General features: G+C 40.1%; 4 protein-coding genes and 2 pseudogenes across 6 annotated transcripts; 2 read left to right on the top strand and 4 right to left on the bottom strand.

The window, feature by feature from the left end:
• Positions 1-26871: 26871 nt before the first annotated feature.
• Positions 26872-27835, bottom strand: TMSB10 (thymosin beta 10). The gene is made up of 3 exons (XM_063078893.1): positions 27741-27835; positions 27353-27469; positions 26872-27150 (listed from the first exon to the last, which is right to left on the bottom strand). Exons 2-3 carry the CDS (start codon positions 27450-27452, stop codon positions 27116-27118), a joined length of 135 nt encoding a protein of 44 aa, XP_062934963.1. The 5' UTR covers positions 27453-27469; positions 27741-27835; the 3' UTR covers positions 26872-27115.
• LOC134362578 (monocyte to macrophage differentiation factor-like) lies at positions 27470-54367 on the bottom strand (annotated as a pseudogene).
• Positions 54368-76009: 21642 nt separating this feature from the next.
• On the top strand, positions 76010-133291 carry TRABD2A (TraB domain containing 2A). Of its 2 annotated transcripts, XM_063078913.1 has the most exons (7): positions 76010-76117; positions 85019-85579; positions 114963-115109; positions 118437-118611; positions 125050-125140; positions 130843-131097; positions 132915-133291. In XM_063078913.1, exons 1-7 carry the CDS (start codon positions 76010-76012, stop codon positions 133096-133098), a joined length of 1521 nt encoding a protein of 506 aa, XP_062934983.1. In that variant the 3' UTR covers positions 133099-133291. The 2 variants fall into 2 exon arrangements, with proteins under 2 accessions (XP_062934983.1, XP_062934984.1); XM_063078914.1 differs by lacking the exon at positions 114963-115109.
• A 2263-nt stretch (positions 133292-135554) lies between these two features.
• On the bottom strand, positions 135555-441531 carry DNAH6 (dynein axonemal heavy chain 6). The gene is made up of 76 exons (XM_063078669.1): positions 441307-441531; positions 413012-413185; positions 409641-409903; positions 389933-390200; positions 387324-387458; positions 387114-387234; positions 386302-386440; positions 384858-385026; positions 382322-382438; positions 378134-378334; positions 367692-367812; positions 361459-361610; positions 359390-359542; positions 348906-349157; positions 345154-345282; positions 331146-331259; positions 329426-329569; positions 320363-320575; positions 319505-319597; positions 318039-318158; positions 317345-317525; positions 314787-314883; positions 312219-312438; positions 310196-310360; positions 310000-310113; positions 307057-307182; positions 306818-306973; positions 306380-306541; positions 304721-304858; positions 301679-301846; positions 299602-299750; positions 298131-298238; positions 277841-278396; positions 274590-274712; positions 271522-271704; positions 270827-270970; positions 267897-268118; positions 266844-266991; positions 264770-264927; positions 260007-260138; positions 255404-255575; positions 251540-251686; positions 250904-250977; positions 249145-249299; positions 241656-241887; positions 237445-237597; positions 236050-236190; positions 234412-234654; positions 232900-233067; positions 232214-232449; positions 230851-231112; positions 229437-229560; positions 229120-229316; positions 227613-227816; positions 226692-226817; positions 224115-224279; positions 223308-223375; positions 220082-220262; positions 216435-216614; positions 209384-209617; positions 199255-199390; positions 195074-195243; positions 182775-182965; positions 175264-175424; positions 173318-173406; positions 172417-172563; positions 170745-170883; positions 167001-167120; positions 165966-166087; positions 159921-160050; positions 157586-157713; positions 154110-154295; positions 153499-153571; positions 152551-152702; positions 147620-147842; positions 135555-135658 (listed from the first exon to the last, which is right to left on the bottom strand). Exons 1-76 carry the CDS (start codon positions 441529-441531, stop codon positions 135555-135557), a joined length of 12486 nt encoding a protein of 4161 aa, XP_062934739.1.
• Positions 200955-201242, bottom strand: LOC134363432 (large ribosomal subunit protein eL37-like; annotated as a pseudogene).
• A 46035-nt stretch (positions 441532-487566) lies between the features above and the next one.
• Positions 487567-517803, top strand: SUCLG1 (succinate-CoA ligase GDP/ADP-forming subunit alpha). Of its 2 annotated transcripts, XM_063078417.1 has the most exons (10): positions 487627-487698; positions 495272-495379; positions 496291-496394; positions 496837-496953; positions 500460-500672; positions 500824-500881; positions 507229-507312; positions 508997-509148; positions 515538-515726; positions 517561-517803. In XM_063078417.1, the coding sequence occupies exons 2-10, from the start codon at positions 495316-495318 to the stop codon at positions 517585-517587; spliced, it is 1008 nt and encodes a 335-aa protein (XP_062934487.1). In that variant the 5' UTR covers positions 487627-487698; positions 495272-495315; the 3' UTR covers positions 517588-517803. The 2 variants fall into 2 exon arrangements, with proteins under 2 accessions (XP_062934486.1, XP_062934487.1); XM_063078416.1 differs by lacking the exon at positions 495272-495379 and having other exon boundaries at positions 487567-487698.
• Positions 517804-576716: the final 58913 nt, after the last annotated feature.

Below are 576716 nucleotides of genomic sequence, written 5' to 3'. Positions count from 1 at the left end.
TTACTCATGATATTTTCCTTGTTCTGAAGTCTTTTTTTTTAATATATATATGTCTTTAAGACTTTATTTTTTTTTATTTTTTATTTTTTTAAATTTTATTTTGTCGATATACATTGTGGCTGATTATTGCTCCCCATCACCAAAACCTCCCTCCCTCCTCCCGCCCCCCCCAACAATGTCCTTTCTGTTTGCTTGTCATATCAACTTCAAGTAATTGTGGTTGTTATATCTTCTTCCCCCCCGTTTTTTTTTTTTTTTTTTTTTTTGTGTGTGTGTGTGTGTGTGTGAATTTATATATTAATTTTTAGCTCCCACCAATAAGTGAGAACATGTGGTATTTCTCTTTCTGTGCCTGACTTGTTTCACTTAATATAATTCTCTCAAGGTCCATCCATGTTGTTGCAAGTGGCATTATTTCATTCATTTTTTATAGCTGAGTAGTATTCCATTGTGTAGATGTACCACATTTTCCGTATCCACTCATCTGATGATGGACATTTGGGCTGGTTCCAACTCTTGGCTATTGTAAAGAGTGCTGCGATGAACATTGGGGAACAGGTATACCTTCGACTTGATGATTTCCATTCCTCTGGGTATATACCCAGCAGTGGGATAGCTGGGTCATATGGTAGATCTATCTGCAATTGTTTGAGGAACCTCCATACCATTTTCCATAGAGGCTGCACCATTTTGCAGTCCCACCAACAATGTATGAGAGTTCCTTTTTCTCCGCAACCTCGCCAGCATTTATCGTTCCAAGTCTTTTGGATTTTAGCCATCCTAACTGGGGTTAGATGGTATCTCAATGTGGTTTTGATTTGCATTTCCCGGATGCTGAGTGCTTGTTCTGAAGTCTACATTGTCTGGAATTAATATGGCTACTCAAGCTTATTTTTGGTTAGTTTTAGCATAGTATGTCTTTCTCTACTTTTTTAAAATCTACAAGTATAATTGGGTTTCTTTTTAAAATCTACTCTGATAATCAGACCATCAGGATGGATTTTAAAAATAATGTGTTTAGACCATTCACATTTAAAATGATTATTGATACAGTTAATATCTACCATGTTTATAACTATTTTCCATTCATGGCATTTGATCTTGATTTCTTTTTTTTTATTGTGGTAAAATATACATAGCATCATGTTTACCATTTCAACTATTTTTAAGTGTACAATTTAGTAGCATTAAGTATAGTTACGATGTTGTATAAACATCACCACTATCTATTTCCAGAGATTTTTCATCATCTCAAAGAGAAACTCTGTGCCCATTAAAAAATAATTTCCAGGCTGGCCCCGTGGCTCACTCGGGAGAGTGCGTTGCTGGTAGTGCTGAGGCCACAGGTGCGGATCATACATAGGGATGGCCAGTCCGCTCACTGGCTGAGCGTGGTTCAGACCACACCGTGCCGAGGGTTGCATCCCCTTATTGGTCAGAAGAAGAAAAAAAAAATTATAATAAGAATAATAATTCCCCATTCCTCCCTCATCCTAGCTCCTGGTAAGTTCTATTCTACTTTCTGTCTCTATGAACTTTCCTATTCTATATATATAAATATGAATAGACTCATACGACATTTGTCATTTTGTGTCTGGATTATTTCACTTACCATAATGTTTCAAGGTTCATCCTTTTGGTAGTATGCATCAGAATTTCATTCCTTTTAACGGCTGAATAATATTCCATTGCATGCCACATCTTATTTATTCATCTGTTGATAGATATTTTATTATTTGGATAAAAGGTATTTCCATCTTTGGCTTTTATGAATAATGCTGCTATGAACATCAGTGTACAAGTATCTGTTTGAGTTCCTACTTTTCCTTATTTCTTTTTAAAAACCTTCCTGCCTTTTCTGTTTTTTGTTTGTTTGTTTGTTTTTTGTTTTTTGTGGGGTTTTTTATTTTTTGGTGTCTGGCCGGTATGGAGTCCTTTTCTGGTTTTAACTGGGCATTTTAAAATTTCTTATTTTTTCCTCTCTTAGCATATCAATTATACTTCTTAATTTTTTTTGTGTGGTTGCCCTATGGTTTGCTATTACATTTGCAACAAACCTAAGTCCACTTTTAAATAACACTATATCACTTAAGAGTATTACAAGTAGTGCAGGTACCTTATAGCAGTATTCCCAATTCTCTTTCCCATTCCTTATAACATCGCTGTCATTTATTTCACTAATCCATATGCTATAATTGCCAAATAGATTGTTGCTATTATAACTTTGAACACTTACCTATTAGATCAATTAAGAAGAAGATTTTAGGCCCAGCCAGTTTGTTCAGTTGGTTAGAGCGTGGTGCTGATAACATCAAGGTCAAATGTTCAAATCCTTGTACTGTTCAGCCACCAAAAAATAAACAAATTTATTAAATAAAAAATGAAATAAAAGAATAAAATCTGTAACCCTTTGCTTCTTTGCGTGGATCTGAGTTTCTGATTTATATCATTTTCCTTCTCTCTAAAGAACTTCTTTTAACATTTCTGTTCTGTTGGTGTTTCTGGTCTGGTGTGGTCCTTAGGTACTACACTCCTTTCCAAATTTTTCTGCTTTCAAGGTCATGATGTTACCAAATTAGACTCTCAGGTCACAATGTCATTAAAATGAACAAAGTACCCAACTGAATTTAAGGCAAGCATCTCTTTATTAGAAAGAGATAGGCTTATGCATAAGGGAGTCAGCCATAGAAAAGCTGTCTTCACAAGAAAAGTTGGGGAAGAGTTGTTAAAGGCAAGCAGTTCCTCGGTTGATGCTGGCATCTTGCCTCGATGATTTCTGATGTTGTTATGGTGGTAGTAAGTGGGGTCAGTTCCAGGAGCATGCTGTGTGCAACTCCCAAAAAAGGGGTCTCAAGGTTAACCTGTAACTTAAGTTTTACAATTACAGGAAAGAAAAAGAATGGGTAGATAATGGTAAGTTTTAAATAAAGCTGACAGTTATATTGTAACAAGCCTTGGGGAAAGGGTTTTGAACTCTGATGAATTTCTGTTCCCCTCTAAGTTTATTTTACCAGGGCAGTTATGCCTAACTGGTCTCTTTCAGTTACTTTTATCAGAGCCATGGGGTAAATCATGTGCCCTGGGGATCTCATTTCTGGGAAGTGGAAAAGTAACAAAATGTCCTCTGCAGGGAAAATGGAGTCAATTTGGTTCACAGGCCTAGCCCTATCCTGTCTCATTCCCCCGAGAGATTTAATGCTCCTATTCTTAAAGAGGAAGATGGCTGGAGGTCTTTTCCTTTGTAAATTCTTCAAGCTGGCTAGAGGCTGTTGACCCTATCTGCTAGGAGGCATAGAAATATCTCACTGACTCATCTAATGGCTTATACAGGCCTGTTTCCACCTGCGATGACATAGGTTGGTATCCCTGCATGAGCATCAGTTTCATGTGGAACTGCTGAAGTCCAGAGGAAACAAACTTTACTAACAGGTTAAGAAGACAAAAATAAGCAGGAGTAAGATAACTACCAATGGTCCCAGGGAGACAGGAACCGAATAAGACTCGAGAGGGCATTTTTGATGGTTGACCAAATGTAGCCAGGATTGGTTCCCTGATTATATTGGTGTAACCATGAGGCTAATTTCCTGCTTGTAATTTTTTTTGGATGTTTATTTTAACCTGTTCAGAGTTGTTAACCAAGTACAGCAGTTTTCATCAACGACTGCACATACTCCCCCTTGTTCAGTGAATGGGTAGTCGAGGGTCAGTCTATTGACAAGGACCACATTGGCTGAGGAGTCCAGTGGGGCTTGAAGTCTTTGCAATGCTTGTCCTGTTTGGGTTGCTAGTGTTTCAAGAGTTGTGGTATGCAAAGCTGCTCCGGGGGGCTGCCAGTCCCACAGCTATTCCAATCCTGCTAAGATCAAGCCAATAGCCTTTTTAGCCCTGGGTTTAGTGACATTATCTATGGTGATGCCCATTCCCTCTTCCTCTTGACCTAAATAGCCAATGGTACATTCTCTTATGAACCAAGAATTGTTTATGCATGGGTAAGCTAGTACTGATCCTCTGGAGGGGGAAAGACCCACGGGCTGTCCCAGGAAAGGGACCTTGTTATCTCTGGAACCACAAACACATGTCCAGGAGGAGCACATGCATGGTGATGACTTGAGGAATTAAACCAGGCTCTTAGGAACCGTCCCCATGCCGGAGACCCCCAAGCAGGAAGTGGGCCTCCAGTATAGGAAGGATTACTGATTACCGGGAGGTCTTGGTTGGCTGGAGGCCTTAGGAGAAGCATAACTGACATGCCAACCCACATTTATTTTTCTTTCCCAGTAAGTGCATCTGCCCTTGGGGGAGCCTTTATATTTGTTCCTGTCACTCCAGGGCCACCAATGGGTAAGACTGTAGGTGCAAGGGGTCTGGTCAAAAAAAGGTATAATCATGGAAACATCAGCCCACTGTTGTGGGAACATGGTGCTGGGTAAACATATACTTCTAACTGGGGCAGTGCTGTAACAGGGACAGAAGGAAATGTTGCTTTTATGACATCTTATTATTAAGGTGACAACAGCACAGGATGGGGTGAGGAAAAGCTAATGCGGGGGGTAAGGTCAGCATAAGGGAACACGCTACTGGAAGAGACATTAACAAAAGTGGGGTGGGGTCAGTGTGGCCATTAGCGAAAGTGTTAGATTCTTTTAAGTCGATATAGTGTAGTTTTTGGGTCTTGGATTCCACACTCTGTGGATTGGGATGGCAAATCCACCACTGGGATAAATTTTGTCCATTAGCTATACTTTCCGAGACACTGACAATTGCATTAGTCTCCCAATGTACACTAGCCATTGCATTGTAAGTGATAGAAGGAGTACGGTTAGGTAAAATGAACGATAACTGTTCAGCTGTTCATTTTTATCATTAGAGCAAGGGTCTCTAGACCCAGCATGGACAAAATAAGTGTTTACTGGGATAAGGGGATTGGGCAAAATAGCAGAACGAGAGTACAGCACTCAGTGTCACCAGGAAAGTGTCTAGACTTACGGTTGTCCGCCACACCACTTATCTGGTTGTGAGTTGGTCTCTTAGGATATTTTCTTTCTGAATCGATGTTTGAGATCTTCCAAGCGTTCACATGAGTGGGTAGGTTCTGGCTCTTGAAGGTGCATCTGTAAATGTCCAGGAGAGAAAAATTTTAATCTGGAAAGGTGTACCCAGCTGGAAATTCCTTGTAATTTGACTGCTGTGGGGCAGCTAGAATTACTTGGTAGGGATCTTTCCATTGGGTGATAATTGATTCTCAGGAGATCCTTCTTTTCCTGTTTTAAGTAGGACTTGGTCCCTGGTATTATTGGCAAGAGAATATCCTCCTCTTGTGTTGGGGTTGGCAAAACCTTATTTCCATATTCTGCAACAGCCTTTTTTGCACGTGCCCCAAATTGACAATATACTGCAATACTTGTCTAGTTTCTTCATCAGTCAAAAGATCAGAAGTGAGGAAGGGCCTGCCACATGTCGTTTCAAATGGGCTCATTTTCAAAGGGTCCTGGGGTGCAACCTAAACTCTTGAGTTGGGTGATTGGGAGCACCTTGACCCAAAGTTCTTGGATTTCTTGGCACAACTTCCCTAACGTTTTCTTAAGGCTTTCTGATGACTGTGGATACCAAGATGCATGTAGTTTATTGTCCGGAGCCAAAGAGCCGGGTCATAGCCTGCCCAGGGTCATGAAGCACTGCCAATAGCCCTCTGACACTAAAGATATAAATGCTGTGACCTTTCCTCCTTTTTCTCCTTCTTACTGCTTGCACAGCCCTAGGCGTAGATCACCGCTGCTTTGCTTTAGATAGCTGAGAAATGTTCCATTTCCTGGAAAGATTTGCCCTGTGATTTTTTCCAGAAAACTTCTGCATACTTCCTTATCTGCTGATTCCCTCCTGCTGTCTACATAAGCTGTGACCTTCTGGCTAATAAACGAGACTTGATCAGAATACTGTCTTGTCTCCATTTCTCGCGTCTCTTGTCCCATCCAATTCCCACTCCCCCCTCCAGGGTCTGCGTTGAATATCCCGCGGGTCGGGACAGTTTATATTGTATTGCAAGGGCTGTGGCACATCCCTGGATGATCTTGTCCACAAAGGAGGGCCCATTGTCACTCTGGATGGTCCCGGGGAGGCCAAAACAAGGGATTTTTTCTTTTAACAGACGTTTGCAAACTTTTATGGCTCTTTCTGTCTGAGTAAAAAATGCTTCCACCCAGCCAGTAAAGGTGTCTATGAACACCAAGAGATATTTATATCCCATTTTGGGTGGCATCTGAGTAAAGTCTGTTTGCCAATCTTCCCCCAGATATGTTCCCTGATGCTGGACTGGTCTAAGTAGGGGTGGAGGAAGAGGGTGATTCTGAAGATTATTTTTAAGGCATAACTCACAGGCCGAAGTTATCAACTTTGCAGACTTTCTGAGTCCTTTCCTGGTGAAAATTCTCGTAATTAGTTCCCAGAGGGCATCCCGGCCATAATGAGTAGCCTCATGTAAGCTTTGATTATCTTCTTTTTTTTTTTTTTTTAAAGATGACCGGTAAGGGGATCTTAACCCTTGACTTGGTGTTGTCAGCACCACACTCAGCCAGTGAGCGAACCGGCCATATATGGGATCTGAACCCGGGGCCTTGGTGTTATCAGCACCTCACTCTCCCGAGTGAGCCACAGGCCGGCCCAGCTTTGATTATCTTCCATTGTTGAGCCTCCGGGATTAGAATCTTACTGTCTTTTACATACCACCCATGGACCTCCTGTGGGTCGCCCTCTCGTAGGGGTTCCTCTTGTTCTGGTTGAGACTATTTGGGCACCCTAGGGAGTGTGGACAGGTCCACTCTTAGGGCCATTTCTAATAATGGGGCAGACGAATGGGAAGCCTGCTTAGCTACCTGATTGGCATGATTATTCTCTTGGCTAGTAGAGGACCCATCTCATTAGTGTCTTTTGCGGTGAATAACTGTGACTTCAGCTGGAAACTGTACTGCTTCCAAAAGCTTTAAAATCAACTCTTTGTTTTATAGGGGAGGCTTTTGTGGTTAGCATGCCTTATTCTTTCCAAATGGCAGCATAAGCATGCAAAATATGAAACCCATATTTGGAATCAGTATACAAATTTACTCTTTTCTTCCCCCAATTGTTAATATTCAACTCAAAGCAATTAGCTCAGACTTTTGGGTGGAGGTTGACAGTGCAAGGGGCCTAACTTTAATGATATCGTAGAGACTAACAACAGCATAGCCCACTTTCCAGATCCCCTGTTCCATAAAACTACTTCCATCAGTGATCCATTCTACATCTGGATTAGATAGGTTCATCCTTTAGATCAGGCCAGCTGGGATACATCTGCTCCATTGTCTCCACCCATTGGTGGTGCAGGGGCTCTTCCTCTGTTACAGGAAGTAATTTGCTGGGTTCAAAGTTTGGCATGCCCTGATAGTAACATCAGGGGTGTCCAGTACAATGGCCTGATATTTAGTTAGCCTCCCTCTTGTTAGCCAACGGTGTCTTTTCACGGCAGAACTGTTTGCACCTGTTGAAGTGTTAAAACTTCTAAGATTTGGCCCAGGGTTAGCTTGGAGGCTTCTTCTACTAGTAGGGCAGTGGCTGCAACAGCTTTTAAACAGCTAGGCTACCCAGAAGCAATTTAATCTGTTTGGGAAAATATACCAATGGCCTCTGGTTTGGTCCCAGCTATTGAATTAACACCCCTAGGGCTACTCCTTGTTCATGAACATACAGAATTAAGGGCTTTTCTAAATTAGGGAGGCCCAAGGCTGGGGCTCAGCCTAGTTCTGTTTTTAAGGTCTCAAAGGCCCCCTGGCATTCCCGGACCCAGACCAGGGGCTTGTGTTAAGACCTCATATAAAAGTTTAGCAATGATCCCGTAATTAGGGATCCAAATCCAGCAAAATCCTGTCATCCCCATGGTGCCTCAGAGTTGTCTCCAAGTACATGGGGCCTTGAGGGTGATGATGGCTTTTTTTCTGTCTAGGGTGAGAGAGTGACCCCACAGTGTTAGTATAAAGCCCAGGTAATGAACCTGTTGTAAAGAGATCTGGACTTTTGTCAGAGACAACTTATACCCCCTTTCTGCTAAAAAGTTTAAAGTCGTAATAGTATTGACATCCAAATCTTCCTTAGTTTTGCTAGCAGTTATCGAATCATCTACATATTGTAATAAAATTCCTTCCTTAAGTTGTAGTTCTCTCAGTTCTTTGGCTAAAGCATTTCCAGACAAGTGGGGACTATCTCTAAATCCTTGAGGCAAAACAGTCCAAGTGTATTGGGTAGATTCAGAGGTAATGAGACCCCTCCACTCAAATGCAAATAAATATTGCAAATCAGGATGTAAAGGTATAAAAAAAAAAAAGGCATCTTTTCAGTCTAAGATGGTATAATATTGGGTGTCCCCAGTACCTGAGTCAATAAGGTGTAAGGGCTTTGTACGGGGGGATGAATGGGGATTACTGGCTCATTTATTGCCCTGAGATCCTGTACAAATTGATATTCCCCATCAGGCTTTTGTACAGGGAGAATGGGGGTGTTACATGGAGACTGGTAAGGCTTAATCGATCCATGTTTGAGAAATTTCCTCAAAACAAGTTGGATTCCTTTTTGCACTTCTAATTTTAGTGGGTATTGCCTCTTCCAAGAGTATGGTATCCCAGGTCTTAATCTTATTTTTATTGGAGTGAAATCTTAATCTTATTTTTTACTCATTGCCTGATATGCTCCGGGAGATTGGAAGGGGCTGAGTCTAAACCATTTAGCAAAGCCAACAGGTGAACTCCTTGTTTGGGGTCCCTGGTTACTCAAATTTCATCTCTAGCTAAGGATATGGAATGCTCCTAACTTATGGAGTTGGTCTTTCTCAAGGGGAGGGATGGGACATTCGGAATGTACAGAAATGAACATTTTATGTTAGTAGTCATGGTGTCACGGGAAAGGGGGAAAGTAAACTGTCTTACCTTAGGTTTAGAGGGTCACTGTCACTGTCACTTAGGTTTAGAGGGTCACTATCACTGTCACTGTGCAGTCCAGACTTGAGAGGGGGCCAATTGGTTGAGTCAGGACAGAGTGGGAAGCCTCAGTATCAATAAGGAATTTGGTATTCCTGCCTGCCACATTTAGTGTCACCCAAGGATCCTCTGGTAGGATGGCGATGGTGGAAGCCAATATTGGAGCTGTTGAGGGCCTCAGCCCCATCAGTTGGTCAATGATCCTGCTGTCAATTGGCAAGCAGGAGTGCCCGGCAAGGGCCACCTCGTTGGGAACCAGATGGGTGGTTTGAACATTCACCCTCCCAGTGGCCAAGCTGCTGACAATATGCTCATTGGTCCCTTTTTAATGGCTCTCAATGTCCTTCATTTCTGGGTTTTCTGCCTCCTCGCCTCCGGGGTGTCCCTGAAAGTGTGGCTGTGTAATGGCAGCTGCTATTAATTGGGTTTTCTTTGCTAAACCAGGAAGGCCTGTTTTACCAGCATGGCCAGAGGGGTCTGGGGCCCTGCCTGAGTCTTTTGAAGCTTCCTCCATATATCCAGGGCCAACTGAGTGATGAAGTCCATGCCCAAAAGGGCCTTCTCTTCTTGAGACTTAGGGTCAGAGTTGGTGTATTTAATAAAAGCCTCAGTCAGTTGGCTCAGGAGCATGGCTGAGTTTTTGTCTCTCTTGGGTAATCTCCCTCATCTTATTATAATTAACTGGTTTTACAATGCACTTTTTCATCCCTTCTGATTCATCCCAGCTTTATCTACATCATCCCTATAATCCTACAGCCCATAAACCTGATGGCCAGGGTCAGTAGGGAGTAAACTTTCTGCATGCTCTCTAGCCTTATGAATTATTTGGCTTCTCTCATCAGGGGTGCAGCAGTGGACCAATACAGTTGTTATATCCTGTACGTCAAAGAAAAAGTTAAGTTTAAATAGATAAATTCACCTTGAAATTTATTAAGATCTTCAGAAAAATGTCCAAAGCTTTCCTTACATAAACCTAAACCAATCATGGAAAATGGAGCATGTACTCTCATTATTCTTCCGTTCCCATCTGGGACCTCTCTCAAGGGGAACTGCCTGGTGGCCGACTGGAATTTAGTGCCGCTCCTAGTGCTAGCTGGACTAGGGACAGGCAAAAGTGATGAAGGGTATAAAGATTGAGTGGGGGCAGCGTATGGAGAAGATAATTCCCCATTTGAGAGGTTCCAGAGATGGGGGTAAGGGAACCTGAGCCGGATCTGGTGATGGCATTGTGGCAGGACCAACAGGTGCTGCTGGCGGTAAGTTAGTAAGCAGGGTTAGGGAGTACATCCAACTCGGAGCAGAATAGAAAATGTGTTCCAGTTCTCTGCTGCCACTCCAGAAACGGCCACCAGATGGTGCTCTTTCTGCCTATCTAAGGTCTCTGGTCTCTGGCGCAGTAGATAAGACCTGCGCCCTGGAGTACCTGGACTGTGTTATGGCTGCTGCAGGCTGGTGGTTTGAGTTCCTCAGTCTCCCTCTAACCCTGCATGAGAGAATATGTCTGCTTTTTCTCTAAAACATCCAGTATTTCCTTGAGGGAGGAGCGAGTCACAGAGAACGGAGTCCTGGGCCAAGGAGGATGAGGGAATCCCTGAAATAGGGGCTGCCCAGACAGTGTTGGTCTGAAGAGGGACAGTACCCTGCAGTACTCTGGGCCTAGGGGCCATGTGGTGACCAGGGCGACAGCCTTTCCTTGGGAGCCTGGGCACCTGAAGTCATCATATAGTGATGATGATGGGGGCCCACCCCCCAAATCATCCGGGGGGGAAGAAATGGAGGCTAGCCTCATGCCCCTCCTGCCACTGGCAGCCATTCCATGCAAAGTCACCCCTTGACCTTGCAGGGTCAAAAATGCACGTGCCTCGGGCGGCCAAGGAAGTGATGCATATGGGTGCAGCTGGGACTAATGAGACTGTAGGGAGTTGTGGGGTCTGGTGGAAGAGCAAGCTCCTCTTGAAAGTATTCAAATTCAAAATGGCTTAAAGCCTTGTGTTGCCCTAAAAAAGCACATCTGCAAGATAGGTACTGTTAAAATGTCTGGCCAAAGAGAAAGTCCAATGGCTCTGGGGACCTTTCACAGCTATCCCCATTCTCCTTTTCCAACCTCATCCCCGGCCTCTCCCCCATGCACATTTTGCTCTGGTTAGACCCAACGTGCCATGCGCCTCTGCGCCCTTTGTCCAGGGCAACGCTCTTGGACCAGAAGGCCCTTTCTCCCTTTCCTCATCTCATTTCCAGCCCATGTGTGGCCCAGTCTCCTCCAGCGCGCCGCGGGCACGCAGCAGGCGCTGAATGCGAGCCAAGTCATGGGGTCGCTCTTCTCTAACGCCGCCTCCACGGCCAGCCACCAGATGGCGCCCTTCCACCCTTCCAGGGGCTCCGTGTTCACTGGCTAATTGATGAGCGAGCCGGTGTATGCACACATTGGTGGCACTCTTGGGTCTCAAGCTTCCCTTGGCTCCAAATGCCCCCCGGATCTCCTGAGCCCGGTAGAGGCCGACCTTGAACTGCATTTCCTCCCCATTCTGCCCGATAGCTGCTCCCGAGCACCCTTCAGCCACAATTCCTTCCCACGTGGACAATGTGGGCTCACTGCCCCTTGAGTCTCAGACCCTCTCATGATGCTTGAGCTGTAATATAACAGCCCTCCACACCCACGTGCCTAGACCTGCCCTGGATCATCAGCCTGTGTGTGCCCTCCTGGCTTGGGGAGGCCGAGAATTGGGCCTGCACGTGGGTGGGCCAGGCAGTCAGCCTCACAGAGTGGTGGCGGAGAGGCTCCCTCAGCTCCAGGAGCCTGTGGGCAGACGGGGAGCACCCGGCTTCGGGGGGGCCCCCTACAGCTCCGCATTTCCCAGGGGAGCTGGGCTTAAGAGACAGGAACAGCTGTAGCTAAAGCGCCATTCATTTGCGTGTTGGATGTCCTCTGCAGCGCCTCAAGAATTTCTAAAAAGAAGGGGCAATCTGGTTGGAAGGGGGTGGTCTGTGGGGTGGAGATAAGGAAGGCACCTGCAGATTCGCCTTGAAGTTTTGTGTGCCTAATAAGGATGCTGCTTTTGCAGCTTAATAAAAACAGCAACATTTTCCAGAGATGCCTTTATTCACATTTATGTGAGTGTATTATTATAAATGTTCAGTTTATTTATGAGATTGATGAGGATTATAGTGGGACAAAACATCCCTTGATACAAATCATGCCCTGGGTACAGGTGTGTTCAGGAGCAGTGTTGGTGGTAAGAAAACTCTGATGGGTTTTAACATCCCATTGGGCCACTCCAGGAAGGAATGGCCTGCATGGGGTTCTAAAGACCAATGGAGGAGAGATTATATGGATCGACCCCAAAGGAGGAGGATGGGAACAAGTGGCAAGACAAAGGGAGGTTTGGGAAGACTCCCCAAGACTAGGTGGTGAGGGTGAGGTGGGGGGGTAGGTAGCGGTCTGCAGTTTCCTCAAGGAGCTGAGACCCACACACACTCCTTTTCTCTGTTCAGGGAAGTGGCCATCCCTTGAGGACAGTGCTTGTGTGAGGTCTACCTCATAGTGGGCTGCAGGGTCAGATTTAATTTTATTTAGAAAGATCTGTGATGTGAGGGGATGAAGGCCCGGCACTAAGTCTGGGCTGAATCAGGAATGTCTGAGGTGGGTTGTGGGTACAGGGTCAGGATGAGGTCAGCATTGAGGGCCAGGAGATGGGGATGGCAGAGACCTGGGGCAGATGCTGGGAACAGCTGGGGCCCAGGAGAGCAGGTGAAAGAAGCCATTCTTTCTTGAGTGTGATACTGTGACAGCTGGAACAGAAGTGACTACATTTTGTTAAACCTTCGAATTTAAAAAGCTTGTTCTCTCCTGTAACCCAAACCACATAGCCTGCAGCTAATTGCCAGAACACAATAACTCTTGTTCTCACATTGTACACAAATAATTAGAAAAAAATTATTAACCCAGATGGCCATTCTTTACTAGCTTATATCCTGATCTTATTTGAGAATAACAGGAACTGAAACCATGGAGAATGAAGTATGATGCTGGTCAGTTCCCACGCAGGAAGTTCCTTGATGATTATCTGAAACACTGAAGCATATCTGCACGTCCCCCCTTGGTCGCCATGAGTCAACTTTCCATCACAAACCCATATAAAACCCTTTGGCAAACCTGGAAAAGGTGGAGATGGTCTTTGAGGCACAAGTCCACCATTTCCCCAGGCTGCTGGCTTCCTGATTAAAGGCTGCCTTTCTCTACACCAACACTTGTCTCCTAATTACTGGCTATTGAGTGGCGAGCAAACGGAACTTTGGGGTCTTGGGAACAATGCAAACATCACAACCTGTAAAAGAAATTATGAATATACAGAATTATGTACAGCTTCAGTGGATAAATTACATCACAAACAAAGTTAAAGGACGAGCAATAGGCTGGGAGAGAATATTTGCTACATGTGTTACTTCTTTTTTTTTTTTTTTTCTGTCTTTTTCGTGACCGGCTCTCAGCCAGTGAGTGCACCGGCCATTCCTATATAGGATCCGAACCCGCGGCGGGAGCGTCGCCGCGCTCCCAGCGCCGCACTCTCCCGAGTGTGCCACGGGCTCGGCCCTACATGTGTTACTTCTGACCAACATCCAGAACCCCTATGCATCAATAAAGAAAGGACAAATAGCCCAAATAAAATAGAGGTAATTTACATGATTAGGTGAGTCAAAAAAGACGAGATACAAATGGCCAATAAACTGATGGAAAATGCTCACTCTCAATAGTAATCATGAAATGTCAATTCAAGGATTTACCATTGTTTTGTCCATCAGAGTGATAATAATAAAGATTTATTAAATATACGAATAATCTTTATTGAATAAGGATTATTGTTTTAAAGTGACAGTAATTGAAGATTTCCATTGCTGGTGAGGTATGGGAAGAAAGCATGCTCATTCACAGATGGTGGGAGCATTAACTGGTCCAGCTGTTTGGCGGGGAGGTGACAGTATATAGCAGGCCCTTTGTATCTGCAGGTTCTGTACCCATGGATTCGACCAATCATGGATCCAAAATGTTTGGAAAAAAAAATCCAGCAAAAAAACCAATACAAAAATAAAAATAATGCGAATAAAAAAGCAATATAGTATAGCAACTATTTACATAGATGTACATTGTATTAGGTATAAGTAATCTACAGATAATTTTAAGTATAAGGGAGGATGTGTGTAGGTTCTATGCGAATACTATGTCATTTTATAGAAAGTACTTGAGCATTTGTGAATTTAGGTATCTGAGGGGGGTCCTGGATCCAGTCCCCCACGGATTTCAAGAAAAGACTATATAAGTAAAATGTGAATGGATATTCCTCTGACTCAGAGAGGGCACTGATATGAAGGCCTTCTACAGGAACGGAGGCTCAAGTTTGCAAAGGTTTATGCATTTGTGTGTACTTGGCAGTATTATTTATCACAGCAAAGAATTATGACAACCTACATAGTCATCGGGTGGTTACAAGGAATTGTAAAGAATAAAATTAAAGTTTTTTTGGTTTTTTTTTGGCAGCTGGCTGATATAAGGATCTGAACGATTAACCTTGATGTTACCAGCACCATGCTCTAAGCAAGTGAGCTAACTAGCCAGCCCATAAAATGAAAATATTTTGAAAACAAGATTGCTCCATACATACTGAGGTTGAAAGATGGCATATTGTTAAATGAAAAAAGCAAGTTGATGAATATGTCTTTTGATATGATCCCCATGATGGTAATGCCACAAACCAAACTACTATGTAGTTCTACAAGTATATACAATATGAAGTGTATAACGTATAGAAAAAGGTCTGCCAATAAGTAAGTTGCTTCAGAGGAGGGGAAGGGGATAGGTGAAATGTTCAAGGGGGCTTTTGATTCATCTGCACTGTTTCAGCAAGAATGAATTCATATAGTGTTTGTTTATTTAAAAATAAAAGACACATAGAACAATGGGACAGAGTAAAGAACCCAGAAATAGTCCCACAGAATTATAGTCAACTGATTGTTGACAGTGGTGGAAAGGCAATTCAATGGAGGAAGTCTTTCCAACAAACGGCTTTGGAACAACTGGGTATCCATAGGCAAAAAAATAATAATAATTCGAGTTAATCCTTGCACTACATACAAAAATTAGCTGTACATGTATTATAGATTTAAATGTAAAATATAAAACTATAAAACTTTTAGAAGGAAACACAATGTAATATAAATAGAGGTAATTTAATATTTAATAGGAGAAAATATTAATATAATATTTAATATATTTTAAATCATTATTTTACAGTAATAATATTTTTAAATAATTTAATATTTAATATATTTAAAAATATTAATATACTATTTAATAGGAGAATATATTTAATAGGAGAAAATATTCAGAACCTAAGGTATTAGCTATTGTTGTTAATTGCTTACTGTGCATAATTTATAAATTAAACTTTATCATAGGTGTGTATATATAAGAAAAAACATTATATATTTAGGGTTCAGTATACCCGCGATTTCAGGAGTCCCCTGAGGGTCTTGGAAAACATCCCCCGTGGATAAGGGGGTCTACTGTATTCTTAATCCAGCCAAGTTGACACCTAAAATTAACAATCGCAGGAGGCATATGTCCTTTTCTAGCTACTGAAACAAATTTTGTGGCATTGAAGTGATTGCTTTCTTGCAGCTTTGAAAGAAATCATCTGTGAAGCCATCTGGGCCTGGCACTCTTCTAAGTGGTAACAATGTGTGTGCTCATGCATTTGTGTGTGCATGTGCTTATGTGTGCATGTGGGATGTTATTCAGTGCATAAAGACTTATGGCTGGTTTTTAAATAGTGGACTGTCAATATTTTTCTTTTATTTATATATTTCTTTATATTTATATTTATTTTTGTGGGGTACGGTGTGTTTATATACATGGGTATCTTGCACAATGATTCACTTAGGGTAGACAGCATAGTTTTATCCCCGTTAGTTCTCCCCTAATCTTCCCCCCACCGCCACCCCCACCCCTCCTAGACTCTGATAACCATTATTCTATTCTCTACTTTAAAAAAAAATGCAAAGATGAACATCCTTATTGAAAAAAGAATTCTTAAAAAAAGAATTAGAAAGATCTAAGCAGGAATTTGGTGAAGGACATGAACACATAAGTCACACACCCCAAAGGAACACATGTGGTTAGTAAGTACATTATATGATGCTCTTGCCTGGCCGCCTTCTCAGGACCCCAGGTGTGTGCTGGTCTGTTGCTGGTCCGGATGTGTGCGGTGGGGGCCGGGAAAAGGGTCCACGTCCCCTGTCTCCTAGGGCACCCCGGGTGTTGGGCTGGCTTCTTAGTTGGCTGGGATGTACCTGGACTGTCAATTTTAAGTTACCCTCTTAAATGTTTTCTGGCCCAAATTTTGTTTTGTTCGACTATAACATCTTCATCTTACCTTTCTGAAAAGAACTGTTGCAGATGTACCTTTCCTGAAAACATATGGTTGAAAGTGGTTTTGACCCAGTCTGTAAAAACTGGTTTATGGGCTGGCAGGTTAGCTCAGTCAGAGAGAGGTGTTATAACACCAAGATCAAGGGTTCGAATCCCTGTACCTGCCAGTCACTAAAACAACAAAACTCTTATTTATATTTGTATAAACTTATATTCATGGTAAAAAAAAAATCTTTAGTCTTACTTCTTTTTTCTTTTTTGGCAGCTGGCTGGTATAGTGTTTAGTCTTATTTCTGTCATCTTGAATTATGCTCTTTAAAAAATGCTTCTTTGTTTAGTCTTCTGTTTACCATCTTTTCTTAAATGAGCTGTATTTGAAAAAATTTTGGGGAGGCTGAGCTGCATAGGACAGAATACCTCCTGAATCCTAGTGACTTCAATATCATAGAAGCTTATTCCTATCAGGGATAGAGAAGTCTGGAAGTAGCAACCCAGGCCTGATATGGTGGCTCCGAGGTCCCACGCTCAGAAGTGAGGCTCCCTCTGGGTTTCTGCTCCACCAGCATCTAGTTTCTGTCCTTAGGGTCATTTCCTGTTCCTGAGCGGGGGTGGGAGCTGGACCTCTGCATTCAGTGTTCCTGGCTGTGGGCCAGCCCTGGCATGGGATGGACTGGTGCCCAGATCCAGGGAGACAATGCCTGCTGGAATCCAGGGGCCTGTGAGAATGAAACAGAAAATAAACCTCAAACACTGTGATGGTTAATTTTATGTGTCAACTTGGCTAGACTATGGTGCGCAGTCACTTGGTCAAACACAGTCTAGATACTGCTGTGAAAGTATTTTATAGATGTGATTAACATTTTCAATCAGCTGACTTAAAGTAAAGGAGATTATTTTTGTGGGTGGCCCTCGTCCAATCAACTGAAGGCCTTAAGAGCAAAACTGTGGTTTTCCCAAGAAGGAATTCTACCTTAAAACTATAACATGGAAGAACTGCTTGAGTTTCCAGCCTGCTGACCTGCCCTGTGGATTTTGGACTTGCCAGCCCCCACAGTCGTGTGAGCCAGTTCTTTAAAATCTCTCTTTCTCTCAGAGAGAGAGAGAGAGAGAGTGTGTATGTGGGTGTGTGTGTATCCTGTGGGTTCTGTTCTCTGGAAAATCCTAACTGATGTAAACATTGAACACAGTTCTGGCACCCAGGAACCACTTCAGCAATTACTACTGATGTCACCCCATTCCGAGGCCTGTTTATACAACCCCTGAGGTTCAGTCCTTGCTGGGTCCCCAAGCCGTGTTGCAGAGTCTCACCTACCATGGCTTTCAGCCTAGACTGTCTGAGCTATAACTACTATTGTGTCCATGGTTTGGTTTTCTGTTTGCTTTAATGGATCATTCTGAAGATAAATATTTCATGAATAACCCAGTTCACTTTACTACTTTTAAAAAAATTCTTTATTATGAGGACACAAGATAAAAGAATTTTATGATGGGTTAAATCCATTGTCAGTTTAGACCATATGTCTGGTCTTCTAGAGCTGGACTCAGAGTAGTATTTAACAAGTACTTTTAACAAAGCCATCTTCTGTGAATGGCAATATATTCTGATTCTTATTTTATTTTTATTTTTATTTTTATTTTTTTTTTGTCGTTTTTTCGTGACCGGCTCTCAGCCAGTGAGTGCACTGGTCATCCTTATATAGGATCCGAACCCGCGGCGGGAGCGTCGCTGCGCTCCCAGCGCAGCACTCTACCGAGTGCGCCACGGGCTCGGCCCCTGATTCTTATTTTTTAAAACTTTTTATTTTTAAATAATTTCAAACTTATAGAATACTTAGAATAGTACAAAAATTTCCCATACACTTATGCCAGGATTCATCAACTGTTAACATTTTGCTACATTTGCTTTCTCTCCCTACACACACTCACACACACACACACACACACACACACACACACACACACACATTGTTCTTATTACTTTGTTGGACTAGTTGAGAGTAAGTTGCAGAATATGCCCTTTCACTCCTAAATACTTCAACCTTTGTCTCCCAAGGACAGGACATTCTCTTATATAAATCCACAGTACAGTGATGAAAATCAGGAAATTTAACGTTGCTAGAATATTATTATCTAATAACAGTCTATATTCAAATTTCACCAATTACCCAATAATGTCCTTTACAGCAATTATTTTTCCAGTGCAGAATCTAATGCTGAATCAAGCATTGCATTTGGTTGTCATGTCTCTTTAGTTTAAAAAAATCTGAACAGCCTCTTTTTGTCTTTTGTGATCTTGACATTTTTGAAGAGTATAGGTCAGTTGTTTTGTAGAATGTCCTTTAAATTGGGTTTGTCTGTGTGGTCATGATGGCAGAGTAGTCGGTCCCCAGAGTCACTCTCTCCAAGAAATCAACCAATTTACAACTTTTAAAAAGCAAGACGAAGCTTGGGTTGCTAGAGCTCTGTGGAAGAGGAGGAGAGACCTATGGAGTTCATGAAGGCAGGAGAAACCACAAGGAGAGAAAGAAAGGATTGCTCTGACCATTTTGAGTCCTGGCTGCTTCCAGGCTAGAGCTGCTGAGCACACAGGGCAGGAGCTGGCAAAAGCTGCAGCTGTGCCCTTTGGATGAAGTTGCTTGGAGGTGGCAGGGGAGAAGAGGGCCTTGGTGGCCCCTAGGCCAGCAGGACCACTAACAGGGTTCCTGTGGACTCACATGGGAGTGAGAAGCCACAGACAACAGAAAAAAGGAGCCACTGAGAGGCCGGTAGGTCATCGCAAGGGACTGGCACGCGGCCCGCCCCATGAGAAGTGTTTGGAGTGTGGCTGGTAGGGGAGACTGGCTCAGTGAGGGAACTTTGGGGCACAGCATGGACAGCTGATCTGTTCCCCAATCAGCATAGGACTACTCAGTGGAGACTGGTCAGGAATATAGAACTGCATGGGGTGCAGTTTGCTGAAAAGACTCAGGCCCAGACCAGAGTTTCCACACAACCCAGGTGCACCAGATCTCACAAGACCTGGAAATATCCACACGGTTAACAATTAAAACCTGAGCTGCACAAAAAGCCTTCCCCAGGGAATCAGCACCAATGAAGCAGTTTAGCTCAACTACAGGGTTCAAGTGCTGTTCCCCACAGGAAGTTCCTCCATTTTAGAAGTAAGCAAAGGACAACAAATTAGCTCAAGTGTAGAGTTTAAGTGGTGGGAACAGTGAATAATCTAACATGGAACTGAAAGGAAAAACAAAATACCCATAGATCAGAGACCAAGTTTGATATTAACTAGTAAAGGTCTAACACCACCAAAGAGCACCTATAAAACCTAGAAGGACTGGAAGCCTCTGGGCTCCCAAGCCAGGGAGAGGGGAGGGCTGAGGGCCTCAGCCACACCCCCCTGACATCTGCAAACAGCCCAGCAACGACTGAGCCACCACTGGAAGCCCCTTGGTCTCCCCTGCTGGAATGAGGGGGGTGCCATGGCCTCAGTCATGCCCCCCTCCTTCCTCCTCTTCCCACCCTATTTCCCACCCTCTTCCCCTATTCCCCTCCCCCGCAACTGCTCCACAATGACATCTTAGAATGAGGCAGGAGCAGGAGGAAGTCCAGCTCAGCTGCAACTAGGCAAGCTGCTGCCACCACTCCAGGGTCCCACTGGGGTCCTGAGGTATGGAGCTGGGGGAAGCTGAACTCAGCTGCAACCATGTAAAGAGCACACTCAAAACACCATTTCCATGTGGTTAGCCCACCATACCACTGCAATTGCCCTGGCTGCCACAAAAGCAGCTAGTCTCTATAGCAACAGTCACAGCCATGGTGCAGATGTCATGTCAGACTCTTAACTGCATTGACACAAGGAGAGTCAGTGGAAACCAAAAAAGAAGAGATTCTCAGGCCGAGCCCGTGGCGCACTCGGTAGCGTGCTGCGCTAGGAGCGCGGCGACGCTCCCGCCGCGGGTTCGGATCCTATATGGGAATGACTGGTGCACTCACTGGCTGAGTGCCGGTCACAAAAAAAAAAAAAAAAACAAAAAAAAAGAGAAGAGATTCTCTCTCTCCACAAAGCACACTCCGTAGTAATAGAAGAAGCATCTGATTTATGATAATAGGGTAGGACTTGGTCACACCTGTCTCATACTGGACAGATCATCTAGAAAACAAACAAACAGAGGAATAGTTAACCTATCAGAGGGAGAGACAAGTCTGTGGTTATTAGAGGGGGGAGGGGGAGGAGGAGGGAGAGAGGGGATTGGATAAGGGGTATAAAGAATAAGTATGATTTAAAACAAAACAAAAAGAAAAAAAAAGAATAACTATGATTTGTAACCATGAATATGCTAATAAAAATAAATTAAAAAAAAGAAAAATATTAGGTTTGTCTGGTGTTTCCTCATGATTAGATTTAGGTTATGCATTTTTGGCAGGAATATCACAGATGTGATGCTGAGATCATTTTAGGGTGTCATATCAGGAGGTATATGATGTTGGTTTATTCTATGGTCCGTGATGCCAACTTTAGCCTGATTTTTTTTTCTTTTTTCCTTTTTTGGTGGTTGGCCGCTACAGGGATTGAATCCTGAACGTCGGTGTTATCGGCACCGTGCTCTAACCAACTGACTTAAGTGGCCAGCCCCTGATTTTTAAAAAAAATAATAGCATATGACCTAGGCTTAAACCAATCTCCGTCTTCCCTCACCCTAGCTAGTGTGATCGGCTCAGGGATAGGCACCTGACCTAATTCTGGCCATAATGAAAGTTAGGTCCAGGGTTTTTGTTTAAACTGGATGAAAAGACGTTCTCTCTTTTTCTGCTGTTTCTACACCTGGGAGGAATCTAGTCTTTGAGCTGCAGCAGCCATGTTGTCACCATGAGGGGATGCTCAGCCTGAGAATGAAGAATCAGAGCTGAGAGATGGAGAAAGTGAAACCAGGTTCCTGTGACATCATTTGACTATCTTCATTAGCCACACCTGAAGCAAAAACTACTCTCTGGACTTCACATTTACACGAGTAAATAAACTTTTTTTTGCTTAAGCCTTCTGAACGTTACTCAGTTTTCTGAACATCATTGGTGAGGTAAAAAAATAAGCTCAGTACCTCTTTTAGTTTTAAATCAAGATACAGAATTCTGTGATACCATAGTTTGTCATTAATCTGCGTTGTCTGTTCATTTTACTTGTGAGAGAATGAGGTTTAGAAGAATCCATTTTGGTTATCCTGAACAACTACCTAGCATAAGACCCAGTACTTAGCAGATACTTAATAAATTGTGGTTGAATAAATGGAGAAAAAAATGGATCAATTAATAACTATAGCTCCTGCAGCTTGTCTGGCCCTAACTAGCTGTTGATTTCCACCAATCCAGCCTGCTTTCCTCCCACCGTGTGCTTCTATCCAGACTCCCACTAGTGTTAGTTTCCTGGGTTTTGCTTGATGCAGGTGATATCTCACAAGTTCACCCTGCCCTTCTCAGGAAGCACCGCCATAGGTACTGACTTTATCATGGCCTTGTTTTATTGTCTCTCTGTACAATGTGTTGGCCATAAAATTAATTTATGACACTTATTTGGAAACCTGTAATAAACCTTTATCTCTTTAAAGCAGTACAGGGTTTCCCTCTGTACTTTCAGGGATATGTCCTAGTTATAGAATGATTTAGCCTTTCCTCCTGGAACTTGAGGCAGAAAAATGAAGTCACATAGACAAGTAAAAGTTTCTGTTTGTCTGCCAGATGACAACTTCTGTAATTGCCCATATACTCTGAAGTCTTGCTAATTCTCCCTCTGCAATATCTTTTATATCTGCCCTGTTTTCCTTTCCCTATGGTCTGATGTGTGCTGGAGCCACTGGCACCAGCTTGCAAAGAGCCAGTTGTTAAATTTTCAGAAAGCAAGCAAGTTGGTTCTTAAAACTGTTGGCAGCTTGAAATTGGCAATATTTACACCACAGAAATCAGCATATGCTACAAACCGGCTCCTCCCCAACCCTACCCTGAACTAAGCTGATTATTAGACATTTACAAGCATATCATGGTGTCCAGGTCTTTTCCTAATTTGTCTTCATTACCTCTTGTCTGGACTATTACATATTTTACTAACCAGCATCTCTGCACTCAGACTCTTCTCATTCCAGCCGATTGTTTTTGGAATACTTTTGACTATAAGTAACAAAAAATCCAACCACAGATTTCCTAAATATAAGAAAAACTTATTGTTTCACTTAAAAAAATTCAAAGAAAAGACACTTTCAGGAAAACTCAGCCGCTCAAGGGCTCACCAAGTACCCAGATTCTTTCCATTTTCAGCTTTGCCACCCTCAGCATGTTAGCATTTCCCCTAATGGCTTCAAGATGACTGTCATGGTTCAAGCATCACACCCTTACACAATGACATTTGTACTCTTCTATGTGGCCTTCTTAAGCATTTTTTGTTTTATTTTGTTTTGGCAACAGGCCGGTATGGGGATCAGAACCCTTGACCTTGATATTATCAGCACCATACTCTAACCAAGTGAGCTAACCAGCCATCCCTCAAATGTTCTTTTTAAAGAGCAAACACAATCTTCCAGAAAGCCCCTAAGCAGGATTCTTTTGGGTCTCCTCGGCTAGAATGGCAACCCATCCTATTCTTAAGTCAATCACTGGCAAAGTTAATGGAATTACCATGATTGGTTCATACCGCTGGTTCCTAACCCTTTACAACCAACATCTCCTTATATATCTAGTATATAGATATACTATATACTATACTATATACTATCAGTATATAGTATACTGATATAGTATCAGTTTTCTCTCCTGAAATGAAAATCAAAGATAATATAACCTACCCACACACATACCTTAAAAACATAAATCAAAAAGTCCTAACTGGAATGTAAAGATGAAATAAAGATTAACATATATGATAAATTGTGTTAGGGGTCTCAAGTATTTCCTGCTCTCCCTGTAACAGAATTGTATATTCCAGCCTGATGGGTTGTGATTGCAGTGCCTCACCCGATTGCTATCAGGCTCTCTTTTTGATTTGCTTTGGCCAGTGTAATGTGAATGGCAGTGCATCTGAGAAGAGCTTGAAAAGCCATTGCATGACTCTACCATCCCTCTTTCCCTCTGCCGTAACGACAGCATGTCCCAGATAGGAGCTGCTCCTTTAGCCTGGCTCTCAAAATGAGAAAGACTTGTGGACCAGGAGCAAAGCAGCAACTGATGTGTAACGTGAACAAGAAATACATTTTTTGTTATAAGACATTGAGATTTTGGAAATTGTTACTGGAGTATAACTTATCAAAAGCTGACTAATTCAATATGGCACAATATTCTAGCATATTAAGAAGCAGTCTGCACTTTATGTATGTTTTCCCTTATATATAGCATTACCATGATCCAGCAGCTTTGGATGAACACTAATATGATTGTGTTGTGTGAAACAATTCAGAAGCCAAGAGGGGTATTGCTATTAGTGCCATGATTTTTTGCAATGGTGATTAACTCTTAGGAAGCTGTGAGTTGAGAAAAAAAAAAAAAGGCATCCCTCAATTTATATGGTAGTTTGCATTCCTGAAAAATAAAATCTATACTAAAATTGAGCAAAATTAGTTGCTAGACTCATAAAGAGATGTTTCACCTACATAAATAGAAGTGTTGGGTCTATTTACAAAAAATTCAAAAGTAGGCAAAATGTATCCATGCTGTTAGAGGTATATGACTGGAAGGAGGCACCAGGGTGTTGTTCGGTTTGTAAAGATTCATTAAACTGTACACTTATGATATGTGCATTTTTCCATATGTATGTTATACTTCAGTACTGAGTTTTTCTAAAAAGTCATGCAGGGCACAGGGCAAATCTTTGACATGTGGGATTGTCCTGTGCATTGCAGGATGTTGAACATTCCTGGTCTCTGTCCATGAACTGTAAATAGCGTCTCCTAATTATTTCGACAACCAAAACAAAATGTCCTTGCAAATTTCTATAATGCTGAACCCCTGAGTGCCTTGAGTTTATACTAAACAAGCTTCACTACGTGGGCTGGGCCCCTTGAAGCTCACCAACTGCCTGATATCTGAATAAAATTGGTCTTCCATTGACCATTCTTCATAGGCAGGGTAGGAAGAGATGAGGATTGGGTGTTGATGTTGGTGTTATGGTGTTGTTGTTGTTAGTGGTGGTAGTGGTGATGGTAATAGTGGTGGTGATAGTGATGCTGGTGGTAGTGAAGGTGGTGATGGCGGAGGTGCTGGTGGTGATGGTGATGGTGGAGGTGGTGAAGGTGATGATGGTGGAGGTAGTAATGGTGGAGATGGTGATGATGGTGATGGTGGAGGTGGTGTTGGTGGGGGTGGTGGCGGTAAGGGTGGTGATGGTGGAGGTGGTGATGATGGTGATGGTGATGGTGGTGAAGGTGGTGATGGTGGAGGTGATGATGATGGAGGTGGAGGTGGTGATTGGGAAGATAACCAGCCATGTCTTCCACAGCATCCTTTGTATGCTATGACATACATCTTAGATTTCTTTGTCCCAGCCCCCCAAATCTGCGAAGTCTCCTAGCTTCTCCAGGATAAAACATACCCAACTTACCTTTCTAGGCTGATTTTGAGACTGCTGTTTTCACAAAACCATTGCCTTTCCCTTTGCCGAGCATTTTATGCTATCACTAGGCACTGCCCTCCTTCCGCTGAGAAAGCTCTGCTCCCATTCTCACTTCCCCTGGTCGGTCTTCTTCATTCAAATGCTTCCTCTTCCGTGAAGCAGCCCCGTCCCAGAATTAACCATTCTTTTGTTCACCTTCCCAGGGTGCTTTACTTGTATCTCTTTTTAGCATTTACTTACTTCATTCTGCTTTTTGTATAGGTAGCTGACATGTGTCCTTTATATCTACAGGCCTAGTACACTGGGTGCTCAAAAAATGCATGCTGAATGAACAAGAACACAACTTCTGATCAGCAACCCAATATCCAAAATCTTCTAACTGGTTATGACCTATAGTTGTTATCTGGGTAACAAACATGCAGCTTGCCTCGTGAGCCTCAATTGTGAACTAGCTGTACTTCCCCTCATTGTAACAGTACTGCATCCTGGACTGGACTCAGGAAGGGAAATGAGGATATTTAGCTTCCCTGAACGTGGTAATTTCCACAACTTCACCACGATTGGGCGGTCAATGTACAATAGAATGAACAATGAGACAGTGGGGGAGAGAGGGGCAGGCTTTAGTAGGGCCAAGATGGAGCTGGTGAGGCCAGCTTAGAATTCAATAGGCTCTCACTGAGTGTCTACTATGTACTGGCTGCTGTGGGAGTCACCAATATCAATCAATAACCCTTCTCCATTCAGTCTAACTGAAGTGATACACGTGTCCAGGTACCAGTATGGAGGTGCAGATAGGAGCTGAAAGGTCTTTGGCACATGACTCCCTTTCAAGTTACTCCTTCATGAAAAATGGGCAGGCCTTCCCCCCCCCATGTCCTGACTCTGGTCTGTGGCTGCCTGTTTCACTCTCTAGATCTTAAATTCCTTGTGGACAGACACCATACCTCATTTGAATTAACTGTCCTCACTCACTGCCAAGCCCCTTGGGGTCAGACAAATCTGACAGATCATTAAGCAATGGGTCCTCCTCTCCTCCCTCCTTCAAGGAAACTCCACCCCTGGAATCACAAGCCTCTTTCTTCTGCTCCCGAATGCCCTGCATCCCCGGGCTCCCTCTGCGCACCCCTTCACCATGGGTGGAGGGTGTGACCCCACGGGACTCTCCTGCCAGCACCAGCCCTCCCTCCCTCCACATTCCCACCCTTCCTGCTGATCATAGCACAGGAGACTGCTCAGCCCAGCACTCCCTCTAATGGCTAAAGCTTTTGTGGAAGGTTCGGAGCTAGGGTTAAGACAAAAAAAGCAAGGCTGCCCCCGCACGGCTCTAGCTCTGATGTTAGTTCCTCCAGTTCTGATGTTCCCCGCTGTTTCCCTAGATCCCGCCTTTGTTTTTGTTCTAACGCCTCCTTTTAAAGCCCCACTAGAAAGCCTTTTGGAGATTATCTGACTTCGTCCAATTTCCAACATTCCAGACCGTCTTTCCCCGCTTTCTTCCCAGACTTTAAATTACTGTTCTCTTCTGGAGTGAATCAGAGCTATGAGGAAGCCAAAGGGAAACTGTGAGATTCTAAAAGCTTATCAAAACCAAATCCTGCTCTTTTAAAAAAGCATTTTCCAAAGCAGCCTGCAGGAGACAAAGTGGGGTTAAATTTTACACGGATTCCATTATGAGCAAGAGCTAAGCAACTCATAACCCACGAAATCTATGGAGAAGCAGGTAAAGACAAAATTAAACATGGTCCTTCCAAGCCAGCCCATTCTGCGACCCCCCTCCTCCCCCCTGCGGCAGGAACTCCATCGAGTGGCTTTGCTGCAGCGGCACTGCCAATGCATACTCAACTAACAGACTCAGACCACGCCAGCCATGCCACGAGGTGTGTTTTATTTTCATTAATCATACAAATAATTTCCTATAATATCCCAGGGCAAACCGGAGAATTTGGCAGTTCGATTGGGGGTCCCCTCAGAGACCCACGGGCCGGTGGCATCGGCGCGGAGTGCCCGGGTTCACAGTGCAGCTTGGGGCTCGTGTCCGTCTTGCAGGTGGCTCTTCCTCCACACCACGACTGGGGGCTCGGAGATGGCGGGGGTGGGGCATCTTCCTGGCTCTTAAGAGATTTCACTCCGCTTCTCCTGCTCAATGGCTGTGGGGAGCGGGAAGCGGGCACTGGAGGGTGAGGCCACCTTGCAACTCCCCAACCGAGGCGCTTGTGTAACCGCAAGGGCGGCTGGGGCCGCCCACACCGAGGGCTTTGGCTTGGTGGGGGTGGGGGGCTGGGGGGGCACAGGAAGGGCGGGGTGGGGTCCGGGCTGGGGCCGCGGGCCGGGAGGCGGGGGCGCACTCACTCTCTTTGGTCGGCAGGGTGTTCTTCTCCTGCGTCTCCGTTTTCTTCAGCTTGGCCTTATCGAAGCTGGCGATTTCCCCCATGTCCGGCTTGTCTGCCATTTTCTTCAAACAAAATCCTAGTGGGCAAACCGAGGCGGTTGGGTCTGTGCCGGGGGACCAGCGCCCCCTCCGCCGACGCCTTTCGACGTGGCACTCGCGCCGGGACGTTCCCGGCAGCCCCAAGGCCGAGGATCTGGGCGCGTCCCGCACCCCCCTCCGGAGCCCCAGGGCGTGGCCGTCCGACCCCGCGTCCCGTCGGGCACGGGCGCCTGTGGCGGCGGCGGACCTGCCGGGCGCCCCGGCTGCGACCCCACCCCGGCCGGGCCCCCTCCCCAGCGCAGCGCTCACCGAGGCGTTTCGCTCCGAGCCCGGGTTCCAGGTGCTCCCACTCGCGTCGCTGCAGCAAGAGACAAAAGAGCGGCGCCCGCCCCTCGCCTTATATACGCCGCGGCCCGCCCCGCCCCTCGCCCGCCGCAGCGGGGGCTGGCGCTGGCAGCGGAGGGGCGGGGGCTGCGCGGGCGCCTCGCCTCCCCGCCGCGCCCCCCGCGGGGCTGCCCCGGGCTGGGCTCGGCCCCTCCCGCGCTCGCGGCCCCCGCTCGGCGTGGGGGCTGCGGACACCGCCAGGGTGTGCGGCGGTCCCGGCGTTTCTTTCGGGGCCTCATTTCCCCCCCCTCCCGCCCCCACGAATCTGCTGCTCCGCCCGCGGAAAGGGCGTGGGGGTTGGCGGGGGAGGGGTGTGTGGTTGTGTGTGTGTGTGTGGTTGTGTGTGTGCGTGTGCGTGTGCGTGTGCGTGCGTGTGCGTGTGTGTAGTGTGCAGTTGTGACTACGGATGTGCGGGCGTGCACGCGCGCTCTGCAGGAGGCCTTGCGGGAGACAGCCCACCCGTGTCGCCTCCACGTCTCTTGCCTTTGCCCCTCTAGAGTCCCCTCCCCCCGCTTCCGTGCCTGCCCTGGGGAGGCTGAGTTCTTGCGCGGTCTCGCACTGCAAGAATCTGCGCCGAGGGTTCCAGAAGAGAAAGGGGGACCGGAGTGGGAGAAATAGGTTTCCAGTGCCCTCTGCTTAGGGGCCAGTTCGTCGTCTTCCGCCATCCCCGAGCCAGGCGGCTCCTGCAGGCGCCGTGGCGTGCCGGATACTCCCTATATGCTGTTAAGAGCATTGTTTGAAGGGCGTTGGTGGGAGCAGGGAGTTCCGGGAGCGCTCGCAGTGTTGCTTCTTTCACAGGGCTCCTAGGAACACTATATCAGAGGGGGCGGCTTTCCTCCTTGAAGTTAACCTTGAAGATGATAAAGACCCACATGCCTACAAACGCCTTTGTTTTTCTTATTAACCCATTGTAGAAGTGGCATAATGCAATTATTCAAGCCTTTCTTAGAAAAGTTGTATTTTCAGTCTGTGCAACACTTTTACATAATAAGTTCCACAAGTGAACAGCCCAGGGAGTGAAGTTGATCATTCTTTTATTTGTCCAGAACTTTCTTTTTTCAAGTGTCAAGGAGTATTACCTAACTCTGTTAAGATGGGATTTGGTGGAAACATCCTAAATTCTGTCTGGTTCCCTCCTGATTTTATCTCTTTTCTCACATTCCTTCAGCGTGTTTGGAACTGTGGAAAGAAAGTCTAAGCTTATGAATTTCATATACCGAACTCCTTGTGTGACCCTGGACAAGTCTTTTCCTGCACTTCAGTTCCTTCATCTGTAAAATGGATTTGGCATGCACTTAAATGAGGTAAAGAACAGGCATCAGGTAGATAATTAATATGGCAACCCCATTTCAATGCCACTCACACTCTATTAGTGTATCTGTCAACTACTGTCACATTATGCTGTGTAACAAACCATGCAGAAACTCAGTGGCTTGAAATAATTATTTATTTTCATTCATATATTTGCAGGTCAGATGGTGCTGGGCTGGGCTAGTCTGGACTTGGCTCCAAACTTTGGGTTCGATCCAGGTTTGCTCCACGGGTGTCTCATCCGCTGGCCTAAAGACTAGCTTGAGCTTGTTCTTAAGGAGATGGCAAAACAGCAAGAGGGGTGTAGCACAAGAGAGTGTAGAAATGTTGAAGTGTAAAAGCATGTTATATCATGTCATGTCTGCTAACATCCCTTTGGCCAAGCCTGCCATAATGGGGAGGGGAAGTACATCCACCCCTGGTAGGAAGAGAAAAGGGATTTCCTGAATGAAAATTGAACTTCACAATCAGAGTAGGCAAACAACTGTAACAAACAGCTTCTGAGGTGACTTAATGCAATAAATGTTTATTTTCTATGCATACAGCAACGTTCTGTGCTGATGTTCCTGGCCAGGCATTTCTCCTCCATCTCTTCTTCTGGCACCCAGGCCCTTTCTCTCTTGTCACTCTGGCTGCCTTTAGGTACTGGAAGTCCACTCTCTGTAGCCCATGGAAGGGACTAGAAGAGAGGACAGAGGACCACACTAGAGATTGTATGAACAGGCTTGGAGTAGTCTTCATTACTTCTGCCCTCATTTCGTTGGCCAGGGCTGAGTCACATGCTCTTACCTAACTGGAGGGGAGGTAATGCTCGGAAATGCAATCTGGATGTGCCCAGGAGAAAAAGTAAGCAGGGTTGGGTGAACTTGGAGCAATCTCTGCTATACGCTGTTGAAGGATCCGCTAAACCTGAACATGAAAATATCCAGACATTCAGAGACAATAACTCTTTGGAGTGTTTCACTGGCCCTTGCTTTTTTTTCAAATGCAATGCCCAGCGTTATTTAGGTACTGTATTACCTTCCTGGGCCCCACCTTTGGCCTGAGATGGGAATATTCAATTGTCCCAATTTGGAGCCATGGTAAACTCCAATTCCAACTTATATTTATTTAGGAAACAAAGGAATCTATTTCTTCCAAATATATCTATGGAGACACATGTTTAGAGAGAGAGAAAGCATCCAGGATTCCCAAAGGAGCCTTAAATGGACTTGCAGACATTCCTTATTCTTTTTTTTTTTTTTTGGCGGCTGGCCGGTTCAGGGATTGGAACACTTGACCTTGATGTTATTAGCACCACGTTCTCCCAAGTGAGCTAACCAGCCAGTCCCTTGACATTCCTTATTCTTGCTCAGTGTAGCTCTGTGGCCCATCTCTAACAATGTAGGCAGCCTCTTCGGCATTTGTTGCTTAAGAACAATGGTCAAATCTACTGGTCTCATCCGATCCCATGGACAGTGATTTTAAAACATCTGCCTATGCTTTGACACTTCTCCCACCTTCATGACTTTCTTTTAGTGAATAAACTGTGGCAGAAATGATACTTTGTAACTTATGAGGCTAGGTCATAAAGACCACTTGGTTCTGCTGGACTCTCTCTCAGGATGCCTCTAAGCTCTGAGGAAACCAACCAAAGAAAGAACTCATGTAGGCATTCCAGCCACAGCCTCCGCTGAGGTCAGAGCCAACAGGCGACATCAGCTACTAAACATATAAGTGAATGAAACTTGGAAGCTTCAAACTGCCCCAGCTGATGCTGAGTGGAACAGAGAGACCAGCTGTCCCCACTCAAATTGCAGACTCATGAGCAAAGTAAATGTAGTTATTTTAAATCAGTAAGTTTCAGAATGTTTGTTATACAGCAGCAGATAACTAAAACACCATGAGACAGAGAATCATAACCTGGTGGTGACAGGGTCTCAGGTCCCATATGGGCATTTCCCCTAAATATCTTCCATAACACTAGCACGTATACTTATCCAATAAATATTTATTGAATGCCCATGAAGTATCTGGCAGTGTTCTGGGTGTGGAAGGTATAATGAAACTCTCAAATTACAAATGTAGTGTAGTAGATGAATAACTCAAGTCAATCAACAATGCTCATGCTCTTGCCTTGTGTTTACTTATGACTTGGGATGTCATTTATATGTGACATTTCAGCCTGCTGCTTGGAACAGATTGTACACTGTTCACAGACAGTATAGGGAAAGCCAAACCACCAAACTCAAATTACATCGCCATCATCTTTGCTGGGAAGGATGCTTTGGAAAATGTAGGATGAATAAGAGGGATGTAAGAGTCTTGATGAGTGTCAAGCTGGTGGGAGGTTGGAGAGGGGAGTCTTTGGAGGTTTTCCATGGAGCTTCATCCCTCAGACTTGTCCAGTTTGACATTTTTATCAGAGACTGGAATGGGGTTATAGACAGAATGCTGATTACATTACAAAGGAAGCAACTGTGTAAGCTCCAAAACCAGCTGCTTTCAGTGGAGAAATGGACAAAATATGATGAGATGAACCTGATAGGGACAGATGGGGAGCCTTCTTGGTCTGAGCATCAGCCCTACACGTACAGGGAGACATGATTACCATGGTTAACTTGTAGGGGCAGTGAGACTTGTGGCTGCTTGACTAGGAAGAAAGAGTCCAGTGCAGATTTCCTTTGACTGTAAGGAAGCCATCCACTCCTGTCTTTGAGCCTCTGCCCCTGCTGATGCTCTTCTTAGTCTAGATATTCACACTGTGCACCTTCTTCCTTCATTTGGGACCCTGCTTAAGTGTCCTTTTCCTCAGAGAACCCTCCTTGGCCACCAATATACAGTAATGCTGTTGTCATTCTCTAGCCCTTTAACCATGTTTAATTTTTCTTCATAGAATCCATCTTTAACGATATACAACCAAACATATTATGTATTTGATTCTTTGTTTATTGTCTATGTCTGCAGGAAGAAATGGGAGACCTCATCTGTCCCGTTCACTGCTGTACCTCCAGCACTTAATGCAATGCCTCACAGATAAGTGCTCAGTCAATATTCTTTGAACAATCCATACATTTCCTAATCAAAATGGAATGAGCTACTCTGGGAGTGGTGATGAGTTCCCTGTCATTGGAGGCATTCAATGAGAAGTGGATAGCTAATTATTTAGACTGTTATAGAGATGGTTCATATCCAGGGCTAGAGTAGGCTCACCGTGAGCAAAACAACTCCCTAGATGACCTCTGGTCCTTCTGTTGCTGTTATTCCATTTGTGAAACAGATTCCTTTTGGGTGCCAGTTTTGCCAACCTGGAAATAGCTATGTGACTGTCACACAAAAGGAGCATGGGAAGCAAAGAAATCAGGATGCAAGCACTGTATTTTCCATACCATCAAAATGCTGCTTATTTTTGTAGGTCATGGAGTTTAAGGGCTCATCCAAGATAAAAATTTCCTTTTTTTTTTTTTTCATGGCTGGCCAGTACAGGGATCCAAACCCGTGACCTTTGTGTTACAAGGCTGTGCTCTAACCAACTGAACCAACCGGCCAGCCCGGTCCAAGATAAAATTGTGAAGAAAGTAAGGTGGGCCTTTGGGGCTCAGCCTCAGTCGGGATTGTTCTGCTCTGCAGATGTGTGGGTTAACTCCTAAATAAACCACGGTAGCTGCTTAGGTGGCTAGTGTGGCTATCAGCCACAGTGTGTGTGAGAATATTACTGTTTCAGTTTTCATCTCTGCTGCTAGAATAGCAATAATGACAGCAAGTAACATTAGTGAGCAGTTGTTGTTTTCAGATCCTGCACTAAGGACTTTATATGTATTATCTCACTTGATCCTTACCAACATAGCATGAAATGGCACTATTTTTAACATTTCTGCTTTATGGTGAGAATCAGAGTCTTGGTCAAGGTCACACATCTGGTAATTGGCAGTCCTTGGAGTTGAATCCAAGTCTGGCTGATTCCAAAATCTGAACTCTTAACCACTACACCACCCTTGCCTAGACCTGACAGCAGTTTTCAAACTGCCAGCCTGAATCCAGCTGACATAAATATTTTGTTTGGTCACATGAAATTTAACAAAAAACTTCAGCCAGTACTCAAACATTGGAAGGTTTCCCTACTGAAGATCTAGTAGCAATGGGTCCATATTTTTTCATAGGAGCACCACGATTAGCAGATGCTTCCTTAAAATAGGGCATGTCCTCTTCACTTTACTAGATTTTTCACCATTCCCTCATGTCTTTCCAGCATAGAAACCAATGTCAAGTTGCCACTTATATTTAGGCTGGTGCTCTGCTTATAGTGCAGAAAATTTTCTTCTTCTCAGGTCTCTGTCTGTGGGAGCCAGTCTTCAGAATGACCCAGAGTGAGTCCTGCCTCCTGTTCCCATCCTTGTGTAGTCCTCTCCTGTATCACACAAGGGTTGCTCTGTGTGACTAATGGCATATGGCAGAGGTGATATTATGTCATTTCTGAGATTAAGTGTTTTTTTCGATTTTATTTTTGTTTTTGTGGGGTACAGTGCATTGTTTCAATGCATGCATATACTGCACCATGATTCACTTAGGGTAGATAACAGTTTTGTACCTGTTAGTACACCACTTCTCCCCTTCCACCCACCTCCCAGCCTCTGGTAACCATTATTCTACTCCCTACTTCAATGAGAACCACTTTTTTTTTTTTTTTTTTTCAGAGTCCTCAAAAGAGTGAGATCATGTGATATTTGTCTTTCTGTGCCTGATTTACTTCACTTTGCATATTTGTTTCCAGTTCCATCCATGTTGCTGCAAATGGTGGGATATTGTATTAGTCTGTTTCTGTTCTTCTAACAATATACCTACAACTGGGTAATTTGAGAGAAAACACAATTTATTGCTTACAGTGGAAAGTCGACAGTCCAGGGAACACATCTGGTGAGGGTCTTCTTTGGTGGTGGCTTTACAGCAATGCACGGGTCTCACATGGCAGAAAATGGCAGAGCAGAGAAAGACTCTCACGTGCTTCCCTTTTAAAGCCCTCAGAACCATGCCCTGACCACTATTATTAATCCATTCACTAGGGCATGGTCCCACAATCTAATCCCCTCTTCCGGGCACCACCTTTCAATTACCGTGATAGGATTTCCCACTCTCAGCAGTTATGGTGGGGATTTAAGATTCAGTGAGGTTGAGGGTTGGGGTCTCATCCAATCTACAGCATTCTGTCCCTGACCCCCCCAAACTCATGTCCTTTCCACATACAAATACATTCATTTCATCCCCAAAGTCTTGACTTGTTTCAACTCAAAAGTCCAGAGTCTTAAGGTCCCATCTGTGAAATTGAAACAAGTTATCTACTTCCAAGATAGGATGCTAGGACAAGCATAGTGTACATATTCCTGTTCAAAAGGGAGAAAAAGGCCAAAAGAAAGGTGTAACAGGTCCCAAACAAGTCCAAAACCCAACAGGGCAGGCATCAGATCTTACAGCTGGTGAATCTTGTACCTTGAATCTATATTCAATGTCCTCTGCACGCTGGTGCAGGGGTTGGGTCCTCAAGTCCTTGGGCAGCTCCACTCCTATGGCTTTCCTGGTTTCTGGCCATGCTTTAACTCTCCCAGGCTGGCATTGCATGCCAGTAGCTCTACAGATCTGGGGCCTCCATGGTGGTCCCACTCCCATGGCTCCACTAAGCATGGCCTGGGTGGGGTTTTTCTGCTGCAACTCTGACCCCACATTTCCTCTTGGCATTGCTCTAGCAAAGGCTCTATGATGTGAATCTGCCCCTGTGACAGATCTCTTCCTGGTCCCTCAGACTTTTCTATACATCCTTTGAAATTGGGGAGGAGACTCCCAAGCCTTCACAGCTCTGGCATTCTGCAAGCCAGCAAACTTAACACCATGTGGACTCTGCCAAGGCTTCTGGCTTATACTTTTCAAAGCTGCACATCCAGCTACATCTGGGGCCAATTTAGCCACAGCTAGAGCAGCCAAAGCAGCTGGGGTGCTTGTGTGGGGAGCAGCATCCTGAGGTGGCCCTGGGTAGGGAGCCTGTGGAGGGCACCTTAGGCCTATTCACCAAGACCATTCTGTCTCCCTAGGCCTCTGGGCCTGTAATACAGACAAAGCCTCCAAGATCTCTGAAATGCTTTCAAGGTCTTTTTCCCTTCTCTTGATAATCCCCCTCTTCTATGCTAATCTCCTTGGCAAACAGTTGTTGGCCTGCATCATTGCATTTTTCTCCTGAAAATGCTCTCGCTTTTCTACCACATGGCCAGGCTGCAAATTTTCTAAATCTTTACAATTGGTTTCCCTTTTAAATTCTGGCTTTATGTCATGCCTTTGCCACCATAACTCAGGATAGGTTGTTGCAAGTAGCCATGCAGCTTCCTTAATTGCTGCTTAGAAATTTCTTCCACCAAATACCTTGGGTCAGCACCTTGAAGTTCCACATTCCATGAAGTTTTTGGGCACGAACAAAATGCAACCAAATTCCTTGTTAGTTCATAGCAAGGGCGATTTTTGCTCCAGTTTCCAATAAACTCCTTCTATTTCTCTCTGATACCTCCTTAGAATGGTCTTTTCAGTCTATATTTCCATAAGCATTCTGGTCACCACTATTTAACTAGTCTCTAAAATATTCCAAACTTTCCCTGGTTTTCTTGTCTTCTAAACTCACACCAGCAGCTAGGCTTTTTCTAGCCAGCTCTTTCAAATTCTTCCAGCCTCTCCTCAACACCCAGTTCCAAAGCCACTTCCACATTTTCAAGTATTTGCTATAAGCAACATCCCACTTCTCTGGTACCAATTTTCTGTATTAGTCTGTTGCTTTTATTTTTTATTTATTTTTTTATTTATTTTTTTAATTTTTTTTATTTTTTTTAATTTTTTTATTTTTTTTATTTTTAATTTTATTTTGTCGATATACATTGTAGCTGATTATTGCTTCCCATCACCAAAACCTCCCTCCCTTCTCCCTCCCCCCCTCCCCCCCGACAATGTCCTTTCTGTTTGCTTGTTGTATCAACTTCAAATAATTGTGGTTGTTATATCTTCTTCCCCCCCCCGGTTTGTGTGTGTGTGTGTATGTGTGTGTGTGAATTTATATATTAATTTTTAGCTCCCTCCAATAAGTGAGAACATGTGGTATTTCTCTTTCTGTGCCTGACTTGTTTCACTTAATATAATTCTCTCAAGGTCCATCCATGTTGTTGCAAATGGCAGTATTTCATTCGTTTTTATAGCTGAGTAGTATTCCATTGTGTAGATGTACCACATTTTCCGTATCCACTCATCTGATGATGGGCATTTGGGCTGGTTCCAACTCTTGGCTATTGTAAAGAGTGCTGCGATGAACATTGGGGAACAGGTATACCTTCGACTTGATGATTTCCATTCCTCTGGGTATATTCCCAACAGTGGGATGGCTGGGTCGTATGGTAGATCTATCTGCAATTGTTTAAGGAACCTCCATACCATTTTCCATAGAGGCTGCACCATTTTGCAGTCCCACCAACAATGTATGAGAGTTCCTTTTTCTCCGCAGCCTCGCCAGCATTTATCGTTCAGAGTCTTTTGGATTTTAGCCATCCTAACTGGGGTTAGATGGTATCTCAATGTGGTTTTGATTTGCATTTCCCGGATGCTGAGTGATGTTGAGCATTTTTTCATATGTCTGTTGGCCATTTGGATATCTTCCTTAGAGAAATGCCTACTTAGCTCTTTTGCCCATTTTTTAATTGGGTTGCTTGTTTTCTTCTTGTAAAGTTGTTTGAGTTCCTTATATATTCTGGATATTAATCCTTTGTCAGATGTATATTTTGCAAATATTTTCTCCCACTCTGTTGGTTGTCTTTTAACTCTTTTAATTGTTTCTTTTGCTGTGCAGAAGCTTTTTAGTTTGATATAATCCCATTTGTTTATTTTTCCTTTGGTTGCCCGTGCTTTTGGGGTCGTATTCATGAAGTCTGTGCCCAGTCCTATTTCCTGAAGTGTTTCTCCTATGTTTTCTTTAAGAAGTTTTATTGTCTCAGGGTGTATATTTAAATCCTTAATCCATTTTGAGTTGATTTTAGTATATGGTGAGAGGTATGGATCTAGTTTCATTCTCCTGCATATCGATATCCAGTTATCCCAGCACCACTTGCTGAAGAGGCAGTCCCTTCGCCACTGAATAGGCTTGGTGCCTTTGTCAAAGATCAGATGGCAGTAAGTGTGTGGGTTGATTTCTGGATTCTCTATTCTATTCCATTGGTCAGTGTGTCTGTTTTTATGCCAGTACCATACTGTTTTGGTTATTATAGCTTTGTAGTATAGCTTAAAGTCAGGTAGTGTTATGCCTCCAGCTTTATTTTTTTTGCTGAGCATTGCTTTGGCTATTCGTGGTCTTTTATTGTTCCATATAAATGTCTGAATAGTTTTTTCCATTTCTGAGAAAAATGTCTTTGGAATTTTGATGGGGATTGCATTGAATTTGTATATCACTTTGGGTAGTATGGACATTTTCACTATGTTGATTCTTCCAATCCAAGAGCATGGAATATCTTTCCATCTTCTTGTATCCTCTCTGATTTCTCTCAGCAGTGGTTTGTAGTTCTCATTATAGAGATTTTTCACATCCTTGGTTAACTCAATTCCTAAGTATTTTATTTTTTTGGTGGCTATTGTAAATGGGCAGGCTTTCTTGATTTCTCCTTCTGCATGTTCACTATTGGAGAAAAGAAATGCTACTGATTTTTCTGTGTTGATTTTGTATCCTGCTACTGTGCTGAAATCATTTATCAATTCCAACAGTTTTTTTGTAGAGGTTTTAGGCTGTCCGATATATAGGATCATGTCATCTGCAAACAGGGACAGTTTGACTTCATCTTTTCCAATCTGGATGCCCTTTATTTCCTTCTCTTCTCTGATTGCTCTGGCTAGTACTTCCAAGACTATGTTGAATAGAAGTGGTGAGAGTGGGCATCCTTGTCTAGTGCCTGTTCTTAAAGGAAAAGCTTTCAGCTTTTCCCCATTCAGGATGATATTGGCAGTGGGTTTGGCATATATGGCTTTAATTATGTTGAGATACTTTCCCTCTATACCTAACTTATAGAGGGTCTTTGTCATGAATGAGTGCTGAACTTTATCAAATGCTTTTTCAGCATCTATAGAGATGATCATATGGTCCTTGTGTTTGAGTTTATTAATATGGTGTATCACATTTATTGATTTGCGTATGTTGAACCAACCTTGCATCCCTGGGATGAATCCCACTTGATCGTGATGAATAATTTTTCGTATGTGTTGCTGTATTCTGTTTGCTAGTATTTTAGTGAGGATTTTTGCATCTATATTCATCAAGGATATCGGCCTGTAGTTTTCTTTTTTGGTTATATCTTTACCTGGTTTTGGTATCAGGATGATGTTTGCTTCATAGAATGAGTTTGGGAGATTTGCGTCCGTTTCAATCTTTTGGAATAGTTTGTAAAGAATCGGTGTCAATTCCTCTTTGAATGTTTGGTAAAATTCTGCTGTGAATCCATCTGGTCCTGGGCTTTTCTTTGTTGGGAGCCTTCTGATAACAGCTTCAATCTCCTTTATTGTTATTGGTCTGTTCAAATTTTCTACGTCTTCACGGTTCAGTTTTGGGAGCTTGTGTGTGTCCAGAAATTTATCCATTTCCTCCAGATTTTCAAATTTGTTGGCGTATAGTTGTTTATAGTAGTCTCGAATGATTCCTTGTATTTCAGATGAATCAGTTGTAATATCGCCTTTTTCATTTCTAATTTTTGTTATTTGAGTCTTCTCTCTTCTTTTTTTTGTTAGCCATGCTAATGGTTTGTCAATTTTATTTATCTTTTCAAAAAACCAACTTTTTGATTCATTGATCTTTTGAATTGTTTTTTGGTTTTCAATTTCATTCAGTTCTGCTCTGATCTTAATGATTTCTTTCCGTCTGCTAACTTTAGGATTGGATTGTTCTTGTTTTTCTAGTTCTTTAAGGTGAAGTGTTAGGTTGTTCACTTGCCATCTTTCCATTCTTCTGAAGTGAGCATTTAATGCAATAAATTTTCCCCTCAATACTGCTTTTGCAGTATCCCACAGGTTTTGGCATGATGTATCATTGTTTTCATTAGTTTCAATAAACTTTTTGATTTCCTGCTTGATTTCTTCTTGGACCCATATGTCATTAAGTAGAATGCTGTTTAATTTCCATGTGTTTGTATAGTTTCCAGAGTTTTGTTTGTTATTAATTTCTAGTTTTAATCCATTGTGGTCTGAGAAGATACATGGGATAATTCCAATTTTTTTGAATTTATTGAGACTTGATTTGTGACCTAATATGTGATCTATCCTGGAGAATGATCCATGTGCTGATGAGAAGAATGAATATTCTGAGGTTGTTGGGTGGAATGTTCTGTAGATATCTGCCAATTCCAATTGGTCTAGAGTCTTGTTTAGATCTTGTGTTTCTCTACTGATTCTTTGCCTAGATGATCTGTCTAATATTGACAGTGGAGTGTTCAGGTCCCCTGCTATTATGGTATTAGTGTCTATTACCTTCTTTAGGTCTAATAGAGTTTGTTTTATAAATCTGGCTGCTCCAACATTGGGTGCGTACATATTTATGATTGTTATGTCTTCTTGATGGATCAGTCCTTTTATCATTAAGTAGTGTCCCTCATTGTCTCTTTTTATGGTTTTTAGTTTAAAGTCTATTTTGTCAGATATAAGAATAGCCACTCCAGCTCGTTTTTCTTTTCTGTTTGCATGGTAAATCTTTTTCCATCCTTTCACTCTTAGTCTGTGTGAATCTTTATGGGTGAGGTGGGTCTCTTGTAGGCAGCATATAGTTGGGTCCTGCTTTTTGATCCAGTCAGCCAGTCTGTGTCTTTTAATTGGGGAATTTAAGCCTTTAACATTAAGAGTTGTTATTGAAAGGTGTTGATTTATTCCTAGCATTTTATTGGTTGTTTGGTTGTCTTAGGTGTCTTTTGTTCCTTGCTTTCTGATTTACTGTTTGGTTTCTTTGTTTGTTGGTTCCTTAGGTTGTAGATAGTGTTTTTGTTAGCTTGTTTTCTCTTCATGAATGCCATTTTTATTGTACTAGCGGGTTTAGATTTTTCTTAGGTTTTTATGGCAGTGGTAGTTATTTTTCAGGAACCAAACCCAGTACTCCCTTGAGGATTTCTTGTAAGGGTGGTCTTGTGGTAGTGAACTCCCGCAGTTTTTGTTTGTCTGAGAAATATACTATTTGCCCCTCATTTCGGAAGGATAGCCTTGCAGGGTAGAGTATTCTTGGCTGGCAATCTTTGTCTTTTAGTATTTTGAAAATATCATCCCATTCCTTTCTAGCTTTTAGGGTTTGTGATGAAAAGTCTGATGTTAACCTGATTGGGGCTCCCTTATAGGTGATTTGACGCTTCTCTCTTGCAGCTTTTAAGATTCTCTCTTTGTCTCTGAGTTTTGCCAATTTGACTATGACATGTCTTGGAGAAGGCCTTTTTGGGTTGAATACATTTGGAGATCGTTGAGCTTCCTGGATCTGAAGCTCTGTGATTTTTCCTATACCTGGGAAGTTTTCTGCCACTATTTTGTTGAATATGTTTTCAATGGAATCTCCATTTTCCTCCCCTTCTGGAATACCCATGACTCGGATATTTGAGCGCTTCAGGTTGTCTGATATCTCTCTCAGATTTTCTTCCATGTCCTTGATTCTTTTTTCTTTCTTTTTGTCTGCTTGTGTTATTTCAAACAGCCCATCTTCAAGTTCAGAGGTTCTCTCTTCAACTTCGACAAGCCTGCTGGTTAAACTCTCCGTTGTGTTTTTTATTTCGCTGAATAACTTCTTCAGTTCAGCAAGTTCTGCTACATTTTTTTTTCAGGACATTGATTTCCTTGTATATTTCCTCTTTCAGATCCTGTATACTTTTCCTCATTTCATCATGATGTCTAGCTGAGTTTTCTTGTATCTCATTCAGTTTCCTTAGAATTATCACTCGAAATTCCTTGTCAGTTATTTCAAGGGCTTCTTGTTCTATAGGATCTAGAGTATGAGATTTATTAACTTTTGGTGGTGTACTTTCTTGATTTTTTGTATTTCTGGTGTCTTTTTTTTGGTGTTTATTCATTGTGGCAGGGGGTTTCACAGTCCACCGGTTTGAGACTAATGACTAACTAGGATGTTGCTGTGGTTGCCAATTTGGTATGGCTCCCGCCGTGACTGCTCAGTTGGCCTCTAGTGTCTTGTGTGTGTGGTTGCCTCGGGTCTTGGGCTTCTCCGGGGATCCACCTTTCTGGTCAGCTTGTACTCTGCTGGGCTGGTGGATCACGCACCACAGGGTGTGTGATCTCTGTTGAGCTTTCACTTTCTGTACAGGACTTCTCCCCGTTCCGTGTGCTCTGGCCCAGGCTGTTAGATCATGCAGTGGCGACCCCACCGGGTGTGTGGTTTCTGTCGAGTCTCCGCCTCCCTGGCCGCACGTCTCCCCCCTCTGTGCACACTGTGCTGGGCTGGGGTGTGTCTTCTGCACCCCTCGTCTATCAGCTGGGCCTTCAAGACCCTGCTCAGCACCGCCTCGCCCAGGAAGTCTACCAGGTTTCTGCTAGGCACAGACGACCGGTCTCTCTGGGTGCCTTTGTAGCACTGTGTAGATCTTTCTCGGGTCTTGTTCACCTTTGTATCCCCCCAGTATAAACCGAGTCTATTGCCCGCCTGCAGCCTGCTCTCCGGCAGGTTCTAGCGGACCTGGGAACTCTCCTACCACACTATTCCCAACCAGAAATTCATTAGGCTTTTTTCCAAACTGGTGGTCGCAGAGATGGTATCTGCCTCCCAGTAACAGGAAGTTTACCGGGCCGGAGTCCAGGGTGTGGTGGAGTGACAGTCGGCCCGCCCGTATTTCCTAGCCCTCCCAACACTGGTCGGGACGCCCCACACCCCCAGCCCTGCCAGAGAACCGCGGAGGGAGTGGGAGAGGAGGCCGGCCCGCAGGGTCCGGAAAGCCCCGCGCCAGGCCAAGCAAATGGGCTCAGTGATGGCCGATCAGGGCGGAGCTGCCCGCACCTGGGAAAATGGAGGCAGCACTGGGGCAGTGAGTGGCCTGGTGGTGCAGGCGGGAGCCGGGTGGGCAGGGATCACTCACAGAGCTGTGCCAGGGATCACTCACAGTGCTGTGCCAGGTCGGGCGCTCGCTCTGTCTCTGGTTTGTTGCCTTCCGTGTTCTCGGCGCTGCCGCCTCGGGCTGTTCAGTCGCGGCGCCGCTCGGGCGCTCCCAGGAATCTTCTTTAATGCCGGCCTGAAACCTCGAATCCTGAATAGGGCAGCTGGCCGCCTTCAGTGCGGCCCCAGCCTCCGGGATCCTGGCTGCATCCACAGCAGCCCTGGCGCCGTGTTCCCTGTTTCAAGACTCGCTTTTGCAGCTAAGAATCAGTTCTTTTCCTGCTCCACACTTCAAAGCTGTTGCCGGTAAAATCTAGTCTGTTGCTTTTAACTAAATAACTAGAACTGGATAATTTGTAAGACAACAAAATTTGTTGCTTACAGTTTCTGAGGCTGGGAAGTCCACGGTCCAGGGAACACATCTTGTGAGGGCCTTCTTTGGTAGTGGCTTTATAGCAGCGCAGGGGTCTCATGTGGCAGGAGAGACTCTCACGTGTTCTCCTATTAAAGCCCTCAGAACCACACCACGACCACCATTATTAAACCATTTACTATGACATGGTCCTTCCTACAATCTAATCACCTCTTCAGGGCCCCACCTTTTAATTACCATAATAGGGTTTCCCACCCTCAGCAATTACAGTGGGGATTTAAGCTTCACTGAGGTTGGGGGGGTGGTCATCAAATCTACAGCAGACATCATTTCTTTTTTTTTTTTTTTAAAAGATGACCGGTAAGGGGATCTTAACCCTTGACTTGGTGTTGTTAGCACCACACTCAGCCAGTGAGCAAACCAGCCATCCGTATATGGGATCCGAACCCGGGGCCTTGGTGTTATCAGCACCGCACTCTCCCGAGTGAGCCATGGGCCGGCCCCAAGACATCATTTCTTTTTATAGCTGAGTAATATTCCATTGTGTGTATATATCATAGTTTTTAAATCCATTCATCCACTAATAGGCATTTAGGTTGATCCCATCTTTTGGCTATCATGAATAGTGCTGCGATGAACATGGGAGTAAAGGTGTCTTTTTGATATATTGATTTCAATTCCTTTGAGTATATACCCAGCAGTGAGATAGTAGGGTCATAAGGTAGATCTATTTTTACTTCTTTGAGGAATCTCCATACTGTTTTCCACATTAACTATAACAATTTACATTCTCACCAACAATGTATAGGGGTTCCCTTTTGAGATTAAGTTATTCAAGACTGTAATTTCCATTTTGGTGCCTGGCTTGGTCTCTCTCTCTCTCACATTTCTCATTCTGGGAAAGGACAGCTGCCATGTTGTTTTAGTCTGTTTTGTGTTGCTATAACAGGAATACCTGAGACTGGGTAATTTATAAAGGAAAGAGGTTTATTTGGCTTACGATTCTGGGATAGCTGCATCTGGCAGGGGCCTCAGGCTGCTTCTACTCATGGTGGAAAGTGGCAGGCAGCCGGCAGGTACAAGCAGATCACATGGCCAGAGGGAGCAAGAGAGAGAGAGAAAGTGCCAGGGTCTCTTTAAGCAACGAGCTCTCCTGGGAACTAATTGAGCAAGAACTCAGTCATTAATCCCTCTTCCCCCAGGGAGAGCATTAATCCATTCATGAGGGATCTGCCCCCATGACTCAATCAGTTTCCAACACTGCCACATTGGAGATCAAATTTCCACATGAGTTTTGGAGGGGACAACACATCCAAACTCCATCACATGTTATACGCAGGCGCAATGAAAAGCCCATGTGGCAGTGAACTGAAGTTTCTGGCCAGTGAGGTGCCAAGGCTTGCCAACAACTGTGTGCATAAGTCAGGAAGTGGATTTTGTAGTCCCAGTTGAGTCTTCAGATGATTACAGCCCTGGCTGTCAAGTCTATTGATTGCAACCTCGTGAGAGACCCTGAGACAGAAACAATTCAGCTAAGCTCTTCCCAGAAGCTATGAGATAATAAATCTTTGTTGTTTTATGTTGCTAAGTTTTGGGGTAAGTTTTTACTCAGCAATAGAGAAACTAATTTACTCTCAAAAGTAGGGAGAAAATACATAGAGTCAAAGAGTAGAACAGTGGTTACCAGCAGCTGGGGGGAGGGGAGCATGGGGAGTTCTTGTTTAATGGTACAGGATTTGAGTATGGGATGATGAAAAAGTTCTGTCGGCGGATAATTGTGATGGTTGTTTGCTGTGGGTTGAATGTGTTCCCCAAAGGTTTATGTGTTGGAGACTTGATCTCCATTGTAACAGTGTTAGAGGCTGGCAAATCCTACTTTGGTAATTGAAAGGTGGGGCCTTTAGGAGGTGATTAGATTGTGAGGACTGTACTTTTGTGAATGGATTAATCTATTAATGTTTTAATGGGTGATCATGGGCATGATTCTGATGGCTTTATAAGGACAGTGAGTGAGCAGGTTAGCTCTGGCTCAGTGCATTCTCACGATGTGATACCCTGCATTGCTGTGGATAGACACCACCAAGAAAAAGGGCCTCACCAGATGTGTTCCCTGGACTCTGGACTTCCCAGCCTCTGAAACTGTAAGAAATAAATTTCATTTCTTTATAAATTACCCAGTGTCAGGTATTCTGTTATAAGCAATAGAAATGGACTAATACATTGTCCAATGATGTGAATGCATTTAATGCCACTGGACTGTAAACCTAAAAATGGTTAAAATGGCACATTTTATATGTATTTTACCCAACAAAGAAAAATGTGGAGAAAAAAGTGGGGAGAAAAGATAGATCAAGAGTGCCATGTGATTCAAGAAAAATAAGAAAGAACATATTTATTTGTGGAAGCAAAGAATATTTATACTATTATAAAACCTGCTGTAGTACGAACTTTGATTGGTACAAGGGAAAGATGCATGATGACAGTCTTGAAGACCCAGGCCTCCTTTACTTCTTCACATGGTCTACCTGGCCCCTCTGGGTCTTTGAGTCAGCTAAACCAACTGTAGAGCATGGTTTCAAAGTGTTTTGACCTCAGAGACCACCCCCACCCCAAGAAGTACATTGAGTACATTTCACATTGTAACACAATACTCACCTGAGCACACACAAATGAAACAAATGTTTCAAGAAAAGTGAACAATACTTACCCTACTGTCAGTGAGGCCCTCTGACTTTCTCTGTTATATTCTTTTCAGTTTTTAAAACTTTCTGTTTCGAAATAATTATAAACTCACAGAAAGTTGCAAAAATAATAGACCAAGTTGCCCTGTACCCTTCTCCCAATTCTCCCCAATGCTAACATCCTACATCACTATAGTACAATATCAAAATGAAGAAATTGACATTGGTGCACTCTATAGGCTTTTTCCAGATTTCACCAGTTTCTACATACAGTCATTTGTGTGTGTGTGTAGTTCTATGCAATTTTATCACATGTATTGAGTTGTATAACCACCATCACAATCCAGTTACAGGCCTATCCCATTACTATAAAGGGAGTCCCTCATGCTACTCCATTATAGTTCCACGCACCCCCACCTGTAACCCCCGGCAACTACTAATCTGTTCTCCATTTCTAAAATTTTATCATTTCAAAAATATTTTACAGATGGAATCATGCAGTATGTATCCTTTTGAGATTGGCTTTTCCCACTCATCATAGTGTCTTGAGATCCACCCAAGTTGTTGAGTGTGCCAATAGTTCATTCATTTTTGTTTCTGAGTAGTATTCCATGGTATGGATGTAATCACATATTGAAGGGCATTTTGGTTGGTTCCAGTTTTGGGCTACTAAAAATAAAGCCATTATGAACGTGTTTGTACATTTTTTTGTGTGTGGACAGAAGTTTTCATTTCTCTGGAGTAAATATCCACGGGGATGATTGCTGGGTCATATAGTAGGTGTATATGGAGTTTAATAAGAAATTACCAAACAATTTAGTAGAAATTACCAAACAATTTAGAACCAATTTACAATCCCACCAGCAATGCATAAGAAATCCAGTTTCTTAGGATCGCCACCAGTATTTAGCATTGTTAATGTTTTAATTTGAGTTCTAATAGGCATTCTCATCATGGTTTTAATTTGCATTTCCCTAATGGCTAGTGGTGTTGAACTATTCCTTTCCATTTTATTATTTTATTAAAAGTGCTGACTGTGACCTGCCAATTTAATTTTATCACCCACTAATTAGTTGTCACTAGTAGTTCAAATGCTGCCATAAGTGGGATCATTTTAATCACTGGCTTAGCATCTTATTCAGAAATCATCCCTTTAACTATTAATTTCTCCTTTCACCTCCACAAGAATTCTGAAATTCTTTGTGTCACTCAGATGTTCTCTGGGGTCTGATGAAGATCTAGCTAAAAATGATTAGAATGATTGCAAATCTTTAAAAAAAATTATTTATTTATTTGTTTGTTTGTTTATTTGTTTATTTATTTGTTTTTGAGGCTGGCATAAACAGGAACCCTTGTCCTTGCTGTTATCATCACCTAAGATGCTCTTAACAAGTGAGCTAAGAGGCCAGGCCTCCAACTCCTATGTAATGATTTTCCATGATTTCCTTGAATTATCAGTGATATTCTTATGGTTATTTCTGATCTCTCTGAATTTTTGTGTCTCCACACTAATGCACATCCAAATATGGTAGACAGCCCTTGGCCTTGATTTCCCTCTTCAGTGCAACTATATATGGCTGGTGTGTGCAGCACAACTTTTACCAGGGGTTTATGGATTAAAGGAGGGGCAAACATTTTTATTGACACATCCTTGATATTAAAAGTCCTTTTTGTGCCATGGGGGATCCCTGACCCCATGCTTCTCCAAGGCAGCCCCAAATTCACACTGTCTCACTCTCTTCTCTTCTCTTTCTGATTCCGTCCTTCCTTAATTCTTTGAGAAATAACTTCCTTCTTTCTCTCCAGCAGAACATGTAGTTGTTGTTTGCTACCTTGGTTCTTGCTGAAAAGATGTTTTTTGGGCCTCCTTTTCTACCACAACTAATAGAACTATTCTAGTTGCCCAAAGACAGTCCCTTTGTTCAGTGGAATTCTGGTGTTAGCTATTAAGGTAATACTATTTTCTGCCTTTTGACAGGATAGTCTGTGTTTTGTGTTTTTCTTTTTTTTTTAATGGTTGTTGAAGAAGTATTTTTTTTTTTTAAATTTGCAAATGAATGTCATCCTCCCTCTCCACTTGTATACGTCTCAATAGAAAGTCCCACGCGGTCTTGGATTTTGCCTGCACTTGCATGTGAAGTTGGCTCTCTGCAAAGTGCTTGCCAATGGGCATTCGGTCCTCTATTTTCTACCCCAGTTCCTTAAGTTGATAAAATTATTTGAAAAGTCATTTTGATGCAAGGTGTGTCTACCTAAAAACAGACGTGGCTTTGTTCCTAGGGTTGCGAAATCTTAATCTCTATGGCATGGTGTTAGCTAATGAACAGGTAGGGGCATACCTGAGATTAGGAATTGAAGAATAAAAGGACTACAGAGAAAGTGAGGAAATATATTTTTATTTCTTCATTCTCTCCACCAAGATTTTCCTGAGTACCTATGCCATGCTCTGTAAGTGCTACAGAAATGAATAAGCTATGGTTCCTGTCAGGGATCATACACTCTGGTGGAGGACACAGACCTGAAAAATCAGCCTAAAATACTAGCAGATTAAAATAAGAGCAAAGACCACAGACATCATGGAGCAGAGGTGAGCCATTTTTGCTGGGCTCTCTCTGATTTCCTAATCCACAGAAACCATGAAATCTTACATGTGTTTGCTATTGTTTAAAGTCACTAAGTTTTGGGGGGTGATTTATTATGAAATCAGTGTAACTGAAACATACAGTTACAAGTCTCTCTCCCACCTCCAATCCCCAGTTCTCCCATTTCTCTCCCTAGAAGCAGTCAATATTACCAGTTTCTTGTGTACTGCTTCAGAGATATTAGCTTATATGAGGGTACTTCAAAAACTTCATGGAAAGATTTGCACTATCTTTTAATTCTATTTTTCTGTGAACTTTTTGAAGTGCTCTCATATATATACAGACATAAGAGATATAAATATATATGTGCACACACACGCACAAATATACATATGTATTCTTTTGTTTTCGCAAATGTAGCATGTTATCATACTCTCTGCATTTCCCTTTTTCCTCTCAATATATCTTGGAGATTGTAATAACACCAGTGAAAATAATGAACATAATAAAATTGATGGCTAAATTTATGAGTATATACAATTATTATGTGTCCATTACTGTTCTAAGCACTTACCTGTATTGACTCATTTAATCTCATAACAGTCCTGTGAGCCAAGTACCAGTATTTCCCTATTTACAGATGTTACTGAACAAAGAGGGAGTTTGTTGTCCAGTGCCCCCAAATGACTAAAGAGTCCCTCATGCCAAAGTTTGCAGGGATAAAGATCAGCATTTATTTTGAATGGCAAAGGAGCCCTATGACAGCTAAAGGAGCTTTAAGACCTCAGACTCCCAAATAGCTTAGAATCATAAGCATTTGTAGAGCAGAATCATGAGTGGGGGTCCAGGGAGTCATGTGGGAAGCTGATGGTTTGGGGTGAAGTCAGCACAACTACTCCTGGCATCTTGACTGATATTTTCCATGGTGCCTTAGGGTCCAGCGTGTGTGCGCTTCAAAGCAGGTTTGTAGTTGCAGGTGGTCTGCAGAAACAACCTGAGACTGGCGTTGCAGCTGTTATCTTAAGCCATTGGCATTCATTTAAGGAGCAAACATCCTGACCTTCAAATCAAGTCTTAGCTTAAGGAACAAATATCTTGACTTTTAAATCAAGTCTCAGCCTAAGGAAGTATATGTTTAATAAACTCTACTTTTATCTTATTATTAACTGAATTTTACTGTTACTCCTTGGAATCCAGCCTGTCCTGCTTGGTAAAGCAGGTATTTTATTTTTGCTATTTCTCCCTCCCCCAGGCAAGGCCTGTTCTGGCTGGAGTTAGGGGAATGGTTAGGGGAAACTGGGGCTTGTACCTGGTTTCACAGGTGAGGAATCTGAAGCACAAACAGGTTGAATAACTGAGTTCACATATCTAGTAAGTAGAAGAGCCAGGATTTGAACCCTAGCAATTTGGCTCCAAGTCTACTATTTTTTCTTTTAAAGGTTGCATAAGATTCTATTATATGGATGTACCATGCATTATTTAATCAATACAGATTAATCTACATTTATATTGTTTTCAGCAGTTTGCTTCTACAAACTACTACCCCTAACATTTGCAGGGCCCAGAGCAAGACTGCAAATGAAGATTCACATACCACATGTATAAATATTTAAGTTATAAAGCAAGCTAACATACTGTCAAATAATATATAGTCTATCCTTCTGCATAACAGACACAATTTTTGTAACACAATTAAAAAAATTGTGAAAACTGTTGATTTTCATATGAGTAAAAGTGGGCAAAATATCCCAGGTGACTGGATTTAATAAGTATTATGGTCTGAGTGTTCTATAGATGGGCTAGGGATATTTGAAAGAACAAGAAAATAAAGACATACATAATTCACAAATTATTAAGAATGCCCACAAATTTCCACAAATTTTTTCTTGCTTTCACTTAAGCATGATTACTAGTTGTGCTACTGTGAAAGTTTTCACATAACTTGTGTTCTATGAACAGTATGATCTAGAAGATTAAAAAATACAATGTAATAGTATTCAAAGTGTACAAAATTGGAGTATACGATTGATTCTTGTTATTCTTGATAGTTACATTCTATAAAGTTACCGCAAACACTGATTTAGCAAATGCTAAATAAACCATTGTTCCCAGGGAATATGCAGGGTTAGGCTCCTCTGAGCCTATGGTCACATTTTTGCCAAATGGTCGAGTATAACCTTGTTTTATGTGTTTTTTTTTTTTGTTGTTGTTGTTGCAAGGCACCTTATTTAATATACCCTGTTGTGTCATTAATATTGAACTCACATGGCCAACAGCACATTCCTGAACAAAGCTGATCTGATGCACATATTTTTTCTGTAAGGCACATCATAGCTTGCTGTGCTTATGAACACTAGACAGCACTTCAGCAGTACACTTGGGGACCATTTTGATTTTATTTATTGATTTTTACAAATTCAAGTAACAATTTTATTCCAGCATATACCAGTTCTTCTGTACCTCACTGCCGTATAATTCACCAAAATCTGAGAGTTCTAAACATACACACACAAAATAAACTCTTTTTTAAAGCCACATCAGTGCAAAATTTCAATTAATAAACTTATTGTCAAACCAACAGTTCTGCTGATGAAGCCCATTACTAGGAAACAGGCAGTGTAATCACCTGATCTAAAGGTAAGTTTATTTCATTTATTAAAACACCAACAAGAGAGATTCATCAACAAAGCAAACAATATGTTAATCTTAATGTAAGACACTGAGGGAGAACTAAATATCATACACAAATACCACTTCACTGAGCCAGGATATTATCCATGGTCTACAGACACATGAGTTTCTTTCTTTCTTTCCTTTTTTTTTTTAAAAAAAAGATGACCAGTAAGGGAATCTCAGCCCTTGACTTGGTGTTGTCAGCACCACGCTCTCCGCAGTGAGCAACCGGCCATCCCTATATAGGGATCCGAACTCGTGGCCTTGGTGTTATCAGCACCGCACTCTCCTGAGTGAGCCACGGGCTGGCCCAACACATGAGTTTCTACCTGTCAAACAATGCTTTAAATATTTTTTCTGTGAGAAAATAGTTTACAGTATTGGGAGATGCAAGGGAAAGGTAGAAATGTGAATTTATGCATCTAGTTCTGCAATTTAAAATAAATATCAAACTGACAGTATAAAGCTGAGAAACTATGACTGAACCATTGGGCACCAAACAATTGATACAACTATTCACTGTAATTCATAATGTTATTCAGGCGTTTTCAGCAGATGGCAAACCCAACAATACTGTCAAAATATAGACAGAATACTCACCCACTGTTGAAAGAGGTCCTGAAGAAAACATGGCAAAGGCACAGAGAAAAAGCTGGATCTTTTGGAAAAGTTAATGATATCAAAATACTTTTCTATCACTGTTAAACCAAAGTAAGTCAAGTAAATGGCCTAAAGCAGCACTGAATTCAGATTTAGAGCTTGACAGAGAAATATGGAAACCATACTTTTAAAAATTGGTAATTTCTCCACACTTAGGCAACCGGCTGGTACAGGGTTCAGGACCCTTGGCCTTGATGTTACAACTCTAACCAGCTCAGCTAACCAGCCAGCTGTAATAAAACTATTAGAAGGGATATAATATTTGTTCATCTGTGGAATGTTTGCTGCTTGCTGCAAAAAATTCACAGCACAAATGAACCGCAGAGATGTGCTTCAATGAAATCTTTTTAAAAAAATTAACAAAAACTAAAGTTTCTATTTAAAAAATAACCATGTTATTTCAAGATGAAACGTGGTTAAAAAGTAGTGTAAGTTCTGCCCATGATTCTTTACACAGTGAATGGAAAAGTGATAGAAACAATTTTTTTCTTAAAAAGGAAGCTTTGTTATTGCACTGACATTTACAACCTGACTTAGTAATTTGGAAAAACCATGTAGTAAAATCTGTAAAATTAAAATATAAAATTTTGGTTTGTAAACAACAGTTGGCCAAGTCTATCCAGAGTCCTTCATGATAGTGGAATGGAATGAATAATTACTTCACTACCTTATTTATTTTCTGTGAGGGGGAAAATTCCAGAACACAGCTTTTATACTTCTGCGGTAATTATATTGAAAAGTTATTGAAAAGTTATAAAGTCGGTGCAGTTGTCTTCTTTTCTTTTTCTCCTTGTTTAATTTTCAACTCTGATCCCACTCCCAAGTGCCATAAGTGAAATAATACTGGCTTGGAGACCTAGCACAGATCGGTCATAAATGTCACATAAAGTACTAGGACTCCGGTAAAGGTATTTCCAAATGGCGCAGTAAAGCATTGCAGCTGCTGTGGCTACAAACAGGTGCCAGATGGCAAAGGCAAGTGGAACGATGCCAGCACTCTTGAGGACACAACTCCCAAGCAATAAATTAAGTCCCCCCAGGCAAGTTCGGGAAGTCCCTCGATGTTATTCAAGAATGTCACTATCAAGGCTGGAGAAAATCCTATTGTGAGATAGAAAAAGAGCTCAACCACCTTCTACTTTTCCGAGTGGAGAAGTATGTAAATGGTTCTCCAGCTGCTATGAGCCAGATAAACCAGTGCATAGGAGATCCCAGGGGTCCAAGTTCACCGAGATTTAACCACGGAGCGTTAGAAGTAGCGATGAATTAGATAACCTTCCTAGCACACATCCGAAAACAATGCTCCACCGTCCTTAAGTGCAATATGAAATACTGTGGAAACCAGGAAGAGGGCGCAGAGGCCCCTCCCGTAGCCCCGTGCGGTGACCTGTGCCCAGCACTCGTCAGAGCCGCTGCAGGACGCTGCCCGCGAGGGCGGGAACGACGCGGGTGCAGGAGCACGGCGGCGGCAAGTGGATTGGTAGCGGCCATTGATGGGGCCCGCCCGATGGGTCCTGAAACTCTGAAACCGATTGCTGAACTGCTGCGGAAACGGACTCGGCAAGAAGCGGCCTCCCTCAGAGGGTTGGAGAGCCGGCTATTTATTCCGGGAGGTTTGGGGGTGTAGACAGGCTAATGCCCGAAAATCTGGACCCTCAGCTCAGGTCTCACAAGGTTTTCATAAGCGGACTCTTCCAGGGCTTTTTACATTTTTTTTTCTTCTCTTTTCTCAGCATTCACTATGCTAGCACATGTGGGCTGTGCAGATAAGTGAGCTTGCAGAAGCCAAAGATGCAAGCGGTGATCAAGAGCCAGACTAGTGGAGCAAGCAAACGTAGTTTCACGGACAAGACAGTACTCCAAGAACAAAGCAGGCTTATGAGAAAATTATTTTGGCATTTTCTCCAACAGAACCGCATCGATCCTCCGCTCCTCCCTCGGTGCCGGGGCGCTCTGTCTGGTCCCTCCCGGGCTGAGCTGCTCCGGAGGCCGCCTGCGTGCCCAGGGGAGCCGCGAGGTCGGGATAGGGCGGCTGGGGGCGACAGGGGGGCCGCTTCAACGGTCCGGCGCCTCCCGTCTCCTGGCGGTCGTTTTAAACAGCGAAATCACCAACGAAAAGCAGAAAATGTGAAAAATGGGGCACTAAATATACCCCCAAAAGGCTGCTGTTTAAACTATGCGAGCTGAAGCAAGAAGACAGAGCGTGGTCGCCTTGTTTGACCTCAGCTGGGAACAGGCATGTGGGCATCTCTAATTTTTTGCTACTCTGTGCACGTCTGCAAATGATCTTGAAAGCACCAAGAGTATTACTTTTGGGGTTATAAATAAATTTTAGCAAGTAGATGAATTTGCAAATATGGAATTCGTGAATAATAACGATTGACTGCATTGTCATTAAAAATGTGAGTTCAGTTATGTAAAAAATAAAAAAAGCTAAAATAAATTTCATGCATTTAAAAACTATTTTCTTCTAAAACATTAACATTATCTAGTATTCTAAAGCAAAATACAAGTAATTATTAATGAATGTCAAATTTGTCAATCAAAATTATTTTAAAATAAAATAATTAAAATTTTACAGATGTAATTAAATTCAATTAATAATTTTATAAAAATTAAACTTTTTGCAATCCTAGCATTCAATGTCCATCTTGAAAGAACCTCTTTATGCACGTTACGTCCAGATGTACATGTACACTAATTTAAGAATACTATGAGCTATTTACTGCAGCAAAATATTTCTCAGCTGTCATGTGCAACTGTTGGGAATGCTGTGCCAATTTCTAATTTGTGAGTAATTCCTGCAGCCACAAGAATTCCTGCACTAATTTCTGGAACAAAAACTAAAACAGGAAAAGGGGCAAGAAAAAAAAAAAAAAAAAGAAAAAAGAAAAAAAAAAAAATAGACACAGCACTACTAGAAGAATCTATGAGAGAAAAGTTTCTTTTGATTTTTTCCCCCCCTCAGGAGCATAGGCTATGAGAGAAAAGTTTTGAGTGACAGAAGATCTTAGGCAAGTGCTTTCATCACTCCAGTCATCCCTAAACACAGAAGCTGGATCAGCTTTGGTGCCAGCAGTGACACACCCCACAAACCTTTCTGTAATGTAGGTGCAGTCTCCCTTTGCTCTCAAGATACAGAATAGGAAGCCTTTGCTCAGGGTCTGCATGTTGCTTGTGCATGGGGAGGGGGTCCCCTAAAGTGCCAGACCCTCTTGCCTGGGCCTAAGGGAGGGATCGGTACAAACAATGCCTGTATTAGTCCATTTTTGTTGCTTGTAGCAAAATACTCAGAACTGGGTAATTATAAAGAAAATGAAATTTATTGCTTACAGTTTCTGAGGCTGGGAAGTCCAAAGTCCATCTGGTGATGGTGACAGTGACCCAGGGGTCTCACATTGCAAGATGGTGGAAGCAGAGAGAGCAGAGACAGCAAGAGAAAGACAGACTCTCCTCTTCTTTTAAAGCCTTCAGCATCACGCCTCCAACCACCATTTTTAATCCATTCACCACTGCACAGTCCTATAATCCAATCACCTCTTTAAGGCTTCACCTTTCAATTACCATAATAGGATTTCCCACCCTCTTAACAATCACAGTTAAGAGGGGCTAAGTTTCTAATGCATAAAACTTGGGTGACACAATTCAAACTTCATTGAGTTTTGGGGGGACATAATTCAATCCACTACAATGCCACAATGAATCAAAAGAAAGAAGCAAAATAAAACCTGTGCAAATCACTGTGTAGGATAAATTCTTTCTGTTTCTATATTCTTCTTTGTAGTTTTTACCAATTGTCATTCATTTCTGACTTCTATTTAATTTGTATAGTTTCCAGGAAATTGTTCCCCTGTACACATTCTATATTTTTATCATCACCCTTAAAGAATATCAAAATACCCATTTCTTTTTAGTTAATTTGCTCTTTTCAGAATTTATATTCTTTTTCTCTTTTATGACAATATGCTGCCCTTTGGCTTAGAGCCAAGTTTCTAGGTTTTCCCCTCCTCCCTGCATCAAACCTTATAAAAAGACAATTACCAGTTCACTGGGGAGGGAGCAATAATTTATAACAGGTGAATAGAATTAAAGGATTCTAAACTGAGTGCCTGCACCGTCATGCTATTTAAACATTGGTGGGCAAGTCCCTGACCCTACCTCTGCTCTATGTAGTATCAAGTAGAATTAAAGGATAAACTTATGATTATTGCACCTCCAGAAAAGAATGCGGTAAAACATGTTTTCAGGAAAACCCTCTTTTCCAAAGAAAATGTAGATGCATGTATGAAGCCCTTTACATAGTACATGGGGTCAGGAGACCCAGGTGCAAGTGCAGGCAGCATTACCTGCTAGTCTGGGCCCTTAGAGAGTCACTTCACTTTTCTTTTTTTTTTTTTTTTTTGTCTTTTTCGTGACCAGTACTCAGCCAGTGAGTGCACCGGCCATTCCTATATAGGATCCGAACCCGCGGTGGGAGCGTCGCTGTGCTCCCAGCACCACACTCTCCCGGGTGCGCCACGGGCTCGGCCCCACTTCACTTTTCTAAACTTCAGTTTCCTCATCTAAGAAGTGAGGATATTAATTGAACTGTCCTGAAGATCAGTAAGATCATGTATCTGAAAGCATTTTGCGGGAGAGATGTATTATATGAAAGGAAGCTGTTTAAGGAAGCTGTTTAACTCCTTTGGTTTATTCTTATGATTTCCCTACACTATGCTATTTACTTCTACGTAGTATTTTCTGAGCTTATTCTCAGGGTCATTCTACTTTTATTTATTTATTTATTTTAAAAGATGACCGGGAAGGAGATCTCAACCCTTGACTTGGTGTTGTCAGCACCATGCTCTCCAAAGTGAGCTAACTGGCCATCCCTACATAGGGATCTGAACCCGTGGCCTTGGCGTTATCAGTACCACACTCCCAAGTGAGCCACAGGCTGGCCCAGGGTCATTCTATTTTTATCATTCTTTGCTGCCCAATAAATGCTACTGAGCTTAACTTTAATGCTTTAAAAGAGGTTTCAGGAAATGTTTAAAGGCGGGGTCATTTTGAACGATATAATGATGATGTAGAAGAAATGTCAGGGTTCTGAAATTAAGATCAGATGATATCTGGAGTTGATTGGAAAATGTTTGCTAGGAAGTTAGGGTAGGTTTTCAGATATGGAATATTGGGGGACTACTGGGAGCAGAGGTGGGGACAGGGACTTGCTGACTGATGGTTAAGTACCATGATTATGCAGGTGCTGAGTTTAGGTCCAGAATGCAACTCTGACTCCTAGCACTGTGTGAATTGATGCAAACATGATTTCTTGTTTCCAACACACATGCCAGTATGTATTGTTACCTGTTGAGTAAACCAGGGAACTCTCACTTTGGAGACTGTTTCACTTGATGCCTTGAGTTGAGTGTCCTCCCAAAACTTGACCCCATGTGACAGTGTTAAGAGGGTGGGAAATCCTATTATGGTAACTGAAAGGTGGGAATTAAAGAGGTAATTAGATATTAGGACCATGCCATAGTGAATGGATTAAAAATGGTGGTCATGGGAGTGGTTTCGGGGCTTTATTTTTTTATTATTATTATTGTTTTTTATTTTTATTATTTATTTATTTTATTTTATTTTTTTATATTTTAACTTCTCAATATATATTGTAGTCGATTTTCATGACCTTTTACCCGCTCCTCTTCCCCCCCTTGCCCCTCCCCCACCACATCATATCTGTTCACTTGTCTTAAAAAGTTCAAGGAATTATCGTGATTGTTGTGTCTTCTTCCCTCCCCCCTTTATTTGTTTGTGTGTGTATTTAATAATTTATTTTTAGCTCCCACAAATAAGTGAGAACATGTGGTATTTCTCTTTCTGTGTGGGGGACTTTAAAAGGAGAGTGAATGAGGAGGTTAGGCTGTCTCTGCTTCTGCCATCTGGCAACGAGATACGCTGCCATCACTGAAGTCACCACCAAGGAAAGACTTCACCAGCTGTGTTCCCTGGACTTTGGACTTTCAGCCTCTGAAACTGTAAGCAATAAATTTCGTTTTCTTACAAATTATCCAGTTCCGTGTATTTTGTTATAAGCAACAGAAATGGACTAATACACCTGCCATGAGTCATTCTTTCATTTGCTCATGTACTTATTTAACAAGCCTTTTCTGGGTGCCTGTCAGGTGCTGGGCACTAGGCCAGGTGCAGGAGATTCCAAGGCATCTCGTTGGCCTCTGACCTTGAGATGTTCATGGGCAGTACTGGGAAACAGACACATAAATAAATCGATGTGATGATGTGTGCTGTGTATAACAGGACAAGTCTGCACCACATCATTCAGGGGTGGCCTGGGATGGTCTACATGGCTGTGGACGTTGAGCTCAGTCTTTAGGAAGAGGTAATGCTACCAATAATGATAATTCTGACATTTATGGGATACTTACTATGTGGCAGGCTTGGTGCTATATGATTTACTTGTGCTATCTCATAATAATGTCAACCACAACAACCACTACCAGGTTAGTGAGCCCTTACAACAATTCCAGGAGGAAGTATTGCTACCCTCATTTTACTGAGGAAAAAGCTTAGCAAGCTTGTTACAGACTGAACATTTGTGTCCCCCTCCAACTCATGTTGAAGCCCTAACCCCCAATGTGATGGTATTAGGAGGAAAAGCCTTTGGGAGGTAATAGGGTTCAGATGAGGCCAGGAGGTAGAGCTCTCATGATGGGATTAGTGCCCTTATTAGAAGAGAAAGAGACATGAGAGCTTTTTCTCTCTCCCTGCACACATGCACCAAGGAAAGGCCACAGGGTGAGAAGGCAGCCTGCAAGCCAGGAGGTGGGCCCTCACCAAGAACCACTTCTGCTGGAAACTTGATATTGGATTTCCCAGCCGCCAGAACTGTGAGAAATAAATTTCTGTTGTTTAAGCCACCCACGCTATGGTATTTTGTTATGGCAACCTGTCTTAGTCCATTTCTGCTGCTATGACAGAATACAGCAGACTTTGTAATTGATAAGGAAAAGAGCTTTATTTGGCTCATGATTCTGGAGAGAACCTTCATGACTTAATCACCTCTTCAAGGCCCCACTTCTTAATGCTGTTACAATGACAATGATGTTTCCAACACATAAACTTTTGGGGACATATTCAAACCAAGCCAAGGCAGAACTGAAGGACCTTGCCTAGATCTCATGGTCCTAAGTGGCAGAGTTGGGATTTGAAGCTGTGCCGGTATGAATCTCACCAGAAGGGAGGCAGGGGGAAACAAGGAGGCTGGCAAAGAGGAGTGGTAGAGGCTGTCCTGCATGGAGCTCCTCTGTACTCAGTGTCCTCATCTATGAACTCGTGACAATGACAATAGGATGCTCTTCCTAGGATGGCAAAGTGCTTAGAACAGGTCCTGACACATAGCGAAGGCTCTGAACATGTTTGCTATTATCACATTGTCCATGGATTTGATGGATGCAGGGAGGTTAATTAGGAGATTTTTGCTATAATCCAGATAAGAGATATTGAGGGTCTGACTCACAGAGTGGCAGTGGATTAAAAAGCTAAAGGATGTGAGAGGTGGTAACTCTCAAATTACCATCGAAATTGAGCAGTGGTAGATGTGTTGTAGTGGGTGACAACTCCAGCTAGGTTAGGTGACATAGTAACATTAACATAAATAACTCTTAATGAATTCTTAATCACCTGGTTATGTGATTGGGGGAGATGGTTAGATAGGTCCAAAATCTATAGGGCAATTAAGAAGGAAGACCACAAGTGAGATGCAACTTCATACACATTCACCAAAGCAATGGTCCACAGGTGGGATTTCTCTCTCTCTCTCTCTCTCTCAAGACTTAGCCCTGCGTTTAAGGCCTTTCAAATGATTAAGTCAATGCCACCCAGATTATCCAGAATAATCTCCTTATGTAAAGTAAACTGATTAGAGACTCTAATTATTCATCTGCAAAATCCCTTCACAGCAATACTTAGTGTTTGATTGAATAGCCAGGACCGTAGCCTAGCCAAGCTGACACATCAAAAAAGCCATCACAGAGATCAGGAAGCCAGTTCTCCGTAACCTGCTCATGGAGTTTAAGGGGTCCAGGAATCCCCTTGAGCCCCAGGGAGAAATATAAAAGCTTCCCGAGGCTGTTAAGTTTGCAGGGGTGATGGTGTCACCATTGCGGGGGTGAACTGGCCTGTGAAGAGGGATCCAGGGAAGGCTGCCCAAGCCAGGGAATTTAGGAAAGTTGCAGTCAGATCTTGGGGGATTTGCAAAGTCAGGGAGGTCAAGGGGAAGGCCGAGTCATCAGGGGCCTACTGGACCTTGACTCTGCCAAGAAAGCAACCTGAGATACACCAGCAGCAGAGGCCTCAGCAGCAGATGCCTCAGCAGCAGATGCAGCAAGGATGGAGGAGAGGACCAGAGCCAGGAGAATCTCCTCTCCCTGACAACCACGAGGAAGGTCAGCCTCTGGCCTTGGACCTCCCTGGGGAGGAGGGAGAGAGAAGGAACCCCCCCTCCCCCCCCCCGCCACCAGGCTCGGCATTTCCTCTAGGTGGAATAGTGATGCCTTAGGAGACTGCTTCAAACAGGAAGAGACCGAGTTACCTTTAATTGGCTCACCCGCTCCCCATCTGTTGGTATGGCCACCCAGGCAATCCCAGAGAAATAAAGCAAATTGCATTTTTGTTTTCCAAATATGGATCTCAGTGTGTAAACTTTGACCTCTTCCCCTAACATATATCATTTAAAAGTCTCTCCCATTTGTTCTGTCATTGTTCTATCTTGATGTCTGTGTGTTTTCTGTAAAGGAGGTATAGTAGCCATCACAGCTCCAACGTGGTGACTGTTAATGATGCTCTTTAGATTGCAAAGAACAGAGACTGTCTTGGGCTCCCTTAAGGGGAAGGGGGTGTGGCAGGTTGGGTTTCCCTGGAAGCAAACTCTGAGTTTGGTTTAATGTGCAGGATGTTTATTAAGGAGCTCCCTTGAATGAACTCCCACTGAAAGGGAGGAAGGAAGGGGAGGAAGGAAGAAGGATTGGGCAGAGGGAGCAGTCAAGCTGCGAGGTAGGCTTTCACAACAACCTCAGTACTCCCAACACCCCAGGGGGCCTCTGAAGCTAGAGTTGTCCCGAGTTGAGACGTGCTGTGGTGGCGGTTGGAAGGACGAGGTGGTTCTTTGCAGCTGGGACAATGCTGCAGGGGCTGACACCTGGAGGCTATCTGCTGACAACACTCCTGGCCAGCTGGGACAAGTCCTCCCTTGAAAGGGGATCTGGGCAGTGCCTCACAGTGTCCCTTCCAGGGGAGTTAGGGTAAGAATGCCTTAGGGCTGGAACTAGATTGCCACCATCAGCCCCCAGGAGCTTGAGCCTCCCCACCTCCTCCCCCTGCTTTCCTGACTGATCTGCTCCCTCCTTCTCCCTCATATATACTGTCTCTTCGTGGTCTGGTCTGCTCTTTCCTGGGCACCATCTGGATGGCCCTTACCATTTCTTCAAACCAAATTCTGGAGGAGCCATTCATATTGCCTTGCATCTATGATTCCCAAACTGTGTTCCGTGGAACCCTGTTCTGGAGCTGTTAATCTGTCCTTCAAAAGCTGGGTGATATGTACATGCGAATTCATTGCACTCTTCTCTATTCTTTAGTGTGTGTTTGAAAAAAACCCCGGAATGTTTTATATATATATATATAACCCTTCCTAATGAAAATGCTAGCTGGTAGTGAGAGGAGGCAGTCTAGGGAAGTGGTGAAAGTTTGGACCAGAAAATTAGAATTGTGTGAAATCGAATCCAACATTCACTAGATGTGCGACCTTCGGTGAGTCCCTTAACCTCCCTATGCTGAACTCTGCCTCCTTGAACTAAGGCTTTGCACAGAGCAACTCCTGTTAGACTGGGACACTGAGTGACTGGCATGTCCATGACTGTTATTTTATGTAAAATATGAAGTATGAATCCCATAATGTATTTAAAAAAAGCTGTGTATATATGTATACAAGGGCCAACTGGAAAAAATAAGGGAATTTTATTGATGCTTCCTCCCTGGGAGGCTGTAAACCTTATTTTTCTTTTTCTTTTTAATTAAAAAATTTTTTTACCTAAAAAATTTATTTTTGATTATACTTATTTATGGGGTACAGAGTTGACTATCAGTATTTGTTTACAGTATGTGATGATCAAATCAATCTTATTAGCTTCAATAATATTATCAATAATATTATGTTCAACATTACAAATCATAATTATTTTTTGTGTCCCTTACCCAGTTACTCCCTAACCCTTCTTCCCCTTCCCTGTTCCCACCTCTAGTGACTATAGGTCTGTTCTCTCCTTCTGAAAGTTTAGCGTTTTATTGTAGCCTTTCTTTCTTAGCTCCCACTCATGAGTGAGGACATGCAGTATTTCTGTGCATGGCTTATTTCGCTTAACATAATTTTCTTCAAGCTCATCCATGTTGCTGCAAATGGCAGAATTTCATTCTTTTTCTTTTTTATGGCTGAGTAGTATTCCATTGTGTATATATACAACGTTTTCCTTATCCGGTTGTCCATCAATGGAGCTTTAGGTTGGTTCCATATTTTGCTTATTGTAAATAGATCTGCAATGCACATGGGAGTATGGGTATCCCTTTGACATGATGATTTCCCTTCCTTTGGGTACATACCCAGAAGTGGGATTGCTGGTAGTTGTTTGAGAAACCTCCATACTGTTCTCCATAATGGCTGTACTAATTTACAGTCCCACCTACAGTGTAGAAGAGTTCCCTTTTCTCCACATCCTTGCCAGCATTTGTTGTTCTCAGTCTTTCTGATAATAGCCAGTCTAACTGGGCTGAGATGACATCTCAATGTGGTTTTGATTTGCGTTTCCCTGATTAGTGATGTTGAGCTTTTTTTCATGTGACTTTTGGCCATTTGTATGTCTTCCTTTGGAAAATGTCTATTCAGCTCCTTTGCCCATTTTTAAATTAAATCCTATTTTTCTTTGTGGAGATAGATCTTTCCTCGGAGCAAGGCTGTCCACACACATTTGGAGGGAAACTGTCTCTTGGGCTGGAATTCTGGACCCACAAGGGTGTTCCACAGGGGCCATATTGCAAGGAGAAAAGCAGATCTCTGCGCCTCCCCCTGCCCCCCCTTGCAAGGAAACTGGGCAGAGTTTCTCCCTCAGCTAAGGCTACTATCAACGGTCCATGAAGCCTGGCCCCATATTGATCACCATTCATGTGGCAAAGGAACTTGCTACCAAGAAACAGCAGACCTCTGTCCAGGAATGAAAACAGCAGGGAAGAGCCCCTCCCCCCTTCCTTTGCCCAGTCATAAAATTATCAGTTGCCAGATGCCAGGGCAGCATTCCAAATGCTGGTGGGGTCTTAGGGGCCAGATGGGGGTCACAGCAGACAGCCAACCAGAGATACAATGGCAGGGGTGCTGACAGCATGTTGCACTTCCGGAAAGGACCGGCAGGGCCAGCAGCTGCAGTGCTGGGGCCACTGCTCCTATCACACAAGTCAGAATAACAAGAATGCTAATCCTGACGTTTTCTGCAGCACTGATGCTCTTCACTGCACGATTCCCTGCAGCATTATTTAAGATCATGAAAAATGGCAAATAAGCCATGTTGTGGAAAGCTCTGAAGCCTTTAGGAAGAGTGAGTAGATGGTTACATTTTGAAGAGTAACACACACCTCTAACTGCACTAGACACATAATATGTGCTCAAGAAGCAGCCAGTTTTAAAAAAAAATCACTAAAATTAGGGAAATTATAAAAGGTGTGCTTGTTATTAAAAAATGAAATCAGCAATATAGAAGCATAGAGAGTGAAAACTGAAAGGCTCTCTTTCCTTCTCTCCTTAACCCCGCACCTATCCCACTACCTCCCCAGAGAAGTCATTACATTCCAGAGCACAAAGATCTACCCCATTTGTAACTTTTCGTTATAAGGATTGTTTGGGACTTTTCACTGTTTTAATGCTGCAGTCAACCAGCTTGGTGATTCCCAAACTCCTGTGGTCTGGGGGTGGGGTGGTGGGGTGGTGCTTGCACCCATGGGTCAGTATTTCCTTAGGACAGATTTCTACAGTGGAATTTCTAGGTCGAAGGGAATGCACATTTTAAATGGTGCCAATTGCCTTACAAAAAGCTTATTTTCCTACTGGATATTACCATGTGTAGTGGATTAAATTATGTCTCCCAAAAACTCAGCGAAGCTTGAGTTGTTTCCCCCAAGTTTTATGTATTAGGAACTTAGCCCCCACTGTGACTGTAAAGAGGGTTGGAAATGCTATGATGGTAATTGTAAGGTGAGGCCTTGAAGAGGTGATTGGATTGTAGGACCGTGCAGTAGTGGATGGGTTAAAAATGGTGGTTGAGGCATGGTTCTGAGGGCTTTAAAAGAAGAGGAGAGTCTGTCTGTCTCTTTCTCTGCTCTCTCTGCTTCCACCATCTTGCAATGTGAGACCCCTGGGTCACTGTTGCCACCACCAGATGGACTTTGGACTTTCCAGCCTCAGAAACTGTAAGCAAATAAATTTCGCTTTTCTTTATAAATCACCCAGTCTTAGGTATTCTGCTATAGCAACACAAAATGGACTCATACACCATGCTTTTATTTTTGCCAATTTGAGAGGTGAAAATGCACCTAGCTGTTTTAATTTGCTTTTTAAAAACTTGCTCTATTTTAAAAATTGTGATAAAATATACATAACATAAAATGTACTGTCTTAATTATTTTAAGTGCACAGTTCTGTGGCATTAAGAGCATTCACGTTGTTGGGCATCTATCATCATCCATCTCCAGAATTAATTTGCTTTTATTTGATTAGCTAGTGAGTATTTTTCATTTCTCTATTGACTTGTGTTTCTCCTTCTCTCTCTTCTCTCTCCTTTTCTTCCTCCCTCCCTCTTTTTCTCTCTTTCCCTTTCTTTCTTATCTCTCTCTCTCCCTCTTTCTATCTTTCATCTCACTACGATCTTTGTAGATTTTCTGACTAGACTGATGCTTTTCTTTCTTGCTTGCTTTTTTAAACATTAGGAGCTTTTCGTATTTTGGGTGTTATTGCTTTGTTGATTTTACATATTTTGTTTGGCTTCTTATATATTACAATTGTTCTAATGTTTACAACATTCCTGCAAGACAAGTATTCTTATGCCCACTTTGCAGATGAAGAAGCTAAAGTTCAGAGAGTACGTGACTTGCCTAAGGCCGCATAGCTAATAAGTGGCAGAGATGGGATTCCAGTTCTCTCGCCTCAGCGGCTGGAGTCCCTTCCCCAGTGCTCAGGCAAAGGGAAACTGCCTGAGAAGGTGGCATTGTGCCGAGGGAGGGTGAGACTTGCAGGGCATCTGAGAAGGCGAGGAGGAGGAATTTAAGAGACATCAGGGGGAGGCTGGGGTAGAAGAGTTTGGGGGAATCCTGAAGTTGGTGCTTCCGAGGGTGAAGGAAATAAGAGACAGACTCCCTTCTGTTCTTGTGCATGAAGGACCCCTGGAACGCTTATGGAGCTCGGGTCTTGTGGGGGTTCACTCCTCCCTTACCATTGTGGCTGCAGGGTTAAGGCCAGAAGGTATGGTCTGGAGGCCCTTTGTGGGCTCTAATTTTGGGAACTTTCTTGTTCTCCTTCCCCTCTGTGTCTAGTCAACCGGCAAATGCAGTGGGTATTACTTCTGCAATATCACTTCGCTTCTCTTCAACCCCACCTGGGTCCCCTTCGTCTCTCCTGCCTGGTCTCACCGCTTCCACTTTCGCTCCCTCCCACCCCCCCTCCACGCTGCAGCCTGCGAGAGCTTTCTAAAGAGTGCGTTTGTTTATGCAACTCCTCTGCTAAAAACACTTTGGTGGCTCTGTGATGCCTTCAAGACACAGGCCTGGGCTGGCTGGTTAGCTCGGTTGATTAGAATGTGGCGCTAACAGCAAGGTCTGGGATTCCATGGGTAAACCAGCCAGCTGCCCCCCCCGCCCCCCCAAAAAAGAAAAGAAAATTCAGGTTAAAGTTGGTATCAGCAATAATGGAATAAATTATTTAGTGTACCTCCTGATATGATACACTAAAATGATCCTGGTATCACATCTGTGGTATTCCTGCCAAAAATGCATAACCTGAGTCCAATAATGAGGAAACACCAGACAAACCCACTTTAAAGGACATTCTACAAAACGGCTGACCTATATTCTTCAGAAACATGAAGTTAAAAAAAAAAGGTCTGGCCTGTTGCTCAGTTGGTTGGAGCATGGTGCTGATAACACCAAGGTGGAGAGTTCAGATCCCTTACTGGCCAGGCCAAACTCCTCATCCTAGCTCACAGGCCCTCCACCCCTGGCCCCTGCTATGATTCCCTTTCTCACTGTAACCTGCCCTGGTCTATGTTTCAACCAGATTGAATTCTGTGAATACAGCTGACGCTTCCTCATGTCTCAAGACCTTTGCCTATGCTGTTCCCTCTCCCTGGAATGCTATTCTCCTGTTAACTCCTACTCAAATTTTAGGTCTCTGTTTAGACAACAGTCCAGTGGGAAACTCTCTCTGAAATGTTAGGCTCAGTTATGGGCTGTCATTACCATATCGTAATTTTCGTTTTGTCTCTCTATCCTGGCTGCACATTAGAATTACCAGGACAGCTTTTAAAATCTTGATGCTGGGGCTATACCCCCAGGCATTCTGAGTTGACTAACCAGGGTAAGTCCTGGGCTTTGGTAGTTTTCAAAGCTCCTCAGGTGATCTTATCGTGCAACCAGTGATAACAGTGCTGGACAGGAGGCTCCATGGGGCCAGGGGTCATGCTTGTCACAGTCATCGTTGTAAACCCTTATTTGGCACTGAAATGCTCAGGTGTTTAATAAATGAATGAAGCAGTTCCTAGAAGGGATGCAAGATTCCTTAAGGACAAAAGCTAGTGTGTACCAAATATGCATTGGGTACTAAGCTAGAGCTTCTTAAAAAAAGAGCTTCTATAAAACAATAACTAACATGTCTTATAAAACTCATAGATCATTCATGTCACTTTTAGAAAATGTTTGTAGTTTTGTTTCCTTTATATTCATGGTATATATTACACATTTAGGCCATTGTCACTTGTGTGTGGCTGGGCCCCCTTCAGAAGCCTTCTCTCTTCCCTGGGCCCACAGTGAAGCCAAAGGCCACACTGTCAGAAACGTGCAAAAGATTGGTGTGTAATTTAAATCTTACTGAAAATTTTCATTACCTATGAATTGTAAAACAAAATACAAATTCCCTGGTCAATAGCTCCATTCTCTTTTCCCCCAATAGCTGTTTCTAATCTCCTTGTCTCTAGTTTCTTCACCCTTTCTCTCCTCTCTGGAAAAAAAAAATTCCTTCAATGTCCAGCAATTCAGCTCCTTCCCTCTGCTTGCAAATTCTATATAGTGAGGCAAAAGCCTGAAGCTAGCTGAATAGTGACTGCCATCGTTTCTCCCCCGCTCCGGGAGGCCTCAGTTCATCCTGACATACCATTAATCCCTCTCTGTTGGAAGTCATTCATACAGGCACCAGTGTTGTAGCAGGCTTCTAGGAGCAAGTTAGTGTTCACCTGGCACAGTGTCACACATAGGGTATGTGGGGAGAGAAAGGACAGGAGGAATAGGGGAGGAGAATGGGCATGCACCAACACTGGGAGACCCTCTCCCTACACAAGGTCTGGTGTAAGACCAATGGGAGCACAAGGGATGGATTAGGGGCTGGCCAGAGTCACCTCAAGTAGATGTACAATTATCAGTGCCCTTCACCCAAAGACTACCAGGGACACACCTGAAGCTGCATCAGTTGGATTTATTGCTCTTTGCAACGAGTGAGAAATCTCTCATTGTGTCTCTTTTGTGTGTCCAAATTTCCTCATACCCGAGAGATCCAATCAAGATGGCGGAATAGGCGGTCTGCAGCGCCACTCTCTCCCACAAATCAACAAAATTTACAAGTATAAAAATGTAACATCAGCCAAGTTGGGGCCGCTGGAGCTCAGGGGAAGAGGAGGAGAGACCTACGGAGTTCATGAAGGCAGGAGAAACTACGACGAGAGAAAGAAAAAGCTGCTCTGAGCATTTTGGGCTGCAGCTGCTTTAAGGCTCGAGCTGCTGAACGCATGGAGCAGGAGCTGGCAGAAGCCACAGCTGTGCCCATCAGATGGAGTTACTTGGAGGCAGCAGGAGAGAAGAGGGCCTTGGCGGCCCCCAGGACAGCAAGACCACTAATAGGGTTCCTGTGGACCCATGCAGGAGCGAGGAGCCAGAACAGCTAAAAATGGGAGCCACTCAGAGGCCGGTGAGTCATCGCAAGGGACCAGCGCAGGGCCCGTCCCATGGGAAGTGTTTGGAGAACGGGCGGTGGGGGAGACGTGCCCACCAGGGGAACACTGGGGCACAGCAAGGACAGCTGATCTGCCCCCCAATCAGCGCAGAACCTCTCAGAGGAGACTGGTCAGGAATGCAGAACTGCATGGGGTGCAGTTTGATGAAAAAACTCAGGCCCAGATCAGAGATTCTACAGAACATAGATCCACTGGGTCTCTGGAGAGCCGGAAGTACCTATAAGGTCAACCATTAAACCCCGAGCTGCACAAAAAGCCTTTCCTAGGGAAACAGCAGCAAAGTAGCTATTTAAACAACCACATAGCTCAAGTACTGGTCCCACAGGAAGTTCCCCCGTGTTAGAAGCAAAGGACAAAAAATTAGTTCCAGCCCAGGCACACCACCAGCACCTTGGGGCCTGCCTGGGAACTGGAGGCTTGAAGCTGGGGACTGGACCCCACTCCCACTTCCAGGCAAACCGCACCAGTGCCTCGGGGCCAGCCTGGGGACCTGAAGCATGGAGAAGGGGACTGGACCCCCCTCCTACAACCAGGCACACCATGCCAGCACATTGGGGCCTGCCCAGGGACCCGAGACAAGGAGAAGGGGACCAGACCTCTCTCCCACAACCAGGCACACTGAGCCAGCACCTTGGGGCTCACCCAGGGTCCCGGAGTATGGAGTTGGGGACCAGACCTCCCTCCCACAACCAGGCACATTGTGCTAGCACCTTGGGCCCCGCCCAGGGACCCAGGGTATGGAGAAGGGGACTGGACCACCCTCCCACAACCAGGCACAGCATGCCAGCAACTTGGGCCCACCCGGGGAATGGAAAAGGGGACTGGACCTCTCTCCCACAACCAGGCACACCAAGCCAGCGCCTTGTGGCCCGCCCATGGTCCTGAGGCATGGAGAAGGGGACCGGACCACCCTCCCACAACCAGGCACACCAAGCCAGTACCTCAGAACCCACCCAGGGACCCAGGACATGGAGAAGGGGACCGGACCTCTCTCCCACAACCAGGCACACCAAGCCAGTGCCTTGGGTCCCACACAATGACCCGAGGCATGGAGCCAGGAACCGGACCCTCCTCCCACAACAAGCCACACCATGCCAGTACCTCAGGGCCCACCCAGGGACCCGAGACATGGAGAAGGGGACTGGACCCCCTCCCACAACCAGGCACATGGCACCAGGGCCTTGGGGTCTGCCCAGGGACCAGAGGCATGGAGAAGGGGACCAAACACACCCCACAACCAGGCATATTGCCAGTGCCAAGGAGCATGCCAAAAACAGCACCTCCACGTGGGTGGCTCACCCCAGCCACCATAGCAACCATGGCTGCTGCAAAAGCGGCTAGATGCCACAGCCACCACGCAGATGGTCCGCCAACCACTGGAGTGCATTCACACAAGAAGAGTCACCAGCAGAGACAAAGAAAAGAAGAGGACGTCTTTTTCCACAAAACCCGTTTCAGAGTGACAGAAGAAGCATCTGCTCTATGATAATATTGGGGGACCTGATCACATCTCTCAGCATTGGACAGATCATCTAGGCAACAAGTTAACAGAGTAACCATTATTCTTTCAGAAGGAGAGAAGAAATCTAGGGCAATTAGAGGGGGGAGGAGGAGGGAATGGGGGAAGGGGAGAGGTTGGACAAGGGGCATAAAGAATAATTACGATTTGTAACAATACATATGCTAGTAATATTGATTTAATCAACATATCTCAATGTTCAACCCCTAAAATATATATAATCAATTTTGATTCAATAAATAAAATAAATTTAAAAATTAAAAATAAATAAAAATAAATAAAAACAAAACAAAACAAAACAAAATACCCCCCCAAAAACCAAAAACAAGAAACAAAACCAAACCAAATTTCCTCATACCTTGGGAAACTGTGGGGTGCCTCAGTAAGAGGGTGTGAGGAGGGCTTATTATAGGATTTGGACTTGTGTTGTCAGGTGATTTGGTGGAAGGTTCAAGGAAACGGGGCTTTGCTGTGGGTTGGGTGTTCTCAGAAAGTGGATATAATTCTGATTGAGTGCCTGTATTAGTCAGCGTGAGATGCCATACAAAGAATAGTAGAGTGGGTGGCTTAAACAACAGAAATTTATCTTCCCACAGTTCTAAAGGCTGAAAGTCTGAGATCAAGGTGTTGGCAGGTCTCCTTTCTCCTGAGGCCTCTGTCCTTGGCTTATAGATGGCTGCCTTCTTGCTGAGTTCTCATATGGTCGCCCTTCCATGTGCGTGAGCCCGTGGGATCTCTTTTGTCTGTCCAAATTTCCTCTTTTTATAAGGACACCCACCAGGTTGGATTAAGGCCCATCCTGATGGCCTTGTTTTAACTTAATCATCTCTTTAAAGACCCTGTCTCTAAATACAGTTACATTCTGAGGTACTGGGAGTTAGGGCCTCAGCATATAAATCTGGGGGTGGGAAGGGGCACAATTCATCCCTAAACAATACCTTCATATATCTTGTCTATAAAGTCGGGGAATGAAAGGAGCCTCAGCTAGCATTGGCAAAGAAGCAGCAGTCACTCATTAGCCAGGACAGGAGACATCTGGTCCTTTGTGTGACTTGGACAATGTTCATGTGTTTTAGTCTGTTTTGTGTTGCTATAACAGAAATACCTGAGACTGGATAATTAATAAAGAAGAGAGGTTTATTTGGCTTACGATTCTGGGACAGCTGCGTCTGGTGCGGGCCTCAGGCTGCTTCTACTCGTGGCAGAAAGTGGCAGGCAGCCAGCGAGTACAAGGAGATCACATGGCGAAAGGAAGCAAGAGAAAGAGAGAGAGAGAGAGAGAGAGGGAGAGAGAGAGAGAGAGAGAGGAGGTGCCAGGGTCCTTTAAACAATCAGCTCTCGTGGGAACTAATAGAGTGAGAACTCACTCACTACCCCTCCTCCCCCAGGGAGAGCATTAATCCATTCATGAGGGATCTGCCCCCATGACTCAATCAGTTTCCAACACTGCCACATTGGAGATCAAATTTCCACATGAGTTTTGGAGGGGACAACACATCCAAATTCCATCATCATGATTCTTCTCTTTTGAGATGTGATTATGGAAGGGTTTTGTTTTTGTCTTCATCCAGCATCGTCCCAGAGTGGGCTAGTCTGATGTTGATGCTGTGTGAAATTGTTTATGTTCAACAGGAGAACACAACAGCCTTGGTGTGGGTGGCAGGCCAGTTTGCAGAAACATCGACGCCTGACTGATACAGCAGGGCCAGCTCCTGGATGTCAGGGGATGTTGTCTCTTTCTCGCAATCTGGGACCAGTATTGCTACTGGATCATACCTTTGCCACATTCCATTGGTAGAAGCTAGTCACAGGTCCTGCCCACACTCAAAGAAAGGGTGGTAAACAAAAGTGTGGATATCTGAGGCAGGATCCAGGGGGCCTCCCAGCCATACCTGGGCTGTCCCGCCTACCTTGGGAAATCTGTAGAGTAGGGTAAGTGATTCAGGCCTTGGATGGCTGCAGGTCAGCCAAGCCAGGCAGGGAAAGGCAGGGTGAAGGCAGAGAGGTGCTGCTGAAGGCACGCAAATCTTCTGCATACTCTGAAAGCTGTATTTGTGAGGGTAAATCTGATTTTTGAGAAAGAGCAGAAAGGTATCCACAGTATAATTTCCCTCCGGTGACTGCTATGGAGGGGACAAGCCTCACAGCCGTTAGTAGGGGCACAAAGGAAGAACTTAAGAGTATGTGGACATAAGAAGAGTTGCCAGGAGCACCAACTGTGCAGGAAGGGGGAAGAGAAAGGAGCAGAAGACGTTCAGATGCACTCAGGCCTCTGGCAGTGGGTTGCCGGAGGTATGGTCCAGTAACAGTATTCAAGTTACAGAGCTGAACTCGATAGAGAAACTCTGTGGATAGGCAGAGAGGAGGCCACGGGTACATTTAGCAGCACCTTCCACACATCAGATGTCTTTTTTTTTCTTTTTCTTTTTTCCCCTGGAGGCTGGCTGTATGGGGATCTGAACACCTGACCCAGATGTTAAAAGGCTGCGCTCTAATCAACTGAGCTAACTGCCTGGCCCCAACTCAGATGCCTTTAGAAGGCAGGTGAGGACTAGGCATGTCAGCCTTACTGTCACCATGTGTGGGTCAGCGCCACTGACTGATGGTAGACTTAGGAGTGTCTGTGGAGGCAATGTATGTACAGTAGATGTGATTCTACTGAACGTTTGGACACTGTCTTATAGAATAAATCCTACTTGATGATGGTTCTGGCTAAGACAGGAAGCCCCACTTAAAAAAAAATTCTGGAAGTTAAATGACTTTAGGGACAGACAGCTAGCTAGTTCCTGCTTGAACTAGGGACCATCTGTTTGGTTATCACAAATGTGGTTTCTGCTGCCTGTTTGATACACAATCTTCTCCTGGTAAGTTTTAGCAGCATAAGTTGTTTCCTGCACCGAACCTGTTGCTCTCAGGAGATGCGTTAAGATGGCAGAGTAGACGGTCCCCAGTGTCACTCTCTCCCACAAATCAACCCATTTTCAACAATAAAAAAGCAATGACAGCCAAGCTAGGGCTGCTAGAGCTCAGGGGAAGAGGAGGAGAGACCTACGGAATACATGAAGGCCGGAGAAGCCACAATGAGAGAAAGAAAAAACTGCTCCAACTGTTTCCAGCCCCGGCTGCTTCCAGGCTGGAGCTGCTGAGCGCATGGAGCAGGAGCTGGCAAAAGCCACAGCTGTGCCCTTCGGATGAAGTTACTTGGAGGCAGCAGGGGAGAAGAGGGCTTTGGCAACCCCCAGGCCAGCAAGACCACTAATAGGGTCCCCATGGACTCACATAGGAGTGAGAAGCCACAACAACTGAAGAAAAAGAGCCACTCAGAGGCTGGTGAGTCATCGCAAGGGACTGGAACTGTTATGGAAAGAATAATTCCACTCGGAGAGATGGAGAGTCAGGAAGTTTATTATGCTAGTGGGACAGGAACACAAGCGGTACCCAGGTGAACTCCCGTTCTGAGATCCTGGGACCTTGGGTGCAGGAAGAGCTGTGGTTATATACTTTTCCTTGAGCAGGCATGCAAGGCTTCCATTGGCCCTGTCTGTATCCAGGCAGAATTACCCAAGCTGGGGGGCTTCATAAAACAGGTTAGGGGCTTCACCAAGCCAGGTTACAGGGACAGGAAATGTGTGGTTAAGTAGGTGCTGTTAGTTTCAATTTCTAAACATATCTTGGGCAAGCAGTTTCTGTGAATTCAGGTGGCTTAATCAAGCAAGGAGCAGAGCCACAGAAACCCAAGAGGCAGACTACTGTTTAACCAACTTTTAGGGGTCCTTTGCAAACAAGCACATCCCAGCTGCAAGGTTACACAAGAAAAGGGCCTTAGTTAAAAGAACTTTCAGACCCCAATATTCCTCAATAGAACAAGGCCAGTTCCATGGGAAGTGTTTGCAGCACTGGTGGTGGGGGAGACAGGCCCACCAGGAGAACACTGGGGCACAGCAAGGACAGCTGATCTGCACCCTTATCAGTGAAAGACTGCTCAGAGGACACTGGACAGGAATCTAGAACTGCATGGGGTGGAGTTTGATGGAAAGACTCAGGCCCAGAGCAGAGTTTCGGATCTCTTGAGAGCCGGAAGTACCTATAAAGTCAACTATTAAAACCTGAGCTGCACAAAAAGCCTTCCCTAGGGAATCAGCAGCAAAGCAGCAATTTAGCTCAACCACAGAGCTCAAGTTCTGGTCCCCACAGGAAGTTCTCCCATTTTACAAGTAAGCAAAGTACAACAAATTAGTTCTAGTGCAGAGTTTAAATGGTGGGAACAGCAAATAATCCAACACAGAACTGAAAGAAAAAACAAAGTACCTGCAACCAGAGACAACGTTTCATATTAACCAGTAAAGGTCTCATTTCACCAAAGAACACCTATAATACATAGAAGGACTGGAAGTCCCTTGGGCTACCAAGCCAGAAAGAGGGGAGGGCTGGGGGCCTCACCAATGGCCCCGGACACCCACAACCAATCCCGAGGGTGGGGGGCCTTGGGCCTTGGCCATGCCCCCGGACATGTGCAACAAGTCCAGTGACGACCACCAAGTTGCAGCAAAAAGGGCCCTGGGTTCCTGAGCTGGGACGGTGGGAGGCAAGGATTTTTCCCCCTGACATCTGCACCCAGGCCAGCAATGACCAAGCTACTGCTGGAAGCCCCCCCAGTGTCCCCTATAGGAATGAGGGGGGTGCCACAGGACTTAATCCCACCCCTCCTCCTCCCTCCTTCTTCCATCCCATTTCCTTCCCCTTTCCCTTCTCCCTCTCTTTCCCAACTGCTCCGCAACAACATTCTAGAATGTAAAAAATAATATTAATAAAATTTCACTTAAAAAAATTTAATTTGCTGCTAAAGAAAATTTAGCTTGTATTCATATTTACACTTTTATAAATATGAATAGGAAACAAATATGATATTGTTATTAACAAGTTTGTATTTGTACAATAATCAAAATATTTAAAATATTTTAAAATTTGAAAAAAAAAAACCATAAATTATTCATTAAAAATATTCAGAACTAAGCAAAGTTATACATATACTAGACATGTCAAACTAAGTATCTGGGCCATAAAACAAGTCCCAATAATTTTAAAATAATTGAAATCATACAGAACATGTCCTATGATTATAATGAAATTGGATTAGAAATCAATAACAATAAAATATCTAGGAAAACTCCATAATTCAGAAATTGAGCAACATACTTCAATCTGTGGTCAAAGAAAAAATCACCGAATTAGACAATGAATGATAATGAAATACGACTTTTCAAAATTTGTGTGATGCTTAACGAGACATTTATAGCTTTGAATGCTTACACTAGAAAAGAGGAAAGGCTTAAAGTTAAAGACTTAAGGTTCACCCTAAGAAGCTACAAAAAGAAGAGTCAAATTAAAAAAAAAAAAAAAAAGGCCAAGTAAACCCAAAAGTAAGTAAAAGAAAGGAAATAACAAAGAGCAGAAACCAATGAAATAAAAGAGACAAATAAGAGAATATTAACAAATTCAGTAACGTTTTGTGACACATTATTCCTCCCTTTTTCTCTCTGGCCACACTGCTTGGTCAGTAATTCATGTGGAGTAGAGGAAAGGATATGAAATAATAGGTAATTACTTTTGTCTTTGAGGCTTTTTTCTCGCAACCGGAGAACGTTTTTGCCAGTAGGTGGCAGCACTGGCACCTGAAAACCGGGACGGGCAGCGGTCTGGGATGGCTTGGGGACCCACGATTGCCGACGGTGTGAAACGAGGAAGTCATTTGAAAACAAGAGTCAACTCCAGAAAGCAAATCCCGACGCAAACTTAGAACGGCTTGGCACCAAAGCTTGAAAAACTTGGGCTGTTTAAAGGCAGGGATTCGGCATCTCAGAACAATTCCTGCCCCATTGGATACAAATCTGGAAATCTGGGGCCTCTTTTTTTTTGAAGGTCGCCCAGTTTCTATCAGATTCTTTTTTTTTTTTTTTAATTTAATTTTTTTTATGATTGACATAATAATTGGACATATTTTAAAAATGGACAGTGATTCAAAACAACTAAGAACCACTGTAAGAAATGCCCCATTTACCCCACTGAGAGGTTAAACCACGCCTAGATCTGGAGTGCACAGGGAGGTGCTAAGGCTCGGGTGTGCGGTGGGACAGGCCGGGCGCAGCCAGTTGCTTTTGTAACTTTTTTCCTCCTGAAGGGCCAATGCCGTGAAAACTCCCTAGGGTGAGATTTTGGAGCAAAAAGAGAGCGACTAAATTTTGCAGGCCTACTAGGTGCTTTTCATAAATGTCCTGTCTTTGCAGCAATCCTTAATATTATTTGCCCAGATCCCTTAAGTGGGTACTTAACGGAGTGCCAGCTTCTGTGGTCCCGGACTTTAAGAGCTCGGATCTCCTGACCCTCGAGCCAATTAAAAAAAAAAAAAAAAAAGAAAAGAAAAAAAGAAAAGAAAAAAAGTAGATGCACACACTGACCATTCCCCTCTCTTTTAAGACAAAACTCCATGCGATTTCCTTTGTTTAAACGAGATTTCCTCTATAAGTAGCCTTTTCGTTTGTTTCTTTGGTCTGTCTCCTTCGATCAAGAGCCACCCTCCCCTCAAAACTGGCACCATAAGGGCAGGAACCAACACGATTTTAGGGTGAACTTAGAAGACAGTGCGGGAACCTCACTTTTCCCTGCTTGCGGGTTCAGGGCGGGCGGCGGACCTGGCAGGGTTTGCGCGGGAGAAACGCGGGACGGACCCGCCGCGAGTCGCGGGGGTGGGGATCCGGGCCGAGCCCCACGTGGCCGCCACCGCCGCCCGGCTCTCCCGGGCCCCGCCCGGCGGCGGCCGCATGGACTGCAGAGGCCGCTGGCGAGAGGTGCGGGGCCACGAGCGAGCGCCCCTGTCCCCCCAGCCCGGTGCGCCGGGGCCGCCGGCTAACCGGGCCGGGAGGCCACCACCGCCGCCTGCTCCTTGTGTCGGCGTCCCGGGCCTCAGAGCCGCAGTGAGGAGGATGAGTCCCTGGAGCTGGTTCCTGCTGCCGACCCTGTGCCTCCTGCCCGCCGGCGCAGCCCCGCGGCGCGGGACGCCCGCCTCCGCCAACTGCGAGCTCAAGCCCCAAGTAAGGCGCGCGTCGGGCGCGGGCAGGGGGCCTCTCCGCACCTTCCCGGGGGGGCTTCCTTCCGGATCCCGAGAAGTGCCGATCGCTGGGATCCGAAGCCGACTCCCGGGGCTCGGCTTCCCTCTCGCACCAACGCGCCTCCTTGATCACGCACCTCTCCGCGCCCTCGGCTCCCCCTTTCTGGCGGGGGCGCAGCCAGCTCGGTGCAAACGACTCGGTGCCACGGTCCTCGCCCTCCGCCAGACCAGGGGCGTCGCGGAGGGGCTCCGGGGTCTCGCCCGTCTGCTTCGCGGGCTTTTGGGGGACGGCTCCGCTATGGCCGAGCGGGGCCGGAACTGGGCGCATTTACTTTGGAAGTTTGTTCTGCCCTCTCTTCCGTGAGCGTTTAATTTCATCTGCTCTTATTAAAATATTAAAAGCACCCTACAGCTGACTGGTTTAACCTTTGTACGTTCAATGCCTGAGTGGATAGGAGGGACTTTAGAGATCCGAAGCCACCCCCCGCCCCTTTAAACCAATCTGAGTTCCCCGTTTGTACCGATAAGGGACACTGAGGCTCGCAGGGGGCCCTGTGTGCTCCAGGTCACAGAGCGCATTCGCGAAGTGACCACTGTCTGACAGGCTAGCGTTCGCGCTCAGCGAGCTTCTTTAGACATTCGCGTCAGCGTTTTGACGCTGAGGGAAACCGAGGCGAGGGGGCCCAGTGACCTACCCGGTCCGCCCAGCCCTGTAGGAGCAGAAGCAGAGCCGAAACGGGGCAGATCTTGCATCTCCGGGGCTGGACCCCTTTCGAGATGAATGTTTCCTTGTCTTGATCAGTTTTCTTTCTTTCTTTCTTTTTTTTTTAAAAGATGACCGGTAAGGGGATCTTAACCCTTGACTTGGTGTTGTCAGCACCACGCTCTCCCAAGTGAGCTAACCGGCCATCCCTATATGGGATCCGAACCCGGGGCCTTGGTGTTATCAGCACCGCACTCTCCCGAGTGAGCCACGGGCTGGCCCTTGATCAGTTTTCTTAAACTCGGAATTTTCGGTGGTTCTCAAGTCTCTATCTTCCGCGCGCGGGGGAACTTGAATCTTGCGGATTTGTATCAGTGGGTTCGATCTCTGTGCGTCCCTGATTTTGGGGAGTGTGACACAGGCTTGCCCTTCTGGTGGCCTGTGCGCCCTCGGAAGCTCGGAGCTGGAGTTCAGGGGTCGGCTCACCTAGGATGATACCTGCGCAGCTCGCGGGCCCGCCTCCACCTCTGGCCATTCGTAATTTTAGTCATCGTCCTAACCACGGCAGAGGAGAAGGTGACACCTAATCGAGCCGTTCCCAGGGCGCTGCAGGTCTGCGGACACGCAGAGGCTCTCCCTCTGGGAAGGCAGGAGGCGCGGCAGCCAGAGCGGGGAGTCCGCGCCAGACACAGTTTCAGGCTCTGCTGCTGTGTGGCAGCTGCGTGCATGTTACACGGAGCAGAGGCCCATCTCTTCATATGAAAGCAGAAAGTCTTTCACTTCTGCAGTCTATTACCAACGCATAATTATGGGACAAGTGAGTTTCAATAAGGTCTCTGTTTCTCCCTTCTTTTGACTCTATCTTCATGAGTCTTTCATTCCATCTGTTCTCCAACTGTTTGGTCTCAGGACCCCTCTAAAAAAGTGTTGAGGACTTCAAAGAGCTTTTTACACAAGCATACGTTCCTTTAACCGTCAGAGCTGTGACATCATTACCCACGTGTAGCCTCCAGAAAATTCTACTGTAGTGAGAGAAGGAGGGTAAAGGAGGAAAATATCTTAGTCTTATGAAAATAGTTCTGACTCCCTGAAATAGTTGGGAACGCCTACAGGTCCACTTTGAGCATCCCTGTTCTATTCTGTGGGCAAACTGTGTTATCCTTTGTGGAGTTGGGAATGCCGGTCAGTGGCAAAACTGTATGCTTGGCCTGCCTGCTGTAGAGGGCATTGTGGGTGGGTCCTCTCAGGGGGTGGGGGTCTTGAGATTGTAGAGGGGAAGCGCTGGGATCCAGCCCCTCTTCCAGTGAGGCAGTCCTCATAGGATGCCGGATTGTGTGCTTGAGAACTGGTTAGGTTTTCATCCTTGGTTAATCATTAGAGAAGTCTTCTGAGCCCAAGTCCGCCCCCAGACACTGCAGGGTTTATTCTGAGCACCAGGCAGGTTGAGTCTCTTCCTTATCAGTTCTCAAACAGAAGTGAGTGTTCTTTGCTCTTCCTGCCTGCTGACTTCTACACTTGCTCTTTCTTCCCCTGGAAAGTTCCTCCCCCATTTATCCACATGCTTGCTCCCTAACTTCCATCTGGTCTTGGCTCAAATGTCTCTCAATGAGACCCTTCCTGATTATCCTGCTAAAGAAGATGTCAAAACCCACCCCTTCTCTCTGCCTTCCCTATTTTATTTTTCTCTGTAGCATTTAACCATCATCTGACAATTCATTTATTTATTTATTGCTGCCTTGCCCCATTAATCTTAAGGGAAGAGATTTTTGTCTATTTTGTTTGCCTCTGCATTCCCATTGCCAGAAGAGTGCCTGGCTATTCACTGGCATAGATGCTCAGTAAATATTTGTTGACCGAAGAGGGTAAACTAAACCAACTTTAGTACCATTCTGGCTGGTCTGCTGGAGTTATCTTGGAACAGTGCAGTTATTGCAGGTCCCAGGGTCCTGGGATGGAGGAGCAGAGGGGTGCAGGGTCTTAGGGAGTGAACCCACACTACACAGTTGTTATTGTGCTCCTTTATTCTGTTTCATTGCAAGGATTGCACAGGTGTCTTTTGAAATCACAGTTTAATTCACAGGTGACAGAACTTACAGCTTCTTGTGTCTCAGTCACATTGGTCATGTCTTTCTCTTTTGAGGACCGTCACAGCAAAGTTTAGAAGGGACATGTTAATATTGTTCAGGTTTTTTTTCTTTTAAATCATCATAAAGTTAAAATTCATGGCTTCCTCTGATAGCATATGGTGGCCATCATTACAGTGAAATGGGGTAGTAGAGCAATTTTTTGGGGGGGTAGGAGACAAATAGCCCTTTCTGTGAGGATACTGATATGAGGCAGGCAGAGGCAGTTGCACCTGTACAGTTAGTGCAGTGGGCTGGGGCTCGCCAGCAGGCAGAGGCAAGGTAAGAGCTCCCCGAGCAGAAGCCCTGAAGACCCTTCTTTTGGCGTGTGCCCTGCACAAGGCATGCCTGGTAGGGCAGTCTTAGTAGCCCGCAAGAATGGTTACTGGTGCACAGAGTGGCAGGCAGCGTGCCCTGCTGGGTCAGACCCGAACATCATGTATCGAAGAAGGCCTGTGAGATAAGGTTCATTTCTTCAAAAAACACTTTTTGAGCCCCTACGGATATGGCAAGTATTTACTATTTGGGAATATGAAGGTGAATAAGATACAGCTCTCGGCATAAAAAAAAGTGGCAAAGCCCCTGAATTTTGTTAACCTGACAAGAGAGGATGGGAAAAGGCAGCACCCTGCGGATTTAATGATGTCAGTGTGGTATGTATCCGGGCAGATCATCTGGGATCAGGAAAGGGAGCTGGACAGAGCATTTCTAGATTTGGAGTCAAGTAGTGCTCCTGAGCAACAGTACAGCTAGTAGAGTATTAATTGGATAAAGATGACTCTGAATTGCAAGTAGAGTCTGTTGCATGTCAAGGCCCCATAATATGGTGATTAAAACCTGGGCTTCAAATTGTGGGTCCACCACAATTTGTGGTGACTTAGCAGCTCTGAGACCTTGGGTAGGATCATAAATCTCTCAAGGCCTCAATTTCTCTATCTGGAAAGAGCCAGTGTCTTACTTAGTTGTGTTTCCCCCCCAATTCCTCCCTTTCTGCTCTCCCCTCAATGGGCATGGGGCAGGTTTTTGCCCCACCATGACACCAAAACTGTTCTTGTCCAGGTCCCCAGTGACCTCGGTGTTGCCCAATCTAGAGGTCAGTTCTCAAATCCTTGGCTTATTTGGCCCATCAGCCACACTTAACCCACTTGCTTCCTTCCTCTTCCTAGAAGCACGTTCTTCAGCTGGCTTCCTGTGCTTCTGACTTCCCCAACAACCTTGCTGGCCACCTGCCATTCTCTTTTGCTGGCTGCTCTCCTTTCCCTAACCTCTTAAGGTTAGAGGGCACCAGAGTCCTAATCCTTTTCTCCTCTATTGACACTCAGTCCCTTGGAGATCTCATCCTGTCCCATGGCTTTAAATAACATCTAAAAAGTGAAGATGCTCTCATTTTTATCTCTGGCCTAGGCCCTTCTCAAACTCCACTCATGTGTCCGCCTACCAGTGTGACCTCACCACTAGGTTGTCTGCATGACATCCCAACTCGACAGGTTCAAAATCAAACTTCAGACCTTCCCCTCTAATCCTATTCCACCCCTGTCCATCTTTCCCATCTTGGTTGGCGGCAGCCTTATCCTTTCATCAGCAAATCCCGTTTTCTAGCTCCCAGAATACATCCAGAATCTGATCACTTCTCATCTGTCCTGCCACTACCACTCTGTTGTCCTACTTAGATTCTTTCTGTAATGTCCTAACTGACCTTGCATCTGCCCTCATCCCTCAGTAGTCTATTCACCACAGCCTCCAGAGTAATCCTTTTAGCACATTAAGTCAACTCATGTCACTCGTCTCATAAAATCCTGGGCTAGCTCTTATCCTACTCAGCTTAAATGCTTGAGCCCTGCCAGGGTTCTGCAGGCCCTGCATGGCCTGGCCTCGCGCACCTCTCTGACCTTTGCTCCTGCTTTCCTCTTCAGTCATCCCTCTGCAGTGGGCTGGCCTCGTTGCTCCTCCTCCAACTCATTGAGGGCTTTCCTGCCTCAGAGCCTTTGCACGGCTGTTCCCTCCTCCTGGAGGGAATGCTGTTCTCTCAGATTCCCCATGCTTGGTCCCTCCACCTCCTTCATGGCAAGGCTTAGCTGTCCCTCTGGATGACATTCAGTGATTTTCCTGATCCCCCTATTTAAAATTGCACACCCCACCCTGCCCTAGTACTCCCTGCTCCTTTTCCAGCTTACATGTTCTCCACAGCAGTATCACCAACATACCTGGGGTAGGGACCTGTGTTTCACTCACTGCTGTATTCCGAGTGCCTGGCACATGATGGCACAGCATAAATAAAGGTGGAACAAATGGATGTTGAAGAAGGCTGTAGGACAATCCATGCGAAGTGCTTAGATGGTGCCTGACATAATAACAGCCAGCTGCTCTCAGCATTGTTACTGTTATTACATGGCTAGGTGCCAGAACGTGTGTTTGTTTTTTAAAATCTGATCAGTTAGTGAAAAGATCATACAACGACCTTATATCTGGACTAATAATAATTGAAAAGGCAACAGTTAAAATAAATAACTAAATAAAAATGGATGCACATTGAATAGACTGTTTCTGAAGAGAAGTGCAGGTATTTTGGGGCATTAGGCAGATTCAGTGTACTGGATAAAACCAAACCAAAACCACCCAAAATGAACCCCCCCAAGCACACATCATGATCCTGAAGTATGGGTTTGGTTTTCCTGGGAATATATTTGTTTAACTTTACAGTGTCCTGATAAAAGACAAGGAATCCTGTGTCCATGGGTTTAATAACACTGCAGCTTGTTTGCCGTCTCTCCCAGTTGGAAACCACTGGTGGACAGTGTGGCAGTTGTGCAGCTATATCTCTTCTATAGGTCAGTGGTCCCCAGTCATTTCACCAGCCAGGACCTTTTTGATCATCCGTTCTTCCCCCTAAAATGAAAAAATCAGCCAACCTAAATTTCTCATTGAAGGCTTCCTCTATCTATTTGTAGGTAATAATTATTTTGTTACCCATTTAAAATTAATCAAAGCTAGAACTGTCAATCTTAGTTTTTGATTAGCTTCCAGTTACCAGTGTTTTCTACCAGATTGATCTAATTCTGATCAACAGTGAGACATTTGATTACCTAATTAGCCTTGGCAAGCATTTCTTGGTAGACATACAGTTTCCACTTGGCTTTTTGAAGGATTTAAATAACCCTGGGGACCCACATTACTCCATAAGAGGCTGCTGGGGGGGCTGGAGATCCTGTACATGATTTATCTCTTGATATTATTTCAACAATTAATTAATAGGTTTTTAAAATTATTTTTAAAAAATATATTCGTTGTTTCATTTGTTCATTTACTTAACAATTACCTAATTTGTTTGTTATCATAACCTTATGACAGTGGTTGTTAATTTAACTTTTACAGATGAGGAAACTGAGCTGCAGGGAAATGAAGTGGCTTTTTAAAATCTCAGTGAGGTAGCTGAGCCACCAGCAGAATTAGGTTCATTTTGCCCAATTAGTGCACTCTTGAAAAGATGGGTGTGTGAGCAGAACTGTAATTTAAATGCTTTAAAAAAACAAGGTCACAGGCTGGGGGCTTATGAGATGTGTTCTCTTTGGTATTTAAGAAAATTGAGGCAACGTTTACACATTGGAGGATTTTATTTAAAATCAGCATTTTTAGTTTTTTTGAAAACTCTGTTCTGGAGCACCAGACCTCTGTTTCTATGTAACCACCCCTGGCTCCTGCTGCTTAGTCAGTGTCCTTTATTGAGAGTTTGGAGCTCGTTTACTGCTGACCTCCTGTGAGAGTTATCTCACCCTCAGCTCATGGGTTTACCTGCCTGCCTCTGTGCTTATTGGAGTGTGCAGTCCTGCTCTAATGGTGCTTCCATGGAGGTGTGGTGGTGGTGGGGGGCGAAGGCTGGGAGGGTGGGGACCCTGCTTCAGCCAGCTCCACTCTCATCTGTCCTATCTTTTGAAACTCTGTGTAATACTCGTATTTCATTTGAAAATATGTTGCTGCTGCTAAATAATAAACGCAAATGCAAATGCAATTGATCCTTATTATTGTGGATTTACTTATTTTTTAAATTAATTTACTAAAATTTATCTGTAACCCAAAATCAATGCAGATGTCCCCGACTTAATGATGATTTAACTTATGATTTTTCAACTTTACTGTGGTGTAAAAGTGATACTCGTTCAATGGAAATCGCACTTCAAGTACCCATACAACCATTCTGTTTTTCACTGTCAGTTCAGTATTCAATAAATTCCATGACGTATTCAACACTTTATTACAAAATTATAAAATAGGCTTTGTGTTAGATGCTTTTGCCCAACATTAGGCTAATGTAAGTGTTCTGAGCACGTTGAAGGTAGGTTAGGCTAAACTATGTTGTTCGGAAGGTTAGGGGTATTAGATGCATTTTTGACTTATGATATTTTCAACTTATAATGGGTTTACTGGGAGCATCTGTACTCAAGGCTCTTTTGTGGTCATTCATAGACATGGCCAGAGCTTTGAAAAATTTAAATCACCAAACATGCACATTCCCAAGAAGGCTCTGCTTTCTTGTTTTGGCTCTCATATTGTAAACAAGTTTCCTTTTCATGGTCTATTTAGTGCCTTTTTTTTTTTTTTCATTTTTGTGCTTTTTGTAAATGATTTTACTGTTTAAAATGGCTCAAGTGTTGTTTTGAAGTTCTGGTTTGTGATCCTAAGTGAAAGAAGTCTGTGTTGTGCCTTATGGAGAAAACGTGTGTTAAAAAAGTTTTGCTCAGGCATGAGTTATAGTGTCTTTGGTTGTGAATTCAGTGGTAATGAATCAACATTATATATTAAATAAGGTGTCTTTCAACAGAAGCAGATGTAAAACAAAGTTATGTATTGATCAGTTATTGAAAATGTCATGACCAAAGGCTCACAGAAATCTAACCCTGTATTTCCCCTAGGTACAATGGTTTGGTATTTGCTAATCAGTGTTTGTGGCAACTTTATAGAACATTACAACCATGAATAGTGGGAATTGTTTATAGATTGGAACTCCATAATCCAAGGAAGCATGTTACTTGAAAGGCTGTTGAAGTTAAAGTTTTTTGTAGAGAGGATATGTTCCAAATATTTCCTATACACCTAGGTTTTCATATTTCTGGGTTGCTTAGTTCACCCCATGTGTATGTCTGACCTTTACACTTGAACTCCTTGAGGACTGCCCTGTGCATTTTTTTCATACAATTCCTCTTACTAAACTGACACTTCATCAATGCCTGTTGTTGAGACTGAGAGACACCCAGGGGCAAAGGGTGAAATGGCCTGGCCTCAGATGGATGCACACCACTGCTCAGCCCATGAGACTGCTAGGAGGGAATCCATGGAACGTCACTAAGTTTTTTGTTGTTGAACCAGGAGGCTTTGTAAGAAAGAAATGCAATAGGACAATCCATGTCCTAAAGGGACAGGAGCAAACTGTGAAATCAAGAGCCCATTAGGCCCATGGTTTCAACCTTGGCTATACCTTGAGATCACCAGAGGAGCTTTAAAAATATTACCTCTGTGTTCCACCTCCAGAGATCCCGATGTAACTGGGCTGGGGAGGGACCCAGGCACTAGACTTTCAAAAGCTTTGCAGGTGATTCCAGTGTGCAGCCAGAGTTGACAGCCTCTGCCCTTGGGAACATTGGAATTGAGATCTGAAGAAGCAGGGACCATCAGGTCTGTCTGAGAGATAATAGTGGGCTCCTCAAATGTGTCTCACCTGGTAGCAGGTGCATCCCTGGAGTTCCCTGAGACTGCCTCTCTAACTCTGGTGCAGTTAATTGCTAGGGCAGGCCTGGAGCAAACTCAAAGCTGGTGACTGCTATTGCTTTCTCATCTCGAATCAACATTTTGATGAAGAAGGGAGAAAAGAATGCTGAAATGCAGGCTGCGTTGAGGACTTCTGCTCCTGACAGGTGAATCTACCTGGACTCAAAAACCTAAATCATACTTTGATAATTTTTCTCCTCCTGCATTGATTGCTACATCTCTCTAATTCATTTTATCCTCTCAGGTTCCTTACCCCCCCCACTCCATCATACCTTGATGTTGTCTCTTTTCTTTTTAGCAGACTGAGTTGAATTCCTTCTTATGGACCATAAAGCGAGACCCGCCATCTTACTTCTTTGGCACCATCCATGTCCCATACACCCGGGTTTGGGACTTCATCCCTGACAACTCCAAGGAGGCTTTCCAGCAGAGCAGCATTGTGTACTTTGAGTTGGACCTTACGGACCCCTACACCATCTCGGCTCTCACCAGCTGTCAGATGCTGCCTCAGGGCAAGAACCTCCAAGATGTGCTCCCCAGGGACATCTACTGCCGCCTCAAGCGCCACCTGGAGTACGTCAAGCTCATGATGCCCTCATGGATGACCCCAGACCAGCGTGGCAAGGGGCTGTATGCGGACTACCTCTTCAATGCCATCACAGGGAACTGGGAGCGCAAGAGGCCCATCTGGGTGATGCTCATGGTCAACTCCTTAACCGAAGTGGACATTAAGTCCCGTGGGGTCCCTGTCCTAGACCTTTACCTTGCCCAGGAGGCCGAGCGGCTGAGGAAACAGACTGGGGCAGTGGAAAAGGTGGAGGAGCAGTGCCATCCATTGAACGGGCTGAACTTTTCACAGGTAAGGCTCTCTGTGCAAAGGACATGGCATTTGATTGTGTGGGTGAATCTATCGAATTCCAGTATAGGAAATGGACCAGAGGCACAGCTTATCTAAAAATGGTCTTTGTCGAGACTGCTATTCTGGGAACAGAGGTTACCAGTCGTGGGAAAGGGGGAGGGGGTGGGGGCTTAGCGAGAAATTGGAAAATGGCCGCAAAAAAATGATTACATTGTGTAATGTTGAGTAGACTAGTTGTCCTGATTTGAACACCACATATTGCACACAGGTATTGATATTCAACGCTGTACCCCACAGATATATACAATCGATTATGTTTCAGTTAAAAAAAAATGCTATTCTGGGGATTAAAAAACAAGCCCATTTGTCAGATATATCACTTGAGTATTGCCAAGAAAGAAAACTTGTTTTTTTCCTGTCATCCAACAGATACTGCATGCTTTTGTTATGTGTCTCAGTTTAGATCATTCATTAAGAAGCTGCTTTGAGAGGCTGTGGACATGTAGATGCCATACTGTTGTCACAAAGTGTGGCCTAGTTTGAAAATAATACTGGCCATGCTGTTTTAGGTAACAGCAGTCCCTTTGAGATCATTGTACTTCCGTAGGAAACTGCCCCCAGGACAGTTCCTTTCCTAGGCAGAGTTATGCTGCTCTTACCCATAATTTATAGATCCTACCTCAGGGCACTGGAATTTAGGTGCATATTTAAGAAGTTCTTCACTTCTCATAAGACCAGCAATATTTTATTAAAGTGCCATTGTTTAAATTGTTTTGGTGAAAGTTGTTGCTGGAGGTCAAGGGGAGTTTTTTTTTTTTTTTAAGTTTAGTTATTTATTAATATTATTTTTTTACATTCGATGATGTTGTTGTGGAGCAGTTGGGGGAGGGGGAGAAGGGAAAGGGGAAGGAAATAGGGTGGGAGGAGGAGGAAGGAGGAAGGGCAGGGTTGAGGCCTGTGTCACCCCCCTCATTCCTGCAGGGGAGACCAGGGGGCTTCCAGTGATGTCTTGGTCATTGCTGGGCTGGAAGCAGATGTCAGAGGGGTGTGGCTGAAGCCCTCACCCCCTCCACTGCCCCCGCTCGGGAGCTCGGGTGCTTCTTGTAGTGGCATGGTGGTCATTGCTGGGCTGGCTGTGGGTTTTGGTGGGGCGTGGCTGAGGCCCTCAGCCCCCCACTACCCTGGCTTGGGAGAGTCCAGGGTGCTTCTTGTGGTAGCTCATTGGTCATTGCTGGGCTGCTTGCAGGTGTTGGGGGGCATGGCTATGTCCCCCAGCCCTCCCTCCTCCCTGGCTTGGTAGCCCAGGGGAATTCTGGTCCTTCTAGGTTTTACAGGTGTTCTTTGGTGATGTAAGACCTTTACTAGTTAATATCAAACTTGGTCTCTGGTCTGTGGGTATTTTGTTTGTTCTTCCAGTTCTGTGTTGGATTATTTGCTGTTCCTCCCACTTAAACTCTGCACTGGAACTAATTTGTTGTCCTTTGCTTACTTTTAAAATGGGGAAACTTCCTGTGGGGACCAGCACTGGAGCCCTGTAATTGAGCTGAATTGCTGCTTTGCTGCTGATTCCCTGGGGAAGGCTTTCTGTGTAGCTCAGATTTTAATGGTTGACTTTATAGGTACTTTTAGCTCTCATGAGATCTGGTACACCTGGGTTGTGTGGAAACTCTGTTTTGGGCCTGAGTATTTCAGCAAACTGCACCCCCTGCAGTTCTATATTCCTGACCAGTCTCCACTGAGTGGTCCTGCACTGATTGGGGGGCAGATCAATTGTCCACGTTGTGCCCCAGTGTTCTCCCAGTGGGCCTGTCTCCCCCACCACCCCACACTCTAAACACTTCCAAAGTGGATGGGCTGTGCACCAGTCCCTTGACTCACCGGTCTCTGAGTGGCTCATTTTTTTTGGTTGTTGTGGCTCCTCATTCCTTTGTGGGCCACAGGAACCCTATTAGTGGTCTTGCTGTCCTGGGGGCCACCAAGGCTCTCTTCTCCCCTGCCACCTCTAAGCAACTTCATCTGAAGGGCACAGCTGTGGTTTTTGCCGTCTCCTGCTCTGTGTGCTCACCAGCTCCAGCCTGGACACGTCCAGGGCTCGAAATGGTCAGAGCAGTTCTTTCTTTCTCTCATCGTGGTTTCTCCTGCCTTTATGCCCTCCATAAGTCTCTCCTCCTCTTCCCGTTATCTCTAGCAGCCCCAGCTTGGCTGTCGTTGCTTTTTAATAGTTGTAAATTGGTTGGTTTGTGAGAGTGACACTGGGGACCGTCTATTCTGCCGTCTTGACCGGAAGCCCTTCCCAATGGGAGTTTTGCAATATGAAATAAGTATTCTTGTTTTATAAATATTCTCAGTGGGTGCCTTGGGATGTTGGTCTTCAGAATTTGAGATTACTGCTAACCCAACTCTCCCCAGATCTTGAAATGCTAAACTAGGATTGGTAAAGTGTTTAGGGACATTCAAGAACCAAAAAATAGTGTTCCTGAGTTGATGATGAAATCTTTAGGGAATTTACCTTGCTAAAATTCTGTAATATTAATTAGTAGTCAGATGCTAGAATAATGTATTTGTTTGGCACATTGAGATTTCACGGACAAGATAAGGGATCACAAATTGTCTGTGTTAAGCTTCTGGGGGAGGTTTTCTTGCATTATTTTGGAAAGCCAAAGGGCCGATATAATAACCTTTCGAATGTCTGCATTTAATATAATGTTTTTAAAAATAAAGGTGCTTTGATTTGCCGGTTCTTTGATTTCGACTTCACAAGTTTGAAGTTTATGAACTTTTTAACCTGAGCCAGAGTCTTCTTTCATAGTTCCAATTGGGGGCAGAAAAGGCTTGGAAGCAAAATATTAGCTCAAGTAAGGTATCTTTCAAGGAATGTGTGTAGCACTGTCTCTATACACAACAGAATACTACTCAGCCATAAAACAGAATGAAAGCCTGTCATCTGTGGCAACATGGAAGAGCCTGGAAGACATTATGTTAAGTGAAATAAGTCAGGCACAGAAAGGGAGCTAAAAAATAGTTGAACTTTTAAAAGTTTAGAGTAGAATTGTGGTTACTAGAGGCTGCAAAGGGGAGAAGGACAGAGAGATTGGTTAATGGATACAAAATCATGGATAGATAGGAAAAATAAATTCTCGTGGTCTATAGTAATGCTAGCATCTGTAAATAACAATAATTTATTGTGTATTATCAATTGGCTAGAAGAGAGGAGCTCAAATGCTCTCATCACAAAAAAAGATGAATTTTATGATGGAGAATATGCTAATAACCCTGACTTGACCTTGAAATATAACTCTGTGCCCCATTAATAAGTACAATCAATATGTGCCAATTAAAAATAAAAGAAAGATAATACATTTAAGAAATGTTTTAGAGCACTATAGTGATAGACAAGAGTGTCATGTTGATTTCATGACACATTCTTAGGTTTTATGTAGGTGTTTAAGATATGTAAACTGAATTTCTTCTGAGACCTGGAGATTAAGCTAGCAAGGTTGGAGTTGTTTAAATTTAGGAGGAAAACATTATATGACTTATTTCTGAGACTCTTTTTAAAATGTAACTTCCCATGTTCATTTACAGAGATAAACAGTAAAATACTCACAGCTTAATGACTTTTAACATTTGCATATACATATGTAACCACCATGCAGATCAAGATACTGAGTATTTTCATCACCCCAGAAAGTTAGTGTAAAGTTCTCATTGCAGCACAACTATACAGAAAAGTGCATTTGATGAATTTTCACAAACACAGCCATGTGCCCAGCACCTAGGACAGGACACAACAGCACCAGCTCTCCAGAAGCCCCTCGATCCCCCTGTTTTAGAACTTCACATAAATGGAATTACCCATTATGCACCTTTCAGTGCTTGGCTTCTTCAACTCAGCATCACATTTGCAATTCACTGATATTGCTGTGTGCAGTTTTCCATCATTTGTTCTCATTGTTGTGTAGAATAGTAGAATTCCATCATATTTTTTTTGGAGGGGGGTGTCAATAGACTCTCCTTTTGAGATAGGAGATGCTCAGTTTCCAAGGATTTGGGTTTCAAACAACTCCCCAAGGTCTCAGGCCCCTCCTCCCAAGCCCTCCTCTAGAGGAGAGTTGCTGTTGCTTTTTGGATCTAGTTTTGGTAACAACATAGGAACTTGAGACCACAAGGGGTGGACTTATGCAAATCCAGTGGCTGAGCATGCTCAGTAGAAAGGAGTTATATAACTCTAGTAGCTGAGCATGCTCAGTAAAAGAAATTTATACAGGCTTACACAACCCCAGTGACCGAGCATGCTCAGTGGAAGGGAGTTTATCCTTTGAATGACCTTCCACTGGAGGCACTAAAAAGTACAGAATATTCTTGAATATGTCTAGTGCATGTGATAGGATTTGACCGTTGAACACGCCCTAAAATGAGACCAACTGAGCATGTGTAAGACTATGTTACATATCTGGGAAACACCGCCTTAGTTGAATATTCATTGGATAGCATGAACATATATTAGATAGCAAAGCTATAAAAGTGGAATCCTCATAGAAGGCAGGGTTGTTGCCTACTTCTCCTGAGGCCAACCTGCACTTTGCTGGTGAGGTGTGTATGCTTTATTTTTGTGTTACGCTTACTTCTAATGCTCACTCTCTTGAGGCAGCCTCCACTTTGTACTAAACTCTAAGTGTGTATTTCTTACTTTTGTATTAAACTTGGTGCAGGCCCTGCTCAGTCGGTCTCTGGAGCTAGGCCACACTTTTCTCTGTGAAGTCTGTGTTCCTTTCTTGGCTGCATTAAACCTGCTTTCACTTTCTACTGTGACTCTGCTCTTGAATTCTTTACAGTGGTGGAGTCAAGAACTTGCTAGAGGGCAGGGTGGGTTGAGGCCGGCTATTGGCTCTAATAGCACTTTCTCAGTAAGTCCAGAGTACAGTGAGATCACTTGTACTTATCTTGATAGAAGATGAGCCCTAACTCCTTCACTAGGGATCCCCTCCTGCCCTTTTGAGAAGTGGCTGGCTCCTTTCTTGTTCTCTGTAGCTCTGCAGGGTGTCAGCGGGTGCCTGACTATACAGTGAGATGGGGGATGGCCAGGCCCCCAGGCTCCTGAGCCTGCTTCTCCAAGCAGCCATGGGGAGAGGCAGAGAGCAGAGGGGAAGGAGAGCCTGAGTCTGGTCTTCGAGCCTGGGAAGGCTGCTCTGGAGGAGTCCTGTGGGCCTACGCTCCAGGGCTTCCCACCCTCCTCTTGGATTTGTAGGGTGAGGGCAGCTCATGACCGAGGCACAGCTGAGTGCGGGGAGTAGGGCCTGTGAACACCAAGCTGGTAGTGAACAGATGGGCTGGGGTTAGAATTCCCAGTGTGGGACTTTGAGCCAATCACTTAACTTCTCTGAACTTTACATTTCTTATCTTTCAAATGGAGGTGATTATATTTGCCCTATCATCCTGTTGTCAGAAGCAGATAAAAGAGTGAATTGGAAAAAACTTCATAAATACTGTAGGAAGCAGAAGGGAGCTATTAGACAGTGCCTATTATAAGCCAGACTTTGCTGGAATTCTATTTTGACCCTGTGAACTTTCTAAGATGGATGGTCTCATTGATTTGGCATAGGAAAAATCGTACAAAGGCTTTTTCAAGAAGGCTACAGGAAAATAGGACAAAAGCATAGAAATAGAAGAGTTAGCAGAAGTTGCAATAAGAGACTTATGGGCTGAATCCAGCTCACAGCTCTGTTTTATGTGGTCAGCACAATATATTTTTTCTTTTTAATGACTCAGTTGGCAATATTTTAAAATTTAGAAATATCGTATGGAAAAACGCCTGGATTCTCTTGAGTCATCAGAGGATCAGGAACCCTGGAGCCACATTCCCACGCCTAGCAGTTGGATGAAATGAGTCCTGACCATCCCTTTAGATGGGTCCAGTGCTGTCTTTCCTGTTGGCCACAGTCCCCACTCCTTCCTGTTGCCTTCACCTAGCTCTCTTGACTCCTTTAGAGCCTGTCTTCCTGGCCTCCATAGGCCTTGTAGCTTTTGGTTCATGGGGTATAGGTCCCTGAATCTAACTGAAGGCTGGCAACAGGTTAGATGCCTGATGTGGACACCTGGATTTGATCTTGCTGTCTCACCAGCCTTGGCACCATCCCTGCACCTCAGGATGGAGTCAGGTGATGACTCCTATTATTTCACTCAACGTTCGCGCCTGCTTGGCACTGCCTGCCGGCTGCACTGCCGTTACCTGTGTGAAGGAAGCACGTGAGCTGGGAGCTGGATGCTCAGAAGTATGTGCTCACCTGCAAGGCTCCTCACTTCCTATATGCACAGGTGGGTCCCTATTAAAGATTTGGTTTCCCCTCGAGAAATGATTTTCCTACATCCCATCTCCATGGTTATAGACCACCAGGTATCTAGCACAGGCTCTGGGCATGGGGCATTGCTATGTCTGCCTCCTCCAAGAGGCTGATGGGAATGGCCCTGTCTAACCACAGAACTCTCTTGCCCACTTCCAACTGATGGACCAGATACTGTGGTGGGGTGATACAGGACTCTGGAACTGCCCCGGTCTCTGCAGCATTGGATTCTGTCCTTTGGAGCCCAGTCATGCGTAGGTTTGGGCTCTGTGTCGCGGGTCCCTAGGGTAACCTGAATGCAGCCAGCAGTTCTGGGGTTGCCCTCTGCTTTCCACATGTGAGACCTGCATCTCCGGGCTTACTACCCAAGCAAGAGGCAGCTGGTTGGATGTAAAATCCTCTGCAAACCCCGAAGTGCTTTTTAGTCAGTGCATAAGAGCTCTTATTTGAATTGGTGCTGTGCAAAGAAGCATTCCTTGGTTATTGTTTACTCTTGCCAATAGATGGCACTAACATATTTCATATTTGCCTTTCAGCTGTTACTTGCCTACTGTACCTTCTAGCAGGACTGCTCACTGCTGGTCCCTGCCCTCTTTACCTCTAGGACCCTAACAACTCATTCTCTCAGCTGAAAACCATTGTTTTGTTCCCACAAAGTGAAACCTTAAGTAATGGTTTGGGCTTAGTGGACATACTTCCAGACCTTATGATATGGTGCATTTCTGAAGCCACAGTTTTGGGGTATTGGGCAAGATGGGGATTTTGCTTCTCTGGAGCAAGTTGTCTTTAGTTTGGTCAGTCACCTAACAGAAGAAACAGCTGGCTCTAGGATGGTTCTCTGGAAAGGACAGGGCAGAGTGGAGTGGAGCTTGTGGCCTGGCTGGAGAGGCTGGCAGATCCTTAGAAAGCTGTCTCCTCTCTCAGCCTCTAGTTCTTAAGGGCCAGGTGAATGCTAGAGGAGTGGAAGCTGGCCTAAGAAAGTCCTGAGGAGGAGGGGAGTCCGAGTCCTGTTTCTACTTTATAGGTCTCTCTGCATATTCCCAAATCAGTGCATCAATATTCCGGCATCAGTGCCTTGGGTCTTAAGAACAACCCCATGAGGCTGGCAGGTCTCTGTTCCTAGACGCTGAGGCAAGAGAGTGGGGATAGGGTGGGGGTGGGGGGTCAGCAAGCAGAGGGTGCTGGGGACTGATTCCTCTCAGAGCAACCTTGGAGAGGCCCAGCTGGAGGCAGGGATAGCCTGGGGTCACCATGCAAGCTAGTGTAGGGCAGTCCTGGGCTCCCAGGTCTCCTGTTTCCAATCTAGCTCTGCTTCTGAGTGCCGCCACCTGCCAGGTTTAGAAGTCTGATTTGCTGAGGGGTTCCTGCTCCCTCATCATAAATTCCAGTAAAAGCAGGAGGTCTCATTTTTGAAATTGACCATGATGCTGATAGGTGATTTTTCTATATTTTCCATAACTGATTTGGAAGGTGCTTGAAAATGGAAATACTGATATTCTGTTTTTTCCTTGGTGGGTTTGGTTTAAAATAAAGGCCTACGAAAAATATGTGAACTCTATGAAAAATATGTGTGATTCCTGAAATATGGGCAGATTTATTCATGAACACAGAGTGCAGCATCCTTAGTAGTGATGAGCCGTGTGTAGGCATATGCTGTTGTCTCTGCCCGGAGCCTGTCTCCACCCTGTCCCTCTGGCTGATGGCTGGTTCAGCTTACACATCACTTCCTCTGTCAGACATCCCAGAGTTGACCCTCTGCAGTCCTCTCGCTGTCCCTGTGGATGCCTCTGCTGGTCCCTGGTGACTGTTTCCCAGAAGGTACCAGTGCCCTGAGGCTGGGCCATGCTCTCCTGGTACTTGTGTGTTCCACAGTGTCTGGCACGTGGGAGGTGCTTGTGAATGGTTGTTGGGTCATGAGGAGGCTACTGCTGAATGCATCAGCCAGATAGGAAGTGTGACAGATTTCAATGTGCAGAGCTTGGAAAGACCAGTGGAGACCTGTGAACTTGTAAGTACCTTGGCTAAAATAGGACAGAACGTGAATGTGTGTTAGTGACTTTAAAAATGAATACAGCCTTTCTAATAGCAGCGTACATATAGACTGGTATCCTAAAATTCACCCTAAGTTCGATCATTTTGTGAGTGATTTGCTTTTATCTCATTCTTTTGCTTTTTTACATTCTTTCCCAACATTGCTGTATAATACTTCTGTTCTTAGGCATGGCTGGGCTGACGTGCTGCAGTACTGTAAATGCTTTAGGAGCCTGTAGTGTCCATTCCTTGAATAAATCATGTCCTTGCTTTCACTAAGCACCAACACAGATGTGGGTGGGCACTGTCCTCCTAAGTTGGAGGTCTGCGTGGGGTCTTAGCTCTCCAGGAGGGTCTTCCGCAGCATTTCTTCACCTTGGCCATCCCTTTAGTTTCTTATTTTTTGACCAGACAGGGAGAATCGAATCAGCTGTGGACCTTATGGTTGGCTGTGATGCTCACGAGCTTCCAGGCACAGACTTTAGCTCTGTGTTTTCATCTGGGAACTGGCCTCCTCAGGACCTGAGTGGCCTATCTTTTTATTGCTAGTCTTTATTTGGGACATGTTTCTTAAGCACTCAGCATGGGCTAGGCACTCTGCTGCTTATTTTGGGGATTCAAAGATAAAGCAAGTGGGGATCCTGGCTTTTCCTGGCTCTGGGCTGCCCCTCTAAAGTCCAGAGTGAACTTTAAAAAAAGAATAGGTACCTTTGTACAGGAGCCTGGATACACATGTGCTGCTGGTGTTCCCATCATGCCTTGGCTGGACCTGACCCTGCCTGGCTGCCTTTGGGGTCCCACAAGAAGCATTTTAAGGGGTGCTGCAGGCTTGTTTCTACCCCATGTCCCTGCCTCCTGCCCTTGTGAATGAGGCTGGCCATAGAGAGGTCTTTTGAAACCCTGGTGGCAAGTTCTTCCTGGACACTGCTTGGTGGATCAGCCCTGGGACAACTCTAGATTTTAGGAATAGCTCCCCTGTCTCTGCAGGAGGGGACTTCTCCTCCAGAGTCCACCCCTGTTGGGTAAGGCAGAGTCTACCCTGCTGGAGGAGACGGGGAAGGGCCAGGAGACAAGTGGGACTAGGGCCCTCCAAGGAGCCCGTTAAGGTCTCAAGGGGTCGAGGTGCTCTGTGGACCAGTGATGGAGCGAGGGGGCTACCCTGGACCCTGGAGGTGGTTGTTGGTGGCGTCGTCGCATCCTGCCACACCATGGGCATCACGATGTTTCTTCTCTGTCTTCTTTTCCTCTGTCCCTCCCGACACTGACTTTGTGCCATCTCCCTCTCTCAGCTTTTCCTGGGGCCTTCCCTTTGCATTCACAGTCATTCAGGGCTTAAAAAGGAGTGAGCGGGTCTCTGGTGTTAGCATCAACAAGAGCAGTGGAACCATAAACTGTGGAGTCATAACATGAGGGACCCCCTTAGCCCTGTACCTGTTTCCCCCAACTCCACCCAGGTGACAGTGTGGCTCACCGTGAGCCTCTGCTCTTGTGGGTGCTTTGGGCAGGGGGATGCCATGTGCTGTCTGGGGCTTCAGTGGGGTCCCTGGCTTGCCCGTGGCCGCAGCCATGTTTGCATCTGGCATGGTCATGGACTAGATGCTGTCTGAGGAGACTGCTGATGGCTGTTGACACAGCCCAGGCCCAGAAGTGATTTCGAGATCCTGTAGGGTAAAATGCCTACCGGATGGTCCCGTACATCTAGTGCTAAGCAGATAGAAAGTGTTTGTAGACATTGGAGGCAACTTGTGACTGAACCCAAGCTTGGGGTCCTGACACCTGCATTTGCACCCCCCTGCTGCCCCCACCTCCCTTCCTGGATCCAGAACTTCCAAGACCTTGTCAGCCCCTCCTTTTGGGCTCCCTTTTCACCCAGCCATGACCCAGCGTCTTGAACATGGCCTGACCTTGGCTTCTGCTGGTGGATGATCTAGGAGGACCCTGCAAACCTTCTCCACCTCTCCACCCACTTTCCTGCTCTGCTGCAGTGTGACAGTTCAGAAAACAGGTGCCATTGCCTCGACGGCAGAGAGGAGGAACCGTGGAGCGAGAGAAGAAGGCAGTCTTCAGAAAAGGGTTCTTGTTAGGTTTGGCGAGATGGAGAAAAGGGAGAGAGAGGCCTGAGCCAGGCGCTATTTCAGCCAAAAGCTTTATTCCACTGACGTGGAGGGGAAACTGAGCCAGATCAGTTCCCCCGAACTAAGGAAAGCAGGAGGTTTATAAGACTTTCGGGGAGGGTTCAGAGTAACTGGCCATTTTGAAATCAGTGGTATGGAAGGTGACACAGTCCTTGTGATCCGATAACGTCTGGTCGGTTAAGGCACAGGCTCCCGATTAGCCTCTATCTCAGTGTACAAAGCATTCCAGCCCGAAGCTTGCTAGACACAACCCACAAGACATTCCCTTGATGATAACAGTAATGTTTACCCCTTCCCAGGAGAGGAATCTCAGTTCCCAGAGAAAAAAGGGAAAAGGGCAGGGGGGAGATGGAAAAGCCGCTCAACGTGGCTATGCTGAAGCTAAGCTGGCCACTTGAGGCCCACAGCACAAGACTGGAGTTTTCTTCTTGCTTTTCTGCTTCTTTCCCTAGGAGTTGAAGTAGAGATCACTCTTAAACATCTTCGTTGGACATGAGGAATTATATTTGTTTTCTAGGGCCACAATAGCAAAGTACCACAAACTGGGTGGCTTCAACAACAGAAGTGTCACAGTTCCGGAGGCTGGAAGTCTGAGAACAAGGTGTTGCAGGGTTGGTTTTTTTTCAGGCCTGTCTCCTTGGCTTGCCTGTGCCATCTTCTCCCTGTGCTCTCACATGGTTTTCCCTCTGTGCAATGCAAAAAACTTCAGGTCTCCACCCCAGACTTCCTGAATTGTAAACTCTGGGTTGGGGTTCAGCATCTTTGGCCTAACCAGAGCTCCAGGTGATTCTGATTCACACTCAAGTTGGAGACCTCCAGTCACTATTCTTGGTCCCTATCCTTGTATTGCCTCTGACAGTTAGCTCAGCTTGCAGGCGTTCAGAAGACTCCAGATTCTCAGGATTTCATAACATCTGCTGTCAGTACCACCATTGGGCAGTTGCTCATTTGCTGCCTTGTGGTGGCTGTTGAATCATCAGGCTTATTAATTCTTATATTGGTGTTTAACTTTCCATGTGTTTATTTTGCCTCCTGAACAAGCATGTAAACTCCTAGAGAGCAAGGATTTTGATTTACCTTTTTTTTTTTTTTTTGGGCATAGGTCTAGCATAGTGCCTTATACATGTGGATATTTACTAATTGCTGGGTGCAGTTTGAAGGTAGTAGTTTTCTAATTGCTCCATCAGGCCATACTGTATTAAACAACCATAACCACAGCATTAACTCTTTGCTGACTGTTTCCATTTTTACCCTTTTTCTCCTCTGTTAGTTCTTCCAGAGTAATTTCCTTCCTGCCATGGGGGCAGAGATGCTGGTTATACAATGTCAGCATGCCTCTCCCATCTTCCTGATGGGTGAGTCCTGAACAAGAAAAATGCATGTTAAACACACCCCATGAGGACAGCAGTGGGTGTGTGCCTATGAGGCCCTGGGGTGGCCTAGGGAGTCCTTCCGCTCTTTGCTAAGGGTGGTTTCCAATTCTGTGGTGGTTTTATAGCTTCTCTGTGGTGGTTTTATAGTTTCTCTCCAAACCAGTCCTGAACTTTAGGGAGCCCCATATAGATTGAAGAGCCTAAAAATGAAGTGCCTCTGACCTTTGGTTGCTGGCAGCAGAAGTGACACACACTGCAGGAGAGGGCGCTGGATTCTGGTCACAGACTATGCCTGGCCAGGTTGACTTTTCTCCTTTTCTCATTCTCTGGCTGCCAAGGAATGCGATTGATGGGGGAAAGGTCTGAACATATAATTTTAAAAATTATATTCAGATTAATTTAATAAACATACTAGAATTTGATAGAACTTAGACAGGTAGGAAAAACAGAGAGAGCTATCCCCAGTGGGCCAACAGTGCAGGCAAACCCTGGAGAAAGCACACTGTAGGATGGGAGGTGAGGCTGGAGAAGGCATGGGTATGAGGCTGGGGAATCTAGGCACAGAAGCTGTTTTTGGGGGGCAGTGATAGCACAAAGAGCAAGGCTGCAGGACACAGCGTCTGGCAGCTGAGTGTGGGCTGGCTAGGGGCCCAGACACCGGTCAGCACTGCAGTGGTGCTGCAACTAGCCACTTGGCTGAGAGCCTCTGCAGCATTAGTCTCAGGACCCTGGGCCATTGGGAGGAAGACACTGGGAGTCTGGGAATGGGGACAGCTGGGGAGTGAGATGTTTGACTTTTATTGAGTTGCTCTGTTTTGTGGACTTGATCACGATCATCATGCAGTTCACTGTACAGGGGAAAACCTCACATGGATGCTGATCGTGATACTGGAGAATAGAGAAATGGCAGAAACAGGTTGGGCTCTGTAGAAGCTATACAGTTTATAGCTATTTAGATGCATCAGTCCTGGTCACAAGTCCGCATGTGGTTAAAGGTGTGCCATTACCTTTATTGTGCTTTTAATTGGTTCTTTTTTTTTTGTCCTTTTCGTGACCGGCACTCAGCCAGTGAATGCACCGGCCAGTCCTATATAGGATCCGAACCCGCGGCGGGAGCGTTGCAGCGCTCCCAGCGCCGCACTCTACCAAGTGCGCCACGGGCTCGGCCCTTAATTGGTTCTTCTTATGCTTCTTCATACGTCATTGATCCTGAAGCTTGGTTGTCTTGTCCCAATTTTAAAAAATGTAAAGGAAAATTACCTGCTGCTACCGAACCAAGAGGGGTTCCTCGTCTGCTGCCCAAATGACTAAGAAATCTCTCGTGCCAAAGTTTGCAGTGTTAAAGAATAGCATTTACTTGGATGGCCACTCAAAGGAGCCCTTGGTAGCCCTGCTTTAAGACCCCGGACTCCCTGATGGCTTAGAATCACAAGCTTTTTATAGAGCTAAGTCATGATTGTGGGTCCCAGAAGTTGTATAGGAAGCTGAGGGTTCGGGGTGAGGTCAGTGCGACTATTCCTGGCATCTTGACTTGTATTTCCCGTGGCGCCTTAGGTCCCAAGGTGTGTGCATTTCAAAGCAGGCTTGTAGTTGCAGGTGGTCTGCAGAAACAACTCGAGATTGGAGTTCCAGAAGTTATCTTAAGCCATAAGACATTCAGTTAAGGAGCACACATCCTGACCTCCAGATCAAGTGTCATCCTAAGGAAGTTTATGTTTAATCAGCTCTACTCTTGCCTTATTATTGCTGCTCCTAGGAAGCCACCCTGTCCCACCTGGTCACACAGTTTTCTTTAGCTGTCTCCCTGTACCCCCGGATGAGACCCGTTCTCACGGGGGTCAGGGGACCAGCCAAGGAAATTGGGGTTCTGTTGCCCAGTTTCACTATCAAGGCAGTAGAAGCTAGAAGAATGGAGATCTCTAAGGAAATGCTTGGTAGAGGTGGTGACATTCTCTAGGTCCTGGAGATGGAGAGATCGGTGTTTATTCTCATCGTTACCTCAGCATTGCATGGGATTTAGGGGACGGAAGTGTATTAGTCTGCTTGGGCTGCCTTAACAGAATACCACCGAAGGTGGCTTAAACAACAAATTTATTTCTCTCAGTTCTGGAGGCTAGAAGTCCAAGGTGAAGGTGAGGCTTCTCTCCTCGGCTTGCAGACGGTGTCTTTTCCTCATATGGCCTTTTTATAAGGTCCCAGTCCTGTAGAATCAGGGCCCCACCCTTATGACCTCATTTAACCTTAATTACTTCCTTAAAGGCCCTCTCTCCAAATACAGTCACACTGGGAGCTGGGGATTCAACATCGATTTTAGCGGGACACAATTCAGTCCATAACAGGAGGTGATGGACATGTTCAGTCAGCCCTCGAAAGCCAGCACAGGGGTTGAACTGTTGGAAACCAGAGTGGTCAGGAGACCTGACCAAATAGAGGAGAGAGCTTGGCAGTGGTGGTGGTGGTGGGGAGGGGGGAGCCTGCTGTGTGCATTCATCTAGGATCTGTTCCTCTCACTCCTGGCAATCAGGAACTGCCATCATTTACAAAGTGGTGCTTCTTCAGGTTGAAATGTCACCGTAGATCAGTTTCTCTGGTCCTCCTGCTTGAGTCCTTTTGCTGAGAAGAGCTCAGGTCCGGGTTTTGAGAAGTGCTTTTTCCCCCCTGTAAAGCAGACCTTGATGTCCAAAGAAGTGTGTGGAAGCTTTTGCTCCCAAGTCTGGTAGCATTGATTAACATGACAAAAAAAGGAGCAGGACTTTCATTACCATCTTGCTTTGAGGGGCCAGTCTAGAGGATTCCAAGGGAATAGTCTCCTTTCAGGAAAAGGAGGAAGGATTTTTTTTTTAAAAACCACTTTATTGAGGTATGATTGGCATACAAAAAGCTGTACATATTTAATGTATGTAACTTGATGAGTTTGGAGATAAGTATACACCTGTGAGACCATTGCCACAATCTGTGCCATGAACCTATTCACCACTGGAGGAAGAATTTTAAAGTGCTGCTGGGAAGGGGGAAAATGAGCCTGAGAAAGATGTCCCCACTGCTTGGGGACAGTCGGGCAGGCAAGGGCCAGAATCCTCAAAATGTCTCAAAAAACTATCTGGGCGAATGGTCTGAGGGCAAGGGAAACCCTTCCCCTACTGCTCCCAAACTACACTTAAGGGACTGAATGGCTCTCAAAAGTGAGCTAAGAAAGAAAGAAGATACACCAACCCAATGCCCCAGAAGGTGAGGCCTGTGCCCGAACAGATGCGAGGCCCTTTGTTTGGAGCTGGGGGCTGACGTGAGCTGATGTGAGCCGCAGAAAGGGCGGTGCCTTTCATATGCAGAGCAGCCCTCTGATCTGAGGGGGATGAAAGTGCTGGAAAGTGGAGAGGCTCGCTGGGGGGCCTTTGTCTTTGACAAAAAAGGCATCTGTCGGCCTCGAACCCCCTCACCCGCCCCTTCAGCCCGTGGGCTCCCACAACAATGCCCCAACTGGGACCTGGGTTTCCCCACAGCTGAAGAAGTCCCAGGAAAGAGAAAGAGGCCTGCTGCAAATGTTGCACAGGGAGCTTAATCGATTCTTTCCACAGCCCAGGAAGAAAGGGACAGAGAAGGGCTGTGGGGAGGTGAGGGAAGAGTGGAGAGGGAGACATGGGGGTGGGGGAAGGAAGGGTGCAGTTTGAACACTGGAGTGAAACTGTCTGGTAATAAGCTTGTTACTTTCTCCAGTGAACGCACTTTTCAGGAGATGGTACAGAGGGGGTGGCATGTGCATTGGAGGAAGGGAGAAAGGTGTTCAGCCAATAACAAGACATAATTTGGGGTGGACTGATAGTCATTTTTCTTTCAAAGACAGTATAAGATGAGGCAAGCAGCATGTGCATGTAGCGATCTGTCTATCTCGCTGTTTTTTCCAAGGGGAAAATAAATCCCTTGGTCTTTGTACCATTAGAAATTCCATGCTAATGGGAATTTTATCCTAGTTGTATAATTTCCAGTAGTTCTTCCTTTCTTGCTGTCTCTCTCACCCTTGAGATCTAAACCAATGCAAATTAAAAGAGAGTTGAAACAAAGCAATTGGTATTTGGCTTAGAGATGAGTATTTTCTGCTCGTGGACAATTTTTGAGCCTATTCTGTGTGGTGGATGTACTCATTGATTGTAAATCTGATGATTCAGCCAGTGCTATATGGTTGAGTCAGGTGTCCACCCACATGTAACTGGCATGGCTTGGGGAGGGAGGGGGCATGTGGAGTCATGTCCCATGCAGGGCTGTCCCTTCAGGGGCTGTGGTTTGGGTACGGGTTTGGGAGAGAAGCGAGGCACAGTGATTTGGCACCTCTGGTACACCTAGCCGGAGAGAAAGGTCTGTGTAAGAGGATAGTTTTGTGGATTTTTTCCTGGAGGTGGAAATTGATCTGACAGTGATCTGTGGGTGAGGGGCATTAGTTAACAGGACATGAAGCGTGAATTTGCGGTGGTCTGTGAGTCTTCTTACCTGGGTGATGCTGTCTACCAGGCCAGGGCATTCAGGAGAAGTAGGTGTACCGGCTCTCCCTGCCTCAGAGGTGCAGAGTCTGATCAGTCAGGCAGGCCTTGCCTTAGGAGAGGTTGGCTTTGGATGCCTCGGGGTGGGGCTGGGGTGGGGACGATGGGGGTCAAGGCCAGGCGTGCTGCCCATCCCCTTGTTCTTCTCTTCAGCCTCTCAGTGGAAACAGCACGAACTTAGAGACCGTGGATCTGGATTTGAATCCTGCCTCCCCCATTTCTTAGCATTGTGACCTTGGGCATGATATTGAACGTTTCTGAGTCTGTTTCTTTGTCAGTAAAAGGGATATGATGAAACAAACATCAGGATTGTAGTGAGGAATAAACAAAACCTCTGGAAAGTGCCCAGCGCATAAGAAGTACTCGGTGAAAGTTTGCCGTAACCTTTGTTCCTACCACCCTAGGTGGTGGGGCTACCCTGTCTCTAAGCCTGTGTGTTCTTATACCTGATCCTTGCTAACAGTTTCACACCCTCGGCTCCTCCTGTCTAGTCCATTTCTTCATTCCTAGGCATTCTTTTTCAAACTAGGAGGAGAGACTGGGACAGGGTGGGGGTTGAATTATCCCAGTGATCTGAATCCAGTAGTTTGCCACCTTACTTGCCTTTACTCCAAGTGTCTATCTTGGAGTGAGTGGCTCAGGAGCCAATCTTGTCAGTGATTGGTTCAGGAATCAATTGGTTCAGGAGCCAATCTTGCTAGCGATTGGTTCAGGAACCTGGGTTTAAGCCAATCAGCACACAGCATTCTCTGACTACTGTTGTTGGCCAGGGTGTGAGCACGTGTCCTCAACTGGCCCAATTAGATGGGAGAGATGGTTAGAAGAGAGGCTTTGTTTTAACCTGGCTGGGCCTGGATGTTCTAGTCATAAGGGCAGTCCAAGAGTTAAGCATAGACCAGGGCGGCCCTGATCTTACTGTGCTCTTCTGCTTTTGGACTTTCTGCTGTGTGCATGTTTCCTTATGGTTTAAACCAATTTAAGTCTCCACTCATCCTGATTTCTCCATCTGGATAACTGCTCTGTATAAATTCCCCATTCCTTACCTGAAGTCACTGTTTTTCTTTACATTTTTACCAAATATGTGCCCTGAACGGTATGTCATTTGGTCTTGTTTTTGAATTGTTCTATAAACAGAAATATATGAGTATTATAAACATTCTTCTGTGTTTTGCTGGTTTCCTGAACACTCTGCGGTATTCATCCATGCTAAGGGGTATGGCTGCTATTTATTTTCCCTGCTATGTGGCATCTCACTGCATACACCACAGTTTATCTGTTCTCATGTGGATGGACATTTGGGCTGTTTCCAGTGTTCTGCTGCTTCAAAGTATTTTGCCATAAACATTCTTCTGAAACACAGGGTGAGAAGTTTCATTCTCAGATTATATGATTTTCCTGTTTAAACCTTATAAAGGAAGCTGCAGTGACTCCAGAGATACTTCTCTGAGCCCTGGTCTTCCTGCTCTGGCTTCTGTCTAACCTGCTTCCAACGTTACTGTCTCCTTGGTTTCAGGGTTGATAGTACCTGTGATCTCCAGCCTCTTGCCCCCCTCTGGTGGCTCCACCATGGCCTCCACGTTGCGCCTCAGGATAGTCGTAGACCCTTTAGACCAAGAGCTGGGACCCCTCACTGCTTTTGTGGCAGGACTGGCTTCTTCACATTCTGTAGGACAGCCAGTCCAGCTGGTCTCTTACCTGCGGAACCTGAGCTGGCTGTTGACTGACTGCTCCCCTGCTTGTGGGCTTCCCTAGATGCCTTCCTGGTGGGGCTGTGGTGCAGAGAGAAGTTGGGTCTGTTTTCCCTTTTATTAGATTCCTAGGGCTGCAGTAACAAAGTACCACAAACTAGGTGACTTAAAACAGCGGCAGGTTATTTTCTCACAGTTCTGGAGGCTAGAAGTTCAAAACAAGGTGTCAGCCGGGCAGTGCTGTCTCTGAAGGATCTAGAGGAGAATGCTCCTTTGCTCTCCAGCTTCTGGGTGTTGCCAGCAATTCTTGAGGTTTCTTGGCTTGTAGCTGCATCACTCCGATTTCCGCCTCCATTGTCATGTGGCTTTCTTCCTGTATGTCTCTACATTGTCTTTCTTCTGTGCATGTCTGTATGTGTCCAAATTTCCCTGACTGATGAGGACACCAGTCATATTGGATTAGGGCCTGCCCTAATGACCTCATCTGAAGTCTGCAAAGAATCTATTTCCAGGTAGAGTCACGTTCACATGTCCTGTGGATTAGGATGAACGTATCTTTTCGGGGGACTAAATTTAACCTGTAACATGCTCCTTTTCCCCTCTCTAGTGGTTCCAGGGCTGGTTAAGGAGATGATTTTCAGATAACTTGACTTCTCTGTCCTGCAGTGACTCTTACCCTTCCTGGGCTTGTGGGAACTCCTCCTGGGAGCTCTGTCTTCCTTTTTCCTTCTGGGCTTCAGCACTGGCCCAGGAGATGCTGACTCCATCCTGTTTTCTCACGGAGGCTTCACTCTGAGCAACTGAGATGAGGGTCCCATCCCTGGACTGTTGCTTTTTCCTGCGCTGGGCTTCCTGGTCATCTTTGTAGTTGTCACATACCCGCTACCCTCTGGGGAGAGCCTGGCGGCTCCTGCCAACATGCTGGAAGCTTCCTTTGAGGATGAGCTTGTGGTGTCCCCTCCACCTTGTTCCCACTCTCTGAGGACATATTGGCAGCACCTCCACCATGGTCGTGCTGGCGAACCTTCCCCCCACCCCCCCATGGTACTGGCCATGCTTCTTCCTGGACTCTTGGTGGCTGCTCCTGTCGTTACTGCGTTGGTCTGTCCTGGGCCTGCAGACTTGGTTGCTGCTGCACTCAGAGCTTCTGCTGCCATGCCTGTGGCTACCCCTGACGTTGCCGCCCTGTTGCCCTTTGTCAGGGCCGGTAGGTGTCATGACTGTAGAGGAGCATGGGTTCGGGGCCTTCCATGAACAGTTTGTGTGTGGGGATTTTGGATTTCCTCCCCCCAGCATCACCAGAGGGGGTGGCTCAGACACCTCACAGGCCATGTGGAGTCTCCTGATGTGCCTACGCGGATCCCCTTCTCCATGGAGGCCCAGGGCCTGCCCTGAGGGGAGAGGAGGAGAACCAAGTGAGGTAGAACAGCTTCCCCATGACCTTGGGAGCAAATCAAGGGCTTCTAAGAGGAGGAACATTTGAGGTCACAAGTCCAATCTTCCTTTGGTGTAGGAATCCCCTCTGTGTGGTCATTTCAATTTTGATTGAACAGTCCCAAGTCCAGAGGAGCATTTTTTTACAGTTCCTAGGGAACAATCCTCATACATGTATACATTACACATTGTGCTAGTATTTGTATAGGAGAGATTCCTAAGAGTGGGCCATGCACATTTTCCATTTTGATGGCTACTAACAAATTGTGCATGTGTGCAAACACACAATGTACTGATGTGTATAGAATGAGTATGTGGTAGTCATGCACAGGGCACTCCAAAGGAAGGAAGGGCTTTATAATAGTTGAAAGTGTCCCACAATAGAGAGTCTGACTTGTAGTAGAGTGTCTTGAACACTTAAGTTTTCAAAAAGATGAACCTGGATGGTCAAAATTCTATAGAGGGGATTAGAGATTGGGTCTGAGATTGAAACAGCCGACATCTAAGGTCTGAAATTCAGCCTTATGGTACACTCTGGAGAAGCACTGGAACCCTCTCAGGGTGACAAGTCACCCAGTGGTGGCCCATTTGTTCCTGAGTCCTTTCAAATGCAATGCATCTTCCAGGTGAGCCTCAGAGGACAACAGAGATTTTGGGCAACCCTGAGCCTATCTCCTTGAGTGTTTGTGGAGACTTTCCACTGGGTTTGGCTTGTTCTCCTCCATGGACACAGATACCCCTTGTATCCCCAGCTGGGATGGCCTGGGTTCTGCTAGGACCCTCTGCTGGTGGCCTCCAATGATCAATGAGTTTTTTATGAATGAGTAGAGGTCTTCCTGTGCATCTGGAGGGGATGCTCTTGCAGTTAGCAAGAACAGCCAGTAGCAAGCTTTAGGCATAGCTGCTGTTTCTTAGGGTCGAGGACAGAAATCTTTACAGGGGTCAAGGGAAGTAGCCCAATTAGCTCTAAGGCCTTGGAGGCCTCTGGCCTCTTTCTCTGGTGGCTATTCACACCCGTGGCTGGTCAGACCAGCATAAGGCATTAGGTGATGGAGGATGGGGTTGGTGGACACGATGCCACAATGCCCAGGGCCACCATGTGGATGTGGTTGTGCACATCAATCACTTCTCCTGTTTTGCTGATCAAGATAACGTTGCCCTCAAACTCTGGCACATCCTTGAAAATGTCACACTCTCTTCCTTCGTACTGCTGTCACCTCAGGCCCCCTGGGAGGTGATGAGCATGCCCGCTGTGTGGCCACTGAAAGCCGGGTAATACTGTAACGTAGGTTTGCTGTTCACAGCGCCGCCTATTTTTTGACGTTTTTTGCTGTTCATAGTTTTGGGGCTAGGTTGCTGCTGTGAAGGCCCGTCTCTCTCTGGGGCCTCCGCCTTGGCCTAAAACTCCTATGAGTGTTTGTATTAATCCTCTACTGCCCTCTGTGTCTGACTGTCCTCGCACACCTCTTTATCTTTGCTTTGCTGCTCAACAGTCATCCCAAGGCAGGGACTTCATCCTCCTTCCAGGGGACAGGCTGACTTGGCAGGAGAGGGGGCAGGGCGGCTGATGCCATTTTTCCTGTTATAACTGTAAATACATCACACTAACGACTTGGATCTTGGGCACTTTGCTGTCCCTCTCCAGGTTGCTGAGTTCTAACATCCCATGACCCCTCCTTTCATCCTGTCTTCCCCAGTGCGTCTTGCTTTGCCCTCAGGTGCTGTTAAAAGATGGACGGTGAGTGTCAAGGACACTATGTCATGACATCTGCATCAGGCAACTTTTGCAAGAGAATTCATTGGAGCCACTTCAGCATGATTAGCTTGGCAAGATGGTAACCATATGGGAGGCATTAGAGAGGGAATTCGCCTTGGAGCTTCCCGAAATCCAGGAGCTGGACTTGGCAACTTAGAATGTGGATTTCTTGTTTTAAATGGTGGTTTCCAGGCTAGTCCACAGAAGGGCTTATGTTTGCATGGAAAAATTATAGAAAACAATACTGTTGGCAGAAGTATGCTGGCCCATCTGCCAACACCCTGACAGCCCACATTCCTCCTGGTGAGGATATAAGTCATCCTCCAAAAACTCTGGTGTAGGGAATTGTCATTCAGGCACCTGTTGGAGACTTTAGCCAGGAATTGACTGCAGTGCAGCACACACCAGCAGCTCTCTGGCAGCATTTCATAGTTGAAAGAGTTGGACGTGTCAGGAATTCATTTCTACAGGTTCATGAAGCTCTAACCCTGTTAAGTTCGGTCTGTGGTTCCCAGGCTTGCCTGCACATATTCCTAAAAGCATAGCTGTGATTGCAGAAGATGCCCATCAAAGGGGCTGGTACACATGCTCATTACAGTTTCTGAGCAGCCCTGGGTACACTGTGGGGCCGATGCCCAGGATGAAGGGAGAGAAGGAAGCTGCAGGGCAGTGTGCAGAGCATGCCAAGGTTTATGTCAACAGTGCAGGAGTGGATAATGAGTTGCACTCTGTGCTTTGGGAAACACTGGCTTAGAAGGTCTTGGGGAAAACCAAGACATCTGAGTGTCTGGAAGAGGAGATTGGTCTGAGATCTGGGAGAGATGAGCTTGAATCCTTGTAGGACTGTCTGAAATTCTAAGCTGTAGAATTCTGCCTGGATTTCTCCTTGAGGCCTGCCCGAGTCAGCGTGAGACAAGAGCAGAGGTCCCAGGACAAATATGGGTGGGAGGCAGTGGGGACACCTCTGGGGTGTCTGCACCAAGGGGCTTCTGCACCCACCCTGCTCTCTCACTTAAAAGCTGCAGGGGACCTTAAGATTGTTGCTTCTTGTAGTCAGAAATTTCCCTCTTCCTTTTCTGTGTTTTGCCTCAGTCATTGATGTTGTGTTGTGGGGAAGCATGTCTTGGGCTGCATTTCCTTCAAAAACAATGGAGGATACCCATTCGCCAGACCTTGGCTGCTTCTTCCCTATTTGTTATATCTTACATTACAATATAGACGGATGTATATATTACATATAGCTTCAGTATTTGTCATGGGAAGGCTTTTATTGATGACTTAAAGGCCAAAGAAGTGATATAGTGGAGGAGATCTCTTTCTCTCTCTTTCCTATCTATTCCTGTTTCATGTGCAGAGACTGTCCATGGGAAGAGATATAAGATGCTGGCAGCGGTGGTTGCTTTTAGGAAGGGCATTTGGGGAACAGGAATTGGAGGGAGATCTATTTATTCATAGTTTGAAATTTTTACCATAGGCATATTAACTATTAAAAAAAAGTAGAGCTGAGATTGACATGTGTACCGCCCCATTCTTATGTTGAAGTTCTAACCCCTGCTACCTCAGACCGTGACCTTATTTTCAAATAGGGTCTTCACAGATGATCAAATTAAGGTGAGGTCATTAGGGTGGGCCCTAATCCAATATGACTGTGTCCTTATAAAAAGGGGAAATTTGGACACAGAGACAGACACACAGGAAGAACATCACGTGTAGATTGAAGTCATGCAGCCACAAGGCAAGGAACCACCAGAAGGTGGGAGAGAGGACTGGAGCAAGGCCCTGCTGACAGCTTGATTTCGAACCTCCAGCCTGCAGAACTGAGAGACAACGCATTTCTGTTGTTTAAGCTGCTCACATTGTGGTACTTTGTCGCAGCAGCCTTAGGAACCTAATGCAGCATGTGAGAAACATTAGCAGAAACTGTGAAGGAAGGAACCGAATGGGGAAACGGAGGCGGTGGGTGTTGCGAGTTGGTTAGGGAGGAGGCGACGGGGCAGCGAGCACTGGCTGGAGGACTCAGCAGGACCCTGTGTCTGCTCCTGTGCCCCAGGTGTGTTCACCTGCTGCTGATCCTACAACATGTCAGGAGGTTAGGTCAGTGACAAATCCCCATCCAGGACGGACCCCTGAAAGAGGCGCTGGGGTCAACTTGACTGAGTGGAGTTGTTTCTGAGCAATTTGCTTCTCTGCCAGTCACATCCTGAAATCCCAGATTTGTCAGACTGGCTCAGAGTTCACTGAGCACAGTAAGGAGGATACATTATCTAAGAGTTACTGACGGTCATTGGTCCTGTGAGAGACAGGGCCCTTCGGAGATGTCACAGAAGTTTCTGAGGAAGCTGTTTCGGGCCTCAGTGGTTTTAGCTGGAGTGAGTTTGGGGTTGTGAATGGTTTTGGTGATGCCCGTGGACACTTCCCTTGGAGCACCATCCTGCCCTGGATTTGGCTCCTTACCAGAGGAGAAGCTGCCTCCTCTAGCCTCCAGGGATGGCTACCCCTGGCCTGACCAAAGCTTTGTCTTGAGGAAGGCACCTGCAGCAGTGCCTAGTTGGTCTTAGTACCAAGGGAATCGAGGCATGGGCATAGCCAGGTCTGGGCAGTGTAGGGGATAAAGGGCTGACGTCAGGAGAGGAAGACCTGGATGGCCATGACCCACCTCCTTGGTTGTGTGGTCACGGCATGCTGACAAGCACCCCGAGTCATCAGGGGAGTGTTCAGGCTCCAGGGAAGCCCTGTAAAGGCCCTCTGACCTCACTCAGAGACTTTGCCCTGGGGAAGCCATCTTCCATCTTTCTCCAAGGACTCTGAGTTTGTCTCAGTAAGGGCTTTTCCCCCTATAAATATAAATAGTACACCAGAGACTTCCCCACATCCCTGCAAAGCCAGTGAAAGAGAGGTGTGGGGTGGTGCTATGGGTTGAATGTGTCCCCCCAAATTCACATGCAGGAGCTTGATCACCACGGCAACAGTGTTAAGAGGGTGGTTAATCTGATTGTGGTGTTTGGAAGGGGGGCCTTTAGGAGTTGATTGGACTGTGAGGACTGTGCCTTCGTGAATGGATTAATCCATTTGTGGAGTAATGGGTTAATGGTTTAGTGGCTGTCATGGGTGTGGCACTGGTGGCTTTATCAGGAGAGCAGGTGAGCATGTTAACTCTTGCTCCTGCCATCCTCACTATGTGATGCCCTGGTCACCATGGGACCCTGTAGAGAGTTCCCACCCAGAAAAAGGCCCTCACCAGATGTGCCCCCTGGATCATGGACTTCCCAGCCTCCAAAACTGTATGAAATGAATCTCTTTATACATCACTCAGTTTCAGGTATTCTGTTACAAGCAACAGAAAACAGACTAATACAGGTGGGCTGCCTGCTCTGATGACCCTGGGGAAAGCTGCCCCCTCTGATGACCCTGGGGAAGAAGGCTCTTTACTGAGCCTTCCTTTGGCTTTCATCGAATGCATCCCATTGAATAGATGGCGACCACTGCATTTCGCACCTGGGATCTGCCAGTGAGCAAAGTAGGCCAGGATCCTTGCTCTCCCCAGTCAAGGAAACCCAGCCTTACTGCCTTGCCACCTAGCTGGTCTCTTTAGGTGCAGCATCTCGTGATCTCATAGGTCAACAGCTTATCCTTTGCTGGATTTTACTCTGCAAGGTGCTTAAGGCCTTTCAGAAGTAGTTAGGGTCTAAGTAAGCACAATATTAAAGCCACATTTCCTCCGGGTTGTTACTTGGAGCAGTTGCAGCCATGCTAGAAGAAAAGGCTTGTGGTGATTATAGGAAGCTGTGTAAGATTTAAAGAGTGGATTTCTGTGGTTTTTAGTAACAAAATGAAAGGTCGAGCACTAACTGATGCTCAGTCCGCTGTTTGAACTTCCTTAAAAGACACATATGGTCTTTAGAGTGTGGCCTCCTCAGACAGTGCTGGGGGTACAAGGTAACCTCCTTCCCCCCAAGGCGAAATAGGAAAAGGATGATCTGGATGGCTTGTGTGTGGGCTGTGCTGGCAAGCCTGAAGTCATAGAGAGAAGGTTTAACTTTGGGCCTCTGCCTCTTATCCTCCTCCCAGAAGAATCTATGATACACCAGACTTCTTCCCACCCTGCTTTCCTGGATTCTTCTTGACAAGAACCCCTCTTCCAAGTAAAATGAAAGCTCCATAAGGGCAAGGATCTTGTTTTCTTGTTCACAACTGTATCTTCAGTGCTTGGACCAGTAGGTATACAATAACTATTTATTGACTGAATCACCATTAATTAATCATTTGGAAGAAGGAATGAATGAGTGAACTTCAGGAACATTTAGCACTGTAACTCGCCTTGACTCTATCCTTTATTAGTAAACACAGGATGAACTCTCTTGACACCTTTCATCATTTGTTACATTCTCTTGTTCTTGATGATGATGCTCGGTCTGTCAACCACTGTTTCCAGAATCCCACACTAACCAGAATCAATCACGGTTGGCATTTTCCTCCCCTTCCTCCCCCCTCCACCCCCCATTGCCAGGCCTTCTGGTCCTTGAGGACCACAGGACCAAGGAACTGTCATTGATGAGCACCATTAACCAGATCACCATCATGATGTCCATCTTCCACCAGGGAGTGTGTGTAATTCTCAGTAGAGACGTGCTTGATTTCTTGAATCATTGTAATGCATTAAGCTCCCCATCAATCATTTTAATGTCACAGGGAATAGTAATGGTATAGGTGTACAAAGGAAGGAAGACCATCAGGTAGTGTCTCATAGCATTTCCACCCCAAGCTTGGAAGATGTCTTGAAGAAGATACTTTCAGCTAGTGATAAGTGCTATGGAGAAAATAAAACAGGGTAATGGGACAGAGAGTAATTAGTGGCAGCTTTTCACAGAGTTTAAGGAAAATTGCTCTTAGTGCTCCCAATTTCAGCATCCTAGATCTCTAGATTAAGCCTAAAATTAAGCCTTTAAATTAAACCACATGACAAAAGCCAATTACTGCCACTTGGTTGCAGCATCCACTCATGTATAGCATAATGGTGAAGATGTGGCTCTGGTACTGGACTGGGGTCAAACCCTACCTTGCTTTACTAAGCTACGTGATCTTGAACATGTCATTTGATTTTTTTTTGCCTCATTTTCTTTATCTTTAAAATATATTTTGTAGTAGTTACTACCTTAGGATGTTGAGAGGATTAAACGATAATATAAGCAAAGCACTATGTGCCTCATACATAGTAAGGCCTCAGAAAATTATCAGTGTTATTAGCTTAGTTTTGGGATGAAAATTCCTTTAAAGCTTAATCATCAAAAATAAATATAAAAGACAAACATCCGAGCAAAACTTTGTAAACTTCTTATGGTAAGGTGAAATATCTTTGAGGCAAATGACATTTGAATATGTTGAAAAGGGACTGAATAAACAAAATTCTTATTTAATCTGTGATGCGGCCCATACACAGCCTCCCCGTTTGCAGACTGGCATATCTATTAGATGGGTGGCTCAATCTTCTCTAAATACCAAGAAAGCCTTAAGAAAAATATTTCAAAGTCAACAGAAACTCTTAGAGGAAGATGAATAGTAACAGGTGATCTGGGCTGTCCTGAATGCCTTTAGGAGAACAACAAAGCTCATAAGTAGGTATTTGTGAATGGATCAGACTTTGAGAACTTGTCCTGGATGGATTAGATTGAGAAAGAATGTGGGAGACCTTGGCCTGGGGCCTGGCATACAGGAAAGGTGCTTTATCATTTCCCCTCCCAAACCTCTGAAGGTTTGCTTTTCCAGCTAATCTGAAGTCTGTTAGCAATTCCCAGTGATTGTGGGTTGGTCCTCCTTGTATGGCTTTAGAATGCAGGGGCTCATACTGTGAGTTGCTTCGCTTAGACCATAATTTGCAGACATGTGCCTGGATGTAGGCTCTCTGACTTGTGTATGACCTGGCATGACCAAGTAGGCTGTCAGCTCAGCTCTGAATTGTCACCAATAGAGGAGTGGGGAGGGTTAGAACAGGGTATAGCCCAAAAGGTCCCAAGTTAGAAGAGGCTGGTCTGCAGATCTTTGGGGAGATACCCTCCAGGAGAGGCTGGAGGTGGCTCTGTCAGAGAGGAGGGGGAAATGTTGAGAGAATAAAGGATAAGAGGGGATTTGACAAAGAGGGATCTGCCCCATTCTTCCCCCTGCCACCCCCGCTTTGGTTAAGGCTGCATGAGAGGGACAGGAAATATTAGAACTGAAAACTGAAGAAGGTAGGCGTGTGGAAGGAGGGGTGCTATAGTTTGAATGTTGTCTTAGTCTATTTTCTGCTGCTATAATAGAATAACACAGACTGTGTAATTTATAAGGAACAAAAACTTATTTGGCTCACAGTTCTGGAGGCTGGGAAGTCCAAGATCAAGGGGCTGCATCTGCTGAGGGCCTTCTTGCTGCATCATAACATGGCAGAAGGCATCGCATGGGTGAGAGAGGGAGGGAAGGGGGCCAAACTCATCCTACTATAAGGAACCCACTTCTGTGATAACACCATTAATCCATTTATGAGGACAGTGCCCTCACGGCCTAATCATCTCTTAAAGGTCTCACCTCCCAACGCATTGGGGATTAAGTTTCCAGCACATGAACATTGGGGGACACCTTAAACCACAACAAATATGTACCCTCCAAAATTCAGGTGTTGCTGATGTGATGGTATTAAAAGTTGAGGCTATTAGGAGGCAGACCGTGAAGGCTGCACCCTCATGAATGGGATTAAGGCCCTCATAGAAGCAGCTTTACTCAGAATTTGGCTAGCTTGGGCTTCTGCCTTCTGCCACATGAGGACACAGCAAAAAGTCACTTACCAGAACAAATACTGGCACCTTGATTTTGGACTTTCCAGCCTCCAGTACTGTGGGAAATAAATTTCTGTTCTTTATGTGTTACCCAGTCTCAGGTATTTTGTTGTAGCAACACAAATGGAGCAAGACAAAGGGTGTGCCCGCAGGTAGGCACATGCTAAAGTGGCCTGTGGGAAGCAAACCAACAAGACTCCCTGCCTCTTTGCCACTCAGAATGTGGAGGGGAACATGTGAAAGGAGAAAGGAAGGGGATGGGGGCTGTGTAGGGCCATATGTTGACTTAAGATGTCTTGCTGAAGACCTCGCAGTTAGAGTGCTCAGATAGAACAAGCCTGTATTTCAGCAAGAGGAGGGGACTCTTCCGGCAAAGGCAGCATCCTGCACGCTGATTACCTGTGAAGGGTAGCTGTCATATTACCTATCTGCATCCATACCTGCGGAGAACAGAAGAGAAAATGCCACAGGGTCTTAAGTGTTCTCAGGAGCCTTGTAGGAGGTGGCCAACCCGGATCCCCACCTGCTGCCAGAATCCTCACCTCCCCCACTTTGACCTGGCTCTCCAGTGCCAGGGAGAATTCCCTGCTTTGTAAAATTCCTTGAGTCTGGATTTTCCCAGAAGATGTTCCAAGGAACCTTTCTCTTATGATGTGTGCCTCAAATAAGTTTGGGAAACCTGGCACATTCTCTTCCTCTTCGGGGAGAATTACATGGCACATTAGTGTGTCGAAGACTCTGAGAAATTCTGTAAAAATAAAACCTGTTTAATTTTGCTTAGCTCTCATTTACCCCTTTTTTCACATTAACTTCTGTTAACATCCCATGGATCTAATGAACCCGTTAGCTGGCAATGCCGCACTGATGGTTAGAAAAGACGTGTGTATCGACCGGTTCCTGTTCAGTCCTTTATATACTTGGAACTCATTGGTACGAGGGTCTGTCTGTGTGTCCCCTGCCTCCTCCCTGTCCCACCTCTGACTTCTTCAGTTACTCCTCACAAGCCAGCTCTTTGGTTTTCTCACCTCTTGGTCATTCTCCTGGAAGAGTTCCAGATTGTTTGTGTCCAAGGTGTGATCCCCTTGGGCCTGATTTGGGCAAGACTGTCCTCCTTTTCTTTGACACTGTCCAAGGATTTGGGTTCCATTTTTTTAGCAGCAGAATCCACATCCTTATATAACAAACACAGAGATGAGGCTATTGCCAAAAAAAAAAAAAAAAAAAGCTCTGAACTGTAGCCATGTCAGCGAACTTAAAAGGGACCTATGTTTCTCCCCTCTCTTTTAGGTCATCTTTGCTTTGAACCAGACCCTGCTGCAGCAGGAGAGCCTGCGTGCGGGCAGTCTTCAGATCCCCTACACGATGGAGGATCTCATCAAACACTATAACTGTGGGGACCTCAGCTCTGTCATCCTCAGCCATGACAGCTCCCAGGTGAGCACCCTTTGCCCCGTGCCGAGCTCAGCATGCATCTAAACACAGGAGACATTACCTGCTGACTCCTGGACATCCTGTGTACAAAGAATTGAGGTTTTATAAAGTAGCCTAAAAATAAAACTGGGCAGATTTAGATGTCATTGAGTGAGATGTTGCAGCTAACAAGGTTCTTTATGAACCTTTTAAGAATGGAGGGGGTCATTGATGAGGGTTCATACCAGGATCTCAGTTAAATGATGAAACTTTTAACTATTCCGCAGCAGGCAGCATAAACCAGCCTTCAGAGAGGGGAAGGGATCCGAGTCTGAGGGCTTCCTGGTTGACTTCAATAGCACTTTTGAGAAATGATGGAGCCAAACTTTGGCCGCAGCTTTTGGTGCTTCTAAGAACACATGAGCATGGTGTGGCTGTTCATGTGTTCATGGAATTCTTACGGGGTGGTGCATAAGAACTGGGAAGGCTGCCAGCATTTGTAGACATGGGTCATTCTGTCCTGCAGTATTGCAGGATGTGTGGCCACACTGGTGGAGTGAGGCCCAGGACAGGCCTTAGCTGTAGGCCATCTTCCTTCCAGGGGAAGGAAGTTTCTGGTCAGGCCTCAGAGGATTGCAGCACCCCTACAGGAGGGAGGTAGGACAGATATTTGTTATGCTGTTATCAACAAGCTTCCCATGGGACAAACCATGGCACCCTCTGCACCCAACTAAGATCATGTGGAAGTGGCAAGTGGCGGCTAAGCTTCTGAGGTAGGGGAGTGTGTTGTCTCCCCCCACCAGGACCAGTGTCCTTATGCACAGGATGCTGAAAGGAGAGAAGGGAGCTAGCAGGTGTGGGTAATACTGTCCAGGAGTGTGTTAGATCTGGGGACCCTGCCATGAGAAAATGTGTGTGAACGTAAGAGGTGAAGAAGGAATAGCATCAGTGGGGAGAGGGACAATACAGGCTGAGTCCAGCATTGGCCCAGGAAGGTGACATTTCAGTAATAGCAGAAGTGTCAATTAGTGTATACAAAGTATTAATACTGCCTTATCTATGTAGTAGTCCTACCAGGACGCTCCTTGCAGGCTGTCCTAGTGCACGTGAAACCTTGGGCAAATATTTTCTGGAGATAGGGGATATGTGTATAAACAATTCAATTAAATAATAATGTATTACAAAATTAATGAATACCTGTGAGGTATAGAGACATACTGATAAAAATTTAAAATAACGGGCAACAAAGTGGTACTTAAGTAGTTATATATTTTCTGATCAAAGCACATGATGATTCTTCATAGTGTCCGGTCACATTTCCTTTTGTACAATTCCAGGAACAATGTCCTTTTCCTTCTTTTTTGTCAAATGTGCCCTTCTTGGCTAATTTCTTATTTCCTACCACAAGAAAAAGATAGCAGTACTGTTATCACTCACAATGTCATTGATCTTCAAAGCTTATTTGTATTGAAACAATATGATCTTCTTGGTTCTACGGTTCTCTAATGTCGTCTCTTTCATGATGGTTACCTCCTTACTCAGGGTGTTGCAGTGGCTATCATGCCACCCACAATATGGACTTCTAAGGATTCTCTCAAATGTTGCATACTGTGCTTTGCTGTTGATGACCACAAATGCAAGTCTTTCATAGAATGTGCAGGAAAAGATGAACAATAATATATTTTCTGGTCATGTTAAATTTATTGTTTGGAATTTTATAGCATAAAAATAGAACAATACACACACAATAACAGAAGTGTCAAAAGATGTAGTCGTGAGTGTTCCAGAAAGTCTAGAGAGAGAGGAAGTAAAACCAGGCAAAGCAAAGCAGGAGGAAAGGAACAAGAAACATTAAAAAGGGAATAGTAGAGTTGAGAGTGGTGATAATTCTTAACATGCATTCTTGGTGGGGGTGGGGAAATAGGAAGAAGTTCAATATCAGTTGGGAAATCAACATTTGAAGCAGCAGAAAAAAGTTAGTATAGGTGGAGAATTTGGAAATTATGTGATCAAATGTGAGGCTGATGGAACAGAGGGGACAGACAGTCTTGTGCATTTCTCTCCCTGGGCTCCTCCGTACCTATGCTGCCTGCAGGGCCCCTGCAGGTGGTGTGGGGTGTCAGGGAGTATGGCTGCTGCCATGATTGAGGGCCAGGCTGGTCAGGGCTGAGTGGCGCAGGCTGAGAGTGACATCTGGAGTTTAGAAGGTGGAGCAGGAGGGCAGTGGGAGGTCACCTGCGCGGTTGGGTCTCCTGTGTGGAGAGGATGGTGGAAAGGGAGTGCTCTGTTGAAGAGAGATTTTGGGAAATGGACAGGTGGATCTTACATAAATGGCAGGATTAAAAAAAACAGACATCAGAGTAGAGGATGAAAGCTGTTGATTTTTTTTTTTTGGCTGGCCGGGACAGGGAGAAGGCTGTTGATTTGAAAATGAAGGAATATCATTTCAAAGAAATAGCAAAAGTAGATCTGTTATGCATAAAATGGAAATTAATGGCTGTGTCACAGAGTGTAAGGACTTTCCAAAAACTTTGAAGAGGTTACTGGAAGTAGGCGAAGTAGGCAGCATAGTGAGTAAGGTAGTGGTTAACATCGCTGAGTCCCTGGGTAGAGGCCAGAGCATTCATTCAAGGAAGGGGTGGGGAGCCCAGGTTTGGGAAGCCAGACAGGAGTGGGGCGAGGGGAGAAAGCATAGCATGCCAGCCTCACCTGCAGCTACCCAGTCGCAAGAACCACCCCGATTGTCACAATTTTGGTGTACTTGCATCTTGTCATCAGCCAGAATACCGAAACCGGCTGACATCTGTACCAGAATCAGGTGAAATTCTTGCCAGGAGGGCAAAGACCACTGGAGAAAGAGAGAGAAATAGGAAGTGGAGAAATAATGAAGATGTAAATGTATAGAATTTATAAAATAGCTAAAAGTTAATAGAATTTCATGTTTTTGGTAGTAGAACCATAATTATTAATCCTAAAATATGTACTATATAAAATTATTATTTTTTTTAAAAGCATGCATGAATCAAACAAGTTAAAATTATGGATCTGCTATGCAAAGATATGTTCTCGGTATATAAACGCATGACATCCGAGTCATTTAAATGGAACAAAGGTACTGTTTTAAGTAGCCTAAGAGTTCTTGCTGTGCGCGTCACTGAGTATGTTTTCACTCTGGTCACGGAGAGTGACATTATAGTTGGAAACAGCGCACGGGGACTCCAAGAATGGCGTGTCTCCCTTCGCCCTTCTCTTGACAGCGTCCTCACCCTCCAGGCTGGAGGATTTGACGCTCAAGTGAAGCAGCTTTGTTAATTACTCTGTTGCCCTTATTTTCGTTTTATTTGGGCGGAGGTCCCCAATTTTGTCAACGCCACGCTGCCGCCGCAGGAACGCACCACTGCGCAGGAGATCGACCGCTACCTGCGCCGGGAGCTGATCTACAAGCGCAACGAGAGGATGGGGCGGCGGGTGAAGGCCCTTCTGGAGGAGTTCCCCGACAAGGGCTTCTTCTTTGCCTTTGGAGCGGGTGAGTTGCAGACTGCCTCCGATGAGACTCTGGGCTCCGATGCTTCTGCCATGAAGGCGATGTTGAGGTGAGCGCCTGCTCAGTGCCCATGTCAGCCGCATGGATAGGCTGGCACGTGTGATGTCACCCATAGCTCTCTCCACAGGCGGCTTATGTGTGACACTAAAGCCAGCTGGGAAAAAGCCCTTAATCCCAGCTTCTTTCGGGCACCTTTTACTTTTTTAACTGTCACTAAAGTTTGTCTCTTTTCAGACTTCTGGACTCCAGAAGCAGGAGAGAATACAATTGTGTTGTTTTTGGCCACCAAGTTTGTGGATTTATCTTGGGGGACCATTAATCAGCCTACCACAATCTGAAAATCAATTAATGTAATATGCCATGTTAATAGAATAAAGGACAAGAGCCACATGATCATTTCAGTAGACACAGAAAAAGCATTTAACAAAATGCAACACTCTTCCATGATAAGAGACTCATCAAACTAGGAATAAAAGGGAACTTGATGAACCTGCTAAAGGACTGCTATGAAAAATCCCCAGATAACATCATGTTTCTTGGTGAAAGACTGAATGCTTTTCTCCTAAGATAAGGAACAAGATAGGGGTATTTGCTCTCATCACTTTTATTCAACTTTGCAGTGAAGGTTCTCTCCAGGGAAATTAGACAAGGGAAAGAAATAAAAGGCATCCAGATCAGAAAAGAGGAAACCAGTTGGGATATCTCCTTTTGCAGATGACATGATCTTGTGTATAGAAAATCGTAAGTAATTCACAAAATAAAACAAAAACAAAAACCAAAAAGTCCCCAAACCCCAAAAACCATCAGAACTAATAACCAAGTTTAGGATACGGGGTTTCAGGGTAGAAGATTAATGTACAGAAATCAGTTGTATTTCTATATCCTAGCAATGAATAATCTGAAAATGCAATTAAGAAACCAGTTCCATTTACAACGGCATAAAAATACTTAGGAATAAATTAACCAAGTAAGGTGCAAGATGTACAATAAAAACTACAAAATTTCATTGAAAGAAATTAAGGTAGACCTAAATAATGGATAGATAACACATGTTCATGGATTAGAAAACTTCACATGGTTAAGATGACGATATTCCTCCAAGTGGTCTATAGATTTGGTGTAATTCCTACCGAAATCCCAACTGGTTTCTTTTCAGAAATCGACAAACTGATCCTAAAATTCATATGGAAAAGAAAGGCCCCAGGATAGTGAAAAGTCTTGAAAAAGAAGACAAAGTTGAAGGATGCACACTTCCTGACTCCAAAACTTAATACAAAGCTACATTAATCCAGATGGTGTGGCACTGGCATGATAATAGATGCACAGGTCAATGGAATAGAATTGAGAGTCCAGAAATAAACCCTGACATTTATGGTCAGTTGATTTTTGGTGAAGTTGTCAAGATAATCCAATAGGGAAGGAATAGTCTGTTTAACAAATGGTGCTGGGACAAGTGGATATACATATGTAAAAGAATGAAGTTGGATCCCTATTTCACCCCATGTAGAAAAACTAGTTCAAAATAGATCATAGACCTAAATATAAATGCCCAAACTATGACATTCAAAGAAGAAAACATAGGAGTAAATCATTTTGACTTTGGATTAGGTAATGGTTTCCTAGACAGGACATTAAAAGCTCAAGTGACAAATGAAAAAGTAGATAAACTGGACTTCCTCAAAATTATTTCTTCCTTCCCACTGTGTATACTTTTCATTTCATTTTTTTTTTTTGTCTCATTGCACCATCCAGGGCTTCTAATATGATGCTAAATTGGAGTGGTGACAGGGGACATCCTTGCCTTGTTCCCAGTTTTAGGGGGATCTCATTTAGTTTCTCACCAGTAAGTATGATGTTAGCTGTAGTTTTTTACAGACAAACAAAAATTAAGTTGAGGAAGTTCTCCTCTATTCCTAATTTGCTGAGCATTTTCATCAGTGGGTGTTAGATTTTGTCAAATGCTTTTTCTACATCAATTGATATGATCATATGAGTTTTCTTTTTTAGCCTCTTATATGGTGGACTACATTCATTGAGTTTTGAATGTTTGACCAGCTTTGCATATCTGAAATAAATCCCACTTGTGGACTTGTGGTATATGTTCTTTTTACAAATTGTTGTGTTGCTAATATTCTGTTGAGGATTTTCATATCTATGTTTATGGGAGATACTGGTTTGCAGTTTTCTTTTCTTGTAATGTCTTTGTCTGGTTTTGGTATTAGGGTGATGTTAGCCTTATAGAACGAGTGAGGAAGTATGCCCCCTGTGTCTGTTTTCTGGAAAGGGCTGTAGAGAATTGGTATTCTTTCTTTCTTAAATGTTTGGTAGAATTTATCAGTGAAACCAACTGGGCCTGGTGCTTTCTCTTTGGGAAAGTTATTAATTGTCGATTTTATTTATTAAGTAGATACAGGCTTATTCTTCTTCTGTGAGTTTTGATAATTTGTGTCTTCCAAGGAATTGTCCAGTTTCAACTAAATTATCAAATTTGTGGGCATAGAGTTGTTAATAATATTCCTTTATTATCCTTTTACTGTCCCTGGGATCAGTAGTTATGGTCCTCTTCTGTTTCTGGTATTAGTAATTTGTGTCTTTTCTCTTTTTCCTTTGGTTAGCCTAACCAATCTTTTTTTGGTTTTGTTGATATTCTGTATTGATTTCATATTTTCAATTTCATGATTTCTGCTTTAATTTTTATTTCCTTTCTTCTGCTTGATTTAGACTTAAATTGCTCTTCTTTCTCTAGTTTTCTAAGGTAGAAGCTTAGATTATTGATTTTAGATCTTTCTTCTTTTCTAATACATTTAATGTACGAATTTCCCTCTAAGCACTGCTTTTGCTGTATCTGCAAATTTTGAGTTTTATTTTCATTTTCATTTAGCTCAAACTTCTCTTAAACTTCTCTTAAATCTCCCTTGAAACTTCTTCTTTGACCCACGTGTTATTTAGAAATGTGCTGTTTAATCTTTACATATTTTCAGGTTTTCAGCTATCTTTGTGTGATTGATTTCTAGTTCAGTTCAGTTGTCTGAGAACATACTGTTTGATTTCTATTCTTCTAAATCTGCTGAGGTGTGTTTTATGACCCAGAACTTGGTGATATTGAGAGGAGGGGCCTTTCGGGAAGTGATTAAGTCATGAATGGATTAGTGCCTTATAAAAGGGCTAGAGGGAACTAGCTGAGGCCCTTTTTTGCCCGTCCACCTTCCACCATGTGGGGACACAGTGTTTGCCCCTTCTGCCATGAGGACAGAGCAAGAAGGCCCTCACCAGTCACTGAATGCCAGGGTCTTGGTCTTGGACTTCCCAGCCTCCAGAACTATGAGAAGTAAATTTCTGTTGCTTATAAATTACTTAGTCTGTGGCACAGGTGGACTAAGACATGTTTGCTGTAACTTTAGATGTCAGAGGCTTCAGTTTCCTCTGGTGTTGTTTCTTTGCCTACCCTGTTGCCTTTGGGTTTTCCTAAGAATTCTTCTTAAAGTGTCTGAGTCTTGCGGCTCTTTCAGCTGTAATCCACTATTATTTTATTGGAGACCTGTTGATGTGCTGCTAAAGTGAATATGCCACTTAACATCCACTAGGCCATAATAAAAAAGATGGATCATAACAAGTTTTGTTGAATATGTGGAGAAATTGGCATCCTCAGGCATTGCTGTTGGGATTGTAAAATGGTGCAGCCATTGTGGCAAACTGGCAGTTTTTCAAAATTAAACATAGAGCTATCATTTGACTCAGCATTTCAACTCTCACACATATAAATACACACACACACACACACACACACACACACACACACACACACACACACGAGAATTGAAAACATTTATCTTAGGTCTGGCCCATGGCTCACTTGGGAGAGTGTGGTGCTGATAACACCAAGGCCACGGGTTCAGATCCCTATATAGGGGGGGCTGGTTAGCTCACTTGGGAGAGTGTGCTGATGACAACACCAAGGCAAGGGTTGAGATCCCCTTACCGGTCATCTTTAAAAAAAAAAGAAAAGAAAGAAAACATTTATCTTCACAAAAACTTGCACATGAATGTTCACAGCAACATCTGTAAAATGAAATATTATTTGGCTGTAAAAAGGAAGAAGTATTGATACATGCTACAACATGGATAAAAAAAAAATCATGCTAACATGCTAAGTGAAAAAAGCCAGTTACAAAATTCCACATATTGTTTGACTACGTTTATATGAAATGTCCAGAATAGGGAAATTCATAGAGACAGAAAGTAGATTAGTGGTTGCCAGGGGCTGGGGGCAGGGAGGAATAGGGAATGACTGCTAATGGGCACACTTTTCTTTTTGGGATGATAAAAATGTTTTAAAATTAAATAGTGGCTGTGGTTGTGCAACTTTCTCAATATACTAACAATCACTGAATTGTATTATATTCAAATAAAGCTGTTGTAAAAAATGAGGGGTTTGGCTCCTACATCTTGTTCATTGAAAGGCTCCACCACAGGTCACATCACAGTTGCTGCCTTCAGTGGTGCACGGGCATCTGTGTGGGTGCCTTCCCTCTTCTCTAAGGCTTGTGGTCTGTGTTTGGATTGTGCACTGTGTCCTTGTCTGATCTGTCTCAACACATGGCTTTCTGTAACAAAGCTGTTAGGCAGGGTCTCACCGTTGAGGCACACAGACAGTGCTGTAGGCCCCAGATGCCGCCCATGACTCTTCTGCACAAATGGAAGGTCCCCTTGGGGCTGGAGTGCAAGGCTGCCAGCCTGCATGGTGGCTTTCACTGCCACTCCAGCTGGACTCAGTTGATCTCCCACAAGTTTCCCTGTATGTCCAGTGTTGGCATAATGGGGTGCTGGGTGGAGGGGAGAGGTAGGCACGGGTTCTGGGCTGGTGCAAGTCTGGGCAGCAGGTTAGTTTGATCTGAGCACTTCAGAGCGTGGGCCCTCTGGATGGGAATTGTGCCAGGTGATGGCATGGGTGACATTGCAAAATCTGGGCTTGCTTGATTCTCAGGGCACAGTTCATCATATTGATGCAGAGCTGAATAGACGCCTCATAGCCCCTGGGCACTTCTGGTGTCAGGAGTACCTAGGATGGCTCCTTCTAGGGCCATGTTATCTTCCTGTGGCTGCTCTCTCCCTGCACCTTTTGGAGGCTAAATTGAGCAGAGGGAACCACAGAAATTGCTCCCAAATCCTTAGCCTTGGCATTTAAAAAGCTGTGTGGCTAGCAAACTTTTAATTGCAAAGTGAGGTTAGCCAAAAACTGAAAACACTGGAGTTGTTTAAAATCAAACAGCAGCATTTGTTCCGGAGATCTGGAGGTAAAATGTGAAGAGGAGGAATGGAGCTATCTTTGGAGTAGGAGAAAAATGGAAGCCAGAGGTGCAAAGTGGAAACTATAATTGCTTGTTCTAAATTGCTATTTCCCCATTCCCAGAGAAATAAATAACCTATGATGAGTGACGAAAGACAAGATGGTTTTTCTTAAATGTTGATCTTAAATTGGCTCATGCTGATTTCTGTCTCCTGGCTTGCTGGGGGTTACTTTGCCAGTGACCTTAGCCTCCTAGCCCAGCCTGCATTTCTAGGCCACAGCTACACTTTCTGTACTGGTAATAATCTGGTCTAGGCTGCAGAGAGGATTGGAGAGGATGGTTTTGCCAAACTTTTCCACTTGGGGGTGAGGACTCTTGCTCCCCTCCCTGTGGGAAGGCCTATAGTGAGGGGTGGGGTGGGGGAAAGTGGTTGTCAAGAAATATTAGAGAGAGCCATCTCTCAGGTGCCTGAAAGTGCTTCCTGAGCCCCTGCTAATCCACGGACACCCCCTTTGATGCATGGGAGTTTCATGGGGCCTTTTGCCTTCTTTCTGGGTAGGCTCCCTGCTATTTGTGGCATTGCTATTTATAAGGCTCTTAGGGGGTCCCCTGCTTGTGGCTCCTGAGACCACCATGGGCTTGTCCTACACAGAGGCCTCTAAGAAGACAGATCTCAGATTAGGTTGCTTTTGCTTTTTCTAGAAGGTGATGATTGGGTAGTAGCTGCTCCTTCAGCCACACCAGCCTACCTGTTTCTCCAGAGAGCACATTTGTCTTTCTTTCCAGGGTAGGGAACTCCCTTATTTCCAAACCAGTGCTCTCATCCTTTGGGGTCCTGCTCACATGCCACCTCCTCTGGGAAGTCTTATCAGGTGTCCCCTCAGCTGAGTTGAGTCCAGGCAGCTCGCTGCACTGTTCTGATCTTCAGTGTCCTCATCTCTGAAATGCTTCTTATCCAGCCCTGCCTGCCTTGCAGAACTGTTGTGAGACCCAATTCTAGAAGCTCTCTGGAACTGCACTGTGCTGGGCAGGTGGTGGGGGGCAGGGTAATTTCTCTGTTCTGGGATGTGTATTTGGGGAGTGTTTGGTGGTCTGAGAGCTGCAGCATTTCCGATTGTTTTTCTCCGCACAGGTCATTTCATGGGCAACAACACAGTGCTGGATGTCCTGCGGCGCGAAGGCTATGAGGTAGAACACGCCCCCGCTGGACGACCCATCAACAAGTAACCTTCCTGTGCTTCTGTCCTAGTTGGGGAGCCACTAGGCGAACCGAGACCCCCACAGGCCTGCCTGGGCACCAGGGTGGGCTGCTAACCTGAGGGGCTCAGAGGACCCCAGCACACCAATTACCCCTAGGCCTGGGAGCAGTGGCCATTAGATGGGCACTTGGCACTGGCTCAGCTGGCACCCCATGTGGCTGGGGTTGTCAGATAAGGGTTGGCTGGGTGGGCACTTTTGGCTGCAGAGGCCACACTGGCCTGTTCCTTAGCAGTGTTTGGAGAGGAAAGGAAGACGAAGGGAAGGTTGCCACGGAATCTTGGGCAATTAGGTAATCAGGCTTAATGCTCAGTGCCTTTCAACCTAGGCCTTTTTGAAGTTTTAGGGAGGCTGAATGGCAGAAATAGGATATAATGGTGGGTCAGAGGGGCTGGAGGTGCAGGGAGTACCTGTCTGATGCCTCTTGGAGGCAGGAGCAAAGCTCCTCTTTCTGAGCTGTTTCCTCCTCCCTAGGTTTGTTTATTTCACGTTTTTATGCAGAATCACCCTCTGCCCCCATGGATCTTTCTGTAAAGAACTCAGGAAGCCCAGACCCCAGCTCTTCAGCAATGCTGTCCATCCCACACTGGCCTCCCTACGAGTCTCCACCCTCTTTCCAGTCCCCGTGGGCAAAGGAGGTCCTGCCCTATCCCCTGTATTAGTTTGCTTGGGCTGCCATAACAAAATACCACAGACTGGGGGGCCTAAATGAACAGAAATTCATTTTCTCACAGTTCTGGAAGCTGGAAGTCCAAGATCAATGTGTCAGCAGGTTTCTTCTCTCCTGAAGCCTCTCTCCTTCAGAAGGTGCAAATGGCCACCTTCTCTTGGTGTCCTTATATGGCCTTTTCTCTGTGAGCATGTATCCATGGCGTCTTTTCTTATAAGGACACCAGTCCTATTGCATTAGGGCCCATCCTAATGGCCTCACTTTAACTGACAGGGCCTTTAAAGGCCCTATCTCCAAATATAGTCATATTCTGAGGTACTGGGGTTTGGAGCTTCAACAATTCAGCCCCTAACCCCTCCTCATTCTTCTTGCCCTAACTCCCTCCAGATTGGTGGTCACCAGTGCCCCCTCCTGGCAGAGATCTCAGCTGTAGTGAGAGTAGTCCAGGACGCAGATGCCGGTCCCCTCTGATAGAGGATCCAGCTGTGTGTGTGGTGTGTGCGTGTTGTGTGTGTGTGTTGCTTGTTGTTCCCAAGCTCCCTCACTCTGTCTCTAACCCTGACACCTGCCCCTGGGGGAAGAGAAGTCAAAAGCTCTCCCCGAGATTCTGATGCACAGTGCGGGCTGAGAACCAGTGCTCTCATGAAACTGGGCTGCTCACACTTCCCCGGGGAGGAAAATAACATTTATTGATGGATTGTCAGGGGGTACCCAGGTTCACATGGACTTTCTGTTAATCCTCAACCCAGCCTGCAAGGTTGATGAAGAAACTGTGAAAGGTCACACAGCTAATCAGAGCCAGGATACAGCTCAGACTCCTCCACCCCAAAACCCTTCTCTTTCTGCCCTCTTCTCCCACCTTTTACTTTCCAGCTTCTTTGTCTTTGTTTGTGCAGTTTCATCTGCCACAGATTCATTCACCACCACCCCTCCCAGCTCTCTCTATCAGAATCTGTGAGATCCAGTGCAGATGTCACATCTTCCACCACTGCTCTAGCCTGGGTTTACTCTCTGTGTGAGCCCAAGGAATTTGGTTTGTGTTTCTGCAGCAGCCTTGAGTAAGAGCTCTCTCCTTCTTCTAGAACTTTCAGGACAAGGATCTAATTTTCAAAACTGAGATCCTGAGAAGTACCCATCCTGGCACCCGACACACAGTGGGGTCTTAATTAGGGTTGGTAAATAATATCTGTTGCTGTGAATGCCCATGTGCATTCATTTATTCACCAGTGGGGGTACCTGAGAGATTTTAGTGGTGAACTTGCACGTGGTGGTCCTAGGTGAAGCCATGAGCAAAGATAAGGTCTCCAAAGGAGCTCCTGTTCAGGGAGAAGGGACAGGGGGTGGGGGGAGGGAACCAGAATGGGAGAAATGCCCACAGTGAGGAGCCTGGCAAGGAGGACCAGGGCAGTGTAGAGATACCTGCTTCTTTCTTCCTCTTCTCAGCAACCACATGAAAGTCCTTGAGGCATGATTCTGATCATATGGAACTTGAATTTGGGGCAGGCTTGTGTGAGTGGGAGCAGGAGGGCTGCTAAATGGTGACCCAGCTTACTCTAGGCCCAGCCAGCACCCTGAGTCTTGGGGTAGGCCAGTATTAGGAAGACAGAGATGTGTGTGTGTTGGGGTGTGGGAAGGCAACTGGCAGCCATGACTCTCCACCTGTCAGCAGGCTGGAAAACACAGAAAATGCTCCTGGCTGTGAAGTTGCCCTTCCCTGGGCACAGAAGAGGAAGAGATGGGGTAGACCAGCCTGTGGGGCTGGTCTGCAGAGGGCTTAGCCACTTCCCTCTGGGATAATGAGTACTGTGTTAGTTTTCTATTTCTGCCATAACAAATTATCAAACTCAATAGCCTAAAACAACACAGAATTATTAATTTACAGTTCTGTGGATCAGAAGTCTGACACAAGGTCTTGCTGGCTAAAATCAAGGTGTTGGAAGGGCTACATTACCTTTTGGAGGTTTTAGAGAATTTTTTTTCCAGCTTCTAGAGGCTGCCCACATTCTTTGGCTTGTGGTCCCTTCCTCCATCCTCAAAGCCAGCAATGTTGCATCCCTATGCCCATTCTTCTGTAGTTACATCTCCGTCTGACCACAGAAAAGGTCTCTGGTTTTAAAGGCCCATGTGATTAGATTGGGCACACCTGGTTAATCCAGGATACTGTCCTCAGTTTATGGCCCTTGGCTTAATCATATCTGCAAAATTCCTTTTACCATGAAAGGTGACATATTCAGAGTTTCTGTGGGCTAGGACATGGACATCTTTGGAGGTGATTATTCTGCCTACCATGGATGCTAGTGAGGATGGGGCTACACAGTGGGGTGCTCTAAGGTTTTGACTAACCTTCTAGGGTATATACAACTTCATTCATCCTCACATAGAGGGACTGGGAGAGTGGGGGATGCACATGAAGGGAGCATCGACTGTGTGCTCAGCACTGTGTGAAGCATGGTGCACGGGCTGTTCTAATCCTCGTAGCAACCAGGTGAGATAGGGCAATTTTACACAAGCAGCAGAGCATGGGCTCTTTCCTGGATACCATACATCGTTCTTTGTGTCTATGCAAAGCAGAGAAGCCATGTCAACCAGTGTGGTTTTTTTTTTTTGGGCTGTTGGCTGGTATGGGGACCCAAACCTGTGTCCTTGGTGTTATAAGGCTGTGCTCTAACCAACTGAGCTAACTGGCAACTAATGTGTTTCTTTCTTGGAGACTTCCATGGAGTAAGGAGACTGTGAAATGCAGGCAGAGGACAGGCAGGCTATCAGCACTAGACAGTTCTATTTATGGCCCAAATAACCAGAGGCCTAGCCTTCCCGAGTAACTAAAGGTTTAGCTAAACTATGAGGATTCAGACGGACCAAAACATGGTAACCTAGGGTTTGAGGCAGTGACAGGATGCTCAGGCCAGTCCAGAAGCTCTGGGATGGAATGGGATGTGTTCAGCAGCTGGAATTTTCTGTTCCTGGTAGAGGAACAGCCACCCCTACTGCCCTAGGGACCCTTAAACCTGTATCTGAGCCCATGTGAGTATTTGTCCATAGGATCGCTCTCTGGAGACTACAGTGACACTAATCTGTACTCTCCATATTTTCTACAGTGAAAATGGATTAGCTTTATGTCCTGAAAAAAAATCTCAACAATGAATGTTATTTAAACATGGCACTGAATCCTTGTTGGGACCTTGGGCAAATCAGTCTGTTTTTGTGGTCCTCAGTTCCCTCAATTGTGAAGTGGGTGTTATGATTCCACAGGACCTCTCAGCTCAGAGATATGAGAGAGATCAATAACTAGGAAGAGTAAAGCTAATTTCTTCTTGAACATTTCCCCACCCTCTGCTCAGGCTATTAACTTGGTCCTCAAGCCATGGCCTTGGCTACCTGGAGTAACTAGGCTAAGGTCTTCTTTGGTCTGTTGTGAATTGAACAGAAACAAAGCTGTGATTTGTCGCACTGTGAGGATCCACTACTTTAAGCCATAGAGCATAGCCCCAGTGAGTTTTAGATAGTGTTTCTTGCTATGTCAAAGCAACAGACTTTTCTTGAGTGCCTATTGTGTACCAGGGCCTGTTTGGGGCACGTGGAGGCCAAAGTTGACACATACATAGTGCCTGCCATTGGCAGAGGGCCTGGGCATGGGGGCTACCTGACCATTTGCTCCTGAATCCTGTAGGAGATCACCTGAATCTTGGAGAGCCTTGGGTGGGGCATGCTCCCTCTTTAGGCCCCAGTTTCTTTGTTGGAACAATGAAAGGGTTTATCTAAGTGGTGCCACAGTTATGTGCCAAGCATTGTTCTGGGTGCTGGAGACAGTTATGAATATAGTAGGTCCTGTTCTCCAGGGACCTTCTAGCTATGACTTTATGATTCTGGAGTCCCCAGTCTCAGGTTCAGAGTGGGGTCCTTTTCTCTTCCTTTGCCATTTGAGGAATTCCTGTCACTTTCCTTCTTTGCCCAACCTAGATCTTTCCCTTTTTTGTTTTCCTTCTCTTATAACTCCTCCTTTCCTCATGCAGGTCATTAATACTAACTGACCTCTCATGTTCTGTTAGATTGTGGGTCACAACTGAAGCCCACTTCTGGCAGGTAGATGGTTTGTCAACGCTGAATAAGAGCAAAGTAACTGAGTTCTTATGTGAGCTGATCAGCTATACCCACATCATTGGAGGAAGAAAGCCCCAAACATGCCACATATGCTTCCTCAGGCAGATGGGAGCTTCAGGCCAGTCACTGTCTACACAAGGAGACAATGGGCTTGACCTCTGGTGGCTGGAATTCTTTTACTGCCCTCCCTCCCCCAAACCCTTGACAAAAATTCTGTTGTAGTAAGAAACTTGGTCCTTCTAATGGCTTATTCCTTCACTGGAAGAGTTGTTTGGGGACCATAGTCACCTTTATGGGAAAATTAGAAGCAAGTTGGAGTTTCCCATCAGTTATGAAAATTTATGTTCCCTTTGGGAAAGATGTTTTAAGGCCAGATCAGAGGATGAGGTGGTTAGAAGCCAGCCCTGTGAACACTTCACCTGGAGACAGGGTGGGCTACTAACTGCCAGAGAGCCTCTTTCTGAATAAAGCCCTCATTAGGGTACAGCAAGGGTTAAGGCCTACTTCATTTGTTTTAAGCAGATGGCATTTAAACATTTTCCATCCCTCTTTAAATGCTATAATCTTCAGTGATTTTCTAGACTGTGTGGACCCGTTGGTTGTTGGGAAAATGCAGTAATTACATGCAGTTAAAAAAATCTTAGATTTTCTCCCCAGGGCTAGGAGATTTGGAGAGAGTACAATGAGGATATGTGAGGGAGAAATAAAGGCGTCAAAGTGATCAATTCTCCAGGTGGCTTCAAAAAACGGGTAACTCCTGCCCTCCCTCACCAGATGGAACTTTCAGGTTGTCTGCCGGTTGTGAGGTCCTCAGCCGCAGGAGCCAGGGAGTGTGTGACCCTCGCCATGCCGTGTGACCCTCCTCCAGACACCTTCTCCTTCCACCCTTGTTTACAGAGAGAAGAGTAAAAGGCCTTCGGTGCAGCCCTTTCCATCTGCCATCTTTGCTCCAGAAGCGCCTGCCCCGGAAGCACCGTCACCGGAAGTCGTGTCTGCGGTGCTTTCATCGCTGCCGCCTCACGGGCTCCCGCCCGGAAGTGCCTATCTGCCAGGGGAGGCAGAGCGGAAGTTCCGGAAAAAGCGGAGGCGGACGCAGCGGAGGCATCGACTCCGGCAATTCAGCGACTTGTGGGTCCGCCTGGAGGAGAGGAGGTGAGGCGGGTGGGCCGGCCGGGCGGGCATCTGTCCTTACCCTGGGAGTGTGGGTGATGAGCAGACGCAGGAATGCCCTTCGCATTGGTAGGGATGGCAGTCCCGCTCATGGAGCAGCCCTTCCCTTTCCTCACGGCCGCAGGCACCTGTTGTCTGTCCATTGTGATAGAGGTGACTCCAGATTTAAGGTAGTTGCTTAAAGCAGGGCAAAAGTAACATGTTTATGCTTATTAAAGAGCAAATGTAGGGGTATGTATGAATGGGTCTGTTAAAAATAGAATGAGGCTGGAACAAAGGTTGCAAGGGACTTGATTTTCCAGCCCTGTCTCCACCACAGATCTGGGGGAGTTTGATAGCTTTGCAGAGCTGGAAGCCACTCTGTAGGAATGAGCGTGTTTAACCCCCACATGGTAGGGGAGGGATGGTGACCACAAAATGTACACACTCAGAGATGTCTGGGGGTGGTGGTGGATCACAGGTGGATAGCGGAGCTTGGGTCTGTGGGGTGCAAGGCCATTGGAAGAACATCAGAGAGCATGGGATCCAGGATCCAATTAAATTCAACCCAGACTTACTGAGTTTCTGCTGTTGTGTTGGGTGCTGTGTCTGTGGGGTGAACCAGACAGACATTGGCCCTGCCTTCATGGAGCTCACAGTCTGGTGAGGAAGCCAGATTTTGAGTAGATAATTTGCGAGAAAAGTGTAGGGTGCTGTGGGAATAGTTTGTGTATTATAGGTTACTACTTAGGGTCAGGGGATTAGGAAAAGCCTCCCTGAGGAAGAGTCGTTTTGGCTGATACTAAATAGAAGCCAGGCAAAGTCGAGCCTGTCTGGCTCAGTAGATGCAGGGATCCAGTGCCTGTATAGATGCTTAATAAATGTCAAATGAATGAGTGAATGAACAACAGGATAGGGAAGGGGAAGAGTTGGGGGCAGGGGAAGCAGTGATTTTGCCTGGTGTGGAGGGAACGATAATGTTAAAGAAACCAAGACAAAGTAATTCTGGCTGGAGCCTGGGAAGTGAAGGGGTAGTGGGGTGAGATGGGTCCAGAGGTAAACAAGGAGGGAAGTAGGGAGCCATCGAATGGTTTGAAGCAGGTGACTGATGTGCTGTGTGATTTGCATTTTTAAATGGACAGAGGGCTGGCAGCCAAATAGGACCTGGAGAACAGGGACAGCTCCTCTTAGTGTCCATGTCCCAGGGTGGCTCCTTAATCATCCTTCATGGATGGAGGAATAAATTGGCCTGTTTAGTCCTTTTTCAGCCTGGGCCATTTCCTTTCAAGGTAGTCATGGGCTTTAGCACTTTACACCTGAGCTGAGCTGAAAGAACCAGGTGAGCCTGAGGTCATGGGCCCCAAAGCTCCTACTGTCTTGAGCTGGCATGCCCGCATGGGGTTCACACCAGGCCTGAACTGGGGCGGGTGAGAGAGGCTGAGACCCAAGGAGGAATCCTCGTGACCTGGCTGTGCCTCTGTAGCGCCCAGTGAGGAGGGTCTCTGCCTAATTTTGCCCAGAAGCTAATAATGATTAGCAAACTCTGAATTTGGTCTTCTTACACCAAGACTTTTAATAACCCTTGAACCAAAAACCAAATATCCAGTGGGTAGTTGGCCAGTCTGCTAGTCTTAATATCCTCTATCATTTGGTTTTCTGCTAGCAGTGGCCAAAGACACCAAAGATACAGGACGCCTGTTAACATGCTAATGCCCATTCCTGTCTTTAAAGAGGGGAGATGAAAGCTGTGTGGGCATTTGGGGGACTTGGAGTGTGCAGTGGCTTTCACTGTGCCCTGACACTCTTTCTCTTTGTCCCAGTGCTGTAGTCCCACACCTCCAGGTCCCTGTCCTGGACAGGCACATCTCCACTGAGCTGAGGCTCCCTCGCCATGGGCATTCCTACCACAGCCAAATGGTGGCCAGCAGTGCCTGCCTGTGTCTCTGGACTCCTGTGTTCTGGGTGCTGGTGCTGGCTTTCCAAACAGAGACACCCCTCCTATAATGACTGGAGGAGCCACCAGACCAAGACTGAGCCCTCGGACTGGAAGGAGGGCCTTTCCTGTACTCCACACTTTGGTCTGGCCTTGGTAGGCCCAACCCTACCAAGAGACTTCTCCCGAAGAAGGAACCCAGTGTAGATTCTTATCATTCCAAGAAATGTCTTTGGGTTATTCATCAATGTTGGGGGGAGGTGTACAGTCTTGTAACATAATGAGTTGTATGAAAATAATAAATTGTAAATGAGTTGTATGAAAATAAAAACCGTTTTGTGTGGCCTTTTTTTCTTCTGCGTGATTTGTGTATATCAGGCAAACAACTCTTGCTCACACCCTCTGAACTTATTACTGCTTCTTGCTGGGTCCTACACCACTCAGCTACCTCTGGATCCCTTTGGGCGCTGGCTTTGGATCCTGACCGTTTTCTCCTTCCTGCTGCTCTTCTCCCTGTTTGCTCCTGCTTCTGGGTGCAGGAGTCAGTAGGTCATGGAACTTATGTTCTGCAACTCTCTATTCAGGGGCTGGTGAACAGGGTGCTCCCTGTGCTCTGACAAATGCTTTCCTTGTGTACAGTACATGAACGTGTCTCCCTGACATCTGGAGCCTGGGAGGATGGGTATGCTTTGTCAGAGGTGCTGTGCAAGAAAAGTGGTTTTCAAACTCTACCTTCCTCCTGTCTTGTTATTATTTATATGTCTATTGGCAATATCTTTTCCAAATAAAATCTTGTAGGGAGTCTCTGTATAAAATGAGTAAGACTAGAACTGCCCTGGTTGAGTCTGAACTGGGAACTTGTAGCCCTGCCCAGCAGATCTCCCTTCCCCTAACCACTATGGTTCCCTCCCAGGGTCTCTCACCTGTGGCAAGGTTGCCTTATGGTCCTCCTTCCTGGGCTTCTGAGTAGCTCACAAAACTCCAGAAGGTCTATCCAGGACTTGGGTGGGACCAATAAGAAGTAGTTGTGTTTGTTCCTAATCTGGTTTAGAGTAAGATTGATTTCCTGAGTTTGTAGCTCTGGCTTCCTTTCCAGAGGCTTTCTTGTGAGTTAATTCTTAGTCATTTCCAGGGCCCAAAAGATCTTTGTGGCCTTACTGAAAGGTGGTGTGATGGCAATCAGGAGTCATGTCCATTGCCTTTGCTCCATTCTGTACCCACTGTATTGCAGAGGTAGCTGGACTAAATCTTCCCCAGATTCTCTTGTTGCTATAATTTAGATTCTCCTAATGAGATACACTTACCTGCGGTTTGGAAGGTAGAAGGGGGCAGAGGGTCTTTTTCTTCAGCAGTGGTGGCAGTTATGTGCAGGCCCTGGCAGATACTTTGTGCAGTGGCCAGGCTGTGCATCCCACTCTAGTCACTATCTTCCCGGATGGAAGGAGCCGTGAGGTCAGCACAGTTTCCTGCTGATTTCTGACCTTGAATTACAGCTGCTGTGGTGCCTAATATCAACCCTCTGACTTCTGCAGCTGCAGCCATTCCCATGATTTGTTAGCACCTATTTCTGGTTGAAACACCAACAGAAGCTTCTGATTTATGTACTAAACTCTGACTGATAGAAGTGGTGCTCCTGCTTGTGACTTGAGTCTGTTCTTAACTTTGAAGGGTAAAATGGGAGGGTAGGACTATTGTGGCTGACCCAGTTCCTCCAGCTCTTTGTAAGGGGGTGGTGTGGCTTTCTTCAGAGGCTCACATCTACTGGGTGGTTCCCTGGTTTCTTGGGTCATGTTATGGCTGAGGAAGCAAACAGACCATTGCTGGCAGGGCTGACACAAAATGGGTTGTCACAGTGGCTGCTCCATTTTAGCACTGGCCTAGCAACCTCTGCTTTTGAGGTGCCAGGGGCTCACGTGCACCTGGCTGGGACTTGCTAGTTTTCACACAGGTTCATCCTAAAGTGGAAGGGGAAAATTCCTCTGTACTTGGGCAGGACTGATTCATACTTTTGTGAAAGCACAGGCTCTTCCAAGGGTTGTAATGTAGCTCCATAGAGAGGGGAACTGGCACCATGGGCCAAGAGCATCTTATCCTGCTCATCTGCTACTACCAGCTATGATCACTGCATCAACCTTCCATGTGTTGGGCTCTGAGAGCCTTAATCTGGTCTAGGAACAGAAGCACCTGGGGCAGTGCGACAGAAATGCACACCAGGCCTTTCATGCTAGTGTGAAGAGGAAGGGAGGGAGCCTGTGTGGTAGGGAGTGCTGTGGCCTGGGAAGGAAGCTGCCTCTCATGTGGCGTCAGGGAACGGGTTTAATAGGTGGCAGCTGAGCCCACTGCTTCGACGTCACAGCTTGGATAACCAACAAAGAACTCAAACACTTTATTTTAGATCATAAGAGAAATAAAAGCCACACTTTCTACCCTTAAGTCAAATTGGAAATAACGTCCTTTTGTATAAATTATTTAGACCTTTCCCCCTCATCAGGAAAGATCTCTGGACTGAGGTGGCACCATTTCAATTTCACTCATTCAGCTGGCAGAGCAAAGCTGACCCCTTGGCAATCCAGTAGTCTTTGGACCGCTTGGAGGGTAAGAGGACGGTCACCACGAAGTTGCTCGAATGGCCTAATTAAAAATACAGGGAAAATGAGAGTCGTTACTTAAAGAATAACCTCCTGATACAAAGAGACAAGATACTGAGAGTCAAGACCCTGGGTTCCAGAACTGACTGCTTCTAAAGATGTTGGGCAAATAATCTTCTATGGGTTTCAGTTTTATGCTCTATAAAATGAAGATTATAGAACAAATGATCTTTTAGGACCTGTCCAGCTTAGATTTTGTGTGACTTCATGAGCTATGTTTCAAGTTCATTGCAGTCTGAATCCAGGAGCACAGGACTGAGCTTTCAGTGGGACTCAGGGGCATGCAGTGGCAGGTTGAGAATGCCTGTATCTCTCCTTACCTTTGGGTGCCATTCCCTGCATGGTGCCTTGGCAGGTGCTTGAGTGACAGGCCTCCCAGTGCCACCAGCTCGAGCTCAAGGGCCAGCAAGCCTAGACAGTCTTCATATGGACTTACTGGTTTTATGGGGCTCAAGAATTTAGCTCAAGGTCCTAAGCACCCCCTTTGCAACTTCCTCTTCCCTTCTTCCAGGCTTTCCTGGGGCAGGATCAAGGCACACACTTCCCTGAGGCAATCTGTGCCTGGGACTGGAGGGCCTCCTCTCGGTCTGGAGAAGCACTGCGAGGCCTCCTCTCGGTCTGGAGAAGCACTTAGGGCATGACCAAACCTTTGGAGCCATTGTCTCTGATTTAAGCAGAATGAAGTCACTCTTGGCCAGAAAGGAATTCAGCTGCCATGCAAAATTTTCAATCTCACCACTGCCTTCTAATGGGTTCACTGTACAGTGCTGAGATGACTCAGCAGTCAGATAGTAACTGTCTCCATGAGGGTGGATGATTGGGATTGGTGTGTGTGTGGCGCCATATCACATGTGTACTCGAACTGAGGTCTGGAAGGCTGACATAAGAGGCCCTGTGCCATCATGGCTGCAAAACCAGGAGGTTAAAGCAAACACACAGATGCTGTGTCAGTGAAACGAGGTAAAAAGGAACTAAAGATGGGCTTCTTTACTGGGAAGGGAAATAGGAAGATTAGAAGGAGGTTGTGGATAGCTGTGTGTGTGTATAAAAAGGGTGTGGAAATAAAGACTGTTTCTGACCCAGAAGGGTCAGTGGTGCCTGATGTATGGTATTTGAGAACCTGGCAGGCAGGGATGAATAAGCCTTAGAACTGTTAAGCCAGGTCAAAGGAAAGCTTGCTGCCTCCAGATAGGAGCAGACCCTGTCACTGGTCCTCGCTGCACTAGCTCCCAGGTTGGTGGGGGCTGCACCTCAGTGAAGGAACGTGTTTTGCACCTGAGAATAATTCAAGCCTCCACTAACTTGTAATGATGTAAAAACTGCCTGCTTTCATCATTCCTTACACGGATACAGCTAACAAGGGACTTGGACATACATTATTTTCATTAGTTTTCAAAACAGTATCATTCTGTAACTTTTAACTTAAAATTTGTTGAGAAACTTCAATGCACTGATCTATGATCCAGACTTACTTTTAATGTTTTATTGTATTTGTTTTTTATTTTAATGGAAACATCAAAACATTATAGACGCAATCAAAGTTCTCTTGTCCCCCATCCTCATCCTACCTACTTCCCCACACTCCTCCCAGATTATTTTGAGGCAAATACTAGACAACATGTAATTTTATCTGAAAATATTTTAGTATGTATCTCTAAGTCATGACTCCTAAAAAACATAAGCACAGTACCACTATCATACCTAAAATATCAATAATTCCTTAATAAAAAATATGTAGTCACTGTTCAAATTTTCTTTATTAGTGTGTAGGTACATGTGTATATATACATATATATTTTATAGTATATATATACATTTTATATTTTATAGTGTGTGTATTATATATATATAGCAGTTTGTTTGCTTCAGGATTCAAATAACGTCCATACCTTGCAACAGTGATGTGTCTCTTAAATGCTTTTTAATTACGTCTCTCTGCTTCTTTTGCTGCCCCTTGCAATGTATTTGTTGAAGCAACCAGGCTGTTATCGTTTCCCAGAGTCTGAATTCTGCAGACGGCATCCCTGTGGTGATTTTAAACACATTCCTCTATCCTGATAAAGGAGTGTTTAGATCTAGTGGCGTGATCACATTGAAGACTGAGTTTTTTGGCAAGAACACTTCATAGGTGGTGTGTACTTTCATCAGGAAACACCTTATGACTAATTGTCTTTCTTTTTTTGGATGTTAGCAACCATTGATGATTATTACTAAGAACTATTACTTCATCAGGGGTAAATCATTTTAAAATTCAGTGATGATTATGTATATAGAATCCATCTGTGATTTAATTTTTGTATATGGTATAAGATAAAGATCTAAATTTAGTATAAGCAGTTGTCCCAACACCATTTGTGGAATAATTTCTTCATTCTTGACCAATAATAAATGGTGCTGCTATTATGTCAAGTTCCCACATATGCTCAGGGTGTTTCTGGGCTCTCTATCATGCATTTCATCTGTTTGTGGAGTCTTGTGCCAGTGCAACACCATTTCAATTATTACATTTTGATATTTTTAAAATTTAGACCCTCCTACTTTATTTTCTTTAAAAACATATTTTTGCTCTTCCTTGTTTTTGTTTCATATGAGTATCAGAATAATAAATTCCATCAAAAATTCTATTTATTTTATTGAGAATACTTTAAATTCAGAGATTAATTTTGGGGGAATTGGAATCTTTGCAATATTAAATCTTTCCATTTATGAACATGATATAGCGCTTCCATTTATTCAAGTCCTACTTTATGCTTTCAGTAACATTTTATAAAGTTCTCCAAAAGGATCTTGCCTCTCTTTGTCAGATTTAGTCCTAGCCTCCTGATCTTTTCTTTTTCTTTTTGGGATGGATCACATTGATTATTTTTTGAATGTTTTCTCCACTAGTCTCTTTCTCTTGTTCTTCTGAGACTTCAATGACATGAATGTCAGATCTTTTGCTTTTGCCGTACAGGTTCCTGAAGCTCTGTTCATTTCTTTCCATCTTTTTTTTCTATGTTCTTCAGATTGGGTAATTTCAATTGATCTGTCTTCAAATTCACTGACTTTCCTCTGTCATTTCTATTTTGCTATTGATCCCCTAGTGAATTGTATATTTCAGATATTGCATTTTTTAGTCCTAAAATTTCCATTTACAGTTTGTATTTCTTTGTTAAGCACCTCTCTCTTTACATTAATTTCTAATGTGTTCACCTTTACCTCATGGAACATAGTTATAATAGCTGCTTTAAAATATTTATTTAATGAGGCCCGAGATCCATGGAGACCACGCACCCCATGGTGCCAGTGCGTGACCGAGCAGGTAGGCCTCACCACCGCTGGACTCCATCCCCAGCCTAGCCGAGTGTGTGCTGACGAGAGAGGCACCTCCCTGGAGAGGCCCAAGACTCAAGGTGCCAGTGGGCAACCTAGCAGACACTGAGGCAGCTGTGCCAAATTGGCAGCCCCAGCAGCATCTTAGCCAGAGAATAATGTCAAACCAGTGGACTGTGAAATCCCTTGCCACAATGACTGAACATCAAAGAAAAGATACCAGAAATATGAAAAATCAAGAAAGTACACCAGCAAAAGGTAATAACTCTCAAGCTTTAGATACTCTAGAACAAGAAGCCCTTGAAATGTCTGGCAAGGAATTTTGAGTGATAATTCTAAGGAAACTAAATGAGATACAAGAAAACTCAGCTAGACAACACAATGAAATGAGGAAAACTATACAGGACCTGAAAGAGGAAATGTACAAGGAAATCAATGTCCTGAAAAAGAATGTAGCAGAGCTTGCTGAGCTGAAGAATTTATTCAATGAAATTAAAAATACAACAGAGAGTTTAACAAGCAGGCTAGCAGAAGCAGAAGAGAGAACTTCTGACCTTGAAGATGGGCTGTTTGAAATAACACAGGCAGACAAAAAGTAAAAAAAAGTAAAACATTAGAAACATTGAAGAAAATCTAAGAGAGATATCAGACAACCTTAAGCGCTCAAATATCCGAGTCATGGGTATTCCAGAACAGGAGGAAAAAGGAGATTGCATTGAAAACATATTCAACAAAATAGTGGCAGAAAACTTCCCAGGTATAGGAAAAGACACAGATCTTCAGATTCAGGAAGCTCAAAGATCCCCAACTGTATTCAACCCAAAAAGGTCTTCTCCAAGGCATGTTATAGTCAAATTGGCAAAACTCAAACACAAAGAGAGAATCTTAAAAGTTGCAAGAGAGAAGCATCAAATCACCTATAAGGGAGCCCCAATCAGACTAAAATCAGACTTTTCATCACAAACCCTAAAAGCCAGAAAAGAATGGGATGATATATTCAAAATATTAAAAGACAGAGATTGCCAGCCAAGAATACTTTACCCTGCAAGGCTATCCTTCCAAAATGAAGGGCAAATAGTATATTTCTCAGACAAACAAAAATTGTGGGAGTTCACTACCACACAACCACCCTTACAGAAAATTCTCAAGGGAGTACTGGGTTTGGTACCTGAAAAATAACTACCACTGCCATAAAAACTCAAGAAAAATCAAAACTCACTAGTAAAATAAAAATGCCAACAAAGAAGAGAGAAAAAAAGTTTATCTACAACCCAAGGAACCAACAAATACAGAAGACAAACAGTAAGTCAGAAAAAAAGGAACAAAAGGCACTTAAGACATCCAAACAAAAATCAGTAAAATGCTAGGAGTAAATCAACATTTTTCAATAACAACTCTTAATGTAAAGGATTAAATTCCCCAATCAAAAGACACAGACTGGCTGACTGGATTAAAAAGGAGGACCCAACTATATGTGGCCTTCAAGAGACCCACCTCACCTATAAAGACTCAAATAGACTAAGAGTGAAAGGATGGAAAAAGATTTACCATGCAAACAGAAATGAAAAATGAGCTGGAGTAGCTATTCTTATATCTGATAAAATAGACTTTAAGCTAAAAACCATAAAAAGAGATAATGAGGGCCACTACATAATGATAAAAGGATTCATCCATCAAGAAGACATAACAATCATAAATATATATGCACCCAATGTCAGAGCAGCCGGATTTATAAAGCAAACTCTGTTAGACCTAAAGAAGGAGACACTAATACCATAATAGCAGGGGACCTGAACACCCCACTATCAATATTGGACAGATCATCTAGGCAAAGAATCAGCAGAGAAACACAAGATCTAAACAACACTCTAGACCAATTGTTCTTGGCAGATATCTACAGAGCATTGCATCCAACAACCTCAGAATATTCATTCTTCTCATCAGCACATGGATCATTCTCCAGGATAGATCACATTAGGTCACAAATTGAATCTCAACAAATTCAAAAAAATTGGAATTATCCCATGTATTTTTTTTCAGACCACAATGGATTAAAATTAGAAATCAATAACAAACAAAATTCTCAAAACTATACAAACAAATGGAAATTAAACAGCTTACTACTTAATGACATATGGGTCCAAGAAGAAATCAAACAGGAAATTAAAAAATTTATTGAAACTAATGAAAACAATGGTACATCATACCAAAACCTGTGGGATACTGAAAAAGCAGTACTAAGGGGTAAATTTATCACATTAAAAGCTTACCTCAGAAGAATGGAAAGCTGGTAAGTGAACAACCTAATACATCACCTTAAAGCACTAGAAAAACAAGAACAATCCAAATCCAAAGTTAGCAGATAGAAAGGAATTATTAAGATCAGAGCAGAACTTAATGAAATTGAAACCCAAAAAACGATACAAGAGATCAATGAATCAAAAAGATGTTTTTTGAAAAGACAAATAAAATTGACAAATGACTAGCATGGCTAGCTAAAAAAAGAAGAGAGAAGACCCAAATAACAAAAATTAGAAATGAAAAAGGGGACACTACAACTGATACCTCTGAAATACAAGGAATCATTTGAGACTACTATAAACAACTATATGCTAACAAATTTGAAAATTTGGAGGAAATGGAAACATTTCTGGACACACACACACACTACCAAAACTGGGCCAAGAAGATGTAGAAATAGTGAACAGACCAATAACAATAAAAGGGAATGAAGCTGTTATCAGAAGGCTCCCAACAAAGAAAAGCCCAGGACCAGATGGATTCACAGCAAAATTTTACAAAACATTCAAAGAGGAATTGACACCAATTCTCTACAAACTATTCCAAAAGATTGAAACAGAGGCAATTCTCTCAAACTCATTCTATGAAGCAAACATCACCCTGATACCAAAACCAGGTAAAGATACAACTAAAAAAGAAAAGTACAGGCCAATATCCTTGATGAATATAGATGCAAAAATCCTCAATAAAATACTACCTAACAGAATACAGCAACACACACACAAAATTATACACCATGATCAAGTGGGATTCATCCCAGGGATGCAAGGTTGGTTCAACATACGCAAATCAATAAATGTGATACACCATATCAATAAAATCAAACACAAGGACCATATGATCATCTCTATAGATGCTGAGAAAGCATCTGATAAAATTCAACACTCATTCATGATAAATACTCTCTATAAGTTAAGCATAGATAGAAAGTATCTCAACATAATTAAAGCCATATATGATAAACCCACTGCCAGTATCATCCTGAATGGGGAAAAGCTGAAAGCTTTTTATTTAAGAACAGGAACTAGGCAAGGATGCCCACTCTCACCACTCCTATTCAACATAGTGTTGGATGTACTAGCCAGAGCAATCAGAGAAGAGAAGGAAATAAAGGGCATCCACATTGGAAAAAATGAAGTCAAACTGTCCCTGTTCGCAGATGACATGATCCTACATATCAAACAGCCCAAAGCCTTTACAAAAAAACTCTTGGAGTTGATAAATGATTTCAGAAAAGTAGCAGGATACAAAATCAACACACAAAAATCAGTAGCATTTCTATTCTCCAATAGTGAGCATGCAGAAAGAGAAATCAAGAAAGCTTTCCCATTTGCAATAGCAACCACAAAAATAAAATACTTAGGAATAGTGTTAACCAATGATGTGAAAATCTCTATAATGAGAACTACAAACCACTGCTGAGAGAAATTTAAGAGGACACAAGAAGAAGGAAAGATATCCCATGCTCTTGGATTGGAAGAATCAACATTGTGAAAATGTCCATACTACCCAAAGTGATACACAAATCCAATGCAATCCCCATCAAAATTCCAATGACATTTTTCTCAGAAATGGAAAAAATTATCAAGACATTTATATGGAATAACAAAAAACCATGCATAGCCAAAGCAATTCTGAGCAAAAAAAAAATTATGCTGGAGGCATAATGCTACCTGACTTTAAGCTATACTACAAAGCTATAATAATCCAAACAGCATGGTACTGGCATTAAAATAAACACCCTGATCATTGGAATAGAATAGAGAATCCAGAAATCAACCCACACACCTACAGCCATCCGGTCTTTGACAAAGGCACCAAGCCTATACGCTGGGGAAGAGACTGCCTCTTCAGCAAATGGTGCTGAGATAACTGGATATTCCTATGCAGGGGAATGAAACTAGACCCATACATCTCACCATATACTAAAATCAACTCAAAATGGATTAAAGAATTAAATATACACCCTGAAACAATAAAACTTCTTAAAGGAAACAAAGGAGAAACACTTCAGGAGGTAGGACTCAGCACAGACTTCATGAATATGACCCCCAAAGCATGGGCAACCAAAGGAGAAATAAATAAATGGGATTATATCAAACTAAAAAGCCTCTGCACAGCAAAAGAAACAATTAACAGAGTTAAAAGACAACCAACAGAGTGGGAGAAAATATTTGCAAAATATACATCTGACAAAGGATTAATATCCAGAATATACAAGGAACTCAAACAACTTTACAGCAAAAAAACAAGTAACCCAATTAAAAAATGGGCAAAAGAGCTAAATAGGCATTTCTCAAAGGAAGATAGACGAATGGCCAATAGACACATGAAAAAATGCTCAACATCACTCAGCATTCAGGAAATGCAAATCAAAACCATGCAGAGATACTGTCTCACCCCAGTTAGGATGGCTAATATTCAAAAGACTGTGATTGATAAATGCTAGCTAGGTTGCGGAGAAAAAGGAACTCTCATACACTGTTGTTGGGACTGCAGAATGGTGCAGCCTCTATGGAAAATGGTATGGAGGTTCCTCAAGCAATTGCGGATAGATCTACCATATGACCCAGCTATCCCACTGCTGGGATTATACTCAGAGGAATGGTAATCATCAAGTCAAAGGTATGCCCATTCTCCAATGTTCATTGCAGCACTCTTTACAATAGCTAAGAGTTGGAACCAGCCCAAATGTCCCTCATCAGATGAGTGGATACAGAAAATGTGGTATATCTACACAATGGAATACTACTCTGCTATAAAAAGGAATGAAATACTGCCATTTGCAATGACATGGATGGACCTAGAGAGAATTATATTAAATGAAACAAGTCAGGCAAAGAAAGAGAAATATCACATGTTCTCACTTATTTGTGGGAGCTACAATTAAATAAATAAATAACCAAATAAACTGGGGGGTGGGGAGGGAAGAAGACACAACAATTACAATTCCTTGAAGTTGATATGACAAGCAAACAGATATGAGGTTGTTGGGAGGGAGGGGAGAGAAGGAGGAGGGAGGGAGGTTTTGGTAATGGGCCACAGTAATCAACCACATTGTATATTGACAAAATAAAATAAAATTAAAAAAATGTTTATTTAACAATTCCAACATCTTTTGGAATTGTTGGTTGGCATCTCCTGATTGTCTTTTACCTTGAGATTTGGTCATATTTTCCTGGTTCTTGGTATTGTTGATTGATTTTGGATTGTATGATGGACATTTTGAATTTTATGTTGTTTGGATCTGTTGACATTTCAGAATGTTGATTTTTTGTTTGTTTTTGTTTTAGCAGGCAATCAATTCAGTTAGGTTCAGACATATTCTGCCTTTCCTTTTGGCAATGTTTTCAATGTCAGTCTTGTTTTCTAAGTTTTTGCTATGCCGCTTTGGCTCTATTCTGCTTATGTGCTATTCCAACATTAGTCTGAGACTTGGGCAGTGCTTTAAATTTAGTTCAGTTCTCAAAGTCTTTGCTATACTGCTTTAGATTTGAACCTGACTTATCCAGGTTCAAACACAGAATTATAGGACCACCTTCCACAGCTTCTAGGATCACATTTTGCTAGACTTCTGACCAGAAAGACGGGGTTTCAGCTTTCTGTGCCACTGCCTCAGTGCAGCTCTATGACTGAGACCACAGTGAGATACTGATGGGCAAGAAAAAGGAGGAAAAAAAAAGGAGGTTTCCCTTTGTGCTCTTCTGATTGCTTTTCTTGGTTCCTCTTGCCAGAAAGACAGTGTTTCAGTTAAGATTTTAGCCAGGAATTAGATAAATGATTCAATTAAAAAATAGGCAAAAGATACTGATACACAGTATCAGTCATTAGGGAAATGAAAATTAAAACCACAATGAGATACCAGCATATACTATATGTATTCTAAAATTAAAAAGACTAAGTGATGGTGAGGTTGTGGAAGAACTTGAACTATAATATACTACTGGTAGAAATTTAAATGGTATGGTCACTTTGGAAAATAAGTTGGCAGTTTCTTAAATAGTTAAATGGAAATATCTCACCCTAGTTAAAATGGCTATTATCAAAAAGGCAGAAAACAACAACAAAAAAACCCAGATGCTAGTGAGGATGTGGAGAAAGGGGAACTCTTTTACATCGTTGGTGGGAATGTAAACTAGTTCAGGCATTACAGCAAACAGCATGAAGTTTTCTCAAAAAACTAAAAATAGAACTACTATAAGATTCAGCAATCCCACTGCTGGGTATGTATACAAAAGAAAGGAAGTTAGTATGTTGTGGAGATATATGTACTCCCATGTTTATTGCAGCAAAATTCACAATAGCCAAGATACGAAATCAACCTAAATGTCCATCAGTGAATGAATGGATAAAGAAAACATGAACATTCACAATGGATTTTTATTCAGCCATAAAAAATAGTGAAATCCTGTCACTTGCGCAACTTGAATGAGCCCGGAGGACATTTTGTTAAGTGAAATAATCCAGACACAGAAAAACAAGTATCACATGTTCTCATTCATTTGTGGGAGCTAAAAGAGGTGATCTCATGGAAGTTGAGGATAGACTACTGGTTACTGGAGGCTGGGAAGGGGAGGGGAGAGGAGGGATGAAGAAAAGTTGGTTAATGGGTACAAAAAATACAGTTATGTAGAAGGAATAATTCTTAGTGTTTGATAGCACAGTAGGGTGACTATAGTTAACAATAATTTATTGTATATTTCAAAATAACTAGAAGAGTTGGAATGTTCCCAACCCAAAGAAAAGATGAATGTATGAGGTGATGGATATCCTAATTACCAGGATTAGATCATTATACATTGTATACATGTATTAAATTATCACATGTACCCCACAAAATGTACAATCATTGTATAGCATTAAAAATTTAAACATATACCCACCATATGATTCAGTCATTATACTCCAAGATATTTATCCAAGAGAAATAAAAGCATATGTCCACACAAAAACTTGTACATATCATTATTAATTAAAAAAATACTTTTTAAATACTTTTTTGATTTGTCATAGTAGTGGGAGATTAAGGCACGTGACAGGAGTTTGTAATTTAGTTCTATTCACCCTCGGGGAACATAGTTTAAGTGCTGACTTTATTAGAAAAATAAATTTTCATCACCAGTATCTATATTCTCCACCCAAATAATAATAATAAAAAAATTGAAGCATGTTTTATTTTTTTTGGCTCTGCTCCCTCTCCCATATTTCTATCATCTGAAAATTTAGTTCCAAGTTATTAAAATGACTTTTGTGGTGAAACTTTAAAAAATTTAACTCCAACTTGGATTTTTAAAAAAATAGAGAACCAATGGTGATCAACTTAGAGCCTTTGTATATCCCAAACTGTCTTTATTTGACCTTCCCTTTTGTGTGATAGTTTGGTTGCATTTTTCATTCGGATCACAGTTTTTTCCCTCAGCCCTTTGCAGATGTTTCTCCAATACCTTTTCTTATGTGCTGCGGACAGTGACAGATGTGCTGTATCATTAACATTCTCGTCCTCTGGAATTTCAGTTCCAGCAAATTAGTACGTCTTGTTTCTTTGGTGGCTTTGAGAATTTTCTTGATCTCTGAGAGTCTTAAGTATCACTTTGGTACATCTAGGTTTCTCTTAAAATTTGAATTGCTTATTTGCTGCATGTTTTAAAAAATCATCCCTACCACTTTGTGAGATTTCTTAATATAAGGACTCAAGTGTTTCTTTAGTTTTGGGAAAGTGTCAGCCATTATTAGTTTTTCAAATATTCCCTCTCCTCCACTTTCTTTACTTTCTCTTTCTGGGTTGCCTCCTAGATGAATGTTGGAAATTCTGGCTTTCCGCCCCCCTCCATCACATTGTGCTGTATTTTGAGGGATTTCCTCTGTTTATTCTCCGCTCAGTTTTAGCTCTCAGCTTGTCTGTTGAGATGGCTTTCTTTCCAACTAGTTCCTTTTTTCAGTTTCAGGTCCACTCACAGTTTTGCAGCATGGCTTTCCATTTATGAGTTTATTTTAAAAGCTCTTTTCTATGATGAGTCAAAATGGATTTGGTGAGAGAGAGATTTTAGTGTTTACTCAGCCCATCATTTTGAAACTGGAAGTCTCTGCTCTATTAAACTCTGTTTTCTACTCACATTCTAACAGAAGCAAGCATTAATTTTATAATATCAATCTAGATTCAGTATAAGAACAAATAGAATTTACAACATTTGTAAATTTGTGCGTTATAGGTGGTCTCACTTTAAGTCTAATTAATTGGCCCAAGATCTCCCCTTATGCATTACAGCTTAGTGTTTGGACTTTGAAGTTTGCATTTGGTCATTATTTGTGCTAATCTTAAGAACATACTCACCTGTGGTTGAGAGTGTTCCTGCCCGGGCCCCTGTTTTATAGAGTGGGCAGTGGTAAACTGTTTGGCTTGGCTCATAATTTTGTTGTGGTTCAAAATGCACCACAGGCAGCATTGGATTCATCTGCCCGGGCAATGCGTCTTCTATCACCATCTCCTTGTCATCCCATCGAGAAGCATCCATGAACATCCCATGAACAAGAACACCGTCCTCAGGAGAGGGCAACTGGAAGACACCCAGAAATTTAAAGGTGAGAGGAAGAGAAGGGGATCAGCAGTTGGGGGCCACCTCCTATGTCCCACATCCTCTCCAGGTAATTCTAAAAAACGCTATAAATTGCTGTTATTATTCACATTTTAGAGGGGGTATCCTGAGGCACCAAGAAGTAAAATAACTTGCTTTTCAGTTTGACACCAAATCTTCTACTTTTCATACCCCAGCAGGATGTCTGATAAAGGGTACCCCTGGGAAACCCATTTATGGGCTTCAGACTATCTGATATCATGATATAATGACTTTTCCCCTTCTTGTGGGAAGCAGATGGGATAAGAGGGCCAGGATTATCATCTGTTATTCTTAGCAAGATCTTTCAAGGATCTGGATGTCCTCCTAGAAGACAGATTATATATCTGCAATAACATTTGCAGAGTGCCTATGAATGAGTTCCTTTTTTCTTTACTTTTTAAAAAAATTATTCTTCCATTTTAATGTTTCTACTAAATGGGGGGGGGCGGGGAGAGATCCTGTCCCTCAGTGTCCTGTGAGTGTATGTCTGCATTGGTGTACAATTTTTGCCAGTTGTGAGCACCTATGTCAACCTTCCTCAAACACTGAGTGAATTTGGCCAAATCTGGCCCTAGACCTTTGGATAATTGGAGCCTCACATGTGCAGGCAGAGGACTAAGCAGTGCAGACAATATGTAGTACATTTTATAGTGAATACAAGGATGGTAAACTACATTCTTTTTGTCTGGTCATTGCTTTTGGGTGTCCTGAACTTTCTGTTTCTTGGGTGGGGTGAGCTTTCCTGTTTTTGAGGCTGCTTTGCATGCTTGTGTAGGTTTGCTTGAAAACGCCCTGCTTCCTACTTGCCAAGCCACATGTAGGAGCCATCTGGGCATCCCCAGAGGGAGTGCCTTTTTCCTCAACTGCACAAAGGTGGCAAATGGGCTGACAGTAGCCCTGCCTGTTTGTTACAGAAATAAAGCTGCCTAAACACATACGCTTACTGTCCCTTGCAGACATTCGCTGGGTGGTCCAGGAGACGGGACAGCTAGACAATTTGAGGTCTGCACACATCTCAGAGATTCTAAAGCATTGTTATGGCTCAGTGCACAGGTCCCAAGCAGAGGTGTGGTGTGAACTGGGGTGCCGTAGGGTGACAGAGGTCCCTGCTGGTCACTGTAAACTTGTGTCTGTGGCAGGTGGAGTGTGCCTGGCATAGAGCAGGGGCAGCATCCTGGGAGGCTTCGATGAGGGCTTTTATGTGGGTGTTGTTTTGCGTCATGCAGCCTCATTTATTCCTGATGTGAGCCTGGGACACCTTCCTGGCCGAGAAGGGTCTCAAAATAAGGAGGAGTGCATCTCTAAATATATTTTCTCCTTACTTTAAAAAATATTTTGATGCTAAAACACATTTCTTTAAAGACAAGCATTTTTACTGTCATTTTAAGATACAGGCAATTAAGAGGCATGGATATTATAGTATTTCATAGAGTAAGCCATGAATTAATCTGGTCTTTTTATGTTTTTGCTAATCAGAGCAAAGAGTAGATCAGTCAGATCTGAGTCAGGTGGACATTGAAAGAATTACTCAGGAGCATTTCCTACTAATACCACGATATTTTAAGAAAAGTTTAATAAAACCACTCACCCCAACTACACTGATTGGTTAGTGAATATTTTCTTGGCAAAAGCAACCTGGAGCAGATCTTTGATTTCATGGGCACATATAGAAAAATATTTATAAGGCACTGGGCTAGACAGATGCTTTCAGGCAGAGGCTCCTATCCCCCATCGATATCTCAGCATCTGGGCAACTCAGATTGATAGTGGCAGTTCTCATCCCTGGCTGTATACTGGAATGACAAGGAGGTTTTATAAAATAATGATGCCTGGGACCACCCCCAGAGACTGATGTAGTTAGGCCTTGGGCTGGGATTTTTTAATAGCTCTACAGGTGATTCTAACCTGCAGCCAAAGTTAAGAATCACTGATATGCTGAAGTGGTGGTTCTCAAACTTTAGTGGGCTCAAAAATCCCTGTAGAATTTTCTTTTTTAAGAAAATGAAATTTTATTAATATTATTCTTTACATTCTAGGATGTTGTTGTAGAGCAATTAGGAGGGAGAGGGAGAGGGGAAAGGGGAAGGAAATGGGATGGAAGGAGGAGGGAGGAGGAGGGGTGGGATTGAAGCCAGTGGCACCCCCCTCATTCCCACAGGGGAGACTGTGGGGCTTCCAGCAGTGGCTTGGTCATTGCTGGGCTGGGTGCAGATTTCAGAGGGGTGTAGAAGAGCCCTTACCCCCCACTGTCCCACCTCGGGAACCCAGGGTGCTTCTTGCTGAAGTTTGGTGGTTGTCACTGGGCTGGTTGCATGTGTTGGGGGGCCATGGCTGAGGCCCAAGGCCCCCCACCGCCCCTGCTTGGGAAAGCCCTGGGTGCTTCTTGCAGTGGCTTGGTGGTTGCTGCTGGGCTGGCTGTGGGTATCGGGGGGTGTGGCTGAGGCTTTCAGCCCCCCACTGCCCTAGCTCAGGAGAGCCCAGGGTGCTTCCTGCAGTGGCTCAGTGATTGCTGCTGGGCTGGCTGCAGGTGTTGGGGGGGGCGTGGCTGAGGCCCTCATCCCCCACCCTTGGGAGTGGATGTAGGTGTTGGGAGGCATTGCTGAGGCCCCCGGCCCTCCCTTCCTATTGGCTTGGTATCCCGGGGACCTCCTTCTATGTATCATAGGTGTTCTTTGGTGAAATAAGACCTTTACTAGTTAATATGAAACTTTGTCTCTGGTTGCAGGTACTTTGTTTTTTCTTTCAGTTCTGTGTTGGATTATTTGCTGTTCTCACCATTTAAACTCTGTGCTGGGACTAATTTGTTGTCATTTGCTCACTTCTAAAATGTTGGAGCTTCCTGTGGGGACCAGCACTTGAGCCCTGTGGTTGAGCTAAATTGCTGCTTTGTGGCTGATTCCCTAGGGAAGGCTTTTTGTGCATCTCAGGTTTTAATGGTTGACTTTATAGGTACTTCCAGCTCTCATGAGATCTGAAACTCTGGTCTGGGCCTGAGTCTTTTCATCAAACTACACCCCATGCAATTCTATATTCCTGACCAGTCTCCTCTGAGTGGTCCTTTGCTGATAGGGGTGCAGATCAGCTGTACTTGCTGTGCCTCAATGTTCTTCTGGTGGGCCTGTCTTCCCCACCACCCATGCTGCAAACACTTCTCATGGGATGACTCCTATATGAGTCCATGGGAACCCTATTAATGGTCTTGCTGGCCCGGGGGCCACCAAGGCCCTCTTTTCCCCTGCCACCTCCAAGCAACTTCATACAAAGGGCACAGCTACAGCTTTTGCCGGCTCCTGCTCCATGTGCTCAGCAGCTCCAGCCTGGACATGGCTGGGGCTCAAAACAGTCCAAGTGATTTTTTCTTTCTCTCATTGTTGCTTCTCCTGCCTTCATGCACTCTGTACGTCTCTCCTCCTCTTCCTCTGAGCTCTAGCGCCCCCAGCTTGGCTGTTGTTGCTTTTTTATAGTTGTAAACTGGTTGATTTGTGGGTGAGAGTGATGCTGGGGACTGTCTTTTCTGCCATGACTGGAAGTCTAGGTCCAGTCTTTTCTTCAATAAATCAGTTTTGTGATGAAGGGAAAAAAAAAGGGACTACTCTACCTTCAGCATTTATACTGAGTTCTGTTGAATTTTCTTCTGCAGTTGCATATGGATTGTTTCCAACCATTGGCACAAGACAACCAGTATAGAAGTAACCAATCTTAGATATATTCAGTGTAGAAATAATTAGATCTATTGCAAGCTGGCCAACATTTCCAACAGATGCTGCTGGCATCGGGAGGGTGAAGCCCATGAGGTCAGGGGCTGAATGCTCCCAGGGAACAAACATGGTTGTGGTGGTGTGAGCCTGTAGAATTTGTTAAATATGGATTTCTAGGTCACAGCCCAGAGTATCTGATTCAGTAGGTCTGGAATGGGGCCTGGGAATTTCCACTTCTAATAATTTTCCAGGGGATGCTAGTGCTGCTGGTCTGGGACTGCACTGCATTAGAGTGAGTAAACTGTGTAAGTAAATTGGTTTAAACTGTGTCTTTGTGCCTTCCTATTAGCTATGTAATGTAGTTATAGAATGTATGAAGTTAGCATGTCAATTCTGCTAAGAGGTGGCTGAACGAATGACGTAGATATATTTAGCCTATAATAATATTTATTGTGGGTGTACTGTATGCTGGTCGTATGACATTTGCTGGTTCATTTACACTGCACTACAGCTCGGAGGTTGGTGGCATCAGCCCCATTTTACAGATGAGAACACTGAGGTGCAGATGTGTTAGCAATTGCTCCAGCACACACAGCTGGTGAGGGGGAGAGTCAGAATTCAAACTCAAGCTTGTCTGATTCTCAAACCCTTGTTTTCAAACTCTTGTTTTATTGCCTCTGCAAGACGGAAATAGTTACTGTAGGTATTAAAATAAATCAAATAGTATTGCTTTAAAAATATTTCTATAAATCAGACTAATTTAGGCAGCTCCCATCTGGTCACTGCTAACTGGGGAGCTTTTCTTGGGGGTATGATTACCATCCTGTCCCTCCTGCTCCTGTGAGTCGGGAGCAGTAGGAGAGTGGGGCAAGAGAGATTGTCTGAAATCTTGAATGAGGGTGGGATTGCTTTGTGTTACTGCTTTGCTGGCACAGTTAGGTGGGTGATACCTCCAGGTCCATGGGCAGTTCTTGTCCAAACTGCACTGTCTTGGCAGCTTCTATCACTGCAGCTTGATCTCGATAGGTAGGAATCACTTTGTAGTCGAAACTCAGTTCGTCTATAGGCAAATTGTATTTCCGAGCATGATTCTGAAGAGTTCCTGAAAATATGAAAGCCAGAAAGCTGGGTCCTCCAAACAGTGCTACTCCCCAAACACTGTCCCCCTTCACCCCAACCAGGCATTAGAGAGCATCCTCTCTGGAGAGAAAAACTGACTATTAACACCTGACTCTAAGCTACTTCATAGAGACAGGAAGCCTACGGTCAGGCTGGGAGGTAAGGACCCAAGGATGGACAAGTTCTGGTCATAGCTGGGAAGGGAGAGAGGAAGGCTGAGTCTGAAGTGTACTGCCCTGCCACAAGGGAGACAAACCAGTGAGGACGTCTCAGAGCCTGATCTCACTAGCATTAGGATCTTGCCCAGCTTGTTTTATATGGGCTTTTTATTAGGGATTAAGAATGGGGCAGATTGAGGGCTGAGCTAACTAGCATCTAGTAACCCCCTGGCCCTCTCTGGGATCTCTAGCCACATCACCCAAAGGCTGATGGAAAGACATCAAGATTATTTTTTAGAGGGAAGGAAGCTGCTCAGAGCTGGGGAGAGCAGTTGGCGCCCTTGGGCGTGGCTCACACGGGAAACTGAGGCATGCACTATGTGTTCTTAGAGGCAGCGGTGTCTGCCTCTGAGACAGGCAGGGATTAGGTTGCTGGGGAACATCTGTTGTTTCTGCCATCCTTTCCCCCTGGCAAGTGAGGAAGAGCAGGATCTTGTTGGACTGTCCTGTAATCAGTAGCCCCACTGTTAGCTGCCATGCTATTTCCCTAGCTCCTAGGAACCCTGTGTAAAACAAATCATGACCTTTCCTGTGGAATTTTTCTAGGTGAAGCACTGGTACCTGTTAGAAATCCTTGAGGAAAGAAGAAACCAGAGATCCAGTAGGACTTAGGCTGTCCTCTCTTGAGCCACAACTGAAGAAAAAAACATTATATCATAAGGCACTTATTTCTGAGATGAAGTCTGTCATCTAAACCAAAGTCATATTTTGGAGGGCAGCTCAGGAGGCAGAATCTAAGCCAGTCCTGAGTTAGTCACCACCCCCATTTTACTGCTTGCCCGTTCCCTTTCCTCTTCCACCAGCTTGACTGCAAACCCAGCACCTGGCTATTACAGGGGGTCTACCAGAGGGAGACAGCAGCAAAGTTACATCTGGCTGTTTGGACCCATCTCAGATTGGTTCTGTACCTCACAATGGGGTCCCCTAAACTAGAGGTGAAACCCCAAGGATGACCTGGAGTTAAAATGGAATGTGGGGATAAGGGCCTAGGGCAAACAACATTATAATCAGTATAAGACTTTCAAAGTGATGCCATTCTGGAAGTTTCTCTTTCTCTGGGCTCAGATGATCCCTCAGTGATTGTTGATGTTTGTTATATAGAGCTTCCTAGGGACCTTAGGGCCAGCCATATCATCAGATTCATCAAACCCCAAAGAAGTGAATTTTCTTACATCCACAAAAGCAGTTCTCAGAATAAGGTCTTTGACCCATGATCCCAATGGCTTCAGGGACGGGTAGGCTGTGTTGGACCACAGAGAGGGAACCTGGTTGTTGATGAAACTGTTATACACCTTTTCCATTTGTTCAGACATCACCACAAGTCCAGCAATGGCTTTGTTAAGGGTTTCTAGAGAAGTCTGAAAGAACAAAAAAGGATTGGTGTCCTTCGCAAATGTAAAGATCAAGTGTAAACGACACTCGTCATGGCAGCAAGTGCTGCCTTGGGCTGAAGGGCCCACATGCTGGGCTCCATCCTCTCTGCACACCATCTTCTGGGCCGGACCCTCTACAATTTCATGCATTTTTCCAACACTTGATTATTGGGGTGTAACACTTGGGGTGGGGGAGGTTCAGGAAGTTAGTGGCAGAGTCCAATGCAGTGGAAAGATGGGAAACAGGAGAAATGTCCCCTGAAGCCTAGAGAAATGTCTTTGAGAAATGCTACTGTCCAGCTCTCCTGGCCGAAGGAAAAATGGGCCTGATAGTGATTTGGGGACTACGGGGTGTGGAGAGGTGGGGAGGGGGAATTGGGAACCAGCTCATGCCACTGGCCCTCTGTGCCCATGGGCTCCAGAGTTATAGCAGAAAGGGGAGACTCCTAGATGAGACCAATCTTCTGGCACATCAGAATGTCTCTTTGAACTGGAAACTTCCTTAAAACATGTCCCTTGTCCTTTCCTCGTCTCAGCAAAAGACAAAGGCAGAGCCAGAGCACATAGACTGGGTATGGCCCTTATGGGCTCCAGTTTTGTGAAAACTGCCATATATTGGGAAAATATAATAGGAAGGTGATACAGACCAAGCTTATGTTGATTAAACAACAAAATAAGGCCAGGACCACATGCACATAGTCCTAGAGACAGGCAATGTGTAGATGAAAGAGGGCTTTTTATCCTTCCAGTCCTTCAAGATTTATTCATTGGCTTCTCCTCCCTGCACCTCTTTCTACGAGAGACAGCGGTAGAAAAAAAGAAGGGTTTTAATTAGATTTGTCCTTTGGATCTGAGGGATCATTTACAGCAGAGTGCAGGAAGGAGACTCTCAGCCAGAGCCAAGATAGTACTTTATGTTAGACACTGGAAGTGGAAAAGGCAGCAGAAGACTTACCTAGAATGCAGGGAGAACCCATGAAATGAGAGAGATGGAGGGATCTTCAAGGTCTGCTTCAAGTAGACAGAGGTCACATGGCAGTCACTACTCCCAAAGGAGGCAGCTGGCACATAGATGTATTAAAGGGGAGAAAGCGTACTTCACACGCTTCACCTGCGGCTAGAGACTGGAATAACAGGGTGGCCTTACACCCACAAGACCTGACTGACTCACGCTTCTGTAATCATCTGGAGGCAGTCCCACCAGGTGTCTGGTGCCGCCTTCCCTTTGGCCTTTCTTTTTGCCACCACAGCACTGCCTTGCCATTTCCCGCAGGAGGGAAGGGGAGGCTGGAAACAAAGCCGGGGCAAGGCAGGACTGGGTGGAAGTCAGGCTGCGGAGGGCCTCTGGTGCAGCATGGCATGTGGCGGTGGGCACCACTCCAGGCGCACACCCCTGGATGGGAGTGCGTGGCTGGGGTTCCTGATGGCCCCACAGGCTGTGTCTGCCTGGGCTCCTCTCTTCACATGTCCTTTAGGTGAATTCCTTGTTATCGGTGGACTGGGTTTGTCTGACCAGAGGAAGCTACCATGGGGACACTTGAGAGCCACATTCGTTCTCTTGTAAATTAAATGTTCATGGAAGATTTAATACATCAGTTACTAAGGAAATAGAGATATACAATTCCCTTGTTTTTAACTTCTTTGTATGTGAGAGTAGCCATGCTCATGGTGGGTAATTACAAAAAATGTGGCAAGTACAGTGATAGACACAGGTGCTTGAAATGGTGGAGCCCTGAGGAGGGCTCCTGAGTCATCTGGGGGTGGAGGGATGGTGTTCCAGGAAGATGTTATGGAGGAAGTGACATTTGGACTTGTCTATCCTCAAGTGGATGAAAGGTCATGATGTGGAAAAGGCAAGAGATGAACAGCATCCATCTCCTCTTCTTCCTTTGAACAATAGTACTCCTTAGTTTTATCTGGGCACGTAGGAATCTGTCCAGAGACTACACTTCCCAGCTGTTCTTGCAACTGGAGTGTGGCCACATGACCAAGTTTTGGTTAACGGGGTACAAGAAGAAATGACATACACCACTCCTGGATCACATTTTTATAAAGAAGCCACCTTTCCTTGGGCCTTTCTTTCCCCTTTCCCACTGCCTGGCAGAAGGAGACAACTGAATCAGCCACCTTAGACCCAGAGATGGAAGTTACCTGTTGAGGCTGCAAGAGCCAACCTGCTCATCCCTGGATGAGCTCATAAAGCAGAATTGACTACCTGCCCCAGACAAGGCTTCCTCTGGGCTGTCAGAGGAGAGTAAAGTGAATTTATATCTTATTTTGAACTGTACTGGGGGGTCTTTTTCACAGCAGCTTAATCTGTACCCTGATTCATTCAGTAGATCTGGCTGCCTGCCCGCTGACATTGGTGCATACCTGACTAGATTCCCTAGTCCCCAGGTGAGGACTTCACAAATTCAGCTGAGCCGGTGCCCACCTAACCAACGAGCCTAGGTATTGGCAGTAAAGCAGTAGCACTTGGAGACCTTGTTTTCCTAACAGGGGACAGAAATGTCTTTGGCTTTAATAGATCTACCCCAGTTCTCCAGTCTTATCTCCAAGCCTTGATTCTGGGCTAGATATTTGGTTCCCTGCTTATCAGAAACATTTTTCTCGTTAATGCTCAATATTTGGTCTCCAACAGTCTTTGTTTTCCCCTTGTCAAAGTTATGCACAGAGAAACTAGCCATCATTGTAAAACCAAGGTGATCCAGAGAGAAAGTATCATGAGCATAAGGCAAAAGACCAAACAGTCGTTCTCAAATTTCAGTTGCACCAAAATCATCTGGGGATTTACTTAAAATTCATATTCCCAGGCCCCACCTCAAGAAATTCTAATTCAGTAGGTCAGGAGTGGAATCAGGGAATCTACACTTTGAACACACACCACAGGAGTTTCTCATGCAGGCGTTCTGTGGCTCACGCTTCGAGAAACTCTGGTTCTCTTGGTCTTCATAAAGACTACATTATCCAGTGCAACCTTGACATCAGGAACAAGCACTGAATCTCTCTTAATTGAGTGTGCAGGTTTCTGATCAATTCCTATCAGTCAATGGTGATTCTAAGGGTGTGGGTTAGGATGGGGAGAGACCGAGGACTGATAATGGCACATCTTTGCTCAGTCATTGTTAGAGACAGGGAGGAGGGACTAACTGAATTAGCACATCTAAGCGGGAATGGGGAAGTGATGGGGAAGGAAAATTCTAAGCGCCCTCATATTATGCATTTTCTACGAAGCTTTAAGACCCAGCAGCAGTGCTGGAAGGGAGCTCTCATACGTGTATTAACTTCAGCAGATTGTTAAACCGGTCCACTTCCTGTCCAAGAACGGTGGTCAAGGAGTTCAGGCGTCCTTGAGGATCCTTGACGAAAAGGCTCTCAGAAGCACCCTTCATTTCTAGTTTTTCTGAAACACATACAGCTGATTCCTCAGGTCAATCATCACTGATTTCTGTTCTCATAACATTGCTATTGTCATATGCTTATCTTAACATTTTTCTCAAGCCAACTTCTCTCATTATTTAAGCCAGATATGCAGTGCTTAAATGTGACATTTCAATAATTAAATTGGGCTTATATTTATGTTTATCACGGAATATCTATCTATCCATCTATCTGCCTACCTTGAACATTAAGCCAGTGCATTTCATTTCTTCCCTTAAAGCCTGGTCCTCATGGGTATTTTCATCTTCTCTGCCAGTTTGAGCTATGTGGTCTAGGGCAGGTCCTTGATTCCTTAAGTAAGATACTAGAGAGACTGGCTGTGCTAATGTAGAAGGAGGGCATGAACAGGAAAAACTAGGGATGCCTGCTCCTTTTTATTCTGGGTGACTGGGGGGAGGAGGAAAGGGGTTGAGAGGGAAGAGGACGAGGTGGAAAATCAGTGTAGCTCAGTGGAATCTGCAAGTTTGATGACGGGTTTGTCTGAAAGGGTCTCTGCAGTGGACAAGGAGGCTTGGCAGGAGGGCACAGGAAGGTGTGCCTGGTGTGGCTGAATGGGAGGCACAGCCCTGAAGACTTCAGTGGCAAATACTAGCAGGACAAAGTGGCTACCCGGCAGACAAGGGACATTCCAGAGACCAGAGAGCCAGGGACCTTGAGTCTCCCCCTCTGCAACGCAGGTGTGTAAGCCTTATTCTTCCCTGTGTACTCACTGCATCTAGGAGAGGAGGGGTTGGGGATGGGAGACTGAGAGATGAGAGAGACCTAGCATTTATCCCAGTTTACTGAGCATTATGCAAAAGGACTGACTGAATTATTAAACAGGCTGTGGTTCAGACTGGATGGACAACTCAGCTCTTCTTTTTCCCTACAGTTCACCAGATGAAGACCCATATGAACTATAAAAGAGGAAGGAACTTCATTTTCCTTGCATATGTGAGGAAGGTGTGGGTAAACAAGTGTCCCCAAAACATTTATATCAAATTCCTTCTCGGCCACTTGCAGTTTGGATGCTGGAGAAAAATGGCCCGGCAGCGTGGGTTAATCTCTTGTGTCCAGAGTGCTGCTGTTATGTGTCCCTGGTCTTCTACTTCTACCATTTCCCTCAGGGGCCATTCCAAACCCTCAGTTCTTTTGTTCAGACAATTGCATCCCTGTCCCCTTAGTCTCAGCGGATGACCTGCTTATCACATCACAATAAAAGTGGAAGCTCTATGCAGCTTGGAGAGAAAAGCCTCCTAGGTGTCAGTGGAACTCTATGAAACAAGTACACTCTCTCTCTAGCCATTCATCCGTCTATCCCTTTTCCAACCAGCCCATCGTCTTATATGCATTGATTAAAAATTACTTACTAAAATAATTGACCCAGTTTGCTTCATCATCAACAGAACTCTTTACCCAAGTAGATGTTCTTTTGGGGGCCTTTTCCTAGGAGGCAGATAACTGGCTTCTGAGGTCACACAGCTCCATTTTCTCTGGGGGCCTTTAAGACTATCGGCAAGACTCAGTCACTGCCTTTTTTCTGCCTCAGTTTTCTTTTTCCTATAATGACATCTCTTCCAATGAACAATAGACTAAGAAATCTAAATCTACAGCCAATCCAAGAAAAGTGTGGAATTGGATCTCTTGTGATCAATCAGAAAGATTCCAAGATGAAATTAATTTAGCCATTTCTCCTGAATGGAGAAAAAAGTTGAAATAGATTCTAAAGCAGGACTATCCAATAGAAAGAACTTTTACAATTATGGACATGTTCTCTGTGTTGTCCAATATGATAGTACTTGAAATATGTTTAGTGCAACCAAGGACCTAACTTTTAAATTTTATTTAATTTAAATTTAAGTTTAAGTAGCCACATGTGGCTAGTGGCTACTGTCTTGGACAGCACAGGTTTAGAGACATTAGAATAATGAAGTGAAGGAAAGTACAGGAAAAAGTCTGGTTAAAGTTACATGGGGCTAGAAACCAACTTGCTCCAAATGGTTCTGGTAGTTGAGGTGTTGAGGTGCTATAGGCTTCTGGTCTGTAAATGGAGAGCTCCATGTCAGAAGAACTCTCTAAGTAAAGAAAAGTCTATGTAATCAGCAGGTACGGACACCTGCTTGTCATTCAGCTCTCTAAGTTTATTCCTAAAATCCCCATTATATACAGATGTGAGGAAACATTTATTACCTGGAACTCTGGTCCGGATAGACGCAACAAGTTCTTGGACAATTTCATCATTGCTTTTTCCCTTTCCACCAGAAGATGAACGTGGCTGAACCTCAAGTATGGTGTTGATTAAAGTGTTGGTCTCTTTGTACTGTTATGGTGGTAAGAGACAGAACAGTGAAGACTCAAATTCTCAAAAAATAATATTATGGCACATATAGTTTACTTATAGAAATAAGGGCAATTCTCAAAACAAGGACACCATTTTATTTTATTGTAGAACACTTAACATGAAATCTACCCTCTTAACAAATTTTTAAGTACACAATACTTTTCTGTTGACTGTAGGTACAATGTTGTACAGCAGGTCTCTGGAGCTTATTCATCTTGCTTGACTGCAGCTTTAACCCATTGAATTCCAATTTCTCCCTCTCCCCAGTCCCTAGCAACCACCATTCCACTCTTTGAGTCTATGAATATGGCTGTTTTAGATAACTTCATACAAGTGGAGTCATGTAGTATTTGTCTTTCTGTGACTGGATTAAGGAAATTTTATATTTTATGTTGAAGATAGAGTTGTAAAATGTGCTCATTGGAACTGCATAGTAAATAGTTGTTACTGTTATACTTAAAATTGTTTTGGTTAAATAATAATGTAAATGCACTTAATGCCACTTAAAGCCACTGTACATTTAACATGGTTAAAATAGGGCTGGGCCATGAATCACTTGGGAGAGTGTGGTGCTGATAACACCACGGCCATGGGTTTGGATTCCTATATAGGGATGGCTGGTTAGCTCACTTGAGAGAGCGTGGTGCTTTCAACACCAAGTCAAGGGTTAAGATCCCCTTACTGATCTTCTTTAAAAAAAATAATAAAAACATAAAATCGTTAAAATAATAAATTTTACGTCATATGTATTTTACAACAATAAAAGATGATTAAAATTTTTTAGCTAGTAATTTAAAATGTAGTTATGAAGCTGAGAAAGAAATCATGAGAACACAATTTTTGGGTATACTTTTACTTAAATAACATTTTTTTCAATTAGAAAAATATTGTGGCTTATAGAATATTTAGAAAACACAGAAAAATACAAAGAATAAATATTCATAATCCTGCTTTGCAGAGATTATTTACAGCATTTAGTTTACCTCCACTTGGACATTTTCTTCATATATGTGCATGTAGTTTACAAAATTGAGGTCATACAATATATGTAGTATTTATTCATTTTCAATATTATCAGCATTTTCTCATACCACTGAAAAATCCTCATTAACCATGTTTTAAGTGACCATGTGATATTCTGTGGTATGAATGCACCATAATTAATTTAGTTGCTTATCTACTTTTTTGACATTTCTAGTTTTTAGAGCTTATTGAACTCTGGGAATAGAATATCTGTATATGAGTTTTATTCACTATCTTTGAAAATCTTTAAGTGATAGATTATTAAAAAGAATATTTTAAAACTAGGTATTACCATATTGGTATCAGTTTATACTACCAACAATAGTGTATCAGAGGGCCTGTCTTTCTGTGTCTTTGAAAGAATTTAATATTATTGCTTAAAAAATCTTTTCCAATAGATTTAAAATAGTTTCTCATTGTTTTGTATTTCTTTGAGGATTAGCAGATTTAAGCATTTAAAAATATGTTTATTGGCTATCTGGATTACTCCTTTATAAATTATTCATTTTTTTTGTACATTTTTGATTTTTAGTGTTTTTTCTTATTGGGATAATTCTATAATAAGGAAGCTTAAATTTTATTTAAAAAATATTTCAGTTTGCCATTTATCTTTTAATTTTATTATGACTTTTTTGATATACATAGTCACATCTGGTGCCTTTCTCTAATGTGATTTATTTTTCCATTGCTTTTTATGCTTAGAAATTCGTATTTCAAGTCCAGTTAAAAACTCCGAATTTTCTAGTTTTTTCTTCTACTTAGAAACATGGTATCTTTCTCATGTATACTTGTTTGAACCTCTTAGAAATCTCCTTTATACAGATCTCACACAGTTCTTATGAGGGTAATTTTTTGATGTTTCATGTTCAGATGCCCATGTGCAGTCATGCTTCCAGAACAGGTGGTGGAATGTTCTATAGTATTTTCCAAGGCCCTCCAAATCCATCCCACTCCAATCTCTAGTCCTTGGCCTTGAAATCCCAGCCACAATACTCATCATTCACTTACCTGAGAGAGAAGCTCAGAAAATATAACCTGGGATTCTACATCTTGACTGTTAAAATTGTATTTTATATGATAGACACTGTTTGAAACATTGCTTTTGACATATTCTTGAAGTCCTAAACACACATATAAAATTATTTACTTAGTGCTATAGTTAAAAAGTTTGGTGTCCTTATTCAGTGCCAGACATTTAATATTATGACTTTTTCATTTTAGTTCTTGATTTCTTGGTTGGATGGAATGCATCTTTAAAGGTTTAGTGCAGCCAGCCTGGTATTGCTTCCTATGTAACTGAGTTAGAGATTTCTAGTGCACAGCCATTCTCAGTTCTCCTCTTCTTTGGGGCATAGTGAAGATGACACTTTCCCTAGCCCTTGCAGTTAGGCAGGTCTCATGACTATTCTGGCCAAGGAATTGTGAGCTGAAGTGATGATGGGCTACCTAGGCTGAGGCAGTGAAAAGTCTATGCATAATTCTCTAGCCTTTCTCTTCTCATGCTGCAATGAACAGAGGCCATTTGTCCTAGTTAATAAAGCTACAATTTAATAGTGCCTCTTTCAGACTCAGTTCCTGAGTGACTATGTGAAGCAGACCCCTCTGTCAATCTGCCAACATAATTGTGGATTAAGTCACTGGGATCTGAATAATTTTTTTACTGCAGTATAACCTAGTACATCCTGAGTAATATAGTAGCTTATTCACACTTTTTTTTTTTTTTTTTTTTTGCTGGTGGTGGGGTGAGCTAGATGATAACATGACCTTTTTCTTGTCATTGTTCTTAAACTTTTGCCAGAATCTGTTCAGTCATAACTTCAGTTTTTTTTTCCAACACAGCAAAAAGTGATTCAAGACTCTCTTGAATTATTGCTTCTGTTTCTTATTGCTTTGTTGAATCTCCTTGATCTATCCTCCATATCTATTATCATCTCTAATCATTTTGTATTTTTAGACATTTTAATCTCCATTCTGGAAAGCTTATTAAGTTTGTTCCCTAAATCACAGGTGTGATGATAATCTGTATATCAGTTCTGGTCTTTAAAGTTTCCAAAGCAGTTTTTAAGTTTGCTATGGTATTTTTCATTTCCTTGGAGTATTTCATTTTCATAATCTTATGGAATCTTTTGTATTTACACCTCAGCCTGTTCTCAAATTCTGGATTTCATTTGTTTAAGCTATATCTTACATACTATTCCAGGTGTCAGAACATATTACTTATTTTCTGGTTTCTCTAATAGATGATTTACAGAGGCTGAGTCTGACTCTTATTGATGGTGTTTTCTATCCCTTATCTGTCAGTAAGTTTTTCCCCCCCTATTTACCCAGGCTTTGTTGTTTTTTTCTTTCCATTTATTCAGGCTCTAATGAGAAGAGAGATAATAGATCTGTTTGCCCACAGACAGCGTATGCAGATGGCCCTTGACACGTGCTTATTATCCTCTTGGGAGGCACATTTCTTCCTTGCATCTCCAGCTGATGAACACAGGTCAAGGTCCAAATTTCTTTACTAGTTTCTAATAAGCATCTGTGTTAGTATAGCTTGCTGGGCCGAGGAATGAATACTTTATATCCTTTGTGCTAAAACTGTTGGTTGCAAGAGTCAGAATTATTTAATCTCAACCAACTAAAGCAAAGAAGAGGAATCCGTTTGCTCACGTAACTGGGAAGGAGAGAACACAGTTGTGTGGGTCTCAGGTGAGATGTGGTGGAATATGCCACACCAAAATAAGCCACTTTGACATAAGGATTACTTTTTGCTAAAGGCAACTTGAAAAACAGCAGATGCAAGAAGGACATTCTAATCTCTCCCTTTTTCCTGAAAACAGGAGATAACATTTCCTATGTGAAAGATGCCTTCCCTGTACCAGGAGAAGAGAAACATTCTTTGGTGGGAGTCATAGCCAAGAGAATTCTCTACAAGCAGACCTTGTGAAAATCATTCTTATCTGCCTTTAGCCTCCCCACACAGTTGTTACTTTTTCATAATTTCCTCTCTTTGTTCAACCTAATACAAAAGCATGTACGTTTTCACTTCTTTGGGTTTTCATTTCATTATGAGGGCTCCCATGCCATGTAAAACTCATATATTAAATTTATATGCTTTTCTCCTGTTAATCTATCTTATGTCAATTTAACTCTGTGGGCCAGCTGGGACCCTAAGAAGATACAGATGGAACTTTGCCCTCCCTACACAGGCACGAATGGATCTAACGCTCTTTTTCCTGCGCATGCTTGACTGTCTCTCTCTACTCTGCCCTCATTCTTTCTTGTGGCAGATGAGCTTCTTCCATTGCAGAGGGGAGGGTGAGGGTCAAGGCCACAGGTAGCTGCAGACATACAGGTTCCCAGTCAGTGATTCCAGAGCCAAGTGAGAGCTCTCCCTCACTCCAGTGTGTGCGTGCGTGCGTGTGTGTGTGTGTGTGTGTGTGTGTGTGTGCTATCTCAGATAAGGACTCTTATTCACCTGCATGGGTCATGTAAGTATTCCTTGGACCGATTACTCTGACGAAGGGCGGGAGTGCTGTCGCTGGCCAGGACTGAGCCACATGTCCACCTCTGCGGAGGTGGGGGGTGGTTGGAAGTCTTATCAGAATTTCAGGGAATCGGGCAGGAGCAGTTGCCCCGAAAGAAAGATGTGGGAGTGGGGCATGGATTAATCTAGAAAAATGGAGAAAGAGAGGCTGGACAGAAACATACCAGGGGGCTGCTGACATACCTGCTGTCTCAGTTATTCTGAATTAACGAAAAACACAAAGAGCTACACTCCAGGTACATGCTGCCAAGAACTTTGCCCCTACCCACAATGTTGTCCTTCTAACAGGACACAGTGAGCGCTATCGTAGCCATGCCCCCTTTCCTTCTCTCACCCGCCCCCTCCTTTCCTCACCCCACCTCTCTGGAACAGAAAGGAGTAAGTGTTAACGGTTGGTTTGGCCACCATTCTTTCCTCCTGAAAGTAGAATAAGGAAAAGCAAGATGCATTATTCCAACCCCTTGTTGAATGGCAAAACTATCTTAAAGACAGAGAACATGAAATAAGGTGTCAGAGCATTGACCTCTTGCTGCTCTTTCTGGAGGGTCTGCTGTTGTTTTGCATGGGTTCCTTGATATCTAGGCAGACTTCATCCTCAAACAGTGATGGGGCAAAATTTAAGTTGAACAGAAAGATGATTCCCTCAGCCTTATGAGGTCAAATCTAGGTCCCAGGCTTCAGAGTTTTGAAGAGCCCCAGGGATAAACCTCAATTCATGGCTTTGGTTCACCCACAGATTCCTGTCCATGGCAGATGATGAAACTGGAAGGGTAGGCAGGGCCCAGGTCATGGGGGAGCCTCGAGTGCCATCCTGAGGAGCTTGGACTTCCCTTAGGTAATGGTTTTACACAGAGGGGAAAATAATCCAGTTTTCTCTTTGGACCTATTGCTGTGGTCTGGTACCATGACCACTCTTTTAATAAACACTGTTTTAATTTACCTTCTTTGGACATTTGTTACTTACTTTTATACTCTAATCGTCCATAAATCTTTGTGTAATATGAGACAAATGTGCCCAGCACAAAGGGAGAAGAGCAAAAGAGAAAGGATTATATCATCGTCCAAATCCCCATGTTATGGTGGGCTATGAACAGGTAGATTATAGACTAGGTATGGAGGGGTTTGGCCAGTGCAGGAACAATGCATGATGATTTTAGGATTCTGTGAAGGATCCAGAGGGAACAGGCTAAACTGGAACCAAATGCTGTAGTCAAGGTGAAACAATTCTTTTATTTGTTTTTTTAAGAATATTGTAACTCACAGAGCTAGTGAGGTGATTACTGATGAGTTTATATATACAACATAAATATGTATTTTAAGTTGAAAGTCCACATACCTGAAAAACTAGGTTGGCATTTTCATGCATTCCAAAAATTTCTGGGTCATCTATCAAAGGCAGATTTTCAATGTAGTCCCTAAACTCTTGTAGGCTGTCAGCCATGGGTGCAAAATAGATGCCTGTTATTATAAACACAGAGATAAATATGTTTCAGAAAGACTGGCTTTGTACTGCCAAGGTTGGTCCTTCTCTGCCTGGTTTAGATGGTGGCTGCAATCAGCTGCCCCACATAGAAAAGGGGATTGTTTTTCCTAAGCTTAACTGCTTTCATTGCTGTGTCTGGGTTTGTTACCTTTTCTTGAGGCCTTGAGCACCTGATTTGTGTCCTAATCTTTTAGAATGTCTCCTCCAGAACATTTCAAAATTCTAAGAATCCAGGGATATGCTGCCAAAAGGTGTGCCTCATTAAGGGCTCCAAATTTATGCTCGTGTCAGAGACTGCTTTCACATTTGTTTGATAAGCAATTGCAACCCTCTCCAATTCCCCAAACCAAAAGCTACATTTGCAAAACACTGAAATCTAGGGTCACTCAATTTTCCATAGAGATTATAGGATATGCAGTTGAATCTTGTTAGCTCTGGGGGTCAGTCTCTTACTACTCAGTGCTAGGAGCTTTTATGAACTCTCTCTGTACTAATCAGATTGTTCCCTTCAAGGGGATCGACTCTCAGGACCATTAATCTACCTGCTCTCTGACCCATAATGAGCTATCACAAATTCACAGACCTGTTTTTTACTTAACTTGCTGTAATGGAAGATTTTTAAAAAATTACATTCAAGATATTCTGGAATATAACTTTGAAAACACATTTAGACACAATGCAATCAACTTTAATACAGAAGCAATTCACTATGGTTGCTGCATAATATGTATCTTTGTGCTCTTATTATCATACCAGCTTTGAAGGTGGTCAAGCATGGGGTGGGGTGGGTTGTGAAGACTGGACACAGACAGTCCCTGGGTGGATAACTGAAAGACGTTATTAACGACTTGGGAAAGGTCTTTTCCATAACACTGAAAAGTCATTCACCTGATTCAGAATATTTGTAATCATCTTCTAATGTTTCAGGAGAAAAAAATCTTTTCAAGACAGTACGAAGGCATCTTTGATCCCAGGTGTCTGTAACTCTACCGCCATATGTAATTTCACCTGAAAAAGAATTTGCATTTTAAAATATATTACTTTTTTTTTTACTGATAAGCATACCCAAATTCTCATAGGCTTATCTATATGCACATTTATTTGGTACTGAAAATGGAAAGAGCATATCAGAACTCACTTCCACTACTCCGAAAAAGAGAATAAAAGTTAATTTTTAAGAAGCAGAAAAAAAAAATCTAGTATACATATGTACCCTACCCTAATTATTTTGCTTTTTCCAAATAACAGAAACTAAAGCCACTGAGCTCTATCTACATATTTCTTCATTCTTGTGCCTTTGCTTCAAAATATGGATTTTGAGTCTTATCCCACCATTGCCTGCAGCATTCTAAAATATACACACTTGCCATGGAACAGTGCTTCTTCTTGGGGCCAGTGAGTAAAATGGAACCAAACATTTGTGAAAGAGTCACCTTGGCTCACAGAAATTATGTTATGGAGAATTAAAAATTATTGGTATCCTGTCTTTCCACAGAGAAGCTACTTTCAATTTGCTCCATTGCTTTTGCAAAATTATAAGTAGGAAATAACTGCACTGGAATGATATCCATTGTTGATATAATTCCTTGGGAAAAATCTAGATCCATTGCTACAATTCACCATTCATCACTGTAGTGTTCCTGGAAGGATTTCATCTATGAAGAACTGATATTGTCAACTTCTGATCCATTCTTGTCTCCACTTTTCTATTACGTCAGAAAGAAATTTTTTCCCCTTCTCTTTCAAGCTGAGATGGTTGGTTGAGAGAAAGCTATTTCAGTCTTTGGAATCTCAATAATTTATTTCTTCCAAGATAGCAATGTCCTTACTGCTACGCTTCTTCTCCTGTTGGAGCACCTCTTGTCAGTTTTATTGGGTCAGCCAGTCCAGGGAGAGGGCAGGAGAAGTACATACCCAGGCTGATGGTCGAGTAGCTGAGTCCCTGTATTAGCAGTTCTAAGAAGGAAGGAAGAGATGCTCTGTACCTTCTTGGGAATATTCTTCAGCCCTGCCCTGGGAAGTCTTGGAACACAAAGTTGGGTTAAATCTCTGTAATGGGTCCATCTAGTCTGGACCCACCAGAAGCTCCTAATTTGAAGCTCCTCTTGGGTCCTTGGAGCTGGATGGGAATGTAAAACTCAAGTTTCTCCAACCGCATGATGGTGTCCAGGAAAGGAGACTGTTCTGAAGTGTGTTATTCTAAAACGTTTCATACTAAAATATCTGCATTTTGAGAAGCAGCGCAGATATGTTTTCCTTACAAGTCAACAGACTTTGTACTTCTCTGTTCAGATTTGGTTTTATCCCTTTTCTTGGATCAAACTGAGCAAATGGTTATTTTTCTTTTTGAGTTGTGAGAGTTCTCTATATGCCTTGAATAAGTCCTATGTCAGCTATATGATTTGCAAATATTTTCTCTGTCTTTGTTTTTCCTTTTCACTTTCTTGATGGTGTTTGTTGAAGTGTAAAAGTTTTAAGTATTGATGAAGTCCAATTTATTACTTTTTCTTTTTTGCTCGTACTTTGTGTGCTATATCTGAGAAGTCACAGCCTAATCCAAAGTCATGAAGATTTACTTCAAAGCTTTCTTCTAAGAGATTTATATTTTTATCTCTTACTAATAGGTTTATCATTTTGAATTAATTTTTATGTATGGTGTGAAACAAGAGTCCAAATTCATCCTCTTGCAGATGGATATCCAATTGTCCCAACAACATTTGTTGAAAAGACTATACTATCCTCCCTCCACTGAATTTTTCTGGCACCTTCGTTGAAAATCAATTGGTCACATATATGAAGGTTTACTTCTGGATTTGCAATTCTGTTCCATTGATTTATATGTCTATTCTTATGCCAGTATCACACTGTCTTGATTATTGTAGCTTTGTAATAAGTTTTGAAATTGGGAAATGTGATTCTTTTGACTTTATTCTTTTTTTTCAAGATTGTTTTTGCTATTTCAGGCCCTTTGCATTTCCATATAAATTTTATGATCAGCTTGTCAATTTCTGCTTCAATGCCAGCTGAAATTTTGTTAGGGATTGCATTAAATCTATAGATCAGTCTGGAGTATTGCTATTCAAAAATACTGCCTCTTGATCCATGAGAATGAATGTCTCTTCATTTATTTAGGTGATCTTAAGTTTTTTAAAGTAATGCTTTGTAGTTCTCAGTGCACAAGTCTGCAATTATTTGGCTAAATTTATTCCTAAGTACTTTATTCTTTTTGGCGTTACTGTGAATGAAATTAAAAAAAATATTTTTAGATTGTTCCTTGCTAGTGTATAGAAATGCTGTTGATTTTCGTATATTGATTTTGTATCCCACGACCTTGATGAACTTGTTTATTATTCCTAGCTTTTTTTTTTGGAGGGGGGGGTTCCTTAGGATTTTCTACATACATGACCATGCCATCTGTGAATAAACACAGGTTTTCTTCTACTCTAATCTGATGTCTTTTGTTTCTTTTCCTTGTCTAATTTCCTGGCTAGAACTTTCAGCACAACGTCGAATAGAAGTAGCAAGAGCAGATGCATCTTTGTCTTGTCCCTTCCTATCTTTTTAAAATCACAATTACTTCCCTAACAGTAGAGATTGAAGTAAGCTGAAAGATGAAGGGTTCTAGCAGTGGGAGAAGGAAGAAAAAAGGGGGAACAGGAAATTTCAGGGTAGGTAGAGTGTACCAGAGAACATTTCTGCCTACATCACCACTTTGCTAAGTCATCCTGGCCCCACTGGGGTGGCTGGGGCAGGCGTACAAAGTAGCCTCCTAGATGTGAGGCCCTCCCCTCTTGGTCCACCCTGGGAACTAGTCCTAATCTATTTTCACTGTTGTTTTGCTGCCCTTGTCTCAAACATTTTAAGGTTTCATTTTGCCTTTCAAGGCTCTAGATCACTTGAGACCCCTCTGTCTGCTCTGCATTTCCTATACTCACCAATAAAAACCATATACCACCTTTCTGCCCCTTTTTTGAGCTTTCTCGTTCCCCCACTTCCCAGTGCAAATATCCTCTCCCTCGTTACTTGAGCCCACATGGTCCAAATTGGATCTAATTTCGCAACAAGATCCCTATCTAGCTACAGTTAATATTCACCAAAAATTTAATTCCTGAAAGATTTTTCCTTTTTCACAAGTATACCTGAATGAACAGGTCTCTACCAGTCAATCAATGTTCAGATTCTTTTGAATTTAAGACCATAGACTCTGGAGGCTATACTGCCTGGGTTCAAATCTTGGCTTCACCATTTGTAAACTGTGTGCCTTAGTTTTCTCATGTGTAAAGTGGGGGATAAAAATAGTCCCCACCTTCTAGTGTTGTTGTGAGGGTTAAATCTGCTAATTCATGGGAAGTGCTTGAAGTAGTGCCTGGTGTGTAGCAAGAGCTATATTAGGTTTCTCCTATTATTATTATTTGGGAAAATATCTACCCCATTTTCCATGTGTAAACATTCTCAAGATGTCCTTATTATATGTTCCTATCACAGATGTCTTGTCTTTACGAAGGGAACATCAGAAATCATCACCACCGTTAAACACTGGGGGAGGATACCACCTTTGTATGAGCCAGGTGGGTGTAACCCAACAACTTTGTGGTACACAGTTGGATGCCCTGACCATGTGGGCATACTGACCAGTAATGTAAATTAGTGCATCCCAGGGAATCCTTCCTTCTTGACAGTAAAGGTTGAGGTTCAATAAAGCACATTCCCTGTCACTGTCGTTAAATTCATAGCAGATATTCCAACCAAGGGGACCAAACTTCTTTCTCTCCTAGAATGGAAAATAAAAACAGTCTGAAATAAAATTTTATAAAATCAATTTTGTGTAAAATATTGAAAATTAAAAGTTTCCATTGAAGTTGGGCATCCCTATACTGCAAAATCAGTTAAATCATGCAGTTCAACTTCACCTAGGCTTTCGCCAAACAGGGGAAGCACCTCTTCCTCCAATACTGGCTCCTCACCATATTTCCAAGGAAAATTTGCTATTACTAGAGATTTGATAGACCTGTCAAAAGAACGTTTGTTCTTCAGGGTAGAATAGAATATTTTCCCATGATTATATACTGACTGCTCTATAGGGTGATCTTTCCAAACTGGTACAGTTTCATGACATTCCATGGTGAAATTTCCTCCCTCTTTGTTACCTCTCTATCCTACCTTAATTTCTTAATTCTAAACAATGATCATGCCAAAGAATTGGTCCCAAGTTCCCTCTCTTGATCTCAGAATTTTTCTAAATCTTAAAAGTATTTCTTTATTTCAGCTGCTTTTGTTAGTGAAACAAAGGCCTCACACCCAGAGCCCTGATACCAACCTTTCAGACCTCCCTTAGGACATTTAAACCTATTTATTTCATATCTTGCATCTTTAATCTTTGTTTTTTCTTTATTGATACTTTCTCTATACACCACACACATTTGAAAACCAGGAAGTCAGTCTAATTAAGATGCCACCTACAGATATGTAGCCAGAGAGTCAGAATTTAAGCAGGTGGTCACAGGATGGATACCAGACCAAGCAGTGAGGTTTGAACAGAGGGAAGGGTACAGTGGTGCTGAGTTGAAGGTCACCTTTCAGGGGACTTTGGGCCCCAGGCATAGGTGGGGAGGAAGCGGTTAAGGGTGGGGAGTCCCCTCAAAGGAACAGGTGAGAGTGAAACAATTACAAGTAAAATAAGGAGGACTTGGTGACTGAGAAAATACATATGCGTGAAAAGCAAGGATAAAAATAATCCTGAAATTCTGATGGTAAGTGATTGAGAAAATGGGACCAACAATTTCAAATGTAGTCTCTGAAGGGGAAGCAGCTTTTGGGTGTGAGGCAGAGCTGAGAAGATCTGTTTTGTGCTTGTTGAATTAGACCTTCTGCATTCATCCAGGTGATGGTGTTCTGTAGCAGATCAGAATAGAGGTAGGAGCCCAAGGTGTGAAATACTGAGGTAAGGGGAGTATACAGATTAAAGGCTGAGTTAAGACAACTTGGGTTCAGACACAGAATGGGGCCCTCTGTGTTTCACAATGCCATTTGCAAGCTTTCACTTAATTTTTACTTTTTATGTATTTATTTACAACATAATACACTTCTTGGTTGCTATTAAAAAGCAGAATTGAGGGCCGGCTCTGTGGCTCACTCGGGAGAGTGTGGCACTGGGAGTGCTGAGGCCCCAGGTTCGGATCCTATATAGGGATGGCCAGTGCGCTCACTGGCTGAGTGTGGTGCGGACCACATCGAGCCGCGGGTTACGATCCCCTTACTGGTCAGGAAAAAAAAAAAAAAAAAAAAAAAGCAGAATTGAGTGTACCTGAATAATTGCGTGGAAGAAACAAATGCCAAATATTATTTGTCTCCATTTTCTTCCAAGTATATTTTCTTCAAAAAACGAAGGTGTCATTTCAGTAAATGCTCGTCTGATATTTGCACGTAAACCTTTCGGAGGCTCGTTGGTTACCTGGATTTAGATAGAACATATACTGCAGAGAAGGTGATTTTATAGATTTGTGTTAGTTCTGAATAACACACATAGATTGAACATAGAGAGGATGTAGATAACTGATTCCCATGGGGATGTTTCTGGCATGTTCGAGCCTGTTTTGTGTCTCACTCAGCCAAGTCCAGGGAGAATAGGGCCTGGCAGGGTCCTCAGACCTACAGTGGTTGAACCACCTGCACAAGAACCTCAGACACTTCCATTTCGTGTCCATTTTTCTAAATATGGGCCGGAAAGCATGCTCAGGCTTCCTCCATAGGATTTTGCGATCATTCCTTTGTACCATGATGTCCCACGACATGAGGCAGGGAGGGAAGAAGCACCTCTTGGTCCTCATATGCAGAGGCTTCCCACATTGGAAACTTCCAGCATTGGAATCCAGCAGCCATACCACCTGTACGCCTTCCTGCCTCTCAAATGCTGAAACATTCCCTTACTCTGGGAGGGATTCTGTTCTCATTACTCTACATTTTCTTGCAGAGGGTGAGAGCTGGAAGAATTGAATGACCAATAGGACTAGGACATGCAAGGATGGGCACTGGCTTGGGAAATAGTTTCCCTGCTTGCTATCAGGTGAAAGGATACTGACTTCCACCTTCCCACCCTGACGACACAGACCTTGGCATGGTTCTGTGCAGGGTCTGAGCCTAGAGCCACTGTGCAAACACTCTGAGACCAATCATTTCACATTGTTCCAGCCGTACACACACATTACCTTGACTGAATTTTGAAGAACTGTAACAGGAAAGGTACTACTAGGCATAGAGCTTAAAAAAAGTCGAAAAGTGTCCTTGATAGGATTATCTGTTTAAGCCAAAGACAAAACAACAAAAAAGGAAAATGTTTAGTTTGTGGTAGCACTTTTCTTCTGTCAAAAATAATTATCCTGGGGAAGGAAAACAATGCTGAAAGCTCTGTTTAAAGATCTGATTAATCTAGTTCGAGCATGTTGTAAACTATTTTAAAATGGGGGTGGGAGGATTTATTCTGGAAACTTTATGTCAGGAGGGTTTGGCTGTCCAGAATCTGGCACATTTGGGTAAAAAAATTAGAGACATTAATTTTTAATACTTGATGAGATATTAAGGGCCTTCCCTTTGAAGTGGGAAAATTTTTCAATTGAAGAAGAGGACAGTTACCTCCAGTGCATTTATGCTCATGGATTTTATTTTTGAACCCTCAACTTAAGGCAAATTGTATAAAAATGGTCAGAAAGCCCTAGGGAGAAGAAAGGGATTTCTCCCCTCAGCAGAGAGATGTTGCAAAAGTAACAGAGGGAGCAGGGGTATGGAGAGACCCAAGCACAGCATCAACAAGTTAAGTCAGTACACTTCCTTTCTGAGCTGTGGACACGGAACCTGTGGAAGAGTGAGCTCTGCTTTAGGTTCAAAAGGCCAAATTGTGGTTGGAAAAATCATTGCTCCCATCACAGGAAGTCACAGGCATCATCCAAGGACAACTTCTGTGGCATTGGTTTTTAAGCACATATTATACTGTTTCCAGACTGGCTTCCTCCCTAGGGCCTTTGCATGGACCGTTCCCTCTCCCTGGAATGCTCTTTCCTCAGATTCCCTCACTTTCTTCATATCTTGATCAAATGTCATATTCTCAGAGAGGTCTACCCAGACCACACCATTTAACATTGCTATTTTCCTTCCTCTCTGTTCCCATCCCATCCTGATCTGTCTGATCCTCTTTACCTTCCTCTCCTTTTTATTTTTTCCAAAGCACAACCACATTTTATCATATTGTTGGAGTGAGCAGGGCTGAAGCCATGTTGGAACCTAAAACTGCCTGGGCTATGGAGGGAGGCAGTATTTTAAAAAGGATAGGTTTTTTTTCTCTCCACTCTTTCTTCCCATCCCCTGACTTTCTTATGTTGCTTGCTAAGTGGGAAAACAAGGCCGAGAAGCTAATTAGTACTTTGCAAAGCGAACAGTTCTTTCTTTGAGACTTGTAGAGTTTTGAGAAATGATCAAGGCCAAAAACAACTGGAAGCTGACCTTGGGCACCAGCCAAGTACACGGGCGCAAATCAGAATCTTGCAGGGTCCTGAGATAACAGTGAAGATGAGAACAGAAACTAGACAAGGCCTTGACGAGACCTTGTACCTGACCCACAGAAACGGACCCCTCGTAACTCACATCTCCTTGTCTCCTGCTTTTCACCTCCCACAGTCCATTCCCTCAACCCCTCCTTTAAAAACCCCTCAGTAAATCTAAATCTTTGAGATGGGATAGTCTACCATCTCCTTCAGCTGAATGCATCTGCTTTTCTAACACCACTCTTTTGATTTCTGAGTTTTTTTTCCTTCTTTCTCAAGGGGGTGGCAGCCAGACCTGAGTTCAGTAACACTAAGTCTATTTTTCTATTTCTTTCATTATGCCTATAGGTAATATATTTCGAATTCAAATGGCCTTCCACAGCAGGCAGTATGAAACAGAAATGATCCACAGGACCATACCCTCAATTTGGAGTCTGAAAACCTTTTATGGAATCCTGGTTGTCAAACTTAAGTAAACCTATTTAGGTCTCAAATTTCTCTTCTTTAACATGGGGAAACACAATGCCCACAATAAAGAATTACTATAAGGAATGAATTCAACTAAAAAAGTTACACAAAAATGGTATTATTATGCAAATGCTACATGCTCAACATACTTGGATCTGTGAAAGTTTTAATTAGCTCTTCCATTGCCAACATCCAAGAAACAGCAAGATGACAGTTTTGCAAAAATACCCAGTTTCCTGATTTCATTGCATCTTTGATCATTTTCTCAGCAATGGGTCCTTGTCCTTGCCCCAGTGAAATTGACTGCACTCTGAATTGAACAACAACAACAAAATATTGTTTTATGCTATTTTAAAGCAATACAAATATTAAGAAAATTAAATATAATAGACTCTTGCCTAGAATATACATACATTTCTAATCCTCATACTGATAGACGTTCAAATATTTTTTCTTATTTTCTTTTTTTGAAAAGCACATTTTTATTATAACACACTGAGAAGTGCAAAAAACAAGTTACCAATCTATGAACGATCACAAATGAACACCTGTGGTTGAGACTCCACCCCAATTATCTCCCCTTCCTTTTTCCCAAACTTCTAACAACACTATAGATCTGTTTTTAAAAACTCAAAAAAATTGAAGAACAGTATATGTATAGAAAAAATGCACAAATCATTAGTGTATGGCTTAATGAATTCTCCCAAAGTGAATGTGCATATATACTACTGCCCAGGTCAGAAAATAGAACATTATCAGCACCCTACCAGTCAGTATCTCTCCTTATCACCAAAGGCCATGACAATTTTGAATTGTAATACGATAGATTAATTTTGCTTGTTTCTGAATTTTATATAAGTGGAATCATGTGGTATATATTTTCTATTTCGTCTATTTCAATCAACATTATATTTTTTAGATTCATTCATGTTACTGTGTGTCATTGTAATTCACTCATTTTCATTGCTGTATAGTATTTTACTGTGTGATTGTATCATAATTTATTCATTCATTCTGCTCTTGATGAACATTTGGGTTATTTCTGGTTCTTGGCTACTGTATACAATACTGAAATAAACATTTTTGTACATCTCTTTCAATATACATGTGCACTCCATTTTGTTGTGATGTTCTTTTATATTGCCTTCTATGTTTCTTTCTACAATCCATCCAGAATTGATTCATATGTGTGGTGTGAAGTACAGGTCAAGGTTCATTTCTTGCATATGGCTATCCAACTGACCCAGAACCATTTATTGAAAAGATTGTTTTTCTTCATGGGTCTGAAGTACCACTGCTATCATAAATGGTGTCCCAATGTATATGAGCCTGTTTCTGAACTGTCCATTCTCTTTTGTCCATCTATTTATCTAGCCTTGCACCAGTATCACTATGTCTAGTGACTCTAGCTTTATAAGTTTATAGTAAGTCTTGACATCTGGTAGAGAAAATTCTCTCACCTTGTTTTTCTTCTTCAATACTGTCTTAGTTATTCTTTTTTTAAAATTGAGGTAAAATTCACATAACATCATATTCACCATTTTGACCATTTTAAAATGTACAATTCAGTGTCTTCTAGTACATTCATAATATTGTAACAACTATCACCACCTCTGGTTCTAGAACATTTTCATCCCCTCAGAAAGAAAACTCATACCCATTGTATTAGTCAAGGTTCTCCAGAAAACCAGAACCAATTCATACATAGGCATATATGTGTGTGTGTGTGTATGTGTATACATAGTCATGCCTTGCATAACGATGTTTCGGTCAATGATGGAATGCGTGTACAATGGTGGTCCTGTAAGATTATAATGGAGCTGACAGAGTGACATCACCAAGACGGTGGGATAGATGATTCCCAGCATCGCTCTCCCACCAGAAGAGATCAACTTCCAACTATTAAAACACAAAAACTGTCTTCTTGGAACCTCTGGAATTTGGGAGAAGAGGATGAGAGACTAGCTGAGTCCATGAAAGCATGGAAGGCCGTATTACTGCTTCAGTCTCATTACTGATTACTGGTCTGTTTAGGTTTTCTAGTTCTCCATGATTCAACCTTGGTAAGTTGTATGTGTCCAGGAATTTATCCATTTCTTCTAGGTTTTCCAGTTTGTTCACATGTAATTGTTCATAGTAGTCTCTTACTATCCTTTGTATTTCTGTGATATCAGTTGTAATGTCTCCTTTTTCATTTCCAGTTTTATTCATTAGTCTCCTTTTTTGCTAATCTGGCTAAAGGTTTATTGATTTTGTTTATCTTTTTGTAAAACCAATCCTTTGTTTCATCTATCTTTTGTGTTGTTTTTTAAAATTTCTAATTCATTTATTTCTGCTCTGATCTTGATTTCTCTCCTACTAATTTTAGGTTTGGTTTGCTCTTATTTTTCAAGTTTCTTGAGGTGTAACATTAGATTGTTTATTTGAAGTCTTTCTTCTTTTTTGATGTAGGCACTTGTTGCTGTAATCTTCCCTCAGAACTGTTTTTCTGGTATCCCATAGGTTCTGGTATGTTGTGTTTTCATTTTCACTAGATGTGTCTCCAGGAATTTTTATATTTCATTTTTGATTTCTTTCTTTGACCTATTTAACACTCTCTTTTGGAGTACAGAATTTGTATTGAGAAATCCTCTGAGAGATGTTTGGGGCTTGTATTAGTCTGTTTCTCTTGCTTATAATAGAATACCTGAAATTGGGTAATTTATAAAGAAATGAAATTTGTTTTTTACAGTTGGGAGGCTGGAAAGTCCAAGGTTCAGGGAACATACCTGGTGAGGCCTACAGCAGTGATACAGGGTGTCACATGGTGAGAATGTGCTGAGCAGGAGAGCTCTTAACTTCTCACTGCTCTCCTTATAAAGCCATCGGAACCATGCCCACTGCTCCGTGAGTGGATCAATCCATTCACAAAGGCACAGTCCTCACAATCTAATCACTCCTTAAAGGCTCCACTTTTCAAATACTATAACTGGGTTTCCCACCCTCTTAACAATGTTACAATGGAGACCAAGTTTCCAATACATGAACTTTTGGAGGACACATTTGATGCTCAGCAGGATTCCATTGGGTATGATGTATTTCTTTTCTCTTGGCTGCTTTTAGTATTCTTTCTTTGTCTTTGTGTTTTTAATAATTTGATTTTGATGTGCCTTGGGGTGTTGCTCTTTGGATTGAATTTGCTTGGTGACCTCTGAGCTTCTTGTACCTGATGCTGTCATTTTTCTGTATACTTGGAAAAATTTCAGTCATTATTTCCTTGAATATGCTTTCTGGTCTCCTCCTTTTTTGTTTCTTTTGGGTATGCCAATTGTACAAAGGTTATTTTGCTTGGGGGAGTCCCATAATTGCTGCGTTTTTGTTTCATTTTTTTCTTCTTCTTTTTTCTTTTTCTCCTCTGATTGAATATCTGTATGTTCTGTCTTTGACCTTAATGATTCTTATGTTTGATCAAGTCTTCTGTTGGAGCTTTCTATTGAGATTTTCAGTTCAGATAATATATTTGTTTTAGTCCATTTTGTGTTGCTCTAACAGAATTACCTGAGACTGGGTAATTTATAAGGAAAAGAGGTTTATTTGGCTTACGATTCTGGGACAGCTGCATCTGGCATGGGCCTCAGGCTGCTTCTACTAGTGGTGGAAAGTGGCAGGTAGCTGGCAGGTATAAGCAGATCACATGGCAACAGGAAGCAAGAGAGAGGAAGCAAGAGAGAGAGAGAGAAGGTGCCAGGGTCTTTTTAAGCAATGAGCTCTCGTGGGAACTAATCGAGCGAGAACTCACTCATTAATCCCCCTTTCCCCAGGGAGAGCATTAGGGGATCTGCCCCCATGACTCAATCAGTTTCCAACACTTTTTGATCTCCACATTGGAGATCAAATTTCCACATGAGTTTTGGAGGGGACAACACATCCAAACTCCATCAATATTCTTTATTTCCAGAATTCCTGTTTTTTTAAAAAAATTGATTCTGTTCCTTTGTCAAGTTTCTTATTCTGCTCCTGAATTGTTTTCTAGATATTATTTAATTTTTTATCTATGTTTTTTTGTGACGCCCTGAACATCCTTAAGAGAGTTATTCTGAATTCTATGTCAGACATTTCATAAATCTACTATTCCTCTGGGTCCACTGCTGGTGCTTTTTTTGTTTCCTTTGGTGTTGTCATATTTCTTTCCTCTTTCTTCATCTTTGTGTCTGTACATTGATGCCTGGGCATTTGAGGAGATGGCTACCTCTTCCAGACTTTATGGGTGTTCTTTGGTGGTGCTAGACCTTTACTGGTTAATATCAGAGCTTTGTCTCTGGTGTGTGTGTGTGTGTATGTGTGTGTGTGTTTTTCCATTCTGTGGTGGATTAATAGCTACCGCCACCACTTAAACACTGCACTAAAACTAGTTTACTGTCCTGTGGTTAATTCTCAAACTAAGGGGAACTTCTTGCAGGGAATAGGACTTGAGCTCTGTGCTTAAACTAAATCACTCTTTTGCCACTGTTTCTCAAACTGGGAAAAGCTTTTTGTGCTGTCTGTATTTTAATTGTCATCCTTTTGATCACTTCCTGGTCTTATGAGGTCACCACCTACACAACTGGGCTGTGTGGAAATTCCAGTCCCAAGACTGAGTCTTTCCTGTAAACTGCACCCCCTACAGTGCTATCACCCTGACCGGTCTCCACTGTGTGGTGCTCGTGCAGATCAGAAGGCAGATCAGTTGCCTACATTGTACTCCTGTGCTCCCCTGATGGCTCAGCTTCTCCCCAGCACTCCAAAATTTTCCTGTGGGGAGGCTGTGCATGGCCCTCGTGAAGATTTACCAACCTCTGTGTCCTTCTTCCTGTCAGCTGTGGCCCTTCCAGGGGAAGCTTGCTAGTTGGCTTTGCTAGCCTTGGAGATGAAATGGTATACTCCAAAGCACCCTTCTCCCCTGCAGACTCCAAGTAGCTTCATGCAAAGGGTACCTCTGTGGCTTTACCATCTCCTGCTAGCTGCACCTTGTGCTGCAGCTGATGCTCCTTCCCTTGTACCACACCAGCCCCAGAAGTGGCCAGGGCTTGCAGTGGTTGGAATGGTCCCTTTTCCCTCTGACCACAGCCTCTTGCACCTTCACAGACTCAGTGGGTTTCTGCTCCTCTTCCTCCAAGCTCCAGCAATTTCAGGATGGCAGTTTTTGCATTTTAATAGTTGTAAGCTGATTGGTTGTGGGGGAGGAGTGATGCCAAGGATTGTCTATTCTGCCATCTTGATAATGTCACTCTTTGCAACTTAATTTTTTTTTTTGTTCAACCTTAGTTTGTGTCACCCAGTCATGCTGATAAACATAGTTCTAGTTTATTGATTTTCATGGCTGTATGTGTTGTATTAAATTTTATAATTATATTACAATCTGTATACTCACTTTTCTTGATGGAAATTTAGCTTTTTTCCAATTTTTTTGTTATTATAAATAATTTTTCTATAAATATTCTTGAACATGGCTTCTTGTACCCATGTGATTGATTCTTTTTCTAGGATGCAAATCCAGTAGCAATTTGTTGGGATATTGAGGATGCCATTTGCCTTGGATTGAGTATCCCCCCAAAACTTGACCTCCATTGTGACAATGTTAAGAGGGTGGGAAATCCTATTATGGTAATTGAAAGGTGGGGCCTTGGAGAGATGTTTAGATTGCAGGACTGTGCTGTAGTGAATACATTAAAAATGGTGGTCATGGGTGTGGTTTGGAGGGCTTTAAAAGGAGAGTGAATGAAACGGTTAGTCTTTCTCTGCTCTATTATTTTCTGCCATGTGAGACCCCTGGGTCACTGTTACCACTACCAAGACCCTCAGCCTATGAAACCATAAGCAATAAATTTCATTTCCTTACAAATTATCCAGTTCCAGGTATTTTGTTATAAGCAACAGAAATGGACTAATATACCATTTGTTACTTTTAATAGGTACTGCTTATGGCCCTTCAAGTCAGTTTTGCTAATTTTTCACTCCCACTTGCAATATGAATTCCACAGTTCCACATCTTTGCCATCTTTTTGCCAATTTGATGGGTGTGAAATGACATCACCTCATGATTTTAATTTGTTGTTTTTTAATTACTAGTGAGGTTGGACATATACTTATCAGGCATTTAGGTTTCTTTTTCTGAGATTTCCTGTTCATATTTTTGTCTTTATTCCTATTGCATTGTTTTCTTTTTCTTGTTAATTCAAAGGAGCTCTTAATTCTGTATGGTAATTCTGTATGGTAATTCTGTATGGTAATTCTTTGTTCAGATTTCAGAATCAAAGGAAAATGTCTAGGACCACTTGATGGTTAATTTTATGTGTCAACTTGTCTGAGACACAGGGTGCCCAGATATATTTGGCCAATCATTATCCTGGGCATGTCTGGGAGGGTGTTTCTGGATGAGATTAATATTTGAATCAATAGACTGAGTAAAGCAGATTGCCATCCCTAGTGTGAAATGGGCCTCAACTAATCAATTGAAGACCAGACTAGAACAAAAAGCAAAAAGTATGAATAAGAGGGAACTCCTCCTGCCGGATTGTTGAGCTGGGACCCTGGTCTTTTCAGACCTTCAGACTTGGACTGAAACATTCGATCTTCTTGTGTCTCAAGCCTGCTAACTTTTGGACTGAGACTTATACCATCAGCTTTCCTGGCTCTCAGGCTTTTGGGCTTAGACTAGAACTACACATCACCTCTCTTGAGTCTCCAGCTTGCAGACTGCAGATCTTGGAACTTCTCAGCCTCCATAATCACATCAGCCAAGTACTTATAATAAATCTCAATCTCAATCTCTCTCTCTCTCTCTGTCTCTCTCTGTCTCTCTGTCTGTCTGTCTGTCTGTCTGTCTGTCTGTCTCTCTCTCTCTCTCTCTATATATATATATATACCCGCACACTGTTGGTTCTGTTTCTCTGGAGAAGTCTGACTGATATAGATGATGAACCCCAAATAAAGAGATGGAATCCATCACCCCCTATAATTCCTGGTCCAGAAACCAAGCAACACCAGCCACTCCATGCAGAACCCATCAGAATTGGCCACCTCCTAGATCTGCAACCCTCTTTCTCCCTAGCCACTTTTTAGTCTTGTGCACTTTACTACCCGCCTGGACACCATCTTGGGGAGGATTGGGGAGGGGGGAGTCAGGAAGACTGCACTTCTATGAAAAAGAAGTCAAATTAGCTTACCCTGAAGGAGATACTTAAATCAGAAGAAAATATAACAATGTAAATGGGCAAGTTTAAAGTTCCCCCTTGTCCCTATTACCCAGCAGAGTGGAAGCTCATGAGAAACATAAGATTAATAATACAGCATAAAGAGTTCTTTTTTTTTCATATTTTAGTATAGATAGTAAACTGCCGTTTCTTTATGGTTGCATTAAAACTATGTGTTAAATACCGAACAAGTTTTAATCACTATTCCACTAGATTATTGTACTTCAACATTTTAAGCAATCTTTTTTGCTCAAATGAAATTTACACCTGCTTTTATGATTTTTGACCCTGTTTTAACAACATACATAGCTAAGTATTAAGATAACTTAATTTATGTAGTAAGGGATACCTGAATGTAAGAATTCACACTCTATAGGGGGAAGAACAAAGGCAAATTTTGACAAAGAGATGTTCATATGGATTATTAAAACTGTGAAATGTGACCTTACCGTTCTGCATACCCACTGTCCCGGGCGAACCTCTGAAATGCGCCCATGGGGTCCGAACCTGTGCTTAAGATGAATACCAGGGGAGTGTTGCATGACATATCTTGATACAGAGTAGCCAGGTCCACAGGTGGCGTCTCTATGAACTGTTTTCCAAGATTTTCTATCACAAAGTCTGTAAGAGCAAAAACCACCTGAAAATTGAAAAGAAAAAAACATTAAAAAAACAGTATGTTGGATGAAGATCCTTCATAATTTTATCCTATTTTCCCCCTTCAACTCCTCAGAGAGTGGCGCCCTGTGCTTCTGTACCTATTCTCTCTTCACTGGGTATATGTCTTCCTATAGACATAATTTGGTGGATTTGTACACCAAATATCTGCTGATGACCATGGTTCTTATGACCCACTGAGCAAGAAGAACCATTGGGTAAGGGGAAAGTCCGTCATCTTTCCATCTCTCTACAGACCTCCTGTCTCCCTTTCCTTGCCTACTTCTGTCCTGTCCCTTTCACATTCTCATGAGCTTTTCTTTCAGTCCCTACATTGTCTCTTTCTGCATTATTGATCTCTTCCTCTCTCTTTGATCTTCCTATCATCATACAATTAGGCTTTACTGTATCCTTAAAACCAAAATCAAAACAAAAGCTTTCCCCTTGATTGCAGCTCCCCTCCCAGCTACTATTTCATTTCTTTGCTCCCATTCACCAGCCAACTTTTCAGAAAATTGACCCCATATCTTCTTTATCTCTTTATCTCTGGTTCACTCATCAGCCTCTTCTGACCCTCCTTAGGAGCCAGCCTCAGCCTTGATGATCATGCCCATGCCTCGCCATTTCCTACCAATCTGTTTCTCTCACTGATCCCAACCTATCCTCACCTACCCCATTCCTGTTCTTGCAAACCTTGCCCCTCCCAAGCTCATCTGGAGCCTTTGTGTAAGACAGTAAAATATATCCCCTGTTCAAGGTACTTAATGTGCCAGAAAGCTGTCGTGATAAATATACAACATATAGTATCTATAATGTAAATGACTCCGCCAAAGGTTGTGCAGTGCACATCCCACACAATTTTAAGCAGCAGCCCTGCTTTAACCTTAGCCCTCCATTAGAAATTGACATTATTCTGTCCAAGTAAGACTTAACATATATATATATATATTTTAATGCTGTTTGGGGAGAGGGCATCCTGACTCGGTCCAGGGCCATGGCCTTGGATCACATCCTTCTGTAGTCAGCCTGGGAAAAGGTATTCACATGCTTGCCCATGTAAGCTAGGATGTATTATGGTACTAACTACAAAGGTGACATAGTCCCAAAGGAACAGCCATGCACTGGGGCCATTGGGGCTTAGTTCTAGCTGTGTCACTGTATGACTAAGTATAATTCAGTTAATCTTTCCAGCACCAATTCCTTTATTATTTTTATTTAAAAATGATTTGATTATATGAACTATTTGCTTCTTACTTTGCTAAAAAGTATTCCTAGAGTTTACAATAAATGATGACATACAAAGCACTAATAATTTATTTCTTGGAGCTGCTAGGTAAATAGCAAAATGGTAACACACTCATGAAATGCTTTTGAACTGAAAATATTACAGAAATATTTCTCTTGCAAACAAGACAAACCGTCATTAATATTACATAGAGATGTGGGTTTCCAATGGCTTTATCACAAGCTATTGGTTACATGTGCACTTTCTCATATGTATGAACTAATTTTCTTTATGAAACATTTCAAAAATGCAGAAAATAAATTTGCATAAAACACACCCTTGGTTAGGCACTAGTTAACCAATACAAACCTAGTATTACATATATCCAAGAACATGGTTAAATACATCATAGAATACATAAAGGACATATATCAGTCAAAGCTATTGAGCTGAAGGTTCCTGTAGAATTAGCATGCAGTTTCCTGGCTTTTGATTTGGCCTAGTGTTATTTGTTTGTCCAGGGATGTGCAGGGTTAAGGATTTTTAGGTGGAGGGAGAAGCAGTCCAAAAGAAGTGAGTATGTATGCCAGCCCAGGAGTGTGTGCCTCGTTACCATTGCTAAATGGTCCTCCCACTTTCATACTAAGTGGCTTAGAGTTCTTTGCTGTTTACAACAATGCATTAAAGATATTGTCCATACAATAGACAACATAACAACTCCTATCTCACTCACTCAGCCCAGAGGCTTCTTGGATTGTAATTATTCTAGTCAGTGCAAGTGAAACAGGCCTGCTTCCTGATATTGAGCCCCTCACTAATATAATGGCCTGAACAGAGTGCTCCTTTATGACTGACAATATGCTGAGCTGGCAGAATATGGAATATTTCCTGGCTTGGCATTTCTTATTAGTTCTTCAGCTTCAGTTTGTGTGCACTCTGTATCTAAATATCCTCTCTTTCAGAGTCTTTATCAGATTGCACTCCATCCAAGAAAGTCTTGTCATTCCACAGTGGACTTAACTCTAGTTATTCTGTGGTCTTTCTCTGCTCCCCTGTCCATGCTCCTGTGGGATCCTAGATAGCTTGGTTCTCAGGGGGTCCTTCATATCACGTGGCTGACCAACTTCTCCCTGTGACTCTTTTGGAATTTTGCTGTTTTTTTATTCTCATGAAAATCTCTATGGCAATAATGGCAAAAATTTGCTGTGGAAATGCTTCAGATTTCTGATAATCCCTAAGATCTAGATAGCCAGGCATTTCTTGAAGATCACCCTCTGCAAATCCCATGTCTGGGTTGCAGGATCAGAGAATGTGCAATCTCCTTCCTCTTTATCATTGAGTCCTTTCCTAGGAGTTTCTCTCATTCTCTTTTTATAAATTGAGTTTCCCAGTTCTGACATGTGACTCCATTACGTTTTGCTTAGAGTCTTTTTCTAGCTCCTCTGCTTGATTCTTCACACAGTCTCTGGCTGAGTCTCTCAGAGCATTTTTCAGTTTCTCCTTCCCATCAGAATGCAATGGGCATTCCAATAGGAAATTCCTGAATTCAGAGGAATACTTTTTTGAAAGCATTGGTGGGTTGACGGTGCACAAATTTACCACCGAGAGGCTCTGTGCCTGGGGATTTCCCACCCAGAGGAAGGGGGCAGTTTTGTTCTTTCCTTGTGATGAGAAAGTAAGCTTAAATATTTCGGAATGATGACTTCCTGCTTATCCTTCATAGTGACCAAACCCCATTAAAGCTATAGTGTATCAGATGAAGAATAAGGACCCTGGGTGGCCTACTGAAAATGTGCATTACAACAGAATCCTGTGTTTACACTTCTTACCATCAAACTCAAGTTTCTGAGTCCTAGAGAAGAAATTGAGAGAATGTTGAATGGAATAAGTAGGTGTTTTTTCCCCCTGTAGGAGGGTGATGGATAGGCCATTAAACTGGCTATAGGAACTATAGTACCTCAAACTTAAAATTAGTAATAATAATTATACATTTTGGTAGCAGCATTATCAGCAAAAATCCATAAAGGTAAACTTTCTTCCTCAAATTCAGTATTAGTCTTCCATGATTTATTTAATTTTTCTATGTCTTTTTTCACCTGATCCAAACAGTGACTTAAAAACTCTTGAGAGAGAAACACTCAACAAACTAGAAATAGAAAAGAACTTCCTCAATCTGATAAAGGATGTCTATGAAAATTCCACAGCTAGCATCATACTTAGTGGTGAAAGCTTTAATGCTTTTCTTCTAAGATCAGGAACAAGGCAAGGCTACCTGATTTCATAACTTCTATTCAACATTGTACTGGAGGTTCTAGCCAGGGCACTTAGGCAAGAAAATGAAATAAAAGGCATCTCGATTAGAAAAGAAGAAATAAAATTATCTCTATTTGCAGATGACATAATTTTGTAAAAAGAAAATGCTAAGGAACTCAGTCAAAATCTATTAAAACTAATAAATGAGTTTAGCAAGGTTGCAGGACACAAAAATATTTAAAAATCAAATGTGTTTTTATATAGTAGCAATGAAAAAACCAAGAATGAAATTGACTCAGTCTGTTTTGTGCTGCTATAACAGAATATCTGCAATTGTGTAATTTACAAAGAAAAGAAATTTATTTGGCTAATGGTTCTGGAGGCTGGAAGTCCAAAAGCATAGCACCAGTGTCTGGTGAGGGCCTTCGTGCTGCATCATCCCATGGCAGAGAGTGAAAGGGCAAGAAAGGCTGAGAGAGCAAGAGAGCAAGAGAGGGCTGAACTCACTTTTATAACAAGCTCACTCTTGTGATAACCATCCCACTACTGTAACAACACTTATCTGTTCATGAGGGCAGAGGCTTCGTTACCCAGTCACCTCTTTTTTTTAAAAAGAAACATAATTTATTTGTACATATTTCTGGAGACAGTGTTGTTTCAATACATGCAGATACTGCACAATGACTCACTTAGATAGCATAGTTTTATAGCCATTAATCCACCACTTTCTCTCTCTTCTGGCCTCTGGAACCATTATTCTACTCTCCACTTCTATGAGAAGGACCTTTTAAAAAACGTTTAGAATGCACATATGAGTAAGATCACATGTATTTGTCTTTCTGTGTCTGACTTACTTCATTTAACATGATGGTTTCCAGTTCCATCCATGTTGTTGCAAATGATAGAATATCATTTCTTTATATAGCTGGAGAGTGTTCCATTGTGTATACATTTTTTATACATTTTTTTAACTGTATACAGTTTTTTTAATCCATTCATCCATTGATGGATATTTAGGTTTATTCCATCTCTTGGCTGTTTTGAGTAGCATTGTAATAAACATGGGAGTGTAGGTGTGTTTTTGACATATTGATTTCATTTCCTTTGGGTCAGTAGAGGGATAGCTCAGTAGTAGGATAGCTGGGTCGTAAGGTAGATCTATTTTTAGTTCTCTGCGGAGTCTCCAAACTGTTTTCCACAATGGCTGTACCAATTTACATTCCCACCAACAATGTAGGGGGATTCCCTTTTCTCTGCATCCTCACCAGCATTTGTTATTTTCTATTTTGTTGATAATAGACATTCTAACTGGGGTCAGATGATATCTCATTGTAGTTTTAATTTGCATTTCCCTGATGATTAATGATCTTGAGCATTTTTTTCAAGTGCTTGTTGGCCAATTGTATGTCTTCTGTTGAGAAATATGTTTGGGTCCTTTGCCCATTTTTAAATTGGGTTGTTTTTTTGCTGTTGAGTTGTTTGAGTTCCTTATATATTCTGGATATTAGACCTTTGTCTGGGTGTAGTTTGCAAACACTTTCTCCTATTCTGTAGGTTGTGTCCTCACTTTGTTGACAGTGTCCCTTGTTGTGCAGAAGCTTTTTAGTTCGATGTAGTCCCATTTGTGTATTTTTGCTTCACTTGCCTGTGCCTTTGTGGCTTGGTTCAAAAAAAGCACTGCCCACTTCCATTTTGTGTAGCATTTCCCCTATGTTTTCTTCTAGTAGTTTCATATTTTGGGGTCTTAAATTTAGGTCTTTAATCCATTTTGAGTTGATTTTTGTGTATGGTGAGAGATAGGAGTCTACTTTCAATCTCCTGCATGTGGATATCCAGTTTTTCAAGTGGTTGTCCTTTCCCCACTGTATATTGTTGGCACGTTTTTCCAAAATCAGTTGGCTGCAAATGTGTGGGTTTGTTTCTGGGCACTCTATTCTGTTCCATTGGTCTATGTGTCTATTTTTATGCCAGTACCATGCTGTTTGGGTTACTATAGCTGTATAGTATATTTTGAAGTCAGAATGTGTGATGCCTCTAACTTTGTTTTTTTTTTTATTCAAGGTTGCTTTAGCTATACAGGGTCTTTTGTGGTTCCATACAACTTTTAAGATGGTTTTTTCTATTTCTGTGAAGAGTGTCATTGGTATTTTGATAGGGATTGTGTTGAATGTGTAGATTACTTTGGATAATATGGACATTCTGATGATCTTAATTCTTCCAACTCATGAACATGGGATATCTTTCCGTATATTTGTGTTCTCTTCAATTTTTTTCACCAATGTTTTATAGTTTTCATTGTAGAGGTCTTTCACTTCCTTGGTTAAATGTATTGTTTATTGATATGGGGGCATTTTATTAACATTTTGTTATTTTTTTTCTGGTCATCTTGTTAATCCTGTTTTTCTTTTTTCTGATCTTACTGTCTTCCTTTGTGATTGAGTGGTTTTCTCTAGCAGTGTATTTTGATTTCTCACTATTTACTTTTAGTTTGTCCCATAAATTTTTGTGTTATGGTTACAATGAGGCTTACAAACAACATGTTATAGTTATAACAGTTTATTTTAGGCTAATAACAACTTATCTTTAATATATAAGAAAAAACAAAGAACTAAAGTCAACTCTATGCTTTGGTGTCATTCACTTCCAACTTTTTGATATTTTGTTGTTTCAAGTAACAACATTTATTTATCTATTTTCATTTTTATTTTATTTAAAAAATTTTTTATCGAATCATAATTGTTTATACATACTTTTTGGGTTCAACATTGAGATACGTTGATAAAATCAATATTACTAGCATATATATTGTTACAAATCATACTTATTCTTTATGCCCCTTGTCCAATCTCTCCCCATGCCACTCTCCCTTCCCCTTCCCCCTCCCCCCTCTAATTACCCTAGATTTCTTCTCTCCTTCTGAAAGAGTAATGGTTACTCTGTTGTTTTGTTGCCTAGATGATCTGTCCAATGCTGAGAGGTGTGTTCAGGTCCACCAATATTATCATAGAGCAGGTGCTTCTTCTGTCACTCTGGAATGGGCTTTGTGGAGAGAGACATCCTCTTCTTTTCTTAGGTCTGTGCTGGTGACTCTCCTTGTGTCAATGTACTCCAGTGGCTGGTGGGCCATCTGCATGGTGGTTGTGGTGTCCAGCTGCTTTTGCAGCAGCCATGTTTATTGCGGTGGCTGTGGTGGGCCACCTACGTGGAGGTGATGTTTTTGGCATGCTCCTTGGTGCTGGTGGTGTGCCTGGTTGTGGGAGTGGGGTTTGGTCCCTGGTTCTATGCCTCAGGTCCCTGGGTGGGCCCCAAGGCACTGGTGGTGTGCCTGATTGTGTGGTGGGGTCCAGTCCCCGCTCCATACCTGAGGACCCTGGGTGGGCCCCGAGGTGCTGGCAGTGTGCCTGGTTGTGGGAGGGGGATCTGGTCTCTGGCTTCATGCTTCAGGTCCCCAGGCAGCACCTGAGGCACTGGCAGTGTGCCTGGTCAGGAACTAATTTTTTGTCCTTTGCTTACTTCTAAAGTGGAGGGACTTCCTGTGGGGACCAGTACTTGAGCTCTGTGGTTGAGCTAAATTGCTGCTTTGCTGCTGCTTCCATAGGGAAGGCTTTTTGTGCAGCTCAGGTTATAATGGTTGACTTTATAGGTACTTCTGGCTCTCCAGAGACCCTGTGCACCTGGATTGTGTAGAAACACTGGTCTGGGCCTGAGTCTTGTCAGCAAACTGCACCCCCTGCAGATCTGTATTCCTGACCAGTCTCTTCTGAATGGTCCTATGCTGATTGGGGTGCAGATCAGCTGTCCTTGCTGTGCCCCACTTTTCCCCCAGTGGGCCCATTTCCCCCACCGCCCATGCTGCAAACACTTCCCAGGGGGTAGGCTGTGCACCAGTCCCTTGTGATGACTCACTGGCCTCTGAGTGGTTCCTTTGTTTTCAGTTGTTCTGGCTCCTCACTCCTTTGTGGGTCCACGGGAACCCTATTAGTGGTCTTGCTGACCCGGTTGCCACCAATGCCCTCTTCTACCCTGCAGCCTCCAAGCAACTTCTTCCAAAGGGCACAGCTGTGGCTTTTGCCAGCTCCTGCTCCATGTGATTAGCAGCTCCAGCCTGGAAGCGGCTGGGGCTCAAAATGGTCGGAGCATTTTTTTCTTTCTCTCATCAGGCTTCTCCTGCCATTGTGCACTCCACAGGTCTCTCCTCCTCTTCCCCTGAGCTCTAGCGGCCCCAGCTTGGCTGTTGTTGCTTTTTTATAGTTGTAAATTGGTTGATTTGTGGGAGAGAATGATGCTGGGGACCATCTATTTCACCATCTTGACCAGAAGCCTCAAGTAACATCTTTTAATATTTGACATCTCTTATATGGTCATTGTATTTATTGTTGTCTTGTTAGATTTGTCCTTTAGTCTTCAACTAAGGATGTAAGCAGTTTACGCACCCAAAGCCCCTATGACATTGCAGTACTCTGAGGTTGTCTGTGAACTTACTTTACTCATGAGTTATGTACTTTTAAATGTTTTCTTGGTGCTTCTTAGCATCATCTTCTTTTAGATTGAGGAACTCCCTTTAATATATCTTGTACGGCAGGTCTAGTGCTGATGAATTCCCTTAGCTTTTATTTGTCTGGGAAAGACTTTATTTCTCCTTCATATTTAAAAGTTAGTTTTGCTGGATACAGAATTCTTGGCTGACAATCTTTCTCCTTCAGTGCTCTGAATAGCTCATCCCATTCTCTTCTGACCTGCAGGAGTTCTGCTGAGAAATCTGCTGAGAGATGTATTGGGGCTCCATTGAATGTTATGTGTTTCTTTTCTCTTGCTGCTTTCAGTGTCCTTTTGCGGTCTTTGGTTTTTGATAATTTGACTATGATGTGCCTTGAGGTGTTCCTCCTTGGATTGAATTTGATTGGGGACCTCTGAGCTTCCTGTACCTTGATGCTGCCATCTTTCTTGGTACTTTGGAAATTTTCAGCCATTATTTCCATGAATATGCTTTCTACATCTCTTTGTTTTTCCTCTCCTTTTGGTATGTCAATTATGTGGAGGTCATTTCACTTGAGGGAGTCCCATATTTGCTGTATTTCTGTTACATTTTTCCTTATTTTTTGCCCTTTTTCTTCTTCTTGATAATTTCATATGTTTGAGTTTGCTGATTCTTTCCTTGGTTTGATTAAGTCTACTGTTGGAGCTTTCTATGGAGTTTTTCTGTTCAGATACTGTATTCTTTATTTCTAGAATTTCTATTTTTTAAAAAATTGATTCCTTTGTCAAGTATCTCATTCTGCTCCTGAAATGTTTTCCAGATATCATTTAATTTTCTATCTGTATTTTTCTGACTCCCTGAACATCCTTAAGTGTGTTATTCTGAATTCTCTGTCAGACATTTCATAAATTTGCCATTCCTCTAAGTCCATTGCTGATGCTTCATTTGTTTCCTTTGATGGTGTAATATTTATCTGTTTCCTTTGATGGTATAATATTTATCTGTTCTTTCTCTCTCTTTGTGTTTTTACATTGATGCCTGGGCATTCGAAGAGACTACTACTTCTTCTAGGTTTTAAAGGTGTTCTTTGGTGGTGTTAGACCTTTATTGGCTAATCTCAGAGCTTTGTCTGGTTTTTTTTTTTCAGTTCATGTTGGATTATTAGCTATCTCCACCACTTAAATGCTGCATTGAAACTAATTTGCTGTCCTTTGGTTAATTCTAAAATTTGGGGAACTTCCTATGGGGACCAGCCCTTGAGCCCTGTGAGTTGAACTAAGTTGCTTCTTATTGATGATTCTCTGGGGAAGTCTTTTTAGATTCTCAGATTTTAATTGTTGGCCTTTGAATCACTTGCAGGTGTTGTTAGGTCAGATACACTGGGGCTATGTAGAAATTCTGGGCTGGGACTGAGTCTCTCCAACAAACTTCACCCCTTGCAGTTCTACTGCTCTGACCAATCTCCACTAAGTGGGCCTGTGCTGATCAGAGGGCAGATCAGTTGACTGCGCTGTACCCCAATGATCCCCTGGTGGGCCCAGCCTTCCCCTCACACTCCAAATGCTTCTTTTGTGGTGGGCTAGGATGGGTCCTTCATGACAACTCACTGGCCTCTTGGTATCTCCTTTCTTCAGTCAGCTGCAGCTTTAGTGGGTCCACAGGAATGCTATCAGTGGTCTCATTGGCCTGGTGGCTGGTATGGCATGCTCTGAGGCCCTCTTCTCCCCTGCAAACTCCAAGCAACTTCATGCAAGGGGCTCAGCTGCAGCTTTTGCCCACTCCTGCTTCATGTGCTCACTGGGCTGGCTCTGAGGTGGCCAGGGCTTGAATTTGTTGGAGCAGCTCCTTCTTCTTGCTGTGGCTTCTCCTGCCTTCACGAACTCTGTGGGTCTCTCCTTCTCTTCCCCTAAGCTCCAGAGGTCCCAGTTAGGCAGTCTGTGCTTTTTAACAGTTGTGAATTGATTGGTTGTGGGGGAGAGTGTCACTGTCTTGGTGATGTCACTCTCCTCTCAACATTTATTAAGACAGGCCAATTTTGTTTCATTGATACACCTACCCACTCCTTCAGCTCCCAGGATTATTTTGAGGCTCCCATTCATCATATCATCTTATCCTTAAGTAATTCAGTATATTTCTATAAAACAAAGAGTCTTTAAAAAAGTATAATCACAGTACTGCAATCATATCTGAAAAAAATAATAATTCATTACAATCACCAAATATGTATTCAGTGTCACCTTTCCTTAATTAAATTATAAATGTGCATATGTATGTTCAAGTAATAGCAAGTTTATTTATTTTTTTGTTGCTGTTCAGTAAGGGGATCTGAACCCATGACCTTGGGATTATAAGGCTGTGCTCTAACCAACTGAGCTAATTGGCCAGGTAAAATCAGGACCTAAATAAGGCTTATACATAGAGATTGGCTGATTTCTCTCCTAAGTCCCTTCTAAGCTGTAAACTTCATCCTTCATCTCCTTTTTCCCCTTGCAAAACAGATGAACAAACAAAAAACCAAATAAATAAAGAAAATGTGTTGCTGAAGAAACCAGATTGTATGTCTTGCAAAACTTTTCAGTCAAGAATTTTCTAGCTTCAATGTCTTAATGTCTAAAACTCCCTTTTCTTTGGGACTCATGCTGTCTAGTTACCCTCTCATTTTTGTACCATTCAACCTGGTAGCCACTGTCCATATTCGATGAAAACTTTGCACCTGGCTCACAACCCTCCTTTCTATTATGTCTGTTCTATTGAACAAAGTGTTACTGATTTATCAACTGCATCACAGGCATTGTCTTGCCATTATCCAATGTGAGGCACTAAGTAACAAGCTCATAGAGTACTTGTTATCTCATGGGAATTACGCCAGCAAGGCTGGCTTCCCATTTGCCTGTCTCCCCCTTCTCCCTCTCCTTGAGAACTGAACTTTGAATGAACCCGCAACCCTGAGAACTTTGTAAAGGAGGAATTTAAGCTCTTATTTTGCTGATAAGTAGTTAGCCATGAACCTTCAAGTGCCATGGCAACAGAAAGTGTTCTATAAACAGCTTTGTACCAGACATAACTGGCTTAATCAGTATAATATGTTATTTTTACTGGCTTGTGAAAAGAACCTAAAATAAACTAAGGTGCTTCTCAGGCCAGCAGCTTGGGAAACCCTCCTGACCCTGTAAATATGACTCTTCGTTAATTCTTGTCTCCCCTTGGGTACCGGTCCTCTACAATCCAAGATGACACAACCGAAGTTCAGGCTCCATGTGGTCATCCAACATTCTAACCTCACAGTTCCTTCTTCCCATGATACTTCATTCTCCTAGTGTTCTTACTGCCTCTTTATTCCTTCCTTCTCATGGGCTCCTCATCCTTTCTCTCTGCCTTTTAAAAGTTGGTGCTTGTCAGAGTTTCATCTGTTGCTCACCTGTCCTCTTATTCCATTAGGTGTTATTCCTCTACAATACCAACAACTCTCATCTCTATTTCTAACCCACATTTCTCTCTAGAGTTTCTTACCCATGTATGATCTGGATTCCAGACTGCTATCCACTCTGATAGCTGTAGACTCTGACATCTTTCTCTTATGCATTTCTCCTATAATGTTTGCATAGTTGATGGTAAAACTATCATCTTTGGCACCCAAGCAGAAACTGAGAGCCACACCAGTTGCCTCATTTCCACATCCCCCCTTCATCTCTCCAAGCTACTACCTTGGTCTTAATTGAGGCTGCCATAATTTATTACACAGACTACTTTGATGGTCTTCAAACATGTCCTGATCAACATGATTTTTGATTCTTCAAATGCCTCCTCTCCATTGTTGCCAAGATCTGAAAGGCCTATCGATTCCCTGCTAAAGCCCTCCAACAGACCCCTGTCTTTTCTGGCAGTCTGCATAAGTGTCCTGATGGTACACACCAGGGAAAGGGTGGCCAGGTCCTTGGTTGGCTCTTCAGACTTTTGTTTAATCATTTTTTATATAAAATATTATGTTCTAGTAATAACATGAAGTCTCTATTTTTTTTAGAGCCACCTCCCCAACTAGGCCATTGTCTCAAATAAATTTATGAATCATAACCAGCTGGTGAGCTTTAGGAGAAAGAATATAGCACAATCCTTTAATTAAATAAAAATAACCCTACCTTTTCTTCTTTACAACATTTTATAAGGATTAGCTTTTGGAAAGAACTCAATTCTGGACTCCAAAAATTTTGTTTTGTGGTGTCCCATTCCTGTGTCATGAATTGCTCTTCCTGTTTCATTTTTGAATAGCCTTCCCATTCCTGTGGGTTAATAAAAGTCTCAAAAGATCCTGGAAACACAATTTTAAAAGACACTTTCATTAAAGTTGCTTTGACTTTGAAATTGGGAATTAAAGAAAGATCTGTACATTTACTATTAGCTTTAACCACAAAACTTAAATACATTTACTCTCCCCTACTCAACTGAATCAAAAATTAAAGAATTTAAAGTGGGACCAGAAAACAAAATCCAAGAGAAAACCACTTACAAAAAACAAAAATAAAACAAAATAACAGAGAGGTTAAAAATAAAAGGAGAGGCTTCCGGTCAAGATGATGGAATAGATGGTCCCCAGCGTCACTCTCTCCCATAAATCAACCAATTTACAATGATTAAAATGCAACAGCCCCCTCCCACAACCAGGCACACTGCCAGTACCTCGGGGCTTGCCTGGGGTCCTGAGGTATGGATCTGGGGACCAGACACCCCCACAACCAAGCATACTGCCAGGGCCAAGGAGTATGCTAAAAACATCACCTCCATGTGGGTGGCCCACCACAGCCACCACAACAACCACAACTGCCGTGAAAGTGACTAGATGCCATTACCACCACACAGATGTTCCTCCAGCCACTAGAGTGCATTGACACAAGGAGAGTCAGCAGCAGAGACCAAAGAAAAGAAGAGGATGTCTCTCTCCACAAAGCCCATTCCAGAGAGACAGAAGAAGCATCTGCTCTATGATAGTATTGGGGGACCTGAACACACCTCTCAGCATTGGACAGATCATCTAGGCAAGAAATCAACAGAGTAACCATTACTCTTTCAGAAGGAGAGAAGAAATCTAGGGTTATCACAGGGGGGAGGGGGGAGGGAAAGGGGGATCGGGAGAGATTGGACAAGGGGCATAAAAATAAGTATGATTTGTAACAATATATGTGCTAGTAATATTGATTTGATCAACATATGTCAATGTTGAACCCCTAAAATATGAATAATCAATTATGATTCAATAAAAATACAAAAAAAAAAAAAGAAAAAAGCAACGACAGCCAAGCTGGGGCCACTAGAGCTCAGGGGAAGAGGAGGAGAGACCTATGGAGTGCATGAAGGTGGGAGAAGCCATGATATGAGAAAGAAAAAAACACCAACCATTTCATGCTGTGGAAACTTTAAGGAAGGCTGGAGCTGCTGAGCGCAGGGAGCAGGAGCCAGCAAAAGCCACAGCTGTGCCCTTCAGATGAAGTTGCTTGGAGGTGGCAGGGGAGAAGAGGGCCTTGGTGGTCCCCAAGCCAGCAGTACCACCAACAGGGTTTCTGTGAACCCATATAGGACCGAGGAGCCACAACAACTGAAAAAAAGGAGCCACTCAGAGGCTGATCTCAAGGGACTGGAGCATGGTCTGTCCCATGGAAAGTGTTTGCAGCACTGGCAGTGAGGGAGATGGGTCCACCAGGGGAACACTAGGACACAGCAAGGACAGCTGATCTGCCCCCCAATCAGTGCAGGACCACTCAGAGGAGACTGGTCAGGAATATAGAATTGCAAGGGGTACAGTTTGATGAAAAGACTCAGGCCCAGACCAATGTTTCTATACAACCCAGGTGCACCAGATTTCACCAGATCTGGTAAGTACCTATAAAGTCAACCATTAAAACCTGAGCTGCACAAAAAGCCTACCCTAGGAAATCAGCTGCAAAGCAGCAATTTAGCTCAACCACAGAGCTCAAGTACTGGTCCTCACAGGAAGTCCCTCCACTTTAGAAGTAAGCAAAGGGCAACAAATTAGTTCCTGCATGGAGTTTAAGTGTTGGGCACAGCAAATAATCCAACACAGAAATGAAAGAAAAGACAAAATACCCACAACCAGAGACAAAGTTTGGTAACTAGTAAAGGTCTCATTTCACCAAAGAACACCTATTACACCTAGAAGGAATGAAAGTCCCCTGGGCTACCAGCCAGAAACAGGGGAGGGCTGGGGTCCTCAGCTATGCCCCGATACCCACAACCAGTCCCAATGATGGGGGCCTCAGGCCGTAGCCACACCCCCCCAACAAGTGCAACCACCCCAGCAATGACCACCGAGCCACTGCAAGAAATGCCCCAGGCTCTCACAACCCAGGGTGATGGGGGGCCAAGGACCTCGCCCACGTCTCGCCTACATGAGCAACCAGCCCAACAGTGACCACTGAGCTGGGGCGGTGGGGGGCAGATGGCCTTGGTCACGTCCCCCCTTTACTAGCAACCAGTCCAGTGACAACCACTGAGCCACCACAGGAGGTGCCTCAGGCTCTCCCAAACCAGGGTGCTGGGGGACCAAGGGTCTTGGCCATGCTCTCCCATGCTCACCCAGCCCAGTGATGACGAGCAAGCCTTAGCAAGAAGGGCCCCGGGTTCCTGAGCTGGAGTGGTGGGGGGCGAAGGCTATTGCCACACCCTCTTGACATCTGCACCCAGCCCGGCAATAACCAAGCCACCACTGGAAGCCCCCTGGTCCCCCCTGTGGGAATGTGGGGAGTGCCACAGGCCTCAATCCCACCCCTCCTCCTTCCTCCTTCTTCCATCCCATTTCCTTCCCCTTCACCTCTCCCTCTCCCTCTCAACTGTTCTGCAACAACATCCTAGAATATAAAAAGTAATATTAATAAAATTAAAAAAAAAAAGTAAAAGGACACACAGAGATACATCAAGCAAATATGAGCAAAAAGAAGATTGAAATGATGAGTAATATTGGATAAATTAGAATTCAAGGCACACAAATGGGAAAAATAGGTCAAGTTATATTAATTAAAATGCAAATTCCATAATAAAAACACAATATAATGAAGCTATATGTGCCAGAAAATAGCACAAAAGTACAACAGTCACTATTGGAGGAAGAAGAAAAAGCAGAAAAAAACATAACGGTGATGGAAAATAACATGTAATTATCACTTTATGACAGATGAAGTAAATTGAAAAGTCTGGAGTATATAATTTGCTAGCTCAGTTGGTTAGAGTGTGGTGCTGATAACACCAAGGTCCAAGGTTTTATCCCTGTACTGTCCAGCCACCACAAAAAACAAACAAATGAAAAAACAAAAAATACATTTAAGGCAAAAAAGCATTTTTCAAAGTAAAGAGGAATATTATTTAGCAAAAAAGGAACAGTTTACTAGGAAGATAATAATTATAAATCTATTTGTATATAATAGCATACTATCACAAAGTATAATGGGAAAAATTCCAAAATTACGAAGGGAAATTGCTATAGTGGCAAACCTTAATATACTTCTCCTAGACTTTGACAGATCAAGTATAAAAAACATTAGTAAGATAAATACCACAATTAATAAGTTTGAGCTAAAGGTCACATATGGAACCTTGCATCCAAGAAATAACATCCATGGAACATTTTACATAAAACTGAACATGACCTAGGGTACAAAAAAAAGTCTAAAGATTGCAAAAAATCAATTTTAAGGCAAACCATGAGCATAATTTCCATAATATGATTAAATTATAAACAGTAAAGAGATGGTCCCCCAAATCCTAAATGCTTTTGAACTAACAAGTGTACTTTTAGAATTGAAATGGTTACATATTAAAACTTGTGGGGAAAATTAATAAAGAATGTTATAATTCAGAGAAGTGGTTACTTGGGAGAAAAGGGAAAGTGGGAGCCTGAGGGGATTCTGGGATGCTGGTACTGTTCTACTTCTTGATTTGGGTGGTGGTTCATATCCATATATAGTTTGTGATAGTAAATCAAGTTGTACAATTTTGATTTGTGCACTTTTTTGTATGTATGTTATCTTTCAATAAAAAAGTTAAAAAAGATACAGGATGCAGCTGAAGCAATACTTAGAGGTAAATTTACACCTTTAAAATGGATGTAATAGTAAATATGAAATACTGAAAATTCATGGGCCAAGCATTCAACTCAAGAATTGTGACAAAAATCAATTCACAGTTTCTTAAAAATGAAGAAATTTCCCAGTGAAAAATATTGACATGCAGAAGAGGTTACAGGAGACATTAAGGTTAGGATTCAAGAGCCTGTTTACAACCCTTGTACAGCAGACCCTTTTTGTCATATTACCTATGCATATGGAAATAGGATGTAACAATATATGTTGTGTAAGTCCTGCAAAAACTGGAAATGATTCTTCTAAGTCACAGCATGCAAACCACGTGGCAGTAAGTAGCCAGGGAACTTCAGGCTTAGGCAGGCGTTCCTATTTGAAGACAGAAAGAAAATGAAAAATAATTCACGAAGACAACCAAAATATCCACTTTCTCCTTGTCTGAGTGAAAAATCAAGCTCTAATAGTTTGTTAAAAATAACCATTTTCCTAGAACAATTAATAAGATATGGTGAAAAAAAATAGTGTTGAATCAACTCTACCTGTGGACCTTTGCACAGAAGTGCAGCTTATGAAAAATTTTCAGGTTGACATTTACAGAATGCGAAGTTGATCTGGTGAAAAGTTAAAATTAAATGTTTTCTGCTTCTAGCCTGTTCTCTAATATCCCTCACCAGTCTCTTTTCACTTCCTGAATATTCTTATGGTTAATAATTTTTGTTCTACAGAACTAGTCTCCAAATTAGATTCCCAGATGTTCTCATCCCTAGAAGATGGGGAAAGCTGGGTGGTGGTGCAAAATGTGGCAATCTCATTCCAGCTATGATGAGTGAATATCTAATCATTTCAGACATTCCTAGCAATTTTTGGGAAAGTATTATGCCATCTGGTAATATTCCATGAAGCACTTACATGTGGGAAAACAGTTTTAGAAGAGACAGAGAAACAGCTGTGATTGCTGACAAACTAGTCCTTTGAAAATTTCTTGAATATATGCCTGGAATTCTGTACTACATTTTAAAATGTGTTTATTGAGATACAATTCACATACCATGCAATTCACTCTTTTAAAGCATACAATCTGATGATTTTTGTATATTCACAGGCATGTACAACCATCACTATAGTCAATTTTAGAACATTTAATCTCCTTAAAAAGAAAGTGTGTACACTTTAGCTTTTTTCCTCATTGTCCTCCAGACTTAAGTGACTACCAAACTAATTTCTGTCTCTATAGATTTGCCTATTCTGGACACTTCATATAAATCAAATCTTATAATATTAGGCTTTTTGTGACTGACTTCTTAGCTTAATGTTTTCAAGATTCAACAATGCTGTGGTATATATCAGGACTTCATTCCTTCTTATGGTTGAATAATATTCCTTGTATGGATATACCACATTTTGTTCATCCATTCATCAGTTGGTGGACATTTGGCTTGTTTTTACCTTTTGACTAGTATAAATAATGCTGCTATACATATCTGTGTCCAACTTTTTGTGTGGACATATGTCTTCATCTCTCTTTGATATACACTTAGTAGTGGAATTGCTGGATCATATGGTAATCCTATGTTTAATTGTTTGCCAGACTGTTTTCCAAAGCAGCTGCACCATTTTTCAATCCAGTTAGTAGTTTATGAGGGTTCTGATTTCTCCACATTCTCATCAACACTTGTTATTTCTGTCTTTTTGATTATAGCCATCCTGGTGTGTGTGAAGTGGCATTTCCTTATGGTTTTGACTTTCATTTCTCTGATGCATGACGACATCAAACATCTTTTCATGTGCTTATCAGCCTTCCTTGGATAAACATCAATTCAGATCCTCAGTCTATTTTTAAATTGGGTTGTCTTTTTATCATGGAGTTGTAAGAGTTCATATATGTATATATTTAAAACCAGAACATTTATTATGTGACTAATCATTGAAATTCTTAAGATGAACTGGATGCTGAAACAGTTGCTGTCTTGGGTTTAGGTGTTGTTCCTTCATGGGATCCATGCCTGAACCTGCGTTATACAATTTCTAGGTGCCTCATTGTACCAGTCCCAGTGGTATTTTTAGTCTTGGCACTCCAGTTATGCTTTTTTGTGCACTTGGCAGGATAGCCACATTTGCCACAGGTCAACTTCTGAAGGTGGTAGGCCTTAGAACCACAGAAGTGGCACAACATGCGTGTCTTATTTTGATGCTTTCCAAATGATGACGTTCCCTTCATCATCTCTCTTCTGTGGCTAAAACCAAAGGGACTGGAAGAGAAGGCACTTTTGCTGTATCATAAGAGTTCTTTAAACATTGTAGATACACGTCCTTTACCAGATATATGATTTGTAAATATTTTCTCCTATTCTGTGCGTTGTCTTTTCACTTTCTTGATAGTGTCCTTTGAAGCAAAAACATGTCCAGTTGATCTATTTTTTTCTTTTTGCTCATGTTTTTGGTATCTTATCTAAAGATCCGTTATGAAATCTGAGGTCATGATTTACTCTTATGCTTTCTTGTAAGAGTTTTATAGTTTTTTGCTCCTATATATAGGTCTTTGGTCCACTTCAGTTTTTATATATGATGTGACATAAGGGTCCAACCTCTCTCTTTTGCACATGGCTGGATATCCTGTATAGCTGATCCAGCATTATTTGTTGAAAAGACTACTCTTTTCTCATTGAATAGTCTTGGCACCCTTGTCAAAAATTAGTTGACCATAGACATGTGGTTTTATTTCTGGACTCTCAATTATATTCCATTTATCTATATGTCTATCCTGTATTACATTGTTTTGATTACTGTTCCTTTGTAGTAAGTTTTGAGATAGGAAAGTGTAAGCCCTTCTACTTTGTTCTTTTTCAAGAATGTTTTAGCTATTCTGGATACCTTGCAATTCCACGTGAATGTTAGAATAAACTTGTAAATTGCTACAAAAAAATCAGTGGGGCTTCTGATATGGATTGCATTGAATCTATTGATCAATTTGGGGAGTATTGACATCTTTTCAACATTAATTCTTTAATCCATGAACATAGTATGTTTTCTTATTGATTTAGGCCCTCTTTAATTTCTTTAAACATGTTTTGTAGTTTTAGAGAATGTTCTGAACTTCTTTTCTTAAACTTATTTATACGTATTATTTTCTTCTTGATGTCATTGAAAACAAAATTGTTTTCTTAATTTCATTGGCATATTTTCTATTGCAAGTGAAATACAAATAAATTTTGTATATTGATCTTGTATCCTGCAACCTCGTTGAACTTGTTTATTAATTCTAGTAGTTTTTTTAAGTAGGTTTCTATGTACAATGTTTCTTCCTTTCCAATCTGAATGTCTTTTATTTTATCTTCTTTCCAAATTGACCTGGCAAGAACTTTCAATACAATGTTGAATACAAATGCTTAGAGTGGACAGCCTTATCTTGTTTCTGATTTTAGGGTGAATGTATCCAGATTTTCACCATTAAGTATGTTGTTAAACTTGGATTTTTATATATGCTCTTTGTCAGGTTGAGGAAGTTTTCTTCCATTTGTTTCTTGATGGTTTTTATGATGAAAAGATATTAAGTTATGTCAAGTGCTATTTTATGTTTCTACTAAGATAATCATGTGTTTTTTTCTTTTTTATTATATTTCTATGGTGGATTATACTAATTAATTTCCAGAGGATAAATTAACCTTGCATTCCTGGGATAAATTCTACTTGGTCATGGTGTATAATTTTTTAAATATGTTGTTGAATTTAGTTTACTAGTATTTTATTGAGATTTTTTGCAGTCATACTCAAAGAGATACTGGTCTGTAGTTTTCTTTTCTTGTAATGTCGTTGTTGGTTTTGGTATCAGGGCAATGCTGGCCTCATAGAAGCCAGAATTCTCTTGGAAGAGTCTTAAAATTTTAGATAGAAATCAGTGGTGAAGTTATCTGTACCTAGGCTTTTCTTTGTTGTAAGCTTTTTGATTACTAATTCAATCCCTTCACTTGTTAGGGAACTAGACAAACTGTCTATTTCTTCTTGACTCAGTTTTGGTAGTATGTGTTTTTCTACGAAGTTGTTCATCTCATATAATTAATCTAATTTACTGACATACAATTTTTTATAGTATTACTTTTATTTTATTTTATTTTTATGTGACCGGTAAGGGGATCGTAACCCTTGGCTTGGTGTTGCCCGCACCACGCTCAGCCAGTGAGTGCACCGGCCATCCCTATATAGGATCTGAACCCGCAGCCTTGGCACTCTCAGCGCCACTGTGCTCCCAGCGCCACACTCTCCCGAGTGAGCCACAGGGATGGCCCATAGTATTCCTTTTAAATTCTATTTGTTTCTGAAAGGCCAGTAGTAATGACTTCTATTCATTTCTGATTTTAGTAGTTTCAGCCTTTTCTCTATTCTTCCTGGGTGGTCTAGCTAAATATTTGTCAATCTGGCTGATCTTTTCAAAAAACCAGCTTTTGGTTTTATTGATTGTCTCTATTGTTTTTGTATTCTCAATATCATTAATTTCTCTATGTATTGTTTTCTACCATCTGTTAGATTTAGGTTTAGTTTGCTTCTTTTTTACCCAGTGTGTTAAGGAGGAAGTTTAGGTTATTAATTTGAGATCTTTCTACTTTCCTAATACAGGCATTTACAACCATACATTTTCCTCTAAGTGCTACTTTAGCTGCATTCCATAAGTTTTGGTAGGTTATGTCTGCATTTTCATTCATCTCTAAGTATTTTCTAATTTCCTTTGTGATTTTTCCTTTGATCGTTTTTCTTTGAATATGTTGTTTAATTCCCACATATTTGCTAATTTTCCAGTTTTCCCCCTACTATTGACTTCTAGCTTCATTTAAATGTGATCAGACAATATACTTTGTATTATTTCTATACACTTAAATTTTATTGAGATTTAAAAAATGGCCTAGTTCATGGTCTATCCTAAAGAATTTTCCATGTGAACTTGAGCAGAATATATATTTTGATATTGTTGAGTGGAGTGCTCTATAAATACCTGTTAGGTTGAGTTGGTTTATAGGTTTGTTCAAGTCTTCTGTTTCCCTGTTTGTTTTTGTCTAGTTCTATATGATTAAGTGGGTTGCTGAAGTGTCCAGCTAACACTGTTGAATTGTCTATTTCTTCCTTTGTTTTCTGTCAGTTTTTGCTTCATGAATTTTGGTTCTCTATTATTTGTTATTGCATATATGTTCATAATTGTTATACCTTCCTGACAGATTGATCTTTTTATCATTATAAAATGTCCCTCTTTCATTTTTTTTTTAAAGATGACCAGTAAGAGTGTTATCAACATCACCCTCTCCCAAGTGAGCCATGGGACAGCATGAGAAGAAAGGGAAACAAATATATATTTCTAGCTTTTGTTATATTAATCTCCTTATTTATATTTTCTTGTTATCTTCATTTGTTCTTGTGGATTCAATTTACTACCTGGACTCATTTCTTTAACTCAATACAGCTTTCTCCCACTCACATTCTTTGTGTTCTTTTTGGCAAATAATCACATTCTTCTGTTATGCCCACCAATATTACATACACATTGTTTTATAGATTTTTTTTTGAAATCAGTTAAGAGAAGGTAAGAGAAAAAATGCATTTATATTGTCTTTTATAATTATGTAATTATCATCACCTGTGCTCTTTTATTTATTTACTTATTTTTGTTTTTTGTTTTTGTGGATTCAGATTATTCTCTGAGGTCACATGATTTCAGCCTCAAGAACTTCCTTTAGTATTCTTTGTAAGGCATGATTACTAGCAACAAATTCTCCTGTCTTGTTTTTATGTGGGGATGTCGAATTTATTTCACTTTCATTTTTGAAAGATAGCTTTGATGGATATAGGATTCTTGGTTGCCAGTTTTTTTCTTTGTACATTTTGAATATGTTATTCCATTGCCTCCTGGACTTCATTGTTTCTGCTAAAATGGGGGTTCCCTTGTAAGTGATCAGTCATTTTTCTCCTGCTGCTTTCAAGATTTTTCTTGTTCTCATTGGTCTTTAGCATTTCTACTATGTTGTTTCTGTTTGTGGATCTCTTTGTGTTTATCCTCCTTAGAGTTTATTGAGCTTTCTGGATGTGTAGATTACTATTTTTCAATACATTTGGGAAGTTTTCAGCCATTATTTCTTATAACCTTTTTTTCTGGTTCTTTCTCTCTCTCTTCTCCTTTTGGGCTCCTTTGAAGTGATTCTTGCTGAAATCAATATTTGGGGTTTCTTCTGATCCAAGGAAGGCTTCTCCCAGAATCTTCTCCCAGATTTTCTCTGGAAAACCAGCTAGCTTACAGTTTAGTCTTTATGTCCAATGATTCCACCAATCTCCTCCCAATTGCATTTCCCCACAATCTCCATTGTTTTATAGAGCACACTTAGTCTTATACTTTTCCACACTTTGTTCAAAATGAATTCAGTTACTCTGGGAAGGGATTAGGAGGTATTAAAAACAGCTGTTTTATAAGCTGCTTCTCCCACCCAGACAAAATTTCAAAGTCAGGGGCATGGATAATGCTGTACTTTTCTCAGAATCATACTCCTGCTCTAGGAGTTCAGCACTCCATGGATGGAAAGACAGTAGCCTCAGGTCTCTTCTGCTTTCCTCTGCCATTGAGGAACCACCATCTTAGGAGCTGGGACCACAGTGATGCTGCACCCAGTGTGGAGCCTCAGTCCCCCAAGTGAGGGTTGAGTGGAAGAAGGCAGCCAATACCTTTTGGCTGCACTCACATGGAACTTAATTTCAGCAACAGGATGAGAAGTGCTGATGTCCTGCTCTTCCTCAGAACACAGCCCTTCAACTGGGAGTGGGGAGTAGGTAGAAGTCCTGTGCTCTTTGTTGCATCAGTCTGGAGTGGAGTTCCCATATTACTGAGCTGGGAGCAGGAAGAGAGGAAGTGAGTCCACAGACTCTTGCTGTTCTTACTGAGCTCTAGCAAGTTTTCTTCATTTGCTGCATGCCTTCGGACCATTTCCAGAGACTTTGAATGGTCCTTATATAATTTTCAGTTTTTCTGGTGAGCAGGTGCTGTAGATTGAGTGTTCCCCCAAAACTTGACCCTGACTGTGACAGTATTAAGAGGGTGGGAAATCCTATTATGATAATTGAAAAGTGAGGCCTTGAAGAGGTGTTTAGATTGTAGGACCATGCTGTAGTGAATGGATTAAAAATGGTGGTCATGGGCATGATTTGGAGGGCTTTAAAAGGAGAGTGAATGAGGAGGTTAGTTTCTCTCTCTGCTCCACCATTTTCTGCCATGTGAGACCCCTAGGTCATAGTCACCACTGTGAAGGCCTTCACCAGCTGTTTCACCTGGACTTTGGACTTCACAGACTCAGTGACTGTAAGACAGAAATGTACTAACACAGCAAGTATGTGAAGCTCCTCGCGCTGTCATGCTGGAAGTGGCGCCTTCCCATATTACATTTTGATCCTAGATAAGCCCCCCAAACACTCCTAGAGTTATTAATTTTCATAAGCATTTTTAGACATCTAATACACAAATCTGAGTGCTTTTGTTGCATTTAAATCTCTGATAATAAATTGTGATGGAGTCTGGATGTGTTGTCCCCTCCAAAACTCATGTGGAAATTTGATCTCCAATGTGGCAGTGTTGGAAACGGGTTGAGTCATGGGGGCGGATCCCTCATGAATGGATTAATGCTCTCCCTGGGGGAGAGGGGATTAATGAGTGAGTTCTCGCTCGATTAGTTCCCGCAAGAGCTTGTTGCTTGAAAAGACCCTGGCACCTTCTCTCTTGCTCTTGCTTCTTCTCTCTTGCTTCTCTCTTTTGCTTCCTGTCACCATGTGATCTGCTTGTACCCACCGGCTGCCTGCCACTTTCTGCCATGAGTAGAAGCAGTCTGAGGCCCATGCCAGATGCAGCTGTCCCAGAATCATAAGCCAAATAAACCTCTCTTCTTTATAAATTACCCAGTCTCAGGTATTTCTGTTATAGCAACACAAAACAGACTAAAACAAATTGCAAAATAAATCACTGATTTCTGTGCAAACTTTAATAAATTTTCCAGGAAATAGATTTCATAGAAAGTTTTCTGGGTGTGATATTACTCTTTATGAGTATCATATTTTGGATTATTAGCATTCAGAGAAAAGGCTTAAAAAATCGCCATTTAAAAACATTAATTGTATAGACTGGATATAGCCAATGAGAATAGCTTGCAGACCTCAATTTGTAGAAATCCATTTACCTAGTCCACGCATGATAGAAACCTGCAGATGCCCGATGCATTATGGGTTGATTTCAATTGTTTTCTCTGTGTCCCTGAACTCTAACTGCTTTGGTTCCATCCTGGAAGCATCTACTTCTGCTCATACCAACCCATCTCCAGTTGTGGCCTCCTAGCAAACCCCCCTACCTGCCTTCTTCTCCTTCTCTGTTCTCTTCTCATCCTGGACACTCATCCTTATTCTTTCTACATCCTTCCCAGGGCCCATTCATTACACCATCTCCCTGAATTACACAGTCTTGTCTTTGGTATCTGGAACTCAGTACATATTTTTCCATAGAAAAGGTTTTATGCATGGAAGGTGATTTCCTAGGTCAGTTCAGAAAATCTAATTTAGCCCATAATGTACCAAAAAGCAATGTAGCACTTATGATAGCACTTAGTGTTGAAATATGTAACTAAATAAAGCAATTATACAAAATACATCCCCAAACACATTTCTACAAAAAAAAAAAAAAAACCAGTTAAGAATTATTCAAGTTTCCTCATGAGGAAAAGAAATTTTAATTAAAAATTCTTTTTAGAATTTCTGAAGATGATTTCCAGGTAATTTTAAGTTTCAGATTTGATGGTTTAAATACCAATATATTTTAAACTTCTCTTCAAAATCTGCTGCTCATGAGAAGAAGCAGGTGGTACTGGAATGGACATGGGCTTTGGAAGCTTAGACACGGTTTGAATCAGACTCTGTTATGCATGAGTGTGATTCTGGAAAGTTCTCTAATCTCTCTGAGTCTCTACCTGAGAAAACCATAATCAAGGCTGTTCACAAGGCTGCCGTGAGGAAGGAAGGGCCCGGCTGAGTGACTGACTACTAGACAGCAGTGGCATGAACTGGTTAAGAGGGCAAGCTTTACAGATGGGCTGTGAGGGTTCAAATCCTGGTTGTCAACCCTCTTAAGCATGGGATCAAGATGAGTTACTTCTGTGTCTAATTATCTTATCTGTAGACTAGAGATATAATTAGTAACTTACCAAAGAAGAATAGTTAGAGGAATAAAATAGTTGATATACAAGGGTACTTCAAAAAGTTTATGGAAATACTTGTACCATCTTTCTTTCTTTTTTTTTTTTTGGCAGATGGCCAGTATGGGAATCCAAACACTTGATCTTCATCTTTCTTTCTTTTTTTCATTTTTAAATTTATTTTTTGAATTGAAACATAATTGATTATAGACCTTTATCTTTCAATTCTATTTTTCCAGAAACTTTTTGAAGGACGTTCATACATAAAACATATAGCAAGCCCTCTGTAAGTATGAACTGTGATTATGAGAAGATGCATTAAGAGAGGATTAGTAGAATATGTGTGCATGCAAGCTGGGTGGGGGTCAGGGAGGAAGGAGCATCTGGTGGAGAGGTCTTAACTGGGCTTGTCCTGGGAGCATGGGATGCTGAGAGTCAAATGAAAGAATCATGCCCAACACATTGATACACTGAAGCTCAATACTGGCAGACAGATGCAGATGTCAGGTCTGTAGGGGCCAAGGGCAAGACTTGAGATTGGCAGGACAGAGCCACTGGTTTAGAGTGGAGCTGAGATGAAATTGCAGGCCAGGCTTGGGGGCTCACCTCTGTGGGCCACTAAGTTTGTAGTACATGGGCGAGTTAGGCCAGTCTAAGGGGCTGAAGCACGTATGACAAAAGGATGAACACGAAGGACGAAACTGCAGCAGAACTCATATTACAATTCTACAGAAACTGACAGGTTATTACATTACATCCCATGCTTTATAATGAGAAATACCTACAGGCAAGAGAAGCTCATGATTTCATAAACAGTATTACCAATCCTGTGAATTACAACTTTTACTGGATGTTAACTCTTCATATTTGTAAGATGGTCAATTTTGCAAAACATGCTCACATCTAACTAGCTCATTGGTTACTCCCAACATCCCTTTTCTACAGGTGAGGGCATCGCTACATAAACAGGTTAAATGTTACCAACATTACATAGCTGCTCGGAGGCAGAGCTATAATCAGGACCTCATGGTCTCCAGCTCCCTTTGCACCGGACCACACAGCCAATTGTATAACCTTTGGCCACGAGTCACCATGTAGCACTGGGAGGGGCTTGTGGGCTCTATCTAGAATAACAGTCACCATCTAACTGTGGAACAGGTACCTTTTCTAATCCTGCAGAACCTCGGAGAAAGAAATTCCATTCAGCCTCTGTTAGGATTTCTTGCTGACGCATGATCTCAACACAGAGCATAAAGCTGTAGATCAGTTTGTGTTGTTCAAAAAGTCCTCTTGAAACATTGATATAAGCAGTTAGGAGAGTTTGCTCCAGTAGTATTTCCAGGCGCTGTTGTAGATTTTCTGTCTTTACAGAAGTTTCAATTGTTGTGTTGAACAACTGTGTGAAAGAGAGCTCTATCAATGTCTCCAATTTAATTCATTTTCTGTGGAGAAACATAATCCCTGTTCCTTCCCTCCCCTCTCCTCACATTAAGTGAGTAAATGGCAGCACAGGAGGTAGGCAATTACTGTACTATGAAAAAGTCTAGAATTTGTCCCAAATTGGTATATGATATTTATTTTCTGCACTCCCCTTTCTCTCGCATTTTTCATTTTTCAGAAATGGACCAATGCCAATGCCAAACTCTTTTTTTTTCTTTTTTTTTTTGTGTGGCTGTCCAGTAAGGTGATCTCAACCCTTTCACTTTGGTGTTATATAACACTGTGCTCTAACCAACTAAGCCAACTGGCCAGCCTAATGCCAAACTCTTGACATATTTGAAAGACAGCATCTTGATACGAGACATAAAATTGTGGAAAATGGAGGTGAGCTGGCAGGAACAGTTTTTGCACATCCTCAACTTAGATTTGGTAAGCCCTTCATTTTGGGGTGAGAGATGTAAAAGCAGGTCAGGCCATGTGCTCTTCTTAGCACTTCCTCAAGAGAATTCGTATGGTGCGGATAGAGTGTGCTAGAATTTTCCTTGAAATTTAAGAGAAATTGATTTAAAGGAGAGTTCCACTCTGTTTCCTAGCCAGAAAGTTTGAGAGCAGGCCCCCTACTCCAAAGGTGCCCCGCACTACAAGGACACTGGGAAGGCAGTAGAGATAGTGGCATTGAGGGAGCAGCCATGAGAAGGCTAGAGGCAGCCCTATCCATTTTCTGCAACTTCTAGGTAGCGTGGAAGGCAGAGCCTAAGTCTTGTGAGGAAGCTGAGCAGGGCCTGGACTGTGGGTCTGCCTGGAAGTCATGGGGCAAGGAGATCTTTCAGCAGAGACTGTGGAGGAAGTCCTCCAGGGTCTAGAGGGGCACGTGGCTGCAGTCTCAAGTCCCACAGCCTGAGACGAGGTAGTGCCTGCCCAATCCCTGGGATCAGGGTACATTGCTCCTAGGGAGATTAGAAAGATCAAAACAGACTGGAAGCTGGAAGCCCACTGAGGACCAAGGTGGAACAGGACTAAGAAGTGTACTCCACTCCTCCATAAACACACTGTGCTGCAGTTGTGCAGGCCTTTCTTTTACCCACCCCTTCTGCTAACAGGATGGAGCACAAATGGAAAATAGCCTGTCATCTCCTCACCAAAAGACAGGTCTTCATTCCTGAAAATGAAAGGGCTTAGAGGACACAGGTAACTATTGTAGCGAATTGGGCAAGTCCTTGTTAATTCTCCTCAAAGTTGGTTGACAAAGGGTAATAGAATTTTTGTTTTAACACTTTCAGAAGAAAAGAGGATTGAGCTTTCTTTAACAACTTGACAAGAAGCAGAGATATTAAAGGCCAGTGAGGATGTGATAAATTTGGTGCCAAAACAAAACATGGTGAATCTCAAAATGCCCTGAAGCATTTTAGTGTGAAATGAAATTATGAGGGGGTTTGGGAGAGGATTCTCTGGCCAGGGCTGTCACCTACAAATATGTTTTGGGTTTCTGGTTTCCCTTCTAAACTGTGAAACTCCAGGGCTTTGATGACTCATACTATTATCATTTTTCTCTTATTCCAAGATATTTTTAGAGCATCTTCACTTTCATTTTTTGAAGGAGATTTTAAGATCTTGAAAAGCACAAATTCCAAAACACCCAGGGTAAGAAAAGTGTTATCAGAGTCGTTGAGGTGGTATTAAAGGATTTACTAATCCTTACTTTGCTTGGCTTAATACCTGCCAACTGAAGGAAGAGAGCAGAGACGTGAGCACACAAACCACTGCCTCCAGGAATTGAGGTCTGACCCCAGCACAGATGGCTCTTACAGGCTGCTAAAGCGAATGCCCATGTTGTTGAAAGAGAGCCCAGGCACATCTAAACAACATGACTCTCATTTCTCTCAATTCTTCATTTCCATTCTCTCCTGCAGCTACAGTTGCTGCTGGACCCCAACCATTTCAAGTGTACTAAATATGATCTCTAGAGGAAAAACCAAGCTTGCTCTAGTGCCATGAGCATTGTTTGGATATTTCAATTTCAGTAAGAATTTTTTGAATGTTTCAGGGGGATGGAAACAGACTCTTCATTCATAAAACACTCAGGAAGTGCTATGAGATACTAAGCACCATTGGGATACAGGGATGGGTGAGTTTTCATTCCTTCCTCCTGGGAGCTCAGACTGCAGCAGGAAGGAGAAGACTGTCATCCAAGGCCATGTGGGGTAAATACCATATGAGGAATATCAAATGCATGGACAAAAGACTGTGAAACCATTTGCTACTCCTCCTATTGAGAGGCAGAGTCCAAATCCCCTCCTCTCCAATCTGGCCTATCCTTAGTGACTTGATTGACCCAGAGACTGCAGCAGAAGTGATGTTGCATGACATTCAAGGCTAGGGAAGAAGAAGCCTTGAAGCTTCCGCCTGGGTTTCTTTGAATGTTTGTTTTGGAGAGATGCCTTCTGGGAACCTAGCTACCCTGTAGTGAGAATCCCACACTACATGGAGAGGCCACTGTAGGCACCGGGGTTGACAGCCCAGCCATATGACTGAGGTATTTTGGATGTCCAGCACCTAAAGCCTCTAGTAGTCTGCTGTCCCTGCAGCAGGCTTTGCTGGAGAAGGTGACATTTGGGCTGGGAAGGAGGGTCATAAGCGCAAAAGCACCCAGTGAGTCTAGGGAATGTAAATGAATTCATTTGGCTGTTTCAGAGGAGCAGTGAGAAATATGTCTGGAGAAATAGAACAGGGACAGACTCAATGTGGCTTTGAATTCCAGACAGGGACAGACTCAATGTGGCTATGGAGCCTGAACTGTATTTAATGGGTACAGTGGATTGAATTGTGGCCCCCCAAAGTTTAATGTGTTGGAGGCTTGGTCCCCAATGTGATGGTGTTAAGCTGGTGGGAAATCCTATTATAGTAGTTAAAGGGTGGGGCCTTGAAGAGGTGATTAGATTGTGAGGACCCTGCCCTAGTGAATTGTTAATGGTGGTCCTGGGTGTGGTTCTGGGGGCTTAAAAGAAGAGCACATGAGAAACTCTCTCTCTCTGGTCTTCCATTCTGCCATGTGAGACCCCTATGTCACTGTCACCACCAATAAGGCCTTCACCAGATGTGTTCCCTGGATTTTTGACTTCCCAGCCTCTGAAACTGTAAGCAATAAATTTCATTTTCTTGCAAATTACCTAGTTCCTGGTATTTTGTTAAAAGCAACAGAAACATACTAACACAATGGGCAATATCTGTGAAAATCCACTTAGGACCCCAGGTCTGTGAAACAGTGTTTTGAAATCACTAGGCTAGGCTGGCCTGGCCTCCAGGTATGAGAACCAGAATGACTGTACAGGGGCACACAGCAGGAAATAAAGGTGTGTCACAGAGAAAGAGGACATATTTACAGCACTCCACTGTTTTCTTCCATGAGTGGCGCATATGGAGAGGCCTTTGCTGGTAGAGTTGTGTCATGGGGAGAAGCAGGGATGATTAGAAAAGTGAGAATAAGTTAAACTGCACAGAAAATACCATCAAGGGGAGCGCAGTGGATTGAATTATGTCCCCCCCCAACTCCCTGAAGCTTGAATTGTGTCCCCTAAGTTTTATGTATTAGAAACTTAGCTCCCACTGTGACTGTTAAGAGGGTGGGAAATCCTATTACGGTAATTGAAAGGTGGAGCCTTGAAGAGGTGATTGGATTGTAGGACCATGCAGTAGTGAATGGATTAAGATGGTGGTCAGGGGTGTGGTTCTGAGGGCTTAAAAAGAAGAGGAGAGTCCTTCTCTCTCTCTCTGCTTTCTCTGCTTCCACCATCTTGCAATGTGAGACCCCTGAGTCACTGTTGCCACCACCAGATGGACTTTGGACTTCCTAGCCTCAGAAACTGTAAGCAATAAATGTCATTTTTCTTTATAAATCACCCAGTCTCAGGTATTCTGTTATAGCAACACAAAATGGACTAATACAGAAAATTGGTACCAGAAGTGGGGTGTTGCTTATAAAATACTTGCAAATGTGGAAGTGTCTTTGGAACTGGCTGTTAGGCAAAGGTTAGAGGAGTTTGGAGTACTCAGAAGAAGATAAAGAGATGATGAAAAGCTTGGAATGTCTTAGAGACTGGTTATGTGGTGGTGAGCAGAATGCTGATAGAAATATGGATTGTAAAGACCACTCTAAGGAGGTCTCAGATAGAAATAAGAAGGAATTTATTGCAAACTGTGGCAAAGATCACCCTTGCTGTGAACTGACAAGGAATTAGGCTGCATTTGGTCCATGCCTTAGGACTTTGTGGAAATTGGAATTTAGGAGTTGTGAACCAGAGTACTTGGCAGAAGAAATTGCTAAGCAACAAAACATTAAGGAAGCTGCATGGCTACTTGTAATAGCCTATGCTGAGTTATGGAGGCAAAGGCATGACATAAAGCCAGAATTTAAAAGGGAAGCAGAGAGTAAGGATTTGGAAAATTTGCAGCCTGGCCATGTGGTAGAGAAGCAGAGAGCATTTTCAGAAGAAAAATTCAATGGTACTAAGATTAGTGCAAAGGAAAGGGATTATCAAGAGAATGAGAAAAAGGCCCTGAAGGCATTGCAGAAGACTCTGGGGCCAACCCTTCCATTATAGGCCTGAAGACCTAGGGAGACAAAATGGCCTTGGGGAACAGGCCCAAGGCACCCTCCATGGGCTTGCTGCCCAAGGCCACCTCAAGAAGCTGCTTCCAGCACCAGCACCCCAGCTGCTTTGGCTGTTCCATGGCTAAATTGGTCCCAGGTGTGGCTGGAGCAGCAGGTTTGGAAGATACAAGCCAGAAGCCTTGGTGGTGTTCATGTGGTATTAAGTCTTTAGGCTCACAGAATGCTAGAGCTGGGAAGGCTTGGGAGCCTCCACCCTGATTTCACAGGATGTATGGAAAATTCTGGGGGCCAAGGAAGAGATCTGTCACAGGGGCGGAGTCACCACAGACAGCCTGTGCTAGTGCAATGCTAAGCAGAAATATGGGCTCAGAGTTGCAGCAGAGAAACACCAACAGCACCATGCCTAGTTGAGCCATGAGAGGGGGGGCCACCATGGAGACCCCAGACCTGTGGAGCTACCAGAGTGGAACACCAGCCTGGGAGGACTGAAGTGTGGCCTGCAACCAGGAAAGCCATAGGAACAGAACTGCCTGAGGACTTGGGGACCCAACCCTCAGAACAGTGTGCAGAGGACATTGAACATGGAATCAAGTTACAAGATTTGCCAGCTTTGAGATTTAATCCATGTCCTGCTAGGTTTCAGACTTGTTTGGGACCTGTGACCCATTTCTTTTGGTCTATATCTCCCTCTTGGAATGGGAATATGTACCCTATGTTTGTCCCACCATTGTATCTTGGAAGTAAATAACTTGTATTTAATTCACAGATAGGACTTTAAACTTTGGACCCTTGAGTTGAAAGAAGTTAAGACTTTGGGGATGAAATGAATGTATTTGCATGTGAAAAGGACATGAGTTTTGGGGGGCCAGGGGTGGAATGTAGTGGATTGAATTATGTCCCCCCCAAACTCCCTGAAGCTTGAATTGTGTCCCCTAAGTTTTATGTATTAGAAACTTAGCTCCCACTGTGACTGTTAAGAGGGTGGGAAATCCTATTATGGTCATTGAAAGGTGGGGCCTTGAAGAGGTGAGTGGATTGTAGGACCATGAAGTAGTGAATAGATTAAAAATGGTGGTCGGGGTATGGTTCTGAAGACTTTAAAAGGAGAATCTGTCTTTCTCTCTCTGCTTTCTCTGCTTCCACCGTCTTGCCACGTGATACCCCTGGGTCACTGTTGCTACCACCAGATGGACTTTGGACTTCCCAGCCTCAGAAACTGTAAGCAATAAATGTCATTTTTCTTTATAAATTACCCAGTCTCAGGTATTCTGTTATAGCAACACAAAATGGACTAATACAGGGGGGTAGGAGCTGGTAGGTGGAGAGACTGAGCCAGTGAGGTCATGGTTGGGGTGGGGCGGTCCTGATAAGAGGCCACTGGCACCAGGGAGTCACTCAGGAGCAATGCTTACTAAGTTCTGCTCTGAAAGGAGGGATGCAAACTCTCTGTCTCCCTGGAAGTTTTCAGCAAAGCCGACGTTGCTTAGCTTTGTGACAGTGAATTTGCTTTTGGGAGCTAATGGAATGCTGCTACAAAGAGGCTGAGGGGTGAAAACATCTCATTCCTGAGAGATTAGATAAAATTCAATTGTGCATCTGAGAGAAAGTAGGGAGACTGGAATAAAACAGGAAAGTCCCACAGTCATGGTGAAAGCAGGGAAGGAATACAGGAAAGAGATGCCTCTAAATCAAAGCCAGGGGTGGGAGAAGTGGGGACTGTCGTCTAAAAAGTTCTGGAAACAAAAGGATACAGAAACCAGTTTGGTTAAGGTCCATGCTGTTACAGGCTTGAGCTACAGCACAGAAAACAATAACAGTGGAGAGAAAGGAAGCTGGTTACTGCAGAGAAGGAGTAAAGAAATAGCACAGAGCCATGACTCTTAAAGAAAGACAGCTAAGAAGGAAAACAAGCAAGCTAGTTAGGTGGGGAAGCCCAGAAAACATGAACGGTGCAAAGCAGCTCGCTTCTCTTCCTCTACAGCGGGCTCCGTGCGCATGGTGGGCACAGTGGACTGGGCCACTCTTGAGCCATGTGCAGGACCCAAACTCCTGCAGGATTTTACCCGTTAACTAGACTCATGACTTATCTGAGGCAAGAAGTAACTCCACTGAGCGTGAAGGAAGCCAAAGAGATGAATTTCACCACCACCACCAACATACTTACCTGTTTAAAATACTTTAATGAGTACTGATACATCGGATCTATTTCTGAAAGGCTTGCAATGACAAAGTACATGACGGATCCTCGAGTGGCTACTGGACGGTACTTCTCACGAGCAACATCGATCATCTGCTCTGTGGACTCTGCTTCTTTCAGCCTGATTTTAATGGCACCAGAAGTGATCTGAATAAACGTACAACAACAAGTTCTTAGGGATGTGTATGCAGTTAGTTCTAGGAAAAAAATAAGAAGGAAATGATTTAGTGGTTTAATTAGGGGTCAGGTGGATTGACGGAGTCTCAGGACTCAGTGACCTTCTTCTGACTGAGTGACCTCCTTTCCTTCCAGAGTTAGTAGTCGGCAGACGGAACTAGGCAATACAAGTAGCTCTGAAAAAACTGGAGCAGTACTTCGCTGAGACTCCTATCTGAGCTACCTCTGAAAGAGAAACGCTAACACAGTACTCCTAATTTTCCCTAATCTCCTCGTGAGCAGTCCAGGGTACACATAATGGAAGAAGGCACGAAAGGAGAAGGGACACCCAGGAAAATGCCCAAAAGAAGAGGGTAGAGAGAGGCTGGAAGGAAGTGGTACCACATCCTACCCTGGAGTAACAGGGATGACTAATATTCTTATTCTTTACCTAGCATCTCCAGGTGTAGACATGGAAGCCTGGAGATAGAAGCTACTCTTTGTGAAGGGTTATAATCCCAAGTGAGTTGGAGATGTTTTCAAGGTCTTTTGATGTTCTTTGGTTTTCTGTATTTTGGGTTTGTGGGTCTGGGGAGTCTTTTGGCCAATGGGTTTTCCACCACTCACTTCTCTGCGTCTCTCGGTCTCTCTGTCTCTCTATTTCCATTGTTGTCTGTCCCTGCCTCTTCCTCCTTCTCTCACTGCTTTTTGCCTGTGGATATTCCTAGCTTGGGAGATCCTTTGTCTCTAGGAAGCCTAAGTGTCTAGGTCAGGGACCATGAAAAATCACTATGACTGGTTGCTCAGTATTTGCTGAATCAAAGGGAGCTAAAGGGGACTATCAAGTTTCTGTTTAGACCAGTGTTTCCCAATAGAAATATAATGTGAGGCACATACATAAGGCTAAATTTTCTAAATTTATTAAAGATAAAAAGAAGCAATGGAAATCAATTTTAACATGTTGTGTTAAACCCGATATAAGCAAAATATGTCAACATATAATCAATATAAAAATTATTGAGATATATCACATTTTTTTTGAGTTAGATCTTTGAAATCTGATGGGTATTTACACTAATACCACATCTTAATTCAGACTCACCATTCTAAGTGCTCATCAGCTACACATAGCTAGTGGCTGTAATGATCCCTTAGGAACATGAGAAGTGAATAAAGAGTAGGGTTGAGTAGGAAACCCCAATCTCAGTACTGGACTCAACTAAAGTTTTCCACATGAGTAGAAGAAGAAAGTTGATATGGGAGAAGTTGGGTCATGGAGACTCACTAGAAAATAATTCCTTATTCCTTGGGGAGCATGAGGCCCTGATAATACAGAGCTAAACAGATAGGAGAGTGGACCATTTTCTTCTTTTTGTAGGAGACTATTAGAACACTATACATCTCAGTTGAGTTTGGTGACTACTTATAGACATTATGCCCTAGAGACTTGAGGCTTCAGCGGTGTTTAGGGGATATGAGACACATTTTTAAATAAGGATTCTGGGAGTCAAGGGGAGTATAAACTACAGGCAGGAAGTGTCAGGAAATGCAGCCAAGGATCAGTTTGATCTCTGTAAAAAGAACGTCTCCAAGGCAGCTCCTTGCAAACAAACAAGCTTACAGTTAAAGGTGGAAGCCAGCCCACATGCAGCTACCTTTGCTCCCTACTGCAATCATGAAAAAATTATAGCAAAGGGGTTTAAAAAGCAGTAAAAGCCCACAAAGATGGGAAGAATGGAAGAGGAAATATAAAAAAAAAATTGGGGAGCTGGAAAGCAGACAGAGGAGTGGTAATGACTTAGCAGACCCAGGTAGATGGTTTCCTAAACTGCAAAAGGAGAAAGCCAAGAACTCACTCAGTGTATAAAGTAGAATCCTCCTTAAAGGCTTAGTTATTGGTAGCAACAAGCACTGCTGGAAGTGGGAAGGGTTTAAAATCAGAATTGGTTGTAAGACCCCCAGGCCATCTCCCTTACACCACCCAGGCCAGGGGACTGTCCCTTCCCTACCCTGGCAGAAAAATAGAGTTTCCTCCCTGGTGAAAATAAAAGACAGTGCTTTTCAATGGAAGAAAGCCAGGCACAGTTGAGGGTCACATACCACCCTGAAAACAGAGTAGTGAGGTGACTATATGTACACACTGATGATGGGACCTTAGCCTGCCTCTTCAGCCCCCAAAATTCTTGCAACCAGATCTTCACCCTCAGGCAATGTAAACGTCAAATGTTTAGCTTTATCAGGTTATAACTATAGTGTGAGGCTGGGGTTGGGAAGTGTGTGTGTGTGTGTGTGTGTGTGTGTGTGTGTGTGTGTGTGTGTGTGTGTGTAGAGGTATAGATGACAATTAAGAAGTAAAATGAGAGTAGTTGCTTCTCTGAAGGGAGCCATGGGTGAGTGCGTGGGGGGAGGGGGGAGAAGGCAGGGAATGCTGTTTTTCATAACAAGACTTGTAGAAATATTTCATTCTTTAAACAGCTGGCATGTAAAACTTTGATTTAAAAAAAATGGGTTAACAATCAACTGCCAGAAATTGAAAACCCAAGAAAGAATGGATGAAAGGAGGATAGAGAGACTGATGAACAAACAAGCAAAAAGAGAGAGGGAGGAAATGGGAGACCGGAATTATTTGTTTATTATCGTTTCAATACTGAGAACTCAAGAGACCGTAGGACATAAAGCAGTAAACCGTGATGTCGACAAAAGGCCAAGAACATAACCTTATGTGCTCCTTGTCTAGTAAAGTCAAAGGGACTTTTTAGTAAGTTATTTTCTGTTTTTCATGAACCGATGTAAATCATTTTATAGGCTGTATTTCTACTATAAACTTCTTAAATGACAGTTTGAATCTGAGAAATCATTTACTGAAGGATTACACATTAATTGTAAAACTTCATCTTACTACCAGTGGGTTTTTATTGAGTACCGATTGCTTGCAACCACCATTCCCTTGGAGAAGGAATATCAAGATGAACTATTCACAGATTCCCACTGCACAGAATTTAGCAACCTAACAGAAGAGATAAAACATGTAATTGGATAACTATGACATAAGGTAAACATTGACAAGTGCTGTCATAGAGATTCAGATAAGGTGCTATAGAAGTTCCAAGCAGGAAGAGATTAATTCCAGCTGGGTATACCAGGGAGGCTTCCTGGAGGAGGTGACATTAACATGAATTTATAAGTGCGTTCTTTCCTTCCAACTTATATCTTCTCCCAGTTCTTTACATTATATGCTTTATTTAAAAAATGCAGACAAGAGGAGCAGTTGTCTATAGTTTCCCTACGCTCTTTTGGTTTGGTGAGGAGGCCTGACAGCCAGTCACACCCTTATGCATGCCCTTGGCAGCCCAGGGTGGCCCCATTCTTGCTTTAAAAGCCCTTGCAGGACCTTCAAAGGCTGAAGGTAACTTCTGAAGTAATCCACTTCCTATAAATACTGAAAATATTTTACTTGCCTTTGAATCCTGAAGTGTGTCAATGAGTTCTTCGTTGTCCAGAATATTTCCTTCAGATGTAAAGAGCATTCTCAGGATTTTCTCTTCAATGGTTTTCAGCTGGTTTTTGTCAGTGTTGATCCTCACAATGAGCTTGATTCTTTGTTCTTCCAACTCAGGTTTTTCAAGTCGCACCACGTCACTAGAACCCAAATTGGGATACCTAATTATGTCTTTGTCAGTGCCCTGAAGTTGCTTCTATTTTTCTTTCCTGTTTGTAATTATTCTTATTCTGAATACGATTTAGCTGAGTATCAGTGCTACTAGCCAAATCCGAATGCACAACATCCCTCTTTTGCTGGGTTTACACAGTGGCTTTTTCACTAAACCGCATGTCAGTTCTGAGTTTTTATCTTGTATTTCAGAGACCAGCACCTGACTGCAGTTCCCATACCTTCTGGTTAATGCTTGATTTCACTAATTGTAGTGGGAAGTTAGAAAAGGACAAGAGAGGGAAGAGGAAATCTGGTTATTTGCAAGTGGGAAAACCGGATGTAGTTATGCACATTGCAAAAACAGCTGTGGGTGACCAAGACAGACAGGGAACTCCACCCCCACGCTGGGTGCCATTTGGTTGGACCAATGAGCTCCCACCAGCTAGGGTGCCAATCAACTGAGACTACACTCAGGGCTCAACCAATGACCAAGTAACATGAATCCAGCTAAGAGGACTTAAACCCTCGGGATTGTACCTGTTGGTGTTCTTGAGCCATTTTCTCTCGCTTGAACCCACTCGATCTTCTCTGGAGTAGATTATCTCTTTGCTAAATAAAATGCTCTTGGCTCTTGAGCCATTCTCTCTCACTCCAGCCTCTCTGGAGTGTAGTCTCTCTTTGCTAAATAAAACTGTTCTTTGTGTTTCACCTGGGCTTCTTGAGCCACCCTCTTGCTTGAGCCTGCTCCATCCTCTCCGGAGTGTATTCTTGCTTTGCTAACTCACTTTGCTAAATAAAACTGTCCTTTGCTTTTCACCTCTGGCATTTTTGTCCAATTCTTTGTTCGAGACACCAGGAACCTGGATTGAGTTAGTGGAACCTGCATTTTCCTCAGTTTCCCTTAACATCTTGGTTCTGTGACCAGGAACCTTCAGTTTCCCTTAACATTTTCATTCAGTTTCTGTCTCTATTGCTTGCTTCTACCAAGCTGAAAATGGTGCCTGGAATATTCTTTCCATACCACTATGGGAGATTCCAAAATCCCAACCCTTCATGAAATGATACTAAATTGCATCTAAAGAAGGGGCCTCACCTCCAGGTCCACACTTGTCTAAACATGTGGAATTATGTCTCCCTTCACTTGCTCTTTCAAAGTTTGCTCCCAGCCCTCTGTGTGCAGGAGCTCATCTTCATTAAGCATTGCTTAGTGCCAGGCACCCTGCTAAGAGTTTTACATGGATTACCTCTTTTAACCCTTTGAATGCTTCCATGAGGTGGGCACAGTGATTTCCATCTTCAGCTGTGAGAGGCAGAACTGGGCTTGCACCCACCTCTGGGCTGGCTCCAGAACAGCCACTACTGCTAGTATGCAATGTACTGCCTCATATAAGAACCTGGTGTTTATTTTATGTACATGCTGAATCCATACAACTTAAAAATTACTATATGAAGACTGTGAGAAATCATAACTTCAAATTCAATTGTTTAAAAGAAGTTTTTCAGAAGAGGGGTTTAAAGAATTTTTAAGATAAAGATAAGCTTAGGAAACAGCTTGAGAGAAGCATAAATCAAATTAGACAAGTTAGGAATTAAAAAGGATTGCTAAGAAAGTTTTGGGGGATGACTTGAAATTTCTGGAAGTGGAAGAGGACATAGGAGGGGGTGGGCTGTCTGGGTGGCTTCATGGAATTCCTTGAAGCTGAAAAAGGGCCTTGTCCTACTCCAGAAGGATGGAAGAATTGTTGGCAGTCTCCAGGAGGCAGGGAGGTGAATGGCGGTGTTTGAAATGGTGAGGATCCTGGAGAAAACTGCAATGAACACTTGAGTTCAATGAGTATCTGCCTGCCCAGGAGATCAGCAGAGCAGGGGACAAGTGAAGCAGGTGCCAGCTTGTCAGGACACAGGCAGACCGAACTTCATTCTCACGTGGGCTGCTGGCTGTCAACCTCCTGTTCAGTGCCAGTGATTGGGGAGAAAGGGCAGGGAGATTTTGACCCCATGATGAGTCTGTGTCTCCCTGTTCTCATCAGGGTACTACTCCTTGTCCTGCAGCCTCACATGCTAAGCTTAACTAATCATAGGAATAAACTGGTGTGCAAAATGTTCAGCCATGTCCTTAGAACATGACCATAAAATGTGGTGAAATACCCTTTAATTGGAAAGAAGTTAACCTAGCAGAAGTTAAGCAAGTTAGCAGTTGGCAGAATAATTCCTAAAAGAAACAAGGAAAATCAGACTCAAGCTCATTAGTGATAGCAGGGGTAAGTCAGGGTGATCTTGACTTGAACATAAGGGATTTTTTTTTTGAACATGGGTCTAAATTACATTTTCCTTTAGGGTTAATGAATATACACAAACATATATATTCATGTATACATATAAATATGTATATATGTGTTGATTTAATATATATTAAGTATATAATTAGTTTTTAATCAATATCAATGTTATTATTTTAGTAAAAATTTTAAAATTTTGCCCCCTGAACTTTTTGGTTAATTCTGATGATTAATATTAATAATTCATAGCTCCATTTTTGGGAAATGAGGATCTAATCACATACAGAGTACACTGAAGGCGGGTATTTATTTTTTTGAAGGGGACAACTGTAGGCACAATTAAGTACACTAAGAAAAAAACATCTAGAGACCAGTGAAATGGAAAAAAATGTATTTGGAGTAGCTGTTTTTTCACAGTATGGAGGAATGAGTTTCTAGGAGCAACAGAACAACTGACTTCATTCACTTGCCCAAGATTGGAAATGCTAGTGAAGGGAATAGGCTGGCAGCCCAGCCCAAAGGGTGGGAATTAAGGGTATATCCCTGATCTCCTTGAGAAGACTGTGGGCAAGATCTGTGGCTGTGAGCAGCTATGGAAATGGTAAAGAACTTGGCCATTTACTCCTATCTTTTTGGTTGAGGATTCATGTATGATACTTTTACACATTAAAAGTTTTTCTTTGTCAATATTTCTAAACAAAGTATTAGGAAACCCATGGCCTCCTCTCCGCACCCCCCCCTTTTTTTTTTTACCTTAATAACTGATCCTCTAGACCTGATTTGGTTACAGTGAAATTGATGATAGTAACTTTAATGCACACCTGGAAAAGAAGCACAGAGTACATAAAAATGCTTGCTTAAGTGCAGATTAGTAGCATAAGTGCTTCCTTTATTAGAACATGGCTCATTATTACCCAGGTGGCTGTGCGTCTCAGGTCTAATTGCACGCACACCCAGCCCCACACACACTCCCAGGGTAATGTGGCTTACAAAATCCTAATATGATTTTTCCTGCCAGTATGAGTGACAGTCTTGTTTCTCAAACCCCACAGTTATAGAATCCTACATGACAGTTTAAGGAAAGATGAGCCAGCGAAGGGTTAGAAGCAGAGTTTTAGTGGCCTTGTTAAAAAGAAGTTCTTATTGATAACAGAGCTTTACATATTTTGTCTCATAACATTTTAATAAAAGTTTTTGCTATAGTATCATAATAATCTGACTATTTGAGTAAGTAAATAGCAAAAATCAATAAATATAAGACTGTTTGAATGCTATACACTTTACACGTTACAAATTCTTGAAATAGGCCTTATTGCCACTTTAAAGTTGATTGACTTGAGGATCCTGGAGGTGGAATAATTTACCAAGGTCACAGAGCTAGGGTTGGGTCTTGTGTGCAACACTCCCTCTCAGAAGTTAAGTAAGCGAGAAATCGTACATTGCAAGTTGGCACACTGGTCACTTTTCTAAATTCTGAAATGGGACTTGGGACATGAGTCCTGGCAGAGGCTATGTAATTAAGCTCCTTGAGGCTGACAAGAAAAACCCAGCAAGTCATACCTCAGGCAGATAGTGGGGATTTGGCATTTTGGTCGTCATATAGAACCTAAAGTTTTTGTCGTAGTCAATGTCTGAGTCTCCAAGGCGAATGAGTAGTCGTCCACCTCTCATGAAGATTTGTTTCAAAAGAATGGGTTCTAGAGAAGGATCCAAGGTTTCTTTGAGCTTAAAAACAGAAAGAAAATAAAAACAATACAAAAAGCAAGCAATTAAAATGGATGGCGTCAACTTCTCAAAATTTCTTAGTCTTAAAATTTGCTTTGAATAAGCAGTTTTTCAGTGATATTATAGATATTAATTAATGTCCTCACACTGCCTCTCACAGTGCATATTTTCCAGTGATTATTTTATCAATAGTCTGAGGAAATAAGAGCATATGAAGGCAACAGAAGGACATCTATCTAGACTAATCTTATGCACTATTCATCCCCAGGAGAAATAAGCTAAGAAAAGAGAGGCTGGGTGTATGAAGTCGCTGCAGGGTGGCCTTCCAATGGGCCCGTGACAAATGAAGACCTCTTCATTTTCACAATTGTTCTAAGGCAAACAACAGCCTGCAGGCCAAATCTGGCCCCCCACTGCCTGTTTTTTGTATAACTCTTGAGCTAAGAATGGTTTTGCCTTTTTAAAGCATCGTAAAAACGAATAAACAAAAAATCCCCCAAACAAGACAAAACAAAAAAGAATATGCACAGAAACAGTATGAGGCCTGCAGAAACTAAAATATTTACTATTTGACTCTTTACAGAAAAAGCTTGTTGACCCCTATTCTACATGACAGTTGTTTTTTTTTTCCCTCAAAGCAAATGTGATTGTTGAACTTGGGCATGCAGACATTGCCAACAAATCCCAGCGGAAACATGCTTTACATCTGGATGTATGTAATAGGGTCTCATGGCCAAGGGACTTTCAAAATTTAACTGTAATCCATAGTAACAAATCTATTTCATGTTGTGATGTGGCACCCACACATATAAATTCTTAAAATAAAAGTTTATGAGATAAAATTTACCTTTATCCTTGATACAATGTTGTGTTTTTAAATTCTATCCTTTATTATTAAAAAATGCTGATTGAGATAGACTAAATTGATTTCACACCCACAAATGGAGAGAGATGAAATTTGAAAATACCACCTTAGCAAATGCAGAAAGCAGCTAGGTGTATCATGCTAATGACCTAAGTCCCAGGGAGCAGGGAAGGCCCAGTCAGAGTGTCTTGTTCCTGTCCTGTTCCTTGTCAGGGCCCATCCCCACTCCCAAGAGCACTTTGCTACAGTGAAAAGCCTCTTCTATTCAGGGGCAGAACATCACAGCAAGTCTTTCATCCACTTCCATGAAAGAGGAAAGTCCCTCAGGACCTCTTGAGTCCTGAAGTACCGCCGGGTTCAAGAATTCAATCTGGGGCTAATATAACAATGCCAAAAATTTCTGAAGACTTCACCCTCTCCTGTGACTTCAGGGTTTGAGGGAGGGACCAGGATCCATTACAGAACCTTCTGTGTGTTAGCTAATGCTAAGACATTAATTATTGTTCCTGGTCACCATGCAAGTGCTGCAGCTCAGCTGACCTGGGCCAAGGGTCTTTTCTGAGTTTCTGGTCTTTCTGCTGAAGCAGAGACACTTCTGGGCATGGTTATACTGAGATTCAGCTCATAGCCTGTGCTTTTGCTCTCTCATTCTTCTCTTATAAAAATAGAATGGTAAATTAAGGAAATAAACCACGATCATTAATCTATCTCTTTTGTGCCCACAGTTTTTGCCCTTCACATGGCTGAGCTCATCACACAGGTCGCAGCTTGCATATTAACCCCTCCAGCCATGCGTCTAAGTTAGGTTCCTATCCCTCCCCTTACTGGCTTTCTCAGCACCTGCTTGTTCCTTCAATGCCATTATCACAAGTTCTCTTCCTCTCCCCTCTCTCATTTCCCTCTCTCATTCTCTGTTTACTGTGTCTGTCCCCATCTAGATTGTAAGCTGTTGAGGACAGGCACCACATCTATATTGTTGGCCATTGGTTCTCAAATAATGTTTGTTGGTTAAGCGAACAATTTCAAAAACATCCATTTTCGGTGTGGTATCTGAGGTAATGGAGCACCTAGACACAACAAACAACCCCTTTCCCTCTTTTTTAAACAAAAGTTTATTCTTCTCAGTCATTACTGAACCTAATTCTGACCTTATGCCCAGGTAGAAAATATTTTTTATACCCACTGGAATGTTTTACTGACTTCACATCATTAGCATGTGCAGACAGTCCCTGACAGCAGTACTGCTTTGAATTTTCAGGGCGGCTAGCCATCAAGGGCCACAATAAGGCCTGAGCATCAGCAGTGTCAGAAAACAGAGCCCATCCCTCTTAACACCCAAACAATTCTGAACATGAAAGAATTGGTTTAATCAACAGATTTCTCCCCATATAAGAATATATTGTTTAAGGAGCAACGCAACTGGTTTGACCAATTTGAAAATGGAGTTGACAGGTGTTATTAGCATGACGCAGATACGAACTGTATAGGACTCTAGATACGATCTGAAAGTTGGGAACCAACATGAGAAAAGAAAGTGAAAAGCAAACCTCTTCCAGTAAGACAGGTAGACCAAGCCGGATGGAATTTTCAAGTATTCGTAGGAAATTACTATCTGTAAGCTTAATGACCTTTAAACTGCTTCTGCTTTCCTTGTTCCTTATCCAACGGTTTGCCTGTATAAGAAAAGAAGGAGCAGGGCATTTGCCTTAGAGTATAATAAATAGCTAGAAAGTGAAAGCTTTACAATAAAGTTTAGAAATTTTGTTCAATCTAGAAACAGATTTGAAATGTAAAAAAACACAAAGTAAGATAAAAATCTCCGTTCCCCCTCAGGAAAGACACCTTTTAAGCCCGATGTTTGGGACTCTTTCCTTTGTTCAAATTTGGAACAAATGAAGAAAAGAGGCATCTAGGAAAAAAGCCCATACTTGTGGTATACAAGTTTGTCTCACTTGCTTTCACAATGGCTCCCTTTTCCAAACCCTGTTTATTAGTGCAGTCTGATCTGTGGACTTACGGCATCAGCTAATGGGATTCTGTAAATTCCAGGCAGGATTGCCCTAAATTCCATTACACCCTGACTTCATTCTGACTCCTCAGACTTTTTAGGTGTTAACAGCACCATGCTTCTCCCAAGTAATCTAACTGGCCAGCTTATCTCAGACCTTTTAGGACCAAGGACTATATAAGAATGAATTTCTGTGAATTTCTGCCCCCATAGAAAACAGAAAACTAATGGTCAATCCCCTAAACAAAACCAATCAAAATAAAAGAGGGAGAGCACTTAAACTCTTCCTTTCCACATCCACAAAATCAGGGACTTGGACTGGAAGATTTCTAAATTCTCTTCTAGGTCTAAACCTTCATAATCTTACAAGTTTGTTAAAAGTCCACTATTACAAATTTTAATAGCTCAATATTAAGCAGAGCTAAAAGGCCATTCTTTATCTCAAGCATTTGTTACACACCTGATCTTGAGGATCAATCATCAAAGGCCACCGTCTTCCTTGAGTCACCAAAATGCCATTTTCTGTTGATGTCAAGTCACGGGGCAGCCCGTCAGTGTTCCATTGCCGTACTTCATAGGGATCTCCAAGAATGTTAATGAGACTGAAGGAAGGATCGATTGGGATCTCCAGAGACTGACAGTACTGGATCCAACACTCTACAAGCTGTAGAAGGAGGAAAGCTTACTTGTATAGAGTCAGAAACGGTCAGTAAACGAGGGGACACCCAAAGTGTGGTGGGTAGGAGTAAACGAGTGGCACGAAGAGCTAAGCCCTCGCACTCTCCACAGGCATCCTAGCATCAGCACAGGACACAAAAAGTGGACCAGGAATCGGGAGACCTGGGTGCTAGAACCATACCATTAACTAGCTATGACTTTGGACATGTCATCCACCCTAGTAATTGGTAGATGAGGGAAAGGGATGTTAGCGTCTTACCTCCTTCAATGAGTGATACAGTCATAAACAACAGAGAACTGTCTGCCCCCGAAAGGCACTATTGGCCCCAGTGAGAAACATGGCACCAGATGACCCCTGAGCTCCTGTAGAGTCTATATGAGTCCTATATCAGGTTTCATAATTCAAGGATGAGGGTGAATCATTTTTAGAAAGACATTTCATAAAAATGTCTATAAAATCCTTCCAAATAATTTAGTTTCCTGCAAAATGCACGTAGATGAAACTTTTGTTCTCTGATAAATGAGAGGTTTTATTTCTTTTTAAAAATATTTATTTTTAATTGATGGGTAACACTGATTGCTTTTTTCACATTTGAAATGTTATTTTGAGGTATATATACACTGTAGAATGGTTAAATCTATCTAATTAACAAATGCATTATCTCACATGGGTATTATTGTGGCGGTAGCACATCACACCCACTCTCTTTACATTTTTCAAGGCTACAACATATCATCATTAAGTACAGTTGCTTTTCTGTATAATAGTTTTCTTGAAATTCATTCCTTCTAGCTGTAATTATGTATTCTTTGACCAAGATCTCCTCACCCGCCTCCCCTCTAACCACCCAGAGGTTTTATTTCTTATAAAGATAAAAGCCTGAGGAAACACAGATTCATCGCGTACTGCTCCTTTCCCTTGTCCAGCCCTCAATCTGCCCAGTCTCACCAATTCAGAACATTTCCTCCTGGCTGACTTTACATGCCACCTCTGGTCATGAGGGCAGGGGACTCACGGTCCCTCTTCCTTCCCTCAGGTTCTGGTGCTGTGTTAGTAGTAAGTGACAGATAGCTTTCCAAGGCAGAAGGAAAGGGAAGAATGTGTTAAGGGAAGCCTAGGGGTAGATGATCACTGGCCGATGGGTGAGGTGGAGGGCTGTGGAATGTATAAATAAATTTCCACCACAGAGAACCTCTATGTGGAGCACCCGCATCTGAGCCAGAACAATGAACCCACCTTGCAGTTTCAGCTGCCTCTGACCACTCCTTAGGAAAGCAGGTTCACTCACCGATTGCCTGTACTGGGCCGTGAAAGCCCCATAATAGGCCACACAAGCCGCTGCTATGAACACGTTCCCGATGATGCTGGCTATCTCCTCCTCAAATTTCTCTATGCTTTCTTCCCATCGCACCTGCTCGTCTCCTAGCGCGGCAGTCAGCTTCCCAGCACGCACTAGGCGTGCTTTTGTCAGGGCCATAGTCTTCGCTAGAAAATTTTAAGAAGATCAGGTATGTTATTCAAGTTGAGATATGACTGCTTAAAAATTCTCCCCACTTTTGAAAATCAGGCATTTCCTGACCACTGTAAATTCTATGAGATACTTACCCAGACTTTCTTTTTCATTCACACCTTTGTCATATTTATCTTGTAAGGCTCGTATTTGATCTTCCACTTGTTTTAATAATGCTTGCTTTTCTCTCAGGGTAGCCATAGTAATATCAAGTTCGGCCTAATAAAATCAAGTTCATACTTAAGAATAGGCCCCCAAAGAAGGTTGAATTTGCTCATTTATAATAAAGATTTTAAAAAGTGACTTACATTCCTTTTCAATGTACAAAAAGATTTTGAGATAATATACCAAGTTAAAATAAATATCAGATAGAGTAAAATATAAGAGCAGAAGCAAACAAAATAAAACAAAACCAAAAATAAAGCCCAACAAGATCAATCATAAGAGGACTAGAGAAACAGGCGAACCAAGCATTTGGGTTGAATTAGTTACTACAACTGATTATTTATTAATTTTAAATGAAACAAATTAAATATTCATGCAATAGTGAAAACGAATCTTTCCTAACAGTTCTGTATACCAAAGGTCTTCAAACTGTGGCCTGCATGACAAATCTAGCCTGCTGCTTCCTTTTGTACAGTCTGCTAGCTAAGAACTATTTTTACATTTTTAAGTGGTTGGAAAAAAATTAAAAGGAAAATAATTTTTTGCAACAGGTGATACATGTATAAAATTTGAATTCCAGTGTCCATAAATAAAGTTATATTGAAACATAGCCATGCTTATTTGTTTATATATTGTCAGCGGTTGCTTTTGTACTGCAATGACAAGGTTGAGTACTTGCAACAGAGACCATATAGCCCACAATACTTAAAATATTTACTATCTGGATTTCTTTTTTTTTTTTTTTTTTGTCTTTTTCGTGACCGGCACTCAGCCAGTGAGTGCACCGGCCATTCCTATATAGGATCCGAACCCGCGGCGGGAGCGTCACCACGCTCCCAGCGCCGCACTCTCCCGAGTGCGCCACGGGCTCGGCCCCTATCTGGATTTCTATAGAAAAAGTTTTCTGGTCCTTTCTCTTAGCCACAGTTCCTTAAAACCTGCTCCGCTAAATGACCTTTCTTTGTTTTTCTTGGAAGACTAAAGACCTCACATTTGAGTGTGGATTAAACTGGTTCTAAAACCTCAGATGACACCATCAAGTGGAAAATAGAAAAACTGACCATCAGATGCTAGAACTAAAAGGCTCCTTGAAAATATCGTAGACTATTCCTCTTTTTTCAGATAAACATACTAAGGCCTCATTTTCCTTTTATACTGGAAGAGAGCTGATTTTGGAGATAATTTCTGAAAAAAAAATTCTTTGCCAGATATTGTTTAAAACAAAAGCTAATGTTCAAGAGCTATCTGTGTTGTGTAGGACCACAGTGGCATTACGCAGAGAGCATGAATGATTGATGATCATGGCCTTTAATTCTATGAAATATCACAATACAAACGACATACCTGTGCAGCGCGGAGTTTTTGTCTCTTTGGTTCGACTTCCTTGAGTACTCGAGAGTACAAATCTATTGCTCTTACCCACATGCACATGGATTTACATGCTTTGGACACTTTCTCTACTTTTTCAGGTACGAAATCGGGATTATTAATATACTTTTGAAGCTTTGCCAATATCTGAGGCTTTATGTTTTCCTTATCATATTCCAAGACCCTTCTTAGAAAGTTAGAGTCACCAAGAAGTTGCTTTGCTGTTGGCCAATCAGGCCTGAAAGACACACATGGTAAGTTAATAGCATTGTAATAAGTTAATATAAGAACAAAAGAAATGTATTCCTTTGAGAACATCACAATATTATCCCAGTGGGTGGGAGTTTTAATCTCGGTGCTGTCATCCCAGTAACTGGTAGTTATGTACACCACAATTAATTCATGGGGAGAAAGGAAATTGGATGACTAAGTTTACATGCAAGTCTGCTTTGGTAGAGAAAGAATTATAAAGTCATAGAATTTTAGAAATGCAAGCCATTGTAGAAAGAATAGTTTCCTTTAAAAAAGGCACTAGGCACTCACGTTTTACCTCCTTTGCCCTGGTTTTGACTTTGAAAATCTCTTGCCAGGGCACTACAGTGGCCTTTTAACTGGGCTTTGTGTTTCTTGGTCAAACTTGCTCTTCTGAACTTTTGCCAGATTGGTCTTTCTACCATAAAAATCTGATTAGGTCAAAAACGTTCAACAGTTCTCAGGCCCCTCTGCCCAGTGCTCCCCAGGCCCTACCAAGTGCCAGCCTGAGGGTCAGTGAGGAAGCTTGGGGTGAGGGAGTGCTCTGGGCCCTTTGCTTGGTTTTACACAAAAAGGTTTATTATAACTCAATTTTAATTGAGAAAAGGGCTGTATTGCTAAAGAAAGTTTGAAAACTACATATCTCCAAGATGAAATCTGAACTGCTTAGTGCGGCATACAAGACCTTTCGCGCCATAATCACTGCTCTTCTGTCCAGCCCCATCCCATTCCATGAGCATCAAAGGTCCTGAGCTCTTCCTTCCATCCCACTCTCTGACTGAGCATTGTCTTCTGAAAAACCTGCTCACACCTCCCCGGGTAGACTTAGGCATCTATTCTTGGCACTTTCAAAACTATGCAACTCTCACATTGTCTTGAAATCATTATTTTTCATGTTTGTTTCCCCACTAGACTATATGCATCTTGTAGGGAAAAACTATATCTTTTATCATCTAGCACAAAATAGACGTTGGAAAAAAATGCTTGTAAATCAATTTGTTGAATGACCAATTGAATTGAAAATGGAGAAAAACAATAAAGGAATCCCACCAGGTATTCTGGTAACTCGTGATTCTGAATTACTCACTTGGCATTCAGGAGGATGGAGATGGCTTCCATTACAGTCATGACCAAGTCTGGGGGCTTTGTAAAAACTCTGATTTCAGATATGTCTGCTTTATCCAAGGAATCCAGTGCTTTATTGGCAGCTTCGAGCGCTGGTAGCGCTTCTTCAAGGTCTCTTTGAGCATCATCAGCTATTGCTTGGGTTTCTTCAGCTTTCACTTTTGCTGTAGCTTCATCTTCTTGCACAACGTGACGGACCTAACCGTTGAAACATGATTGCTTAAGTGGCCTCGTTATTTGAATTTCAATGTTTAAAAACAAAGCCAATAACAACGAGTCATATTTTGCCTTTGGATTAGACCAGCGATGAGAGGGAATTAGCTGAATTGCATTTTATGCTGTCCTTTGTCTATCTCATGCCACGCTGGTAGCGATATGGAGATGCAATTGTTGTAACAAATAGCTCCTTCCTAGGAGAGGCAGAGCTGCTTTATATTTGTAGCAGCTACTTTTCTCACAGTTCTCTGTCCCACTCACTGAGCTGATTTAGGAAAGGGAGATTGTTTACAACTTAAAAGCATTGCTAAATTTACCACTTAATTATTTTATGACATATGTAATGAATAATCCAATCACATATCATTGTATATAAGTGATCAATTACTTAACAAAGCCTTCTTATCCATTCTGTCAGGTAATGCAGCTTACCTGATCAGCATTTTCTTGATCTAACGCCAATTTTTCCATCAAGGCTTCAACATCTTGTGATTTTGTTAAAAGCACAGGTTCTAAAGCTGAAAGATCTAATTTCATTTTATCTACCAGTAGGTTTGTTTCTAATAGCTTGGTGAGACCATTCTTCACCCGATCTCGTGCCTAAATGACAACAAAAATTTCTATTACAATGATTATTATACACTATAAGTTTACTGGCATCTATTGGTCATGTATTAGAATTCTGCATCTACAGAATTGGTAAATCAGTTTGTAATACTTTAAGTTGTGAACGTATTACCAGTTGGGAAATCTCCAGGTAATAGAACGCTAGGAAATGGCCATGACATTCACCATGGTGTGTTTGGATCCATGACTCCTGGCCATAGCAGTGGGATATCACTGGACTGTGGCTCACTAAGGGTGGGACCCCATAATATTATTTTTATTCTCTGTGGTAGCATGTTGAATGAGTGAGGGACAAGTTCAGATGGAAACCCTTGGAGGCCACAGCTCTGGGAGCTTTTCTACTCAAGGTGGGTCAGTAGGGCTGATAGCCACCAGGGAGACAGGGCCCTGGGTGCCTAGCTGTGGTTGCTGGATCTGAACCCTACTTCCCAGTGGTAGACAGCTCTTGACTAGGATCGAAGGGGTGGTATATGGTACAGGGGACACCTGGGAAGAAATGTTTTTTGAAGGTGAGTCAGCAATCTTGATTCAAATTGCCAGGTTTCAAAAATATTTGCTAAGTTATTTTACAAGTCATGTATTTTACCAGTTAAAAGTCCTCTGAAAGAAATTTTAACATATCTAAATGGTAAATGATTCCATTTTTAGTGTGCTTAAAATGTTGAAAATTTTAGGTCATATTAGCCTGACGATGATGATGGCGGCAGCTACATTTTCTCAGCACCTCATTTGTATCATCAGATCACAGTCCAAGCCCTTCATGGATAGTGTCTTATTTAACTAAATTCCACAACAATCCTAGAGGTAGATGTAGACATTTTGTAATTGTATTTTCTACTCAGGCCTTGAGAAGTTATGTAATGTGGTCAAAGTTGCACAGCAAGAGGCAGAGCATAGGTGTCACCCAGTTTGGCTGATCCTTGCTCTTAATGGGAACTGTTGATACATATTAGAACACTAAAATCCCATCTCTATTGCCTAACACAAAGTTTTCCTCCATATTAAATACTGCAGAGATAACCAGTTCTCTGCTTAACTTTGATGATGTTGCAATGTCCATATTATTCTCCTGAGTCAAGGATACTTATGGAAATGATGGAAGAAAAATATAAATATCAAGGAAGGGGAAAACCCTTGAACCGACTGCATGGAGCACTTTTTGGTCATAGTGCATGCTGTCAAGGGCATACGTCAGAAAGAAGAGAGAATCTGTATCCCTCTAGTAAGATGGTGCATAGATCTTCCACTCATTCTCGAGTTTTGAGTTCAAGCAAAAAAAAAAAAAAAAAAGATTTTCCTTGACAATACTGAACTTACGGAAATTATCTGCCTCCTTTTTTCACTCAGCATGGACAGGTAAAGATTGATGAGCTCCAAGTAGGAGGTGGGCGTGGTGTAGTAGCGCCTGCGGAGCTCGTTGTAATAGCGTTCTGCCATGTGGGACACGCTCAGGTGAACGTTCACGCACATGAGGGAAAGCTTTTCTTTCAGTTCTTCATTTCCAGGGTCGACATTTGAGAAAAATGTCTTTGACACAGAAAGAAGTGCTTCTCTGGGCCACTGTAAATAAAGGAATAATCTGGAAATCTGTTGGTCATTTTAATAACATATAGTTTAATAATGAAGAAAAATATATTTCTCTGGAACTCTTCCTTGCCTAGTTCCCCCTTTCACCCAGTTAACTCCTATTCAGGTCTATGGTGCTTAACGAACTGAATGGCTTTATCCATTAGAGGGGAGCCTGGGTCTCCATTTGTAGACCACTATGTCTCCCCAGCACAGTGTCAGGTGCATAGAAGTTGTTCAATAAATATTTGTTGATGGAATGAGTGAACGATTGGGTGTCTTTAGAATTCCCATGAATAGAATCACATACATTATAAGACCTCATGTCCTCACTCTGTTTATTATGCAGTTGGGATTTCAGGTCCATCATATAACCACTGTCCTGTGTGCATCTTAAACCCTTTGCTCCTCTCTTGTTTCTGTGAGCTCATCTGAACTTAGTCAAGTGCAACTCTCTGCTACTCCATGCCTGCAACTGTGCAGCTGAGGATGCTGGAGAAAAACACATAACCATGTGACTGGCCTCACTTTAAGTTCATGACAACTCACTCCTTAGTGCAGCTCAGAAATGCTTCTACATTTTCTAATTCATTAGTTCTGTAATCTCCCAAGTGAGTATTATTTTACACCCTATTCTACTTCCTCAGACCACTAACATTTCTTCTTTCCTCTTCCCTCTCAGCTGATGACCTTGCTTCTCACATGGCTAAAACAAATAGAAGCAATGCAAACAGAACTTCAAAAAGCTCTCACACCCTCCCACCTCCCTGCTTCAGAGCTCCTATACTTTGCCTCGCCTCCTGTCACTTGGGTGAGCTGTGTGTGGTCCCTGCCAAGGTCAGCTCCTTCACTGATGACTAGATCCATCCTTTCTTGCTTACTCAAGGACAATGGTCCTACACGCTTAACTCTGTGTGCTGCATCTTCAATGCATTTCTCTTTTCGGGATCATTTTTCATCAGCACACACACACATGCTGCTTATGTTCCCCACTTAAAAATACTTTTCTCTTGACCTCTTATACCCTTCTAGCTATTACCCCATTTTCCTGCTTTCCTTTGGAGCAAAACTCCTTGAAAAGAGTTGCCTCTACTCACTGTCTTTGATTCTCTCCCCTTTTCTCTTTTGAACCCTCTCCCCCAACATCCATTGAAATAGCTCTTGTCACCTGAATACTGATAACTTGTATGTCATGAAATTCAATTGTATCCTCCTCCTTTATTGTTTTGTTTTTGTTCTATGATTGTCATTGTTATTCCCTGTATGAATGTAAGTTCCCAGCAGGCTTTAAAGCTAGTGTGAGTATCTGTAAGTTATTCTCAGACAATGTGCTACCTCTTTAAAATCAAGCAAGTCCAACTTCTCAAAGACATACAGGATGTCACCAACCTGGACAAACCAGTCAATGGTGCAGCAGTTCACAAGGGATGGAAACATCCGGCATCGAGATCGAAATGCCTCCCCGACTGGGCTCATGCAGAGGACAATGTGCAGCTTCTGACGAACTCTGCTGATAAAGAATTGAAACACCTGACAAAAAGAAAATATGTATTTATAATAAGGATGAAGCAACAATGAAAATAGGTGTTGGCTAATACATTTAAGGCTACCAATATCAAATAAAAAAATTAGTATAGTAGATATGCAAACTGTTTTGTTCAGCATCCATTCCAACCCTTTCTTTCACACGGTCTAGAAAGATTAGAAACATTTTGCAGACTCTATTGCAACTATGGTTCTGGATATGATTTAGGTCCTCCTCATCAGTGTATTTGAGGAGACCCCTTGAATAAAGTGGAGAGAGAGATTCATATGAGGTTTTGCTTTGGGATGGAGGACAATTGGGATAGAAGCACAGGGTGCAGGACATCAATTTTTGCAGGTGCAGAGCCTGGCAGAAGTGGCATGGCTGCTGGGGCTATTATCTCTGTTCAGCTGCTTCCTGACATGCTGGAGGACACATGGCTCTGCAGCTGAAGCAGAGGCATGCTGATTGGTTGCATGACTTCCTGGTTCAGCAGGAATGGTTGTGGCAGAGGCAGCAGCTTCCTTGAGCATTGGTGTCTACAGTGTGCATTTTATATTCATGCCAAGGAGTTCAGTCTGGAATCTCTTCTTTCACCCTTCCAATGATTCTGTGTCCCTCTAGTAAATCCCTTTCTGCTTACATTGGCTGAAATAGAGTAGATGTCTATACCTATAATCCCCAACCTAGCAGGAGAGGAAAATCTTGCCATGGGGCACAAAAAAGACATGAGAAAGAACAGCCAAAAAGTTAAAGAAGGTGCAGAAAGAAGGGAAAAGATGGGTAGACAATTAACAGTGTGAACCCAGCATGATGCTGGAGAAACAGAGGTGGACAACAGCTATGCCGTTCCTGAGAGAGTGAGAGAAAATGCATTTCTGTTTTAGCTGTGTTGCAAATTTGCTTAGGGGATAGAAAGTACAAAACTCATGCCTTAGCCCCCTTAGGCAGGATCCTGTGGGTGTGTGAAGTAAACTTGTGCTTAAAGAAGAGTAAGGGAAGCTTGCTGCTTTGGATAAGACTGTAACTCCAGTGGGGCAGTAGGGTTTCTGTTGTCTGAGTCCATGGACGTTTCTGGGAGTCTGGTGAACCAATGCTTTGAGCAAAGAAAACAAAATACATAGAATTGCAAAGGAAACACATTTTACTGAAAAAAATTCTATCTATGGACCCCTTCAGGGCATCTGTGAACTGTTAAATGAAAGGCTACGACAACTTTTTGTTTTTTAAATCCATGTAACTATTCTGGCATGTCCTACCTCGTCTCTATTCCCCTCGGAAATTCCTGCTTCTTTTGCTCTCGGTCTGGTGGCTGCTAAAACCTGCTCCAGTTCATCCTTTTCAAATAAATTAGGCACTTCACCTGAGTTCAGGATGTTATTTATATCTTCTAGGAACTCCTCCACTACAATCTGTAGAAGAAAGCAGAGTGACCATTGTAACTCACTCAATCATTTTACATTAATTGCATATAAATTATAATGCAAAGATTTATTCTAAAATTCACAGGAGTTAATTTTATCTTTAAGAGAATATAATCTTAAAAGTTAGATGAAATTCTAAAATTCTAACATAGCAAATACATTGATTTTTTCATTTTTCCTTCCTGTTTGGTTTCTTAAAAGGTATCCCTGTTCCCCAATGTTCACCGCAGCACTCTTTACAATAGCTAAGAGTTGGAACCAGCCCAAATGTCCATCATCAGATGAGTGGATACGGAAACTGTGGTATAATCTACACAATGGAATACTACTCTGCTACGAAAAGAATGAAATACGGCCATTTGCAACAACATGGATGGACCTAGAGAGAATTATATTAAGTGAAACGAGTCAGGCACAGAAAGAGAAATATCACATGTTCTCACTTATTGGTGGGAGCTAAAAATAAATAAATCAATACACACAAAACCGAGGGGAGGGGGCAAGAAGACACAATAATTACAATTCCTTGGAGTTGATACGACAAGCGAACAGAAAGGAGGTTGTTGGGAGGGAGGGGGGAGAGGGAGTAAGGAGGGAGGTGTCAGTAATGGGCCATAATAATCAGCCACATTGTATATTGACAAAATAAAATAAAATTAAAAAAAAAAACATAAAAAATAAAAAAAAAGAATGAAAGTTAAAAAAAGGGCATTCGTATTTTACCTAGTTCAAGTCATATGTGCAAGTATTTTATATTCTTCACCTTTCAGTTTCTATTTTATCATAAATATTAATCTAAAGTTCTCTAGAGTACTCATATTTACAACCATAGATAGGGGAGTGCAACACACCATTGAGCTGATGTGCCTTACATTTACATGAACATGGTTTAAAGTGTTGTTTACATTATAAGAACATCTTTAGGTTTTTAGCTTTTTTCCAAAGTTGTATTATGGTCTTGGAATAAATTCCCAGGAGTGAGACTAGTAATTAAAGTGCATGAATATTTTCTGGATTTTGAAGATTCTACTATTTCTCTTTCAATTCGAGGATGACTTCATTAACCTTTAATATTTATTTTTGTTTATTTGGGGAGTATAAATGTTTCTTTTGGGAAAATTTAATTTGTATGTCTTTGATTATTTGCAAGGGCAAATACTATTCCACATTTATCATTTTCCATTAAAAAAATCTGTTCAAACTTTGCATACTGGGGGTTTCATTTTAAATTTGAATGAGTAATTTACATACTATAAAATAAACCTGTTGTCTCTCATAATTGATACAAATATTTTAAAATATTTTATCATTTACTCTTTAACTTCAGTTAATTTTTAGTTATATAGAAGTTTGAGTCCTATATATTTAACTATGACAACGTATTTATTATTTTTTTCTTCATTTATAACTTTCTGTTTTTTCTTAAATGAACTTGACATAATTGTGTCTGTTAATTTTCCCAAGAATAAACAGTAGTTCTCTTTGTCCTAATTTGTCTTTCTGCTTTTTATCTTACTGTTTCCTTTTCTTATTTGTCTTGATGCTTCCTTGTGGCCTTTTTCCTCCTAAAGTTTTAAGTAAACTGATTTGTGTAGTTACTAATTTTTGATTCAAATCTATAAATTTAACTTTGAGAAATGTTTGGTTGCATTCCATAGATTTTAAAAAATATTTAGTTCTTCCCCCCTATTATCTAAACAGAGATTTTGATTTTCTTGATCTTTATATAAGCATTCTAAAGCACTCAGCCACATCATTAATTTCTCCTTTGATTAAAGCACAGGCAAAGAAGGTTATTGTACAGTTTATGCTTTTTAAAATTTAATAAAAATTTCTTTAAACCTAATATATGATCAGTTTTTGTAAACTTTCAGTAGTATTAGAAAAGATTTGCTTCCTCTGTAAAATATAAAATATGAGGTATTTCAAAAAGTTGTGGAAAAATAGAATTAAAAGATAATACAAATCACTCTATAAACTTTTTGAAGTACCCTTGTATCGGCTGTTAATTCTGGCTTAGAAATCATATTATTTATATTATTTAAAATACTTATTTCTCCTTTGCATTTGCTAGGAATAGCAAATTAAACTCTGTTTTTTAACATCTTATCTCTCTCAATTCCTTCTCACATTTATAATAGTTTTGCAAATATATGTGTATATACATATACTCATATATACACACCCAAGCATTCCAGTTATTTTGGTTTTCACTCTTCTTCACTATAGGACATTTGAGATCGGCTGGGGCTTTCAACAGAGTGTAATAGCTTTTTGTTTGCTTAAAGTGGAGCAGGACAGTATGACTTGATTTTTGGAGCTATAATACTTTGAGTCTTTTTATATGACTTGCTTGACTTTTAAAAGCAATGCTAAATCAACAGAGTAACCATTATTCTTTCAGAAGGAGAGAAAAAATCTAGGGTAATTAGAGGGGGTGGGGGAGGGAGTGGGGATAGTGAGAGATTGGACAAGGGGCATAAAGAATAATTACGATTTGTAACAATATACATGCTAGTAATATTGATTTGATCAACATATCTCAATGTTGAACCCCAAAAATATGTATAATCAATTTTGATTCAATAAAAATTAAAAAAAATAAAAGCAATGTTAAAGATTCTATAAGAAATATCTTAATTTTAGAATAACTAGAAACTATAGATAAGCAAAACTCAAAACCGCATGACCTAGACGTTTTCTAATTGCACATATGGCATATCTACTTTGATGTACCTTGAACCCAAGAGCTTACATGGTAGATGTTTTGTACACGTGTTAATGATGTAACAACCCATTATGAACATTTTCCATATTAATTAATGGGTACGTTTCTACAATATGATTTTTCATTTTTTACATAATTCTCTATTATGTGATCATGCCAGAATTTACTTATCTGACTCTCTCTCTCTGGAGATTGAAGCTCTTTCAAATTATTATTTAAAAATATTACAGTAGATATTGTTGTACATGAAACCTTGAATGCAGCTCTGATTATATGTAAGTGAAATTTAAAGGCTTTATCTACTAACTTTATTGCCAACTACCGTCCAGAAACGTTTTGCTAACTTACAGTCTTCCAGTGAGAAAGTCTTCCAGGCCTATTTCCCCCATAACTTTGCTAATGCTGCATATTATGATTTTCAAACTTTGTCAATTTTCAAGGCCAAACCATTGGCATTTTTATTTATTTAAATGTCTTTTATTAATGGGGGAGCTGAACATTTCTTCAGGTGTTTAAAGCCCTTGTTTGTTTTTGGGAACTCCTTATTCACATTCTATTACAGTTTTATATTTCTTCTATTAGTGTGTTTGCTTTTCATTTTTCATTTGTATAAATATTTATATACTAAGATATAAACTCATTGCATGTCATAGATGTTAAAAATATTTTTCGCGTTTTGTGTTTGCACTTAATCCTACTTAACAATGTTTTAAAAATTAAAAAGAAGCTTAAAATATTTGTATGTCAAATCTATCACTTTTTAATTTCTTGGCTAATTTCCAGAAAGATTTATTTTTCCTAAACTTAAATTACCCAAAAGTAATGAATGTAGAAAATCCTCAACTGGAGTATTAATTCAAGATCAGCTAAATTGGCTATTGTAGATATAGATATAATCTTACTTCAATTTTAAAGTTAATTTGGCCCTAAAACATAGCCCTTATTTTTTCCTTTTCTTGGGGAAAGCATATTTCTTTAACTGATTTTACGTAGGGAATTATTTTCTTATATATACTTCTATAGACAGAGTTTATTACCTTTTGCTGCTATCTTTTTCTTTTCCTCAAAGAAAAGTTAAAAACCTTCTCACCTCTTTAACCTTTGATCATATTTAAGTACTTAGAATTTAAAGGAGGAAAATACTTAAAACAAATAAAAGAAATAAAATGTGTTATAAAAGTCTTTTACGAGGTGCAGGAAATCTGTTACCAAAGGGAACGGTCTGCTGAAATTTGTCCTACAAACTGTTCAAAGCACACACTGGACCGTAATACCTGTATGTTTCCTGTTCTTATGCGTGGGCCATTTAAACATGTACCTGGGTGTCCGTGAAAAGGAAAACCATGTTGTTGTCTTCTACACCAGCCATTTTGTACAACTTCCTCAGGTCTTCGTGAAAGCTATCATAATTATATCCCCGGCTAAGTTCAATCTGCAAGCATTTGTAACCACATATATGAGCTGCAAGTCTCGTAAGCGACTGCTTTCCTGTGCCTCCTACTCCCACAAGGAGGGCATTGCCTCTTTCCTGACGAATCATCCGGGCAATCCTGCAGGGAGCAAAGCAGAGAAAGATTTATTTCAAGTTCACAGATGTGCTTCTGCTCAGAAGGCCTGCCCCACCGTGGAAGGCTGCTGGCCAGCGGAGCTCAGCTTTGAGCAGGATGCTGCAAGAGGAGACTTTATGTCTGAGGCTCAAGGTAGGACGAACATTGCTGCTGGGCTTTTCCATTTTTCTGTCTCTTCCTCATTTCCTACAGACTGTTGGCTCTCTGCCTTAGTCGTGCAAATTTAGAATAAAGTAAAATCTCTCTTCCCTTTGTCAAAGTATGAAGGATCTTGTCAGGGACCCTGGCTGATCTAGAACACAATGTACGTTAACCATTATATCGGCAAGCCTAGGTCTCCATTTACAAGGATGAGAGAGCAGAAAAATGACTGGACCTAGGAAAAGACACTGTAGTTCAGAAGAAATCAGCAAAACAATTTGAAATAGATTTGCTGCAAGATACTAACAAAATTTTAGGTTTTCCAAACCATGTTAACGAGAATTAAAGAAAGCACTACAATCATGATACTACAGTGAGTACTTAGAAAGAAGGAGAAAAAAGGGCTGACCCCGTGGGGCACTCGGTAGAGTGCGGCGCTGGGAGCGCGGCGACGCTCCCGCCGCGGGTTCGGATCCTATATAGGAATGACCGGTGCACTCACTGGCTGAGTGCCGGTCACGAAAAAGACAAAAAAAAAAAAAAAAAAAAAAAAAAAAGAAGGAGAAAAAAATCTGAGTTTAGGAAAAATTGAATAGAGATGGAAAATCTGACAACCAACCTGCAAACCTCAGTGGAAAATTGAATAGGTAAAGTAGAGGACAAAATCAAGGAACATACTCAAAACTCGGAGAAAAAAGATAGACAAATCTAGAAGAAACAAATGGAAACAAATGGGATCCCAGAGGCCACATAGCAGGAATTACAGAAGGAGAGATAAGAAGGGTAGAACCGATGCCACAGTGACTGAAGCAAAGGAAGAAACCACCAGAGCGAAGCCCACAGACTGAGGGTCGGGGATTAAAAAAAAAAAAAAAAAAAAAAAAGGAGGAAGGCAAAACACTAAATATTTTCTAGGAGATATATGAATATAGTATTATATAAAATAGAAATCTACATTTTAGACATAACTGAAAAGTTTTGTGAGCATCTAAGGCAGAAATAATAGATTACACCCAAAGGAACAAATACTTTTAGGCTGGCCTCAGACATCTATTCTATGAGATGACACTCTATAACACAACGAATAGAGAGGGAAAAATATCATGCTGTGGCCCGGAGAGTAAATCATCTGCAAACACTTTCTAAAAAATTTCTGGAAGATATGCAGAAGTATGAACAAAATCAAAAAAACCCAAGAAGGGGGAAGAAACATCAGTATAAAAGTGAATGGTATATAGATTCAAGTCTATATATTGTTTAGATGATAAAAAATGGAATGATAATTGAAAGATCTTGATCATGGAATGATCTTGAAAAGAAGATACAGTGTAAAAATAATTTCTTTTTGAAATTATCGTCACCACTGTCTAAAATCTCAGACTGGGTCAGCAAAACTAGAAATCATGGGAGAAATGTAAAAGCATGTTTAATTTTGTCTTTTTTTTTTTTTAACAAGAAGCATCTATATTATTTGTCTATCATCTATGTAGTTTTATTCATGATGCTGATAATTGGAGAAAACAATGTTCAAATATTTTAAAATTATAATGGCTTTATTATTTTTTAATTATGAAAGTATAACATGGTTTCTGTAATCGCTGAGAGGACACCCATGCAAGCCCTTTCCCTCATGTGAGCTCCATCATGAGGCTGGATGCTGTCCAGTTCTTGTGAGAACAGTGCACAGCATCACGGCAGGTGCTTCATAAATTATCTGTATTCAAATAACCAACTTCTAGAGACCTGGACAGCTGTGAAATAGGGAGCACCGATTAGCTATTATACTCCATCATCTTTGGTGGCAGGGATAGGAGCTGTGTAGTGTGAGACTAGAGCAGGGAGTCTACAAGGACTTACTTAAGGAGTGCTCCTCCAAGGACAAAGTACAGACTCCTGGTCACTATTTAGGATCTTCTGCAACAAGAATCAAACTTTCAAATTGGTCTCCTCTAACCTCACACCATCTCCTGCTCCTCAGACAGGTTTGCTCTTTCCGTACCCTGAATGCCTGAGAACATTGCTTTGTCTAGAACAGGGGTCAGCAAGCTATGGCCTGTGGGCCAAATCCTGCTCTCTAACTCTGTGTGTGTGTGTGTGTGTGTGTGTGTGTGTGTTCAATGGTCTGCGAGCTAAGAATGGTTTTCAGATTTTTAAATGGTTGAAAAATATTCAAAAGAGTAACATTTCCATATGTGAAAATCCATATGTGAAACATTAGTTTCACATATGTAACAGAATCCATAGTAACATTCCATATGTGAAAATCATATGAAATTCAAATATTAGCATCTATAAATAAAGTTTTATTGAAACTGCCAAGCTCATTCATTCACTTACTGTCTGTGGCTGTTTATGCATTACAATGGCAGAGTTGAGTGGCTGCAACAGGGACTGTATGGCCTGAAGAGCCTAAAATGTATTTTTAAAAATACACTTTTTAATTGACACATAATAATTGTACATATTTATGGGGTACAGTGTGATATTTTGATACATGCATACAATGTGTAATGATCAAATCAGACTAATTAGCACATCCAATACCTCAAACCTTTATCAATAAAATATTTTCTATCTGGCCCTTTACAAGAGAAATTTGTTGACTCCTTCCCTAGAATCTTTTGTCGATTCCTTCCCTGGAAAAACCAAGACCCACAGGCACCATTTTCATTGCTGCGACTCTGTCACAATGCACATCTAGTGGAAGACGCATAAGATTATCTGTTTGCTTGTTTCTCTTCAGCTACCCATGTGAGTACAAAACTGAGGTCTGAATAGATATAATAATTTTTTATATATTTTCGTAATGCACAAGTGTCCTACAGTGGATGAAATATTGAATATTGTGAAAATCTTGCACTTCATATGTCACTGTTTCCTTGTTCCATGTACATTATTATTTATATTAGTTTGATTATTTCTATCTGAGATTATTGGAAACAAATGACTTGTCCATTCTGCTTCTCCATGTTATTTTTTCTGGCAATTTACCAATAAATGGTTCAAAAACGCCCCTCAGTGAGAATCCTCTAATGTAGTGGGCACGTTACATTTTCTCTGATACCGTAGGTGACAGTTCACTCTCCCACTTAGTGGTTTATGTTTTAATAGAGAGATCTGTTCTACCACCCTTGGAGTGTGGTGAAGACTTGGGGGCATGTGATGGGTAGAAATTGCCTGGTGTGGCATAGAAAGAGAAATACCACATGTTCTCACTTATTTGTGGGAGCTAAAGATAAATAAATAAATATACAAACAAATAAAGGGTAGGGAGGGAAGAAGACACATCAATCACAACAATTCCTTAAACTTGTTAAGACAAGTGAACAGATACGATGTAGGTGGGGGGGAGGGGAGAGAGGGACGGGGGAAAGAGGAACGGGTAAAGGGACACGAAAATCAACTATAATATATAATGAGAAGTTAAAATAAAAAGGAAAGAAACTGCCTGGTGCGTTTGCCCCTTAAAACACGAGTTCTGAAGTAAATTTTTTTCACTGAGTTGGGAAGACTTTTACCCACTTACCCTATGCCAAGAAATGAAAAACAGAATTATTGCCAATAAATGGAAATGCAGGATGTGCTAAATTTCTGAATATTTTTACTCCATAACTCACATTTATAACGAATCCCTTTCCATCGCTAATCAGTGTTTGAAAGCTCTTACTTACAAGTAGAAATACGTTTTCTCTGATTCCTAACTACTAATCTTCTCTAGAAAAAAAGAGAACACGTCTACATCGTTATTTACATGGCAGTCCTTTGTGTATCTGAAAACCAAATCTCCACCATTCTACGCATGGTTTTTAATTTCCCCCTGTAATATTTTAAACAAACCTTGAGTGGCCTGGTGATTCTGTCTCACAAAAGTAAGACAGATTATAAATACAATTCAGCTGGCTTTACCTGTCGTCTGGTCTATTCTCCAGGAAGTTTCTCAGACCAGAGTGCTGACATTACTTTTTTCCTTGCAGGCTTAGGGACTGCCTGAGCTATGGGAATAAAAGTTGTCAGGGGATAGAGTGTGGGTATGCTGGCAGTGACGGATGGGAAGCAAATGGTTGTATGTTATAACTCTCGAGCTGTGACAAACACAAATTCTTGAATTAGAGTTAATTAAAGAGCAGAAAGATAGGATAAGTGCAAGACTTTATTTGCTTATGGTTTATGTGAAAAAAATCCTGGGGATTTAATTGTCAATCTTAAGAAGGACCAACACTAAAATGTAGTTGACTTGGGGAAAAAAAACAAAGCTGTTAAAATCTTGCTGCAGCAGTAGACCATGGGAAATCCTGTTCTCTCTCGTATTTCATGCTGCTTCTTCTACAGAATATGATATCAAATCTTGGTACCACACTTTAAGTGGAACATTGAAAAATTATAAAGTGCTCAGTATGTCGAGGGTTGGAAATAATCTCTAGCAGGCAATATGAAAGACTGGGATAATTTTGCTTAGAGAAGATAAAGCTAAGAAAAGCATGGGGATGATTTTTAAATATTGGGAGGGCTGCCATGAAAAAGAGTGAGCCGATTTTGGGTGGGAGGACCTGCAGTGGAGATAGAGCCAAATCACTGGATGTGATCCCCAGCCTACCGGTCCACTACATAGAGGACTTCAGACAATTTACCTAACCTCACAGCGGCATACTGCATTGTCCCCAAAATGGCTGCAACAATGTTTCTGGTCCTGCTCACTCTTTGACTCCATCAACAGTCTCTGTTCTCTTCTAATGAACCTGGGTGGGGCTATATGACTGCTTTGACTGAAGAGTATGATAGAAGTGATGCTATGTGACTTTCAAGGCTAAGTCAAAAAGGCCATTTAGCTTGTGCCTGGCTCTCTGTCTTGGAGCATGTGCCTTTGGAGCCCTGTGCCACCCTATAAGAGGCCTGGACACCCTGATGCTACTGTGCTGGAGAGATGTGTGGAGAGACCACGTGGAGGCAGAGATGCTCCAGGGGCTCTAGCTGCTGTCTGATTGCAACTGCAAGAGAGACCCCTGAGAGAGAACCATTAGAGATTATGGTAAAATGAAGCTGCTAAGTGTTGGAGTGACTTATTACGTAGCAATAGGCCACTGGAACATTCTCCGAGCCTTATTTGTAAAGAGATTATGATACTGAGCCATAGAGAGAAGTGTTGTGACGGTTAAGTGAGATGCTGAATATCGTGGTTTTATATGTACACTGAGTGCCATTATTATTACTGCTCCACAGGAAGGAACTGACACCTGAAGTCATAGGAAGGTCACTTTAACACTTAGAATTGTCCGACAGGATAAGAACCACTTCAAAAAGTGTTGCATCGCCCTCCCACAACCAGGCAAACCCTGCCAGTGCCTTGGGGCCTGCCCAGTGACCTGAGGCATGGAGAAAGGTACTGGACCCTCCTCCCACAACCAGACACACTGTGCCAGTGCCTCAGGGCCTTCCCGGGGACCCAAGGCATGGAGAAGGGGACCAGACCGCCCTCCCATGACCAGGCACACTGTGCCAGCTCCTTGGGTCCCACCTGGTGACCTGAAGCATGGAGAAGGGGACTGGACCCCCCTCCCACAAACACACCAATCCAGATCCTTGGGTCCTGCCTGGTGACCTGAGGCATGGAGAAGGGGACTGGACTGCCCTCCCTCAACCAGGCACACTGCAACAGCGCCTCAGGGCCCACCCAGAGACCTGGGGTATGGAGAAGGGGACCAGACCCCCCTCCTACAACCAGGCACACCAAACCAGCTCCTTGGGTCTCACCCAGTGACCTGAAGCATGGAGAAGGGGACCGGACACCCCTCCCAAAACGAGGCACATGGCGCCAGCACCTTGGGACCTGCCCAGGGACCAGAGGCATGGAGAAGGGGACCAGACACACTCCACAACCAGGCATACCACCAGTGCCAAGGAGCATACCAAAAACAGCACCTCCATGTGGGTGGCCCACCACAGCCACCACAGTAACCATGGCTGCTGTGAAACAGCTAGACACCACACCCACCATGCAGATGGCCTGCCAACCACTGGAGTGCATTCACACGAGGAGAGTCACCAGCAGAGACAAAGAAAAGAAGAGGATGTCTCTTTCCACAAAGCCCATTTCAGAGTGACAGAAGAAGCATCTTCTCTATGATAATATTGGGGGACCTGATCACATCTCTCAGCATTGTACAGATTATCTAGGCAACAAATTAACAGAGTAACCATTATTCTTTTAGAAGCACAGAAGAAATCTAGGTTAATTAGAGGGGGGAGGGGGAGGAAATGGGGGAAGGGGGGAGATTGGACAAGGGGCATAAAGAATAATTATGGGGCCGGCCCTGTGGCACACTCGGGAGAGTGCAGCGCTTGGGAGTGCAGCAGCACTCCCGCCGCGGGTTCGGATCCTATATAGGAATGGCCGGTGCGCTCGCTGGCTGGGTGCGGTGCAGGCGACACCAAGCCAAGGGCTGCGATCCCCTTACCGGTCACAAAAAGATGACAACAACAACAACAACAACAACAAAAGAATAATTATGATTTGTAACAATATATATACTAGTAATATTGATTTGATCAACATATCTCAATTTTCAACCCCCAAAATATGTATAATCGATTTTGATTCAATAAAATAAATTAAAAAAAAATGTGGTGCATGCCCCAAGGACTGCAGATGTTCATGCTGGATGCACATGTGTCAGGGACATCTCTCAAGGGATACTTTCACTGAATCAGATTCATAAGCAGATGGAATCTATAATCCTGGATTCAAATTGTTTTGCTATAATCTTGAACCCCCTCTTTATTTAGGCATGCATGTAATTAGTCTTGTTATACTGTACTTGTATCTCTGTAAACCACCTCAGATCCTTTTTGTAATAAGACAGGACATATAAAAACAATCTGTTAATATTTAGCAAAAATAATAACCCCTGGGATTCCCATAGACAGTTCATGCCATATATATTTAAAATATATTAAAAAATAATTTTGAAATTATGTCAGAATTGCTGAAAGAACATTGTTCATCTAACAGTCTATTTAAAGAATTGTTTACAACTTAATTTTTACCTTTTAATACAAAAGACAATAAACCAATGCATAATTGGGAACCTTATAGAGTTATACCTTGAAATGTGTTCTATAGCATCCTGGAAGAACACCAACTTCACTTCTTTGGGATTTACGAGGTTATAATCATCAAGATAGTCTTGTAGAACATTTGCGATTTTCTCTAAATCGGGCATATCATCGTAAATCCGATCAGATTTATCTGCTCCAAACTATAAGATCACAGGACAAAATCTAGTTGGATCAATTTTTATATATAAATATACATACAATATGCTTAAACTGGAAATCCATTTCATTTAACTTTTTCAAGTGATACACTGGAATTTCAATGATCTTTGCAATGAAATTCACACAGGAGATTGGAAATAGTGTTTTGGTTTTTCTCACAATCCCACATTCTGGTTCCATACTCTTAGGCTGTCGACATTAGAAAAGCTAACTGAAAATTTTGCATGGCAGATTTTTATTGTTATAAAAAGTCATGCCAGAACTATATGTAGTTTTTGCACAGCAGTCATCTAGGGTTTAACAAATCCTTGAGAATGAAATTCATGTGTAAACCATAGAAAATTGAGTCCTTGTTTGGATCTATTGATGGTGACTTTTCTTTGCTGCAGCAACTGCCCTGGGGGCATTTTCATCTGGAACCTTTGATAAAACACATACTGGCAATGCAGGGAGAGTACACCTGTTCCCTTCCAACCATTTGATAATATTTATTCCCCTATTTGATAATACTATCACTAGGAACACACAGGAAATACAATTTTTAAAAACAAACTTTGGACTTTATTTTTAATAATAAATTTAAATAGATACATTTCACACGAATAAACTGTTTATCTTTTTCATTTGTCAGGTGGTAATACTCATCTAAAAGGGAGTTACCAGATAACCACAGTGGTGAGGTATTGCATATATATAATACTTGTATAAAGACAAGTCTGTTCATTTGTTCAACTAGCATTGATTGAGAGCTTGCTAGCCTCCTATGTACCTAGTTCTGTGCAGGAAGCTGGGGACTTAGGGTATACTAAATAGATATAGTTCCTCTTCTCTTGGAGACACTGGGAATGTTTTACCGAAACAGGAGTCAACATGGTGAAATAGGATGGGTGTCTGTCAAGGCAGGTAAGGTGGTTAGAGGGAAGAATTACTCTAGACAGGTCCAGGAGGTAAAATTAGGCCCCATGTGTAGATATTATTGGAGAAACAGACTTGAGCTCATAAGGAAATATAAAGGAAGTTAAATATAAAGAAAATTTTGCTACTAATTAGAGTTACCCTGAAATGAAGAGGGCAGCACTGTTCAATAATTAGCTTCCCATTACTGGAGGCATTTGAGCAGAGGCTGAACATAGAACATAATAGGGGGGATTCCGTTCCTTAGCTGAGACTAAACCTCTCTGCTTCTTTCCAAATCAAAAACCTGATGGTTCTCTGATTCGAACTGTTACCAAAATGAATGTAGCTAGATCAGAAGTAAGCAAACTTTTTCTGTAAAGGCCCAGATATTTTGGGCTTTGCAGGTCAGATGGTTCTGTTGCTATTACTGCCCCCTACTGCTCTAGTGCAAAAGCAACTATATAATTAGTACACAAGTGAATGGGTGTGGCTGTGTTCCAGTAAGACTTTGTTTACAAAAATACACTTAGTGGCACGTGGATTTGGCCCATGGGCCATAGTTTTCTAACACCTGGCCCACGTCTTTGATTTTCACAGATGTAAAGTTCTTGTAGAATATAATACTGAATTGGAAAATAAAAATGCTTTATAATCTTTAAATGTAGTTAGGTCAATACAACATACTTGCCTTAATGAAATCTCCAAATATGATGGGCTTATTCAAAAAATATTCCAGGCCAATTGCAATTCCAAAATGTTTGTCTATTTAAAAAACAAAAACAATTTTTAACATAATGATAAGCTTGAATGATAAGCAGTATTTGAATGATAAAATATACAGAATAATTTCAGCTGTTAACTTTACTTAGAAGTCGTAATTAGTATAAACGAAAACTGAGAGAAAGCCATGTTAACACCATGCCACTTTAGTATGGTTGATAATTTCCCAGATTTAAGATTAAGAATATTTAATAAATATTTAAAACTTTTGTTAAATAATAAATATGGATACTTATTTAATAACTAAGAAGTAACTAAGAATTCTCCTGGCTTCTTATCATACAAAATGCTGTTTCTCCTACTTACCCCCCTACTTAAAATTCTATGCTAAATTAAAAATATTAACCTTTCCTTAATTTCAATAAAATTCTTTTCATATTTCATGTTTTTTATATATTTGAGCTATCAAAGAAAATAACTTTTACTTATGAATGACTAAAATTCATTTTATTCCCCTATGTAAATTTATTTTAATTTTCCTTCAGAACCAAATTGCATTTCTGCTCAAAAAAAAAAAGGAATATATATAAAGATTTATACTTACTGGCCATTTCTGTCAACATAACATGGAAATAGTGCTTATCTTCATTATTAATCAAACGATCATGGAAGACTCTTTGACATTCATGACAAAAGAGTCTAAATATCTGAATTTCTTCTCTGATTGTTCCTGGATCGCACTGGAGGATACCTGTTTTTTAAGAAAAGATAAAAAAAGAAAAGGAAAATTCTACATTTGTGGAATCTCTAGTAATAGTTTAATTAACTAGGAAATAGCTATTAAGTCCAACTTTATCCCCGTACTACCAGAAATGAGTACTTCCCCAGTAGATATACATGTGTAATAATGGTGACTTCATTTTTTTTTTTGAAAGCAAAACAGGAACCCATGACAAAAACATCTTTTTCTTGTTTTGTGATGTTTCTCTAATTGCACATATGAAGTGGTTAGACTTCACAATATAAGCAATGTTCATCTCATTATTACAGGGTTGCAATATGTTAAGTGAGAAGTGTCACATTTTTTAAAAAAAGATTACTTGTCATGCAACTTTTCTCCCCCCCTGACACTTACACTGTTTTCAAAACACTCATTCTCTCTCTCATTCTTCCCCAATATTCAGTCCTCACCAAATGCCCCTGGCCTTTCTGGTTGCTACTCAAATTATTCTGAGAACACTTTTTATGAATACAAATTGTTATTGCAAATATAGTTCTAATAATTTCAAGTTACAACAAAAGTAATGATGTACAGCATTGCCAGCAAATGTTCCTTCTCCACAGGGACTCCTCAGATAGGGCTCCCCACACTGTGCAGATGTGGGCAGAGAGAGTATCTACTATGTACACAGGTACACACAGCAAAGAGCACACACCATGTAACATAGCAGATACTGTCTATGTTACTATGGAATACTAGGGCATTTCTACAGATGATACTAATTTTATTTTATTTTTTTGCACCTCACATTTGTGGGTTTGTTTGTTTTTTTGTGTGTGTGTGATATATACACGGGGTTTTCAAAAAGTTTATGGAAAGATTTGTATTGTCTTTTAATTACATTTTTTCCACGAAATTTTTAAAGTACTCTCGTACATTTCTTGAAGCGCTTATAGTTTTAATTATTTTCAGCTAATAGTTACAGAAGTAAGGGAATTCCCAGGACATTTTGGTGAAATGTGGAGACAAGGAAAAATATATTAAAATTAGAATTTCTTGGATACTTTATGATGGTATCCTTTCCAGAGATAAAGTGGATTTTGAAGCTCAGAAATTATGTAAAAAATAGAAATAAATAGGCAACGGGGGAGGATCATAAATAAATGACCAGATGAGACAATGTCTGAGGACCAGGAAGTGAGTTCAAAGCAGTTCACTAAGGAAACAAAGCCATATGCTACTGTTTCTTAGGAAAGATGAGTTCACGAATGCCAGGACTAAACCGCTAATATGAGAGTGTAAGATTTCAGTGGAGGAGCAGGAAAAGAAGTTACTGTGTCATCCTGTGGCAAGGATGGTGTGCCAGCTCGGAGAGCCCCAGGCTCTTCAAGGAGGAGGAGGAGAAAGAGCACAGACTGACAGAGCCCTCAGAGCCAGAGTTAGAAAGATCAGGGACCTGTGGTGAGAAGGGAAAACTAAGGAGGGGCAGGTGGGGGTCAGGGTTCTTAGAGCCGAGCCTTGGCTGCTGCCATGGCCCTCGTAGTGCACACGGGCAATGAATTAGATTCTGATGAGAACAGAAAAGGGAGCTGGGTTTCAGAGAGGCTGGCCATTGATCCACATGGCAGTGCTTGATGGCTTTCCCTTAGGCTACTTCACAGATATTTTAAACAAACTTATGCTTCATTTTGAATCTTTGCTGAGAAAATATTATTGAGAGTGGAGGAGAATGAAGAGCACTGGATGAGGAGTCGGGAGACAAGGCAGATCGTGGAGCAATGACGAGTTAGTGTCCTTATGCACAAAGCTAGATCTGGGTATTGCAAAAGCTTCCTTTCAGTTTTGATCTTTCGTGACACTTGTTTATTCATTAATTTAGATATCCATTCGTTCAATGCCAGGCACAGTCCTAGGCATTGGGGATGTGTGGTGAACTCATCGAACAGCCCGTGTGGAGCTGATGTCCTAGTGGGAGAGACAGAGATGCAAACACACGTGGAGAAATACCCAGAATATGATTTCAGGTAATATGTGCTGTGAAGGGACAAGTGGGGGAAGGTTTTACTGAGGAGGTGACACTTAAGCTGGGACAGTGAGCCATGTGGATATATGGGGTGAGAGCATCTAAGAGAAGCACAGGGGCCCCTGGCCAGCCCTACTCCAGGAGAGGCAAGGACACGGCAGCAGCCAGGAGGAAAGTGGTGAGCAGTAGAAGCAGGGAGAGGACCAGGACCAGATCATGCAGAGACTCATCACACGGCAGGTGCTGAGAGGCAACCTCAAGAGGGTCTGGACAGGGGATCCTTCCAGCTGCTGGGCAGAGGCAGAGCTGGGTTCAAGGTGGGGCAAATGGACAGACTGGAAGCAGGAGATTAGAGAAGAGGCTCTTTCTGTTAGAAATCTTGGTGAGAGGTGATGGCTGTTCGAGCTAGAGTGCTAGTGGATGGAGTAGTGAGAAGTAGTTAGATCTGGGATATATTTTGAAGGTAAAGCATCAGTGTTGTTTAAAGATTTGATACGGGTTATCAAAGCTCGTGGCCAGAGCAACTAATGGTAGTCCCCTCTGGGACAGGGGTCCACGTGGCCAGGGGTGGAGGGATAAAGGAAGAGTTCAGTGCAGACGTGTCAAGTTTAAGAAGCCCAGCTGAGTGAGGACGTTGAGAAGGGAGTTGGATATGCAAATCAGACACATCAGACGTAACCTAGAGGGGAGGAGGTAGCTGGAGGCAGGCATTCGAGTGCCATCTCTGAATAGATGGCATTTAACACCATAGAACTGACTGAGATTACCCAGGGAGTATGTGTAGCTAAAAAAGAGGACTGAAGACAGAGGCCTGGGGCCCCAACATTTTGAGGCAGGGAAGAGGAGGAGCAGCCACCAGAACAGACTGAGAGGCAGAGCTGGTGAGACGAGGGAACCCAGGACAGCATGTGCCCCGGAACAGTAGAGAAGTGGGGGCTGGGGGTGGGGACGGGGGTGAGTGTAGGGGGTGACGAGGAGGGGAGGGTGGTACCAGACACTGCCGAGAGGTTCAGGTGCAGACTGAGAACTGACCAATGAATGTGGCAAGATGGAGACGTGAACTTGGGAAGAGAGCGGTTTAATGCAGTGTCAGTATGAAACTCTGATTGAAATACATTAAAGGAGAATTGGAGGGAGTAAGTGGGACAGTGAGGAGAGACTGTTCTTTAAGGGGTCTTTCTAGAAAAAGCAGAGAAAAGGGTGGGTATCAGTAGGGGGATATGGGGCCTAAGAAAACTTTTTTTTTTTTTTTTTAAGATAGGAGGTATTATCGCAGTTCTTTCATGCTGTTAGGAATGATCCAATAGAAGAGAAATCATTGAACATACAGAAGAGAAGTGGGAATTATAAGAGCAAAATCCTCATGTACGCAGGAGGGGATGGGATTCAGTGCCATAGGTGTGGGACAGCTCTGCTCAGGGAAGGAAGATGCAGGTTGTCCGGCAGCTTTGGAAGATGAGGCAGCTCCGGTCCGATTGCTTCTATTTCCTCAGTGAAAGACAGGTCATCAGCTGGGAGTGAGAAGTGGGAGATGCTGGCAGTTCGAAAAAGCTGTGAAGTGCTCAGCCTCGGCGGGAGGTGGAGGGTGACTTGAACTGGGACATGTAAGGGGATTTCCAGGTGAGTCACAGACACCTGGGTACACACAATTCTGCTGAGAGGCTTGGCGGCCAATAGAAATGAAGGGAGGGTGCAGATCAGAGAATGAGAATTTGGGACATTACCTTGCACACATTTGGATAAATCCCTCAAGTTAAAGACGTAATGGGACTTGGCTGGTGTTGGCAGGAGATCAACACTCATTCTGTTATAAATCTCAACTGATGCTTCTACAATGTTTGGTGCAGTTTGCTTTACAGCAGGTGGGAAGTCACTCAGAAAGCCATTTAAGATGGCCTAGAACCAGAAACATAATATGAGAGGATTAGAGGTTTTTTTTAAACCAAGTATTTATCTTTCAAATACTCTAGATCTGATATTTTTTTCTAATAATAACTAGAAAGCTAAATTCCAACACAAAAGCATCTGGGTGTTAAAGCTCTTCTGTTCATTTCAGAATATGTTCTCAAGAATGGGCTCACTGCCATCGTCTGTGATTGTCTGGTGAGGTCTGAGCGGCATTCAGATCTGATTAGTGAGTTTACCACGAACTTACTTTCAAGTCATTTACACTTCTGCTTGCTCTGGCTCCAGAGGGTCTTCATGGAGGGCACAGACTCATCTGAAGCCCTCTCTCTGGTTTTTATGGGTGAATAATCAATAATCCCACAGACTTTCATCTTCATGTACATTTAAAGTATGACTCACTTGTAATCATGAACTCCCCACCCCTCAGTTTCCCCATCTCAGGAAACAGCCCTGCTGTCCTCTGCTCGGATCAGGAACTTGGATGTCTCTCTTAACACCTCCCATTCTCTGCCCCCCACAGTCAATGTTGAATACATTTTTAGAATCTGTCTACTTCCTCCTATTTCCCCTGACACCACTCCATCCTGACCCCCCACTCTTCCATCTGGGCTTCTCCACTCTCTCCTTCATTCACTGGCCTCTCCACTTTCACTCTTGTCTCCCTTCTGTGACCCTTAATCATGCAAATCAGGCCGCAGCTTCCCTGATGCTGCCCACCTCGCCTCTCCCTCCCCCTTGCGCACCAGGTCCCAGCCACACTGGCCTCACACCCATGCCCCTTCCTCCTGCAGGTCTCTCCCAGCTTGGCAGGCACTTTCTCATTCTTCATGTTTTGGGTTACATGTCCTCTCTCCAGGAAGGCCTTTCCTGACCATCCAATGGTCTAAAATAAGTCCTCCCTTCAGTCTCTGATCTTCTCATACATAACTTAGCACAATTTGATAGTACATATTTATGAGCTGGCTCCCCACCCCCAGTTGCTTGGGAAAATCATTACAGATTTTAAAATAGACAAATTCTTATCACAAGAAAGCACTGCAATATGGTGACTCATCAAGAAATGAGAAACTTCACCTTTTTTCAAACTCAAATAGTCCACTAACTGTGGAGTTACTCATGGGAGAAATCACCAGAAAGCACATCAAAGCTTGCAAGTTAGTCTTTGTGACTTTAGATTTGGGGCTCATATATGAAATATTTTGAAATAAACCCAAGTATTTGTTTTCAGTGGGTCTCCTTTTGAACATTACTTCAGCAGCTTCTGAGGACTATCTGTCTTTTTCAGGGAACCCCCTCCTGGGCCCCCAACATGAGTTTATCATACTCCACATGGCCTGTATTTTGAGTAGCACCATCCCAAACCCAATCTCCAAATTTGATGAAAATCTGCCCAGCGGTGTGTGATGGACAGTAGACAAACTGTAATTTTTATTTTATAATTATACATGTGGAAAAAGTTTCAGCCTGTGTATTCTCCGTCACCCAAATACAAATACAAGGTCTTCAAAAAGTTCATGGAAAGATTCATATTATCTTTTAATACTATTTTTGCACAATTTTTTTGAAGTACAGTTTCTAATGTACATATTAGCAATAGTGTGTATATATCTATATATCTCATTTATCTGCTTATTATCTGTCTCCGTGGTGGAAGCTCCATGAGGACAGGGATGGCATCTGTTTTGTTCAAAATGATACACCAGTATCTAGCATATGGTAGGTATTCAACAGATATTCGTTTGCTGAATGAATTAAGGATTACTAAATCGGTACTAATAAATTAAAAATAGCATGTCATTATAGAGCTTACTGAGGACCACGACTTGGTATTCTACTGAACAGTCTGGTTTGCATGATATGTTGGCAACTTTTCAAAGCCCCTACTAAGAATATGCACACGAGATAGAGCCAGAATTCTCACAGTTCTGGAGAAGGATGCTTTGGCATGAGGAAATTCTTTATGGAGCTGATCATGGTTTTCAGTTACTGCTGTTACATCTTTCTGACTAGACATTTTGTTTACTTTTGTGACAACATCAATTTAATTTGTGGTGCTATGTTTAGTTACCTTAGAGTGTACAGTGGTACATATTTGGGGATATAAATTTCCAATAAGTAAACACTCAAGTGTGTATGAATTGTGGTTCACGGAAGACTCACACATAGCATATATAATCCAAATCTGTGCAAACCATGACCTGACTTTAGTGGTGCACTCCCTGCATATATGTACTGTTTAACTAATTTGCGACAGACAATGAAAGAAAGAGCAATAATATGACTGATGGCTTTAAAACTAATTGGTGATTAAAATATTATGTATATATAAAATATATGTAATATTTAGACTTGTAGGCTTTTTTATACAGTAGAAATAAATCAATTTATTTATGTTGCTAACAACAAATTTACTTTAACTTATTGATTTTACTTTTCTTTAATTCTTGGTCATCCCCAGGCTCTTTATGCTCCATACAATGACAAAGGACAGGGAAGATGGGCCATGAATTCTTGGGAAAATCACTATAGTTTTTTAAATAGATAATTCTCATCAGCATTAACACTGCTTAGGTGGGTTGTGATTAAAAATGAAGTTTGAGATGCACAGGCCTAGAGCAAGTACTTTTTTTCTACAGGTAAAATATCCTGTCTGTTCTGGTAACGAGGAAAATATACTTTCCCACCTGAATCCAGTCCAATCCAGTAGCCCCCAGAATCTCTCAGTTTTGCCACATTTTATTTCTATTTCACCCACAGCTAGTGTGAGTTTTAAATATTAGCCCGTAAGTTACAGTGGGAAGAAGCCCATCACAGTCCTGTTTCCAGCTGTGATGTGCTGGCTGGATGACGTCTCCATAAGTGACACATTCCATGGATGTGACAATCTCTCAGGAGGCTCAGGGTCAAGGACAATTTCTTTCCCAGGAGGCCAGACTCTACGTTTTCCTTCCCACCTGAGAAAGCATTTTGGAATGACTAAAAATGACATTTTTGTAGTGATAATCCTGAATCTATTTGAACTTATTAAAAAATAAAATAATTTGCAAATTCAGCACTCTTTTATCAGGCATAAGTTATTTGGACACCCGCAGCACTCAGCACATCACCAAGTGTGTCTGGAAAACATGGTTGAGAATCATTCACCTCAAACTTCAAAATGTAAATATAAAGGTTCTCAAAAAAAAAAAAAAAAGGTGTGTGAGGGGCTTAAAAAAAAAACCCTTCTGATTGCTGCAGTTGTCCCATTACCTGCTTCACGTCTTGTTCTATACTTTGGTGCTTCATTAGAGGAGATAAGCTTCCATGCCTTCATATTCTAAAGCCCTCTCCAAGAGTTTTTCAAAATGCAGCAGTTTTTATATATCATTTCAGCATTAGCTCCTAAACAACTTATTGGAGCTACTTCAAATTTATTAGAAAATAATTTTCTGTGGATTGCAAGCTATTTCGATATGAACAGAAAACCCCTTTCCACGTGCTACAGGTTGTGTGCCCTTCTCTCCTCTAAGCAGGCCTCCATTGGAACAAGAAGCCCCCGACATGGTAAATGTGGACACTCGTTTAATTCCCGCATCACTGGGCACTTACGGACAGAGTCGTCTCCTCCACACCGGTCTCCTGAACTGTCTTGTTCTACCTGTGTGCCCACGTTACCATTTCCTGCCTCTGCAATTACATTTGTCCAAGTACCTCCTGTTCCCAGGATCCCTTCCTCCCCGTCAATTCCCACCCCCTTCCAAGACTTGGCTCACAGTCTATCTTCCCTTAGCAGCCTTTGCCGGTGGGTTATGGCAGGCTCCAGCCTCATGCTTCATGTTCTCTCATCATCTATTCAAAATAAAGCCTCGCATTTGTCAAACACTTCTGGTGAGCACTTACCGGGAAGGCGCTGTTACTTTCCTCATTTAAAAGATGAGCAAGTGGCCCCCTGGGAAAGTTAGTACAGGTGGAAGAAATAAGGGTGACTGTTCTTAGTGGCGGCAGGAGAGGTGATGAGTTGTGTTTTAGCTGTGCTGAGCTTGAGCTCCCTGGGGTGTCAGGTGTCGCCTTTGGTGACGAGTGGACATGCAGACTGGCAGTCAGGCATGGATGAGCACAGAGCTGGGCGCTGGGCAGTGAATGAGATCTGCTAAGAACTGTGTGCAGAATGCTAACAGGCGAGGGCCGGAGACACACCTTTCTTAAAGGTAGGGTTTATGTCTGCCCAGTCTTTCTGCATTCCTCAAACTGTCTCTGGGACCACAAACACAGAAGTGATGTAAATGCCTGACAGCTACTGTCCAGGCACCCAAGTTTACCTGCTGTCTGCTCAGGAAAGGGTCAGATGGGCTCCCTAGAAACACACAAACCACCTGACTGTAGGGAAGGCTCAGAATGTTTTCTTTTTCCCCTCTTGCCTGAGGTTAAATCCACACTCACCTGAAAAATCTGTTTCAGACTGTGCTCTGAGGGCATTGGGAGGCACAGCATGCTGAAGTGTCGGATGAAGCGGGGGGTCACAGGGTTGCGGCCACCTCCTGGGGGTGCACACGCTGACATGATGGTTACATCCTGCGTGGGGAGAAATCCACTTGGGTCACCCAGCAGAGAGAGATGAGATCTGCCCATCCCAACAGCAGGACTCAGAGCCAACATTTTTTGAGGATATACCATATGCAAGCATCGCATTACACTCTTGTACACATTACATGGCTTAATCCTCACAAGCACCCTAGGAGATCACCACTATTACCGCCATTTTATAGATTAAAAAAAAAAAAAATCAAGGCCCTGAACGATTAAGTTGCTCAAGGTCACTCAGTTAATTCATCTCCCTTCCAGATATGCCTTTATGCAAAAACTTAAAAACTGTGTATCTGAAGTTAAAATATATTCGTTCTTTGTACAAATACTAAGTATAGTTGATTCTTATTATTTGTGGTAGCTATGTTCTATAAAGTTGGCTGGAACACTGAATTAGTGAATACTGAGCTGTTGCTCCTACGGGAGATACAGGGCTGGGTTGCTGCAAACCTCTGGCACAACATTTCTGTCAACTGATCATTATGTAACTTTGTTTTATGCGTGTTTCTGTTTAAAGACACCTTACTTTATATTGCTGATTCATGAACGCGGAACTCATGGCAAACAGCTCAGTAACTCATGCCTCAGTGAAGCTTATCTAACAAACATGTTTTCTCCATAAGACAGATCACAGCCTTCCTGAGCTTAAGAACACTAGACAGCACTTCAGCACTACACTTGGGGCCATTTTAAATGGCAAAATCACCAATAGTGGCACAAAATAGGTGGCACTATGTAGACTTCAAAAATGGCACTTCTTTATAGTAGGAGAGCTGAAACAAGAAGGCAATGGTGGCTTGTTCAGCCTCAGCTGGGAATTGTGTGTGGGGTGGCTAACATTTTTTGCCACTCTGTGCATGTTTGCAAATAACTGAGAAAGTATTATAAGTATGGATTTTGCAGCTACAAATAAATTTTGTGAGCAGTTAAATCTGCAAAAGCAGGATCTGCAAATAGGGAGGATCTACTCACAATGTAGCAGGCACTGAGCTGGGCCTCTGTGTGTAAAATGGAGAGGAAATGCCCCGTGGTTATAACAAAGAGAAAAAGCAGCCTTCTCCCTGCCTTGATGGAGCTTTTGTGGGAAGAACAGAGGCTAATACCGTAAGACAATTATCTTAAAAATAAATATGTTGATATAAACCAAGTTGAGTTATTTGAAGGAAAGAGACACAATGCTATGGTGATGCTTAATAGGGGACCTAACTTAGTCTAAGGGGTCAGAAAAGACTTCACCAAGGACGTGACATCCGAAGTGGAGATCTGGGGGCTGACGGCAACCAAACAGAAGAGAAGGCCAGAGGGGTGGAAGCTGGTGCATTTCATGCAAAGAGAATAACGTGTGCAAATTCCTTTGGTGGGAGGAAGAATCCTAAGACCAAGAGGATGGCACTGATGGGTCTTAAGCAAGGTGTTGGCAGTGTCAGAGCTGCATTTTGAAAAGGCCACTCTGGGTGTCTGCAGACTGGAAACAGACTGCAGGTATGTGGGGACCAGTTATTGCAGGCAGTTTCAGTATTCCAGGAGAGAGAGGTTGCCTTCAGCAAATGACCATGGAAACGAAGAGAAACAGGTGATTAGAGAAATATTTATGATAATTAGCCTATATATTAGAGGAGATTCTTGAAGCTGGAAAAGTCAATTAACAAAAAATACCAAGCTGATACTTTTAGAAATTGATCATCTATTTTTGGGGGAGGGGGGCTGGTAAAGTAGATGAATGCCTTCCCTGAGCTGTGCGTCTCTTCCTCTTGGTTCCAAGGCTTGAGGTGGGCAGGATCCTGTCTCTATGTGAATCAGATCCAACAAACAATAGCCTGCTATGTACGAGGTACTAAGCTTGGCCCATACAGGTGAGGGAAATCGAGGTCAGGAGCCCAGAAATATGGGGGAATAAGACACAAGATGAGGACACCAACAACTCTGACTCAAGATAGGAAGCGAAGGTCATAAAGACACTCACAGTATTCCACATGGGAGAAGATCACACTGGGAATGGGGTTTGCAGGAAACACCTCATGAAACAGGCAATTTGGAGATGAGCCTCGGAGTGGGAGAATTCTAATGGAAGAGCCGAAGACCAAGGACCTTCCAGGTGGAGGACGCCTCCACAAAGGCCCGGGTGGGGACAATGGGTGCATTCAGGAGACAGCAAGCCCCCTGCTGCAGTGGGACTGGGGGGGGGCCCTGTAGGGAGCTGCAAGAGACCCCTGGATCAGAGCAGCCATTAATGGTCATAGGCAGGAACTCCTAAGTACCAGGAGAGGCACTTTCATGTGATTTGTTTGGCAGGGGAAGAGCCGCTGGATCTCTTGGGAGAGGGCTGCGTGGTGGGAGGTGTGGGTGGTCATTCTCTTCCCATCCTCCTCCCCATGGTACTGAGTCAGGGAAATTCTAGATCTTTAAAGGGCACAGAATATTATCCTCTCACTGGGTTCTTGGGAAAATAAACTAAGTTGGATAAACTCTAACTTTGGAAAGTAAAATGCCCTATGCAAAAAGACTGCTTTGTTTACAAAGGGCCTAATTATATTCTATTTTTAGGAGGTATTTTCCTGTTTAATACAGACTGTAAACAGAGTCTGGGAGAAGAAAGCTGCTGACCACTTCCTGGGAACTGAACATAGGCTTATCTTCTGTCTCGGCTCCCTGCACCTGCGACCAAGAGGCCCTTTCTCAGGACCTGTGTCCCCATCAGTTCTCACCTCTGCGCAGCTTCAACTATCTCTTCGATCTCTGTTTTTCCCTCTGCCACTTGCACTCATTTTATATTTTTCACTTTAAAGAATGTTTTATATCTTATTTAAACTCTCTACCTGACTTTCTGCAATTACTGAAATTTCGTCTGTTAGTTTCTACGGTGATTCCTCCTCTCTTCGCTTATGCTCTTACCAGAATGTGAGCTCTTCTAGGGCAAAGATTTTAGACAGTTCCATTCACTCTGGTATCCCCAGGACCTAGAACAGTGCCTGGCACATAATAGATGCTCGATAAACATTTGTTGAATAAATGAATAGCTTTTTACCCACTCTTGCAGTTTAAATTTCTGGACATGCTATCTACAATGTTGCATTAAATACTTAATATATGTTAAAGTCTAAAACAACCTGTTTTTTCTGGCTTTTAATTACAAACCTTATGCTGAATTTTTATTTTTCTTCCAATTTTTATGTTTCTGTCTATCCACTCTCCAAAGCTCCCAATTAAGAAGCCAACAGACTGATAGAGAGAAAGAGCTCTACCTGGATGTCTCAAGGCACCTGAGCTTAGAAGGGGGGCAGAGAGGAATCTTAGCCAAAAGCATAGATTCAGGAACCAAACGGCCTGAGTTCCAATCCCAGTTCTGCCCCTTACTAGTAGTGTAGCCTCGAACCAGTCACCTAACTCCACACCCTGGGACTCTGTCTCCTTTTCTGTAAAACGGGGGTTAAACAAGCTGGTAAGTACAATTATTTGTTTTTATTGTGAACGAAACTAGACATGCCTGCCTTCTACTTCCTATCTGGGGTGGTGGTTTTTGTTCTCCAGAGCAGGAATGGGGCAGCCAACCTAGGTTCCCCCTTCTCCTTCTTACTCTGTACCCCACGAGTCCTGCTGACCCACTTCCTAAACCCCGAGAGTTGCACACTGCACCACATGAGGTGACCCTGATATCTCCTCTTGGATGCTGCTGCTCCTCTGGTCCTGCCTCCTCTCTAGCCCGTCCCTCCCCTGCAGCCAAGGGGACCTTTCCATACATCTCCTTCAGAGGTTTCCCACCACTTACAGGATAAATCCATGTCCCTCATCATGGGACCACAGCCCTCTGGGACGTGACCTCTGTGTCTGCTGTGGCTTTGGTGCTCACACTTCACACCCGTGTGGTGTTTCTAGTTCCCTGCTTCTGAGATGTAGAACTCTCTCCTTTCCTTGCTTTGGCATGCTCTGCCTTCACAGTCCTGCTCTGGCCTCACCTCCTCTGGGAGGGCTTCTCTCATCCTTAGCCCAGCCCCCACCCTGCCTCTCTCCTGTCTCTCCCCACTTATTTCCCTGCATTGTAAATGCTTGTCCACCCTCCAAAGCTGAGCTCTCTGGGAGGTGGGGACTGTCTCAGTTGTCCATGTATCTAATAATCCAAACATGGCAAGAACTCAGTATAGAAGGAATGAATTGAATTATATGTAAGAAACACTGAAGCCTTGTTACAGGCTGAACTGTGTCCCTTACACCCAAATCGTATGTGGAAGTCCTAATCCCCAGTACTTCAGAATGTGACTATATTTAGAGACAGGATCTTTAAAGAGGTAATTAAGCTAAAATGAGGTCATTAGGGTGGGCTCTAATCCAATATGACTGGTGTCCTTATAAGAAGAGATTAGGACACAGACATGGAGGGGCCCATGTAAAGACAGGGGAGAAGATGGCCATCTACAAGCCAAGGCGAGAGGCCTTTGAAGAAACCAACCCTGCTGACACCCTGATCTTGGACTTCCAGCCTTCAGAATTGTGAGAAAATAAATTCCTGTTGTTTAAGCCACCCAGTCTGTGGTACGTGTTATGGCAGTCCCAGCAAACTAATAAACTGTACTTCCTTATGATTTAAATTTAAACACACCAAGTAATTTAAAACATAAAGTAACCTGTATTTCTTTCCAAAAGAGTTTGTTTCGGTCATAAAATCCACCAAAATCTTGATACTGTCGAAGTAATTCAATCGGAGGCTGAGAGCCATAGTGATCCAGTCTGGGCATGTTTAAATCATCAACAAAAATCACAACTCTTTTGTTTCCTGGTGCTCCTGGGGAAATAAAATGAATTTAAAAATTATGATTTACCCTTAGAAAATGTAAGACAAAGCTTAGGTATGGCTTTGGGCCCAGTGACATTCTGTAGGTCACAGTGAGCTTAGTTCTCTGGGTATGAGGAGGGCTCCAGCAGAATCCTGACCCCCCTCAGCCCCATCCAACCCCCTGCAGGGAGAGGTGGACCTGGCCGGGACGTCGGCAGTGGCATGTCAGGTGGCCCCTCACCCTAATTCTGAGAGCACATGACGATGGCAGCTCTCCAGTGAGGTTTGGATCTTTCTCAATCCCAGCCACACCCACTGCCCTCGCCAACCGTGGGGCCTGGGCATGGGTGAGGAAGGTTGCTTTCTTTCCACAGTGGGAAGCACACGAATGCCAAAGGTTTCCCTTCATCAATGCCATCTCGCTACCCTCACAGGGAAAACAGGCTTAGACATTCAAAAGCATCCCAATCACCTCAAAGGGAAATCCAGTACAGCAGAGCTGCACAATGCCACATTTAACCTAAAGAAAATCAATGTACACACTCATCAGGAAAAAGAATGAGTGATGGCAGAGAAAAGAGAGCAATGTAAGTCAGGGAGGTGATTCCATCCACTCCGGCATCCAGCGCTTGACACCTGATGGGTAAATAGCCTTATCCCCAGGGTTGGGATTAATTACAGAAGGTGATTCCAAGGTAACCGAGGCAAACACAGTGCTCCACTTCATCCTCTGTCCCCTGGAAGCCAAATAGCAGGAAAGGGGATGGGGAGAGGCACTAAGAGACTCATTCAGAAAGATCTGGCACTCCCACCAGAAATTATACTGGATCTGCTGTCCTGTGCCTACCTGAACAGGAAAAAGGGAACAGAGAGAGGAGGCCCTGCAGCAGCTGGCAACCCCACTATTTGGCATAACAGGGCCCACTAGATGATGGATGATGCAGAAGGCAGCTGAGCATGAGTTCTGGCTGGTGCCCCACCCAGGAGGGCTGTGGGCTGGGCAAGTGGACCCAGCAGCAAGAGGCTGCAGGATGTATTGCTGGAGGACAGGACCTAGTGGGGCCAAGACCCTAATTGCCAACCTCAGGGAACCTTCCAACGGGGAGGCCAATGCCTGACCTATGAATAACTTTTTTGGGAGTCCCTCATGGGAGCCCGCTCCTGAAAGCCTCACAGAGAGCACAGATAGTCATTCAGCGCCAGTTGGAGAAGCAGGTACTGTCCGCAGAGAGGCCCATCTAAACACCAGTTAGTGAGAAGACACCACCCTTCTCTTCTCCACCTCCCATCCCAAACACACCAGAGTCTCCTGCAGGGAGGGTGGGAGGAGTACAGAACACCCATGCCCCCTCCACGTTCAGTACCTGGAGCCACAAACCTGGCTTAGGACAGGGGAGAGGAAGAGCTTTAAATTGGGTTTGAGATTGAAGCTTTATGGTGGCCTGGACTCAAAATATCTGCAGGTGACCCAAAGGTGATGCTATTTATCTAAGCAGTGAACAAGGAAGGGTGAGGGAGATACCACAAAAGCTGGTTGAAAGTATTGATGGAAGAAAAAAGCCAGTTTTTTGCTTAATTCCCACTGTATTCAGATAACTCGACAACACAAATATAAAGAGGTTTGCTTGGTTTAAATAAAGGGAAATCGATGCAGGTTTGAAGAGCCTAGGTGGAGACAGAGAGCCATGGAGAGGCAGAGACTGAAGGTGTTCTGGGCTTCAAGGTGGTGACAGAAATAAGCAACTTGCTTGTCAAAAAGAAGATATCCAGATATCTAGCACAGAAAAAAATACCATTAACAGAATCACCTTTATAAACAAATTAAGCAAAGAAAATATCCAATTGCCATTTCATTAGATGCACTGTTTAAATGATTTATCACCTTAATGAAAAATTTGTGTGGGACAAATTAAAATAATTCTTACCTAGAATATTTTTTCTTTTTCTTTCCAGTTTTGACTCAATGATCTCTTGTGTCCTTGCAGATGAAGTTTGAGCAGAAAAATTTAGATAAACAGGGACATAGCCATCTGTTTCTTGAAGTTTATTTAGCAATCCTTTTGCAATAACAGACTTTAAATAAAAAAAAAGTTAATTGATTTCATATTCAATATAATATATTTCAATTATCTAAATCAGTAATAATCCAGTATAATTAGGAAGAAATAGGATAAAAGGAGAGAGGTTAAGCCAGATTGAAATGTCTGTTTTTCGGTTACTGGAGATTCCATTTAGTTATACTTATCAGAACCAAAGAAATATTCCAATCAGCACTCTCAGCAAAAAGGTTTTATTTTAGTTTCATACCAAAATCCATCTTGGTTACTATCCAAGCCAACTTGATAACAAGAGTTACAGAAGGATCCAAACCTCTTTTAGAAATAATTTAGAGGGGAAATGGTGAATCCCTGTTTATGTGGACTTCTCCAAAACCAAGAAGTTCCAAAATCAGTATTTCCCCTCTACTACTGTGTACTTCAAAAAATTCATGGAAAAATAGAATTAAAAGATAATATGAATCTTTCCATTAACTTTTTGGATACCCCTTGTACTTTTTTCAAAAACATTAGAATGACATCACTACTGTGTCAGGCAGAAGTAAACAGGCAGAAGGGGACAGACTGACGCTTATCAACAGTTTTTGGGGACACAAACTGCTCTGGCCAATTCCCACCCAACTGGTGCATGGCAGCCCCAGAAATACCAAGATACATAAGAGCCCTAAACACAAATATTGGTCTACAGGGTCCTCTGGTTTATATAATATCAACCCCAAGAATTTATTCAGAAACTGGCAAACTTTGGAGTAATTCCCAGGGTTGATATAGATTCAGTGTAGTTACATTCTTCCTGAAGAAGTAATAAAAATTAAAATAAATTCCTCTGAGAAATAATGTTCTATTTCTGATGTTGAAAATTCTAAGTCCATCATGCCCTCATATTTGGACAGAACTTCTTGTTCGATGTAGGTTTCCTACCTTGCCAACTCCAGTTATTCCAGTAAACAACACCGAATGCTTGACTGCCAGTAGTTTTTCCATTAGATACCCATAGCGCACCGTGTCAGTTGTGGGGACAAGCATTTCAAAAAAGGGAACATTTGGGCTGTACTTGAAAGTAGGTATGATTCGTTCCCATGGATCCAGCCGTTTGGTGTCAAAGTCCATGTGAATGCTCCACAGATCACCAGAACTGGGAAGCTAAAGTACAAAATTAAACACCACTTTCAATAGTCAATGGGCAATGCTGGCACATGGCACTAGATAAATTCACATAGAAACAAAGGCAGTCAAAGAACACGAATGGATTTAGATTTCTTTTTTCTTTTTAGAGAAGTAGATGTTTAGGTACTAATTCTTCAAACACAATCATGCAACATAATGCATGAAAAAATATGATATATTGATGATGTTAAAACCCTATATCAAAATTGTAAACCATTTTCAATTTAATTCAACGTTTAGGGGCTTACTCCATGCCAAATGCTGTGCTTGGTGCTGGGGACAAGTGCTAAATGAGACTCAGCCTCTGTCTTCAATGACATGGAAATCCACATGGGGGACATGAGCACTTCAGTTAATACCCATGGGGAACTCAGGCCTCTGTTGGAGTTTATTACAGTCACAAAGGAGAGATGGCTCATTTCTACTTGCAGGGGTGTTATGGTGGTGCCTGGAGATTCAGGAAGGCTTCCGGTGGTGGGGTGGGGTGATGCTACAGCTCAGACTTGCAGAACAAGCAGGAGCCCAGACAGGCAAAGAAGGGGTGAAATAGGGATGGGGAAGGGGTCAAGGTCCAGACTCAAAAAACAGGATGGGAAGCCCGAAGCTGTGGAAGTGTAGTGCATGCTGGGAACCTTGAGAGCACTGCCTCCAGTGAGAGATGAGGCCGGGAATATAGACAGGGGCCATGTATGAAAAGCTTCACTTATTAAATTAAAGAGCTTGGAGCAAGACTTCAGTGAAGGATTCCAAGCAGGTGAGTGACACGATGAGATTGCATTTCAGAAGGTTCATTCTGGCAGCAGTACAGAGCAGTGGTGTTTCAAGCTCGTCTGATAGTGATTCTTACTAACAAATTCATTCTACATGGTGACCCAGTAACATATATATGTGTATCTGCAAACACATATATTTATCCCTACTATGTGCAAGTCACTATTTTCCATTCTATTCTATTTTTAAAAACTCTTGAGGTTTAGTATAACATCTTTTGTCAGATTTTAAGAATGTAGTTCCAAAAACAAGGATATTTCCCTACCTAATCATAGTAAAATAATCAAAATCAGGAAATGGAACACTGACATATTATCTAATTTTAATTTTATATTCAAATGTTGCACGTTTTCCCAATAATGTCATTTATTTCTGTACTTTTTTCTAACTCTAGGATCCAATCCAGGATCACGCATTGCATTTAGTTAAATCTCTTTAGCCTCTTTTCACCTGGAAAAGCTCCCCAGCTTTCTTTCTCTCTCATGACATAGACATATTTCAAGAATATAGGCCAGTTTATTTTATAAAATGCTCATCAGTTTGGGTTTTCCACATGTATCTGCATGATTAAATTCAAGTTATGCATTTTTGAAAGGAAAATCCCAGAAACAAGGTTGTATCCTTCCATACTCCATATCAAGAGGCAGGCACACGTTTGTACTGATATCAATGAAGTTAAGTTGACCACGTAGTTAGGGTGTTGTCTGCAAAGTTTCTCTACTAAAGATGCTATTTTTCCCTTTGCAATTAATCAGCAATTTGTAGAGATACTGTGAAACTATGTAAATATTGCTTCTCATGAAACCTTCACCCACTAGTTTGAGCACCCATTGACGATTCCTGCCTAAGTCAATTCTTATGATAATGGTTGCAAGGTGATTTTCTAACTCGATCCGTCATTCCTTCTACATAGATTAATTGGGACTAGTTGTGAGGAAGAGCTTTTCCTTCTCTCCTGCTTATTTAGCTATGCATATGTATTTTTGTTATCAGTAAGAACTCACAGTTTTATTTTATTCAAAGGGTTATAAATAAGAAATATATCATTATTTATTTTGTTGCTCAAATCTACCCAGTTTTGACTAGTGAGATTTCCTTCAAATTGGTTCCTGTGTTCTTTTGACATGTTCCGTCATTCTCTGAGCACTTCTTTACTATCTGACATAAGATGTTCTAGGCTCAGTTTGTATTTTCCCTGTTCCAGTCCTGAAATCAACTATTTCCCTAAGGATCCCTGACTCCCTTTAGTAGAGAATAGTATTTAGAAATTATAACACTAGGTATGCTCATTTCATACCTCCTATGAGGTGTCATTGTGTCTAGTTCCTCTCAGGATACAGAATTAGGAAATTTATGTATGTATGAATATATATACACACACACACACACACATACACATCAATTTTTATATATTTAAATGTGTATATGTTAATATTTTGAAAACCCAAGAGTACTGATACCTCCAATTCCAATTCAATATCACAGAGTGCATTCTAATCTTTCTCCTTCCAGATTTGTAGGTCTCTTCTCTGACAGTGAGAAACTTGGTTTCCATTGTTCTCAATATATTTACTTATTTGCTTAATCTTAAAATGTACAGGAAGTAGTCTCAGAATTGCTAAATAATCACACTGAAAAATAAATTTACTACCTAGATTTTAATATTTGTCCATAGTAGAGAGTTTTTATATATTCATATACCTTATTTTCTTCATATGGCTGGGGGAAAACTCCCAATTTTTTTTAATACAATAAATGTTATCTTTGATTAAAAAAAGTGAATAATTAAAAAATTATTACCCTCAATAAATAATTTATATTTTCAGTAGAACTAGGTCTCTTTAAGTTTTAATCTTAAATTTTAATCTTAATGATTCAGAATTAAGTTAAAATTAAATGTGTTTGGTTCTTACCCTGGCATCAGGATTATCATCAAATTGTGTTCTAATAAACGTATCAAAAGAATCCCAATAGTTTTCAGTTAAGTTTCCACCCACAGACCACAAGTAACAGAATACAAAAGTCTGGCATAGTACAGTGTTCAGTTTTGTGGGCTCCTGAAAGATTAAAGAGAAACAGTTTTAATATTTTATACGTAAACATAAAAAGAATCCTTAGTTGCAAAGTCTAAAGACTTTTTCTTTCATTTAGACTCACACATTTTAAATGGCCACAGTGTATGTTTCTCATACTTCATTTGGTGGTTCAAAGAATAGTGTTTTCTTAAAGTAATACACAATAGAACACTGATGAGAAAATGAATGTCAATGCATATGTAGGAAAAGCCCAGGGTTGTCTTTCAACTAATTATTATAACTTTGTTTATGCCAGCATGAAGGTATTTAAGCATATTGAGAATATGTTGTACTGTGAATATGTTGTAGACTATAAAGGAATTAAAAATTGAGTTGAGGAATAAACAATAGGGTCTCTAGCAATCCTTTTAACTTTGAGAATCTATGACCCTAATCATAATCATTAGTCCTCTGAAAAATTAACTTGAAAATCAAATGATCATATTTCACAAAATTTGGAGATATTTATTTGCAAAGAATCCATACAATAATCTCCTTTTCTAGCTTTATAATAGTAAGAAAGCCCTTCATACCATTGTCAAGTTAAGTCCATCTTTCCCAAGTATCAAAGACTCCAACAAGCAACAGAGTGTAGTAACTTTGCTGATGTCCACTTGTGGGATTGCTTGACTGCACTTTTTATTGATAAAATTTAAACCTTCATCAACATAACGTTGGAAAAGGTTCAATATATATTCTTGGGTTTCCTCATTCAGCTGAAAATGAAACAAAAGTATCGTAGCAAGCCCAAATGAAATATATAATTAAGTTTATAGACAGGTTGGCTAAAATAGGTATATTTCAATAAATTCAGTGATCTTTAGACCAAAGGGTATAAGCATCACAAGATATGAAAAATATTAAATTAAAAAAACTTTTATGACTTGAAATGAATACATGGGGGAGATTCTGGGTAGTTGACAATATTCTACTTCTTGATCTGGTAATGGATACAGAAGTGTTCACTTTATAATTATTTCTTAAACTGTCTGTATGTCTTTATGCACTCTTCATATTGATGACCTTCACAATTAAAAACAATAAAAATAAATACCTGGCCAGTTAGCTCAATTGCTTAGAGTGTGGTGCTGATAACACCAAAGACCAGGGTTTGATCCCTGTACCAACCAGCAAAAACAAACAAATAAATAAAATGAAATAAAATAAAAAAGCAGAAACATAGAAGGCAAACTTTTAATATCTATGTAAGGTAAAAAGAATAATTCCCAAAGATTTAAAAATGAATTCAGACCCTCTCACCACTTCTATTAAACATTGTATTATAAATCCTATTTAGTACTATAAATCCTATTTAGTACAATAGGACAATAAAAGAAAAAAAGGTATAAAGATTGGGAAGGAAGAAATATGAATCTTTGTTCACAGATGACACAATTGTCTATGTAGAAAATCCCCCCAAATGGACAAAACAAACAAAAAACTAAGTAGAAATAATAAGCAATTATAGCAAGATTATAGGATACAAGGTTAATATATACAAGTCAATCACTTTTTTATATACCAGCAATGAGCAATTGGAATTTGAAACTAAAAATATGTAATTTTTACTAGCACCAAAAAAGAAACAATTATAAATCTAACAAATTATGTACTAGATCTATATGAGGAAAACTCTAATACTCTGATGAAAAAAACCAAAGAAGACCTAAATAAATGTAGAGACATACCATGTTCATTTATAGGCAGACAAAATACATTGGTGAAATGTCAGTTTTTCCCAATTTAATGTATAAATTCAACACAATCTCAATCAGAATTCCAGCAAGTTACTTTGTGGATATTGACAAACTGATTCTAAAGTTTATATGAAAAGGCAAAAGATCCAGAATAGTCAACACAATATTGAAGAAGATCAAAGTTGGAGGACTGACACTACCTGACTTCAAGACTTACTATGAAGCTACAGTAATCAATGTATTATGGTACTGGCAAAAGAATAGACAATAGATCAAAGGAACTGAACAGAGAGCTCAGAAATAGATCCACACAAATATAGCCAGCTGATTTTTGACAAAGGAACAAAGGCAATCCAGTGGAGAAAGGATTGTCTTTTCAACCAATGGTTCTGAAACAACTGGATAATTACATGCAAAAAAAAATGATTCTAAACACTGACCTTACACCCTTCACAAAATTAACTCAAAATGTATCATAGACATAAATGTAAAAAATGAAATATAAGATGCCTAGAAGATAACATAAAATAAATCTAGGTGAATTTAGGTTTGGAAAAGAGTTTTTAGATATAACACCAAAAGCGTGATACATGAAGGAAAAAAACTGATAAGGTGAACTTCATTAAAATTAAAAAATTCTACTCAGTGAAAGACACTGTTAAGAGAATAAAAGGTGGAAGATTTATATGATCTGAAGAGAAACCAGAGTATTATTAAAAGAATAAAAAGACAAGCCACAGACTGGAAGAAAATATTTGCAAAAGACATAATCTGATGAAGGATTTGTGTCTAAAATATGCAAAAATTCTTAAAACTCAACAATAAGAAAAAACTCAATTAAAAAATGGGCCAAAGACCTTCCTTAACTGATACCATATCTAGAAGATATACAGATGGCAAACAAGCATAGGAAAAGATGCTCAAATCGTATGTCATTAAGGAACTGCAAATTAAAACAAGACACTACTACATTCATTTAGACATGAATGAATAAAATCCAAAACAAACAAAAAATGACTTCGGGAAGGTTTAAAATTGTATGGTAGCCCATGATATTTGCTCAATTCTGAGTATTACTTTCTTTAATAAGGTACTCTGAGACTAGAACACAATATTCTTAAAATGTTGATTCCTAAGAATGAGGAAAACAGTAGCTTTCTGAGTCAACTCAGAGTGGGGAGAGGCCGAGAGGATGACTTCCTTGAAGTGGGGGATGGGAAGGGGGAACAATTCAAAAGACCACTTGTTTAGCTAAAGGAAAGAGAAAATCATATTTCAGAATGAAGAGAGTACAGAGGATAGTACAAAACCGAGTTGCTCTGAATAATGTATAAGCTTTCCTTCACTTTGATTGGAATTATACCTTGAAGATTAGCATGTGTCTTGGGTCTTGGGTCTTGCACCTGTGATTAGGATGAGAGGTAAACTGGTTTTCTTTTCTTTCTGGCTCTCAGAGGTGTTAGGGGCTCCTAAAACCTAAATACAGTGACAGTGTTTGGAATTAAATGCATCTGGATTTAAATGTTCTTTTTTAACTTTGTGATTTCCTCTCATTACCCCAAGCCTTCTGCAAAGTCTTTCTCAGTGCCTCAGTCTGTTCTGCTTGTGTTTTTACCGATTCAGGAAATGGCTTGTGTTTGCATTTGAGGAACTAGCTTGGGGAGAAGCCAGGCAGACTAGGCAGGAAGCAGAGTGACCAGGCAGGATGGCTGGCTAATGGGACATATTTGGGGAGCATACAAACATTCCTGGAAAATCCCAGGAATTCTTAAAGAGAGGGACTAGATAAACTGATAGAATTCCCTCAATCAAACACAATGAGGCCTTAACCTAAGCTATTGTGCATTCTAGGGCAGTGTGAGCCATGATGGATGTAGATATTGGGGAACATCTGGTGCACTTACTTTTTTAGAAATACCCTGCATCCAAGTTTTAACATAAGGCATCCATTTCAGTTCTCCAGGATCCACAAACACCATTCCACATCGACTGACTGTTGCAGGGGAGGCAACCTTCAGATCTTGCACCTAAAGTTGAAGAAAGTTAAACAATAAACAGCTAATGTGATACTTTCTTATTCCTCCACTTTCAATGTTAAATGATTCACACCTTTAAAGTTTAACAGTGAAGGGCTTTATGTGGAACAGAGTGGGAGAGCAAAAAGTAATAGAAATGGAGAAGGAAAGTTAAGTGAGGCATAAGGTGAAAAAAAAAAAATCCCACGAGTGCAGGAGGATACTGTCAAATCAGGAATAGGTATTTCTTTTTTCTTTTCTTTCCTTTTTATTCTCGTATCTTAACACCTAGCCTAATACCTAGCACATAGTAGGCACTCAGTCAGTATTTGATGAATGAATAGAACAGGGGTGGTATATACTATAATGTTTTGTAGCTGTATTTGGTCCACATCCTTCCTCCAATCCCTCATCAAATATTGATATGAATAACTTATTTATTCATATGAATTTATAACACGAATAATTTATTCAGATTAAATATAACAATTTTACTTAGAAAGCATTTCAAGTTATGTAAATTCATATATATAGGCATACCTCATTTTATTGCACTTCACAAATACTGCATTTTTTACAAATTGAAGATTTGTGGCAACCTTGTGTCAAGCAAATCTACCAGTGCCATTTCTTCAACAGAATGTGCTCACTTCATGTTTCTGTATCACATTTTGGTAATTCTTTCAATATTTCCTTTTCATTATTATTATATCTGTTATGGTGGTCTGTGACCAGTGATCTTTGACCTTACTATTATAATTATTTGGGGGCCGCAAAGATGGTGAACTTAATCAATAAATGTGTGTGTTCTGACTGCTCCACCAACTGGCCATTCCCTGTCTCCCTTTCCTCAGGCCTCTGTGTTCCCTAAGATACAACAATATTAAAATTAGGCCTATTAATAACCCTACAATAGCCTCTAACTGTTCAAGTGAAAGGAAGATGCACATCACGTTACGTTAAAAGCTAGAAAAATTGTTTAGTGAGGAGGGTATGTCAAAAGCTGAGATAGGTAGAGAGCTAGGCCTCTTGTGCCAAACAGTTAGCCAAGCTGTGAATGTGAAGGAAAAGCTCTTGAAGGAATTAAAAGTGCTACTCCAGTGAACAGTGAATGATAAGGAAGCAAAACAGCCTTATTGCTGATATGAAGAAAGTTTAGTGATCTGGATAGAAGATCAAACCAGCTACAACATTCCCTTAAGCCAAAACCTAATCTAGAACAAGGCCCCGGCCCTCTTCAATTCTATGAAGGCTGAGACAGGTGAGGAATCTGCAGCAGAAAAGTTCGAAGCAGCAGAAGTTTGTTCATGAGGTTTAAGGAAAGAAACTGTCTCTACAACATAAAAGTGCAAGGTGAAGCAGCAAGTGCTGATGGAGAATCTGCAGCAAGTGATCCAGGAGATCTTACTAAGACCACTGATGAAGGTGGCTACACTGAACAACAGATTTTCAATGTAGATGAAACAGCCTTATATTGGAAGAAGATGCTGTCTAAGACTTTCATAGCTAGAGAGGAGTCAATGTTTGGCTTTAAAGCTTTAAAGAACTGTCTGACTCTCTTGTTAGGGGCTAATGCAGCTGGTGACTACTTTAAGCTGAAGCTAATGCTCATTTACCATTTTGAAAATCCTAGGGCCCTTAAGAATTATGCTAAATCTACTCTGCTTATGCTATAAATGGAACAACAAATCCTGGATGACAGCACATCTGTTTACAGCATGGTTTACTGAATATTTTAAGCCCAGTGTTAGGATCTACTACTCAGAAAAAAGGTTTCCTTTCAAAATATTACTGCTCATTGACAATGCACATAGTCACCCAAGAACTCTGATGGAGATATACAAGAAGATTAATATTGTTTTCTTGCCTGCTAACACAACACCCATCCATGGATCAAGGAGTGATTTCAACTTTTGAGTCCTATTATTTAAGAAATACCTTTTGTAGGGCTGTAGATGCCATAGACAGCAATTTCTCTGATGGATCTGGGGAAAGTAAATTGAAAACCTTCTGGAAAGGGTTCACCATTGTAGATGTCATTAAGGGCATTTATGGTTCATGGGAGGAAGTCACAACATCAACATCAACAGGAGTTCGGAAGAAATTGATTTCAGCCCTCATGGGTGACTGTGAGGGGTTGAAGACCTCAGTGGAGGAAATAGTTGCAGATGTGGTGAAAATAGCAAAAGAACTAGAATTAGAAGTTGAGCCTGAAGATGTGACTAAATTGCTGCAATCTCACAATCAAACTTAAATGAGTGAGGAATTACTTCTTATGGATGAATAAAGAAAGTAGTTTCTTGAGATGGAATCTACTCCTGGTGAAGGTGCTGTGAACATTGTTGAAATGACACCAAAAGATTTAGAATATTATATAGACCTAGTTGGTAAAGCAGCAGCATGGTTTGAGAGGATGGACTCCAATTTTGAAAGAAGTTCTACTGTGGGTAAAATACTATAAACAGCATCACACGCTGTAGAGAAATCTTTCATGAAGGAAGAGTCAATTGATGTGGCAAACTTCACTGTCTTATTTAAGAAATCGCTACAGTCACTCAGCCATCAGCAACCACCACCCTGATCAGTCAGCAGCCATTAACACTGAGGCAAGACCTGTAACCAGTGAAAAGATTATGATTTACTGAAGGCTCAGATTATCATTAGAATTTTTTAGCAATAAAGTGTTTTTTAATTAGGGTGTGTAATTTTTTTAAAAGACAATGTTCCTGCACACTTAATAGACTACAGCATAGTGTAAACATGACTTTTACATGCACTGGGAAACCAAAACATTTGCATGACTCTCTCTATTGTGATATTTGCTTTATTGCAGTGGTCAGGAACCAAACCTGCAACATCTCCGAGGTATGCCTGTATATACCTCCAAAGGAAAGCAGGTCCTGGGGAAGCCAGAATTTATTGTATTTCCTGTTTATACAGAGACAGGAAAATATGAGAGACTTTGACTGTCAGGATTGATGATCTATTAGGAAAGGATAATTTATTAAGTATTTAGTAAGTAAACAAAACACCATGGTAAGCATAGGTAGTAAATGATACATCAGTGTGAGGAAAAGAAATTTAATGATGGTAGGTCAACTTAATAAAGAATTTCACTCCATAAGAAGGCATACATTTACCTCAAAAAGCATGTGGATTTGAGGTGTGAGTTTAATCCTCTCACTGTTAGCCAGGCAAAGCATCTTGTTATCATCCAACACTGTATTCATATTTTCAATCCAAAGAGCGTCCACTGGCCCATCACTGATAATCCATTTATGGTCTTCTGAAGTATCATTCACGGCTGCTCGGACACTTAGTGCCATCAAGCCATCTTTCCATTCCAAGGTTAGGTTGTTAACTTCACCGTATAATTCACCCATTGTAATTGATTTAGGATTAAGAACATATGTTTTAACTGCTCGGTAAAAGGGATTGTCTATACCAAGTTTTTGCAAATTCCCTAAAGTTTCTGCTAGTATTCGGTAAACTGTGGTCTTGCCACCTCCTGTTGGGCCGACTAACATAACACCATGCCTGACTAGCATAGTTTCATAGAACTGTATCACTTTTTTAACCATACATATCTCAGGCTGAAGCTTTTGTCCATTCATGACATCCACAATTGTTGACTGCAAAATACCATAATCATGTTCTGGAATTTGGACTCCAGGAAAGAGGTCAGATATGATTCCACTGACAAAACAAAAATAAAATCAATTAGGAACCACTGGACATTGATATTTCCCCATATTTATTACAATTCATCGATTAAATGTTACAATGAGTCTTGTTTTTCCACACCGATCTCCTTTCCTTCTGAACATGCACAGTACTAGTCTGTCCTATGTGCTGTACCAGAATCTACCATTTCTCTGACATCTTGTGTGATTTCATTTGTTTCCTGTACAGTAGACCAATGTTCTTAAGTATATTAAGAGCTTCTTGAGGGTTAGCAATGTCTCTTGTTTCACAGTGTGTGGCATAGTATTAAACATATAGAAGGTGATGAATTTATCAGCTTATTTTAAAATATAAATTTATATATCAATTTTCCCCAAAGCATTTACAAATACTTAGAACTGTATGTGGATATTCAGAAAAATAAGATGAAAATAAAAATAGAAAATTAGTACCAGGTCAAAAAGGGAAGAAGAAAAAAGTTGACTGTTTCTATGGAAAACATTTAATATAGGATGTTTCTATGGGAAAAAAGAAGCTAAGATGTATGAGGGTACTGCAAAAAGTTTGTAGAAAAATACAATTAAAAGATAATGTTAATCATTTTATAAACTTTTTGAAGTACCCTTATATGTATAAAAATGCTAATCATTGGAATAGAAAACAATTGAGAAAAGTCTAAATGTCCATATATAAGATCTTTCACATCAAAGTAGTTCTTCAGGTTTGTTATGTCTCAGAGTACCAACTTATATATTAGCAATCTAGCAGCAGTAAAAAAAAATTAGATTCATGCATATATACTAACATTAAAAAGATGCTAATGATATATTACTAATTGAAAAAGCAATAGTTGTAAAAAAGTACTAAAGACATTATAAAAAAATATCAAGCAAAATCTCTTTCTAGGAAGGTGGAGTAGACTTACTTTTCCCTATTCCTTCATTAAATACAACTAAAACCCCTGCGTACTGTGTATAAAACAAACCTAAGAAGTCTCTGAGAGGTGGAGAGAAGGCAGACTGGCAAGATTCCTTGAGACACAAACAATGACATGGTGGTGAGTCCCTGGTTTCTTTTTGCCTCATACATCTTGGCAATCCAGAAATGCCAATGGGCACAGACCAAAAAAAAAAAAAAAAGCCCCAACATAAGTTTATTCTCTCAATCCAAAGGACCAGGAAAGGGCATCCTAACAAGACAGAAAACTCTTAGGTAATAACTACTCTACTCCAGGCAAACAGCACAGAAAAAAAACCCATGGCCCTTACTCTCACTCATACCAGCAGAGACTGGCTGACTGGGGGGACTAGGCTTCCAACTTCTTTTCCCCATTTCTTCATAGTATCGGAGAAGGCTAAAGGACAAATAAGGATTCAGGACTTTCATCCTCACTGGGAGGTAATGACACCCCTTAGTGGAGGCCATGCGGGAAATCTGGACTTCCAGCCTTGCCCGGGAGTAAAGAAGCACACATCTCTCTCACTGATGAAGTGGTGTCAGAAGAGGCTGAGTGGCGGCGAGTCAAGACTTGAACCACTGCCCAGTGACAATAAGGCTGCCTTTCCCCGTGGCATCAGCAGAGGTCATGTGGGGAGCGGTAATGAGGTGTTCCTACCCTTCCATACAGGACATTATCATTGGTGGCCTAGTGGGGAACTCTCACCCCTACAGAGCAGTAATAAGGAGCCCCCCCCCGTCCTCAACAGGTGTCAATGAAGATCAAATGGGGACCTGGGATTCTATCCTTATCTGGCAGTAACAAGGTCGTTTTCCTAACTTCTGCTTAAATGAGATCCAGAGTTTCATAACATAATACCCCAAATATGCAGGTTTCAATAAAAAAAATCATTCATCATATGAAAAACCAGAAAAAACTCGTCCTGAGTGAAAAGAGACAATCAGTAGATGCCAACACCAAGATAATAGGAATGTTACAACTATCTGACAAATACTTTAAAACAGTCAGTAAAAAAATGTTTCAAAGAGCCATTATGAACACATTAGAAACAAACAAACAAAAAGTTCCAGTCAAAAAAAAAAGAATACAGACATGCATTGCTTAATGACAGGGTTACATTCTGAGAAATGCATCATAAAGCAATTTTGTTATTGTGCATTATCATAGAATATACTTACACAAACCTGGATGGTATAGCCTGCTACACACCTAGGCTATATGGCATAACCTATTGCTCTGACCACCATAGTACGTGTGGTCCACTGACTGAAAAGTCCATATGCAGGACATGACTGTATATAAAGAACCAAACAAATTTTAGAACTGAAAATGTAATAATAATAATAAAAAAGTGGATTGGCACAAATGCAGAATGCAAGGCACAGAGGAAAGAATTGGTGAACTGGAAGATAACAGAAATTACCCAATCTGAAAAAAGAAATAAGCAGACCTTCAGGGATGTGTGGAACTGTAACAAAAGATCTAACATTTGTGTCACTGTAGTCTCAGATGGTGAGAAAAATTGAAAGGGTTAAAAAAGTTCTCAAAGAAATAATAGCTGAAAACATCACAAATTTTCCAAAAGGCATAAACCTGCAGATTCAGGAAGCTGAGCAAATCTCAAACAGGGTAAACCCAAAGAAATCCATGCCAAGATACATCATAGTCAAACTTCTAAAAACTGAGAAGAAAGAAAAAAGTCTTAAAAGCAGTCGGATAAAAACGACAACTTACCCACAGGGGAAGGACACATGAAATACCAGTAGAATTATCGTTAGAAACCATGGAGGCTGGTAGAAAATGGCACAACATTTTTCAAGTGCTGAAAGTACTGCTACCCTAGAATTTTATATCCAGTGAAAATATCCCTCTGGAATGAAGGGAAATCAAGACATTCTCAGATAAAGGGAAACTAAGAGAATTTGTTGCCAGCAGATCTACCCTAGGGAATGGGCAAAAGGAAGTTCTCTAAAGAGAAGTGAAATGACAAAAAGAAGAAACCTTGGAGCAAAAAAGAAGAAAGAACATGATAAGAAAAAATATGGATAAATACAATAGATTATCTCTTCTTTAATTTTATCAATTGTTTTGGACTGTTGAGGCAAAAATTATAGCACTGTCTGATGTGACTCTAAATGTATGTAGGGGAAATATTTAAGATAATTATATCATAAACAGGGGAAGGTAAAGAAATGAAAAGGAAGGTAAAATGTCTATATTTCACTCAAACTCAAACAGGTAAAATGACATCTGTAGACTGTGATAAATTCTGTATAAATAATGTAATACCTATAGCATACCAGAAAATTCTATGCAAAGAGATACACTCAAAAACAATATAGAGACCTCTGCCCCCCAAATTGGAGAGACAGACAGGTGGATACAGAAATCACAACATACTGGAGCATAAATCTCCTCAGGAACCAGTGCCAGGGTAGGAAAACTTGAACTATAATTGATGAATTTTTGGAGGATAGGTGTGGACAAGTCTGAGGGTTAAAAACTCCAGGGGACACAGTCGTGGAGGGAGGGGCCACACCTTTTATGAGTTTTACTTCCAGGAGCTTGACCAGGTTCTCACAGTAAATATCTAAGAAAAATTCCTTTGTGCTCTGGCAGGGGAGGAACAAAGAAACCATTTAAATACTCCAGTTGCAATTTGCAGTAATGGGCATGCTGCCAGTATGGATCTGGCCTGCATCTTGCGCACGAGGGGTGACAATCAGCTTTGTATCTCATGAGTGTTCATAATAAAAAAATACTTAAGAATATTCTATTTTTCTCAATAAGAAGAAGCCAGGAGAAACTAATTAACCAAAGCCTAACTTGCTGGGGTTTTATCAGAGCCTAACAGACCTGGGAGAAGGGAAATACTAACTCCGGCTAGCTCTAGCCTTCTGTGTGGGACAAGGAAAATATCCGACTCTAGCTCACTGTAGCCATCCTATAAGACCTAAGGGGTGGAGAAAAAAACCTGAGAAATACTTTCGAAGTTTCCAGTCCAAAGACATAATAGATTGGACACAGCTGAGGAAAGCATCTCTGAGCTTGAGGATATCTGAAGAGAGAACTCCAAAACTGAAAAACAAAGAGAACAAAGACTGCAAAAAACCAACCAACCAAACAAAAAAATGTAATATGCAAGAACTGTGAAGTAACTAAAAAAGGAATAATGTGCAATGGAAATACCACAGGAGAAGAAAGAAAGAAAGGAAAAAAATAAATATCTGAAACAATAATGATTGAGAAATTGATGTCAGACACCAACCCCCAGAGATCCAGAAAGCTCAGAGAACACTGAGCAGGATAAATATCAAAAAATTACACCTAGACACATACCATTTTAAAGCCACAGAAAATTGAAGATAAGGAAAAGATCCTGAAAGAAGCCAGTGGGGCAAAAACAAACACCTTACTTATAGAGCAAGGATAAGAATTACATTTGAGTCTTCCTCAGAAGCTGTGCAAGCAAGAAAAACGTTGAGTGAAAAGTTTAAAGTGTGGAGAGAAAAAGATTCCACCAACCTAGAACTGTGTAACCAGTGAAATTGTCCTCCAAAAATGAAGGAGAAATACTTTCTCAGACAAACAAAAATTGAGCGAATTTGTTGTCAGTAATCCTGCCTTATAAGAAATGTTAAGACATTATTTGCAATATAATGTAAGAAATTCTTTGAAGAAAAGGAATATAATATAGGTCAGAAACTTGGATCTACTTAAAGAAAGGAAGAGCATGGGAGAAAGAATAACTGAAGGTAAAACAAAAACTTTTTTATTCTTAACTGATCTAACAGATAACATGGTGTGGATTGAATGTCCCCCCAAAACTCATTGAAGCTTGACCCTGACTGTGAGGGTGGGAAATCCAGTTATGGTATTTGAAGGATGGGGCCTTTAAGAGGTGATTAGATTGTGAGGACTGTGCCCTTGTGAATGGACTAATAGGCATGGTTCTCATGGCTTTATAAGGAGAGCAAGTGAGAAGGTTAGTTCTCTCTTGTTCCGCCCATTTTTCTTGCCAGGTGACACCCTAGTCACCACAGGATTCTGAAGAGAGTTCTGACCCAGAAGAAGGCTCTTATCAGATGCATCCTCTGGACTGTGGACTTCCCAGCCTCCAAAACCATGAGAGATAAATTTCAGTTCTTTATAAATTGCCCAATTTCAGGTATTCTGTTATAAGCAACACAAATAAACTAGTACATAACAGTTTGTTTAAAATAATAATAGCAACAACGTAGTTGATTGTGTATGCTTATGTATATACATATTATATATACATATATTTATATACTTATGTATGCTTATATATAAATGAAATGAATAACAGCAATAATACAAGAGATGGGAGGAAGGAATTAAGGTTACTATGTTATCATAAGGTACTCACACTACCCATGAAGCGGTATGGTATTAACTGAAAGACGGCTTGGATTAGTTGGAAATGTATACTGCAAAACCTAGGGCAACTGCTAAAAAAAGTAAAAAAAGAAGTATAACAGATATTAGAAAGGAGAGAAAAGAGAATCACATAAAATGCTCAATTAAAACCACAAAGGCAGAAAAAGAGTGGAAGACAAAAATAAGAACAAAGAATAAGGAAAACAAAGAACAGGGGAAACAAAAACAGTAACAAATATGGTAGATATTAATCCATGTATATCAATAACCACTCACTGTCAGTGATTAAATGCACCAATTAAAAGACAGATTGTTAGATTGGATCAGAAAACAAGATCTCACTAATGTTGTCTACGAGAATCCTACTTTAAATATAAAGACTTACAAGTTAATGTAAATAAATAGAGAAAGATATACCTTGCTAACACTAATTAAAAGAAAGTAGGTGTAGCTATATTAATTTCAGACCGATATTTTAAAGTAAGGAAAGTTATCAGGGATAAAGAGGGGCATTACATAATGATAGAGAGGTTAATTCTACAAGAAGATATAACAATCCATAACGTATATGTGCCTAACAACAGAGGATCATGATATGTGAGGCAAAAACTGATGGAAAGGAGAGGAGACATAGAGGAACATATTGTGGTAGTTGGAGAATTCAGCACCCCTCTATGAGAAATGGACAGATCGAGCAGGCAGAAAATCAGTGATGACATAGTCGGACTCAACAACATTATCAATGAACTGGATATTATTGACATCTATAAACTGTTTCTTCCAACAGCAGCAGAATACACATTTTTCTCAAGCTCACATGGAATATTCACCAAGATAGACTACATTCTGGACCATAAAACACACCTTGACATATTTAAAAGAATAGAAATCATACAATGTCTGCTCTCAGATCACAATGGAATTAAACTAGAAATCAATAAAACTGGGAAATCCCAAAATATGTTGAGGTTAGACAATGCACTTCTAATTAACCCATGAATCAAAGAAGAAATCTAAAGAAAAATTAAAAGATACTTTTAACTAAATGAAAATAAAAGCACAATTTATCAAAATTTTGTGGGATGCAGTAAAAGTTTTTAGAGGGAAATTCATGACACTGAATGCATATATTAGAAAAGAAGAAAGAACTAAGATCAATACTCTAAGCTCCCACCTCTAGGAAAAGAAGGGCAAATTAAATCCAAAGTAAGCAAAAGAAAAGAAATAATAAAAATTAGAGCAGAAATCAATTAAGTTGAAAACAGGAAATCAATAGAGATAGTTAATGAAACCAAAGGCTGATCCTTAAAAAAGAAAAATAAAATTGGTAAGTCTCTAGCCAGGCTAACTAAGAAAAAAAGAGAGTGAACACAAATTACTAATACCAGAAATGAAAGAAGAGACATCACTGTAGAGCCTATGGACATTAAAAGGATAATAAAAGCATACTATGAACAACTTTACACCAACAAATTTGATAACCTAGATACAATAAACCAATTCCTTGGAAGACACATTCTACCAAAACTCACATAAAGAAGAAATAGACAATCTGAAGAGGCCTATAGCTATTACAGAAATTGAATCAGTCATTAATAACTTTCCAAAAAGAAAGCAGCAGCCCTGAATGGGTTTACTGGTGAATTCTACCTAATATTTAAAAAAAAATTATACCAATTCTCTACAATTTCTTTCAGAAGATGGGAGAGGCTGTACTTCCTAATTCATTCTATAAGGCCAGCATCACCCTAGTACTAAGACCACAAAAAGACATCAACAAGTAAACTATTGACCAATATCTCTCATGAACATAGATGCAAAAATCCTCCAGAGAATATTAGCAAATGGAGTACAAAACATATAAAAAGAATTATACACTATGACCAAGTGGGATTTTTCCCAAGTATGCAAGGCTAGTTCAACATTTCAAAATCAATTAAGGTAATCCATCACATCAGTAGGCAAAACAAAACAAAACAAAACAATAACAACCCCTCCAAAACCACAACCCCCCACACACATATGACCATATCAATAGATGCAGAAAAACCTTTTGACAAAATCCAACATTCATTCATGATAAAAAACTCTCAGTAAACTAGAAACAGAGGGGAACTTCAACTTTGTAAAGAATGGCTACAAAAGACCTACAGCTGACATACTTTATGATAAAACAAACAAACAAACTAGAATTTCTCCCACTAAGATCAGGAACAAGGCAAGGATGTTCACTTTCACCACTACTTTTCAACATCATACTGAAAATCTTAACTAAGGCAATACGAAAAGGAAAAAAAAGGTATAAAAAACAGGAAGAAAGAAATAAAACTGTCTTTTTCTGAAGATAAAATGATTGCCTATGTAGAAATTTGAATTGACAAAAAAATTCCTGGACCTAATAAGCACTATAGCAAGGTTTCAGGATACGAGGTTAATACACACAAGTCAATTGCTTTCCTATATGCCAGTAATGAACAAATGGAATTTAAAATTAAAAACACGAGCGGTTTCAAGATGGCGGCGGCTGTGGCGGCTGGCGCGGAGTAGCTGAGGTGGAAAAGGTGGCCACTGGGCCTCAGGCAGCCGGGAAACTTGTGGACCTTCCTCTGGCCATCTCTTAAGGGAGGACTGCTGCTGCTGGCCAGTCGTGGGGGCTCAACGCCACTTTGCCCCCGGCAGGAGAGGCTGCCTCATTTACAGGCAACAGCTTTGAAGTGTGGAGCAGGAAAAGAACTGTTTCTTAGCTGCAAAAGCGAGTCTTGAAACAGGGAACACGGCGCCAGGGCTGCTGTGGATGCAGCCAGGATCCCGGAGGCTGGGGCCGCACTGAAGGCAGCCAGCTGCCCTATTCAGGATTCGAGGTTTCAGGCCGGCATTAAATAAGATTCCTGGGAGCGCCCGAGCGGCGCCGCGACTGAACAGCCCGAGGCGGCAGCGCGGAGAACACGGAAGGCAACAAACCAGAGACAGAGCGAGCGCCCGACCTGGCACAGCACTGTGAGTGATCCCTGGCACAGCTCTGTTCGGGGGGTGGATGCCCACGCGGCTCCCGCCTGCACCACCAGGCCACTCACTGCCCCGGTGCTGCCTCCATTTTCCCAGGTGCGGGCAGATCCGCCCTGCTCGGCCATCACTGACCCCATTTGCTTGGCCTGGCGCGGGGCTTTCCGGACCCTGCGGGCCGGCCTCCTCTCCCACTCCCTCCGCGGTTCTATGGCGGGGCTAGGGGTGTGGGGCGTCCCGACCAGTGTTGGGAGGGCTAGGAAGTACAGGCGGGCCGACTGTCACTCCACCACACCCTGGACTCTGCCCCGGTAAACTTCCTGTTACTGGGAGGCAGATACCATCTCTGCGACCACCAGTTTGGAAAAAAGCCTAACGAATTTCTGGTTGGGAATAGTGTGGTAGGAGAGTTCCCAGGTCCGCTTGAACCTGCCGGAGAGCAGGCTGCAGGCGGGCACTAGACTCGGTTTATACCGGGGGGATACAAAGGTGAACAAGACCTGAGAAAGATCTACACAGTGCTACAAAGGCACCCAGAGAGACCGGTCGTCTGTGCCTAGCAGAAACCTGGTAGACTTCCTGGGCGAGGCGGTGCTGAGCAGGGTCTTGAAGGCCCAGCTGATAGACGAGGGGTGCAGAAGACACACCCCAGCCCAGCACAGTGTGCACAGAGGGGGGAGACGTGCGGCCAGGGAGGCGGAGACTCGACAGAAACCACACACCCGGTGGGGTCGCCACTGCACGATCTAACAGCCTGGGCCAGAGCACACGGAACGGGGAGAAGTCCTGTACAGAAAGTGAAAGCTCAACAGAGATCACACACCCTGTGGTACGTGATCCACCAGCCCAGCAGAGTCCAAGCTGACCAGAAAGGTGGATCCCCGGAGAAGCCCAAGACCCGAGGCAACCACACACACAAGACACTAGAGGCCAACTGAGCAGTCACGGCGGGAGCCATACCAAATTGGCAACCACAGCAACATCCTAGTTAGTCATTAGTCTCAAACCGGTGGACTGTGAACCCCCCTGCCACAATGAATAAACACCAAAAAAAAGACACCAGAAATACAAAAAATCAAGAAAGTACACAACCAAAAGTTAATAAATCTCATACTCTAGATCCTATAGAACAAGAAGCCCTTGAAATAACTGACAAGGAATTTCGAGTGATAATTCTAAGGAAACTGAATGAGATACAAGAAAACTCAGCTAGACATCATGATGAAATGAGGAAAAGTATACAGGATCTGAAAGAGGAAATATACAAGGAAATCAATGTCCTGAAAAAAAATGTAGCAGAACTTGCTGAACTGAAGAAGTTATTCAGCGAAATAAAAAACACAACGGAGAGTTTAACCAGCAGGCTTGTCGAAGTTGAAGAGAGAACCTCTGAACTTGAAGATGGGCTGTTTGAAATAACACAAGCAGACAAAAAGAAAGAAAAAAGAATCAAGGACATTGAAGAAAATCTGAGAGAGATATCAGACAACCTCAAGCGCTCAAATATCCGAGTCATGGGTATTCCAGAAGGGGAGGAAAATGGAGATTCCATTGAAAACATATTCAACAAAATAGTGGCAGAAAACTTCCCAGGTATAGGAAAAATCACAGATCTTCAGATCCAGGAAGCTCAACGATCTCCAAACGTATTCAACCCAAAAAGGCCTTCTCCAAGACATGTCATAGTCAAATTGGCAAAACTCAGAGACAAAGAGAGAATCTTAAAAGCTGCAAGAGAGAAGCGTCAAATCACCTATAAGGGAGCCCCAATCAGGTTAACATCAGACTTTTCATCACAAACCCTAAAAGCTAGAAAGGAATGGGATGATATTTTCAAAATACTAAAAGACAAAGATTGCCAGCCAAGAATACTCTACCCTGCAAGGCTATCCTTCCGAAATGAGGGGCAAATAGTATATTTCTCAGACAAACAAAAACTGCGGGAGTTCACTACCACACGACCACCCTTACAAGAAATCCTCAAGGGAGTACTGGGTTTGGTTCCTGAAAAATAACTACCACTGCCATAAAAACCTAAGAAAAATCTAAACCCGCTAGTACAATAAAAATGGCATTCATGAAGAGAAAACAAGCTAACAAAAACACTATCTACAACCTAAGGAACCAACAAACAAAGAAACCAAACAGTAAATCAGAAAGCAAGGAACAAAAGACACCTAAGACAACCAAACAACCAATAAAATGCTAGGAATAAATCAACACCTTTCAATAACAACTCTTAATGTTAAAGGCTTAAATTCCCCAATTAAAAGACACAGACTGGCTGACTGGATCAAAAAGCAGGACCCAACTATATGCTGCCTACAAGAGACCCACCTCACCCATAAAGATTCACACAGACTAAGAGTGAAAGGATGGAAAAAGATTTACCATGCAAACAGAAAAGAAAAACGAGCTGGAGTGGCTATTCTTATATCTGACAAAATAGACTTTAAACTAAAAACCATAAAAAGAGACAATGAGGGACACTACTTAATGATAAAAGGATTGATCCATCAAGAAGACATAACAATCATAAATATGTACGCACCCAATGTTGGAGCAGCCAGATTTATAAAACAAACTCTATTAGACCTAAAGAAGGAAATAGACACTAATACCATAATAGCAGGGGACCTGAACACTCCACTGTCAATATTAGACAGATCATTTGGCAAAGAATCAGTAGAGAAACACAAGATCTAAACAAGACTCTAGACCAATTGGAATTGGCAGATATCTACAGAACATTCCACCCAACAACCTCAGAATATTCATTCTTCTCATCAGCACATGGATCATTCTCCAGGATAGATCACCTATTAGGTCACAAATCAAGTCTCAATAAATTCAAAAAAATTGGAATTATCCCATGTATCTTCTCAGACCACAATGGATTAAAACTAGAAATTAATAACAAACAAAACTCTGCAAACTATACAAACACATGGAAATTAAACAGCATTCTACTTAATGACATATGGGTCCAAGAAGAAATCAAGCAGGAAATCAAAAAGTTTATTGAAACTAATGAAAACAATGATACATCATACCAAAACCTGTGGGATACTGCAAAAGCAGTATTGAGGGGAAAATTTATTGCATTAAACGCTCACTTCAGAAGAATAGAAAGATGGCAAGTGAACAACCTAACACTTCACCTTAAAGAACTAGAAAAACAAGAACAATCCAATCCTAAAGTTAGCAGACGGAAAGAAATCATTAAGATCAGAGCAGAACTGAATGAAATTGAAAACCAAAAAACAATTCAAAAGATCAACGAATCAAAAAGTTGGTTTTTTGAAAAGATAAATAAAATTGACAAACCATTAGCATGGCTAACAAAAAAAAGAAGAGAGAAGACTCAAATAACAAAAATTAGAAATGAAAAAGGCGATATTACAACTGATTCATCTGAAATACAAGGAATCATTCGAGACTACTATAAACAACTATACGCCAACAAATTTGAAAATCTGGAGGAAATGGATAAATTTCTGGACACACACAAGCTCCCAAAACTGAACCGTGAAGACGTAGAAAACTTGAACAGACCAATAACAATAAAGGAGATTGAAGCTGTTATCAGAAGGCTCCCAACAAAGAAAAGCCCAGGACCAGATGGATTCACAGCAGAATTTTACCAAACATTCAAAGAGGAATTGACACCGATTCTTTACAAACTATTCCAAAAGATTGAAACGGACACAAATCTCCCAAACTCATTCTATGAAGCAAACATCATCCTGATACCAAAACCAGGTAAAGATATAACCAAAAAAGAAAACTACAGGCCGATATCCTTGATGAATATAGATGCAAAAATCCTCACTAAAATACTAGCAAACAGAATACAGCAACACATACGAAAAATTATTCATCACGATCAAGTGGGATTCATCCCAGGGATGCAAGGTTGGTTCAACATACGCAAATCAATAAATGTGATACACCATATTAATAAACTCAAACACCAGGACCATATGATCATCTCTATAGATGCTGAAAAAGCATTTGATAAAGTTCAGCACTCATTCATGACAAAGACCCTCTATAAGTTAGGTATAGAGGGAAAGTATCTCAACATAATTAAAGCCATATATGACAAACCCACTGCCAATATCATCCTGAATGGGGAAAAGCTGAAAGCTTTTCCTTTAAGAACAGGCACTAGACAAGGATGCCCACTCTCACCACTCCTATTCAACATAGTGTTGGAAGTACTAGCCAGAGCAATCAGAGAAGAGAAGGAAATAAAGGGCATCCAGATTGGAAAAGATGAAGTCAAACTGTCCCTGTTTGCAGATGACATGATCCTATATATCGAACAGCCTAAAACCTCTACAAAAAAACTCTTGGAATTGATCAATGATTTCAGCACAGTAGCAGGATACAAAATCAACACACAAAAATCAGTAGCATTTCTTTTCTCCAATAGTGAACATGCAGAAGGAGAAATCAAGAAAGCCTGCCCTTTTACAATAGCCACCAAAAAAATAAAATACTTAGGAATTGAGTTAACCAAGGAGGTGAAAAATCTCTATAATGAGAACTACAAACCACTGCTGAGAGAAATTAGAGAGGATACAAGAAGATGGAAAGATATTCCATGCTCTTGGATTGGAAGAATCAACATAGTGAAAATGTCCATACTACCCAAAGTGATATACAAATTCAATGCAATCCCCATCAAAATTCCAAAGACATTTTTCTCAGAAATGGAAAAAACTATTCAGACATTTATATGGAACAATAAAAGACCACGAATAGCCAAAGCAATGCTCAGCAAAAAAAATAAAGCTGGAGGCATAACACTACCTGACTTTAAGCTATACTACAAAGCTATAATAACCAAAACAGTATGGTACTGGCATAAAAACAGACACACTGACCAATGGAATAGAATAGAGTATTCAGAAATCAACCCACACACTTACTGCCATCTGATCTTTGACAAAGGCACCAAGCCTATTCACTGGGGAAGGGACTGCCTCTTCAGCAAGTGGTGCTGGGATAACTGGATATCGATATGCAGGAGAATGAAACTAGATCCATACCTCTCACCGTATACTAAAATCAACTCAAAATGGATTAAGGATTTAAATATACACCCTGAGACAATAAAACTTCTTAAAGAAAACATAGGAGAAACACTTCAGGAAATAGGACTGGGCACAGACTTCATGAATACGACCCCAAAAGCATGGGCAACCAAAGGAAAAATAAACAAATGGGATTATATCAAACTAAAAAGCTTCTGCACAGCAAAAGAAACAATTAAAAGAGTTAAAAGACAACCAACAGAGTGGGAGAAAATATTTGCAAAATATACATCTGACAAAGGATTAATATCCAGAACATATAAGGAACTCAAACAACTTTACAAGAAGAAAACAAGCAACCCAATTAAAAAATGGGCAAAAGAGCTAAGTAGGCATTTCTCTAAGGAAGATATCCAAATGGCCAACAGACATATGAATAAATGCTCAACATCACTCAGCATCCGGGAAATGCAAATCAAAACCACATTGAGATACCATCTAACCCTAGTTAGGATGGCTAAAATCCAAAAGACTATGAACGATAAATGCTGGCGAGGCTGCGGAGAAAAAGGAACTCTCATACATTGTTGGTGGGACTGCAAAATGGTGCAGCCTCTATGGAAAATGGTATGGAGTTTCCTTAAACAATTGCAAATAGATCTACCATACGACCCAGCCATCCCACTGTTGGGAATATACCCAGAGGAATGGAAATCATCAAGTCGAAGGTATACCTGTTCCCCAATGTTCATCGCAGCACTCTTTACAATAGCCAAGAGTTGGAACCAGCCCAAATGCCCATCATCAGATGAGTGGATATGGAAAATGTGGTACATCTACACAATGGAATACTACTCAGCTATAAAAACGAATGAAATACTGCCATTTGCAACAACATGGATGGACCTTGAGAGAATTATATTAAGTGAAACAAGTCAGGCACAGAAAGAGAAATACCACATGTTCTCACTTATTGGAGGGAGCTAAAAATTAATATATAAATTCACACACACACATACACACACACACACACAAACCGGGGGGGAGGGGGAAGAAGATATAACAACCACAATTATTTGAAGTTGATACAACAAGCAAACAGAAAGGACATTGTTGGGGGGGAGGGGGGGAGGGAGAAGGGAGGGAGGTTTTGGTGATGGGGAGCAATAATCAGCTACAATGTATATCGACAAAATAAAATTAAAAAAAAAAAAATTAAAAACACAATACCACTGACATCAGTACTCCAAAAAAAAAAAAAAAAAAAAAAAGAAATATTAGGTATAAATCTAACAAAACATGTACAATATGATGAAAACTACAATACTCTGATGAAATAAAGAAAACTAAATAAATGGAGAGCTGTTACACTTTCATGGATAGGAAGACTCAATATTAAGATGTCAGTTCTTCCCAACTTAATCTAAAGATTCAGTGCAGTCCCAATAAAAATTCCTGAAAGTTGTATTGTAGATATTGAGAAACTGATTCTAAAGTTTATATGAAAAGGCATAATACCCAGAAAAGTCAACACAATTGAAGAACAAAGTTGGAGGAATGACACTAACGGACTTCAAGACTTACTATAGAGCTACAGTAATGAAGACAGGGTGGTATTGGTGAAAGAAAAGACAAATAGATCAATGGGACAGAAGGGAGAGTTCAGAAATAGAACAACGCAGATATAGTCAACTGATCTTTGAGAAAGCAGCAAAGGCAATCCAATGGAGGAAGAAAGGATAGTCTTTTCTTTTTTTAAAATTTTATTTATTTATTTATTTTAACTTCTCAATACACATCATAGTTGATTTTTGTGTCCTTTTACCCATTCCTCTTTGCCCCTTCCCTCTCTCCCTTCTACCCCCCCAACTACATCATATCTGTTCACTTGTCTTAACAAGTTCGAGGAATTGTTGTGATTGTTGTGTCTTCTTCCCTCCCTACCCTTTATTTGTATACTTATTTATTTATCTTTAGCTCCCACAAATAAGTGAGAACATGTGGTATTTCTTTTTCTGTGCCTGACTTGTTACACTTAATATAATATTCTCTAAGTCCATCCATGTTGTTGTGAATGGTAGTATTTAATTCTTTTTTATAGCAGAGCAGTATTCCATTGTGTAGATATACCACATTTTCCTTATCCACTCATCTGATAATGGACATTTGGGCTGGTTCCAACTCTTGGCTATTGTAAATAGAGCTGCAATAAACATGGGAGTACAGGTATCCCTTCAGCATGATGATTTCCATTCTTAGAAGTGGAATCTCTGGGTCATATGGTAGATCTATTTGTAATTGTTTGAGGAACCTCCATACCATTTCCCATAAAGGCTGCACCATTTTGCAGTCCCACCAACAGTGTATTAGAGTTCCTTTTTCTTGGCAACCTCACCAGCATTTATCATTCTCTGTCTTTTGGATATTAGCCATCCTAACTGGAGTGAGATGGTATCTCAAACTGGTTTTGATTTGCATGTCCCAAATGCTGAGTTATGCTGAGCATTTTTTCATGTGTCTGTTGGCCATTCGTATATCTTCCTTTGAGAAATGCCTATTCAGCTCCTTTGCCCCTTTTTTAATTGGGTTATTTGGGTTTTTTTTTTGCTGTAAAGTTGTTTGAATTCCTTGTATATTCTGGATGTTAATCCTTTGCCAGATATATATTTTGCAAATATTTCCTCCCATAAAAAAGAATGAAATACTACCATTCGCAACAACATGGATGGACTTACATAGAGAAAATTATATTAAGTGAAACAAGTCAGGCACAGAAAGAGAAATACCACATGTTCTCACTTATTTGTGGAAGCTAAAAATAAATAAATAAATAAATATCCAAACAAATAAAGGGTGGGTGGGGGAAGAAGACACAACAATCATAACAATTCCTTGAACTTGTTAAGACAAGTGAACAGATACGATGTGGGGGTGGGGGGAGGGAAAGAGGAACAGGTAAAGGGACAGGAAAATCAACTAAAATGTATACCGAGAAGTTAAAAACAAAAAAGACACTGTTAATTTTTCTTTTATTGCTTGTGCTTTCAGGCTCATGTTCATAAAGTCTGTGTCCAGATCTAGTTCCTGAAGTGTTTCCATTCTGGTGAAGATGTGGAGAGAAGGGAACTCTCCTACACTGTTGGTGGGACTCTAAATTAGTACAACCACTATGGAAAACAATATGGAGGTTTCTCAAACAACTACAGATAGATCTTTCATATCATCCAGCAATCCCACTTCTGGGTATATAGCCAAAGGAACGGAAATCATCATGTCGAAGGGATACCTGCACTCTCATGTTCATTGCAACTCTGTTCACAACAGCCAAGATATGTAACCAACCTAAATGTCCATCGATAGATGACTGGATAAGGAAACTGTGGTATATATACACCATGGGATACTACTCTTCCATAAAAAAGAATGAAATTCTCCCATTTGCAACATCATGGATGAGCTTGGAGAAACTTATGTTGAGTGAAATAAGCAAAGCACAGAGGGATAAATACCGCATGTGCTCACTCATAAGTGGGAGCTAAGAGAGAAAGAAGGAAGGAAAGAAAGACCATGTGGTGTGTTGGACTTGCAGAGGGAGAGAACATACCTAGGGATACAAAATGGAATGGGGAAAGGCAGTGGGGAGGGAGGTCAGGGATAATTGGGTGGGGGACATGGGGTATAATCACAATTTGTGGTAATGGACATGCTGCCAGTATGGATCTGACCATCATATCTGAGGCACAAGTGGTGACAATTTGCTTTGTACTCCACGAATATTCATAACCAATAAAAAATTTTTAAAAAAGACACCGTTAAGAGGAATAAAAGACAAGCTTCAAACTAAGAGAAAATATTTGCAAATCATATGTCTGGTAAAGGATTTATCCTAAGTATATAAATAACTCTCAAAATTCAGTAGTGAGAAAACAATTTAATAAAAAATGAACCAAAATTTAAACAGCAACTTCACCAGAAGAGACATACCCTGGCAAATAAGCATAATAATAGACAATAAACATCCTTAATTATTAGGAATAGGTATATAGAAGCCACTATGAGGCACCACTTCATATCCATTAGAATGACTACATTTAAAACAATCAAACAAAAGTGATAAACTGATAACACCAAATGCTGGTGAGAAAGGGGGGTAACTGATGCTCTCCAACACTGCTGATGGGGATGCAAAATGGTACAGCTACTCTAAAGCAGTTTGGTAGTTTCTATAAAATTAAACATATGTATTTATCATAAAAGCCTGCAATTGTATACCTGAAGAAATGAAAATTTATGTTCACACAAAACCCCACAAATTATTATAGCAGCTTTATACAATATATAATTTCCAGAACTGAGAACAAACCAGATAAGATTCAGTCAGTCAACAAGTGGATAAGCAAAGTGTGGTACATTCACACAATGGATTACTATTAAGCAATAAAAAGGAATGCACTATTAATACATGTAACAACATGGGTGAATCCCAAATACATTATACTAGATGAAAAAATCCAGACTCAAAAGGCTACATACAGTATGATTTCCCTTATATGCAATTTTGGAAAAGGCAAAATTATAAGGATAGAAACCAGTCACGGGTTGACAGGGGTTTGGAATGAGTGCAGAGATTGACTGCAAAAGGGCACCATGATGGAAGTTTTTGGGAGAAGGAACTGCTTTGTATTTTGATTGTGATGGTGGTTACATACTCTGTGCATTTGTCAAAACTCATAGAACTTTACATCAAAATAACTAATTTTACTGTAATGTAAATTTAAGATAAATTAAAAGTTGCTGAAAAACCAATGCAAAACAGAAAAAAAAGGAACTGAATAAAACAGATAAAAAGGAACTGGATAAAACAGACAATATAGGGAAAAGAAAACCTTGCTTTGTATAACAGATTTAAAAAAAACACACCAAGGCACATCACTGGAAAATTCAGAACACTGGGGACAAGGAAAAGAACTTAAAATCTCCCAGAGAAACGACACGTCTCACACAGAGACTTGGGCATCAGGATGGCTTAGAATTTAGCAGCAGCAATACTGGAAATTTAGAAGGCAATGGAGCAAGAAATTCAAAATTCTGAAAGAAATGTATTTCCTACCTAGAAGTCTAGACCCAGTCAAACCATTATTTGTGCGTGAGCGGGAGAATAAAGACACTTTTAGGCAAGCAAGATCTCAAAGTATTTATCTCCTATGCACCTCTTCTCAGAAAAATAGAGGAGAATGTATTCTACTGAAAGAAGGGAGTAGACATAGGTTCTGGAAAACAGGGGGTCTGCTAGAGGACAAAGGCAAAGGGAATCCCTAGCATAGTCAAAAAGGGGCAGCCCGGGGTGACAGATATGCACTGGGGTGATGTGCCAACAGACCAGATTAGAGCAGGAGGACAAATGCTCCAAGGAGACTAACTTGATAGAATATTTTGTGTGATTCAAATATATATATATTTTAAAGAAGATTTACTCTCTGGCAGAATTTGGAGATGAATTAGTAATAGATTTATAGGGAAGTAGGAAAAGGATTAAAAAAGGAAAATTAAGACAAAAATAACTGCAAGAAAATTTTTAAAAAGGTAGATACATTAATAAAAAAAGGAAACATGGCTTAGCAGTAAGTAATATTTATATAGCTTTAATAAATTTTGGAAACCCTGGCTATTTAGCTAACTATGTATAATATAACTATACAGAGAAGAATAATACAACCATACAGAGAAGATGGGTGGGAGGGGAAGTAACGCATGTGTATATACTTACCTCCCTTTTAGTAACTTAGTATCTAAAACTGAAAAAAATCAAGAAATGGCATAAACGTGGTAGTGAGACATATGGAGGGGAATAGCAAAATAAATAATGAGTTGAAAAATGATTGCCTTTGGGAAGTGGGAGTTGGTGGAAGGCAGGGAACTGTGGGTTTCTGTGAAACTAATTTATAAAGCTCTATTATTTTTAAAACTCTGCACATGAATATGTCGGAGAAACATAAAATTTAATAATAAAAGAAGAAATGGATAAAAAGCAATCATGTTTGTGTTAAGCCCTGTCTGATTTTTTTCGGGTTAGAAATTTCTCTTAGGTCAGGAACTTGTAACCAAATGCTAATTTGTACAGCACTTGGCCTGGTGATCAATATTTTGAAAAAAGAAAAAAAAAATGATTGGAATGATGCCAAAACTTTAGTATCTTTCTTTCAAACTAGTATTTCTTAAACTGCAATAAGTACCTCCAGAAAAGATGAGAAAGCTATTCGCTTGTTAGAAGCAGAAATAACTGAAGATAAGACTTATCTCTATGTGACAGCTAGGCTTTATTCTGTAACATCAGAAACTTACCTGAACAGAACAGCATCATCTGTTAGAAATTTTGGCAAGTTGGAATCTCTTAAAGCTCTTATCAATACCACATCTTCACTTAGGTCCGGGTTTTCTCTTTTTAAAGATCTAAATTCAAAAGAATATTTTAGATGATATCTCAAGAACCTAAGATTGCATTTGATTTTCCAAACCTGTGGGTCAGGGATTCTGCTTGTAGAAAGCTGTGGAGGGCACCCCCTGCAGACTCCTGCTAGAAGGAAAGGATTGTTTTCCCTTGTGTGCTCAGCATCCATCTCCGTCACAGCACGCAGACAAGTCCTGCACTGGCTACACAGCCTTGAGGAGAATGACAAGGACATCTTCTCAAACCTCCACCCTCATCAATCCAGACCTTATCCAACCTGGATTTATAGCTCTGTGAATGCATCGTGATGATCCATATCCCTGTGCCTTTCTTTTCTCTCTCCCTGGAATGCCCAGCTTTGCTCTTTTGCCCACTCTTGTTACCCCGTCAAACCCCAGTCCAATTACTCCCTTCTCTAGGAAGCTACTCTGTCCTCAATCCGCTCCTCAGTGAACCTCAGGTGGGCGCAACCCTAGGGCTTCCCTCTCCTAGGTGACTGCGCATTTGTCTGTCCTGCCCATTGGGCTGTAGTCGTGTTCTGAGTGCAAGTGTATCTGAACTTCTTAGTATCCCTAGACCTTAAATGGCAATCCTGTAAAGGGGACACATACTGAATGTGGAAGGTTAAAAGAAAGAACAGGGGGTAGAGAAGGTTAGAGAGATTTGTGCAGAGCCCAGTGACACAGGAGCCAGGCATCAGGGGCCCTGCAGGTGAAGAATCTGCACCAGTGAGACACGGCCTGAGAGGTGGGACCAGAGAGAAAACAGATTCCTTCAGAGACTCTGGACAAGTCGGAGACTCCAGATATAGTAGTTTCAAGAAGTTATAAAGATAAAACTTGGGGCCCCCAAAGAGGTAAGACTTGCTTGACCAGAAACCAGAAGGAAGCTCAGTCTTGGACCATGTTATGAAGACAGAGGTGAAGTCTATGACATAAGCCCGAACCGAAAATGGAATGATGAAGTTTCTTTTAACTTTTCAGGGTTTGCCAGGCAATATGTACAGCTGACTTTTGTACATGCATAACAGTCTGTGTGCCCTTTAAGTCTAGCTATCTTATCTTACAGCAGAAAAGGCTTTTGCGCACTGAAACCCAATGTATGTGATGAGTTCAGGGGATAAGATTGAGTCCGAGGGCAGTCATGTTAGGACTCACAGTGAAGAACTGTCATGGGGTGACGGGAGGCATCCCATTTTGCTTTGTCACAGGAGAGTCAAAGTAAGAATGATCACAGGAGCAGCTAACATTTACTAACTACTTACTATGCACCAGGTGTCATCCTAAGAGCTTTCTGTGGGTTATCTACTTAATGATTTTTATCACATGGTTTGGAATTTCGCTCTTGACCACTTTGGTTTCTTACCCAGCCATGACCAGTACAGACTTCACAGCTCTCATGCCAAAGTCGTAGTGATCCTGCTGAGAGAGCTGTTCACTGCAAAGCTTATACATCTGAGTCATTTTTCTTGCTAAAATTTTACTGGATTCAAATCCTTCAGAATACAGAATTACCTAGAATAGAAAAACATAATGCAATGCTTATTATATTGTGATGATAACAATATATTAGCATAATACCAATGTGTTCAAAAATCTACATTAGGCATTATACCTATTCTGGTTGTATCATTTAATAAAGAAATGGAAAGATCGGAGGGAGAAGGGTTTTCTGTGCCACAGGAGGGTGGAAGGCAGAATGTTGGGCAATGATTCTGTTTCCTCTCTATGGATGAAGATGTGGCCTTGGTGACATTTGGCGCAAGGAACAGCAGAGCCCAGTGTTTGAAAATGTTCGCATCATGAAGGCTGGACATTATTCAAAGGCCTGAGTGCAAAAGCAACAATTGAGCTACTCCCATCTGAAAGGAATGGCACCCTGGTGGAGAGTATCAGTGACTCCCACCTGTCCCTTTAGAGTCCCTGGGAGTCAGGGAAGCTACACAAAGATCTGCAGCCTTTCTCCTACCTTAGGAGGCTACCTCGCTTCTCACGAGCTTCTGCATCCTTAGTTAAATTAATCGGATAATTCCTAGTGTCTTTGACAGTACAGTTGAGAGTGGACCCTTCCTTCTATCCAGCATCTGCTCAAAGCACTAGAGTCAGACTCAGAAGCAGGATTTGAAACGATGCAGAGAGTTCTTCCTAGTGTCTGTTTTGTTTACTGCTCCACTGCTACTGACCAGCACATTGCTCTGCACACAGTAGGTGATTAAAAAAATCTGCTGACGACAGAACCTGATTCACTCAATCTCTAATGACAATAGGGATAGCACTCAGAAGACTGGATTTTAAAATGTGTCCAGTTCATCACTGAGTAATGGAACAATAGGACAAAGCATGAGAGGTGAATTACATGTTGCACTGGGCTGTAAACCAGGTTTTCTTCCAGCCAGCTTGGAACAAGGAGCAAGTCATTTCTTATCCCTGTTCACAGAGAAGATCAAGAGGGAAGATACTGCCTGCCTTAACTGCTACCCCCCCACCATGCCCACAGCGGGTACCGGGGGACCCAGGAGATGCTATAAACATTATACTAAATATAAGTTGTAATTTTCCCAACGATAGGACTTGGCATGGTCTATTCTATTCGTAAGCAATTACTTTTACTTCACATAGAAGAACATTTAGAATTAGCTGTTATCAAAAGAATTTATTAGCCAAAGTAGTAATCTGTGCTTTCTGAGAAATTCCATTCTAAACAGTGTCTCTTGTTATGATGTGCAATGCTGAGCACAAGGAGCCTTCTGGAGTTCTGAAAATGCCTTATATTTTGGTCTTGGTGGTCACGCAAACAAATACATGTGTGAGATGTACCCTAATGAGCTGTGTACTTCACTGTATTTAAATTGTATCTCAATTAAAAGTTGCATGAAAAATATGTGTAAATTTAAATGCATTGATTCTTGGCTAGTATGAAGGAACCAAATCAAGTTTATACAGTAAGATGTTTAGATACAATCATAATGATCGGTGATTACAATTTTTTGTTAAGTTGATACAGACTTACAAACCAATCTCTGCCCTCCACGTAGTGATCAGTGCTGCTTCTACCAACATCCCTTGACTCTAATTAAAAATACTGTGCAAAGAGAAGTGAGAATAATACAGTATTTTTAGAACTAATCCAGGTATTTTAATTCCTAGAGATGAACTGATAAACCCCAATGAACTGGTTAATTAAATTCATTGATTCATTCCAGTTTTAGGGCCCTACCGTATTCCACATACCATTCTGAGCATTACGGTTATAGCGGTAACAAACAAACAAGAAGAACGAAACATTCTATGTGATAACAATGATATCTACATTTAAAAGCAAACAATAAGGTGTAACCATTACTTGGATCCATTTACAAAGGAGAGTTTCTACCTTGATAGAATCACATGGCAGATGACTTAAACAAGCCCACAGTCTTGCTGATTTATAATGTACCGCTTACCTCTGCAATCAAGGCGTAATTTGGAACCATCATCGCAAACGGTCTAAATAGGGCTTTCAAATTGTCCGGCAATTCGGTTCTGCCTGCATATCCGGGATTCATTGTGATGAAGGCTGCACAAGTCATAACCAACTTTATTTCTCGCCCCTCAAACATGAATCTAGAGAGCTGTTTAAAGAGAAAACTCAAGTTAACACTTCTTCAGACATTTGTGAATTCTTTCACATAATTATTCCTTGAATACAAGACTTATGTAAAAGCATTCAAACGAATTCTACTGAACCCTGCTGTTGGACAGCAGGGAACATTTCACTCCCAATTCTGTCCTGCCCATTTCCAATTTCTTCTGGGCTCAGTGTTTCCTGATCTCTGCCTCCTTTCTCCTGTCTTGCCCAAATTTTCTCCTTCTTCCTGGCCCAGTCCTGAAATCTTCCAGACCTCACCATCTTTTGCCAAACCTCCTCAATTCAACTTAGATTTAATGACCACGAAACTTTCTCCACGCCCACTTTCTAGTATTCCCCAAGAAATTCCAATCTAGTCTTAATTCTTGGGTGGTTGAGGCCCCATTGTTATTGTCTTTGGCACCACCTCTTCACTTTTATTCAACAGCACTCATTGGGCACCTATTCCAGGTAAGGTACTATAAATACCAGTGAGGTATTGAGGCACAGACCCGAGGGAGACACACTCCTGAGCCCTCGAGAAGCTCCCAGGCTGGGTGTCTGCACACAGACCTGGTTGCTGAGATCACACAATGCACCAGATGCTGCAGTGGAGGTGTGTGCAAAGCCGTGGGAGGAGCAAGCAGCCTGCCTGAGACCTGAAGAATAAATAGGGGCATTTTAGGTAGATAAGCAGGGTCAGCCATTCCAGGCAAAAAGAGCAGGAGCAGGAAACAGTACTGCATGTTCAGGGAATGGCCAGCAATTCATTTTGCTAAAGGGCAAAGTTCCAGAGGGAGAGTATAGCTAGGCTGGGGCCTGAGCATCAAGAGTCCTGCATGCTAAGCTAAGGAATTAGATTTTGTCCCGTAATTGGGGAGTAGCAGAGAAGACTATTAAGCAGAATGATAGGATCAAAGATGGCAGAGGAGAGGTTGGACAAACTATGGACAGGGATACCAGTAAGGAACGTTTGTCATTGGGGAGATATTACAGCTAGAATTAGAGACGTGTAAGTTAGATTAGAGGCATCTAGCAGATAAAATTAACAGGATTTGGTGACAGTTTTGATTACGGGATTGATAGTAATGGAACAAGCCCAAGGTGAATTTCAGGTTTCTAGTTGGGCCATTGGGTGAAGGTGCTATTAACAGACATGAGGAATACAGGGGCAGACAGGGTGGAGCTGGGGTGCTGTGTCCCAGCCTGGAGGAGAGAAGGCTGCGTGGTGCAGCCACACACAGTCCTGCTGCCACTACATGGCTGTGGGAACTACCCAAACCTCTCCGCTTCTGTGCTTTAGGTTCTTTATCTATGCCAGGGGCTGTCTCCTGCTCCAACTATCTCATCTGGCCAGTGGGAACTTCAGGAAAAGGTTGGGTAATCTCAGATGTTCTCCTATCTTCCTTTTACCTCACATGGCTGCCATCCAGTTGGCAATGCTTCAGTCCTGCCTCTATTCTCTCTGGTCCCTGCCCCCTTACTTCCCATGCAGGAGCAGGAAACAACACTGTCTGTTCAGGGAATGACCAGTAATTCACTTTGCTAGAGAGTAAAGTTCGAGAGGGAAAGTATAGCCAGGGCAGGGTCTGAGTGTCAAGAATCTTGCACACAAAGCTAATTGCTAGCAAATGATAATGATTCAAAGTTGTGTTATATCTGGGGGTCCTTGCATTTAATACAAGTCTCCCCAGAATATGGTGGAGGCAAGAGGGAGTGCAGATGAAGGAGCTCAGTCTTTAGGATCACATTTATTCAGATATGCATCTTGGTTCTATGGTGTCTATGGGAATATATTCTAACTTCTTTGGATCCTTTTCAACTATAGCTTTGGGAAAATGTGATATATAATTCACATAGGTTTGGTGTAAAGATGACTTGTACAATTGAGCAGCTCATTAAAGCCCAGTTAATACTTTCTTTTAATTTTTTCTATAATTTGCTTTTTGGCAAAGGTGATAATCAAAATATTTAATGACTCTTTATCGGGGCACCTTCCAATGAGATGGCCCATCTCTAGAGCTGGAGCTGAGTCCAGAGTCCCCTTCCCATGCCAGATGGATGCTTATTGATGGGTTCTGAGTGGGGGACTGGGGCTCTTCTGAAAGAGGCCAAGGGAGTAGTGGGGGAACCTCAAGGGGCTTGGGGAAGTGACTGTTCTGGTTTGCACAGGCTGAACCCAGTGCTGCTCTTTGGTGACCACATCCCAGAAGGTCAAAAGAGAGTAGTAGGCAACTTGGTTTCATCATTCACTGCCATCAGCTTCTGAATATAAAACTCCTTCTCCAGTGACACACTCAAAAGGGGCCCAAACACATTTAAGTAACAGGACCACTTCAGTATTTTCTTCTGACCCACACTTCTTGGATTTTCCAGCCCAGTGAGTTCTGGAGAGCCAAGGTTCCCTCGTTTGTCCCCCCAGCAACAGGCTGAGCCTGGGGGCCAGGGCAAAGGCAGTGGAGCCCAGATGAGACAGTGTTAGAGAAACCTAGCAGAGAAGTAAATGTCAAAGGCAAGAACGAGACAGGTGAGGAGGACTGCAGGAGATGGAGGGCAGAGGGACAGAGTATGGGTGTGTGTGTGCGTCTGTTGGGGTTGGGAAGAACAGAGCTCCTTGAGGGCAGGGACTGAGTCTCACAGTCTCTGCATCCCCAGGTCCCAGTACAGCACAGAGTCTGACATACAGTTGCTTCTCTGTGTTGTCTGGATGAGGACTTAATTCACCCAAGTAAGTCCTGCTGGTGTTGTACTTACTAATTACACTGAAAATATGGAAGACATGCTAAAGTTAGCACTGTCCTTCCTAAAATGCAACTTGCTGTGAGTTAATTGTAAACTTCAGAAGGGCTACCTTGATAACCATTGCCTGAAGCCCTACCTTTGCAGCTTTGGCATTCCTGATGGTAATGAGTTGCTGTGCGATGACTGACAAAACTTCTATGTCAATGCGATTAAATTCATCAAAGCAGCACCAGGCCCCAGACTGTGCCAAGCCACTGAAGAAGCGTCCCATCATCTGAAAGCAAAATAAAGCCATTCAACTTTGTGTTGCATAGTTCAACTCCTTCAAAAGTTATAATTTTGAGCTGGAATATTACAGAGAAAAGAGATGGTATCTGCAAATAAACAATAGTTTTATGTGAATACTGGGCTATGTCAGAAGTAAGTACATTTCTATAAGAAAAAATATCTTTTTGCTTCTCTCTAAGAGATCTGAATCTCATTTTTATTTTTAAGTAAAATGACAATCTGGCCAATTTTCTTTCTTTTTCATAACTGCCACTCACCTCTGTGGATATTTGACAGGTTCTCAAAGAATCTAACACACAGAACAGACAAACTTAAGGATCTAAAAAAATTGAAAACTCTTACTAATGGAAGCTCTCATTGTCTTTACAAGGTGCTCTAGATGACAGATAATACACAAAAACAACTGGGCAGAAGGCATAACCACACAGCTTAAGGGAGTGGTCCCTAATTTCTTCTATAGTAGAATCCTTATGGTGAAGGGAAATGAATACATACCTATGGCCATCTGAAGTGTACAACTTCTTTGGAGACCTGAGTTTTTGATTAAGCATTTATACAAATATTGCATTATACTATATATCTATCTCTTTTAAAATAGAGCTAATGCTTTCTCTTTCTCTCTCTCTCTCTCTCTTTTTTTTTCTGACTGGTAAGGGAATCGCAACCCTCGGCATGGTGTTGTCCGCACCACGCTCAGCCAGTGAGCGCACCAGCCACCCCTATGTAGGATCCAAACCTGCGGCCTAGTGCCGCACTCTCCCGAGTGAGCCATGGGGCCGGCCCGGTTTTTCTGTTTCAAGATGGTCAACTGGGCATATACTCACCTCCCCTTCCTCCAATTCCCATGAATCACAGAAAGACAGATCTGGGTGTGTGTCTATCTCCATTTCTGTGTCTATACTTGGGAAAACCCTGACTGTACCCACTTCTTTTGGGTACAGCCACTGTACCGAAAAAACTTACCATGAATTGCCTCTTACATATTTCATTTTCTTTTTTATTTTTTAAGATGACCAGTAAGGGGATCCTAGCCATTAACTTGGTGTTGTCAGCACCATGCTCTCCTAAGTGAGCTAACTGGCCATCCCTATATAGGGATCCGAACCTGTGGCCTTGGTGCTATCAGCACCACACTTTCCCAAGTGAGCCACGGGCCGGCCCCATATTTCATTTTCAATACACAATTCCCTGGACTGCTCATTTCCTTCTGTACGCTTATTTCTTGTTCCTAGGTTTCCATGTTGTTCTATCTTACATCTCCTCTCACTCCCTATTACTTAGTCACAGGTACAGATTTTTAATTTTTTCCACCTGGCCTTGATTCTTACCTGGACTACCCATACCACCATGTGTTGGCTCTTCTCCCTTGCTCTATTTCACTTTAATCGTTCTTTACCCCACTTCTTTTCCATTGCTTGCCATCACTCCTTATTTTGTTATGTCATGTCACAAATAGAGAAAGACACATTAAACACTTAACATTGGCATTCACATGCAGGGACTGTACCTTGTAGTCCAAGCCATCAGAACAGTTAAAGACCACACACTGGATGGCAAGTGCTTTTGCTAGGTCTTTGGTAGTCTCTGTTTTCCCAGTGCCAGCAGGACCAGCTGGTGCACCCCCGAGGTCGAGCTGCAAAGCCCCCATGAGGCAAAGATAGCAGCGATCCTGAAGAAATCAATACATTGTCATAAAGGGAGCTGACTCTAGCCACAAATTCATAAATCTTTTCCTTTCTATAGGAGGAGGGTCATTATTTTCCATGAAAGGTATGATAGCAATTGAAATATATGCAAAGATCCATGTACATAAAATCAATGCTTTTCAAAGATGTATTCATAGCAAATCCTTTCAAGAGTTAATGTTAGATGAAGGTTTTCAATACTGTTTGGATTAAAAAAAGCACTCTTATGTCAATATTAACCTAGGTGATCAGTAACTTACTGTGAGAGGAGTAATAACCAATCTTGGGCATGCACCCAAATATTCATAGCCATAAGTGTACTGAGAGAGCGCCATTCTAGCCACACAATTATCCAGGTCTATGTACCAATAATAGCGCAGTTGTCTCTGCCAGTCAAAGGATTCAACTGTCTCTACCTACATAAGTGATATAAATGGTAGATGTTAGATACATTAATTTCAGAAAGAAGTACATGATTTTACTTAAACAAAACATTTACCTTGGCTTGAACAAGTTCACTGACTATATCTCTTGCATGCACATCAATAGTGATCAATGCAGTTAGGATATTTCTGTGTAATTTAGGAAGACTTCCTCTAACTATTGCAGCCAGGGCATTTAATCTCTACAAATTAAAAAAAAAATGTCATAGTGAATTTTCCAACATCAAGTTGCATATGTATATGTTTTTACTACTAAATTTGGAATAGACATTTGCTATAATCATCTAATTTTAAAAATCTATAATTCTATGACCAAATAGTAAATAACTTTTTTGTCATTATTTACTTACAACTGAAACATAATTGCTAATACATATTAGTGGGGTACAGAGTTGACTGTCAATACTTGTGTACAATATGCGATGCTCAAATCAGGATAATTAGCATACTCATCATTACAATACGTAATCAGTTTTTGTGTCCATTAACTGAATTCTCACTGACCTCTCCCCTCCCCTTTTCCATCTCTAGTAACCACAGTTCTTTAAGTTATTTAATTTCCAGAAGACTTCTATGAAGTATATACTACCTTTACCCCTATTTTACATTTGAGGAAACTGAGGTCAGAGAGGGTAAGTAAATTGACGGCAGTTACACAGTTATGAAGTGGCAGCAATGAGATCTGACTAGACATTTACTTTGAGGAAAGCACATGTTAACTACTCCACGAAAATATCTCTAGAGATTTTTCTCCCTAAAAATTAAATGTGGTTAAAGGTGATACTTCTCATTTTCAGGACTATTTTTTTTCCATTGATAATCAGAAAACCTGAGTGTTTTAACCAAGCCAATGACCAATTAAATAAAAACATCTTTGGAAAGATTTATCTCCTGATTTTCACTTAAATGGTTAAATCTTTTTCAGAGAAGAGCAGTGCCTCTGAGATCCTTACTCCACTGCGCTGAATTTTCTCTTGGGCTAACCCTGATCAGGGACCATGTCTACAAAGAAGTCAATGGAATTTTCTTTGGGAGTCATTTTTCTTTTCTGGGGCTTCAGAGATGAAATTCCACTGAGGACATTTATGAGAGTATTTTCTCTTATTTCAAGGAAGTTTTTCTCTCCTTTTTCTGTTTTAGGAGTAAATCTTTAAAAATGCAATTTTGCTTGGAATCTTGTTTGGAAGTGGAATTGAATTTAGAGTTAAAGCTTAGGCCTAGATCCTTATCAGACATATCATTTGCAAATACTTTCCCTTGTCTCTAGGTTGCCTTTTTTACTCTCTTGATTGTTTCCTTTGCTGTGCAGAAGCGTATTAGTTTGATGAAATCCCACTTGTCTATTTTTGCTTTTGTTGTTTGTGCTTTTGGTGTTATATCCAAGAAACCAATGTCAAGGCCAATGTCATGAACGTTTTCCTCTATTTTTTTCCAATAATCTTACAGTTTCAGGTCTTATGTTTAAATCCCTAATCTATTTTGAATTGATTTTGTGTATGGTGTAAGATAAGGGTCTAATTTCTCCTACAACTCAATAGCCAAAAAAGCGAAAGATCTGATTAAACAATAGGCAAAGGACTTGAATAGACCTTTCTCTGAAGAAGACACACAAATGGCCAACAGGTAGATGAAAAGGTGCTCAACATCACTAGACATCAGTAACATGCAAATCAGAACCGTAATGAAACGTTTAGGATGGCTGTTATAAAAACAATACAAAAGATAAGCAAGTGTTGGTGAGAATGTGGAGAAAAGAGAATCCTTGTACACTGTTGATGGAAATGTAAAACGGTGCAGCCACTATGGAAAACAGTATGGTGGGTCCTCAAAAAATTAAAAAGGGAGCTACCATATGACCCAGCAATCTCACCTCTGGGAACATATACAAAATAATTAAAATCAGGATCGTGAGGAAATATCTGCACTCCTATGTTTATTGCAGCAATAGTCACAATAGCCAAGATGTGGAAACAACCTAAATGTCTATCAACAGATGAATGAATGAAAAACATGTGGTATATACATACAATGGAATATTATTCGGTCTTAAGAAAGAAGGAAATCCTATTATATATGGCAACATGGATGAATCTGGAGGACATCAAGCTGAGTGAAGTAAGCCAGTCACAGAAGGACAAGCCCTGCATTACTCCACTTGTATGAGTTATCTAAAATAGTTAAACCCAAGGGTTGACTTAGCTCAGTTGGGAGAGTGTGGTGCTGACAACACCAAGGTCAAGGGTTTGGGTCCCTGTACTGGCAAGCTGTCGGGAAAAAAAAAAAAAAAAAAAAAAAAAGCCAAACTCATAGAAACAGAGTAGAATGGTAGGTTTCCAGGTGCTGGGGAAAGAGGGAGATGGGGAATTGCTGTTCAATAGTATAAGGGGAGAGTTGTGCAAGATGAATAGGTTCTGGAGATCTGCTGTACAACATTGTGCCTATAGTTAACAATACTGTATTGTGGACTTAAAAATTTGTTAAGGGGGTAGATTAGGCTTAGCTATAAAATAGCATTTCCCAGCTACAGCTAAAAAGTTCTTATAGAATGGTATTTAGATTCATTCAATTATTTATTGTTTTACTGATAGCTGCCTGACAGTTCTATAAAAAGCAGAAAAGTACGTCTTGAGCCTAGAAATAGAAATGACATAGATCCTGAGGTTTTCCTGCATTAAACTTCCATGAAAGGTATCTGAGACCTAATAAATATAATTTCTCCTTAAATGTTGCAAATCATTATAACTCTGATGTTTTCCTCTTGAATTGTTTTTCCTTCTGTTTTTATAAGTATTCATATAAATGTTAGACAAACACCAAGATAGTATCCCTAAGAGAAGTTGAACACAAATGGTTTTAGTGAGAACCGCAAAGCTTTTTAAGTCATGTCAGGGCATTAGAATTTCTGAAATAAAGTGAATTTGCATAAACAATGTTAACAAAAACCACTAAGACCATCCTGCATAGCAATATGTTCAACATATCTCTGTGAAAGATCTTACCTCAAAATTTACTTTTTCGAAAGCTTCCAGGGCCTCTACATGATTACTGTCTTCTCTTTCCAGACACTCAGTCAAATCACGGCACCACATAATTTGAGAAACAGTCAGGATAACCTGCAAGAAAACATCTTTCTTAAGTGTGTGATGCATCTCACCAAAAAAGGATTCAGAGAAGGAAACAACTGGTGTGAGTTACTTGGGAAGGATGCCCAGCAATCACCCATTCCGTCCTCAGTTTCCCCTGATAGTCAGCAATGGCAGCTTTGCACAGGCGACGCAGAGACGTGAACATAGCTTCTTCCACTCTACCAAGCCATTCCTCGACATTGCCTCGGGCCTTGAGGCCTTTTCCCAAGCTAACCTAGAAGGTAATCAGAGCAACAATAAAATGGCTCATTGGGACCTGTAAGCTGTACATCCTCTGTATTTCCCTAACAAAACCCTGAGCTATGTAAATGCTGAAGCCTTCCCGCAAATACTAGAACTTTCTATTGATATCCCGTTATAAATCTTTCTTCTGCAGCCTCCTTGACTTATTGCTTTATTTTACTGCTTCTGCTTGAGGCCATCTCCCTGGAAGAGGAGTCTATATGCACTACATGAATTTCTTTACTTATTTTCATTTTCCTACTCTCTACTACCTGATTTTTGCCCCCAACCACTCCTCTAAACCTATTCTCGTTAAGGTTGCCCACGTCCTCCCAGCTGAAAAGTCCAATTGTCCGACTGAGAAGTCCAGTTGAGACTTTTCAGTCTTTCTCATTTTCAGTTTTTGGACTTCCCATGACCTGAGTGTCCTGCTTGTTTTGGTCTCCTTCAGCTGTTCTTCTTCTACCCTCTCTTTAAATTTCATGTTTTCTTAAGATCCTATTCTTGGTCCTCTCTCTCTTCTTCTGCCCCAGTAATGAGCAAATTCTTTTGCAAGAGGATCAATTCAGGACACACCAAAAGGGTTAATGGGTTCCTGCTACAGCACTGTGCTATGACTGGACGCATTTCCTCAGCACTTCCCTGTGCACTTTCTCTGTCTGGAGTGACCTACCTTCCATGCCAACGTGCCAGATGCTCCTATCCACGACTCTGTGTGTGTGTGAATGTGGGACTCTTGACTGTGTGTGTGCACATGTGTGATTCTGTGAAGTCACTTGGTTCCTCACAGTCTGCTAATGCATTCACTCTCTTGGTGTTCACCATATGCCAGGTGCTGTGCAGTGCCCTGGAGATGCTGCTACCAGTAACTAACACTTATGTAGTGCTCGCTGGGTACTGCACTGAGTAATTTACTTAGAGCAGCACCTGAAAATCCTCACATCCCATGAACCAGGTACTATCAGTAATCCCCATTTTATTTTATTTATTTAAAAAAATTTTAAATTAATTTATTTTTGATTAGCATATTCATTATTACAAATCATACTTACTCTTTATGCCCCTTATCCAATCTCCCCCTACCCCTTCTAATAACCATAGATTTGTCCTCTCCATCTGATAGACTAACTGTTCCTCTGATGGTTTGCTGCCTAGATGATCTGTCCAGTACTGAAACAGGTGTGATCAAGTCCTCCCCTATTATTGTAAATCAGATGCTGCTTCTATTACTCTGGAGTGTGCTTTGTGGAGAGAGAGGACCTTCCTTTTTTTCTTTATTTTGGTCTCTGCTGGTGCCTCTCCTTGTGTCAATGCAGTTGAGAGTCTGACGTGCCACCTGCACGGTGGCTGTGACTGCTGCTATAGAGACTAGCTGCTTTTGCAGCAGCTGTGGCCATTGCGGTGGCTATGGTGGGCTACCTGTGTGGAAATGGTGTTTTCGGTGTGCTCTTTACCTGGTTGCAGCTGGATTCGGCTTCCCCCTAATCCCCATTTTATAGATGAGATGAAAGGGTGAGATTTAAATCCAGGTGACCTGGCAATGGAAGTAGCACTCTTAACCAGTCCACTATGTGCCTCTTGTGGAGAGTTGAGTAAGACACAGTTCTAGTTTTCTCTACTCTGTTTCCAGGAACAGAGTACATATCTCTGTTATTCCATTTACTGTGGTGATTTTTAATTGTTTGACTATTTCTCCACTAGACTTTGAGTTCTTTGAAGGAAAGAATTTTATCTTGGTTATCGTCGAAACTGCTGAGCCAGCAGAGAACCTGATGTACTTAGCATGAGAATGAATAGTCTTCTACCCCGAACCCTGGAAGAATAAAAACTACAAACAAAAGGCACCTCACCCTTTCTCCTTCTGGTGACAGCATGGCTAAAATATCATTAGTATAAACCTTTTCTGGCTCTCCATCAATACCAGGAATTTTTCCTTCAGCAGGAGGCATGAGAGCAAATTCGAGCTTTGAAATGGAGTCGAAGCATTTCCGTAAATGTGGCTGCACAGCTTGTGGATTTCGTGTCTGGGCTAAAATCTCCAGAAGTTCATCATTTGACAAGAAGTAAAATCTGGATTAAAGAAAATTCTTAAAATATAACTTGAAATTGAAGGGAAACCTTAGATAAACATAAAAGATAAATTCAGTAGCCAAATCTCTTCCCCATCCACCAATTTCCTGGACCTCCAATCATACTGGTCCTGGGTTTCTGGGCAGACCTCATGTCTCTAAATACAATTCTTGTGATTAGTGATGATGCATCTCAAACAACTAGTATTAGTGGTTAGCACATAAAAGATAGGCATTTTTCATAAAAATTGTAAAACATACTAGTTCTTCCTATGATACTGATTTGTTCACGTTTGTCTTCCTTGGCTTTGAGCTCTTAGAGTGAAGATATATTATTTGTTTCACCTAGCATCTAGCCTAAGACCTCACACATACCAGGTATTCAATACATCATTTGTCGAACAGATAATAGATGGATAGGTGTTTGCAGGAACCTGAGATGGTTCTGTGAATGTGCACTGTTCCATTCTCCTGACCCAAAGGCACATGCTATTCCCTGAAGCATGTGCTACTATGAAAAGTGGCAGAATATGACAACACATCATTTCCAACTACATGAGGTTATACCTATGTAGAAATAAAACATTTTGTTTACATTTCAGTATCATTACCAGCAAGATGGGTAAATGAAATTGTGAACATATAGAATACTATTTTGCTATAGATCAGGAGTTGGTAAATTACAACCCACAGGCCAAGTTGGCCTGCCACTTGTTTTTGTAAATAGAGTTTTATTGTCATCCAGCAATGCAGACATACTGTTTATAGCTTCTTTTGTGCTATAATAGCAGAGCCAAATAGTTGCAACAGAGACTATATGGCCTGCAAAGCCTAAAATGTTTACTGTATGGTCTTTTTTTTTAAAAAATTGCTGATCCCTGATCTAGATAAGTAAAAATATTCTTCTAAATGTCAGCCTTAATGTAATATGGTTTCTGTGTTATGTTTAATCTCTCCAAATCACTCTAAAGTAATTTGATTTATTATCTCAACTGACTATCCTAGTTCATTATATAATATGTTAGAAAAATTAACTATTGAAGACAGTGGTTTTTAAACCTTTTCCTCCCCAAACAACAAGGGTCTTTTTACTGCTGTCACCCTTCCTAACTCTCATGTTTTGAAGAACTAAGCATAGACACCAGCATTTAGTAAATGCCGTAGACTGTTGGTTGTCAATTTAGCAGTATCCCTGCATCAGGGAGGAGCTGGAATGACATCTCTCAGAATCTCTTTCCAGTAACATTTCAGATTAGATTCTGCCCATGAGATGCTCTTCCATGAGGCTGAGAAGGTGGAAGGGAAGCAGAAGTCCCCGTTCTCCCACTGGAGCCTGGATGAACTAAAGGGGGTGAGATTTTGTTGTTGGTTTTTAGTTGCTCTCCTGACAATCACCCTCTTGTTTGTTGCAGGGAGCTGAGACTTTGGTGTCACTTCCCTGAGAGCTTTGCTTGCATTCCCAGATTTCCTCAAAGCGGCCCTCAGCTTTTCCCTTCTTCTGCCTCTAGCACCTGTGAAAACCTGTAATTACCCATAAAAAATTTTTGTCCTAAGTATCTAGAGTGGCTTCTGTGTTCCTGACCAAACCTTGCCCAAGTAATGTAACTAGATGTTAAAATGTTAACTTTTGGGCCGAGCCCGTGGCGCACTCAGGAGAGTGCGGTGCTGGGAGCGCAGCGATGCTCCCGCTGCGGGTTCGGATCCTATATGGGAACGGCCCCAGTGCACTCACTGGCTGAGTGCCGGTCACGAAAAAGACAAAAAAAAAAAAAAAAAAAAAAAAGTTGACTTTTTCAGTCTCAATTTTGGCTGTAGCTGTAGGACCAGAGTTTCCATTTACTCCTACATTTCATAATGAGATGCCAGGTCACCTGGGACTGACTGAGCCCTCACTCATTCCAGTGTACAAAAGTGTTAAGGCTGGAGAGCTGGACATAGGAAGGTTTTCTGAAGAGACATGTGCTAAGGGTTTCCTCTACCCCCATGAGGAAGAGCAGGCATCACTCTCCTCAAGTCTAGGCATCTTGGAGAGCTTAAAATGTGTCCCCACCAATTAACCTAAAGAAAACTGCTCAGGTGACACAGGTCTCTCTAACTTTTCACACACACATCTGTGGACACATGCACACATGCATGTAAGACTATGCTGTGATCAAGGATCCTTCCAGCACCTTACTTACCCACTTAAATCTTTACCAAATACTGTATCTTCATTCTTGAGACCTACACTCTCCAATCAAGATACTGCTTGGATTTTCATTATCGTACATCTTTCTTGTTTCTCTCTCTGGTTCCCTGATTGCTATTCTTAACTACTAAAAAACATCTTAGTTTGCTTTATAAACTTACCTTGGGAAGATAACTCTTTTTGACTCTAAATATGCCTCTAGACACTTCTGAATTTGGTCGAGTAATGCATTATTATTTTGGAAAGTCTCCAGAAGCCCTGTTCATTGAAAAAAAAAAGATATTGGTAAAATCGTGTTAAAATAAACAGAGACTATAATTTTAAATGGAAGTAAAATACAATACTAACGTTTAAAAATCCTGAAACAAGTCAGGCACAGAAAGAGAAATATCACATGTTCTCACTGATTGGTGGGAGCTAAAAATTAATATATAAACTCACACACACACACACACACACACACACACACACACACAAACTGCGGGGGGGGGGAAGAAGATATAACAACCACAACTACTTGAAGTTGATACGACAAGCAAACAGAAAGGACATTGTTGGGGGGGAGGGGGGAGGAAGAAGGGAGGGAGGTTTTGGTGATGGGGAGCAATAATCAGCCACAATGTACATCGACAAAATAAAACTTAAAAAAAAAAAAAAATCCTTGGTTTTATTTGACAAAGGAACGGTCTAATAAAATTTAAGGGAATTGACTAAGAATTTTAACTATTACTTTTAATAATACTGCTTTTAATATTAATTTTAATATTTACCATGTATGACCAAGTATATTTAATTTGAAATATTTTTAGCTGGCATCCCCTGATTTTGGAGGGCTAGGAGTGCACAAACCAAAGCCAAACTGTAGCCTTGCCTTTGACCTCCAAACAAAGCCAGTCTCTAGACCCTCCCCATCCTCTGTCACTTTCTTATGTCTGCCTTTTCTGTACCCCCTGCCACGTTCAAATGCTGAAATTATGGTAACTATTTTTTCATCTCTAAACTATAGCTCCTTAAGGAACAAGATCCATGTTTCATTTTTCTCTGTAGTTTTGGTGCCTATCACAGTGGCTGGCTTTCCTGCCTGCCTAGGAATCAAATGCAAAGCCTTTACCATGGCCTCCAAAGCTCTGTGTAATCAATGACCCTATCCAAGGCCCAGCCCCTCAGCCAGGCACACTCATCCTCGTGCACTCCACTGCAGCCCTCGCTGGCTTCCTTGCTAAGAGTCGTGCATGCAAACCATGCTCTCAGCTCAGGAGCCTTGCCTGTTGTTCCTCCTTCTACCTTTAGCAATTCTCTCTCAGATCCACATACATGTCTCACTCCCTCCCTTCTTCACTCCCTCATTCCCAGGTTTCTGCTCAAGGACCACTTTATCAAAAAAAGCTTCTTTTACACACACACACACAGACAGACAGACACACACACAGTGCCCCCCCCCAGCCACTCTTTAACCCCTTTACCCTACTTTATTTTTCATAGCTTTATCATTGCCTGGAGCCATATAAACAAGTCTATACTTCTTTATCTCAAGTCCTTAGGACTAGGTTTATTTTGGAATCAGAGTTTTAAAAAATCTCAAAGTTATGTTTTATAACAAATCTAATAGGGACTGGGACAGAACTCTGTAGTCAAACATACTAATATTTTTGTAGCAAAAGGTTTGAATATGACAATTAAATGGGTGTGGTAGGCAGAATAATGGCTCCTCAGAGATGTTCATGTCCTAATCCCCCAAACCTTGAATATATTAGTTTCTATTAAAAAAGTAACTTTGCAGATGTGATTAAGTTAAGGATCATGGGCTAGGAGATTATCCTGGGTCATCCAGTGGGCTCAATATAATCACAAGGGCCCTTCTAAGAGGGAGACAAGAGGGTCAGAGGCTGAAAGGAGATGTGACGACAGAAGCAGATGTTGGCGTGACGCTCTTGCTGGATGAAAGAGGGACTTGAGTGTGGACAGCCTCTAAAAGCCCCAAAGACTTTTCAATTCTATCACTCCATGTAGTTTTTCCTTACTGTTTCTGCCTTCTGCAAGAGTTTTTGGGCAAAGAACAGAGCCTAGCAAGCTGCCTGTGATTGGCAGGGAAGCTGTCTGGGTACATTCACCAGGATAGGCCATGTGCTGCCACTTGCTGAACAACGAGCAAGCTTGCCAAGGCTTCGATACCAAGCATGAAACTCAACAGCCACATGTGCGTGCCCGGAAAGACTTTTTGACTCCGCATCCATAGAAACAGAACTTATTGAAACACATTTCAGTCTTGAGACTAGAATTGCAATGAATGAAAACACTTTAAACTAGTTTTAAGGAATTAATTTAAAATAAGATGTGGACACATTTGTGATTACAAATCTGTGGGGAGCTTTAACAGAATGGGTCAACTGAATGTAAACGTGTCTTGCATTCAAAATTGTGAGATGGAGACATCACTGATACACTGTGGCAACATCCCCAAACTATAAAAACAGCAAAAAAGATGCATATTCTTGTGTTCTCAAACTACAGATTAAGCTGAGAGATAACGATAAAAGTACAATATTTAATTCATATTACTTAGCAAGAACATCAAATGCAAATATTCCTAGTCATCACTGCTGACCAGAATCAACGGTTGAATGTACCACATGCTATTAGACTCTTATCGATGACAGACAATTTAGATGATTGTAAAGCCTTTTCATTTGTTTGTTTAAATTTTTTGTTTGTTTTATACCTGGTTGAGTAGCAGCTCGGAGAGCATTAGGCAGCCGGTTCACTTTCCTCATGATTTCTTTCCATGACTTATCCACCTGCAGGAACATCTTAGCCTCTGCAGGCAATTGCCTCTGAATATCTGGAGCATTAAAAATACTTTCTAGGTACAGCCAGTTTCTCTGGCATGTCAGCCACTCTTCCTAGGAGAAAAATATGGACATTATAAAATTTTAACTTCCAAATTGAAAACATATGGTTACATTAAAAATCATTAAATGGAAAAATCACAATATCTTTTTCCTTGGGGGCTGTTTTACAGCTGCTCACAAGTCCTTTGAAATGAAACTTCCTTAAAGGGTCTCAGGACTCACCCTAGCCTGATTTCACTCCACTCTCTACTGACACATAAAAACTGTAAGATAACAAATGTATACAGTTTTAAGCCACTAATAAACGTATGTTAAGTTTTTGGTATTTTGTTTCACAGCAAAATAATAATACAGTACTAGGGTAATAACAATAAGCTGTATAATTATGTAAAGAAGAGCTTGAAACACGTGCGTTTTCCTTACATTCTGCACATAATAAAATATTAACAATTAAATCTTACATTCCTAAACTATATAATATTCATATGATGAAATCAATTATTTCTAAGGTCTTTGTGACTCTTCAGTTCTCTAAGTCCATGAACTGAAATTATCCTTACTCACCAGTGTTTGATTAAATAAAGCAAGTTGTTTTTGCCAGTCATCCACTCGAGTTTTCAGTGGTCCCACATAACGTGATGAGGCAATGGTTGCGATGTTGATGGTGCTGTCATCGAGAAGGACCTTTAAAGAAAGGAGAAAAATATATATGCAGCACTGTGTTATTTGTCTTCTCAGTGATAGTTCAGATGTTAAATCCCAAGAGTCCATATAAAAGCCAAGTTTCTGAATGAATAGCTTAGCTTATTCCAAGGCTTACAGCACACCATGATGCTCTCTCAAGAGTCATCCAGGGACTTCTGATTGTCAAATCTCTGCTATTTCTGTAATTATTAATGACGTGCATTTTTGTTTGGTTCAACACTCTTCTCCTCTCTCTTCCCATATTAGGTACCTTCTTTATACAATTGGGTCATCCAAGCAGACCTTCATTACATAAAATATCCTCTGCTTGCAAAATTGTCTTCTGTTCAATAAATTATTATGTTACTTCAGTTAACTCAAGGAAGACAAAATTGAGCTGATGAACATTAAGATCTGAAATGGTTATATAGAGTTTTCCCTCCACCTCCCTACCCGACTGCTCCCCCCTTACATAGCATCATCCCTCACAGAACAAAAAATCTCTGTTAATCTGAAAGATTTAATGGCCTGTTTCAATTGTAAACTTCTTGAGAACAGAAACCCCATCACTTGGCATTACTTGGCCTTGTACTGACTAACCTTGACTTTGGGTCTGCTCTCCTATCCCCTGCCCAGAGTGATGTCTGGTCCTGCTCTTCCAACCTACACAAGGCAAAGCCATTTTATCCCCAGTTCTGGGCTGGATACATCCTGGTAGGTCAGGGCTTTCCCCAATCAAGTTGGGCTACATGACCCAGCTCCCTATGCTAAACAAATGTGCCTTCTGATTTTACTAAGATTCTTTTGACTATGAATATTCCAAACACATGGGTTAGATTTATCTTCTTTTGTGATTGATAGAGCTTGACCATCTACTCCTAATCTCAACATTTTCAAGTGAATTTAGCTTCTTAGTGTGTTATAAACATGAAATTCTCATTCATGGTTCTTTACCTCGTTTAAATGGTTTGAAAAGCCTTTTCTTTTCCTTTATTTCTGTCAAATTCCATCTAATCTTTAAGGTCCAGCTTGTCTTGGCTAGTCTAGGAGGAGTTCTTGGATCACTTGGGCAATAACTGATATCTTTAATTTTCTAAATTCTTCAACAAATTTCAACTACAGGATCCTAACTCTTACATACATATGTCATATTTATAGCTCTGCTAAATATTTCATGTGCAAGCATTCATGTCAATTATTTATATTTGTATCTTGCTTTTACAATTAGATATTTAAAATTTAGTGACTCTCATATTTTATTTCCTCATCATAATCTCTCTCAGAAGATTTAGGACTAGATGTGGCCAGTACCTTTACCATATGTTTTCAATAACCTAGTTACCCACCTGTATGTCATCTGTGCCGCCCAGGATAAATACGTCTTTGGTGTCACGGTGAGGCAGAATGACAAATTCAGTTGTTTTCCAAGAATCCTCCACCTTAGAAATAATTCAAAACTTAGGATATCTAAATTCATTTTTAGGCACTCAATAAATATATGTGGAATGAAATAATTTAAAACTTCACAATTATCCCATTTTCCTTCCTACTGCTCTTAAAATTCTTAAAATCCTCTTCTTTGTTAGATGATACTGATTTGCTTAATTTTATTTGACTAACATTAATAGGCATGAATAATTTGTGATACCTTAATGTGTATTCCCTACCATTTTATGCTTTACCTAAAAGGAAAGATTTATTTTTACACAGGTGATTGGTAAGTGTGCATGTATTTTTAAGGTAAGGAAGTTGTGTCATAAGTAGGAAAGTCTTCTTAAGGCCTTTTGAAACATTTAACACAGTTAGACTTCCCTGTGTAGTTTGGAAGATAATGTATTTTGGTTTGAAAGATCTACCTTGGAATGTAGCTCTTTATATAATCATGCACATTTCAAACCTTGTTGCCATCAAGTTCCTGTTGGGCTATAAGCAGAAAGAAGAGATTTTTAGAGGGGATAACAATAATAATGAATAATAAACATAAGGAAACAACAGAAAGATGACTGATAATGACAGGGTGAAAGCTGCAGTGCTGAAAAATTCATCCAGGTAACCAAAAGTTGGTGATCTTCATGCTGAATCTGAAACATTTATATGCCCCAATTTTCAGGAAAAAAAAATGTGTGTGTGTGTGTATATATATATGTGTGTGTATACACACACACACACACACACACACACACACACACACATTTCAGATTTACCTTTTTAAGAATTGTTTCTAAGGCAGCTTCTCCAGAAGCCTGTCCAGATATGTCCTGGATTTCTTGGCCAAACTCAAAAACATGCAACTCGGAGAGCCTCTCCAAGGTTAATGGAATTTCAGTGTCCACCAGTGTGGCATCAACTGTTTGTTCAATAGCTGCCCAATGTCGAGGCTTCAGAGTTGGGTTCCTCAAGTCAATGATAACTGGAAGCTGGAAAACAAACACTCTCAGAGGCACCATGCTTCTTATCATAAAAACCTAACCCAAAGATTCTGGTTTTAATCTGTGAATGTAGAGAGCTGGAAACAGCACCACTAACACTCTTACCATGAAAAAAACCCTGGACAAACTGCAAATCAATAACTTTTATTGAATCCATCAGAACACTGAGCTTGAAGGGCAGCCAACCCACTTAAAATCTGGGGAGAAACTGGTAGCCACACATTTCTCCATGAGGAGAGTTTGCTTCACTGAGGCAGATTCTGTGAGACATATAAGCTGGTAGGAAGAGTCACCTAAATTTTTAAAATAAATTTCTAAAGACTGAGTATGGTTTAGTATGAGAATATAAAGTACATGGACCTACAATATAGGGGTGTTGACAAGGAAGATAGATAGGAAAGTATCCTAAGAAAGCTTTCCTTATGGTGCTGGCTGGGGAAGGAAAATAATAGCCATTATCATAACTGTAACCAACCCATCTCCCCCAGCTCCCCTATGGAACAAAACTCTTGATGTGCAGGGTAAAGAGCAACAAACACTTAAGGCGCTGGTGATAAATCATTACAAATATCTACATACAATTGGAGAAACAAATATCTACATACAATTGGAGAAACAAATATCTACATACAATTGGAGAAACAAAGCATGGAAAATAAAGGTCTACTCCTGGGGTAGGGACAGAAATACATGCTAGGCTCAGGACTACAGCTGGAAGAGGGGCAAGAACATCTGTGAAGATCAGAATTCTGAGAACAAGGGACACAGTGTCTTGCTAAGATAGAGGCTAATCAGAACATTAAGGGAATACTCCTCACCTCTCCCATCAGTCTAACAAGTATTAAGTAAATATAACAGTGGAATACAAAGTAAAAAGCTTGAAGAGGTAGATACTCACTGGGTACAAAACAAAGGGAGGACCCATGGTTAGGGAAAACAGAAATTGAAAAAATTAACCATTGGCAAACCAGCCCAAACCCTAAACACAAAGTATCACTAGAAAATTTGTAGTCTGTGGTGCACTGAGGGTAACCACAGTAACATCAAACCTTAAACCTAGCTCAATTCCTAACTAGATTTAATACAACATGCCACAGAAAAAGCCAGTTGAGGGAAAGGCATGCTTATCTCCTTGCATAAAGTTAGTTACCTCAGTGTTTACTGTGCTGCATAAGATGTCTGGCTTTCAACAAAAAATTAAGAGGTATATAAAAAGGTAAGAAAAACACACATCTAAGAGACAAGATGGTAATGAGAACCAGACTCAGAAATGACACACATGTTAGAAATAGAGAATTTAAAATACCTATGATTAATATGTTAAAGGCTCTAGTGGAAAAGGTAGACAGAATGCAAGATCAGTTGGAAAATATGAACAGAAAGATGGTAACTATAATTTAAAATCAAACAAAAATGCTAGAAATGAAAGAAAAAGATAGTAAGAGATGAAGAATGCCTTTAATGGGCTTGACACAGTTAAGGAATTAGTAAACTTGAAGATAAGTCAGTATAAATTCCAGAAACTGACACACAAAGAGAAAAAAGAATGAAAAGAAAAAAATAAAACCAAAAAGGAACACCCAAGACCTGTGGGACAATATCAAATGGTCTAACATGTGTAATAGGAATGCTAGAAGGAAAAGAGAGAGAAAAGAGCAGAATAGATTCTTGAAGAAATAACAGCTATAAAATTTTCAAAATTAAAGACAAACACCAAATCTCAGATCCAAGAAACTCAGAGAATAACAAGCAGAATAAATACAAAAGTAAACAACAACAATAACAACAGCAACAACAAACAACATACACCTTGGCATATCATATTCCAAACTGCTAAAAACCAAGACAAAGAGAAAATCTTGAAGGCAGCCAGACAAAAAGACACATTATCTAAAGAAGATCAAGGATAAGAACTACAGCAGACTTCTTGTTAGAAACCATGCAAGTGAAAACATGATGAAAAGATTAGATTGCTGCAAGAAAAAAAAAATAAATAAAAACTGTTGACTCAGAATTATATACCCAGTTAAAATATCATTCAAAAATAAAGGATAAAGACTTTCTCAAAACAAAAACTGAGGGAATTAATTGTTAGTATACCTACTCTATAAGAAATATTAATGGGAAGTTCATCAGGCAGAATGAGTATGCTATGAGTCAGAAACTTAGATCAGTACAAAAATATTTTAAAAAATTGGAAATGAAATGAAGTTAAAGTAAAATTTACTTTCTTTCCTATTTTTATTGACCTAAAACAGAACTGTCTAAGGCAAAAATAGTAGCAATATGCTGTGATTTTAGTATATGTAAAAGTAAAATATATAACAACTATAAGGTCTTTACATTAGCCATTGAGTAGTAAAATATTATTTGAAGGCTGAGATTTGGATTAATTGAAAATCTATATTTTAAACCTAGGATAACCACTAAAAATTGTTTAAAAATAGGTATGAATGATAATTTCATTGAGAAAATAAAATGCAATTTTAAAACATGCAACTAAATCAAGGGAAGGCACAAAGAGAGGGAGAAAGAAAAAAAACAAATGAAATAAATAAAAGCAGCTAGCAGGATGGCAGATTTAATCCAAGCACATCAATAAGGACTTTTGAATGTGAATGGTCTAATATTCCTGTTAAAAGACTAAGACTGTAAGATTGGATAAAAAAGCAGAAATTAATTCTATGTTGTCTAAGAAATCTACTTTACATATAAAAACATAGATAAGTTAAAAGTAAAAAAGATGGAGAAAGACATACCACACAAACACTGAAAGGAAGCTGAACTAGTTATACCAATTTCAGACAATGTAGATGCTAGGAGAAGGAATCTTATCAGAGATAAAGAGGGACAATTCATAAATGATGAAGAAGTCGATTCTCCAAGAAGAAATAACAATACTAAATGTGCATGCACACAGCAACAGAGCTTCAGAATAAATGAAGCTCTACTACCTTGAGGTGGCAGTATTTTCATACATTTGTTCACTCATTCAATCGTTAATTTATATCAGTATAAACTCATGAATATTTACAACTTGGGTTATAATGCAATACTATGTTATTCTTTTTGCTCAAATTATTACAGCTTTGGCCATTGATAGCTCTTTCAGTTGACTTCTCTGCCCCTTTGATATATCCTCATCATTTTTGTTTTGAGCACTTTCTCACTTTCTGGCACCACAAGAAGCTCCAGGCTCATCGTGTTTATTCCTGGACTCATACGTATAACCTGCCATTTCTATAAGGGTCCCCGATTTCCTTATGGGATAACAGTATTAAAAACAAAGATCTAGATAGAGGGTATGCTTAAAGTCAATGCTTCTAGGACATGGAACATAACTGTCCACTGCTTGAGTGTGACTATGCGTAGTGACTTTCTTTCAAAGAACACAGAATAGAAACAGGGGTAGTAACTTTACAGTCAAGACAAATGCCACTTCAGCCATATGAGCAAGGTTTGCACAATCAGTGAAAAGTCATGTTGATAGCATGTATTTTTGATATAATGTGATGATAATGATACTGTCCCTCCAGGGTCTTCCTTGTTAAGAATCAATAACCTCAGTCTAATCATAAGAAAAACATTAGACAAACCCAAATTGATGAAAATTCTGTAATATACTTGACCAGTACTTCTGAAACTATCAAGGTCATAAAAAACAAGGTATGTCTAAGAACCTGTCACAGTCTAGAGGAGTGTAAGAAGACATGACAACTAAATGTAATATTTTATCTGGATGATATTGGGACAGAAAAAGGAAGTTAGGTAAAACTAAAAAAAATTCAGAAAAAGCATGGATTTTAGTTAATAATAATGCATTATATTGGTTGATTAGTTATGGCAAATGTATCATACTAATGTAATATGTTAACAAGAGGGAAAACTGGGTGTGGGGTACATAAGAACCCTCTGTATTACTGTTTCAACCTTTCTATACATCTAAAACTTCTAAAAAAATTTATTAAGAAATAAATGAAGCAAAAATGGAAAGAACTGAAAGGAGAATTAGGTAAATCCACAATTATGATTAGATATTTCAACACTCGTTTCTGAGTCACTAATATAACAAGTAGGCAGATAATCAGCAAAGGTATACATGATCTCAACACATCATCAACCAGCTTGGTCTACTTAACATTTATAGAATGAACGCTGAGCAACAGCAGAATGCACATTCTTCTCAAGTGCATATGGAAGAGTCACCAAAATAGACCATCTTTTGGGTCATAAAACAAACCTTAACAAATTTAAAAGGATAGAAATCATAAAATGTTTCTAAAACAAATCAATAATAGAAAGATATCTGTAAATAAAAGATATCCCCAAATATTTTAATAATGAACAACGTACTTCTAACTAGGCCATTGGTCAAAAAGGAAGTCTCAAGGGATATTCAAATTTATTTTAAAAGAAAAAAAAAAAGTAAAAATGCAATATATCAAAATTTGTGGGATTCAGCAGTGATAAGACAGCAATTTATAGCATTTATCTGGATGAGAAACTTTAAAGAAATCAAAAATTAAACCCAAATCAAGCAGAAGAAAGGACATAATAAAGATTAGAGAAGAAATCAATGGAATGGAAAATAAAAACAATAAAGAAAATCAAACCAAAACTGGCTCTTGGAAAAGATCAAATTGATAAACCTCTAGCTGAACAAACCAAGGAAAAAAGAGAGAAGATACAAATTACCAATATCAGAAATGAAAGAGGGGACATCACTACAGATCCCACATGGTTTAAAGGATAATAAGGGAATACTGTGATTAGTTAATTCATAAATTTAACAATTTAGGTGAAATGGACAATTTCCTTAAAAGAACAAACTATAAAACTCCCTGAAGAACAAATAGATAACTTCTATAGTTCAATATGGATTAAATAAAATAAACTTGTAGTTAAAATCCTTTCAACAAAGAAAACTTCAAGCTCAGATGGTTTCACTGGTGAATTATACCAAACATTTAAGAAAGAAATAATACTAATTTTTACACAGTTGCTTCCAGAAAATAGAAGAGGAGGTAATACTTCCCAACTCATTTTATGAGACATTACCCTAATACTAAAACCATATAATGACATTACAAGAAAACTATACATCAATGTCCCTCGTGAATATAGGCACAAAAAATTCCTCAACAAATATTAGTAAACTGAACTCAGCAATATAAAAACAGATAATACATCATGACCCAAGTGGGTTCATTCCAGGAATTCAAGTCTTGTTCAACATTTGAAAATCAATCAATGTGATTCATCTTATTAACTAAAAGAAAATCCATACGATCATAGATGCAGAAAATCATTTAGTAATATTCAACACCCATTTATGATAAAAACTCTCAGAAAACTAGGAATAGAATTTCTTTACATTAATATGGGACATCTTTAAAGAACCTATGGCTATTATCATACTTAAAAAGAGATTGAATGTTTTCCTCCTACTTTCAAGAACAGGGCAAGGATGTCCTCTCTCACTGCTGCTGCTAATATTGTACAGGAAATCTTGGTCAGTCCAATAAGGCAAGAAAAAGACATAAAGAGCATATATATTGTAAGAGAAGAAATAAAACTGTCTCTATTCATAGATGACATGATTATCTACATAAAAAATTCAGAGAATATATTTTAAAAAACTCCTAAAATAAAACAGTGACTTTAGTAAAGTCACAGGATATAAGATACATACATATTCTATTTTAGTTGGAATGCTCTTTGAAGAATTGTAGGGTTTTTGTTGAAATTGCTGTGTGCTTTCATTAATTATGATGTAGTCCCCTCTCATGGAGCTGTGAGGAAAAACTGCGGAGAGAGAGATGTATCACGGATCAGGGACCTTGATCATGGTTGCCTGATGCGATTGAGAATGCGTATATATGAAGGTCAATGGTATTCCTATTATCAGCAATGAACAATTGGAATTTCAAATAAAAAAATACCATTTAGGATAATATTAAAAATAGACCACCTAGTGATAAATCTAACAAAATACGTGTGCAGGATCTGTATGATGAAAACTTTAAAACTGATGAAAGAAATTGAAGATGTCCTAATTAAATGGAGAGATACACGAATAATACCCTATCTTGTAAGATGTCAATTCTCCTCAAATTGACCTATAGATTGAACACAATCCCAATAAAAATACTGGCAAATTTTCTGAAGATAAAGCTAAATATAAAATGTATATGGAAAGCCAAAGGAATTAGAATAGACAAAACAACTCTAAAAAGGAAGGACAAACTTGGAGGATTTACACTACTTGATTTTAAGACTTACTAGCTATAGTAATTGAGATAGTGTGGTAATGGTAAACTAATAGATTGATAGAACAATTAAACAAAATGGAGATTCCAGAAGTAGACTTTCGGCAAATGTACAAAGGTGATTCAATGGAGAAAGGATAGTTCTTTCAAATAATGGTGATGGATCAGTTGGATATCCATAAATTAAGAAGTACACCTTGATACATACCTCATACTTTATTCAAAAATTAACTAAGAATAAATCATACACCTAAACATAGAAAACGGCAAAACTTCCAGAAGAAAACACAGAGAAAAATCTGTGTGTCCTCAGGTTTGATAAAAAGTGTTTGGATACTGTACTAAAAGCTTGATTCACAAAAGAAAAAAATTATGAATTGGGGTTTATCCAAATTAAAACTTTTGCTCTGTCAAAGTCATTGCACAGGGATTGAAAAGACAAGACACTAGGAAAATGTATTTTCAAGTTTTATACTTGAGAAAGGAATTATATCCAGAATACATGAATAACACTTAAAACACAATTATGATAAACAACCCAATTAAAAATAGGCAAAAGATCTGAGCAGACATTTCATCAAACATCGAAGGATGGCAAATAGAATATGAAGAGATGGTCACTTCACCACTCATTAGAAAAATGAAAATTATGACCATTATGAGCTAATACTACACATCTCTTAGAATGGCTAAAATTAAAGCAAAATAAGACACAGCAGCTGCTTCACAATATCAAGCGTGGGTGAGGATGAAGAGAAATTGGAATTCTCATACATTGCAGGTGGGAAGCCAGAATGTTACAGCCTTCTGGAAACAGTTCAGCAGCTTCTTATGGAGTTAAATATACACTTAACATATAACCTAGCAATACCACTCCTAGTTATTTATCCAAGTGGGTCGAAAACTCATGTTCACACAAAAAGCTGTATATGAATGTTTATAATAACTTTATTCAAAATCACTAAAAAACTGGACAGAAACCAGATATTTCTCAGCAGGCAAAAGGACAACAAACTGTGACACATCTATATAACTGAATACTACTCAGCAATAAAAATAAACTACTGATTCACATGACATGGATAAATATTTTTTAAAAACTTCTAATTCACAGATTTGTGCAAATATACCCTCTATCTAATTTTAGAACCTTTTCACCACTCCAAAAGAAAACACCATACCCATTAGTATCCATTAGCAGTCACTCCATTTCTCCCCACAGTGCCTGGTAACCAAAAATCTGTTTTGTACATTCTATATAAATGACATCATATGCTATGTAGTTTTTAAATGACTGGCTTCTTTTACTTAGCATAATATTTTCAAGGTTCATCTATGCTGTAGCATATGTCAGTACTTCATTCCTTTCTATTGCTGAATAATATTTCATTGTACAGATATACCATATTTTGTTTCTCCATTTATTCATTAGTTAATGGACATTTGGTTTTCCCCCCACATTTGGCTATTATGAATAATTATGTTATGAACATTCATACAGAAAATTTTGTATGAACATGTTTTCGATTCTCGTGTGTGTGTGTGTGTGTGTGTGTGTGTGTGTGTGTATGAGTGGAATTTACTTGGTAATATGGTAACTTTACATTTAACATTATGAGAAACTGTCAAATTGTTTTTCCAAAGTGCCTGCACCATGTTACAATCCCACAAGCAACACCTGAGGGTTCCAATTTCTCAATATCCCCTCCAACACTTATTATATAATCTGTCTTTTTGATTATAGCCATCCTAGTGGGTTGAAGTGGCAGGTATCTCATTGTGGCTTTGATTTGCATTTCCCTAATAACTGATGATATTCAGCATCTTCTCATGTGTCTTCTTTGGGGAAATGTCTGTTCAAATCCTTTGCCCATTTTAAAGAGTTATTTATCTTTTCATTTTTGAGTTATAAGAGTATATTGTATATTCTGGGTGCAAGTACATGGAAAGATCTGAAACGTATTTTGCTAAGTGAATGAAGCCAGACACAAAAGAGTATATATTGTATTATTCCATTTATATAATATTCTGTAAAAGGCAAAATTACAAGGACAGAAAGCAGATCAGTGGAAATAATTTCCCTTTTCCTATCCATGTCAAACACTGGCTTAGCAGTGATGATTTCAAAGAGCCAGTCCTGTACACCTACTGCCAGGCTTCCCAACCTTCTTCAGATCATGGCACATCTGGAAAATGGCATCGTTGTATTGTGCAGTGGTGCAAACGGACAGGCTGCTTAGACAAGGCTACCCTAGCCTTGTCTGGCTGCCTAAGAGCTGAGTGAATCAGTATTCTGGCACAACTGCAACCTGTTATTCCACTATTTTCCCCACCACTGGGAAACTTACTCTGAAATGTCCTTTCTAACCAAGGTATTCAATTACATGATTTGCCAGTTGAACACAGGGATGCAGCCTGTGAGGCTGCAAATATTGAATTTGACTATTCTTTCTTTTCTTTACAAAGGTGACTAACTTAACTAGGAAAGAATTCCTGACTTTTGATCTCATTAACAGCAACTAATAACTTATTAACCTGGAGTTTTTAGAATAATTTCTACCAACCTTACCTTTTCTTTCATTTTTTCCACCTTACTTTTGAGCTGGGGAACTACATTGTTGGGTGGTAAGCCTTTTTCCAATTGAGTCACAAATTTGGCATATTTAGAAACTTGACTGTTTAGGGCTTCTGGATCCAGGCAGTCAAATTTGGACTGAAAATTAAAAATAAAAGAAATTAAACATATGATAAAAGGCAAGATTGAAATAGTAAAAAATGTTTTTCTTTACGTGGATTTTACTTAGTAGCTAAATTGTTAATCCAAATGTACTCTCTACTTTTGGAAATGGCTTTACTTATTAAAATTGCTAATAATATATCAAGTACCACCTGTTTATTACTTTCATGTCCTTGTCTACCTCATTATCAAATGCATGTTGGAATTCTTGTAATTTATTACTGAGGGTCAATACACATAAAATTTTCTATGGAAGCAAACAGATAATTTTTACTCTTGCTAACCAGAAATTTCTCACCTTGTAGTGTCCTACTATTTTATTTTGTACTAATTTATACAAAAGTTTTACAGATGCACCCCTAATATATGTATATACCTGTAATTGTATGTCTCAATTACATAAACATATAAGTGTATACTTATATTGACATGTCAGATAGTCATATGGACTGAGGGCAATAGAAAGTTTGCAAACCTTCATTTTTCTTTTCCTAGGTTTAACATTTTCCTTCTGTTCCCTAATGGGTTTCCTTGTGTATTTTCTAGAGTGAATGTATCCTATTTTGGAAGCCACTTTTCTAATCTATGGAGGTAATTAGAAAATTCTCTAAGCTTCTTCCTTGCTACTCAAGAGTATTTTTTACTTCTGAGATAAGTAATAAATGAATTATGAGAGAGCACTTAAAATTCTCTGATATTATAGCATGTATCTGTTAATGGTCTTCTCTTTCCTCTACCAAAAGGCAACTTCTGTGAAGGTTTGGAGTTTGTCCTTCTTTTTATTCTCCATTGGTAATTCCAGCATCTAGAACATTACCTAAGAAACATTTCCCGTGTCACTGTTTTTTAACCCAGACATGTGACTTCTAATTACAGGCATCAGCACAGGTAGGATGAAGGAAAAGTGTAAAACAATATTTGGGAAGTTGATGGTATTTCCAACACATCCACGTAACACTTGACAGTATAGGTGCCCATCTACTCTGCCTCATACACAGGTAACCCTTATTAAGGTTTGAATATTAAGGTAGACCCTAGAAACAAAACTGTGGTAGATGTTAGTACTTGCTTATTGAGCTCTCAAGGGAAGATCCTAGATCTTATCATTCTAATTCTATTCTGTTGCAGTGAAAAAATGGCTTCCTTTTTAAAAGACAACAAGAACAGAAACAGAAGCTAACCAAAACTTCACAAATAAAATGCTATGATCCTCAAGAACTCTGGGGTGTATTATGACAACACTGTTTAGAAACCACAAAGCAGTTAAATGTCATGCAGTGAGGTTCTTTGATGCTTCCATCATTTCGCCTTCTTAAATGAAGGGCCTGAGAGGCCTGCCTTATAGAGATGTTTTCTGCTCTGCAGCATATACTGACCGAGGACCTTTGTTCATTTCATGGGAAGGCTGAAACACATTCCCATAAAATTACAAAATTGCATATTTTACTGACATTAAGAATACACCAGATTATTAAAAATTATAATTAATATTTTTAATATTTTAAGTTTAATTAATTCAAAATTTAAGAATTGAGAGATTTTTTTTTTCTACCTTTAACCATTCTTGTTGGAGTTTATCCCATTCAGATGAAGAATCCCAGAGCAACTGTTTGAGCTTCAGTTCAGCACTAACTTCTTCCAAATCTTCAAACTTGGACACTTCTACCTTTAAGAATATAATAAACAAAATGCACTATTTAGTTTTCAGATACAAAGACCTTATGTTATCCTCCTGTGGGTAATTCTTAATACAGTGACTACATAGCAGAATGTGAGTCCTAAACGGTGAAATAAAAGGAGAGATAGAAGCTAGCAGAAAAAGAAATTAAGAAACCTAGCCCATCTGCAATAGTCATTTAAAAAAACCCTGGGAGTAAAGTTAACCAAGGAGGTGAAAGATATCTACAATGAGAACTACAAATCATTGCTGAAAGAATTTAAATGGACACACAAAAAATGGAAAGACATTCCATGCTCTTGGATTGGAAGAATTAACATAGTGAAAATGTCCATACTACCCAAGGCAATCTACAGATTCCATGCAATCCCCATCAAAATACCAATGACATTCTTCACAGAAATAGAGAAAACAACTCTAACATTCATATGGAACAAAAAAAGACCCCAAATAGCCAAAGCAATCCTGAGAAAAAAATAATAAAGCTGGAGGTATAATACTACCTGACATCAAATTATACTACAAAGCTATAGTGATCAAACAGCATGGTACTGACACAAAAACAGACACACAGACCAGTGGAACAGAATAGAGAACCCTGAAATCAACTCACATACTTATTCCCAACTGATCTTTGACAAAGGCACTAAGAGCATACACTGGGGAAAAGACTGCCTCTTCAATAAATGATGCTGAGAAAACTGGACATCCATATGTATAAGAATGAAACTAGACCTGTACCTCTTGCCATATACCAAAATAAACTCAAAATGGATTAAATAATTAAATACACATCCTGAAACTATAAAACTCCTAAAAGAAAACATAGGGGAAACACTTCAGGAAGTAGGAATGGGCAAAGACTTTATGAATACAACCCCAAAAGCACAGGCAACAAAAGGAAAAATGAACAAATGGGATTATATCAAACTGAAAAGCTTCTGCACAGCAAAAGAAACAATAGAGTGAAAAGACAACCTAGAGAGTGGGAGAAAATATTTGCAAACTATGCATCCAATAAAGGATTAGTATCCAGAATACACAAGGAACTCAAACAATTTAACAGTACAAAAACAACTAACCCAATTAAAAAATGGGCAGAGGAGATGAATAGGCATTTCTCAAGGGAAGATATATGAATGGCCAACAGACACATGAAAAAAATACTCAACATTGCTAAGCATAAGAGAAATGCAAATCAAAACCACATTGAGATATATCTCATCCCAGTTAGACTGGCTATTATCAAAAAGACAGAGAATAACAAATGCTGGTAAGGATGTGGAGAAAGTGAAACCATCCTACACTGTTGGTGGTACTGCAAATTGGTGCAGCCATTGCAGAAAATGGCATGGAGGCTGCTCAGAGAACTATAGATAGAACTGGCAAATGATCCAGCAATTCCACTGCTAGGTATATACCCAAGGGAATGGAAATTATCAAGTTGAAGGGAGACCTGTACTCCTATGTTTATTGCAGCTCTATTTACAATAGCCAAGAGTTGTAACCAACCTAAATATCCATCATCAGATGGCTGGATAAGTAAAATGCAGTATATTTATACAATGGAGTGTTACTCTCCATAAAAAAGAATGAATACTCCCATTTGCAGCAACATGGATGAACTTGGAGTAAATTATGTTAAGTGAAATTAGCCAGGCACAGAAATAGAAATACTGCATGTCCTTACTCACAAGTGAGAGCTAAAAAAACCCAAAAAACAAAAAACAAATAAATAAAAAAAGAAAGATACAACAATCACAATAACACGTGGAACTTTCAAAAGGAGAAAACAGAACTGAGGTTACCAGAGGTGGGAAAGGGGGAGAGGGAAGAGGATAAGAGAGGAATTGGTAAAAGGCCACAAAAATTAATTACATTGTATAATGCCAAATATACTAATTATCCCAACTTGAACATCATATATTGCACACAGGTATTGATATTTAACTCTGAACCCCACAAATATGTATAATTAACTATGTTCCAATAAAAAAGAAACCCCCCCAAACCCCAAATATATTACAAATTCTATTTTAGTAACAAAATATAATTCCTTATATTTCCTTAGAACTTAAATATTCTCAAAAGGCATTGAATATTATTAAGAGTACCATGGGCATTCTTCCTTGAGTTGTATCATACATGCACATATTTGTACATGCCTGACCTTTCTGGGAAAACAGATGTTTTCAAGAGTCACTGATTTCCATTAGATCTTCTGTTCCTAGATGATGGAAGAGTAAGATGTCTGTGTGGTAGCTGGTGGGGTATTGGGGGGAGATGGCAAGGTATAAGATGAAGAGGACAGCCTGGTTTTTTTTACTTCTTTCTAACCCCATGGACTGTATATAAACCCTATGGAGAGGAAGGTGCAAGAAACTCTGAAGAAGGTGTTTTCATGAGAAGCATTTTAAGACTGCCTTAGATTGGAGGTGGAAAAAACTCCAGCAAGTTGGTTGCACAGTAATGTTGGGCGCTGTGATAAACCACGGCTTTGACATTAGGGATTTCACTTTGTCTTCCGTTAAGAGTTGGAAATGATTTCTTGAAACCTGCACCAGTTAGTTAGGCTTTCACTCCTATTCCCCAAATGATTGAGAGCTGCAGAAGGAAGGTTGGATCAGAAGCAATCACGAAGGAAGAATGAGTTTAGTATAGACATGGAGTGTGGAAGGAGAGAGACATACTATTTCAGGCTGTGGGTTTTTAAAAAAATTTATTTAATTTTTTTTCTTTTTATTGTGGTAAAAGCACATAACATGAGGTCAATATTAACAGTATTAACAGTATCATACAGAAGATCTTTCGTTCTTTTCTCATCTTGCATAACTGAAACTTTATACCCTCTGAACAGTAATTCCCTATTTCCCCTTCCCCTAGTCCTCTGGCAATCACCGTTGTACTTTCTTCTTCTATGAGTTTGATTACTTCTGATATCTCTTTTAGTGGAGTCCTGCAGTATTTGTCCTTCTGTGATTGGCTTGTTTCACTTAGCATAATGTCCTCCAGGTTTATTCATGTTGTAGCATGACAAGATTTCCTTCTTTTTTAAAGGGTGAATAATATTCCACTATATGTAAATTCCACATATAAAAAATCCATTTATCTCTTGATGAACATTTAGGCTATTTCAATATCTTGGCTATTGTGAATAATGCTGCAATGAACATGAGAGTGAAAATATCTCTTCAAGATCCTGATTTCAATTCTTCTGAAAAGATGCCCAGAAGTGGGATTGCCGGGTTATATTGTAGTTCAATTTTTAATTTTTTGAGGAGCCACCATACTGTTTTTCATAGCAGTCACATCATTTTACACCCCCCACCAACAGTGTGCAAGGGTTCTCTTTCCTCCATATTCTTGCCAACACTTGTTATTTTATTTTACCTTGATAATGACAATCCTAACAGGTGTGAAGTGATACAAGATTTTTATTTTAATTTACCTGATGATTAGTGATGTTGAACATCTTTTCATAAACCTGTTGTCCATTTGTATGTCTTCTTTGAAGAAATGTTTATTCAAATCTTTTGCCCATTTTTTAATCAGGTTATTTGTTTTTTTTCTATTGACCTGTAGGAGTTCCTTATATATTTTGGATAATAACTGCTTATCAGACACGTGGTTTACAAATATTTTCTCCTACTGTGTAGGTTGCCTTTTCACTTATTTGACTGTTTCCTTTGTAGTTCAAAAGCTTGGTGTAGTTGACTCATCTATTTTGGTTTTTGTTGCCTTGTCTTTTGGTGCCATATCTGAGAAATGACGGCCAAGACTAATAGCATGGAACTTTTCCTCTATGTTTTCTTCCAGGAATTTTATAGTCTCAGACCTTACATTTAAGTCTTTAATCCATGTATTTTGAATTGACTTTGCGTATGGTGTAAAATAAGTTTTCAGTCCCATTTTTTTGCATGTTGATATCCAGTTTCCCAACACCATTTGTTGAAGAGATTATCCTTTCCCCATTGTGTATTCTTGGCACCCTTGTTGAGGATCAGGTGACTGACATAAGCATGGGTTTATTTACGGGTTCTCTATTCTGTTTCATGGGTCTATATGCCTCTCTATGCATCTTTTTATGCCAGTACTATTCTGTTTTAATTACTGTTGCTTTGTAACATGTTTTGAGATTAGGAAGTGTGAGGCCTTTGGGTTTTTTCTTTTTTCTCAAGATCATTTTGCTATTTAGATCCCCTGTGGTTCCACAGGAATTTTAGGATTGTTTTTATATTTCTGTGAAAAATGTTATTGTGGTTTTGATAGGCGTTATATTGTCTGCAGATCACTTTGAGTGGTATGGACATTTTAACAATATTAAGTTTTCCAATACATGAACATGAGATACTTTCCATTTATTTCTGTCTTCAGAATTAAGCTTATTCCTAAGTATTTTATTTTATTTATTTTTTGGATGATATTGTAAATGGCATGCTACATTTTTGATGCTACTATAAATTGTCTTATTTCTCTTTTGGATTGCTGTTAGTATACAAAAACACAATTGATTTTTGTATGTCAATTTTATATCCTACAACTTTACTGAATTCATTTATTAATTCTAACTTTTTTTTTCTAGAATCTTTAGGGTTTTTTATTCATAAGAGCATGTCATCTGTGAACAAAGATAATTTTACATTTTCCTTTCTGATTTGGAAATCTTTTATTTCTTTTTCTTGCCTAATTGCTCTGGCTGGTCCTTCCTGTTTTATGGTGAATAGAAGTAGCTAGAGTGGGCATCCTTTTCTTGTTCCTGATCACAGAGGAAAAGCTTTCAGTTTTTCATTGTTGAGTATGGTGTTAGATGTGGGCTTTTCAAATATGGCCTTTATTATGTTGAGTTAATTCCTAGTTTGTTGAGTGTTTTTATAATGCAGAGTATTGAATTTTGTCAAATGTTTTTTTCTGCATAGATTGGTATAATCATGTGATATTTATACTTTTTTCTGTTAATTTAGTGTATAACATTGATTAATTTCTGTATATTGAAACATCCCTGCATCCCAGGGAGAAATTCCACTTGGCCATGGCATGTGATCCCTTTAATATGCTGTTGAATTCAGTCTGATGGTATTTTGTTGAGGACTTGGCATCTATTTTCATCAAATATGTTGGCCTATAGTTTTTTTTTTTCTTTCTTGTAGTGTTTTGGTCTGGTTTTGGTATCAGGATGAAGCTGGCTTCATAAAATGAGTTTAAAAGTGTTTGCTTCTTTTCAATTTTTTAGAAGAGTTTGAGAAGGACTGGTGTTAATTCTTCTTTAAAAGTTTGGTAGAATTCACCAGTACAGCCATCTGGTTCTAGGCTTTTCAATGATGGGATACTTTTTAAATTTCAATTTAATTTTATTTTGTCAATATACAATGGTTGTATATTGTGGTTGATTATTGTGCCCCATTACCAAAACCTCCCTCCCTCCTCCCTCTCCCCCCTCCCTCCCAACAATCTCCTTTCTGTTTGCTGTCATATCAACTTCAAGGAATTGTAATTGTTCTGTCTTCTTACCCCCCCCCACAGGTTGTTTGTGTTTTTATTTATTTATTTTTAGCTCCCACAAATAAGTGAGAACATGTGATATTTCTCTTTCTGTGCCTGACTTATTTCTCTTAATATAATTCTCTCTAGGTCCATCCATGTTGTTGCAAATGGCAGTATTTCATTCTTTTTTATAGCAGAGTAGTATTCCATTGTGTAGATATACCATAGTCACTCATCTGATGATGGACATTTGGGCTGGTTCCAACTCTTAGCTGTTGTAAATAGTGCTGCAACGAACATTGGGGAACAGGTATACCTTCGACTTGATGATTTCCATTCCTCTGGGTATATTCCCAGCAGTGGGATGGCTGATCATATGGTAGATCTATAGGCAATTATTTGAGGAACCTCCATACCATTTTCCATAGAGGCTGCACCATTTTGCAGTCCCACCAAAAATGTATGAGAGTTCCTTTTTCTCCACAACCTCGTCAGCATTTATCATTCACAGTCTTTTGGATTTTAGCCATCCTAACTGGGGTGAGATGATATCTCAATGTGGTTTTGATCTGCGTTTCCCAAATGCTGAGTGATGTTGAGCATTTTTTCATATGTCTGTTATCCATTTGTATATCTTCCTTTGAAATGCCTATTTAGCTCTTTTGCCCATTTTTCACTTGGGTTGCTTGTTTTCTTCTTGTAAAGTTGTTTGAGTTCCTTGTATATTCTGGATATTAATCCTTTGTCAGATGTATATTTTGCAAATATTTTCTCCAACTCTGTTGGTTGTCTTTTAACTCTATTAATTGTTTCTTTTGCTGTGCAGAAGCTTTTTAGTTTGATATAATCCCATTTGTTTATTTTTTCTTTGGTTGCCCATGCTTTTGGGGTTGTATTCCTGAAGTCTGTATCCAGTCCTACTTCCTGAAGTGTTTCTCCTAGGTTTTCTTTAAGAAGTTTTATTGTTTCAGGGTGTATATCTAATTCTTTAACCCACTTTGAGTTGATTTCAGTATATGCTGAGAGGAATGGGTCTAGTTTCATTCTTCTACATATGGATATCCTATTATCCCAGCACTATTTGCTGAAGAGGCAGTCTCTTCCCCAGTGTACAGGCTTGGTGCCTTTGTCAAAGATCAGATGGCTGTAGGTGTGTGGGTTGATTTCTGGATTCTCTATTCTATTCCATTGGTCAGTGTGTCTGTTTTTATGCCAGTACCATGCTGTTTGGGTTATTATAGCTTTGTAGTATAGTTTAAAGTCAGGTAGTGTTGTGCCTCCAGCTTTATGTTTTTCTTTTTGCTCAGCATTGCTTTGGCTATGCGTGGTCTTTTATTATTCCATATAAATGTCTGGATAATTTTTCCATTTCTGAGAAAAATGTCATTGGAATTTTGATGGGGATTACATTGAATGTGTATATCACTTTGGGTAGTATGCACATTTTCACAATGTTGATTCTTCCAATCCAAGAGCATGGGATATCTTTCCATCTTCTTATGTCCTCTTTAATTTCTCTCAGCAGTAGTTTCTAGTTCTCATTATTAGAGATTTTTCACATCCTTGGTTAACTCAATTCCTAAGTATTTTATTTTTTGGTGGCTATTGTAAATGGGCAAACTTTCTTGATTTCTCTTTATGCATGTTCACTATTGGAGAATAGAAATGCTACTGATTTTTGTGTATTGATTTTGTATCCTGCAACTTTGCTGAAATCATTTATCAACTCCAAGAGTTTTTTGGTAGAGGTGTTAGGCTGTTCGATATATAGGATCATGTCACCTGCAAACAGGGACAGTTTGACTATCTTTTCCAATCTGGATGCCCTTTATTTCCTTCTCTTCTCTGATTGCTCTGGCTAGTACTTCCAACACTATACTGAATAGCAGTGGTGAGAGTGGGCATCCTTGTCTAGATCCTGTTCTTAAAGGAAAAGCTTTCAGCTTTTCCCCATTCAGGATGATATTGGCAGTGGGTTTATCATATATGGCTTTAATTATGTTGAGATACTTTCCATCTATACCTAACTTATAGAGTCTTTGTCGTAAATGAGTGTTGAATTTTATCAAATGCTTTTTCAGCATTTATAGAGATGATCGTATGGTCCTTGTGTTTGAATTTATTGATATGGTGTATCACATTTATTGATTTGCATATGTTAAACCAACCTTGCATCCCTGGGATGAATCTGACTTGATCATAGTGTACAATTTTGCATATGTGTTGCTGTATTCTGTTAGCAAGTATTTTATTGAGGATTTTTGCATCTATATTCATCAAGGATATTGGCCTGGAGTTTTCTTTTTTAGTTGTATCTTTACCTGGTTTTGGTATCAGGGTGATGTTTGCTTCATAGAATGAGTTTGGGAGATTTGTGTCTGTTTCAATCATTTGGAATAGTTTGTAGAGAATTGGTGTCAATTCCTCTTTGAATGTTTTGTAAAATTCTGCTGTGAATCCATCTGGTTCTGGGCTTTTCGTTGTTGGGAGCCTTCTGATCACAGCTTCAATCTCTTTTACTGCTATCAGTCTGTTCAGATTTTCTACATCTTCTTGGCTCAGTTTTGGTAGCTTGTGTGTGGCGAGAAATTTATCCATTTCCTCCAGATTTTCAAATTTGTTGGCATATAGTTGTTTACAGTAGTCTCAAATGATTCCTTGTATTTCAGATGTATCATTTGTAATATCACCTTTCTCATTTCTAATTTTTGTTATTTGGGTCTTCTCTCTTCTATTTTAGTTAGCTGTGCTAATGGTTTATCAATTTTATTTCTCTTTTCAAAAAACCAACTTTTTGATTCATTAATCTTTTGTATTGTTTTTTGGGTTCAATTTCATTAAGGTCTGCTCTGATCTTAATGATTTCTTTCCATCTGCTAACTTTGGGTTTGGATTGTTCTTGTTTTTCTAGTTCTTTAAGGTGAAGTATTAGGTTGTTCACTTACCATCTTTCCATTCTTCTGAAGTAAGCATTTAATGTGATAAATTTCACCTTTAGTACTGCTTTTGCTATATCCCACGGGTTTTGGTATGATATATCATTATTTTCATTAGTTTCAATAAATTTTTTGATTTCCTGTTTGATTTCTTCTTGGACCCATATGTTTAATTTCCATGTGTTTGTATAGTTTCCAGAGTTTCATTTGTTATTGATTTCTAATTTTAATCCATAGTGGTCTGAAAAAATACATGGGATAAATCCAATTTTTTTGAATTTGTTAAGACTTGATTTGTGACCTAACATGTGATCTATCCTGGAGAATGATCCATGTGCTGATGAGAAGAAAGAATATTCTGAGGTTGTTGGATGGAATGTTCTGTAGATATCTGCCAAGTCCAATTAGTCTAGAGTGTTGTTTAGATCTTGTGTTTCTCTGCTGATTCTTTGTCTAGATGATCTGTCCAATATTGACAGTGGGGTGTTCAGGTCCACTGCTATTATGGTATTAGTGTCTATCTCCTTCTTTTGGTCTAATAGAGTTTGCTTTATAAATCTGGCTGCTCCAACATTGGGTGCATATATATTTATGATTGTTATATTTTCTTGATGGATGAATACTTTTATAATTATGTACTGGCCCTCATTGTCTCTTTTTATGGTTTTTAGTTTAAAGTCTATTTTGTTATATATAAGAATAGCTACTCCAGCTCATTTTTCATTTCTGTTTGCATGGTAAATCTTTTTCCATCCTTTCACTCTTAGTCTATGTGAGTCTTTATAGGTGAGGTGGGTCTCTTGAAGGCAGCATATAGTTGGTTTCTCCTTTTTAATCCAGTCATCCAGTGTATGTCTTTTGATTGGGGAACTTAATTTTTTTACATTAAGAGTTGTTATTGAAAAGTGTTGATTTACTTCTAGCATTTTATTGATTTTTGTTTTGATGTCTTAAGTGTCTTTTGTTCCTTTCTTTCTGATTTACTGTTTATTTTTTGTATTTGTTAGTTCCTTGGGTTGTAGATGAGCTTTTTTTCTCTTCGCTATTGCCATTTTTATTTTACTTGTGGGTTTTGATTTTTCTTGAGTTTTTATGGCAGTGGTAGTTATTTTTCAGGAACCAAGCCCAGAACTCCCTTGAGAATTTCCTGTGAGGATGATCGTGTGGTAGTGAGTTCCCACAGTTTTTGTTTGTCTGAGAAATATACTATTTGCCCTTCATTTCAGAAAGATATACTTGCGGGGTAGATTATTCTTGGCTGGCAATCTCTGTCTTTTAGTATTTTGAATATCTCATGCCATTTTTTTCTGGCTTTTAGGGTTTGTGATGAAAAGTCTGATGTTAGTCTGATTGGGGCTCCCTTATAGGTGATTTGATGCTTCTCTCTTGAAGCTTTTAAGATTCTCTCTTTGTCTTTTAGCTTTGCCAATTTGAGTATAACATGTCTTGGAGAAGACCTTTTTGGGTTGAATATGTTTGGGGATCTTTGAGCTTCCTGAACCTGAAGATTGTGTCTTTTCCTATACCTGGGAAGTTTTCTGCCACTATTTTGGTGAATATGTTTTCAAAGCAATCTGCTTTTTCCTCCCCTTCTGAAATACCCATGAGTCAGATATTTGAGCTCTTAAGGTTGTCTGATATCTCTCTTAGATTTTCTTCAATGTTTTAAATTCTTTTTCTTTTTTTTTTGTTTGCCTGTGTTATTTGAAACAGCCCATCTTCAAGGTCAGAAGTTCTCTCTTCTGCTTCTGCAAGCCTGCTGGTTAAACTCTCTGTTGTGTTTTTTATTTTGTTGAATGAATTCTTCAGCTTGGCAAGCTCTGCTGCATTCTTTTTCAGGGCATTGATTTCCTTGTACATTTCTTCTTTCAGGTCCCGAATACTTTTACTCATTTCATCATGTTGTCTAACTGAGTTTTCTTGTATCTCATTTAGTTTCCTTAGAATTATCAGTTGAAATTCCTTGCCAGACATTTCAAGGACTTGTTCTATAGGATCTAGAGCTTGAGAGTTATTACCCTTTGGTGGTGTACTTTCTTGATATTTCATATTTCTGGTATCTTTCTTTTGATGTTTAGTTATTGTGGCAGGGGATTTCATAGTCCATTGGTTGGACCCTATTTTCTGGCTAGGATGCTGCTGTGACTGCCAATTTGGTATGGCTGCCTCAGGTTCTGCTCAGTTGCCCATGAGTGCCTTGGGTGTGTGGTCGCCTTGGGTCTTGGGCCTCTCCAGGGAGGTGCCTCTCTGGTCAGCATGCACTCGGCCAGACTGGAGATGTAGTTGGGTGGCGGTGGTGAGGCCTACCTTCTGGGTTGCACGCTGGTACCGCAGGGTATGTGGTCTCTGCAGCTCTTGCGCTTCTCCAGCTGGGCACCTCTCTCAGGATACTTTTTATTACTGATTCAATCTCCTTACTAGTTATAGGTCTGTTCATATTTCCCATTTGTTCATGACTCAGTCTTGCTGGGTTTTATGTTTCTAGGTGTTTATCCATTTCTCCTAGGTTATCCAGTTTATTGCCACATAGTTATTTATAATAGTCTCTCATGATTCTCTTTATTTCTATGGCATCAGTTGTAATGACTCTTCTTTCATTTCTGACTTTATTTGAGTCTTCTCTTTTTTTTCTTACTTAGTCTAGCTAAAGGTTTTTCAATTTAACCCTTCAAAAACCCAGGTGTTAGTGTTGTTGATTTTCAATTGTTTTTTTATTCTCTATTTCATTTCTTTCATTCTTTTTTTCATGTCATGAACTTTTCCTTATTTTTATTATTTATTTATATTTATGTATTTATTTAATCAATATACAATGTAGTTGATATTCATGTTCCTTTACAGATTCCTTCTTTCCCCCTCCCACCCATCAACATCTTATCTGTTCACTTCTCTTAACAAGTTCAAGGAATTGTGATTGTTGTGTCTTCTTCCCTGCTGCCCCCGTTTGTTTGTGTATTTATTTATTTATTTTTAGATCTCACTAATAAGTGAGAACATGCTATTTCATTTATTTCTCCTCTAATTTTTATTATTTCCTTCCATATGTTAACTTTGCAGTTAGTTTTCTTTTTCTTTCTGCTTTTCTAGTTATTTGGGGTGTAAAGTAAGATTGTTTATTTGCGATATTTCTCTTTTTTTTAAATGTAGGGGTTTATCATTATAAACTTCCCTCTTAGAACTGCTTTTGCAGTGTTCAATAAGTTTTGCTATGTTACATTTTTATTTTTGTTTGTTTCATGAAATTTTCTAATTTCCTTTTTTATTTCTTCTTAGATTGGTTTTCAAAACTGTATTACTTATTTTTTACATATCTGTGAATATTTTAGCTTTCTGTCTGCTATTCATTTTCTAGTTTTATTCCATTGCAGTTAGAAAAGATACTTTGTATGATTTCAATCTTAAACTTGTTAAGACTTGTTTTGTGAACAAAGATGCGATCTATTCTGGATAAAGATCCATGTGTGCTTGAGAGAAATGTGTATTCTACTGTTCTTTGGAATGTTCTATATATGTCTGTTAGGTCTATTGGTTTGTAGTACTGTTCAAGTTCTCTATTTGCTTATTGAACTTCTGTCTGGATGTTCCATTCATTATTGGAAGTGAGATACTGAAATTCCTCACTGTTATTTCTTCCTTTAGGTCTGTCAGTGTTCGCTTCTTATATTTGGATGCTCTGATGTTGGATGTATAAATATTTATAATTGTTATATCTTCTTGGTGAATTGACCATTTTTTATTACATAACATCCTTTTTTATCTTTTGACATTTTTTGAGTTAAAGTATATTTCGTCTGATGTAGGTATGGCCATTCCTGCTCTCTTTTAATTATCATTTGCATGGAATATATTTTTCTATCTTTTCAATTTCAGCCTTTGTGTGTCTGTGATTCTAAAGTGAGTCTATTGTAGACAGCATATAGTTGGGTTGTTTTTTAATCCACTTGACCACCCTATGTCTTTTGATTGGAAAGTTTAATCCATTTACATATAATTATTGATAGGTAAGGACTTACTGCTGCTATTTTATTTATTTACTTATTTAAATTTATTTATTTATTTATTTATTATTATTATTTTACTTTCTAAGATTGTGCTGTGGAGCAGTTGAGAGGATGGGGAGAGAAGGGAGAGGGATATACAGTGGGAGGAGGAGGAGGGAGGGGGGCATGGTAAGGCCCATGGCTCATTCCCACAAGGCAGACTGGGGGACCAGGTTGGATGCAGATTTTGGGGTGTGTGGCTGAGGCCTTCAGCGCCGCCACCCTGGCTTGGGAGACTAGAATGTTTCTGGTGGAGGCTCAGTGGTCATTATTGGGCTAGATGCAGATGTTTGGGGAGCCACCAACTGGGAGCCTGGGGTGCTTCTGGCAGTGGCTTGGGGGTCAACACTGGGCTGGATGTGGATGTCAGGGGGCATGGCTGAGGCCCTCAGACCCCCACTGCCCAAGCTCGGGAGCCTGAGGTGTTTCTGATGGTGGCTTGGTGGTCATTGCTGGACTGGGTGTGGATGTCAGGGGGGCATGGCTCAGGCCGCCGGTTCCCCACTGCTCCAGCTCAGGAAACTGGGGCACTGCTGGCAGGAACTCAGTGGTCATCACTGGGCTGTTGCTCAGTGGTTTCCAAACTGGGGCCTTGGGGCCCTTTCTTGATCATACGAATCTTTTCTTTCCTATTCTCTTTTCTTGCTGGTTTCTCTAAAAGCTACCCAAAGCACCTGCATCCCTTGCCCTTTTCTCTTTAGTTTTTTGAGATACATCTTTTAGCTTTATTAAATTTATCCTTTTGTATTCATTTGTTTCCTGGCTTAGCTGAGGATCTCTTCTTCCTCAAATTGGCACATCAAACCAGGGAAAATCAGGTAATATTCATGAAATCATAACATATATATGAATGTAAAAGAAGCTTGAATCTTACTTAAGACAGGATAGAGGGCCTTTAATTGACCACATTAAAAAATCCACATACATTTTAACATAGAAACTACAGTTCTTGGTCTAAGGGTTTTCTATAATTCACAATTAGTTTTTAATAAGAAAGGTATTTTCTCTCTCATGTGTACTAATCTTTAAACACTTCAAAGAAGGAAGCATTATATTTTGTATTTGAGACTGTTTGTAGCACACTGACTAGCACATAATTGTCTAAACATTGAATGTTTACAGTCACATTATTGAAAATACAGACATGCATCATATAACGATGTTTCGTTATATGATGGTGGACCATATATACAATAGTGGTTCCATATGATTATAATGGCTATATACCATATAGCCTAGGTGTGTAGTAGGCTATACCATCTAGGTTTGTGGAAGTACATTCTACGATGTTCATTCAATGATGAAATTACCTAATGACACCTTTTTCAGAACATATCCCTATCATTAAGTGACATGACTGTACTTGTGCATAAATGTTATCACTATGCACACATTTTAAAAACAGATGCGTAGAACTGTCATTACCTTAAAATTCTTCTGATAGGATTTATATTGAAATGCACGTTTTTGAAGATCATCTACAACACATTGCAGATCATTCAACATGAGCTTTATTTTGTCTTGGTCAGCATTAATATCCAAAATCTGTGGATCCTGTAAAATTAAGATAGTTTTTGATTAGTCATTCCTACTATTTGATGCAGAACAATTAGATTATTAATTAATTAATTATTTTCTAACTCTCTTTTCTCTCTGATTTTTAGAAACTGTTAAAAATGGTTGCTTTTCTTGAATTTTAAAGCAACACACACACACACACACATAGAGAATTGAAGAAAACAGTGCTATGGGGATAACATTGTTTTTAAGTAGTACCTAGTACGTTCTCCTTCATCTGCTTTCATTTCCTACAGTTCGTCAACCAATACGACTTCAGGTAAGAGAGGTGAATGCAACAAGGAAGAGAAGAAAGAGGGTAGGATATTAGGAAAAATCCTATTTTATAACAAAAGAATAAAAATCTCTTTTAAAGTCTGAGAGGGAGGAAGAGAGAAAATAAAGAATATAAATGGCAAGACATACATTTTTTTGGTTGACCTGTTGGGGTTGAAACTGCAGTGAATGAGAATGGACTAGTTCAGAAGCAAAGTAGAGACTCTTTCCTAGGCTTGGGAGACTCTGAGAAAATTGGAAGAATCTGAGAACTATTCTAAGCATAGCTTCAGGGGGCCAGTTCCATCTGTCGTTCAGCATGGCCCTGCATTCAAAATGGCAACATGCTCCAGATTAGAAAAAACTAAGGGAAATGTTTAGGCAGAAGGGGCTTGTGTTGAAACTCAGCTGCCTCCTGGATTGGTGTTGTATGTAGGGGGATCCTGAAGTTCTCATCTGTCTTAATTCTGGCAGCTGGGAACTGCTGAGAGAACTAGTGAAAAAGAAGCAGTCTGAGGCCACAATGAGAAAGGCAGAAATGACTCGAGACTGCAGGGCTGCAGCAGAAATGACAGATTGCAGCAGTAGAGACTAGGGTGGTGCCTAAAGAACCAGGGAGGACTCTTTGCTAACAGTTGCTTGGGACAACCAGGCCCAGCCCAGCCAAACTGCACTGGAAGCTGCTAAGATCCAGAAGGTGGCGTGAGGACCAAATGTCCCTCCCTTCCATCCACCATGAGGAAATGCAAGCTTCCCTTTATGGGGAAAGAGTAGGGAGGGGATGATGGCAAGGGTGAAAAAATGACTGATAGTTTAGATTTTGAACTGAATTAAAATCTATCCAGAAAAGACCGAGTTACAATAAAGCAGACATTACAAATGGAAATAAATTGAGTTATCATCAATTGTCACATTTAGGTTTTCTCTCTAACTTAGTCCCCTCATTGGCAGGAGTGGGGGTCTTGAGAGCAAGATGATATCATTAATGGAAATAATGAAGTTACCATTCTTTGCCCAAGAATAATAGTGAATTAATTTCAAACTCTCTATAGAAGAAACATTAGAACCCGTGTTATGATTTTCATGTATGTGAATTATGCTATTTAAAATGCTTGATTACACATAAAGCACATACTGGCACTTTCTCTAATGATCTGTCTATACATACAAAGGATGATAATTCATACTTTTTAATAGTCTGTGTATAGATTACAGTATATGGTAATCTGCATTAATCTATGCTGTGTATAGACTGCAGTGTATGGTACAGCAGTTAATAGTAGACTATTAACCATTGGAAGCAGACTGCCTAAGCTTGAATACTGGTTCCTCCATTTACTATCTGTGTGACCTGGGCAAACTACTTAACCTCCCTGTATCTTACTGTCTTTCTCTGTAAAATGTCTTACAAGGTGGTGCTCTAACCAACTGAGCTAACTGGCCAGCCCTTTCTCTCTAAAATGTAAATAATAAAATACTACAGATGTTCTGAGAATTAAATGAGTTGACACATGAAAACATATATAAAAATTCTTCTAGGAGTATCAGTCATCACTGCTAAAAACTGTAAACAATTCCAATGCCCATCAACCATGGAACGGATAACAAAATTGTGAAATACAATCAAATACTATATACCAACAAGTATGGATAATATACGTCCAAACACAGCAACATGGACGAATCTCAGGAACATAACAAAATGAAATAAAGGGCATACTGTTTGATTTGAGTTAACTGAAGTTCAAAAACAGGCAAAACTAATTTATGACATTAGCATTCAGGGCAGTAGCTGTCTTTGAGAGGAAGAAAGGATCAGTAAAGAGGAGGGGACACTCTGGGTACCAGTAATGCTATAGTGCTATAGTCCTTGACATGAGAAGTGGACACATGGATGTGTTCACTTTCTGATAATTCATTGAGTTGTACAGTTATTATGCTAATGTACTCTTTTGTCTGTGAGAAAATACAAAAATGCTTTGCTATGGGTCAAATGTGTTTCCCCAAAGTTAAGGTATTGCAAACTTGACTCCCATTGTAACAGTGTTAAGAGGGTGGGAAATCCAATTACGGTATTTGAAAGGTGGGCTCTTTAAGACGCAATTAGATTGTGAGGGTTGTGCTCTAGTAAATGGATTGCTCCATTCATGGAGTAATGGGTGCGTCCTCAAGGCTTTATAAAGAGGGCGATTGAGAAGGTTAGTTCTCTCTTAGTCTTGCCATTCTTGCCATGTGACACCCTGGTTACCACAAGACCCTATAGACAGTTTCCTCTAGAAGAAGGGCCTCACCAGATATGTTCTCTGGGTCTTGGACTTCCCAGCCTCCAAACTGTGAGAAATAAATTTCATTTCTTTATAAATTACTCAGTTTCATGTATTCTGTTATAAACAACAGGAACAGAATAATATATTTCAATACAAAGTAAAAACAATGTCAAGTTCTTAGAACAGTTCTTGACAAATAGTAAGCACACAATGTGAGTTGTTTTTTAGGTTTCCATGTCAATACGTGTAAATGTATATTGTAATCTTTAATGTCTCTACTGTATTGTATTTCTTTGAGTGGATGTACCCTGATGTATTTTATGCATCAACTGTTGATGGATGTTAAGTTTTTTCCAGTTTTTCTTTTTTGATTTGGTTTTATAATAGGATTTAGCCAATGTTAATAATGAAATAAGAAATCATTACAAAGTCATATTTTCAGGTATGTTTCAGTTACCCAGATGCCAATTCTAAATTCTTTTTTTAAAACCCTGTATCTTTTCTATAGTAAAATTTGTGCAAGTTAATGAGATATCCTTCACTACCATCTACCAGTTTATACCCTGCTTCTTTCTAAAGGGAAGTTTTCTAATATGCCAAAAAAACTTTAAAACAGCTATAAAATATGCTAGCAAGTTGTAAAAACACACATTTCAAAATATAAGCACAAGCTAGGAGAAATAGAATTCAAAATTACATATACACCTATGATGGTCTGAAATTTATTCTGCACTTACAGGTTCAGAAACGCTTTAATTTTAAATAGCAATTCAAAGGCTATTAGTTGATTAGTCAGAATGAATCCATAAAAAACAAAAGTTAAATCAGTTTAAAATAAAATGCTTCCTAAACAGTTTAAAGCATAGATCTTAAATGTTCTCACCAAAAAAATAAGTATGTGAGGTGATGGATATGTTAATTAGCTTAATTAACCATTTCACAATGTATACAAATGTCAAAACATCATGTTGTACTACATACATCCGTACAATTTTATTTGTCAATTATACTTTAATAAAAAATGTAATAATCAAACTTTGCACAGGTTATTTAAAAAAAATAATTGCTTTAGCTTACCTGTGCTTTCATCTTTACTTCATTCACTTCATTATTTAGATCTTCAAGATCTCTACCCAAACTCAGACAAAATTGCTTAATGCTTGTTTCTCTGTCACCCACTGATTTATCAATGGCATTCCGCACAGCAACAATGGATGGCTTCATAGTTGCAAAAACAGCAAAGTCTTCAGGAGGTGTGGGCACCTGATATTGTTCAATAAGCTTGTACATTTGTACAACTATATTCCCTTCCTCTTCAAGGTTTTCAATCTAAATAGAAACATTGGTTGCCAGTTAAATAAAGCAGAATCCTATCATACCCATTAGTTTTTTTTCTGATAGAAGACAGTCATTGTGCAATATGAACACCAAGCAAGAATAGTTAGAACATGAGGAGTGCCTTTAATGTTAGTTACAAGCAAGTTGGCTGAAGCCTGCTGGGTGATAGTCATTGCTGTAGTGTGGGCAATCAGCGGAGCTTACTACTATTAGCAGTGCTCTCCTCAAAGTTTCTTCTTTTTCTCTCTCTCTTTTGTTCTCTGGAAGCATTGAATGGTGACAATATTTAAAGTTTTCCGAGACAGCATGTGCTGTTGAGAATGTTCAGCTGCAAACTTTGAGCTTCCAGGCACTTGTGCAGAGCAGTGATTGTCCCAAAGCAGTCCCTGAGTTGTGGGTAGGCCATGCTCCTGGAAGCATAGGCAGTACCCAGAACTACAGTGAACCTCCCACTAACCTGTAATAAATTATTTTACTATATCCAAATGCCTTCTAAACATCTTCACTTTGATGTCCTACCTTCAGTGGACAGTGCATTTTTTGTCTTTCCTAATTTTCTGGCCAGGGACACCCCAGTTTGGGGGAAATCCCTTATCCTCAACTCTGCCACATGGTTCTAGAGGGAACAGCAATGTTTATACTACTTGACCTAACCTCCTGGCCATGAGCTGAACCAAGCAGCATCAAGTTGGGACCTAGAGAACCTAGCTCAGTCCCATCTTTCTCTTGAATACTGGAAGAGTTAGATTGTAGTTGCTGGCAGAGGCCATTTGCTTTTATGTAGAAACCAAAAAGAGGTATTTAAATGAGAAGATAACTGCAGAGAGGCTTTTAGGGAAATAGTTCTCAACCTTTAGCTTGCATCAAATGACCTTGGAAAGCTCGTTAAAACAGATTGCTGAGGTGGTCCTTCCTCTCGCCATCTCTTAAGGGAGGACTGCTGCTGCAGACCGGTCGTGGGGGGTGACCTCCACTTTGCCCCTGGCAGGAGAGGCTGCCTCATTTACAGACAACAGCTTTAAAGTGTGGAGCAGGAAAAGAACTGTTTCTTAGCTGCAAAAGTGAGTCTTGAAACAGGGAACACGGCGCCAGGGCTGCTGTGGATGCAGCCAGGATCCCGGAGGCTGGGGCCGCGCTGAAGGCAGCCAGCTGCCCTATTCAGGATTCCAGGTTTCAGGCCGGCATTAAAGAAGATTCCTGGGAGTGCCCAAGCCGCGCCGCGACTGAACAGCCCGAGGCGGCAGCGGCCGAGAACTGGGAAAGGCGGCAAACCAGAGACAGAGAGCGAGCACCCAACCTGGCACAGCACTGTGAGTGATCCCTGGCACAGCTCTGTTCGGGGGGTGGATGCCCACGCGGCTCCCGCCTGCACCACCAGCCCACTCACCGCAGGTGCTGCCTCCATTTTCCCAGGTGCGGGCAGCTCCGCCCTGCTCGGCCATCACTGAGCCCTCCCACTTGCTGGCCTGGCGCCAGGCTTTCCGGAGCCTGCGGACCGGCCTTGGCTCCCACTCCCTCCGCGGTTCTCTGGCGGGGCTGGTGGCAGAGGGCGTCCCGGGCCAGTTTCGGGAGGGCAAGGAAGTACGGGCGGGCCGACTGTCACTCCACCATACCCTGGACTCCGGCCCCAGGTAAACTCCCTGTTACTGGAAGGCAGATACCATCTCTGCGGCCACCAGTTTGGAAAAAAGCCTAACGAATTTCTGGTTGGGAATAGTGTGGTAGGAGAGTTCCCAGGTCCGCTTGAACCTGCCGGAGACCAGGCTGCAGGTGGGCGCTAGACTCGGTTTATACTGGGGGGATACAAAGGTGAACAAGACCCGAGAAAGATCTACATAGTGCCACAAAGGCACCCAGAGAGACTGGTCGTCTGTGCCCAGCAGAAACCTGGTAGACTTCCTGGGCGAGGCGGTACCGAGCAGGGTCTTGAAGGCCCAGCTGTTAGACGAGGGGTGCAGAAGACACGCCTCAGCCCAGCACAGTGCGCACAGAGTGGGGAGACGTGCGGCCAGGGAGGCGGAGACTCGACAAAAACCACACACCCGGTGGGGTCGCTACTGCACGATCTGACAGCCTGGGCCAGAGCACACGGAACAGGGAGAAGTCCTGCACAGGAAGTGAAAGCTCAACAGAGATCACACACCCTGTGGTACGTGACCCACCAGCCCAGCAGAGTCCAAGCTGACCAGAAAGGTGGCTCCCTGGAGAAGCCCAAGACCCGAGGCAACCACACACACAAGGCACTAGAGGCCAACTGAGCAGTCACGGAGGGAGCCATACGAAATTGGCAACCACAGCAACATCCTAGTTAGTCATTAGTCTCAAACCGGTGGACTGTGAAACCCCCGGCCACAATGAATAAACACCAAAAAAAAGACACCAGAAATACAAAAAATCAAGAAAGTACACCACCAAAAGTTAATAAATCTCAAACTCTAGATCCTATAGAACAAGAAGCCCTTGAAATGACTGACAAGGAATTTCGAGTGATAATTCTAAAGAAACTGAATGAGATACAAGAAAACTCAGCTAGACATCATGATGAAATGAGGAAAAGTATACAGGATCTGAAAGAGGAAATGTACAAGGAAATCAATGTCCTGAAAAAACAATGTAGCAGAACTTGCTGAACTGAAGAAGTTATTCAACGAAATAAAAAACACAACGGAGAGTTTAACCAGCAGGCTTGTCGAAGTTGAAGAGAGAACCTCTGAACTTGAAGATGGGCTGTTTGAAATAACACAAGCAGACAAAAAGAAAGAAAAAAGAATCAAGGACATTGAAGAAAATCTGAGAGAGATATCAGACAAACATAAGCGATCAAATATCCGAGTCATGGGTATTCCAGAAGGGGAGGAAAATGGAGATTCCATTGAAAACATATTCAACAAAATAGTGGCAGAAAACTTCCCAGGTATAGGAAAAATCACAGATCTTCAGATCCAGGAAGCTCAACGATCTCCAAACGTATTCAACCCAAAAAGGCCTTCTCCAAGACATGTCATAGTCAAATTGGCAAAACTCAGAGACAAAGAGAGAATCTTAAAAGCTGCAAGAGAGAAGCGTCAAATCACCTATAAGGGAGCCCCAATCAGGTTAACATCAGACTTTTCATCACAAACCCTAAAAGCTAGAAAGGAATGGGATGATATTTTCAAAATACTAAAAGACAAAGATTGCCAGCCAAGAATACTCTACCCTGCAAGGCTATCCTTCCGAAATGAGGGGCAAATAGTATATTTCTCAGACAAACAAAAACTGCGGGAGTTCACTACCACAAGACCACCCTTACAAGAAATCCTCAAGGGAGTACTGGGTTTTGGTTCCTGAAAAATAACTACCACTGCCATAAAAACCCAAGAAAAATCTAAACCCGCTAGTATAATAAAAATGGCATTCATGAAGAGAAAACAAGCTAACAAAAACACTATCTACAACCTAAGGAACCAACAAACACAGAAAACAAACAGTAAATCAGAAAGCAAGGAACAAAAGACACCTAAGACAACCAAACAACCAATAAAATGCTAGGAATAAATCAACACCTTTCAATAACAACTCTTAATGTAAAAGGCTTAAATTCCCCAATTAAAAGACACAGACTGGCTGACTGGATCAAAAAGCAGGACCCAACTATATGCTGCCTACAAGAGACCCACCTCACCCATAAAGATTCACACAGACTAAGAGTGAAAGGATGGAAAAAGATTTACCATGCAAACAGAAAAGAAAACCGAGCTGGAGTAGCTATTCTTCTATCTGACAAAATAGACTTTAAACTAAAAACCATAAAAAGAGACAATGAGGGACACTACTTAATGATAAAAGGACTGATCCATCAAGAAGACATAACAATCATAAATATGTATGCACCCAATGTTGGAGCAGCCAGATTTATAAAACAAACTCTATTAGACCTAAAGAAGGAAATAGACACTAATACCATAATAGCAGGGGACCTGAACACCCCACTGTCAATATTAGACAGATCATCTAGGCAAAGAATCAGTAGAGAAACACAAGATCTAAACAAGACTCTAGACCAAATGGAATTGGCAGATATCTACAGAACATTCCACCCAACAACCTCAGAATATTCATTTTTCTCATCAGCACATGGATCATTCTCCAGGATAGATCACATATTAGGTCACAAATCAAGTCTCAATAAATTCAAAAAAATTGCAATTATCCCATGTATCTTCTCAGACCACAATGGATTAAAACTAGAAATTAATAACAAACAAAACTCTGGAAAATATACAAACACATGGAAATTAAACAGCATTCTACTTAATGACTTATGGGTCCAAGAGGAAATCAAGCAGGAAATCAAAAAATTTATTGAAACTAATGAAAACAATGATACATCATACCAAAACCTGTGGGATACTGCAAAAGCAGTATTGAGGGGAAAATTTATTGCATTAAACACTCACTTCAGCAGAATAGAAAGATGGCAAGTGAACAACCTAACACTTCACCTTAAAGAACTAGCAAAACAAGAACAATCCAAACCTAAAGTTAGCAGACGGAAAGAAATCATTAAGATCAGAGCAGAACTGAATGAAATTGAAAACCAAAAAACAATTCAAAAGATCAACGAATCAAAAAGTTGGTTTTTTGAAAAGATAAATAAAATTGACAAACCATTAGCATGGCTAACAAAAAAAAGAAGAGAGAAGACTCAAATAACAAAAATTAGAAATGAAAAAGGCGATATTACAACTGATTCATCTGAAATACAAGGAATCATTCGAGACTACTATAAACAACTATACGCCAACAAATTTGAAAATCTGGAGGAAATGGATAAATTTCTGGACACACACAAGCTCCCAAAACTGAACCGTGAAGATGTAGAAAATTTGAACAGACCAATAACAATACAGGAGATTGAAGCTGTTATCAGTAGGCTCCCAACAAAGAAAAGCCTAGGACCAAATGGATTCACAGCAGAATTTTACCAAACATTCAAACAGGAATTGACACTGATTCTTTACAAATTATTCCAAAAGATTGAAACGGACGCAAATCTCCCAAACTCATTCTATGAAGCAAACATCATCCTGATACCAAAACCAGGTAAAGATATAGCCAAAAAAGAAAACTACAGGTGGATATCCTTGATGAATATAGATGCAAAAATCCTCACTAAAATACTAGCAAACAGAATACAGCAACACATACGAAAAATTATTCATCACGATCAAGTGGGATTCATCCCAGGGATGCAAGGTTGGTTCAACATACGCAAATCAATAAATGTGATACACCATATTAATAAACTCAAACACAAGGACCATATGATCATCTCTATAGATGCTGAAAAAGCATTTGATAAAGTTCAGCACTCATTCATGACAAAGACCCTCTATAAGTTAGGTATAGAGGGAAAGTATCTCAACATAATTAAAGCCATATATGCCAAACCCACAGGCAATATCATCCTGAATGGGGAAAAGCCGAAAGCTTTTCCTTTAAGAACAGGATCTAGACAAGGATGCCCACTCTCACCACTCTTATTCAACATAGTGTTGGAAGTACTAGCCAGAGCAATCAGAGAAGAGAAGGAAATAAAGGGCATCCAGATTGGAAAAGATGAAGTCAAACTGTCCCTGTTTGCAGATGACATGATCCTATATATCGAACAGCCTAAAACCTCTACAAAAAAACTGCTGGAATTGATAAATGATTTCAGCACAGTAGCAGGATACAAAATCAACACACAAAAATCAGTAGCATTTCTTTTCTCCAATAGTGAACATGCAGAAAGAGAAGTCAAGAAAGCCTGCCCATTTACAATAGCCACCAAAAAAATAAAATACTTAGGAATTGAGTTAACCAAGGAGGTGAAAAATCTCTATAAGAGAACTACAAACCACTGCTGAGAGAAATTAGAGAGGATACAAGAAGATGGAAAGATATCCCATGCTCTTGGATTGGAAGAATCAACATAGTGAAAATGTCCATACTACCCAAAGTGATATACAAATTCAATGCAATCCCCATCAAAATTCCAAAGACATTTTTCTCAGAAATGGAAAAAACTATCCAGACATTTATATGGAACAATAAAAGACCATGCATAGCCAAAGCAATGCTGAGCAAAAAAAATAAAGCTGGAGGCATAACACTACCTGACTTTAAGCTATACTACAAAGCTATAATAACCAAAACAGTATGGTACTGGCATAAAAACAGACACACTGACCAATGGAATAGAATAGAGAATCCAGAAATCAACCCACACACTTACTGTCAGCTGATCTTTGACAAAGGCACCAAGCCTATTCAGTGGCGAAGGGACTGCCTCTTCAGCAAATGGTGCTGGGAGAACTGGATATCCATATGCAGGAAAATGAAACTAGATCCATACCTCTCGCTGTATACTAAAATCAACTCAAAATGGATTAAGGATTTAAATATACACCCTGAAACAATAAAACTTCTTAAAGAAAACATAGGAGAAACACTTCAGGAAATAGGACTGGGCACAGATTTCATGAATACGACCCCAAAAGCACGGGCAACCAAAGGAAAAATAAACAAATGGGATTATATCAAACTAAAAAGCTTCTGCACAGCAAAAGAAACAATTAAAAGAGTTAAAAGACAACCAACAGAGTGGGAGAAAATATTTGCAAAATATATATCTGACAAAGGATTAATATCCAGAATATATAAGGAACTCAAACAACTGTACAAGAAGAAAACAAGCAACCCAATTAAAAAATGGGCAAAAGAGCTAAGTAGGCATTTCTCTAAGGAAGATATACAAATGGCCAACAGAAATATGAAAAAATGCTCAACATCACTCAGCATCCGGGAAATGCAAATCAAAACCACATGGAGATACCATCTAACCCCAGTTAGGATGGCTAAAATCCAAAAGACTATGAACGATAAATGCTGGCGAGGCTGCGGAGAAAAAGGAACTCTCATACATTGTTGGTGGGACTGCAAAATGGTGCAGCCTCTATGGAAAATGGTATGGAGGTTCCTCAAACAATTGAAGATAGATCTACCATACGACCCAGCTATCCCACTGTTGGGTATATACCCAGAGGAATGGAAATCATCAAGTCGAAGGTATACCTGTTTCCCAATGTTTATCGCAGCACTCTTTACAATAGCCAAGAGTTGGAACCAGCCCAAATGCCCATCATCGGATGAGTGGATACGGAAAATGTGGTACATCTACACAATGGAATACTACTCAGCTATAAAAACGAATGAAATACTGCCATTTGCAGCAACATGGATGGACCTTGAGAGAATTATATTAAGTGAAACAAGTCAGGCACAGAAAGAGAAATACCACATGTTCTCACTTATTGGTGGGAGCTAAAAATTAATATATAAATTCACACACACACACACACACACACACACACACACACACACACACACACACACACACACACACACACACACACAAACCGGGGGGGGGGAAGAAGATATAACAACCACAATTATTTGAAGTTGATACGACAAGCAAACAGAAAGGACATTGTTGGGGGGGAGGAGGGGAGGGAGAAGGGAGGGAGGTTTTGGTGATGGGGAGCAATAATCAGCCACAATGTATATCGACAAAATAAAATTTTAAAAAAAAAAAAAAAAAAGAGATTGCTGAGCTCCTCCCCAAAGTTCCTGATTCAGAACGTCTAGGTTGGGGCCCAAGAATGTGCATTTCTAACAAGTTCTTAGGAGATGCTGATGCTGCTGGTTTGAGGGCCGCCCTTTGAGAACCACTGTTCTAGAGAAGAGTGGAGGTGAGAGAAGGAGAGGAAGGCCTCTTTGGTTTCCCTACACTACTCCAGTACCTAGTTCTTGACCTTTTTATAGGCCCAGCTCTATCCATACCTTTGGATTACAGAAAATATTCCTGCAAACTTAGAATAAATCTTCCATTTTTCTAAGCTATCTATGTGGAATTTTGTTGCTTTTAATCAAAGTGTCCAACATCTCAAACAAGTTATAAATAGAACTAAGTGTCTTGCACCAAGATCTGTTCATCTTTCTGTATTTCCTGTACTTTGGATGAATGTAAATCCAGGTTTCTTTGGGAGTGTCTTTTTTACACTTCTTGACCTGGCATAATGTCTAGCTGTGATACCTGGGAGTCATCTCATATTCCTCTTGCTGCCCCCTCATTCAATTACTCCTTAAGTCCTTTCAATTCTACTTAACATCTCTAGAATTCATTCCTTCTCTCCTATCCTTGAAAATACTGCTTTAGCTACATACAGTACATCAGCTTTCTTAACCAAATACCTTTTCTCTATAACATACAAATCACCAAATCCTGCTTTTGTCAAGTTGCCTCATGTCTTTGCACATGGTTTTTCCTCTTCCCGGGATGCCTGCCTGAATATTTGATGTACTTTAGGACATACCTTAAATATCCCATCTTCCACAAAGCCTTCTGTGACCCATAGGCAAGAATGACTTCAAGCCTCCTAGTCAAACAACAGTATCTTATACATATGCTTATTGTATCATAATTGTCTGCTTTCATTCTAGACTCTGAGCTCCTTGATAGTAGGTTTACTCACTGTTGTAAACCTTGCACCCTGCTAAGTGGGTGCTCATTATTTGCTGGCCAAACGGATAAGATTCCACAAAAAGCTGTTTGTGTGTGCACAGCATCTCCCTGAGGAACCTGCTTCCCCAAAATACTGCCCAGCAAGCATGGACAACCTTGTGGAGATGGGACACAGTCTGGGTTTTCTGCATTGTGCTGGGTTCCTGTTCTGCAACCATAGGTGATAGCAATCTATCTTCTGCAGCCATTGAGTACAGTGTGATCCCACCTTCCTGACATAGTTTACAGAACAGAAAAGAGGAGCTGATTCCATTTACTACACATTTAGAAATGATAGTAGAAAAGAGAGATTCTCTCTCTCCCAGTGACTGGCTAGACTTACAACCTGTAACTAGGGAGCTGCGGGCGGCTGCTTGCTGTGGGATGAAGCAGCAGAGGCAACAGAGGGAGAGATGAGAAGCAGAACTTCAGAGAGATTCAGAGAGGAGAGATGGAGAAAGAGGACTATCTGGGTCTCACACAGCTGTCCTATCCTGGCTCTGGTCAGCTCCTAAGCCTAATTAAATTCTTGAGGAGGTGGGATTCCATGACACTCCCTTGAATCCTTAAATGGGGTCCCATTTTGGCCTAAGCCAGCTCAAATGGGTTTTGGTTATTTGTCCAAAGAGGCTTGATGAATACAAATAATCATAAATGCTTGGCATCTTTAGACTCCTGGTAGGATTATAACCAAATCCGAGGAAAACCACAATAATCTGCTCTTTTGAGAAGGCATTATTTCTTGAAATGGGAAACAAAATTGATAATTTTGTAAGCGTGTGAAATGCCTTTATTATTAATTCTGCTGACAATATATAACAAACTACCCAGTTCACATACCAAGCTGATATGAATGAAAGTTTATGAAAAACTGACTACTGAAGCCAAAAGCTAGATTGCCTGCCACAGGGAAGAGCTTGAGAGGAGGAAACCAAGTTTCCAGAGAGAAAGAAGCAGGGGAGACAAAGGAGTGTGTGTGTGTGTGTGTGTGTGTGTGTGAGTGTGTGTGTGAGTGTGTGTGTGTGACTGACCTGACCCCTTCATTTTTATCATTTGAGTCCCCGTGTCTACTTTCTTTCTCCCCACCCCAACCTTCCTACTCAGGCTAGTGTGAGTTGGGTTTATTTCATTCTTAACAGTAAGGTTTCTGACTATTATGCAGCTACAGGTTAAGGGTTAAGGCTTCCATTATGAGTAATATCTAGATTACAATTCTATTACCATTTACTAAAAACTAGAATTGCAATAAACTGTGGCTGAGAACATTGGCTTTGCAGCCAAAGAGACCCAAATTTAAATTCCAGCTCTACCCCATACAAACTCTGTGATCTTGGGCAACATAGCTATTTTAGTCCCTGTTTCCTCATCTGCAGATAGAAATTATGCACACTTGCCAAGTTTTTGTGAGGATTAAAAATGTAACACATGTAAGAAATTTAATACAATGCCTGACTAATAGTAAGAGTTTGGTAAATGCTAGCTGGCATTATTGCTGTAATGTAGGGCATCCATTTACTTTGTCTGAAAGTGTTTCTCATATTCTGACAACTGTTTCTTGACCTTTAGTCCCTCACTTTTTCTTGTGCCTACCATAATAAGATTTGGAATATTGAGTTATATGAGATAATTAACTCACCCGTTCCTGAATTTCATCAAGAAATACTAAGCTATTAACATATTCTATGGTAGTAGTTGGAATAAACTCAAGCTTATACTCTGCATCTTGTGCCTCAGAGATAATGGCATCTACTTTTTTCTTGCTTAGACGAGGAAGCATAAAATTTAGCACCTAAGAAAGAAAAAGAAGACGTGAATAATAAATACTTGAATATTTCCATCTTATTATATATTTTAGACAAATCCTAACTGAACATCTGTTAAATCAGCAGGTATTGGCAGCAGCAGTGTATATGAAGGGAATTTTTTCATCATTAAGTCACCACCAGTCAAATGAACCAGCAGGAAGACCAGGTTTTGAAGATCATTTCCAGATCAAAATAGGTTAACAGCTTACTAAAAAGTTTGCCTAAGTGCTCTGATATCTTTCTGCTTCTTTGTCCTATGTAGTGAACATTGTGCTGCCATCCCCAGCATCAACCCCACTCCTTTCGTGTTGGGTGGTAGCCATGGGGTTTGGAGAAAATTGATCTCTCCTTCAGAAACAAAGATGGAGTCTGACTGATCATGAGGCAAATATGAGCATGGCCTCCTTTGGCCACAGTGATCCGATTCCAGGGTGGGCCTCTGACCTTGATACAATCAGATAGAGGCCCAGGACTCTTGTTTATGGCTGAGAGAGATGTAAACTCAGAACCCCAATTTCTCTTTCTCTGTGTACATGAGCAAGGATATAACTAGCCTGTGGAGCTTTTTGACAACAATTTCACAATGAAATTGTGAAATTTCACAATGAAATAAAGTGAACAATGCTTACTTTAGGGTGAAGGTGGCACATTAGGAGGCTCAGTAAACAGAAGGAAAGAAAATTTGGGTCCTTGCTAATACCATTGAGTCACTAGATCAAACCTCCCTGATGTTCACTCATTATCTGGACTTTCTAGATGCATAAGCCCATAAATTTTCAAATTGCATAAGCCAGTTTGAGTTTAGTTTTCTTTTTTCTTTTTCTTTTTTTTCACAAAATCAATCTTTCCTCTTTAGTAGTAATAATTAATAGACAATACAAATGACAAAAATTAAAAAGAGGGAAAAATTTGGCTGATTTCCCATTAGCCAATGTACCATGACACTAGTTTACAAGTCATTCTTAGGCCGAGTTTAGTTTTCTTTGGTTTAATATATAGGAGTACTCAAAAATTTTTGTTGAAATTGAATTGAATTTGCTCCAATTATATATATTTTTTCTTTTGTTAACAGATGATGAACCAAAGCTCTAGGAGAAAGCCCAAAGCCATATATCTAATTAATGACAGAACAGATACTAGCACAGAGGTTTGAAAAGTCGTTTATACATTGCTCTGTATTCTGTCATCTACATCAGGGGTCAGCAAAAGTTTTTCATAAGGGCCAGATAGTAAATATTTTAGATTTGCAGGACATACAGTCTCTGCCACAACTACTCAACTCTGTTCTTGTAGTGAGAAAGCAGCCGTAGACAATATGTAAACCAATTGTCATGGTGTATTCCAATAAAACTGCATACTCAACAGTAGGCAGGCTGCACTGACCCTGTGGGCTATAGTTTGCCAAACCCTGTTCTACATCACTATATTTCTGGAGGCATTTGAGAATATACAGGTATACTCTGGTTCCAAAGGAAATTGTTGTATTGGTTCTGCAAGTTTTTTTCAGAAATTTCCCTATCTCTCTAACTCACCAAAACATAATCAGACCTTTAGGGGCAGTTATAGATCGGAAAATAATCCCCTAAACTTCATCTCAGTTTTCTAGAATCAATCATTATTCCTACTAGGACACTGAGCTGTTACAGTGGTAACTCTCCTGCAGGAAGTCTTGAAATGTTTCAACAAAGGAAAAAGGAGCAAGAGTAAGAGGCTAGTCTAAGGCCTGCAGTCCTCTCCCTTCTATAGTTCAAAAGCTGACAGAAAGAAACAGATAGTAGTTGTATGTTAATTTTAATATCTGCAATGCTAGAAAAATGAACAACAGGGTTTTTTTTTACAGTGGAAAAATTATGAAATAATTGTAGATACCATAATTAAATTTTTCCTAGTTCATAGTTACCTCCAAGCATCGCAAAGGTGATGGAATTAGTTTTTCTTTTAGCAGCTTAGTGTCAATAAGCAGCAATCCCACATTTCTGGTAGGCCTTAGAGCTACTATGTCCTTGTGCTGTCTGTGATATTTTTCCAGTTGTTCAATAAAGAATGTAACATCTATATAAAATAGTTCATGTAAAGCATAAATGAATTTTAAAGGATCATTACAAAATATGCTAAAAATCACTGCATTAATAAATTTACACATGTATTTAATAATGTTATTATCCATACTTAGACTACTGCTATGGGTCCAATGTGTCCCTCAAAAGTTCATGAGCTGGAAAGTTGATTCCCGCTGTAACAGCATTAAGAGGGTGGGAAATCTGATTATGATATTTGAAAGATTGGGGCCTTTAAGAGGTGATTGGATCCTGAAAACTATGCGGTCATGAATGGATTAATTTATTCAGAGAAATGAGCTCATGATAATGGGTGTGGACTGGTAGCTTTATAAGGAGAGCACACCAGAGAGCCCTTGCCATTCTTGCCATGTGACTGCCTGCATTGCCATGGGACTCTGTAGAGTTCCCACCAAGAAGAAGACCCTCTCCAGAAGCACCTCCTGGACCATGGACTTCCCAGCCTCTGACACTGTAAGAACTAAATTTCATTTCTTTATAAATTACCCAGTTTCAGGTATTCTTTTATAAGCAACAGAAAATAGGCTAATTCAAGTACCTTGTGTAACTTTAAAATGTTAATTCATAATGCTTTATAACACAGTCATACATTACTTAATGACAGGAATATCTTCTGAGAAATGCATCCTTAGGCAATTATGTCATTGTGAGAACATTTTAGAGTGTATTTATACAAACCTAGGTGGTATATCCTACTACACATCTAGGCTGTATGGTACAGCCATTATAATCTTATGGGACCACCGTCATATATGCTGTCTGTCATGGACTGAAACATCATTACGAGGCACATGACTGTATTTTATTCTTCTAATAAAGAAACTAATATTTTACAAAGTACATATGTTTTTTGGCTCCTACTAAGAGATGAAAGATGAAAATAACTCTTTTCATCATCTAGTAATGGCACTAGATGATCTAGTCTGGAATGAACCAGATTCTAGAGATAGGTGGTCTGAAGTTGGGCTTAATCTAAGAGTTCTCCCACATGGTACATCAAGGTTAAGCATTTTGAGGACATTCACAACAAAATGTTGAAACACAAGAAATCAAATATAGCTAAAGTTATCTCCATTCCTCTTTCCAACAGCTCCCTGCCATTCTCGCTCTCTACACCATGGTTAAAGCCCTTATCAGTTTGCATATGGCATAGGATGCAGTTGCATTTTGATAATCTTCCTGCCTCCATTTTCTCCCTTCTCCAATCCACCTGGAACCAATGGAAGCCCCATTAGACTTGAATACATTTTAATCATACCGTTGGTCAAAAACAGCTCTTTCTAATGCATATAAAATTCTAAAATCTTCTGCGTATCTTTCAATATCCTGTACTTTCTGGGCCTCCAGAAATTTTACTACCTTTATTTCCAATTACTTTTTCCACTTGGGTCAGATTGATTTCCTTACCGACCCTTTTTCTCTTTCCAAAACCCTCCTCCAATCCAAAGAGAAAAGAGTATTGATGTCCGCCTTTATTCATGCCATCTCCTCTCCTGAATATATGAAGGTGCTTGACATAGTAGAAAGAACACACCAGAGAGTTAGAAGATCTAGGCTCAAGTCTTTAAACCACATGTGGTCTTAGGTAAGTCATTTAATTTTTCTGAGCTTCAGCCTCTTTTGTTGTGTTCTTGTTGTTGGGTTTCTTTACATTTATCCAATAGTAAAAAAAATTTTTGTCCACAAGTCTTAATACATTTACAAAGACTAAGATCATAGAGAATATGTTCTCTGACCAAAATAACAGAAGGAAATTTAGAAAATTCATGAATGCATGGAAATCAAACAATAGTCTCCTAGATAAGCAGTGGGTAAAAAGAAAAATCACAGGGAAATTAGAGATTACTTTAGATAAAAATCAAAGTACAACAATATCAAAATTTATAGGATGCAGGGCTCATGCAGTGCTTGGAGGAAAATTTATTCTGTAAACACCTATATTAAAAATAAGAAAAATCTCAAATCAGTAATGTAAATTTCTACCTTAAGAAAATAGAAAAAGAGCAAACAAAACCAAAAGCAAGTATAAGTAGGAAATAAACAAAGATTACAACAGAAATATATGAAATAGGGAATTAAAAAACAATAGAGAAAATTAACAAAACCAGAAGTTGCTGCTTTAAAGCGACCAACAAAATTTGCAAACCTTTATCTAGATTGACCAAGAACAAAAGAGAGAACTAAATTACTAAAATCAGAACTTAAGCAGGGGCATTATTATATTGTCAGTATGATTTTTTGTAGTAGTAAGATCTAGTTTCTTTCTCTTTTTCATTTGCACTTTTGTTCTACCAGTGGGTTTTGTTCTTTCTTGTATATTTGTGGTAGTGATTATCTTTTTTTGGATTGTAGATGCAGGGCTTCTTTGAGAATTTCTTATAGGGCTGGTTCTGTGGTGATGAACTCCTGCAGTTTTTTTTTCTCTGGAAAATACACTATTTCTCCCTTGTTTCTGTAGGATAGCCTTGCTGGGTATAGTATTCTTGGCTGGCAGTTTTTTTCTTTTAGTTTTTTGAATACATCATCCCATTTTCTTATGGCCTGTAGAGTTTCTATTGAAAAGTCTGCTGCTGATAGTTTGATAGGGCTCCCTTATAGGTGACTCGATGATTTTTTCTTGCTTCTTTTAAGATTCTCTCTTTGTCTTTGAGCTTTGCCAGTCTGACTATAATGTGTCTCGGAGAGGATCTTTGTGGGTTGAATCTGTTTGGTGACCTTTGAGCCTCCTTGATGTGAAGGTTTGTATCTCTCCCTATACCTGGAAAGTTTTCTGTTATTATTTCATTGAACAGGTTTTCCATGCCTTTTCCTTTCTCCTCCCCATAATTTGAATGTTTGTGAGCTGAAGGTTGTTTGCTAGCTCTCTTAGATTTTCTTCATTTTTTAAAATTCTTTTTTCCTTTTTTTGTCTGCCTGGGTTATTTCAAAAAGACTATCTTCAAGATCAGAAATTCTTTTTTCTGCTTGTTGTAACCTGCTACTTAAGCTATTGATTGTATTTTTTATTTCATTGAGTGAATCTTTCAATTCCATGAGTTCTGCGACATTCTTTTTTAAGGTATTATTCTCTTTGTAAATTTCCCCCTTCATATCCTGTTTGTTCCCTTCCATTGTGTTGTCTAACTGAGTCTTCTCCTATCTCAGTGAGTTTCCTTAAGATTGTTGCTTGGAATTCCCTTTCAGTCATTTCGAGGGTTTCCTCCTCTATAGGGTCTGTTATTTCAGAATTATTGTATTCTTTTAGTAATATCATATTTTCTTGGGTTTTCAAATTTCTGGTATCTCTATGTTGATGTCTGGTCATCTGGCAGAGCAATTGTTTCTTCTGTTACTCTGGAGTGGGCTTTGAGGAGAGATTTTGTTTCTTTTTTGGGTCTATGCTGGTGATCATACTTGTGTCAATGTAGTTGAGTGTCTGGTGGGCTGCCTGTATATTGGCTGTGGCTACTGCTGTGCCATCGAGCAGCTTTTGTGGCAGCTGGGGTTGTGGTGGTGGCTGTGGTGGACCGTCTGCATGGAAGTGGTGTTTTGGGCATGCTCCCTTGCCTGCTTCTGGGCAGGAGGTGCTGCCCTCAGCTCCTGCCTAGGATCCTGGACCCAGCTTCTTCATATTATAGAATAGGGGCAACAATTACTTACCCCACTCATTTCAAAAAGTTTTGATGTGTATATTTTTGAGAACTGGCAAAATAAGGATATCAAATTATCTAAGAAGTCTTCTGTTAAGGAAACCTATGTCATATTCTTGAACTAGTATTTTCCAAACTTATTTGAGAACAGTCTTTCTTCATGGTTTCATCTGATTATCTTTCAGAATAGTGGTCCAAGAAATGCAAGTTTGTGAAACACTGATTTGGTCCAATACTTACATTTTATACGTAAGAAATAGAGATCAATGGGAAGTTAAATGACATGGCCATGGTCAAACAAAGAGAAATAAAATAGTAAAGCCAATAGAAGAGAAATAAGATTTATCTTCTATTTTCTTTTGAGATAAAAGGAGAGAAAGTATGTATAATGGTTAAGAACACAGGATTTCAAGCCAGAGAAATGGCTTCTAAACCACTTAACCAGCTGTATAATCTTGATGTTATCTTATCTCCATAGATGTCTATTTCCTTATGTATAAAATGGTAATACTAATATTCACCTCATAGAATTATGAGGATTAGATGAGATGCCTGATAATCACTTAGCACAGTATCTATCAGGTCATAAGTTCTAAGTGTAGAGGTTACTAGTAAAAGCTGATGTTTATAGGAATTTAGCAGTAAGATATGGCTGATTATGTCAGGAAGCTAGAACTTCCCCTGATCATCCTCTAAGAATGGATAGGGGACTGTCAGGCTAAAAGTTTGGTGAAATATACCTTTATTAAGAATTTACAATATGTGCTAGGCAATATTATAGTAGTTTGAGGGCATAAGATAACAGGCTAGTCATGGTATCCAAGGGGCAAAACTGCACTCTATCAACCTCTGGCAGATTTCGAGGTTTAGGAAGTATCAGGGAGTTACAGAGAGCGGAGGAGCACAGAGTTTAAGAGCCCAGGCCAATGTCCTCCAAATTCCCAGCCAACACATAGTTAATACCTGTGGACCCTGGCTCCAGGAATGACTTTCAGAGGCAGGACTGACAAACCAAGGTAGGACTAGATTCAGAGCAAATTGTGAGTCTGGTGACTTCACCCAGATGGGAACTTGGTGAGAGATCAAAATTATCCAATGTGGGGAATGTGGTAGTAGGAGACTGGGAGGCTTTGGGCTCAAGGATATGAATAGAAGATCTAAGTGATGAGAAATGGTTATTTGGATCAGGCTTACTTTGTGTGCCCAAATGCCAGACTCTGTACTTTACTGCCACCATGATGCAATACCATAGCATGCAAGGCCTCAAGTCCTCATGTTCCTATCAGTTCACTCTGGCTCAACACACACTAGGTATCAGTGTGACAGTGTTGCCAAAGAACAGTGGAAATAAATTTGTCTAATTGTTTTTGTTTCCTAAAGGGGGGCCCTGTTTTGGTCTCTCTAGCAGGTTAATGTCTTGAAAAAAGTCTGTTCTGGATTTTTGAAACTTAGACATAACAACTAGATACAATGCCTCCTCTTGGATTAGACCCTTGGCCAAATCAGCTGTAAACTGCTTTTCTTGGGAGATTTTGAAGGTGGAATAAGTGCTGATATTAAGGAATTGTTGTTTTCTTGAGGAGGTGTGATACTCTCATTTTGGTTCAATGGAAACGTTTTCTAGAGATGCATATAGAATTATTTAACTTGGGGATGAAATGTCCAACTTACTTTAAAATACTTCAGCACAATAAAAATAAAGCATTGAAAGAAAAACATAAAAACTTACAGGAAAAAATTAGTGCTTGTTCATGAAGCAAAGTATCAAAGTAATTATTTTTGTGCATAAAAAAGATAAAGCTATAAAGCCAGTTCATGAAATAAAAAAAGAATATAAATGATATGCTTTGTGTTTTTAAACAGTAATAATGAATAATATATACTTAATTTCATAACCAACTTCCTTGCCTAAATTTCACTTGGATGTTGTAGATTATTTTCTTTTGTTGAGGATAATGTCAAAAAAAAATAATTTCCCCCTGGTCTAATTTAATCAGTAAGAGTTGATGATTCACACCCATCAGATCTTAATCCCAGAAAAAAAAGTAACTTGAATTCAGAGATAGGAAAACTTACATAAACCTTATGTAGTGGAATTGGTAGAGGTATATATTCCTTTCAATTTCCATATACAGGCTATATTTGTATAAACTTAGCATTGATACAATTTCATACTAAAAGATAAACCATTAGGGAGAAATTACTTCCCGTAATATTCTGCAATAAAACAGTAATACTGAGTAAAGACAAAGGGAAAAAGTAACTCTGGATAATAACCTAGAAATGAATAAACCCTTGCCTTCTGTCAGGTCAGCTCTTTCGGGCTACCATTTCTGTCACCAAATACTACCAAAAGGAAACCTAGAAGACTATTAACATTGGTGCCCCTATAAAAAATAATTAGTAAAAACAGATGGAAAACTTACCAGGTTCCTGAAGTTTAAGAGCTTCTAAATCAAGACTTTCATTCTCTTTGAAGAATATCTGGAACTTTTCAAATGTAGCTGCATACAAGCGGGCAGATTCAAATGCTGCCTGAATGGTTTCCTACGTGTTGTAAACAGACAGACAGAACTATATTTTTCTCAAGCAGAATTCAATTCAATATAACCAGCCAACCAACCAAACAAGTACAAGTGCTTTCTCTGTGCCCCCCAAAATGCTTTGACCTGTGGATGCATGAGTGAGGAAAGATACCATCCTCAAGGGCAAGGAGAAGTTAATTGATTCAAGAAGAAACTTAAATAGTTTTTAAAAAAATCCATCTTCAAATCTGGCTTTTGAAGCATTGTTCTTTATGACTGAACGGAAGCATGCTGGTAATTTTTTCGGTTTCATGGTGAACTTATATATCACTATTAAAAATATGACAAAGGGGTACTTCCTGTTTATTTTCCAAACTGCAAATTTTATGACTTAATTAAAGTGTTTTTGAGCAAAGCTCAGACTGTTTAGCACATCTACAAAATCACTTGCTTAATCTTTCTATCCAATCCTCTGCACTGGCCAGCCTCTTTTCCCAAAATGTTCTTCATACTCTGCCTTCATTAAGTCCTTCCCCTCAGCTCTCTTAAACTAGGCTTCAACCTCTCTTTTCCCACAAAGATTTTTCAAATCAAGGCAATCATTTCTAATCATTTCAGTCCCTATCATACTTGCATCAATATATATTACCATGTGTTCAATGCCTATCAAAGGCGGTTAGGATTTGTTTGTTATTGGTCTTGGTCCCTGACTCCCTGGCTGCACTGCATAGCCTTCCCTTACACGAGAGGTCTCCAAAAAGTTCATTGGAAGATTCGTACTATCTTTTAATTCTACTTTTCTACAAACTTATGAGGTACCCTTGTACTTCTTACCAAGAGTTCTTGCAAATACTTGCAATTTGTCTGAGAGAAAACTAAAAATGAGCAATGGAATTGCACAAACCCAATACACCAATACTGGAGAAAGTAGCTCAGAGTCATGCTTTATGGCTGGTAAGCTATTAGTAACAAGTTTAATTACAAAGAATAGCATACATTCTACATGTTTGTATTTAGTTATTTGTTCATTATTTCTTTTTAATTGGCTCTTATGTAATCCTCCAGTGTTTCAGCTGTTTCTTTCTTTACACTAAAAATTGGGAGAAAACTATGTCAAACTACATTTCCTTTGGGCTGACTTAATAGTGTCTCTGATATGTAACCATGTAGGTGATAGAAACATAATATGGGCACTATAAAAGGAAAGCTCCAGCAATGTTCAAAATATGATTTTAAACCCTTTTTATTTTGAAATAATTTCAGATTCACAGGAAAGTTGCTGGAATAGTACAAAGAATTCCATATATCTGTCACCAAAAATCCCTAAATTTCAACAATATATTACATTTATTTTATCGTTCTCTCTGTATACATATTATTTTATTCTGAACCACTTGGGAGAAAGTTGTAGACATATGCACCTTACTCCCATATATTTCAGAGTTTATTTACTAAACACAAGGACATTTTTAAATATAACCACAGAATAATGGTCTAAATACAAATCCCACCTTTTGTTACAATAATGTATTTTATAGCAAAAGAAAAAAACATTTTTTTCTGGTGTCCGCTGTCCGGTCCAGGATCCTGTATTGTACCTCGTCATATCTCTTTGGTTTCCTTTAATCTCGGACACTTTCTCAATCTTTTTTGTCTTTCACGACTTTTACAGTTTTGAAGAGTATTTCAATTGTGCGTGTGTTTTGTATTCCCTCATGCTTAGACTCAGTTCAGCATTTCCCACAGCAGCACCACAGAAGGGATGTGGGTTCTCAGTGCATCATATAGCAAGATACATAATGTCAGCTGTCTAATTATTGGTAACGTTAACACGTGGGTTAAGGGACTGTCTGTTAGGCTTATTAATGTAAAATTATTATTTTCCTCTTTGAAGTCAATAAATATCTTATGGAGAGATGATATGAGAATATGTAAATAATCCGTTTCTCATCATACTTTTGTATACTCATTTTAGTATATACTGGGATTCTTGCCTATTTCTATGGTGACTACTGTTTCAATTTTTCTAATTATGTTTTCTTTCTACATTTATTGGTTGGTATTCTAATGAAGAAAAAACTTTCTCTTCTCAATCAATTAATTAATTAACCGATTAATTAATTCACAATACGGACTCATATATTCACATTTTATTCAAGGAATTATGGTACTGTTATAATCTTTATTTTAATGGCCAAATTGACCCAGGGAGACACTTTAAACTGGCTTTCTTTGTCTTCATTATTTCTTTGGGCACATTCTTATTTTTTGGCTCAACAATATGCTCTCGGCTTCTCTTATACTTTCCTGCCCTAGCCCTTGAGTAAGACATTTCTTCAAAGACACCAAAGAGAGTTCTGTTTATTTGGAAATGGTATACAGAAACCAATGTGTGGACACCAGATGTGGTCATTGGTACTAGGATGTCATTGCTTCTAGGCCATCTCAGCAGACACATCTAGGAAACAAACACACATAACACATGCACAAACACACACACTCTACATACATACATACACAAAACCGTACATATTTCTCTTTCTATAGATGAATTAAAAACCATGAGTTCATAACTCCAATTCCATACAACACCATAGGGTTCATTCCAGCTTTCCCTCTTCCATATTTGTGACCCTCTCTGAGGATGAGTAACCTCATTTCATCATCCCCAGTATACTTGCTTATTTTCTCAACTCTACGATACACAGTTTCAGAATTGCTAACACATTAATATCACTGTGAAAAACAAACCTACTAATCAGAGTTCAATATTTGTTATAGTAGTCTTTAGCCTAAAGGTACAAGTCAAGTATCCTTTTTCCAAAATGCTTGGGACCAGAAGTGTCTTGGATTTTGGATTTTTTTCAGATTTTGGAGTATTTGTGGAATACATACTCGTTGAGCATTCCTAATCCAAAAATCCGAAATCTGAAATGCTCCAGTGAACACTTGCTTTGAGCATCACGTCGGCTCTCAAAAAACTTTGGATTTCAGATTTCCATATAAGGGGTGTTCAACCTGTGTATAGCCAAAATACTGTGTTCAAAATTACCTGGCTTAGTTTTTTTCCCCTTTCCCTTCTGTGTGTTATATCATTCAGTTGAAATACTTTCAGGTTCATTTGTTTTTTTTGTATTTTATTTTAGGGTTTTGCTCTCCATTCTTATTGATTTTTTTAGAACTACATTAAAAGGTATACTCAGAAAATAGTCACTCCCTTTATCTTTTCCAGCCCATACCCATCATCCTCATCCTTTCTATACCATGCCCACTATCCTCTCTAGGTAACCAATTTCCTTAGTTTTGGATTATCTTCCCCTCATCCCAATTTCTGACATGAAGTATCTGAGCATACTCTAGAGATTATTTTGCATTTGGGCTTTTTCATCTAACAATAGATCCTGGAAAATCACTCTGCATTAATTCATAGCTGTCTTCCTCATTCATTTGTTCAACTGCATGGTATTCCTCTTTATGGACGTACCACCGTTTATCCAATCACTCTCCTTTGTATTCTCCTAGTGTTTTGGTAATCTTTAAATATTTCTCAATTATGAACAATGCTGTAATAAATACCTTAGTGCATATGTAATTTTGTGTTGTTGAAAATGTATTTTCAGGGTATATCTTTAAAGGTGGTATTGCTGGATCAAAAGGTAAACGCATATATAGTTTTGTTATACATTGCAAAATTCTCTTGCATTCCCATAAGCAAAATGTGGGAATGTCTATTTCCCCATAGGCTAGCCAACAGAATGTGTTGGCATACTTTTTAATTTTGCTAATCTGATAGTTGAGGAGTGCTACCAAAATTTTGTTTTAATTTGCATTTATTTTACGAGTGAGGTAGAATATGTTTTCATATATTTAGATGCTATTTTTTGGTGAATTTTCTGTCATATGTTTTGACCATTAATCTACCTAGTTTTGGTCTCCTCTTTCTCATTCATTGTAAGAATTCTTTATTTATTAGTAATATTAGCTCTTAGCTGTGATATAGGATGCAATTGGATTCTCCCAGTTTGTAATTGTATTTTTACTTTGTTTATGATTTGTTTTTTTGCTTTGCAAAAGTTTTTTATTTTCATGTAATTGAATTTATCAATTTGTTCTATTATTGCATCTGGATCTTAAGTCATGCTTAGATAACCTTTTCTTATGAACAAGAGTATAGAAAAACTCACCCATGCTTTCTTCTAGTACTTGTATTGTTTTATTTTACTTTTAGATCTCTGGTCAATGTATTCGTATGTACAATGTGAAATATGTAGCCTATTTTATCTTTGTCTAAATGGTTAATCAGTAGTCCCAGGTCCATTTATAAAAAATTCCATATTTATTTTAGTGATTTGAGATACCATAATTTTTATTTAACAAATTTCTAAAGTACTTGGGTGTTTTATTCTGTTCTACTGGTCTGATATCTATTGATGTACCAGTACCATACTCTTTAAATTATAGACTATTTATATTTAATATTTGGTAAGTATAGTACCCCTCATTGATTTTCTTTTTTTCTATGTTTTTCTAGCTATTCTTACATGTCTATTTTTACATATAAGCTTTATTTTAAACTTGTCTACCTTCATGCAAAAGCTTGTTGGTATTTTTATTGGTATGTGTCAAATTTATAAATTAACCTAGGGAGAAAGGACATCTTTATGTTGAGTCATCCCATCTAAGAATTTGTCTAACTCTATTTTTGCATTTTCAGAAGATTAAAAAAATATTTAAAAGGATTCTTCATATGGCTTTTTAACATTTCTTATTAGGTTTATTCCTAAGTAGACTACTTTTTTTTTTTTTTAAATTTTATTTTCTCGATATACATTGTGGCTGATTATTGCTCCCCATCACCAAAACCTCCTTCCCTTCTCCCTCCCCCCCCAACAATGTCCTTTCTGTTTGCTTATCGTATCAACTTCAAGTAATTGTGGTTGTTATATCTTCTCCCCCCCCCCGGTTTTGTGTGTGTGTGTGTGTGTGTGTGTGTGTGTGTGTGTGTGAATTTATATATTAATTTTTAGCTCCCACCAATAAGTGAGAACATGTGGTATTTCTCTTTCTGTGCCTGACTTGTTTCACTTAATATAATTCTCTCGAGGTCCATCCATGTTGTTGCAAATGGCAGTATTTCATTCTTCTTTGTTGCTATTATTAATGGAGTTTTTTTCTAACAGGCATTTTCAATATTCCAGAATAATTTATGTAGCATCATAAATATCTGGCCTTTGGAGATTTGATAAAATTCCCCCATGAAACCATTTGGTCCTGGTGCTTTTTGTAGGGCATTTCTTTGATATCTTCCTCTATTTCTTCTGTGAATATTGGTAGGTTTTCTATTTCTAATGTGATCAATTGGTAAACATGTTTCCCTAAAATCTCTCCATTTTATTATCTAGGTTTTCAAATTTATTTGGATAAATGTGTGCAAGGGAATCTCCTAGGGCTTTTAATTTTCTTTCTATTTCAATGGTTATTTCTTTGTTTTTTCCTTTTCTTTCTTTTTTTTTTTTTTTAAAGATGACTGGTAGGGTATCCCAACCCTTGTCTCGGTGCCATCAGCACCACACTCTCCAAAGTGAGCCACGGGCCGGCCCTTGCTGTTGTTTTTCTCATTGATTATGTTGTTTAGGACTTCTATAGCCTTATTTATTTCTATCCCACTTGATCTGTCTTATACTGAGAATGGTGTGTGTAGTGGATTGAATTATGTCCCCCCCACAACTCACTGAAGCTTGAATTGTGTCCCCAAGTTTTATGTGTTAGAAATTTGATCCCACTGACTGTTAAGAGAGTGGGAAATCCTAGTATGGTAATTGAAACATGGAGTCTTGAGGAGGCAATTAGACTGTAGGACCATGCTATAATGAATGGATTAAAAATGGTGGTCAGGGGCATGGTTCTGAGAGCTTTAAAAGAAGAGAGAAGAGAGTATGTCTCTCTCTCTGCTCCATCATTTTTGTAATGTGATACCCTGCTGTCACTGAAGTCATCACCAAAGAAAGACTTCACCAGCTGTGTTCCCTGGACTTTAGACTTCCTAGCCTCTGAAAATGTAAGCAATAAATTTTGTTTTCTTATAAATTACCCAGTTCCAGGTATTTTGTTATAAGCAACAGAAATGGACTAATGCAGTGTGTTAAAGTCTGAGTGTTTCTATTTATGTTTCATTGGATCTCTTTACTTTATAAAAGTGTTTTCTTGGCTATTTGCTGCAAAAAAACCCCTTATAACTATTATATTTTCATTACAAATCATGGCTTTGGGGATCTGAACCTGTGACCTTAGTGTTATAAGGCCGTGCTCTGACCAACTGAACTAACTGGCCAGCCTAACTGTGGCTTTTAAAATAGTTAAGTGTGATCACATTTAATGCTTATTGCCCTAAACTCTGCTTTGTCTAATATCAAGTTGTGCAGAAGAGAGTTAACATAGCAGGCCTGAAATTTCTATCCTTAGAAAGGCCTGCTTGCAATGTTGCCTTTGCTCAGCATTGGGGAAGTTGAATTTTAGAAGAGTTCTCACTATTCCCTAACTGGGAAGAGTGGCTCACTGTGCCTGAACTGTGTAAACAATGTGGTTTATGCTGAATACTTGCTTTCCTTCTGGGAGTCTAGAATTTTGGTAAATGTCAGGCAGAGAGTGCCTTTGTAGCCAGCCCCCAGTAAAAAACCTGGGCACTGAGACTCTAATATGCTTTCCTCTAGATGATATTTCACCTGTATTGCCACAACTCATTGCAGAAGGAATTAAGTGTGTCCTGTGTGACTCCACCAGGAAAGGACTGTTGGAAGCTTGTGCCTGGTTTCTTCTGGACTTTACCCCATATGCCTTTTGCCTTTGCTGATTTTGCTTTATATCCTTTCGCTGTAATAAATCATGACCATGAGTACAACTATATGCTGAGTCTTGTGAGATCTTCTAGCAAACCATAGAAATGAGGGTGGTCTTGGGGATCCCTGACTCACAGGATCACAAGCCTTGCTATTTTATAGTTCGCATTCGCCTGTACACAATTGAGCATCCTTTCATTTTTAGCCTTTCAAAATCACTTGGAGATTTCTCTCTTGTATCCAGTATATTGTTTTGTTTTGCCTTGTGAGTCAAATTGAAAATATTTTTCTTTTAATAGATGAATTTAACCCATTCACATTTCATTATATTACTGATATATTTGGTCTCAACCTAGTCACTTTATTTTTATGTTTTATGGTTATTTTCTGTGTTTCTCTGTGTGATCACATCCTTTAAAAAAAATACCATCAGTCACCTGTTTTCCTTATTAACCTTTCATGATTTGATTTGTTGGTTTTTACTGATATTCTTTAATTACCACCTATTACCTCTACATCAATTAATAAACTTATTCTGCTTTATTCTTATTCTCTCCCTTCTTTTTCTGTTTTTGAAGTTTCATTATTTCTTCTTCATTAGAACATACATTTATATAGTAGTCTCCCATCCTTGTCTCTTCCATTGTTTTAGGCTTAAATAGATCTGTAATTAAATATATTAAATACTTGCCATCAGTTTTTTCCCCCAAAGTCATCTCTTAATTGGATAAAACATATCCTGTAGTAGATTCCTGAAAGCTATTTTGCTATTTGTTATGAGGCCAGGTAATGTGATAGTTAGTGGATGGAATAATGTGGAAATTTCTTGGGTCCTTGCATATTTAAAACTGTTTTTCTATAGCCTTAATACTTGAAGGACTAGCTTGGCTAGATAAAAATTCTTGATTCACACTTTCTTCCCATGAGTTTCTTTAAAATTTATCATTATTGCCTTGCTTTATTTGTTGTTTTTGAGAAGCCTGAGGTGGGACTAAATCTCTTACCTCTGCAAGCTATTTGATCATTTTTCTTTGAGACCAAAAGGAATTTTTCTTTGGCTTTAAAATCTAACAATTTTAAGAAGATATTTCTCAGAGTTGGTTGTTCTGGCTAATTATCCAAGGTACTCTGTAGGCCCTTTCAATAATATTCTTTTCTTGTACTATAGTTATAAATGTTTATTCTATCCTCTTGTTTTTCCCTCTTTAGAGACTCCAATAATATGTATGTTATTTCTTCTTTGCTTGTTTCTCTTACAATTATTTTTTTCTCTGACCCTTGTTACTTATTTCTCCATCTTATTTTCATTCTCTTGGTTGTTTTCCTGTCATTCTTCTATACTCAAATTAAAATTTCATTTGAGTTTTATTCTCCTCTTGGCACCATGCAATTCAGTCTTCATTTTGGAGATAATTTTATCTTTTTTTTCCCATTTCTACTTTTAATTTTGAATTTTTGATTCAGTGTGGTTTTCCATATATTCAAATGCTTCTTTGAGAATATTTATTTCAATTTGTAGTGTTTCTTTTGCTTCATGGTTGTTTTGGGGGTGGAGGGAGAATTTCTGTCAGCTGTCTTTTCTCACTTTCTGTTTTCTTCTTAAAGTAGCTTTACATTTACTTAATCTATTTTGATTTCTTCAGCTCATGGATTTGGAGTGACTTACACGATTTACAGTTCAAGGACATTCTGTTCTGTCACTATAGCAATATGCAGTCTATTTTATTTTACAGTGGTGCAGAAATAATGTACACTAATTTTTTGGTTCTTGTCTTGCAGACTTTACATTTTCACTAGTAGTTTCATTTCCTTTATACCACCCAGTGTTCAAATAATTTCTGTTCTTTCTTTTTAACCTTATTTTCTCCCCCAGAAGTAATGCCACCTACAATAGCTTGCATTTTCAAGCCCCTTTCCCGTAGTCAGTGCTCTGATCTAACAGGACGTTTTAAAAACCATTTTTTGCGTGGACTTTCTGGCTGTAATTTTAAATTAACCTCAAGCCTGCTGCTGCCTCCTTGTTTCTCTCTTATGTACATTATCAAAGGACTGACCTCACTGTCCACACAGGCTTCTGGTAGGAGCATGAGAAAGAAAGTTAGTTGGTATTGTGTTTATTTTTCTACTCAAAGGTAACTTGAAATTTGGGTGTTATCTGTCTTCTAGTTACATGCAAAGGGACAGATTTCGTGTAGTTTTGTTTCTTTTTGTTGTAGGTCCTTATTATTTTTGAAAGATATGTGCAGTGATTCATATCTAGATATCTTTGGCTCCTCCAAATTGAAAATATAATTTTTGATTACAAATGTTATAATCATCATTTTAAAGGAAAATAATTGATTAAGGGAGAGGAAGTTGATAAAGCAGAAAACTATTTTGCTATTTATTATGAGGCCAGGTAATGTGATAGTGGATGAAACAATGTTGTGGAATACCCTTCTTAATACAAGTATTAATGCAAAAGAACCAAAGATCAAGGATGAAATTTTGGAATTAGGACCTACACAGAGCCAAAATAATTTGCAATGTTAAAATTATGAAAGGAGAACAAAGTAATGTGGTAGGAGCTTATAGCTATTGAATTAGTGACTTAAAGCAGAGCCCCTGAGAATAAGAACTCCACCATCAGCACGCATAGAAACAGTAGTGGATGGAATACATCACGTTCATTTTAAAATCATACTGTGATAGTTACAACTGTATCTTTATGAAATGAACAGATTTAAACACTATGCTAATTTCAAGTTACATAGGGCTGTATGTATAACGAATATCTATGACTAACAAATAGGTAAGTTTTAAATTTAAAATTATAGCAGCACTTAGGTGCCAAGGAAAACAGGTGATTGCAGCAAGTCAAGGGCCACACTCCTGTTTTCAATGCAGGAGATTACGTTCCTCAGGGATATAGGGGAGAAAAAAGCCAAGGAGTACTGCTGTTATTTCCCTCCTCACATCAGTCTCCTCTATGAATGTGCTTTTGTTTTAAAAAATTGGGGCATCTAAGCTCAAAATTTTAGTATGTGGAATCAAAGTCTTTAAGCATACTTTAGTTAGTGCCTGCATTTGAGGGGCTATGGATAGATACCATTACATTTCTTTTCTAAAGGACCTAAAATAATTGCACTATGTTTTAATAAAACACAAAATAGTTAATAAAAAATGACTTCAATAAATATGATTGTATTGCCTGATAAGTCATCCGTTCTGCTTGTGTCTCTCAGCATTCTCAATAGCTATTATTGCTTTCCTAGACGCACATGCACATGGATTGCTAATGATGTGTAACTATTTGCCAGATACGTTAACGCTTTTTAAAAGTTATCTCATGCTTAACAGGATAATTTTCAAAGAAGAAACATTATTTCCAAACTTTATCATTTAGACATTAGGCACATTCCAATTTTCACAAATAGAACATTTAAAGATAAGAAAGGAATGAAAATATTACTGAATTTCTTAAAAATTGAGAATATTATAAAATAGTTCTAGTAAAAGTAAATATACCTTTATTTGAAAGATAATTGTGTGAAAGTTCTTATCATCATCAAATACTGCTGATAAGCTTGGCCCAGATCCACAGGTTTTTTCCTCAAGTTTGTTGTTAATGTAAGGGCTGGTGAAAGCATCAAAATACGAATCAGGCACGAGATTAGGAACCGATAACACAGTGTTCTGAAAATGATTAATTGAACTTGAAATGCCATCCTGTTAGAAGAGCATAAACATAAAAGTAAACACACATGTGATTATACTTAGAAACATTTCTGAATATTTTCTGAAATGCTAAAATAAATAAGAATAACCCATTCAACCAGGCCATGTGTTCTGTTAGTTCTGGGTATATGACAAATCAGAAGACACAACCCTGACTCAGGACACGTATTTTCTAATTGACAGAGTCAGATAAACAAAAAAAATTGCAACACATTGTGATGAGTTCTATATTTGAAGTGTGAAAAAAAACACTAGAGGGTCATAAGGGAAGAAAAACCAAAGTAAGCCCAAGGGAAATTTTAAAGGGAGAGTAAAAAGTTTATATTCTTTGGCGCAGCAATTTCTATTCTAAACTAAGAGAAAAAATTAGACATGCAAACAAAAATTTATGTGCAAGGACACACTGCAGCATTACTTATAATAACTTATTAGAGAAACACTTAAGTGTTCAAAAATAGCACAGTTTTATAAGTTATGGTACATTTCTACAATGGAAAATTATGCATCCCTTCAAATGGAGTCTCCAAAAATCACTTAATGACATGGGAAAAAAGCTTATGATATAACGCTATGTTAAAAAAAAGAGAGAGAACAGGATATAAAACTGGTATATAATATTATCCCAAATTAAACATGTATCTATATCTATGTCTATCTATGTATAAAATCTCAAGATAAATTAGGTATGTCAGTATATCATTATGTACTAAAACAAGTCCGGAAGGAAACATAAAATGTTAACAGAAGTTATTTCTATTTGTAGCACATAGGATTATGGATAATTTTAATGATCTTTTTCTGTGTTTTTCAAATTCTCTTCAATTTGAATATGAATTACTTTATAATTTATAATAAATACAAAATCTGATTAGAAAAAATGAGATAAAGAAAGGGTGCTTCTTGAAATGAGTCTTAAAAGATGAGTAGGAACTTGCCAAGTGTACAAGATGGGAGTACAGTCCTTGCTAAGTCATTGTACGGGGGGCTAGTTGGGCCCAGCAGGTCTGGGTACTGCGTCTTTTAGGTGCTGGAGCACAAGTGCCAGTGTGGAGAGACAGGACATGATGCAGTTGGCCCATATGAAGGGCCTGTGCAAGATGCTGGCTTCCAGTGTCAACCTGTAGGCCTGTGACCTTGGACTATCCAGATGATGAAAGGTCCCAATGTCAGGTAAGTTTGGGAAAAAATCTTGGGTTTAACAAAGTTAAACAGGGTCCTTCTTAGGACCTGCTAAACAGGATTTTTTATATCTGTTAGTATACAAATGTTTAGTACAACCCCTTTTCTCCTAGAATGCCTATCAACATCTGCCAAAGCATCCTTTGAAAAATGCTATTACAGGCAATGGGGAAATTTTAAGCAAGAAAGTGACATGATTAGTGTTGCCTATGAAAATAATCTTGCTGTCAGCAATGTGGAAAATGAATTAGAAGGAAGAGAGGCTGGCAGATCAGAACAGACTATTACAGCAGGCCAGACAAGAGAAGATGATGTTCTGATATACTGAGAGGAATGGCATTGGGGGTGGGGGTGCAACTCAGGCTTAATGCACAAGACCTGTGACTTAATCTGGAGGAGGTAGGGGAGGATCAAGAATAGCTCACAGATTGCTGCCTTGGGCATCTGGGTAGCACTTTTTATTGAGATGGAGATAGGGAGGGAAGAGCAAGTTTTGGAAGAAGTTGACAAGTTCAATTCATTTTGGTGAATTGGAGTTAATTGTGGGACATTCAGGTGAAGATTTCCAGATGGCTTTGAGTCTGGATCTTAGAAGAAAGGTATTGAATCTAAATATATGCTTGTGGGGCTGGCCAGTTATCTCACCTGGTTAGACTGTGGCCTTGTAACACCAAGGTCAAGCGTTTGGATCCCATATTGGTTGGCCTCCAAAAAAAAAAAAAAGACACACACACACACACACACACACACACACACACACACACATATGCATGCTTATGTTTGCACTCTAGAAGTGGTAGTTAGAACAATGGGCAAAGAAAAGAGCACCCAGGAAGAATATACAGGCTGTGAAGAGGAGGTCAGACAAAAAGAGGCTCTCAGAAAGGGAAGGAAAAAAATGTTGGTATAGGAGTAGAACCAAGAGAAATGAAACTACAAAAGGAGTCTATCTTAAGAGATGGAAACAGTAAACAGGTCAAATACAACAGGAGGTCTGTCAAACACAACAGGAAAGATGAGAATTGAAAAGTATATGTTCAATCAAGTATTAGTGCTTCATAGTACCCTAAGCAAGAACACTGTAAGATGTCATGACTTAGGTATATAATTTTCCTTCAGAGCAAGCTCTATATGTAGATGTGTATTTGAAACAACTAGATGGGGATGATTAAGGCTGATGACAGACATAATAGTGAAAAAAAGAAAATTCATAAATGATAACCTTATTAAGGCTTCTATTGACTAATTATGGGTTATATGAAATATAATCTTACATTGGCATGAACACATAAACATGCTGATTATGCCCAGAGCTTGGCTATGTATTTTTCTTGTGTGGGAATTAAAGATACCTGTGTGGGAAGCAGGGTCCTACCACAGGAAATGGGAAAGGTATAGAGATTTTTGAGGCCTGTCCCTTTTGGGTAAAGAACAGTCAGCTTCTTGTGGGAGAGAGCTTCCTGTGTCACCTGCAGCACAGGGCAGATGTCCACAGAGCTGCACCCCATGTGAAGGACATGTCTTGTGGCCAGGAGGGGACATGAGAGCCCAGTACCTCTCTGCATGGAAGCTCCTGAGCGAGGTTTCAACCACAGGGATGTCAGCAGTCTGCCTGTCACTGTAAATGTCTTAAAATAGCCTACCATAAATTACAGAATCATAGATTGCTGGAATAGGAAGCAATCCTAGAACTCTGCCTTCTTATCTTACTATGGCAGCAACTGAATCCCAGAGAGGTAGGTGGTTTTCCCAAAGTCAAATAGCTTATTAACTGTAAAGCCAAGACTAAAATCTAGTGATCCTGATTACTGGTACTTTTGCATCACAGTATACCAGCTAACCACAGAAAATATAGACTCTGGTTCACTAATCTGTGTACAAACACAAATGTGGTAGTTAGGATTCTAAGATGGCCCCAAGATTCCTGTCCCCTGTATATACACCCTGTACAATCCCTCCTCTGGAGTATGGGTGGGACCTGTGAATATGATGGGATGTCATTCTCATGATTAGATTACATTGTATGGCCAAGGTGGAGGGATTTTGCAGATATAATTAACGTCCCAAATCAGTTGATTTTGAGTTAGTCAAAAAAGGTGATTATCCTGGATAGACCTGACTAAATCAAGCGAAAGCCCTTTAAAGAGGGATTGGGCCTTTGTTGAGAGAAATTCTCCAGCTGGCCTTGAAGAAGCAAACAGCCATACTGTAAACTGCCTATAGAGCGGGCCACACCGGTGTCTTTAATTTCCACACATGAGAAATACATGGCCGAGCTCTGGGCATAATCAGCGTGATTATGTGCTCATACAAACGTAAGATTTTATTTCATATAACCCATAATTAGCCAACAGAAGCCTTAATAAAGCTATCATTCATGAATTTTCTATTTTTCTCATTATTATGTCAGTCATTAGCCTTAATCATCCCCATCTAGTTGTTTCAAATACACGTCTACACACAGAGCTTATCATTTCAAAAACGATATTTATAACAGAGTGATTTCTTGGACTCTTATTAGAGTGATGCCTATAGTCAATTCTAAATTTTGTATAGAATATGTTCTCTTGATAGTGTACCTTACCAAGACCCTGATCTGTCTCAAGTTAAAAAAAAAATGTGCTAAACTTTTAGACAGCTTGTTTGTAGATGCAACGTGGGGACAGAACAGTGCTTTCTCTCTTACAATCATTTTGGAAAAGTGGCTACTGAAATCCTGACAACCATTTGACAGTAAAACGGTTGCTTCATTTTCCAAAAAGGTGCTTATATGTGGATGGTATTTGGAGAAACACACACCAGAAAGTCTTCCAAAGAAGGCTCGAAGAATAGTGACTGGACCGTCAATATCAGTTCTGTGAGAAACACGGGGACGAGAGACGCATGTTCTTCTTGCTTTTCCATCACAGGCGCTCCCTGAAATGAGCATATACGTGCAGTGTTAGAAAGAAGCAAGCACCACGGTGCAAAATAGAAAGAACGCAAGTGGCACGTGAACTCCAGTCTGTATGATTAGCTGAATTTATCATCTTAGCATATGGAAAGTCTTTCAGAAAATAATGCCATAAAAAGAAAAAGGGCAAATATGGAAAGACTACACAGCAATGTAAAACTTCTCTCCTTATAGAAACACTATTAACAAAGAAGAAAGGCAGACAAACTGGGAAAACATATCAGTAAATAGTAGGTAGAAAGTTGATAATATTTATCAGCACCGCACTCTCCCGAGTGAGCCACAGGCTGGCCGTCAGAAAGTTGATAATATTTAAATAGAAATATAGTTGATATACTTAATAGAGATATATTCTAATAATATAATAACTAATACTTAAATAGAAATATATTCAAACAGCACTTGAATAAACAAATAGAAAAAGGGGCAAAGGGCATGATAATCTGACGGTTCTTAAAAGGAAAATACAAATGGTCAATCAACCTCCTTCTTTTTCTCTTCCTTAAAATAGTTTACTCAGTAACAACATTTATTGAGAGTTTACTTTGTGCCAGGTACAGTACTAGGTATTTGTGTAATTCTAGCACCAATTGGTCATATGACTCAGTTACCATTATTACTCCCATGAGAAAATGGGATCTGGAGAAGGTAGAACATTTCTTCCAGGACATACTGGCTAGTAAGTGGCAGACCAGAATTCAAACCCAGGTCTTTCTGATTTCCAGACCTATGCTCTTATTCCTGCACTGGGATAGCAATTTAAAAGAATACAACGTTTAAAAGCAGAGATACCAAAGGATGATTACATTTTGCAATGATGAATATGCTAATTATCCTGATTTGATCATCACATACTGCACACAAATACTGATAGTCAACTCTGTACCCCATAAATATGTATAATCAATTATGTTTCAATAAAAAAAGAAGTGATTCACCATTTTGCATACAACAGATTGACAAAGATTAAAATGAATGATAATATTTAGTATGTATATGGGTAAATACTCACGCTCAAACATTGCTAGGCAGGTTGTAAGTTGACAAAACTTTCTGGAAAGTTATGCATCAGTATGTATCAAAAGCCTTAAAAAGTTTGCTTATTTCTGACCTAACAATTCCACATCTAGGAATTTCTTTTAAGGGGAAAATCAGAGATGTATGAAAAATGTATAGACAAGGATGTCTCTTGAAGCATTATTTGGAATAGTGAGAAAGTAATCACCAATAGAAAATTGTTTTCAAGGATTATAGTACCTTTCTAGGTAAGAATACTACACAGAAAAATACCTATGGACTTGGGAAATATTTCACAATATATTGCTGAGTGGAAAAAGCAGGTGATAAAGCAGTATTATACCTTTTTTTCCCCTTGGAAATAATCATCTTTGTGTAGCAAAGGATACTTTTCTTTGTATATTTCTGTGTTTTTTGAATTTTCTGCACTTGTCATATATTACTTTATAGTTAGAAAAATAAATGTTACTTTTTAAATGTGATAGTACTTATTAAAAGGAAGAATTGAGAATAGGAGAGGAGAAGAAGCAACGAAAAAGAGTATGTGACGATCAGCTTTTGGAGAAAAGGGAAACTAAGACAAAGAGCATCAGGGCTTGCACTGAATAGTTAGGTTTCCTCAGGGGTAGGGGGAGTTGAGATGTGGAGGTAGGGGGCTTGATAAAACCAGGTAAGCATATTTTGCTGTGTTTTTGGGTATTCTGGCAAGAAGCTATTACCAAGGATGGAACTGGAGGAAAGCTTACTGAGAAACTTGGATATGAGCTAATACGATTTCTCTCTAAACTATGCTAGAATACACAAATTTGTATTACTTCATCTCAAATATCCCCAGATTACTTTGTGCCTCTAAGATCAACATCCTCCCAAGTGGTCTTCTACTCAAAGCACAAAGATTTGCTTCCATGATTTGTTTCTTCTCACCTCTAAATGATTATCTCTTTTATGTGTATACCACTTTTTCTGCTTCTCCCTGCCAATTCATGCCCGCAAACTAGAGCTTCTTGGGGCAATGATCCTGTCTATGCTTTTCATCACTATATACCCAATACCCAGCACAGGGATCAGCATATACTAGGTACTTAAGAAATAAGTCATTGAGCACATGAATAATCTTTAGCAAATTCCTATGAGAGTGACAGTAACATTTTTTCAGTATGATGGATTCTCACTCTATAATTAGATACTAGTCAATATGCTGATTTTCATTCTGCCATTTGATGTACGTATGGTAGGCTCTGATTATACTGTGAAACTCTCTAACCATTTCTCTACTTTTTCCAGGACACAGAAAATGGCATAATGCATAGAGTGTAGTAAGCACTTCTCAATAAGTGCTGATCAATGAATTTTGTCTGAATATACCTTTCTATCAGTGACTTCAGGCTTTTCTTCAGTAATCCATTTCTGAATGACATCTGCTGAAGGTGTTCGTTTTAGCTTGTCCGTGAGATAATTCAAAAGAGAGTTCACGGAATTTACCGTTAAGATGTGCATTGCATTCTCAATCAGATAGTCGTTTAGACAGATAAAGCTTGAAAAGAAAAAACAAATACAGCTTCAGTTTTCTATATACATATATATATATCACTACATATTTTTGACAGTGACTCTAAAACATGTATTCAAATTTTAAAATATCATAATTCCTCCTTGAATTTCCATTTAATTACAATATCAGAAAACTATTTTCCAGAGAGTTTTTCTTAGACATTCTTCCTTTTAAAACACAAATATATTCAAATACATAGCATCGATTTAGCTAGGTGTTCTAAACCTTCAATGAGATATTTAATGAATAATATAGTTGTTAAGGAAATGAATCTAGCTCATCTAGCCAAAAGGGCCATAAGATTTTTTAAAAGATGCTTCGAAGAAGAAATCAATACATACAACATCTATAACTTGCATTCTAATGGCAAAAGTGTAAAATCTTTGCTATTGAATAAATGCTGTTTGACAGCAATTGTTAACCCCAAAATGCTCATCTTATGTTTCCTTACGTAAATTCTTAAAAGGCAGACAGTCAGCAAGACATTTAGAGTAACTTTTTATTCTGCTTAAGTGGAGCTCCAGGGCCTTTAGTATCTCTAGGCCCACGAGGGTGGCCTCAGACGCTGCTTCTTTGACTTATGTTGCGACACAGACATTTGCATATATAAACTGGTGCACAGTTAAGATTTATGAAACAGATAGTGTAAAAGTTGACTTAAATTAGTGAGCACTGAATAAAAATAATCAGTGCTTTATAGTTCCACAGACAACTTTTCAGATAATTTGAGTTATTTGTAATCATGAGGTTTTCGAGTGATGGAAAAGCCAAACTCAGAACAGTCAAGTTTGAGATCCAGTTGAGTAGGCAGGTGGCAGAGCTAATGCTGATGTGGGTGAGCAGGTCCTAGAAGGAAGACTTCCCTCTCTGGCTCCTAGTTGCAAAAATCCCTTAGGGATAGGGTGGCACTTTGTGTGGTTTATGCAGCTGTTTGTAGTTCTTTAGATGGAGCAGGCCCTCCAGGCCTACTTGGTGAGGTCCACAAATATCTGTGTGCCCAACTTCTCCTTACCACAGTCTGCTCTACTTCTGGCCTCCATGCTCCAGATTGGGGCAGAGGGTAACAAAGCCACAGAGACCAAAACGGCGCTCTTGGCCTTGGACTCACGCTCTAAGTCTCTACCAGCTCGCCAGTCCCTGCGGCTGCTTTGCTGGATGGCAGTTGGAGGGGCAGGCTTCTGGCATGGGTATTCAGGTCACCATATCCCCCAAATTCCTCATCACTGTTTTTTTCTGGAAGAAAGAATAATCAATTACCGTGTCAGCCTCATGCAGTGGTGCCTTTTGCTGGCCTGCTCTGTGTATGTCATTCTCTCGGAGTCTCCGTAAGTGGACAACTCAAATGGCACTTCAGTGAAACCTGGTATTTTAAAACCGGCTTGTATTTTAAAATATTCTAAGAACAATAGAAGACACAAAAATTCTTGTGTAAAAATTCCATTTCTTTTAATATGATTAAGAGAAAAGACAAATAAAATTCAAAAACAACAAAATCCTTTGGTTCACGACGAATTTCAAACCCCAGAAAACAGCCCAGTTATTCAAAAGAGTTTCATATGAAAGGATTTCAACTCAACAAGACTATAGACAGTTTACTAACATTCTTGTAACAAGATTTGATCTGTATACTATGCTATCTCTTTCCCAGGCACACTTTTACCCTCCTTTTCTACCAGCATTTTAGTCATCCTTTAGAGTCCATGCCAGCTGGGGCCAGTCCTGACATCCATCCAGTCCCTAATTTTAACAAACCTATTGTCTGTAGTAGGTTAGACATACCTTTAAGCAGAAAGGCCTTGAGTCCACTATTAAATGCTTATGAATTAAGATTCTGTATCCAGTTCATAAATACTATACACAAGCAGGAGTAATGCAAAAAAAAAAAATGCAGTATTTATTGTTTTTCCTCCTTCCACAAAATCCATTAAATTTAAAACATAGCAAGCAAAATCTTAGAACAATTGAAAAATAGAATCATTATTTAAACTTAAGAACAGTAGAATAAAAAAAGAGGTGATATTTTAGGAAGACACTGGTTCTGATATGTTGAGGTTCTTTCCCTTACATACCCTCGGAAGGCTCAAACGCACAGTCATCAGGAGTAAATCCGACAGCACGCAAAGCAAATCGACAAGCCTTCCTGACAACATCTTTTGCTTTGTTTCGAAATTCTTCTAGGTGTGCTGTCACCTAGACATTGATGAATATGTATAATTAGTGATACTAAAGTAGCAATAATAGGGAAAGAAATCTTGATCTTTACAGACAAAATTCCTCACCTGTGCTAGCCACATGACTTGTGCGGCCTTAAATTCCTGCAGGGTGTAGGTGTGACATTTTTCAATATAACAAAGTCCCATAAAACTCAATTGATAACACATTTCATTTACTTTAAGAAGAGCTGGTCGCAAATACTGAATGAAAATAAGAATTTAGCATTATTTAGTTAAAAAAAAAAGCCCCTGTATTTTAAAAGTATAAAAACGTTTGGAAAGAAAGAATGGTTATTAAGGATAAAAACCAGCTCTGTATGTTACCTTTAGCTACAACTAGAAAATGCATACATTAAATAGGAACACTCCTGAAATTTTTCTCTGAAAGAATTTCTTAAATTATGAGATTTAACTTGTCAAAATTCCTTTCTTTTAATTTTGAAAAGATATACATGTCTTCCAGCTACTTAAGAAATGAAATTGAGACAAGTAACAGAAAACTGGGCAAGATCTTAACTTTCATTAGATTTGGCTAATGGCTCCTAAAAGATTCTTTGTGTTACCTTAAGGACTTTTACAATGTTCAGTCATAATGGTAATAAAAGAGCCCATCTATTAATCTAGGAGGCTATGACATAGAACAAAGGCAAATTTAACTTTAAATTTTCAGTGGGTAATAAGTTGCTCAGGAAAACTGTTCCATGTTTCCTCAGAAAATTAAACATAGCGTTACTACTGACCCAGCAATTCTACTCCTAGGCATATGCCCAAGAGAAATGAAAACATATGTCCAGACAAAAACTTGTACATGAATGTTCACAGCAGCATTATTCATAATAGCCAAAAAGTGGAAGCAACCCAAATATCCATCAATAGATGGATGGATAAATAAAATAGGTATATCCCCATACAATGGAATATAATAAGTCAATAAAAAGAAATGCTATGCTACAACATAGAAGAACCTTGAAAACATTATGTTAAGTGAAAAAGCCAGTCACAAAGGACCACATATTGTATGATTCCATTTATATTAAATGTACAGAACAGGCAAATCTAGAAAACAGATTAGTAGTTGCCTAGAGTTGTGGAGAAATAAAGTGACCATTAATGGGTAATTTGGTTTCTTTTTGGAATGATGGATATGTTCTAAAATTGACCACGGTGACAATTGATCAATTCTGTGAATATACTAAAAATCATTGAATTGTATATTTTAGATGGGTGAATTGTGTGATATGTAATCATATATCAATAAAATTGTTATAAGAAAATGTAGGAACAGGTGCTAACAGGTTGGTTATTTTAAAAAATCATAAAAAGAAAATTTTCAAGGACAACTCCATATTTCTCCTGTCAACCTAGTCTAGGGGAATCAGACATCCTAGTTAACTAATTGTAAATATAAGACTAGTGGTAAGTGTGTGGGCATTTATAGCATCTATCAGATATTTAAGCCACCATAGTGGGTCTGTCATTTAGGTCAATCCTATCTTAAGAGGATGAGAACTTTCTGGTCTGCCAGGAGTAAATTTAAGGGGCCAAACACCACTCATATCAATGATGGGCACAGACAATGACAATTCTCAGCACATAAAATAAGTAAACAATCCTTGAGCATCGATGGAGGCAATTTTAAAGACAAATCTAGAAGGGACTATTTTACATACTTAGTAAGAAATTTATGATAGGCGCAGTGTTCAAGACATGGTAAAAGATGAAAGATGGAACTTCAAATGACTCATGCATCCTTAATGAAATTAGAAGTCTAGGGATTGAGTTTGGTGTCAGGAAAGACTATTTCTCCACAACTCAGAATGCTCGATGAAATGGATGACTTCATATGGTAGATCTCATATATTTGTTTTCCACTCATATCTATGTTAGCCATGAATGTTCCTTAATTATGTGACTGACATGATAACAGTTTTTCAGATTCCCACACGAAAAATAAAGGAAATGACCAGTAAAAAGCACACTTGAGGCTTCTGACCTGAGAGGGTGGTGACTTAGTGATTCAGTGTGTCATAGACAGCTGAGGACCCAATACCTTAAGGATGACAATGATAATGATTCCAGTTCATTCCCAGGGGCCAAGTAGAAAATTTCTAATGCAAGTTGAAATTCACTGGGTAGAGATTTTAAATATGACCACACTACCTTTAACAGTTCTTTTTTCATAATCACCCCATCATAAAAAGTAAATATTAGAACTTTCCCTGCTGTCTGAATCCATTGTAGAGGAACACACATGATACACTGGGAGGTACTGGCCAGTGAAAACAAGCCCCCAAGCAATTTTGAATCAAGAAGTTCAAAGTGTCTCAAAGATGAAAAGTAATGAGTTGCCAGCCTACTCTGCTCAAAAATATATACAATTTTCCTGATCAACAACAAAGGAAATCACAAATCTAAAACTCTGAAGCTGTTGCTAATCAAAGGGGACCTGTGCTACTCTTTTTCTTATACTTTCACATTTTGCAACCCTGGTTAAAATGTAGATACACCACTAGACTGCCAGACTCCTGAATGACAAGACAGGATGAAAATTTGTGAATTCTCTTAAAAAGATGAAATATTCTATTTCAGGAACAGTCTAAATCAACACCTGTAATAGATTCACAATTTCTTTTTCTATAAGTAATTATTTAAAAATATGATTAGGAAATACATACAGGATTAACAATGAACAGATTTTTTTGTAGAGATTTTCGACAGGCAGTGAGTTTCTTGGAGCGAACATTCTTCCTCCATACATTAAAAGCCTTCCATTTCCGGAAAAGTGAAAATATGGGAATCTTAGTGAGTTCTCTGTGATACAGATATTCCTGTTCCCATCGATCAATTTCGATAAATTCGATGTCATCATTATAAATGTGTGTTACCGCCTTTCGGCTAATAGTATAGTAGTCATTTTTATTAATGTTCTCATAATTCACAACTCTATGAACAAATAAAAATTGGAACAAATGAATAAAGTACTAAATACAAAATTAAGCAATTGCATTACTTTTTTGTTTTAAAGAGATAAAACATTTCTGGAAAACAAATATTATTTAAAATTTAAAAATCCTAACAAAGTGCTTTCAGGATGAATAAATTACTCAAGAAAAGGTGGGGGAACGTTTTCTTTTAAACAACAGCCGGGTTTATTAAAATCTCACAACTTTGGCAGTATGTTTGATAATTTTAGTCACATGATTTTTACAATAAAAAAATCAATTATAGATTTTAAAACTTCATAGTCTTATATGAAAGCTTCTGGGATCTAAGTTTTTATTTATTATTAACTCTTTAAAAACTATTCAATATTAATAGTGTTAAAGAGTTTAACACTATCTACTATTGAAAAATTATGAGAAACGTCAAAGTAAGAAAACACGGATCAGATGAGATTAGAATAAAGATCCAGATTAAGCTAAAATATATGTCCAATTTATCAAGAAATAATTATCACGAAATTGTTTAGTTCACCATATCTCTTTTAGCTGTCATCAAGGGCATCCTTCTACTGTATGAGTAACAGGAAATAGATCAAGTGAAAGAGAAAAGCAAGAAGAGGATGCAAATAGGAGTGGAGGTAGGAGAAGTAAACAAAGTAATGAGAATAGAAAGGGCTGATTCTCCAAAACTTCTTAAAACAAGAATTTGCCTACAGTACAAAGATATTTTCTGTAATTTTAGCTATAACATTAAAATATTAAATGCAACTTAAATATTCAATAATAGAAGTGTAAAATATGATAGACCAGTTTATGAAAATATATTTAGGGATTTAGAAAAATAATTTATGAGGATTTTGTGAGAACTTAGGATAATAAAGGTTAAGTGCAAAAACTAAACCCCAAATTTTTCTATGTTAAAACGGTGCAAAAATTACATGTACCTGACAAGGATTAGACAGGAACACTCCAGTGAAAACCGTTTCCCATGTTTGTGTTCTGCATGCTAAACCTGGAATCCCTGTGCCCTTATAATAGCCTTCAAGCCATTTGTGAAATCCCTGACATAGTTGTATGTAAATAAATTCATGTATATATGTAGGATCAGTTTTTAAGGGGTTGGAACAAAATTATCACGTATGTGGTTTTGTTAATCAAAAAGCTAAGAACCATTGGCATAAGTTAGTTTTAGTTTTTAATTTCTATTTTTGTTTTAATACAGCTGAGTAACTTTTTTTATTTTTAATTTATTTTATTTTTTGGCTAGTCGGTACAGGGATTGAACAAAAATATGTTTTAAATTAAGGCAGGGAGGACCACAATGAAAACAAACCCAAACCAGGAGCTGTTCATATGATCACACAAGGAAAGTCGGGGGCTGGTGGTGCTGTGGAGCATGGGAGGGGGACTGCTAAGGAACCTGAAGGTCACTGCCCTACTTTAGCACTGCAATGGAAAACCTTCAACCTGCTTGGCTATTACCTGATCCCACTGTCTAACTTTTTGTCTGTCTTCTAATTAAGTGACACTGGACATGTCTGGAAAAATGCCAAGCACTGCACAATGCTGGTGAGGGACATGGAAAATATTTTAAATGTTTTTCCTTTCTCTGTTGTGAAGAGCAGAGGATATAAGTAGGATATTCTTGGGGTGATTCTCTCCTAAATGTGAAACTTCAACTTGCCGCCAAAATTGTAATCAACATCTGACGTCAAACCTACCTAAAAATAAGAAAGATCAGCTGGCTGTGGCCCTGGTGCACATCTATAAAACTTGCTTAGCATGGTGTGTCTGCTACTGATGGCCCTTCTAGAAGATGGCAGGTGTGGTCCACAATGTTGGATTTTAACTTGTTGGTGTGCCACTTAGAAATCCTATTTAGTTATATTTTTCTTCTTATTTGAGATCTTCATTCTCAAACCCCTAAGACTTTTCCTTCTCTATATATTTCAACTCTTCACAGGGCAAATGAACACACAGGAGTCTTTTTCAAAGACTGGATTGCTAGCAACAAAATCATCTGGGATGTTCATTAAGAAACTAGATTTCTGGGTCCAACACAGAATCAGAATCTTAAAGTATTCCAAGACAACGTTAATGAGATGTGTGGGTGATTCTGATACACAATAATGTTTGTGAACCACTGAAATTTATTTGAAAACAAACAAACAACAACAAAAATAGGGTGAGGACAAGGTGAGCTCTCTCTCATACCTTGACTTGAAAATCAACACACTGTGTTTTTTCCTGAGTGTTATCTCTCTTGCTTTCCTCCAAATAGAGATAGAGGTTTCATCTCACTTTTCTCTACCTCTTCTAGTCTTTTGGCTACGTATCCTCTGCATCTACAAATGTGTAGAACTTCCCTTTAGCTTATAAAAAGCTTTTCCTTAACCCTGCTGCCCGTTTAACTTAAAATCCCACATCTTCTTCCTTCTCTTAAACTTCCTTTATATTTGTATCAGTAGCCACAACCATCCCAGCCAGTTCTCCTTAGAGTTCCTGAAAACCAGTTTTCTTCCCCACTACTCTAATGAAATTATTCTCTCAAAAATCAACAGGGAATTTCTTCAAGCCCAATTCAGTTAGTAGGTAGAAGGGGCAGCAGGGTCAAGAAAAGCTTTGCAAAAACGAAGAGGGTGTATGCATGGTTCCTCTGTAATCCTATTCTTAGACTTCACAGTCCACTACTGAGAGGTCACTCCCCAAATCTACTCCTTGGACTTCTGTTCTCACCCTGCATTTTCTACATGGGAATGCTGATTTGTTTCAGTTGTTGAACTGTCTCTCCTATGATCATGACTGTCCATTCAACATTTCTTGGCATTCAGGATTCAAACTTTAGCTGCCTCCTGGGTAGTTGTTTTGGATGTTTGTTCCACTAAGGCCTTTATTTGAGGAGATAATCAGGAAAATTAGGCTTCCTTTAAGAACTAAAAAGAGAGCTTTTTAAAACTTAAGTGCTGTGCTATAAAATTCCCACTTTGCTGATAAAGAAAATGATTTTATGATCCAGTTAACTAAACAGAGATCCTTGGATAATTAGCTACTTGGACTGAGTTGAAGTTCTCAAATGAGATTATGTTTAACTATGCTCTCTTGTCTCATAACTGGAAAAAAAAATCCATAATGTTTCCTTGTAGTTCAATGTAGAATCAAGAGGTCTTGTCGAATTATTTTACCATAAAACCTGTCTCTGTCTATCTGAAATGAAATATAGACTCCAAGTTTTCTTCTATTAATTCCTAAAAATACTCCTGTGTGTGTCTTATTTAAGAGAATCACATACAGTGAGACAATTGAAGGGCCCTTGTGATAGGTCATAAATTGTCCTATCATTATTAATTTCATATATAACTCAAAGTGAACCCACCAGGGTTCTAAAAAAACAGATTTATCCTCCTGGAATTAATTCTTTGGTTTTCCAAAACAATAAAACCTCAGTGTGATCTGTTATTTCAAACAGTAGCACCCTTCAGTGATTGTACTCTGTTATACCCTACAGTGATTGAAAATGCTTCTGTTCATCTGTAAGCCAGTCCACCAGTCTAACATTGCAGAAACATGGTTTGTATCATGTGACCCTTCTGTTCAAGAATTCTGAATAGCCTCATATTGCTCATGTCATTAAATCCAAATTATTCTGCCAACTGTTTGTGGCACTCTCCTCCCATTTCACATTAGTTCCTTCTCTGTCTGTACAAATCACCCTTTTTATTCAGGCTGGTTTCTTCATCTTGTCCATCTTAGGCTATCCTTGAATGCATATCTATGTTTTTGTTTACCCTGTTCCCTCATCCCACTTCTTTCAAGTTTCTGACTTCTACAGGCAAGAGAGCAATTCCTTACCTGTTTTAAGGTAGTAAGCTGAATTCAAAGCTCTTATGGCCCTATGCAACTCTAAGTTCTCTAATTATTTTCATTATTATACAGTTTTAATCGTTATGATTTAAACATTTATTGGATATAGGTAAGCAAGCAAGTGCCTGGGAAGAAACAGGCCATTTTCTGAGTTCTGCATTTATAAACCTCAATCTGTTTAACTATGGTCAATATCATGATTAAACATGAGTCTAGATCGAACCTAAACTGGGGAGTAGAAATGCTTATTTTACTTCTAGTTCAGTTAACCAAAGATGGTAAAATATCTGATAAGGAACTCCCCTTTACCTTGAAAATTAAGCAAAGGCATAACTAAGAGGAAAGTTCCAAGGTTCATCAATAAGAGAGTGCTCTAGGGTCAGAGGTTCTCATGTATGGTTCTTGGAAGAGCAGCATCAGCATCAAATTGCAAATTCTCAGGCCCCACCCGAGTGCTACTGAATCAGAGACTCTCGGGGTTTAACAGCCTGTGTTTTAACAAGTCCTTTAGAGCTTACTTGAGAATGGCTGTTCTAGGTCCATGGTTATATCTTGGAATCATCTGGTGAGTTTTAAAGAAATGCTGTTTCTCAGGCTCCAGGACAGACCAATTAAAGAAATCACTGGGAGAGCAGCCTGGGTGCTTCTAATTAACATCCAAGGCTGAGAACTACTGTTCTAGTTTCTTCAAATTTTTGTATGAAATGAAACCATCATTCATTAAATTGTCATAGCTCTAGAGCGGGGGGGGGGGGCAGGATGTGTGTGCGTGCATGTGCGCATGTGTTTGAAGGAAAGGTAGGGAGACAGTCTGGAGCTGAGGATGTTTCACGATTCCAAGTGAAAATACAAGGGGCCTATAGAGTTTCCATGTGTTGACTCAAATTTGACTTATTAAATTTCTTCATAGACTAATCTAAGAAAACGGTCATTGTGTTGGACAACCTAGTGAGGTTTCTGATAATATGGCTTCAAAATGATTCCTTATTATACGATATATAAACCTCCTTATAAAGTTTTTTTTTTAATGATTATATCTTCACATGAAAACCAGGATGCTGTCATTTGAGTAAGTTCCAAGCTGGCATCTATCTGTGTTTTCTGTTCTACGTCACTGAACATGGAATCTAACTTAAAGGATAGACTAGCTTTAGTTTGAAATTTATAATTTAATAATTTTAAGCTGCCTAAAAAATACTTTTAATACAAAAGGATTAGAAACAACCCAAGAAGAAATGTAATCACTTAGAAAGTAACACAGCCTGAGCCTAGAGTAGACTACATTTGTATGGTCCTAACAGCCAAGTCATGTAACTATGTTTCACAGAATCCTAACTCCAACCACTGATTTAACTGAATGTTTCTCAATTTACATAATCACAGCACACTTTTCTTTTCTTTTTTTTACTATCCATCTATTAACATCATTTAGGTGTAATGTTCCTGAAATATACATTGGGAAACACTGAGGTATAGGAAACATGGCATCCTCTTTTGTGGCTTTTGAAGGACCCTAAAGATCCTCAGGATTTGGGGAGGGCTCTGCCATACCGTCTGACCTATCCATTACATTCTAACAGCTTTAAAATTAACATTGCACAGAGGATTAAATCATAGAGTTGAAAGATGGTAGTATCAGGTACTTTTCTAAATTTCCTATTTGCAAATCACAGAACAATATCAAATAGCAAAGTCCTTAATACACCTGTACTTCAATTTTCTCATCTTTCAACTATAGGTAATGACTTTCTAATGGGGCTCTTATGAGGATGAAATAATACTAACATACTCAGCACAATGCCTAGCACAGTGCATGTGACACAAATGGATATAAGGACAAGTAGATTACGCATAGTGCATGAGAACTTGGGTTCTAAAGTCCAACTGCTTGGGTTTAAGTCTCAGTCCCACAACTCACTAGCTAAGTAAACTTGGTCAAGTTACTCAACTCTGTGCCTTGGTTTCCTCATTTGTAAAATGCATATATGAATTCTACCTACCTCATAGAGTTGCTATGAAGATTAAATGAGTTAATGCATATAAAACATTTAGAGCAAGGTTTAGCATACACTAAGAGTTGGTGATATAGTACCATGTTGCAGTACTTACCTATTGACAGTGTAAAGATTTAGTATCCCATTATGGCCTTATAGAAGCACCCACAGTTCCTTAGTAATGTGAGCATGTTTATATTTCAATAGCCAAAGCAAACAAGAGCAAAATGTGGACTTAACGTAATTAAAATAGTAGTGAGGTGCGGGGTTATGTAGATATGGAAAAAAACCCATCATCTGCTATGGAGGGAATTATCCAGTACTAACAATGGCTTCTTTTATACTAGCATGAAAAAGAAATACTTAAATATTGCCCCATTAGGGGTCTTCTTAGATCCAAGTAAATGTTCAAACTCAAAAGACTTTTATAGACTGTATTTGGCGTCTGTCTCTCAGAAGGACACAGGCCAGGAATTACTTCTCACCATCAGGGCAGCATCAGACTTCCCTTTCCTGTGGGAATCCTTGCAGCCACCTGGAAGCTATTGTCTCCCCAGGTGACAACTCAGATGCAAGGAGATGAGATCTACATGGAGTGGGTGTGGAAGCCATCCTGGCTTAAAAGACTTAGTACTCACAGGAGCCAACATTTCTTTTAATAACACCATAAACATAAGTTTCAGGGTTCCTACAAAGGACATGCCTAGAAAAATAATCTCTGCACTGTGGGAAGTCTAAAGCTATTTGTTTTTAGTTCCTCCCAATGCAGGTATAATTTACCAATCAGAGTCATTTTTTATCATAACCAATGTTGCCTAGAAACAGGCGACACTTTACTTTTATTAGGTTGCCAAGGTAACAGAGTTGCAGAGTTAAACAAAGGTCAGATTCTCACGCAGAAGAAAATTGATCTACAATCCTCTAGAACAATGTTTCCCAAACTTTCCATGTTATAAAACACACATACAATGATAACATTTTATAAGACACACTGATATAAACTGCAAGGGCTGGGTAAAGATGTTTACAATTTCTTTATATTATATAGTATGAAAATAGAACACAAGGTATAAGGGATAAAGTCAATATTTAACTTGATAAAACTTCCAAATAAAGTCTAGCTCATAAGCAACCACAGCTGTGACTATAACTTTCTGAAATAGCTATCTGAATTTCTAATCAAGACATAACGAATAATCTGTTCAAATTCTTGATAATCAACTACTGCTGAGAAACTTTGTAAAAGTAGAAGGCAGCAATTGGCAGAAGATGATTTATTGCTTTGTCTGATGGATAGAAACTCCCTTCCGTTAATCAGATTTTGGATAACTTGTTCTCTCAAAATTATACACCTAAGGCACCACCATTAACAGCTGTTTGTCTTCTTTCTTTGATAAATGCAGTGTTAAAATTTCTTGCGATAATGTAAATTGATTTAAAATCCAATCAAACATTTTCATATCAAATATTTCAGAAAGAATGACAAAGCTTTCTTTCAAACACAGACACATGTTATTTTATTTAACTCAATAATGTTTCTTTAGGTTCGAATCCATAACTATGATAAAAATCACTAGAGAACCATTTTAAATATCATTTTTCCAAAGCTGAATTTTTTTCTTTTGAATTCCTAATCAATTCATTCCTAATCATTAATGTGGTGGCTTGGATTTTATTATGGTTGCCATTTTGACAATACTATTTAATTTGTAATTCATAACTGTGGAGGAATACTTACATATGAGAGTTCCTCTGTGAATAATGTCTTACTTGAATCTCAGAGTTATAGGAATAAACTCTGGATGTAAATATACATTTTTTAAGAAGTATTTCCATAACATTTCATTTGTCTTGAATATTTCATCCCCAGTAGGGTTTTTTCCTTTTTTTTCCTCTTCAAAACAAAGTTCTTCCAAACATTTTATTTCAGGAATTTTAAATAGTGCTGTTATATAGCAGTTACTAACATCTATAGATTCATCAATATGCAAAAAAACATTTTTGCAATAAAAATTTAATTATGTCCTGGGTTATGGTAATCTGTTATCTAACATGTTGATCTACTAATGGTATTATTGATTTTCCTTGCTTTTCTGGTTCCGCATAGAATAAAACATTTCCACACAATCTGGTAAAATTGCAATTTTGAAATAGTGATTCATTCTGACATTAGATATTGTGTGTTCTTGCATCCCTAGCTTCTTGGGCTTCTTGATCTGGTACTAATCTAAAAACAGAACTTTGTTTCATATTTTTTCTTGCATATGCTTTAAAAAATTCAAATCCTTTTCTGGGCGGGGTGGATACCTTCTGGTACGGTGTTGATACAGCATCCTCTGCACCACCGACTCATTTAATAACATTTCCATATAAATAAGATATTTAGGGAAAAGGACAGGTATGTCATTGCAGTTCACAAGTCCAAGTTTGAGATCATCCTAATTATGTTGTCTAATTTCTAATCTTTTTTTAAAACTACTGTATTTGCCTTATAGATTAGTAATTTTTCAGCTTTAACAGAAAATTGTCCATTATAAATGAGTGGAAAGATAAATATCTGTCAAAATTAAATCCATGTAACTATAAAGTATTTAAGATGATTGTAAACATTAATGACATTAGAAAATAAATTTTAAGAAAATTTTTGGCAATTTTCATTAAAAATGTTTTAAAACTCAAGGATGTGGTAAGAAAAACGGAAAGCAATGAAATATAGATTTCATTAATTTAAGAAGTAAAAGTATTAAAAAATACAAAAAATATAAACTTTGCTTACACTCATATATGATCAAAAACATTTTAAAACTTGCAAAGTCCTACAGTGCTTTCTACCAAAACCATTTTTAAAAAGTATGTTTAAAAACTATATTTTGGAAAATGATTTTTTAATTTTTAAAAACAATTTATTATGAAATTCAATTAAGACTCAGATTTTGTACAGCTGATAACATCAAAAACCAAACAAGAAGAAAGGAAGAAAGAAGGGGAAGAAACAATAATCAGAATGCAATTACTCATTTTTTAGTAACACCTAATACTGAATAATAATAATAACGATATGAAAATAACAGCAATTATATATACCATCTAAGTTAAAAGGAAAACATGAAATATAAGAGCAAACAAAATTTAAAAAGCAAAACTAAACAAGAATTTCTTTGTGTTTCCATGTATACAAAACGAAGAATTTTCCTGATAAACTGAGTTTGTCTTAGAAATCTAAAGATGGTGTCTATGGTAACAATCAAACCAGGTGGAATGATTCAACAGGAAGGTGGCAGGGGCTATATTTGTTCCCAGTACAGAGCTGCTCTCTGGCAGAGGGGGCTACATAGTCTTACCCATGAAAATATTTTCTGAATTTAGGAAGTTTAACAAGGTAACTATGTGGATAATAGGAAAACAAAATTTCATATGTGGTAAATTTCTGAACGATTGTATTTTTTTAAAAAGTAAGTTTTCAGCACCATAAACAACTTGGGCACACCAGTAGTCATTTACCCTGCAGTAAGTACTGTTCTTGGGAAGCTTCTCTTTATAGCTGAGATTCAAACATCAGCACCCAGAACCACTTAGTGCGCACTCTGCACTCATCTAGACCGTCAATTTTACATAAATTATGTAAAAGTCTCATCACAAATTATAAAATATATTTAAAATAATAAATATAAACCATGATGTCTTAAAATGAATAACACATTTCTCTTTAGCCAGGATAATGGGTAATGTGAGCCATAGATGATGGTTCACACCCAGCTGGTTCCTTTTTTCAGTCTTAATTGTTTTCTTTTTAAATTAAAAGATCTTAAATAACAATTTTTGGTCTTTGGAAATGTCAGCATGTAATTAGAACTCCTGTCACATAGTTGTGGATCTCTGGACAATTTGTGGACACAGAATTTCTTGATCATTTCACTCACGTCTGCTTTTAGTGTTGAATCAGATGCTAAGTTGACAAGCACGTTATGCTCTAACACTGCAAGGCTGAGTGTTTCAATTTAGGAAATGGCAGTAAGCCAATTCTTAGCAACTCTTTGGTTGCATTTGTATTAAAAAGTATCTCCTCAAATTTTTGCATTTAAATATGATTTTTGGATAGATATACCCACTAGTACATGATCAATTATTTTCCTCCAATCGGTAAAATCATCAAATGTTGAAAAGAGCCAAATCTGTCCTTAGTAAGGGGCATTTGCCATTTACACCAGAGTTCAGTCAACCTAAAATTCCAGTACTGTATTCTTACATTAAAAATATTTTGACACTTAAGTGATAGGTTGTCTATTCAAAATACTAAACATATCTTTAAGTTATACCCTTTGAGGAAGCTCCTAAAAATCCTAGTTTGGTCTTTACTAGTACTATTAGTTTCACAAACTGTCTTAAGTTTAGTCCTCATTTCAAAAACTTGTGTGAGCAAGTTTACCCACAGCCCTTGTATTTCATGATGGAAACAAAATCTTCTACTTGCTATTTTACTGCATGACAATGGAAAGGTTCACCGTCAGTAGCCCCGATTTGATGAGTTTCACAATTTTCATCTCTGTCAATGCTAAGTCAGAAAGGGAGGTGTACTGTTTTATATGAATGTTCCCCTGGAGCAGAACTGACACTCGCTGCACACACAACTGAGTGCTCTGACATTACTGATTCCCATGTGCCTTTTCCACTCTGAATCCCAGCTCACAAATGAATGAAAAAACTCTTCAATAACACAAGTTTTTAGTGATAATTGGAACAATAAGTTGTCAAACACCCTTCCCTCATATATGCCCCATATTTATGGCAAACACTGATTTGTGCACTGCACATCTGGGATTGGTTAAAGCAAAATATCTGTCAGCACACTCTATACGATGTGCACAGTTTCAGTAACAAGGGAATTTTGCCAATAACTTATAACTTACACTGTTTTCTCTCTGAGCATATCTTTCCATTAGTGCCTCAGCAATATTATGACATATCTTTTTTTGTTTTTTGCTATAGGAAGTGCAACTTTAAATGATTTCTATAGCTTAGATCTCAGTTCTACCTATATGCATTCTTTACTGTAAAGTAGTATTTTGCATTTTTTTTGCATTTGTTCTGGAAAAATTCAATAGTTTTATCAGAGAAACAGATTACTGTTCTAGATTTGGAAATTATGGAAGATGTTTCCATGGCTTCACCATGTCTGGTGGGTAGTAAAGATATTCTTTGATAGCAGACTTAGTCTCATGGGGATCTTATAAGCACCTCCAAGTTTCATCTTGAGAAGTGGTAGAGCATGTAGACGAAGAATAATTGGTTATTTAGTATAAACTTGATAAATGGAAGTATTTTCTCACTTATAGGCACCATAGCAGCTGTAAACATTGTAGAGCTGCACATTGAAAGTATTTTACTATAATTAAAAATTATGCAAAGACATTATAGTTATTTTATCACATTACTTTTAAAAAGAGTGTGGTATAACATGTCCTCACCTTGTTGACCCAGTATTTTCTACTTTTAACTTTCAGTTTAGCTGCTTCCAACTATGTAGCATCCAAAAAATTATGTTTACTCATAATGTCTGTAATATTTGGAGTTTGGGCTAGGGAGGAAAATTTAACATCAAACCCTAAAATGCAATAATGATTACAAACTATGATGCCAACAATATCTTCTCAAATGAGACTTTGCATATTATTATCAAGCATCACTCCCACCAGTCCAAAAAAGTTTAAAATATCAACTCAATTTTCCTAGTCGAAGTGCTCTTTAACCTAGAAATACAATAAATCTTCAGAATTGGACAAAAGCACAGTTTTCAGTCTGCTACTCAATACTTCATCTTGTGCTGGTAAATCAACACAATTGGTAAGAACCAATTATACATTTGGAGACAGCTAGGTATTGACTGGAGCATCAGAGGGAGAGCATCGGAGTGCAGTAAGAGACTGGTGAGATCCCTGTGGAGCATGAAAGCCCAGAATGGAGGCATAGAGAGGAGAAAGAGAGACATATGGCCTCAACCAAAATGTCTTCAACACCAGGATCAGTGGCAGGAAGAATTTTCCCTTGCAGCAAAAAGGTAGGCAGAAGACTCACATCAACCCTCATCCTCACCATAGAGGCTGGCAGATCCTTTGGCAAGCCAAGCCTGGAGCAAAGTGTGGGCAGCATCCAAGAATACACACACTGCATCATTCTAGAACATGAACACAAACTGTGCACTCCCCACCTCACAACCTTGTGACCCAAGGGGATGCAGGATGACGCCATCTTGAAACCAGAGCCATTACTGGAGTGCACCCTGCCTTGCAGCCAGTAACCACCTTAAGGCTCTGCCCTGTCCTCAGTGTACTCACACAAGAGTCTACAATGTTTTGATCCTCGCGGCTTGAAGCCTAGGCTCACAGTAGTTATGATTCTAGTTCTGTAGCTTGGGAAACCAACTCTAGTTTTGCTGAACTGATGCACCCACACTTCCCCAGTCAGAGATTAGACAGGTAGACCCTCATCAGGCAAACCACCCTCCATTTCTCCTTCTATCCCGAGCCCCGTCAGCTGACTGTGTTGTGTGCACCTGAGCCCCCAACCTGGAAAAACAGCTTGTGGTTCTCTACCCTAATTAATATGCCCTCAGGCCAGTGAAAATAAAGTGCATCTGCTCCTTCTGGAGAAGTGGCCATGCAGTTCACCTTGAATGGTCCTGCCTAGCAGCCTAGCCAATAGTCCCATAGGTGGCTGGACAGGCCACTTTGCTACAAGCCTACTGAGTGGCCCCAGCCATTACCCAGGAAGCATCTGGATAGGTTCCCTCACTACAGGCCTGCCTAGTGACCTTACCAACAGTCAGAGAAGTGTCTGGTTGGGCCCCCTCACTGCAGCCCTGCCTAATGGCCTTGGCCACTTCCTGAGAAGGGTCTCAGCAGCTCCACCGTTGGCAATCTAGCTACTGGTCTGCAGAGGGAAGCATGACCTCACATCAATTCCCAAGAATTGGCACAGCAGAAGGGCTACCAGCAGACCTACACTCAACTAGCAAAGCCAAAGCACACCCATACCCTGGCTCACATAAATAGCTCAGCTGTCACAACCCTGGAAGACCCACCCCTAAGTCTTTGAACCATCACATGCACATGCATCTGAGTGAGAAACAGCTTGGCTGACATGTCCCTGGTGGGCCCACCCCTGATCATAGAAGCGGCACCATGACCCTGCCACTGGCAAACCACACACAATATGCCCCCAGTCCCCAGCCTGAGACTCAGACCAGCAGCCACATCCCCAGTGAGTCAGCTCCTGAGATGACTGACCCACGGGGTGCATGTGCACACCCGCAGCCTATGAACCAACACAGAAATATCTCTCCTGGCAAAGTTGTGCCACTGCTGCTACAAACCTCCAAAGCTTAGGTCTCTGAGTTACTTGCAGACATAGTGTAAGTAGGTTACAGCTGAAGAAACTACACTACACAATCTACACTAGTTTATCCATCCTGAATAAAACCATTGCACTCTACCCAATCAACAGCTTAGTATGCATTTGCAGGTGAAAGTCTTCCCACACAAGCCACTCTATAAAACTCAAAAAAGTGACTATTCTATCGGATGTGCAGATATCAATGCAGGGAAACAAGAAACATGAAAAAACAAAGCAACGTGACACCACCAAAGAACCAAACTAATGGTCTAGTAACTGATCCCAAAGAACTGGAAATTGCCAACTTGCTGGAAAGGGAATTCAAATTAATTACCTTTAGGAAACTCACTGAGATACAAGAGAATATAGACAAACAGTTCAACAAAATCAGAAAGACAAATTGCAATCTGAATGAGAAATTCAACAGAGACAGATATCATTAATAAAAATCAAGCAGAAATCTTGGAATTGAAGAATTCACTGAATGAAATAAAAAATACAACTGAGAGTCTTAACAGACTAGATCAAGCAGAAGAAAGAATTTGTGACCTTGAAGATAGCAGTTTTGAGATAACACAGGAAGACAAAAAAAAAAAAATGAATGAAGCTTGCAAAATCTACAGGATATTATTAAGTGAACAAATATTCAAATTACAGGCATTCCAGAAGGAGAAGAAAACAAAAAAGATATTGAAATGCTAATTAAAGAAACAAGAGCTGAAAACTTCTCTAGTCTTGGGAAAGATGTGAATATCCAAAAACAGGTAGCTCAAAAGTCCCCAAATAGATTCAATCCAAATAGGTCATCTCCTAGACACACTGCAGTCAAAGTATTCAATGTTAAAGATGAAGAGAGAATTCTAAAAAACAGCAAGAGAAAAATGTCAAGTCACTTATAAGGAAATCCCCATTAGACTAACAGCAGACTCTTCAGCAGAAACCCTACATGTCAGGAATACAAGGATGGTCCAACATATGCAAATCAATAAAGGTGATTTCATCACATCAACAGAATGAAAGAAAAAAAATGACATGACCATCTTGATAGATGCAGGAAAAGCATTTGATAAAATTCAACATCCCTTCATGATAAAGACTCACAACAAATTAGGTATAAAAGGAAAGTATCCTAATACAACAAAGGCTATATATGACAAACCCACAGCTAACATCATACTGAATGTGGAAAAGCTGAAAGATTTCCCCCTAAGAACTGGAACAAGACAAAGATCCCACTCTCACTACTTTAATTCAACATCGTTCTGGAAGTCCTAGTCAGAGCACTTAGGCAAGAGAAAAAAATAAAGGGTGTCCAAATTGGAAAGGATGAAGTCAAGTTGTCACTGTTTGCAGATGACTGGATTTTATACAGAGAAAAACCTAAAAACTCTATGAAAAAACTCCTAGACCTGATAAACAAATTCAGTAAAGTTGCAGGATACAAAATCAATATACAAAAATCAATAGCATTTCTATACACTAAAAACAAACCAGCAGAAAAAGAAATCAAGAAAGCTACCCTATATACAATAGTAACAAAAATAAAATACCTAGGAAAAAATTTAACCAAGGTGAAAGATCTCTACAATGAAAACCATAAAACACCAATTAAAGAAATTAAAGAAGCCACAAAAAAATGGAAAGACATCCCATGCAAATAGATTGGAAGAATCAACATTGCCAAAATGACCATACTACTCAAAGCAATCTACAGATTCTATCCAGTCCCCATCAAAATACCAATGACATACTTCAAAAAAATAGAAAAAAACAATTCAAAAATTTATATGGAACAACAAGAGACCCTGAATAGCCAAAGCAATCCTAAACAAAAAGAACAAAGCAGGGGGTATCACACTCCCTGACTTCAATATATACTACAAAGTTATACTAATCAAAACAGCATGGTACTGGCACAAAAACAGACACATAGACCAATGGAACAGAATAGAGAATTCAGAAATAAATCCACATACCCAAACAACTTATTTTTGACAAAAGAGCTGAGAAAGTACATTGGGGGAAAGGACAGTCTCTTCAATAAATGGTGCTGGGAAAATTGGAGATCCATATGCAGAAAAATGAAACTAGACCCCTATCTCTCACCATATACCAAAATCAACTCAGAATGGATTAAAGACTTAAATTTAAGACCTGAAAGTATAAAAATTCTAGAAGAAAACATAGGGGAAACATTTCAGGACACAGGTCTGGACAAAGACTTTATAAATAATACTTCAGAAGCACCGGGAACAAAAGCAAAAATTAACAAATGGGATTATATCAAACTAAAAAGCTTCTGCACAGAAAAGGAAACAATCAAGACAACAAAAAGACAGCCTGTAGAATGGGAGAAAATATTTGCAAACTATGCATCTGACAAGGGATTAGTATTAAGAATATACAAAGAACTCAAATAACTTCATAGTAAAAAACCAAATAATCCGATTAAAAAATGGGCAAAGAAAATGAATAGATGTTTATCAAAAGAAGACATACAAATGGCCAACACGCATATGAAAAAAGGCTAGACATTGCTAATCATCAGAGAAATGCAAATCAAAACCACAATGAGATATCATCTCACTCCAGTTAGAACGGCCATTATAAAAAAGAGAGAAAATAACAAATGCTAGCAAGGATGCAGAGGAAGGGAAACTCTTATACATTGTTGGTGGGAATGTAAATTAGTATATCCATTATGGAAAATAGTATGGAGATTTCTCAAACAATTACAGATAGAACTACCATAGGATCCAGCAATCCCACCACTAAGTATTTCCAAAGGAATGGAAATCAAGTCAAAGAGATACCTGCACTCCCATGTTTATGGCAGCTCTATTCATAATAGTGAAAAGTTGGAACCAACCTAAATGTCCTTCCATGGATGATTGGATAAGGTATATATACCCAATGGAATACATACTCAGCCACAAAAATAATGAAATTCTGCTATTTGCAGCAACATGGATGAGGCTTGGAGAAAATTATGTTAAGTGAAATAAGCCAGGCAGAGAGAGAGAAATACTACATATTTGGAATCTAAAAAAGTTGATTTCATAGAAGTAGAGAGTAAATAGTAGTTCCTAGAGACTGGTAGAGGGAAGGGGAAGGAGAGATGGGGAGAGGTTGGTCAGTGGATACCAAATATTAGAGAGGTAGGAAGAATGGGATCTAGGTTCTGCAGTAATATAGAGAGACTGCAGTTGGCAACAAAGTACTGTGTATCTTTGAAAAGCTAGTCAAGATGATGTTGAATGTTCCTAACACAAAGAAGTGACAAATGTTTGAGGTGATGGATATACTAAGCACCCTCATATGATCATTACACACAGTATGAATATACCCAAATATCATATTGTACTCTATAAATATATACAATGATTATGGGTCAATAAAGAAAAATAAATTAAAAAGAGAGAAAAAGAGAGTAGAGTAGTGGTTACCAGAGGAATAGAAATGGGCGGTGGGGGGAGGGGAGCAGGGAAAGGTTGGTAGACTGGTACAAAGTTACAAAGTTAACGTTAGATAGGAAGAATAAGTTGTGATGCCCTAGCATGACAATAGCTAATAATATCGTATATCTCAAGATAGCCAGAAGAGAGAGAATCTTGAATGTTATAACCACAAAGAAATGATAAATGTTTAGGTGATGGATATGCTACCTATTCTGATTAGATCATTATACAATATATGCATGTATTGAAACAACAAACTGTAGTCCATAAACATGTACAATAAAAATAAGATTAAAAAATATTATTTTTGTTAATTTCTACCTAAAATACTAGTGGGTTTTGCTTTATGTAATTTGGTACTATTTTATTTATTGCATTAAGCATTATTATAAAGTCTTCACTGTGGATCATAATTTTTATCGATAAAAATAACTCTGCTCTCAAAAAAATTTTTCACATTTGGCAAAATTTGACTCCTCATAATGGGGAATGAATGTCACAAATGGCAGTCCTTGATATCTGGGTTATTGGATGATTCTTTTTTCAGAAGACAAAATTATAAAACAGTTTCACATATGAATGAGGAAGTGTGTTTTTAAAATCAGCAAATAAACCATTTTTCTATCAGTCACCATTTAAGATCTACAATTTTCTCTCCAAACACTTATAAAGAACTATAAAAATAAGCAGTAAGGTAATAGTGGGAATGACAATACTATTAAAGAGATCTTTTTTTTTTTTTTTTTTTTTTTACATTAAAGGGCTTTAAATTCCATTGTATGATAAAGCTCCCATCTTAAAAAAAAAGATATTTCTCTCATCTTAAAAAAAAAAATCTCTCTTTTGACCCCAATTCTCCTTCATCTACCACCCCACTTATCTTCTTCCTTTGGCATTCCAAAATTAACATATCCAAACCCCAGTGTCTATTTTTCCCTGATGAATTTGGTCCATCCGGCCTTCTGTTACAGTTGACAGCAACTCTATCTTTCCTCTTGCTCAGACAAAGGGATCATTAAAGTTACCCTGGACTCCCCTCTGGTGGTCCATCCTACATACAGTTCATACAAACATCCAGTTGGCTTTTCTTTCAAATTATTTGCCGAATCAGACCCACATCTCACCACTTCGCCACTACCACCTGCTCCATTTTTCATCTGAATAACTGCAGACTTTAATCGGTCTTCCTATTTCAATCTTTGCTCCTCCAAAGTCTATTTTCTACACAGTAGTCACAGCAATCCTTTTCAAAATGGAATTCAGATCACGACACTTCTCTGCTCAAAATCCTTCAATGATGCTCCATTTTTCTCAGCAAAAGCTTAAGTCCTAACAGTGGCCAACAAGGCCCTTTGTAATATGTCCCCCTATCCCTCATTCACTCTACGGCAGTCACACCAGCCTTCTCTTTGCAACTTGAGCATGCCAGGCATGTTCAACCACGGGATATTTGTATCCATTTTCCTGCTGCCTGCAATGATCTTCCCTGTACCACATCGTAATTCACACCTTCTCCTTCAAGTCCTTGTTCAAATATCAGCTTCTCAGTGAAGCTCACCCTGACCACCCCAGTTAATCACAAACTCTTTTTCCCAGCACTCTCAATCCTCTTTGCCCCACTCTATTTTTTTCTATAATACTTATCACCTTTTAGCATTCTACATAATTTACTCGTGTATAGTTTTTATTATTGTCTTCCTTTCCTAAAATGTAAACTCCATGAGGGCAGCAATTCTGATCTGTATGGTTCACTAATGCAACTCTAGCACCTGAAACAGTTTCTGTTACAGAAATGGTGCTCAGTAAATTTTGCTGGATGATTGGATTTTCATAAGCATCTCTATTCTTCTTGCAAATTATTTCTCACTCCTGTTAAAGTCTTTCAAATTTACAACAAATCTATCATTTTAAATTTTGATGAAAATGTTTTTCTTTCTCCCCCTTCTTCCCAGCAAGAGATGTATTTTCAGTGTCACCTGGCTAATCAAAGCCACAGCACTGAATAAGGGAAAATAAGAGAGCAGAGAATGGGGAAGGTAGTTCAGTGAATTTGGTGGCAAAGTTGAGCTATCATTACCATCGAAGAAAGACTGTCTCAGTAACTACTGTCAGCCCAACTAAGCAATAGAGGAAAGCCAGTTTCGCTTTTAAGTCCTGCTAAACAACTATTATCTGTTGTGCTGAACTTTAAAGCAATTCACAAACTCAAAATTATGTGACTCTTCAAATTATATCAATAATAAGTGTGTGCTAAGTAAAAATACAGAGAAAAGATGTGTACGTGTATTATCAATTTATATGAATACCCTAAGCTATCAGCTCATTTTATTTTTAAAAAATCTTTACTTCCACTCTATAAATGAAAGCTGAAATGACATGTAAAACAAATCACGCATCATCTACTTTTTATAGATGGCCATTTTTTTTCTCAGTAATCACAAAATATCAAAAATATATTTGTAATACTCATGAAAAATAGATGGCATAATGCTATATAAATATATGAGAAGCACAATTACATACTACTCCACAAAATAGTTAATGTTTATAAATAGATAAAGGAAAGATAAATGGAAAAAAATAAATAAAACTGCTGTAATGAAGATCCATTTGTCATTGGATGCTAAACAAAATTATATTTGATCATATTTATCATTAATACCTTGTCAATTATAAATAATATTTGCAACTTATTTATAATTTTTAATGTTAAATAAATTGCTTCATAAAAAAACTCACTTCAGATTATATGTATCATATTCAATGGAGGATCTTGGCACCGCAGGGATCATATAAAGAAATCCAAGATGTTCATTTTCATGTATTATTTTAATGATTTGCAAAGGATCATGAATGTTGGCTTTAGCGACTTCTTCCCGGTCTTGGAAAGTATACTTAGGATAAGTTGAAGACCTAGGGCTGAAGAGACCTCTTCTTCCAATACCCGTACGTGGGACTTTAGGTGGAGAAGGAGAGAATGCCTCAACAAAGGGCTTCTGGATCTAAACAAAGCCAATTTAAAAACAAATGAGTTTTGGCACACACACACAAAACTGACAAAATATTACCCACAAGGACTAATTACTATACTGCATGAGATGTCTAGGGCTCAAAGGCAAGCATTTTGGAACTGAAAATTTTCAATTTTCAAACTGTTGTTAGGCAGCGATATTCCTTCCTCCTCAGTACTCCTTACCCAGATGCTCATCTCCTTGCCACAAAACAGTCCTATGTTGGCTCCCTTTGTGTTTTCCTCTCCTTTAACTCGATGTTTATCACATCAAAATAGCAGCTGTTTGGTGTTCACGGGAGCCCACCACTCTCCTGGTACAGTTGCTCTGCGTCTACCCTGACAGTGGCCTCTGCCCCCACCTCCTCACCTGTTCTGGTAACCTTGATGGTTTTCAATGACTGAAGACTTGGACAGCTGTTATTATAACTCATAATAAACTTCACTTCTTTATATAAGGGGTGGTTACATTGAATATTGAGAATCATTGTGTAATAGCCTTAGAGAAGCACATATCTTATTAACTAATAATTGCCAGTTCTGTAGTCCAGTGCTTCTCAAACTTAAATGTGCATGTGAATTACCTGGGGGTCTTGTTAAAATGCAGATTCTGATTCAGTACTGCTGGGGAGAGCCTGAGATTCTGCATTTCTAATGTGCTCCAGCAGATGCGGATCTTGCTGACCCACAGACCACACTTGGAGCAGTGCACCCGAACTTCGCTCTACTCCTGGGTTTACAGTTTGTGTTCTCAGTGGGGCTCTCACCTCTTCATCCGCGAAAAACCGTGGGGTGGCATCACTCACATCTTTTTTCCTATGGTGGAGGTTAATCTGTGTTTGAGGAAATTTGACACTAACTCCAAAGGTCATCACCTTGTCTCTCTGACAATACAGGCTTTAAGATAAAGGAGTTGCCATAGTGGACTTGCTTTGTTGAATCACTAATGCAATTATATAAATGATTACTTTATTCCCTGTTAGCATAGCTGAGAGAGCCTGCCATTTCTGCAAGAGATTTATTACCACAAGCTCTGTGGAGCAACTTCCCCCGAAAGTTTGTAATCATAAAGATCGTTATTCTCCATCTCTGATTAAATATATCCTGTTGAATAGCAGTTTGAGAGGAAAAGTCTACCAAATTCGGAATTGAAGGAAACACATCTTTGAACTTAAAATATAAAATGCGCTCTTTCACTCACTGGCTGGAGATGGCAGCAATGGCCAACAAGAAAGAATAGGCCAAGCCTGATGCCAGAACCAGAGAAAGTGCACATTGCCTTATCTCAATGTTGCAACAAAGCTGTGGTCAACTTCAATATTTTTTATGAGACTAATGTTTTAATATTTTAACGGAAAATTCATTTACTTTATTATTTCCTTTAAAAAAAGTTTTACTGCATTTTAAGTGATGGATTTCTTCAACAACATTGCTACATATTTTCATCTGAGCATTTATTTCTAATTATGCAACTCAGCGGGAAGACGTGATTCCATTTATCAGTCTCTTATGTTCTGATGTGGGGGTGGGGAATAAAGAAAGCATTTATTCATAAAATGTAAAACACCTATAGTACTCCTCTCTTACGGGTGCCCAGTCCAATTTGATAAGTCGATATGTTCCTTAATTACCAGAAACCTCTAACTAATCTTCCTTTTTTCCTTCTTCCCTTTCTCCCTTCCTCCCTTCCATCTCCCAGGAAATCTTCACTGTTGCATTTCCATTCTAAACTCATTCTGAGAAATCAATATCTGAAAATATTACCCTCTTCTCAGAATAAATACCCTTCTCCTTTCGTATGGAATGTCCTCTTCCCCCCACAGTTCCCTTTAACTCTTACTCTTTATTGAATTCTTCACTGAGCAACAGCTATAACCCAGAAGCATAACCCACAACCTAACATTCCTTTCCAGTGCTCCACTTTCATCCTAGATGGCTGTCCAATTTTTCTCCTTTTCTTTAAATTCAAGTTCTTGAAGCCCACTTTATGCCAAATGAAATAATCTACGGACAATCAAATCTTTCCTGGCTCTAAGATGACTCTCTCTGTCCACTTCACAGAAACCGTATTAACCGAGGCTATACCATTCCATATAATTTATCATATGAATTCGTTCTGTCAGGAGGATCTCACCCAAGCTCATGGTGAGCTCTCATCCACCTGGCTTCTCCTCAAACCACCACCTCTCCTGCTTTATCTACCTCATTAACTTTCCACTCATTCCTGTGAACTTAGTGCAACTCCCAAGCATGGCTTTTCCTCCACAGACTGTCCCCCTGGCCACCAGGAGTAAGAGTCTCTTCTATTTAGTTCTTCATTGTTTGTACCTTAAATGACCCGTGAGGATTCTTATCACACCCCGCTGTACTTGAGTGGTCACTTGTCCACCTACCCACCTCCAGACTCTGAAATTCTTGAGGACAGAGCATGTCCTTAACTCTGCATTTCTGTCACTCTAGCTCAATGTCTGAAACCAAACTAGCACTCAAATGTTTAATGAGCACCAAAGGATCCTCTCAATCAAAAAGCTCAGAGAAATCTTGGCTCTATTCATATCTTTACTGTAGGTGTTCCTTTCACATTTTCTTCCACTTCTGTTTTTTCTTTAATTATCTACAGATATTCTTTAAAGCCAAACTCCAGTGATTTCTCCACTGAGTGACTACTATTCATTCATGGCTTACAGAGTAACGTCCCCACTCTACATCTCTCGCCTGCTACAAAAGTCATCTTTCTAGCTGGCTCAGTCTCTATTTTATTGCCCTTCACCAAGGTCTTGAAAGATTGTCATTTTGGTAAAAATGATGATAATTTTAAGAAAAGTTATAACAATATTCAAAACACTATTATGTCTTCTTTTAACATGTAAGAGAAGGTCAGAAGACTCTGTACAGATGTTGAAAGTTCCGTTTATGATATTATATTTTACAAGTTTTCCTTAAATAGAAAGAATTGAGAAATATTATATTCCCCAAACCCATTATGCAACCCCATAGAAAACAATTTTGCTACTATTCATATGAGTTAAAAACATGTTAGCAATGCTATACAAAGCTAAAATTAAAATAAAAGAATCAATTAAATGTTTTAATATTATACCTGCATTTTCCCCACAGCATCTTTATGCTTAAAAATCTGAGATGATTTGATAGAAGATGTTTTTTCTGCAGTGCTTGCTGGAGGTTTAAGGATTCCAGAAGTCATTAACTCAAGTCGGTTCTTTTCATGTATGTATTCTGGCTTCTTATGATCTTGGTAGACTTTTAGCACTGGCTTTGGGAAATAGAAAGACATGTTAATATTTTCAAAATTATCGTGAACTTGTTATATTATTCCCTACCTTTGGACTCTGTCCCTTTTGGAAATTGATCTCCTTCTTGGACTAATTTCCTATCAAAGCCACAATCCTATCAGCAACTATCACTACTGCCTTATTCAAGGTCTATGGCTTGAATAAGACTTTTCTACTTGGTTTCTATTTATTTGGTACTTTAAGTTACCAATGAGAACTTCTAGGAGTAAGGTTATCACAGAAAAGGCTCAGAGCCCTGAAAACATATACCCCCCAATTGTCCATTAAAAACCCCTACCATTCACTACCACAGCTACTACCCAAAGGTCATCAGTCACTTCCCATAGCCAGAATTGATTGATGATCTGAAAAAAAGGTGGCATTATCTTAGGCTTGTCTAATTTCAAATTATGACAACAAAAACCCAGCTTTTAACATTATAAACTAAAGTGAAGAAATCACCATAATAGCTTTTATTTTCTAAGCATTATGAGTTTAGAATGATAGCTAATCTTTTATACACAGGGATTCTTTTTTTTAAAAAAAGGCTTGAGAATAAGGAATGAAAACTGCTGTTAAGTTTTCAGATAAATGGCATTTGGCTTTGGATAAAAATGCCTCTTGAGTTACTCACTGAAGAAAGAAAAAGTCTAGCTGTTGCTATGGACGTGAGGGATATCTAAGCTATATAAAAGTACTGAAAAGGAATAGAGCCCAGAATCACACATTGAGGAGGGGGAGAAGAGACGGTGTTTGTCGACACAGGATGACTACAAAGAGAGCAAACAATGATCTGTAAAAATGATGGTAAGATAAATGCACATTTATAAAACCCTCTCTGAAGCTTACTGAAATGAATAAGATAAACTTAACTGAAATTAAGGAAAGATGCCAAAAACATATCACTAGATAGGACTAGGACTAAAGCAAAGAAACACTGAGAGTTAGACACACAGCTAATCCTCCTATCCCCCACTGTTGATAGAATCCATCACTAGCTGCAGCAAAATAAATCCATCGTAATTGCAGCAAAATAAACTCTAAAGTATTTATTTCAATAAAAAGGAAATAAATATAGGAAAGAAGGAAAAGCAATAAATATTGGGTAAATCCAAATAAAAATCAGCTGAGTAAAGAGACCAAACAATGATCTATAAAAATGATGGTAAGATAAATGCACAGGTAATAATAACAATTTGCGGAGTTAAGAAAGTAAATGAGTGGTAAGTGGTATAAATAGTATAATCTGGGAGAAGGGTATACTTATAAACATTGGATTTTGATAACTTAAAGGTACATATTGCATTTTCTAGGGTAATTACTAACAGATATTAAGAATGTATAAGTTCCAACTTGGAATGATGTAAGCAAGATAGCCAACTAGAGTTGACTGGCTCTCATCCCCCCTCAGAAAGGGACCAAAAGAACAAATAAACAACTATACTTCCACCAGAGTGACTGAAGAAGTATGCTGGAGAGCACCAGGGCAGTGATGGAATCCCTGTGGAGCACAGAAGCCAAGACAGAATCATAGAGATGGGAGTGAGGCACCCTGCCTCAGCCACACTGTCTCCCCTTCTGGGACTGATTGCAAGCTGGGGGAGACTTCTTAGGGTGTTAAGGTAAGCTGGAGATCCTCAGTGGTCCACACTACCAACATAGAAGTCAGCAGTCATTATTACAGGAGTGTTCCTACAGGCCCCATGTTCAGTGTGGACAGTTGCAGAAGTCTGTGTGGTTGCTTTACCCCAGAAAAGGAGCCCCCTTGGTGACCCCTACTACTGTGATCTAAACTGCTACAGCCCAGCACCATCTTGAAACTGGACCCATAACTAGAGTGCATCCTGCCCTAGGGTCCAGTACCTCCAGCCTCCTCCATCCCTAAGGCCCAGAGGTAACACTAATATGATTACACGAGTGCCTGCAGCACCAGTATACTAGCTGCCTGGAGCTTAGGGTCAAAGGAATAGCTGAGATCCCAGAACCCAGGAGGCACCCTGTCCCCCAGCGAAACAGACAGACCTGCACAGCCAAAAAGCAGCCAACAACTGCCTCTGCCTGCCTGCCACAGCATCCAACCAAAAGCTGACAAGAGGCAGCCGGCACCTCCTCAGGGAGCCTAGTGCAGCTTCCCAGCCTGAACATCCTCTCTTCCAGGACTGACAGCTAGCCAGGATGTGGTCCTGTCCCAGCCAAGGAAGTGTAGTGCATCTGCCAGGACCTCAAGTGCTCTCCCCTGTCCTGAAAACTGGATAGGAGGTGGCCCTGCACCACCAGAGAGAGCACAGTATAGTCACCTGTCCAGTGCATACTGACCCACAGTCCACAGATGGCCAGGAGGTGACCCCTGAACCTCTGAGGGAGTCCAGCACAACTGCTCAACGCTTCCAGCTAAAGACCTGCCCAGAGGTGGGCATCCGCCCACCAGAGATAGTCCTGTATGGCTGTTCAGCATGACATCCTCTTTTTGGCCTCATAGCCAGCCCCATGGTGGCCTTTCATTCCTGGAGAGTTTTCCACACAGCCTGCCGGGCTGCTGCATGCACTTAGTGGCAAGTCTAACAACCAACCCAGTGCACCTGTCCTTGGCAAAACCATAATACAACTATTACAAACTCCCCAGCCTAGGCCACTGAGATGATTGAAGATAACACAGACAAGGATTGCAACTGAAGAATCTGTATGAAGACCACACCACCCAGGAGCAAAACCAATACACCATCCCAAATTGTCATGCTAGGACCCGTCTACAGAAAAAATGCCTCATCCTTCAAAAACTACACCATAAAATTGAAAAAAGCCATTTTCCCACTAAATGCACAGATATCAATGTAGAAACACAAGAAACATGAAAAAGCAAGGAAATGTGACACCCCCAAGGGAACACAATAAGTCACCAGTAACAGAACCTAAAGAAAAACATATTTATGAAATCCCTGAAAAGGAATTCAGAATAATAATTTTAAGAAAACTTTGAAAAATTGATTATGAATATTCATGGTGTACAAAGCTGATTGTCACTACTTGTGCCCAAGATGTGATGGCCAGATCCGTCCTGGCAGCATGCCCATTACCACAAATTGTGATTATACCTTGTGTCCGCCACCCAATTATCCCTAACTTCCCTCCCCATTGCCCTTTCCCCCATTCCACTTTGTATCCCTAGGTATGCTCTCTCCCTCTGCAAATAGATGCAAGAGAATATAGACAAACAATTCAATGAAATCAGGAAAACAATTCATTATCTGAATGAGAAATTCAACAGAGATAGATATTACTAAAAAAAAACCCCAAAAACCAAACAAAAATCTTGGAGCTGAAGAATTCAATGAATGAAATTTAAAATAGAATTGAGAGCTTCAAAAGCAGACTACATCAAACAGAAGGAAGAATTTCTTAACTTGACTGTTTTGAAACAAACCAGTCAAAGGGAAAAAGAAAGAAGAATAAAAACTAAGGAAGAAAGCCTGTGAGGCTTATGAGACACCATTAAATGAAGAAATCTGTGCATTATAGAAGTGTCTGAGGGAGAGGAAAGAAAGAAAGGCACAGAAAACCCATTTAACAAAATAATACCTGAAAACTTCTCAAGTCTTGGGAGAGATATGGACATCCAGACTCAGGAAGCTCAAAGATCCCAATTAGATTCAATGCAAAAAAGTCCTCACAAGGCACATTATAATCAAACTGTCAAAGTAAAAGACAGAGAGAATTCTAGAAGTTGCAAGAGAAAAATGTCAAGTCACATGTAAACGAATACCCATTCGACTATTAGTAGACTTCTCAGCAAAAACCCTACAGGCCAGGAGAGAATGATATATTTAAAGTGCTGAAAGAAACAAAAACAAAAACAACAACAACAAAAAACACTCCCAGCTAAGAATGCTATATCTGGCAAAACTCTCCTTCAAAAACAAAGGAAAAATAAAGACCTTCCCAGACAAGGAAAAATGAGGGAAGTCATCACCATTAGATGGCCTTGCAAGAAATGCTTGAGGGAATGCTACAACTGGAAACAAAAGGATGATAATTATCATCATGAAAATATGTGAAAGTACAAAACTTACCAGTATAGGTAAATTCATAATTATACTCAGAATATCCCAGTAATGTAATGGTGTTCCTCCAATGATTAGGTTTAAAGTAGAAAAAGTCAAAAACATCAAAAGCTACAATTAGTGGCTAAGGAATACACAAAAGATAATGATGCAAATTTGAGGCACTAAAGTACAAATTGTGGGTGGGGAGGGAAAAATCTAGAGTGTTTTATGTGACCAAGGTTAAGTTGTTATCATCTTAAAATAGTCTGTTATAAATATAAGACTCTTTATGTTAGCCCTATGGTAACCACAAAGAAAGACATCATAGCAGATTCACAAAAGAGGAAGTTCACCACTACAGAACCCCACCAAACCAAGAAAACAACAAGAGAGAAAGAAAGGAGTGAAGGATGTAAAAAACAACCAGAAAACAAAGAACGAAATGACATGAGTAAGTCCACATGTATCAATAATAACCTTGAATGTAAAAGGATTTAATTCTACAATTAAAAGATATAGAGTGGATGAATAGATAAAAAAACAAGACCTAAATATATGCTGCCTACAGAACACTCACCTCACTATTAAAGAGAAATATGGACTGGAAGTGAAGTGATGGAAAAAGATATCTCATGCAAACAGAGAGCAGAAGTGAGCAGCAGTAGCCATACTTATATCAGAGTTTTTTGAAAAGATAAAATTGACAAACCTTTAGCTGGACTAACTAAGAAAAAATGAGAAAATCTTCAAATAAAAACCAAAGAGGAAAAATGAGAAATTACAACCAATATCACAGAAATACAAAGAGTTATAAGAGACTATTATGAACAACTAGACACCAACAAATTTGAGAACATAGAGAAATGGATAAATTCCTGGACACATACAACCTAGCAAGATTAAATTATAAAGAGATGGAAAATCTGAACATACCAATAATGAGTGAGGAAATTAAATCAACTAAAAAAGCCATAAAAATCCTTCCAAAAACCAAAAAACCCCAAACAAACAAACAAACAAACAAACAAACAACCCCAGAACCTGATGGATTCACTGCTGAATTCTACCAAACATTAAAAAAGAACTAATACCAATTCTCCTCAAACTATTCCGGAAGATTGAAGATGGGGAAATACTTCCAAACTAATTTTATGAGGCCAGTATTAACCTGATCCCCAAACCAGGCAAGGACACATACACAAAAAGAAAACTGCAGGTCAATATCCCTGATGAACATAGATGCAAAAATTTTCAGCAAGATGCTAGCAAATCAAATTCAACAACATATCAAGAAAATCATTCATTATGATCAAGATGGATTTATCCCAGGATGCAGGGATACTTCAACATACACAAATCAATAAATGTGGCACACCACATTTTAAAAAGACAAAAATATATGATCATTTCAATACATACAGAAAGAGCATTTGACAAAACTCAACATCCCTTTATTAAAAACTCTTAGCAAATTAGGAATAGAAGATATATACCTCAACATAATAAGGGCCATATTCAACAGACCCACAGCCAACACCATACTGAATGGAGAAAAGCTGAAAGCTTTTCTTGTAAGAGCAGGAACAAGACAAGAATGCCCACATTCACCCATCCTAATCAACTGGAAGCCCTAGCCAGAGAAATTAGGCAAGGGAAAGAAATAAAAGGCATCCAAATTGGAAAGGAGGAAGTCAAACTGTTCCTGTTTGTAGATAATATAATCGTATACATAGAAAACCTTAAAGACTCCATCAAAAAACAGAACTCATAAAAAAATTCAATAAAGTTGCAGGATACAAAATCAACATACAAAAGTCAGTAGTGTTTGTACAGTCTAATAATAAACTATCTGAAACCAAAATAAAAAAATAAACAATTCCATTTACAATACCAACAACAAAAAATAAGAATAAACTTAACCAAGGTGGTGAAAGATGTCTACACTGAAAACTATAAGACACTGATGAAAGAAATTCAAGAAGACAAAAATAAATGAAAAGATATCCCATGTTCATGAATTAGAAGGGTTAATATTGTTAAAATGTCTGTACTACCCAAAGCGATCTACAGATTCAATGCAATCCCTATCAAAATATCAATGCTTCTTCATAGAAATAGAAAAAAAAAATCCTAATATTCATATAAAATCACAAAAGACATTGAGTAGCCAAAACAATCTTGAGGAAAAAGAACAAAGCTGACAGCATCATACTATCCAAACTCAAAATATACTATAAAGCTATAGTAACCAAAAGTGCATGGTACTGGCATAAAAACAGACACATAGACTAATGGAAAGGATAGACAGCACAGAAATAAACTCACACACCTACAGCCAACTGATTTTCAACACAGGTGCCAAGAACACACAATGGGAGAAAGACAATCTCTTCAATAAATGGTGCTGGGAAAATTTGATATCCACATGCATAAGAATGAAACTAGACACCTACTTTTTACCATATAAAAAATTCAAACTAATTCGACTCAAATTGTATGTGAAACTATAAAACTACTAGAAAAAACGTACGATAAATTCTTTACAAAATTGGGCTGGGCAAAGATTTTTTTAAGTAAAACCTCAAAAACACATACAAGAAGAGCAAAAATAGACAAATAAGATTACATCAAATTAAAAAATTTTTGAACTGCAAAGGAAACAATTAACAGAGTGAAGGGATAACCTAAAGAATGGGAAAAAAAATATTGGCAAATTATACATTTGACAAGGGGTCAATGTCCAGAATGCACAAGGAACTTAAAAAACTGAACAGCACCCCCCCCAAATAACCTGATTAAAAAATGGGCAAAAGACCCTAAGAAACATTTCTCAAAAGAAGACATTGGAATGGCCAACAGACACATGAAAAATGCTCAAAATCACTAGTCATCAGAGAAATGCAAATCAAAACCACATTGAGTTACCACCTCATTCCAATTAGAATGGCTATTATCAAAAAGACAAAAGAATACAAGTGTTGGGAGGATGTGGAGAAAAGGGAACACACACACTGTTGGTGGGATAGTAAATTACATACACCCACTATGGAAAACAGTGTGGAGTTTCCTCAAAAAATTAAAAATAGAACTACCATATGAGCCAGCAACCACACTACTGAGTATATACCCAAAGGAAATGAAATCAATATATTGAAGAGATATCTGCACTCCCATGTTTATTGGAGTACCACTTACAATAGCCAAGATATGGAATCAACCCAAGTGCCCAAGAAAGAATGACTGGATAAAGAAAATGTGGTGTGTGTGTGTATAAATAAATATATACATATGTACACACACACACACACACACAGCAGAATACTATTCAGCCATAAAGAAGAATAAAATCCTATCATCTGCAACAACATGGATAAACCCAAAGGACACCATGTTAGGTGAAATAATTCAGACACAGAAAGACAAATCCTATATGATCTCACTAATATGTGCAATCTAAAAAGAGACAGAAAGACAGAGAGAGAGAAAGAGAGGAGAGAGTTGATATCAGAGAAGCAGAGTAGAACAATGGTTACAAGAGACTGAGGAAGGGCCAGGGGAAGGGAAAATGGGGAGAGGTTATTCAACAGTCACAAAGTTACAATTAAATAAGAGGAATAAGTTCTGGTGTTTTATTTCACAGTAGGGTGATGATGGTTAATAGTAGGTATTGTATATTACAAAATAGCTAGAGAAAGGCTTTTGAATGTCACCATAGATAAATAATAAATAAATGAGTTGATGAACATGTTAAATACCCTGATTTGGTCATTATGCAATATATATGTATTGAAACATCAAACTATACCCAATAAATATGTACAATTACAATATCAATTAAAAATTAAAATAAAAAAAACCATTGGCAGAACACACAGTAAAAGGAGTGTGGTGATATAGATGGATGCAGATTTGCCAAGTGTAACTTTTTGTACTCTTTTGCTATTTGAACCATGGGACTGTATACCTATTCAATAAAATAATCTAACAAATATCAAAAAAGGAATAAATAAGTAAGTGAATAAATAAATGCCAGCTTGTAGTTAGAAAAAAAGGAATTAAAAAACAAAAACTCAAAGAAAATAAAAGAAATGAATAACAATTTGAATAGTTAGAAAGCACAAAATAAAGGTTTATACTTAAGTATCTCAGCAACTACAGTAAATGTCGATTTACTAAATGCCCGGTTAAAAGACAAGTCTTGCCAGCTTGGATTAAAAAACAAACCCTACCTTATGCTGTTTACAAGACACATATCTAAAATATATATCCACAGAAAAGTTGAAAAAGTATGAAAAATCATGACATACAATTATTCATGAAAAGAAAGATGGTGTTGCTATTTTAACATCAGACAAAATAAACTACTAGCCAAAAGCATTATTGACAACAAAGAGGGTCACTTCATAACAGTAAAAGTGTTCAGTTAAAAAATTGAAAATAGAACTACTATGTATCAGCAATCCCACTACTGCATACACACCCAAAGGAATTGAAATCAGTATATTGAAGAGATATCTGTACTTCCATGTTTGCTGTAGCACTATTTACAATAGCCAAGATATGGAATCAACCCAAGTGCCCAACAACAAATAAATGGATAAAGAAAATGTGGTATATATATATATGAGGGGTCTTCAAAAAGTTCATGGAAAATGGGAATTATGAAAAAACTATGCATGGATTGCAAAAATTTTTTGCATTAAAATAAACTCATACTAACTTGTTATAACATGTCTGAATAGGATCTAGTTTGAAGCACTAAGATGGATAAGACATCAGTTTGAAAAGAGCCGCTATCAGAGCAACATGAAATCTGCTAAAATTGAAGCAAGAACAAACATCAAATTTACACTAAAACTTGGGTGGAAGAATAGTAAAATCATTGATGCTTTACAAAAAGTTTATGGGGACAATGCCCGAAAGAAATCAGCAGTTTTCTTCCTTCTTTCTTTCTCTCTTTCTTTTTCTTTCTTTCTTTCAAAAGATGACCAGTAAGGGGATCTTAACCCTTGGCTTGGTGTTGTCAGCACCACGCTCAGCCAGTGAGTGAACTGGCCATCCCTATATAAGATCCGAACTTGTGGCCTTGGAGTTATCAGCACCGCACTCTCCCGAGTGAGCCACGGCCCAGCCCAGAAATCAGTTTTCAAATGGATAACTCATTTTAAGAAGGCACAAGACAATGTTGAAGATGAAGCCCACAGAGGCAGACCATTGACATCAATTTGTGAGTAAAAAATTATGCTCTAATTAGAGCTCATTCATGCTCTAATTGAAGAGGACTGATAGTTAACAGTCGAAATGATAGCCAACACCATAGACATCTCAGTTGGTTCAGCTTACCCAATTATGACTTAAAAAGTTACAATTGAGCAAATTGTCTGCTCAATGAGTGCCAAAACTGTTGCACCCAGATCAGCAGCAGACAAGAGCAGAGCTGTCATTGGAAATTTTAAACAAGTAGGATCAAGATCCTGAAGAATTTCTTTGAAGAATTGTAACAGGAAATGAAACATGGCTTCACCAGTACAATTTTGAAGATAAAACACAACAGTCAAAGCAATGGCTACCAAGAGGTGGAAGTGATCCTGTCAAAGCAAAAGTGGACTGGTCAAGAGCAAAAGTCATGGCAACAGGTTTTTTTGGATGCCCAAGGTATTTTACTTGTTGACTCTCTGGAGGGCCAATGAATGATAAATCTGTTCATTATGAGAAGGTTTTGAGAAAGTCACTCAAAGCTTTTGCAGAAAAATGCCCAGAAAAGCTTCACCAGAGAGTCCTTCTCTACATGACAATGTTTCTACTCATTCCTCTCATCAAACAAGGGAAATTTTTGCTAGAGTTTTAATGGGAAATCATTAGGCATCCACCTTACAGTGATTTGACTCCTTCTGACTTCTTTTTGTTTCCTATTCTTAAAAAATCTTTAAAGGGAACCTAATTTTCTTCAGTTAATAATGTAAAAAAAGCATGCATTGACATGGTTAAATTCCCAGCACCTTCAGTTCTTTGGGGATGGACTAGATGGTTGGTATCATCACTTACAAAAGTGTTTGAATTTTGTGGAACTTATGTCAATAAATAAAGTTTATATTTTTTATTTTTATCCTTTATTTATTTATTATGAATATTCATGAGATATAAAGCTAATTGTCACCCCTCGTGCCCATGATGTGAGGGCCAGATTCACAGTGGGGGCATACCCACAACCAGAAATTACTTTTGTACCCTGTGTTCCTCACCTAATTACTCCCCAACTTCCCTCCCCTCCCCCTCCCCCTCCCTCCCACTCCACTTTGTAGCCCTAGGAATGTTCCCTCCCTCTGTTATTTTGCCCTTTAATTCTATTTCTCCATGAACTTTTTGAAGTCCCCTTGTATGTATACAGTGGAATAATATTTAGCCATAAAAAAGAATGAAATCCTGAATTTGTGACAACATGGATAGACCTGGAGAACATCAAATTAAGTGAAATAAATCAGACAACAAAAGACAAATACTGCATGAATCTAAGAGAGAGAAAGAGAGATGATATTATCGAAGCAAAGAGAAAATACAAACTTTAACTTCATATGTATATAATATGGTCTCAAATACATAAAGCACATAAAACTGACCAAGGAACTAGAATCAATAAACCATAAACTCATGGACAACTGCAATAAAACAAAATGGCAAAGTCTTCCCCACGACTTTCAAAACCCAAGCAAGTAATGACAAACCACCAACAATCTATGTGCTGGAGGAAGCTGAGAGAAGGCTTCAGGGCATATAATGGCCTTGAGAATGAGGAACCCCAAAATTTCCAATACATAGTCAGTGGAAAGTATCGCAGAAAAAACTGAGAATATCAGTGGAAACTAGGAATGAGTTCTTCAAATTTTAATTCACAGGTTACTGAGGCAAAGTCTGAAGATATCAGAGTAGCCTGGGCCTATAAGCTCTCAAAATAACAAAGAAACCTAACAAAATAAAGATTCATCCTAGGACAAAGTCCCCCATGGGAAAGTAACTGCAGGAAATAAGATCCTAATTGAGTGAGTCAGACATAATATGGTCAAAGTAAAGAAAAAGAAGGTCAAGAAGAATGTGGAGAAAGGGAACAGAAGAAACAGATCTCAGAAAGTACACAGCCATCTTTCTAATCAATGAGCAAAAACAAGAAATAAGAAAGTTCTAGAACTTTGAAAACTAGCCACCCTTCCTCCCCCCACCTTACCCCCCTCCCAAAAGGACAGGAAACTAACGTCACTTTACAAATATATTGTAGCAATGAGTAACAGAAGGGAACTGCCGTCAACTTTCATACTAAAGTATCTTAAGAAAAAAATGGAATAAAGAACAGAATTAAAGTCCTACAGATAGTGGAAATGTGGTAGAATGACATGCTCACACACGAAAAGAAAAAACTATAATCGAGTATTTCAAAGTGAGTTAAAAAATTAATGAGAAACACTAAAAAAGAAAATGTAATAAGAATTAGAAAAACTCAGAAATAAGGTGATTAAGGAAAAAGAAAACTTTGCAGATAAGAAACAAAGATTTGATTCCTTAGTCTGTCTTTAGTGTGTGAAAGGGCACACGCTAAGTACCTGGGACATCAACGCAGAATGACCGATACTGAGACATATTCTAGTAAAAGTATTTGAAGAAAAAGAAAAAAAAATTGGTGAATGTAGGCAAGAAGGACCAAGTCACTTATAAAGAAAGGAAAATCAGATTGTGATTAAATTTTGTAAGCAGTACTTTAAGACAGAAGAAAATGGAATACATGTTTAAGGTACACAAGAAAAGAAAATGTGAGTCAAGGATTTTGTATCCATCAAGACAGGTATTGAAAAGCTGCAAGTAAAACGCTATGAATATGCAAGAAGTTGGGGAAGATTGCTTCCCTCCTGAGGGAATCTACTAGAGAATGAACTTCAGACAAGAAAAATGACTAGAGAGATGCCAGCACTAAAATTGATGGGAAGTAATGAAAAAGACATAGAAATGAACTGTGCTGGTTGTATAACATTGTGAACATACTTAATGCCATGGAACTGTACACTTAAAATTGTTAAAATGGTAATGTTATGTATAGATATACACAATAAAAAAGTGGTGGTGGACATGCTGTATGTACTTAGCTATCTATGTATGGCATGTAATGACTATGTACTCTGACAAGGTATAGTACAGCAATAAAAAATTAGGGACAGTTTGTAAAAAGTACTTGAAAAGCAGAAAAATTCACTGTTTACTTTATACCGGTGGTTCTCAATCCTGGACAATTTTGTTCGCTATGAGACATTCAGCAATGTCTAAAGACATTTTGGGCTGTTACAACTGGGGGGATGCTACTGGCATCTGACAGGCAGAGGTCTGAGATACTGCCAAACATCCTACAATGCACAGAGAAGACCCACAACAAAGAATTATCTGGCTCAAAATATCAATAGTGCCAAGGTTGAGAAATCTTACTTTATACAAATAAACTATAAATAAAAGGAAAGCAGTTCAAATGAGATACTGGGGATATATAGAGGAGGGAGAGAAGTTACTACCTAATTCCAATATTGCTTATGATAGACAACTAATTGTAGCTAAAAAAATAGGGGGCCAAAAGTTTTATAAAAAGACATTAGTACAAAAATACCAATTAGAAAAAAAATACACATTTTCCTAAATACTAAAAAGTGTACTAAAAAAGAAGGGGAGGACAAGTAAAATTTGTTATATAGCAAAAGACATTTATAAAAGACATACACCACACACACACACGTGTGCACATGCACACACACAAGTATATATAAAGCAATAAGAACTGAAATCACATATATCAACCATATCAATAAGTTATGTATATGGACTTAAGGAGTTAACACCAAGACACACTGTAAATTGAAAAGTGCAAGTTGAAAAAAATATGTGGATTGTGACACCCATTTCTAAGAAATTGGGGGAATACAAATTTGTATACATACATATATGTATATGCACTTAATTTATTTTTACAGAAATGGACAAAAACCCATAAAATTAAAAATGTTAATATAGAAGGAAGAAAAATATAGGGCGGAGGAGAGCCATTTTGGCATATAGTATTGTAGATTTGATTTTGTAACTACTTTAGTATTTCACAAAATTATGAAACAAAGTGAAATGTTTTAAAAGCCATTACTAAAAGAATTGAAGAAATATGAAGCAAATAAAAATGTATATCCAGTTTGTAGAAAAACCATATTTAGAGGAATTCTTTTGAGTGACTTCCAACACAATAATTCTACTGTACATCCTTAATGGGATATACCCTCAGGATACAAAGATTTGCAAAAATAAATTTTAAACAGCTTTTGGTAATTGTACTCTTGGTGGTAGTGCTGGCATCATAATTATTAGACTAGTGCCTGTGTATTTTGGACTAAGTCAAACAAGCAAACATATTGGCATCATCAAGAACTAGAATTTCAAAGTAAAAGTAAAAATATGCAAATGTAAGAAAGAAGTTAAATTAAAAATTAGTAGACATGTATCTGAATTGAAAGTATCAATATGAACTTGTGATCTATTTTACCTTACGATTTTTTTTAACTGGTTATGAATATTCATGGGGTACAAAACTGATTGTCACCACTCATGCCCAAGATGTGATGGCCAGATCTGTACTGACAGCATGCCCATTACCACAAATTGTGATTATACCCCATGTCTAACACCCAATTACCCTGACCTCCCTCCCCATCCCCCTTTCGCTCACTCCACTTTGTATCCCTAGGTATGCTCTCTCCCTCTACAAGTCCAATGCACCACTGTGTTCTTTCTTTCTTCTTTCTCTCTTAGCTCCCACTTATGAGTGAGCACATGTGGTATTTATCCCTCTGTGCTTTGCTTATTTCACTCAACTTAAGTTTCTCCAAGTTCAACCATGACATTGTGAATGGGAGAATTTCATTTTTATAGCAGAGTAGTATTCCATAGTGCATATATACCACATTTTCCTTATCCAGTTGTCCATCGATGGACATTTAGCTTGGTTCCATATCCTGGCTACTGTACACAGAGCTGTGATGAACATGGGAGTACAGGTATCCATTCAACATGATGATTTCCATTCCTTTGGGTATATACAAAGAAGTGGGATTCTTGGATCATCTGTAATATCTATCTATAGTGGTTTGAGAAACCTCCATACTGTTTTCCATAGTGGTTGTACTAATTTACAGTCCCGTGAACAGTGTAGGAGCATTCCCTTCTCTCCACATCCTTGCCAGCATTTGTCTTTTTGATTCTGAGGTGAGGTGATATCTCAATGTGGTTTTAAGATGTATTTCCCTGATGACTAGTGATGTTGAGCATTTTTTTCATGTATCTATTGGCCATTTGTATGTCTTCCTTTGAAAAATGTCTATTCAGTTCCTTTGCCCATTTTTTAATTGGGTTATTGGTTAATTTATCTTTTTCGTGACTGGTACTCAGCCAGTGAGTGCACCAGCCATTCCTATACAGGATCCGAACCCGCGGTGGGAGCATCGCTGTACTCCCAGCGCCGCACTCTCCCGAGTGTGCCATGGGCTCGGCCCAGGTTATTGGTTAATTTAATGTGTAATTGCTTGAGTTCCTTGTATATTATGGATATCAATCCCTTATCGGATTCATAGTTAGCAAAATTTTTCTCCCACTCTGTACATTGTTGTTTTATTACGTTGATTATTTCCTTTGCTGTGCAGAAGTTTTGTAGTTTGGTATAGTCCCATTTGTCTATTTTTTCTTTTGTTTCCTGTGCTTTCAGGCTCATGTTCATAAAGTCTGTGCTCAGACCTAGTTCTTGAAGTGTTTTACCTACATTTTCCCTTAGTAATTTTACAGTTTCAGGTCTTATACTTAAGTCTATAATCCATTTTGAGTTGATTTTAGTATATAGTGAGAGGTGCATATCCAGTTTCATTTTTCTGCATATGCATATCCAATTTTTCCAGCACCACTTATTGAAGAGGCAGTCTTCCCCAATGTATGTTTTTGTTGACGTTATCAAATATCAGATGGCTATAATACTGAGGGGTGATTTCCGGATTCTCAATTCTGCTCCATTGGTCCAAATGTCTATTTTTATGCCAGTACCATACTGTTTTGGTTACTATAGCTTTGTAGAATAATTTGAAGTCAGGTAATGTTATGCCTCTGGCTTTATTTTTTTTTGCTCAGGATTGCTTTGGCTATTTAGGGTCTTTTGTTTTTCCATATGAATGTTAATGCTTTTTCCATTTCTGTGAAGAATGTCATTGGTATTTTGATGGTGACTGCATTGAATCTGCAGATCGCTCTGAGTAGTATAGACATTTTCACAATGTTAATTCTTCCAATCCAAGAGCATGGAATGTCTTTCCATCTTTTAGTGTCTTCTTTAATTTTTTTCAGTAGTGGCTTGTAGTTCTCATTGTAGAGATCTTTCACATCCTTGGTTAAATTGATTCCCAGGTATTTTATTTTTTTCATGACAATCATAAATGGGCATACTGTCTTGATTTCTCTTTCTGTTAGCTCATCATTTAGAATATAAATGCAGGGCCGAGCCCATGGCACACTCGGGAGAGTGTGGCGCTGGGAGCGCGGCGATGCTCCCGCCGCGGGTTCGGATCCTATATGGGAATGGCCGGTGCACTCACTGGCTGAGTGCAGGTCACGAAAAAGACAAAAAAAAAAAAAAAAAAAAAGAATATAAATGCAACTGATTTGGGGGCATTTATTTTGTATCCTACAATGTTACTGAAATTATTTACCAGCTCTAAGAGTTTTTTGATAGTCTTTAGGTTTTTCTATATATAGTATCATGGCAGCTGCAAATAGAGACAGTTTGACTTTATCTTTTCCAATCTGGATACACTTTATTTCTTTCTCTTGTCTGATTGCTCTGGCTAGTACCTAGTACCTCCAGTACTACATTAAATAGAAGTGGTGAGAGTGGGCATCCTTGTTTTGTTCCTGTTCTTTAGGGAAAAGACTTCAGTTTTTCCTCATTCAGAATGATACTGGCTGTGGGTCTGTCATTGACGGCTTTTATTGTGTTTAGATACATTCCTTCTATACCTAATTTGTTGACAGTCTTATCATGAAGGGATGTTGAATTTTGTCAAATGCTTTTTCAGCATCTATTGAGATAATCATATGGCTTTTGCCCTTGAATTTGTTGATGTGGTGTATCACATTTATTGACTTTCATATGTTGAACCATCCTTGCATCCTTGGGATGATCCCACTAGATCATGGTTTATAATTTTTTTGATGGATTGCTGTATTCTGATTGCTAACATTTTGTTGAGGATATTTGCATATAAGTTCATCAAGGATATTGGCCTGTCATTTTCTTTTTTTGTAGTGTCTTTATCTGGTTTGGTATCAGAGTTATGTTGGCCTCATAGAATGAGTTTGGAAGAATGGCTTCTGTTTCAATTTTTTGGAATAGTTTGAGGAGAATTGGTATTAATTCCTCTTTAAAGATTTGATAGAATTCAGCTGTAAAGCGATCTGTACCTGGGATTTTCTTAGTTGGAAGAGTGCTCATTATTGCTTCAATCTTTTTGCTTGCTATTGGTCTGTTCAAGTTTTCTATCTCTTCTTGGTTCAATCTGGGTAGTTTGTATGTGTCCAGAAATTTATCCATATCTTCCAGGTTTTCATATTTGTTGTTATACAGTTGTTTATAATAGTCCCTAATGATTCTTTATATTTCTGTGGTATTGGTTGCAATGTCTCCCTTTTCATTTCTGATTTTTGTTATTTGGGTCTTCTATCTTCTTTTTTTTGTTAACCTAGCTAGTGGTTTTTCGTTTTATTTATCTTCTCAAAAAACAATTTTTTGTTTGTTGATCTTTTCTATTGTTTTTGGGGTCTCTATTTCATTTAGTTCTGCTCTGATCTTAATTATTTCTTTCTATGTACTACCTTTAGGACTGGATTGTTGTTGCTTTCCAAGTTCTTTGAGGCAGTGTTAGGTTGCTTATTTGAAGTCTTTCCATTTTTTTAATGTAAGTGTTTATTGCAATAAATTTTCCTCGTAGTACTGCTTTTGCAGTATCCCACAGATTTTGGTATGATTTATCTATTTTCATTAGTTTCAAGAAAGTTTTTGATTCCCTGTCTAATTTCTTCTTGTACCCATAGGTCATTCGGGAGCCTATTGCTTAGTTTCCATGAATTTGTATAGTTTCCAGGGTTTTGCTTGTTATTAATTTCCAGTTTTAGTCCATTGTGGTCTGAAAAGATACTTGGAATGATTCCAATTTTGTTTAAATTTGCTGAGACTAGATGTGTGACCTAATATGTGGTCTATCCTGGAGAACGTTCCATGTGCCAATGAGTAGAAAGTATATTGTTTAGTTATTAGGTGAAATGTTCTATATATGTCTGCCAGGTCCAGTTGGTCTAAGGTGTAGATTAAATCCTGTGTCTCTTTGGTGATTTGTTGCCTGGAAGATCCATCCCAGACTGAGAGGGGGATGTTCAAGTCACTCACTATGAACATACTAGGGCCTATTTCTTTCTTTAGTCTAAGAGTGCTTGCTTTATATATTTGGGTGCTCCAGTATTGGGTGCATACATATTTATGATTATTATATCTTCTAGCTGGACAGATCCTTTTATCATTATATAGTGGCCTTTTTTGTCTCTTTTTATGGCCTTTGGTTTAATGTCTATTTTATCTGATATAAGAATAGCTACTCCTGCTCATTTCTGGTTTCCATTTGCATGGTATATCTTTTTCCATCCCTTCACTTTTAGTCTGTGTGTGTCTCTATAGGTGAAACGGGTCTCCTGAAGACAGCGTATACTTGGGTCTTCCTTAATCCAATCAGTCAATCTGTGTCTTTTGAATGGGGAGTTTAATCCACTCACATTTAGGGTAGTTATTGACAGGTATTATTTAATTCCTGTCATTAATTGCTTTTTGTGTAGATGTTTTAAATATCTTTTAATCATTACTTCCCATTTTATTTTTCTTCTTCAATGTTATTTGGAAATTTGAGTTGGTATGATTTAACTTCTTTCTCTTTCTCACTGGCATTTTTGTTTAATGGTGGGTTTTACTTTTTCTTGTTCATACATGATAGTGATCATCACTATTCAGATTCCAGATGAAAGACTCCCTTGAGAATTTCTTGCAGGGCTGGTTGTGTGGTGGTGAATGCCCACAATTTTTATTTGCCTGGAAAATATACTATTCCTCCCTCATTTCTGAAGGAGAGCCTTGTTGGGTAAAGAATTCTTGTCTGGCAATTTGTTTCTTTTAGTATTTTGAATATATCATTCCACTTTCTTCTGGCCTGTAGGGTTTCAGTTGAGAAGCCTGCTTTTAGTCTGATGGGGGTTCCCTTATAGGTGACTTGACCTTTTCTCTCCCTGCTTTTAGAATTCTCTCTTTGTCTTTAAGCTTTGCAAATTTGACTTTAATGTGTCTTGGGGAGGATCTTTTTGGATTGAATCTGTTTGGCGACCTTCGAGCTTCCTGGATCTGAAGGTCTGCATCTCTCACTGTACCTGGAAACTACAAAAAAAGGATGCAGTTTTCCCTGTCCAAGTCAGGCAATAAAAAGTTGAAAGAGATTACAGTGAAACCTAGGTAAGGGTGAAAGAGAAATTTAATTTAGGCAACACATTAGCTTTGGGTTGAGAAACAGGTTCCCAGGAAAAATATGTGTGAATTAAACAAAATTATATATTAAATATAATTATATAGAAATTAATATATAAAATTAAATATAATTATACATATAATTTTTCTCATCAAGTCAACACCACTTATAGGACTCTAGCCCATAAAATATAAGCACCAGTACAGAATGATAATACAATTTTGCTGCACCCCTTTAAATACTGGCAAAACAACCTGAATGTCCTAAAAGAGGAGAATGATTTAGTAAATTATGGAATATTCAGGCAATGGGATACTATGCAACCACTAAAAAGAATGTATTACAGAAATACTGTCTGACTTTTAGGAAGTTTCACAATGTATATTTAAGCATAAAAAGCAAAATGTAGCATACTTATTATAAAAATTTTATGATATTTTAAAAGCAAACAGTAAATTTCTGAATAAATATTTTTGTGAGGGTATTCATCCATTTGCATAAAACTGAGCATGGAGAAAGGCAAGAAAGAATATATACTAAATTGTTGCTGATGTCAGATACCATAGCAAAGGGGGTCAGAGTGGTGAAATTAGAAGAAAAGAAAAGATATAAAAGTAGAAGAGTAGGAGAGTGAGAGAGAGAGAGGGAGAGAAAGGAGGGATGGAGAGAGAAGAAGAGGAAGGGGAGGAGAGGTAGTCATAAAATGAACATATACATTATTACCAACTATATAAAAACACATCAAACTAGACACCCTCCCACATAAAATTAGTCACTTGAATATTAAGCTACTTTCTCTCATCATGGTGGAACTACAGGTCATTTTCACTTTACTCATTATTTTTAAATGTTGTATGAATTACTATATTCATGGATTATTTGTATTGTTCCAGTTGTCTGTTAGTACATACCAAACTGACTCAAACTTAGTGACTTCAAAAACAACATTTAATTGGCTAAAAAATCTGCAATTTAGGCAAAGTTCAATGGGGACAACTTATCTCTACCCATTTGGCATCAGTTGAGGAAACTCAAGGCTTATCCATTCACATGTCTGTCAGTTGATACAGGCTATTGGTTGGGACTTGTTCAAGTAACATTTCCTCAGGGAGACCTCTGCAGTCACCCAGTCTAAAGTAGTCCCTTTCTCTCTACCACATTCCGTACATTTTTTTTAATAGTATGTATCATTAGGTGAAATTGCTCAGCCAATTTATTTAGAATTACTAGAATGTAAACAGGAATCTTGTATTTATTGCTGTATCCCCAAAGCATGGCTCAGAGACTTGCACATAGTAGGTACATAATAAACATTTAATACACATGAGTGAATTGCATTGGTGACAAGTACAACTTTGTAAAGAACAACTTTAATTATCAATGGTTAATGATACACTTTTGTCAAGTGAAGGCAAATATGTCAGAGAGAAATAAATGTAAAAGGTTTCATACTAATTCCATGGGAGAAAAATGGTAGGAAGGCTTTGGTGCCCCACATATGTGGTGGTGCAGAGTGGGGCAGCAGTCAGTGCTATATTTATGTTGCAAATGGAAGTTCAGTGTCAACTCAACAACATGTTACTTTGCATTTTGTGTTCACTTCAACTATATTGGTTTTGTCATTTTGTTTGTATGTAAGATGGTAATTTGTTTATTAACAATTAGAATTAGGGCAGGCCAGGTTGCTCACTGGTAGACCATGGTGCCAATAACAACAAGGTCAAGGGTTAGGATCCCTGTGCAGGCCAGCCAAAAAAATAAAAACCAAAAACCAAAAAACAGAGAGAGGCACCAAGATCTGCGGAGACCATGCTTCCTGCAGTGCTAGCATGCGACCCAGTAGGTAGGCCTCACTGCCACCACCGGACTCCATCCCCAGCCCCTCCGAGTGCATGCTGATCAGAGAGGCGCCCAGCCAGAGAGGCCCAAGATCCTAAGAGAGTACATGCCCTGTGGTGCCAGCGCACAACCCAGCAGGTAGGCCTCTTCACTTCCGCCTGACTCCATCCCAAGCCCCACTGAGTGCGTGCCAATCAGAGAGGTGCCAAGATCTGTGGGGACCATGTGCCCTGTGGTGCCAGTGCATGACCCAGCAGGTAGGCCTTGCCACTGCCACCTGACTCCATTCCCAGCCCCGCTGAGTGTGTGCCAATCAGAGAAGCACCCAGCTGGAGAAGCCCAAGATCTGCGGAGACCATCAGCCCTGTGGTGCCAGCATGCAACTCAGTAGGTAGGCCTCACCACCGCCACCTGACTACATCCCCAGCCCCGCTGAGTGTGCACTGATCAGAGAGGTGCCCAGCCCGAGAGGCCCATGATCCTCGGAGACTACCTGCCCTGCAGTGCCAGAGCAAAACCCAGCAGGTAGGCCTTGCCACCAACTCCCGACTCCATCCCCAGCAAGGCCGAGTGCCTGCTGACCAGAGAGGCGCCTCCCCTGAAGGCCCAAGATCTGAGGTGACCACACACCAGAGGCACTAGTGGGCAGACACTGAGGCAGCCATACGAAATTGGCATCCCCAGCAGTATCCTAGCCAGACAACAGTGTCAAACCAGTAGACTGTGAAATCCCCTGCCACAATGACTAAACATCAAAGGAAAGATACCAGAAATATGAAAAATCAAGAAAGTACACCACCAAAGGGTAATAACTCTCAAGATCCAGATCCTATAGAACAAGAAGCCCTGGAAATGTCTGACAAGGAATTTCAAGTGATAATTCTAAGGAAACTAAGTGAGATACAAGAAAACTCAGCAAGACAACATGATGAAACAAGGAAAAGTATACAGGACCTGAAAGAAGAAATGTACAGGGAAATCAATGCCCTGAAAAAGAATGTAGCAGAGCTTGCCGAGCTGAAGAATTCATTCAACAAAATAAAAAACAGAACAGAAAGTTTAACCAGCAGGCTTGCAGAAGCAGAAGAGAGAACTTCTGACCCTGAAGATAGGCTGTTTGAAATAACACAGGCACACACACACACACAAAAAGAATTTAAAACATTGAAGAAAATCTAAGAGAGATATCAGACAACCTTAAGCACTCATATATCCAAGTCATGGGTATTCCAGAACGGGAAGAAAAAGGAGATTGCATTGAAAACATATTCAACAAAATAGTGGCAGAAAAGTTCCCAGATTTAGAAAAAGACACAGATCTTCTTCAAATTCAGGAAGCTCAAAATTCCCGAAACATATTTAACCTGAAAAGGTCTTCTCTAAGACATGTTATAGTCAAATTGGAAAAACTCAAAGACAAAGAGAGAATCTTAAAAGTTGCAAGAGAAGCATCAAATCACCTATAAGGGAGCCCCAATCAGACTAACAGCAGACTTTTCATCACAAACCCTAAAAACCAGAAAGGAATAGGATGATATATTCAAAATACTAAAAGACACAGATTGCCAGTCAAGAATACACTACCCCACAAGGATGTCCTTCTGAAATGAAGGGCAAATAGTATATTTCTCAGACGAAAAAAACTGTGGGAGTTCACTACCACACAACCATCCTCACAGGAAATTCTCAACGGAGTTCTGGGTTTGGTACCTGAAAACTAACTACCACTGCCATAAAAACTCAAGAAAAATCAAAACCCACTAGTAAAATAAAAATGGCAACAATGAAGAGAAAAAAAGAAAGTTTATCTACAACCCAAGGAACCAACAAATACAGAAAACAAGCAGTAAATCAGAAAGAAAGGAACAAAAGACACTTAAAACATCCAAACAAAAATCAATAAAATGCTAGGAGTAAATCAACACTTTTCTATAACAACTCTTAATGTAAAAGGATTAAATTCCCCAATCAAAAGACACAGACTGGCTAACTGGATTAAAAAAGAGGACCCAACTTTATGCTGCCTTCAAGAGACCCACCTCACCCATAAAGACTCACATAGACTGAGTGAAAGGATGGAAAAAGATTTACCATGCAAACAGAAATGAAAAACGAGCTGGAGTAGCTATCCTTATATCTGATAAAATAGACTTTAAACACCATAAAAAGAGATAATGTGGGCCACTACATAATAATTAAAGTATTGATCCTTCAAGAAGACATAACAATCATAAATATATATGCACCCAATGTTGGAGCAGCCAGATTTATAAAACTAACTCTATTAGCATAAAGAAGGAAATAGACACTAATACCATAATAGCAGGGGACCTGAACACCCCACTGTCAATATTGGACAGATTATCTAGACAAAGAATCAGCAGAGAAACACAAGATCTAAACAACACTCTAGACCAATTGTACTTGGCAGATATCTACTGAACACTGCATCCAACAACCTCAGAATATTCATTCTTCTCACCGGCACATGGATCATTCTCCAGGATAGATCACATGTTAGGTCACAAATCAAGTCTCAACAAATTCAATAAAGTTGGAATTATCCCATGTATTTTTTCAGACCACAATGGATTAAAACTAGAAATCAATAACAAACGAAATTCTGGAAACTATACAAACACATGGAAATTAAACAGCTTTCTACTTAATGACATATGGGTCCAAGAAGAAATCAAAAAGGAAATCAAAAAATTAATTGAAACTAATGAAAAAATGATACATCATACCAAAATCTCTTGGATACTGCAAAAGCAGTACTAAGGGGGAAATTTATCACATTAAAAGCTTACTTCAGAAGAATGGAAAGATGGTAAGTGAACAACCTAATACTTCACCTTAAAGAACTAGTAAAACAAGAACAATTCAAACCCAAAGTTAGCAGACGGAAAAAAAATTCATTAAGATCAGAGCAGACCTTAATGAAATTGAAACCCAAAAAACAGTACAAAAGATCAATGAATCAAAAAGTTGGTTTTTTGAAAAGATAAATAAAATTGACAAACCATTAGCATGGCTAGTTGAAAAAAGAAGGGAGAAGATCCAAGTAAAAAAATTAGGAATGAAAAAGGTGACACTACAACCGATACCTCTGAAATACAAAGAATCATTCGAGACTACTATAAACAAGTATATGCCAACAAATTTGAAAATCTGGAAGAAAAGGATAAATTTCTGGACACCACAAACTACCAAAACTGAGCCAAGAAGATGTAGAAAATCTGAACAGACCAATAATAATAATAGAGATTGAAGCTGTTATCAGAAGGCTCACAACAAAGAAAATCCCAGGACCAGATGGATTCACAGCAGAATTCTACCAAACATTCAAAGAGGAATTGACACCAATTCTCTGCAAACTATTCTAAATGATTGAAACAGAGGTAATTCTCCCAAACTCATTCTATGAAGCAAACATCACCCTTATACCAAAACCACGTAAAGATACAAATAAAAAAGAAAACTACAGACCAATATCCTTGATGAATATAGATGCAAAAATCCTCAACAAAATACTAGCTAACAGAATACAGCAACACATATGCAAAATTATACACCATGATCAAGTGGGATTCATCCCAGGGATGCAAGATTCAACATATGCAAATCAATAAATGTGATACACCATATCAATAAAATCAAACACAAGGACCATATGATCATATCTATAGATGATGAAAAAGCCTTTGATAAAATTCAACACTCATTCATGATAAAGACTCTCTATAAGTTAGGTATAGATGGAAAATATCTCAACATAATTAAAGCCATATATGATAATCCCACTGCCAATATCATCCTGAATGGGGAAAAGCTGAAAGCTTTTCATTTAAGAACAGGAATTAGGCAAGGATGCCCACTCTCACCACTCCTATTCAACATAGTGTTGGAAGTACTAGCCAGAGCAATCAGAGAAGAGAAGGAAATAAAGGGCATCCAGATTGGAAAAGATGAAGTCAAACTGTCCCTGTTTGCAGATGACATAATCCTATATATCGAACAGCCTAAAGCCTCTACCAAAAAACTCTTGGAGTTGATAAATGATTTCAGCAAAGTTGCAGGATACAAAATCAACACACAAAAATCAGTAGCATTTCAATTCTCCAATAGTGAACATGCAGAAAGAGAAATCAAGAAAGCTTGCCCATTTCCAATAGCCACCAAAAAAATAAAATACTTAGGAATAGAGTTAACCAAGGATGTGAAAAATCTCTATAATGAGAACTATAAACCACTGCTGAGAGAAATTAAAGAGGACAGAAGAAGATGGAAAGATATCCAATGCTTTTGTATTGGAAGAATCAACATTGTGAAAATGTCCAAACTTCCCAAAGTGATATACAAATTCAATGTAATCCCCATCAATATTACAATGACATTTTTCTCAGAAATGGAAAAACTACCCAGATATTTATATGGAATAACAAAAGACCACATATAGCCAAAGCAATTCTGAGCAAAAAAAAAAAAATTATGCTGGGGGCATAATGCTACCTGATTTTAAGCTATACTACAAAGCTATAATAACCCAAACAGCATGGTACAACTTAAAAACAGACACACTGATCAATGGAATAGAATAGAGAATCCAGAAATCAACCCACGTACCTACAGCCATCTGATCTTTGACAAAGGCACCAAGCCTATACACTGGGGAAAAGACTGCCTCTTCAGCAAACGGTGCTGGTATAACTGGCTATCAATATGCAGGAGAATGAAACTAGACCCATACCTCTCACCATATACCAAACAAACTCAAAATGGATTAAAGAATTTAATATTCACCCTGAAACAATAAACCTTCTTTTTTTTTTTTTTTTTTTTTTTTTTTGTCGTTTTTTCGTGACCGGCACTCAGCCAGTGAGTGCACTGGTCAGTCCTATATAGGATCCGAACCCGCAGCGGGAGCGTTGCCACGCTCCCAGCGCAGCACTCTACCAAGTGCGCCACGGGCTCGGCCCCAATAAACCTTCTTAAAGAAAATATAGGAGAAACACTTCAGGAAGTAGGACTGGGCACAGATTTCATGAATATAACCCCCAAAGCACGGGCAACCAAAGGAAAAATAAACAAATGGGATTATATCAAACTAAAAAGTTTCTGCACAGCAAAAGAAACAATTAACAGAGTTAAAATACCACCAACAGAGTGGGAGAAAATATTTGCAAAATATACATCTGACAAATGATTAATATCCATAATATGCAAGGAACTGAAACAACTTTACAACAAAAAAAACAAGTAACTCAATTAAAAAATGGGCAAAAGAGCTAAATAGGCATTTCTCGAAGGACAATATACTAATGGCCAAAAGACACATGAGAAAATGCTCAACATCACTCAGCATTTGGGAAATGCAAATCAAAAACACACTGAGATACCATCTCACCCCAGTTAGGATGACTAATAGCCAAAAGAATGTGAATGATAAATGCTGGCGAGGTAGCGAACAAAAAGGAACTCATACATTTTTGGTGGGACTGTAAAATGGCGCCGCCACTATGGAAAATGGTATGGAGATTCCTCAAACAATTGCAGAGATCTACCATATGACCCAGCTATCCCACTGCTGGGAATATACCCAGAGGAATGGAAATCATCAAGTCAAAGGTATATCTGTTCTCCAATGTTCATTGCAGCACTATTTACAATAGCTAAGATTTGGAACCAGCCCAAATGTCCATCATCTGATGAGTGGATACAGAAATATGGTATATCGACACAATGGAATACTACTCTGCCATAAAAAAGAATGAAATACTGCCATTTGCAACAACATGGATGGACCCAGAGAGAATTATATTAAGTGAAACAAGTCAGGCACAGAAAGAGAAATACCACATGTTCTCACTTATTGGTGGGAGCTACAAATAAATAAATAAATAAATCCCCAAATAAACTGGGGGGGGGGGGAAGAAGACACAACAATTACAATTCCTTGAAGTTGATACAACAAGCGAACAGAAAGGAGTTTGTTGGGAGGGAGTGGGGAGCTGGAGGAGGGAGTGATGTTTCGGTAATGGGCTACAATAATCAAGCACATTATATATTAAGAAAATAATATAAAACTAAAAAAAATACAGAAACTAAAGAAATTATAATTCCTTTATCTGTGTTCACCTAATAAATTTCAAACTGACTCTAAAAAAAACAAAACAAAACAAAACAAAACCCCCCCAAAAACAAAACCACCACCAACAAAAAAATTAGAATTAATTCCTAGTTTAATATTTTTTCCACATAAAGTAACATTAAATAAATAACAAATAAGCACCATGGATCCTCAGGAATGTTTTCCTTAAAAAAAAAAAAAAATCAGTACTTAAGTTTGGGAAATAATGGAATAAAGATTATTATCTATCATATATTTTTTAAAGCTCTAAAACTGATAAGATAAAGGTAAACAACTTAATTTTAAAGTGGACAGAGGTTACAAGCAGATAATTCACAAAACAAGTAACATATGTACTGATGAATGAATGAAAATATACCTAACCATATTAATAAGATACAAATTGCAACAACAATGTGATACCATTTTTAACCTACCAGTCTAGCAATAATAAAAGAACTGATAGCATCGAGTTTGGCAAAGATGTAGGTAACAGTCCCTCTCATACACTGTAGGTGGAAAGGCAAATTGGTTAAACCTTTGTAGAAGAGAATTGAGCAATATTTTCAAAATTAAAAATTTGCATATCCTATGACCTAAAAAATACCACTTTTAGGAATTCATCTTTATATGTACAAAGACAAGGTCATTCAATGCAGCATTACATGTAATAGCAAAACAACAATAACCACAAAGAAAAACAAAAAGAAAATTACCTGAACTCCCATCTATAGGAGACCAGTGAATAAGTACTATACTATGGCACATCCATGCAGCAAAATACAACCCAAGCTGTTAGAAAAGATACCTCTATGTGCTTGAATTGGAAAGATTTCTATACATTGAAACAAGCACTCTGAAGGTTAGTATGTACTGCATAATCTTTAAGACTATGTATGTTTATATACACACATATATAAAAATATATTTGAATAAACATACAAAGCAGTCTGAAGGGCACACAACCACATATAACGGTAATGTCTGAGGGTGAGGGTGAAAACTTTCACTTTTTACTTAACATGCTTTCACTGCTCCATCATATGCATTTATAATTATTCAAGGGCATTTAAAATTAAGTTTTCAGACATGCACAAAAGCTTTCAGGACACCAGGTATGCACTTTGAAAATAATAAAACTATATGATTATATATAATACTTTTACCGATGTTCCCCGTATTAAATGGTACCTCAATATCTAAAAGAAGCATATAACCTACATATTATCTGTATTGCACATAATCCTGTAGAGCATTTATTGGCTAGAAAACTTTGTCTGATACTGTATGCCCCAATTTGAACTGTGCCTCAACTTAATATTTGTTTAATAACTGTTTACCATGTCATAAACAAGCTCTTAACTTTTAGTTTTTCATTCCTTCTTGATCAATTAAGAGTCTAGAAATGACTTCCATTCCCAAATCAATTTTGCAATTTTCTCTGTAACCAAAAAGTAGAATAAAATCCTGGGTTTTTAACTTACCAGAGGCTCCAGTTTTATAGGCTGCTGTCGTTTTCTCGTCTTCTCCTGAGCTTTCGTAGTGTGCATAAACATCAGGATTTGTTTATCAGATTCATTTTCTGTGGATGATGAATAATTCACTCTTGACTTTGCTTTTATACTATTCAGTCTTGAAAGAGCAGGATTTTCTACACGCTCTTCAGTATTTTTCAGGTCGAATTCACTGTCTCTTCCCTGTAAAGTCATTTTTACTCCTGGAAACGATAGGGCTAGGAAAAGAAAAATGAAAAGTAGAGAAAAAGGATTGGGGAAGGGGGATAATGGAAGGGGACTTAAGGGCCAGGGAGAGCTGAATTCGCTCACTTCTCCCAAAGGAAACCCATCAAAGTCACCTTAGTCTTCCCAAACTGAGGACTTGAACCAGAGGAATAAAAATTAGGAACTGTGACTGGGCTTTAAGAACCCCTGTAGCTGGGGTGGGACCCAGGAATTTACATTTCTAACAAGTTCTTGGGTGATGCTGATGCTGCTCATGCCACTGATCTGAGCACCACATGGCCTAGATTTGGAAGGATGCAGACAAATGCAATTCGTATTGAGATTAATGTTTCTCATATTTGTGCATGCAAAACATCTCCTGGGGAGTTTGTTCAAAATGAAGGTAATTTTAATACAAGTAACCTGAGAAATACAGCCTCGGTATTCGTGAAGAAACCACAGGTAAAAAAGAATTGAGGGCTAAAGCACAAAACAGTGCTTCTGGAACTCTCATGTGCAGGAGCTTGTTGAAATGCAGATTCTGATTCACACACATTAAGTAGCAAGGTCCTAAAACACTAGATCTGTGAGCCTTTTGTAGTGGTCATGCACTCCTGACCACCACACAGCACTCAGATCCCAACAGATGGGTGAATGTACTTCAAAATACCCTTAAAGATAGTACAAGAGATTTTGAACCAGGTTTCGGCAGAGCTAAGTTTTAGTCTAGATCAGTGCTGGTCAATAGAAATATGAAAGCATTGTATGCAATTTTAATTTTTCAGGAAATCACATTCGAAAAAACAAAACAAAAAACAAGTAAAATTGATTTTAATAATGTGTTTTATTTAACATATCCAAAATATTATCACTTCAACAGAGAAGCATTATAAAAATTACTAACGTGATAGCGTATTTTATTTTTGGTAATACGCCTTGGAAATCCAGTGCATATTTTACATTTAGCGAACATCTCAATTCAGACAAGCCACGTGTAGCTAGTGCCTACCATGTTGAGTAGCGCGGGTCTAGATTTGACCACTGAGTGTGAGATCTTGAACAAGTTTCTTGATATTGCTATTCGTCACTTTCCACCCCTCTAAGATGATAGGTAGACGGTAGGTAACAGCTGAAATGCCTTTCCGTTGACTTTCTCGGCCTCTCTGAGCTTTTCCTTATGTTAACTGAAAAGCCGTCTGAGTTTCTGGCCCAGAAGTCGGAGCCCAGCCCCACGGTCGTTTCTTCAGGACTCACCAAGTTAGACTAGAGCAGCGGCCGCCGAGAGTCTCCGGAGACAGAGCAACGCCTGATCCGGGAGTAGACCGTCGGCTCCAGCCTGGAATGTTTCCCGTTGCTTAGCAGCCACCAGGCCTCCACCGATGTTTCCTGCGCCACCGCGTGGCCTGTCGCCACGGCAACGCCTCAGCCAGCCACGGCTCTCGGTCCAGAAGCCCGCCAGGCAATCGAGCCAATCAGTGTCTCCGGAACATTTCACACGTCGCTGGTTGGTGGAGAGTCCGCACGACCCGCCCAGTTCCTGATCTGCGCTGGGAACTGAGCGCTGCCCGGGCGGTGTAGGCAGCGAGGCCAACCTCCTACGGGAATCTCTTTTTTGTTTTCCCCCAAGAGGTTTAAGACTGACTGATGCTCCCTTTAATCCAAATTTCTCTAGTTGGAAGAATCGGGAGTCTCAGGAGAGGGACGTGCGCTGTGTAGACAGTTGGGGTCCCACTCTGGAAGCGAGCGACCATCCTGCGTCCCTGCCACACCCACCGACCTTCTCCCGAGAGTGTCCGAAGGCGCAAGAAATGCGGGCTCTTCTTCCCTTCAAACTCCACCATGTCCTTTCATCTAATGTTCTTTAGGAAGGTGACCTAATGTGAGGCATAGCACTAGCCTATATTACTAGTTCCCGCGCCCTATCTGCCAAAGCAGACTCTGGATCTTGTTCTGGCATTTAGTCCCAATTAAGTCCCCAAACGACCGTTGCAAGTGCTTTATGGAGGTTACCCCACAGAAATGCAGTGCTGGTTGCTTACCGAAAATACCTTATGCCGGTTCTACATCAGGGGAAACAGCCCTTTCACCTGCCTTGAGGAATTGTTACACGAGATGGCAGAGCCCCGGTTTTCAGCCTCTCCTCCATAACGACATAAGCACCGCTAGTAGTCATTATCTTCTTTTGCTCTCTTTGGTTCCTTTTTTTTTTTACCTTGATATTTGTTTCTCGCCTTGACTGCCAAGCCCTAATGAAGTGCTTTATACATAGTGTACTCACAACTTGCATTTTCTCAGTCTCAACATATTCAGGTATGTATTGCACATGCTGGCATGACACCACCTACAAAAAAAAAAAAAAAAAAAAAAAATCATATAACGATAGAGCCGGAATGGAAATTACAGATTACTTAACCCAACTCCCCCATTTGATTAATAAGGGAACTGAGTTCCAGAGAGAGCAAGTGATGTTCTCCAGATCAGGCAGCTAGTCGTGCCAAAGGCAAAGCTAGAATGCATATCTCCCAATGCTTAGGAGGAACTGGGAACAACAGAGTTCAATCAGTTTAGAAACAATTCAGAAAAACCTCAAACGTAGGCAGAATAAATATTAATTTCCCAGACATAAAAAGTATACACACAAAGCCAATCAAAGCCAATAAAATGTAATCATTTCCATAAACTAGTAAGGAAAAAAGAAATTCAAAGCCAACCCAAAACATCAAAGCATAAAGTTGTAATAATATGCACTGTTAGACACATCCAAAAATAGGTTTCATTTCAGAGGTACAGAGAAAATTTTAACCTGTTCCCCTCAAAGTTTATTTAGTGGAGACAAAGGCTATTGCTCTTCAATGCCAGAATCTTTTTTAGTAGATGAGAGTGGATTTATTCAAATGTTACCAAATATACCTGAGAGCATGCCAAGAGCCAAGACAGGGGGATTAGAAGACATAGACAAATAGAGTTTTCCGAAAATAGTGCTGTATAGAGCATTAATCAAATCTCTCCAAGCTTATTCTTTTAATGTCACAAGATGTCATCTTCATTATTTACTAAACAGTTACTAAATCAGTGTGGATAGACAGCTTCATGTATAACCTGTTATTTTTTTATAGTTTCTATAAATAATAATTGTTAGTATTTATTGGGTGCTCCCTTTGTGCCAGGTATTGTACCATATACTTTACATTCATTCTCTCAAATAATTATAACAAACCTGAAATTCCCATCTCTCAGCTAAGAACTAGGCTATGAAAGGTTTAGTGACATGAAAGTTTCCATCTGTAATAGTGAGAGTAAAAATAGTTAAAAGTTTCTGAACATTAAGATTTATATGCCAGGCCCTTTGTGAAGTGCTTTTCACCATACCACTAATCATTGCAATAACTTTATTTTAGAGGTATTATAATACCTACTCCACAGATAGAAAATTGAGGCTTAAAGAGGTTATGTGACTTGCCCAAGATCATCCCAGAGGCAGTAAGTGACACAGGTGAGATACAAATCCAGATCCAACAACTTAAATCGTTAAATTTATAAAAGACTTTGAGTCCAAGAATATTGAGTCATGGAGTCCTGCTTCTAGATATCTGGTGGACTATATTTTGAAAAATTTCTGAAGCAAAGCATCCATAAATCTGGGTACACTTTAAGGCACATAATTTCAACTGCATTGCTGATCTCACAGGAATCCTCAAGGGTCAAAACAACAATCAGATAAAACCAGAGGGATGAGTAACATGGAAGCTATGGCCACTTTGGGTACAAATGCTGATACAAGGAGCATATAGCTTTAGGGATTAACGCTTAGCAGGTATATTAGAGTAGGCCTTGTGTGAATCTACATAAAAGGGAGAAGCTAAACTTTAAGTTGCCACACACATCTGAGATCCTTAAAAAAACTATACCCTCCAGTAATAGGTTGGGCTAGGAAAAAAATGATAGTGAAGAAAGCCTACAAGAAAACTGTGTATTTCTACCTGCATCTCCAAGTGACAAAAAATTGTTAAAAATATAATAGTTTCCCCTTAGAATTTAAAACTATACGCTATTCTCACCAGCTCTGGGTTTTGAATTTATTCCACCTATGTTTTCTGGGGGGAAAAAATGCAAGCTACTAGAAAATATTTATCAAGAGAAAGATGTTATCAACTCTGTCTCCTCAGCAGTCTCACAAGTTAGGCTCAGACAAACATAAATTCAAAATAAAAAAATTACCAAACAGAAAAAACACAAGCCACCCCAAACAAGAGTCAGCAGAGCAAACAACAGACTTAGAAGGCAAATATGTTAGATATTAGAACTATTAGATATAGAATATATCAAATATTTATGAAATATTCAAAGATAATAAAAAGATAAAATCTAAAAGTAATTCTGGGAGGGACATTAGTGAAAATAGTAGAGAAGGGAACTGAAAAAGTCCATCCCTCCACAAAAGTAGTGAATAAGACTTCAGTGACTTCAGAGACTTCAGAGACAGCAATGACAAAGAGTTCAGTATTTAAAAAATAGTTTATAAAAGTCAATAAATGAATAAATACAACCCACAATAAGCAGCAACAACAAGTCCTGAGGAGAGAGGAGAATCTGACTTCTAGAGTTAGCACAGTATATATTTAAAATATCCAGTTTTCAACAAAAAATATGAGGCATGCAAACAAAATATGTTCCACTTATAGGAAAAAAGAAATTAACATATAAATTAAGGCATCAGTTGTAATCTACAGGGCAACCATTTAAGAAAACCCCTAAAAATATATATAGTAAGAAGAAATGAGGGGACTGGACAGTTAGCTCAGTTGGTTACAGCATGATACTGATAATACCGAGGTCCAGGGTTTGATCCCTGTACTGGCCAGCCACCACCACCACCACCACCACCACCACCACCACCACCACCACCACCACCACCACCACCACCACCACCACCACCACCACCAACAAAAACAACTACCTAACATAAAAGAAGGCAATAATGGAGAATTGATGAAAAAAATTATGTATAGAAAACAGAAAATGGCAGAAGTAAGTTCTTCCTCATCAGTAATTATGCTAAGTGGAAATGGATTAAACTCACCAGTTAAAAGGCAGAAATTGACAGAATGGATAAAAAAAGCATGATCCAAATGCATGTTGTCTACACGAGACTTACTTAGATCCAAAGACACTGAAAATGAAAAAATGCAAAAAGTTATTCCATGCATATTCTAACCAGAGGGAACTGAAGTGACTATACTCATATCAGAGAAAATCACTTTAAGACAAAAATTGTGATGTGAGACAAAGGACATTATGTAATGATAAAAGAGTCAATTCATCAAGAAGATATAACAATTAGAAACATATATTTACCTAGCAATAGAACCTCAAAATACGTGAAGCAAAAACTGCCAGAATTGAAGGGACAAATAGACAACTAAACAATAATAGTTGGAGATTCAGTACTCCACTTTCAGTAATGGATAGAACAAGTACAAAGAAGATGAATAAGGAGATAGAATAACTGAATAACATTATAAACGAAATACACCTGACAAACACCTATAGAATGCCCCACCCCTAGAACAACAGAAAACAGTCTTCTCACGTGCACATGGTCTCTGGAATAGACCATGTGTTAGGCAACAAACAAGTCTCAATAAATTCTAAAAGATTGAAATCATACAAAATATCTTCTCTAACCACATGGAATGAAATTAGAAATCAATAACAGAAGGAAATCTGGAAAATTCACAAATATGTGAGCATTAATCAACACATTTAAAAAACTGATGGACCAAAGAAGAAATCACAGGTAAACTTATAGCTATAAATGCCTATATTAAAAGAGAAAAAAAGATCTCAAATCAATTACCTAACCTATCACCTTAAGTAACTAGGAAACAAACTAAACCCAAAGGAAAGAAAGAAAATAATAAAGATTGGAGTATAGACAAAAGAAATAGAGACTAGAAGAACAACAGAGAGAATCAATAAAACCAGAAGTTGGTCCTTTGAAAATTTCAACAAAATTGACACAAATTGACACAAATTGAGCTATACTAATTAAAAAGGAGCAGAAACTCGAATTACTAATATCAGTAACAAAGTGAGGACACTACTATGGACCTTACAGAAGTAAAAATGTTTGTAAAAGAATATTATGAACAATTATACACCAGCAAATTACAAAACCCAGATGAAATGAAATGGACAAAGTTCAAGAACACACAAACTATCAAAACTGACTCAAAAAGAAACAGAATATCTGCCTGGGCCTTGTATGAGACCGTTTTGTGTTACTATAACAGAAATACCTGAGACTGAGTAATTTATAAGGAAAAGAGGTTTATTCGGCTTATGATTCTGGGACAGCTGCATCTGGCGTGGGCCTCAGGCTGCTTCTACTCATGGTGGAAAGTGGCAGGCAGCCGGCGGGTACAGGCAGATCACATGATGAGAGGAAGCAAGAGAGAGAGAGAGGACGTGCCAGTGTCTTTTAAACAACAAGCTCTTGCAGGAACTAATAGAACGAGAACTCACCCATTAACCCTCCCTCCCCCACGGAGAGAATGAATCCATTCATGAGAGATCCACCCCCATGACTCAATCAGTTTCCAACGCTGCCACAATGGGGATCAAATTTCCATGAGTTTTGGAGGGGACAACACATCCAAACTCCATCATTCCACTCCTGGCCCCCCAAAACTCATGTTCTTCTCATATACAAAATACAATCATTCCATCCCAACAGTCCCCAAAATCTTAGCTTATTCCAGCACCAACTTAAAAATCCAAAGTCCGAAGTCTCCTCTGAGACCAAAAGCAAAAGTTCTTCCAGCTGTGAACCTGTAAAAGTCAAAACCAAATTTATCTACTGCCAAGAAACAATGGTGGAACAGACATTGAGTATACATTCCCATTCCAAAAGGGAGGAATAGGCCAGAAGAACAGTGAAATAGGCCCCAAACAAGACTGAAACCCAGCAGGGCAGACATTAAGTCTTAAAGTTCCAAAATAATCTTCTTTGACTTCAAGTCCTGCATCCTGGGTACAATTGGGTATCTTGGCCCCCAAAGCTTCAGGTAGCCTTGCTTCCACACCTCTGCCAGGCACAGCCCAGTGGGCCACGCTGGTGCCTGCAGCTTTTCCAGGGCTGCATTGCATGTTACCACTGGCCCTACAGTTCTGGTGTGCTGGCAGCAGCCCCTCTGCCTTGGCTCTACTAGACGTTTCCCTGGTTGGGGGCTCTTTGTGGGGTTCTGACCCCACTTTCCTGCTCAGCATTGCTCTAGTAGATGGCCTCTGTGGTGGCTCCACCCCTGCGGCAGGTCTCTGCCTGAGCCTCCAGGCTTTTCCATACATCCTCTGAAATCTGGGTGGAGGCTGCCAAGCCTCCACTGCTCTCACATCCTGCCAGCCTGCAGACTTAACACAATGTGGACACCACCGAGATTTCAGGCTTCTACTCTCCAGGGCTGCTGCACGAACCACACTTGGGGCTGCTCCAGCTGGAGAAGCTGGGATGCAGGGAGCAGGTTCCCGGGGGCAGCTGTGCCCCAGGTCTGTCCTCCAGGATAACTCAGTCCTTCTAGGCCTCAGGGTCTCTGATGGGTGAGGCACCCTTCCAGACTTCTGAAATGCCTGCAGGGTTGTCCTCTCATTGTCTCCACTATTAGCATCTGGCTGCCTCACCATCAAGATAATGTCTTTAGCAACCAGTTTATCCACTTCACCCTTGCATTGTTCTCTGGCTCTGTGCTTCTTTTGCATGGCCAGGCTGCAAATTTTCCAAATCTTTAGGCTCTGCTTTCCTTTTAAATTCTGGCGTTACATCATGATTTTGCCACCATAACTCAGAGTAGGCTCTTAAAAGCAACCATGCAGCTTCCTTAATGCTTTGCTGCTTAGGCCAAATGCTCTGGTTCACAAATCTTAAGTTCCACCTTCCACAAAGTCCAATGGCATGGATGCAATGCAGCCAGGTTCCTTTCTATGGCTTAGCAAGGGTGATCTTTTGTCCAATTCCTGGTAAGTTCCTCATTTCTATCTGAGACCTCATCATCTGCATGGCCTTTACTGTCCACATTTCTATCAGCATTCTGCTCACCACCACATAAATCTCTAAGACATTCCAAACTTTCCCTCATTTTTTTGTCTTCTTCTAAGTCCTCCAAACTCCTCTAACCTTTGCCCATTACTCAGTTCCAAAGCTGGATCCACATTTTCAGGTACGTGTATAGCAACACCCCACTCCTCCGTACCAATTTTTTGTGTTAGTCCATTTTGTGTTGCTATAAAAGAAATACTTGAGACTAGTAATTTATAAGGAAAAGAGGTTTATTTGGCTTATGATTCTGGGACAGCTGCATCTGGCATGGGCCTCAGGCTGCTTCTACTCATGGTGGGAAGTGGCAGGCAGCTGGTGGGGACAGGCAGATCACATGGTGAGAGGGAGCAAGAGAGCAGAAGCAAGAGACAGAGAAAGAAGGTGCCAGGGTCTTTTAAACAACAAGCTCTTGCAGGAACTAATAGGGCGAGAACTCACTCATTAATTCCCCTTCCCCCAGGGAGAGCATGAATCCATGAGGGATCCACCCCCGTGAATCAATCAGTTTCCAATGCTGCCAGAATGGGGATCAAATTTCCACATGAATTTTGGAGGGGACAACACATCCAAACTCCATCAGGCCTAAAAGAAATAAAGTGATTGAATCAGTAGTAGTAGTAGTAGTGATGATAATAATAATAATAATAATAATAATAATAATAATAATAATAATAATAATAATAATAATAATAATAAACAAAAATTCAAACCCAAACAAACAAGAACAACAACCTTAGAACAAAGAAAATCCCAGGACCAGATGGCTTCACTGGTGATTTCTATAAAACATTTAAAGAAGAAATGACAATCCTCAAACTCTTCCGAAAAATAGAGGACAAGGTAACACTTTCTAATTCATTCTATGAGGCCAGAGTTACCCTGATAACAATAACAGAGAAATAAATCACAGAAGAAGACAACTACAGACCATTAGCCTTTATGAATAAACGATAAAATAAAGGTGCAAATTTCTCAATAAAATACTAGCAAGCAGTCCAGCAGTATATTGAAAGGATTATATACCATCAGCAAATATGATTTATCCCAGAAATGTAAGGGTAGTTCAACAGATTAAAAAAAATCAATGTAATACATCATATTAATAGAATAAAGAAAAAAAAAATGATTATCTAAACTGATGCTGAAAGAGCACCTGACAGAAATCTAGTAGCCTTTCATGATAAAAACATTCAACACACTAGGAATAGAAGGGAATGTCTTCAACCTGATGAAGGGCATGTATGAAAAATCCAGAGCTAACATCATGTTCAATGCTGAAAGACTGAGAGCTTTCCTGCTAAGATCAGGAACAAAACAAACATGTCTGCTCTTGCCATTAATATTCAACATCGTATTGAAAGTTCAAGCCAGGGCAATTAGGCGAGAAAGAGAAATAAAAGGCATTCAGATTGGAAAGGAAGAAGAAAACTCTATTTGTAGATGACATAATCATATAAAGATTTTAAAGAATTCACAAAAACACTATTAGAACTAATAACTGAGTTTAACAAAGTCCCAGGACACAAGGTCAACACACAAAGATCAGTTGTATTCCTATATACAGTAATGTGCTGTGTAACAGTGTTTCAATCAACAACTGATGACATACATGATCATGGTTCCATAAGATCATCATGTCTATAACATATAGCCTAGATGTGCAGTAAGCTGTTCCATCTATGTTTGTGTGATGTTTGCACAATGGTGAAGTCACCTAATGATGCATTTCTCAGAACATATCCCTGTCGTTAAGCAATGCATTACTGTACTTGGAACGGACAATCAAAATATGAAATATGGAAATGATTTCATTTGCAATAATATTGAAAATAATAAAACATGTAGGAGTAAATTTAATCAAAGAGGTGCAAACTTGTACACTGAAAATTAGAAAACATTGTTGAAAGAAGTTAAAGAAGACCTACATAAATGGAAAGACATCATATGTTCATGGGTCAGAAAAGTTCTCAATTTCAAAATTTACTACAGAGCTATAATTATCAAAACAGTATGGTATTGTCATGAGGACAGACATACAGATCATTGTAACATAAATGAGTGTCAGGAAATAAACCCATACCTCTATGGCCAATTGATTTTTTACAAGGAGTCAAGATAATTAAATAGGAAAAAATATGTCTTTTGAACAAATGATGCTGGGAGAAATGGATATCCACATGCAAAAGAGTAAATTTTGACCCTTACCTCACAACATATGCAAAAATTAACCAGAAGGGGACAAAAACTTAAATATAAGAGATAAAACCACAGAACTCTTAGATGGAAATGTATAGTTAAATCTTCATGATTTTGAGTTTGGCAATGGATTCATAGATATGACAGCAAAAGTAGAAGCAACAAAATACAAAGTATTTTGGACTTAATCCAAATTAAATACATTTGCACATCAAAAGACACTATCAAGAAAGTGAAAAGACAACCCAGAGAATATGAGAAAATACTGAAAATCATATATATGATGGGGTCTAGTACCAAGAATATATAAACAATTCTTAAAACTCAACAACAAAAAGACAAACAACCCAATTTAAAAAACTGGGCAAAAATTTAGACATTTCTTCAAATTAGATATATAAATGGCCAAAAATCATATAAAATGATGCTTAACACCCTTAGTCATTAGAGAAATGTCAACCAAATCCATGATGAGCTACAACTTCACGCCTACTAGGATAGCTATAATAAAACAAACAAACTGAAACCAAAACATCAGAAAATAAGTTTAGGAGGAGGTAGTGGAGAAATTAGAATACTCATACATTGCTGGTGGAAATGTAAAATGGTGTAGTCACTGTGGAAAACAGTTTGATGATTTCTCAAAAGGTTAAGCACAGAATTATCATACAACCCAGAAATTCCACTCCTAAGTATACACCCAAGAAAATTAAAAACAAGTGTTCAAACAATAACTTGTACATGAATGTTTATGACAGAATACCTATAACAGCCAAAAAGTAGAAACCCAAATGTCCATCAACTTAAGAATGAATAAAAAAAATATGGTATATTCACACAAGTGAATATTATTCAGTCATAAAAATGTATGAAGTACTGACACATGCTACTACATGGATGAAACTTAAAGACATTATGCTAGATAACCTACATTTCAAATCCCCCCTTCAGATGATGCCACTATAATCCACCAGGGAGTAACACTAGCTGTTGCCTCTTCCTTAACTCTAAGAGCTGAGGAGACCTGACCAATGTGGGCAAACCCTCACCCCTCCTTGGACCCAGAGGGAGGCACCAGGACTTGCAGCCTTCCCTGCCAAGGTGAGCCGAGGAGACCTGCTGCGGACTCATTCTACGGCCACAGATTCTGGAACAAGACCCGAGGTGGTGTAATATAGGCACTCCCACACCTACTGTCAAGCAAAGACAACTCACCAACCCAGTAGCAGCCAAGGCCACTCCACAGGTAACCTACTGCTTACTTGACTACACTGATATAAGGAGAGTCACTAGTAAAGCCTGCAAATAGAGGAAGAAATAAAAGATAAATCCTCATTGCCAACCTCAGTGTAATAGAAGAAGCAAAACTTCTACCAAATGACCAAACATGAATGAAAAAATAAGAGAACTACAAATAAACAGGAAGATATGACACCAATGAAAGATTACAGTAATGCTCATATTTCAGACTCCATGGAACAGGGAATCCTTGAAATGTCTGAAAAAGAATTCTGAGCAATGATCTTAAGAAAACTTGAAGAAAGAAAAAAAAGACTCAATCAGAGAACACAATGAAAAAAGAAAAAATACCCAGAATATGAAGGAGGAAATTTACAAAAGATTAATACTTAAAAAAAAGGAGTGTAGCAGAACTCTTGAAATGAAAGATTCACTCCATGAAATAATAATAATAATAATAATAATAAAACACAACAGAGAGCTTAAGCAGCAGGGTATAGCAAGCTGAAGAAAGAATTTCAGATCTTGAAATGGTCTTTCAAAATAACCAAGGCAGGAAAAAAAAAAAAAAAAAAAAAAGGAAAAAAGAATTAAAAATAATGAGGAAAATCTAAGAGAGAAAGCAGACAACCTCTAGCATTCTAACATCTGAATTGTGCGTATTCCAGAAGGGGAGGAGAAAAGAAAAGTTATTGGAAACCTATTCAAGGAAGTAGTAACAGAAAACTTCCCTGGTATAAGGAGAGATATAGACCTTCAGATTTGGGAAGTTCAAAGGTCCTCAAACAGACTCAGTCCAAAAAGATCTTCCCCAAGACACGTTATAGTTAAATTTGCGAAGATCAAAGACAAAGAGAGAATTCTAAAAGCAGCAAGAGAAAAGCATCAAGTCACCTATAGGTGAGCCACCACCAGGCTAACAGCAGACTTCACAACCAAAACCCTACAGACCAGAAGAAAGTAGAATGATATACTCAAAATACTAAAAGAAACAAATTGCCAGCCAAGAATTCTTTACCCAGCAAGCCCCTCCTTCAGAAATGAGGGAGAAATAGTGTATATACCAGACAACAAAAGTTGTGCGAGTTCATCACCACATGACAAGCCCTGCAAGAACTTCTCAAGGGAGTCCTTCATCTGGAATCTGAATAATGATGACCACTGCCACAAAAACACAAGAAAGAGCAAAACCCACTGTTAAAACAAAAATGCCAGTGAGAAAGAGAAAGAAGAGAAATCATGCCACCTTAAATTTCAACTAACATTGAAGAAGAGAAATAAAAGGGGAAATAATGATTGACAGATATTTAAATCATCTAAACAAGAAGCAATTAAATGACAGGAATTAAATAATACTTGTCAATAACTACCCTAAATGTGAATGGATTAAACTCCCCATTCAAAAGACACAGACTGACTGATTGGATTAAAAAGCTAGACCCAGGTATATGCTGTCTTCAAGAGAACCACCTCACCTGTAGAGATACACACAGACTAAAAGTGAAGGGATGGAAAAAGATATACCATGCAAATGGAAATAAAAAATGAGCAGGAGTAGCTATTCTTATATGTGACAAAATAGTCTTTATACCAAAGAACATAAAAAGAGACAAAGAAGTCCACTATATAATGATAAAAGGATGTATCCAGCTAGAAGACATAACAATCATAAATATATATACATCCAGTACTGGAGAACCCAGAAATATAAAGCAAACACTCTTAGACCTAAAGAAAGAAATAGGCCCTAATACATTAATAGTGGGTGATCTGAACACTCCTCTCTCAGTATGGGACAGATCTTCCACGCAACAAATCAACAAAGAGATACAGGATTTAATCTACACCTTAGACCAACTGGACCTGGCAGATATATACAGAACATTTCACCCAACAACTAAAGAATATAATTTTTTCTCATGAGCTCAAGGAACATTCTCCAGGATAGACTACATATTAGGTCACAAATCTAGTCTCAGCAAATTTTAAAAAACTGAAATCATTCCAAGTATCTTTTCCGACCACAATGGACTAAAACTGGAAATTAATAATAAGCAGAACTCTGGAAACCACACAAATACATGGAAACTAAGCAATAGGCTCCTGAATGACCTATGAGTCCAAGAAGAAATTAAACAGGAAATGAAAAAATTACTTGAAACTTATGAAAATAGATACATCAGACCAAAACCTGTGGGATAGTGCAAAAGCAGGACTAAGAGGCAAATTTATTGCAACAAATGCTTACATCAAAAGAATGGAAAGACTTCAAATAAGCGACCTAACACTATGCCTCAAAGAACTTGAGAAACAACAACAATCCAAACCTAAAGGTAGTAGATGGAAAGAAATAATTAAGATCAGAGCAGAACTAAATGAAATAGAGACCCAAAAAACAATAGAAAAGACCAATGAATCAAAAAGTTGGTTTTTCAAGAAGATAAATAAAATTGACAAAACATTAGCTAGGTCAATAGAAAAAAGAAGAGAGAAGACCAAAATAACAAAAATCAGAAATGAAAAGGGAGACATTACAACTGATACTATAGAAATATGAAGAATCATTAGAGACTATTATAAACAACTGTATGACAACAAATATGAAAATCTGGAAGATATGGATAAGTTTCTAGACTCATACAAACTACCCAGACTGAACCAAGAAAAGATAGAAAACATGAACAGACCAATAACAAGCAATGAGGTTGGATCAGTAATCAGCAACCTCACAACAAAGAAAAGTCCAGATTTGGGTGGCTTTACAGGTGCATTCTATCAAACTTTTAAAGAGGAGTTAATACCAATTCTCTTCAAACTAGTCCAGAAAATTGAAACAGAAGCCATTCTCCCAAACTCATTCTATGAGGCTAACATAACTCTGAGACCAGAACCAGATAAAGACACAACAACAACAACAAAACTACAGACCAATATCCTTGATTAACATAGATGCAAAAATCCTTAAAAAAATATTAGCAATCAGAATACAGCAACATATCAAAAAAAAATTATACACCATGATACAGTGGGATTCATCCCAGGGATGCAAGGATGGTTCAACATTTGAAAGTCAATAAATGTGATACATCACATCAACAAACTCAAGGACAAAGACCATATGATTATCTCAATAGATACTGCAAAAGCATTTGACAAAACTCAGCATCTGTTCATGATAAAGACTCTCAGAAAATTAGGTATAGAACGAAAGTATCTCAACACAATGAAATCCAGTCCACTGCCAGTATCATTCTGAATGGGGAAATACTGAGGGCTTTTCCTTTAAGAATAGGCACAATACAAGGATGCCCACTCTTACTTAACATAGTACTGGAGGTACTAGCCAGAGCAATCAGATAAGAGAAAGAAATAAAGGGAATCCAGATTGGAAAAGACAAAGTCAAACTGTCTCTATTTGCAGATGACATGGTACTATATATAGAAAAACCTGAAGACTCTATCAAAAAACTCTTATTAGAGCTGGTTAATAATTTCAGTAATGTTGCAGGATACAAAATAAATGCTCCCAAATCAGTTGCATTTACATACTCAAATAATGAACTAACAGAGAGAGAGCTAAAGAAAATAAGCCCATTTACAATTGACACACACACACACACACACACACACACACACACACACACACACACACACACACACACACACACACACACACACACAACTAGGGATCAATTTAACCAAGGAGGTGAAAAATCTCTACAATGAGAACTACAAACCACTTCTGAAAGAAATTAGAGAAGATACAAAAAGATGGAAAGATATTCCATGCTCTTGGATTGGAAGAATTAACATTGTGAAAATGTCTATACTACCCAAAGCAATCTACAGATTCAATGCAATCCCCATCGAAATACCAATGCCATTCTTCACAGAAATGGAAAAACCAATCTTAATTTTCATATGGAACAACAAAGGATTCTAAATAGCCAAAGAAATCCTGAGCAAAAAAAAAAAAATAAAGCTGGAGGTATAACACTACCTGACTTCAAATTATACTACAAAGCTATTGTAACCAAACAGCACGGTATTGGCATAAAAATAGACACTCAGACCAGTGAAGCAGAATTGAGAACCCAGAAATCACCCTTCAGGCTTACAGCCATCTGATATTGGACAAAGGCAACAAAAATCTACGTTTGGGGTAAGACTGCCTCTTCAATAAGTGGTGCTGGGTAAGTTGGATATCCATATGCAGAAGAATGAAACTAGACATGCACCTCTCACTATATACTAAAATCAACTCAAAATGGATTATAGACTTAATATAAGACCCAAAACTGGAAAAATTACTAAGGGAAAATGTAGGTGAAACACTTCAGGAACTATATTTAGGCACAGACTTTATGAATATGAGTTCGAAAGCACAAGCAGCAAAAGAAAAAATAAACAAACGGGACTATATCAAACTAAAAACTTCTTCACAGCAAAGAAAACAATCAACAGAGTGAAACGAAAACCTACAGAGTGGGAGAAAATTTTTGCCAACTATGCATCCGACAAGGGATTAATATCCATAATATGCAAGGAACTCAAGCAATTACACAGTAAAAAACCCAATAACTCAATTAAAAAATGGGCCAATGAGCTGAATAGACATTTTTCAAAGGAAGCCATACAAATGGCCAACAGGTACATGAAAAAATGCTCAATATTACTAGTCATCAGGGAAATGCAAATTAAAACTACACTGAGATATCACTTCACCTCAGTTAGACTGGCTATAATCAAAAAGATGGCGAATAACAAATGTTGGTGAGGATGTGGAGAGAAGGGAACACTCCTGCACTGTTGGTGGGACTGTAAATTTGTACAACCACTATGGAAAACAGTACGGAGGTTTTTTAAACAACTACAGATAGATCTTCCATATGATCTAGCAATCCCACTTCTGGGTATATACCCAGAGGAATGGAAATCATCATGTCAAAGGGATACTTGCACTCCTATGTTTATCGCAGCTCTGTTTATGATAACCAAGACATGGAACCAACCTAAATGTCCATTGATGGATGACTGGATAAGGAAGCTGTGGTATATATACACCATGGAATACTACTCTGCTATAAAAAAGAATGAAATTTTCCCATTTGCAACAACATGGATGAGTCTGGAGAAAATTATATTGAGTAACATAAGCAAAGCACAGAGGGATAAATACCGCATGTATTCACTCATTAAGTGGGAACTGAGAGAGAAGGAAGGAAGGAAAGAAAGACCACAGTGATGCATTGACTTGCAGAGGGAGAGAACATACCTTGGGATACAAAGTGGGGCCGGGGGGTAGTGGGGATAATAGGGTGGGGGACATAGGGTACAAATGCAATTTGTGGTAATGGGCATGCTGCCAGTATGAATCTGGACTTCATATCTTGGGCATGAGGGCTGACAATCAGCTTTGTATCTCATGAATATTCATAACCATTAAAAAAAGAAAGGATAAATGTGTAAAAAAATAAATAAAAATAACCTTAATGTCAACCCCCCCATATTATTATTAAAAAGAAAAAAACCATTATGCTAAGTGACAGAAGCCATACACAAAAATTCACATATTGTATGAGTCAATATATACAATAGGCAAATTCACAGCGAAAGAAAAAAGATTAGTGGTTTCCAGGGGCTGGAGGCAATGGGGAATGACTGGTTAGTGGGTATTGGGTGTCTTTTTAGGGTGATCAAAATGTTCTGGAATTATGTAATGTGCTGGTTGAATAACATTGTGAATGAACGGAAAGTCACATAACTGTACAAATTAAAACGATTAAAATGGTGAATTTTTAATAAATTTTACCTTAATAAAAATTAAAAAAAGCAACTCTTTTTGCATTCATCTCAAATACAATACAGTCGTTACTCTGTATTAAAGCCATTGCTTCCAGGCCTAAAAAGAGGGAAAGTCATACTCGTGCTCAATAAATAAATAAATAAATAAATAAATAAAGTAAATAAAAGTAAATAATATAAAAAATAAGTGAATGATAAGTAAAATAATACATAAACAACATAATAATATAAATACATAAATACATAAAAATCAAAATAATAAATAAAATAAAAAACAAAAACAATTAACAACCAAAAAATACCTCCTGGAGTAATAAGCAATTATAGCAAGGTTGCAGGATACCAGGTCAACATACAAAGGTCAATTATTTTCTATATACCAGCAATAAACAGCTGGAATTTGAAATTAAATACACAATATCATTTATATTTGCTCCAAAAAATGAAGTCCTTAAGAATAAATCTAGTGAAATATGTGGAAGATCGAAATGAGGAAAAGTACATCTGGTAAAAAGAAATCAAAGAAGATCTAAATAAATGGTGAGATAGTCCATGTTCATGAATAACATGGAATAATATTAAGATATCAACTCTTCCCAACTGGTTCTCTATATTGAATGCAATTCCAATGAAAAATCCCAGGGTACTATTTTGTAGATATTGAAAAACTCATTCTAAAGTTTATATGGAAGGGCAAAAGACACAGAATAGCCAACAGAATACTGAAGAGGAAGAGGAAGAAGATAAAGAAGAGAAGAAGGTGAAGAGGACAGAGGAGAAGGAGAGTTGGAGACCTGACACTACCCTATTTCAAGACTGTAAAGCTACAGTGGTCAGGACAGTGTGGTAGTGGGAAAGGAATAGACAAATTAACTAATGCAATAGGAATAGACTCACACAAATACAGTCAACTGATCTTTAACAAAAGAGCAAAGACAATTAAATAGAGACAAATAGTCTTCCCAACAGATGGTGCTGGAGTAATTAGAGATCCATATGCAAAAAAAAAAAAAAAAAAAAAAAAAAAAAGAAAAAGACACAGACCTTACCTCTGTCACAAGTGTTAATTCCAAATTGATCATAGACCTAAATATAAACTATAAAACTTATAGAAGATAATAGCTTGGGTTTGGTGATGAGTTTTTAGATATAACACCATAATCCATGAAAGAAAAACTTGATAAGTTGGATCTCATTAAATTAAAAACTTCTGTCCTGCAAATGACATTATTAACAGAAAGAAAAGATGAGCTACAGTCTGAAAGAAAATATTTTCAAAACACATATCTGATAAAGAATTATATCCAAAATGTACAAAGAATCTTCAAAACTTAATAATAAGAAAACAAACAACTCAATTAAAAAGTAGGCAAAAGATTTGAACAGATTATCTCACCAAAGAAGATACACAGAATACAAATAAAGCATGAAAAGATGCTCAACACCATAGGTCATTAAGGAACTGCAATGAGATATTACTACACACGTATTAAAATGGCTGAAATCCAAAAAACCTGACAATACCCAATGCTGGTGAGTATGCAGAACAACAGCAACTCGCATTCACTGCTGGTGGGAATGTAAAACGGTACAGCCTCTTTGGAAGGAAGTCAGCAGAACAGCCTAGATTTCCTGGAGAACTGGAGGGCCAGGAAGGGACAGAGTTTCTTACAGGTATATGAGCAATATACCAAGTGGTGGGGAGGGATTGAGAGCCAGAGGCCATGTGACTTTCCAGGGATTATCATCGGATCTATCTATGGCTGCAATTCTAAGGCCATATACCATCAGCTTGCCCAAATGCCTTAAGACTTCTAACAGGTCCCTTCCTGCTTATTTTTATCCCAATATTAGGCCTTTGGTTATTCAATAAAGCTTTTTTGCTGCTAAGTTACAGTATGTCTACTCATAAAAATGTGTTCCCATATTAATTTTCTGAGCTTGTAAAAAGCCAGGTTGTCAATTTGTTTTTTTACTGTTGTAAGTACCCCATAGTGATGGCCTATGACAGAGAATCCTGGGGCAATCCAGTGACTTGAAACTCTGGGTTGGGAGCAAGCCCCCGGGGTGGGGGAGGGCCAGGGGCAGGGCCTCAACCATGACCCCCTCAACCTGGGACCCACCAAGGAGCCGGACTTGCCCCTCACCCCTACTTCTGTTTCCCTTTCCCTCCCCCCTACAACGATATCTTACAATGTAAAACAAAATAATAATAAATTTAAAAAAAGTATTCAAAAAAATCCTGGGTTGATAATCTCATTTTACAACTAAGGTTCAGAGAGGTAAAGTTACTCTCCTAAGGTCATATAGCCAGTAAAATGCCAGTAAAGAAGGATATAGTCGCCACATGACCCAGGCATCTTTATTCCTAGGTCTTTACTCAAGAGAGATGAAAGCATGAATCCATACAAAAACTTGTATGTGAAAGTTCATAGCAGCTTTATTTGTAGTAGCCAAAGCCTGGAAACAACCCAAATGTCCTTCAACACGTGAATAGGCAGATCCTGGTACATCTGTATCACAGAATACCACTGAGCAATAAAAGGAAAACACAGTCGACACGTGCAACAACATGGTTGAATTTGAAAAACATGCTGAGCAAAAGAAGCTAGACACAGAAGAGTACGTATTGTCTAATTACAGTGATATGAATCTCTAGAAGAGACAAACCTTATCTATAGTGACAGGAAATAGATCAGTCATTGCCTGGGGTTGGGAATGGGGTATGAGGTTTGGTTGACAAGGGGAGCAGGAAAATTTTGGGGGAGGGGTGATAAAAATGTTTTATGTCTTGGTTATTTTGGTGGTTACATCGGTGTATCAATTTGTACAAACTCATTGTACCATATATCTTAGAATGCGTGCATTTTATCATATGTAAAAAGTAATAATAAAATTGATTTTTTAAAAGTATATTCCTAGTATTGCTTTTCAAAATCACAGGTGGGACTTTCTAAATATACGGATTTCCAGGCCTCACGTCAGACGTTGTAAACTGGAATCTTCGGAATTGGTGTCCAGGCAAGTATATGCTGAAAAATCTTTATAGATGATGCACGTGAACATCTCTGGTTATAAAAACCACATCTGCAGGTAAGAGAAGACAATATTTTAAAGTGATATTAAATTAAGTAGTAAGGTCATAAAACAGTAGGCATAACATGATTATATTTTGATAAATACAGAATATATATAAACTCAGAAACTACATGGAAGAAAAACATAAGTGGTTATGAGATTTATGGGTAGTTTATGTTATACCCATTGCTTTTCTGTATATTTAAAAATAAAGACCGTATACTATTTTTACATTGAAAAAAATGAGTTATTTTAAAATTAGCACCAGAAAACATAAGAAAGCACAACGTGGAGGGACTATAAACTTAGTGGAGGCTGGGGAATGGATTAGGAGCAGTGGAGGAGGATTTAGCTTTCAATAAAAAAGGCATGGCGTCCATTCTTGTAGATGAAGGAAGGTGATGGTGGATTAGGTAAATTGGAAGATTTGGGGCTAGATTTGTTCTGTTTTCTCTGTGAAGCAAGAGATACGGTCATCTGCTGAGAAGGGTGGGTGTGGGAATGCGTGGGTGTGGGAGGCTTCACGTAATTTATACAGGGAATTAACTCGTCTTTATAGCCTTGGCTGTCCACAGTTTAATTTCAGGGCCCCTATCTGCCTAAAACTGTATTCACATTTATGTGTGCACGTTTCTTTGTCCATAGCTTTGATCACATTCTTAAAGGAGACTGTGACCTATCGCCTCTCAGAGCCAGGAACTGTACAGCACAGTACATTCTCCGCAAGTGTGCTGACCTTAAGTGTTAGCGTAGGTCACAGAGGGGCTGCCCAACTTTCCAAGGGGTCTGTGAGACAGTAACTTGTTGCTTTATCACCACCTTGTGGTCAAATGGATGTACTGCCAAAGGACATAGAGATTTTGACTCGGCAATGGTTTCTTAGATTTGGAAGGGACTTGAGACATTACATGGTCTAATCTTCCATGAATTATGAGAATACTTACTACAAAATTTTCCTCCAAAACATTGAGCCAACATGAGTATGTATGAGGGAGAAACCCTGGCCAAGCCTAGATAATTATATTCTGGGAATGAAAGTTCTTTGCAGAAGTGATAGGAGATGGTGTTTTCGTGATTTTGAAAGGCTGCATATTAGGCTCACTTAGAGACCTTTGAAAAATCCTGACGCCCAGGACACACACTATACTAATTAAACTCTTTAAGAGCGAGAGACCCAGACATCAGTATTTTTTTTCAGTTTTCATTTCCCTGGTTGATTCCAATGTACAGACAAGTAAGTCTGAGAGCCTTAGGCATAGGGCCTTGCTAGTCAAGGTATAATCCATGAGAGCTTGTTAGACATGCATAATTCCAGGCCCTGCCCAAGACTTCCTAGATCATTTAAATAATTCCAAGGTGGTTCATTGCATATTAATAATTCCCAAGCGGTTCATTGCATATTAAATTTGATAAGTGCTGTTATGGAGAACAGTACCATGATGTTTTGGTTACTACAGCTTTGTACTATAATGTGAAGCTGAGTAGTGTTACGCCTCTGGCTTCATTATTCTTACTATGTTTTTGCTCAGGATTGCTTTGTCTATTTGGAGTCTTTTGTTGTTCTGTATGAATGCTAGGATTGTTTTTTTTTTTTCTTTTTCTGTGAAGAATGTCACTGGTATTTTGGTGGAGCTTGTATTGAATCTGTGGATTGCTTTGGGTAGTAAGGACATTTTCACAATGTTAATTCTTCTAATCCAAGAGCATGGAATGTCTTTCCATCTTTGTGTATCCTCTTTAATTTCTTTCAGCAGTGATTTGGAGTTCTCCTTGTAGAGATCTTTCACCTCCTTGGTTAACTTTCTTCCTAGGTATTTTAATTTTTTGGTGACTATTGTAAATGGACTTGCTTTCTTGATTTCTTTTTCTGCTAGTTCATTGTTGGAGTATAAAGATGCTACTGATTTTTGTGTGTTGATTTCGTTTCCTGAAATTTTAGTGAAATCATGTATCGACTTTAAGAGTGTTTTTGTAGAGTCTTTAGGCTGTTCTATATATAATATCATGTCATCTGCAAACAGGGACAATTTAATTTTGTCTTTGCCAAACTGGGTGCTCTTTATTTCTTTCTCTTGTGTGATTGTTCCGGCTAGTACTTCCAATACTATCTTAGATAGGAGTGGAGAGAGTGGATAACCTTGTCTTGTTCCCATTCTTAAGGTAAAAGCTTTCATTTTTTTCTCCATTCAGGATTATATTGGCTGTAGGTCTGTCATGTATGGCTTTTATTATGTCGAGATACTTTCCTTCTGAGATGAATTTGCTGAGAGTCTTGATCATGATGGGATGTTGAATTTTGTCAAATGCTTTTTCTGCATTTATTGAGGTAATTGTGTGGTTTTTATCCTTGATTTTGTTAATGTAGTGTATCACATTTATTTCTCCTTGCATCCCTGGGATGAATCCCACTTGATCATAGTATATAAGTTTTTTGATGTGTTGCTGTATTCTGATTGTTAATATTTTGTTGAGGACTTTTGTGCCTATGTTCATCAAGGATATTGGCCTGAAGTTTTCTTTTTTTGCTGTATCTTTGTCTGGTTTTGGTATCAAGGTGACGCTGGCCTCATAGAATGAGTTTGGGAGAATGGCCTCTGTTTTAATTTTTTGGAATAGTTTGAAGAGAATTAGTATTAACTCCTCTTTAAGGTTTGGTAGAATTCAGCAGTAAAGCCATCTGGTCATGGGCTTTTCTTAATCGGGAAACTGCTGATTACTAATTCAATCTTGTTGTTTTTTATTGGTCTGTTCAGTTTTTCTACGTGTTCTTGGTTCAGTCTTGGTAGTTTTTATATCTCCAGAAATTTATCCATTTCCTCCAGGTTTTCAAATTTGTTGGCGTATAGTTGTTTATAATAGTCTCTAATGATTCTTTATATTTCTGTGCTATCAGTTTTAATGCCTCCCTTTTCATTTCTGATTTCTGTTATTTCAGTCTTCTCTCTTGTTTTTTTAGTTAGCCTAGCTAATGTCTTGTCTATTTTGTTTATCTTCTCAAAAAACCAACTTTTTGTTTCACTGATCTTTGTATCATTTTTTGGGTCTTTATTTCATTTAGTTCTGCTCTATTCTTAATAACTGCTTCTCATCTCCTAATTTTGGGGTTGTATTTTTCTTGTTTTTCTAGTTCTTTGAGGTGAAGCATTAGGTTGTTTATTTGAAATCTTTCTATTCTTTTGATGTAAGCATTTATTGCAGTAAACTTTCCTCTTAGTATTTCTTTTGCAATATCCCATAAGTTTTGGTATGATATGCTGTTATTATTGTTAGTTTGGAGAAATTTTTTGATTTCCTCTTTAACCCATATGTCATTCAGGAGCATGTTGTCTCATTTCCAAGTATTTATGTGATTTCCAAAGTTTTATTTGTTATTGATTTCTAGGTTTAATCCATTGTGGTCTGACAATATGCATGAAATGATTTCATTTTTAAAAAATTTGTTGATATTTGATTTGTGCCCTAATATGTGATCTGTCTTGGAGAATGTTTCATGTGCTGATGAGAAGAATGTATATTCTCTAGTTGTTGGGTGACGTGTTCAATATATATCTACCAAATCCAATTGGTCTAAAGTGTAGTTTAAATCTTGTGCTTCCCTATTGATTTGTTGCCTAGATGATCTGTCCAGTGCTCAGAGAGGAGTGTTCAGGTCCCCAACTATTACTGAATTGGGGTCTATCTTTTTTTTTTTTTAGGTGTAGTAGTGTTTACTTTATATATCTGGGTGCACTGGTTTGGGGAACATACATATTTACGATTATTATGTCTTCTTGCTGGATAGATCCCCTCATTGTTATATAAAGGCTCTTCACCTCTTTTTACACTTTTGGTTTAAGGTCTATTTTATCTGATATAAGAATAGCTATTCCTGCTTGTTTTTGGTTTCCATTTTCATGGTTTATCTTTTTCCATCCCTTCCTTATTAGTCTGTGTATGTCATTACAGGTAAGGTGAGTCTCTTGAAGATAGCATATACTTGGGTCTAGCTTTTTAATCCAATCAGTCAGTCTGTGTCTTTTGAGTAAAGAATTTAATCCATTTATGTTTAGGTTTGCTATTGAAAAGTATTGTCTTACTCCTGGTGTTTTACTGATTTTTGTTTGGATATTTTAAATATCTTTTTTTCCTTTCTTTCCCTTTTATTGTTTGTCTTCCATGTTTGTTGGTTTCTTGAGGTGATTAGATAAAGTTTCTTTCTCTTTCTCATTTGTAATTTTGTTCTACTAGTGGGTTCTGTTCTTTCTTGTGTATTCATGTAATTTTTGATTGCAGATGCAGTACTCCCTTGAAGATATCTTGTAGGGCTGGTTGTGTTGTGTTGAAGTCCCACAGTCTTTGTTTGGGAAGTATACTGTTTCTCCCTCATTTCTGAAGGATAGCCTTGCTGGGCAAAGTATTCTTGGCTGACATTTTTTTCTTTCAGTATTTTTAATATATCATCCCCTTCTCTTCTGGCCTTTAGGGTTTCTGTTGAGTAGTCTGCTGTTAGTCTGATGGGGACTCCCTTATAGGTGCCTTGATGCTTTTCTCTTGATATTTTTAAGATCTTCTCTTTGTCTTTGAACTTTGCCAGTTTGACTATAATATTTCTTGGAGATGACCTTTTTGTATTGAATCTGTTTGAGGATCTTTGAGCCTCCTGGATCTGAAGGTCCATGTCTCTCCCTATACCATGGAAGTTTTCTGTCGTTATGCCATTGAATAGGTTGTTAATGCCTTTTCCTTTCTCCTCTCCTTTTGGAACAACCATGATTTGGATGTTTGTGCACTTCAGATTGTCTGCTAGCTCTCTTACATTTTCTTCATTTTTAAAATTCTTTTTTCTTTTTTTTTGTCCACTTCAGTTATTTCAAAAAGACCATCTTCAAGATCAAAAATTATTTTTTCTGGTTGCTCTAACCTGCTGTTTAAGCTCTCAGTTGTGTTTTTATTTCATTGAGCGAATCTTTCAGCTCCAGGAGTTCTGCTACATTCTTTTTAAAGACATTAATCTCCTTCTACATTTCCTCCTTCAGGTCCTGGATACTTTTTCTCATTTCATTGTGTTATCTAACTGGAGTCTTCTTGTATCTCATTTAATTTCTTTAAGATTGTTGCTCAGAATTCTATTCAGTCATTTCAAGATCTTCCTGCTCTATGAGGTCTGGTACTTGAGAATTATTATATTCCTTTGGCATTGTCATACTTTCTGGTTAAAAATATTTTTTTTTATTTTTAATATCTCTACATTGATGTCTAGTCATCTGGTAGAGCAGTAGCTTCTTCTATTACTCTGGAGTGGGCTTTGAGGAGAGAGACTTCCTCCTGTAGATGTGTTTTATGTTGACTATTGAGTGGGCTATTTTAGTATTGGTTTCAGGTTGCCACAGTAGTGTAGTCTCCATGTAGGTACTTCAGCCTCCATGGCCTAGTTGCTGCGGCACTTAGTGATTCCTCGCTGAGGCTGGTGACACTATGTTAGTTTGTTCAGGATGTGGGCAAGCTCTTGAGTTCCTGGGAGAAGCTCCTGGGTGCCCTGTCACTCTTTGGCTGGGGTGGGTAATCCTGGGCAGGCCTGTTGGCACCCTGTCTAGCACCCCATGACCCTAATGGGTGCCCTAGGGTATACTGGTGTTCCTCAGTTTGAACAAGTGACCCTGGGTGGGTTTTTTCTTTCTTCTTTCCTATAGGCAGAGGCTCCTCCTGGGACCTTGCTTCCGCTGGTTGGGATTGGTTGGTGGTGATTGGGGATTTTCTTCCTTACTGTATTTAGGTATCCTGAGTTTCTGTACTCTTTGAAGGGCTCTGTGTGTGTCTCTTCCCTGATCAAGGTAGTCCCGTGGGCTGCACATGTACCTTCCATGCCCTGGTGTGCTACTGCGTATGGCTAGTTCCCCCTGTGGGTTGGGCCACTAGATTGTGGATCTGTACTTGCTCAGCTCTTTCCCTGGGCTCCACTGGTGACTCTCCTTTTGTCTATGCCAATGAGTGGTCAGTGGGCTGCCCATAAGATGGTGGTGGTGTGGCAGTGAGCCACACTTGTACCAGCAGTTGCTGTGTTGGTGGCTGTCATGGACCACTCACACAGCACCAGTATCTGCAGCAGTGGCAGGGAGCCCTGTGGCTGGCAAGGCCACCAGGCCTGCTGCTGCCATGAGTTGGGTGGGGTAATGTCACTTCCTGGGGCTGGTGAGATTGCTGGGTGTGCTGATGCTGTCATTTGGGTAGGGTGGTGTTGCTTCTCCATGAACTTTTTGAAGTAGCCTCATATATATGTAGGATATAGAAAAAATATAGAATATATAGTAAATATTGAAAGTAGTTACCAAGCAAGATAAATTACCATTTTAATTGTAGTACGTTGTCTTCTCGATATTTCTCATTGCTTTTGTCTGTGTCATGATTTTGAAGTCTGTATCGTTATTTTTTATCTTAAGACATTGGAACTCAGTAAGCTAATACCAGAAAGAGGAAAGAAATCGTGCTTTCAGATGGTGATACGAGAGTGACACACAGTGGACAATAGCAGGAAGGGCTGAGAATTGTATTCCCCAAGGCACTGAGATATTTGGATAAAAAGTGTTTGAAAAGATTATTTCTGTAGATGTTAGAGCAAATATGGTATTTTGAATATACCAAATTACTTTTATTCCCCCTTAAAACTTCACTAAAAGGATTTTTCTTAAAGTTATAAACTCAGAGAAAATAGGAGAATGCGAGAAGAGATAATAAGCTGTGCAAATTTGGAAAGCAGAAGTATGAGTGGTAAGCGATTTAATAGAAACAACAAAAATGTGAATTGTAAGCAGCGATGGGGAAGGAAAATAACTAACCTGGTATACACTATACAGTCCTTGAAGACTCTGAAATTAGTGGTACCAGACATTTCTGGAAATAGAGTCTTAAATAAGAAGGTTGGTTGAATAAGTCTGTTCAACAAGTGGTCAGGTCTTCAAATCTGTTCCATCCTCTCCCATCCCAGCAGAAGACTGGAAATTTATTCTCTAGAGTGGGTAAAACAGAGGTTTTCTGGACTGAGGGGCACTAGGTACATGTGAGGGTGGGCTCCATTCTGAAAACAGTGGGGTTACCTGATGTGTACGAAACGACAAGATCACATGACCCTCCTTTTCTACTTAGCTCCTAGAATGTTGGCATAGGGCATCCAACCACTTCAATTTTTGAGACTGAAGGTATTTAGAGGATGAGGACCTTTAATTTTAAAATGATAATGGTCCTGAGCAAACCATGATGAGCTGATCACTCTAACCTCGAAACTTTGGCAGTTAGGCCTTCACCTTCTTGAGAAGGCAATGGGAGAATCTTCTCTGGGGAATCTGACCAGTCCACAAGGGAAAACCTGAATGTATGGACGTGGAGGTTCTACAACTAAGTGGCCCAGCCAGATCAACTTTGTAGTGAAACTTGTAGTGAAGAAGCTCTACCGGGGTACACAGAGGTTCCAGTCATGTTTTTAGACCCTCCCTCTCAAAAATAAGCAGAAAACTAAGGGTTGTTAGACAATTTGTTCGAGTGAGCAGGACTGAAGCCATTCTGGGCTGTAGGAAAATTTTAAAAAGACAGAGTTTTTTTTTTTTTTTTTTCTTAGCATGCATTTCTCTGAGTTCCCTCTTTTCCTGTGGTTATTTGATATTTTGAAGCTTGGTTACAAGGCGAGATGTCATTACTTACATAAATGGAAAGTTGTTTTCTGGTCAGCCTGGAGTTGCAAATTTGCCATGAGACGCATGCTATCCAGACCCGGAGAAACCAAGGAAGAATCAATAGAGCTATGCCGATTCCACCCCTCCATTAGGCACCCAAGATAACATCAAGAACGAGAATAGAAGCCAGAAGGAGCCTTGGTGAGAATTTGCATCTGGCCCCTTATACGTCCCACCTCCTTCCTGTTTTTCACTTCCCACATTCCATTCCCTCCATCTCCTCTCTAAAAACCTCTCAGCAAAACTGAGCCTTTGAGATGGCTTTAGCCCGACCATTCTCTTTCAGGTTTCCTGGGGAGATGGGTTAGCTTAACATCTCTCCTCACTGGCATTCCTGAATAAAAGCTGACTCCCTATTCCACCAACATTTGACTTTCGGGTCATTGTCTTTGTTTGGAGCAGGTAGGAGGACTTAGGTTTGGTAACAAATTCAAGAAAGGCCACTAACACCAAAGACAGAAACCAAAATATTCAAACAGGAAACCAACTTGAGTGGAAAGCACATGCTTCAAGTTGAGATGATCAGAGTCTTTCTCTTGGATTTTCAAAAGAGGATCTGGGAAAGAGAATCTTCTCTTACTGCAGAGTCAGCCATTACGTCCACTCTCCAGACAGAAAGAAGAGAATAAGGTTGAAGGATGTACGTTATAGCAAAAAGCAAAAGCTCTCCCAGAAGCCCATGCATCAGATTTTAACAATCATAATCCATTGCCTAGGGCTGGGCACATTGCCATTCCTCCCCCAAATTAGGGTTCTAATGACAAGAATAAGCAAATATATGCTGTATGGGAAAATATGCCTGCCACAAGAACCAAAGTAAGAAGTTATAATGTTAAAAACACAGCTGAAATGGTGGTGGCCCACACATTGCTGGTGGGAATCCAAAATGGTACAGGCACTTTGAAAAACAGTTTGGCAGTTTCTTATAACACTAAAAATATACTCTCCATGTGATCTAGGCATTCTGCTCTTAGAGATCTACCTAGAAAAAATAAAAACCTATGTTTACCCGAAAATCTGTATTGCAGATATTTATAGCTACTTTGTTTTTAATCTCCAAAAACTGGGGGCAACCCAAATATTTATAAATGGCTGAATGGATAAACAACCTGTCATACATTGGACAACACTACTCGGCAATGTAAAGCTATAAATTGCTGCTACATGCAACAACCTGGATGAATCTCAAATGCATTGGGTTGAGTGAAAGAAACCCGACTCAAAATTACAGTGTATACTTTTAAGTCTACTCATACAGCATTCTGGAAAAGGCAAAACTGTAAGAACAGAGAACAAGTCAGCGATTGCCAGGAGCTAGAGATGGGATGAGGGGTTGACTTCAAAGAAGCATGAGGGAAATTGTGGGGGTGATAGAAGTGTTCAGGATAAAGTTCTAGCTCACTGACTATATTCTCTAATCAGCTTTAAAAGTAAGAAGGCGCAAGATAGAGCCAATTTTATGGAGCTTTTTAAAGAGAAAGAATACAAAAAATAAATAAAATAAAATAAAATAAAATAAAATGGAAAAAAAGAGAAAAATACCTTTGCAAATTTTACAAAAACCTATGATGAAGATATTGCTTGGGCCCCTTGTAGGGCCTTGGAAGGAACTTGTCCAAGTGAAAAGCTGAAGCTTAAGCTGCATTGAATTTGTGGTAAATCTGCATCTGTAGAGGTGATATATATTTTTAACTTTTAAAGCATATTATATATAAAAAATAATATTTTGATGTGTCTTTCTCAGAAGAGAAGAATACCCCCCAAACCCAACAATTGAAGAACACATAATTTCCTGGTGGGAATGTGAATTACAATGTGCATGCCCTTTGTAGCAATGGTGCGTGTAGATACTGACCCTGAAGAAACTCTCACGTACGTGCACTGTTGGGATTTTAGGGAGCCCAATAATACACTCCATTTTTCCCTGACTGAGTTTAAAACTATCTGAGAAATAAATACAGGAGCCAAGTAACTGATAATCAAAATACCATCTTTATTACTGATAAAGCTATAAGGAGGGAAGAGAGCTTATTGTGAGGCCACATAAGCCTGTCTGTGCTCCCTGCCACCCACTGCCTCAATCTACACCTAGTGACAGCCCACTCCACACAAATTTTAGATCAGCAGAGCAGTAAAGGTCCCAGATCACCATTTTAATGCCTGCTGAGTAGACAGGATGGCTCCCAAAGATGTCCATGTCCTGATCCTGGAACCTGTAAATATGTTTTCTTACGTGGCAAAAGGGACTCTGCAGATATAATTAAGAATCTTGAGATGGGGAGATTATCCTGAATTATTCAGCTGAGCCCAATGTAATCATAAGGGTCTTCATGAAAAGTAGGCATAAGATCAGGGTTAGAAAAAGAAGTGATGGTGCAAGTAGAGGTGAGTGGTGTACCTTGAAGATAAAGGAAGAAGACATGAGCCAAGGAGTGTGGGCGGCCTCTAGAAGCTGGAAAAGCCAAGGATTTGCTCCTAGAGCTTCCAGAAGGGATGCAGCACTGCCAACACCTTGATTTGACATTTCTGACTTCTAGGAAAAAAAGAGAATAACTATGTGTTGTTTCAAGTCACCATGTTTGTGGTATTTTTTTGTTACTAGGAAACTAATATACCTGCCCAGTATTTCTGTCTTTGGGCATCTGGGCCAGCTCTTTTTTTCTCTGCACACCTTTGTAAGCGTATCAGAATTATTTTCTTAGGACAATTTTCTTTTTATGTCTGAGAACAGAGTACCCAATTTATATTCCCCAAACTCAGTATAAAAGTGGGCTGAAGTCTTTAGAGTGTGTCAGTTGACATAGAACAAACCCCTTTAAAAGTGACAGCTTTGAGCCATGCCAGTGTTCCCCTGTGTCCTAGAGGAGGGTGGTTGTTTCCAGAGATGTACTTCCCTCTCTTTGCAGTTTTCCTCATGGAAAGGTTCTTGGTACCAGGTTAAAAGAGTGTAGTCAGTAACTCAGTGACAGGCTCTAAGTGCTGCCCTCAGCTTTCCTGCTGACCTGGGAAAGGGGCCTGCCCTTGCTCTCTGGCTTCTTCTGCCAGTGGGACCAAATATTTGTGAAATCCCAGCAGAGTTCCATCAAGGGTAGGCTTTAGGCCTCTAAGTCACAGCCAGCATCATTTATCAGGTGTCTACAAGTGTTGATTTAACAGCAAATCTTTCCTATATTTTCTTAATGCAGGAGATAAATATGGGTCCTGTTTGCTCCACCCAAGGATCAGAGGTGACAGCTCACTGGCTCTGCAGGAATTACTTTTTGTCATCCAGGGATACAATATGAGCCAGACACCATAGGGTATGGGGCGTGGATAACATTGCAGTTGCTCAAGCTGTCAGTGGTAAGTTGGGTTTTCTCAAATTTTTACAGGGTTTATACTTCAGCCCAGGCTGTGCCATTTATAAATGTTTGGCCTGATCTTGAGGCACTCGGATAACATGATAAGATTCTACATTTACATACCACCTTCTACTGTCCAGTGGAATTTCAGTGCACATTTGATCATAAAAACAGTTCTGAACCATCGAAGGGTCAGAAATACATGTTACCACTTGACAAATGGGAAATTTAATGGATAGAGAAATTATATCTTTAAAAGTCTGGATCAATGGCAGGACCCAAATCCCAGGTCTCCTTACTCCCAAAACATACTTACCACTTCTGTCCATGGCAAATGAATAAGAAAGAAAAACAAAAACCCGTGTGAAGTTAAAGTATATGTCGTCAGACCTGTGGCCTGGCTGCTTATGGCTCCTTTGGGGTCCCCAGCTGCATCTTCGCCTGTCCGAGTGTCAGAGAGCCTCCACTACTCACCACTGTTGTCCCCCACAGAGCTCTGGTCCAGACACACAGGTGATCCTAAATAAATATTCATCGAATGAACAAGCGATTGATTGGTTCTAATCATTAAACTCCTTCTAAATCACTGAGTCTCTTGTCTGCTCAGTGTTTCAATGTTTTGCTCTTCCATTGCATTTGCAGTGAACAAAAAAGAAAATACAAAACAAAACAAAACACCAAAAAACTTCCTTTCTTGCCATGGGAAAGGCAAACAGCCGCACAGACCTGGAATATAGCCAGGTCTTTTAAGGGCAATAAAGGAGGCCATTAACCATTAGCTATTAACTAGCAAGATAATCCAGCTACTTATCATGCTCTGGGAATCTCCCTTTAGAGGCACTTTCCTAACTTTTTTCAGTCCAAAGTGGTAAGAGGCAGATTAAGGCTTTGGGTAGTCACAGTATGCATTTGTCCTCCTTGCCTTTCTCCAGCTGTATGCAGGTGGCAGCAGGTTATAATAAGCAGCAGGCAGCTCGGGGTAGAAGAAGTCACAGGCAGACATGCAGTCTGCAGGCCGAGGATTGAGTAAGGCCACAGGAGGGCCAGCCTCAGGAAACTGATGACTATAGATGTATTTTGGCACCATTTACAGCAAAGTCCCAGCCATATTCCCCACTGATGGTCTCTCAAGGCATGGGGGTCCTTATATTTTATACTTAAAGTAAAGGTACAGAATTGTGAAAATGTTAAGATGTGTTTGAGAAAGGTTGACTAGTGTACGGGTAGAGTGTGCAATAAACTAATGTCTGTGATGGGAAATGAGGCAAAAAAGGGAATTTGAGCCAAAGTCATGGAAGACTTCAGAGATAAGTGCCAGCAATTAAGATAAAATATATTCCACCTTATCACACAAAGTTGATATCATTGTGTAAAGTCACAGTTTTAACCTGTTATTAAAAACTTATTATCTCCAGCACTTATCCTATGTTGATTAAAGATATTTGAATATGGGGACTCATCAAATAATTTAACGTTTTTGTTTCAATTATCTTTCTGAAGGTGTGAAATTAAAATCAGGAGGTCAGAGTCTGAGGACAGGGCCAACAATGCATCCCATGTGACCTCAGATATATCCAAGCCCCACAGATGAGTAGGGATGTGGGGTGGGATGTGTTCATGTGGAGAGAGTAGAAGACCTCACAGACAACATCAAGTCAGAGGGGCAGACAGATGTTGCACTAAGAACGACCCTAGTCGTGAAGGGATGGATTCAGGTTGAACATTGAGCAGGGTACACAATAGGCCTCCAGTAAGGGCTTGGCAGAATGGAAATCTCCAATATTGGAGAAGAAACAAAAACCCCTCTTGGGCAGGAAGGAGGTGAGCTCTCTTTCTGCATGTTTACAGCAGCATGTAGCACAGCCCTGTGCAATTTTGTTCTGCCCCTCTGTAGGTGCCATCCACCATCATACTGACTTACCCTTGCTCTTACTCCAGGGAGATCATGAAAACATCAAGAGTCCAGAGGATGGTACAAATCACATCTTTACAGTCCCCATCAGGTATTCTTTCATTCCGACAGCATCGGCCCTGAGGGGCACCCAAAGGCCCCAGTCTCCTTCCTTTCTTGTTTTTGCCTTTACTTTCTACTGCTCTTTGCTCTCCTTTGTTGTACCTGCATCCTGCCCCACGAGTGAAACACGTTTCAGGCTTCATCCTGGAAGGAAAATGATAAATAGACTAATAAGCTAATTCTTCAGAGTAGAGCACCTACATACACTCTCCACATTGGATAATATCGATCACTGTCGTAGCATAAATTCAATGTATTATTAATTAAAAAAAAAAACCCCTTTCCATTAGAGAATAGGATGGGGATGAATAAAGGACGTTAGAGAGACAGCAAACCCTGCTCTGTCACACTTACACAGTTATTTAATGGCTTATGCCTTGGCCTTGTCTCCCCGGTTAGACTTTTAACAGCAATTGAAATTTTGCCTTCTCTTGAATTGCCCAAAGCACCCAAAACAGGACTGGGCTCAGAGCTCAGAATCATAAATCTATAATATGAGGAACCTTGGTGATATCATTTAATCCAGTGTTTTCAACCCTGTTGGCTCACCTGAAAAACTGGAGTGCTGTGGTAGGCAGGATAATGGCTCTGCCAAAATGTTCATGTCCTAATTCTTGGAACTTGTGACTGTGTCACCTTACATAGCAAAAGGGACTTTGCCAGTGTGATTAAGCTTAAGGACCTTGAGATAAGGATATTATCCCAGATCATCCAGGTGGGTCTAATCTAATCATGTGAGTTCTTAAAAGTGGAGAACATTCCATGGCTGTGGTCAGAGGGAAATACGACTACGGGAGAATGTTCAGAATGACGCAACATTATATGCTTTGAAGACAGGGGAAGAAACCCCAAGCTGAGGAATGTGGACCTCTAGAGGCTGGAAGAGGCAAGGAAATGGGCTTTTCCCTATTGCCACCAGTAGAGAATACAGCCTTGCTAGCATCTTGATTTTTGCCTAGTAAGACTCTTATCAGATGTATGAACTCTAGAATCTTAAGATAATAAATTTGTGGTTTTGTAATCCACTAAATTTGTGGTAATTTGGTTTCGTCTGTGTATTCGTATAGCTTATGGCTCTAAATGGCGGCTTCACCCAACCGTACATTGTCTTCCATCTCAATTGTACAAAACTTAGCAACAACTCGTCTGTACTTATTAACTCCATTGAAGCCACTGGCAATCCTATCTAGGGCACCCATGGATTGGATTTCTGTGCTGCTCTAGTCAGTCATGGGCTGCAGGACAGGTTCAGATGGGTAAGAATTCCCTTTGAGGAGGATGTGTACCCTCAAGAGTCCTCAAGTATATTTAATACAGTTCATTTGGTAATTTCCACTTCAATTTTGCTAAGGAGGGGCCGAATGCCATGAGGTAGTGCAAAATAACACACAATACTTTCCCCGACACTACCCGGAGGTGTCTGTAAAGTGGAATCAAACATTATTACATAGTTCTATTTTCAGAATGACAGAGAATTCACCTGCATGGAGCTAGATGAGATCACTTGTTCACTTTCACAGAATCTATATAATTCTTTTGAGCTGAACTTTCATTTCTTCCAGGATCAGGGAGGAGAGAAAGCAAGTCAGCAGCTTAAGTTACTTGGTAGAGATAAGCTACAATGGCATAGCCTTCAAGTTCACATTTGAGCCCAAATCATTGGATTTAACTGCTAACACTCACAGTGGGGTACTGAATAGCAAGCTGACAAAGTCCTTGCTATTCTAGGGAAGCCAGCAAGGCTGGCATCGCTTTTGCTTACTTCCCCCTTCTCCCTCCCCTTGAGGTCTGACCTTTGACTGAATCTAGGACTCTGGAAGCTTTGTAAATGAGGAACTCATGTTCTTATTTTATTGATAAGTAGTTAGCTATGAATCTTCAAGCACCATGGCAGCTGAAAATTTTCTGTAAATAGCTTTGTACCAGACATAACTGATTTAATCAGTATGATTTGTTATTTTCACTGGCTTATAAAAAGAAACCTGAAATAAACCAAGAGACCTTACAGGTCAGCAGCCTGAAAGGTCCTCCTGATCCTGTATGTGTCTCTCTTCATTTCCCACTGTCTCCCCTTGGGGTATTGGTCAGCAATGTAACACAATTAAATGGAGGCAATTAAAGGCTGCTTGAGGAAATCCTGTCTTGACTGAATGCAGAGGCTTCCTTGGTAGGGAACTAGTTCTGAAAGGGACTGGAGGAGGCATTTTCCTTCTCTAACTGTTGCTAAAGCAGAGGGGCTGCTGGTCTAACATGAACATTCCATCCAACACTTTTACCTTTGGGATTAGACTGAATGTCTTCAAGTCCCTTTTAATTCTTATTTGGTGATCAGGTCTGTATAAAAACAATAGTAAGCAATAGTAAATAGTAATCACAAAGCCAAATAGAATTGATAACCTGTGCTAGCATGGCTACTGTAAATCAAAGCTCCTTGGTCTGCTTTGTTTTCAGGCCTTGTGCATTTTGATCCCATCTCTCCTTCCATTTTTACTTACCCTGTACAAATCATTTATTTCATCTGGGAATTACTCTTCATGCCAACACCTCCCACTCGGCTCTCTCTCCTGAAATGTCTCTTCCTCCCTCCTCCACCTATCTAAATCTTACCAATCCTTCAGGGCCTATATCCCTCTCTGAAGCCTTTCCCTTTGTCTTTCGTCCCTCCTATCCCTACTACAATGATAACAATGAGGACATTATAATGTCACGGTTAGAGAAACCATAAGCTACTGAAGTGGAGGGAACATGTCTATTTTATTTCTCCCCCATCGCCTTTCAGACTTCAAGATGGCTCAAACCTGGTGTTTCATAAATGTTTGTTGAATCAGCCACAAAATAAGCTGCTAAATCACTTAATGACTGTGCAAAACAGGAACAACAATAGCTTTGGCTGCAGAGGAAAAGAGAACTTTCCTAGCAAGCCCATCTTATTGAAAAACTGTAGAAATATCTTGCGGGACCTGACAATGCACATAAGTCTGTGCTTATGAAATTCTTAGCCTCCAGACTAAGTGTTTATTCTTTCTCCTAGTGTAATACATTTAGAGTATTTTACCAGTACCAACTCTCATAATATGGAAGAGATTGCATGGGATTTTAAATCTTAAGATCTGAGCTCAAATGCCAACTTTTGGTTTTGGCAAATGCTGTGCCTACATCATGTAACAAAAAACTTTGCTGTCAGGTTTTGGTTCCAGACCAAGATGGGGTAGACACACTTCTCCCTATTCTTCCAATTAAGAGCAGATCAAATTCCTGTACATAATATACAAAACAAATGTAAGATGTTTCCACTGAAATGTGGAGAGGAGATGGCATGCTGACTAGGGATCTTGGGACACCAGGGATGATATGGTGGTGAGTTTCCTGAGGCTTCTTCTTGTCTTATATATCCCGGACTGGATACTGGAGAAGTCAGCAACCCAGAAATGCCAACAGGAGTAGGAGAGCATGCTCTCTCTAGCCAAAAGACCAGGAAAGGAGCAGCCGAACATGACAGAAATCTTTTAAGAGTATAACCAACCTACCCCAGCCAAACACCATGGGCAAAAACACAGTCTCACCTCCATTCCTGTCAACAAAGGCCAAGTGGGTGGGCTTGACTTCCATCCTTGCTCAGTTGTCACATTGCCTCTTTCCCTCTGCAACCAGTGTGTCAGAGAAAACCTAGTGGGGGCTGGTACTTTAAACCTTACTCAGAAATAATAAAGCCTTCCCCCAAAGGAGTCAGTGGAGGCCACATGGGAATGCTGGACTTCCACTCCCACCCAGAAGTAATGAGGCACTCTTCCCCCTCCCACCTGTGGTGTCAGAGGAGGCCAAGTGGGAAGCTGGAACCTTGACCACCATTCAATGGTAACAAGTCCTGAACATTCCATGTCCTGAACATTCATTGTACCTCCTGTAAATCTATAATTTACTATTGCTTCCTATAAATCTACAATCATTTCAAAATAAAAAGGTTTTTTTTAAAACCCCAGACTTTGGCATCCTCTTTCTCATCCCCTCATGCTTATGCTAGGTGACTGTATTCTGGGGAGGTGGGGGAGTGAGGGGAGAGAGAGACCAACCCAACATGACCGAGCAAATTTCTCAGATCCATCTCCAAGTTAGCATTCTGTATCTCTAGTTCAGTTGTTTCCCAATCGGTAGGCAGTTTGAAGCGCTGTCTCTCTTTCTGACATTCTGTTATTCTCAGTATTGGCTGGTACATGTATAACCAGCAATGCTTTGAGTGTAAAATCCTGAGAACTACTGGTCAAAAGCAGGGAATTTCCAAATACCAGGGCTGCATGAGAATCAGCTGGGAAACTTTTTAAAAATACTAATTCTTAAGAAGCCTCACTTGGGAGATTCTGCTTCCTTAGATTCTAAAGAAGCATTACTGAGCCGAAGTCATAGGGGTTCCTATTGGTTCCAGCTGTTGCTCTGACTCAGAGCCAAGTTTGGTGTTAAGAGATGTAAGAGATAATTCTTGATATGTTTCATTCTAAATATTTGAACTAGGGAATGCATTCCTCTCTGCTCTAGTTGGTATGTTGTTTTTTAATGACAGAGGTGTTTTGCTCCCCCAGTTTTGGCTAATCTTCAGAGTAAAATAAAATGCAAGAAAACCTGGAGTTAAATGAAATGTGTTGCCCTCACTGCTTTTTGTTTATTTCCCATTTGTCTGACCCCTGAGTTTTTAACTGCCCCCTCCTGGGGGTCCTGAACCCTGCTGGCGGGAAAGAAAACCGGGAGGCATGCAAGTTCTGCCAGGCCCCCTCCACTGAATGTGTGCTCTCTGAGCACCATGGTTGCCTCCAACACCAGAAACAAATTGACAGCAAGACCTAGGGTGCCATCCAACACCACATCTGCCAGGCCCTGATAAGTCACATCCACGTCTACCCTAAGGAGCTGTCTCCTGTTGGAGAAAATAGAGCTGTAAATCTGGGGTTGCTGTCTGTTGTGAGTGAGAGAGAGCGATTGCTCTGGACAGATGCCACAGTCTGGTTTAAAGTTGCCGGAAGACAAGACACTCTCAGCTTCCTCTAGGAGGGAGCAGCTTATACACTGTCTCTCTAGTCTTTTTAAAACAAGGTTATGCTATTCAATAGTTTGATACATTAAGTGCCTGTCTGGTTTTATTTCACTTTCAGGATGATCCAAAACTTTTGGCCATCTATTTCACCTGCAAGCATTACTTTAATGTCAGTTCTAATACCACCATAAAAATAAGCTAACTGTATCAGAGGAAAGGTGAACTGACATTTACCAAGGACCTTCCATGGGCCAGGAAATGTGTAATGTACTTTCTCTGTGTGTTGTTCTTTCTATTCCTTAAAATAACCTGGAGAGGTACATGTTGTGATCCATATTTTATATATAGTGGAAGCCATACAAGAGGGATACCCCCTAGAGGTTTACTCTGTGAAGGGGTGAGAGTGTGTGTGTGTGTGTGTGTGTGTGTGTGTGTGTGTGTGTGTGTGTGTATCAGGGGGAGGGGGTGGGTTTGTTCTTCTTTAGCAGAAGTTGCCAGCTATGTCATGGCAGAAGCAGAGGCAGGAAATCACCTGGGAGCTTTTGAAAATAGCTTCCCTTAGATGAGAAAGATGAACCAAGCTAGGATCACAGGATGTAACTTCTCTAAGAAGTAGGTGTAGCAGAAAGGCTACAATTATCTGGCAAGAAAAGAGTGGGTCACCAGAAAAGAAGGAGCATGGTGGATCTGCATGGTGATGGATACCTGGACCAGCCTTGAACTAGAACTTCAGGGTCACTGTGGCACTGTTCAGCAGGGGGCGGGGGGGGGGGTGCTCAGCCATGCTGCCTGAAAATATGGCTTCTGCAGCTTAAACCTCTGCCGCCTCTAACTCTTTCTGCCAGAGTGACAGAAACATATAAGTCACTTCTTGTCCTCTTATGATTATCACAAGCATCATAAGGTGGTAAATCTGAACACTTGACCTCCTTGCTGTCTGCAGCATACAGGGAACAAAGCAAAGCATGTGAAGTTTTCCTTGAGCCCCATTAAACACAAGTGAGGAATCTAAGACTCAGAGGGATTAGGTGATTCTCCCAAGGTGACATTGCTGTGGTGCTGGAGCAGAGATCTGAGCTCTGGACTGTCTGATGGTGAAGTCCATGTATATCGTTTTCCACATGTTAGTAAACTGTGTCACTTTCACCAGCACTAGGTGGACACACAGAGACTATTTTCATTTGTTTTTCGAACTAGCTCTGGATTCTTTCCTATTTACCATTTTATCTTGCTTCCTTTGGGCTAAGTTCATAGAGAATTGTTTTTAAAGGAGAAAGGAGGGATACCATTTTGCTGTTATTAAGCATTTGAATGTCTTAACCGAAAATCGTAGAATAAGTGGGAATAATTAGGGACATGGGGATTGGTGTATGGCTTTGGGGCCTCAAGGGGTGGTAGCAGGACACAGATTCCAGGGTATGGAGCTATTTCTGTGCCTCTGCTTGAAATCCCTGTTGCCCACTGCTGCCCACCTTGCTGGCACCTGTTCCTGCAAGTACATGCAAGTCTTTCCAATCAGTTAGTCTCAATATGTTTGCTAGAGGATCCAAGACAGAGACATTCTCTTAGTGAGGAATTTGGTTGGCACTGTGAGGATGAAAGCCTGGAGTGAGACAACCCCACGTGACATATTTGAGCAACTGGATCCAGCTATGTGTGCTAGATTTTTCAGTTAAATGAAGCTCTGAGAGTAATGGTCATCACTTATCTAGTGTTTACTATCTACTATTCTCTCTTTAAGTGTTTTACATGGATGATGGAGTTTGGATGTGTTGTCCCCTCCAAAACTCATGTGGAAATTTGATCTCCAATGTGGCAGTGTTGGAAACTGATTGAGTCATGGGGGCGGATCCCTCATGAATGGATTAATGTTCTCCCTGGGGGAGGGGGAATTAATGAGTGAGTTCTCGCTCTATTAGTTCCCACGAGAGCTCGTTGCTTAAAAAGACCCTGGCAACTTCTTTCTCTTGCTTCCTCTCACCATGTGATCTGCTTGTACCCACTGGCTGCCTGCCACTTTCCACCATGAGTAGAAGCAGCCTGAGGCCTATGCCAGATGCAGCTGTCCCAGAATCGTAAGCCAAATAAACCTCTTTTCCTTATAAATTACCCAGTCTCAGGTATTCTTTTATAGCAACACAAAACGGATTAAAACAATGGATTATCTCATTTAATCCATGCAACAACTCTATGAGAGAGGTACTATTATTATCCCCATTTACAAGTGAGGAAACTGAGGCACACAGATTTCCAGGTGAGATATAACACTGGGAAACGTCCTACAGGGCAACAAAATAATAATCTTTGGGGCTCTTTATTTTCTGCTGGATAGAAACAATTTGTGTCTCTACTAGACAAAAATCTATAAGTTTTAACATAGATCTTCACCGAGTCTGAGTTCTAACCACATCACTTCATCTATTAAAAAAACAAAACTATCAATTGTTCTTTCCGGTTATAAAATGATATGTTAACCTAAGAGTAAAACTTGGAAGATATTGAAAAGAATAAATCCCAAAGTAGAAATTATCTGTAATATTTACAATGAACAAGTATATTGTTTTTGTATTAGCTGTGAAGACAAGTCAAATAAAGGTTCATCCTTGTAGATAATGACATAACTCTTTGGTGGGCTTGTTAGACAATGCTCCAGAATAGCATTGAAAGGCCATCTTCCTTTTGAGTCTAAGCAGGTCCCATGAATTTTATGTTAGGTGATATCACTCTGCAAAATGCAACCCTCACTTATTTCTCTACTTTATAAAGCCCCAGTGAAAAAGACAACTTTCATAGCCTCCACCATGGAAATGCTGAACAAGATGAGTGATGGAGCTTGAGCCAGAGCCTCTATAACCTGGTAGCTTTTGGAGTTGCTTTGGTGGCAGCTTTGTCCTCTATGAACATGGGTCATTCTCCTCCACCTTGGAGTCCTTTCTCAGGCCACAACCAGTTTCCCCAAAACTCCCTTCTTCTCTCTCCACAGGCCACAAGGCCCTGCTTTTCTCTCTTTTTGGACCTAACTCTTGGGACTCTTCTTTGGGCCCCTCCCCACTGACCCCTCGTGAGGGTACAGGGTGGGTCATGATGTCTTCAGTTACATTTCAGGGTCTCAAGGAATCCTGCTCTCCCCTTGTGTCTTTCCATAGTCTTCAACCTTAATCACTAATTTGTGGAGAGACATTGGCAATTGCTCTTAAAATGCAAACATATAATTTAGGAGAACCTATCTGTTAAGCTAGGCCAAAGCCCTGGTGTATCTCATCCCTACAAGGCAGCATTACCCTGAGAAAAAGAGCAAAATTCTGCAGTTCTTAGAGGTGGTGGGAGAATGGCCGGACCCAGTGCTGGAGAGTATGAGAGTACTGGTTACTTAAGGCAAAAGAAAGCAGTCACCTTCAGAGGATGGAGAAGGTCACTGAGTGGGGAAAGGAGGGACACCAAAACCAAGCATCTTCTTCATGGTTTTGCTGAGGACTGACTCTTGTTTTTTCATGGGATATTCTTCTGGGAGGTGTACCTGGTGGATACTGTGATGTCTATCCATAGACAGCTCTCAGTTGTCTGCCCCACTCTTTCAGGAATTTCCTGCATGCAAGGAGCTGCTTTGACCATGATCATGCCCCTTCCCAGGACTGCTCATATCTGGTGATAATCTATGTGGAAGTACAGAGGCCTGGCCATCTTGGCTCAATTCAGGACAATTCTGTCAAGACAGGGGCTTTGGTCAAGACTGTCAGTAGGCCTGTGACAAACAGCTGGATCTGTCCCTCTGCCCAGTCTTGCTCTTTCCCCTTCCCTTCAACAGGCTTGGTCCCCAGGGTACTCTTGCACAGGGTATTCAGAGTCTACTTCAGAGGTGACCAAATCTACACAAGGGCTCAAGTAAGGGGAAAAACATTATATTTGGAATCCATTTCTTTTAGAGAGGTCAAAGCTCTTGACATTCATGTAGGGTCCAGTGCAGATGACCCCCCCCACCCCTTTCAGAGGTGCTGAGTGGATCAATCATTCGATAAACTGTCATTGACTTTGAAGAGGGCCCTGCAGGTGCATTTCAGAAAGTTTCTTGTCCTCATTCCTTAGGAAGAGCAACCAAACTAGCAGTGCCAGTTCCTATCAGGAGAGAGGAAAAGAGTCTGCCTCTGCTCAAATCAGCCAGTGGTGTTATCTGGTTATTTCCTAGAATTGTGCTGTGTGATTCTCTCTTTGAGGCTGCACTTCAGATGGAAACAATCCCCAGCCTTTCCGACTTATCTCTCCTAGTTCTCCAAAAGCTGAAGCTTTGTCTGGAGTTAAGTGTTTCTGATTTGTGTTGTACCACCTTCCATAAATAAGGCCAGGGACACAACCTCCCTAGCCTCCCCATATGTTTTATGAAGGGATTAATGATACCTACAGCGGGGCCTGAGGGCCTAAGCTGGCTCATCAGCTCTGGAAGCCTCAGCCTCTCCTGGCTACAATATACTTCTCTTTGAGTGTGCTTGTATCACTGGAGATGAAGCAGCTCTTTTTCCCTTTGGAAGACAGACGTTTTTTCCATAAAGAAGTTGGTGCAACTGGGCCTAGAGAAGGTTCTTTTTGTTCCACTTCCATGTGGCAGAGTTAGACACAAAGCCCTAGCACATCCAGATTGCAGCAGGACGATACTTTGTAATATTAACGTATGCTTTTCCTTTGCATATTTCTCTCTATCCCTTGACCCTCCCTTTGCCAATATTTACACCCCTGGCCCCCACCAAGTTCAGTCTGACATTCTTCGCCCATTGCTCCAGGAAAGAAATGTGTACCTCAAAGACCGGAGGATAGAAATAACTTAGATTTAGGATAAAAATGTGAGTTAATGTCTCCAAGATCAGAAGAGGGTCCTCAGGCTAAGGAAGAAGAGGGGGAGCCAGGAGAGCTTAGGTATTGAGATCGCTGCCCCCACTTCCCCAGCTTGGAGGTGGAGGGAGAGGAGTAGGGAAAAGAATCGGCAGACAGATTTGAGGGGTCCATGAAGCAGGGACTTGTGGCCGAGAGAGAGGCAGAGACAGAGAGACAGAGAGAGAATATGCAGATTGGTGGCAGGATGCAGCTAAACGCTATGTCTCAGTATGCAGGGATGTTTCCTGTGGCACAGAGAGGATGAAAGGTTCTCATGTGCCTGAGAAGAGCCCAGAGGTAGCTGACAGAGCCAGACTGAAAGGAGCCCTGCAGGGAGGAGTAAGGGATGATACAGCAGTGGCTTGTCCCAACAGCTGAGGACCAGATGGAAGGATGTACATATCAGGAGATGCCATCACGGACAGAAGACCAAATGCTCCATCTGCCACACCCTAGCATCACTCCAGGGATTTAGACAAAACTGGTGAAAGGAAATGGATCTGAAATCCTGGTTGAAATGTGGGCTCATATTGAAATCAGGGGAAGATACGGAACAATAACTGCTTTTATATATAAAGAGCCCGAATTCCTTAATCAGGCAGCAAACCCACCAGATTCTTGGTTGGAGTCTTCTCCTTTTTGGTCTGATTGGATTCACGCATCAAGGACTGTTACTGATATATTTCCTTAAAAACAATGCAATTGAGAGACTTTGCTCCAACAGATTGAAATTCATTACTTGGCTCAGACCTGTCAAGATTCTCTCTCGCAAAGAGCAGAGACCACGTCAGGTTAACTTAGAAAAGGACACTGCTACAATGGACACCAGCCACCTGGGTTCTTTGACTTCCAGCCCTGTGCATAAGCCCTAATTGTCCCTGCTTATTCCCACATTACTGATAGCATAGAACAGTGGGGTAGGTGGAATGGGTATATGTATATTCTTGTATACATACACAAAATACAAAATAGCTCAAAGTACACAAAACAGCTCTGGAAGGATACACAAGAAACTGGAGAATATTGGTCTTCCCTAGGGAGAACTGGGTGGTGGAGAGACAGGTGGAAGAAGGATTTCTCATTATATACATCTATTGTATATAATGACTTTTGATCTTCTGACTTTGGATCCATGGGAACAAATTACCTATTTTAAAAATTAATAATTAAAAGTTCTATCCAATCCAATTAAAAACTTCAATTTTACACCTAATTTAAATCTCCCCTCTCCCTCCCAGGTCTTGTCTGGCATGATCGGCTGCTCCACAAAGTACACCTGGAAAGGGGTCAAGGTCTGTTTTCTTCTCTTTTCTTTTTCACTCCTCCTCCCAGTAGGGGCATCTGGCTGGTGCCTCACAGTATCCACCTCTCAGAAGAGAGTTCTCTCTTTGTGCCAGGTATTGTTCTAGTTGCTCGGGATACATCAATGTACAAAACAAACTAAAATCCTTATCTTCATGGAAATACAAATTCACTAAAATCATACTGAAATTATATTTTTTGTCACCATGCATTTTACCAATTAAATGAAACTAAACGTATAACTTTTATTGAGTGAAGGTTCAGGAAGAATTTTGCTATTTAAAATGGGTCTTCTTAGTGGACATATTTGGAAACCACTGATACTATTTAACTCTGAGAAATTCGATTATCACAAGGACATAATCCACTAGATGAGGGAGGAGTTTGCAGTCAAGTCCAACCTGAGACTGACAATATTTGGGTCATAAAGGAAATGCTGGGCAATCTCTTTGAATAATCTCACTCATCTATCACACAGCTCAGTACAAATTATGACTACCTAAGTAAATCAGGGTTGCAGTTTTATTAATAATAATGATGAAAAGTCTCAGGAGCACGGTTTTAGGCAAGGAAGCACATTACTTCATTTCTTATTTACCTTTTGAGTCTGGTACTCTCTAAGGTTCCTTCTAAAGCTCTAAGAAGGAATGAACCGTTTGTCCAAACATGAAGAGCAAAGTCACATTTGACCTGGAACTTCAGTCCTTAGGATCCCTAGGGAAGAGGCACTCATACACTTAGTGCTAGTCAAATGCTGTAGGATATTTAACCAAAACATGCATATTCCAAGAAATTGTCAGGAAGGCAGCTTTTGGTCTTTCGTGTCACCTCCTTCCCTGCACTGGCTCCTGGTGCGAGTTCAGATCCGCTGCTGGCACCGGCAGAGCTTCCGGGTCCGCGCCAGTGTAGACGGTGAGAAGTACAGTCTCTACCTGTCAGACGAGGAGAATGTAGGGGCCCAGGGCACGGAAACTTCTGGCGCCGCTCTTGGCACCTCGCCTCGCAGTTTCTGCACTCCCCCCTGTCCCCAGGCCCCTCGTCCCCTCGGCTGGACTCCCTCTTTCCGCGTCGCTTCCCTTCCCGCAAACTCCCAAGTCAGCCACAAACAAGCCTCGGCCGTCAAACTACATTTCCCACAGTGCCACGCGCCGGCCAGTCTCGCGTGGGGGTTTCCCGAGCTGCCGTTATAATCAATCAATGTTAAACCCTCATTTCTGGGGAGGAGCCCTTGTCGTCTCCTTCTTCGGTGAGATGCCTTTTTCCCTTCTCCACCGGCGATTCCCACTGTTCTGTGACGAGGCCTCTGCGGAGGGAAATTCGTTCAGGCGACTGCGCTGGTCGCCCTCCTCCTCCTGCTTCGGCCCCTGCCAGGTCCCCGGGGGCCTGGCAGTGTCATTGGCGGATGACCGCAGCTCTTGCCGCCGCCGCTGCCACCGCGGCCATGGTCTCCAGCAGCAGTGGGCTCGCCGCCGCCGGCCTCCTGTCTCGCTCCTTCCTCCGTGAGTCCGGCCGGGACTCTGTCGTCTTGGCCCCCGCGGGTTCCCGGGCCCATTGGGCCCACCGTCCTGGCCCAGGCCGCGGCTGGGCCCTCCAGGACGGGACCTCGGCGGGGCCGGCGAGCCGCGGAGATTCAGCTCCAAGTTGGGGACGCTTTGTGGTGGAGGGAGCTTTGCTGGATATGTGGGGCCGGGGCAAGTCTTAGGCCGCTGGAGGATGGAGATCTAGGATGCTGAGCCAGGGTCTGGGAGCTCTGCGGACCTGGGCTCCGTGGTGACGAGTGGCGGGGTGAGGGTGGCATGTGGACTGGTCCTATTTGGAGTGAGGGGTTAAGAGGTCCAGGATGAACTCAGCTGGGAGGGTGAGTGTCTGGGTTGAGAGGTAGGGGAAGGGTGTCTCTGTAGGAAATTGGGGTTGAGGCTGTTCCTTGTAGAAAAAGGTCCTACACTTCGAATTGTCCTTTCTGTGGATTGTAGGGTCAGGGGAAAAGTGATTTCTGCTTCCAGAGTCAGCACCTAGAAACTCAGTGTTGGTTGGAACCTTAACCAACTTATTTGCAGTGTCTCCACTAGGTGGTGTGAACACCTCAGTTCCTGAAAACTTAACACCGAGGTTGATAGTATTTGAGTAACGCTGACTTTTGAAAATTCTTTCTGTGTTCAAAGTCTCGATGTTTGTTAGGTATACGTTATAGTAGGAAGAAACTTTGGAATCCGCTACATCAAGGTTTGAAGTCTGACTAGTACCTTTACAGTCTGTGTAATAACCCTGGACACTTTTCTTAATTTATTTCTCAACTGGTGTTTCAAATCACATTAAAATAGTACCATATTTTTATGAATCTGCATCACCATCACTTGTAAGGTGCACCATTATTTTGTCTACCACTAACAGTGGAAAATGATTGATAATTAAAATTGTGACACGCCATTGGTTGTCAGATGCATCCTGATTTAAGAGATGTTAAAAAGTGACAAAATGTGCATCTTAGAAATGAAGTACATGGTGATCTTGGTTCACTGTGCAGAATAAGTGAAGCAATTTATGTAAAGCACCGGGTATGTGATGACACTCAGCTAAAGTTACTTTTCTTCCTTCTAATGCTTTGCACCTAATTCTACTGCTACTACTGAATATTGGATGAGATTTAACTCTTTTCTTGAGAAGATTACATTCTAAAATCATACAAGGATGAGTGTGTACTCAGTAGCTACACCTAGTTACCAAATCACTTGAGGACAAAGGTCTGGCTAGATAACTTTGGCAAGTAGGACAGAGTTGGGTTTATGTGGGAAAGTTTTCTGGAGTATAATTTAAAGGACAACTGAGGGTAGTGTAGGCAGAAGGAGACAGGGGATTAGTTATAACCAGTGATCACTCTGGTCAGTAGAGTTTGAGCACCAGGAATGAGGTAATACTGAGAGTGAGCTTAAGCCAATTCAATTTGAGTAGGATGTGGGTTAGAATGTAGAAGGCCAGATGGGCAGCATAACCACTGTAGTGGGAAAGCCCAGGGAGGAGTTGCTTAGCTTTGTCTTTCTCACCTGGGGTCTTGCTGGTCTGAGGTTCTGAAAGATCCTAGCCTCTGATAAGTCTGCTGTCTTAATAGGAAAAAAATCTAGAGAAGAAAGGAAGAATGTCTAAAAGATCTGGTTCCTTAATTCACCCTTAGCAGTACTTAACCAGTCCTCTTTCCACAGAAATGAAAGTTCTTTCTTCCTAGACTCCCAGGACCAGGAGGCCTTAAAGAAATCACCTGGTTTAGCTTTCTGTTGCTGGAATGGTCTTGAATTATCTGTCATGTGATTAACTTTTTATTAAGGATCTGAGAAGTCTGAGGTCTAAACCAACATATCTCCTATACCAGGGTGGTTACAGATAACGGTGTTTATTGTATAAAAACCTCTAAATCTGCAAACCTTGAAATCCTCTTTTCCACACCACATTTCTAAGCCTATTTTCACTCCCACTAGAAAAATAGCAGCCACAATAACATCGCCTTTCAAACTTTTTTTTCAGGTGGTAACAAATTATTTAGACTCTAAGATTAATAGAACTAGAAATGCTAGGGAAGGTTGTTCCCTCTGTTCTCTTGTTTCAGTTGATGATACATTTTGTACTGTTGAAATATGATTTGAGTTAGAAAATGAAATGAAACAAAAAACCAAGCAAACCTTCCAGAGCCCTGTTGGAGGGGTAGCTTAGAATGTTTAGAAATTCTTAAGTGGGAAAAACAAACAAACAACCCCCCCCGCCCCCAAAACATCCGGTTTTATAGCTTATGAAAAAGAGGAAGAATCCAGTTGAAGTGGGGAGGGAAAATAAGATGAAAAATGAGAAAGATTTCTTTCATGAGAAAGTTTAAGGATTTTATAAGCACCTTTGAAGTTGGAGTAGTGAAGTTTTGAAGAAGTGTAAAGCAATGCAAGGTGTTTTTAAACATAAGTGAGGAGTTCCTATAAGTTGATTGTTTTAGAGTAAATAGGGAACAATAGTTTTTTTGAACCTCAGAGTTGTGGTGTTTTAGTGCCAGAAAGCTAAGCTTGCAATCCAGCTGGTCCAACGTCTCTGTTTGGCAAATCAGGAAAGAAACCCAGAAAGTTTCCTAGCCCATATCAGAATGGGTACTAGAATCCAGTTCTGACTGAAAGGATGGTGTTCTCTTCTTTCTACTAATGTGTGCAATGTGATAGTTTGAGCCTCCTTTTTTGAAGGTCTGATTTTTTGACAATGTCAGTGGTTTGTTGAGAAGGTGACTACATTGTTCAAAGATGCTTCCTGCCTTTTCCGTGTGTTTACCAACTTGTGTAGGCCTGTTTTCAGAATCGTGGGAACATTTAGAAGTGTAGTTTGGAGAAGGAGACTCTCAACAGTGATCTTTCTGATACTCGTACCTATTGCCGTTGCATCTCAGAACCCCGAGGTTAGTCTGGCCACTTTCCTAAGAACCTGAAGGTGATGCCACCACATTCCCCTGAGGTGGCCAAGGATGAGGCAGCTGCTACAACATTCCCTGTCAGGAAATTCTTACTGGAGGCCTACCTGAGGTCTTCCTGCTGCCCTAATATTTAGTTTAAAATGCTTATTTTGAGTAGAATAATGGTTACCAGCAGCTGGGAGGGGAGGGGGGCAAAGGGGAGGTGAAGTGGTGGACTGAATACAAAGCTATGCTATCTACCCCGAGTGAATCATTGTGCAGTGTATGCATGCATTGAGACAATACACCTTACCCCACAAATATATACAAGTAAATGTTAAAATTAAAAAAAAGTCAAACTGGAAAGGACAGCATGAATTTGCTGACATGACCTGAGTTTCTAATTAATGAGTGATTTAGATATTTCAGGAATAAAAGATGTTTAAAAAAAAATGATCATTTTCTTATTAGTGAAGTTAGACATCTCATCATATATTGATTTACCCTTTGTTATCAGCAGTGTTTCTTGTTTATGACCTTGATTGATTTTTCTCTTAGGCTTTTGGGCTCTTCCTTCTTGTTGGCTTTTCATGTTGCTCAGGTTAATTCCTTGTCTGTTGCATGTTATGAAAACATCCTCCCGATCTGTCACTGCCTTTAACTCTGCCTGTGGTATGTTTTGCTCAAAATGCTTTCTTTTTTAATGTAGGGAAATAGTCAATTTGTATTACATTTTTGCTTCTGGATTTCATATATTTTCAAAAAAAAAAAAAAGGTTAGCATGGCATTTGTACAGATTAATGTAGCTTTGGGGACCACCAGTCGCATTTAGGGTTGGACTTCTGTGCAGTCTATATGTGGATTTTAGGGAAACCTGTGATCTTTATATGTACAAAAATAGATGTAGGGTTTTTTCTTTTTTTCTCCTTCCTGATAAGTGGGAGTTCCAGATTGACATTTTCCAGCTCATGCAAAAAAGAGATGGGTCTTGATATTTGCCTTGATATAAGTGTTTCTTTTGTAGAACCTGTCTCTTGTCCTGAAATTCAGTGAAATGTTTCCTGTGCACCCACTCTGTGTAAGGCACTGTGCGATATACTGTGGGAAACACCAGTATGTACGACACATGGTCCTTACACTCATGGAATTTATATTTAGAAGTTCTAACAGTATTAAGATGATATTTGAAGTAATGTTGAAATGAATTTAACCTTAAATAGTTTTACTTAGAAATAATGCAATAAAAAGTAATGATGAGTACACTCATACATATACTGTGTGATGGTGTTTACTGTATACCACATGAAAGTGTTTGCAGGTTCCATTTTTCTTATTCTCATATACCTTACACAACCCGCCATTATATTCACAAGTCATGAATATCATGTGACGATTTAGGGATTCCTCACTGTACAATGTTGTATTTAAATGTGAATTTTATGAATTGGTGTAAGTGAAATTCTCAGGAATGTGAGTACATTGAATGTCTAATTGAAAGGTGAGAGATATTTGCAAGATAGTTTGGCCACTAATGTATGCCTTATGTTCTAAATTTAACTTTAGAAAACAGCTTACTCTAGTCATTTGGTGGCTTTGTCACAGACATCAGGTTTGTATTTAAAAGCAAAATATGGAGCCTATTTAATCAGCAGACAGACAATTGAAGATTTGTACTGTGAACGCTTTGGATTCTTCAGCAGAAGTAGAGTAGGTTATTTTTCATTGCTTAAGGCATTTGATTGGTAATTTGGGTGGAGAAGAGATTAAGCAGGGAAAGAAAATGCAAAGAGTGAGTCTGACTGATTTAATATTTGCAGTGCTAATGGTTTGAACTCTTATCAGCTCAACTTAAAGAGAGTGGTGGAAGGATTATGGGAGGGAAGGTGAAGAGGTGCAGTGATGGGGAAGGGGGTAGGCTGCTTTCATGGGGAACCTCAAGCTGTGATTCTGGGCCTTAGATTATATAGCTGGGGAAGAATGGGGAGAATGACATAAGTGATTTCAAATTTGGTAAATTTTACTTGGAATGTAAGCATATCTTGTATTGTTTCCATCTGAATGCAAGCACAGTAAAACAGAATCTCCTTCATTCTGTGATGTTAACCATGGTAAGACTTACCAATTTGATCATAATATTACCTTAAATATATCCACCAGTTGTTAGATGTGTCATGGTGGCATGGAGTGGTAGGAATGTGTTACCTGAAGCTATAGAGGAGGCAGAAATTAGGATGAGGAGTGTTATAATATACAGCTCACCTTCAGGTCCTCCCCATAGCTGTGGACAGGTGGGAGAGCATGCTTGGTGTAAAAGGCCAGGGATAGGGCAGGTTTGTCTTCTGGTGTGGGGTGAGTTTCTGGGATCAGAAAGGCATATGTGGTGCTTATGGTGCACCATCATGGCTTACTGGGCTTCTCAAGGTTTTCTGCAGGGTTTCAGAGGCCATTTTGATTGCCAGTATTTCTCATTTGGTTGGCCTACATGTCCTAGAGCAGTATTCCAGAAAAAGAACCATAGAATGGTCAGTGGTTCCTTGTCTGGGCCTCCTGTGTCTGGACCTCCTGTGACTGGTTGATCCCTACTGTGCAGGTGCAGGTATCAGTTTGGGTGATATGGGGCCAAGTTTGGTTGTGTGGGCCAGGGCTTGGTCAGACGCGAAGAGAGTTTTTAGTTGTGGAGTGGTCATGGCCAGAAACCAGATGAACATCTTTCCTTTCTTTAGGAAATGGGGGTCAAGTATTGGGGATTTTAGGAGTGAACTGCTGATAGTCCAGGGCTTAATTTAGAGGTAACCCCAGTGAGGAATCTATCCCTTAACTTCATCTTCCCCACCTTCCCACCTCACATATACACAGACTTCTCTACCTTGGGGTAGGGAAGTATATCTAACCCAAATACCCAAGGCCTGTTTCTACCACAGTGCTTTTCATATCCTGCAGTTATGGCCCACTTTATGTCATTTCAAATAGATTGTGAGCTCTTTGAGTGCTGAGATTCTCTTATTCAACACTTTGTCCTTGACATCTGGGATTGTGGCTTGGCGTAGGTGCCCTGTAAATGTTGATTGAATAAATCAATGATCATGACAACCTAGGAACTGGGATATATGTTTGATTATTCTAGCATCCTCATTTCAGTACAAATGATAACCTTGCCTGGTACCATACAAGTTTCTTGACAGGACATAATGTGACTTGGAATTTCATTTCCTTATGTTTGAATGTATATTTTGAGCTTGCCTCTAAGGTGACAATAGTCTGTTAGTTCCAGCTTATCTGGAACTGGGTCTCTGTGTTAGTCCATTTCTATTGCTTATAACAAAATACCTGGAACTGGGTAATTTATAAGAAAACAAAATTTATTGCTTACAGTTTTGGAAGCTGGGAAATCCAAAGTCCAAGGAACACATCTGGTGGTGACTACAGCGATTCAGGGTATCACATTTCAAAATGGCAGAGCAGAGAGAGAAAGAGACTCATATGCTCTCCTTTTAAAGCCCTCAGAACCACTCCCATGACCACCATTATTAATCCATTCACTAGGTATGTTTCTTAGAATCTAATCACCTCTTCAAGGCTCCACCTTTCAATTACCATAACAGGATTTCCCACCCTCTTAACAGTCACAGTGGGGATCAAGGCTACTAATACATAAAACTTGGGGGACTCAATCCAGATCAGTCTGTATGAGTCTGGGCCTGGCAAGTGGATGGAGAGATCACATGTGCAAGTACACACACACCCCACCCCTATGCACTAGAGGTTTCCCAAGACCTACTTCATTAGATGCTCTAGGCTGTTAGGAGCTGTCAGATGAACAGGCTGAGCAATACTAAGGCGCTAAGAGAATGTCTGGGAGGTGAGCTGCTATTTACTTACACTTGTGGATCTAGTTTTTATGAGCACCAAAGATCTGTTATTATGAAATCCTGAGCTCCCTAGAATTGATCCAAGATATCTGGAGTTTGTAGGAGAAGGTAGTGATCTTAGTTGGTCTGGGATGAGATCATGTTTTAGAGACATAGGTGGACCTGTCTTGTCTCAGGGTGACTTCTGCCCCTGTGGAAGGAGAAGTGAATTGTATAATCTTTCCTTTTTTAAGTTAGTGAATAAAAGAGAGTACTTGTGAAGGACCAAACTTTACCTACAAACCTAAGTATTTCCTTTCAGCAAGATGAGCTCCAGATATCCTGATATTATCATCTGATCTTGTAATCAAATCTTATCCCTTGTGGTCTGAAAACTCATGATAGATCATTTATTGAAGATTCTAGTAATGGGAGGGCCTGGTGGAGCAGATTCTGCCACTAGTCAGAAATAGGAGCAGGGAAAGAAAGGGCTTAGCTCTTGACACGTGTTGTGGTTGTGGGTCTCCAGCTGGGAGAACAGGGAGCCAAGGGCAAGAATGAGCCTTGAGTGACAGCACTGGTTGGGGTGGGCTCTCAGGCCATAAATCCCTGTTGTGGTGTCCATTGGCCTGGGGTCAGATGCTTAGCTTTGCCCGCTGTGCCAGGACTTGACCCGCAAAGCTCCCTCCTGGCCCCTTGTTCAGCATAGTCTAGTCCAAGAATGCAGCTGTTACCCAGGAGTTCTATGTGCACACTCAATGCTCCTCTCCCAGCTGGTAAGGGTGAAATCTGGGCCTGTCTCTTCTCTAGAGGTGTGGGGTACTCCAGACACCTCTGCCAGAAGCAGATAATGAATGCTTCTTCAGTTGTGGAACCTGATGTCTGAGGATTTAGGAGGGCATGAGGCAATGATTCCAGGTGAGGAGATGTTCTTTTCTGGGATGAGCTTTCATGGGCTCTCTCTGCAGTAGGTGGAAGGCCTGGCTCCTTTGAAGGGGCCAGGGATAGGCCGCAGAGAAAGTAGGCTGGTGGCTCTAATGGAGGGTTAGAAGGTAGCCCGCAATTTTAAATCATCTGTGCTCTTCCACCTGATTTTTGACATATGGGGAACTGACTGCAGTACCTACTTAAATTTCTCAATTTTCCTTTAGACTGCTGAAAATAATTCAGATTTTTGTTTGTTTGTTTGATTTTACAAGTTTGTTTCTCTCTTATCTACTTTCCTATTTCTTTTATTTTCCGTTTCTTTTATTTGTGAATTCTTGAGTCTTACATCAGAAGAGATCAAATTAAGTGATTATATTTCTGACGTTTTATTCAATGATTCAACATTTAGTATATTGTTACTATTGGGGAAGTAGTTGCAGAGTAGGTCTTATCTCCTACTCCTGGCAAAGTTTGCCTTAAAAAAGTTGGACCAAGTGGGGAAAGCATGTGTCTGTGTAGTAAACATTATTAGTGGGTATGATACATAGTTTCCAGTCTCTGGACTTAATTTGAGCCATTTGTCTTTGAGGTCCAGTTTTCTTTCTGTGGAATGAAAATGATAAACTTCAGCTTTTCTTTCTCAGTTCAGGAAACGCTACAAGATTGTCATTCTTGGTAAAGAGGGGATCCTGGAGAATAGAACAGTGTTTCTTGTTTGTTTTCTAATTTATTTCTGTGGTGAGTGTATCTCATTTAAAAAGTAATGTTTGAATTTGCCTTGATCACAGGATAGCTTTTCCATTATAGGATTTTATTTTATTTATTTATTTTGTCACTACATTGAATTCATGGTTCAAAAGTTTGGGAAAATTATAATGTGTTATATTTTCTTTACTTCTCAGTGCTACAGAATGGAATACGACATTGTTCCTATACAGCTTCCCGTAAACATCTCTATGTTGATAAAAATACAAAGATTATTTGCCAGGGTTTCACTGGTAAGCAGGTATGTGTATCTAGATTTTTACTTAAAAGTGCAGCAGAGATATAAAAAAAGTAACCATTTTCTATTTCCAGTATTAACAAAACTAATAATACATGATTGTTGCAGAAAAATATACTGTACAGCAGTGGGGTTGTGTCTTAGGGGTACTTTGGGTGCTGTAGTCAGACTGTAAGATGAAAATTATGTTTAAACTTACCTTGAAAATCCCTTGGAATATACTATGTTGGAGACCCACATACTCTTTCCAAGTACAACGCTACTGGTTTTCCTCCCGTGTTGGAATAGATCACTGTTTCTTTTATTAAACATTAAAGTGGATTGCTTTTGTTTAGATCTTTTATGAAAAAATACACATTGTTAAACACAGAATCCACAATCAGTGTGGAGAAATGCTCAAACCCAGTCTGCCTTTTCTCATGGGTCATGTGCTTTTTCTCCTTAGGGCACCTTTCATAGCCAGCAGGCATTGGAATATGGCACCAAACTTGTTGGAGGAACCACTCCAGGGAAAGGAGGCAAGACGCATCTGGGCCTACCGGTCTTTAATACTGTGAAGGAGGTAATTAATGGTACTGAGCTTGGCAAGAAAAGAAAAGCAGGGAAAGAGTGAGCATTCTTTTGATAGGGATCTTAATTTTGTCCCTTTTGGGAAAGTCATTTGCTATTTGAAAATCCAGTAACCTAGAGAAATTTGAATCATAGTAAAAAGCAGTCATTTTTGTTTACAGACATGGATCAGCTATTAAGTGAAGTTCTGTGGCCTGACTTCTATTTGGCTACTGTCTTTTCCTTAGCTTTCTTCTTCTAGGATGTTAGTAGTACAGATGTCAGCAACCACCCCCTAACTCTTACTGAGTATGGACTGTGTGGCTGGTACTGTGCTAGGTACTCTGTACACATTATCTTATTCAGGCCTGACCACAACCTTCTGAGGTAGGTGTAGTTATCATTCCCATTTTAAAGACAGGGATACTACTATTGCGAAGAGGTTAAGGGTCATTGAGCCCATGGTCTCACAGCTGGTAAGTGGCAGATTTAGGATGGCTAAGCGTAAGTAGTGTGGTCCCATGCAAACATACTGAATTGTAGAGTCAGATTGACAAATTCTAGGCTCCTAGTCTCTTCCCCACATTGCTGATTTCCTCATAATACTTTTTAAATGATTTTTAAACTAAACTTTAGTTCTTTGTTACAAAACTCATATGTACTTATTGTAAAAATTCAGATGCTATAAAGATAAGTAAAGTTAAATTCCATAGTGTTTTCCATATCTCAGGTTTTGCCTCTATAGAGAGCTAATTTAAGGTCAGTGTATATTCTTCCATTCTCCTTCTGCTTTTATATGAATATGTACAAAAATAATAGTATTTTTGAAACAAACTATAATACAGATTCTTAGGTACTTAATAAAAATAATTTAGGAAATAAACTTAGTACTTAGGATTGATGTATTGATCAATCCTAAACGTACCCCTCCCCTCTTCTTGAGCATAGTTTTAAGCTATATATTAAAGTATTGCATTTTTTTAAAGTACAAGTTTGTAGACTTAGCCTCTTTTCTGACTGCTAACCAAACTGGGTTAATTTGTACTGTTAATCCTAAAAGGCAGAAAAATACAAATATCCATCAAATTGGATTTTTAATTTTACCTTAAACTTGAAGGTAGGGTGTGCTGTATGTGTGTATGTGTGTTTTAAGTGTACTATATTTTAAAAAGTAAAAGAAGTTACAAATCGTATGTTCTACAGAGGAATCATTTAAAATCTTTTTTGCTTTAAGTTTTTTATATTTTCCCCCTCTTAAATCCTATTATGGCTGACTTTATGACCTCAAAATACAGAGAGGAGATGTTTTTTCAAAATTCTTCTAGGTTGATTTTTCTTTTGTTATGAGCCTTTTTTTTGCTTTCTTTTAAAGAGTTTTTGTTGCTAAGCAATTCATTTATTATTTATAGTGACACAAATAGATGTGGCATTTGGAATATTCTGTAAGTTCTTTGACAGATACTGTTTATTTTTCACCCATTCAACTCTTACAAAGAACTTTCTGAATCACTAGGATGGATACCATTCATCCAATTTGACTTGCCAGCATAGTACTTATTGTCATGTCTAGCTTCTGGCAGTATTTTTAGCTTAAGAGGAAGAGGCTTGTGGCATATATTTTCAATAAAATACCTATATACTTATGATCTGACTTCTTTGGGCATCAACCTAGTTTTTATTTTTTTGTTACCCACCTCTATCATCATCTGAACAGAGTTTGTAAAAAAATTATTTTTAACCCCCGGCATCATTTGTAAATGATCTGTCAGCATCCTTTCACTTTGTTCTTCTGTCACTGTCAAGATACTTATTTTCATTAGAGATGCAGTAGAGAAAGCTCTCAGTCTCTGGGTGTATTAGTCCATTGCTGTTGCTTATAACAAAATACTTGAAACTGGGTGATTTATAAAGAAAAACAAAATTGATTGCTTACAGTTTCTGAGGGTGGGAAGTCCAAAGTCCATCTGGTAGTGGCGACAGTGACCCAGGGGTCTCACATTGCACGATGGTGGAAGCAAAGAGAGCAGAGAGAGAGAGAGTTCCTCATGCACTGTCCTTTTAAAGCCCTCAGAACCATGCCCCTGATCACCATTTTTAATCCATTCACTACAGCATGGTCCTGTAATCTTATCACCTCTTCAAGGCCCCACTTTTCAATTACCATACTAGGATTTCCCACCCTCTTAACAGTCACAGTGGGGACCGTTTCTAACACATACAACTTAGGGACACAATTCAAGCTTCAGTGAGTTTTGAGAGGACATAATTCAACCCACTACACTGGGGATATGGGGAATCATTCAGGGATGATTCTCAAAGACACTGTCTTTTACTTCTGCCCCTTACTCTAATTGTACCTGTATGTTCTATAGCTTAGTATTCATACCCATTGTAAAATTCCATGGCACAGCCTTCCAAAAGGTTTTATGTCTTAAGTTACATTTTTGATATTTATAGGATAGTAGCCTGCTGTAACTGAAAAGAGTGGACACTTTGCAATCAGATATACTGAGGTTTAAATCTTAGCTCTGCCACTTCCTAGCTATGTGACCTCGTGCAATCATTGTATATCTCTTTGCCTTGGCATCTTGATTTGTAACATGGGGATACTAAACATTCAGGATTTTGGTGAAGCCCTTTCACAGGGCTTATCACAGAATAGGTGCTGCTACTATTGGAGAGTTAGAGATCATTGACAATCTCTGTCTTCAAGGAGCATTCATTACAGTAGAAGACATGGCCACACATAAAGGTGGGTAGGATACCTTCGTATTGATATATGTAGAGAGTATGTAAAGGCCAAGTGCAGGTTCAGGTCCACAGAGAGAAGAATGGTGGTCAAATTGATGGTCTCCAAGTGCTTTGCATTATGAAGGGTGATAGCAGTAGAACCTAATGCTTATTTGACCCACATTCTTATTCTATGGCCATTTATGCATGTGCGTTTTAGTTTGGTTTGTTTATTTCTAATAAACATGCATTCAGAGTAATAGTTGTTAGGTAAAAAACTTCATTTTTATTGTCTCTTGATAATATTTATCAAGTATGATATATTTTTAAACAGATGTTTGAGAGCTGAATTCTGACCACTTGGGGGCTCACTAGTCCCTGTTCTTCTGGGGAGGTGCAGGGTCTTTGGTACTGAATAGGTGGTATAATGTTTTGTTCAGTGTGAGTCTGGTGTAAAACAGCTAAAATGAGCATGCCACAGGAATGATGGTACACAAACATGAATCAGGCAGTGCTTTTAGGTTTACTGACATGCTATCACCTGAGGGAGTAACATGTTACACAACCTTTCAATTCACAGTACAAAGGGGATAGAGAAGAGGCTATGACTGATTCTGCTGTTTTCTGACAGTGTAGTGAACTTGAGAATGGGAAGAATAAAGACATCGTATGTCTCCTGGTGGTGTCCTTTCCTTCACCCCAAGGCATTATTAAAATCATAGTATTGAATTTATTTTGCAATGTTTGTGACTTAACTAATAATAAAGTACTTCATGATTAATGTTTCAGGCCAAGGAACAGACAGGAGCGACAGCTTCTGTCATTTATGTTCCTCCTCCCTTTGCTGCTGCCGCCATTAATGAAGCTATTGATGCAGAGATGCCCTTGGTTGTGTGTATTACTGAAGGTATCCCACAGCAGGACATGGTACGGGTCAAGCACAGACTGTTGCGCCAGGGAACTACAAGGCTAATTGGGCCAAACTGCCCTGGAGTCATCAATGTAAGTGCAAAAAATAAAAAGACACATAGATTTAGCCTCTTACGAGGCTGAACAGGTTTGAGTCAGTTCAAGTATATTTGTGTGTATCACCTGTGGGTTACTTTTTTTTTTTTTTTAAATTTTCCTGAAGCTATGATTTACTTTCTTTCAGCCTGGAGAATGCAAAATTGGCATCATGCCTGGCCATATTCACAAGAAAGGAAGAATTGGTGAGTATGTTTGTTACTTTCTTATAGATTAGAAAAAAAATTGTCTTTTGGCCCTAAACTCAAAACTCACAGAATTTATGACTGTCCAAACAAAATTAATTTTAGTTAATTTAACTTTAGTAGAATGTGCCAGGGAAATTTTGTAGTGAATCAGTTCTATATCCTGAATAGAATGAGTTTGAGAAGGAATTATAATTCTGTAGAATCAATGAAGGTTTTTTTAAGGGGTGGGGGGTTTGTTATAGATTCTTTTCCTAGTCAGCACTCTGTGGATTCTTCCATGTGTTTGCATGTATCAATAGTTAATTACATGTTACTGCTAAGTAGTATTCTATTGTATGATTATGCAACAGTTTGTTTATCTATTCTCCCATTAATGAACTTTTGGGTTGTTTCTAGGTTTGAGACTTATGAATAAGGCTAAAGTGCACATTTGTGTCCAGGTCTTTTTGTGGACATGCTCATTTCTCTTGGGCAAAATGCCTAGGAAAGGAATTGCTAAGTCACAGGGTTGCGTATGTTCAACTTTTTAAGAAATTGCCAAATAGTTTTGTGAAGTGGGTGTATAATTTTATATTCTCACCATCAATATATGAGAGTTCCAGTTCTTCCACTTCTTCACAAACATTTAGTATTTTCAGTCTTTTTTAAAAAGTTTAGCTGTTCTACTGGGAGTGAAATGGTATCTCATTGTGGTTTTAATTTGAGTGTCTCTTATGACTGATGATATAGAGCACTTTTTCATGTGCTGATAGGCCATTCATATATTTTTGCAAAGTGTCTGTTCAAATTTTTTGCCCATTATTTTTTATTGGGTTGTTTGTTTTTTTATTGTTGATTATAGGGGTTCTATAAATATTCTGGATGTAAATCCTTTGTCAGATATTTGTCCTGTGAATATTTTTATTGTTAGTCTTGTTAGTCTTTCTGTGTTCTGTCCTCTATGAATCACTTTGCTGTCTTCTGTATCACAAACTTTCTTAATGCTTTCGGAAAATTGTACTGCTACTTGTTTGGTTTCTCAAGGAAGTAGCCAAATTGATATTTCAGAGTTAGCCACATTATGCCTGTTTTTAGACTCTTTACACTTAACTCTCACTAAGCTATACTGTTTCTCCACAGTAATAGATGGTTACAGTATTTTTCTCTGTAAATCATGACTTTTAATACTAAATAAGGATAATCATCATGGTGGGTGAATGTCAATTGTGTAGTTTACAGAATTGGGTTAAAGGTCATGATTTTCTTTATTACTAATGTCTTTTAGAGCTGTCAGCCCTGCTGCCAGTAGGGTACTTGATAAATTCACTTATACGGAGGTTACTGGGACTTCCATAGCCATCTGAGTTCCAGTGGGGCCTGATCCACATAGTTATTGATGTTCTTGTACATATTTGAATATTCTTCATACTCTTTGGTCTGCTTTCAATGTCCACTGCTATAGTTTTAGTTGAGCACAAAAGAAGGAGCACTCAGTGCTGAATTGCTTTTCTGATCACTGCCCTGCTTTCTAAGGTGCTTCAAAACCTAAAAAAATGAAAAATTAAGAGGTCAGGGAAGTCCTTTAGAACTTGGCTCTGTGAATGGCCATTACACATTGATGAGAGTCAGTGCTCTGGGATACTGCTTTTAATTCCTTTGTGAAATGACTTTTAAAAAGATATTCACCTAAAAGAAAATGTGTGATACTACAAGATTTTTGAGGGGATGAAGATAGAAAGATGGTTATATGTACTAACTACTCGTATTTTGATACCAGTGCTAATAGCTCAGTAGCCTCTTTGATTTCAGCTCCTTAAGTTAAGAGTATAGAGGAAGGAAGGATTTTTCAGTCTCTTGGGTATTTCTGAATGGGACATAATGTGATGTGATAGCAGTATAATAATATAGTGGCTTTCCAGTTTGTGTTAATGAATGACAGCTAAAAAAAATCACATATTAACTAGCTAAAGTTGTTGAAGTAAATAACTGGATTCCAAATTGATGATATTTAACTGTGTCATGTTTTTTGTTTCTCTTATGATAGACAGTTTTTAAATCTCAAACACATGTGACATACTTGGCTCCCACATCCTTTTTAAAATAATTTATTTTAATTAAACTGTTTATATTGAGTTAATTGTAAGTCACATGTAATTTTAAGAAATAATAGAGACAGATCCCCTTTTACCCTTTATCCAGTTTTCTGCAAATGTAATGTTTTGCAAAACTGTAGTACGGTGTCTCAAACAGGATATTGACATTGATACAGTCAGTATGGAGAACTTTTCCATCACCACAAACACCTTTCATGTTACACTTTTACAGCTACATATGCTTTGCTCCTGCTCCCACCCTTTCTTAATTCCTGACAACCAATAATCTAATTTTGTCATTTCAAGAAAAATATGTAAATGGAATCATATAGAATATAGCCTTTTGGGATTGCTTGTTTATACTCAGGATAAATCTCTAGAGGTTTATCCCGGTTGTTGTACATATCAATAGTCGGTTCCTTATTATTGCTGAGTAGTATTTTACAATATGAAAGTACTACAGTTTGTTTAACCATTTCACGTGTTAAAAGACATCTGGGTTGTTTTTGGTTTGGGGCAATTATAAACATTTGTGTACTGGTTTTATAAACATTTGTGTACTGGTTTTGTGTGAACATAAGTCTTCATTTCTTTAGGATAAATGCTCAGGAGTGCAATTGTTGGGTTGTATAGTAGCTGCATGTTAGTTTTTTAAGAAACTGCCAACTTCTTATCCAGTGTGACTGTGCCATTTTACCTTTCCACCAACAATATATAGAGATCCAGTTTCTCTGTCCTTGCCAGCATTTGGTGTTGTCACTATTTTTTATTTTAGCCAGAATATAAGTGTTTAGTGATATCTCATTGTGGTTTGAATTTGTATTTCCCTAATGGCTAATGATATTTATCATCTTTTCGCATGCTTATTTGCTATCTGTATATCTTCTTCAGTGAAATACCCTTCTTGTTTTTTTGTCCATGTTCTGATTGGATTGTTTGCTTTCTTACTGTTGAATTCTGAGAGTTCTTTATATGTTCCAGATACTAATACTTTGTTGGTTATGTGGTTTACTTTTTCATGTAAATTTTCGAATAGTCTTGTCTGTATCTACAAAAACTCTTGCTGGGATTTCTATAGGAAAATGCAATGTATATTTTGGGGGGTTTCATAGAGGGGGGACTGTGTTGAGGAGAAAGGATGTAGATGGGATGCAGACATTGAGAATAGGGAAAAGAACATTGAACCCCCCAAATATGTATAATCAATTATGATTCAATTAAAAAAAAAAGCTGAGCAAACTGAAAAAAAAAAAAAAGAGAATAGGGAAAGGTGATAAATGAGATGTACGGGGGGGCGATGGAGGTGGTAGGGTTATCATTTGTTATGAATTGGGGTTTAGTTAGTGAATAGTCTTAAAACTATTAGAATTAGATCTTGCTTAAGAAGTTAGTTCTACTCCACTGAGGAGTTGTCAGTTTTGAACTGTTTAGTAAACATTTATTGAGCACTTTCTGTGCCTGAAGTGTGCTTGATAGTGGGAACTTAAGGGTGGGAACAGTTTTCTTAGTTGGGAAATCAGTGCATGGTCAAGATATTACTGCATATTAAAATTCTGAGCTTGTGAATCAAGCCTAACTGTGAATTTATTTTGCAAACCAAAGTTGTTGGCTAAAAGTTAATACTTGAAACTTATCCTTTCTTTGTTTGCTTATAGACCTTTTAATAGATATATTGTTCCATTTTACTGTGTGTCAGCAGTAGAAGGTCATTTTATGCGGTAAACTCTAGGGCAGGGCTCAGGCCAGCAAGTTGTCTGTTTAGAGCTGTTAAGCTTTTGATTGGAAACACTGTTCTGCCATCTGAATAAAGTGTGTGTCCCATCTCAAAGCAGGTTTCCTATAATGTAAATATTAATACCTGCCCATTAAAGCTCAGATCAGAATCAGTATTTTATTTATTTGTTTATTTTTTATTCAAAATATTTTAACATTTACTTGTACATATTTGTGGGGTACAGTATGTTGTTTCAATGCGTGCATATACTGCACAATGAGAATCAGTATTTTAGGTCAGGTTTTAGGGAGTTCTACTTTTGGTAAAATTGTTTTCGTTGTTAAAAATGTATTATAATAATTTTAATATAATTCTTAACAATGCTAAAAGTTAGCATTAGCTAAAAGTGACCTCAAACTTAGTACAGTTTGGGTATCCTTTATTTGAAATGCCTGGGACTAGAAGTGTTTCAAATTTTGGATTTTTTTGAATATTATAACATGTGCAAATACCAGTTGAGCATTCCTAACCTGAAAATTCAAAATCCTAAATGCTTCAGTGAACATATCCTTTGAGCCTGACCATGCCAGCACTCAAAAAGTTTTGGATTTTGGATTTTTGGATTAGCGATGCTGAACCTGTAATATTTGCTATAACACTATAGAAAATGCCTACATGTAAGTTACTGCAGGCCATTCAGTGTCCTCTTCATGATCCTGCCTGTATCCTCAGTATTTGGAATTGGTACACGTTCTGACTTCAGGAAGAAGAGGAGTTGACAATGATGGGTGCCCTCTTACTGTATCTTATGGTAACAGTAGAGTTAATAGTGAGCCATGTGGTGAATGAAGTTGTTTCTACCCCCGAAGTACTATGGTTTCATGGTGGTAGGTAAGACAACTTTTCGTCCTTATCTCCCAGGGCAATAGGAAATATGAAAACACTGAGGAGATTTAGAGAAAGAGATCATATATCTCTTCTGTTTGGGGGTGATCAGGAAAGACCTCAGAGAGATAGTGGACCTCGAAGGATGGCTAGAATTTTTGTCAGATTGTGGAGGCAATGTTCTCCATATTAGGAAGAGCAAATATGAAAAGGTAGGAGAGCTTGAAGTATAACTAAGGAATCACCCAGTTTCACTACAGTAGGGCATAATGGGAAACAAGTCTGGAGAGGTAGGCTGGGACCATGCTAGCCTGGAGAATTGGTGCAGAGTTCCATATGAAGTGAGGAGTTGTTGGGGAATGATGTAGCAGTCACTGTCTGGTGAAATTTATCTAAAAGAGCAGACTGACGTGTTCTGTTGGAAACTGTCTAGCAGTGATCACGATACACGCATGCCTTCCTATTTGACTGGTTGGTGTGGAGAATCTGAAGTTATGTGTGAAGATGTGTATTTATGAACAGATTGCACACTCAGTACCTGTGAGTGGACAGTGATAACAGTTGACGCAGCACTTTGCTTAAGAATGTGAACATGTCATACTGAAGTTGAGGTAGCTTATCGTTATGGTTTTTGTCTCAGTCTGATAAGAGTTCTGCTTGCCCTGGTAGGGAGATCATATTATTAGAAAAGAGTCTTCTGAGTTCTTAAAAAGTGCTCCAAGGCTGAAGTTTAAAGAAAGCAAACTATGAACATGCTGAAATTATTCACTACTCTAGAGTCAGTGCTTTGGTTTTAGCCCGTATAAAGTTTGTGTTTTATTTATTAAATCTTTTTATATAATAGGTATATAATAGATTCTGACAACTGAGGTTATTTATTTATACTTCTCAATCTATTAAAATTAGAGATCTATCCACTATATATTTCTTGTTTTAAAGTATTGCACAGATTGTGGCATGTAGTAAATTACCTTTTGGAAGCTCAGCCAAGCATAGGGAACTATAACAGAAAACATCAAGCTGCCACTCACTGTGCCCCCCACCCCATCCCTCTAGCACATGCCCTGTCCAGATGTGAAATTAGGTACTTTTGCATAGGCCTATTGTATAAAGGAAATTGAGTGGGAGACTTGAATCCAGAAGTATCTTGACCTTGATCTTATTCCCCAGCTTTCTTTACATTGATATGAAAGCCTGTATGTTGTTTGAAAGTTATTGGAAAAATAGTTGTGGGAAAAGTACGTAGCATTGCTAAATGTAGCATATGGTGGTTTTGATGGTTTAATAGTTTGAGTACCTAAATTCTAATCAGTTATGTTCTGCTACCCTAAGCAGGATTTATACCTACCAAGCTCATATTGATATTATCCTCTTCATAAAGGTTCTCAGAAGAGGTAATTTAGGTCTTTTTTTGCATTGCTTTTATAGTCTTAACATAATCTTAACTAGTAATGTACTTTCTCCGATATCTAACTTAAAAAATCTCCCTGCTTAAATTTAAGCCCTTTCTTTTTATTTCATCATTTGAAGATATTGTTGATTTGGATGGCAAATCATGGAATGAATTTTATATATACCCGTGTTAGTTACTCGGAACATTTGTAACTTAGTTTACCATGTGATAGTCTATCGTATAAACACCATCTAATATTTTTGAATTCTCTTCCTTTAAGGTATTGTGTCCAGATCTGGTACCCTGACTTATGAAGCGGTTCACCAAACAACACAAGTTGGATTGGGGCAGTCTTTGTGCATTGGTGAGTGATGTTTGCTAAAATCATTTTATTGGAATGTAGTATCTTCATTGAATAAATATAGTAATTACTGATTTGATTATTTACAAGAGGTTTTGATACCATTTTATTAAAACGATGTTATGATCTTGAATTTAATTTGCTTAAGTGTGAAGCTATTCTGTATTTTTTCAAGTTTCATTGTCCAAGATTTGATTTACAGGTTGAGGAACAAACATCCTGGGACTGTGGCTCCTCGAGAGACTTGGTGCCTGAAAACATCACTTATTTTGCTTTCTGTGAAGAAATGGTTCCCATATTAGAACTTTTGTTATCATTGTAATTATGTTCAGTGCTTTGTAGTCACTGAATTCTTTGCTATTCACTATCTTATTCTTAAGGCCACCCTCTGAGCTGCCTCTGAGCTGGAAAGTTGTGCTATTATAGCTTTACTGGTGAGAAAGTCAAAATTGAGGAAGGCTGAGTTTCCCAGAACCTCTCTTTTTGCCACACCATACTGCCTCCTACTTTGAAAGATAAAAATTCCAACAAGTTTTTATATTTTACAATAATTTCAAGTATTTTTTGCCAAAAGCCAGGTAAATTTCTCATTTTCATAAATATTCCTACCTTTTATAAATATTTAGATCTTTGGAATATCTTTTAAAAGCCTTTCAGAAATGTCTTTTTTATAATAAAAAAATATAAAATATAGCCTTGGAGTATTATTATTAAGACCCTAATCTATAAATTCAGTCATGAAAACAGTAAATAAGCCTTTCTATATGCAAAGAATAATCTTAGGCACAAAATAATTTTAGTGTGATGGAGAATAAGAAAAGGTTTTGAAACAGATTTGCCAATTCTGTCTTCTCCAGCTTCAGTTTTCAGTTAGTAAATGGAGGATAATAATGTCTATCTCACAGAGAGGCTGGGAGAATTAGGAAATGACAGGTCTAACATGTGCTGAGGCACAGGACTTGACACACTGTTGACACTTAGTAAATGCTGTTTTCCTTCCTCAGCTTTATTTTTCAGACATGCATTGAAAAGTGCGAGATCAATCCTGCCCTCATAAGTTTATAATTTAAAAATAAAAAAAGTGGCAGCTAGTTTGTAGGGAACGTTAACTGTAATCCTATCCAAGTACTTGCTCTTAAGTGGAGCCTCTACATGCAGTCTCTGTCATCACCCACACTGGATGTGTAAAGGAAGAGGTGTCAGGACATCCTCTACCCTGTCACTCGCTGGCACTTTTGTCTTGAAACTTGTGAGTGGTTTCTCTGCAGCATCCCTTATTAAATAGTTCTTTTTGCAAAGAACTTTGTTAAATGTTTAATCTTTTCTCTGCTGTAAAATCAGCTTGCAACACAAACATGTGTTTTCTCAAAGTGCTGATTTCTAAGGAGTTATCTGGAAATACTTTTTGGGAGGGAAGAGAGTGATAAAACAAAAAGAAGGTTATCTTGTAAATATTAGGAACCAACCACCATTTAGCATTCGTATAACATTACAAACAGAAACAAATGTATTTTTGTTTCTGTTTGTGATTTTTAAATGTTAAATGCAAGAGTGATGATACATTTAAAAACATTAGGGAGAAGGGTTAGGCAAAATAAGAAACCTGTTGAAACGGCATTTCTTGATCTAAATTCTATGGTTCATCCTTAAATTTTCAGTGAGTGTTGATATTCTTTGACTTTTTTAGGCATTGGAGGTGATCCTTTTAATGGAACAGATTTTATTGACTGCCTTGAAATCTTTCTGAATGATTCAGCCACAGAAGGCATCATATTGATTGGTGAAATTGGAGGTAATGCAGAAGAAAATGCTGCAGAATTTTTGAAGCAACAAAACTCAGTAAGTTTGGGTTTAGAAAAATATAGCTCTTTGCTCTTGAATAATAGCGAAAGCTTCTTTTAGAAGTTATTTTTACTTTTTTCAAAGATTAATTTTTCAAGAAAACGTGAAAGACAAAGGAAACCTTTCTGAGCTGGGCCTTCTGTACCAGACACTCAGAAACATCTGGACTTTTGCTGGGTTGATTCTCCTCCCCCTTTTTCATAATGCCCACTTTCTACTTCTCTACTCTGAATCCTCTTTCCCAGGTACCACCTGACACTTTGCGGTAGGTAAAATGGCCTCCTGCAGAATAGAGAACATTTAGGCTATGAGTCTGAAAACCCCCAGAACTGGAGACTTACAGACTTACATTTTTCTGTAGTCTTAACATTTTCACCTGTGGTTGTTGTTCTGTCTCCTGATCTCAGGGGGAATAAGTGTTCTTTCTCTTTTTCAAGGCTCACCTCCTAAAGATCCTATCCTTTATACTCTTTTCCTATACTCTAGCTTTAGTCTTTCCTTGTAGAATGGCACTTTCTTTCAAAGGTCAAGTAGAAAAGCTTTGCTAAGTACATCCTATGAAGGCTTTCCTTGTTGCCTTTCCCATAAAATAAAATGTAAAGTGTAGTGTGGAGTTTTATCATAATATCCTGTAGCTTAAGGGAAGTAAGCTGTGTTCCTGAGGGAAGCAGGGTGGTGGGAGGAGAGAGGAGGTGCAGGAATGATAGCAGCAGCTCATGCTGCCCGCCCCACTCAGCTCAGAGGGTGTGTGCTGCGGCCACCATTGTGTCCCAGACCTGTGGAAAAACATGCAAATGATTTCCAGAGTTTCTCCAACACTGATAAATGAGTGAAAAAATATCCTCAGGGGCCAGGCTAGAGGGTGGGGATAACTTTCTCTCTATGCTAGTGAAAAAAGTTGAGGAGTGAATGAATTAAATGCCACAGAAAAATAATGAATACTGGAGAGTTAAAGGAACCAATGATGTCACCTGTAGGGTGGTGTACACAAAACAATGCATATTTATTTGTAATTTAAGGAATTTTCAAAGGCTGTTATAAGTATACTTGATTTTCTTCTTTGGTGATTTTAAGCCCTAACTTCTATATGAGATGTGACAACTTTTCCCTTACTCTCTGGATCTCTTTCCTTTTCATTTACTCTCTAATCCTCAGAAATGTGGCTTCTGTCTGCCACTTACAAGCTATGTGACCTTGAGACTGTTTCTTAACCTCACGGCCTCAGTTTCCTCATTGGCAAAATAGGGGTACAGTAGTACCTTTCCTAGAATTGTTGTAAGGATTGTGCAGTTTAAATAACTTCACATGAATAGCAATGCAGTGCCTGGCACATAGTAATCACTCTGAGCTCTTGAATCTTTTGCTCTCCTGACATTCTTTTGGCAGAGGTCACCAGTAGCCTCAGTTCATTCTTCACACACTCCATCCCCCTTGGTTTTCTCTTTCTCCTTGGTTTTCTCTTCTCCTTCCCTGGATCTATTTTCTATGGATCTGTTCCTTAAGTATGAATGATTATCTTAAATAAATGACATTGTACTTCAAAGTTTTTATGGCAGAGACCTGAGAACTGTCTTTTGTTTCTCTCTCATCTCCTGTTCCTACTCAAGTACAAGGTCTGTGTCTGAGACTTCAGTGGTATGTCTAGATTCAGAGCCTCATCTGCAGCTGGGCCCTCTGCCCTGGTTTGGGCCTTCATCTCATCTGACCTGGACCATGTCAATAGTTCCCTCCCTCAAGTCTCTATTCCTTTTCCCCACTCACCCCCCTTCTTTCCGAGGCCATCTTGCTTATGGCCACCCAAATTATCTGTCCTTTTGAAACACAGACATCAGTACCATTTGTCCGTGGTTAAAACCAGACAGTATTTCCCATTACATGTTGGATAAAGGACAGATTTGGCATGTTATTCCAGTTTCTCATATACTTTACAATCTTCCTTTTCAGATCCATGTCCCATCTGACATGCCAGTTTACATTCTTGCTTGCCTTTGCTTTTTCCTTCTGCAGGGCATGCTTAATGTCTGACTCTCACTCCAGACTGTGTTATGGATGGCAGGACACTGGTATCCTTGGTGCCCAGCCCAGTACCCAGGCACAGTGGGCACCAATAAATGTTGAATAAATGAAAGAATAAAATAGATCGTTGGGAGATTGGAGTAAAATATTATTAGGTTCTCTGTTTTTAGGCTTCCACACTTCTCACCATTTCTATGTCTGCTTTTCAGAATATACTTCTTTTAATTGTATTTTTCTCTACTTAACCGCCAGTGACTCTTCTTTGTCAATGGGACAAAGTGTCATTTTAGGCTCATCATAATCTTGTTCCTTTGTAGTGCAACAATGTTCTCACTTTAATGGGGATGAGGGGAGAAACCAAGTAGAAATGAATGCCACTCAAACATGAGATTCTCATATTCTGTGCAGAACCCACAAGTGAATGAATAAATGACTTGGGGAGTCTTTTCTTTTTAATTCTTTTGCACAGGTGCTACAGTAGGTGCTGGGCATACATAAATGAGTGAGAACACAATTCCTTGTGTTCAGGGAATTCATAGTTCAGTAGGGAAACACTTGGGAAATAGGTTATAGCCAGTACACTGAACGTAACAAGAAATGTGTAAAAGGCACAGCAGGGTCACTAAAAAGATAGTCACTTATAAGGGCATTTGTGGAGAGTGTGGGAGGAAGAGAAGGCTTGAGCCAGGTGTTAAAATTTAAGTAGAAATTTGCCAGGTATCCAAGGAGGGTGAATGCTGGAGACCAGCTCCAGTTGAGTTGTGGGTCCTTGAAAGAGGGATGAGGAAGCCGGCGAAAATAAAAACCACAGACAGAGACCTCAATGCATCAGTATGCACGTTCTCTCTCTGCGGGCTGTCAGCGTGTTGCAGCTGGAGCACAGTAGAGCATGAGACAATGCCTTTTATTTAGATTTTTCTCTGCAGGGGGTTTTTGGGTATCATTTTTATTACATCAGCAAGCTTGAATTAATAATTTAAAAAGGACAGGGGAAGCCAGTTTTTTTTTTTCCTTCGTTAGCACGTCTCAGGTGATTAGCTCGTGCTTCCCCCTTTTGGTATCAGGTTATCAGATTGGGACCATCTTCTCATTGTCCTGAAGTTAACCTGTGACCTTTTCCAGTTGGCAAGCTGTGGTTAATATCTACCCTATTAACAGGGTGGGACTATTGCAGTTACAAAGTGATAGACAGTACTATCATATGACCTATATCTATTGCTAAATGTAAGTACAAATTTGCTAAAAGGAACAATACTAACATTTAAATTCTAATGGGGGTGTAATAATTTTATTTTCTAATGGAATGAACCTACTGTTCATATGGAAAAAGAACAGTGGATATTTGAGCAGCATTATCATGCACATCTTGAGGTTATGCATTCGCTGTGGCCCTATAATCTTGATCTAAATGTTAAAGTGTCATTGTGCACAGCACCATCCCTCACAAAACTAGGTGTACTCTCTTAATTTTCTAAGATCTAATTTTGCAGGTTTAATAATTTCAGAGCATATATTTTTATCCCAACACCTGATTCTTAATGATTTATTTAAAACTGGACACCACCAAGTAAAGGGGGTTCTACCGTTTCGTTCCCATATACTTAATTTGTCCCAATCATATAATTTCCCATTAATACCAACCATTCTCTTGCCATTAATATAATCTCCAGTAAATGATGTTTGCCCACTTACATTAGGCTGCAGCTCATATTTAGTCATGAGCGGTGCTTTTGGAACATATGTTGGTGTGGTCAATTTATAATAAGGGGATAATTATGAATTGTCCAATTTACTCGGATCCTCTGTGGGAATGTTTAGTTCAATGACCGCATAATTATTTGTGTTATTTTTATAATCTTTTGGGAATTCAGAGAACTGCCACGCTAACCAAAATATCGAAAGAGAGGGCAAAAGCCATGGAGCCGAGGCAGGAACCTTACAGTTGCAGCAAGTGCTCGTAGCTGTGGCCTTGCCGACAGCTCTCCCTCCAGCGGCCTTGCCAACTCAGAGAGGGCAGCCCAAGCTGACTCCTTTAGGATCCTGCCATGGCGTGGGCCACGCCAGGTGAAGAACATTCTCAGGAAAGGCACAGAGGTAGAGCAATCTGGGATTACTGGAAGATAAAGAGGAGGGAAAAATGGTGGGAGAGGAGGCTGGAGTAAGCAGTGTCAGACCTGCAGCACCTTGTGTGTGCTGGCACCTTGGCGTGAATCAGGGTAGTCGGCAGAACCGTACTAATCATCATTCACTGCCATGCACTCACAGTGAAGAAAGTCATTTTCACTCAAGAATATCCTTGATGAGCCACTAAAAATTATTAATTTTATTAAATCTTGATCCTCAAGTCAGTATATTGTGATGAAATGGGAAGCAAAACATTTTTACAATTGAGTTGTGAGCTGATCTAGCTGCTTTTTTCATGGATCACCTGTTTTACCTGAAAGGATGACTGGGAGATAAACTAGTTATTTAGATTTGGGTAGTTTGCAGTCCTTTTCTCAAAAACAAAACAAATCTGCCATATCAAGGAAAACAACTGATAGTATTTGTTGCTAATGATAAAATTTGATCTCAAGTGAATATTAAAATTTTGAAAAACTCTATTTGCCACTGTGAGCTTGACAACTTCCCTCTATTTAAAGGCTTTTCTGATGAAATTGGTGGTGATACTGATGGCTGTGATTTGTTGATATTGAATGAGGAAATGTGTCAGCATTTAGAAGATCTACCTAACTAAGTGAACCAATATTTTCCAACTTACCAAAGCATGAAAGATCCATTCAAAGTGCAAGGCAGACTGATGGATTTTAAAAGACAAAAAGTTCATTGCAATGGTTTCAGATCCCAACGTTGCATCTAAGCTTTAAGGAATTATCATTTGAAGAGGTCTGTGTGGTATCAAAGAACAATATCCACAGTAATCAGTAAGGCAATTTAAATATCTCTTCCTTTTCCAACTACCTATATGTGTGAAGCCACATTTTCTTCTTATACTTCAGCCAAAATAACATATCGCAACAGATTGAATGTAAAAGCAGTTATCAGAATCCATTTGTCTTTTAAGTTAAACATTCAACAGTTGCAAAGATAAGTTGTAAAATAATGCCACTCTTCTCACTAGATTTTTTTAAACAGTTTTAAAAAGTTACTGTTTTTTAAATGAATTCACAAATATTTATAAAGTTTTTAAGTTTTAATTTCTAATACAGTAAATATCATTAGATATAATCTACATAAGCAAAAGCTCTCTAACATCTTTAATATTTTTTATAAGTGTAAGGGATCTCTGGAACAAATGATTTGAGAACTCCTGGTTTAGGGGAAGATGGTAGTGCCTGAACAAAACCTGTCTGATTCTGCTTATGCGCAAGTTCTGCCTTCTGTAGGCCTCTCTGTTTTACCTGGATCCCTTATTACCTCTCATGTTAGGAACATGGTATTACCATTCATTGTGAAATTTAGCCATATATTCATATATTGCTTTATAGTATCTCTTAACTGATTGATGTGTGTACATATATTTATATTATTTCTTCAACAACATAATAAGTCTAGAGCACAGAAATTCTTATATTTCCTGTGTGTGTGTGTTTTTTTTTTTTTTAATCTCAGAATCTAGTAGTGATATTTATGCACATAGAGGTTACACATTAGAATGGATTTTTTTGTTGAATAAAACCAATCCTAATCTTCCTTCTTAGACATACAATTTTAGAGTGGAAAGGGCTCTTGGCCGTCAGTGTAGTTCAGCCACTTTATTTCATAGATGAGAAGCAGAAGCAGAGGTCCAGAGAAGTGATGTGCCTATCCATAGTCATGCAGCTTTAGTCAGCAGGAAATTGACTGTGTCCTAGGTCCTTTCCAGCATACCTTCCCCACCTCGTCTTTTTCTTTTAGCACATTTATTAAGGATGAACTAATTGTAAATTAAAACACAAAATTAAGTTGAAGTAAAACAACCCGATCTTGTGTCTTAAGTCATTATCACAAATCATATAACATATATTTTCAGTTGTACTTTTTTGTTTTTCAGTATATGTGCTGCCGAAGCGAGCACACTTTTTTGTTTTTCAAATGAGTCACATGTGTATTTATAAAACAGCTTTTGCCAGTGAAGTTGAAGCTTAATATTCAACAGATATAACATTTGCTCATGATTGTTTTCCTTAGTTTATATGGAAAGTTGAGTCATCTAAAAGGACAATGTGGTGGTTTCAGTCATAGTTTAATATTTGTGGTGGTTTTCTTAGGCTGAGTGATGGACTTCCCCTGCCCAAGCCATTTACCATTTACTAGTAGAATCATGAATTTGAGGTCTAGGTTTGATTGTCTTCTTCTTTAGAGTGTTTAAAATTTCACTTTCTCTCCAGGGTCCAAATGCCAAGCCTGTAGTGTCCTTCATTGCTGGTTTAACTGCTCCTCCTGGCAGGAGAATGGGTCATGCCGGGGCTATTATTGCTGGAGGAAAAGGTGGAGCTAAAGAGAAGATCTCCGCCCTTCAGAATGCAGGAGTTGTGGTCAGCATGTCTCCTGCACAGCTGGGAACCACCATCTACAAGGTGAGCTATACCAGTGGCTGCTTTGATGTTATGGGCCTTCTCCGTGTGGGGGCAGTCTGGGTACCTGGAAACCTTTTCTTCTGGGTCTTCTTTTATCTGTTTTATTTTATCCTAATATGTGGCTTAATGGTCTTTAGCAACTCTATTAATGTCCTATTGCCCTAATTGGGCATGACCAGGAATAATGTTCTGGTTTAAAAACCTTCTTATTTAAATATTGGGTTTAGCTCTTTTGTAAGTGGCAAGATAGAACATATGAAAAAGCATTTTGGAGGCCATGAGTGCCATGAATTCTATTTTGGGGTATGAGGGCTGAGGGGAAGAGTTCAGAGAAATGCTTTGTGTTTCATGTTTTTTTTTTTTTTCATGGAGGGCCTTTGGGATATAGCCACTCTGACCCCATAGGTTTCTGTTTCCAGGGAGGGGGGTTGGAGGCTTAGTAACAACTGTATGAACAGGGAGTTGAGGTGGAGGGAGGTCTAAAGAACAGGGTGGGTAGATTCAGCCTTTAGTTTCTGGCCCTGGCTGTGCTGTGGTGCCTGTTGTTTCTAGGTTGGAGGAGCAACTTCCTAATGATTTACTTTGCTTTTCCTTTTTTTTTTTCCCATTTTTTTTGTTTTTGTTTTTTTGTTTTTTGACCGGTAAGGGGATTGCAACCTTCAGCATGGTGTGGTCTGCACCACGCTCAGCCAGTGAGCGCACCGGCCATCCCTATATAGGATCCAAACCCGTGGCCTGATCGCTACCAGCTTTTCCCTTTTTCATGCCACATTGTGGTTTAAAATATCCTAAATGATTTGGTGTCTTTCATAATCTCTTTGCAGTGATTTTCAGCTTGTCTTTTTGAGTGATCATTTCAGGTTTTCTCTCCCTCCTTATTTTTATGATGTTTATAGCCTTGACAAAAAAGCAAAGAACAACCACAGAAACCTTACTTCTTAAGCATGTTGAAAACACGTACAAATTGTTTTACCAGAAGGAAAACAATGTTCAGAGAGAATTTAAAAATCCTGATTGGTGACTCTTCTTTGCCCTTATCTTAGGGACAATAAAATGACTCATTGTTTTATTAAATCTTTGCATATCCTGTCTGTTGGAATATAATAGTATGTGCCATAGTGTTTGAAAGAAATAGGGGTGGTTAGTAAGTGTGTTTAAAAGAGTTTTATTTGAAAGTGGAGAAAAATGAGAAGAGCAAATGCTTTGAATTCACATTGAAGATGCGCATTGCAATTTTACTTCAGTAAGTGGCAGCAGGCATCTACGCATTTTATCCTATTCTAATTGTTAACATCTAAAAAAATATAATTTTCAGTATTATTTCTTTAAATAATGCTTTATTTAAGGTACTTGCTTGTTTCAGGTATTTCTGAGGTTCTTGACATTTTGTTCAAATCCTCACTGAATATGTGTTTAATTTTCTGAGAAACTAAGCAAACCTATTTCTATTGCCTTATTAAAAGGGCCCTTTGTGGTTCGTATATAGCATAGCAGATTTGGATAAGTACAACGAAATTTGTCTATTCCTAATAATAATACTACTGCAGTGAAAAAGTAAGTATTAAATAAAGCCTCCCTCTCAGCTTCTGGGTTTAGGAGACATAAAGTTGAAGCTCTACATCTATCTTAAAGAAATTCAAGCTGACACAGACTAATATGAAAGCGGTTATTTTGTGTTCAAGCATCCTCATCCTGGTATATTTTACTTCTGTAATTTTGTTGTTCAAAGGATCTTAAAGATAATAGGTTTCAGAATCATTTTGACCATGAATGTAATTTGGATCTTTTTTCTTTTTTTTCCCCATTGTCTTCTCCCTCTCTTCTGTTTCTGAAGGAATTTGAAAAGAGGAAGATGCTATGAGAGAAAAAACAAAGTTTCCTAAGACTGTGGAATGAATCATTGTACACACGTGAACCAGCAGCCATTTGCTTCTGCTGTCTACTAACTGTCAGCCTCTGTGCCTGATGCGCTGGTCTTTCAGTACTATGGGAAGCCAAAACAAGGTTTAGAATGTCGTAAATTGAGATGTTTTCACCTCACTGTATAACAGCCAATAAATCTACCACTTGATTTGAATATGGTTTTGGAGACTTGTTACTGTTCCATTGTGGGGAGTGGGGAGAATGGGAGAAATGGATGTGTGTGTGTTTTAATGGGCTCTGGAGAGAACTTTGTAGCTAAAACTTTTGAGAGAATGAGGTTGTACTGGTTTCAACATGGTCTTTGTCAATGATCTTAGACAGCAAATGACCTCAGGTCTTTTCTGGATCAGTTTTCTCATGTGTATAAATAATAATCTTTATCTTGCAGGGTAGTTCGGATGGTTAGAGATAAACATTTAAAGTCCCTGGCATGTTATAAGGCAACTTAATTGTCATCAGTGCCTCCATCATCACTACCACCACCACCACCATCATCTACATCAGGATTATAGGCAGAAGCTCATCTCTATTTCAGTTTCTGCCTAATTGGGAAATTTCTGCCTAATTGAGAAGTGGAGGGTCTTTACTAATGCACTAATGCTGTGCTTTTCTGTGGTTTTGCAGAGGGCTTTCCTTACCCAGAGCCTACATTCTTTGCTTGGGGTTTAAGATATTCACTATAAGAAAGCAGGAAAGCTGTTAGCCATCCTTCTCTGTGTTTAAAAGGGAGCTTGTTAACAAGAAGCAATTCTAGTGGGTAATTGTCACTAGACTAGACAGAGAAGAGTGCCTGTCATCAGGAACTTATATTCTGGAGAGGGAGAGACACAAAATATTCTCAAAGTGTGTAACTGCCCTGAAGGAAACAAACATGAGCTTCAAAAAATAGTATTAGGGAGAGGCCCCTGAAGACAGGCTGCCTGGGGAGTTCTCCCTGGGGAGGGTACATGAATTGGGACCTAAGGGTTGAGAAGGTACCAGCCATGCAAGAAGGAGGATGAGCTGCGAGGTGAGGGGAACAGCCTGTGCAGAGGTGGGGAGGGGGAAGAGCTCATTTGGAGGAGGTGAAGAAACAATGGGTGCACTAGGAGAGGTTAGAGGAGGTTTTGTGGGGCGTGGTGGGACTGTGTTTTGGGAGCTCACATGACCATGCCCAGGCTGCTGCTGAGGGCGCAAAGAGCAGGTGTTGGGAGGTGGGCCCAAGGCATTCTGCTCAGGCCAAGGGACACATAGCGATTGACTTTGAGGTCAAGTAGACTTTAGATTTGGCTTGTAGCTGTTTCCTCATCTTAAAAGTAGGGATAATGGCCCCCATCCCACAGGGTACCTGGGTAAAATATGTGTTATGGGGTGTATGAGAGTGGTCATTGTAGGGTGGGATTGGCTGGGGCTTGGCATTACTCCATAAACTCTTGAATTTGCCCTTCTGCTGTGCTTAGGGCAGCCCAGGCTGACACTGCTGGCCAGGGAGGAAGGCAATCCCTCTCTTTCTGGCTGGCACCTCCAACCCAAGTTTCCTACAGGGCAAATGTTCTTTTGTATAACTCACTGGGGCTTTGTAATGGGGACACAATTCAGATGAGGGGCAGGTGACCTGTCTTAGGCTGCTATAATAAAATACCATAAGCCAGGTGGCTTAAACAACAAACACTTATTTCTCATAGTACTAGAGGCTGGGAAGTCCAAGATCAGGGTGCTGTGGGCTTAGGTTGGGTTCTTGGTGAGGGCCTGCTCCCTGGTTTACAGACAAATGTGTCTTCACATGGTGGAACGAGAGCTAACTAGCTCTCTGGTCTTTTATAAGGGTAGTAATCCCATTTGTGAGGGCTCTACCCTCATGACTATTAATTACCTCCTAATGGTCCCAACTCAAAGTACTATCACATTGTGATCAACATGAACTTTGGGGGCATTGCATGACAGAAGACATCCTTTTCAGGGTGCACCCCAACCCCTGTCCACTCTGAGCCTGCCTCAACCCCTTGCTCTGTCCCTTGATCCATCCCAAGACAACCTCTCCTTATACCTCTGCTCCTGTTGCCTAAACCAGGGAGCTCAGCACCACCTTGACCCTTTCATCTCCTCTCTCCCCCCCCTTCCATTCTCTTTCATTTTCCTTTCCCCACCTTCCCTTGCCATCCCTCCCAGGGTCTTATGAAGCCAGCCCCTCCTGACCATCTCTCTCCCCTCCTGAAACCACCATCTCTGGTCTGAGCAGCTCAAATAGCTACTGTTGGAGCATTTTGTTCTGTTTTTTTTTTCTATTTTGGTTTACCAAAAAAAGTAAAAGTGCAATTCACAACTCCAGTGCATTTTTAAAACTTTTGTTATGGAAACTTTCAAACATTTACAAAGTAATTATGATAGTATAATGTACTCCATGTACCCATCATCCTGCTTTGAAAATCATCAACATTCTGCCATCTGTACCTCCATCTACCTCCCTTTGTGGTGGTGGTTTTATTAAAGCTGTTTTGTTTGAAGTAAATTTTACATACATTGAAATGCATAAATCTCAGTCATCCACATTTGACACATAGATGAGCCCATGTAACCACATACTTTTCATGACAGAACATTTTCATCATCCCACAAAGTTCCAGCCTATCCCACACAATTGCCCCCCCTCCCAAAGGTAACCTGTACTCTTATTCACCTTAGTTTTGTCTGTTCCAGAAATTTATATGGAGGGAATCATTCTGCATAATTTCCATGACATTAAGCCATGTCATTGCTTGTATAAGTAATGTTTATTGCTTTTTATTGCTCAGTACTATTCCGTTGTATGGATATACCTGCATTGTGTTTATCCATTTTCCAGTTGTTGGCCTTTTGTGTCGTTACCAGCCTCTAGGTGTTGGTGAGGAAAGCTGCTGTGATCCTTTGTGGCAAGTCTTTTTGTGAACATAAATTTTCTATTTTTTTACAGAAATACCTAAGAGTAGAATTGCTGGATGTAATGGCATGTGTATGTTTAACTGCTTTTTTTCCAGTATGGTTGTATCTTTTCACATTCTATCCCAGGAAAATATGAGAGTCTAATTTTCCTCATCTTCACCAACATTTGGTATTTTTGGTCTTCTTAATTTTAGCCATTCTAAAATGATGAATTTTGTCCTATGATTCATCATTCTAAAATGATGAATTTACACACACACACATATATATATATACACACATATATATATATACACACACACACATTACTTTATTTCATTAATATGGTCGATTTAAATGTTTGAGTTTTAATCCATTTTGAGTTGATTTTAATATATGGTGAGAGGTATGGGTCTAGTTTCATTCTCCTGCATATGGATGTCCAGTTATCCCAGCACCATTTGCTGAAGAGGCGGTGTCTCCCCCAGTGTGTACCCTTGCAGCTGATTTTGATTATGTCGTCTCTGCAATAACAAGACATAAGAGATTATTTTAGGGAAGATGAAACTCACCTAGTTCTCTTGACTTAAACTCTTCTCAGGGGCATTTTTATTTTAATATTGAGCTCTTGGAAAGAAAGAAAAAAACCTTACATGGAAATTACAGGGTTTATGGTGTTCTTTATCCTTGAAGCCAGTCTACTCTATTCAAGCAATTCATACCTGCTGGCTAGAAAGATGAGCATAATTTCCCATAGGCAATCCTTTTGGAAGCTCTTTTGCTTATTTCTGACCAGGTTTGATCATTTGTTCCTGTTTTCTTCAGGTTTTGACCTTCTGGCTCTGCATCTCCTACCTTGGTTCCTGATCTGACTCCTGGACTGGGCATTAGGACTTCTTCTCTCATGTATTTGCATGTTGTCTCTCCTCAGTGAACTTTGGCTTGGGTGATCCTTTGTTTTCAGCACCATGGGTTGTCCCTGGTAGGTGGCTAACAGATGGCACTCTCAGAGTGAAGCACTCTGGGATCAGCAACAGTGAGAAGCCGTTGCCACCTTTAGACATGAATTGACAAGGGGTGGGAGCTGTTCCTGAAGCTGGTGAGACCAGTGCTGTGATTGAGGCCTCTGGCAGGAGCCGTGGCCCTACATGGAGGAACATAAACACTGCCCAAGTGAAGATCAGTCATGGAGGGAGTGAGGGGAATAAATGCCCTGACTTTGCACCCTTCTGATCTCCTGCCAGTAGGAGGACTGGCTGATCCCAATTGGAAGGCAGAGTGGCAAGTGCAGATGATGCCTGGCAAGGGGGCACACGGCACGCAGAGAAGGGTGGAGAACTAATCTGGGGGGCTGACTCGGGAATCACAATTTCACCCACCCTGACCTTCTCACTTGGACAATATCCTGGCCAGCACAGCAGCAGGTCCCTTTTGAGGGGAATCTGGGGAGAAACTAGATATCAGGTATTGTGGAAGTCAGCACAGGGCACATTTGGGGCAATACCTGGTGCCTCCAAGGGAGTCCTTGGTGGAATTTTGCTTTATACCCGATACCAAGGAGTATTCTCCAGTAAAAAATAGTTAATTTTTACTGTGCTCTTGGAGTTGTTGAAAGGTAAAAGGGCATTTGCAGGGGATTATCGTGTCATGGTATTAGGCTTCTTGAGGGTCCCATGAGACAGGTGAAGACAGCTTTAGGACTGTTCACAGGAGTGAGGCTTGCAGCTGCAGGTGAGCACACTGGAGCTGATGTGGTGAAGGGCCTGGGACCAGAGAGGGGAGGGGTCAGGCTGGGCCAATGCAGTGTCCTCAGAGAGTCCAGGGCTCATGCTCTATAGTCTCCCAGGTCCTGGTGGTGACTGTGCAGTTGTAAGTTCCTTTCTCTCTGGCTGCTGTCTGGCTGGCTTTTCAAACTGGTTCTCCCGAGATCACCTGGCAGCATTTTGAGCATTTTGAGCATTTTGCCCAGAGCACGGCAGACAGAAAGGGACTTGTACCTAAGACTCACAGGCTGGAGCACTGGCCAAGGAAACAATTCTCTTTTTCTTGGCCAGGTGGTTTGTCTTTGTCTCTTTTTTCCTGGGTGACACAGAGGCTATAACAGAGATCTGAAAAGATTGACCTAGCCTCACTTTTCAGGTGGGAGAGCTAAAATTCATGGAGGTAAAGCCTAAAACCACAACTGAGTTGGTGGCAAAATTGACATTTGGACTGGGGTCTCCTTTCCTGGCTTCCAGACCACCTGTGCCTCACTTGGCAAGGGGCATGTTCAGAGGTGAACAGGAGGTGCTTAGAAGAGACAGCATTTTCAGGGATATCTTAAGCCACAGAGAAGATTTATTCAAGTAGTGTGAATTATGCTTGTGACCTGCTCTCTTTGAACTTTACATATTTTAGAAGTGGAATAGGTTTTTCCTGAATGGGGGCACAGTCAGTATAATCTGTGGCCATGAGATGGAGTAGAGTTGGAGGGCTGGTAGGTAGGAGTCAGGACCTTGCCTTTGGTGTCAGTGGCTCAGAACCAGATTCTCTTCACTAATGAGCTGACCACAAGTGACTGAGATGGATGATTCAAGGGGGTTGTGGCAGCTTTAGGAAAGGCCACTGGAAAAGGAACTGCAGTACCATATCAGTTTCCCTTTTCAAGAATTCCATGAAAGCTCTATAGGGCTGGCATCTCTGTTGTTAGCTCTGTCCGATCTGGAACTGAGATTTGAAATTGCTCATGATCAAAAGCCTGGTTAGGTATGTGGTAATACAAGACACAGTTGAGCTGACAATGTGAAGGTCAGTACTTATGGTTTTTATTCAAGTAAAGGAGTTCTATATTTTAACAACTTTTTAGTTCATTAGTATTCAGATTTGGAAAGGAAGGCATCTCAGCAGCTGAATTAAAGATGTCTCAATATTTGAAAACTTTAATTTTGAAACTGAGAGTAGGGGTGCCCTCTGCGATGTGATCCAATTTGTGCTTTGGTGATTCCTAGCAGCTGGGAAAGGTTAAGCAGTGATTCAGAGAAAAGTGTGTCCCTTTCAACAAGGCACCTGCAGGTGACAAGTTTCCAGTGATGGGGGCTGGGGAGCGGGGGTTGAGGTGCTGAACCCAAGAAAGTGCCCCACGGGAAAGTCCTTCTTAAACACCATCCAAGATTGGTGCTACAGTTGGCCTAACCTTCAGATAAACTGTGTATATTCCCTCCTTCACTCTGACCACCCCGCCTGCTTAAAATCCACCTTCTTACAAGTCTAAATCTATTCTGTACTTCAACACAAATGCTTCCCCTTCCTTTTCTATCAATATTCTTCAATCCCCCATGTTCCCCAAAGCTCTTAGGGATTATGCTCGTCCTTTGACCTCCTGTGACTCAAATTGTCTGTGCTCCTCATGGTGTTCAGCTGAGTGCTGTCATTTATCTTTCCTAGATCTGTCTTGTGCTTCCCAAGCAGACTGTATGCTTCTGAAGGGCAGAGCTTGCATTTTATATTTCTGTGTATCTCTTAGAATCATGTCCTATATCTACTTGGTGCTCAGTATTTTTAAAAAATCGTGCCTTTTAGACCCAACTCTGCATGACTCAAAGGAACTGCTTTACGAACAAAATTCAGCGATAAAAAGCCAAACCCCAGCAAAATCGCTTCCTTTTGCATTCTTCATTTTGATGGTGTCTCTAAGGGGTGGTTTTCTAGATTCTTTATGCTCCTAATATACTCCAAATTACCTTATATATCTGTTTTATCTAACAGATAGGAGGTGACATGTAAGGGTACAGGGCCCCTGGTCACCTAGAGTCATATACCAAAACCTGTCGTAGTAATCTCAAAAACAAATCACATTAGAACATTTTGTTAGAAGCTTTTACCTTGTACTAGATTATTATGCACCAAAAAATTAATTCATACTGAGAGGAAGCAACAGGAATTTTGTGAGTGCTGAATGTAACTCACCCAGTTGGGACAATGGTGATTAAGTTACTCTGAGTGACATGACATTATTTCACTCTTTTCTAGGCACTATTTGGAGGTCATCAAACAGATGTTATTTGGGGTATTGCTATACTCCAGGAAAAAAGGAAAAAGAGAGAAAACAGCAGATTTTGAGTGATTTAAATTATATGTTCAAGGTATTTAAACCTATAAACTTTTTAACTCACCCCCATTGCAGAAACATTCGAAGTCAATCCATCGAACCTTCAAGCTGAACTCAAATCAGCCTACACTTTACTGTTGCGCAGTAGATTATGGTAATTGTTGAGGATGTCTCCCTCTAAAAGCACTTTTAACAAATGAGGACTGGCCTGGCATTTCCCCTCTTCTCTCTCGGAGTTATTAGTTACCTGAATTACTCTAGGGCTGTTGGTTACTTGGAATTAGCTCCTGGGAATCCAGCTTTCATCCAGCCACAGCTGAATACTTCTCTCAGCCTTCTCTGCTGGAAAAGACCAGTATCCCATGCCCAGGAACCCATCTGCAGAAATTCTGCCCCTTCCTTCCTCCCTCTCCAGGCACTATCTCCACCTACAGAATCCAGCTAACTGGTTGCTAGGTACACCTAACAACAGAGGAGGAGTCTATTATTATATATAATATATATGTGAATATGTATGTACAATTGTGTATATATATAATCTGCAAAGATGCAACAAGCAGCAAAAGACTGGAGATGATGCTTGCCCGTTTTCTCACAAGGCAGTCTTTCTATGAGATACTTTGAGACTGACCTGCTTTTATAGGATTTCATACTCTCTGGGAGGTAATTAGCTGCAATGACCACATCATTAGCCAAGACGTACAAAGGAGCCCTAAAACTTTCTCTTACTTGGAAATTGCTAAGACGGAGGCAAAATGCTCAATCCATGAGACCAACAAGTATCTTTAATTCACAGCTGTGCAAGGATGGTGTGAAAGTATAATGCCCTACAAATTGAGAAGGTACTTGGAGACTGAAGAAGGAAGTGGGCAGGTTCATTTGGTAATCAGATATATTTATTAATCGAGGTGACTTACATACAAGGAAGCCGTACAAAGTGAAGAATCAGGTGTCAGGAGATGAGAGCTCTGACTCTCTGAGGTTAGAAAACAGCAAAGTCCCTGTTATTAAGAACAACTTCAAGGAAACATCTTAAGAAAATAAGGTAATAATGTCATTCACCAGGTGTCTTGTGAACTATGAGGTGTGTGTCAGGGAGTGTCTTGTGATTTTAGTGCTCAGACCACTGATGCCACCTGCTGTAGTAAATCATTCATTCCCTGAAACCTATGTTTTTTTTTTTTTTTACAGCTTGCCCTAGAGTTAAGGTGCAACTGGTGAGTGAAGCAAAGGAATGAGGTTATGCAGGAGTCAGCATGGCAGGGGGTGGGGAGGGGTCACAAAATGGTGCTGGTTTTGTTCCCCCTCTGACAACAGTTATATCCTCAGAGTCTAGTATATTATCTGCTACATGGTAGATGTGAAATACTCATTTGGTCATGCCCATAGACTTCTATGTGCTTTATAATTTTCAATGAAAAATGATACATTTTAGATTTAACCTAGCAAATACATGTGTATTTGTTAAATGACCAAATGAATCCTGACTGCCTAAATCACGGCTTTGTTCTGGGTGCTGGCTCCAATGGGAAAGAGTGTGGTTAGAAGGGGGTGTTAAGTCTTAATTAGGCAGCTCTGTGGGAAGCACCCTTGAGACTCCAGGCAGTAGGAGGAGCAGGATTGGAACAAAAGTAGCTAGGCTGACATACCATAAAGCCAACAGAGCTGAAGCCTTGAGGCTTCTTATTTGTCCTTCCAGGGCTCTGCAAGGGGCCCTGGCAATTATGTATTCCCTACCTTGCATTCTTTTTTTCAAAATATTTAATTGACAAAAACATTATTTATATTCAAGATGTACATCATGATGATTTGGTACATGTATACGTTTTGTAATGATTACCAAAATCAAATTAAGTAACACATCCATCACCAACCATAGATAACATCTGTGTGTGTATACTTATGCGTGTGTGTGTTTGTGTGTGAGTGAGGACACAAAATCTGCTCTCCTCAAATTTCAAGTAAACAACACAGTATTATTAACTATAGTAACCATACTGTACCTTAGATCTCCAGAATTTATTCATCTTATGCCTGAAAGTTTGTGACCTTTGACCAGCATTTCACTATTTCCCTGTCGGGCAGGAATATCAGATCCTTCTGCCTCTTCCTGTGCATGTCGTGAGTCAGGTAATTGAAAGAAGACTTGGGCAGCTTTTATGCACAGTAGACATCCTTTATTCTCCAGATATGGGCTTCACAGACATGCTTTATTCTCAGACATGAGCACAAGCTCTACTCCACTGCCCTCCAGGTCTGCCATTCCTCTGTGCTCGGCTGACCCTCAGTGCTTTGCCAGCCCTCTGTGCTCTGCTGACCAACAGTTCAGAGCAGTTACCTTTATACTTTTAGTATACAATAGTGACCACAAGCCAAGCATTACGTAATTACAACAATCATGCGGAATCAGTAAATGGGCACGCATGCGCAGTTACACTACTTTTATAACTTGTTTCTAGTGAATATGCTGAATCTTCCCCATTTGAAACAGATGTGAGGTGAGAGATCCTGACTAAACTTTCCTACTTTCCTTACAGTCAGTCCCCTACCCCTTATTGCCTGGCAACCACTGTTCTACTCTCTGCTTCTATGAGTTTGACTTTATTAGATCCCACACATGAGTGAGATCATACAGTATTTGTCATTCTTTGTCTGGCTTATTTCTTTTTTTTTTATTTATTTTTATTTTTTGTTTATTTTTTTTATTTTTTATTTTTTTAAATTTTATTTTGTCGATATACATTGTAGCTGATTAATGCTCCCCATCACCAAAACCTCCCTCCCTTCTCCCTCCCCCCCCCCAACCATGTCCTTTCTGTTTGTTTGTTGTATCAACTTCAAATAATTGTGGTTGTTATATCTTCTTCCCCCCCCCCCCCCGGTTTGTGTGTGTATGTGTGTATGTGTGTGTGTGAATTTATATATTAATTTTTAGCTCCCACCAATAAGTGAGAACATGTGGTATTTCTCTTTCTGTGCCTGACTTGTTTCACTTAATATAATTCTCTCGAGGTCCATCCATGTTGTTGCAAATGGCAGTATTTCATTCGTTTTTATAGCTGAGTAGTATTCCATTGTGTAGATGTACCACATTTTCCGTATCCACTCATCTGATGATGGGCATTTGGGCTGGTTCCAACTCTTGGCTATTGTAAAGAGTGCTGCGATGAACATTGGGGAACAGGTATACCTTCGACTTGATGATTTCCATTCCTCTGGGTATATTCCCAACAGTGGGATGGCTGGGTCGTATGGTAGATCTATTTGCAATTGTTTAAGGAACCTCCATACCATTTTCCATAGAGGCTGCACCATTTTGCAGTCCCACCAACAATGTATGAGAGTTCCTTTTTCTCCACAGCCTCGCCAGCATTTATCGTTCATAGTCTTTTGGATTTTAGCCATCCTAACTGGGGTTAGATGGTATCTCAATGTGGTTTTGATTTGCATTTCCCGGATGCTGAGTGATGTTGAGCATTTTTTCATATGTCTGTTGGCCATTTGGATATCTTCCTTAGAGAAATGCCTACTTAGCTCTTTTGCCCATTTTTTAATTGGGTTGCTTGTTTTCTTCTTGTAAAGTTGTTTGAGTTCCTTATATATTCTGGATATTAATCCTTTGTCAGATGTATATTTTGCAAATATTTTCTCCCACTCTGTTGGTTGTCTTTTAACTCTTTTCATTGTTTCTTTTGCTGTGCAGAAGCTTTTTAGTTTGATATAATCCCATTTGTTTATTTTTCCTTTGGTTGCCCGTGCTTTTGGGGTCGTATTCATGAAGTCTGTGCCTAGTCCTATTTCCTGAAGTGTTTCCCCTATGTTTTCTTTAAGAAGTTTTATTGTCTCAGGGTGTATATTTAAATCCTTAATCCATTTTGAGTTGATTTTAGTATACGGTGAGAGGTATGGATCTAGTTTCATTCTCCTGCATATCGATATCCAGTTATCCCAGCACCACTTGCTGAAGAGGCAGTCCCTTCCCCAGTGAATAGGCTTGGTGCCTTTGTCAAAGATCAGATGGCAGTAAGTGTGAGGGTTGATTTCTGGATTCTCTATTCTATTCCATTGGTCAGTGTGTCTGTTTTTATGCCAGTACCATACTGTTTTGGTTATTATAGCTTTGTAGTATAGCTTAAAGTCAGGTAGTGTTATGCCTCCAGCTTTATTTTTTTTGCTGAGCATTGCTTTGGCTATTCGTGGTCTTTTATTGTTCCATATAAATGTCTGAATAGTTTTTTCCATTTCTGAGAAAAATGTCTTTGGAATTTTGATGGGGATTGCATTGAATTTGTATATCACTTTGGGTAGTATGGACATTTTCACTATGTTGATTCTTCCAATCCAAGAGCATGGAATATCTTTCCATCTTCTTGTATCCTCTCTAATTTCTCTCAGCAGTGGTTTGTAGTTCTCATTATAGAGATTTTTCACCTCCTTGGTTAACTCAATTCCTAAGTATTTTATTTTTTTGGTGGCTATTGTAAATGGGCAGGCTTTCTTGATTTCTCCTTCTGCATGTTCACTATTGGAGAAAAGAAATGCTACTGATTTTTGTGTGTTGATTTTGTATCCTGCTACTGTGCTGAAATCATTGATCAATTCCAAGAGTTTTTTTGTAGAGGTTTTAGGCTGTTCGATATATAGGATCATGTCATCTGCAAACAGGGACAGTTTGACTTCATCTTTTCCAATCTGAATGCCCTTTATTTCCTTCTCTTCTCTGATTGCTCTGGCTAGTACTTCCAACACTATGTTGAATAGGAGTGGTGAGAGTGGGCATCCTTGTCTAGTGCCTGTTCTTAAAGGAAAAGCTTTCAGCTTTTCCCCATTCAGGATGATATTGGCAGTGGGTTTGGCATATATGGCTTTAATTATGTTGAGATACTTTCCCTCTATACCTAACTTATAGAGGGTCTTTGTCATGAATGAGTGCTGAACTTTATCAAATGCTTTTTCAGCATCTATAGAGATGATCATATGGTCCTTGTGTTTGAGTTTATTAATATGGTGTATCACATTTATTGATTTGCGTATGTTGAACCAACCTTGCATCCCTGGGATGAATCCCACTTGATTGTGATAAATAATTTTTCGTATGTGTTGCTGTATTCTGTTTGCTAGTATTTTAGTGAGGATTTTTGCATCTATATTCATCAAGGATATCGGCCTGTAGTTTTCTTTTTTGGTTATATCTTTACCTGGTTTTGGTATCAGGATGATGTTTGCTTCATAGAATGAGTTTGGGAGATTTGCGTCCGTTTCAATCTTTTGGAATAGTTTGTAAAGAATCGGTGTCAATTCCTCTTTGAATGTTTGGTAAAATTCTGCTGTGAATCCATCTGGTCCTGGGCTTTTCTTTGTTGGGAGCCTTCTGATAACAGCTTCAATCTCCTTTATTGTTATTGGTCTGTTCAAATTTTCTACATCTTCACGGTTCAGTAGTGGGAGCTTGTGTGTGTCCAGAAATTTATCCATTTCCTCCAGATTTTCAAATTTGTTGGCGTATAGTTGTTTATAGTAGTCTCGAATGATTCCTTGTATTTCAGATGAATCAGTTGTAATATCGCCTTTTTCATTTCTAATTTTTGTTATTTGAGTCTTCTCTCTTCTTTTTTTTGTTAGCCATGCTAATGGTTTGTCAATTTTATTTATCTTTTCAAAAAACCAACTTTTTGATTCGTTGATCTTTTGAATTGTTTTTTGGTTTTCAATTTCATTCAGTTCTGCTCTGATCTTAATGATTTCTTTCCGTCTGCTAACTTTAGGATTGGATTGTTCTTGTTTTTCTAGTTCTTTAAGGTGAAGTGTTAGGTTGTTCACTTGCCATCTTTCCATTCTTCTGAAGTGAGCATTTAATGCAATAAATTTTCCCCTCAATACTGCTTTTGCAGTATCCCACAGGTTTTGGTATGATGTATCATTGTTTTCATTAGTTTCAATAAACTTTTTGATTTCCTGCTTGATTTCTTCTTGGACCCCTATGTCATTAAGTAGAATGCTGTTTAATTTCCATGTGTTTGTATAGTTTCCAGAGTTTTGTTTGTTATTAATTTCTAGTTTTAATCCATTGTGGTCTGAGAAGATACATGGGATAATTCCAATTTTTTTGAATTTATTGAGACTTGATTTGTGACCTAATATGTGATCTATCCTGGAGAATGATCCATGTGCTGATGAGAAGAATGAATATTCTGAGGTTGTTGGGTGGAATGTTCTGTAGATATCTGCCAATTCCAATTGGTCTAGAGTCTTGTTTAGATCTTGTGTTTCTCTACTGATTCTTTGCCTAGATGATCTGTCTAATATTGACAGTGGAGTGTTCAGGTCCCCTGCTATTATGGTATTAGTGTCTATTTCCTTCTTTAGGTCTAATAGAGTTTGTTTTAGAAATCTGGCTGCTCCAACATTGGGTGCGTACATATTTATGATTGTTATGTCTTCTTGATGGATCAGTCCTTTTATCATTAAGTAGTGTCCCTCATTGTCTCTTTTTATGGTTTTTAGTTTAAAGTCTATTTTGTCAGATATAAGAATAGCCACTCCAGCTCGTTTTTCTTTTCTGTTTGCATGGTAAATCTTTTTCCATCCTTTCACTCTTAGTCTGTGTGAATCTTTATGGGTGAGGTGGGTCTCTTGTAGGCAGCATATAGTTGGGTCCTGCTTTTTGATCCAGTCAGCCAGTCTGTGTCTTTTAATTGGGGAATTTAAGCCTTTAACATTAAGAGTTGTTATTGAAAGGTGTTGATTTATTCCTAGCATTTTATTGGTTGTTTGGTTGTCTTAGGTGTCTTTTGTTCCTTGCTTTCTGATTTACTGTTTGGTTTCTTTGTTTGTTGGTTCCTTAGGTTGTAGATAGTGTTTTTGTTAGCTTGTTTTCTCTTCATGAATGCCATTTTTATTGTACTAGCGGGTTTAGATTTTTCTTAGGTTTTTATGGCAGTGGTAGTTATTTTTCAGGAACCAAACCCAGTACTCCCTTGAGGATTTCTTGTAAGGGTGGTCTTGTGGTAGTGAACTCCCGCAGTTTTTGTTTGTCTGAGAAATATACTATTTGCCCCTCATTTCGGAAGGATAGCCTTGCAGGGTAGAGTATTCTTGGCTGGCAATCTTTGTCTTTTAGTATTTTGAAAATATCATCCCATTCCTTTCTAGCTTTTAGGGTTTGTGATGAAAAGTCTGATGTTAACCTGATTGGGGCTCCCTTATAGGTGATTTGACGCTTCTCTCTTGCAGCTTTTAAGATTCTCTCTTTGTCTCTGAGTTTTGCCAATTTGACTATGACATGTCTTGGAGAAGGCCTTTTTGGGTTGAATACGTTTGGAGATCGTTGAGCTTCCTGGATCTGAAGATCTGTGATTTTTCCTATACCTGGGAAGTTTTCTGCCACTATTTTGTTGAATATGTTTTCAATGGAATCTCCATTTTCCTCCCCTTCTGGAATACCCATGACTCGGATATTTGAGCGCTTGAGGTTGTCTGATATCTCTCTCAGATTTTCTTCCATGTCCTTGATTCTTTTTTCTTTCTTTTTGTCTGCTTGTGTTATTTCAAACAGCCCATCTTCAAGTTCAGAGGTTCTCTCTTCAACTTCGACAAGCCTGCTGGTTAAACTCTCCGTTGTGTTTTTTATTTCGCTGAATAACTTCTTCAGTTCAGCAAGTTCTGCTACATTTTTTTTCAGGACATTGATTTTCTTGTATATTTCCTCTTTCAGATCCTGTATACTTTTCCTCATTTCATCATGATGTCTAGCTGAGTTTTCTTGTATCTCATTCAGTTTCCTTAGAATTATCACTCGAAATTCCTTGTCAGTTATTTCAAGGGCTTCTTGTTCTATAGGATCTAGAGTATGAGATTTATTAACTTTTGGTGGTGTACTTTCTTGATTTTTTGTATTTCTGGTGTCTTTTTTTTGGTGTTTATTCATTGTGGCAGGGGGTTTCACAGTCCACCGGTTTAAGACTAATGACTAACTAGGATGTTGCTGTGGTTGCCAATTTGGTATGGCTCCTGCCGTGACTGCTCAGTTGGCCTCTAGTGTCTTGTGTGTGTGGTTGCCTCGGGTCTTGGGCTTCTCCGGGGATCCACCTTTCTGGTCAGCTTGTACTCTGCTGGGCTGGTGGATCACGTACCACAGGGTGTGTGATCTCTGTTGAGCTTTCACTTTCTGTACAGGACTTCTCCCGTTCCGTGTGCTCTGGCCCAGGCTGTTAGATCGTGCGGTGGCGACCCCACCGGGTGTGTGGTTTCTGTCGAGTCTCCGCCTCCCTGGCCGCACGTCTCCCCCCTCTGTGCACACTGTGCTGGGTTGGGGCGTGTCTTCTGCACCCCTCGTCTATCAGCTGGGCCTTCAAGACCCTGCTCAGCACCGCCTCGCCCAGGAAGTCTACCAGGTTTCTGCTAGGCACAGATGACCGGTCTCTCTGGGTGCCTTTGTAGCACTGTGTAGATCTTTCTCGGGTCTTGTTCACCTTTGTATCCCCCCGGTATAAACCGAGTCTAGTGCCCGCCTGCAGCCTGCTCTCCGGCAGGTTCAAGCGGACCTGGGAACTCTCCTACCACACTATTCCCAACCAGAAATTCGTTAGGCTTTTTTCCAAACTGGTGGTCGCAGAGATGGTATCTGCCTCCCAGTAACAGGAAGTTTACCGGGGCCGGAGTCCAGGGTGTGGTGGAGTGACAGTCGGCCCGCCCGTACTTCCTAGCCCTCCCAAAACTGGTCGGGACGCCCCACACCCCCAGCCCTGCCAGAGTACCGCGGAGGGAGTGGGAGAGGAGGTCGGCCTGCAGGGTCCGGAAAGCCCCGCGCCAGGCCAAGCAAATGGGCTCAGTGATGGCCGAGCAGGGCGGAGCTGCCCACACCTGGGAAAATGGAGGCAGCACCGGGGCAGTGAGTGGCCTGGTGGTGCAGGCGGGGAGCCGCGTGGGCATCCACCCCCCGAACAGAGCTGTGCCAGGGATCACTCACAGTGCTGTGCCAGGTCGGGCGCTCGCTCTGTCTCTGCTTTGTTGCCTTCCGTGTTCTCGGCGCTGCCGCCTCGGGCTGTTCAGTCGCGGCGCCGCTCGGGCGCTCCCAGGAGTCTTCTTTAATGCCGGCCTGAAACCTCGAATCCTGGATAGGGCAGCTGGCCGCCTTCAGTGCGGCCCCAGCCTCCGGGATCCTGGCTGCATCCACAGCAGCCCTGGCGCCGTGTTCCCTGTTTCAAGACTCACTTTTGCAGCTAAGAATCAGTTCTTTTCCTGCTCCACACTTCAAAGCTGTTGCCTGTAAATGAGGCAGCCTCTCCTGCCGGGGGCAAAGTGGCGTTGAGCCCCCACGACCGGCCAGCAGCAGCAGTCCTCCCTTAAGAGATGGCCAGAGGAAGGTCCACAAGTTTCCCGGCTGCCTGAGGCCCAGTGGCCACCTTTTCCACCTCAGCTACTCCGCGCCAGCCGCCGCAGCCGCCGCCATCTTGAAACTCCACTGTCTGGCTTATTTCGCTTTGCATAATGTCCTCCACGTTCATACATGTTTTTGCAGTTGGCAGGATTTCCTTCTTGTTTAAGGCTTAATAATATTCCATAGTGTGTCAGCTGCGTGTGTGTGTGTGTGTGTATCACAATTTCAATGTCTTTATCCATTCATCTGTTAATAGATGCTTAGGTTGTTTCCATATCTTTGCTAGTGTGAATAATGCTACTCTGAATGTGAGGGTACAGATATCTGTTAAAAATACTGATTTCATTTCTTTTGGATATTTACCCAGAAGCATATACGCAGAAGGGGGATTGCTGGATTGTATGATAGTTTTCCATAATGGCCATACCAATTTATATTCCTATCAACAGTTATTGGTCTTGGCAATAATTTTTTGTACAAGGGTTCCCTTTTCTTTACTGCTTCATCAACACTAGTTATGTCTTGTCTTTTCATAATATTCATAACAGGTGTGAGGTGATATCTCATTGTGGGTTTGACTTGCATTTCCCTGAAGACTAGTGATGTTGAGCACCTTTTCATAAAATCAGATTATTTGTTCTTTTTTTTTTTCTATTGAGTTGTGTGAGTTCCTTATATATTTTGGATATTAACCTTTTAATAGGTATATGGTTTGCAAATATGTTCTCTCATTCTGTAGGTTTCTTTTTCACTTTGTTCATTGTTTTCTTTGCTGTGCAGAAACTTTTCAGTTTGATGTAACCCTGCTTGTTTATTCTTACTTCTGTTGCCTGTGCTTTTGGTGTCATTTCCAAAAAATTATTGCCAAGACCAATGAAGTTTTTCCTCTATTTTCTTCTAGTAGTTTTACAGTTTCAGATCTTATGTTTAAGTCTTTCATCCATTTCCAGTCAATTTTTGTTCATGGTGTAAGATAAGGATTCAATTTCATTCTTTTGTGTATGGATATCCAGGTTTCACATCACCATTTATTGAAGAGACTATTCATTCTCCATTGTGCATTTTTGGAGACTTTGTTGAAGATTAGTCAAATAAATATGAGTGGGTATATTTCTGGGCTCTCTATTCTGTTCCATTGGTCTAACGGTCTGTTTTTATGCCAGTATAATGCTTTTTTGATTGCTATAGCTTTGTAATATAGTCTGGAATCAGTGCAATGCCTCCGACTTTATTTTTTTTGCTCAAGATTGCTTTGGCTATTTGGGGTCTTTTATAGTTCCATACGAATTTTACAAGTTGTTTTTTCTATTTCTGTGAAAAATATCATTGGAATTTTGACAGAGATTGCATTGAATCTGTAGATTGCTTTGGGTAATATGGGCATTTTAACAATATTAATTCTTTCAATCTATGCTCACAAGATATCTTTCCATTTATTTCTTCAATTTCTTTCATCAATATCTTACAGTTTTTGGTGTACTGATCTTTTACCTCCATTGTTAAATTTATTTGTAAGTATTTTATTCTTTTCAATGTTATTGTAAATGGCATTGTTTTCTTAATTATTTGGATAGTTTGTTGTTAGTATATAGAAATGCCATTGATTTTTGTATGCAGATTTTGTATCCCCCAACTGTACTGAATTTGTTGATTAGTTCTAACAGTTTTAGTGAGTACTTAGGGTTTTCTATATGTAAAATCATGTCATCTGCAAACAGTTTAACTTCTTTCTGTCCAATTTGATGTCTTTTATTTCTTTTCTTTCTTCTACTTTTTTTTTCTTTTTTCTTTCTTTCTTTTTTCCCTAATTACTTTGGTTGGGACTTCTGGTACTATGTTGAATAGAAGTGTTGAGAGTGGGAACCCTTGTTATGTTCTTGATCTTAGAGGGAAAGCTTTTAGCTTTTTTTCCCAGATTTCCTCCAGGACACCTCACTTTTTATTCTCTCTGCCCGCCCCCTCCCCTGGCCCCCCTTAACCTAGTGAGTTCCTTTCTAGCCACTTTATAGATCTGTCTTCTCAGATCCCCCAAATCTATATTTTAACCTTCTCCCTGCCCTTGTTAGTTCTCTTTCAGAGTAGCAGCCTGTTTGCTTCTGCTTTAGTAATTATCACACATATTCAGCTTAGAGTTATTTGAATGCCTGTCTGTTTAGTATCTATCTCCCCCTATAGACTGTAAGGCTGGTGAGAGTAGAGGTAACTTGTTTTGTTCACCCATGTGTACTGTGGTAGACTCAGTGCCTGCCATATAGTATGTGCACCCTGAACATTTAATAAATAAATGAACAAGTGCTCCATGGCACTAAGTGAAAATCACATTGCATTACAGTTTAGTTTTTGTTTATTTTGCTTGTTTGTTTTTACATTACTATTTCTTTCACTGTACATTCCTGCTCTTTGAGGGTGGGAACCATGGGTTTTTATAATTTTGTGAGGTATGTAGATAAGTGCTTAACAACATAATAACAATTTTTTAAAAACCTTCTTATGCCCTTCCCAGTGCTAGTGCAGTACATACATAGTGATTTTTTTCTGTTAGTTTTTAAATTCTTATTTTAATTGACACATAGTAATTGTGCATATTTATGAGGTACAGTGTAATTTTTTGATACATGTATATAATGTGTAATGATCAAGTCAGGGTAGTTAGCATATTTATTACTTCAAACATTTATCATGCTCTGAGGTACCTGGGGCCTACATCAATGTACTTGGTTTGTTTTCCCCTGGAATGGCTAAGCTGGGGAAGGAGTCTCTGAGCCCATGCTGTTCCTGGTGTGTGCTTCCTTGCAGAGATGGCATTGTCTATGTTTGTATTCCTCAAAGCACAACATGGAAAGGGCTGAACATTGTTTCCTAACATTCCTTTGTAATGGAGGTAAAAAATGTTTAGATGAAGCATTTGGGGTTTCCCAGACGTTGGCATAATGTGAATCCAACCAGTCTATTTCATAAAGCTAGACAAATTCTAATCAGGAGGCATGCCTTAATTTCGCCCACAGAAGACAAGTGTGATGCACGTTGGGTAGTCTTCACTAAGTAAACTTCTGGTGATTTTCTTGATTCCACAGACATTAGGAGTCACTGTGATGATTTTATCTTAAGTTTCTTGTCAGAGACATCCTAAATGGGGCCAGGGTAGGGATCTGTTGAGCCAGGGGTTCTTACCCTGGCTGAACCCTGGGCAGCTTTTAAAAATCCTGATGCTTAGGCTGCAGATTCTTTGAGAAAGAGACCCAGGCATTGCATCTTACTGAATGCTGGGGGCTGGAAATGTAAATACTATATTTCCTAGGTTTACATATAACCGAACTTCCTCCAGCTGACACACCCATGCAAGATTAGAAGGAAGAAGTGAATACAGGGAGGCAAATACAGTTAAGTGTTTTTTTTTTGTTTTTTTGTTTTCTCTGTAGTAGCTGTAGCATAGGCCCTAGTGTCTGTTTTCATCTTTGTGGGTATTTTTGGCTTTGAGAAGCAAGGTATTTATTTGCTGATGAAGATCACACAGAAGTACCCTGATCTTCGTTCTAATAGATAACTTCCCGATTATGGCAGAGGTAGTGACTTCGTAGGTGGGCATGTTCTGCATTGTTCTGAGGATCATTCCTGGAAGCTCAACTCAATTATTCCAGTTTTTAAAATAAGTCACCTAATAATTAGTATTACATTCTTTTATACTAAAACTAGCCAAAGTGAGTTACGTTGTGTGCCCTGAACCGGGAATTATGTAGAAATCAGTGCTAGATGTGATCATAGGCACCAGACATTCAGGGATGAGAATCTGGGGTGGGTTACATGTCGTGGTTGGGTTTGAAGGCCCTCGGGCTCTGGTAACCAGTAGAGGATAAGCTACTGCTAGACCATGGCAGAGAGAAAAAAGTTACTTAAATTAAGTTACATAAATTCCAGAATTCCATGAAATCATGGCTCCCACAGACAAAGTGGCTGTACAGTTGGGTAGCAATACAAGGAACCTAAGAATGAGCTGGCTACTTATAACAGCATTTGAAAGCTTAAAAATAAAGTCTTGGATTTAAAAATTTTTATTTTAAGGTTCATTCAGAGAACTAGGTGAGTTTCGTCTTCCCTGAAATAATCTCTTATGTCTTGTTATTGCAGAGACGACATAATCAAAATCAGCTGCAGTCTCCTGTGTGTGTGTGTGTGTGTGTGCGTGCGTGCGTGCGTGCGTGCGTGTGTGCGTGTGCGTGCATGCGTGTGTGTGTGCGTGTGTGTGCGTGCGTGTGTGTGTGTTGAGGGGCGGCGGGGGGGGGGGGGGGGCGGGAGAATTGCTTAATTACAACACAGGTGGAGCTCATACCCTCACCAGATTGCATGTGAAAGTTGAGCATTTATGGGAAAAAGTAGAAACCTAAAACCGGAAAGATTTAGATGATTTGGAGAACCTTGAACCCCCAATTCCTACTGCGCCTCATTTGCATCAGAGGCCTATATTTTTTTAAATCTTGAGCTCTGCAAATATCCTAACTTCAACCAAGCAGATACACCCCCCTATGAGACTGGGAAGGTGGAGTGGACATAGGGAGGCAGATGCTTCCACTGTATTGGTGCTAATCTTGGCAGAAACAGTGTGATCCTGGAGCCAGCAGATGTGGTGGCAGCTTCCTGATTCCCCAGCCTTCTTTCTGACATGGCAGAGGCTCCCTCAGAGGGGGAGTTCTGCCGTGTGGTTCTGAAAGTTGTTCCTGAAATCTCAGCCTTGAGCCTGTTCTTCTGGTATTTCTGCCAGCCACCTAATAACACACAATTTTTTTTCTGCATAAAGTAGCTAGAGTGAATTCTGTCCTCTGTAACCAAACCCAGACACAGAAGGATAATAAATTAATTTATCATCAGCTTTTAGCATTCTAACTCAAATTACATTATTAAAATCTTTTAAGGGTCTTAAAGGACCCATTTTCTAGCTCCTATAGAAATGCTTCATAACAACCATAAGAGGAAGACGGACAGGCTCTGCTTGAATCCCTCCAGGGATGTTTCTTTCCTAGGCAACCCATTTCTTTTTGAACAAATTTCAATTATAAAAACATGGTATCATAGTTGTCTGGAATCTGTCTATTTGTAATTTAAGCCCATTGATTTAGTTTCCTGGTAGCACATTGGCTCAGTTTTTTGTTAGCTGAAAACTGAAGTTCCTCCACGTATTCCTTTTGTGATATGGTTCCTAGATTCCTTAACACTGTATACAACTAGTTAAAAAGCAGGAGAAATAGAAAAGGGGCGGTGAGGCAAGGAGAGGGGTTAGTTAGTCTTGGTGGGGATTGTTGAAGGTATGTGAATGTGGCAGAATATGCTGGTATAAATCTTTATGTAGAAAAGCAAAGCGAAAAGGGGGTTGGATGAAGCATGTGATTAAAAACCTTCTTATTTAATAAGAGTCCTGGTGCCAGCTCATGTTTGTTTCAATGTTTCCAGCCTCCCTGGAACGTTTCATTTTCACAATAATTTATCCTTCATATATTTGTTCATCTTTCTGTTTGTAAATTAATAATTCTTGGGTCATACATTTGATAGCACAAATTTTATTATTTTTCCCAAAGAGTAGTTACTTATATTGAAAAAAAAAAAACAAAACAAAAAGACAGGAAAGCAACAATAGAAATTTAAAAACAAGCCCCAAATAAAAGGGGATTAAATCACATTCCCCTGTTATTTTTATTTTTCAGTCTACTCATCACTATCAAACAATAGTTGTTTATATGATTATTTTCAGTCTTCTTACATCAGAATGTAAATTCCAGGACAAGGACTTGGCTGTCTTAATCCTTGTTGTATCCTTGAAGCCTGGTCTAAGACATTTAACAGAATAGTTTCTCAAAAAATATATATACTGATTTAATGAATGAATAAATGTTTGCAGACACAATGACAGAAAGAAAAGGGGGAGGTGAAAGAGCAGGAGGGAGATTGTGTTAATCTTCTATTGCATGACAAATTATCACGGATTTAGTCACTGGAAACAACACATATTTATCTCACAGTTTCCATAGGTCAAGAATCTGGGCATTGCTTGTCTGGGACCTCTACTGGGGTCTCACCAGACTGTGTTTTCATCTGAGAAAATACATACTTCTGAGCTCACTAAGGTTGTTGTTGGCAGAATTTATTTCCTTGCAGTATGACTGAGGGCTCCAGCTTCTTACCCCTTATTGACTGAAGGCTGCTCTCAGGGCCTAGAGGCTGTGGGCAATTCCCTGCCACATGGTCCTCACACAGGCAATTCACACATGGCTGTTTGCTTCTTCAGAGCCAGCAAAGTGTCTCTCTCTAGTCTGCTAAGACAGAGTCTTATATGATGTAACCTCTTAAAAGGAGTTATATCCCATCACCTTCACAGTATTCTATTGGCTAGAAGCAGCTCTCAGGTTCTGCCCACACTCAAGGGGGTGCCATTATACAAGCGGGTGACTCATTGTGGGTCACATTCGAGTGTGTCTGCTACAGGAGCCCAGGAGCAAATAAAAATGGTCAAGGAGAAAGAGATTTGGCATTTTGCTTTTCAGGCATTTTTTCCTTATGAAATTCACTGTCCATTTCACAATCAGAATATAATGCAGCTCACAGATTCAGTGCAGGAAGCCCACAGGCCTATGCATTTTAGAAGATCCCAGGGTCTGGAATTTGTGGCTTGGTTAATGATTCACACTGTTTGGACTTTCTCTCTCTGGATTTTAATTTCTCTCTGGCGAAGAGGAAACTTCAAGAAAGAGAGATATAGACTGGATCTGGGTCCCTAGCTGCTTAAGAAGTAGAAGAGTCTTTATTGTCAAGATGGGTAAAATTCCAAGCTGAGGGCTTAGAGCACCTAGCACGAACAGATGTCTATCAGTGTTTTCATAGGAGGTATATGGTTACTGGGCTAGACTTTTCTCCTAGAGTAGCTTCCTGTAGTAACCAATGAGTCTGAACTGGTCAGACAAGTTACTTAATGCAGCTCTGCTAAAATGCATCCCTATACAATGGGAAATATCTTACTACTTGTTTCTCTTCCAGGTAGTTGAATAACCAAAGCATTAGTTCCTGCTCTAGTCAACATGAAAGGGGCTTGCCTACAAAGCCTGTGGGTAGATTATATACATTTGAAAAATCACAAGAAAAATAGTAACTAAAACCAGATTGCCTATGGTCCCATCAGAGGAACCTGCAAAAGACCTAACACAATTCAACTGAATCTAAGACAACATCAATTGTAAGGCACACCATTATTTATGTGTCTCTAAGGAAGCAAACACGGTGCTGGAAATTCAACAATGACAAGTCACTGACTGTAAGACACATCACTATTTCAGGGATATTAGTATGCATAAAAGCTTGTGTCCTAGAATTGGTGAATATGATTGGCTTCCCAGAGCAAACATGTCTGCAACTGAGAGAAAAACAAAACAAAGCATATCTGGAATTGGTCTAACCATCAGGAAGCCCTAATTCTCAGTGGAGCTGGGGTATGGAGGACCTAGGAATATGACACTGACTACTCTGCTGTCAATAGGAAAATAAAATATTAGAGCTGAAAACGTCCTTAGAAGTCATTTGACCCAGTATTGCTCCTAGGGAAGGAAAAGCCACATCCCTCTCTCTGACATGATCTTCTGGCCTCTGCCTAGATATTCTGAGAGTTGAGAAATTCACTAAGACAGCATTCCATTTCATTTTTGGGTGTAATTTATCAAGCAATAGGGTCCTAGTTTAAGCCCAAACCATTTTTACCTAGATTTGACTGAGCGTGGAAACATCTGGATGATTAATAAGATGGGTGTCACCTGTGGAATGAGAAAATGAAGATCCTGTAGAGAAAGCCCATCCTGTGGGGAGATGGAGTTAGGTGACAGGGTCTGCTGATGACAGTGCCTCAGTTTATTCAACCTTTCTTCCATTCAATGAAAAGTATCTACCATGTGCCAAGGTCTAAATCAATGAAAGACACAAGCTCCCCGCTCCACTCCTCACAGCTCACAGCTCTTCCAACTTGAGTTTGAAAGATACAGGAGCTGCGCAGGTTTGGCTTAAGTGCCTGTGTGTGGTCCAGTCAACCATGCCAGGGTTGCCACAATGTGGCACAGACACAGTCACTGGCCTTTCCCTCCTTTGGGACTTCACACAGTGGGTGGTTTGGGTGTCACTGAGAATAATGTTGGTGGCTGTCAGCTGGAGATGGAACACATCATGGCTTTGCCTTGAACCTCAAAGATCCAGATTGAGAGTGAACGTGGAGGAGGTGAAAAACGATAACACGTGGTATTGGAGCGGGCTGTGTTAATCACACAGGAGAAACACCCTCGATGGGCTGCCCCAAATAGTTGGGGATTATTGCAGTAGAGCAAGACCTTGAAGTTTCCATCATACATATCTGAGGGACAGAGCCAGTTAGTTACACATGAGTTGCCATTGCTAAGGAAGCCTGTTTTAACCACCAGAGAGAAAATCTGTGCAGAAGCACAATTATAATTTTATCAGATGAACACATTATAACCTACACCATTATAGTGGCTCCTAATTGTCATTAATACACTATGAACATTTTACTTAAACTTTAGTAACATAGTAGTGAAGTGCTAATGTTTTCTATTTATTCATATTTGATTGTACATAATCTCATTCTTTCCTGATATGATTAGAGATCAATATTCACACTCTTAAGAGAGCTACTAGTTAATGTCAGTGCCTAAATTTAATTTTAGAAAAGTATAGGCAGGCTTTTTCAAAAATCTGTGCCAATGCCTTGTCCATGTTTATGGAAGAAGCTGAATAAAAAGGAGACTATTTTCTTTTGAATGCAAAAGGCACATTTGTTTTTTTTATCAGAGGTGAAGTTAGAGACGAATAAAATGAGAACAATATCCAAGTTCATGTCAGTGCTCACTGTTGTAATATCTTTTCTAACTTAGGCTCTTCCGGGTTGATTTGTGCATATTGATTATTGGCATCCCACAATTTAATTAGTTTTAAAAACTTATTACTCTTCTTACTTCCAATTGCTCTTCTCTTCATCTTTATCTGTCTTGGTATCGTAGCATTTCACTTTAGAGGAATAATCTACTTACTTTTATTCTGCTTGTTATGTTAATATTTCATCTCTGGTTTCTTAAAATTCGTATTCAAAATTGAGCACCTTTAAAAACAATTCTTAAAAATTTAAACGCTTTGGTAAGTAAAGGAAAGCTCAAAAAAGCATAACGTTGCACAAGAAAATAAAAACAGAAAACCATATTCTTTTATAAATATTTTAATTTTAGTCTTAATTTATGATAAGCATTTCAGACATTAAAAATATATACATAGTAGTATAATGAATACCTGGGTACCTGATTCCCAGCTTAAGAAGTAAAACATCAGTACAATTGCAGCACTTGTGTAACCTTCCTCAAGGGCGTTCCCCATGCTCTTGACCCCACACAAGCATCATCCTGAGATTTGTTACTTCCGTGCATCTTTTTTTGCTTTAATTACATACTTAAGTTGTTTTGAGTAATATATATTATTCTACATCTTTTAAAATTATCTATAAATGGTATCATTCTACACAAATTGTTCTGCAACTTGCTTATTTCATTAAAAAATATATATTTATGATTGTTAACCATGTTGATATATGTAGCTACAGTTCCTTTTAACAGAAGCATGTTATTCCAAAATACCTCAATTTGTTATCGTTCTCCCGATATTGGGTATTTAGGTTATTTCCAATATTTTTGGGTTTTTACACATTATTATTGTAAATGCAATAAAGATTCTTATACAAGTTTATGAGCATGCCACTGAATGTGTCCCCCTCTCCCTCCACCAAATTCACATGTTGAAGCCCTCATCCCAAGTATCTCAGAATGTGACTGTATTTGGACATGGGACCTTTAAAGAGAGAATTAAATTAATATGAGGTGGTTAGGTTGTTCTCTAATTCAATCTGAAGTATCTTCATGAGAAGAGATTAGGACAAATAGAGGGATAACAGGGATGTGCATACACAGAGCGATGAGCCCTCGGAGAGGTAACAAGAGGGTGGCTAAGATAAGGAGAGAGGTTTGAGCAAACCAACCTTGCTGGCACCTTGATTTGAACTTCCAGCTTTTAGAACTGTTAGAAAATAAATATCTGTTGTTTAAGGCATCCAGTCTGTGGTGTTTTGTTATGGCACTGATAGCAAACTAGCACACTCTCTTAGAAGCTGAACTGCTGGGCCTAGGGATGTGCGCAGCTTCAACTCTCCAAAGATGGTTGAAGCAACCTAAATTCCCACCACTGGACCTCTTCTTGCTTCACCAACCCCAGAGAAAGGCTTGACATAGTATCTCATTATTGTTTTAACTGGCACTTGATTTTTAGTGAGGCTGAACACCTTTTCTTATGTTGTTTAGTCATTTGTGCTTTCTATTTTTCTGTTAATGTCCTGCACATATATTTTTGCCTCTTTTTCTGTTAGACTGACTTTTTCAGCCATTGTTGGGTGTGTGCTCTATTAATATCATTAGTTTAGATTTATTTTTTATTTATTTGTTTATTTATTTTTGTTTTTATTTTTTATTATATACACATGTGAGGTACAATGTTGATTTTCAATGAAGTTTAGATTTTTAATTTTGTTGCTTTGAAAGTTTTTACATTCTCACTGATTTTTTTGTTTGCTTTATTTTTTCAGTTAGTGAGAGAAATATGTTTAAATTCCATACTTTGATAGTGGTTTTGCTGGGTTTTTCTTGTCTTTACATATTGCTTTACATATTTTGAGGTTGCTATTGGAGACATATGAATTTTGAATTGTTATATCTTTCTGGTGAATTAAATCGTTAATGACCTTTTAAAAAAATCTCTCACAATACTATTTGCCTTAATGTTTGTTTTGTCTGATATTAATATTGCTACATTCACTTTCTTTGGCTTTTATTTCCCTGCTATAATTTTTCTATTTATGGCTCTAACTTTTCTGAGTACTGATGCATTTGGCGTTTCTCTGTAAACAACATTTAGCTGGATTTTAAAAATCCAGTCCAAAAACTTCTGTCTTTTAATTTCAGGATTTAGCTCAGTTATATTTATTATAATTATTAATATATTTAGATTCATTTTGCTAATCTTAGTTTTTGCTTTTTATGTCATACTTTTTTTCCTTTCTTTCCTTGCTTTCTTTTGGATTGTCTAAGTTTTTCTCTATCTGTATGAAAGTTTTTCTCTCAGCATTGTTACCTTATACTTCTTTCTCTCCTTCATAAGCTGCATCTGTAGAGGTTTTCAGTATCAGTGAGTCTATATTCTTAATAAACTCCATAATCTGCCTCCTTCCCTTTACTCCTCTTTCTTCTCTCTGAGTTTGGGCTCTCATCATCCTAAAGCACAATTATTGTAGCATTCTATCTCTCTTCACTCCACCTTCTACTATCTCCCAGAGTGCCCTTGACAATATGTCATTTGCTCACTTCTCTTCAAGAGCTTATCATTTTGTTTTGGATAAAAGTCTAAATTTCCTCCCTGTGGCATAGAAGCCTATCATGCCCACAGGTGACTGTCTCTCTTGCGCTCCCTCATATGGCCACTTGCTCTGGCTGCACAACCTCACTGGCACTTCAGGAAGCCTCCCTGCATCTTTCTCTGTTGGATGCTAAGTCCTCTCTAGCGTACAATTTGTACCCTGGGAAATTTCTCACTCATCTTTCATGCCTCAGTGCAGGGTTACTTTCTTCATTTTCAGGACCCTCTGAACCCAAGAAGATTAGTTGTATCTTCCTCTCTGTTTCATAGCATCCAGTGCATCTCTCTCTTACTAGTTATGGTTCTGACCACATTTGTTTGGTAAATGCATGTTAAGTGCCTTTCTTTCTAGTCTGTAAACTTCTTAATGGCATGGAATATGTTTCTATTTCTATTTCCAAAATTTAGCATGGTACTGGGTCTAGTTCCTACTTATTGAATAAACATATGAAACAATAATATAATATTACTATAAAGAAAAAGGATTTGTTTTGTAAATCATAAATAACATCACTCTCACTTCTGATATTTGCCTTTTTTCTGTTTTAATGAGAGTGACTTACTTTCCCATCTGCATTGTGAGTTTTGCATGGGCAGGGATCATGTTTTATACTCTATTGGTTCCATCTTGGTCCTAGCAAAGTGTTGGTTATATAACAAGATTCCAGCAAATATTCTGTGATTGATGAGAGACTAAATGTAGCTTATATTCAGATTACTTAAAATTTACCTATGCAATATGTTTTTTTTAAAATTAAAATAAGGGTGACATATTAGCCAGAATCATGTACTAGTTACTTGAACCTGGTGACATATGGGAACATAGGTAAAAAGGTCCAAATACCTGGGGAAAATTTGCTTCCCCTCCAGTAAAGCCAATGCCACATGGCCACCAGGTGATACTAGTTAATCATGGCCTTTCTCCTGCAATCCAGGTTCCTAGAATCTCCTAGATTGGATCCTACCAATCTCAGGGAGTCCTGAAACTTTCTTCTGGTTTTCTCACTAATTTTAATTTACTTTTCTTTCACAGAAACAGAAAAGCTAGCAAAACCATGTATCTTCAAGTCTGCACACAATCTCATTAGTATTCTTTGGTTTTTATTTTTCTCTTTAGGAGAGATTGTCTTTCTTACAAATGCTATAAAAATGACTCAGGATGAAATCCTCTAATAGCCAAAAGCTCATCAATTTATTAGTCTAATGTCTCTCAACAGTTAAAAACAGTGCTTTAGACTAGTGGTTCTCAAAGTGTGTTCCCCAGAGCAGCAGCATAAGCATCACCCGGTACCCTGTTAGAAACATATATTCTTCGGCCCCTCCCCAGACCCACTGGCTGAGAAACTCTAGGGGTGGAGCAACTTGTGTTTTAACACACTGTTCAGGGGATTCTAATGCATGCCAGAGTTTGAGAACCACTACTTTATATCTTTGGCTAAAGGTCTAAAAGATATAGCTACTACCCTCCCTCATGTTTTTCCTCACTATCATTTTAAACACATTTAAACAGGACAGGCCTGTTTTTAAACAGTCGTACAATAGCACTAGAACAAGACCTAATCAGGTCACATAGTAGCCACAAAGGAGTGTAGAACAGTCATCAGGAGATGAGCTTTGAAGCCAGAAATCGGCTTTCATTCACATACTGCCTCTACTGTTCACTCGCTGTGTGACCTGGAACACCTTACGTAACCTCTCTGTGGCTTTATTCCTCAATCCCTCATCTGTAACATTGAGATCATAGCAGTACAAACTTTCCAGGGAGGTTTGTTGTAAGGAATGAATGAGTTCCTACTGGTAAGTGCTTAGAACAGTGTCCGGCACACAATGAGGGCTATGTAAGTGACTGATAAATAAAATAAGTGAACGTGAAGCTGAAGGTTGCGAGCTATGTGATCCAGGATAGGCCACTGAGAGAGGGACACAGAACAGGTAGGTGGAGCAAGTCGCATCCCATGCTAAGTGGCCTTTGCTGTGGCTTGCTGGTGACCACTGCCTGTGTATTAGGCCAAAGCTGTTCTCCCAGATGCTGAGGTGGCAGATGCAGAGTACAGGAAATCTGTGTCTATTTAAGCAGGACGGGCACCTGTGTTGTTCTGATTGCTGGGGGAAGAAGCAATAAAAAATGTAGTTATACTTCACCAGCATGTGGCAGGTGTCTGAGATCCTTGGGCCATGATTTGGCTAAATCTTAGGCTTTAGAGCTTTCATATATTACTGCTTTTGTACAAAAAAAAAAAAAAAATCAGTTGCAACATGATCTAGGCACTAACATCCATTCCTGTTGGTTGTGGGTATATTCACCATCACTTGGCCGATGTGATGTATCTTAACCCAGCCTTTAGCCTTCTCTCATCTCACTTCATCAGTCCATCGCTGCTCAGGCGTGTCTGCCTTCATTTGGCAGACATGGCAGGTTTTTCATTTCCCCCATGTAAATGACTTGTTTATTACAGTGGGGGGGGGGGTCCCTGGTTTTTGGCAACAGCTTACAGATATCCTTGAATAAAGCTCAGAAAAGGCTTCATGAATAATAATACCTAACTAAACCTGAGATGAGCTTGGACATTGCCTCTTTGAAATTCATACATCATCCTAAGTGCTGTCATTTAAACAGAAAATGTGGAAGTCTTCCTGTGAAGGCTGAGTCTGAAATATGCTTTTATTACAAAACTTATCATTTCGGCACAAAACAAACAGCAGAAAGCAAAGGTAGGAGCAGGTGATTCCTGGTATGTATTTTACTTGAGCATAAAATTTGTTTTTCTGATTGCACTGAGACTTTTCATAGTCCCTAGTTTTAACCTTTTAATTTGCATTTCTCTTTCTTTAAATATAACTCAGCTTTCTTATGTCTAGATTATGAATTTACCGTAAAAGACACAGAACTGAAGATGAGGAGACAGAGATCTTTTGGTCTGGGTGTATCCTGGACATTGGGACTTTCAAAAGATGTCCAGGTAATTCTAAGGTAATTCCAAGGAGTTTGAGAACCATTGGTATATATTGTGTCCACTACATGGATTTGGAGAAGGCCAGCCATTTGTGGGGAAGGAGTCAGATGACCCAACAGAAGTCTCCTTGGAGAGGGGCTGCATGGCCTCTAAGGAGGGAATCAATCCTGAGAGAGGAAGGAACCAGGTATACCAAGGCATGAAGAACTCCAGGAGTTCTGCTTCTGGGTATATTCACTTCACTCTGTCCCCTGCCTAGTGTCATGGTTGCAAATCTCAGGCCTAGGGAGAGAGGGGGCTGGGAGCAGAAATGGAAAGTGCTTTTCCAATAAAAGCTCAAGGCATTGGGTCCCAGCAGGACGGGTAACAGAGTGTGACACAATAGGAGTGAGGCAGGGTCCTCTGCTTTGCTGCATACTCTGGAGCAAATCAGGCCTCTCAAAGGCTGGAGGGCAGCAGTGCAAGTGGCCCAATGAGCCAGCGTGACCTCCAGAACAGACTGCAGAGCCTCATGTGATTGTGCCAAGCAAAGGCGGAGTGGTGCCAGGGGAAGAATGCACCATGGGGTCTGCAGGAGCAGGGGTTGTATCTGGCAGGTATGCTGAGAGGACGGCAGATTTGTCAGGGTGCTGTGATTGTCTGCATGGACAGGTAACAAGAAGATAAATTTGCTTGGACTCTGGGTATGTATCTACTTAACAGCAGGTGAAGCCTGGGGACTCAGGGCAAAGTTTATTAGTATAACTGAGGACGCAAAGATATAACTATACTGTATCGAATTAGAAAATCAGATTGCTACCTTTCTGGCCACATTGGTTTAGCTCCTCTGAAGAACGGTAAACTTCAATGGCATGCCTTTTGTCTGACTTGAGGAAATGGCTACACAAAGAAAGTATCAGCTGTTGCTATGGAATAGCTGTTAAAGGGGGATTGTTCATTATACTGTATCATTCAATGGCCCTCAGAAAGCCCCACGTGATGAATTCCTTTCAGAATTCAAGAGTGAAACTACCTTGAATGATTGGTATGCTTCCATTTACGAGATAATAAGAACTGTGCAACTCATTACATTTCATGCCTTCCCCTCTTCCTCAGCACTTAGGAATCTCAAAATCAAATAGAATGCTTACTTGCAATAAATATAACCTCTGGTGTTAACAACATCACATCCTCTTTTCTATTATGGCTTTGCTGCTGTCTCATAATATTTTGTATGTGTGTGTCCTTTGTTTTAAACCACTTTAAAATGTTTTTAAAGAAGCAAAGGGAAAACATAAAAATCTTAGTTTAATAGAATTTGATTTTTCTTAATTTTTTATAGCTTTGTTGTGGTATAATATATGCAATAAAATATACATATTTAAAGTATAACATCTGATAAGTTTTGACCTGTGTTATCCCTGAAACCATGAAACCATCACCATAATTTAGATAATGAACGTACCCATCACACCCCCCGCCAAAATTTCCTTGTTTTCCTTCGTAATCCTTTTCTCTTACCCCTTCCCAAACCCTCCCCATCCCTAGACAACTACTGATCTGCTTTCTGTCACTTCAGATTAATTTGCATTTTCTAGACTCTTATACAAATGTAATCATGCAGTATGTACACTTTTCAGTCTGACTTCTTTCACTCAACATAATTATTTTGAGATTCACTCATTTTTTGTGTGTGTTAATAGTTTAAGTTTACTGCTTAGTATTCCACTGTTTATTCAGCTTTTGATGGATATTCGGATTGCTTCAGGTTTTAGCTATTACAAATAAAGCTGCAATGAACATTCATGAACTAGCCTTTGTGTGGAAATATGTTTTCATTCATCTTGAGTACATACCCAGGAGTGGAATGGCTGTCTTGTATGGTAAGTGCACATTTGGCTTTTTGAGACACTGCCAAAGTGTCTTTTTTTGTTTTGTTTTTAAATTAATTTTATTTATTGAATCAAAATCGATTATACATATTTTGGGGGTTGAACATTGAGATATGTTGATCAAATCAATATTACTAGCATATGTATTGTTACAAATTGTAATTATTCTTTATGCCCCTTGTCCAATCTCTCCCCTTCCCCCATTCCCTGCCCCTAACCCCTCTAATTGCCCTAGATTTCTTCTCTCCTTCTGAAAGAATCATGGTTACTCTGTTAATTTGTTGCCTAGATGATCTGCTCAATGCTGAGAGATGTGATTGGGTCCCCCAACATTATCATAGAGCAGATGCTGCTTCTGTCACTTTGAAATGGGCTTTGTGGAAAGAGACGTCCTTTTCTTTTCTTTGACTCTGCTGGTGACTCTCCTTGTGTAAATGCACTCCGGTGGTTGGTGGACCATTTGCATGGTGGCTGTGGCATCTAGCTGCTTTCACGGCAGCCATGGTTATTGTGGTGGCTGTGGTGGGCCACCTACATGGAGGTGCTGTTTCTGGTATGCTCCTTGGCACTGGCGGTATGCCTGGTTGTGGGGTGTGTCTGGTCCCCTTCTCCATGTCTCTGGTCCCTGGGCAGGCCCCAAGTTGCTGGTGCCATGTGTCGGGTTGTGGGAGGTGTGTCCAGTCTCCTTCTCTATGCCTCGGGTCACCAGGTGAGACCCAAGGAGCTGGCTTGGTGAGCCTGGTTGGGGGAGAGGGGTCCAATCCCTTTCTCCATGCCCCAGGTCCCTGGGCAGGCCCCGAGGTGCTGGCACAGTGTGCCTGGTTGAGGGAGGGTCATCTGGTCCCCTTCTCCATGCTCCAGGTCTTTGGGTGGGCCCTGAGGCACTGGCATGGCATGCCTGGTTGTGGGAGGAGGGTCCAGTCCTCTTCTCCATACCCTGGGTCCCGGGGAAGGCCCTGACATGCTGGCATGGTGTGCCTGATTGTGGGAGAGAGGTCTGGTCCCCTTCTCCTTGCCTCCGGTCACTGGGCAGGCCCTGAGGCACTGGCACAGTGTACCTGGTTGTGGGAGAGAGGTCTGGTCCCCTTCTCCTTGCCTCAGGTCACTGGGCGGGCCCTGAGGTGCTGGCACAGTGTGCCTGGTTGTGGGAGAGAGGTCTGGTCCTCTTCTCCATGCCTTGGGTCCCCGGGCAGGCCCTGAGGTGCTGGCATGGTGTGCCTGGTTGTGGGAGGAAGGTCTGTTCCCTGGCTCCATACCTCGGGTCACTGGGCAGGACCCAAGGTGCTGGCTAGGTATGCCTGGTTGTGGGAGAGAGGTCCGGTCCCCTTCTCCTTCCCTCAGGTCCCTGGACAGGCCTCAAGGTGCTGGTGTGGTGTGCCTGGTTGTGGGAAGGGGGTCCAGTCCCCTTCTCCATGCTTCAGGTCCCCAGGCTGGCCCCGAGGCACTGGTGCAGTTTGCCTGGAAGTGGGAGTGGGGTCCAGTCCCCAGATCCAAGCCTCCAGTTCCCAGGCAGGCCCCAAGGTGCTGGTACTATGCCTGGGCTGGAACTAATTTTTTGTCCTTTGTTTCTAACATGGAAGAACTTCCTGTGGGAACCAGTACTTGAGCTGTGTGGTTCAACTAAATTGCTACTTTGCTGCTGTTTCCCTAGGGAAGGCTTTTTGTGCAGCTCGGGGTTTAATGGTTGATCTTATAGGTACTTCTGGCTCTCCAGAGACCCGGTGGATCTGTGTTCTGTAGAATCTCTGATCTGGGCCTGAGTTTTTTCATCAAACTGCACCCCATGCAATCCTGCATTCCTGACTGGTCTCCTCTGAGTGGTCCTGTGTTGATTGGGGGGCAGGTTGTCTGTCCTTGCTGTGTCCCAGTGTTTTCCTGGTGTTCCCATCTCGCCCACCACCTACGCTCCAAACACTTCCCATGGGACTGGCCTGGTGCTGTCCCTTGCTATGACTCGCCAGTCTCTGAATGGCTCCCCTTTTTCTGGTTGTTCTGGATCCTTGCTCCTGCATGGGTCCATGGGAACCCTATTAGTGGTCTTGCTGTCCTAGGGGCCGCCAAGGCCCTCTTCTCTCCTGCTACCTCCAAGTAACTCCATCTGAAGGGCACAGCTGTGGCTTCTGCTGGCTCCTGCTCCATGGCTCATCAGTTCAAGCCTTAAAGCAGCCGTGGCCCAAAACGCTCAGAGCAGTTTTTTCTTTCTCTCATCGCAGCTTTTCCCACATTCACGAACTCCGTAGTTCTCTCCTCCTCTTCCCCTGAGCTCCAGCGGCCCCTGTCAAGAGCTGTCCTATTGTAAGGAACGGCATGGGAGCCTGAGGAGTGATACCCCTTGTTCTGCAGGCTGCAAGGGGGGCCCATGTGTGTGGCACAGCTCTGTGGAATTTCTTGTTTGTTCACATTTGGTTGCTTGACGAGGCTTCCCAGAATTAAACAGCCTAACCTTTTGGCTTAGTGTGGCTTTGGGAAAATCCCTGGAGTTTCTCAAAGGACATGTTAAAATACATCAAAATTAACTGGTTTATTTAAAGGACATTGTCAGTGCTAAAGGTGTTTTTGATGCATGTTCCTGGCATGGGTTGGCTTGATTTAATTTTGTTATTGATCTTTCTTGTTAGTGGTATGTGCATGGACCCATTGTGGCTGTGGTCATGCTCTTGCACGTGTGGAATGAAGTTATTATGTTGGATTTCTATCCACATCTCCCAGGGAGGTGGAGGGTCCGAGTGCAGTGGTGTTTACAACTATTTGATCATAACCAGTTACAGATTTCTTTGTTTTCCCCCTTCCAACAGTTTCACTTGACTTACCAAGAACATGTTGTTTCCCTAGAAATAATAAGAATGATGTAGTGTGTTTTTGTTAGTTTGAGTAGGATCATTTAATTTTTTACTTTGTTCCTTGTGCTGTTCCTGAAATCTCTTGGCAGGGAGATGAGAAGTTTTATTATAAAGATAAATAAGTTAGATAGTAGAAAAACATAAATTTTGATATTAATAAGTTTTGTTTAAATCAGTTTGTAACATAAAATTTGTATTAATAACAAAATTTAATAGAGATTTATAGTTAAGTTTTATGATAAAAATCATGTTATAAATATTGTGATTTTGATTATAAATTAAAATGATTATATTATATAGAGTATAAACAATTGTCAAACATAACTAATGAATGTTATTAAAATTAAGTGTAGTATGTATAAGTAAGATTAAAAAGGGGTTAAATTGTAAGTTAAGAAGGTTAAGAATTATGGTGTAAACTAAAAGTCTGATGCTCTTTAAAGCCAAGCATGCTGCCGTTGTATGGTTTCCTGGCCAAAAGCCACAGGCTTTGGGGTGAGCTACTGATGCATGAATAGATGTTTTTATCACAGCATGAGTGCTTTGGAACATTCTGATTTTTCTTTTTCTATAGAGATGAAATAAAAAATGTTTTGATTAAAAGATAAATCATCATGTAAAAGGTTAAGTAAAAAATATAAATAAAGCAAGATTCTTGTGGTTGTTGTCCACACTTGCACTAGACATCTGTGGTCCGTCTCTTCCTTTTCACCGAATCCACACCACCTATTCAGGTCCAACGAATCCTGTGGAGCTGGTCTCCGGCAGGCCCCAGCTTGGCTGATGATACATTTTTATAGTTGTAAATAGGTCGATCTGTGGGAAAGAGTGACACTGGGAACCATTTATTCTGCTATCTTGACTGGAACCCTCACCAAAGCGTTTTGAAAGGTACTCGTACCATTTTACATTCCCATCTGCAGTGTATGAGAGTTCTAGTTGCTTCACATCCTTGCCAACACTTGGTATGTTCCATTTTAGCCATTCTAATAGGTAGGTAGTGGTATCTTATTACAGTTTTGGTTTGCATTTCCTAATGACCAATAATGTTTAACATCTTAACATGTGTTTATTTTCTATTCATATATCTTTGGTGAGACAGCTGTTCAAATTTTTGACAATATTTTTAAAAATTGAGTTATTTTTGTATTGTGTTTTGAGAATTCTTTATATATTCTTGGATACAAATTCTTTATTAGATATGTGACTTGAGGGCTGGCCCCGTGGCTCACTCGGGAGAGTGTGGTGCTGATAGATATGTGACTTGAAAATATTTTATCACAGTCTGAAGCTTGTCTTTTCACGGACTCTTCTTCTCCAGTTTACTATCACAGCCACCCCCACACTGTCCGGCCTGTGGGACTGTGAGAAGTGATGTGTAGAATTATGTCCCTGAAACCTTACAACATCTTCAGGCATCACCCTGTCCTGCAGTCATGTTCACTGAATGTCCTGGGCTAGTATAACCTATTTCCAAACAAGAACACATTCGGAGGTCCTGGAGACCAGAATTTCAACATATGAATTTTTGTGGGACACTGTTCAACCCATAGCAACAGGCAAGTGCATCTAGTTCATCCTGACAAAAACCTTCTCTCCATCTAACTGTTTTTAGTTCCTGACTTTCTCATACCTTCTGCTTTGGACTGGTTCCTCCAATTCCCAGCCTTTTCAAGGGTTTCTTGGGGTCACACTGGCTGTGTCTCATCACTGTCCTTGTCTCTCTATCCCACAGTAGTTTAGAGTTGACTTTTCTCCCCCGAATCTTCTACGTCATCTGATGTTCACCCATCTGTCTGCCTTCTGTCTTCACATATACTGGTCCATAATTACAGTTATCATCAGGGCCACCAAAGGGCTTTTATTTCTATTTCTGTTTTACGTGGTATAAGGGGTCATCTTTGAGAAGGGGAGAACGCCATTTAGAAAGCGGGAATCTCCATGTTCACTTCTCATAACTGAAATCCGATGATAGATCCCTTCATCGTTTTTTAACTATAGGAAGAACTGTTGTTGTTGTTGTTGTTTTTCATAAGGCTTTCCCCTCTGGTCAATTTGGAGGTTCTCTGGGGCAGGCTCAGGGTGCTTCGCATGCAGTTGATGTCTCGTTGCTTTGGGCAGCTCTCCGCCTCGGCAGCTCCCTGCTGCTTGTGGTCTCTGGACCCATCTCCTCAAGTGTGGCTTGGTCTTGTCTCAGTAGCTCATCAAAAGGTTAGCACATACTTTTCTTTTAATTCTCCTTCTTGATAGTGGAAACCTGGATGAAAAATTTAAAGTATAGTGAAAATAGTAGTATGCACTTAGAATAAATAATGATGGCTCTTCACAGAGGCCAAAGTCCAGGACAATGTCGGGACACTTGTTTTATATTTGCCTCACAGTGAGATGGGAGTTGAAGAAGGCAGTGGGCAGGGAGGCAGGGACAGGCCTGGGACTCGTGGACTTGGTTGAAGCAGAATGGATTCTTTGAAATTATTTGATAACTAAGAGTCTATTTTTATTTGATAAATAGTAATTCTTCTCTAAAGACTTAGCTAAATTTTACATACCTTCATTTTTGTATACATATTTTTAATCACCTATTTTTCTGGAGATGTGGAACTAAATACAAAATCATCCCTACCATCAAAGGGACTTGCATTCTGGTGCAGGGACAGGGGGTGGTGTATGGGGTGGGAGCAAAGGGAAGTACCTGGTGGGGAGACTTATTTCCAAGTCCCAGACAGGAACACTGGTGTGACAGCATAGGGGCCTTCTGAAACATTCTGTTGCAGTGTTGGGGGGGTGGGGGGGAGGAGAGCTGTCCAGATGGAAGGGAGCAACTTTTCAATCCCATCCCATTGTACATTTGAGGTGGTTTTTCAGAATCACACAGATGTTCACATGGAGAGACTTGGGGAGGCAGCCCAAGGGTCACATTCTTAGGTGATGTTGAATTCTCTGTTACCCTTGTGCTGAGCAACGATCCATACTCAAAAACAACTCCTCTGCTGATACTGCTACAAAGCTTGACAATTCCACCTGAATTACTTCTCTGGGTTCTATTGAAAGCTACTTTAAAATACTAATGTTTCTAGAAGGATGACGAATAAGAGAGAACTGAGAAAACAGAAGTATTGGCAGATTATTCCACAGACTTGGGGTGCAAGCAAAAACCCATGTTCGTCTAGTTTACAAGCAAAATTAAGTATAGTTCTGCCTGTGTTAGCAAGAAATCCAAAATCAGTGGGGATGACCCTGTCACCTTTCTTAGGTCTTAGAGTAATTTCATTGCTTGACGTCTAGATAATGGGAACAGGACCTGGTTCTCAGTCCGTGACTGTCCTCGTGAACATGCTGCTCCTGTTGAAGTTGGCTCTCCTGCTTGTGCCAGCCTGGGGAGTCCCACAGTATTTGTGGGTGACACTGTTAATTGCTTGCCCAGTATCCATTTCCCCTTCTTACTTGCCAGTGTGGTCCTGATTTCATTGAGGGTAGCATGTACCCCGACCAGGTGTTACTGTGTTCCCCATTCCTAGTTGACCACACAGCTAGACTGGGACATGTGACCTAATTCTGACATAAGGAAAGAGTGCTCTGGGAGCTTCTGGAACACTTTTTTGTTTTGCTATTGAAAAGAACATATGGAGCTAGATGGAGCCGGTCTCATTTCCCCTCTTATTCCTGACTTAAATGTGGACATGGTACTATGGACTACTATGGTCAGACAAAAAACTATCTTTTTTGCATTCGTCTGTCAGCAGGGGGCCAGGGCAGATAGAAGGACCCATTTGTTGAAGTTGAGTTGTTTTTTAAAAAATCTTTGGTCTGGGGTGAACACGATTACTCATCTTTTTGGGAATTGTGAAGATCTGTTTAGAAGTGTTCCTTTATTCAGCAAGGCAGTGTAGTGTCAAGACGATAGAATTTAGATTTGGAACACCTGGGTTTGGGACATGACTACCATTTATTGACCATGTGAAACTAGACAAGCCACTAACCTCTTTGAACCTGTTTCCTCATCTGTGCAATATGAAAATAATGTTGCTTGGTGTCTGAAGGAATTCTGGAAAAAATATTGTGGAGAAAAATAAGTAGGATAATTTTTATTAAAATAATTTGTGCATGGTAAGGCTTTATGTAATATTCATTGTATGACAAAACAATTATTTTGCAATTGTGGAAAACTAAGCAATTAAACAGCTAATATGTACTGAGAGATTACTTTGCATCAGTTACAGTTCTTAGCTTACATGTTAACTCATTAATCATCACAATTACTCTATGAAGTGGTTAGTATTTAGACTCCATTGTAGAGAGGAGGAAACTGAGACACGGGGATTAATCCTCTTTAAAAAAACCTCCCTGCTCTGTACAAGACCCAAACTATTTGTCATTTTCTCTCTCCACACAACACTCTCCAAGTCTCTTTTCTCACACTTTTCTCTGAGGGCAAAGAAAGTAATTTCTCTCTTCTTCCTTTGTGGTCCTTTCACCAGGCCTCTGGACCCCTTCCCTCTGTGTCTCATTAAAACCCTCACTGTCCTGAATTCCCTCTCACTCTGTATTATCTCTAGGTTCCCGTATTTATAGGTTTAGTTTCTTACTCATCCAGAAATCTGTAGGAGTCCATTAAAAATAGGAAAACTGTTGACTCTGCTGTCTCCTTTATCTACCTCCTATGTGTATTCATTCCTTTTCCTGTCAAATCATACTAAAAGCATAGTCCATAACTCGGTTCAACTACCGTTTCTTTTTAACCCGTGAAATTTGGCTTCTAATCTCCCCTGTCCATACACAATAAGGCAGTAGATCGCCTTGGCAGTCTTCCTGCATTTCCTTCTCTGTGAGATCTGCAACCTTTTCTACCATCTCCCACCCTCTCTGCCTATCTCAGACTTCTGGCAGTGCCCATCAAACACGACTGAAATCACACAGTCCTGGGATCATTCTCTCTTTCTAACTTGTACTTTGTTGTTTGACCCAATTGCCTTCCTTCCCACCAAATTACTCTTTTCTCACCTTATTTGGTTTTATTTTATTTTGAAAAATTATCACTACTTGAAATTATTGTATATTTATTTTTCTGTTCTGACTTCTATCAGAACTGTCTTCCTTCTTCTGCTCATCTGTCTCTATGGTTGTTATTTCTATGAGAGGCACACTGGTGGGACAGAATGAAAAACAAGCCAGCTGCTTCTGTGTTTCTAGCTAGAGACTGCATATCTCTTGGATCAAATCTTTTGGTCTTTGGAGGGTCACTTGAGGGCTTCTTTACATATTCTCTTTACATGTTCTTCTTTACATACTCTGTCACTGCTAGTGGTTCTGGGGTTGTCTGAGAGAACACAGAAAGTGTGGGAGGAAAAATAGACAAGCAAGGTGGTGATTAATGGAGGTGCCAAAAGTGAAGGCTCCTTTTCTCATTGAGATTGAATCAGGGCAAAGCTGGTGCAGGGGAAAGTTTTAAACTGCATAAGAGATTGAATCTTTGATATCAGTGTGCATTGCAGTCTGGAGGCTATTGCAATAGGGCAGGTAAATGATGGCAGGTGAGAGAAGAGAGAGGACCAGGCATTGGCTATGGAGGAGGTACCTTGTGTTGAATGTTCCCCTAAAATTTGATCTCCACCATAACTGTTGAGGGCGGGAAATCCTATTATGTTAACTGAATGGTGGGGCCTTGGAAAGGTGATTAGATTGTAGGACTGTGCAGTAGTGAATAGATTAAAAATGGTGGTCAGGGGCATGGTTTGGAGGGCTTTAAAAGGAGAACCAATGAAGAGGTTGGTCTCTCTCTGCTTCCACCATTTTGCAATGTGAGGGGGTCACTGTTGCCACCACTAGATGTGTTTCTTGGACATTGGACTTCCCAGCCTCAGAAACTGTAAGCAATAAATTTCATTTTCTTATAAATTACATAGTTCCGTGTATTCTGTTGTAAGCAACAGAAACAGACTAATACAGGAGGTAACAGGTGGCTGATTCTGGAATGTATTTGGAGGGTAGAGCAATGAGATTTGAGGTTGGATTGCACGTGAGGGTTAAGGGAAAGAGAGGAGTCAAGGATTATCCTCAGTTTTGGGGCCAGAGCAACTTGGCAAATGATGGTGTCATTACTAAGGGAGGAGCAGATTTGGGGGTAAATCAAGTTTTGGTTGTAGATGTGATGTTTGAAATGTCTTTTGTACAAACAGAGGATATAGCAAAAAAAAGTCTTTTCTAGCTGGAAGGGTTTCTAAATTCTCTAGATTTAAGAACTTTCTCTTGGTGTGAATTTTCTGATGTATCAAAAGCTTTGTAAGCTAGGAGAAATGAGGGGTGACATGGGTTAGTGGGCAAGCCTTCCTACATTCATCACATGCATAGACTTTCTCTTGTACCGATTTCCTAATCAGAGAGGGCAAATGATTTCATGTTGCCTGCCAAACTAAAAATGTAGTCCTCATTAACTATTTTATGTGCCATGAATGGAAAAATAATAAATCAATATGATTTACTATAAAATATTTAATAGAAGTACATTGTTATCACTGATTCTAATAAAAATACAAAGATTTGATCAATAGTTATGATATTGTTTTTAATTTGTTTTACTATGTAAAATTGTTCTCTTATTTTGGAAACAAAGCAAAATTATTTCTGACAAGATACAATATGTAGTAGAAAAAAGACATTCAGAAAAATTAGTTATTGAAAAAAATGATCAAATAAAATTATATCCTTTCAAAGTCAGGAAAATATTAGGTTATAATTTTGGAAGGTGCAGATACTGCAACCTCAACCTGCCTATTGTACAGCAAGTACCTCTGCTGATCTCACTGTTTAACTGGTAGGTAACATCCTGGGTTATTTCCAAATTTTAACTGCACTTAACTGCATGGTCTTTAATTGCATTTCAACTCAAATTCATGCCTTTGTATGAAAGTTATTTTGATCTTTACATTTCAAAAGTTGAAAAATAAGACAACTTACGGCTTTAAAAGTAAGCTCACAATTCAAAAATTAATCCATGTAATTGACAAACATTTATTATGCATCTACTATGTGTCAGACTCCGGGCTAAACAGTGAGTATATATGGGTGACGGGAACCAAGAAGATTAAGAGTTTGCAGAGATTACATGATTGTTTTAAGTTCAAATATAAATATAAAGCAAATTTCTATTATATAATTTAAACTGCTTATAGATTTTAATAGTTTATCTGTATGTTTTTAAATATTGGGAAATAATTTCTCATATTCAATTGTATTTTTCTGGTGGGTAGGCCTATGGTTTGATTTAAAATGTCTTTTTACAGAAAATAATATGTAATGAATTGATTTAGAGCATATAAGACATGAGGATTTATCTCTGTTTTACAAAATACTAGTCTGTAAACCACAATTAATTTGATTGTGTATATCCTTCCCTTCCTTTTTTTTGGCTACTAAATTTTAAAATTCAACTTGACAGTCTTTGTAATTAAATTCAAATGAAGTTCATTTTAGTTTCTGTTAATAGAATTTTAGGATGACAATAAAATCATTCAAGAAGGCAATATTAAAATATTCACAGCTCAAACTAAAAATCAAATTACAGCACGAACTAAATGGAAAGTCTATGAGCTGGGTTTTAAAAGTCATTTGCAATGAAACAATAGAACAGCACACTTAGATTGGAGAACTACACAAAATAAGATTTCCAAACAAAGTGAACATTCAGCTGTACATTGAGTCACTAAATGCTGTAGATGGAATGCCTTGTCCCCTCCAAATTCATATGTTAAAACCTAATTCCCAATATAATGGTATTTGGAGGTGTGACTTTTGGGAGGTGATTAGGTCATGAGGGTGGAGCTTTCACAAACAGGATTAGTGCCATTATAGGAGAGATACTGTAGAATTCCCCTTTGCCTTCTGCCATGTCAACACACAGTGATAAGGCACCACCATCTATATAAGAGGAAGCAGGCCCTCACCAGACACTAAATCTGCCAGCATCTTGATCTTGGACTTCCCAGCCTCCAGAACTGAAAATAAATTTCTGTTGCTTATAAGCTACCCAGTCTATGATACTTTGTTATAATAGCCTGAATGGATTAAGACACTAGAATTATGCTTTGGCAAAGCATACAGCATGCACATGTATTGTATGACATCACAGGCAGTGTTGTCAGATGTCATTATAGTCAGACTTATTGTCATCTGATTCATTATACCATCTTATACTCTCCACAGAAAAAGTAAGTCATCTGTAAGGTCATTATAATAAAACTCAAATGAAAATTCAAGTTAGTAAAAACCTTATCCTTTTAAAATTCATTTCCTTCTAAAAATTTAATTGGAATATCAAATGAGATAGTTAACGTAAAATATTAATTTAAAAGTCACTCTGTAATAATAGCAAATGAACGCTAATATGTATGTGTATATCTATATTTATGTCTGTATCTGTAGATATAGACACACACACACCATTCCTACTTGCATGTATAGCAGTATATATGGGGGTACTTCATGGAAAGTTCATGGAAAAATAGAATTGAAAAGATAATAACGAATCTTTCTGTGAACTTTTTGAAGTACGCTCGTATGGGCTTCCACATTATTCATGTCCAGATTTCTTTCTTCCCCCAAAATGAATCTCTGATGATGAATAAGGAAGCTATTCTGCAAGAATTTTCTGGTGTAGGTAAACTATTTCCATAGCTTTCAAGCTGTTATAATCTGGGCCATCTTGTTTGGTTAGAATGTATAACCAGTTCTTTGGAACCCAGAGGGTCAATCAGTAATTCTTGCCTGAGGGTTAGGGTTTAAGCTACAACTTCTGGCAGGTGCAGTGAGATTCTGGCTGAGGAACAAGAAATCACACTTGGAGTCATAAGCTTTCATTTGGAGCTGCAATTCTATTACTGCCTTAATACATGAAACCTAAGCTTCCCAAGACTTTACTAACTTTGAGTATAAAATTAGGTCATACCAGTTAAGAGAAATTGGTAAAGGGCCACAAAAAATGTTTACATTGTGTAATGATTAAAAATAAAAAACTAGGTCACATCAATGATCAAATTTCATTGTCTCCTCACATGCATAACAAAGGACCTCAGAAACCTAAAATAAATCCCTCCCTCAAGAGTGTCTCACATACACTTAGCAATAATCAACTGGAGCTCTTCCTTCAGTCAGCCCCTCCATATTGATCCATGAATACATGTAGTTTCCCTTGGACTTATTGGAACGGAATTTTCTGGTTTTGTTACCTGTACTCTATAGCCAGTATGTTTTGTCTGTTACATGAGATTCTCTCAATTCAATGGGGTTTTCACATCAGCAGGAATCTTGCTGCAGATGCCTACACGTAACACTCTAATGTGTCTCTGGCAAAGCTAAGGTGAATGCAATGGCAAGTTCCATTTTCTTTTATAGTCATAGTTGAGGACTGCCTGGATGCACAGTCTGGGGCAGAAGGATCGATTGTTCATTACTGAATGCCTGGTACCAAATTACAGGGTAAGAGACATTATGAAATCTCTATTGGGGGTTTTTGATGAGGCACTGCCTTTGCCAGTCTTATTTTTGTCTGTGATGCTACCATGCAACTTGTTGTGGCTAGACTCTGTGCTAGAGTCTAGCAGCTGGGCTCAGACTTTAGGTAAGAAGAGTAGTTAAATGTGCTAGCAGTATATGAATGAATTACCTGTGTTTGGAGGGTAAAACTCAGGTGCACACTGGTTTGTACACAGTGAGAAAATTTGACCTAAGGTGAACTTGGTTTGTCCATGTTCTTTTCGAGTTGAGGTTTAGAGTCCAAAACTGTAGACTTAGGTAATGTCACAAGGGTCTCCTTGGGCGCACTTGTCACCAACCCTGGCCACTTACTTTAAATGGGACTTTTCCCTACAGTCAGTGAGTCTCAATCCCAGCTGTGTAAAATAATCATTGGAGGGGCTAAAAAATACCTGGGCCTCAACCTTAAAGATTTAAATTCAATCAGTCTGGGATGGGGCTCCACGTCCATGATTTTATCAGTAGGTTCTAATGTAATACCAGCCTTGAAAGTCGCTCAGAGAGATGGATTATCAACCCTGATCACATATTAGAATAAACTGGGGTACTTTAAACATTTTCTCACCTCCAGGGATTATCACTTAATTGATGGGAGATACGGCCCTTTTTTTTTCTTTTCTGTTTTTGTTCTTTCTCTCTTTTAGCACCTGTGTTATGGCTTTAAAATTATTTTTTGGTGGTAGGGGTGTCTTCAGTGTTTTCAGTAGTTTGGAAGAGTTTTCAGTTGATTGCAGTATTGAGAATAGCTGCTCTAGAGTTCACAGACTTCGAGGATGTTATGTCTATGACTGTCAGGCTCATCACAGCTGCCTAGTTTGAACATATTCTTCCTCTTCTTAGAAACCCCATCAAATGACAGCTTCATCAGCTAGGTCTAGAGACAGAAAGTGCTCCGGGTCTGACTCTGCTGTCTTGTCTCTAGCATCGGGCAGACATTACCCTCAGATAGATCCTACAATCTGAATGTGCTTTCGTGTAAGGCATTTCAGTGCTTTCACATCAGGACAGGGACTTAACTTCTGATCAGGTTCACTATGCAATTAGAAGGTAAGCCTTGCCCAGTCCACATTTTCAGGGTGATCTTTTATCTCTGGAGCTTACTATGTCACATATTCTGCAGCCAGCCAAGAGTTTTTCAAAACTCCCTGTTCAGGAAGTTTGGTATTCATTTCTGTGGGAATGTGAATTCTTTATGTATATTGAAGTATGTGTGGAGTATTAATCCATATCTGTTGCTTGTAACAAAATACACAGAACTGGGTATTTTATGAAGAAAACTAAATTTGGTTTTCTTACACTTTCAGAGGCTAGGAAGTCCAAAAAGTCCAGGGAACACATCTGGTGAAAGCTTCCTTGGGTGGTGACTTCAGTGATGGCAAGGTATCACATTGTGAAATGGTGGAGCAGAGAGACCAGAGAGACTAACCTGCTCATACACTCTCCTTTTAAAGCCCTCCAAACCACGCCCCTGACCACCATTTTTAATCCATTCACTATGGCATGGTCCTACAACCTAATGACCTCTTCAAGGTAGCATCTCTCAATTATCATAATAGGGTTTCCCATCCTCAACAGTTATAGTGGAGACCAAATTTGGAGAGGACATTCAACCCAAGGCACGGGGAAAAGGGTTGAGAGAAGCAGCGGCATGTTTCAGGTATTCACACTGTGGCCACAGCACTGCAGGTTCCTTAAGAATGGAAATGAATACTGGGGAGGAGTCAATAAATGGTACCCCCAGGTGAACCTCTCTCTAGCCCCCGAGACTCAGTGGAACTCCTACTTGGACTGGTATGAAAAAATAAAGTAGTATATAAATTCCATAACCTACACCGAACTAAAAGTATTACGATCCCTAAGGAAGGATGGGGTTATGGTCAAAACTGCCCTCCTGTAGCTCCCAATTTGGCCAAAAGGTACTAGCTCTGTGGGTGGTATGTTACTGTCTTCTGCTTCAAGCACCAAAAATCAAACAAAAACAGAAACAAAACAAAACACCAAAGAAAAATTCTTAATAAAGGTGAAAAAGATTGGAACTCCCCCCCCCCCCAAAACCCATTACAAAGTGAGGAGAGTTTGCTTCTCCACATAGGTGAAAGACTCAGGTATTGTGTCTGCACCACAAACTGGGTTACACAGGAAAGGAAAAGGCATCATCTTATTTTCGATTACTCAGCTCTCAATAGTGCTTACTCAGTCATAATAAAACTAATATTGAATATTAATAACCAAAACTATACAGATATGTTTTGGGCAGGTCGGAAAAATGTGCATGCGTGTGGTTAGGAAAAGAGGCAATGGTCTTGTGTAATGAGCACATGGTTTTGCCCTTCATTCTATTATTTGGTGGGTTGGGGTGCTTTGTTTTATAAATGTTAAGCCATCCTTGATTTCCCATCATATTAAAAAAAAACAACAACATAGAGAGATGTATATTCTTTTTATATGTTTTTAGATTCAATTTCCTATCATTTTTTACAGATTTTTGAGTCTATGTTCATGAGGGATATTTGTCTGTTCTCTGTTTTGTGATGTCTTTGCCTGGTTTTGGAAGCAGGGTGATGCTGGCCTTATAAAATGAGTTGTAAATTGTTTCATATTTTTATTTCTAAAAGAGTTTATGTATAATTGATATTACCTCTCATTATATATTTGACATAATTTACCAATGAAATTTCCCAGGACTAAAGTTTACTCTCTGGGAAAGTTTTCAATTGTAAAAATATTTCTATAATTAGCATAGGGCTGTTCATGTTTTCTTTGTCTTTTTGGGTCAGTGTTCATAACTTGTCTCTTTCAAGAAATTGTTCATTTCATCTAGGTTGTCTAATTTATTGACATGAAGCTATTTTTAATATTCTTTTATTATAATTCTAATATCTAGAGTATCTATACTGATGTCCTATCTGTCCTTCCCAACATTAATTTGTGTCCTTTTGGCCTTTATCAATGTAAGTAGAGATTTATACAATTTTGTTTTTCATGGAAAATAAAACCCAACTTTTGGGTTCATCAATTTTCTTTATTGTCTTTCTGTTTTCTGTTTCAGTGATACTCGTATTTATCTTTATTTCCTTCCCTCTGCTTGCCTTGAGTCTCTAGTTTCCTAAGGTTGAAGCTTTTATTAATTTGAGACTCTGCCATACATTTTAACATGCTGTATTTTATTATCATTCAACTTAAAATACTTTCCAATTTCCTCTTTGATCTAGTGATTATTTAGAATTTTGTTTTTGAATTTTCAAATATTTGAGATTTTCTTGGTTATCTTATTTGTTATTGATTCCTAATTTAATTCCATTGTGGCCACAAAGTATACTCTGTATGATTATAATATTTTCAAATTTGTTGAGAATTGTTTTATGGTCCAAAAAAGGTCTAGCCTGGTGCATGTACAATTTTCACTTAGAACAATATATATTGTCCTGCCGATGTATGTGTGCATTTGTTTTATTAATGTTAGTGTTAAGTCTATTTTCTCTAGTTGTATCAGTTGCTGACGGGAAGGTTAAAAGTCTCTGATCCTGTTCATGAACTTGACAATTTCTTTGTGTAATTATGTCATTTTTCCTCATGTATTATGAAGCGATGTTACTGTGTCCGTACAAATTTCTGAATGTTATGTCTTCCTGATGACCCATTTATCATTATGAAGTGTCCCTCCTTATCTCTGGCAATACATTTTACTTTGAAATGTTTTTTTCTGGTATTAATATAGACACTGAAGTCGCCTCAGGCTTACTGCTTGCTTGATATATCTTTTTCTATAAATTTACCTTCAACTTGTGTCTTTATATGGAAAGTGCATTTCTTTATTTATTTTAATTAATTTATTATTAGCATATACATTCTTACAAATTGTGAAATTTCTTTATGCCCTTCACCCGACCTATTACTTCCCAAATCCCCTCCCTCCCTCCCCATCATCTCTAGTATCCTTATGTTTGTTCTCTCCTTCTGAAAGTTCAACATATTGCTGATGTCTTTTCTTTCTTTCTTTCCTTCATTCCTTCCTTCTTTCGTCTTTCTCCCCTTCCCTCTCTTCCTTCCTAGCAGCCAGTTATGAGTGAGGACATGTGGTATTTCTGTTTCTTTGTCTGGCTTATTTCACTTAACATAATTTTCTCCAGATTCATCCATGTTGCTGCGAATGGCAGAATTTCATTCTTTTTTATGGCTGAGTAGTATTCCCTTGTGTGTGTGTGTGTGTGTGTGTGTATATATATATATATATACTATATTTTCTTTATCCAGTTGTCTGTTGATGGACACTTAGGTTGGTTCCATATTTTGGCTATTGTAAATAGAGCTACAATGAGCATGGGAGTGCAGTTATCCCTTCAACATGATGATTTCCATTCCTTTGGATATATACCCAGTAGTGGGATTGCTGGATCATATGGCAATTCTATCTGTAGTTGTCTGAGAAATCTCCATACTGTTTTCCATAATGGCTGTGCTACTTTACAGTCCCACCAACAGTGTAGAAGAGTTCCCTTTCCCTGCAGCCTTGCCAGCATTTGTTATTCTTGGTCTTTTTAAATAGCGGCCAGTCTAACAATAGTTGGGGTGAGGTGATACCCCAACTGGTTTTGATTTACATTTCTCTGATGACTAGTGATGCTGAGAATTTTTTCATGTACCTGTTGGCCATTTGTATGTCTTCCTTTGAAAAGTGTCTATTTATCTCCTTTGCCATTTTTAAATTGGATTATTTGTTTTTTTACTGTATAGTTGTTTGGGTTCTATGTATATTCTTGATATTAATCCCTTTTCGGATGTAGAATTTGAAAATATTTTCTCCCATTCTGGAAGTTGTCTTTCTGCTCTGTTGATTGCTTCCTTTGATGTGCAGAAGCTTTTTAGTTTGATATAATCCCATTTATTTATTTTTCTTTTGTTGCTTGTGCTTTTGGGGTCTTATTCATAAAATCTTTGCCCAGTCTTATTACCTGGAGTGTTTCCCTTATATTTTCCTTAAATAATTTTATGGTTTCAGGTCTTATATTTAAGTTTGTTTTTAATCCATTTTGAGTTGATTTTGGTATATGGTGAGAGGTACAGGTCCAGTCTCATTTTTTCTGCATGTGTATGTCCAATTTTCTGAACACCATTTATTGAAGAGGCAGTCTTTTTCCCAATGCACATTCTTGCTGTCAAAGGTCAGTTGGCTGTAAATATGTGGGTTGATTCCCAGGTTTTTTATTCTGTTCCATTGATCCAGGTGTCTGTTTTTATGCCAGTAACACACTGGTTCGGTTATAACAACTTTGTAATATAATTTGAAGTTAGGTAGTGTTATGCTTCTGGCTTTATTTTTATTTTGCTTAGGGTTGCTTTGGCTATTCAGGGTCTTTTCTTGTTTCATATGAATATTTGGGTTGCTTTTTCTTTTTCTGTGAAGAATGCCATTGGTATTTTGATGTGGATTGCATTGAATATGTAGATTGCTTTGGGTAGAATGGACATTTTCATGATGTTAATTCTTTCAATACAAGAGCATGGTATGTCTTTACACCTTTTTATGTCCTATTTAATTTATTTCAGTAGTGTTTTATAGTTCTCATTGTAGAAATCTTTCACCTCCTTGGTTAAATTGATACCTAGATATTCTATTTTTTTGTGTGACTATTATAAATGGGTTTGCTTTCTTGATTTCATTTTCTGCTAGCTTCTTATTGGAGTATAAAAATGCTATTGATATTTGGGTGTTGATTTTGTATCCTGCAACATTACTGAAATTGTTAATCATCTGTAAGAGTTTTTTGGTAGCATCTGTAGGTTTTTCTATATATAAGATCTTGTCATCAGCAAACAAGGACAGTTTGACTTTGTCCTCTTTGAAATGGATGCCCTTCATTCCTTTCCCTTGTCTGATTGCTCTGGCTAGTACTTCCAAACTATGTTAAATAGGAGTGGTGAGATTTGGCATCCTTGTCTTGTTCCTGTTCTTAAGGGAAAAGCTTTCAGGATGATATTGGTGGTTGGCTTGTCATAAATGGCTTTTACTGTATTGAGGTAATTTCCTTCTATACCTAATTTGCTAAGAGTCTTAATCATGAAGTGATGTTGAATTTTGTTAAATGCCTTTTCTGCATCAATTGAGATAATCATATGGTTTTCGTCTTTGGTTTTGTTGATGTGGTGTATCACATTTATTGACTTGTGTATGTTGAACCAACCCTGAATTCCTGGAATAATCCCACTTGATCAAGGTGTATAACTTTTTGATGTGTTGCTGTAATATGATTGCTAGTATTTTGTTGAGGATTTTTATGTCTGTCTTCATCAAAGATATTGGTCTGTAGTTTTTCCTTTTTTTGGTTGTGTCTTTATCTGGTTTTGGTATCAGGGTGATGCTGGCCTCATAGAATGAGTTTGGGAGAATGGCTTCTATTTTAATTTTTTGGAAAACTTTGAAGAGAAGTGGTATTAATTCTCTTTTAAAGTTTGATAGAATTCACCTGTAAAGCCATTTGTTCCCGGGTTTTTCTTTGTTGGAAGATTTCTGACTATTGCCTCAATGTCTTTGCTTGATATTGATCTGTTCACATTCTCTATTGCTTCTTGGTTCAGTCTTGATAGTTTGTAGGTGTCCAGAAATTTATCTGTTTCCTCCAGGTTTTCATATTTGTTGGTGTACAATTGTTTAAAATAATTTCTGATGATTCTTCTTATTTCTGTGGTATCAGTTTTAATGTCTTTCTTTTCATAACTGATTTTTGTTATTTGGATCTTCCCTCTTTTTTTATGTTAACCTAGCTAATGGTTTGTCTATTTTATTTATTTTCTCAAAAAACCAACTTTTTGTTTCATTGATCTTTTGTATTGTTTTTTAGATCTCTATTTCATATAGTTCTGCCCTGATCCTGATTATTTCTTTCCATCTACCACTTTTGGGATGGTATTGTTGTTGTTTCTCTAGTTCTTTGAGGCATAGTGTTAGGTCATTTGTTTGAAATATTTCCATTCTTTTGACATAAGCATTTATTGCAATAAACTTCCCTCTTAGTACCACTTTTGCAGTATCCCATAGGTTTTGGTGTGATGTATCTTTATTTTTATTAGTTTTGAGAAATTTTTTGATTTCCTGTATACTTTCTTCTTGGACCCATAGGTTGTTCAGGAATCTGTTGTTCAGTTTCCATGTGCTTGAGTAGTTTCCATAATTTTGCTTGTTATTGATTTCAACTTTTAATCCATTATAGTCTGAAAAGATACTTGGGATGATTTCAATTTTTAAAAATTTGTTAAGATTTGTTTTGTGACCTAGTATGTGGTCTATCCTGGAGAATGTTCCATGTGCTGATGAGAAGAATGTATATTCTTTAGTTGTTGAATGAAATGTTCTGAAGATGCTTTTCAAATCCAGTTGGTCTAAGGTGAAGTTTAAATCTTGTGTTTCTTTGTCTATTTGTTGCCTTAAAGATCTAACACTGAGAGAGGAAAGTTCAGGTCACCCACTGTTATTGTATTTGGGTCTATCTCCTTTTTAAGGTCTAAGAGTGTCTGCTTTACACATCTAAGTGATCCACTGTTGGGTGCATACATGTTTCTGATTGTTATGTCCTCAAACTGGATAGATGCCTTTATCATTATATTATGGCCTTCTTTGTCTCTTTTTGTGGTTTTTGGTTTGAAGTCTATTTTATCCAGTATAAGCTGCCAATAATAGCTACCCCTGCTCATTTTTAGTTTCTGTTTGCATGGTATATCTTTTGCCATCCCTTCACTTTTAGTCTGTATTTGTCTTTATAGGTGAGGTGGGTCTCTTGAAGAAAGCATATAGTTGAGTCTAGCTTTTTAATCCAATCAGTCAATTTGTGTCTTTTGAATGGGGAGTTTAATCCATTTACATTTAGGGTTGTTATTGATAAGTATTCCTTTACTCCTGTCATTATATTGCTTTTTGTTTAGATGTTTTAAATATCATTTGTCTCTTTCTTCCCCTTTTATTTTTCATTTTCAATGTTAGTTGGATTTTTGAGGTGACATGATTTAGCTTCTTTCTCATTTGCATTTACATTTTGGTTTTAATGGCAGGTTTTGCTCTTTCTTGTGAATCTGTGATATTGATTATCATTTTTCAGATTCTGGATGCAGGACTCCTTTGAGTATTTCTTGGAGGGCTGGTTGTGTGGTAGTGAACTCCCATAATTTTTGTTTGTCAGGGCAATACACTATTTCTCTCTCATTTCTGAAGGATAACTGTGCTGGATATAGGATTCTTGGTTGACAATTTTTTTCTATTAGGCTTTTGAACATATCATCCCATTTTTTTCTGGCCTGTAAGGTTTCAGTTGAGAAGTCTGCTGTTAGTCTGATGGGGGGGAGCTTATGGTTGACTTGATGTTTTTCTCTTGCTGCTTTAAAAATTCTCTCTTTCCTTGAGTTTTGCCAGTTTGACTATCACCTTGGAGAGGATCTTTCTGGATTGGATCTCTTTGGGGATCTTTGGGCTTCCTAGATCTGAAGGTCTGCATCCCTCCCTATACCTGGGAAGTTTTCTTTTATTACTTCCTTTATAAGTTTTCAATGCCTTTTCCTTTTTCCTCCTCTTCTGGAATACCCAAGATTCAGATGTTTGTATGCTTGAGGTTGTCTGCTAGCTCTCTTAAATTTTCTTCATTTTTTAAAATTCTTTTTTTCCTTTTTCTTGTCTGCCTGGGTTATTTCAAAAAGACCATCTTGGAGTTCTGAAATTCCTTTTTCTGCTTGCTCTAGCCTGCTGCTCAAGCTTTCTATTCTGTTTTTTATTTCTTTCAGAGAATCCTTCATTTCTAGGAATTCTGTTATGTTCTTTGTTAAGCTATTAATCTCTTTGTAAATTTCCTCCTTCTTATCCTGGATATTTTTTCCTTTTTCATGGGTCTTCTAGCTGATTCTTCTCTTATTTCTTGGAGTTTCCTTAAAATCAGTGCTCAGAATTCATTTTCAGACATCTGGAGGTTTTCTTGCTCTATGGGGTTTGGTACTTGAGAACTACCATATTCCTTTGGCAGTGTCGTATCTTTTTGTTTATTTTTAATTCTAGTATTTTTACACTGATGTTTGGTCATCTGGTAGAACACACTTCTTCTATCAGTCTGGAGTAGGTTATGAGGGAGAAGACTTCTTCCTCTGTTTATAGGTTCTGCTGGTGACTCTTCTTGTATCATTGCTGTTGAGTGTGTGGAGGGCTGCCTCGGCTTCTGTTCAGTCAGTGTGCAGGTCCTGTGCACTCACCTGGGTGGCTTGCATGGAGGGTGGTTGGGCCTGTGTGCCCCTCTGGTGCTTGGGTGTGGGTGGGGTCTGTGACTGCATCAATCCCTGGTCACAGCTCAGGTCAAAAATGCATTTCTTGGAAACAGCATATAACTGGGTTGTTACTACACCTATTCCAACAATCTTTGCCTTTTAACTGGAGTGTTGACTCATAATTTTTACTGTAGTTATTAATATGATAGATTCTAGGTCTAGCATGTTATTTTTTGTTTCTTATTCTTCTGTTCCTCCTTTCTGTCTGATGTCTTCTCACCAGAAACCATAGAATGAGAAGAACATGGGACAACACCTTTACAATTCTGAATGAAAATGAAGGTCAACCCATAATTCTATATCTCACAAAGATGTTCTTCAAGAATGAAAGCAAAATAGACAGATTTTCATGTAAGAAAAAAAAAGGAAAAGAGAAAATGGTATAAAAAAGAGTTAAATTTTCATCTCCAATTATGGGAAATCCATAATAATGATAAAAAGAAAACCTAAAAAATTCCTAACATAATTATATTACTTTGTAAAATGGAGGGAAATATAAAAATAGTCAACTGAGTAGTTTGCATCACTGGAGTGGAGGTGGAAATGGTGGGGTGGGAAGCAGGTCAAGGAGATATTTTTGTAAAAAAATAAAACAAGCAAAAACAGAACTAATAAAACGATTGACTATTTTTCTATGTAACTTTGACAAAATTAAAGATTAAATTCAGAAAAGAAGTGATAGTAAAAATACTGACTTATTTTCATCTATCAGATTGGAAAAATTAAAAACTACTGACAATTTTTCTGAAGGGCTGTTTGACAACACATATCAAAAATTTAAGCTATATTCTCTTATGCTCAGAACCCCTGGTTCTAGAAATTGATTCTGAAGAGTGAAGTATAACCATATTCAGATGAATATCAAAATTGTTCTGTATAAGTGACCATATCAGTCGACATTTATGAGCATTTACAGGTGCCTTGTACTTCACAGACAGCATCTGACTTAATTTCAGTGACAACCCAATCAGGTTGATATTATTGACCCATCTTTTGCATGCAAGGAAAAAGCTCTTTACTGTTCCTGCTTTCCCTTTTTTCCTCCCATTCCTCCTCTTTTCTTCCTGTCTCCTCACTTTTTTCCTCTTCTCCTCCTCCTACATTTTCTCTTCCTGTATGGTAGGAGCAACAGGTTAGGACCTCCTGTCTGGTATGAAGTCTTCCATTCATTTAACGTGTGTGACTGGATTTAATTCAAGGACTGGGAAGGGAGATGAAAGCCCCCTTTTCCCACAGAATATGTTCTGGAATGCAGTTTTTTTTTTCTTTTTAAAATAAAGACTGTGTCCTCCTGTTTTTCTCAACTGATAAGAACTTGAGGTGAAGGACAGTGAGTGATCAGCCAGCCCCAGACCTCCAAAAGTCCATGTCAGAGAAAGTCTTTGTACTCCATAAAACTATATATGTATTAGTCCGTTTCTGTTGCTTATAACCTAAATACCTGAAACTAGGTAATTTGTAAGAAAACAAAATTTATTCCTCACAGTTTTGGAGGCTGGGAACTCCAAAGTCTAGGAAACATTTCTGGTGAAGGCCTTGGTGGTGACAGTAATGCAGGGGTCTCACATGGTGGAATGGTGGAGCACAGACACACACACACACACACACACACACACACACACACACACACACACACACACACACACACACACACACACAGACAGAGAGAGAGAGACAGAGAGAGAGTCCCATGTGCTCTCCTTTTAAAGCCCTCAGAACCACACACATGACCACCACTATGAATTCATTCATTAGGGCATTGTCCTCAGAATCTAATCACTTCTTCAAGACCCCACCTTTCTATTACCATAATAGGATTTCCCACCCTCAATAATTACAGTGGAGATTAAGCTTTGATGACTTTGGGGAGTCATTCAACTCATTGCAATGTAGTGAAAGAATGTTGGGTACAGCAAGAAAATAAACCAAATTGGAAATATTAATGTGAACCCAGAATATACATTGTCCATTTAAAATAGTGGCTCAGTGGTAGTAATAGTTTCAGCAGCAGCAATTTTGATCATTTCTGTGTACCTTTAGTGCCCACATTTTCATCTTTAAAAAATTTTTTTTTTTATCTACTAGAAGGACTAGCTCTTCTTAAATGGTAGTTGATTACCATGACTTAGGCAGGAAAATTTAGGATGAGTCTGGAACGTCTTGCTAGAAAGCAAGGATGATTTCAAACTGTCAAAGCCCAGCAGTCAAAGACCATTAGGCACATATTTAGATTAAAAAAAAAATATTGCTGTAGCAAGGGAGAGCACATTCTAGGGGAATCTTGGTGTGTCTGAGTAAGAGAGTTGGAAAAAGCTTATTATAAGATTTCTACTTATGCTGAATCTCCATCTCTGGATTGGATAATATCAAGAACCAAGAAACAGTTCAGCAATTGACTATCTAGCAATCTTTGCCCAGAAGGGCAGTAGGAATAAAGCTAGATTGGCAATGTCACTGGTAAAAAAGCAAAAGTCACTCAGAGATATTTTTTTTCCTCTGGCTGAATTATGGCTCTGAATATGCTTGTTAGAAACTGTCATCATAGCTTGAAAGCCAGCAGAACTGATTTTCACTTTCTCAAAGATATCTGATGCAGTGCTAAAAGAATCAAGGAACCAACTTCAAGGAACTCCTACTGGATAAGTTGAGAGAATTTGAACATTAAGAAGAGAAGGATAATTATGATTATAAAAGGTTATTAAGATACTCAAAATGAAAAGTTAATAAAGTATGCAAAAGGTAGCTGTAATAAAAAAGGTGAATATGATAGAATATATTTAATTTTTATTGATTACTAGCTTTCAATTAATACCTACAGACAGATATTTCATAGCTATATGTTAAGAAATGTCAGCCATCTAAAGGTTAAATAAGATATTTCTAGGAAAGCAACACATTTCAAAAGTTTAAAACCTATCTGAAAGGCAGAGAACTAAAAGGCCTTTGATGTAACAAGTAAATATTTATTATAAAAAGGGACTCAGCCTAATGCCCCAAGGCTTGGGTTTAAATCACAGTGTCTGCATAATCAGGACTCTTGGCTGACCAAGATTTATCAGTTGCAAAATTCTAAAACCTGCCACTTCAGCTGGTCTGAGATGACATTCTTTTTCTTTTGTGAGTGGTAAAACTCCTTCAGTCCTGGGAACTCTGGCACTACGTAAAAATAAAAATCCTAGAAATGAACAAGCATAAGAATGTACAATAAAATTAAAATTCAGTACCTCTGTAACTGATTTAATGTAAAAGTATAATAGAAATTATTTAAAGCATTGTTTTATTTTTTGTATTTTGTGTACTTTTTAAGAAAATATGAAACAGTAAAATAATAATATTAACTAAGTTGTTTAGGATATTTTGTTAAATAAGTTTGTAACCAATTAATAACTTTGGAGATATCTAATACTGTGTGAATATTAGAATAGTGGTTGTTTATTCCTCCAAAAATGTTGAGTTTTGATGAAGTAATACAATGAACATATTAGGCATTAACTAATAGTAATAAATATTCTCTTTATGTATGAAACTTCTCAGATATCAAAGACCAACACAGCAGAGGTGAGGATGCCGTAGAAAGGAAGGCAAAGTGTTGGAGAATCACTCATTCATTATCTTTTGATACGTTTCCAGAACAAAGCTGCTTTTTGAGAGTAGCCTGTCACCTACAACCCTTGAGAATACTGTGATTCCATCAACTTGGCCATTAATAGGTTATAGAAGCTGATGTTTATTTTTCTTGGCTTTTCCCTTCTGATCACAAAATGGCACCTGTAGGATCAGTCAGGAAGAAGGAAGAACGGGTAGCCAGGGAGATTCTGCTTAGAGCTGTCTATAGAAGGGCGTGTGTCTGGGTCAGTTCAATCACTGAGACCCCATACCCATTATGACCCTCTTTATATGGAAGTCATATACAGTAATTCCCTGAAGTTCCCAACTCCAACCCCAAGGGATGTCCTCATTTCCCAGCTAAGAGACAAATTTACTGTCACTTACATCTCTTTAGCCAGAAAGATAAGAGGTTGGGAAAGCAAACATGTATGTGGGTTATTGCCACTCTGAAAAAACTTGGTCTATTTAATAAGAAAGACAAGAAAAATGGATGTTAGGTGACCTATAGCACTATCTGCCACAGGAATGATCAATTTTCCAAGCCGGGTATTATCTTCCAACTGAGGACAAGAAAAGAAAAGTTGTTCACAGAGGGAAGACTCCCTGGAGATACTCACCCAGGTGAGGATGAGGCAGGTGGAGCGGTCCCTCTGAATGCGGGGAGATGATACCTTTTGTGGTTATGGGTTGGCCTGTGGCAGATGCAGTTACCAACTGTACACTCTCAGACTCTTGGACTTTACTTCCCTCCCTTCATCCTCTCACACTTCTGTCTCAGAGGAAGAAAAGACCTGCTGTCTGTTGAGGTTGTCCTTGTAGCCTGCTCCGGGGACCCCATCCATCCGTTTGCTCTGATACTTCATCTCTCCTGTCCTCTTGCATTCAGATATTTGTACATTTTCTATGTAAACTATGAAAATCCAAGCCTGACCTTCAATCCACCATTACTTTTTAAAAATTATTGTTTCTATTACTAAATACTTAAATCTGTCCCTCCCACTCAGCTTCCTTTCTCTTTATTCAGAAATTTGGAATATCTCATTTCACTACTTTATTAAATCTCCTCCTGGGAGGACACTCCAGAATTCTCTCTATCCAAATGGAATGGATTGTTTAAAGAAAATTTTTATTATCACCT

Source organism: Cynocephalus volans, chromosome 14, assembly GCF_027409185.1.
Source record: "Cynocephalus volans isolate mCynVol1 chromosome 14, mCynVol1.pri, whole genome shotgun sequence".
Lineage (NCBI taxonomy): Eukaryota > Metazoa > Chordata > Mammalia > Dermoptera > Cynocephalidae > Cynocephalus > Cynocephalus volans.
The sequence above is the reverse complement of the archived record's forward strand: the minus strand, read 5'-3'. Positions and strand labels throughout refer to the sequence as shown.

Coding starts and splice junctions, on each gene's coding strand:
- SUCLG1 (XM_063078416.1), top strand. CDS start 487,602: ATGACCGCAGCTCTTGCCGCCGCCGCTGCCACCGCGGCCATGGTCTCC. Junction 487,699..496,290: donor CCTGTCTCGCTCCTTCCTCC/GTGAGTCCGGCC, acceptor TTTACTTCTCAG/TGCTACAGAATGGAATACGA. Junction 500,673..500,823: donor ACTGCCCTGGAGTCATCAAT/GTAAGTGCAAAA, acceptor ACTTTCTTTCAG/CCTGGAGAATGCAAAATTGG.
- DNAH6 (XM_063078669.1), bottom strand. CDS start 441,531: ATGACTTTACAGGGAAGAGACAGTGAATTCGACCTGAAAAATACTGAA. Junction 320,576..329,425: donor TGGAAAAAATGAAAGAAAAG/GTAAGGTTGGTA, acceptor TTTGTTTTCCAG/CTTCCAGTTATCATTGACTT. Junction 236,191..237,444: donor CCGAGGGGAATAGAGACGAG/GTAGGACATGCC, acceptor TCTTTTTGTCAG/GTGTTTCAATTCTTTATCAG.
- TRABD2A (XM_063078913.1), top strand. CDS start 76,010: ATGAGTCCCTGGAGCTGGTTCCTGCTGCCGACCCTGTGCCTCCTGCCC. Junction 76,118..85,018: donor ACTGCGAGCTCAAGCCCCAA/GTAAGGCGCGCG, acceptor TTTTCTTTTTAG/CAGACTGAGTTGAATTCCTT. Junction 115,110..118,436: donor TCAGCCATGACAGCTCCCAG/GTGAGCACCCTT, acceptor ATTTGGGCGGAG/GTCCCCAATTTTGTCAACGC.
- TMSB10 (XM_063078893.1), bottom strand. CDS start 27,452: ATGGCAGACAAGCCGGACATGGGGGAAATCGCCAGCTTCGATAAGGCC. Junction 27,151..27,352: donor CACCCTGCCGACCAAAGAGA/GTGAGTGCGCCC, acceptor CGCTCCCCACAG/CCATTGAGCAGGAGAAGCGG.